We start from the raw sequence: 576716 nt of genomic DNA on the forward strand, positions 1-576716 counted from the left end.
GCGGTGCAACCCCATCACGCTGGCAGCAAAGAAGCAAGGTGGGTGTCAAGCTGATGTCCCCATCAAACCCACACGGGTATTTTTTATTAATTTGGACATTTGAAATTGCGCGTTCACTGCAGCAAGACTATACGCACCACAACATCCAGGATGCCGGGCGGCGGGCGGCGGGCTCCGCCCAACTCGGCAGGTGTTATCCATTAAGTGCGCATTTGAACAGCGCTTTCAGAGATCCAGTAACTATGCCACTGAAAAAGAGAGTTTTTACTCTTGAAACGCGTCTGGCAACAGATCCTGTTGATGAAGCCTCAGCAAGCCACCTACCAGCATGCTGCCATGCTTCTTCGTGAACATGTTTGCTCCCTGTGGCCGCACTCGAAAGGGTGCTCCTGCAGAGTTTTGGATTTTGAATCGGCCGGTCCCGGTCGAGAGGAGCGGTCCATCACTCGTGAGCCTCGCCAAGCACCTACATAGGAGTTTGGGATCGAGGAGGGAGCGGGACAAGCACTGCAGCAGGGCGATGCAACCCCATCACGCTGGCTGGATTTTGAATCGGCCGGTCCCGGTCGAGAGGAGCGGTCCATCACTCGTGAGCCTCGCCAAGCACCTACATAGGAGTTTGGGATCGAGGAGGGAGCGGGACAAGCACTGCAGCAGGGCGATGCAACCCCATCACGCTGGCAGCAAAGAAGCAAGGTGGGTGTCAAGCTGATGTCCCCATCAAACCCACATGGGTATTTTTTATCAATTTGGACATTTGAAATGGCGCGCTCACTGCAACAAGACTATACGCACCACAACATCCAGGATGCCGGGCGGCGGGCTCCGCCCAACTCGGCAGGTGTTATCCATTAAGTGCGCATTTGAACAGCGCTTTCAGAGATCCAGTAACTATGCCACTGAAGAAGAGAGTTTTTACTCTTGAAATGCGTCTGGCAACAGATCCTGTTGATGAAGCCTCAGCAAGCCACCTACCAGCATTCTGCCATGCTTCTTCGTGAACATGTTTGCTCCCTGTGGCCGCCCTCGAAAGGGTGCTCCTGCAGAGTTTTGGATTTTGAATCGGCCGGTCCCGGTCGAGAGGAGCGGTCCATCACTCGTGAGCCTCGCCAAGCACCTACATAGGAGTTTGGGATCGAGGAGGGAGCGGGACAAGCACTGCAGCAGGGCGGTGCAACCCCATCACGCTGGCAGCAAAGAAGCAAGGTGGGTGTCAAGCTGATGTCCCCATCAAACCCACACGGGTATTTTTTATTAATTTGGACATTTGAAATGGCGCGCTCACTGCAGCAAGACTTATACGCACCACAACATCCAGGATGCCGGGCGGCGGGCTCCGCCCAACTCGGCAGGTGTTACCCATTAAGAGCGCATTTGAACAGCGCTTTCAGAGATCCAGTAACTATGCCACTGAAGAAGAGAGTTTTTACTCTTGAAACGCGTCTGGCAACAGATCCTGTTGATGAAGCCTCAGCAAGCCACCTACCAGCATGCTGCCAAGCTTCTTCGTGAACATGTTTGCTCCCTGTGGCCACTCTCGAAAGGGTGCTCCTGCAGAGTTTTGGATATTGAATCGGCCGGTCCCGGTCGAGAGGAGCGGTCCATCCCTCGTGAGCCTCGCCAAGCACCTACATAGGAGTTTGGGATCAAGGAGGGAGCAGGACAAGCATTGCAGCAGGGCGGTGCAACCCCATCACGCTGGCAGCAAAGAAGCAAGGTGGGTGTCAAGCTGATGTCTCCATCAAACCCACACGGGTATTTTTTATTAATTTGGACATTTGAAATGGCGCGCTCACTGCAGCAAGACTATACGCACCACAACATCCAGGATGCCGGGCGGCGGGCTCCGCCCAACTCGGCAGGAGTTATCCATTAAGTGCGTATTTGAACAGCGCTTTCAGAGATCCAGTAACTATGCCACTGAAGAAGAGAGTTTTTACTCTTGAAATGCATCTGGCAACAGATCCTGTTGATGAAGCCTCAGCAAGCCACCTACCAGCATGCTGCCATGCTTCTTCGTGAACATGTTTGCTCCCTGTGGCCGCCCTTGAAAGGGTGCTCCTGCAGAGTTTTGGATTTTGAATCGGCCGGTCCCGGTCGAGAGGAGCGGTCCATCACTCGTGAGCCCCGCCAAGCACCTACATAGGAGTTTGGGATCGAGGAGGGAGCGAGACAAGCACTGCAGCAGGGCGGTGCAACCCCATCACGCTGGCAGCAAAGAAGCAGGGTGGGTGTCAAGCTGATGTCCCCATCAAACCCACACGGGTATTTTTTATTAATTTGGACATTTGAAATGGCGCGCTCACTGCAGCAAGACTATACGCACCACAACATCCAGGATGCCGGGCGGCGGGCTCCGCCCAACTCGGCAGGTGTTATCCATTAGGTGCGCATTTGAACAGCGCTTTCAGAGATCCAGTAACTATGCCACTGAAGAAGAGAGTTTTTACTCTTGAAACGCGTCTGGCAACAGATCCTGTTGATGAAGCCTCAGCAAGCCACCTACCAGCATGCTGCCATGCTTCTTCGTGAACATGTTTGCTCCCTGTGGCCGCCCTCGAAAGGGTGCTCCTGCAGAGTTTTGGATTTTGAATCGGCCGGTCCCGGTCGAGAGGAGCGGTCCATCACTCGTGAGCCTCGCCAAGCACCGACATAGGAGTTTGGGATCGAGGAGGGAGCGGGACAAGCACTGCAGCAGGGCGGTGCAACCCCATCACGCTGGCAGCAAAGAAGCAAGGTGGGTGTCAAGCTGATGTCCCCATCAAACCCACACGGGTATATTTAATTAATTTGGACATTTGAAATGGCGCGCTCACTGCAGCAAGACTATACGCACCACAACATCCAGGATGCCGGGCGGCGGGCTCCGCCCAACTCGGCAGGTGTTATCCATTAGGTGCGCATTTGAACAGCGCTTTCAGAGATCCAGTAACTATGCCACTGAAGAAGAGAGTTTTTACTCTTGAAACGCGTCTGGCAACAGATCCTGTTGATGAAGCCTCAGCAAGCCACCTACCAGCATGCTGCCATGCTTCTTCGTGAACATGTTTGCTCCCTGTGGCCGCCCTCGAAAGGGTGCTCCTGCAGAGTTTTGGATTTTGAATCGGCCGGTCCCGGTCGAGAGGAGCGGTCCATCACTCGTGAGCCTCGCCAAGCACCGACATAGGAGTTTGGGATCGAGGAGGGAGCGGGACAAGCACTGCAGCAGGGCGGTGCAACCCCATCACGCTGGCAGCAAAGAAGCAAGGTGGGTGTCAAGCTGATGTCCCCATCAAACCCACACGGGTATATTTAATTAATTTGGACATTTGAAATGGCGCGCTCACTGCAGCAAGACTATACGCACCACAACATCCAGGATGCCGGGCGGCGGGCTCCGCCCAACTCGGCAGGTGTTATCCATTAAGTGCGCATTTGAACAGCGCTTTCAGAGATCCAGTAACTATGCCACTGAAGAAGAGAGTTTTTACTCTTGAAACGCGTCTGGCAACAGATCCTGTTGATGAAGCCTCAGCAAGCCACCTACCAGCATGCTGCCATGCTTCTTCGTGAACATGTTTGCTCCCTGTGGCCGCCCTCGAAAGGGTGCTCCTGCAGAGTTTTGGATTTTGAATCGGCCGGTCCCGGTCGAGAGGAGCGGTCCATCACTCGTGAGCCTCGCCAAGCACCGACATAGGAGTTTGGGATCGAGGAGGGAGCGGGACAAGCACTGCAGCAGGGCGGTGCAACCCCATCACGCTGGCAGCAAAGAAGCAAGGTGGGTGTCAAGCTGATGTCCCCATCAAACCCACACAGGTATTTTTTATTAATTTGGACATTTGAAATGGCGCGCTCACTGCAGCAAGACTATTCGCACCACAACATCCAGGATGCCGGGCGGCGGGCTCCGCCCAACTCGGCAGGTGTTATCCATTAAGTGCGCATTTGAACAGCGCTTTCAGAGATCCAGTAACTATGCCACTGAAGAAGAGAGTTTTTACTCTTGAAACGCGTCTGGCAACAGATCCTGTTGATGAAGCCTCAGCAAGCCACCTACCAGCATGCTGCCATGCTTCTTCGTGAACATGTTTGCTCCCTGTGGCCGCCCTCGAAAGGGTGCTCCTGCAGAGTTTTGGATTTTGAATCGGCCGGTCCCGGTCGAGAGGAGCGGTCCATCACTCGTGAGCCTCGCCAAGCACCGACATAGGAGTTTGGGATCGAGGAGGGAGCGGGACAAGCACTGCAGCAGGGTGGTGCAACCCCATCACGCTGGCAGCAAAGAAGCAAGGTGGGTGTCAAGCTGATGTCCCCATCAATCCCACACGGGTATTTTTTATTAATTTGGACATTTGAAATGGCGCGCTCACTGCAGCAAGACTATACGCACCACAACATCCAGGATGCCGGGCGGCGGGCTCCGCCAAACTCGGCAGGTGTTATCCATTAAGTGCGCATTTGAACAGCGCTTTCAGAGATCCAGTAACTATGCCACTGAAGAAGAGAGTTTTTACTCTTGAAACGCGTCTGGCAACAGATCCTGTTGATGAAGCCTCAGCAAGCCACCTACCAGCATGCTGCCATGCTTCTTCGTAAACATGTTTGCTCCCTGTGGCCGCCCTCGAAAGGGTGCTCCTGCAGAGTTTTGGATATATATATATATATATATATATATATATATCTATATATATCTATATATATAGATATATATATATATATATATATATATCTATATATATATATATAGATATATATATATATATATATATATATATATATATATATATATATATATATATATATATATATATATATAGATAGATATATATATATAGATATATATATATATAGATATATATATATATATATATATATATATATCTATATATATATATATATATATATATATATATATATATATATATATATATATATATCTATATATATATATATATATATATATATATATATATATATATATATATATATATATATATATATATATATATATATATATATATATATATATATATATATATATATATATATATATATGTATATATATTCACTGAAAAAAACCATAGGTTTCACACCAGTTATAGTTTGGTGGAAATTTTACTCGCATAAAACCATTGAAATTCCCACGTTATAGTTAGTTGGACTCACTATAACTTGCGCGTGCAATGCACTGCTGATGAGGTCACATATGACATCACTCATGACATGGTCAGTGACATCACTCATGACATTACTGATGACATCTCAAATTCAGCCGTTCGGGCTAAAAGTGAGGTTGACCACCCTATGGAAATTAACATGGGGAAAACACGTTTTGGGACCCCCCTTTTATCTCGGCCCATGCTTGACGCTTCAGGGAAGGACCGGGCGCCGCGAGGCAAATTTGAGGAAATTTTCAGGCCTATTCCTCAACCGGCGCCAAAGTTATTCACAATAGAATGTTGAGATTTTGCATTGAAAATAATCCTAACTATAACTAACTACTGGCGACCGCCAGTAGGTATATATGTATATATACATATATATATATATATATATATATATATATATATATATATATATATATATATATATATATATATATATATATATATATACCAAGGTGTATTGAACAATGAGTGGGTGTATAAGTATCTGAATGGATGATTTAGTAGGTACGTGACTGACTGTATATGTGAGTGATTAAACATGTCTTACTGTACTGAATGCATGGGTTAGTGACTAAACCGGGTGAATGTCTGTAGCAGTCTCTCAGTTGGTGTGTATGCGGCTGCATGGGTTGGTGAGTAGCTAGATGAGTGTCTACATGGGTTATTGATTGGTTGTCTGAGTATCTCTATGGGTGCCTTAGTGTTTGTGTGGGTGGGTGGGGGCTGTGTGATTCTGTGCATAGATGGGTGAGTGGGTGATTCACTGGGTGTATGGGTTCAAAAGTGTATCTGTGAAGGGCTGTATGGGTGGGTCAGTGTGTGTATGGGTGTGTTGATGAGTGAATGGCTGTCTCAGTGGTACATGTGTGAGTAACTACATATGTGAAAGGCAGTATATGTGAGTGTTGGAGTATATAAATGACTATATATGAGTGAGTGAATGATTGTAAGAGTGGCTGTATGGATGAGTGTTTGTTGTATCAGTGATTGTATAAGAGAGTAAGTGTGTGTTAGTATCTGTATGAATAAGTGAGGCGGTGTTTGTATAACTGTATAGGTGAGTAAATGGGTGTGTGATTGATTGTTTGCTTGACTGACTAGGTGTGTGAGTAACTCAATAGATGAGTTGCAGTGTGTGAGTGTCAGTATAGGTGCATGAGTGCAAATTGATAGTGCTGTATTGACGAGTGACTGCATGTATGAGCGACTGTATGGGTGAATGAGTGGATCTGTGTTTAGACCTAGAAATCAGCGGGTGGGTATGTAGTAACTGGTATTGGTGTGTCCATGGTTTCGAAAATGGTAGTCTGTATTTTAAAGTGGGAGTATCAAAGGTTATATTGGGGTGTGAGGAGGTGCATCAGATTAACATGTCGATGATGTCATCGGTGATGTCAGCTGTGATATCATTTGAGATGACATCAGTGATGTCACTGACCATGTCATGAATGATGTAATATATGACATCAGCAGTGCATTGAGGGGGCGTGAGTTATAGTAAGCTAAACTAACTATAACATCCGAATTTCTCTGGTTTTGTATGAGTGAGATGTCCAACTAACTATAACGTCCCTCTAACCTGTGTTTTTTTAGTGCAAAAAATAATATATATATATATATATAAATATATCAAATGCTCAAAACACCAGCCGGTTGCACTCGTGAGCGGGTGCACGCCAAAACGGGGGTGTACCCGTTGTATTTATCACAGCTACAGAAGATCCACGAATCCTTAGTTCGTAAAGAAAGCAGCACACACAGGGGGTAGTTCCACATGGATTTAATGAAGGAACTTTACAGCATACGTATGCTGTAAAGTTCCTTCATTAAATCCATGTGGAACTACCCCCTGTGTGTGCTGCTTTCTTTACGAACTAAGGATTCGTGGATCTTCTGTAGCTGTGATATATAAATATATATATATATAAATATATATATATATATTTTTTTTTATTTATTTATTTATTTATTTATCTATTTTTTTCCGCGGGGAAGTATATTGCCATCTTGAATACTGTACTTTGTGCAATAATTATTGGGCAATTTAGTCTCAATCGCAATTGGGATTATAACAATGGGCGCAAGTATTTTGCGCTTTTTTTTTGTTACAAATACCCCTTTAATATCAATTACTGTTTCTTGGTTTTATAATAATATCTGTGTAATTGTGTTTGAAAATTAACCCCGTAACGAATATAATGTTTATATAATTTTCTTGAGTGAAATACGAACTACAGAAACCACTGTGAATCTGTCTTTCAGTTCTATGATTTTACATTCATGCACTTTAAATGTTTGTATGTGTACTGTGAACTTTAATCGTGACCAAGCCTGCTGGGTCAGGCGAAACGCGTTGATAGCGACTAAAGAATAAAAAGAAGTTTTTCACCACGTTGTTGTCGTCTCCTCTTCAAATCTACTGTCGAGGTTTTGAGCTCGGAATGTGATTCCTGCCTTTGCTCATGAGGCCGGAAGACGACGCACCCTCTGATTTGGTGACAGCAGAAGTTCATGAGCATTTGGAGAAGTTTGTTTGCTGCCGTCCCCCTCACGCGGATCGAGTCGGAGAAGTCAGAAAAGAACTCCGCAGTGCACCGAATTCACTCGCCGTGCAGATTCCGCGCCAGAACCTGGGTGAGTGCTAATAATCACCGGATAATTGTTTGGCGGTTAAGGAGGCGTTTGTGACTATTCGAGGCACGAGTATCAGCGGCACTGAGGAAGAGGGAAAGCTTTTTGTGGGAGGGTCTGAGATTGAGTCGGCCCCACACTAGCGGTTGGTGTAAAACGCAGGGATTAGAAGCAATTGAAATGTCGCTTGAAGAAATGAACGAACGCGAGCAGGAAGCATTGCAGATATTTGAAGAAGCAACCATTGGTGTAGCGGCAAAACAACAGCCTTCAAGAGCTCGTAATGAGAAAATGCCTGATGTAATGGTACGATTGAAGCGCCTTGAGAAGTTATCCCGGGGTGAATTATCAAAATGGTGGGAATCAAGATCCCTGCAGCGTTACCTCGAAGTAGGGAGAATTCCAAGGGGGCTAAGAATTCTTGTGGCTCCAACCTACGAAGAACCCGACCCCCTAATGCTACAGGAGTGGGCGGATAATAACCAAGACTCATCTTGCCGCATGCTGCGAATTTTAATTAAGTATGCGGAGAAATATCGTGCAAAAATGATGGAGGAAATTAATCAAATCAACGGCATGTTGGCTAAAGAGGATAATCAAGAACCAATTGTTCTCTACAAAAAGGAGATGGGAGAACGGCTGAAAAAGTTGGGAACTTCAATCAAGGAACGAAAAGCACAAAAGTTCGTAAGGGACAAGAAAGACTATGATCGTGGGCAGATCTATACATTTGCCAAAAAAATTGAAAATGTAAGGAGAATGAAAATGAGTGGCGCAGCTCAAAAACAACAGATAGCCCAATCCGGCGTACGTAGCGTACCAAGCTCAGATGTGGTGACCTCAGTGGAGGAAGGGCCTAGTGGGGAAATGGAAGAACGAATCCCTACAGTTATTGACGAATTTGTTTTTTTCAAGAGGACCGACGTTTCAATCTCCGCCCAAGAACAAGGGTAAATTACGCCAAGCCGCCAAGAGGAAAAGGCAAAGGCACAAAAGGCGCCAAGGTGCAAAACAAAGAGCAGTGATTAATGCACAAACATCTCCTGACAGTGTCCCGGATTTGACCCAACAACAAACATCGGTGATCAACTTGACCGACATGGAACTATCTATTGAGGAGGAACAGATCCTCAATTTAGGACTATCGTTTTGCCCGATTGCCGAGTTCAATTACGTCCAAACTCGGATAGACATTTTCAAATTCGCAAGACTCTTGAAACTAAAAAAACATTTCTCTTTGAACCAGGGTTCAGTGAGCGAGACTTTAAACCACGGAAACAGTGAGGCTTCACTGGGAGAATTAAATGTACAGGACATGGATCTCATGCTCGATATTCAGCCTTCCGGTAGAATATACAAAGATAATGAGAATGGAGGGAGCTTTGAAAGACAAATAACTGGTGAACCATCAGAGCTAATGAGTCAAGCAGATGAGGTAGCAAGATCTGAAGGATTGGTCATTAATGCTAGTGACCCAACTAATTTTCGCCCCAGATCTCGATATATTCCTTATACTGCACGCAATAACATTGACATTTTCAACGATTTGGTTGTGAATGACCTGAAAAACTTGGAGAAATGTACTAGTGTGTGCAATAAAAAATTTAGCAAGCAAGAAAAAGTTCCGACGGCCCTTATTAATAAAATCAAGCAGGAGGACAAATGTATAGTACGTGATGCTGATAAGGGCGGGAATGTAGTCCTTTGGGATAGACAACAATATTTATCTGAAGCTTATAAACAGTTAAACAATAGAGCTTGCTATGTAAGGGTTAAACCTGAGATTATGTTTAACAGTCACGCACAGTACAACTCGGAATTGGACAACTGGTATGGACAATCATTGATCACTCATGATGAGTATAAGTATCTAAAAATAACTAACCCAGTTACTCCAGTTTTTTATTTGCTCCCGAAGGTGCATAAGGACTCTTGTAATCCCCCTGGTAGGCCGATTATTTCAGCCATAGGTAGTGGGTAAGAAAACACCTCAAAGTTTATTGACTCTTTCTTGAATCCATTAGCTGCTCAACTCCCGTCGTATATTTTGGATACAGGGGATTTTCTTAAATCCATCTATGATATTCCCTGGGAAGATGATTTGATTTTGGTAACTATTGATGTCACCACCTTGTACACGAGCATTAAGCACAATGATGGACTTAATGCTATAAGACATTTCCTTGGGACAAGACCAATCAAATTATGGGCTCACACCCAAATGCTTTTATCAATGGTCTCAACCTGCTTAAAGAATAACTTCTTCATCTTTAATTATGAATTATTTCACCAAACCTGTGGCACTGCGATGGGCACCTGCTTCACCCCCGGCTATGCTAATTTGCATATGGGCTGGTGGGAGGAGCAGGTGATCCGGAAGCAGTGCCAAAATGAATGGGAAAACAACATCCTTCATTGGAGTCGCTTAATTTATGACTTGTTTGTTGTCTGGAGAGGCCCTCTACTTGATTTAAATATGATTTTGGCCAAAATACAGAAAAACTGTTTAAATTTGAAATTCACCAGTACTGTAAGCACAGAATCTGTCAATTTTTTAGATCTCACAGTCTACATTAAGGACAACAAATTGCAGACTAAAATATATAGGAAGGAGACCTCTGGAAATACTGTGCTTCATGCCAGTAGTTTCCACCCTACTAGTTTGGTAAACAGCATCCCCTATGGGGAAGGTCTAAGGTTTGTGAGAAATTGCAGTGACCCTAAGGACAGAGAGTGTGCATTAACTGACCTCCAATTACGTTTTAAACAGAGGGGGTACAGTGATAACTGTCTTAGTACATCTTTCTGTAAAGTCAAACATAAAACCAGAGAAGAGGTCCTCTTCAAAGATACTAAGAAGATGAAGAAACAAGCGGAAAATGAGTGTAGGTTGATCACTAATTATAACAAATTGCATGGATCGGTGAGGAAAATCCTGACACGACATTGGCATATTATCAAAAATGATCCGATTCTCGGTCCTTCACTCACAAGTAGACCCCTTATAACCTTTCGTAAGGCAAAATCATTTAAGCAAATGTTAGTGAAAACCACCTTGACTAAAGCAAAGAAAAAGACAAAAAGCAAAAAGAGTAATTGGTTGTCCAGAAAGGATGGGTTCTTAAAGTGTAATAAATGTAAAGCGTGTGAACATGGGAAGAATGTTAGTACATACCAACCAGGCCTTTCTAATAGAACTAAAAAGATCAAAGGACAATATGACTGCAAGACAGACTTTGCGATTTATGTTTTATGTTGTGAATGCAACCTACAGTATGTGGGGAGCACGATCAAGCCCGTTCATCAACGGGTGTTACAACATCTGAGGGCGATCAAGAATGCAGATAGATCTTATCCGGTCGCCCGACATTTCGAAAAGTTCCATGGAAAGAATCCAAGCAGTCTGTCCTACTTTGTCATTGATTCCGTACCCTTGAATGAAAGAGGGGGGATAGGGTTAAAAAGCTGCGCAAACTAGAATCGTGGTACATAGTGGAACTGAATACAAAAAGCCCATACGGATTAAATATTGAAGAGGATCTGTACACACACCTATGAACCTTGATTAAACTGTAATAGTGATGAATTTTTTGGTATATTTAGCTTCCTGGTTAGCGTAATCCATTTCTTTTAGTTTAGAGTTTATAATTTTTGTGTTATTATTTGTTTTCAATTTTGTTTAGGCACTTGAATGATTGAACTGATCAGATTTGCCCATTGGGCTAAATTTATAAACCTATTGGTTTTTGGTTTCTGAAGGTAATCCGCTAAAAACTTTGGGGGTTTCTTGATGCAAGTGCAATTTATCGAATACAAACCATTGATTACAGTTTGTTTGAAGGAGGTCATTTTAAGCCCACTGGGGCCGTACTTTGTGCAATAATTATTGGGCAATTTAGTCTCAATCACAATTGGGATTATAACAATGGGCGCGAGTATTTTGCGCTTTTTTTTGTTACAAATACCCCTTTAATATCAATTACTGTTTCTTGGTTTTATAATAATATCTGTGTAATTGTGTTTGAAAATTAACCCCGTAACGAATATAACGTTTATATAATTTTCTTGACGGAAATACGAACTACAGAAACCACTGTGAATCTGTCTTTCAGTTCTATGATTTTACCTGTCACGTGATGCATCACGTGACATTCATGCACTTTAAATGTTTGTATGTGTACTGTGAACTTTAATCGTGACCAAGCCTGCTGGGTCAGGCGAAACACGTTGATAGCGACTAAAGAATAAAAAGAAGTTTTTCACCATGTTGTTGTTGTCTCCTCTTCAAATCTACTGTCGAGGTTTAGAGCTCGGAATATATGTATATATATATATATTTATTTATTTTTTCCGCGGAAAAGTATATTGCCATCTTAAATACCAACACTCTCAACCTTAAGTTTACTAGCACTATTAGTACCAGAAGTATCAATTACTTAGATCTGGAAATATTTGTGCACAATAACATCTTGCAAACCCGCTTGTACAGAAAACCCACGGCGGGTAACGCAGTTCTGCATGCCAGCTCATACCACCCAAAGAGTCTAGTAAAGAATGTGCCATATGGCGAGTTTCTCCGTCTAAAGAGAAATTGCTCTTTAGAACGAGATTACATGCAGGCAACGATTGAGGCACAAGACAGGTTTGAGAGAAGGGGGTACAATAAAAACATCTTGAAACAGGCCAGTGTCAAAGCCTCTGGTATTAACAGGAGGGATCTCCTAACACCTAAACCAAAAACAGAGGCACCTGATGAGGTAAGAAGGATAACTGAATTCAACACCAAGACAGGAGAAATTGTAAACATTTTCAAAAAACACTGGCATATACTTACCGCTGACAAGATCCTTAAAAAGAACCTGCCGCAGAGACCACTAATCACATACAAAAGATGTCCTTCTTTGGCAGATCATCTGGTCCACAGTCATTTTAAAACAATGACCCAACCCATCAAATTATTCAAGTCAATGGGCTTTTTTCCTTGTCTTAAATGTAAGGCATGCAGATTCAGCAGTAAAATGTCAGAGTACCCAAATCGCACAGGTGACAAGAAACCCAACATAAAAATAAAACAGTTGCTTAATTGCAACTCAGAATACACCATCTACTGTCTCACTTGCCCCTGCAAGCTGTGATACATTGGCAGCACTATAAAACCTGCAAAACTAAGAATCCTAGAACATATGCGGGTAATTACAAATAGGGACAAAGCATACCCTATTGCCCGCCATTTTGCCGAACACCATTAAAGCAACTGGGAGAAACGTAGTTTTTATTGTATTGATCAGGCGCCTAAACTAGAGCGGGGTGGAGACAGAGACAAGTCCATACGCATTCTTGAGTCAAAGCATATCATCAGTCTGAAAACCATGACTCCGTGGGGACTAAACAATAATGAAGAACTTTGGGTTCACCTATGAATTATGTACAGAAACTGACACATGGTAGAATAGGACGAATATGATTTAAAAACCATCTCTAAGCAATAAGTCCAACTTTCCATTAATCTGCATGTCATTACTAGAAATGTTTGTACTGCAAGTGAAATTGCCCATTCAGGGCTCAATAACCAACACCACACAAAATAGGAAATTATTTTTTTCCTAACAATTCTGCACTTTATAGGTCAAATGTCCACAAGAGACACTGTAAATACAACCTTTATATGAATCTTTTGAAAAAACAGAATTGTTTGCATTAATTAACTTTACTGTGTTTGAGAATTGTGAAATAATGGAATTACGTTACATGTTTTTAATGAGCACTATGCACTTTATTTTGAGTCACCATTTGCTAGCCTTGTATTTGCATGCAATTTGCACATTACAAGATGGCTTCCATCTTTTAGTATGCCAGTAGCCCTTTCTTTATTTTCATGAAAATGTTTAACTGGCTAATGGCTTAAAATGGCGACATGTAATCTGCACTAACGTAACACTGACAAAGCCTGCAAAGGCGAAACGCGTCTGTTGGGGTGAGGGGGGTTTGGTGTTAATAAATCTTTAATTTGGATACCAGCGTGCCAGCCATTCTTTCCGAACTTGTAATTGGAAGTAGGAACGTGCATTAGTATCGAAGCGTCTCACCAACGCTGGCGTCTTGGCACCCGGAGAGAAGCGGAGCTACGGCGGTGAACGAAACCGTGCTAGAAACTAATATGACCGTATGCCCCGAGTCGGATTAAGCAAAAAGAACGTGGAAACATCGGAACAAAGCGTTGGGACTCAGACGTCAACCAACACATGGAAGCGCGAACTGGCGGGTCTGCCAGACGGTGACTGGAAACGCGTCGGCGGCGGCTGACGGGAATCAAGAACTGGCGGCGAACTCGGTGAGTGAACGCTGATTCTGAATTCATCTTGTACATGCTTAGCCTCATCTCCGAAGGTACCGAAAGCAGACACCAAAACCCCAGTAAACCATAGTGACTACGTCACCACCCCATCTTTGTAACGAACACAGTAAATTGCAGCACAAAACAGATATGTTGAATATTGACGGTATCTCGGGAGAAAAAGAGTCTGCTGCCAACTTCATGTTTAGAAGTTCAACAACAAGACAAGCGCAACCAAGCAAACCTACAACCCAAAACGCCCCGCCAGTAATTTGAAAACGTTATTCTCCAAATTAGAAAAAGTACAAGAACGGGAGATATGCAAATGGTGGCAGGCTACCTCACTGGAAAAGTATATCGAGTGTGGCAGGATACCGAGAGGCCTACGCATTTATACTGTGCCCTCATATGAAAACCCGGATCCTGCGTTACTCAAGGATTGGGCAGAATATACTGCAGAGTCAGCGAAAGGAATGGTGCGCTTACTCATTAAATATGCATGGAGTGACAGAGAAAAGTGTCTGAAAGAAATAGGAGACATAGAAGAACAAATAGCCAAAGAAAAAGACTCCAAAGAAATCGAAGAACTCAGAGGTACCATGAATAAAAGAATTAAAGACTACGAATTAAGCATCCGGAAGAGAAAACAATCGAAATTTCTCAGAGATGAGCAGGACTATCTCTCAGGAAGAATCTTAACGTTCGCCAGAAAATTTGATGCCACCAGAAAACGGTTGGCCCAAACTAATGCAAATCCAATAAACGAGGACACTGAGGAGTCTGAAGTTTCGGAAGGGGAACAAACCGAAGGTATCAAAGACAAAGCACCGGCAACTGAAAGTCCTTTTTTCGACGAGTTCGAGGTGATCAAGGAAACCCGTCTCCGCCCCCAACAAAGGAATCACCCACCGGCACCCCAACAAAATCAAAGAGGAGGATGCGGAGGGGCAAAAGGGGCAAGAGGTGGTGCTCAGCAAGCAACGGCATCTCCGAGGGTCACAAGAAGCGGACTGAATCGCAGAAGATAATAGACAAAGAAGATAACAATGTCATAAACCTTTCTAAGAGCAAATTGACAAATGATGAAATTTCGATTCTCAAGAAAGGTTTAAGCTTCTGCCCAGCCAGCAACTTCGATCCAGTAAATGTACGGATTGATTTGTTCAAGTACATCAGGAAACTCAAGTTCAAAAAGATCTTTCTACAATCTCCAAAAACTGAAATTACAGAATCAAGAACGGAAGTTCCAACTATAAATCAAAATGATGTACCTACATGTGAAGAACTGGCGGATACACTTCTAAGACCCACACAAGAACTAGTGGAAAACACGATAACTGCAGAGTCGGCAGAACAGACTAATATCAAGCAAATAAGAGACCCTAGTATGATGAAGAACAAATCCAAAAAGTTGCCTATTACGAACTATGATGCTATTGATCTTTTTAATGAAGCGGTACTTGAAGATCTGGATAAAATTTCAACTGGAGTAAAAAGAAAAATGAATCAAAAAACATCAAACATATGGAAAAGAGAGTGGGAGGCAATCAGATCAGTCAAAGAGGATACAACTATCGAAATCAAACCTTCAGATAAAGGAGGAAACGTTGTTATCTTTGATCGAGATCATTACCTTTCAGCGGCACATAGACAATTGAGGGACAAGGAATGTTACACTCCTATACAAAGAGCTGAATATAACAAAAGCATTATAACATTCCACAATATGCTAGATAACTGGCAGAAAGAAGGTATGCTAACTATGGGCGAGTATCTTTTTCTGAAATGTGAAGCACCAATTGTACCAACTTTTTACCATCTTCCGAAGGTACACAAACATGCAAAAAGACCTCCAGGACGCCCAATTGTGTCCTCTATTGGAAGCCTCCTTGAAAACACCTCCAGATTCATTGACTCATATCTAGCACCCTTCGTAAAAGATCTACCATCCTATCTAAAAGACACCCAGGAGTTCCTAAGCATCATGGACAATATAACATGGGACTCTGAAATGTTACTAATAACATTGGATGTAGTGAATCTGTATACATGCATCAACCACGAGGAGGGTCTTACCGCTATTAAGTGGTTTTTAGGTCAGAAACCCGAACATTTTCGTAGCCACAGTACCATGATTTTGTCTATGATTAGATTCTGCTTATATAATAACAACTTTTTATTTGATGGGACTATGTACAACCAGAAGAGGGGTACTTCCATGGGCTCGTGCTTCTCCCCCAGCTACGCGAACTTGTTTTTGGGCTGGTGGGAGAAGCATGAGGCATGGAAAGATGCCAATAATGAATGGACCGAAAAGATCCTTATGTGGACCAGATACATAGACGACCTGTTCCTAATCTGGAACGGTGATCGTCTATCCGCGGAAAAGTATATTGCCATCTTAAATACCAACACTCTCAACCTTAAGTTTACTAGCACTATTAGTACCAGAAGTTTCAATTACTTAGATCTGGAAATATTTGTGCACAATAACATCTTGCAAACCCGCTTATACAGAAAACCCACGGCGGGTAACGCAGTTCTGCATGCCAGCTCATACCACCCAAAGAGTCTAGTAAAGAATGTGCCATATGGCGAGTTTCTCCGTCTAAAGAGAAATTGCTCTTTAGAACGAGATTACATGCAGGCGACGATTGAGGCACAAGACAGGTTTGAGAGAAGGGGGTACAATAAAACATCTTGAAACAGGCCAGTGTCAAAGCCTCTGGTATTAACAGGAGGGATCTCCTAACACCTAAACCAAAAACAGAGGCACCTGATGAGGTAAGAATGATAACTGAATTCAACACCAAGTCAGGAGAAATTGTAAACATTTTAAAAAAACACTGGCATATACTTACCGCTGACAAGATCCTTAAAAAGAACCTGCCGCAAAGACCACTAATCACATACAAAAGATGTCCTTCTTTGGCAGATCATCTGGTCCACAGTCATTTTAAAACAATGACTGAATCCATCAAATTATCCAAGTCAACGGGCTTTTTTCCTTGTCTTAAATGTAAGACATGCAGATTCAGCAGTAAAATGTCAGAGTACCCAAATCGCACAGGTGACAAGAAACCCAACATAAAAATAAAACAGTTGCTTAATTGCAACTCAGAATACACCATCTACTGTCTCACTTGCCCCTGCAAGCTGCGATACATTGGCAGCACTATAAAACCTGCAAAACTAAGAATCCTAGAACATATGCGGGCAATTACAAATAGGGACAAAGCATACCCTGTTGCCCGCCATTTTGCCGAACACCATCAAAGCAACTGGGAGAAACTTAGTTTTTATTGTATTGATCAGGCGCCTAAACTAGAGCGGGGTGGAGACAGAGACAAGTCCCTATGCATTCTTGAGTCAAAGCATATCATCAGTCTGAAAACCATAACTCCGTGGGGACTAAACAATAATGAAGAACTTTGGGTTCACCTATGAATAGGGCTCCCAGTTTTATGGTATTTATTTTTTTGCCATTTCCGTCTGTATTTATCCATATTTATTTTTGGGGAATTTTTTCTGTATTTATCCACATTTATTTTTGACGCAAGCAAAAGACGCTGCTACAGCTAGTATTTTTCCGCATTTATTTAAATTGACAATGCACACCAGCGCCCGGTTGTTATTGGTCAACACAATACATTCATCTGAAAACTTTCCCATTGTAGTACAAGCACATGTGCATTTCAAGAGACTTTGCCGACATTGAGGCTCTTTCTGGTTTGTTAATGAAATGAAGACCACCCCATAATAAGTTAATCAGAAACACGTCTAACTACTCGGTCAAACAATGAGTGTGTGATACCTCAGGACGGTGTATTTTCTGCGTTTGGGCAGCACACTTGAAAGCGTGTATGGAATTCCGGTGCATACATGTTATTTTTCAATTAAAACAGTCAGCATGAAGAATTTCATATTCAGGACTGGTTCTGTAACACAGGCACATTCTTCTGTCACCTCACTTTAAACTGAACCGCATCAAACGCACACCCACAGCAACACAGCTTGAACTACAAATGGAGTCCCTTTCACCCACTCATCTGTGCAGAGCGCAGTAGCTTTTACTCCTCTAACGTAAAAGTTTGATTGCGCTACATTTATTGTTCACGCCTCGATTCTGGGAGGACAGCTGTGTGCCGCTGCATTGCTAATTTGCATGTGTGTGTGTTGCAACAGGGACCCTCAAGTCTGCTGGTGAGCATGACTCCGCAAAATGTGGGCAGTGGCGAGCTTACCCGATGGCAAAGGCAAAACACGCATCTGTCTGGCAAACATGCACAAGATCAAACATTCTGGAGAACAATGCTTGCGCAGTCCATCGTTATTCCCAGCTGCTTGTGAGTTTTCAGAAATATTTTTAGTCTGACATACCTACAAACACAGACTTAAATTAAGAAAAAGAACTGTGGTCTCACCTAACGTATCCCTCACTTATTTGTAGACTGTAATCCCAACACAAGTGCATCCTCCCAATGTGTCTGCAATGATGAAATATAAGAGAAAATGATGTCTGTAAACGTGTGCTGCGATAAGTGTGAAGTCAGTGTTTGTTCCCAATTTCAAATCCAAAACGTATATCTTCAAAGAATATTGGGCAAGCAATGTTATTGATGTAGCGTGTGCCGTGCATTACCCAAACACAAGCAAAACTTGAGGGAAACAAACAATAATGAAGAACTTTGGGTTCACCTATGAATTATGTACAGAAACTGACACATGGTAGAATAGGACGAATATGATTTAAAAACCATCTCTAAGCAATAAGTCCAACTTTCCATTGATCTGCATGTCATTACTAGAAATGTTTGTACTGCAAGTGAAATTGCCCATTCAGGGCTCAATAACCAACACCATGCAAAATAGGAAATTATTTTTTCCTAACAATTCTGCACTTTATAGGTCAAATGTCCACAAGTGATGTCACTGACCATGTCATTAATGATGTAATATGTGACATCATCAGCAGTGGATTGCGGGTGCGCGATATATAGTTAGCGCAACTAACTATATATGCGAATTTCAATGGTTTTATGCGAGTAAAATAAGGTTTTGTAAATGCTAATCCCTAACTATATATGGTCTATAACCTATGGTTTTTTCAGTGAATTTTCAAGGTTTTGTAAATGCTAATTCCTAACTATATATGGTCTATAACCTATGGTTTTTTCAGTGAAATTCAATGGTTTTTTAATAGCAAATATCTATAGCTGTAACATATGTTCTTATTCTAATTCACAAATATATTTTATATATATTTGTATTATATTTTTTAAATTCAATGTATATTATAGTTTAAATTATTTTTTCTTGTTTCGCTGCCGATACGCGAAACGGTAAACGTTCCGTTAGTGCAAATACCGCGTTAGAAAGGCACATCGCGATGCGTCCCGTAAACGCAACATATCGGGTTACTACGTAATGCCCCTTAAGACGTTCTGGAACGCGAACCAAGGCGCGAAACGTAAAGGCCCGGAATCGATCCGAGGCGCAGCGCGGAACGCGGAACGTAAGCATAACAGGTCATGTGACTATTTCATAAAACTTTTCATTGGTTCATTTTACTTTTAGTTTCCTAATGATGGAACGCTTGATCATATGACGTAAAATAAACACTTTTCATTGCTTTAGAACATTTTCTTTTCTCAAATGATGAAAGTCCCACCTTTTTTCCTCACTCCGACTTTCATTTTTATGAGAGAAAGACCTGTTTTTGTTTGCTAAGACATGGCATTTGTATTAGCTGCAGCTGGTGGATCTCCACCACCTCCACCACCACCAAAGAAGAGAGGATCGACTAGCCAGGTCATCTTCAATCAGGAAGAAGAAGAAGAGGAAGACGAGGAACAGGAGCAAGGGACAAGTGGCTTTCTGAAAGAAATGCCAAGAACGTCCCATATCAAAGTGAATTTTATCTGGCAATTTTTTTCTCATCCTTCTCATGAAAAGAAAGTTAATGCCAGATACGTTACCTGCCTCATCTGCAAAAAAGAACTCTCGAGAGGGACCGAAAAAAAATATAGCTATGGTAATCATACCATGCATCGGCACATGGAGAGTTGGCACCCTCTTAATTATTCTAAAGCACAACTTCGAGATCTGATGGATAACCCCCGACCGGCTAAAATATCCACCAATGACTTAGCAATAAGTGAGTCAGAGGCAAGAGAAACGGTCCCAAATCTCCAAAAGAACTTTGGGCAGATGAGATTTACATGTCTAGCATGTGGAAAATTAATTTCATGCGGAGTGATGAGTATTACTATAATAAATACATCTTTTGAAAATCATCAATGTCCAAAACGTCCAAGAAAGTAATTTTTTTTTGTTGTTGCTCCTGTTGAGCCCTTTGAAGTGAATCATTTTTGTTTCCCCTTCCTCAAAAAAAACCACAAAAAAAATATAAAACATCAAAAAGAATAAAAAAAAGTTTTTTTCAGAACTACCTTCCCTTTTAAAAAAAATTGCTAGAATGTTTAGCACTCTAGCATCCTCTATTTCTTTTGATTCGCTTCCCGGTTAGCGTTCGGGTACGCGAACCGGGAGCGAACTAAAAAAAATATTTTTTTAAAAAAGACGAATAAATAAACAGAGAGTAATGTGAAAAGAAAGACAAATAGAGGGAGTAACACACAGTTACGGTTGAAAGAGGGAATGATAGAAGAAGTGAAAAGAGTAGTATAAGTAAGTAAAAGAAAAAGAAATGAAGGAAGTAGCAAAGACAGGAAACTAAGGGTTAAAATAAAGAAGCAGTGGAACTAATAAAAGTTAAATCTGATAGACATGTAACGTAAAGAGTACTAAACACTTACCTTTTAATTGTCATTACCGTACTAAATTATCTTTTTTATACTTTTAATCTGTGTAAGAAAGAACAAAAAAATTTAAATTAATAGAAGGTGGTAAAAAAAGTGTGAGCATGAGACAAAATGAATGTTAAATGTTAAATGTTAAATGTGGTATACTTGTAAAGCGCACAGCTGCCCCAGCAAAGAGGCGTCCCAGCGCTGTATACCGCTGGGGAACCCATCCTGGCTTTCCCTGTGAGATGATCCCTCCTGGGCATCCCCAAGGTGAAGCCAGGCATCCCCGGCGCTGATGGGGCCGTTAGTAGAGATTAAGCAAGCTATTGCCCAGAGTTGCTGAGTGGAACCCATGGTTGGAGTAGGCACCGAGGCGAGAATTATCGAGACCGCTGACCATGGCCCAAGACCCTGCCACGTCAGGAATCGAACCCTGGTCCCGGACTGACCTCTGCTTCCGGGTCTGCCACCTCTAACCAGTGAGCCACACCAATCCATATACATATTATAAATCACAATTCAAAGTACAAAATTAATTAAACATATTTAATGGTTTATTTTTGCTGTTATCAGCAAATATCAAATTTCACTGAAAACAGTGAGTTGAAGGTATTCATCATATAACAGCAGGGAAAAAAAAAACACAATCAAAATGATTGTGTTTAAAAAACCCAAATAATATAAATAGGCGAAATAGGAACTTCTCCAAAGTAACTTACTTTCTATGACGTCAAAGGATATCCTATGAACAGCTTATACTCTGTTGTGCTGTTACTATTTTCTGCCCGCCACTTTCTGAAAGATAAACTCAATTATTTTAAGAAAACTGAGACATACAAAGCAATTTGAAACAGCACACTAAATTACAGCAACACCTAGAATCATTATAGTCCAATTACCTACCCTAAATTCTGACTTCAATAAACAAGTCAAAAGGCAACATTGCTTCATAGTCAATTAGTAATGTTTGCTGAAAGACTAGCCATTTTATAAATTTTAAATAAGCTGTGTAATATCCAGATGTTGTCAAAGGACCAGTATATTATATAATAGCTGCAGTTGCAAATGTTCTTCCTGAAATCGATGACTATGTAGCCAAAACATTTTTAATTAGACTGGACAACTTATTTTCTTCCAGTTTATGTAGTTGAAATTGTAAAATGACATTTCATCCATAAGTTTCCATAAATAATGTGGACAGCATTGCAGACTTACATTTCCTCTACTCCTTATTTTGATTTGCTACTTGACTTTGCTTATAAAAACAAACAGTTTTCGCTCTGTACTACAATTATCCACAAGGCCATATAGAGTAGGAGCCATTAGAACATCTTGAAATTCCTCTGAACAAATCTCAAGCTTTTTTTCCTAAAATCTTGGTTGTAAGAACACCAGGTAAGAATTTTGAAGGTGGAAAGGCAATCTTTTTTGGAAAGTTAAAACAGAATCATTGCAGAATGACCATCCGTTTCCAGATTTTAAATAAGCTGTATAATGTCCTGAATTAGTTGAAGGACCATTATGATATATAATTGCAGTAGTTTTAAAAGTCCTTCCTGATATTGACAACTGCGAAGCCACAAAATTATTAATTAAAGTTGTCAATTTAGTTCCATCAGGCCTACATCGTTGGAACATTAAAATAACATACTGGCCATAACTTCTTAAAATTAACGTAGACAGCATTCCAGACTTACATTGGCTGCACTCCATATTTTGATTGGCTGCCTTTACTAGCTTAATGAAGGATACTGATTTACTGTCAGGCAAAGTTAAATATATAAATCTTTCTGAGTCTACACTATTAGTACTTGATAGCCTACAGTTCTCGCAGTCATGCTGCCATTGATAAGAAAGGCCAAATAGATAATCTACATCTACACCTTCATCTTGCAATACATCAAGCATATACATTAAAAACTCCTGACAATCCTGCTGAATATTTTCAGAGAATTCTGTCTGACCTGAACATTCGTCTAACAGAAAACGAATTTCAGACACACTTTCTACTCTCGTTTTATCAGCACTACATTTCTCTAACACAGAATTCAACAAACAGCATAAACTTTGTTCCGAATTGATCACAATCTGTTCTTTGAAAGTCTCTAGTGAAAAGAGAACATTAACAACTACATTAGCAAAGCAGTTGACACCAGAACTATTTTCAAATTTAAAACCAACAACATTTTCAACAGAATTCATTTTATTCCTGCTTCCACTTTTGGGTTCATCGACTTTTGGTCTTTTTGCATCAACCTCCCTACTATTACTGATATTTCTTCGTTTCCGGCCTACCACACGTTTCTCAAACAAAGGATATTGAGGCAAATGTGGCGCATACTCTCTTCTTAACCTATTGTATTCCTTAACACAATCTAGATCCGCACAAATGTTTGTGACATCACAGTCAATCAAGCACAATCCCGATAAAGTTCTGACTCGTGACAATGCTACATAAGCCATACCCTCTTTGAATACAGAACTGCCAATATTCACTAAAGCAGAATCTACACTTAAACCTTGCGATTTATGGATTGTCACCGCATATGCCAAGCAAACAGGAAACTGCTTACGGCGAACATATAAGTCTTTAACAAGCAAAAACCTAGCAGAGCAACGACCAATTAGCTGTACTTCCTCAATGCCATCAAATTTAATTTTTAAAAATTAAATTCCATCTCTACTTCTGTATTTCTCAAAATCAACAACATTACCCATTGATCCATTTACCAGACCTCTTTCAACATGTAAATTCCTTCTCAAAATGATTCGGCAATTTAAGCATACATTCAAAGTCTTTTCAAAACCCGCAATTTTAGATATAGTCTTCTCTAATGAATCCAATTTAGATTTCAAATTCTCAGACAAAATAATTCCGAGCTACCTTAACTTAGTGTACTCTTTTGAAATTTCGAATGTACCTTTTTTCACTTATTTTCATCTATATTCGCTTCCCGGTACGCTAACTAGTTCGCGTACCGGCAGCTAACCATGCGATAAAAACAATTTTTTTTAACGACATATATGAGCCTCCTGAGCCACCCTCAGAAAACTTAGGGAGACAGGATACGTCTAAACTACCCCAATCTACCCATTCTGAACATTATTTACCTTCCATCTTGTATCTCAATTCTACCGAAACACAAAATGGAGGACTCCCGAAACGCTACAAGTTCGCGTACCGGGAAACACACTGACAAGCACTCGCTCAAAAAAGGTGGGAAAGTAATTCACAGAAAAACAACTGGAGACACTTTCACCAATTAAACAGTAGCTCATACTACATACCAATCCCTACCATTTTCACAAATATTGTTGAAATACCATTTAGCCATTTAGCATGTAGAACTCTCTAAAATCCCTGAGGTAAACATATCGGAAGTGTTGGAAATGACAACCAATTAAAACATTACTTTCAATTTCTACTATTATATCATGACATTTCATTGGTTATGTACCTGAATATATATAGACAAAGAGAGAGAAACACACCCATTTTGACTACTACTTCGTGAAGTGCATAACAACAAAAAATCAACTGATAACTTCAATTAAAATTTAAAAGGTAAGATATTATTTATAAAACTGAAGTATGTTCTGTACTGAAAGCTAATTAGAAAAAAAATTCTGACAGTTATATTCTATCACTCTGTAATACTTATAGAAAAAAATAGACTTCTCTGTTTTAGTTATGGCAGGGCCAGTCCTAGGATTTGCGAGGCCCTGGGCTAAAAAGGAACGTGCGCGAGGCCCCCTCCAATTTACATAAGTGGCCCCTTGCAAGGAGAACATTCACAGACACTGAGGGGGCCCCATTGTCCAGCATTTTGACGCCCCCACAGTTTTAACTTTTACTCCACACGCATTTCTCACACCTTCATAGGTGTCAGAATTGATTGTGGTCTAAAAGTTAAAACTGTGGGTGCGCAAAAATGCTGGACAATGGGGCCCCCTCAGTGTCTGTGAATGTTCTCCTTGCAATTGAGGGAGCGTCTCCTTCTCCCTCCCCTATACCTCCTGACACCATCCATGGGAGGCCCAAGGAGGGGGCCCCCTCCAATGGACCTTAATTGCAGGTGACACCTTTCTTTATGATAGATCTCCAGGAAAACAAAAGGACACATCACCAGTGCGTAGCCCCATGCTGGTGGGCTGAGTGCGAGACCATGAGCGGCAGCCCACGCTGCCCATGCCTAGCGCCAGCCCTGAATTAAGGATAGAGTTAGACTTCTATAGTATAATTCAGAATTGACTAAGAGTTTATTTGATAATTTTTTTCATATTTCTACTTCCAATTTGATACCATACACTGCCCAAAGAAAAAAACACTTTTTAATTAACCAAACTGCCTATCTGTACTGAAACCCAACAGTGCCCTATCTGTACTGATATATTTTTTAAAAATTCATTTTTCAGAATTCAAAATGGAAAGACAAGAAAACAACTTGAAAACTGAAACAGAAAAACAAATGGAGACAGAAGTTGACATGGATTTCTACGACGATATAATAAACAATGAACTTGTGCAATGTGTAGATGCAGTAGATTTTCTACTGAAAAATGAAGAAAAAAATGATCACGATTTTTTAGATTTTCTTATAAATTTTGAAAAACAATCTGAAAAATAAATTTTTATTTCTTAATTCAAAAATTGTTTGACACATTATTTATTTTTATATGTATATTGAAAACTAGTAGCAAATGTATTATAACGTGAAGTCAGACTTAAAATATACTGTGCAACTTTTTTGTGTTACATACTAGCTTTGTTCATAGTTACTTTCTTTCTCCCACTATATAATCCCCAATGTGTATTTAACATCTCTTTATCATCTCCTGCCACCATGTTGTTTCGGCTTTCCAGACAGAATATGGTATGAATTCCATATACCACAATAACTTCTTTAACAACAGGCAAGATATCTACAAAGGAGACGGCGTTTATTAAATTATAGACTCTGCATTGGTACCTACATGTAGCTACGTAAATAAAAAAAAAAATAAAAAAAAAAAAACGAACAATCAATAAACATACAATAAGTTAAAAGTCAATCATTCTTGTTTCCTTATAGTACGCTCCCCAAACCGCTTTCCGGTACGCGAACCGGGCGCACCCCACGAAAAAAACATTTTTTTTTTTTTTTGGGTCCCGCGGGGCACTTTAACATCCCCCTCATCAATCCTAAGGGGTCAGAATGGGTCTACCTTGCCCCCTTTCCTTCATTTCCCCCTTTGTTTTGGCCTCCTCTTGTCTCTCGATCCTACCGAGAGACAAAATGGCGGCCGCTACGGACTGTTTAGAATGTTGACAGACACCGGAGAGCCAATCAGCTTCGCTTCGCAAAGCTCCGTTACGCGAAAAGTACGCGAACTGGTGCGCTATCCAGGACGCTGTCACAGATATATACATTTTTTTAAACGTTAATTTCTCAAAATCCACTGTAGCACATATATTGAGACCCAGCAAAGGCACATCGGGCTAACAGTCCCTACAATTTTGCCAAGTTTCGTGCAAATCCATTCAGCCGTTCGAGCTAAAAGTGAGGCCAAACGCCCTATGGAAATTAACATGGGAAAAACGCGTTTTGGGACCCCCCTTTTTTCTTGGCCCCCCCTTGACGAAACCCCCCCAAATTTTCAGGGGCTGCTAAGAAACAAAATGTGCCATTTTCCTGAAAATTTCAGCCGATTCCGTCCACAAACGCCAAAGTTATTAGACATAGAATTTTCAAAGTCCCATAGGAAAAAAATCCTAACTATATATACCTACTGGCTATCGCCAGTAGGTAATATATATATATATATATATATATATAAGAATTTTCAAAAGTCCCATAGGAAAAAAATCCTAACTATATATACCTACTGGCTATCGCCAGTAGGTAATATATATATATATATATATATATATATATATATATATATATATATATATATATATATATATTCCACTCCTTCCTGCATCTCCAAGCATGGCACGCAGGACACAAGGACCACCACACAGCTTGTCCAGTACACAAGGTCAATTTATTATCCCTTTCTGTTTCTCTCTGGCATGACGCGTTTCGGGTAGGCACTACCCTTGATCACATAACGGTTCGGTGGTACAGACGACCTTTAAATACTCATTTTTTTCTCTTTACTATGCACACCACGTGATTAATAGAGAGTGGACATACTAGTAAAGAACAGGGTGAGCGGCTACTTCGTTAGTTCTAAAACACATTCTGTTGTATTTCTTTCTAAATTTATCATCAGAGCTTTCACATACTATCACAGCATAAATGCGTTTGCGGTAAACGTGGAAAGACATTGTGCAAATTCACATGAATAAATTAACATGGCATATATCATTGCATTGTAAATAAGTAAAATACATTTAAAACTATTTACTATATACATGTTAAAAAACCATATAGAAAAATATATATATCCATATAAAAATCTGTACCACTATTTGTTAAATAAATGTACATATATCATATGGCTGGGATACCCGCCACCCCCTCTCAACACAATCCCCAAGGATGGGAAACCGGAAACAGTTCTGAACTTTTGGAAGACGGGAGGGAGTGACCCTCCCGGCCGTATTTATTAAAATATGAAACAAAATTAAAACATTAAAATAACAGTTTCATATTATGTACAATTTCATTACCACATTGCGATGTTTGGCTAACCTTAACATATTCTCTAATACAAAGGTTCTCCTAGCCGAACTAACATCCTACAAAACATCTAACTTGAAATTTTGAAATTGTACATCCTAACGTTTAAGGGCCAACGGCAAGGTCGTAACCGGTGTCAAGATCCCTAACCAGAAATATCCCCCTCACTTGTGAGGGGCGACCGCACAGAGGTGTACCTCGAGTGCAACTACCAATTTCCCTTGACTTGACGGGGGCCCCAATAAACTCGACGCCACTTAAAGGTCGTCCGAGGACTCGTGTGAGGAATCTAGAAGGTAGCGTAGACCCCCCCCCCCAAACCCCACACAACTTACCACATCTGCCGTCGCAGATGTCCTGGCCCCGGGAAATTCTCCAGGAGGGGGCTGTAGCCCCTCCTACCCAGGAAGGGGCCTTGACCGCCTTTCCTTTCCTTTTGGCGGCCCTTCCTTAGAAGGGACCGCCTTCCCCGTTGAGGGGCCAATGGCCACCTCCCTCGAGCGCTCCCATCCGTAATGGGTGACGCCCACTCATAGGGATCTTCCAATTAGTGCTCACCGATCATGACCTTACCGCCCGACCAAAATAAATACGACAGTTCTAAACTAAATGACTAAATTACTTAAAAGACAGTTAAAGGCAACAACTTTATTAAAAGCACGCTACTGATCAACACTAGAGCAGGATTACTTTATTTGCAAAACATACCACAAATTGACCATTTCTTTATTGCATATTCAAAGTTATCACGATAATAATCCGGACCTGCAAACAAAAGAGTTACCACATCAAACTTTATTCAAAACCACTTGCTGTCCTCAGGGGCTGGTGGGTGGGTCAAAATTGGCTCTTCGTTCCGTCTCGAGCTCACGTGCAGCGAGGTGGTGCAGCTTAAGAGCACAGGAACAAGAGGATGCTTCCTTGGCTTGTTGCTCCTTTTATCCATCTTCAGGGCGGGCGTAAACCCGCCCCGGCCTGCCCCGAGGGCGTGGCCCGGCCGCGTCAGTGTCTAGGCCAGCCCACTCTAGGGCGGGAAAAGGCGCGCCCCGGCTACGCCGCTTCGGGCATACCAGCCGAGACTCGCCTCCCGCCCAAGATGGCTTCCCGGGGGGATCGTGGTACTCCGCCATAAGTTCGGGGGGACCGAATGGTCGCCCCTTTCCACAATTAATTGTAATTTCTTACATCATAAATGCTAAGAATACATGTGCAAAAATATGACATTCATTATATATATATATATTCCTTCACTGTCAGACCCTCATTCGGCTTGAAAAGAGGAAAGGCACACACGAAGAATCCAAGGCATAGATGCTTTAATAGTGCAACCCCCCTCCTCTGACAGACGCGTTTCGCCTCACGGCTTTGTCAAGGTCAGTTTGTAAGTGCAAACACATCGCCATGTTAAAACCACCATACGTCATGAATGTTCATGAACATAAAAGACGGACTTCTGCACTACTTAGTTTACAAATACATAGCAGCCATCTTGTACTGTGTTTTTTAGAAGTGTGCAAAACAAAGTTTAAAGTGCTTGTGCAGAAAATAAAATAATGTACATACACAAAATTTGTGTAGTATTTCGCTACAGACATGACTGCACTAGGAAAAGAATATATACACATGATTCAATCATAATTTCCATATCATAATTTCCTAGTGCAGTTTCATAATTGTGCCCTGAATGGGCTATTGCTAAGTCCAGCTCACAATTACTATTCCCCTAACAGGAAATACGTTCAGAAAGTTAAGAGGGAGGAAGTGGGATAGAGATAAGAAGGAGAGAGAGAAGAGAAAAATAAGAAGAGTGTATTCTTAGAATATTTCATCAGTACTATGTTATAGGTACTTAGTCAGAAAACAGTTCTTACTCCAAGTGAGTCCACAATTCTTCGTCATTATTAAGTCCCAGTGGACTCATGCTTTGTAAATCAATAATGTAGCGGGACTCCAGGGCCTTCAATTTTCTGATTCTGTCTCCACCCCTCTCATGTTTTTCTACTCTATCTATGCAATAGAATTGCAATAGATCCCTGTTGCTTTGGTGGTGTGATTCAAAATGACGAGCAACAGGTAAGCAGCATCTTTATTGGTAATTGCGCACGTATGTTCTAATACACGCTTTTTAGTTGGAGTAATCGTGCTGCCTGTGTATATTTTTTTAAAGGGGCAGGTCAGACAGTATATTGTCAAATCAGAATTGCAATTAAGAAACTGTTTGATGACACGGACAGGCCTGGGGTCCCCCGGTCTGCTTTCAAAGGTGCTCTTTTTATTGCTGTGTTTACACACTTTGCAATTCTTACAAGGGAAGAAGCTATTTATTCCAAATTTGTTTTTTACTTTTGGAGACTGGTTAAAATGGCTGTGGATTAACTGATCTCCAATGGAGAGGCATCTCTTGTAGGTGATTGGAGGGCAATCTGGAAGATGATGTTTTAGCACCCTATCTGTCAGAAGGATGTGCCAGTTCTTTTTAAAGATTTGTACAATGTTAGCTGATCTCTCCTTGTATTTAGTAATCATGCATGCAGGTGTCTTGCTGGGGTCTATTATTTTTGGCAACCAGAAGATTTTTTCTCTCGATTTTCTGGACCTTGATTTCCGCCAGTTTTAAATATCCCCTAGTGTACCCTTTTTCTCTGAAGCATTGTAGTGCTTCATCTTTAGCTGTGCTAAAACTAGCATCAGTGGTACAATTGCGCTTAAGGCGCAAGAGTTCCCCATAGGGTATGCTTTTATTTAAGCTCTTAGGGTGGTGGCTTCCTGCGTGGAGAACAGCGTTCCCTGCCGTCGACTTCCTAAATAGACGTTTTAGTAGTGTGCTATTTTCAATATAGACCTTTAGGTCAAGATAATTCACTGCGATGTCACTAATCACTCCTGTGACTATCAGGTTCAAATTATTATTGTTTAGGGCAGCAACATACTCCTCAGCCGAGGAACGTGTACCGCGCCGGACAATAAAAAGGTCATTGATATATCGTGACCATAGTATGATCTTATCCAACCATAGGTCATTCTCCTCCCCCCAGGCTACGTGCTTCTACCACCAGCCGACGAATTAATTCGCGTAGCTGGGGGCAAAGCACGTACCCATCGCTGTGCCCCATTTTTGTTGGTACAGCTGACCTGCAAAGGTGAAAATATTGTTATGTAAGCAATAAGAAATCATATCTAATAGCATAGCATTATGTTTCATGAAGTTGGGGTGCCTTTTGCCCAGGAACCATTCGACTGCTTTCAGACCATCTGAGTGAAGGATGCAGGTGTACAGGCTGGTAATGTCTAAAGTTATCAATAGCATGTCCTCTTCCCAGATGACTCCTTCAATTAACCTTAAGAAGTCTTGGGTGTCCTATATAGAGGATGCCAAATCCATTACTATTGGAGCCAGGAAAGAGTCTATGTAAATAGCGGTGTTTTCTAACAGGCTATTTATTGAGGCCACAATTGGTCTTCCAGGGGGGTTGGTGTAATGTTTATGGATTTTTGGGAGGTGGTACAACGTAGGAAGGTTGGTGTATCACAATGGAGAAACAGATATTCCTCCTGGCTTAGCATGCTGTCGTCTCTCCAAGTCCTCAATAGTTGATGGTATCGTTCTATACATGTTACATATTCCTTCCGATGGATAGGAGTGTAGCATTCCTCATCTTCCAACTGTCGCATGGCCTCCCTGTAGTAGTGTTGTTTGTTAAATATGACCATAAAAAAATATATATATCTATATATAGATATATATATAACCTACTGGCGGTTGCCAGTAGGTAGTTATAGTTAGGACCAATTTTCCATAGCAAAAGTATTTTTTGTTTTGTCAATATCTTTGGCATCGGTTGATTAACCTTTGCGAAATTTTCCACAATTCTGGCCTGCTCTGGTCAGCTCCTGTCTTGAAAGTTTTGGGGTGATTCGTGAAGTGGGGGCAGAGAAAAAAGGGGTCCCTAAACGCATTTTCAACACGTTAATTTCCGTAGCAAGAATTGGAACAGGCTATAGCCCGAACTGCTGAACGAAATTATACCAAATTTGGCAAAATGGTAGTCCTTGGTTCAGAAAGGGACCTGTTTTTTTTTTTAAATGGTGTCAATCGTTCACTAGTTCCTGAGAAATTAAAAAAAGCTAAATATTGATATCAAAACACTGCGGAGGGCACTGGGTGAGCGAATCCTGCTGATAACATTTTTAAAAAACAAAGCGTGGCCTTCCCTGCTTTGTTATTTTTAATCCCACAGGTTGGCCAGGTCCCGGGGCAATGCCAAATTGTATAGTCGGGGCCCGCGGGGGCCCCTGCTATACACCACAGAGTTGCGTTGCAGAGAGGTGTAAAAAGGGGTGTGGCCTCAGACCACCTCTCTGCAACCCAGCTCTGTGGCACTTACTGGAGGTACCTGTTAGGCTAGTTAACCCCCAGGGACCCTCAGGATTCAAAGGGAGTTAATCCCTCAACTCAAAATGTGCCACGTGGCTTGTTTGCACACGTGTCACATCAGGCCCTGCCCCTCCCTTCACCACTGTGCAAACAGGCCCTCTTGTGCATAGTAAGTTGGGGGATTAAGTCCCCTTGAATACTGAGGGTCCCTGGGGTCCAACTAGCCCACCAGGTACCTCAAGTAAACCCCACAGAGCTGCGTTGCGGAGAGGTGTAAAATAGGGCGTGGCTTCGGACCACCTCTCTGCAACTCTAACAAAGGAAAAAAAAATTCTATATAGAGAAGAAGCTGAAGTATCAGGGGATAACAAAGGGAAAAGATTTGAACATTTGGTAGGAATATTAGGATTAGGAGGTAAAGAAAGAAGATATTGTAAGAGAGGAGGAAGAAGTGAGTCATATTGACATCTACAGGAAGAGGGTAGAGAAAATTTAAGTTGAAGGTCTGAGAAGGATAAAGGAATATTATTGAAGACCAATTGTGAAATTCAGAATAAACCTTTGAGTTTCCAGGTTTTCAAATAAATAGTACGACCTTTGATGCGCAATAAATGATTATGCCAAATGGGTTGTTGTTCTAACGAAGTAGAAGAGGGATAAGAGGTCGGAAGAAGAGGTATCAGAATCTTACGGGTATGTGAAATTACAAGGGGATGAAAAGAAGAAAGATTATGAGTAAAAGCAAGAGCTTCATCAAAATGAAAAGGAGCTAAGAAGTGTTTTTCAATAGTTAACCAAAGAGGAGGATGAACACATTGATCTGAAGAGAGCCATTGAGACGATTGTCATAGGAAAAAAGCAAAATGATACAATTTGAAATCAGTAGATTTGAGACCGCCAGAGATTTTATCCACTTTGAGGACATTAAGAGCTATGCGAGGGGATTTATTCTTCTAAAGGAATTTGTGTAATATAGAATCAATTTTTTTTAAAGTAAAAGCTAGCGATGTGTATTGGAGTCATAGATAGAAGATAGAGTATCAGCGGTGAAAGCATCATTTTGAAAGATTCCATGTGGCCCCACCAAAAAGAGGATGCCATCGGTCAATAGATAAGGAAAGAGTTTTTGAAAGAGAATCAAAGTTTTCTTTTAAGGTTTCTGGAATAGTGGGAGAAAACCATAAACCGAAGTATTTAATTTTAAAAGTCTTCCAATAGAAGCCAGTAGAGATAAAATTTTGCTTCAAACAGAGAACATTTAAGGGGAGGACGTCACATTTATTTGAATTAGGGTGGTATCCAGACAACTGGTAGAAAGTATTGACTAGAGAAAGAAAACCTGGACGAGAGGTAGAGGGGTTTGAACAGTATAAAAGGATGTCATCAGCATAAACCAACATTTTTCACATGGGCAGTATTCATGTTAAAACCAGTAATTCTATCATCCAATCTTATTTTTGTTAAAAAACGTTCCAAAGCAATTATAAATAATAGAGGAGATAAAGGGCAACCATGATGAACTCCCCTAAAAAAAGGAAAATATTCAGATACTTTCCCATTAACAAAAATAGCGGCCTTAGGGCCAGAGTATAATAGCGAAATAAGGGATATTAATTTAGCGGGGAACCCAATCCATGTAAGTGCTTAAACATAAAATCCCATCCAAACCTGTCAAATGCTTTCTCTGCATCTAAAGCAATCGCAGCAATATGATAATCTAAAGAGGAAGCTTTACTTAAAATATTAAATAAAACTCTGGAGTTATCTGAGGATAAGCGACTTTTAACAAAACCAGATTGCTCTGGGCCGATATTATTTGGTAAGATCAGATCAATACGTAAAGCAAGAATCTTAGTAAAAATCTTATAACCCAAGTTAACCAAAGAGATTGGACGATAATTTCTACAAAAGGAGTGATCTTTATTCTCCTTGGGAATTAAACAAATTACGGCTTCTTGAAAAGATCCAGAGGAGGAACCTTCCTCTGTGAAGAATATATAAAGTGATTAGAGATGGGGAAGTAATAAAGACGCGAAATGGGTACAGAATTCAATGGTAAAACCGTCCGTGCCAGGTGCTTTCCCCTTTTTCAGAACTGATACAGCATGTTTAATTTCAGATAAAGAGATATCCGATTCTAGTGAGGCAAAATCCGTGTCATGAGCAAGAGGAGAATGTATGGATTGAAAAAAACAGAGGAGTTTATTAGAAGAAGGTTGTTGTTCTGGTGTGTATAAAGTCTTAAAGAAACAAATTCATTTCGAACATCTGTATCTTTAAAAAGCGAATCACCAGCATTGGTATGTATGGATTCAATTTTAGTCCGTTCTCAAATGAATTTTTAAATAATTTACAAGTAACTTACCCATCTTTTTCTGGCCACCATAATATTGGGCACTGATTTTTAAGAGATAGGAAGAGGCAGCTTCTGTGGATGACTTATTAAAGGAGATTTTGGCTTCAATAAGGTTTTTTAGGGATGCTTCGGAGTTGAAGCTATAATAACAATATTCAAGGTCCTTAATTTTGGGCAGTAATTGAGCGATCTTTGCTGCAAATAAATTCTTTTTCTGTGACACAAAATTTATAATAAAACCTCTAGCTGCTCTTTTAAAGGAATCCCAAACGATTACTGGAGATGAATCGGGAGTGGTGAATTGGACTGTGAAATTGGGATCAGATAATAAAGCGTTGTTAAAACGCCATCTACTAGAACGAGGGGAGAAAGGTAAAAGATCAAAATCTACAAAAACTGGGGCATGGTCTGATATTAGAATGGAGCCAATTTCGGCATGTGAAACAAGTTGGGACAAAGGTTTAGCTAGGAAAAGATAATAAATTCAGGATTGTGAGTTGTGAGGGGGAGAGTAAAATGTATATTCCTGTAAATCTGGGTTACAGAGTCTCCAAATGTCAATTAAAGTTTCTACGGCGAATGGTGGATGTAAACTGTGAGTGCATCTTGGAATTGGAGAATTTCGCAGAAGATTTCCTATCTAAAATAGTGTCGAAAATTTTATTACAGTCACCTCCAAAAACAACATAATCCACATTAAGCAGGACTTATGGAGGAAAGGGTAATGGAGAATATACTCGTAGTTGGAGACTTCAACCTCCATATTTTAGGAAAGAAACCAGTCGACGATATGACAAAGATAATGGACCTCACGTGGGAAATCCCAAACCAATCCATTCCCTTACCAAACAAATATACAAAATGCTCAAATCAGCTATTGATAGATCTCAAGCAGCTAAACTTGAGAGTACTTAACGGTCGATTTGCAGAGGGTACACCTCCAGCTCCAACATATCTGTCTTCAAGCACTTCCTCTCACCTCGACTTCATTCTCGCGACCCTACCTCTGTTTGAAATAATCAGCTCGTTCAAGGTAGGAGACAGTGGCCAAAGTGATCATATGCCGCTAGAAGTGAAACTATGCATGTCCTGCAGGAACCAAGTAGCGGAAAGAATATGCATCTGCACAGAGTACACCTCAAACTACAGGCGAATAAGGTGTAAGATTGACGATGATGAGGAATTATCAACCAGTGTAAAAACCATCATGCACCAGATATCTAGTTCAGACAAAAGCCCACTAGATGCCTGGGGTGAATTCATAATGGAACTCGGGGCTAAACATGCCATAGAGCTAAAAACCGAAAAAGGGAACACACCACGGAACATAGTCGGAAAAGTAATACCACTAGAGATAAAAACCTTAAAATGGGAAATAAATCAGACTCTGAGACAGCTCCACAAAGATCCAAACAACGAAGCTCCGCAAAATGTGCTGAGCACCGTAAAAGCACAGCTAAAGAAGAAAACCTGGGAAAGGAAAAGGCAGCTGAACGACAACCTCTGGGTAAAATCTTACACAATTCAAATCAGAGGAACAGCTCTAGATTCTGGAAACTTATTCACACCCTCCAAGGCCCAGGTCACAAAGGAATCAACTCTAACATCTCCGAATTAGACTGGGCAAACTACTTATCAGCTCACTTCAACACTGAAAACCTAGCGGGGTGCTCGCCCAGAGGTAGAGCCCGGGAATCTGGTCTGCATCAGAGCCCCGACAAAACTGGCATAATCAATAATGAACTGACCAATGTCCACATAAGGAAACTACCCCTACACTACATTGCAACACTGGAGGAGGAAGCAACAACAAGACTCGTACCAATCATAAATAGAGAGGAAAACATACACTCAGAAATAGCGGCTGAGAATACAAATCTTAAAAGGCAAACTCGAGAGTGCCCCGGGCCCTAATGGGATCCCGTCAATAATAATAATATTATAATAATATTAATAATAATAATAATAATAATAATTAACAATAATAAATAACAAGACGCTGACCTTTGGAGTAACATCATGGCACCAGTCTTCCAGGAAATAAGAGAAACAGTAACATGTCCAATAACATTGAAAAGCTCCATAATAAGCCCAATTTATAAAAAGGGTGAAAGGAACAACCCAAGCAGCTATCGACTTATAGCGTTAGTCGATACACTTCACAAATCAAAAGCAAGTTATGTGTCGCGAACAAGGCCTCAGTAAAGGCCACGCCCTGCAGTTAGAAACCTCTCACAGTTGCTGAATTATCCTCAATGCTCCACAGCCTCTCCCACTCAGGACAGGACCAAAGGCCAGTCCCTTCATGGAGAGCATGTAGGATCTGGGCAAAAGGAGCTCTGAGCTAAACACCACTGCGTACTCACAGCAGGATTTGGCCAACAGCTCATCTTGGAGCCCAGAGCCTTTTAGTTAGGTCAAAGATTGAGCCCCATGGATTCTTGCTAAGGGAGTGGTGTCCTTCTGTGGCATGATGTCCATCATTGATGATGCTAATATTGCTGTGATATACAATATTGTCTGTGATGTAGTCATCAGTGAAGTTTAATAGGAGGTCCTGAATAATTCATTCAGTGGAATTATGGTCACAAGTCATACCATAACTTGTGGATGTCAGTAGCTTTTGTGTTTTTATCCATTTAACCCGTTTACCGTGGCACAAATTTTGCTGTAGTGCGAGTGGAATAAAGGGTGGGCGTGGTTCAGACGGCCCCCGGCTGTACTTCGCACGCGCCCACCGTGACGTCAGATGGCTTTGTTTTCATCTAATACCCAATGTAATTTTCTGATCTGAGGGAATCAATCAGTCAACCAAGATTTTAAAAGCACAGCTAATCACCCGATAGGGTAACCACGTGCTTGCAGAACAACCAGGTCTGGAAGGCCAGTGAGATGACGGTCCAGAGTAAGCATGGGCGGAATTTGCGAATTCCTGTGAATTTGTAATCACGATTCGCAAAAATACGCCAAATTCCGCGAGCTTGCGAAATTTTTTTTTTGCAAGTCTGCGAGATTTTTTTACCAGTTCGGGAACGAGAACTTGCGCATGCTGTCGGAACGGTTGCAAACATGTTGTTTCCACTTAATCAGCCTCCTTGCTATGCCTTTTTCCTGTTTCGGGTCGCAATGACGTGTTCGTCTTCGCAATTTCCTGTTTCGGGTCGCAATGACTTGTTTGCATTCGCAATTTCCTGTTTCGGGTCGCAATGACGTGTTCGCGATCGCGATGTCGCTCAGCCAGCTACCAAAATCTCGCAGCGCATGAGAACAGGGAGGAAAACTCATCAGCAAACGCAGAATCATGGTAAGTCAATGCCGCGTGTGCAAGATTGTATTTTTGAAGCGCGAACAAGAAAAAAAAATCCGCCAACTCGCGAATTGCGGACTTTTGGGCAATTTTGTTGCCAAAAATTCGCAAATTCCGCAAGCGGAACAAATTTTCTGCCCATACTTAGTCCAGAGGTACGTGGGGAAAAAAACATAACTTCCTACAAACAAAGTACCCGGCACACCTTGCAAGACTAAATCACCACAAAACCAAATGGCTTTGACAATGTTTGATTTACATGTTTCCACTGAACCCATAGATTGGTCAGGGAACTGAGAATGCATCTAAGTGTTTTCCTGCAGTGCATGTCTGTGTGGTTTACATCTATATGACATTTCATTATTGGAAAGGACCATTATTTCTCCTGTTAAATACTGTACTGCTTCAAATGCTGGAGACAGTCAATGGGCCGTATCATGTAAAGTGAGCACTGCATGTGTCAATTTAAAACATGTTTTCGGCCACAATTTCAGGCCGATTGGAGTCTTAAATAGTAGATGGACTAGAGCAGCGGTAATTTACCACCTTAGACAGTAGTAAATGGTAGCTCATTAAAGGAACTTTAAAGATGTGTTTTGATTTGGCTAGAAAGAAAGCAGCGTTTGTTGACAGGTCTAAGTAGACAACAGAACATAACACACTAATATATACAAAGAAACTTAATAACACAATTAAAACATAAGAGGTCACAACAAAACAGAACATAACAAAGAACTACAGTAAAAACACAAGTACATAACATTGCAATAATGCAGGTCAAAAGGAGTACCACAAAAACAATAGCACAGCACATCACCACCACAATAAAATGCTGCACCCCAAATATTACAAACATTCACGTCCCACATTACCACCCCAGAAATTGGTTTTCATTATATAGTGATAAAATAATTTTGCACCAGGCATTGCCTTAATTTGCCACCAAGGGCATGTAACAGCGCCAGTCAAAATACCTTATGCTGCATCCCTTGTATGTTTTAAATGTAAAGGTTCTGAACATGACACGTTTAATGTGTAAAGCTCGTAATGCCCATATTGAGATTTAGGATTTTTAAGTAGACAGAACATATGGAAGAATATGGACTAAAATACGATAAATAATTAAATGTATGCCATTAGCAAATCCTCTTGTAACTTTGAGAAAACATTGACAAGGGAAAGAATTGAGCTGAAGAAATACATTTCAATCAGGAAATATTTATGAGAAGATTATGTTTTCATTTTTGTCCAATTACAAATATGTTTTCTTAAAGGAGTTTATTTTTGAAGTTTTCAAATATTGGGACACAAAGAAATCTACATGACAGATGCCTAATCCGGCAGATGTTTTTCCGTTTTTTTGTATTCAATTAGCATTTCATTTTCCACTATAAATTTAGAGTTTGCTATTTCTGTCCTAATAATATGACATCGATTTTTTTTCACAGAGCATTGTGTAATTAGTTTCATCTCAGCTAACAGAGAATGCCTCAAAAAATACGTAGCCCAGTTGGCCTTTGTGAGAAATACCTTGCAATATGGACGGTCCTAAAGCTGTCCTAGAGGAAGCATCGTGGTGCATTGATTCTCTATGATGACCATTTCTTGGACCTCAATTTTTTTTAAAGTACCAGGGATGGGCTTGGCACACTGCATTCACACTTGTAATGGGGTTTGGCAAACTCCATTAAGTGTGCTGTTTTTTCTTCGGTCGCTTATAAGAGAATTATTCAAAATTATAAACGGGCGTATGGAAACATCAAACATTGACTGAACGTTAATGCATACTTCAAAATGTGTAATATTAGTCAGCATGTCAGCGACCACGAGGTCATGCTATCATGGATGGGGATATTTTGCGAAGTCACAAACAAGCCTCGAGTCTCAATGCGTTTATTTATTGATGCCAGCTGAGCAATACCACCAGATGGTCTGCTGATACATTAACTAGAAAGGCATTGCACCCAGAATCCAAATTTCCCAAAACTACAAAAAATAGGATCAGTGCTATATATATATATATATATATATATATATATATATATATATATATATATATATATATATATATATCCAACTTAAGTTGCCTTTCGAAAGAGGTGCCACACAACAAGATGTTAAATAGTCCATGACTCTTTAATGGGGGGTTACAACGAGGAACAGCGGCCAAACCTCCGCAAAATATCTGTCCAACCAGCCGACGCGTTTCGTGGTTCCTACCACTTCTTCAAAGGCAAAAGGACTGTGGGGGCAGTGTCACAGCAGTTTTTTAAAGCACCACATTCTGATAACGCGACTCCGCCTCCTTGGCGTAGCTGCACCTGTAGCACTCTGGTCTTGGTAGTGCCCCGTATTACTCTTGTGAGGCGCCGTGTTTACTTCCCCAAATTGTTCAAAAATAAAACCCCAGTGGGCGGCGAGGCAAGGCTCCAGTCCCCGATGTTACATTTATCCTCCATCAAAAGGTTCCTGTCCCATGAGCTGCAACGCTGTTTAGCGCCGTTGCAGGAGTGCTGTACCAGCACCGGGGCTCGCTCAGCGGTTAAGGCGAGCCGCTAACAATCCAACTTAAGTTGCCTTTCGAAAGAGGAGCCACACAACAGGATGTTAAATAGTCCATAATTCTTTAATGGGGGGTTACAACGAGGAACAGCGGCCAAGCCTCCCCAAGATATCTGTCCAACCAGCCGATGCGTTTTGTGGTTCCTACCACCTCTCCAAAGGCAAAAGGACTGTGGGGCAGTGTCACGGCAGTTTTTTAAAGCACCACATTCTGATAACGCGACTCCGCCTCCTGGGCGTGGCTGCACCTGCAGCCCTCTGGTCTTTGTAGTGCCTCGTATTACTCTTGTGAGGCGCCGTGATATAATATATATATATAGGTTTGGGATTTGGGGTACAGGGGTATTTTAAGGGTTCAGGGATAATTTTAGGGTTTTGGGGTACAAGGGTATTTTAGGGTTCAGGGGTAGGTTTGGGTTTTGGGGTACAGTGGTATTTTTAGGGTTCAGGGCTAGGTTTGGGTTTTGGGGTACAGGGGTATTTATGGGGTTCAGGGCTAGGTTTGGGTTTTGGGGTACAGGGGTATTTTTAGGGTTTAGGGACAGGTTTGGGTTTTGGGGTACCTGGTATATTTATAGGGTCAAGATGGGTTAGTGTTTAAGGGTGTTTGGGTATTTTAAGGAGTAAGGGTGGGTTATGATGATGGGGTGCTGGGGTATTTAAAGGGAGCAGGGTGAGATTAGCACACAATATGAGACATGGCATGATGGGCGGAACGTAACACACGCCCCAGCGTTTGTCACGCCCCCAGCACACGCCCACAGCATAGCGCAGACATGCCCACAAGGGACTACTTTGCGGGCACAGTTCTTTTACCTTTTAAATGTATATGGTGGGCGTCTACATAGCCTTTGTCCTTCTGCTGCAACTGCCCTTTCCAACGCTGTATTGGGTGTTGTGATTGGTGCTGTGGTTCCTGAGATTACCCGCCTCAAAGGTTTGGGCTCTCTCTTTATTATATTAGTATAGGTATAGATATATATAGATAGAAATATTTATATATCGCAGCACTCCGTCATTCACCAGCATCCACGCTTTACATGGAGACGGACCACTTAAATTGTCCCACAAGAAAAGTTTTATTTGCCTGCTCGATGTCAATGTACCTGTGTATTACAAATGTGGTGATTGGTGTGCACAATATTCCTGTGATCAAGCCATTTCGTGTGGCGAAACACGTTGTGGATTAAACAACCTAGACAATTTTTGGAGTTGCTGTTTTCTACTTTCCAAACAGCACGCTGATTTGTGTGTATTTTGGAACATTTAATTGCTGGTTTTCTCCGCCGGCGTGCTCTCCACTCTTCACGAGTCGGGCGCGGTGCGTCCATTGGGGCGTAGGGGCGTAGCCCCACTAAGCCCCATGCACCTACCGCGTCGTCACTAAAAGCCTAATACAAATATTTTAAAAAATCACGCTATCTGCCGGCCGGGAAACTGGGAGACACCCGACTTTCGCGGAGTGCGCAGGGGGTGGGTGGGGGCTGGGGTATATGGGCCTGCTGCTGCTGCGCAAGTGTATTTTTGGGCACAAGCATGCCCGCGCATGCGCAGATCGTTTTCCTTTGAATTCCCCCTTAGAGAGAGGACCAGGGGGCGGGCCGCAGCCCCCGGGGTTACACAGGGCGACTGGGCGAGGAGTCATGGTGCCCTCCCAGCCAATCATAGCCCGTGTACATAACCCTCTGGCTGGGGGGGGGGGCAGAGCTCTCTCTCCCTCCCTCGTACTGCGGCCTCTGTTTGTATGGGGTTTGATTGAAGACTTGACCTCTGACCTGACCGGACCCAGGAATACGACAAGTCCCGAAGGAACCGCTCGGCCAGGGAGACCCGGCGTTCACACTCAACTCAGGTATGATCAGAATTCACATTCATTATTTATGTGGAGGTGATGGGGTTCGGCGGGGCAACATGTGCATAGCAGGATGTATTGAGTGTGTGTGTGTGTGTGTGTGTGTGTGTGTGTGTGTGTGTGTGTGTGTGTGTGTGTGTGTGTGTGTGTGTGTGTGTGTGTGTGTGTGTGTGTGTGTGTGTGTGTGTGTGTGTGTGTGTGTGTGTGTGTGTGTGTGTGTGTGTGTGTGTGTGTGTGTGTGTGTGTGTGTGTGTGTGGGGGGAGGGGGAGGGGGTTCGCTTCTGCCTCCCAAGCAGCATCAGACGCCGCCCTCTTTAGTGACTATCAGCGCATTACAAAATGAGCTCGCATGGGAGAAAGCGGGGATTCCCATTTTGGTGTGTAGTTCAGTTGTAGAAATGTATACATGACTTTGGGCTCAATATGTATGTTCCGATTTTGGTGTGAAGTTGTAAAAATGTATACATGACTTTGGTGCGAATATGTACCATCAAAACTGCAGGGCCACACCAAAGGGGAGAGGATGTGGTCTGCCGGTTAGCGCGGCCGACTTTGGTGCTGGGAAACCACGTTCGAGCCTCTTATCGAGCCATAAAAATGAATACATGACTTACTTTTGTGTTAAATAATAGATATTTTAAAAAACAAATAAAAATGATGTTCCGACTAAGGTGTGAAATTGGTGTCGAATAAATACATATTTTAAAAACAATTAATATTAATCATGTATCATTGGTGCTGGAGTACAAGGTTCGAGACTGGTATTGAACACTGACAAGCTGTGTGCAAGTTATATGGTCATAAAAATACATGAATGATGGATGGATACAGGATGGATGATGGGTGGGTGGATGGGTGGATGCATGAATGGATGCAGGATGAATGATGGGTAGATGGGTGGATGCATGAATGAATGATGGATACAGGATGGATGCAGGATGGATGGCTGGATGGATGGGTGGATGCATGAATGAATGATGGATGCAGGAAGGATGGGTGGGTGGGTGGATGCATGAATTAATGATGGATGCAGGATGGATGGATGGATGGATGAATGGATGAATGGATGCAGGATGGATGATGGATGGGTGGATGGATGGGTGGATGGATGGATGCATGAATGCATGATGGGTGCAGGATGGATGCAGGATGGATGAGTGGATGGATGGATGGGTGCATGAATGAATGATGGATGCAGGATGGATGGGTGGATGGATGAATGGGTGGATGGATGGGTGGGTGGATGGATGGGTGGATGAATGAATGAATGATGGATGCAGGATGGATGGATGGGTGGATGCATGAATGAATGATGGATGCAGGATGAATGCAGGATGGATGGATGGATGGATGGGTGGATGCATGAATGAATGATGGATGCAGGATGGATGCAGAATTGGTGAATGGATGGGTGGATGCATGAATGAATGATAGATGCAGGATGGATGCAAGATGGATGGGTGGGTGGATGCATGAATAAATGATGGATGCAGGATGGATGCAGAATGGATGGGTGGATGGACGGGTTGATGAATGAATGAATGATGTATGGATGCAGGATTGGTGGGTGGATGGATGGGTGGATGCATGAATGATGTATGGATGGATGCAAGGTGGTTCGGGCTCGCTCGCTGCGGTGCAATATTCAAATTAGTTTACGCCTCACCACTTTCAAATGTCACCAGCCGCCCCTGGTCCTGAGTGGTCCAGAAGGAGTTTTTGAGAGTAAAGATATATATCTATACTAGCAGCCCGTTCCGACGTTGTCCGGGTATGAATTGCTGCCGGCCAGTAGCATATTGTTTTGTAGGATTTTGTTTTGATAGTATTTCTTATCTGTGACAGGCCTTTGAAACGCTCTGATTCACAGTGCACTGCTGATGCACTTAAGAGTTCGCGTTCAGTAGTGTGTGAACTCGAGTTTCCCTACTTTATTTTTCCTTGCAATATTATATAGCGCAAACTCGACAACATGGCATGAGCACAATTTACATTACAGAAGAACACATTCATTTGTGGTAGGCACGGGGAGACAAAGCGATTTGCTTGGAATCACAGGATGTTGAGCTGATGCCGAGATTCGAACGTAGCTCCCCAGCACTAAAGTTCGCAATTCTAGAACTTGTGGAGGGAGATGTGTCTATAAGTGTATGTCGGTGCTGGCCATCAATGAGAGAGACCTGTGCATTTTTCAAACGGGTGGTGAAAAAATATGAGTATGTTGCAGGAGATGAGGGCCGCCGTGCCACCAATGTACTTACCGGGGGAGGGTAAACACCCATTATTCCGCAATTTTTCTTTTCGCATACCATCACTCAGCATACTTTCATAACGAAAGTACAATGAATCCGCACTTCCATTATAACGCATGGCATTACATTTTATATGCTATTACCACAAATACATTTCCAACGAAATTCGTTGTAAATGCATGAATGGTAAAAGCATGTTTTTAAAAAAATTTTTGGATAAGGTAAAAGTTTATATAGGGGTATATGTTTTGAGGTACTGAGGTATATGTTTTGGGGTGTTTGGGTATTTTAAAGGTTCAGATATAGTTTTGGGTTATGGGGTACTGGGGTAGTTTTAGGGTTTAGGGATAAGTATGGGTTTTGGGGTACAGGGGTATTTTTAGGGTTCAGGGCTAGGTTTGGGTTTTGGGGTATAGGGGCATTTTTAGGGTTCAGGGGTAGGTTTGGGTTTTGGGGTACAGGGTTATTTTGAGGGTTCAGGGCTAGTTTTGGGTTTTGGGGTACAGGGGTATTTTTAGGGTTCAGGGCTAGGTTTGGGTTTTGGCGTACAGGGGTATTTTAGGGTACAGGGGTAGGTTTGGGTTTTGGGGTACAGGGGTATTTTTAGGGTTCAGGGCTAGGTTTGGGTTTTGGGGTACAGGGGTATTTTTAGGGTTCAGGGGTAGGTTTGGGTTTTGGGGTATAGGGGTATTTTAAGGGTTCAGGGCTAGGTTTGGGTTTTGGGGTACAATGGTATTTTTAGGGTTCAGGGCTAGGTTTGAGTTTTGGGGTACAGGGGTATTTTAAGGGTTCAGGGCTAGGTTTGGGTTTTGGGGTACAGGGGTATTTTTAGGGTTCAGGGCTAGGTTTGGGTTTTGGGGTACAGGGGTATTTTAGGGTTCAGGGGTAGGTTTGGGTTTTGGGGTACAGGGTTATTTTTAGGGTTCAGGGCTAGGTTTGGGTTTTGGGGCACAGGGGTATTTTTAGGGTTCAGGGGTAGGTTTGGGTTTTGGGGTACAGGGGTATTTTAAAGGTTCAGGGCTAGGTTTGGGTTTTGGGGTACAGGGGTATTTTAGGGATCAGGGCTAGGTTTGGCTTTTGGGGTACAGTGGTATTTTTAGGGTTCACAGCTAGGTTTGGGTTTTGGAGTACAGGGGTATTTTTAGGGTTCAGGGGTAGGTTTGGGTTTTGGGGTACAGGGGTATTTTAGGGTTCAGGGGTAGGTTTGGGTTTTGGGGTACAGGGTTATTTTAAAGGTTCAGGGCTAGGTTTGGGTTTTGGGGTACAGGGGTATTTTTAGGGTTCAGGGCTAGGTTTGGGTTTTGGGGCACAGGGGTATTTTTAGAGTTCAGGGGTAGGTTTGGGTTTTGGGGTACGAGGGTATTTTAAAGGTTCAGGGCTAGGTTTGGCTTTTGGGGTACAGGGGTATTTTAGGGTTCAGGGCTAGGTTTGGCTTTTGGGGTACAGTGGTATTTTTAGGGTTCACAGCTAGGTTTGGGTTTTTGAGTACAGGGGTATTTTTAGGGTTCAGGGTTAGGTTTGGGTTTGAGATACAGGGGTATTTTTAGGGTTCAGGGGTAGGTTTGGGTTTGAGATACAGGGGTATTTATAGGGTTCAGGGCTAGGTTTTGATTTTGGAGTACAGGGGTATTTTTAGGGTTTAGGGATAGGTTTGGGTTTTGGGGTACAGGGTATATTTATAGGGTTAAGATGGGTTAGTGTTTAAGGGTGTTGGGGTATTTTAAGGAGTAAGGGTGGGTTATGATTATGGGGGGCAGGGGTATTTAAAGGGAGCAGGGTGGGATTAGCACACGATATGAGACATGGCATGAAGGGCAGAACGTACCACACGCCCCCATCGTTTGTCACACCCCCAGCACACGCCCACAGAACAACGCAGACACGCCAACAAGGGACTACTTTGCTGGCACGGTTCTTTTACCTTTTAAATGTATATGGTGGGCGTCTGCATAGCCTATCTCCTTCTGCTGCAACTGCCCTTTCCAACGCTGTATTGGGTGTTGTGATTGGTGCTGTGGTTCCTGAGATTACCCGCCTCAAAGGTTTGGGCTCTCTCTTTATTATATTAGTACTAGCAGCCCGTCTCCACGTTGTCTGGGTATGAATTGCTGCCGGCCAGTAGTATATTGTTTTGTAGGATTTCGTTTTGATAGTTTTCTTATCTGTGACAGGCCTGTGAAACGCTCCGATTCACAGTGCACTGCTGATGCACTTAAGTGTGCGCGTTCAGTAGTGTGTGAACTCGAGTTTCCCTACTTTATTTTTCCTTGCAATAATATATAGCGCAAACTCGACAACATGGCATGAGCACAATTTACATTACAGAAGAACACATTCATTTGTGGTAGGCACGGGGAGACAAAGCGATTTGCCTGGAGTCACAGGATGTTGAGCTGATGTCGAGATTCGAACGTAGCTCCACAGCTCCAAAGTTCGCAATTCAAGAACTTGTGGCGGGAGGTGTGTCTAAAAGTGTATGTCGGTACTGACCACCAATGGAAGAGACCTGTGCATTTTTCAAATGGGTGGTGAAAAAATATGAGTATGTTGCTGGAGATGTGGGTCGCCGTGCCCCCAATGTACTTACCGGGGGAGGGTAAACACCCATTATTCCGCAACTTTCTTTCCGCATACCATCACTCCGCATACTTTCATTACGAAAGTACCATGACTCCGCAATGCCATTATAACGCATGGCATTACATTTTATATGCTTTTACCACTCAAACATTTACAACGAAATTCGTTGTAAATGCATGAATGGTAAAAGCATGTTTTTTTTAATGTTTTGATAAGGTAAGTATCGGTATAGGGGTATATGTTTTGGGGTACTGAGGTATATTTTTTGGGGTGTTTGGGTATTTTAAGGGTTCAGATATAGTTTTTGGTTATGGGGAACAGGGGTAGTTTTAGGGTTTAGGGATAGGTATGGGTTTTGGGGTACAGGGGTATTTTTAGGGTTCAGGATTAGATTTGGGTTTTGGGGTATAGGGGTATTTTTAGGGTTCAGGGTAGGTGTGGGTTTTGGGGTACATGGGTATTTTAAGGGTTCAGGGCTAGGTTTGGGTTTTGGGGTATAGGGGTATTTTTAGGGTTCAGGGCTAGGTTTGGGTTTTGGGGTACAGGGTTATTTTTAGGGTTCAGGGCTTGGTTTGGGGATTGGGGTGCAGGGGTATTTTTAGGGTTCAGGGGTAGGTTTGGGGTTTGGGGTACAGGGGTATTTTAAGGGTTCAGGACTAGGTTTGGGTTTGGGGTATAGTGGTATTTTTAGGGTTCAGGGCTAGGTTTGGGGTACAGGGGTATTTTTAGGGTTCAGGGGTAGGTTTGAGTTTTGAGGTACAGGGGTATTTATAGGGTTCAGGGCTAAGTTTGGGTTTTGGGGTACAGGGGTATTTTTAGAGTTTAGGGATAGGTTTGGGTTTTGGGGTACAGGGTATATTTATAGGGTTAAGATGGGTTAGTGTTTAAGGGTGTTGGGGTATTTTAAGGAGTAAGGGTGGGTTATGATAATGGGGTGCAGGGGTATTTAAAGGGAGCAGGGTGGGATTAGCACACAATATAAAACATGGCATGAAGGGCTGAATGTAACACACGCCCCCAGCGTTTGTCACGCCCCCAGCACATGCCCACAGCACAATGCAGACACGCCCACAAGGGACTACTTTGCTGGCACTGTTCTTTTACCTTTTAAATATATATGGTGGGCGTCTGCATAGCCTATGTCCTTCTGCTGCAACTGCCCTTTCCAACGCTGTATTGGGTGTTGTGATTGGTGCTGTGGTTCCTGAGATTACCCGCCTCAAAGGTTTGGGCTCTCTCTTTATTATACTAGTATAGATATACATATATATATGACCTACTGGCGGTCGCCAGTAGGTAGTTATAGTTAGGATTTTTTTCAATGTTAAATCTCAAAATTCTATTTGGAATAACTTTGGCGCCGGTTGACGAATCTGCCTGAAAAAATCCTCAAAATGGCCGCTTCGAGCTCCGGTCCTTCTCTGAAAGTTTGAGGGGTATTCGTCAAGCGGGGGCCGAGATAAAAGAGGGGTCCCAAAACACGTTTTCCCCATGTTAATTTCCATAGGGCGGTCGACCTCACTTTTAGTCCGAACGGCTGAATGGATTTCCACCAAACTTGGCAAAATTGTAGGGACTGGTAGCCCGATGTGCCTTTGCTATGTCTCAAGATATGTGCTCCAGTGGATTATGAGTAATTTAGGTTCAAAAATATATATATATCTATAAGCGCGCCCCAGTACGCGCACAGGGGAGCGCACCGGGCGCGCCACGCGACTTGCGCACGGAAAGCTGATTGGCTAACGGGTGTCTGTAAGCATTCGAAACAGTCCGGAGCGGCTGCCATCTTGTGTTTTTCGGTAGGATCGAGACACAAGAGGTGACATAAAAAAAAGGGAGAAATTACTATAAGGGGGCAGGGTAGACCCCCTGCTGACCCCCTAGGTTTGATGTGGGGGCTAAAATAGGGTCCCGCGGGGCATTTAAAAAATATTTTTTTTTCGAGTTGTGCGGGGGGAGCACCCGGTACGCGCACCGGGAAGCGCACCGGGGTGCGAAGCATGGGGAAAATCCAGGGCCTTATTTATGAAGGCCTTGCGACAGTTTTGCGCCGCCTGTGCGCCACTTTTTGTGATGCACCAGCGGTGTAAAAAATGCGCCTTGTTGCGCTATATTTAAAAAGTGACGCATCTAGGTAGATGGGTCACTTTTTAAAACCCTGCGCCACATTATACCTGCGTCAGGTATAATGTATGCAGAGGGGGCGTTCCCCCGCAAAAAGCTTCGTAATAGTGACGCAGTGAAATCTATGAGATTTCACTGCGTCACTTTTAGGATGCTGTTGCGTCAAAATCTTCCGCCTGCCTCACAGCAGGCGTAAGACTGACGCAAGACCTTTCACAGGGGGCTTTCCCCATGTGAAAGGACGCATTACTGGAGTTGCGTCACTTTTGTGACACACTCCAGCAATGCGTCACTTTTGTGTTTACAGATACGTCAGAAATACTGACGTATTTGTAACTCCTGGTGACATGATTCGTCATACATTAAATATGACACATCTGGAAAGTCGTAAGGAGTGCGCACAGAAAAGTGACTCATCGCTGTTTTCACGCAGCGATGCGTCACTTTTCAGAAATGAGGCCCCCAGTTTATTCACTGTGTCACCTCTACGACCCTTTCTAGCGTCAATACGTCCCTTTTGCATACATTACACCTGAGGTAGGAATAATGTGGCGCAGGGGCTTACAAAGTGACATAACTACCTAGATGTGTCACTTTGTAAATATGACTGAATAAGGTGCATTTTTTACAGCACTGTTGCGTCACAAAAAGTGACGCATCGGTGGCGTTAAAGTGACGCATGGCCTCATAAATGAGTCCTTCAGTCTTCTACTCATGCGTCATATTAATTTTATGACTTATTATGTTGGAAGTTCTTACAGATACGTCAGTATTTTAGAAGTATCTGTTAGCGCAAAAGTGATGCATTGCTGGAGTGTGTCTCAAAAATGAAGCAACCCCAGCAATGTATCCTTTCACATGGGGCGAAGCCCCATGTGAAAGGGCCTGCACACCTGCCGTGAAACAGGCGTAAGATTTGGACGCAATAGCGTCATAAAAGTGACGCAGTGATATGTCATAGATTTCACTGCGCCACCTCTACGACCCTTTCTTGTGTCAATACGTCCCTTTTGCATACATTACACCTGATGTAGGAATAATGTGGCACCGGGGCTTACAAAGTGACGCATCTACCTAGATGCACCACTTTGTAAATATGACGCTCTGGTGGTGTTAGGGTGACGCATGGCTTCATAAATGAGGCCTTCAGCCTTCAACTCCAGCAATGCATCTTTTCTTACCCTTCCACACCCCTGTTCCTTTTCAACATTTTCTTTGAATATCAACATTTGCTATATTCACTCTTCTTCTCCTTACTTTCCTTCCCAACATTCACCTTCTTTCAGTCCCCCTACTTCACTTCCTTTCTCCTCTCATACCTTTCTGTTCTTTCTTACTCATTTTCCTTTCCATTATCAATGCACTCCATTTCACTTGCTCTTTTTCATTTTTTAAAGAATATAGCTCTTTTCTGAGAATTGGAGGTAGTTCTGAAAAGAACTTTTTGTTTTCTTCTTTTTTTAAAACAGGAACAAAAACAGGGAATCGAAACTGCTCAACAGGAGCAAAAAAACCAAAAAAAAATTAGGGGTGGAAAGGGCAGTGATGGTTTTCCAATGCTCGAACCATGAGCTTGACACTTTGCTCCCCAAAGGTAAGGAGTTGATTGCAGTATCTGCATCTCAGGACACCATGGTTAAAAGCAGGTTGAATATTTGGCACGAGCTCCTGCGATTGCCCCCTCCCAGAAGTAGTTGCTCCTCCGGTGGATGTAGAGGCCCCATCACCGGGAACCTCTTGTGCCAGAGCCCTGACACTTTCCCGGGCAAAATTCTGTGGTGCCCCCTCTCCACATGCCGGATCATCGTAAAGTTCCCAAATGAGTATTTTTTTGGGGGGTCACCCCGGGACAGGACTTGTTTGCAGATCCTGCACTCCACTTTTGGAGCATTCACCTTTTTTTGGTTAGGTGGTATTTTAAAAAATTTCCAAATAAAATGTTCCTTCACCTTTGGGGTAGGAGGCTCTTCATTGATGAAATCAGGTTCTTCATCACTGCTGGATTCTCTGGCAGCCATGGTAAACCAAGAAAGATCCAGGAGCAAAAACAGGTCTTTCAGTCACAAAAGTGAAAGAAGAAGTGAAGGAAATGGGTGGGGATTTCATTCTTTGTAAAAAAAAAACTGTTAGCAACCAATGAAAAGTGTTATTTTAAGGTCACATGACTTGACGCGCTGACGCTGCGCGAACTGGAGCACTTCCGGGGCGCATACGCGGCGCGAACGTCGGCACTTCCGGGGGCGCAAACGTGGCGCGAATGTAGGCGCTTCCGGGGCGCATACACGGCGCGAACGTAGGCGCTTCCGGGGCGCATACGCGGCGCGAACGTAGGCGCTTCCGGGGGCACATATGCGGCGCGAACGTAGGCGCTTCCTGGGGCGCTTACGTTGGGTGCCGAAGTGACGTCTTCATAGTTTTACGGAAATGCAGAATCATTTTCATTTCCTTATTTAAAAAAACTGCTTTTATTTGTATGGTAATGTTTTGCGTTATTATTAACTTTTCATTCATATTTTTTTCACAAACGAAAGTAGCGCTCTGGGTGCGCTTTCCGGAGAGCTTACCGGAGCGCGCACCCAGAGCGCCCCGGGAAAAAATGATTTAAAAAAAACTATTAATACTTACACAAAACAGCAAATTGTAAAAAAAAACATCGGTTAGAAACTCGATATAGAAAGGAATTAGCATTTAAAAAACCTATGAAATTCACTGAAAAAACCATAGGTTTCACACCAGTTATAGTTAGGAATTAGCAGTTAAAAAACCTTTGAAATTCACTGAAAAAACCATAGGTTTCAAACCAGTTAGGTTTCACACCAGTATAGTTAGGAATTAGCAGTTAAAAACCTTTGAAATTCACTGAAAAAACCATACGTTTCACCCCAGTTATAGTTAGGAATTAGCATTTAAAAAACCTGTTAAATTCACTGAAAAAAACCATAGGTTTCACACCAGTTATAGTTACCTGGAAATTTTACTGGCATAAAACCATTGAAATTCCCACGTTATAGTTAGTTGGACTCACTATAACTTGCGTGTGTAATGCACTGCTGATGACATCACATATTACATCACTTATGACATGGTCAGTGGCATCACTCATGACATCACTGATGACACCATCCAGTGAATGTGTGTCTTTCTGAAAAATAAACATGTTTTATATATGTATATGTAAAGGTCGATGGAAGAATAAATGTTTAAATAAGTGTCTTAATGGATGTTTTTAAAAAAAAAATTGATTGGTTAACTAGCTTATTAAGTGTATCATAGTGAATACATATATTAGCGAGTATTTTTAAAATATTTAAATGTTTGTATCAGTGTTTCACTTTGTGTATAAGTGGCTGCATGGGTTGGTGAGTAGCTACGTGTGTGTATATGGGTTATTAGATTTTTTTTCAGTATCAGTATGAGTGTCTCTATGATTTGGTGGGGGTGTTACTTAGCACATAGATGCATCAATGACTGACTCACTGTTTGTATGTGTTTTGAAGACAGCATATGTGCCGGACTGTATGGGTGAATGAGTGTGTATATGTATGTGTTAGTAAGTGAATGACTGTCTTACTAGTGTCTTTATCAGTAACTACATATGTTTTAATCTAGTATATGTGAGTATTGATGTATATAAGTGAGTATATGTGAGAGTGAGAGATTGAAAGAGTTCTTGTTTTAATAAGTATGTGTTTCTATAAGTGATTGTTTAAGAGAGTAAGTATGTGTAAGTTTCCTTAGAAGTAAGGTGGTAGTGTGTGTATAGCTGTATATGCAAATAAATGGATGTTCAATAGTTTATTTGAATGTGTGAGTATGTGTGTGAGCAACTTTTGGAAGACTGTCGTTGTGTTAACGGATGTATAGGTGTATCACTACATATGATGAGTGAGTATATGTATGAGTGACTATATAGAACTGTTGGTGAATGAGTGGATGTGTATATAAATGGTGGAATTACTGAATTGGTTATTGTAACTGGTATAGGTATCTCCACTTTTTTGAAAATGTTACTTTCTATTTTGAATATGTGTTTCAAGGGTTACTTTACAGTGAAAGGAGGTCTGTCACTCTGTCACAAGGATGGTGTCATCAGTGATGTCATGAGTGATGTCACTGACCATGTCATGAGTGATGTCATATGTGATGTCATCAGCAGTGCATTACACACGCAAGTTATAGTGAGTCCAACTAACTATAACGTGGGAATTTCAATGGTTTTATGCCAGTAAATTTTCAAGGTAACTATAACTGGTGTGAAACCTACGTTTTTTTCAGTGAATATATATATATATATCCACACAAGTACAAAAATGATGGCACTCCACTCGGGGGACTTTTCAACAGCGTTTATTTCTTAGCTGCGATGACCTACGTGTTTCGAACATTTCGTTCTTGTTTACGGTAACATTTCAAACAGTGAGTCCCTTTTCACTTTTGCATTAAATACACATTTTACACGCAATGCATTATGGGCATTGTAGTTAAATTAACATCATTTAACTAAAATACAGTTTACAACCAATTACTAAATTGTGTTTCTTTGTGTATAGGTTGTATTGACGTTAGTGCGTCATAATGTTATTTGTGTCATAATTTATCGGACTAAGGGCCTTTATAATGCCCTGCATATGGTGTTTATGTTGCCATATAGTGTATCAGTGAGAGTCATTTTTCCAGCTTGGTGTGGTATAGCGGTGAGGATTTCGCCCTATGTGCTCATTTGTGTCTACAGTGTTGTGCAGTGAATGAGTTCACTCTTGATAAGACAACTACTGTGAATTAGCAAATTGGGTGTTGTTCCATGTTTCTTGGGCTGAGTGCCCTGTCCACCGCTACTAAATACCACTAGTGGCTGGAATTATGTTGCTGTGTGAGATTCAATTCAAGATTATTGACAGGGCAATTTTGCACATCGAATTATACAAGCATCAGTCCAATCTATTACAGGTGTACATGAAGTTCCGCATCTGTATTGAGTCCCATTGGTTGTATAGTTTTAAATTTCATAATTAATTTTGACTCAAGTCTTCTTAATTGCAATTTCCTATCCCCTCCATGCTCATTGGGAGGTATTGCAGCCAGACCTGAGTATGACATGTTTGCGAAATTATATATATATATATATATATATATATATATATATATATATATATATATATATATATATATATATATATATATATGTATATATATATTACCTACTGGCGGTCACCAGTAGGTATATATAGTTAGGATTTTTTTCCTATGGGATTTCTGAAAATTCTATGTCGAATAACTTTGGCATTTGTGGACGGAATAGGCTGAAATTTTCAGGAAAATGGCACATTTTGTTTCTGTGCAGCCCCTGAAAATTTGTAGGGTTTCATCAAGGGGGGACCGAGAAAAAAGGGGGGTCCCAAAACGCGTTTTTCCCATTCATTTTTCCATAGGGCGGTTGGAATCCCTTTTAGCTCGAACGGCTGAATGGATTTACACGAAACTTGGCAATATTGTAGATTTGGTTTGCCCGACGTGCCTTTGCTATGTCTCAATATACGTGCTCCAGTGGATTTTGGGAAATTAACATTTGAAAAAACAGATATATCTGTGACAGCGTCCCGGTTAGCGCCCCGGTTCGCGTACCTGGCGCGTAACGGAACTTTGCGAGGAGAAGTGGATTGGCTCCCCGGTGACTGTCAACATTCTAAACAGTCTGGAGCGGCCGCCATCTTGTCTCTCGGTAGGATCGAGACACAAGAGGTGGAAAAAACAAAGTGGGAAATGAGCATAAGGGGGCAGAGTACATCCTCCCTGACCCCCTAGGTTTGATGAGGGGGCTTTAAAAGGGCCCCGCGGGGCAAAAAATAAATACATTTATTATCGTTTTTTTTGCGGGGGGTACGCCCGGTACGCGCCCCGGGAAGCGGTCCGGGGAGCGTAATATACGGAAAAAAGAATGAAAGAATGTTCAAATATTGTATGTTTATTGATTGTTCTTTTTGTTGTATTTTTTTTTATTTTTTTTATTTAAGTACCAACATGTAGGTACCAATGCAGAGTCTAAAAATAAATATACACCGTTTTCTTTGGAGATATCTTGCATGTTGTTTCAGAAGTTATTGTGGTATATGGAATTCATAGCATAGTCTGTGAGGAAAGCAGAAAGAACATGGAGGCAGGAGATGATAAAGAGATGTTAAATACACATTGGAGATGATATAGTGGGAGAAAGGAAGTAACTATGAGCAAACTTACTATGTAACACAAAAAAAGTTGCACAGTATATTTTAAGTCTGTTTATATTTTATCTTTTTGGGTACTATTTCATAATTTTCATATTAAAAAGAATAATGTCTCAAACAATTTTAACTTTTACAATTTAAATTTATTGTTCTGATTTTTCATAATCTAAGAGAATTTGTAGCATTAAATCATCAGGAATGTCCTCCTTTTCATTCCAAGAATCACATTCACATTCTTCAGCACATTTAATTAATTCTTTGTCTAATGTGTCATCCAAAAAGTCAATTTCTTCATTTTCTTCCTTTGGATTGTTTTGAATCTTAATTTGAAAGGAAATATTATTTTCTTTCTGTTGTGCTTCCATTTTCTTGCTGTAAATTGCATTAAAAAATATATATCAGTGGAGATAGGGCACTGTTGGGTTTAAGTTCACACAGGTGCTTGTGAGTTTTTAACAGTGAAGTAATCTTTGGGCAGTGCATGGTTTCAGGCAGTAGGTAAAACTATTAAAAAGTGCCTGTGATGAAGCCTAAGTAAATTCTTAATTATACCACAGAAGCCTAACTCAATCAATAATTTAAATAATTAAGTCTTTCTCAATGACTAACTCTTATAGAGGGACAGTATGTAACTATCTGAACGTTTTCCTTATTTAATTTAAAGTGAATAACATAGTTCTCCTTTCAAAATTTTAAAATTATATCTTACCTTTGAAAAAGAAGTGAAAGTTCACAGTCAAAATGCTCTTGAAATGTACTTCAGGAAGTAGTAGTCAAAATAGCTGTGTTTTTCTCTCTTTCTTTATATATATTCAGGTACATAACCAATCAAATGTCATGAAATAATAGTAGAAAATGAAAGTAACATTTTAATTGGTTGTCAATTCTAACACTTAATATGTGTTTCTGTCAGGTAATTTACCTCAGGATATTTAGTCAGTCCTACAGCATAATTTTCTCAATGGAATTCCATCAAATTTGGGTAAATGGTAGGGACTGCTATGTAGTAGGGCCTATTCTATATTTGATGAAAGTGTCTCCAGTGGTTTTTCTGTAAATTACTTTCCCACCTTTTTTTAGCGAGCGCTCACCGGTGCGCGCACCGGTACGCGAACCGGCAGCGTTACGGGAGTCCACCATTTTGGGCTTGATTCCGATCCGGTAAAAAAATCCACCGTACGATTCGTATTCGTAGCCCTTTCCGTAGAATCTTACCCGTCCGTCCGAGTCGCGTAGTACGATCCGCATTCCGTGAATCCGTCCGAATCGTCGCGATCCGTACGTATTGCAAGGCTGAGACTGTGAACCGTACGACCCGTACACACGCCGTACGACCTGACGAGTACGATCCGGACCCGGGAATCAGGACGCGATTCGTACGGTCCACGTCAGGTAAGGGCGATTCATACGGAAAAGCGCACGATTACATACACCCCGTACAGCGCGTACCCCCCCATGATTGCAGGGGTACGACACGTACCCCTGCGATCATGGGATGTACGAGCCGTACCCCCATTGTACGATCGGTGTACGATCGGTGTACGAGCCGTACCCCCATTGTACGATCGGTGTACGAGCCGTACCCCATGTACGATCAGTGTACGAGCCGTACCCCCAATGTACGATCGGTGTACGAGCCGTACCCCCATCGTACATGGGGTACGGCTCGTACACCGATCATACAATGGGGGTACGGCTCGTACACCGATCGTACACCGAACGTATAATGGGGGTACGGCTCGTTCACTGATCGTACATGGGGTACGGCTCGTACACCGATCGTACAATGGGGGTACGGCTCGTACACCGATCGTACAATGGGGGTACGGCTCGTACACCGATCGTACATGGGGTACGGCTCGTACACCCCATGATCGCAGGGGTACGGTGCGTACCCCTGCGATCATGGGGGGTATGCACCGTACCCGGGGGGGCCGTTCCGTACCTGTTTCGGCACGAACTCTGCTTTTACGGCTGTTTTCAGCTCCCGTAGAAAAAGGCTCGTACGGTGCGTACCCGACACGTATCGTACTTGCTGGGTCGTAAAAACCAGCCGCGAACCGTACAGATGTTACGTACAGCAGGTTCCGAGGGAGAATCGTACGGAGATTAGAGTCGTATGGTATCTTGTACGACTCGTACGGAGTACGGCTCCTGGTACGAATCGTACTTCGTCGTACGTACGGGGGACGTTGCAGGGTACGATTCGTACAGGAGAAACGCTCCGAACGGCTATTCGGAGCGGTTTTTCCCGAATCGGAATCGACCCCTTTGTGTATCGGTAGAATTGAGACACAAGATGGAGGGGAAACAATGTTCGGAATGGGTAGAAGGGGGCACGGTAGACACTTTGTGACCCTCTAGGTTTTCTGAGGGGGGCTTAGGACGCTCATATAGGCTCATATTTCGCTGGGGAGCACCCGGTACGCGCACCGGTGAGCGAACCGGGGAGCGTACTTTGATGAAAAATAGTGAAAAAAGTTAGAAAAAGATTAACGTTTAGAATGATCAGAGGTAGGGTAGCTCTGAAAAGAGCTATTGGGTTCTGTGGCTGATTTAGGTACCTACAAGTAGGTTCCAATGCACAGTTTTGAATTCAGGAGGAATATTCTATTCCCCTCATCTGAGAAGTGCACACCATCTCCTCTGTAGATGTCTTGCATGTTGTAATGCAAGTTATTGTTGTATATTGAACCCATTCTAAAGTCTCTCATGTAAGCAGAAAAAGATTTATTCACATGTTTCCGTGCTTTCTCAAATTGTGGACAAAATTGGTTGGACCAGTTCCATTTCCGTCTTTTGCATATATTGGAATATACCAAGGCAGTTTGGGGGAAAAGTGTCATCAATTGATGAAAGGTGTCCTTTAAAAGCATTTCCAGACCAACCCCAGTCATGGTGCCCAAATCATTTCCACCACAGTGCACTATTAAGAGGTCAGGGTTTGGCAGATGCATAAAACAATTATAATTAAAACATATAAAATATATTTTTCATTTAAAAGAAGAATACATTTTACAGCTTTTGATATTTGCTATTAAAAAACCATTGAAATTCACTGAAAAAAACATAGGTTATAGACCATATATAGTTAGGAATTAGCATTTACAAAACCTTGAAAATTCACTGAAAAAACTATAGGTTATAGACCATATATAGTAAGGGATTAACATTTCCAAAACTTATTTTACTCACACAAAACCATTGAAATTCGCATATATAGTTAGTTGCACTAACTATATATCGCGCACCCGCAATCCACTGCTGATGATGTCACATATTACATCATTCATGACATGGTCAGTGACATCACTGATGACATCACTGTTGACAACTAAAATGACATCACTGACAACATCACTGATGACATCATTCATGTGATAATACGATGAACCTCTTCATACTCTGATATAACCTTACATACACTCGGTGTAAACAGACACTCACAGACTGTCACTCATCCATGGAGTTACTCACACACCTAGTCAGTCATGCAAAGAATCAATCACACCTCCATTTCCTCAACTATACAGTTATACACACCTTACTTATTCAAACATATACTAACACATATTTACTCTCTTATACAATCCCTGATACAAGTTCACAATGATCCATACAGCCACTCACACATTTACTGGCTCTTATGCACAGTTATTAATATATGTCAACTCTCACATGTACTGTGTTTTACATATGTACTTACTTTGACATGTAGCACTGAGATATCCATTCACTCACCAATACACTCATGCACACAGTCAACCACCCATACAGCTGTTTCCACATGCAGTTTTGAACCCATACATCTAGTGAATCAACTGTTCACACATCTATGCACAGAGTCACACACCTCCCAGCCACCCCCCACACACACTCACTCTCCCATTCAAATACTTGGGCAACCAATCAATAACCCGTATAATTACTCATATAGCTACTGATTAACACATGCAGCAGTTTACAGAACAACAGATATAATGATGCACAAATTAAGACAGTTTAGTCACTAACCCATGCACTCAGTGAGACACATTTAATCACTCTCTCATACAGTCAGTCATGCACCTACTAAATCCTTCATCCAGACACTTATTCATCCACTCATTCTTCAATATGTAAGACATATTTTAACTTTACAGAAACATACAGTCACTGGATGATGTCATCAGTGATGTCATCAGTGATGTCACTGACCATGTCATGAATGATGTAATATGTGTCATCATCAGCAGTGGATTGCGGGTGCGCGATATATAGTTAGTGCAACTAACTATATATGCGAATTTCAATGGTTTTGTGTGAGTAAAATAAGGTTTGGTAAATGCTAATCCCTAACTATATATGGTCTATAACCTATGGTTTTTACAGTGAATTTTCAAGGTTTTGTAAATGCTAATTCCTAACTATATATGGTCTATAACCTATGGTTTTTTCAGTGAATATATATATATATATATATATATATATATATATATATATATATATATATATTTTTTTTTGTTGTTTAAATGCCTAAAAGAGCCAGGCAGGGGCTCATTTACAGCAGGCCTGCGCCTCCGGAACTCAGATGATGCAGGCCTCTCAATCATATTTACGAAGCCACAAACCCCCACCCTGCAGCTGCAGGTAGGCTTGCAGCACTGCCCCACACCAAAAATGAGCAAATACGGGCCACATACGGGCCACAGTTGCCTGAAGTGGATCTTAGATTAAGCCATAAAAAGTCACACAGAGGCAAACAGGATCATTCTGATGCCAGCGGTAATCCACGAGTCTGTGTCTGAGTCAGAATTCTAACTTGTGTGAAAGTACAGATTTTTTTCCTCATGCAAATTTTACCATATAATATTCGTGAGATGCTTGCCTGCACCAAAAACTGCAATTCTGACCATATCAATTATGCAAACACTAGATATCACCTACACATGGCTGTAGATCTGGTTGAAGATCTAATGTCTACAATACAATAATACATTTAAGGGTTTTGGGTCAGTCCCTTCCTCATCCTTTAATGGCTATGTCATCAACATCAGTATCCCTCTCCACCCTGTAACTTTCTTCCTTTTTATGTGATTTGTTTCTCCTTTTTTTATAACGAATTGTGTAAGGAACCAGAACATGGACACTGCTACTGTGCCACTCACTTATCATTGCAGCAAATGAATCCACTCCTCACCTTGCTGTCTGATAGACCTGGCTTTTCCAATGGGTTTATCCCCAGACTTTTTGCTTTTTGGCCTCCTGTTTTTGACCCAATTTTGGTTGGGTTTACGACTCTGTGCACTTTACCACTGCTGATCAGTGCTAAAGTGCACATCCTCTCTGAGCAAAGTGTGAATATGGATTGGTGTTTCCATGAACTGTGTGTGCCCAGGGCCTGTAAGTCAAATGCCGCTAGTGGGCCTGCAGCACTGAGTGTGCCACCCAGAGATGCAGCCTGGCAATAGGTTTGTACACCTGCCACTGCAGTGTCTGTGAGCAGTTTGGTACTGCCATGGCGACCTAGCAAGTGCAACCAATTGCCAGGCCCTAACATTCCATTTTCTGTCATATGAGTCACCCCTAAGGTAGCCCCAAGGTACCCCTGTGGGCAGGGTGCAGTGTCTGTGAAAGGTATGGGGACAATATAGGAAGGTAAAGCTTAGCATGCCTGAACTCAGAATATAAAGATGCATCTTTTAGTAAGGATGATTTTTACATTCTGTGTTTGAAAATACCACTTTTAGAAAGTGGGTATTTTCTTGCTTAACCACCCTCTGTGCCTCGGCTGGTTTGTGAATTGGCTGCCTAGCTTTGGAGTGAAAGGGGCTGGGGGTGTGCATTCACTCTAGACAGCCACTGGGGAGGTTTAGGTGGTCCTGCCTTTCCTGGATGAGTCAGGGCGGGGCTGAATAGACCTGGGCTGCATTTAGAATAGGGAGAGGAGATTTCCTTTCAGCTGTGTGGGCCTGGTCTTCCTTACACAATGCTGCTTCTACTTCTGCCGGGAAGCTGCATCAGAGAGGACAGAACTGGTTTTGACTGATACCAGAGAACAAAGAGAAATGGAATATAAATATCGGAGCCCAGACAGCAGAACTTTAGATTACTTCTGGAATTCAAGTGGAATCTCTGCCAAGGAGAAGAGCTGGGAAAACTAAAGGAGAAGTACTGCCTCTTTACTGTGTGCTGTCCGGGGTAGGCCTGAAGTGGATGTTTCTGTCAAGCAGAGGATAAGGACTTTGTTGTGTGCTGTGTCTCCTGCTTGAGGAAGATCTCCAAGGGCTTGAAGTAGAGCTTGCCTCTCCTATTTTTAAGTTCCAGGGATACATATATTTCACCACCAACTGCCCTGAACCTCCTGGCTGGGAGCTCTGACCTGCCAAGAGGTGGCTGTGTTGGCTGAGTTGGGCCTCTGGAGGTTGTTCCTGTAGCTAAGAGCTGATGGAGCAATGCAACTTCAAGGGCTTGACGCATCTGCACCTGTTTCCGACACAACATCGAAGAAATGAACGTAGCACCTTCCCACGGCTGGAGAAATCGCCGCGCACCGAATCACATGCACCAATCTCTGAAGTCCAAGATCACTGCACTGATTCTGACACAGGCCCTGCTGTCCGGCTGCAAGAACCAATGCAGTGCGGTAGCTGCCGCCGCATTAAGAACCCACACATCCCCCATCCTCACGCATCATCCCAGGGTGCCACGTCTACAAGAACACCAGGGCAGCAGTAAGAAACTGACGCACCACCTCCCCACACAGCAAAAGACTGATGCAGCACCTCCCCTTCAGTAAGGAACCAATGCATCACTTCCCCTGTGTGGCAGTGAGGAACCAATGCATCACCTCCTCTGGAGTAAGGAACCTGCGCATCACCTTCCCTGTGCCGTTTTTGTTTGTGACTGTGATGCATCCAAGGTACTTTGCGTTGAAAGTGTTGCAACTGTATTTTGACAGAAGTGTTTCTACCTTTCAAAAAATTATTTTTGTTTATTGTATTGTGGATTTTTGTTGTTTTGGTCTTGTTTGGTTTAGATAAAGATTACTTATTTGTCTAAACTGGTGCGGTGTCCATTTGCAGTGTTTTCACTGTATTACTGTATTAATGCGCACATGGTTAACACACTGCCTCTGAGATAAGCCTGTCTGCTTGTGCCAAGCTACCAAGAAGGTGAGCAGGGGTTATTTTAGAAGTGTATCCCCCTTACCCTGACTAGGAAGAAGGGTCCCTACTTGGACAAAGGTGCAAACCATTGCCAACAAGAGACCCCCATTTCTAACACTGTTCATTCTTAATTTTCATGATTTTATTTGCAAATTCATTCTGTGAGAGCCAGGCATTTGCACACTTCTTTTGGGCAGCTCACTTCTTTTTCCTTGTACAGATTTGCAACAATACCTATTTATTTTAATGTACTTTCAGCCATCCTGGAATGGTGAATCATAATTTAAAACATTGTTGCCGTTGCATCAAAACAAATATGCAAGCATTCACAAGCATCAGCAGCCATCTTTGAATGTGTGTCTTAATTATTTTTTTTAAAATCCAGGCAATTCAACCATGCATGAGCGTGCATTGTAATATAAAATGAGGCCTCTAAGAATGTTTTCCTCATAAAAGAAAAGCCATTCCAAGTTAGCGGCCCAAGTGTGCACGTGTGCAAGCGTTCCTCCTGACACTCCAATGGTCATTTGAATTTGTTTTCATTTTGCCAGCCAATAGTTCACAGTCACTTTTTATAGTGGTGACCTATTGCCTTTGCCAATATTTGTTTTAACTTAACTAAAAATATATTTTTTTCAGATTTTATTTTTTGCTGTCGTAATTTAAGGATTTTTGTCATTGTAAAAAAAATTTCGGGTTCAATTTCTCTGTAAATGTATTTTCCTGTTCAGAATTCTCTATAATTGTATTTCTTGTTGATGTGTTTCGAGTCTGTCCTATCATTACTTTGTAATGCTGAATGACGCTCAGATTCCACCCGAGCCCTGCCCAATACCATCGCCCGATAAGTCGTACTAGAACAGTGTGCATTTCCAATTAGTTCTACCATTCATTGCCCTGCAGGAATTAAAGTTTGTAGGATTTATATCTACTTAAGACCATGCTGCTTGTTTTCTTGCATGATTAGAGCTGGGCAAAACCCTTAGAGGTAGATTCATCAAAGACCCGTTTTGCGAATCTGTAATAGCGATTCTTAAGGAATCGCTATTACAGACTCGCAAAACGGGATTCATGTAGGAATCGCAAAATTAAATGCGATTCCTACACATTCCTTATTTGCGATTAGCAAATTGCTAATCGCAAATAAGATAGCGATTTAAAGGGTGCCAGGGGTGTCCAAAGGACACCCTGTAGCACCCCTTAAATGCAAATTCAAACAGGTGTTGCGCACACACATGTCCAAAGGACATGTGTGTGTGTAACATGCAAAAGAAAAAAATGCACTAAAGTGCTTTTTACTCGTTTTTCGCAATTTACCACGAAGTCAGATTTCGTGGTAAATTGCGACCAAATATTGCGAATTCGCAATTTCAAATAGGGTGATGAATTGCATTTAAGGAATCTCTATTAGATATTCCTTAAATCCAATTCCTCGCAAATATGCGATTTCGCAAATAGCGATTTTTACTTTTGGGATGATGAATCCCAAATGCAAAAATCGCACTCGCAAAGGGCCAGATTCTCAGAATCTGGCCCTTTGCGAGCGCAATTTCGTTTCATGAATCGGGCTGTTAATTGCATAAACTGATTTTGTAATCGCAATAATCATGTAATCACTTAGAAATCATGCAGGCATGTTCTTGGAGTTTTCTGCCAATACCATGTGTTTGTTTGCTTGCATTTAAAAGTATGTACCTTTTAGTGGAGAATGTGAGCCTCATGATTAAAGCTCATGTCCCAAAATGCATTGGGACAAAGAGTAAATATCTGACATCCACTATTCCATGAACTTGTGAACAACTAATACATAAAGATTTAGGGCCTGATGTAGGTAAAATAGATTTACCGATTTTTAATTACCGAATTTTACCGATTCGGTAATTAAAAATCGGTAAATGTAAGGGGTGGATATGTAGGTATTCCAGATGTGCTGGAATACTGATTTGGAAGAATTCGGTATTTACCGATGAAATGAAATGAATGAAACTTATATAGCGCACGACTTACCCTGGGGCATCTCAGCGCTTGCTTAGGGAACCCGTCCTGGTATTCCCCTGTGAGATAACCCTGGCAGGGTATCCACAAGGTGAAAGCCAGGCATCCCACCGCGAGGGGCCGTTGTGGAGATTAAGCAAGCTATTGCCCAGAGTCGCAGAGTGTGAACCCGTGAGTCGAGAAGGCACCGGAGCGAGAATTAACGTGTCCGTGGAATTTTGAGCCCAACACCCGCCGAGGCGGGGAATTGAACCCTGGTCCCGGGCCGAACTCAAGCTCCAGGTCTGCCGCCTCTAACCCCTGAGCCACACTTCTCCACTAAATACCAAATCGGTAATGCCCATTCATTCCTGTGGACTTTGAAGCCCATAGGAATGAATGGGCATTACCGAATCGGTATTTACCGAATCGGTGAATACCGATTTTCACAAGGGTGCAGGGGGTGTCACTTTGACACCCTCTGGCACCCCCAAAACAGGCTTGGGTGCCATGTGGCAGGCATACATGCCATAAGGGCAGGTCTGCCTGTCACATGGCATAGGTGTACATGCACACATGTGCATGCACACCGGAATCGGTATTTTACCATCAAATTGGATTTGATGGTAAAATACCGATTCGGTAAGGCCTCTGGGACTCTGAAGAGTCCCACCTACATCTGGGTGCCTCAGAATCGGTAAAATTACCGATTTTTTATTTTACCGAATCGGTAAAATTACCGAATTGGTAATTTTACCGATTCGGTAAAATAATGCCCCCTACATACCTGTCACCCATTTACCGATCGGTAATGGCCAAAATCGGCCGTTACCGCTCGGTAAATGGCCTCAAACGGCCACCTACATCTGGCCCTTAGACTATAACATTATATCTGGGACCCTTCCTCATCGAAAAACTGAATACAAAGGAGCTGAAATGTAAGCTCGTGCAGAAAATCTGATTCTGCTCATAGGATTGGTAGAATATGATCGCTGTGTTTCACTCTTATTACGTGGAAATCAGACTAAATTCCGCCAATCCCTGAATGGAGGAATTTCGCTCCCTTTCAAGCAATGTGATGACAATGGGAACAACGTGAGGCTCCAGCAATTGAGTTGGAATGCACGAGTGAGATTTGGTGTCCCCTAGCATGATTTAAGGTCACTAGGAAGCCTTCCACCACCATTTTCTAATGAGGGCGGTCGTGAGCAGTGTCATTAAGAGGGCTGCTACTCAAGTAGATTTCCTACTCGAGAAGCAGCAAAATCAACTTGAAATTGGATTTTTGAGTAACTATTCTACTGGAATGGATAGTTAAGGTCGTTTTTTTGTGCGCAAATTACATTTCTTTGTATTTTACTTTTTTTTAAACAGGAAGGAGGTGACACAGATGCTCCAACTTCTTTTTTCTGTCCAGAAGGATCCCCCAAGTGCTTTGTCCATCCCTTCGTCACTTTTCGTTTGGAATTTGTGGGGAAAGGATCACTCTATTCTTTGTCTGCAATCCATGCTGCATATACCATCTGATTTTTTTTTTGAGGAAAAAAAGAAGTTAAAGAACTTTTGAATAAGTTTGATCTTTGATGGAGGTCGTGCATCAGCATTTTGTTACCTTTTTTTTCTTCAATTGTAAAATATGATTGTAGGTGGCCTGAAGTTGCAGTGCGGACCTATTTTGCAATAACCTCTTTTGTTTTTTGTAAGGAAAAAAGTTTGCACAGGTTTGGGACAGCTTGGGCCTGGTTTTAAACTTTTAAAGCACTTTTTTCCATTTTCTTCTGTGTTGTTATGGAATTTCTCACTACTATTTTGCCTATTTTACTGTTGTGCATAGTCTGCCCACAGACCATGGCCAGCCAGCTATTACTAGGCATTGGGTATATATTAGATAACTGTTTATGTGGTATAGGTTTTTCAAAATATTGATTGATTTAGGGATTGCCTTGTAATAAATGCAGAATGGTTTTTTTTGCATTTTACATTTTTCTGCTACGAACATACTTTGGTGGGGTAATATTTGATGCCTTTGATATGTTTGGTTGGTGAATTTCATTTTTGACATTGCTGAATTAATGATAGTGTTTCTTTCCTTGCAATGCCTCCTTTCTTTGCTGGTCAAGTGGTCATTATTTTGTGTGACCTGAATGAATGTGTGTGTTTGCTTGCCATTGGCCACCATTTTGTCTTTGTTCTCCAAGCCATGTGGCAGGGAGGCCATTTTATTTCGATTAGTCAGAGTGCTGTTTGACATAAGTCTGTATGTGTTATTTATTTTCCATGCCTTTTCCCTTGGTGCTCATCAGTACAGTGGCCATTTGTAGTTAGTGTGCTTTGCTTTTGCCATAGGTCTGCATGTGTACTTTGTTGACCATGCCTTTGGTGGACATGCGACTGATAGCCATTTTATCGTCAGTGTGCTTTGCTTTTGCCATAGGCCTGCATGGGTACTTTATTGTCCATGCTTTCACACTTGGTGGGCATGTGCCTGGGCGGTCATTTTGTATGGTCCCTTTCTTCCAGGTTTCAAAGCCATTTTGTTTGGACATTTATAGCGGAGGCCTATGCTTTTTTTGTTTTTTGTTATCTTTTTGTTTTTTCCCTGAGGTGAGTAATGTGCTTGAAGATGATTGTAGTATGTATGTGCAGTGTTTTGTTATGCATTTTTATACCATTTTTCCCAGCACCTCTTTACCTCCCTGCACCTCCTGTCTGCCATAGGCCGCAGGTGCACACAAGCAATAATGATTTAAGAATTATTCCCTTTTCCGCCTAGGCCCCCTGCCTGCCATCGTGCACACCACACATTTTTTTAAGGATTATTCCAATTTCCCTCTGCACCCCCACTCTGCCACAGGCATCTCATAAAGTAAGGTTTTCAATCTGTATGTTATTGAAATATTATGTCATTTTTTGTAATAGATGCACTATTGTTCATTAGTTGTAACGTGACATCACTAAATGACATTGTGTGCAACAGATTAAAACAGCCACAGTCTGTGCAGGTTAGAGCAGTGGGGCCGGTTGGGAGGGATTTTGACAGACAACAATGAGGGGAAATTATGTATTTATTTATTTTTCCCTCGAGGACATCTGTCGAATCCCCCAACCCGGCCCACCGCCCTTACTTGCACGGGCCGCTCCTGGATTAAAACTGCAAATGACACATTTCATTGAATTTTATTCTTGTTTGATTCTAGGTGCACAATAAACATCATTACACACAGCACAGCCAGGCAAAAGGCAGGCAGTGACACACATCACCTGAGTCCTCCTCTGCCTCCACTTGTGCAGGTACATGGCCACTACCAGAGCTAAGAACGAACTTGAAGATGGCACCAAAGAAGGATGTCAGGCCAAGAAAGTGGCCAGTGAGGAGGAGAAGAAAAAGGATATTTCCACCACTGGTGTGGCACCCTCCATCTTTTTCAGGAAATGTGGTGTATCTGCTGCATCCCTCCTCTTAGTGGAAAATGCTGGGAGCTGCACTCCCACATCATTACCATCACCACCCGAACCTAAGGCTGTACCCAAACCCATGTATTTCTGGGAAGCAGTCACTGCAGTTATAGCGACGAGCAGTGAGACGGAACTGGATTTGTTTCAGATGCAAACTAGTACCCAATTGTCACAGGTAAGTGGACAACAGGATCCACAGGCACCAACAGTGAAGTAGGAGCAGAACAGGAAGTTGAGCTTGCTCTTCAATCATTGGCTTCACAATCTCCAGCATGACAAAGAAAGGGTTCTCCATTGTCTTTTCCAAGGCCCGCTGCTGGTGATCTGGACATGGAATGGACCCCTCCCCAGTCCAAGACCCGTCCGAGAGACAAGGGAAAAGGAAAGTTCCTGAAAGCCTTATAATTCTGAAAAGTGACAGTGATGAGGATGAGCCAGTGATTGCCAGTATGGAGCCTAGCACAGAGGACATGAGTTCAACCCTCCTATTCAACCTGCTCAGAAGGATGCAGTTCCACCGCCGCCGGCTTCCATATTTGTAAGAACCTAGCCAAGAACTGCATCAACCACTACCACTGTCGAAGTACACCCTACAGATAGGCAAACAACACTGCCACCCACCTCCAATTATTCAGGCATTGGCAGTAACACACAGAAAAAAAGTTATTCTCCCCAGTTTGGGACTTCTTTATGATTAGCAAGCAGGAGGTTAACATTGCAATATGTTCCATTTGTCACACAAGTGTTTGTCAAGGCAAGCGAGGTTTGCCATATGGTACTTGAGGACAAGCGTCCTGTTTGACCTGGCATAGCTTAGGTGTGATTACCCCCTGACTTTTTGCCTCTACCTCTTGTAAAGTTAGATGCTGTAGGTACTTGCCACTGCTAATCAGTGTTCCCTGTATAAATTGTAGTGGTGATTGGTTGTCTCTGGTTGGTAAGTGTGCCTTACTAGCTAGATCCCTAAGTGATGTGCACTGTGCATGCCAGGGTTAGTACTAAAGAAATGCACAGAGAGGGAACATAGGTCTTCAGTGTAGGGCCTGCGCACATTATGCTAAATTAGCATGTTGGCCTGACAGGTGCTACCACTTGTCAGGCCTGACTTTCCTTTTTGCATACACATAGGGCACCCTTGTGAGACATCCTGGGTAACCCCTAGGCAGGGTGCAGTGTAGGTAAAAGGCAGGACCGGTGCCAGTGTGGGTGCTAGGCTCTGACCGTGGAAAATACTCCATTTCATTTTCCCTGGTGAAAGGCCATCCTGTCCATAGGACAGAATGAGGGAGGCTGGGTGTGGTATTGTTAGACTAGTTTCCCAATAATTTGAAATGGAACAGTGAAGTTTGGTATGTCTGGTATGTTTGAGCTCACAGCATCATAACGCATCTTTTTGGGTAGATTTATTTTGTCGCTGAGTGTCCAGAAACCGCTGATTGAGAAAATGGCCGAGTTTGTGCTGTAGACCTTGTTGTGTGTCTCAGCAGAATGTGATCCAGGCGATCTGGGAAAGGTGAGAAAGGCTGAGGGATGTCGTGCCCCAGGGGAGGAATTGAGAGGGCGCTAGGCTGCCCTGCACCTGGAGCGGGAGAAGGAGAGGCTTTGCGAGATTAAGAGGCCTGGGTCAGAGCCATAAAACAATAGGCCCATCTCCCTCTGAGTGATTAAAGATCCAAAACCCCAGTATCAAAGAGAGGACGGTGACACTGGGAGGGAGATACACAAGTTTGATTTAGGGAGGGGTTGGGGACTCCTGAGCACAAGGAAACGTCATAGACAATGATGGGTATTACCCCAAGACTTTGGTTATGTTGACAATGTCATTGAGAACGGTCTCAATATCAATCGGAGAGGTGCTGGGTCGCTTTGAAGACACTGCAGACTGGTCGAGACTCTGGTGGCTTGGACCTGTCTGCGATCGGGGAGAAAACCTCTGCCTCAGGAAGAGTTACTGGGACGCCGAATTTACCTTTGCCCTGCTGCTGTTCCTAGAGGAAGGACCACGCCACAACTCGCGGAACCCGCTTCGCGGGTCCCGCATCGCCGTCGTTGAAACCGGAGGTGCAGGCACTTGCTGGGCGAGTGAGCGTGAGACAGGGTTGCGAGCGCTGGAACCGGGACTCGCTCTCCCAGGAGTCCCGGCAATCCTGAGGCCGAGTCACCTGGCCCGCTCTCCCTGACCGCCCCGCCCAGCCTAACCAGACCAACGCCTATAAGAAGCGGTGAACCGCGCTGCGCGGGAGCGCGCGGGAGCACGCGGGAGCGCCCAGGGCTAAGCCCGGGCAAAGGGGGGGCCCTCTGTGGCCCTCAGAGGCCCGAGGAGACTGGACTGGGCCACAAATCTTGGCTGGGCATATATAGCTCCCAACCTTCATTCCATCTAGAATACACGGGTTATGTCCTGCCGTGAAGCTAGAAGCATGGCCGCCGCAGGAGCAAAAAAGCTTACAGGGACCTTGGATGACTTCATCACCCGTACACACGCACTAATTGACGAAGGGATTATACTTATGGACAGGAGAGTCTCTCAAGACCTGGCCATGGCCAAGCGTTCCTCCCTTGGTCTCATTGCTCAGGCTCAGACACCAAAAACTGATCCCCGGGCAGATGTACAGGTCTTAGTACATCATCCCGGAGGTAACGGGGATTTGGATGCCTCAAATATTGTTCAGGACCTGGAGGCCTCACCCAACCTCAACATCTTGACTGAGAGTGGAACGCAATCTAGTGAGTCAAACATCGGTAACTCTACAGCATCATAAATGAAAGGGCCCGGCTAGAAGGGGCAATCCCCAAGCAAAAATGTAAAACCAACAAATCATTTATTGTGAAAGGAAAGAAGGCCATTACTTTGCCCAATCTCCCTAACACTGAAAAACCTCTAGTCGCTCCGCCTACTTCCGCAGTGGGCTCACTTCTCAACAACCCCGGTTTACTTCTGAGTCTCCCAGACGATACCATAATTGACCAAAGTCTGGAAGAAATTTTGCAACTTAGTGGAACCACAGGTAATCCATTAATAACACCACCACAGGATGAGTCCGGCTCAAGTATAAATAACACAGTAATCTTTAACATGCTAAAAGTATTAGAACCCATAGAGGTAAGATTACGCTGCTTGGAAATGGTCTTAAAAAATATACATAAGGACATAAGTGCCCCCAGCTTCAATCTAAATAATAAACCCACACAGGTCACTAATCCAACTAAACCCGCAAAGACCCCGGTGGTTGCCAATAAAGTGTTGGAGACTAATAAAATGATGGCTAAGAAACCCAGTAACACCCCAAATCAGGCTGGCTCTAAATCTAAACCCCCTGTAGTAGAGCAAACTAAGAAAACAGATACAACATTGATTCCTCCAAAAAAAAATATAACCCCCCAGCCCACATCCAGCGATGGTTTATCTCAGGCCCCCAAACTTGATACACACGATAAAGCTAAGGACATGGCGCGTAGAAACATTCACCTCCCCCCGGATGCCGCGCCCTACGTGGTCATCCTGACTGGAGTCACCGAAATTCGTTCACCAGAAGAAGAATCATATCAGGCTCTCAAAAATAAAGTATGCCACTGGCTAGCTAACAATTATCCCCTTCCGCCAAACATACCTACCAATATCTTAATGATAGAGAGGGCCCCTTGGGTAGGAGGCAACAGAAAAAATCTGCCAGGGGACTGTGTGGTGGTTACTTTCGAGAATCCGGAGGTTGTAGATTTTATCTGCAATAGCGGGGCCCCAAGATATCAGGCAAGTACGGTGACCGCCAGACCTCTCTCGTATTTCTATCTCCCCCACAATCAAGCGGATAATCGCTGGAGCTGGCTTAAAGGTTCACACGACCGCATACCCAGACAGAGGCCTAACTTCCCCTGGGATACACAACCCCCTGCCAGGGAGGAGGGCTGGGATGGGGGATGGAACTTGGTGAGGAGTAGAGGAGGTAGACCACGTCAAGGTGGCCCCTTTTACGGTCCCCATCTCACCCAACCCTATTACTACCAGCAGCCGCTAAATGGCCCATCCAACCCCCTGCACTTCCCTATAGCAAATCGCTTTGATTGTTTGTCAACTACAGATTGGGTGGACTGACATACTCAGGGCTCCCCAGGGGAACGGAGCACCTGGACTAGTCCAACCTCTTCTCGCAAGGATGCCGCCACGGTGGACTTGACCATAGTTAATTTATCCCCCACACCCGGAAACAGCTTGAGGGGGAGTGAGAATCGGGGCGTGGTTACGTCCATTGCCCCTAACACAGACCTAGTACTATGTAAAGTCCTCACCTGGAATGTGGCGGGATTAAATGCAAAGGCTTTAGACCCAAGATGGCAAGGATTCATTAAGCAACATCATATTCTAGGATTCCAAGAAACATGGGATACTACATCTAGTTTCTCTTTGGATGGTTTCTGTAGCTTTTCTATACCAGCAGTACCAGGTGTAAGAGGGAGAGCAAAGGGTGGCTTACTCACATTGTGTTCTCTGGATCTAGCAGGGGTTTTTAAAAAATTAGATACTGCACCTACCAACATGCTTGCGGTGGAGTGGGCCCTCCCTGACTCAAAGACTTTTTTGCTGATTCATTTTTATAATTCAAAGGAGTCCGCCACCGTGAACGAACATTTGATTTCTTTGTTAAATTTTCTGTCAGTCTATAGGCTTGATTGCACTACCATCCCAGAGCTGGTTATTCTGGGGGATTTTAATATTCACCCCTGTGAGGGTGGTTGTTTTAATGATAGATATGGGGGCATACTATCTGATGCGATTCCTCACTTCGAGCACACAACCGAGGGCGAGTATCTAGAGTTCCTTCTAGCTAATCTAAACCTCTATGAACTTGACCAAAGTATTAATGATCCTAGAGCCCCAACCTTCGTTGGGAGAGATGCCAACACCGTTATAGACTACATTTTTGTTTCAAATGGGGCCCTGGCAAAGGCACGCGAGTACAGGGTGGTCACTGTTATTTCAAGTGATCATTATCCTGTCCTCCTGACCTTGGACCTAGACTGCTTCCGGACAGGCATTCTGTCAGGCGTGGCAGCTCCAAAGGATCTGAAGTCCAAAGATCAGGGAAGGCGCCTAAAATGGGAGATGATTGTCCCAGACGAATTCTTTCATTCACTTGCCCAAGAGACTGAGGCCAATATGGCAGTGTGTTTGGATCCAACCGCCCAGGGCCCCGAGGTTTTGGCTGCATATGAGGAGATTTGTTTAAGGATCAGCAAGAACTTGGAACGAAGGACAGTCGGGCAAGGGAACACGAAGACCCATAAATGGTTTAATAATGAATGCTCGAGGAAACATAGCGCCCTGATGAAAGCCATTAAACAAAAACCCAGAGATAGGTTAATAGTGGCCAAGTTAAGGAAGGAATATAAAACCGTAGTCCTTAATCGTAAAACCCAAATCAAGGAGGAAGCTTGGGATAGCCTTTTATCTGTGGATGTGCTGAGAGACAGTAAAAAGTTTTGGGCCATTGTAAATCAGCCCTTTTTCTCTGACAATGGGACATCGGATTTAGACTGTGTCATAGAGGACAACAGATGGCTAGCCCATTTTGGAAAAATCTATGAATCTACAGTCCCTGCCTTACCTGCCAATACCCATGACCCATCCAACTTGGTTATGGAGTTTAACACCATGGAGGTTGAAAGGGCGATAAGAGATACTAGTAAACACAAGGCCCCGGGACCCGATGGGGTTCCTGCAGATCTCTATATCCAGTACCCACAATTTTGGTCAAAGATTTTAACCAACGTTTTTAACGCGATTCCCACAGCTGGCTTCCCATCTTCTTGGTCCACCTCCATAATTGTGCCTATATTTAAGAAAGGGAATAGGGGGGACCCGGCCTACTATAGACCTATCTCCCTGCTGGACTCTGCCGTCAAGATCTTAGGCAGAGTCATCTTGCATAGACTGGGGGATTGGCTGGAGGAGAGTGGGATCCTTTCAGATTTACAGTATGGCTTCAGGGCTCATAGAGGGACAATGGATCAATGCTTGAACCTTCATCTAATCATTAGCAAATACACTGTGGTGAAGGGGGGGCTTCTTTATTTGGGGTTTATGGATTTATCTTCCGCTTTTGATTTGGTCAATCGTTCAAAACTATGGTCTATTTTACGAAATTTGGGTTTGGACACCACCTTGGTTAGTTTTCTGCATGACCTTCATCTAAATTTGTTTGCGTCCGTTAGGGCAACGAGGGATGGAAGGTGTACAGCAAAGTTCAGATCAGGGAGAGGGGTCAGACAAGGCTGCATCCTGGCCCCTCTCCTCTTTACACTGTACATCAATGCCTTGGGGAAATCCTTGAACTCAGCCACCTTGGACATGCCGCGTATGGGGGGGTTACCTATTCCGGTCCTCCTATACGCGGATGACGCTGTTCTTATAGCTTGGACCGGCACAGGCCTGCAAAGACTTTTGGACCATTTTGGCCTCTTCGTGGAAGCCCTCGACCTAAAGATTAACACCGCTAAATCCCACGTCATGGTCGTAGGCTCACGAAAAAAACATATGAAGATTAGATCCTTCAGCTGTAACAACTCACCAATTTCGAGGGTTCCTTTCTTTTGTTACCTGGGCGTCACTTTTGACGAGAGAGGAACTTGGAAGGCACAAATGAAACTTAAGGAAAATGGAGTCATTAGATCCACCACAGCACTTCTGAGTTTTTCCAAAAGATTGGGCTCGAGACCTATGGAAGCCATGACCAGGATCTACAGAGCCAAATGTGTGGCAATCGCATCCTATGGGGCAGACATTTGGGGTTACGTCTCAACCCCAGGCATACAAATTGCTGAAAACAATTTTATACAGGCCCTGTTGTCACTCCCGAAATCTTCTCCCACACATTCAATCCACAATGAAATAGGCATGGGATATGTCTCTGATCTTCTAAAAATGTCCCCAGTACTATGCTGGATTAAAACCTGGACAAACGAGGAAATCAGCTTGAATCACTGCATCCCTAAAGATTGTATGTCTCTGGACAAAGCTCACAATATACCGTGGCTGGCGTATGTTAGAGCGGCATGCGCGAGGCTAGGGCGTCCGGAAATGTACTCTCTACCGCAAAATCTTAAAAAAGAGGATGTAAAGTGGGTGAAGCAGCACTTTCGAACTTTATTGGAATGTGAAAGAGAATCGGTTGAACTTTGTAAACCTACGGTGAGATTCCTTTTCCAACTTTCCACATCTACAGCTATGGAACCCTACTTAAAATATGTCACAAAGCCTTACCATCGCTTCCTGCTCACAAGGTTTAGATTCAACTTGATCCACCTTGTCCTTGGCTCGCACACAGAATGGGGTACCCCAGAAAATTTTCCCCCTTGTACATGTGACTGTTTTTCCACACAGGACACTCTGCACCTGGGCATGTTCTGGGAGCACTACCTGGTGCCGCGGAAAAAAATTCTTGTTCCCATCTTGAAACATTTGAATTTAGTCCAGGTACGGCCAGCATTATTATATCTCCAGATGTTGAACTCGGTGCAGGTCACATATGGTGTAGCCTGTTTTTTGGTATCAGCCGCCAGACAAAACAAACTAAGAGCTGCCGCATTAACTAATCACCAAATCTGACTTTTGCTTAAACCCTGGTGAGAATGTATTTTAACATGTTGATACAGGTGTTCCCCACATCTATCGATCCCTTTTAAAGAAAGAACGCGTTTATTGTGTTTTATGAAGGAGTAGCAATCAATTCTTTACACTTGTTTAATAGTATTTTTTAACCTGATTCTATGTATCATGTACTGCTTTTATGGTTTTAATTAACCGAATAAAGTTTTTTGACTGACTGACTGACTGAATAGGCTGCAGGAGACACTTGACCCTTGCTTTGTGATCTGGGGCTTGTGGGCAGGTTGTAGCTCTTGACTGAAGAGAGACTGAAGGGGCGCTGCAGTGGGTCATGCCCCCCTTCTTCCTGAGCAGGACTTTGCTGTGTGCTGCATCCTGTACCCCAAGGGCCCAGGGTGAGATGGCTCCCTGTTCGAAAACACAGGAACATAAAAGTTTCTAGCAAGTCTCAAGTGGTGCGGTGGTGGGACTGTGTCATGGCAGCCTGAGACCTCCGAAGGGGCGCCTAAGGTGATTGTGGGCACTCGAAGCGAATCAAGACTCTGACGCGTAGGGTGCTTGTCTTGGTGCGGCTACAGGTGTTGGAGCACCTGTGGATTGTGAGTATCATGGAAGAGAGCCGAGATTCGGGACGAGCAGGGGGTGTGTGTCACAGTGCAGTCCAGGCACTAGTGAAGAGTGCTGGGACATCGTGGGCAATAAGAAGGAGTTAGTCTTTGGCAAGCAGGTCAGCGTGTGGTGGTGCAACCAGGGTGTTAGTGGAGATCGCCTGGTACCTCGTGTGCACCAAGAGGAAAGGTGAGACTCAGACATGCAGTGCGCCTGTCGTAGTGCGACCGGGGCGTTAGTGGAGAGTGCCTGGATCATCGTGTCCACCAAGTAACATGGTGGGTCTCCAGCACGCATGGTGTGTGTGGGAGTGCATTTGCGGCACTAGAGGAGAGTGCCTGAAGATCGTGTGCGTGTCAAAGTGCCAGCCGAGGTGTAGTGAGGTACGCCTGGTCATCGGAGGCCGGAGGAGGAGTGAGTCTCAGAGGCGCCTAGGGTGCGTGTCAAAGGTGACACCGGAGGTGCTGGTGAGGAGTACCGGGGAGCAGGGAGCTTCGTGGAAGGACATTGTGCGAAACATTGGCGGCACGGACCGGCAGCCCAGCAGGAGCTGAACTACCGGCCCGAGTGCACCTTGCCCGTAGTGACCAGGTTCTGGAATGAGGCCAATCCGCTGCTGCAGGAGAGGAGACTGTGGTCGGGTCCCCCCAGGTAAAGTGGAGCATCTCCTGGGGCAGAATGTGGGCCCAGAGGGACACTCTCTTGGCCTCTCGTTGCTGGCAGCTGTCTGGGCCTATTGCTTCAGGCCAAATCTTGGTCCGTGCTGGTCCCGGACAGGGTAGTACAGGGGCCAGGGCCCGGGAGTGGAACTTGGGTGTGATTGTTGATCCATGTTGGGGGCAACCGGTCTCATAACTTCTAAAACCAGTTATAAAACACTTTGCATGTTTGCTGCTAACAAACTATCAAACTATTGGACAACATCTGACACTAGCGGTGCTTAACGAACTCAGGGGTTAGTGTGCTACGCACTAAGTTAGGTTTCTCTATCAGGATACAGGATCCTAATGTAGCGCACTGCATTGGTTGTTTACTGCACTGTACTGAATTGCATTGTGATGCATTACTTTATTCCTTCCTTGCACAGGGCATGCTGGTGGCGATATGCATTGCATTATCTTCCTATCGCACTGTACATAATTGCAGCGTGACGCATTGCTGTATTTCTTCTTTGAACAGTGCATGCTGGTAGCGAACCGAGTTGCATTATCTTGTGTTGACTCAGTAAATGATCATGGCACTACGCATTGACTGTTTCACTGTGGCACTGTACAGGAGCCCATCGTTAAGTAGTGCAGTATTTCCTATATTTTGCAACCTGTGTGATTCTAATGATACGACGCACCTAACCTGTTCAGAACGGTTAACAGTCAGTGTAACTGTTCGTTAGAACCGGTGGTTGGGGATTAGAACCGCCCAACCCACCAGAAACAATATTACCCATTGTATATGTGTGGAAGTTGTACTGTGTGGTCAATTTGTATATCTTTCTATATAAAGTATACTTGTTTTATACAAACTTGTGTGGAGTCCATTGGGGTTGCTGTGGGCGGGTTGCACATACTGAACACTCGTGCCTTGGAGATAAGCCTGGCTGCTCGGGTCAAGCTACTAAGGGGGTGAGCAGGGCTGTCTCAGACGGTGTCCTTTTTTGGCCTAACGTGGGAGTGGGGGGTCCAGGTCGTGCACTTGACAACAACGGTGTGCGCGGGAACTCCGGCTTCTAACACGTCCCATCTGAAAAAACACCACACAGTCCATTGGAAGAAGCCCTTTAAAACGATAGCTGATGGCAGTGGGGGTAATGAGAGAGGGGAAACAGCCGAGTGCACAGTAGTAGAAGAAGAAGGTAGTCATGAGGAATAAAAGGGTGACAGCATTACACAAAGCAGGACTGTCCCCTGTAGCCTACCAGAATTACGTGCATTAGCAACCTCCAAATGGCAAGAAACACAGATGCAGACCCTCCGTCACAAACAGTGATCCTCCCAAGACAAACATTGAGTCTAGAACCTGCTGGTCTCTTCTGTCAATGGCAGCACAAAAGAAAAATTTCCAAGCTACTATTGCGGGCATGTTTTTGCATGAGGGTCCTTATGAACGCAACCACTCAATGGCACGCTTACACAATGGGAAGCTGGCCAAAATGCACTGGATCTTTTGTAGAAGTAGTGGGATTTATAGGATTTCTAGTGAGCATCTAGCCAAAATGGAAGGTTTCCAACTGTACCTATTTTGCCAGAGTTGCTGTTTCAGTGCACCATCATGCTGTGCTGCAATTGTTTAGCCACTGAATGCAGCAGAGTGCTGTTCAGACTACCCACCTGATGATAGATATGTGGGCCAGTTGTAAAACAACTGATTACATGGGCATCATTGCACACTGGATCACTTTTGATGGGGTTAGGCAATAGTTAAATTTAGGTCTCAGTGCTCGACAACATTTTAAGGGCATTCTGCAGCATGCAACAGAAGCTATTTTCACCATTGAGGAATCTCATACACCTGCAAACATCTTTGAAAACTTTAACATGAAGGTATTTCAATGGCTTCCACCCAGAAATGTCAGAATTGTACTTGTTGCCATGGACAATGGCAGTGATATAGTGAAGTCCATAGAAAATCCTGGATATTTAAAGGGCCTGTGTTTGACGCTTTGCATCGACCTGATTGTGCTGAACTTTCTCAAAAAAGAAGACTTAGTCAGCAACATACTGGCCACCTGCTGAAGATTCAGCACTCATTTCAGTCATTCTTTCAAATCTTGGAAACACTTGAGGATCATTCAGCATGCTAATATAGTACCAGTTAATGCCCTCACATTGTAACTCAATCTACTACATGTTGCAATGTCTGTTGGAGCAGTACATTCCAATCACCGGTTGTGTCCTTCCAAGAGAAGGGGATGCAACTGAGAAAAGCATGACCATGGAGATGGACAAACGGGGGCTAGTAAAATGTCCGACACAAATGCTACTTATTTTTGAGGTTTTTACACAGCAAGTCAGCACAGTGGCCTAATGAAACTGTAAAGTACATGGAGGGGGCCCCCACGATCCAGCCCCAGTCTGGAGCTCCAAGGCCAGGGGCACAGTTCCGCGTCGGGGCCCCGCATCCCGGGGGCTATTATTACACCAGGAGGTGACCAAGGAGGACAGTATGATGAGCTATGCAATACAATTGCTGTATCTGCTTTAGAACCAATTGAAAACAGTGTTGCAAACGTTCTCCGGTGTGAACTAAGAAGCATATTAGTTGGTTCAGAGCTTAAGAATTTGCGTGGATGTTAATACGATGCTGCAAAGAGAGATTGTGTTCTCCAAAGAGTACATATATGCCACAATACATAATCCACTGTACTAAAAATAATGCCCACTTTCATAACTTTTGCAGGAGGAGCTGTTTTACGATACAAGACTTGGGGCCAGATGTACAACATTCTTATTTTGTATTTCCTGAATAGTGATTCCATAGGTTAATCACTATTTAGGAAATGTAAAATGATATGTACAAAATTTGCAATTTCCTAATAGCGACTCCTAAGAAGTAGGAAATGAGATTGCATTACCACTTATGGCCCAAATAGGAAATGGTTTGCATTTCCTAAATTGTGATTTCCTAACAGCAAATCGCAATATAGGAAATCAAATTCCAAGAATGCTTTTGTGCTTAAAGCCTCCTTGGAGGCACCCCAATAGTTGTGGGGCACATGTAAGTGCACATTTGTCCTAGGGGCTTATGTGTGTTTCATGTCACAATTAAAAAATGCATTTTAAATGCATATTTTAATTTTGAATGTTTATCAATCGCCTTTGAGTCGATGACAATAGCATTTCCTAAATTCTCAGGGGCAGATTTATGAGGAACTGACGCATCTACATAGATGCGTCAGTTTCCATGTGTCAGTACAAAATGTTCTTGCGCCACTATGGATGCGCTTTATTTACAACTAGCAGCCCATCCCAACGTTGTCCGGGTATGAATTGCTGACAGCCAGTAGTATATTGTTTTGTAGGATTTCATTTTGATAGCATTTCTTATCTGTGACAGGCCTGTGAAATGCTCCGATTCACAGTGCACTGCTGATGCACTTTAGAGTGCGCGTTCATTAGTGTGCGAACTCGAGTTTCCCTACTTTTTTTTCCCTTGCAATATTATATAGTGCGAACTCGACAACATGGCATGAGCACAATTTAAATTACAGAAGAACACATTCATTTGTGGTAGGCACGGGGAGACAAAGCAATTTGCCTGGAATCACAGGATGTTGAGCTGATGCCGAGATTCGAACGGAGCTCCCCAGCTCTAAAGTTCGCAATTCTAGAAATTGTGGCGGGAGGTGTGTCTAAAAGCGTATGTTGGTGCTGGCCATCAATGAGAGAGACCTGTGCATTTTTCAAACGGGTAGTGAAAAAATATGAGTATGTTGCTGGAGATGTGGGCCGCCGTGCCACCAATGTACTTACCGGGGGAGGGTAAAGACCCATTATTCCACAACTTTCTTTTCGCATACCATCACTCCGCATTCTTTCATTACGAAAGTACCATGAATCCGCAATGCCATTATAACGCATGGCATTACATTTTACATGCTTTTACCACGCATACATTTACAACGAAATTCGTTGTAAATGCATGAATGGTAAAAGCATGTTTTTTTAAAAATGTTTGGATAAGGTAAGAGTGGGTATAGGGGTATATGTTTTGGGGTACTGAGGTATATGTTTTGGGGTGTTTGGGTATTTTATGGGTTCAGATATAGTTTTGGGTTATGGGGTACAGGGGTAGTTTTAGGGTTTAGGGATAGGTATGGGTTTTGGGGTACAGGGGTATTTTTAGGGTTCAGGGCTAAGTTGGGGTTTTGGGGTATAGGGGTATTTTTAGGGTTCAGGGGTAGGTTTGGGTTTGGGGGTACAGGGGTATTTTAAGGGTTCAGGGCTAGATTTGAGTTTTGGGGTACAGGGGAATTTTTAGGGTTCAGGGCTAAGTTTGGATTTTGGGGTACAGGGGTATTTTAGGGTTCAGGGGTAGGTTTGGGTTTTGGGGTACAGGGATATTTTTAGGGTTCAGGGCTAGGTTTGGGTTTTGGGGTACAGGGGTATTTTTGGGGTTCAGGGATAGGTTTGGATTTCGGGGTACAGAGGTATTTTAGGGTTCAGATGTAGGTTTGGGTTTTGGGGTACAGTGGTATTTTTAGGGTTCAGGGCTAGGTTTGGGTTTTGGGGTAGAGGGGTATTTTGAGGGTTTAGAGATAGGTTTGGGTTTTGCGGTACAGGGTATATTTATAATGTTAAGATGGGTTAGTGTCTAAGGGTGTTGGGGTATTTTAAGGAGTAAGGGTGGGTTATGATTATGGGGTGCAGGGGTATTTAAACGGAGCAGGGTGGGATTAGCACATGATATGAGACATGGCATGAAGGGCGGAACGTACCACAGGCCCCCAGCGTTTGTCACGCCCCCAGCACATGCCCACAGCACAACGAAGACACGCCCACAAGGGACTACTTTGCTGGCACGGTTCTTTGACCTTTCAAATGTATATGGTGGGCGTCTGCTTAGCCTATGTCCTTCTGCTGCAACTGCCCTTTCCAACGCTGTATTGGGTGTTGTGATTGGTGCTGTGGTTCCTGAGATTACCCGCCTCAAAGGTTTGGGCTCCCTCTTTATTATATTAGTATAAATACAGTGCTCCAAGGCTCAAGGATTAACAGATGCGTCAGAAATACTGATGCATCTGTTGGCACAAAAGTGATGAATTGCTGGAGTTGCTCATGAAGTGACACAACTCAAGCAATGTTCCACTACAGATAGGTGAGTTCCATACAAAAAGCCCTGCATCATTCTGTGCAGGTGTAGGGATTTTGAAGCAGTGAAGGCAAAGAGTGACGCAGTGAAATTTTACCCCATCTGTCCAACATGGTGTTTGGAATGGGTACGCCTAGCCTGCATACATTATACCTGGCGCAGGTATAATGTGATGCAGAGCTTTACAACGTATCGCATCTCCTGGGATGCATCACATTGTAAATTCACTGCATTGTTTGCGCCGCCATTGCGTTAAAAAAAGTGACACAGTGGTGGTGCAAGGAGGCGCAAGTGGCTTGTAAATCGGCCCCCTCCAAATTTGCATTTAATGCTTTATATATGTGCTTTAGGAATCGCAAATAGGTAATCCCAATTTATGATACCCTAAATCGCTGTCGTAATTTGTGATTCCCACCTGATAGGAATCACTATTAGCGATTTCTACTGTGTACATATTAAAAGGCCATTTAGCATTTCTTTATGGACCGGAATAGCGATTCAGCATCTTAAGTAATGGTAAATGGCTTCGTACATCTGGCACTTTGGTTTGTTGACCAAATGTGAGACCTGGAAGAAGAACCGCTGGAAGTTAGAGGCCTGGGTAAAGGTTATGGGGTGCATCTTTTCAACCTCCAGAGAGGGCAGTGCTGTTGTCTCAGTTATCACCATCATTACCAGCAACACAACCTACAGATGAATCTGCCCCAATCTCTGCAATGGCTTGGTTTCAAGTGGCAAGGCTATAGTCAAGTGCAGAGACTATACTGGATGAAGCCATTGGAATCTCAGGTTGAGGCCATGAAGGTAGTCCTGTCAATGCAGAGAGTTGTCCGCAAGACCAGTGGACAACTATACATTTGGTGAGATGAGTCTCGCAGGATAGCAGAGGAATTGTCCGATGGACTTCACTTCCTCCTCAAACTCCAAATCAGGTTCTTGGTGTTTTAGGTGTAATGGCAGGAACAGATGAACTTTGCAGAACTAAGGTAGACACCATTAGCACCTCAATGGTTATGCTGATAAACACTGTTTCCATAATTTTTTATAAAAATAATTTGACAGGGAAGGGCTCCATTTCGACTTGCCCAGAGCGGTATCTCAAAGGGATACTGGTCCAGGCAACTATATATTTTACTTTGTGTCCAGGCCTGAAATGATCAGGTCTGCAAACTCCGGAACCCATAATTCCTGGGCTGCAGACATCGAGCCTGGGTTTCTCAGTCGAAATGATGGTGCTGCGAGCAGATAATGCCCCCTGGCTCCATCAACCTGCATACTTCAGTATGGGTGCTCTCCTGACATACCCGCCTCTCATCCACCCTTCCACGGCTGAGAGATTAGCCCTGCTTTGGTCCCTGACGTATGACACAACTTGATTCACCTACTTGTACTCACAGTTGCACAGCCTGGTAAGACGGACTGCTTGTCTCTATATCATCTCACTGAGAAAAATCCTACACTCGTAGAAGTCACTATAGATGCAAACCACAGAGTTGTTTAGAGCAAAAATGGCCTCAGTGACAAAAATGAAAACAACCCCACCATATGCACATTAAAATTCCAAAAGAAGATTGTTCTCAATATGCTAGACATTATTATTATTTATATATCTATGTCAATGCACTCTGTAAAGCATTGAAAATGGCATACTCAATCAAATCAGACACAATAATTATTAGGACTAAGTGAATTTGTGTACACACAAAAAAACTTTACCTACAAGGAATCACACTTTACGAATATCACACCGTCTCCTGTGTAGAAATCCGTGGCAACTGGTGCCTGCAAACCTAACACCCAGTCTGGATGAGTTATGAAAACAGATGATTTATGAAAAGAAAGACCCAGTAAGATTTCAATAAACTCCAGTCATCCATAAAACTCACTTTTGAACACTCCACTACTTAAATCAATTTCTTCGACCCAACTGTGTCTATAAAACATCATGGGCAAATGGAAGGTGTTCTTTAAAGGATACACATATATCATAGCCATGTCTGAGCAATAACTGATTCCATCACAGCCATTCAAAAAACCTGTAAACACCTCTCCTCCCTAAAGTAATGATTCATCAGACAAGGTCACAAAAATAGATAGAGAGATAAAACATAGAAATGAAATGCCCTGGGAAGAACAGACATAAAATACTGCCAGATCATGTTTCACCGTGTATTGCATACAAACCTGTACTCGTGCCACTGAAAAATATAATTGAGCATCAATAAAACCTGCTGACAGAGGATGGACTGCTTCCTATTTCCACAAACTACAACTTTCAGCCACCTAAGCCTACATCAGTCTAATAAATAGGACGACCAAGCGAATGTAAATCCAAAGCTGATAATTTTTGAAAAACACCTAGAAGTATTCTAAAGAACGTAGTAACGCAGAGAGAATCATAATGGTTATCTATACTGATATAATTAAAGAGAGAGCCCAAACCTTTGAGGCGGGTAATCTCAGGAACCACAGCACCAATCACTACACCCAATACAGCGTTGGAAAGGGCAGTTGCAGCAGAAGGACATAGGCTATGCAGACGCCCCCCATAAAAGGTAAAAGAACCGTGCCAGCAAAGTAGTCCCTTGTGGGCGTGTCTGCATTGTGCTGTGGGCGTGTGCTGGGGGCGTGACAAACGCTGGGGGTGTGTGGTACGTTCCGCCCTTCATGCCATGTCTCATATCGTGTGCAAATCCCACCCTGCTCCCTTTAAATACTCCTGCACCCCATGATCATAACATACCCATACTCCTTAAAATACCCCAACACCCTTAAACACTAACCCATCTTAACCGTATATATATATATACCCTGTACCCCAAAACCCAAACCTATCCCTAAACCGTAGAAATACCCCTTTACCCCAAAACCCAAAGCTAGCCCTGAACTCTATAAATACCCCTGTACCTCAAAACCCAAACCTAGCCCTGAACCCTAAAAATACTGCTGTACCCCAAAACCCAAACCTAGCCCTGAACTCTATAAATACCCCTGTACCTCAAAACCCAAACCTAGCCCTGAACCCTAAAAATACTGCTGTACCCCAAAACCCAAACCTAGCCCTGAACCCTTAAAATACCCCTGTACCCCAAAACACAAACCCACCCCTGACCCTAAAATACACCTGTACCCCAAAACTCAAACCTAGCCCTGAGCCCTAAAAATAACCCTGCACCCCAAAACCCAAATCTACCCCTGAGCCCGAAAATACCCCTGTACCCCAAAACCCAAACCTAGCCCTGAACCCTAAAAATACCCCTGTACCCCAAAACCCAAACCTAGCCCTGAACCCTTAAAATACCCCTGTACCCCCAAACCTACCCCTGAACCCTAAAAATACCCCTATAGCCCAAAACCTAAACCTAGCCTTGAACCCTAAAACTACCCCTGTACCCCATTACTCAAAACTATATCTGAACCCTTAAAATACCCAAACACCCCAAAACATATACCTCAGGACCCCAAAATATATACGCCTATCCAAACATAAAAAAAAACATGCTTTTACCATTCATGCATTTACAACGAATTTCGGTGTAAATGTATGCGTGGTAAAAGCATATAAAATGTAATGCCATGCGTTATAATGGCATTCCAGAGTCATGCCATGCTTTCGTAATGAAAGTATTCGGAGTGATGGTATGTGGAAAGAAAGTTGCGGAATAATTGGTGTTTACCCTCCCCCGGTAAGTACATTGGTGGCACGGTGGCCCACATCTCCAGCAACATACTCATATTTTTTCACCACCCGTTTGAAAAATGCACAGGTCTCTCTCATTGATGGCCAGCACTGACATACACTTTTAGACACACCTCCCGCCACAAGTTCTAGAATTGCGAACTTTAGAGCTGGGGAGCTATGTTCGAATCTCGGCATCAGCTCAACATCCTGTGATTCCAGGCAAATCGCTTTGTCTCCCCGTGCCTACCACAAATGAATCTGTTCTTCTGTAATGTAAATTGTGCTCATGCGATGTTGTCGCGTTCGTGCTATATAATATTGCAAGTAAAAATAAAGTAGGGAAACTCGAGTTCACACACTACTGTACGCGCACTTTTAAGTACATCAGCAGTGCACTGTGAATCGGAGCGTTTCACAGGCCTGTCACAGATAAGGAATGCAATCAAAACGAAATCCTACAAAACAATATACTACTGGCCGGCAGCAATTCATACCCGGACAACGTCGGGACAGGCTGCTAGTATGGTATAAAGGAATAGAGTTCGCAGCTTAATGCCATACTGCCTTACTGGCCTTTACATTTGTTCTTACTGAGCCACTAAGTTCGATACTTCAGTCATACTCTCAAGGCCTGATTCACAATGATAACACTATATAAAACAGTACACTTTTTTTAAACAATAATTTATATGTATTTATATTTATAAATATTTTAAATAATATATTTAATTTTAAGATTATTTCCTATGGGTTCCTACCTCTGTTATTTTCTAGCAGAGGGTTTTGCAGGACAAGTGGTTGGCCATTTGTAGTACTCGACTTACTACAAAATTATAAGTTACTACAGAAGTGCAGTTTGTGAATACCGAGAAGTACTAAACCTACTCAAAAGTGCAGTTTGTGCATCAGGTCCAATGTAGTGGTCTCTGCAATGACCTGTGCCTACCTAATTGGTCTTGCTGGGGCGCTAACGTCTTACCAAGCGGCCCTAATGACCTTATTAGCATATGTGTTAGGGCCCCAGCAAGTCCAATTCAGACTTCCAAGCTCACTAAATGTAATCTGTCAGTATTTTAAAGATATATTTATTTGTATGAGTTTACAAAAGTGTCAAACATGTCTCCTCATGACTATTTGATATCCATTCTAATGAGTGGATAATGGGAGTTTCTAGAACATTTGATGCCCACTAGTGAATTTAGATGTTTATAATCAGTACTTTAACTGCAATAACTGGACCGACAACAAATACGACCCTAAACTTTTACCTACTCAAATCATAATTTCCATAATTTGATACACCAGCTCAGTCCAGTGTCAGCACATGAGCACAGAAGGCTAAAAAGCATCTTGTTTTGACGTTGTTTACAATACATGGTAAGACTGAACAAATACTTATACAATGTGAATAGTGCAGCTAAGTACAAATAGACCAGTCACAAAAATATGGTGCGAACAATACACCAACTTTTTGCTGCTAATCTTTCATACAAACTATTTAGTAATAACTTGCTGTGAAAAATCTCTGGTTGCGGGGGTGTCACAGCTTTACCTTCCTACTGAATATATTGTTGGCACGTCAATATTTTCAACCCTACGTGATTGGCTTCCAACACACTGCTAGTAATGTAATGTAATGTAAATTGATACTTGTATAGCGCACTACTCACCTGCAAGGGTCTCATGGCGCTTGTACGAATAGCGCTGTGGAACCCATCCTGGCTTTCCCTGTGAGGCGTCCACTCCTGGGCACCCCCAAGGTGGAAGCCAGGCATCCTTAGCGCTGTGGGGCCGTTGTGGAGATTAAGCAAGCTATTGCCCAGAGTTGCAGAGTGGGACTCCATGATTGGAATAGGCACCGAGGCAAGAATTATCAGGTCCGTGGAATTTTTGAGCCCAAGACCCGCCGAGGCGGGGAATTGAACCCTGGTCCCGGGCCAGACCTCTGCATCAGGGTCTGCCGCTCTAATCATTGAGCAAGCAACGAATAGAAGGTCACCATCCCCGTCTTCATACTCCCAAATGGACAACTTTTTTTGATGCAGCCCTTGTTCATGAAAAGGGATTGGTACAGTTTAAAAACAAATCTTGTATGGGATCACATTGCAGAGAGCAGGCAGAAAACCCCTGGACCACTGTCTCCTCCACCCAAAACCGTTCGACATGATTGCCAAAGGGGAGTCTGCCCAATGAGCAGTGGCGGCGCCTCCGCTAAGGCTCGCCTCACTGGAGAAAAGGAGTACTCTCAGGTAGACCAAACAGTTCATGCACACTTTGCATGTTCCTACCAGGCTGCATTACACACCCTGGTCAGGAACATGTACATGCACATGTTCCAGTCCGATCGACGATCAACGGTGCTCAGACCAATCACAACGCTGCACCGCAGCATTGTGATTGGCTCTGGGGAGCCAGTGTGTTAGGTGCTTCCAGCTGCTGTCCGGGAGTCTACTCTGCAGGAAGATGACGGAGGATGCAGGAGAGGCAGCAGCCGGCCGTCTGGCCGTTCCAGGTAAGTGGGCTTTTTATTTTTAATTTTTCATTCCGACCTTCAGGCCCCCCCCGCCCCACCACCTGTTTCCTTTAGTAGCTGCTACTGCCAATGACAACAGTTTCTGCTTTGCAAATCTGTTACCACCTCCTCCTTTCTTAAAACTGAGAATGTTGTAATGCAATAGGATGGATTAAACAACTATTTTCAGGTGAAGCCAGCATAGTCTAATTTTACAAGCATTCACAATTGCAATTGGTTTTTCCTTGCCCGTCCCTCTCCATACAACCTGTGTTCCTGCCAAGACATTTTGTTCTATGTTTAAAGAGAGGCTTGGCTAAGCTTGCACACTAAAATATAGAAAATATATCACTTGCATTGGCTTTTCTCTTGCGCTAGCCTGCTAAAACGTTAATGTATTTTAAAATTATTTATATCCATGCCTAGGTACCATCATACCATGATTGCCGACAATATGGCAGGAATTACCACCCAATTATCGAAGGTCGGCTTTAAGTTAGTGTGGCCACCATCATTCATTTGTGTCCACCATATATCATGATTTAGACCCCTAAAGATGGGGGCAGTATTAAAGCATTTTTGGACGCCATGATGTTCACAGAATGTTAACAATGACCATATCGAGATAGGGATGTTCACATTATGACCACCATACTTCTAGAACCATCACTGTGACTTTGATAGGCAAAAGATTACAGCCATTACTATCATTGTGCGAGGGTGAGAATTATGCCATAGTTGGGCATCATTCTGCAATGGATGTTCATATTATGCAAGAATTGCCATCACACTGCTAGAACCACCATTAAGATATGACTGGGCACCACTATGTCATGGGCACACATTCTGCGACAAGAATGACCACCATTCTGTCAGGATTATTATTATGCCAGAGACAGCCATTATCATACCATTCTATGGGTGCCGACAATATGACAGGTGTTAACATCATTATGCAGTAGCCAGCATTTTCCTGGGTTTGAGGAATATACCATGAGGAAAGGAATGGGTAATAGGCATTATCTGATGGATGCTCAGAAGTTGCCAAGAATTCTTGCCATTTTTCCAGGGCCAGTATATTAACAGGGAGTCGAATGGATAGCAGCCCATGGATACCCATTAGTTGCCAAGAAATACCACAATTATGAGACAGCCATAATTTTAATATAGCTGGGCCACTGCATCCCATTGATGCCCACAAGGTGTCAAGAAATATCACCATTATATCAGGGCCAGCATTTTACCAGGGGTTGGCAGGGGTACACACACATATATGCCGCACATACAGACACAAACACACACATACATTCATGTGCATACATAAATACACAGGCCCACTGCATCACAATTTTTTTCTTACCTTCTGTTACCCTCATGATGACCCACCCACTAGTGCTCCAGATAGCCTGTGCACTCAGTCAATAAAATGGCAGGCTGCGGCTACAGCTTTCAAGGGGGGGGGGGGGGTATATTTATAGATGAGAGAACCCCAAAGAGGCCTGCAGCAGAGGGTGCACGATAACCATTAGTTCACATTATATGTGATAATGAGATTGCTTTTGGTGGTGGAGAGAAGAATGGAAGAGACTGAGATAGCCTGGGGGAGTATTTCAATATGATGGGAGGGAGCAAGCGGGAGATACTTAAAAGAGGACAACGTTATGTGGTGTGCTTTGGTGCTGAGGGGTCATAGGAAGTGACTGGTGATCAGGGCCAGACTGGCCGAAGCGAGCACCAGGCACTTTCCCGGGAGGCTAAAAGGGTGTGGGCCAGTTTTGCTGCAGTGGAGGGCCAGCTTTTTAGTTACTAGGGGCTGGTTTTGCAGCGGTAGTGCAGTATCGCCTCCCACTACCAAAAGCATTTGCACTCCACTTCATCCCCTGGGTCTGGTCCTATCAAAATTGCCAGGGCTGCTTTGGCTTCCCAGCCCGGTGTTGTGTCCTGACCAAAGAAAGACAGACACACTTCTTTATGTTTCAAGGAGCTTTATTCTCTGCATCCTTCTCTGTCCCTGTCCCTACTCTATCTGCCCCTTTCCTGCCTACACTCCTCCTCTTCCCCTGGTCCCCAGCTAACTCCGCCCACCCAACTACTAGACTGCTGACTACGTTACATCTCCCCCTTTCTTAACAAATAAACAAAATAATAGACTGGCTCAAATTTCTTCAATGAGTCTTTTTGGTCGTTGAATGTCTCGGCGGGGTCGCAGAGACATGATTCCAGTATAAGTCCCAGAGTCCACTGGAGGATCTCTTGTCTGACTCCCACTCTCTTGGTCAGATCGATCATGCCCTTCACTGACCGACGCTCCAGTCATCTTTGTGAGAGCTTCTCTCATGTCCGGAGGACACTTCTTAAAATGTGATATATTCCTGGTAATTCGTCGATGATCGGACTCCGCCGTTATCATGGTGCCCTTCTGCTGGGTGACCAGTAAAGGTTCAGCTCAGAAACGGCAATCAGTCTTTCTTTGTTGGTCTTGTTTGACAATTACACAGTCTCCTTCATGTAGAGATGGTGATCTCGCTCTCTTCCTTGCGTCTGCGTATGATTTCATTTTGTCTTTGCTGCGACTGTCTGCCGCCATCACCTCTTGATGACTACGGAGAGGCGACACCGCTCGCAGGGCTCCTTCCGTCGGTATGCGGGTCCTTATGGGTCGCTCTAGCATCAGCGTGGCAGGACATTTTCCAGTGGTGGCATGAGGGGTTGTTCTGTACGCCCTGAGGACCTCGTTCAGGGCCACTTGCAAGTCCTTTTTCTCAGTGGTGGCTTGTTGAAAAGTCTTTTTAAGTGTGGCCATAAATCGTTCAATGGTGCCATTTGGCTGCGGCCATAGAGGTGTGATTCTCCTATGTTTGAAGTTCAAATGCTTTGTAAAGGCACTGAACTTGTGTCCATTGAAAGTAGGTCCGTTTTATGTTTTCTGCTCTTTGGGAACACCCCATGCCGCAAACACTTCATCCAACACATTGAGGGTGCTGGAAGCACTTGTTGATGACACAAATTGAGCAATGGGGAACCGGGAGTATTCGTCAATTATGGCCAAGACATATTTGCCTGATTGCAGAGGTCCATAAAAATCCATGACGAGTTCTTGCCACACCCCACTAGGTAGCGTGGTCATTTGCAATGGAGCAGGAGGATCTCCACGGTTGACCAGATGACACTGGGGGCAGTCCTTCAGGGTTAGCTCTACCATCTGATTGAGGAGGGGAAACTGCACCCGTTCCCGGAGAGCTGGTTTTGTTGACACCACTCCTCTGTGGCCTTCATGAGCAAGGTTGACAACACCCTGTCGTAGTTGCCTGGGGATAACAATCCGCTGACCTCGCAGTACCAACCCATCTGTGGTAGCAGAAAGTTCATCACAGACATGTCGGAAAGCTTGCATTTCTTGCTTGACAGTCGGATCACCAGCTTCTTCTTCACTTTCATGTCTCCACCGGTTTGTCTGGAGCCGACGTAGCACCTTCTGTAAAATGACGTCTTGTGCAGTGGCTTCCTGAATGGCTTCCATGGGAATGGCGGGTGGCTGTGCTTGATCTACCACAAAGTGGATATACTCCTCTGCCATGGAGGGCTTGGACTCAGACGATGCTTGCGGGTGTCGCAACATGTAGTCCGCTGGATTCTCTGATTTCCCGGGCTTATGTATGATTGTGAACGTATATTCTTGTAATCTCAGACCCCATCGCTCAATCCTCGGTGGCATCTTGGATCTTGGGTTACCATAGATTGTGACCAGCGCCTGATGATCAGTGATCATGGTAAAGTGCTTGCCATAAATAAAGACATGAAAATGTTCACACGCCCATACCACCGCAAGACTTTCCTTCTCGGGTTGAGAATATGCTTTTTCACGATCTGAAAGGCTGCGACTGCCATAGGCAACAATGCGTCTCTGATCAGAGTCATTTTCGTACTGCGCCAGAATCGCACCCAAGCCCACGGGGCTGGCATCCACTGTTATCTCTGTTTTCCTGTGAGGACTAAAGTATGAGAGATTATCAGCAGACTCCACCGCCTGCTTGATTTCTCTGAAAGCCTGCTCACACTGGGGGGACCAAGTAAAAGGTTCACCTTGTTTTGTGAGAGCCCGAAGCGGATGGCTAATAGTTGCATAGTCTTTTATGTAGCGAGCACAATAGCTGGCCATGCCCAGGAATTACCTCAATTCGCTAACATCTTGAGGGCTCTTGGTCTCATTCAGAGCAGTTATCTTTTCCGGGTCAGGTTTCATCCCGGCACCAGAGAATATGTGACCGAAAAATTTCAGAGTGGATTGGTGGAACTCACACTTTTCTTTGTTGAGTGTCAAATTGGCTTCTAGCAGGGCATGGCACACCCGATCTAGAGCCTTGTCATGCTCTTGAATGTTAGATCCATACACAAGGATGTCGTCACTGTAATTTAAAGTGTTGGGGATATGATGAATGATTTGTCGAATTGCCTCCTGAAAGATTTTTGCAGCCGAGGAAACACCAAAGCTCAGTCATTTGTACCTGAATAGTCCAAGGTGGGTTGCGAATGTTGAGATGTAGCGAGATTTGGCATGCAACTCCAGCTGGTGATATCCCTTGTTTAAGTCAAGCTTTGAGAACACCCTCGCTCCATTTAGTGCAGAGATCATGTAGCTGAGATGTGGCCCAGGGTGACGCTCCCTCTCAATGGCTGTGTTGGGGAGCCGCATGTCGACACACAACCTCATTTTGCCAGGAGTACCTTTCTTCGGTACGATGACTACCGGCGACACCCATGGAGTTGGACCGTCGGTCCTTTCAATGATGTCTGCTGATAAAACTTCTTGAAGTTTATCCTCTAAAGCTTGCTGGAGGTGAAATGGTAAACGTCGGGGGTGTTGTGCCACTGGTCTGATCTGTTCATTTATGTGAAGACGGATTTGGCAACCTTTCATTTTCCCTAATCCGTGGAATAATTTGGGAAATTTATTGATAATGTCTGGATCATCACTGACCCTATAAAGAATCTTGACAAGTTGGAGGCGCTCTGCAGTTGGTATACTGAGAAGATAGTCGGCCTCCGGGCCTTCAATAACATGGATGAACGCTGGTATGGATACGGTTTTATGCCTGAGTGTTGTTGGAAACTTCCCCAAGCAGGGAAGTGGCTTCTTGGACATCCAGGTGAATACCCGGACGTGTGCAGGAGTCAATGGTGGCTGAGGCTTCATCCTCTCATATTCAGTGACCGGAATGTAATTTAGTGAAGCTCCGCTGTCTAGTACAAAATTGGTTTCATGGTTCCCCACACTGATGTCTAGACGTGGATATTTCTTGAGCTGGTCAGGATCTGCAATCATGTTCGCATATTCCACTGTGTATTCAGAATCTCCGGATGTTGATCTAGAGTCTCGGGATGATGATCTCCAATCCCACTGAGACCTTTGTGACTCCTGACTGGAATGTGACGAGCCCGAGGACAACTTCGGTCTGTCCTGGACTGCTCTCATGTGATGTTTTATGGCGTCAGAGCGAGATGGCCTCGTTGTTCCACTCCGTCTCTCCTTTTGATATTCCCCACACATCGCTTCAAAGTGATTTGTCCGCCCACATCTTCGGCATCGCTGACCCATGGCAGGGCATGCATCGACGTGTGGATAGTCGTATCCGCATCTATAGCACCTTTTTGTTCTCTCTGGCTTCCTTTCCCTTCGACCAGGGTCACGCCTCCTATGCTCAGTGTGTCGTTGGCGGGACGACGGCCGGGCCTCCATTGTTTCTCCCTTGAGTTTCGATGACTGCTGCTGCTGGCCTGTACTCGACACACCTGTTCTCGGCTTACATTCCGTCCAGTTTCAATGCTGTTAGCATGTTCTTCCACCTGGTCATAGACGCGAGTCATTTCTTCAATATCATCTAATTCATTATGTTTTTTCAGAGTGGAATCCATCGATGATCTGTGATTTTATGGCAGCATCTGTTGAAAAAGTGTCAAACTCATAGTGCCTCGATAATCGCCGCAGTCTGGTAATGAATGTGCTCATTGCTTCTTCTTTTCCTTGACGTGCCTGATGAAACGCATGTCATACATAATCGACATTCCTTTTGTGGAGGAATTTCTTGTTCAGGGCTTCACGCATCTTGTCATAGGTTCCTACATCTGCAGGAGGAAGATCTTTGATTATCTTACTAATTTCTCGGCCCGCCAGATTTCGGAAGGCAATCAATTTTTCCTCATCTGCTGTCACCTTCGATCCCTTAATGTAGTCCTCAAAATCCTCAAACCACTCCTGCCATCTGGGGCCCAAGCTCCCTCCAGTGGTCAGAGTTAGAGGTTCTGGAGGCCGCAGATGTGACACCCCCATGATAATTGGTTTGACCTCGTTTTGTTGTGGGGAGGTGTTTGTAGTCACCATTGTGGTAGAACGTCCTTTCCTCTCTTTTCTTTCCTTTTGACTTGGGTTGACTTATTGTTTCTTCTTTGCAGGTACTCGTGCTGGTTTGTTATTTCTTACTTGCTTTGGCTTATGCTTGTTTATTATTTCTCGCTTGCACTAACTTGTGCTCGCTTGTTTTCAACAGTTCATGTGCACCAATGCTTGTTTGTCAATGGAGCGCCTGACTTCAAAATGGCCGCTCCCGAATTGCACAGGGGGAGTCCCTTTAGATGGCCTGACTCCAAGATGGCCGCTCACTTGAAACTCCCATACACCACGAGGTTTGGTGCTGCATTCGACTTCCAGATTCACAGGGCTCACATGGCACTCACCGGCTGCTTTCCTGGCAGGCAGCAGGTCTCCTTCGGTCTCTCTTGTGCTTCTTGTCCTCTTACACCCTCAGGTAGGCTCGGGGTCAGCTCCCGATTTCTTTCAGTTGTCTGCATGCCGTTCCTCACACATCGGGGGTGAGCTCCGACTTTCGGCAATCTCAACACGGGCTTTCTAGACTTCCCCACGGCTCTCCACACCTCTCCAGACAGTTTCAACCTTTAGGACTCTTCAAGAAGTCTGGGGTGGGCTCCCAGTTTCTTCATTAGCCTCGCACGGCTCCCAGGCTCACTTCCGCTTTTGGGCGCGAAACGGCGCCGGTTTTAAAATTTGGTTTAGCGCTCGACCGCGCTCCTCTCACACGGCTCCACGTGATCCCTGAATCGCGGAGCTGGGACACAGGCTGCTGGCCTCCTATTTTAGGCAGCAGTTTCCTCAGGGCATATGTGTTACGACCGCGACTGCTCTCCAGACGATGCCCCAGGGACAGGACGCTGTTTCCAGGGTTCAGGGAGAGCAGGCTGCTCATCCCACCTTCGTCACCAGTTGTCGTGTCCTGACCCAAGAAAGACAGGACATGTTTCAAGGAGCTTTATTCTCTGCATCCTTCTCTGTCTCTGTCCCTACTCTATCTGCCCCTTTCCTGCCTACACTCCTCCTCTTCCCCTGGTCCCCGGCTTACTCCACCCACCTGCTGACTACGTTACACCCGGCAGTGTGGGTGATTCTAGGTAGAAAAGGGGAGCTTTTGAAATTCCTGCTCAATTGGAGACCATCCCACTTTGCCAGCAGATCCTCTAGGGGCATAGGGAAGCTTTTTAGACTTTTCCCCTTTCCAGAAATACAAGCAAGGAGAACTCTTTTCTTACCTTTTGCAATACAAGTTGAAGATTTCCTACAAATTCATACCAACAAGGCACTTTTTTTTCAATTGAAACCTGCCACTGGCCATTTCGCAAAACTACTACTTAAAGCTTTGCCTCAAGTTTTTTCTGTCCAGTGCCACTGAGGTGGCACTTCAAAAGTGATGTAAAAGTAAGTTTCTCCATAATTTAGACTTTGTCAAGTTGGAGTGAGCCATCAGTATAGACAACAGATCGAAGTTACAGTTCTGATGAATTAGTAGTCGGTCAAGGTTAGTCAGGTAATAGTGCAGCAGCTCTACTAGCACCATGGTCCACAGGTGTGAGTGGCTCAATGCATCCTTATCTTAAATCTAACTTGGGGTTAGATCTGTTGCATTTCTTGTGCATGACTCTTTGCATAGAGGACATTTCACACGTTCTTGCTGTTAGTAATTGAAAGTTGTGGGAGCCAAAATTATTTGGATGAAGTCATTTTGGTTCAGTGGATAGGCCAGATCTCATGAATATAAAAATATGGACTATGAATGTCGTGTTGGAGGCAAAGAATACAGTGTGCGTTAAATTAGCAAACAAGTCTGCTGGGGCTTCTGAATTTCAGATACACCCCAGGATGTTTTCAGGGCAAATGTTTCCGCCACAAAGCTTAAAGCACCTCTTTCTGTGTCAGATCTGCAGCAGGCTTATTCAATGTATCAACAGGCATATTTATTATATCTAGTCTTTTCCAGGGAACACTTTCAAGCTTTATTCTTTGGGGGAAAATAAAATGTGACACCACAGCACTTTACCATTTTTGAAAAGTACATATACAGCACACAGGGTCAACCCACAACAAGATTAATTTGTCCTAATCAAATATGAACCACTTCCTAGAAGTGTTTGGTTTGAATGAATGAATGAAGTAGGTGTTGTCATGAGTTTGCAAGCAAGGGTGGCCTTCAAAGGGTTAAAAATGGCATGAATAGTGAATCAGGATCAGATCAGATAAAAATTTATTTCGGTGGTGAGACAGCCATAAAAGCATGATAGAAACATAAAATACATTGTTAAAAACACATCTCATGATCACCTTAATAAAACAAATCATATAACAACAAATAGAATAATCATTAAAACCACAATCAGAGTCCCCCTCAAACAAATAAATTAAAAGAAAATCCTCCCATGGGGCACAGTGCCCCTCAGTCATCGTATAAACAGCTCAAGCTGGCAGGATCAAACTATTAAAGAAACATATATTTTCTCCTGGTAATAGCACCCTTTAAGAAGGAACAAATAGAGATACAAAGAGTGGGAGAATGTAACCCGTGCAAACAGAGCAGGGCCTCAGCACATCTTCTGGTACCACAAGCTCGAATTCAAGGTATTAAAAACCTTTTGGAAAGTCCAAGATAGACTTTGCGAAAAAAGGCAGAATGAAGCAAACTCTGGGGCGAAGACTTGTCACAGGGACAAATTAACACCTTATTGGGGTCAAACTGGCCCACAGGAAAACTCAAATGACGCCTTATGATTCCAAGTCTAAATCTAGTTAAAAGAACTCTGTCGCAGGCGGCATCCACCTAGGACAGTCGTGGCTCCACATTGGGGGTAGCCTACAGAGGCCCATACTCCCTTACTGACGTTTTTGCTAATTCCTCAACCTCTCTAAGCCGCATTTTCCTGGCAAGAAATGCTTTTTTTACCCCGGTAGTGTCAGCCTGAATATTAACAGAGAGGGAAGAAAAGAGCTCTGGTCTCCCGAAGATAGGCAACTCCTGCATAACTTAATGTAACCAGGGTATGGCCCAGCCGCGGCTCGTGCAAGTAAGAGCAGTCCGGATGGCAGGGGGGATTTCGATAGACGATGACAAGGAAAAATTCAATAAATCATTCATTTACTGCCATCATTGTCTGTCAAAATCCCCCCCACACCCCCTCCACACGGCCCCACCGCCCCACTGCTTCTACCTGCACGGGCCATGGCTGGTATGGACAGGCCTCTGTTGCAGGCTAGGCAGTCAGAGCTCACCTTCCCATTAAAACCTGCATGCAGATTTGCCCAATAACACCAAGGGACCTATGTAACATGGTCCTCAACATACTCAACCCCCAACTCCTGGTGGACAATGTATGTGACACAAGCGGGGGGTACACCTAACATACGTCGTAAGAGCCTATTTTTGTCTGTCTAACGGGCTGTGGTGTTAGAATATCCCCAGATACCAGCCCCATGGGCATGAATCGATAAACATGTGCTCCTAAAGTCTTCCAGAAGAGGAGCCACAGGTTTTTTTTTACCAATGTATGGGGCTAAGTTGTAAATGTAGCCTGCCGCACTGGAAAACCTTTGGGGGGGGTTATATCTGCAGGGGCCCTAGCTGCCCATAGCATCAAAAACCACACCCAAATAGGAAAAGTCCTGTGTAGGAGCAACAGTATGGCCCAGCAGAAACACACTCTTCATCTTCACAGATTTGGAGCCACAAAACATAGTGAAAGTTTTGTAGTGATTTGACGATAACCGCAAAGATTCCATGAAGTTAACAAATGCCTGGAAAAGTGTATTGAGGCTCCTATGTGTTCTCCCAAGCAAAACGATGTAATCCTCATAGAGAAACGCTGGTGCTTTTTTCTTACCCACTTATGGTGCATCAGCACTACAGGTTGATAACACACCCTCGAGGCCATTGATGTACAATAGAACACCCTTCTCGAGCAGAAAGCTGCTCTTGCATTCCCCAGTTGGGCCAAATCATACAGACGCTGAAAAATCAAAATGCAGTGCCTGGAAGAATGGTACAAGCCCTAACTAGTGATAGAATCACAAAGGAGAGACGGGTTGGTGCATTCAGACGTGCTATTGAACACACAATTGTCTTTTGTCCAATAGCTGAATTCAGAAAATACATTTGCAAACATGTTGCAAAAAAAGTGTTATGTACAGTTTTTGCACTACCCAAGGGATGCAGGCTTCATTTTAACAGTTTGTAGTGCCCGTTCATTGTATTAATTTCTTGCTTTCGAGGCTGCGCTTGTTGTAGAAAATTCAGGTATACATTTAAAAGACTGAAGGCAGACTGTGATCGGAATGGGTGCAATTCCTTCCTGGTCTGTGTTCAACCCAATGTACTCAACTCTCGATTTCAAGTCCCCTTCATTCTTGTGGATTTGCTTTTATTTTATTTAAGATGGGGCACCACTCCGTATTGCACCTTGCATAAGCTTCCCTGTGCATTTTGACATTTTCATTTACTTTGTTCCCCTGTGACACAATCAGCAAAAAATCCCTCATTTACTGTTGCCTACATACACTCCTCTGTCAGGTTGAACTTATCATCTAATTGGGTATTCTATGTAATCAATCTGCCTCCACTACCAATGCCAAGGAAAGTTGAGCTTTGCTGAGTGCTCTACAAACTGTCCTTGTCTTGATGATGCCCTGCTAGTAACTCTTGAGGTCAAAACATAGCAGACTATATATGCAGTCTCTATTGACCTCTAGTTGTAAAATACCGCCAACAATCAAGAGTCATGTGTCCTTTTGTGTATACACATTTATCACTTGTCTTCTTTTTCTTCATCGTGTAATCATTGTTTGAGCACTTTCATACCAAATACATTGTTATCTGTGGTAATAAATGACTATCAAGTACTCTATTTTTTTGTTGTTTTCATTTTCTTTTTTACATGTGTTCTGGCATAAAGTGCCTATTTGACTGTGCTCAACCTTGGATGGATTATGCGCCCTCTTAATATGAAATACTATTGTTAAAATGTCTACTGTGATCTGCTGTTTTTTTATACTATCGTTGCCCCAGGTTGCTACTTAGCTCATTGGGTGTACCTTGGTTACTGCTCTTAAATTATAGGAAAATGTATCCAGGTATATACAAATATTTTATTATTTTAAGGGATTGATTCTAGTACAAGATGTGGAAAGGAGTTGGCCTTACGGCTAGGGCGGTCGACCTTGAATCTGGGGAACAGGGTTCAAGTCTCGGCAATGACGCTGAACATCCTGTGATTCTGGGTAAATCACTTAATATCCCTGTGCCTAAAAAAAATTAATGTGTCCTCATGTAATGCAACTGGTGCTATGTAAGCAATCAAATGAGGTAGCCATCTTTGGCATAGCTTTCCTACACTATATGTAGTTACTGTATTAGGAGAATATCTCCAGATAAATCCAAGTCTTCTAGTAGAGATAAAACAAAATTTAGAACCTGTTAGAAATGGGATTTCTGGTTGGCTGAGGCTTGCGCCAAAGCCAGGCACACTCCAACGATAACCCCTGCTAACCCCCTTGGCAACATGACATGAGCAGTAAGGCTGATCCCGGAGGCCATGTGTAAAGCATTTGCGCACGCACCAACCAGCAACAACATCCCAGGCCCCCCACAAAAGGAACTCCACACAAGGTTATATCAAAAATATCCTTTATATTTTCACAACACATAAGCATAATAAACACATGATGTACATGGTGCCAACTGGCACGTGCAATATTTACAATGGATTATGTACACCTGACAGGGCCACATGGACCACTGTCAGCATCAGCACTTTGTAAAGAAATAGTAACATAGATAACTTGGTAAAAGTGGAAATAACTTGGTAAAAGTGGAGAAGTGTAGCTCAATGGTTAGAGCGGCAGACCCTGATGCAGAGATCTGGCCCGGGACCAGGGTTCAATTCCCCGCCTCAGAGGGTCTTGGGCTCAAAAATTCCACGGACCTGATAATTCTCGCCTTGGTGCCTATTCCAATCATGGAGTCCCACTCTGCAACTCTGGGCAATAGCTTTCTTAATCTCCACAACGGCCCCCACAGCGCTAAGGATGCCTGGCCTCCACCCTGGGGTTGCCTAGGAGTGGGCGCCTCAAAGGGAAAGCCAGGATGGGTTCCACAGCGGTATTCGTACAAACTCCTTGAGACCCTTGCTGGTGAGTAGTGCGCTATACAAGTATCAATTTTAAAAGTAAAATAGGCCAGAAAACGTACAACCAGTAAACACTGGTAATCACTGTACTTTGCAACAGTCTGTGACATGAAATCCATTATGTACAGTATAACACAAGTCTAACTACATTAGACTCTAACCACCTAAGTAAAAATTACACTAGGGGTGTAAATCACACAGGGAAGTATAATCTCCATAACACCAACCTAAACAGGTAAAACAACTTCCCATGCATAAACCATATCTAGAGGTATCGAAGCAGGGTGCGCAAAACATTCTATACACCATACATTTCCTAGCACCCCAAAAACTTTAGCACATAAATCACTGTAGCACATAAAATCACATTAGGGCCTGCACCCCATAAGTGTAACAATCCCAACTGGCCATCTCAAATAAGGAGGGCTCCAACGCCCTATGTTCAGAGAGTCAGGGCTACTGCCTAGGCAGCGAAAGTGAAGGTGGCGCCACTGCACCAAAACCTAAACGTTGCAGCTGCCCACTACTTGCTGGGCATCTGAGAACAATGAACTGTGGCCTAAACGCTGCAGCTGTCACTAAGTGATGCGCAGCTGTGTAAAACCAAGGTAGGGGTGAAGGTGTGCATCCCTTTTTTAGAATAAAAAGCACAGGTCCCCTGAAAGAAATACCTAAACGGTGCAGCAGCCCACTACTTGCTGGGCAGCTGGGATCTGTAAACTGTGGCATGGGCTCTCACTGACCCTCAGGAACAACTGCACCACAGGGTGTGGAGACCTATAGGCTCTAGAACAAAAAATGTGCACCTTGGAACCCTCTAGGCTCTGAAAATAATCAGGCCCCCAAAATACTATGGAGCGTTGGGAAAGACAGGGGCCTATCTGGGGCTTCTGAATTAACTCTACCCCTGTGGGAGCCCTTTAGGCTCTGGAATCAGCAATGTCCATTGGAGCACTCTGGTTCCTAAAATAAGCATGACCCCAAACACTGGAGTGCACTGCACACAGGCCCCCTGGACCTCGGGAGGCTGGTGCCAACCACAGTGGTGTGGGCTCCGGGGGGGGGGGGGGGGGCGACAACGTGCCCCGACAACACCCCCCCTAAAAATTGAAGCATGGGCCCCTCGGGGCACGAGTAAACACTTGGGCAAGACGTTGGAGCAGCCCTCTGCAACTCGGGGCTTCTCTAGCGAGAGGTACCGGGAATGTCTCCCCTCATCCTCACTCACCTGTTGGAGCGGGAGACTCGTCGCTGGGATGCGGTGGGGCGACCTTGCTGGTGTCGGGCATCTGCGGAGCTCTCTCCTCACTAGGAGAGCCCTGCACACCCACAGTGACACTCGCGGCGCTGGGCTTCCTTTCGCTCCTGGGATCCCTGCACTGCTGGTGGTGGCCACAGCCACCTTAGTTCTTTACCCGGGCCCCCTCCTGGGAACCCCGGGACTCGGAACTCGAGGAGGCGTGGTGGGCTCCCGACCTCCTCTCTCGAAACGTCACTTCCGGCCGCACTCGGGACTTCCGTCCAGCGGCCCTGCGGCATTTCCTTTGTGGTGGCCATTTGAGGGGTAGGCTCCCTCAGCCAGGAAAAATAAAAGTAGAAGCGGGGTGGGCACCCGTAAAGAGGCGCAAATAAGTGGGGTGGGCACAGGCGTTAAAATATCACAATAAGTGGGGTGGGCACCGGCAAAGGCACACAAGGAGGGGGGGAACCCAAGGCAGGGGGATTCCCTCGGCAAGGGCTGCAGCGCGGCACTGCTCAGCCCCCAGGCTCTCCCTTTCCTAGGGAAGTTAAATAAAAAGCGTGCCCAGGCCCAAAATAAGGCGCAAGAAGGCTGCTGAAGGTCCTGGGAAGGGCAAAAGCAGCTAGAAAGGTCCCAAAAATCCTGGAGATCAAAGGATGGAGCAATACAGCTCCCAGCAATAAGAAGTCCTCAAGGCATTCAGGGCATCCATGGGCTGGGCAGGGCCCAGGGAGGCAAGCCTTCCCCTGAGCCCCAGCAGCAGCACGCTTCTGGTAGATTCAAGTCAGGAACAAGAACATTTTCATGGGATCACAGCCCCTCTTTTATACACATAATTACTTTGTCTCCAAAGGTGCAGGCAAAGGGTGAACCAGATGCAACTGGTTCCTGAGCACTTTCTTTTGCTCAGCCCCTCTCCCTATTCACAGGACAGGCCAGGGACATCAGACACACCACAGGGGGTGGAGCCAGCATTGTGGAGGGAAGGTCCAGCCCTATTCAGTTCCCAGGTGCACTCCTCCCTGCCATCAACATGCAGATCTCTCATTCACCACCGGCCAGACCCATCCTAACTCCTGGAGCCAGGCACACCAGCCAGCTCCAGCCAATCAAAAGCCAGACAGTCAATTAACTTTTACTGCACAGACATGGCAACTTCCAAAAGTGGCACTTCTACACTAGACACAATAGATCTGTGCACATCATCGCGCAGCATTTAACCTTACGAGTTTGCACATATCAAACTCGCCCCTGCGCTCTCCACACATCAGGAACTACCATGGACACACATATTCCCCATGCACTCCTATGGGAGGGCGGGCCAATCTCACCACACGCACTCGGAGAGTGCACTCACTTTACTCTGGGCCATAGGGTTGAAGTGCGTAGAGACCAGAAATCACTACCATAATGTCAGATTAAAAGGCAAAAAGTTCAGGGGTGAACCTGCCAAAAGGGCCAAGTCCAACAGAGCCATAACTGCAAAGTGTTTGAGATTAAATTATCTGCTTGCATTGTTCAACACTTCGTTCATCATCCCCTTTGGGTTTGCTTTGATTAAATTATCTACTACAAACGTTGATGTTGGATATATTTGCTCCTTTCTATTTAGCTTGTTCTAGGAATAGTGACTGGGAAAATGGTCTACAATTTGTTAGGTGCATACAAACTAGTCAGTGGGACACCCGTTTGAGACAAATAGTTTATTAAAAATATAAGTCAAATTCATGATAATCAGATGTGCTCCTTGTGTTTTTTAATGTAAGGCGGTGGGAAGTGGTTCTTGGTTGCTCTTAAAGATCAATTCAAACTGAAAATCAGAAATCATCTAGAATTTGTTTAGAGTTGCCTTTGGTCTTAAGGAATCCTGTTGCCCTTACGTTTCTCCATGCGACTCTGTAATCATATCTACCCTAATTATTTTACTAATTATCACAAAAACAACACCGCTTCAGCCATCAACTACTTCATGTCTGGCTTAGCTTGCTTGCATTTGGGATGATAGGGCTTGGAGATGGCATACGATTCCAATGACTTGTACAATATTTTGTGTGTATTTCACACTATGAGTTGTGCAACTTCTCCACGCTACACTACATTATGTGGTATGTTCTCCATAATAAGTACAAAACCAAAGAGGGAATTCAATCCTTTTTACTTTGTTCTGATGTTGAGGAACCATTTTTGATGCAATTTTTTCAGTTTTTGTTTTTTTTTAACAGATGAGGTGGTTATTAAAATATCCTGGAACCATTATACCTAATCTATGAGCAATAAGACATAAAAAGTCAGAGAGAGATTCCATACGCTCAGTGGTGTGTAATTCAAAACCTACCAATTCAGAGGTAAATTAGACTTCAATACAGAGGCAGTTTAAGTTACCCAAATGCTTGGTGGCAAGAATAAACACTGTAAAATATTGCAATATCCCACTACATTTGTCTGTTCTACCAGAATTAAAGTTCAGTTTTTTAAAGCACATGAATACCTAAATGCCCACCCTGCATACATTATACCTGACCTATTGTTTCTTATGGAACTCTTTGTTTTCTAATAATTCCTGATTCATACCTCCAATTGGTTTCATGTTTGTGTCATTTTAATAATTTAATTTGTATCATTTAACTGAAGTAGTTTGGAGGCGAAAACTAATGTATTTCCTATCTGTAATTTTGCAATGTTGTTATTGCAAATGTACAACTCGCATTGTCTTCTGACCATGGATGGTATTCTTCATCGCTTCTAGTTTGCTGGATAGGAATCCTATGGCTATGCTTTGTGGAAAATGGAACCACATCATGATAGCAACCTCTTAGCAGTCAGTGTTTATATATTAGGAATCAGAAAAAACTGCTGACTTTGTATATAGACAGTCCTAAAATAAGGCCACTTTACCTAGATGAACATTGATTTCAGGCTGTTCTGTGCAACTCTCTCTGTCCACAAACACTCTATAACCTTCCAATATGCTATATTTAATAATTCAGCTCTCTGCTATTTATAATGGATGTATTCATATGCACTGTTTCTCGCTTTCCCAATTACAACCACCATGAGATGCTACATAAAACTCAATTAGTCAGTCAATCTTTTAAAGCAAGCCACACTTGGCGCAACGCCGTATGGAATACATATTATACACCTAGAAAAATGAGACTGCAAAAAGATGAGATTGCACATCTCTTATTAAAGCATACTCTTTTGCATAACACTTTTCATCGATTTCCATAATGCATTTGACACAAACTCTCAAATTGGCGATACCTCTTGATTTAGACATCGAGAGTGGGAACAAGTTGATAGCATAAAAAAGAACATATATAGTAACCAGTTGACTTCATGTCATTGGGACACTGTGTTGCCATTCCTGAGTTCTAGGTCCTGCATTCTGGTTAGGAAAAACAATCGGATTAATATGTATGAAAACTGTATATAAAGAAAAGCACAGTAATTAAAACAGTGTTTCCAGGTTACATGGAGCCACCTTCTAGCACAGGGAAATATAGCACAGAACAGTTACAGTTATTGTAATGTCATGTTTAACTTACCTAAAAGTCCCTAGTATAAATGGCATAAAGTATATCCCAGGCCTGTAAATTAAATGTCATAGTGAACTGAAGCACACATTGTGCTACCACTAGAGTGACAGTACAAAACATTCCTGCAGTCTGTAACCTGTCTTTGCAGTTTTAACCCTGTCATTTTGATCTTTCGACATATATCCCCTTTTTGACAAGCCAAAACTCTCCTTTTAAATGTTAACAAGTCAGCCCAAAGTTTACCCTAAATGCCCATAGGAGTTGGTGAATGGTATTTAAAGTTAGGACATGTAAACGTTTAATCTAAAACTTCTCCTCTCAGTGAAAATGCCAAAAAGACTTTTTTCATTGTAGCAGGGTTAACTGTGCTATGGGAGAGCATTGGGAGATAATGTTCAAATTAAATCATTTTGTCTCTGCCTAGGAAATGGATACTGTTAGACCTGGCATTTCTTGGCGTGAAAACCCCTGACTTTTTGCCTCTATCTCCTCTATTTTTGATGCTGGATGGATTGCGTTTGACTGGCTTAGATGCTTTGGACACTTTGCCACTGCTGATCAGTGTCAAGGTGCAAGTGCTCCCTGTATAAAGTGTTCTGGTAATTGGTTGTCCATAATTGGTATGGTTTCCTTACTAGTAAACTCACTAGTAAAGTGCACTATGTGTGCCAGGCAGGTAATAGAAATGCTGGTAGTGGGCCTGCAGCACTAATTGTGCCACCCAGACAAGTAGCCTTAAAAGTGAGAACTCAGGCCTGCCACTGCAGTGCCTGCACGCAGTTTGTTAAACTGCTATGTTGTCCTGACAAGCACACCCATTTGCCAGGCCTTACCCTTCCATTTTTATGCACATCAGACACCCCTATGGTAGGTCTGAGGTACCCCCCTGGGCAGGGTGCAGTGTGTGTGAAAGGTAGGACATGTACTAAGTTGTGTACCATGTCCTGACAGTGAAATAATCTCCATTTCGTTTTTCACTGTTGAAAGGTCATCATGCCCAAAGGATAAAATGAGGAGGCTGTGTAAAATGTTTCCAGTCTATCTTTCCAAAAGGCTTATGATGGAGAGGTAAAGTTTAGTATTCCTGAACTCGCAATTTAATAACACATCTTTTTGTGCAGGTGGTTTTTGCATTGTGTGTTTAGAAACCGCTCTTTTGGAAGTGATTGGGTTTTTGTGCTCATACATTTCTGTAAGTCTCTGCCTGGTTTTAGATTGACTGTTTGGATCTGAAAGTGATAGGATCTGGGGAATGTCTTGACCCAGGGGAGGTGGTGAAACGGCAACAGGCTGACCTGCATCTATGATGTAGGGGGAGGAGTAGCCCCTAGAGGTGAAGAGGCATGGGCTTCCACCATAAATCAATGGCTTCATCTCCTGCTGAATGATTCAGGATCCAGGCCCCCACTATCAAAGGAAGCACTGGCAGGGAGACACCCAGAACTGGTTTGGACAGGGGTCAGTGCCCCCCTGAACACAAAGACTTCAAAGACATTTAGGGGTATAACTATGAGAGCTGAAACCCTGGAACATTGGATTGCTCAAAAATTAAAAGGATTGAAATACTTTGTGGTGAAGAGGAACCGCTGCCAAGGAAGAACCAGCTGAGGAGACTGAATGAAAGGACTGACCCATGCTGTGTGTTTTGGGGATGGCCTGCAGTTTGCTGATTTAACCAAGGAGAGGCTAAAGGGACTTTGCTGTGTGCTGTGCCCCCCTGCTTGAAAGGACTTTGCTGTGTGCTGTGTCCTGAAGTAACTGAACCCCAAGGGCTCGAGTAGAGCTGGCTCCCTGTTGTGGACACTCAGGAACACAAAGGTGTCCAGGAGAGTCTCAGCGACACTGTGTGCATGAGTTTTTTGCAGCCTGAGACCTTCGTGAGGATTGCCCTGTTGTCATGAACACCCGGAGTCCAAGTGAGTCTCAGCAACGCTGTATGCGTGTGCTTTGTGCAGCCTGAGACCTTTGTGAGGATGTCCCTGTTATCGTGCACCCGGAGTCCAAGTGAGTCTCAGTGACGCTGTGTGCATGCGCTTTGAGCAGCCTGAGACCTTTGTGGGAATTGCCCTGTTATCATGCACTTAGAATCCAAGTGAGTCTCAGCAATGCGGTGTGCGTGAGCTTCTTGCAGCCTGAGACCCTCGTGAGGATTGCCATGTGATTGTGTGAGCCTGGAGCCCAAGTGAGTCTCAGCGACGCTGTGTGTGTGTGTGTGTGTGCTTTTTGCAGCCTTAGACCTTCATGATGATTGCCCTGTTGTCGTGAACACCTGGAGTCCAAGTGAGTCTCAGTGATCCTGTGCGCGTGTGCTTTGTGCAGTCTGAGACCTTTGTGAGGATGTCCCTATTATTGTGCACCAGGAGTCCAAGTGAGTCTCAGTGATGCTGTGTGCGTGTGCTTTGTGCAGTATGAGTCCTTTGTGAGGATTGCCCTGTGATCGTGCAACAGGAGTCCAAGTGAGTCTCAGCCACATTATGTGTGTGTGCTCCTTGCAGCCTGGGACCCTCAAGAGGGTTGCCATGTGATTGTGTGCACCCGGAACTCAAGCGACACTGTGTGCCTGTGCTTCTTGCAGCCTGAGACCTTCGTGAGGATTGCCCTGTGACCGTGCACACCTGAATCTCAAGTGAGTCTCAGCGGCGCTGTGTGCATGTGCCCTGTTGCAGCCTGAGATCTTCGTTATCGCCAACATCCCGGAATCCACAAAGTTGCATCCGAGGCCCAAGTCGTGAGAAGAGAAGAAGAGAGCGAGGTCACACACCCCAGGTAACGTGTGTCACCGCATGGGGCAGTGTGATTGGCTCCGAGAGGGATGCTCTCGGTCTCTCCCATTCTTGCAGCGTGAGCCTCTGCTTGAGCTCGTATCGCGGCCCGTATTTGCTGAGGAGCTGCAGTACCGAGGCCGGAGTACGGAGTTGTACTTTAGTTTACACCATACCCGTGTTGGGGGCATCTGTTGACAGAAGCTGACCATGAGTCAGAACGAGTGGCGGAGAGACTATCTAAAGCACCGGAATCGGTGCTGGAGTGTACTAGGCATTGCTTTATTTCTGCATTATGAACTACTTGATTAGTGTATTAACCATTGCATTATTTCTGCCTTACAAACTAACTGATTAGTGTATTACTCATTGCATTATTTCTGCATTAGAAACTACTTGAGTGTTGTATTACGCATTGCATTATTTCTGCATAACGTACTGCCTGATTATTGCATTACCCATTGCACTATTTTTGCATAATGAACTACCTAATTGTTGCATTACGCATTGCATTACTTTGCGTAATGAACTGCCTGATTGTTGCATTATGCATTGTATTATTTTGACATAACGAACTGCTTGATTGTTGCATAATGAACTGCATTATGTTTACATTGCGAAGTGACTGATTCTTGCATTACGAACTGCTTGGCATTGCATTAGGACTGCAGTGGATCATCTAGACTTGCTCATTATTATCGCCAGAACCTACAAGGGCTGGCTGGCCTAATAACCAGCCAGGAGGAATATTACAAATCGCATATTTTGGATTTATATTGTGTGGTCTCATCGTATACCTTTTAATATAAAATATACTTGTTTTTATTAAACTCTTGTGAAGGCCATTTGTGGTGTCATCATTGGGTTACTGAGAGCATGGTTGCATATACTTTACATATTTGCCTTGAATATAAGCCTAGCTGCTTGTGCCAAGCTACTGAGGGGGTGAGTAGGGGCTATTTAAGGAGGTGTCCTTCCATTCCCTGACATGGAAGCAAGGGTCCCTATTTGGCCTAAAGTACCTACCTCAGCCAACTAGCGACCCCCAGCTCTAACGGATACAAAGTTAATTCTTAGACTTTCATAATTGTTATTACAAGCCCAATTCATTGGTAAAATCAGATTTGTAATCAATATGTTTAAAAAAGTACTTTTATAAAGTTGCCTATTGCCAGCATTAAAGCCTCTAGAAGCCCAATTGCATGTGCTTCCAACTGTCACCCAGAACCTGAATAGTCCTGGATGAGGTGTGAACTTACTCTCAGAGCTGAGACAAAGGCCTTGAGTTTGGGAAGGTGTTCTGTCTCATGACAGGATTACCTTCTTGGGCACTGCCCAGAAAATTAATTAAGCTCAAAGAGGCCTACCCTGTCATAGGCAAATGTAGCTGAGTCTGCTCCATCCTCTGTCCCCGTAGTCAGCCAGACACCAAATCCAACTCCCCCAGAGCTGGTTTTAAGTGACCATAGAGGAGGAGTTGTTCTTATTTCCCTGGCCATACTTCTGGGCTGGGCACTGGAGCTCGGCACAGGGCAAGAAAGGTTCTGCCATATTGGATTTAGATAGAGAGGGGCACTGTGGGAGTGTTTGTAGTAGGGCACACGGGAACAGCTTCAAAAGTGGGTAGGGTTACCTCTGACACATTTTTTTCTATTGGTTAACAGTTGGAAGGAGTCACCCCCTCTCACAATCTAGTGTCATGAATAAACATGACACCCTATGAACCACTCTTCAGAACACTACTGGACCTGTCAAGACTTAAGAAGGACTGTAGGTGCTTTTTAGACCTGTGAGGAGACCTGAGAGGATTGAATTGCTCCCACCTGTACCCAGAACAAAAACAGTGGACTCCAAGGCCAGTTAGCTGATGTCCTGTAAGGCTACAATGACACAACAAGCTGCTAGTGCCCTTTTTCTAAGCAGCCCAGCTGACCAGTTCCAACTGGACATGCCCGGGACTCCGTGAGTATTGACCCCAAGTGTTGTTCCTGAAGTCCTGAGACTTTGGACTGTGTCAAAATGTACTCTTCTCATCCTAAAACACCTAGAACATAGAAACTTTTTAACTCCAAAGACCTCAGGAAGGGATGTAAAAACCTGCCAAGTGAATATGACTATGGTGGGCTGCTGCTGGGACAAATATTCAGGCTACTCTAGCTCAAAGCTTTTCCATAGCAGAAAATCTGTTTAAATGGGATGTTGCAGAGAGAATATCTGGCTTTGTGGAGTCCTGTTTGGCTACAGTTTGCTGCCTTGCGTCTCTGGACAAATCCAAACAAGAGACTACGTTTGAAGGTAGACATTTTCACATGGGGAAGGGGCCAAAAGTAACCAGCCAGCGAGGGAACCTCCTTTGGCTGCAAATTTTTAATTTCTCCCACTCAGAACTTTCCCCCCAAAAGTTAATGGCTTCCAAGGGATCTTGTCTGGTGGCAATCCCACTTTGTGGAACCCATATTGGCCACAGACTGCTGCCTTGGCCTGCTGAGGATTATTGACTTCCATTTTAGAGACTAAGTCAAAAGGTAAAGCTTCTGACCGGGACACGCCAGGATTCTCAATATGACCCAGGGTCCATCTCGGATGGCCTTATATTGCATCTAGGGCCTGGTCAATCTCAATACGGTGACTGTGGTTGGCACTTAACTCTTTTTGGAGCTATTTTATTTCAACCTTGAAAAATTGTTTTTGGTCATTTTTATGTCATAATGTTCAGTGAATTCGATTCTATCTTTTTAAATTGAAGTGTGGCTTGTATTGCTTGTGTTTTTACCTTCTTTGCTGTTTTGGTACTTCTAAATACATGACACATATTCTTTAGTTAAATCTCTCTGTTCTGTGCCACAGCTACTAGGGATCGTGTTCAGGTTTAACACCTTGGCTGCGGCTGGAATTCCACACCGGTGCTGGACATTCCGATAGCGGGCGTGATCATGACGGCTCCCAGCCGTCATCAGCACATGCCCACCGTGACTCATGACGACTGGGAGCTGTCATCAGCAGCGAAAGGGTTACATTACTGAAACATTTACTGGACCTAACAAGAATAGTGACCTTATTACTTTTGGTGGACGACCATCCACCCAAACTAATACTCGACTTTCTCACAGTATCTTTAAAATCACTTAGAAAATGTAAAGCACTGGATTATGGTTAGGGTTATGGCTTAGTTTTAAAGTCATGAATTATGTAAGTTTATGATTACAATTGTAGTATAAGGTGAGGGCCGAGTTAGGTTTAGGCTTAAATCCAGGGTTTGAGCTAGGGGCAGGTTTATGCTTGAGTGTTGGATGAGAACTATGGTTAAAGCCTAGTTTAGTGTTAGAAATATAAGGCTTGCATTGTTTTTCTCATAAACGTTTTCACTGCCAAACAAACTGCCGTACAAGGTTTAATTCAGTCACTACTCGACTTCAACAATATACTTTACCTTGGCGCCACCGAATCTACCCTGAGAAGGCTCCAGATAGTCCAGAACTGCGCAGCACGCATTCTACTAGACCTCCCCCGCAGACAGTCAGTGAGAGCAGGCTTGATTACCCTCCACTGGCTACCGGTGCGACAGAGGGTCCTGTTCAAAGCTATGTGTACAGCACACCAGGCCTTCTGGAACACTGGCCCCAAAATAACTCGAGACTTAATTACTCATTATGCGCCCAACAGATGCCTCCGCTCCCGTCAAACCATTCTTGCAAAGACCCCCCAAATAAAAAGATCCAGATCCGGAGGCAGGACGTTTTCATACAACGGCGCCAAGGCCTGGAACGCCCTCCCACTGCACCTTAGAGCTAACCCCAACCTCTCAACCTTCCGCAAACAACTGAAGACCTTTCTATTTCAGCCAATCTAGTTAATTTCACTCTTTATTTCTCCTTTTGAGCCGGGTGTGGGGATTCGGTTCTCTTAGCGCTTGGACGCCTCCGGGCAGCAATTCGCGCTCTACAAATGTACATCCTATCCTATCCTATCCTACTGGTGGCCGCCATACACTAAGAGTGGTGAGGCGGGTGGAGGTATTGCTTCTAACAGCATACAACTCTATTCTCTCACCAACCTGCATATCAGTCTGCACACCATTATGCACACAGCATTGCACACCACACAGACATGAACACACAATTGCATAAAAGACATATCATAAGCAAATGCCTACTAAATTCTTCCCAAATAAGATGCGGTCAGTGCACTTCAAGATTCTCAAATATGAGCAAAGTTTCTGTCAAAGCTTAACGTCACTCAAACCAATCCCTGATGCCAGATGTCCTACCCAAGACTGATTGAATTTAATGTTGCAGTGAATTATTTTCATGGCTGCACTTAGCCATGAGTGGGTGTGGCAAAACACAGCAAGTGCTGCTCAGTAACAATACATCCAACTCCCTCCTGCATTGGACTTCCAATAGAAGCGAATGGTATGTGTGTCGTAGAAATTTGGGCTCACTTAGGTAGATGGTATGTGGATTTTGTGAATGGCCTCTTTTCAGCTCAGATTTTAAATTTTTTCAACACACACTTAGCAAAGTTGGTGAAGAATATTTAAGCAGTATGCAGATTTGTGTAGCTTTTAATGTTTTATCTATGTGCTACTCTGCGGTGAACCTCATCAAAAGTAAATAAATGCCAAAATCCGGTGGCATACAGAAACAAGTACATATTAAACTACACTAATTCATCACAAAATCTATCTGGCCACTCTTCAATATAACCTATTTCTTAATTATATGTTAGTCAGTATGTTAGTCAAAACTATAATTTCTGGCCACTGATTAATAGGATTCATTATCGAATAAAATCAAGCAAAACCAAATGCACTGTCCAGGACCACAGACCATCTTGACTCCAGCTTGCTAGTGATTAGGGCTTAGGTAAACATTTTCTTAGTGCTGTCTGATAGCCACTTGAAAATCCTCTTCAGCATTCTCAGGCTGTTGAAAGAGTATGAGACAACTGTGTTTACTTGAGTGGTCACGTCCAGTTTGTTGTCTATACTTATTCTGAGGTTTCTTGCTGAGATCTGTAGTCCGCAAGATGAAATCCAATGTCTTTCCCGAATACCACTCTTTTGATCTAGCCCGTGTTCAGTTTGAGGCAGTTAGACTTCATCCAGGTGGCCACTTCGGTCATGCATGCAGTGAACTTGTTTCTGGTTTTGGGTATTTTGTCAGAGAGGGGCAAAATCAATTTCATGTTGTCTGCATATGTGAGGATGTTTATATTGTGAGTCTGGTCAACATCTGCCAGTGGAGTCATGTATATGTTGAACAGCAACTGACTGTATGAGGAGCCCTGCGGTTTTGGTTCACCTGGTGAGGAAGGTACAGACCCACTCCAGGATGAGTCCCTGAATGCCCACGATGTTGAGTCATTGGGTCAGAATGGAGCGGGAGATGTGTTGAAGTCTACTGATAGGCCTAGGAGGATGATGGCTGCGGTTCCCCCTGCTTAGGATCATACTGATGACATATGGTGCTGCTATGAGGGCAGTGTTCTTGCTGTGGTTGTGTCTAAAACCTGAATATGTGGCACTGAGAAATTCGTGATTGGCTGTGTGGTAGGAGCGGCATTTGTTGATTGATTTTTACAGGCATTTGGCTGGGTGAGAGAAGAAGGATATCAGTTGGAAGTTGGCGAATTTAGTCAAGACGGGTTATTTAGGAGGGTGTTGATGACTGCATGTTTCCATGGTTCTGGGAGGTGGCTGCGCCACTAATGGAGATGTTAAGGATGGGGGTGAGGGCCTCACATACTGGGACACTCCTTTGACAAAGGTGTGATGGGAAAACACATGGAGATGATGGACGGAGCGCTGAAACTTTTCGCACACTTACCCCCAGTCACAGATCTGTGTTTAATCCATCATCATTCTTTAGCTCACTTCGCCACCTAAGTTCGGACCCAGCTATAGGCAATTCAGTCTTGACCCTGTGCCTCATGGGAACAGTCCAGCCCAAACTGCCAAACCAGGTCTTCCCTGAACCGGGAACAAGCATCCTGGTACCAGTTTCTAGGTAACACCCTTCATCAGTCAGGCTAGCTTGAATCCAGTGGCAAAGTGAGGAAGGGGCCCACGTCTGGGCATACCCTGCCAACTTAGGGAAACAAAAAGCAAACACAAGGAGATGATGGACGGAGCGCTGAAACTTTTCACACACTCACCCCCAGTCACAGAACTGGGTGGAATCCATCATCATTCTTTAACTCACTTCGCTACCTAAGTTCAGACCCAGCTATATACAAATCAGTCTTGACCCTGTGCCTCATGGGAATAGTCCAGCCCGAACTGCCAAGCCAGGTCTTATCTGAACCGGAAACAAGCATCCTGGTACCGGTTTCTAGGTAACACCCTTCATCAGCCTGGCTAGTTTGAATCCAGTGGCAAGGTGAACAATGAACCCACATCTGGGCATACCCTGCCAACTTAGGGCGAACAAAGTAAACACAAGGAGATGATGGACGGAGCACTGAAACTTTTCAGACACTCACCCCCAGTCACAGATCTGGGTTGAATCCATGATCATTCTTTAGCTCACTTCGCCACCTAACTTCAGACCCAGCTATATGCAATTCAGTCTTGACCCCGTACCTCATGGGAATAGTCCAGCCCGAACTGCTAAGCCAGGTCTTCCCTGAACCTGAAACAAGCATCCTTGAACCGGTTTCTGGGTAACACCCTTCATGAGCCAGGCTAGCTTGAATCCAGTGGCAAAGTGAGCAAGATGCAGTGGCTGAGATGTTTTTAAGGCATGGACATAGTGGGCTCTGGCCAGGGCCCCCTCCTTTAAGGGGCCTCCCTTCCTTTTGTTTCGCTTTGTTCGCCCTTCGCTCCGTCCATCATCCCCTTTTGTTTTGCTTTGGCCTCCCTGATATAGCCAACTCTGTTCTGGAGAGAGTATTGCACTGATGATCCTGAATAATTCTTAAACAGATGGTTTTAAAAAGCATTTTCCTTTCATTTATTTTTACTGTGGTGATGTGTGAGAGTTTATTACAGACATTTTGTAGACAAATGTGTTTATGTGTCATGCAACATCCATAAAAAAAGTTTATTTTAGAACAAACCGCACTGCACATATGAGAAATTGGTGGTTGTCACAGAGATCATTCGCAGTAATATTAATGAACTGCTGCTGAGTTACAATATTGAAAACACATATTATTATCCTTGAATATTAAATGTAAACACATTTGGAATTTGGACCAGTGTGCCTGTGCACTGTCAGTGACCTAGCCAAAGAGGACATGAAAGGGCTGAAACAGGATCATGAATTCAAAACTGTTCCAAACAGGCCCCCCCAAAATACGTAAGTCCCAGGGCCCCCAAAATACTTAAGATGTCCCTGTGAAGGGGTCTGTTGGGGCTCAGATTTCCTCTGTGTTTATGTTGTCCCATGTGGTTATTGTGCTTTCTTTGCATGTCACGAGGAGAAATTTGGTGAGATTCAGGGGGTCTGGTGTTGGGGCAATGTTGCTACATATGATATGATTTGCAGTGTTGTTTAGTCATTCTGAGAACTTCTGTATACCGGCTGGTTTGTGTTTTTGTTTTTGCAGTGCATGTTTCTCTGCGGGGTTCAAGATGCAGACACAGATATTAACTCGTGCTCTAAGGCAACAACAACCCAAGCACCCTACCTTGCACAGTATTCTCATAAAACAATTCACTGCAAATGTTGCAGTGATATTATCAATGGTGTCCTAGAAGAAGTCATGAGTGATGTAATATGTGGGGTAATTAGTAGTGCAAGGTGAGGGCGCAAGTTATAGTTACCTAAGGGCAGGAGTTATAGATACTTTAGATAACTATAACTAGTGAATGTCAGTAGATTTAAGAGCTTAAATGTTGTTACTGAGCATTTCACCTAACTATAATGTTACTTTAACCTTTGTTTTTTTAACCTAAAGTAACATCTAATTACCAAACATAATCCAAGCCCCAACATTGACGGCATTTGACAGTGCATGGAGGGGGATCGGACTGTGGCAAACTTCACAATGCACAGGAATTTCGGTTGTGCATGGTGAGGGTTTGGCTACAGGGCTTGTGTGAGTGTGTGACCCCCACCCCCAGCCTCATTAGGCCCTGGGGACCCCATTCCCGAAGGCCATATTTATTTTAAAGGGGAGGAGGTAATGTAGCCCCATCCTTGAGCATTATTAGGCCCTGAGGATTACATCTTTTAGGGCCACTAGTTAAAATAAAGGGAAGGGGTCATGTGACCCCCCCCCCTCCTGAGTTGTTATCGGCCCGAGGGACCCCATCTCCTGAGGCTCGCATTACTTAAAGGTGGTTTACTTGGCTTCCCACCCAGGTCTCCCACCAAACACTCATTGAGGGGCCACTGGGGGAGCCTATTCAGCTCCCCACATGCAGCGGCAGCTGGCATTGCTTCCTACCACAGGGAACAAACAACTTACACTGTTCCCTTCAGACGGGAGCAATAGTTTGATCTATTTCCTTACCTGTATCAGTGCAGGAAGGGAAATAGATCAAATGTCTGCTCTCAGCCAGCAGAGCATTTTCAAAATTCCTGCCAGCTGGAAAAAGACCTTGGGCCAACTGGAACACCGCCAGAACGTCACTTTTTTGGTGTTATGGCGGTGCAATGTGCCTCTGGCGCATTTTATAGCCTTATAAATATGTGCATTTTCACGCAGAAATCCTCATGAAAAGGATGTTCCAACAGGTGTTGCTGGGGGCATTCCCAGCAACATCCATGGCTTTTTGACACTGCCACAGATTAAGGAGATAGTGTAAGTCTGAGGCAGCACCAAAAACGTACGCCTCCCCAGGGGAGGAGTAAGGGAGGCATAAAGAGGAGAAATATCTTTTTTCTCTTCGTTTTTCTCTTTCTATGTGTGCTGCATTCTGCAGCACACATAGAAAGAGCAAAAAGCCTCGTGTGATTGTTTTTGTGCACCAGCGCAGGGGAAAAGGACAGGAATCCACAACATCTAATAAATACGTCGCATTCCTGCCCTTTCCTTTTGCTGTAGAGCAGGGCAGCAGCAAGACAAAACCCCATAAATGAGGCCCTTTGTGTTTGCTCCAGTGTGTTGGGAGTTTTAAAAATGCTCCTGCTAGGTGGGAGCAAGCACAGGTTTGTGCAGTGAAACTTCTTAGTCCCGGGGGTAGGCTCACAATGACACAGCTAGTGCACTGGCCCCGGGGATGAGGTTACTGGGGTACTTAATGGTTAAGGGAGGGGGCAGTGCATCCCTCCTCCCTTTTGATTAGTTGAGCAGTCCAGGGGATGGCAGGCCTTTACAGGCTCAGCGAGGGGGCCACACAGCCCCCTCCCTCCAAAAAATGTAGTGGGCCCGGGGGCATTGGGTCCTTGAGGCCGAATACAGCTTGGGGATAAAAAACGCTGTAGACCATGGGATATTGGCTGCCTAGAACCGATAGATGCTTGGGGGGTTGCACAACTCCCTCTACTCCAAACATATTTCAGACCCCTGGGATGGGGTACCCTGGACTGAAGACAGCTTGGGGATGAGCCCCCCCCCCCCCCTAAAGAATACATCAGTCCCAGCGGTATGGGGTCCCCAGCTTAAAAGAAGCCTAGGGAGGGGAGCCACATTTGCCCCCTCCCCAAAAACATAAATAGTGTCATCCCCCAGGGGCCTGGCCCACCCCAGGAGGTTTGAGAAAGGAGCACAGGTGACCACGCTTCTTTTTTTATTTTTTATGTTGTATCTGATACATAGATCCTCTACAAATGTCCGACAAAATAAAAAATAAAAAAAAAGTTTGTAGCCCCACGCCTGGGGGTAAGATATTCTGTACCCAGCCCAGTTACGTCTTTTTTTTGCGAGTTGAGGGGGTGACAGTCTATCAGATTTTGCTTTTCGATGTGTCTGCTCCACGGATCCTATAACAATTATTTGAACCTTCATTTTACAAAACTACTGAATGAATGTGCACCAAGACACAAAAAGCACTGTTTCTGGACCAAGTTCTAGCTTTCGGTCCAATTTGGTGTAAATCCATTTACCAGGTCTAAAGTTTATATGAAAAGAAAATGAGGAAAACGCCTTTTGGGACCCCTACTTTTTCTTGGCCACTACTTGACGGAAAACCCTAAAATTTTCCATGTACAAACTAGCAACATTTCCTATGGGAAAACTATCCTAGCTAAGTATAAATAACCAGTGGTGTCTGCCACTGGGAAATATATATGTATAATTTTATTTCTTCATATATGTCAGGATATATAAGACTGAAGACAAATGGAAAGAAAAAGAGGTTTGGGAGTACAATGGAAGGGACATGTATGCAGATGAAAATTGAAGCAAAACTGATTAGCTTATTTGGAAATTGATCCCAAGAGAGTTTTTTTTATCTTTGTATAGCTTGAGAAAGGGGATGGCCCGAAATACGTGTTGGCTGTATTTTGCTAAAAACAGGATTATTAAATTGGAGTTCAATGGTGCTGAAATACTTTGAATAAAGGATTGTGGGAAACTAATATTTTTTTTAAAAGGCGCTTGTGTGATAATATAAGTTCTTAAAACCCGTGGAACTGTTTGTACTCCAATGAGCACCGTAGGGGTGAGTTCAAGGGTACAAGTATCGGGCATTATTTCCTGCTTTACCCTTAGTAAGCGACAAAAGCTCCCTCCATTTTGTGTGGTGTGGAGTGCCACTAAAGAATACAGAGGCATTCAGGGTTTTGCGAATGAAGGATAGCAGTGGGGTAGCAGTGGGTCGGTGGAGGACCAGGGTTTCTGGTGCTGGGAGCAGTCCAGGTAAGGATTGGCACAGACGGGCTTGCCTTTGGCATTCCGGGGTCACGTCTACTGTGCATACACACTGTGACCACCACTAAGTAAGTCCTGAGAGGTGGAGGAGTGCAAGAGGAAGTGGGAGGGACTGAAAAAAAGCTCAGTTGGCAGCCAAGTGAGAAGCACCGCAAGGGGCACGGATCAGGCAAGGAGTGGGTGGAGGAGGAAGTGGAAGCAGAGAGTGTGGAAAAGGGGCATAGAAAGGGGCGCACATAGGCAGAGAAAGTGGGCACAAACAACAAAAGCAGGGAGCAGTGCACTGACAGGATAATCAGATTAAAAAAGAGTTGGTGCAAAAGGTCCTAAAAAAGTGAGAGGAAAGGCACAAAAAGGTCCCAAAGAGAGAGAGTGGAAGGAAAAGTGGCACAAAAAGTATTAACCAAAGAGAGAGTGAAAAATGCCATAGAAGGTCAGAAAATAGTGAAATTGAAAGCACAAACAATTCCAAAAGTTTGAGAGTCAGAGGGAAAGCAGTACAAAAAAGGTCAGAAAGAGAGAGAGAGGAAGGGGCATAAAAGGGGTTAAATGTAGAGACAGTAAAGGATGGCACAAAGGGTCAATAAGGAGTGAGAAGAGAAGTACAAAAAGATCACAGTGGGTCAGGGAAAGGTGTAAGGGTGGGAGTGAGAGCGAGAAAGCAAGAGTGAGTGGGTGTGAAACAAGGCAGGGGCCTCAAGGCACTGGAACTGGGTGGGCAAGGACCTTGACCAGATGGAGGACTGGTTGCAGGTACGTCCAGGGGCAGCTCGGCCTATGCGTAATACTGCAATTTTTGTCTCGCATTCTGTTTTGACCATTTTGTTGTGCTGTGATACTTAGTTTTAATGTTGTTACATTGGTTTGTGCACATAGGATCAAAAGAATCTTCTTGCACGCTGGATTCCCACAGGCGTGTGCCTAACTCTGGTACCACTCTCATCCTGCAGACCACTTACCCTGCATAAGCAAAATACACAATCTTGTTATATTCTGCTGTCAACAAATGCTGTTATACCTCCAGCTAAAAGCAGCACACATTTAGAAAGCTCCAGTGCTGTTTCTGTGTGTGCTGCATAATGTGTGTGCTGCTCTGCATCGGAAGGGTGAGTGCGATGGTGCTCTTGGTGTCAGCATGGTAAAGAGGGTTTGTCGCACTGTATTAGATGTGACACTCACACACGTACAGGGGTTGAGCAACTTGATGGCCTGTAATTATTTGTTTGCCTGTTGTTTCAGCCTTTAAACCGTGATCTGTTATACGTTAGTGGTGTGTGTTGGTGCTTGCAGCATTCTGCAATATTTAATTAAGACAATTTGTTTTCTTTTACCGTGGTGGCACAGGATTATTTATGATGGAGCCTCCTGTGGTGCTTGTTTTAGTTAATATGTTAGCAAGCACAGTGTGTTGGTGGGATGATACGAGTTTCCTTCAATTTTTTGCGTGTAGAGGACATCAGACGTTCACGTTTGATGTCGGTAAAGATGACGCACATATTTTCTGAGAGTCTTGGTTCAGACAGTAAGCTTGGTTGAAGTCCAGCGCAGCCTCTGTTCGAGCGGTCAGGGCTGGCGCGAGGATCTTTGGATGCTCATGTGACGTCATTAATACGCCCCGGGCTGTACTACCAACCAGAGTTCTTCAGAGGGCTGAGGGCACAGGGCATAGACAGGAAAGGGTTGCCAACACTTTTTGTCGTGATAGAATGATAGGTTTCATCGGATAAAGATGTCGGCAATAGTAGTTTATCAATACTACTGCTATTTTTTGCTCATTTTAATAATGAGCTTTAGTGGCATTACAGCTGTTTGTAAAAAGGACATTTAGTCCCCATTTTAGGTCTCGCCCTGGCGAAAGCGCGCAAAAGCGCGTTCTCGCCGCGAGAACTATAGTTGTCGGCTCACCCGACAACGAGGAAGCAGGCGAGATGTACCAACGGAGAGAGCGGGGCTTCATTTTTCCCGAGCGGGTGCCGGGTGAGGTGAGGCGACTTCCCACAGAAAGCTGGGAGAGGATAATCTACTAATTTTTCCACCAGACAACATTGGGAACCCAAGTTCATGGTAGGACTACTTTGACTTGATATTTGCTTGCTTCACTATTAACAAGTTGTTTTTCACTGACATTTGCAGTCTGTATTAGATCACGGTCCTGAAGAAAGCTGGATACAGTTTATCCGTTAAGCTGAAACATGTCGACCACTTTGCACTACGCTTTCACATAGTCATATTTTCATACTATGTGGCGTCATTTTAGCCTTAACACTGTAACAGTGCCTATTAAACATATTTTCTGTCACAGTAGTTAATTTTAATTTTACACCTTTTCACATTGCTCACCATCACCACCATATCGAAATACATTGTGGCTAGAGGGTCACCTTTTAATCCATCTCTACACCATCACCTGATGGGTTGGGTAAGACTTGGATTTACTATCCGTATCCCACGTGACGATACTCCGCCATAATGGTGGTCTGATGGGATTTTTTCAGCCCCATTTAATTTCTGGGTGTTCCATGACTCCGTTTAGCTCAAAGATTCAGTACAGCACACATTTTGACCTTGTATCTCCTGTATGTTTCTTGTTATTAATTGGGCTATGAGATATTTAGGTCGTTAAAGCAACCCACAGACCCCCCTCTACCTCTTCTTTTTCTAGAGACAGGAGATGGCCACACGCAGCATTTTGCTATGGGATTAGGTCGCGCGCGTGAGCTTCTGCCGTAGACAGCATGGCAGAAAGAATCGGATCATGATGCACGCCTCGTGAACAGTTCACGTGACTGACTTTGGAATGCTTTAGGTTTCGGTTTTAGTCAGCATGCGTGGGAAGGGCAGCGGGGAGCAGGGGGAGTCTGCAGAGGGACAAGAGATGGCCACGTGCAGCATTGAGAAGCATGGCAGAGGCATATTCCGACCTGTGCCTTGGGATTGGGTCACGCGTGTGAGTTTCTACCTTAGACAGCTTACGACGCGTGCCTTGTAGGTTTCTGTTTCGTTTGTACTCCACGACGAGCAGCAACGGAGGCGGCGGAAACGCTGGAGGAAGGGGTAATGCTTGTTTAAAATTGTAGCTTTCTACCCGCGCGTTGTTTTCCGCGTTTGCTGCTTATTTTATTTCAAGGAGTTTTCACGAGCGCTTTTTAAGTTGTAGCTTTCTACCCGCACGTTGTTTTTGGCCTCAGTGTCCTTACCCTGCCCACTGCTTCTCACTCTACGTAGGGATCCCTCAACCCGTAGTGGATTTCTTGCACGGTGCCCCTCAATCGCCGCGTATCTCTTGCACTGCACAGCGCTTCAAAACAAGTTACATCTTCACCTCCTGCACACTACCTCTGCGCTACCAGTACCTCTTGCACAGTGCCACCCTGATGACCGTCACCTAGCTCTGCCCTTACCTCATGCATAGTGCCGCGCAGATATCGGTAAACACGTGGCACCCTTTACCTCTAACAGTACCCTTGCCATGGCAGAAACAACGTGCACCCCCCTCTGGTATAATAAATAAGGTGCTCCCCTAACTCTCACACAGCGCCCCCTCTGGTGCAGTTAAGCAAGACGTACCATTAAACAAGCTGACCCCGCCTACCTCGCGCATTGTGGTGCTATTAAACCAGGCCCTTCCGTACGTTTGGCAGGAAACCAGCTGGCTCCTGCGCCCCGCCATAGTTGTGTGTCCCGGGCATGGGCCCAGCTTCCACGTGCTAAAGCCGCACTGCTTTTAGGCGTCACCTTATGAACACCCGCCATTAAATATTTTCCCGCATTAAAGACATACCCGATGACAAAAAGGCATCACTATTTACACATAAACAAAGCCTCCGTGCAGTAACACAACCAGTACTTGGCCTGAGGCGTGAAAAAATTGACAGAAACAGTTATTTTTCTTCACATCTGCCTCCCGCGTGCTCTTTCATGCAATTCTATGTTGCAACCACAAACATCGGCAATGCTCAATGGATGTGGTAGAGGATACTGCTAAAGGGAATTTTGTGGCTATGCAAGAATTGGAATTTGGTGCTAGGGCAACAGGAAGCTGCATACAATTTTTTATAGGTGAATGGGTGATAAGGGAAATAAATTACATTACAAGCGCGTTGAAATATAATTTATACTAATAGGGATGACAAACAAAAATTCAAATTTTGCAAACATTGTCATGATGCTCTGGTGGGTGTGCATTCAAGCAAAGTGCCTGTGTTTGTAAATAGAATTAGTGGGCTGTTCGCCAGGAAAGGGGCCAGTTCTGCGCTATAATCAAAGTGCCTGGGCTGTTCGCCAGAAGGGGGGCCAGTTCTGCGCTGTCCTGGTGGTGGACGTGATGGTACAGTTTGGACACAGGAGACGTTAATTTTAAAGTTGTTTGGTACCGCATATTTTCCTTCCGAAATATTTTAGGTTTCAGTTTGACAGATGGCTACCTATTTGTCTGTGGAAACTTTGGTTTTTAATGCATGTAAACATTATGAGAAACGGGTTTGAATACACCCTTTCATAGCCGCTTTTGAACAATGACATCTAAAAAATGGTTGTCTTTTGGGTAGCAATACCTTTCTAAAACAATCATCAGCAACTAGCATGATAGTACGGGCTTCCATTAAATGTTACGCGTAAACCAATGGTATATTATCTCCCCGTGCTTAAACACATATAAATGTGTCCTCATGTTATGCACTTAGGATATGTTATGGGCTCTCAACATCATGTCTTATTTCAACCATGCTGGATTTACAACGCTCTGAGTTCCTTACCTTCAGGTCAACCAGCCCTGAAAAGAGCAGACGCATTACTACACTAATTGCAAGCACTCTCATTTGAAAGTACGACGTCAATGTTACTCATGTAATAAAAATGGGACTGGGCTTAGCAGGGGGGGAATATTTAATAAGACAAAGAAAGAGCTGTAATTTATACTCCATACCTTCCTTAAGTAACCATGAAGGCTCTATTGATTCGTTGTAGATACAGCATATGCCCTCGGTGGAAATTGTAACAGTAACTAGGATTACGTTTTTTTATGGAGCTATAAGGGGGGGTGCCCTGGCCTGTAAGCCAAATGCTGCTAGTGGGCTTGCACCTCCGGCAGGGGGTCCTGAAAAAAAAATTTGTTTTCAGACCCATCACTGAAGGGTCAGCTCACGAAGTTAGTGAATTGCCAATAAATTGGCTCAAATCTTCTTTTCATATAGGTTACCTCTGTGGGCAGGCTCCAGGTTTCAACAGGGTGTCGTTACTTACCGAGGGAGGTATGCTTAGCAGATTACAGCAATTTTTTTACATGGGGTGGAGGCAGGCCTACTTGGCAATGGCCTCTGGGAGGGTCACTCAGGAACACTCTCAACACGGATGACGTCAAACAGTACACCCCAGGCCCTGTAGTCATACCTTCAAAGGGATCCCTGCGCACAGTTGCCGTGGTACATAGGAATTTGGGGCCTGTGTCTAAAGCCCTAGGCACCATGTGCTGGGACACGTAAGCTATTGGGGGGTGTTGTATCACAAAGATACGCTCATACATGTATGTGTTGACGGACTTTGGGAATATCAATAGCATCAGCCTGGCAAGAAATGTGCTTGGCGGCAGCATACCTTTTAGTAACCATGCATGCGCTTTTTCAATGCACTTCACACTTTGTACTGTCCTTAAGTGCTATGGCATTCACTGTAGACCCCAGGTTTATTCCTTAATGAAGGTCATACTACCAAAAAAGAAAGGGAGGGAAGAGGAAAAAGAGTCCATTCGTTTCCCCTTTGTAAGTTACTAATAATCAGAAGAGAATGGACACTGGTATCTGCAAAAACCATTAGTTTTTATCGAAAACCCTCATAGACTTCCTGGAAAAGATCGTAGCGGTATATCTTTTTTCCGCCCCATCAGGAGTCTTGGCATAGTCATTGGGTCTACGATTAACGTGCAAGATGCCTGCCTCACCCGAGGCTACTTCTGGTGTATGCAGAAGTGTCCAGAAATCAAAAAGGAGGGAGTTAAAAAATAATGACTAGGTCAAAAATGAAAAACTTTAATGTATGAAAGAGACTAGTCACTATTATTAAGAACCATTGTGATATGTAAGTAGTTTAGTTAGTGGACTACTATATCATTCCAAAAGTGTCGACATGTTTCAGCTCTCAGGGCCCACAGGGGTCAGGGGAGCTTTCGTCAGGACAATGACAAGGACAAACAAAAAAGTATATATCTGTCTAACACACACACCTTTTGTGTGAGTTACAGCAGTAGTGAACTGGAATTTCCAAGCTGTAAAGAAAACCAACAAATTCTTGTGTCAGTTGGTACGGTAGTAGGGGTTTGGCAAGCAAAAGCAAACAAATAAGCATTATTTCATGCTAAAAAAGATTAACCACATTTGTAGAGTTAATCAACAGGGAAGAGGGACTGGGAGAAGCAACGCGGTCTGGTAAGGGAGTGCTCATGAAAAGTCCACAATGTATTAAGGACGAGAATCAGGTAATAGCCTGATTATAATCTGTATTTTTATGAAAACACAATGTTAATAACTCAGAAACTAAGAGTAGTACAAACTGTCAGTACAAGAGCCACAAAGAAACATCCATCAACATGTTCCGATGGAAATCGGGGGGAGGACAGTTAATAAAATGTGGGTGTTATTTCAAGCACAAAGTGACATTGCTGTTCTGTCTGGTGTTGCCATACGAACTCATGAGTTTTTAGACTGTGTTCATAAGTTAACGGATCAGTAAACCAGCTCAATCACGGAACTTGCATGCATTGACTACAACCTTGTATATACGGTCTCTTTCATGGTGCAAACAAATATCTCCGGCATCTAAACCCTAATACTGCATTAGGTGGATTTTAAAGTTTGCAAGTATATTGCGTTTACACTTTTAAACCTTCATAATAATATTAGAAGTGCTCTTTGACTGTGCTTAAAAATAACCGGCATGAAGCTTCTACGTAACCCCCATACAAGACCCAGTAAGTTACCTTATTGTTTCCACATTCGGACTTCAACGGGGAGTCAGGGTCGCTGCTGGATTATTACTAAATGAAAGACAGAGGCGCCTCTGATTAGTCACAGGGGCTATCTTACCTGATGTCTTTGTGAAGACGAAGAAACGCCATTCTTACCCATGCGGCGCGTCTCTCGCGGCTTGTGCTGACTCTGCCCCCGGCTATGGGCGGGTCTTTGGTCTCTGGTCTTTTGTCATGACCATAGACACTAAAAAGGGACTCCTGTTTACCGTGTGGGATGGTGGACCGACTCTGGGATTATACACACAAGGGGGAATTAAGGAAAACACAATAACATTCCTATCCACACCCCAAGGACTGATAGTCATTGTTATATATAGTGAGTACATACATCATATTCGCAAAGAAGAGCTGGCAGGCTTTATAATAATTCTCCACGAAATGTTGGTAGTTGTTATACCACGGCAGTAAGGTGCGAATAAATCACCAGTTTTGAACAGTAGTTTGTAGTACTCTTAAGGTGTATTGCGAGTAGATATTAAGAAAGGCCTCCTTATCTCTATCTTGGAAGCAACAACAGACAAGCAAATTGTTACATGTTCTCATACTATATGGTATAAGCTTAAAAAACACTTCCTTTGCGACCAATTAGTGCAATGACAGAGCAGCAGTCACTATCTGATATTCCTAGATAACACTCCGAGTTCTTCAACAAGATAAAAACTTAGCAAACCTGGAAATCCCCGCTTGCTATGTTTTGATTAGTAATAGAACTTTAATGAGCAACTGATAACTGTCACTTCCTAGTGACATCTTTAATTGACGTCTTATGTCCAGCAAACTTGCGTCAAACCCGGCACCTGTCAGGTATAAATATTACCAACGTTGCCTTAAGCAATGAGAGATACGAGCTGCGAGTTTGTTGCCTGTTGCTGATGCCAGCTGCCTGCATGACCCTGTGTTGGTAAAAACTAGCACTCTGTCGCTGCAGCCTGCTATCCTGTGGTGGTGAAGCTGCTGATTACCATTATCGCCGCTACAGCGCGAACTATGGTGCAGTACGCTTAAGGAGCTGAGCAGCCGTCCTCTGCGAAGACATCCAGCCGATTCCAGCTGCCCGCGGACGCTGTCACCCCTCCTTCCTCGACGCGCTGAGAGAAGCCGCTGCCTTTCTCGTGCAGAGAAATCCAGTCCCGGCGCTTCCGGTTTACCCTCGCGGGTGACTGGGATATCGAGAGAGACCCCTGAAGGAGATACCAATCCTCCATCATTCTATTCAGAGGTATGGTGTTGACTAAACCCTTAGACGAGAATTCTTGAAACAAACCTTGGCAAAACCAACTTAACTTAAGCTACTTACTTACTCCCCCTTTCACGTGTTAGGCTTAGGTCAGGCACACTGGGGTAGGCTTAGTTAGAAGCACCAGTTGAGTATGTTAGCCTAATGTATATATGACTGTATATATGTTTTATTACTTTTAAACCATTGTATGGCTAAGAAACCATATCAATGCTTTTACAGTTCTATTTCGCAATCCTTATCTTACTGTACGTACTTTTTATAATAACAGTTATTGCAATTGTGGCAATACATTTCTCTTGTACGAGAAGAAAGACTGTTCAATAAATGTTAACCCTTTATTGATAAACGCCCGTCTCTCTATTCTCTACATACTGTGAAAGTAAATTGCACTAGACTGACTGAGTGAAATACATGTCTATTGTTTCACACGACCCTAGAGATCGACTCTTGATCTGAGGAGCAAAGTTGTCATGTTGCACGGTTGTTGGAAAACTGAATCCCTTCTTGTCTGTGCCAAGGAAGCTGATCACTTCCTATGCAGAGAAGAAAGTTTCCAGTGACCTCTGAGCTAGTTGGTAACACAACCCAATTAAGTTTAGCATAGTCAGTGGAGGCCTGTAATATAAGCAGTTCCACGTCGATACTACTGTTTATGTTATTCCAATGCGCAGGGCCTAGTGGGAAACTAGGAACTACACTACATGGCGCCCAAACGTTTGGTGAGGCGATAAACTAACGCAAGACTTATAGAGTAACTCAGTCGTGCATATTTCACACCCCTTTCTCCCGTAAATACTCCAATAGACATCTGGAGTGGGTGAAAGGTTAAAATCCGCCCGACCTTAGTAGGAAGAGATTCCTATGTAAAGCTCTGGTTTATTCAACGTTGAAGGATACAGTGTTCCAAAATATTGTGCACCTAATCTTTGTCTCCTTGGAGACCTACTCTGCAAAAACTGCATTTATACAATGTCAGTATAAAACAACGGCACCACTGGGGCCGCAGCAGATGCGACTCAGCAAGGTCCCGAATACACAGACCCGGGTGCTATTATCATCCCGGTCCAGTTAAGAAGATCTATAACTTTAAAACTTATAGAAAACGGACTGACACCTCAAGGTGGTACAGTGATTTTCGTGATAGAGGCTCACGAGTATCGGCAGACAGAGGTATTCTATTCATGGATAAACTTTCCAGCGGTAAACGCTATAACACAGGAGTTTCACTATTACAAAATAGAGGAACCTCCGGGAGAGTACGCTCCTTTCGAGGAGATTGAAATCCCACTTAAATTTCAAGAGCACCTGCTCTTGTTTAATGGCGCCCTAAAACACAATGATCACATAACTAGGCTCGGTCCACTAGGTAGACCAGGAGCTACGTGGCCGGTTCTAGCCAGCTACACACCACATCCTGACATTGCAAAAATGTCTAAGGAAGAGCTGTTAGCACAGCTAAAAACATTAATAAAAATACATAGGCAATTAGTCCAATATGTAATGCGGACTGCAACAGTCCAGCCAGCTGTTAATTCACACCAGCTGACCCCTCACCAGGGGAACACAAATAAAATTACACCACAGAACATACAGTCATGTCTTGGTAAAACACCCATAAAACGGGAACAAATTCCTTTCTGATTAGCCCAGAAAATCACTCAAATAGAGGCAGTATTTCCTGATACTACCCCTATTGAGAAACACAGAATCTTGACCATCTGCCTTCCTATGGGAATCGCACCACACGTGGAGGACTGTGACACTTGGGGTACAGTCTTTGCTTCCATTTACACAAAAACACACGGTGTTCCGTCTATGGCGGTAATACCAGAAGTGCTAAAACAGATTCAAAATGAATTCGGTCCAGAGCCCGCTTTAAATCTAGGTATGAAATTACTGAAAGATTTCAAGCAGGTCACGGCTATATTATTAGCCAACATAAAGGGAGAAGCAGCATCTGTGGCGATCCGCCAGAAGTTGAAGGAAACAGATATAAAAGATCCTGTTGAGCTTGCAAAAATCATAGAAAAATGCTATGAAGAATTAGGTACCTGTGACCTTATGCCCCTATTCGGCTATAAATCCATTTATTCCCTATATTGGCATAACCGTTCAAGTGCGATTTTCTGAAAAGTCATCTCTGGCCTCACACGAACAGAGCCACATTCCAGCATGACTCTCTGCTACTTCCTTTGCGACCAATTAGTGCAATGACAGAGCAGCAGTCACTATCTGATATTCCTAGATAACACTCCGAGTTCTTCAACAAGATAAAAACTTAGCAAACCTGGAAATCCCCGCTTGCTATGTTTTGATTAGTAATAGAACTCTAATGAGCAACTGATAACTGTCACTTCCTAGTGACATCTTTAATTGACGTCTTATGTCCAGCAAACTTGCGTCAAACCCGGCACCTGTCAGGTATAAATATTACCAACGTTGCCTCAAGCAATGAGAGATACGAGCTGCGAGTTCGTTGCCTGTTGCTGATGCCAGCTGCCTGCATGACCCTGTGTTGGTAAAATCTAGCACTCTGTCGCTGCAGCCTGCTATCCTGTGGTGGTGAAGCTGCTGATTGCCATTATCGCCGCTACAGCGCGAACTATGGTGCAGTACGCTTAAGGAGCTGAGCAGCCGTCCTCTGCGAAGACATCCAGCCGATTCCAGCTGCCCGCGGACGCTGTCACCCCTCCTTCCTCGACGCGCTGAGAGAAGCCGCTGCCTTTCTCGTGCAGAGAAATCCAGTCCCGGCGCTTCCGGTTTACCCTCGCGGGTGACTGGGATATCGAGAGAGACCCCTGAAGGAGATACCAATCCTCCATCATTCTATTCAGAGGTATGGTGTTGACTAAACCCTTAGACGAGAATTCTTGAAACAAACCTTGGCAAAACCAACTTAACTTAAGCTACTTACTTACTCCCCCTTTCACGTGTTAGGCTTAGGTCAGGCACACTGGGGTAGGCTTAGTTAGAAGCACCAGTTGAGTATGTTAGCCTAATGTATATATGACTGTATATATGTTTTATTACTTTTAAACCATTGTATGGCTAAGAAACCATATCAATGCTTTTACAGTTCTATTTCGCAATCCTTATCTTACTGTACGTACTTTTTATAATAACAGTTATTGCAATTGTGGCAATACATTTCTCTTGTACGAGAAGAAAGACTGTTCAATAAATGTTAACCCTTTATTGATAAACGCCCGTCTCTCTATTCTCTACATACTGTGAAAGTAAACTGCACTAGACTGACTGAGTGAAATACATGTCTATTGTTTCACACGACCCTAGAGATCGACTCTTGATCTGAGGAGCAAAGTTGTCATGTTGCACGGTTGTTGGAAAACTGAATCCCTTCTTGTCTGTGCCAAGGAAGCTGATCACTTCCTATGCAGAGAAGAAAGTTTCCAGTGACCTCTGAGCTAGTTGGTAACACAACCCAATTAAGTTTAGCATAGTCAGTGGAGGCCTGGAATATAAGCAGTTCCACATCGATACTACTGTTTATGTTATTCCAATGCGCAGGGCCTAGTGGGAAACTAGGAACTACACTACACTAATTGTTACCCATTTGGGGTGCCAGTTGTGGGAAATGGGCAGTGCACTGCAGTAAAGGTGTATACCGTCACAGCTTGACCAGGAACACAAATATTACGGGTGAGGCGTCACAACAACACCCTTGTTGTGAAACGGTTACTGCTATGACGGCGCCTGTTCTTGCGGTCGGCTTCATAATTGACACTGCGTGGTGTTAGGAGGCTCTGTAGTATGAAAGGTAGGCTTGCACAAAGTTTAGCCTTAGAATAGTATAGTTGCACCAACAACGATTAGCATTGACAGGGGAGGCGTGCATATCCGGTGCACCATGATGCTAATGACAGAGGCCAGGTAGTGGCTCCAAGAGGGTGTGTCAAGTTCCTATGAGTAGGCCAGCCCCAGCATTATGACCCTGCAACTTGAGCGGGATTGGGTGGTCAGAAACACTGAAGTAGGTTGGTTTTGACACGTCTAGGGCCAAGATACGCCCTGTCACAGCGACTCCAGGGATTCCAAAGATGGTGTCTGTCCATCCAGAGTAGGGAATGAAACCTTCGGAAAGATCTTTAGGCCCAGTTAGTGTTGTATAGTGGGGCGACATGTTGGTGCACCAGGGTACACACAGACATTCCAGAGCCTCCAATGGTAGGAAGTGAGTCTGTGAGGCCATTGGGCCATTGGAAACAAATACCTAGTAACAAACTGCTGAGGCTAGCTAGGGTTTGACACTTACAGACTATAGCGCAAGGGTCGATCTCGGGGAAGCCGTGCTTCTTAAGAAGACCGTGTCCATTTGTTTACACCGGTATGAAGCCGTCGCAGGGGATCTTCTGGCCTAGTTAGGGGCATATAGGGACATGGCATGACCTTCCAGTGAGTTGGTAGGGCCTGATAGTTGGGCTGGAAAATATAATGGCTTGGCTAGGGGAAATTTTAAGGCAGGGCATGACCTTTCAGTGTAGGAGGGTAGGGGGGGCCAGATAGTCGGTCAACTATGCTGGCCTGGTCATGATTGGTGAGCAGTTAATTTAAGTTCCTTAGGAGGCGGCGCCATTCTAGAATGGGGTCGCCCAAAGGGAGGGACAAGTGGTCTCTCCTAGAACTCATGGGCAGTTACAGCCTTTTGGCTACATGGGTGTGGGGAAGGGGAGAGTCACGCTTTCTCTAGGCTGGTTGGCCACCCCGCACATGCACAATGACGCCAGTAAATGGCGCAGAGATGCAAGGGCCAAAGTACCCTCACGGTAAGCGGGCCCTCTGCGCATGCGCACTTCTACGGCAGAACGTGGTTAATAGGGCATACGGGGATAACCGGGGAGGGGGTGTACCCCCATGGTAAAAGGGCCCTCTGTGCATGCGCACTCCGACAGGAGGGCGTGGTTAATAAGGCGTACGGGGGTAACCAGGGAGGGGGTGCACCCCCACGGTAAACGGGCCCTCTGCGCATGCGCACTCCAACAGGAGGGCGTGGTATAAGTGATAAGGATCTCACACCAGCTACTGACCTTGCCATAGGCCCAAATAGGATACGCAGAAAACAAATATTGTATAATGTGTCTGTTACGTTAGATTCAGATAGGAAATACCTTGTATTAGAAATATGTTAAGGTTAGCTATATAACATCTGTATAAATCAATTGTAATACAATGTCATGGAATGTTTTCTGCGTGATTGTGTAAATATTGTTTATTTCAATTTTTGATTTATTTGTATGTTTTTAATGAATACGTCCGCAGGGTTACGACCCCCCGCCTCCAAAGAAATCCCTCTCATGTCCTGGTTAATAATGTGAGTTAACGGAAGGTTGGGGGTCCTCCGCCAGTCCCTGGCCATCACTAAAAGTGACATTCTAGTAGCGCTATTCCCTTGTACATATGTCTTGACTTAGGGGCCTCAGCGGTCACTTCATCTGAAACAACCCCAGACCTAGAGAGTCTCAAAGAACCATGCAAAAAAAGAGGGCACACTATGCAATTCCTTGCACCATACCTCATCGCCACGATGAATCATAACTTTAGCAGTTACCATGGAGTGTTTAAAGGCGCGGATCACAGCAACAGCTCGCAAATTGTGCACAATGGCCACCAAAGAGAAACATTCCTCTGATGACTGCAAAATATGTCCACCCAGCAAATACAAAGTAATTACAGTCGGATGGCCACAAATGAGGCAAAGGAACTCGGAATTAAGATCATCCGATAACCAATGTGAAAGATGAAAGGCAGAATTAATAAGGAACACACTCCCCTTTCCAGTTCTAATGAGTGGAAGCTTCTGGAAGCCTGAGCGCGTGCACGCGTCTTCCCGCCCAGCTTTGAAGAAAGTCGGGCTCATTCGGGCTGTAGACCAGCCGTTTCTCTTTCACCGGGCGCACGCGTCAGGAGTCCGATGAGCATCATGAGACTATCCGACCGCGCAGATCCATCTGTAAACATTTCAGTCCATCAAGCAGCCGATTAAGGGATTTGTAAAACACCGGATGAACAAACAATAGCAGCGCCTGGAGCCGCTGGGCACGTCTCACAGGAGGGAGGGCTGCAGCGAGGTGACAGGCAGCTGAGGGGGGCAATGCAGGCAGGTGTGACTGCCTGTCAGCGCCCGACCGGCACCGGGGCTGTGCCTGTCACCCTACTGCGGTCCAGCACCTACAAGGGGGCAAGGGAGGGTGGGGGGGGGGGGGGGCCTAAGGGGGGCCCTGCTCCGCGGAAACGAGGGAAAATATAAATAACAGCGCAATTATATGAGAACACTACGGAGAGTGAGTATATTAAGGATAAAATCCATGACATTTGGAACTTAAATTCAATTTTTAGCCTCTTGATTTGGATGTTATTCTTACTGTACTGCCCCTCCCATTTAATAATATTTATTTCAAAATCTGAAAGGCGTGTCACAGACAGGGGCATAAAGCGCAAGGTGGAGGAGGGGGCAGCCTTTAATGGGGTCCGCAACCCTTCAGGGGTACACTGTTCCTCCCAAGGCTAAAGCATGTTTTATAGACATGGGAACCACGGGGGCCCTTCATGTCATACTGCAGGGGGCTCCGTCTTATTCGTTACGCCGCTGGTCACAAGAAAGCTGTGCATGACTCGAGTAACCTATAAATGACAGCATTTAGATCGCACGTTCATTCTCAACCTCTTAATACACTGGGTCCATTTACAAAGTTTTGTGCTTTTAGAGGAGTTGTGGCTTTTTCCTGCCTTAGGTAAGAACTACTTGTGAACTTCCAGAAATGATACACAAAGCTTTCTCCTGTGAATACATGTTTCCATATTTAAGACTTGCGTGTGAGTTACTTAGATGGATGACATTTATCAAGGCAAAATCCTGAATGATTACGTGTTTGCTAGACAAGAGCTTTCATAATAATGTGTGTCTTTCTCGAGCCATTTCTGTTTCATTTGCTTGTAAGAGGAGTAAGACGCAAGTACTAAATGTAAAGAATTTCAAAATTGCGCTAGTTTAGTCCACCTTTTTGTTGAATAAAGTGAGTTACACATGCCCTTACTTGGATTTCTCATGTGCGTTTGGTGCATTTTAAGAAGATCACTTTAAACCACTGCTTCACACGCTAGGTTTGAGCCCCCTATTCAACAAGCAGATTAAGCTACTCTACGCTCTACCCACAGCGCGCCTTAAAGTCAATGGCATTATAGCTGAACCCATAACCATCACCAGAGGAACGAGGCAGGGTTGCCCTCTGTCACCTTTATTGTTCGCTATCGCAAACAACTCAATGTCAGCCAGAATCAGGCAGCACCACACAAATCGGGGAATCGGATCTACCACAAGGTGGCTTACCGTGTCACTGTATGCAGATGACAACACTTTATACAGGACCAATCCAAGTGACAACTTCGCACCATGGTGCAATATGGGGGCATGTCCGGGCTGTCGATTAACTGGGGCAAATCGGTCATCATTCTGTTTACATCCAGGACCCAAGCCTTTGACACTGAATACCCTATAGCCTGGGCATGCGGTCCGACGCGTTATCTGGGTACTTGGACAAGCAGTAACATGCAGGAAATCTGATCGGACAACTACGGAAGGGTGATAGATTGGATAGAGGACAGAGTGAAAAGATGGAAGGCACTCCCCCTTTCCTTGGTAGGCCGCATTGCCGTTACGAAAATGATCATCCTGCCTAAGCTGTTGTATTTATTCGTCAATATTCCTATCCCGATTACTGCGCAATTCTTCAAGCGCGTCAGATCCCTCATGATTGAGCTGGTTTGGGCGGGGAGACAACCCAGAGTATCCTGGAAGATATTGATGCTGCCGTTGGCACTAGAAAGCCTGGGAGCCCCAGAGTTTGCCATCTACGCCTATAGTGCCCAGGCACAATACTTACAATTTTCGGTACATCCCACACCATTCCAACCTTATGTGGCAATTGAAATCGACAAGGTAGCACCTTTTCCCTTAACCCCTTCCATGCTGGGCCGTTTCCGCCGCTGTGCGGTAAACAAAAGAACAGGGCGGGGCCGTGACGAACCCCAGCCGTCATCAGCACACGAGCGCCGCAGAGCGTGACGGCTGGGGTTCGTCACCAGCATGGAAGGGTTTAAACACAGCCATCTACTAGACATTCAAACTCCCGCACAATTAAGTGGACATCGCGGAAACCCTACAGTGGGCATGGGGAGGTCTGTGCAAGTGGGCAAACACTGACACACTTTATTCCCCCTCCATACCACTGCCAAATAACCCACTGTTCCCTCCCCTAATGGATGGCAAAGCGCAGGCGCGTGCGCCAACAAACTGTATCCCGACTGGCTGGGACCTATACCCAGGAGACAGTTTTCACACGATCCAGCAAATGTGTGGCCCTACACCCCCTTCAGCGCTAGATATGCTATTGTACTATCAGCTGCGGTCCATTCACTAGTTGGCTAGGTTCTGCAGCTGCAGACGACCCATGACATATTAAACACTGGGGACTGGACCTCAACCTGTATGGTGCAAAGCATTGGGACTAAAACGTAATGATGGCTATAATCAGGCACAGCTCGTGCCCGACGTTATACCAGGGCGGTGACGTCAGGCCAGGGAGGGTCATGGTGGGGGGGGGGGGGGTTGTAAAATGCGGGATATGGACCATTAGAGGTAAGTACCGGGGAAAAAAAACGAATTTCGTTGCCCACGCTGCATCGCCAAATGTGATGCAGTGTGGGCAACGAAATTCGTTTTTTCGGTACTTACCTCTAATGGTCCATATCCCACATTTTACAACCCCCATCCTGACCCTCCCCTGCCTGACGTCACCGACCCAGTATAACGCCCGGCACGGGCCGTGCCTGCAAATAGCATCTGTGTGGAAGTCCGGAGCGATGGGTCGCCCGTCAGTCATGATTCTAAGGTCAGGTGCATCGAAACATGAATAGTTGGGAAATCATCTGTCCATCTCTCCATGTATGCTGTGCCAGCTGCAAATGTGCAAACTACAGAATCAACAAATGAATGCAGCCTTGGCAGCCTGCTCAGTGGGACGGTATAGATCTTGCACAGGCTATTCTACACCTGCACACAATTTCATGATATGGCAACTGATTACAATTACAGAATAAATGGTAGAATGCTCCCCAAATTAGAAAAAGTCTAATGCTTAATAACGCTGGGCGGGCAGGTATACCCGTGCTCCTCTGGTACACACGAATGTTTGTAGAAAACTGAAGCCTCATCAGGTCCCTAAGTACCAAGATGCACTGCCAGTGGAAATGAATAAATATAAACAACAAGTTCCAATGATTTCTTCCATTTTAATTCATTTAACTCCATGAGTATTCATGTTCAATCCAATTAATTTCATCCTTCCGGATATCAACAAGCAAAGTTTACAGAGGTGCCTATCCAAGCTTTTCTCGAAAACACATGGAGGTGCACCATTCGTCATGACTCAACATGGATAAAACCGACCCAATGCATTTCAGGCAACATGCCCTTCCCCAGGTTAACTGAAAGAAAAAGAATAATTAAAAATCAACGATGATGACCTCATATTTAAAGCAAGATACTACACCAATTTTTAAAATTGAGTTTGTGACCTAAAGCTATACTAAATTAGTAAATTATGTAAAAGCAACCCCCCCAACAAATGTATTCAGTGAATGAGAAAACACATGCATGCAAAAACAAGCTCAAAAATAGCCTTCATATATTATGCAAAACAGTGATGACAAACATAAAGTTTTATCATGTGATTAAAAATGTTCCCGTGTTTAAAGCTAAAAGTAAACTGTGTGCTCCATGACAAAACAAGAGAGTGCTCGGCTCGTACGTGTGAATACCACTATATGCAGCTAAAACCAAAAACTCAACCTTTAAACAAATGTCCTAGGTGCACCAGTGACAGAAAGACGAAACGAAATATTTATCTAGTGATAAATTGTGCCACAACTAACCAGTCCATTAGTGAATGTGCTGCTTAAAGAACACAGGTGCATCAAGTGTTTCTAAATTATACCATGTGATTGAACCATACCATGTGACCCAACCACCCCAGTGGCATGAAAATCAACAACATTTGTGCACATGTTGTTGATTTTCATACCACTGGGGTGGTGGTAACCACTCTGTTGTTATAGTTAGGGTCACCATAGATAGGGATTTTAAAAATAAAATTCTCCCTTAATAACTTTGCACCCTTTGACATGTGTCTGCAAACCTTTTCAGAGATGTTGCACCTGTTTCATTGTCAGAGTACTGAAAGTTTTACAGTGTTTGGTCAAGGGGGTGCAAAGAAAAAAGGAGAGTCCAAAAAACGGGCTTGAAATCAAATGCATTTTACATGGACTTTTTAGTATTTCGCATAGCACACAAACAACAAGTTTTTTTGTGCTGAGATTTGGCAGCATTTACATTTAGGATGCGCAGATAACTCTTTTGGGTACTGCAGGTACATACAGTAAGTGTTTTGTAAGTTATAAGGGTTTTCAACTTACTGATATCTGTGGCAGCAGTATTTTTGTAAAAAGTTTGGGGAATTTAGCAGTAGTACCGCAGTTCATAGCGTTGACAAGTCATTAGGTGATTGATTAACCCCTTCCATGCTGATGACGAACCCCAGCCGTCATGCACTACGGTGCTCGTGTGCTGATGACGGCTGGGGTTCGACACGGCCCGCCCCTGTTCGTGTTGTTTACAGCACACCAGGGGAATTGCGGCCGCATGGAAGGGGTTAAGGACCCGGATCATTCCTTCTCGGCTTTTAGCCCCATTGACCTTTTGGCCTCCCGCAAAATCCTTGGGGCGTTGAAATCTGGCTCCCCGAACGATCCTTGCGTGGCTCGGTTGATGGCTGATCTAGCCGACACGGTCAATCCGGAAGTTAATAATCTGATTAACCAGTTGCTTCACAAGGCGCATGTTCCACTCGCTTGGAAGCAGGCCCTCTTACTCCCCTTACTTAAGAAGCCCACCCTCGACCCCTCGCTTCCCGGCAACTATAGACCCTTTTCTCTCCTGCCTAGTTTGGCCAAGGTTTGCGAAAAGGCGGTCACTTCGCAGTTAACCAACTATGTGGTGAAGTCGGGCGCGCTACATCCTGCGCAATCGGGGTTCCAGGCCGCCCATAGCACAGAGTCGGCACTGCTGGAGGTGGCTAAGGCTATTAGGGACTGTTTGGATGCCGGCGGGAAAGCAGCTTTGGTGATGCTGGATCTCTCGGCGGCATTCGATACGGTTCCCCACTCTCTCCTCCTCGAGCGACTTGCCGACATGGGCATTGCGGGCACAGCGTAGAGCTGGTTGCAATCCTTTTTGGAGGATAGGTCACAGCAAGTCTGGCTGCCCCCCTTTGCCTCGTCACCCTCCCCTCTCTCCACTGGTGTCCGGCAGGGCTCTTCCCTTAGCCCCCTTTTGTTTAACATCTTTGTGACTCCCCTGGTTTACCTGTCGGAGTTATTGGGGCTAAGGTGATGGCCTATGCTGACGACATGCAGTTATTGTTGACCTGGAGAAGGGGCGAGGACTCTGTCAACACGGCTCAGCGCTGTCTTTCTGCGGTGTTTCGCTGGCTGGCCAATTCACAACTTAAGTGCAACGAAGAGAAATCGGAGGTGCTCCTGTTTGGAGCGTTTCCTGCGGGTTTTAGAGCCAGACTGTGGCCTCCGGACTTTCCGCCCCTTCAATCAGATAAGGGCCCTGCAAAAATTTGGGGTTTGATTCGAGGAAAATTTGACTTTTGCGGCGCATGTAAAAAAACTGACAGGGACTTGTTTTGGCATACTTAAAACCCTGCGAAAATTCCTCCCCCTTCTGCCTGCGGAGGCCAAAGAAACAGTAGTCCGGGCATTGATCCTTTCTCGGTTGGATTATTCCAACGTGCTTTTAGTTGGATGTCCAGGCTATCTGATAGTCCAAAACGCGGTTGGGTCTCTCTTCCAGGCAGAGTGTGCGGGTCCATCTCCGCCACCTTTCAGTTGAGGCCCATTTGAAATTCAAAATGCTGGCTATTGTCCAACGGGCCTTGTAGGGATTGGGCCCACTCTATCTGCAGAAGCGGTTTGCTTTCTATATCCTTTTTAGGATTCTGCGGTCTTCGGGCCAACTCCTCATCCAGAACCCGCGCTTTTTGCGCTAGAGGTTAGGTGGCTGCTCCTTCACCCGTAAAGCAGGCCTTGCCTGGAATGAGCTTCCTCTTGCTCTCAGGAGGGTTTCTGATCCGGCTGTCTTAAAAAAAAACTTAAAAACACTATTGTTCTGAGCCCATTCTTTTAGAGGCTCTTCCTGCTTAGTTAGTTGGTGGAGGTCTCAGGGTAGCAGCGCCGGGACACTCTGAGTAGCTGTGCACTTTAGAAATGCAGTATAACATAACATAACATAACATAACATTAATGACAGAAGGGAATTAGGGTATGAAACCAAATGCAGACATGTGAACTACTTGCGAAATTGAAGCAAACATATCTTGACACGTTGATTACGACACCTTCTGGTACGATGCCGCCCGACCTCAGGGTTTTGGGCACTAAGGCTGTGTAAGGAACCGAATAACGACAGATTTGAGCGAAGGTCAAGGTTGTAATACATGTATAACTGCAATGTATGAATCATAACCCTGCAATAAAAACTATGTTACAAAAAAAATAAAAAAATAACATAACATTAATGACTGCCTTTACAAAAGTCAAAGGCAGCCATGTTGTTTTTTTTTTTTTTTGTGTCAAGTTTTCCTGTGTTCTGCATTACACCTTCCAATCTAGGTAAGTATTATGTTTGGTATTTTTCCCATATCTATTGCCACTTTAGTGGTAATAGGTGTGGAAAATATTCGTATGTTTCTATATATTTAAAAAAAAAAGAACAAAGTATTACAATTTTAGCGCAGTACAAAATAAATTGTTACAAAATAGTAAATACACTGTAAGACAATATATTTTACAAATGTAGTGTGCTAATGAGTATTTTCTATTTGTAACATTTAAATATGCACAAAAAAATCAACGTAGTAGTGTTATCATCACCACAAATTACTGCACTACTTAAGAAAAAACTTAGTTCACCCTAGACTGCTACAAAAATTTATAGATATTTATATATACAATTTCTAATCTATTACCACTTAAATAAAGTGGTATTATGTTGTCAATGACAATAAAACCTAATACTAAAATGACCCCTTAAGGATCTTTGAGAACCTGAAAAATGATATTAAGGGATACTTTTGTAAACCGCTTAGTAATTCCCAACTGAATAGATTTACAGCCCCATGGTTCAACAATACCTTCAAAATGGCCAGGGCAACCCTGATCACAGCAGTTAAGGGAAGCTCTTCCTGTATCATAAGAGAGTGTAGGAAAAGCTATCAAAAATTTCAAAAGGAGGCCAAGAAAGATTGGTAGATTAAAAATTGGAGGGTCTTGGTAGAGACCTCCCACCAAAAGAACAGTAAAGCTTTTTGGCACCTTTTAGCTAGAGGTGCATCCAGGGAGGTGGCTCAATCTGACTCCCACCTACAGCCCCAGGTATGGGAAGACTATTATGGGCAGCTGTTTGCAAACTCTGAGGGAATAGTAGGCTCCTCTTTACGCCCAATGACCTCAGATGATCCTGAAATGGATTTTTATGAGATTAATGTTGGTGAAACTATTATGGTTCTAAAAACCTTAAAGAAGGGGAAGGCCCCTGGCTTTGACAGACTCCCAGGCGACCTTTTTAGATGAGAGCCGGTTGTATGGGGCCCTGTTCTGACTGAAGTCTTCAATGCTATCCTTAAAGGAGGCACGTTGCCACCCACATGGTTGGGCGCAGAAATTATTCCCATCCATAAGAAGGGGACAAAGGGTTATCTGAGAACTATAGGCCGATTAGCATAATAGATGTCCCCCAAAAAATGTTCGGTAAAGTAATCCTAAACCGAATCCAAGACTGGATGGATGACACAAACATTCTGTCGGACCTCCAAGCAGGATTTAGGAAATCCACGAGCACAACATACCAGGTCCTCAGGTTCATGATGGTGATCTGGAAAGAGGTCACCATCAACAGGGGCCACTTATATGTTGTGTTCGTGGACCTGAAGACCGCTTTTGATTCTATAAATCGGGAACAATTGTGGGCCACCCTGAGGGACATGGGGATGCAGCTTTATTTGGTTAACATCTTGATCCATATGCACTATGAAACCTATGCAAAGGTGAGATGGAGCGGTGAGGCCGCCCTTTCTGAGAAAATATCTATACAGAAAGGAGTACGTCAGGGATGTGTTTTGACACCCACTCTTTTCACCCTCTTCATAAATAGTATTATAGAGGAGCTTTTTAATTGTGGTGGGGAACCCCCAAAACTGGCAGGTCAACAGATCCCTTGTTTATTATTTGCTGACGACACGCTACTTATTGCAAAAACTCCTAGTGGCATCCAAAATGTATTAAATAGATTTGAAAAGGCATGCCAGAGAGGAGGATTAATGATAAACTGTGGTAAAACAAAATACATGGTTTTCAATCCATATAAGAAAAGCACAGGGTCTTTGTTTCTGGACTCCCAGGCTCTGGAGAAGGTTAAAGCTTTTGATTATCTGGGAATCAGGATAAGTGATTTTTTTTTTTAACATCGTTTTTATTGCATCACCAATAGAATTGTACAGACAGTTGAAACAAAATGCAATTCAGCATAGAGCAAGAAGTGACATTGTGCACCGCACCCCGTACTGGGCGGCCCGCCCTCTCATTAAGGACAATTCGGCCTCCATCCATTAATAGTCCTTGCTGTGTCTTACAGTGTCTGACGCCAGTACTGCAAAAGAAAAGATGGGTTGCTTCTGTAATTTTCGCCCCTCCCCCACCCCAAAATTTTTTCGATCCCCAACAGCCCTCCAATTCCAACAACCTCCCCCCCGTGGTCTGGTCATGCTGTGCCAATTCACTGTCGGAAAGAACGTCTGGTGTGGCTTAGGAAGTTCCTACATTCACTAAGGTGTGTCCCCCGGTAAGGTGACGGGGTTAGCAGTACCCAGCTCCTCCACTTCCTCTTGCTCCTCGTCGGCGGCCTCTCGGAGCGCCTGTACCATCAATTCCCATGCAGTCGCCCTCTCCATAGCCTTCTCATCATTCGTTCTCCATGCCATCTGATACCTCAAGGTGCTTTCACATGCCGCCCACCGCAAGCATTCACTATACCATCTTTTATATGTGGGCCCCGTCCTCGATTTCCAATTTCTCGTTATCTCCCGCTTAGCCAGAATTAGCCCTAAGTCTATGAATTTGCTGGTGTTCTTATTTCTAGGCGTGTGCGGAAACCAATGGAGGACCCCCACTGCTTTCGTGTACTGAATGTCTCTATCCGTTGCATTGTTGAGGGCCTTCCCAATCTCCTGCCAATAATCCCCCAAGGTAGGGCAATCCCATAACATGTGACCCAAGTCTGCACCAACTGTGTTGCACCTGGGGCAGGCAGCTTGTTCCACCCCAAAGTATTGTCGTATTTTCCCCGGCGTGAGGTATGCCCTATGAATGATGTAAAAATGGATTAACTGAAACCTGGCATTCCTCGAGCTTTTCCACGCTCGTCGCAGCAGCTGGCCCCAGGTCGTATCAGGGATCTCCAGTTGGAGGTCCAACTCCCACTTAGCCTTCAGAGCCGCTAGAGGCTGCAGAGCTTCCCGCAACATTCTGGAGTATAAGCAAGTGACGGCCTTAAAGGTCCCGGCTGCCATCATCGTGTATTGACACGCCATAGAGATGCCCGGTTCCTGCAAGCCTTCCCCCCAATGAGCCTGCATGGCGCCCGTGACCGCCGCGTGCAACAAGTAGTCGCCCCGCGGTAGGTCAAACCGCTCCTGCAGCTCCTGGAAGGGCAGCAGCACCCCATCCTCGTATAAGTCGCCCAGCATTTGGATCCCCGCCTCTTCCCATCCCAGCAAGCGCGACCAGTCCCCTCCGTGAGGGAGGGCCGTAACCATCCCCAACGGGATTTCCGGAGCATACATAAGGCGGACCCCCGCTCGTTTGCGTGCTCGATTCCAGCAGAGTCGGAATGTCTGTTCCTCCACCGTCAGGTCCCTAACTAAGAGCTTCTGGTGCAATGTGATATACGCCAGCACATGTTGCGGGGTACCTTCTTCCCTTGCTTCCTCAGGGCCTCTATACACTCTCGCGACCTCCTGAGTGAAGACCTGCAACTGCGCCGCCAGATAATACCCTTCAAAATCCGGCACCGCTAAGCCTTCCTCATCCTTGGGGCGCATTAGGGCGTCCAGCGCTACCGCCTCCTCCCTGTGCCCCATAAGAATGCTATGACCAGAGACCTCAGGCGCCTGAAAACAGAGCTTGGGATCCACACCGGGAGCGTCCTGAAATAATACAACAGCCTGGGCAGAGCCACCATCTTAAGCAGGGAGATCCGACCAGCCAGGGATAGCGGCAGTGTGGACCAGAAATCCATTCTCCCTCTCAGAGCGTTGATACAACGGGTGATGTTGCCCTCCAGCATATCCGCCGGGGTGTGGTAGATATAGACTCCCAGATAATGCAAACAGCGCGGTTCCCACCGGAGTTCCTGCGCCGTGAGTGGGCACGGTTCTCCCAATCTCATGGGGAACAGGCATGATTTAGGCCAGTTGACCCTCAGGCCCGACAGTCGCCCAAACTGCTCCAGCAACCGTCTCGCCCCTAAAAGCTCTGAGCCCGCGTTTGCTAAGAACATCAGCAGATCATCCGCGTATAATGAGATAAGGTGCGGCCTGTCCCTATATAACAATCCGGCGTAGTGGCGGCTCGACCTGGCCTCCACAGCAAAGGGTTCCATCGCCAGGGCAAACAAGAGAGGGGAGAGGGAGCACCCCTGTCTAGTGCCACGCCGGATGGGGTACTGCCTCGAGATCAAAGTGCCAACTCGGACTCTAACTACCGCGTTGGTGTACAGGACCCTGGTCCAGTTTATGTAGCCATCTCCCAGCCCGAAGCGCCGCATCACCTCATATAAGTATCCCCATTCAAGACTATCGAAGGCCTTCTCGATGTCAATAGAGAGAACAAATGGAGAGATGGCGTCCGGCCAGTCGGCCCCCATCAATCTCGTGAGCCTACGGATATTGTGAGTGGTGTTACGTGTCGGGATAAAGCCGCACTGTTCGCAAGGATTTTACTTAGGATCTTATAGTCCGTCGTTAGCATGGACAACGGACAATAGGAGGATAAAGTCGCTCCCTCCCTGCCCGGTTTTAACAGCGGGATCATGAGGGCTTCACACATGGAGCCCGGGAGCCGACCTCTCGACTGTGCCTCGTTGTAGACTGCTTGCAGCTGGGGGGCAAGGTACTCCAGATATTTACTATAGAACTCGATCGGGAGGCCGTTGAGACCCGGGGTCTTATTTCTGGCCATCTGTTTTACTGCACACCCTATCTCCCCGATCGTAATGGGCCGACCCAACTCCTCTGCTTCCGAGTCTTCCACCCTCGGCAGTTGTAACCCGTCCAAGAAGTCGCCCAGCTCGTCCATCCCTCCTGTCTCTCCACTCTCATAAAGACCTTCATAATACGCCCGGAACTTATTCAGTATCCCGGTTTGGGTATGGCAAGGCTCCTCCCCTGCCTCTTGGATCATCATGATCGGCATACCCCGCCTGACTGGGTTGGCAAGCCATGCCAGCATTGACCCCGCCTTATCGCCTTCCGCATGTGCCTTCGTCATGTACGCTTTATGATCAAAGCTGCGCAACCGTTCCAGTTCCACTGCCAGCTCCTCCCTGGCACCACTAAGCCCCTCCTGTAACTCAGGCAACCCCTCTCCAATTCCCTCAACCGCGTTTCCGCCTTATCTAGATCATCCATCAAAGTCTTGCGAGCCCCGGCCGTGTGCCCAATACAGTGCCCTCGTACCACCACCTTAAACGCATCCCACTCCACCGCCCTTGTAGAGGCGGAGCCACAGTTCTCCTCAAAATAACGCTCCATACAGTCTCCAAGGGCCTCCCTAAATAACAAGTCATCCAGGGTGTCGGGTTGCAGGCGCCATGTTGGCACGCAGTTAACGTCCACCATCCAGTTCAGGGACAGCAACAAAGGATTGTGGTCCGACATCGTCCGAGCCAAATATTCTGCCCCCCCCCACTGCGGAAAGCACATGTGAAGAACACAAAAACGCGTCCAGCCTAACATGTAGATCATGCAACTGCGAGTGAAAGGAGTAATCCCTAGTGGTGGGGTGCAATGCCCTCCATGCATCTGTAAGAGCCCAACTCTCTTGCCACTCCAGTCTGCGCTTGGCCACCCTATGTGCTGGGGACGCGCGCAGAGGGGGATGGGACCTATCCAAAGCTACATCCGCCACTGAGTTAAAATCCCCCCTAGGAGCACCGGCCCCGCCAAGTAGCCCGCCAGTTTACCCGAGAGTGTGGACAAAAATGCGGGTAAATCCACGTTGGGAGCATACACACTACAGAGGGACACTACCCTGCCTCTCAACCTCCCCTCCACCGCCACATATCTACCCTCAGGGTCCACCAGTGTTCTAGTGACTTGGAAGGGGACCCCCGCACGTATCCAAATCAGCGTCCCTCTTGCAAAAGCTGAGAACGTCGTGTTAAACAGCTGCCCCCTCCACCGCCTCTGCAGGGCTATCCCTTCTTGCCTGTTAAGATGCGTTTCTTGCAGGAACGCTATGTGCACCCCCCTACGCTTGAGGTATGCCTGAACTTTGTGCCTACGTGTCATGGATTGCATACCCCGCACATTCCAGGACACACATTTCAAAGCCCCAGTACTAGCCATTCCCCTTCGCCCATCCAGACCGAACAATAGAAATCATTGACCATGCACGCTCCTCGACCACGGGCTTTCCCCCCCACCCTCTCCAAACAGAAAAACATACCACCCCTCCAACAACAACAACCAGAGCAACCCCAACTGCTCTCGATTCCCACCCCCCCCAGGACAGGCCCCCCCGCAATTGGAAGTACCCCCATCCAAACTAGCACACCCATCTACCCCTCAAAGAAAGGCAATGAAATTCGCAGTCTCCACTGCGATGACCATAAGGGCCAGTAGGGCGCGGATGGATGCGAAAGGTTCGTAAAAGCAAATCAGTCCCGCACACTCCGCCCCACAATCCCCACATCATAGCGCCCCGAAACCTCAATGAACAGTGTCCCGCTTCCACGGGCACAACGCCCCAGCGCCTAACCAGCAAGTCTGCTCCTCCTGTCCAGTGTATCACGCCTCAAGGATCTCCTCCGAAGTCTGTGGCGTCACTATAGGGCCTTTGGCTCCACCAAATTCCGAGAGTCCCGTCTCCGACCCCGTGCCTGGGTCCTCCGATTCCGTACCCTTCCAGTACTGGCTCCTGGTGTTGTTGGATAAATTCACCACTGCCTGCAGGGCCGCCTGCCTCTCCGTCTCCGTCTGCGACACCGAAGGCCTGCCGGTCCTCCGACGGTTCTTCCGGATCCGTTGAGATTTCCTGATCGGTTGTGCCACTTTAGCCGCCTCCTCCCTGGCCTTGGCGCCATCTGTCCCCGCTTTATAGGTGTCCCACCAGGCCCAGGCGTCCGCCGAGGATGTAAAGAAGAGTGTCTGTTCATCCACCACCACTCTCAACTTCGCTGGGAAGAGCAGGGAATACTTAATGCCCTCATCACGGAGCTCCCGCTTAAGGGACAGGAAATTGGCCCTGAGCTTCTGAGTCTCAAACGTATAATCTGGGAACATAGTGACCCTGTTGTTGTCCACCTGAAAAGGTCCTGCTTCCCTCGCTCTCTGCAACAACCAGTCTCTGTCCCTGTAGTGGAGCAACTTGAACACCACCGGGCGAGGTGGGAGGCCCGGGGCCGGCGGGCGCGCTGGCACCCTATGTGCCCGCTCAAGGGAGAAAAAGGGGGACAATCCCTCCGGCGCCACCTCAGTCCGTATCCAGTTGTCGAGATAGCCCACCATATCATCTCCTTCGATTTTTTCCGTCAGGCCTACGAGGCGCACGTTGTTGCGTCTATTTCGGTTTTCCGCGTCCTCAGCCCTCCGTTCCAGCACCTTCAACCGGTCCAACACATCCGCCATCTGTGCCTTCACCGCTGCGTGGCTCGGGGCCAATTCTTGAACCGTGATTTCCACGGACTTCACCCTGTCCTTAAGCTTATCATGATCAGCTTTTAGGAGGCCCAAGCCCGTCGCCACTTGAGCTATGTCCTGCTGCAAGGCGTCCTTTGTGGTGGCGATGGCCTCCAAGATCCGGTCTTGCATACGTTGAAGAACCGACTGGTCCCGATCCGCTCCTTCTGTAGCCTCGGTATCGGTCGCACCATCCCCCTTCCCTTTCGGCTTCCCCATCTGGGCTGGAAAGAGTGATGGCCTCCAAAGCCGCCTCTGTACCGCTCCCCACTCTACAGGGTGTCGCCCTCCGGGAAGTCCCCGTACAGCAGTAGTAGGAAGGCCCACTGCGTTCCACACCTCGAACACCACTCCAAACTCTGCTGCCAAAGCTGCCTCTTGGGGTTAGAGTCTCCAATGGGCCGCTGAGCCGTCCGGCGCCAGTCGTGCTCAGAGAGCCGGGGCCATCGTCACTTGGTTGTCGCCATGTTGTCGCCTCCACTACCAAAGGCTCGGCTCCCATCCACTCCTGGTGGTGCGTGAAAGGTCCGCTCTGGGCCCCCGAAAGAGGCTAGGAATGTCCGCCTACCCCCTCAGCGGGAAAGAATAGCAGCCCATTAAGGGATCCGGATTCGTGTCTCCGTCGTCCCCGTGCTTCAGGCCACAGCCGCCATCTTAGCTCAATGACTTCACGCCTGATACAGACTTTCAGATTCAAATCCCGGGCTGGGAACGGCCTTGGGTCGACCGCTGCAGGCGTCGGACCCTCCGTGACGCCTTCCAATACCGGATTATATCAGTTTCGTTGGGGTCCGATCAGATATTCAGGATAATTTTCAGGATCGGGCGCGGAGCTCCGGGCTCACGCTGCCTACCTCCTCGGCATCCAAGCCACGCCCGGAATCAGGATAAGTGATGATGTATCCTGGTCAAATCAGATTAGAAAGAGTACTTTGACTCTTCAACATGTTGATAGAGCGCTATTGTGCAAGGTTAGAACTCCCCCCTATAGACCATTATCCCCTGTATTAGAATTTAAAAAGGCAGAGGGCTTAGGAGCGGCCCTCTATGGGTCACATTTATGGGGCTTGGACAATGTAAAAGAGTTGACAGGGCTGTAAATAAGTTTGCTAGGGCAATTGTTAACCTCCAGGGTGCACGCCTTTTATACCTCTCAGATCTGATTTAGGGTTAAGATGTATAGGACATTACGCTATCTTAAGGGCTCTTACCTATTGGTTAAGAATTTGGGTGAGCTGCACTAAGGTACCACTAAGATGTGCTATGGGCGAACTTCTTGATTTACGCAAAAAAATGGAGCGCATTAAATGACTCAAACAACTGAGGGACTGGTTTACTAAGATTAGTATGAGTTACTTATGGGATGATCCAGGGTCTATCCAGAAGTCGACTATTCCGATTTTTAAAAAAAAGTTCTGGGCTTTTATGGACCATGAATTTTTGATAAAAAATACCAACGGCTCACTTACAATAAATTTTCTTAATTTTAAATGCAAGCTTGCCTTTGAACAGTTTTTAGATGACATTTAGCAGCTTCAGGCCAGATCTTTATATTTGCAGTTCAGATATGGGATTTTACCATTACACACTAGAAGAAGTTCTTGGGCCAACACACTCGTTTCACCTATATGCCCTGTGTGTCTGGATAAATCAGAGACTATAGAACACTTTCTCTTTTTCTGTCCTGCATATAATGATCATCGGAAAAATGGATCATCCCTGTGTGCTGCATTTTATATTGTATTCACCCTTCTGATGCCATTAGGATATTTACATCTGATAATACCAGGTGGCTTGTATTTGCACTAACTAGGTATCTCTTGTATGCGTGGCGAAAATGTTTGAAGCTATTATCAATATAACCCTAGAACATGCAAAATAGTATTGATTGAAATTAACTGTTACTACTGCTTTTTTTAAATTTACCCTGATCTGAAAGTATGTGATATATTTTTTAATTGTAATTGCTGCTATTTGGAATATGATGTTTTCACCCAATTTTATTCAACTGTTTTTATATTGTATTATGATGTTTTTTATTTCTGTAAATGATCAATTTCTTTTTTGATCGAATACATTTACTTACTTACCTAATACTTACCTATATGTTAGACCCTAAGGCAGAACACAGCAAAACGGAGACCAAGGAACACAGCAAAAGTGTGATGAAATCTATATGGCTGCCTTTAATCTTTTGTAAACACAGCCATTAGCCAATCACATAATCACTTGGTATACCATGGACCAATATATACCTATGTTTTAAAAAACCTTTAACTTTACCACTAATTACACTATTTATTTATGCTACCAACAAAGGAACATTTATACATTATAAAGTATATTCCGGCCCCATAACCTTTACATCCTTTCACACACTTTCACAGTATGCCTGCTCTAAAAGAGACACTCCGCTCTACGTCACTCCACTAAATAACACTTCACTTTTCGCTACTCAACTCTAAGCTATTACACTCTACGTTACTCCACTCCACTTTATGTCACTCCAGTATATGCCACTACACAGTAGGCTAAGGCTAACCCACTGTACGCGACTCACTGTACTCCATGCCATCCCACTGTGCGCCACCCAACTCAACACAACACTACTATACGCAAATATACTGTTCACCACTGGATTCTATGACACAACAGTGTAAGCCACTTACTTCTATGCTCCTCCACTGCATGCCTCACAACTGCATGGTATTCAACTGCACGTAACTCTACACTACTGTACAGTATGCCATTCCACTCAGCGACACTTCATGGTACACCACTCCACTCTACGGTAAACATGAGCGAATTTTGCGGATCTCGCGTTCGCGAATTTTGCGGATTCGCAATCCGCAAAATCCGCGAATTCCCGCAAATTTGCGGATTTTTTTTTTTTTTGTGTTCGCCCGTGTTTCTGCCAGTTCGCGAGGGTTTTTACAATTTCGCAATTTGCGAACTTACCTGTCGGGTCGCAAGTTTTGCGAACTTGTTGTTTCTACGTGTCCAGCCTGTTTGGGACACTCTTCTTCATCACTGCCACTCTCTGTCACCACTGCCACTCTCTGACTACTCATGCCACCCTCTGGCCCACCCATGCCACCCTCTGTTTCATCACCACACCCTCTGGTTGTCCAGTGTACATTATTTTCGGCAAAGCAAAGCACACCTTCCCTGCCTCAAGTGACCTGAATTAATTTGGGGCTGATTAATGTGTCACCGAATATTTTTTTAGCTGGCACCTGCTTCCTTAGTGCGCCCTGATTAGTGATCTTTTGCACTTGCTAAGTGCTTTCATTGTTGCAAAATTAGTTACAACACCTGCCCTGCCCCAACTGACAATAATGAATTAGGGGCTGATTAATGGATTTTAACTTCCAGCCTGGCTCCTGCTTGTCTCCCTTAGCTGTAATTCAGGACCTTTGTGGCATATGTGTAACTATTCTGAGGTTCAGAGCAGGGTCACATAATAGTTTCAACTGGCAACTGAACTCTGGAGGGGCCCCTCAGGAAGCACTACAGGAAATGGCTACTAATGATGAGCCTGAACTTTTGAACCTGGTAAGTAGTTACTTTCAGTTTTGCTAAGATCGTATTTCTGCAATTTTGCACTTATTCGCGGGGCGCGAACTCACGCGAACAGTGCGAGCAGTGCGAGCAAAATCCGCTGCTCGCGGATTTGCGGATTTTGCGGGAGATTCGCGAATCTCGCGGATTGCGGATTTCCCGAAAATCCGCAAAATCCGCGAGCGGAACGGATTTTCCGCCCATGCTTACTCTACGGCCCTCTATTCTATTCAACTGCAGTATACGCCACTACGCTCTACCACAATCCAATGTATGCTATTACACTTTACAACACTACATCCTACACCACTCCACTAAATGCCACTCCACTTTAAGTCACTCCACTTTATGCTTCTACTGTTAAACCTATTCCACTGAAGGACACTGTACTCTCCACTACATACCAGTCCACTCTATGTCACTAGACTTAACGCCATTAAAAGGAACAGTAGTCCACTCAACACGACTCCACTGCCAGCTACTCCTCTGTATGCTACTCTATTCTATGCTACTCCACTGTACGCCACTGCACTCTATGCTGTTACAGTCTACCACACTCCACTGTACGCTATTCCGATGGACGCCCCTCAACTGTACACCACTCGACTGCACACTATTACACTGTATGCTATTAGACATTATGCCTCAACAGTCTTCCTTCACTTTGCCCTAGGCAAGTCCACTCTACAGCACTCAACTGTCCGCTACTCCTCCTTATGGCAGTCCAAGGTACACCACTCTATGCTATTCCAATTTATGTCACTCCACTCTAATACACTCCACTGTACACCACTGTAATGTAAGCTATTCAACATATGATGTTCCAATATATATCGCAACACTGTACAACGCTCCAGTCTGTAGCACTCGCCTGTACCTGTATGCCACTACACTCTATGCCAATCCCCTGTAGACTACTCCACTGTACATAACTCCACTGTACGCCACTCCTAGCTATAGCCCTCCATTGTACTCAACACGAGTATACGCCACTCCACTCCACTACCAACCACAGTATGTTTTTACACTTTACAACAGTACACTCAACCCCATTACACTAAACGTCACTCCACTGTACGTGACTAGACTCTTCGCTTCAATAGTTAACCCTATTTCACTGTATGAAACTGTACTTCACGCTACTCCACTATTTGCCGCTCCACTGTACGTCTCAAGACTTAACGCCACTACACTCAATGTTATTCCACTCACTAATACTCCACTATATGCTACTCCACTCCATTGTACTCAACTATACACCACTGCACTTATTACACTCTACCCCACTCCAGTGTATGCTATTCTGCTGTGCGCGAACCTAGTGTATGCCACCCCAATATACACCACTCCACTCTAAGCTATTTTACTTTAAGGCATTACATTGTACCACACTGTGCTCTATTCAAGGTCCACTGTACACCACTCAACTGTACACGACTGCACTGTATTCCACTCTACTCTACCTCACTCCTGTCTACACTATTCCACTTTATGCCACTCTACTTTACCACAATGTAATGTATCCCAGAGCACTGTATGCCATTTCAATGTACGATATTCCAATATATGACTCTACACAGTACAACACTCCAGTGTTTGCCACACCACTGTACACCACTACACTGTATGGCAATGCACTCTACAATATTCAGAGGATGTAACTCTGTTGTATCACACACCACTGTAAGCTATCCCACTCTATACCACTACACTGTACTCCACTCCACTCTATGCCACTCTACTATACGCTCTTCGTTTGTATGCCACTCCACTGTACGCCACTCTACTCTCTTTGGCTTTACTCTACACCAGTTCACTATATGCCAATCCACCAGTGGCAAATTAAGGTTAATCAGGTCTGGAGAGAGTGCACATATCAACTTTCCAGTCTCACACTCCTTTCCTCCTCGTATCATATATTGAAAGTTCAACTAAATGAATGCACTTTTTTGCATTAGTGATATAGTATCTAGTAATATAGTATATTGGCTGCTTTTCAGCTGAACCAATTAGTATCCGGTTCTATGCATATAGCTGGGCATTTATTAGACCCTATATTTTCTAATATTCAGCTTTCTAAGATGGAGACGCCGATACCTATGGGTTGGACTGACCATGCTTTGGTTGTAATGTCGGTCCCGCTCACTGAGCCTCATAATTCAGATATCCTAAAGCAGGTCTTTAAACGCCCATGGCGTAAGTTGAAGCTAGAGGAGTTTCATGATTTCCTCGCTGTCAACCCTTTGGGACCGTTACATGATTCTAAGTCTGATTATGGCTCGTTTTGTGACTGGATAAAACATTGTCTTGACTCCTTGATCCCTGCTAAATGGTTTAAGGGGCGATCTTCCACTATTAGCCCTTGGTACAATGACTCCATGACCATGTTAAGAAAAGCATGTAAAAAAGCCGAACGGGAGTAAAGAAGGGATTATGACTCCGAGAAAAAGCTATGCTATCTCGCTAAAATCAAGCAGTACTATAAAGCCATATGTAAAGCTCCTGCTGCACACTATGCTAGTGAAATCAAGTTGAGTCCTAACCCAGCAAAATGTATTTTTAAGATTCTTAAAGACCTTAGGTCTAGGAAAGCTACGGTGTCTGCTATATCGTCGGCGCAGCAGTGTGACGATTTAGCTACCTTTTTTGTGGAAAAGGTTTGCGCCATCTATCAATCTTTTCCTTAAGTCTCTACTCATTCCATCCCTTTGCCCCCGGGCACTGGGTCGCGGCCGACCTTAGCAGTCATCCCTTGTATGCCTCAGGAGGAATTCACTCGGTTGAGTGGTAAAATTAAAACGGGCTCTCCTGCTGACCCTTTGAGGCCAACGCAGTTCAGAGAGTCACTCTCTATCTTTCGGGCTACACGCTGTCAAATAGTTAATTCCTCCTTTTCGACTGCTATTGTTCCTGCACTGTGGAAACAGGCTTGGGTGTCCCCATTCCTAAAAAACCTACATTGGATTCTTCCAAACCGGAAAACTTTAGACCCATTTCTCTTCTCACTTGGGTGGATAAGGTTGCAAGGGCACATGTCAACAACGTGCTTACTCAGTTTCTGAAATCCAATAACATCTTGGATATATCTCAGAATGGGTTTTGACCGGGTCACAGTACAGAGACTACTCTCCTGGACACTACATGAGGTCCATTCTTGATGCTGGTCAAAGTGCGGCACTGATCCTGTTAAATCTCAGTGCCGCCTTTGACACGGTCTCGCATGACATCTTGCTACAGCGGCTTGAGGAAGCTGGAGTGATCGTGTTGGCTCTGGAATGGTTTAGATCTTTTCTGACCGAAAGATCGTTCAGAGTGTCCGGTCCTCCGTTTCTCTGTCAGGTCCATTCCATTGACCAGGGGGTACCCCAGGGCTCGGCCTTGAGCCCGTCGTTGTTCAATCTTTACGTCCAGCCTTTGGCAGCTGTTGCCAGGCAATGCGACCTTGTTATAGTCTCATATGCCGACGATACGCAGCTGGTTATCACCTTGGCTGAAGGGTCTTCCCCGAATGCCTCTATGTTTAGAGATGGAATGGCGGCTGTAGCCGAATGGATGGCTGCTAATTGCCTGCAACTTAATGCCAACAAAACTGATGTTTTGTAGGTCGGGAAGAACGCTAGCCTGTGGAGTGAGCAGTGGTGGCCAACTGTTTTGGGCGATGTCCCCACGCCAAACACTATGGTCAAAAATCTTGGGGTGTAGATGGACTCCTCTCTTAGCTTTCAGGATCACACCAGGAAAGTGGCTGGCACATGTTTCGGCCTGTTGCGGGGTCTTAAGCCCATTTTTAAGTTTTTTGATACTGTCACACGTCAGCTGGTTTTACAGGCGACCATTCTATCTCACCTGGACTATGCCAGTTCTCTTTTATTTATTTTTTATTTTATTTATTTATTTATTAAAACACTTATAAAGCGCGAACGGGCAAATAAGGCTGAAATACTTTGGATGCAACGTGTCCAAAATGCCACAGCCAGAGTCCTGGTAGGTCTCCCGCGATTCTGTTCTGCTGATGGCACCATCCGGAGGCTGCATTGGCTTCCTATGCAGAAGCGCATTCAATTTAATCCACTGTGCCTATCTTTTAAGATAGTGAAACTTGCTAGCCCCAACTTGCTGAGTAACTTGCTTGTTCCTTATGTTCCCTCCTGCCAGCTGTGTTTGGCGGGGCAGCAGCTGGTTGTTGTCCCGCGCGTTAAGCGCAGCCATGCGGGAGGCGGGTCCTTCCGTTACCTTGCAGTTAGGTTGTGGAATTCTTTGCCTGAACAGATCCGTGGCACAGATTGTCTACTCGCCTTTAGGAAAGCTGTTAAAACCTTTCTCTTTCCTTTAATCTAGTTTGCGGTGTTATGGCGGTTGAAACGGTTTTAGGTTGTTGTGTGTGTTAAACTTCGTAACTAGAGGCACCGGGACGCCCCTTTGCTGGGGTAGCTGTGCGCTATATAAGACGCAATAACATAACATAATATATCTATGATATTCTGACCCTATTAAGATGTGCATTTTGGAGAAACAACCCTTTGGCAGAACAAATGGAACCAGAAGAGCTACTCAATAGTTTGTAAAAGGAGATTGGTGCACGATAGGAACAGATTTGTTCACATTTTCGGTTCAAGATCTAGTACTAAAGGAAGGGTCATGACCAGAATGCTGCTCGATATTCAGATTTTTAGGAAATAGCTTCAGAACACATATGCAACAATAGGATAGGGCTCCCAGATAATAGCATGAAAGAAACTATTCTCCACTAGTGGTGATATACACCCACTCTGTCTCATTTATTCTCTCATGTGTCACTCATGTCCCTCTAGTACCCATCACCAGCACCTCCACTTCCACAGACTACCAGTTCACGGGTTGACCATCCTTCAACCAGCAACGCGTCTCTGTATTCTGCTCCTGTCTTTTCCTTTTCCTCTACAGAGTACATAGTGCAAGCTCCAACTTCCACCGGCAAGACACGCTTCCACGTAAATCATACCTTTGAATCATGGAGTAAGCTCTCACCCCTTTCTGCCATGAGGGAGACCACCTACTGCTCATGCTTCTCTCTGAAACTCGATCGTCAAAACTCTGAAATCCTCTCTGTCATGATCCTCTCTGTCGGCTGCTCACTGGTTAAAAAACACGTAGGAACACATCACTTGCACACTCAATGACTTTCACTGGCTCCGCCTTCCTAGGACACATCAAAGCCAAATGAGTCTCCATCATCTACCAAGTTATCCGTAGACGTAAGCAGGATATTTCCACTACAGAACCCTCCTCCATGGCCACTGCATTAGCTCTGAAAATTGACCATTGGTGAATATATTTAATGGCCTGCAAACTGGTCACTGCTACCATCAGGCGCAAGAATGGTACTCTATAAGTAGTGCTGGTGCTCTATAAGTATAATAGTTTTAATCAGTTAAAAACTGTGCGACTCATTTATGAGTTTTTGTCATAGGGCAGTGCTGCAGGTCTTCCTGCTGTGCTGTCCTACGGCAAAAGAAAAGGGCAGGATTGCATCGTATCTATCAGATACAGCCCATGCCGGTCCTTCCTCCAGTTTTGGCTGTCATGCGCCAAAGCAGGCATTTGGACCGTGGCAAACCTTCCTGCACAAAAACAATCACAAGAGGCTTTTTCCTCTTTCTTTGTGTGCTACAGAATGCAGCACAAATAACAAAAGGAAAATCGAGGAGAAATGAAGATATTTGTCCTTTTTGTGCCTCCCTTATACGATATCTCGTAATTCTGGGGCAGTGTCAAAAAGCCATGGATGTTGCTGGGATCGCCCCGCGCAACATCCACTGCACGCCCCTTTAATGCAGAAAGCTGCGATAAAGCGCACAATATTTACAAGGCAGCAATAGGCCAAAAAAGTGGCTTAGTGCTTCCTGGTAAATATGGAGCAGGATCCTGTGCCACTGGAGCGCCACAAACAAGTGATGCACAGGCAGCGCAAGGGGCTTATAACTAAGCCCCTGCCAATACAATACAATCTAATAACAAAAGGGGTCAAGTATTTCTTTAAAATTGGATTATAATACATACCTCTTCAGTTGTGATTCTAGGTAGGTGAATTGCTCATGAAGGGTAGCAGTATTCTGCTACAATTCATGCAAAGCGGCACACATTTTATAGAGGGGGACTTACCGGTGATTGAATAGAATCATTACAATCAGTTTCACCATGGTGATAGTAATCTGTATATCTACACATGAACTGACACATATTGCAGAGCCAGGCACAGTGACAAAGTGCTGACCTTGCTCAAAAGATAGGGAAGTTGGAGCATTGCCCTTCGTACATTAGAAGTCAAGGGTTTTAATGAGTTGATTAAATATGTGCATTATTTATTAGTGCTTCATTATAGATATTCCGAATGCACATTATGTGGGAACATTGTGTCTCCTTGAGATTTAGGTGCTCTACAATGGAATTATCTGAAACAGGAGGGTTTGTGATGCAATCTATTTTAGGCTGCTATGTCTCACACATGATCGCTTAATGGACGGTGGTTTGTTGTAAACAAATTGGGGTGCCTGCGTTTAATCTGACTGCAGCATTTTTTTCATTACACCTTTTGGAATATCGGAAATTCAAACATTTCGACTACTGATTCAGATCAAATTCATATGTAATTCATACTGGAGGTGAGTGAGCATAGCAGCAGTCCATCTCTCCTGTAATGAGATCTTAGAATGGCATGTGTGTGGCTTTAATAATGTTTAAAGCCAATTACTCTATACCGTCATAATAAGAGGCAATTTATGTTTATTACTACACTTGTTCCCAATAACATATGTTATTGGGCCACGATTATTTTCACTGGAACGGCAGGGTTAGGGTTTAGATGCCTCTTTTTGAAAGCCTATTACCATGAACAATAAAAGAAAGTATGGCTAAATGTACCTTGTAAATGCTAGTGCATTTGCATATATTTAACTATGATTTCTTTCAATTGTGTGCTCGGGCGATAAGTCCACTAGAGTGGTTCTAGTAAGTTGCATGATTCTGCCTATTTCTGGAAGTTTAAACATCATTAGTTGTGCTTGTAACCAGCCAGTCACTGTGCAATGTGGCATCAATTGACTCGTCCAATCACTTTCCTGCCTTCATATCCATTTTTCACAGGCCCACTGAGCATACTCGCCCTTCAGCTCCTGTCTCTTTCTTCTGACAGAGCAGCTACATCTTATGGTCAAAAACCTTTGCTTGATGTTTAGCTTCTTTGCTTCACTAACCAGAAAGGTCTTGAATCTTGGAGGGCCCTGGATCCTCAGTTGCCTCTAACCAACCATGTACTACCAGGTGTGTTTTTATGTGAAGCACTTCTAATGAGAACATACATCATAGTCAACAGAAGATCTCTGGGGAACAGAAATCAAAAGCCTAGCCACTAACTATAGTACCATTCACAACATTCATTGGAGTTGGACTGGTGGGTATAGTAAATAGAAAAAGAGAATTGCTCTTTTTCTTGGTGTCCCCTCACTCACCAGGGTTGCCCCATAGTGACATGCTTCATTATAGGGGCCATCCCAGTCCGCTACGGACTGGGGCGTGCTGCGACTAACGAATTACGTAGGAGCACTTATTATTTGACTATGTGTGGTGCGAGTGTGGTGATGGAGTGGTATAAGTGAATGGTTAAAAATACCTGCCTAGTAAGCTTTTAATACATTTTATTCTTGCTTCCAGGTGGTAACATTAAAAGAAGGGGTGGAAATATTAGGATACCCGAAAGCAATGTATTTAGGTGTACCTATCAACTCCTGTCAACATGTTTCGTGCGTACCCCAAGCACTTCTTCAGGACTACACAGGGACCAGCCCTGTGTTCGCCACTCCTTAAAAACGCTACAATGAGCTAATAAGTGAAATGCTGCCATCGAAATTTAGCACCTAGTCGCGCCTCTTCGGAACGAAGAGGCGCGACTAGGTGCTAAATGAGGGAGGTATCCTGTTAGCCAATTGCTGGGATACTGAACCCCTTCGAGTCCATGGGGCGCAGTTAGGTCCCACTACATGAACCACGTGATTCAATGGAATACGTAGGTACTTCATGCATGCACTAATTTCGATTGCAGCATTTCACCTATTAGCTCATTGTAGCACTTTTAAGGAGTGGCGAACACAGGGCTGTTGACTAAAGTATTTGGAGGGTGAGCCTATGCCCTTCCTTCCCTCTACCTCCTTCTTCTTTTGTGCTAACATAGATCATAGGCCTTATTTTGATGAGGTCAATTGGTCCTTTGTGACTGCAAAATGTCAATTTTTAATGTACAAAACCAAATTTTGATTCAATAACATGTTAGAAACCACTGTCACCAGGAACAACATCCACGAAGGAATAAAATCTGGCGCCCCCTGGATTAAGGACAGCTGTCTGAAGCTCAGCTCGGACATGACAGAATTCCTCATCCTTGTGGCTTTCCCCTCTTCCCCTCCACTTTGAATGACTCCTGATGGTCCTCTGCTCTAAAACGTCCACCTACCCCCACGAACCACGCACAAAACCTCAGAATCCTCTCTCAAAACGGACAGCCTGATAAACACGTTTCCTCTGCCTGTTTCAACACACTCTGCCTGCTTTGAAAGAACTTCAGATGGATCCTCCTGAATCCAGGAAGACAGTCACTCATGCCCTCATTAACCCCTTCGATGCTCATGACAGAACGGTTCCGTCATGAGCATCGGTCGCGCTGTGCTCATGACGGAACCGTTCCGTCATGACCACACCCGCGATCGGAATGTTCAGCACCGGGGGAGAATCGGCGCCGCACGCAAGTTGTTAACTACGACAATGCACTCTACGCCGGAGTCACTCAGGAATTCCTCTGAGGACTCCAGAATGTCCAGAACAAGCAAGACTAATCCTCAACATCCCCCGTTGCTGCCACATCACTCAACATCCCTGGGCTCTCCACTGGCTCCCAGTCGACTGAAGAATAATCTTCAAACTTCTCACCCACGCATACAAGGCCCATCCCAATGCAAGACTCGCACACACGAATCAGTGCCTCACATTCGTATATCCAACATACACCTCTGCTCCGCCCAGCTTTCCCTGGCTACCGTCCCACGAATTTGCAAGACCAGAACCGTAGGAATGTTCTTCTCCTACCTCGCCTCTATAACATGCCCATCCAACTCGGGAAATCATCCTCGCTGACGCAATTCAGGAAGGACCTCAAGACCTGGTTCTTCAGATGAACTCAGCACTTAGCCTGAGGCAGCTTTGTACAACTCTAATGGGTGAGTAGCAGCGATTTATAAACCCTGATCAATTAATTGATTGACAGACCACATTTAGTCTTGTAACAGATGCATTTTCTTTTGTAGATGTGAACATCATTAAGCAACTCTTGTTTAGCATCTATTGTGGGACCACCCATTGCACACAAGAAAACTGTATAATAGGGGGAACATCCTTTACCACACAGATTTTACTCCGCGGTACCCTTTCAATGCGTCTTTTACAACGCAAGTCGTAACCACGACTTGCACTGGAGGGCGCTACAGGACAAGGAATAATTTAATTTACTATCCAACACATTCCCTACTGAACGTAGGCTGGTGTTGGAATAGTAAATTTAAAAATTCCCAAGTCCGCACCCCTACAACGCAAGTCTTGGTAACGACTTGCGTTGTAAAAAACGCGTTGTAACGGTACGCGTGGTAAAAACATGCGTCGTACCGTCGTACATCCGTATAATAGGTATCAATTCTTCGTGGGCTGTGAGCTGTGCATGCTAATGAAAGTCACTTGATTGGTTCATGTGAGATAGAAACTGTGAATTCATTGTGATGGTTTCTGTCACTCTTACTAATTTATTTATTGCATACAGTGGATTTGCATAACTCAATAGAGTTCTTTTAATAGTGCCTGTCCAAATTTACAAAATAACTGATACATGAAGCAGCAACAAATTACAGCTGTGTACATAGTGAAGACAGTACAATTAGCACATGTATAAATAAGTAATGCAGAGGTATAACCGTCTATACTCACATCCTTTAAAAGGACGCAATCTTAAATGAGCAATCAGAGTAGCACTGAAGAAAAATGGGAAGGTTGAGAAGATATTGTTTAGGATCCCTGGGGATCGTGGAGTGCATGGCCAGTGGAACAGAATTCCACACTTTCGGAGCACAGCCTGATAAAGAGGTGGACATCAGGTGAGCTGCAGCATGAACGGAGGCTTTCATAGGAGTAATATGTGTTTTGGGATACTAGATAGGAAGCCATTCACATGATCTACTCTAATGATAACCAGGGTTTTACTACCTCTATGAGGCCATGGTACAGATAGAAGGGGTTAATACAGCAGATAAGTTTAGTTTAATGATTCCATTTTGAGCCATGTTGATATATTTATGAAGATTGGATGGTTGTCAAGAATATATCTGAGATATCTGGCAAAGGGGAAGAACATTTGGAGGCAGTCAGACTACAATGGAATCATCTACTATTAAACTGTCCTTTTTTAGCAATATTGAGATCCTGAATTTCCACCTTGAAGGATATCATTATTATTGAAACACGCAACAACATTTTCTATGCATCCTTATTCGAGTAGCACTTGCATTTATCGAGAAATAATTAAGAAGGAATATTCGAATTTACACCATTATGGTTCAGTTCTTTTGGTTGAGCAGAGCATGGAAGTGACTCAGCTCAATTACATACATTTGTGAGTTGAATTTTCTTTTCCTTAGCTGCTCTATGGAGCCTGTCATTAACCGGCTTCTACCTGCTCCATGCGCTTACATGAATAATTAAATAAAGTATACTTCTACATATTAACTAGGGACAGATAAGATATACCAGAAAGATCTTTAAGTCCATCTTCATTCCAATGTCCTAAATCCTGAAAAAGTGGAAAGGTAATTTCCTTCTGTCATTCAAAGAAGAAGAGAAGTGAGATCCAAGTCCTTAAGTTTAAGTGCCATTGTGAAAGGCGGAAAAAAAATAGTTAATTAGGGTTACATTTATTAAAACTCAATGTGCAATATCTTTTCTTATATTTTATCAGCTTTGAGGACAGGTAGTTTCTAACAGAATCGTGTTTAATTCAGGATTGGGGGTCTTCTGGTGTTTATTTTAATCTGACAAGATCTTTACTGATCATAACCAAACAGAACATTTTACACATTTTCTTAGCTGTCATTGGAAATGGTAATTAAGCTGTTTGCAGCCTCTTAATCTTGGGCACCTACTAATCATTCCCTGCCTACAGTCCTGCATCTGGTCCCAATGACAATCCTTATACAGCTTTGTACACTCTTAAATACCATCCTACAACCTGTAAAAGGCCTCAATCATATCTTTAATAAAGAAATCCTCATTAAAACCTGTGGAAGTTAGTAGTTATCTATCAATCTCACTACTTCAGTTTGCTGTCAAAATAGCTGAGAAAGTTATGAATACAGAATTGTCATCTTTCTTTGCTACTACCCAATTGCTCGATTCACCTCAGCATGGTTTTAGAGGTAGTTGCAGCATGAAATCGGCATTGTTGTAGCTACCGAGAAGATCATAAAGATATAAAGATGCTGGGACATGGGTTGAAGGTATGAAGGTCTTATCTATTCAATAGTCAGCAGGACTAGAAAATACCACCTCCTCACACGGAGATCAACTGCCAACTGCCAACTCTCTTCCACCGTTCCTCCCCGAGCACCCGCGCTTCAACATTTCATCGTTCTTCTGGCTAGCGTATCTACGGGCACCAGAAGGATGCAACTCAACATATCTTCCTCCTTTAAAATAAATAAAGAACAGGTATAAAAAAAAAGTAAATAATACTCAGAAAGTTGATACTTAACTATGCCTCCTGTCTGAAGGACAGAATCATAATATAAACATCAATAGGTGTAATAGAATGTATACAACTACATTAACAGGCGATGAATGGTTATTCTGATATATATTTTTGTACTACAGTTCCCCTGATGAAAAGCAATGGCCTGAAATACATTGGGTAGATTTCCATTACGTTGAATTATGAAGATATATGAACTGCCACATGCTGCTGTGAGGAAAGCCTGTATGGGAATACTATTGAGCGGTCTACATGAACTTGATACTTGGAAGAAAAAATTTGAACAAAGACTGGATTAAATGTGATTAAATTGGATGAAGTTGATTGAGTACATTTTCAACATATTGCAAATTTATTCTATAGTAGTGCATCCTGAGTCTGGTTCACATGAGGTGGTTTCAGCTTCTTTGGATTCTTTTTTATGTACATGGACAGAGGTCAATATCGGGTTTGCACACCTAATTATTTGCCTTTGAGCACTTGAAACACAAACAATTATTGAAGTGAGGTGTGCATTGTGTCACCTAGTGATGTTTATGGGCAGTTTGGCCCACGCCTTGCTGGGAACTTCCACAGCCTATAAAGGACTGGGAACTGTTACCCGTGACTTGTCGCTTATGGTGCAACACATGCAATCTCTCACAAAGTATTCCACAAGCTTATCTAGAGCAGGCCACCAGAAATTCACCCTAATTCTCTTCTTCAGAGACTTTTTCCTTGTTCGTGATCAGCAACATCAAGTTGCCGCTCGCGAGCGTGGAAAATAAACCTCTTGGCGAGATTCTCAATGCGGGCAGGTCAGGTTTCTCATTCCAAGTGGTCTTGTATGCTCGCGATGAGAAACTACCAGTCCACGTTGAGAAATCTGTCGCTCGAGTGGAAATGTACTAGAGCGGTGGAAAATGACCGCTTGCACTGTGCAAGATGCGGTTTGCACTGATTGCATGGTGCAGACAAGTATCGAGCACTGTGCAATCAGTGCGTACAGCATTTTACACTACGCAGTTCACATAGCTATGCGTAGCTCGCGTAGTGCAAATTGCACTTCGCATAGCTCCGCGTAGCGCTACTAAGCTAACTACGCCCAGGGTTAATCACCATTGTCTTCGCTTCCCGACAGTCTGGACAGTCAGCTAACAGGTTCTTTTTGCCACATACAAACTCAACACTAAAGTTGTGCTCTAAAAGTCTATAAAGAATGGTGATGGATTAAACCCAGATCTTTTGACTGGGTGTGAGTGTTTGATTGGTTCAGATGCTCCGTCCATTACCACCCCCTTTTGTACTGCTTTTGGCCGCCATAAGTGTGGCAGGGTATGCTCAGACGTGAGTCCCTTGCTCACTTTGCCACTGGATTCAAGCAAGCCGGGCTGAAGACGGCTGGAATACCAGAAACCGGTCCTCGGAAGCTTGTTTCCGGTCCAGGGAAGGCATGGCTTGGCAGTACGGGCTGCACTGTTCCCATGAAGCACAGGGTCAGACTGATTTGCATATAGCCATGTCTGAACTGGGGTGGCAGAGTGGGCTAAAGAACGGTGATGGATTAAACCCAGATCTTTTGACTGGATGTGAGTGTTTGATTGGTTCAGATGCTCCGTCCATTACCACCCCCTTTTGTACCGCTTTTGGCCGCCGTAAGTGTGGCAGGGTATGCTCAGACGTGAGTCCCTTGCTCACTTTGCCACTGGATTCAAGCAAAGCCGGGCTGAAGACGTCTGGAATGCCAGAAACCGGTCCTCGGAAGCTTGTTTCCGGTCCAGGGAAGGCATGGCTTGGCAGTTCGGGCTGGACTGTTCCCATGAGGCACAGGGTCAGACTGATTTGCATATAGCCATGTCTGAACTGGGGTGGCAGAGTGGGCTAAATAACGGTGATGGATTAAACCCAGATCTTTTGACTGGGTGTGAGTGTTTGATTGGTTCAGATGCTCCGTCCATTACCACCCCCTTTTGTACCGCTTTTGGCCGCCATAAGTGTGGCAGGGTATGCTCAGACGTGAGTCCCTTGCTCACTTTGCCACTGGATTCAAGCAAGCCGGGCTGAAGACGGCTGGAATGCCAGAAACCGGTCCTCAGAAGCTTGTTTCCTGTCCAGGGAAGGCATGGCTCGGCAGTTCGGGCTGGACTGTTCCCATGAGGCACAGGGTCAGACTGATTTGCATATAGCCATGTCTGAACTGGGGTGACAGAGTGGGCTAAAGAACGGTGATGGATTAAGCCCAGATCTTTTGACTGGGTGTGAGTGTTTGATTGGTTCAGATGCTCCGTCCATTACCACCCCCTTTTGTACCGCTTTTGGCCGCCATAAGTGTGGCAGGGTATGCTAAGACGTGAGTCCCTTGCTCAATTTGCCACTGGATACAAGCAAGCCGGGCTGAAGACGGCTGGAATGCCAGAAACCGGTCCTTGGAAGCTTGTTTCCGGTCCAGAGAAGGTATGGCTTGGCAGTTCAGGCTGGACTGTTCCCATGAGAAACAGGGTCAGACTGATTTGCATATAGCCATGTCTGAACTGGGGTGGCAGAGTCGGCTAAAGAACGGTGATGGATTAAACCCAGATCCTTTGACTGGGTGTGAGTGTTTGATTGGTTCAGATGCTCTGTCCATTACCACCCCCTTTTGAACCGCTTTTGGCCGCCATAAGTGTGGCAGGGTATGCTCAGACGTGAGACCCTTGCTCACTTTGCCACTGGATTCAAGCAAGCCGGGCTGAAGACGGCTGGAATGCCAGAAACTGGTCCTCGGAAGCTTGTTTCTGGTCCAGGGAAGGCATGGCTTGGCAGTTCGGGCTGGACTGTTCCCATGAGGCACAGGGTCAGACTGATTTACATATAGCCATGTCTGAACTGGGGTGGCAGAGTGGGCTAAAGAACGGTGATGGATTAAACCCAGATCTTTTGACTTGGAGTGAGTGTTTGATTGGTTCAGATGCTCCGTCTATTACCGCCTCTTTTTGTACCGCTTTTGGCCGCCATAAGTGTGGCAGGGTATGCTCAGACGTGAGTCCCTTGCTCACTTTGCCACTGGATTCAAGCAAGCCGGGCTGAAGACGGCTGGAATGCTAGAAACCGGTCCTCTGTAGCTTGTTTCCTGTCCAGGAAAGGCATGGCTTGGCAGTTAGGGCTGGACTGTTCCCATGAGGCACAGGGTCAGACTGATTTGCATATAGCCATGTCTGAACTGGGGTAACAGAGTGGGCTAAAGAACGGTGATGGATTAAACCCAGATCTTTTGATTGGGTGTGAGTGTTTGATTGGTTCAGATGCTCCGTCCATTACCACCCCCTTTTGTACCGCTTTTGGCCACCATATGTGTGGCAGGGTATGCTCAGATGTGAGTCCCTTGCTCACTTTGCCACTGGATACAAGCAAGCCGGGCTGAAGACGCCTGGAATGCCAGAAACCGTTCCTCGGAAGCTTGTTTCTGGTCCAGGGAAGGCATGGCTTGGCAGTTCGGGCTGGACTGTTCCCATGAGGCACAGGGTCAGACTGATTTGCATATAGCCATGTCTGAACTGGGGTGGCAGAGTGGGCTAAAGAACGGTGATGGATTAAACCCAGATCTTTTGACTGGGTGTGAGTGTTTGATTGGTTCAGATGCTCCATCCATTACCACCCCCTTTTGTACCGCTTTTGGCCGCCATAAGTGTGGCAGGGTATGATCAGACGTGAGTCCCTTGCTCACTTTGCCACTGGATTCAAGCAAGCCGGGCTGAAGACAGCTGGAATGCCAGATACCGGTCCTCGGAAGCTTGTTTCCGGTCCAGGGAAGGCATGGCTTGGCAGTTCGGGCTGGACTGTTCCTATGAGGAACAGGGTCAGACTGATTTGCATATAGCCATGTCTGAACTGGGGTGGCAGAGTGGGCTAAAGAACGGTGATGGATTAAACCCAGATATTTTGACTGGGTGTGAGTGTTTGATTGGTTCAGAGGCTCCGTCCATTACCACCCCCTTTTGTACCGCTTTTGGCCACCATAAGTGTGGCAGGGTATGCTCAGACGTGAGTTCCTTGCTCACTTTGCCACTGGATTCAAGCAAGCCGGGCTGAAGACGGCAGGAATGCCAGAAACCGGTCCTCGGAAGCTTGTTTCTGGTCCAGAAAGGCATGGCTTGGCAGTTCGGGCTGGATTTTTCCCATGAGGCACAGGGTCAGACTGATTTGCATATAGCCATGTCTGAACTGGGGTGACAGAGTGGGCTAAAGAACGGTGATGGATTAAACCCATATCTTTTGACTGGGTGTGAGTGTTTGATTGGTTCAGATCCTCCGTCCATTACCACCCCCTTTTGTACCGCTAAAAGTCTATATTGTCATTTAGGAATCCTGGTTGTGGAATTTTCTTCACCCCTTAGTGGTGAAGAGTTGGACCAAGGGTTTGTGATCTACCAGTAAAATGAACCTCGAATCCATAGATAAGGTTTGAAATGGAGAATTCCCCACTAGCAGACCAGGTCATCCTGCTCAATAATGGAATACATCGCTTCAGCTCCTCTCAAACTTCTAGAGGCAAATGCTAATATTTCCTCCTTGCCCCTTCTCTGTTGCATGAGCACCTCTCCCAATCCTTTTTGATTGGCATCAGTCATGATTATTGTCTGATCCTTGGTGTCAGAGGGCTTGAGGGGTATGGCCTGGGGAATCTCTCTTTGATCAGATCACATTCTACAGCACATTTGGTATCCCATTTAAACCTGGTGTTCTTTTTGAGGAGACCACAAATGTAGAAGGTTTTTGTGGCACATTTGGGGACAAACCTAGCAATGGGTAGGATCCTTTCTGTCTGATAGATCTCAGCAGGTTTGGCTTCCTCCATTCTCTTCTTTGGCCAAACCACTCACGACAGGGGTACCCCAGGGATCCACGCTGAGCCCCCTGCTTTTTAACGTCTACCTTACTCCGCTCATTGTGTTGGCAGAACAACTTGGGGCCAAAATTATGGCATATGCGGATGATACGCAATTATTATTTACTTGGCCCGGTGCTGCCCTTGGCACGGAGGTCATTCGCTCTTGCTTGTCTTCAGTTTTCAGCTGGTTAGCGGCGGCGCAACTGAAGTGTAACGAAGATAAAACTGAAATCCTGCTATATGGGCAATTCCCCCAAAATTTTAGAGAACTCCTGTGGCCTGTCGATTTTCCCCAACCTTGCTCAGTGAACATCCCTGCAAAGAACCTAGGTGTATGGTTTGGGGAGGATCTGAGGTTCGAAGCACATATAAAGAAACTTACGGGCATGTGCTTTGGGTCTCTTAAGGCTATGAGGAAGTTCTTTCCGTATCTTCCTTCCGCAGCTAGAGAGTCTGTCGCGAGAGCTCTTATACTCTCACGGCTCGACTATGCCAATTCTCTCTTCAGTGGGACTACAGCTTTTTTGGTTTCCCGTTTGCAGGTCATTCAAAACGCTACAGCGAGACTACTTTGTAATGTGCCTAGCAGGGAAAGTGCTAGAATACATCTGAAACAACTACACTGGCTACCAGTCTCTCAACAAATCACTTTTAAAATATTGACATTGGCATTTAAGGCAGTTAATGAGCTGGGGCCTTCGTATCTGAAGAAAAGATTTAGACGTTATGTCCCCAATCGCGCTCTTCGATCGGCTGATCTGAGTCTGCTGGAGGTTCCGCGCTTTCAGCGGGTCCGACTTGGTGGTCGGTCTATCGGCGTTCTTGCCGCTTCCGCCTGGAATACTTTACCACTTTCTTTGAGATCCATCCAGAATTTTTTCCCTTTCAAGAAGGCCCTGAAAACCCACCTTTTTAGGTCTGCTTATTAGTTTAACTCTCAATCTCTTTTATTTGACCACATGCCTGTTTTTTTCCTACCGCGCCAGGACACTCTGGTAGTAACGGAGCGCGTTATAAAACAGCTAAAATAAATAAAATAAATAAATAAAATTCAATCAGTTCCATAAAGGATCTTAAATTATCCTTATCACCACGAGTACAAAAATTCAAGCTGGCCTTGGGTTTCACGCCCTACAAGGGCAATTTGTACCTCAAGTATTCCACTGAGGGCACATTCAATCTGCATTTGCAAGGCTGAGAGTCACTCCTTTACACTTTACAATGGATAACACCTGATCAGCACCATTCCCAAGCACATCATCTTGAAAGATTATCACCAAAGACATCCCTTTGAGCAAGCTTTCCGCAATCATATTGAAAACTGCAGAGGCAGAAGCAAGTCCAAAGGGCATGCGTTTCAATTGGAACAACCCTTCCAGGATAATGAATGCCATGAAATGTCTAGAACCAAGGTGCAAATCAATGCCAACATCATATCCAACAAGCTAAACCATTTCCGACCCTTTTAGTTTAGAAGTCGTATCCGTAAGGTTGGGTAATGGGGATTGGTCTACCTTTATGTGCTCATTGCAAAAGCACAAATGAACGCAAATGTGTAAAGTACTGTTCGCTTTTTTGGCTAGTACCACAGGAACCACTCAGTCTGAGGATTCAATTGGTTCTATTACATCATTGGCACATTATTTGTCAAATTCCTGCTTCAACTCAACCTGCAAGGCCACAGGCACCCTACGGGCCTTATGCACTACTGCATGAACCCCTACAACAAACCTTATTTTATGCTTAAAGCCTTTGAACAAGCCCAGTTGGTTCCCGTAAACTTCAGGGTACATGGATTCTCATGAATTCTCTTTCACTGGGAATAATTCCTCTTCAGGATAACCTGATGGGAATTCCTGGGATCCAGTATGATACCTAAATGTCCCTGGTCATGCCAACTCAACAGGCATGCATTGTCCCTTGCCACAATCTTTTGATTTGCTGCCTTTTTCACCATAGCCTACAGGGCGTATCGAAGAACTTCTTAACGCAATACCATGAGCTTGGATTAGTTCCTTCCTAACATTCACGCTCAAAAGGGTGAATGGGGATCCTGAATTTGCCAAAACCTAAATCCACTCCACTGATGTTTACCAAACACATAGGTCTTCTGGATCCTTGTGCAATTGCACCACATATGTCTTCCAAATGCCACCGATCAGAAATGGTGAAGATTTGATCCTCCTCGCTGGATGATGATTTTCCCTTAGTGAATTGTTCTACATTGTGCACTTTTCTGGAAGAGTCCTTGCCAAAAGGCTCCTTGCCAGATGATCTGCAAACCCTTGTGAAGTGCCCCTTTTTAAAGCATTTGTCACATGTCTTATCTGTTGCTGGACACGCCCTGGCATTACAAACTTAAGATAAACTACCACATCTATAGCCCTCCAACGGCTTGTAAGTTGACCTTTTGTCACTTTTTCCATCCTTGTCAACCTTTTCTCAATCCAACCTCTCTTTGATCTACTTGTACTTGCTACTGACCACCACTACACGTTGCGACTGTGCTTTAGAGATAGACAATGACATTTGTTCCAAAAAAGGACGTTGTGCTTTCAATTCTAAAGCTCTCTGTAATGTCAAGCCGGGTTTGGATAGCAGGGCTTACTGTACATTTCTATTACTGGTTTTCTCAACCAATCAGTCCCTTATCATCTCCTCCTTGATGGAGCGAGTTTCAGAAATCATTTTTATTCTGACTTGCAAAGTTGATTCTCTGTAACATAAACTAATTTATTAATGAAATGTTGCATGATTTGTTTTATTAATTCAACCTAGAGTAAAATTGCATACACACAAACACGCGGGTCTAATATCATGTGCTCTTGTTGCATTTGCGAGTTTGTCATGTAACACACGGTTAATATTGTCTTGTTTGTCCTATTGTCCTTGTCACTATTAATGCGGCTGATCATTTTATGGCATGTGCTTTCATTATATGTGCTTATGTGTTTTTCTTATGTTGTGACTGTTTATCTATGTTTTGTTTGTCAATCTTTTTACTCTTTCAGATACATAAAGATTCCGGCTGGACATTAAGAAGAATGGTTGATATTAAATGTGCTGCTTTATCTGTTTGCTTCTGCTAGGTGGCATTTATTAATGGGTAAAATATTAGCAATGGAAGGGTGGGTAACAGAAGGGTTTATTTTACTTGAATTAATCACCTTTTTGTGTTTGTTTAAATACTAGCTCGAGTAAAAAAGTTTGGGGCCTAGTTCTAATGAAAAGTTGGTTGGCCTGACAAAAGGAGCAGAATGCGACAAGTGACATGTTGTCATTGGAAGACTTCCACGGAAACGTGCAGAAGCTCAAACAATGGACGTTCAGTGCATCTAGCTCCGAAAGCAAAAGCATCAAGGCCAAGGAAGCGTGTTGAGGCAGCTTGGCTAAAATACAGGAGGAAATAAAATCTGAACTTTTAGTTAAATGTAGCAACTTCGGGAAGCCAATGTTGCTTCGTGTCAACGGACAATGACATAATGATGTCACAGAGACTGATGCTTTGGCCTCTCGGTGGTCTGATGGGTGACAACCAATTAGGTTGCTGCTTTCTTTAAAAAATATTGTTTTTAGTTAGATTAGTGAGTAAGAAAGGTATAAAAATCTGACTCTTGAGGGGAGCGGGGCTGACTGTTTCCTGAGGGCGAAGTGCTGTCCGTTTTCCTTTGGACGCGTAAGATATGATTGCTTAATAAAAATGTTTATTCCTTTTAAGGTCAGAAAGCTAACATAGGGTTTAGGTTTTGTTTTTAATTTAATTCATTATTCTGAGCAATGCTAAGTGCCAGACCGTTTGAGCCAATTATCTAATGATTAAATAAAAATGATTGAAATAATAAATGCTAATAAAGATTTGAAACTTTGAAACTTTTAAAAATAAAAGACTTAAAACGTCAAGCTGGTCTTGATTATTTAGTCGTTCCCATTAGCTTAGTTCCATTGGCTCAGTGGTCTAATTAAATGTTTTCCTGATAAACTATGAATATAAATGTTATACTGCAGTTGTAAATATGTACAAATGGGGTTTGATAGTGTGATTAATTAGGCCACATGATTCAGTTTCATGGTTTTCTGTCTCGGTTGCATTGGCCTTGGTATTGATTAGTTTGGTAGGTATTAGGTAGTGAATGGTGACGCATGTGAGACAGAATTTCTATAGTGACGATGGATCAATTCTTTTGGTAGCAGATTCCGGTTGCTATGGTAACATACATGTTACATGTAAATTACATAGGATACATGTCTAAAAATTGTTGTTAGGTTTGTTCACATGTTGTATGTAGTCGAAAGGATTTTTTCCAGCAGTGTGAAAAATTCCTGGTTATTTGCCGGCAAAGAGTAGTGTGACTAGAAGAGTTACACAGTGCATTTGTTCTGTTTCAAATTGTGGAATAGAATATATCACGTGTTGTGGACGTACAACACAAGTTTAGGGACCTTAGATGTGACTGGTTGAATGTAATAGTGAGGATTGTCTATGAAATCGTAGCATTAAGCATAGGGACCTGGTGAGCCTGTTTTAACACTTTTTGTGAAAAGAGTAATAGGATTTATCCAAGCTTGAGAGAAGGGTGAGATAGCGTCGTCTATTCTTATTAACGTTTGACGTTTTCTGTGGTTGGTTCAAGTCCTGCCAAGATCTCGTGTGTGTATGATTAGAGTTTCCGTATGAATGCGCGGATGATCGTATAGAAATAGCGTAGTCTATTTTATGCGGAGAAAGTTCTGAATGTTTGTAAAACTATCGCTTTGTTAGCGAAACAGACAAGTGGTTTGTTTATTTGTAGTTACTAATTAAAATTCATTGGAATTGTTGTTTAAAATGGCGCCGTGAAAAAGTTTTGTGAAGGAGGGGTGAGTTTACGGAGTAACACGCAGAGAAGCGGCAGCGTACGTCATTTCGGTTCGCGCTGTGATTGGCTAACATACGTCACAGAAAGTGCACTGATTGGCTCACGTGACAGTGACGAGCTGGTACCAGATTGGTCAGTTCTGAATACTGTATTTATATTGGTGGAGCAAGGTGGTGACGTAGCTTAACCTGATTGGATTGTTGGTGTCTTTCGCGCACGGATTGGCTAGAATAGCGGAACACCAAGAAAACATTTCGAAGCTTTCGGAATAAACGATTTTGATTTAAAACATGAGTTATTGGAACGATAGTGAGATAAAGAAGCCTTCATGGTTTCAGAAAGTGAAAAATTATTTTAAACCTGACAAGAAAATTGAAACGCGTGGTGGTAAATTACTTCATAAGTACAAAACACCCGCAGCCTATATGGAAGGCGAATATGGCTATCATACTGTAATTTGGTTTGACAATTGGACGCATTACACTAGAAATGATGGTGTATTGGCCTGGCCGGAAGATGGGTCATTTAATATGAAAGTTTTGAGAAACTTGAGAGGAAAATTGATGGATCTTGTGCCGAAGCCTAGACCTACACAATTTGAGGCATTGGTTGAATGGGAGGTTGAGATGATGGAACTTGAGCATGAAAGCAAATGCTTGGCACCCAGAAATTCAAAGTATATTCTAAATAGAGAAACACATGAAGATAAAGTGAGACGCTGGAGAAAAGCAGACATGTATGGTGGTCTGTATCCAGTGAGAATAATGATTACTGAAGATCTAGAACAAAAGAAAGCTGAAAAAAGACTTGATGAGGAATTAGATGATGCAGTGTTAGAAGACATTTATGCTACTAAACGCAAACCGCCACCTTATCAAGTAAGTTCTCAAACTACTCCGAGAGTTTCTACAGGAACTTCTCCAAGTGCACCTCCTAGAGAAGCTGAGGAAGGTTCTCCCAGATTTTTAAAATTACCTGAAAGAGTAGGGTCAATAAATAATTGTAGTACACCTAGAGAAAATAGATTTCCTCAACAAGAAAATAATTTTGTGAGAAATCAGGAAAGAATACCTGTTGACATGCCAGAAATTTCCAGTTACAATAAAGCGAAGGAAGATTTAATTCAACAATTGACAAAAAGCATGGAAGCAGTGACAGTGCCAGTAACTATTGGTCCTGTTGTACCAGTTTTTGATCAAGGAGAAAATAGACATTCTGCTTTGACAGTTCCATTAAATGCAGAAATTCAAAAAGTGGCTGAGAGATTTTATTCGGAACTTTCAGAGATACATAGAGAAAAATCTATGATGCCAAATTTAACTTTAAATGAAAGTCTGTCAGGGTCACAAACACCATCTGTGGCAGAATCAGATCCAGGTCTGTCAGAGAGGAGTCTAAATAGAATAGATTTAACTCAAAATGCATTGTCTCCAGAAGCTTTTGATTATAAAAAGCTTGATGTTGCAAAATTAAAAGCTGATTTAGAAGAATTAATTATTGGCACAATTGGTACTGACAATTTGAAATTGTATCAGGATGATGAACTTCTTTTTATTTGCAAGAGCATTCAGTGGAAAACGAACAACAGGTATGAACAACTGTAAGAAATGGCTGCTGAATTAGAAATTGATTTGAGTAAACAAAAACATTTGCAGAAACACTACAGAGTGGATTTTTCTGAAAGGGATATTGACAATCTCTAAGCTGCTGGAAGGATGGCCCATATAAAAGAATTAATAAGTTTTCTCAGAAAATTAGGTGAATTAGGTAAATGGAGAATAAAATGGTCAAAGAATAAAGAACAGGATAAAAGGTTGAGAAATGATGTGGTTTCAGAATTTCCAATGAGGGAAATAGCAGGAGGAGGGTATGTACATGTTCCTTGGTCCAGACAGGATATTCTTTTGTTTACCAATGATTTCCCTCGTTTGAGAGAGAAGCCAGTTGAGTGGTATCGACAGGTAGACAGATTTATAAAGGTGTCAAAAGTTCTGTGGATTGATCTGGATGGATTCTTTGACATTGTCGTCCCATCAGATCTTTGGACAGAATGCAAAATTTCTGTGGATTGGCCAAAGGAAGAACCTGCCCGAGACACAATTACAGGTGCCCCATCAAAAGATGTCATGGACATTTATAATAAGGTAATCTATTGGCTGAAAGGGAAAATTCCCCCGAAAGAAGTGCACTGGGTTAAAATTGACAGAACAAACCAGGAACCAAAAGAATCAGTTCATTCATTTTATGAAAGGTTACTGTTAGTCTTCAAACAGTACAGTGGCTACGAAAAATTAAGTGAAAAGGACATGAGCCACTTTATTTACAGATTTGTTTATGGCCTGAGACCTGAAATTGGTGAGATGATTAAAAATGGGATTGTGTGCTGGCAATCACTTTCAGTTGATGACATCCTGAGAAAGGCAAACTATTGCAGTGACGAGATAGATGCAAAGCAGAAAAATCTCAAGGAAAAGGCAATGTGGGTACAAGTGAAGGTAGCAGAGCAGCAACAACAGCAGTTAGCTTCTATGCAGCAGCAGAATCAAGGAAAATTTAAGAACAATTTCAAAAATAATAACAAGCCTAAATTTAATGTAAATGTTGAAGAGCTGAAACAAAAGCTCCCATGTTTTAATTGCGGCGAGATTGGACACTGGAAATGCAAGTGTAAAAACCCACCCAGAAATTTTAAAAATAATTCATTGAATCCACAGGTGCAGTGTGAGTTAAATCAGCAGCAACAGCAACAGCTACAGCAACAGTTAAATGAGTTAAGTCAGCAGCGACAGCTACAGCGACAGGTAGCAAATCAGCAGAGCCAGATTCAGCAGAACCAGATACAGCAGAGCCAAATTCAGCAGAGTCAGGTACCACAAGCACCTTTCCCTAATAGTGTTAATGCTCAGAGATTTACACCTGAAACAGGTTTCTGTGGAGGTAATCAGGTAAATAATGTGTCAAAAGTTAACATGTCAAATGCTTCTCAATTTTGGCTAAAAGATAAAGAAGAGAGTGATTCATCAGAAGACTACTCATGACGGTGCCTGAGAGAGGAAGAAGAATGTGTGCTTGGACCCACTCTTGAGGTAGATCAGTCTGGTCCATTTGTAAATGGTAAAGTGAATGATGTAGATATCACTTTCCTTGTGGACACAGGTGCTACCCGTTCTACTGTTAGATCAGCAGAAATAGAAAATCTTCCTCTCTCTGGTGAGTCCATCCAAGTTGTAGGTGTAGCTAATCAGCAAATTAAAACAAGCCTGACAGAACCAGTTAAAGTGGAAATTGGAAATTACAAAGATAAACACAGATTTCTAGTTTGTGACAGCAGTCCTGTGAATCTGTTGGGTCGTGATATATTATGCATAATGAATTGCAAGATATATTGCTCACCAGATGGCATTGACATGCAAACATCAGCAGAAGATGGGCTTTATAAATTGACAATGTTAATGGTTGATGAAGAAAAGACATTACTGTTTCCTGTTTTTGATAAAAAAGATTTGCCAGAAGAGCTCAAAAAGCCAGTTAATCCAGAAATTTGGGACCTAACTAGAAATGACATGGGTCTTATGCAAAATGTAGATCCAGTAAAAATTACTGTTAAACAGGGAATAGATTTTCCAAATGTTCCTCAATACAAAATGAAAGCTGAGACAATTGAAGGTGTCATTTCAGTGATTGAAAAATTCATAAGCCAAGGTGTGTTAAAAGAAATTGAGAGTAGCCCATGTAATTCACCGATTATGCGTATTAAAAAGCCAAACGGAAGATATAGAATTGTTCAGGACCTGAGAAAAATTAACCAAATTGTTGTTCCATGTTGCCCAATTGTTCCAAATCCTGCGGTAATTCTTTATCAGATTCCGCATGATGCAGAATGGTACACGGTCATTGATCTGTGTAATGCCTTCTTTACAGTTCCATTGCATCCAGAAAGCCAGCAAATTTTTGCTTTCAGGTTCCAGAATCGCATATTAGCATGGTGTCGTATCCCACAAGGGTATACTTAGAGTCCATCTATCTTTAATCAGTTATTAAAGAAGTCTCTGGAAGATCTGATATTGCCTGGTAATTCTACACTGGTTCAGTACATTGATGACTTGCTCGTGGCAGCAAAAACACGAGAAAATTGTGTTACTGATACCATTACTCTTTTAAATCGATTGGCAGATGAGGGACATAAAGTGTCACCTGCAAAATTGCAGTTTTGTAAACAAGAAGTAAAGTATCTTGGTCACAGAATTGCAAAAGGAACAAGAAAAGTGACAATTGAAAGAATTAAAATGAATCGAGCAATTCAGCCACCGACAACACAAAGACAGGTCAGAATGTTTTTGGGAATGGTTGGTTACTGTCGACAATGGATTAGTGGATTTTCGGTTATTGCAAAACCACTCCAAAGACTAACAAAAGCTGACGTAAAAGATCCAATTAGATTGTCAAAAATTGAACTGGAAGCTTTTGAACAATTAAAAAGAAGCTTATGTGAAGCTCCAGCTCTGGATATGCCAGATTATGAGAAAGAATTTGAACTGTACTGAAGTGAAAGGGAAGGATGTGCATTGTCTGTGTTGATTCAGAGACATGGAAAGTTGAGAAAGCCAATTGCATATTTCTCAGCTGTTTTTGACCCTGTTGCAAAAGCTTTGCCAGGTTGCTTAAAAGCAGTGGCTGCAACAAGTGTAAGTCTGTAACAAAGTGAGTGTATCATTATGGGATTTCCTGTAAAGGTATATGTACCTCATTCAGTTGAAATTCTTCTTACCAGAAGTAAAACTCAACATTTGACAAGTAGCAGACTGACAAAATATGAAAAAACAATTCTGGGATCAGATAATGTCTCGATTGCAAGATGTGTGAATCTGAATTCTTCCACACTATTGCCAGATGGAGGTGTTACTGAAGTAAATAATGAAAATGATATTGATCATGAATGCTTGGATGTTGTAGATTACTGTACAAAACCACGACAGGACATAAAAGATGTTCCTTTGCCTGAATCAGATTTAGTCTACTTTGTGGATGGGTCTTGCTTGAGAACTGATGAAGGGATTCTGAGAGCAGCATATTCTGTGTGTACAGTTTCAGATGTTGTTGAAGGTTCACCCCTTGATGGAATTCGTTCTGCTCAAATTGCAGAGCTAATTGGTCTAATTTGAGCTTGTGAAAAAGCAGCTGGCAAAAAGGTAACCATAGTGACTGATAGTCAATATGGATATGGCGTAGTTCATGACTATGGACAGCTATGGTCTCAAAGAGGTTATTTAATCTCTGGAGGTACGCCAATCAGAAATGCAAAATTGATCAAGAGATTGGTCGATGGCATTCAGTTACCAGAGCAAATTGCTGTGGTTAAATGTGCAGCTCACAATAAAGGTGATGATTACATCACTAAAGGAAATGCATACGCAGACGAGATTGCAAGATACTGTGCAAAGAACAATTATTCAATCAATCGGGAAAAAGACAAAAGTCACATGTTGAATTCTCTCATGCTAATTTCTGTAGTTGAAACATGGCAGGAGGTAAAAGATTTGCAAGATGAGGCAGAAGATGAAGAAAAAAATTCATGGTTAAAAGCAGAATGCAGACAGCGAGAAGAGGATGGAGTTTGGGTTTACAAAGATGGAAGGCCTGTAATGCCAAACTGCATGAATGCTGACATGGCACGGATGTACCATGGTCCAGGGCATTTAGGGAGAGATTCAATGATTAGACTATTTAGAGAAACATGGTTCAATCCAAAATTTAGGATCATTGCAGAGTCACTTTGTCAAAGATGTTTGACCTGTCAACAGATGAATCCAAATAGAAAAACTGTTGTAAGCATGGGAACCATAGGACGGGAGGGTGGGCCATTCACAAGATTGCAGATGGATTTTATTGAGATGCCGTTGCACAATAGGCTAAAATATGTGCTGGTGTTTGTTTGTCTGTTTTTCGAGGTGGTTGGAAGCTTTCCCAACTCGTCACAATGACTCAGTCACTGTGGCAAAATTTCTTTTGAGGGAGATCATACCTAGGTACGGTTTTCCAGTAACCATTGAAAGTGATTGCGGAACTCATTTTGAAAACAGATTGATGAAATTGATTTGTGAAGCTTTAAACATTGAGCAAAAGCTGCATTGTGCATACAGACCAGAAGCATCAGGGGTTGTTGAACAAATAAATGGAACTATTAAAAACAGAATTTCAAAAATGTGTCTAGCCACAGGAGTGAAGTGGACAGATGCTCTTCCACTTGTTCTGATGTCATTAAGAAGCACTCCAGAGAAAAAGACAGGCCTTAGTCCCCATGATATTTTAATGGGTAGAGTAATGAGGCATGCATTTATTCCAGTTGGAAAAATATTGAGTATTAATGATAGTGCAATCATTGAATACTGTCAGAATCTTTCTGATGTAGTTAATTCTGTATTTCATCAGGTGGGAACAGATGTAATCTCAAAAGAGAAAGTGCAAGTGCATGATTTGTTGCCTGGAGACTGGGTGAGGACTAAAGTTCATCGGAGAAGAAACTGTTTAGTACCAAGGTGGCAGAAGGCAAGACAAGTCATTTTGGTCACAACAAATGCTGTCAAGTGTAAAGGGCTGAAAAGGTGGGTGCATGCGAGCCACACAATTTGTGTACCACCTCCTGAAAATTCTGATGAAGACAGTGAAGAAACAACTGATTCAGATTCAGAAGGAGATCCAGAAGATCCCGAGTCTGATGATCAGCAAGAAAATCAGCATCAAGAAAATCTAGATGAGAATCAGAACTTGAATGAAGAAGATCTGAATATCGAAACTGGAAATCGAGGTGTTGATGAAGACCTGCTAGAAAAAGAATCTCAAAAAGAAAAGGGAGATTCAGAAGCAGAAGATTCTGAGCAAGACGAAAATCTAGTCCAGGAGAGTATTGAAAAGCAAAGAAGTAACTCTGTGAGCAGGAGCAAAAAGCCTGAAACTGGGAAGCTGAAGGTGATTCCTGAAGAAGAGCAAGAATTACCAAGTACCAGCTGTAAGGATATTGTTCCTAATGGAGTGAAGCTGCTGAGTAAAGAAGTTCCTAGGTACAGATTTGAAGTCTCAGTTACAGACACTTATGAGAGTGATGAAAATCTGAAATAAGAGAATTCAGAAAAAGAGCTTGGAAAGCTGAATGTAATGAAAGTGTGCCAAAGAAGAAAATCCTGAGAAAAGGATATATTTGGCCTGAAGATAATTTGAAATTCAAACTGGCGAAGAAATCAAAAGAGCAGATAAACGAAGTATCTAGTCAGGGAGGTGACTCTGATAAGAAAAACGAAAATAAAAAGATCAAAGTCATCGCTCGAAAGACAAAAAGAGTAATAAAGCCAAACCAGAAGTATAAGTCTCCAGAGTGGACCTATATAATAATCCCGCCAATTGTTGAGGTGGACAGCAGTAGTCAAGAAGATTTGAAGAAGCTAGTGACAAAGATTGATGTTGTTTAAATTCTAGATAAGGGTTTTATTTCCTGGCACAAGGCTGAAGAAAATGTGTTAGGTGACTTTAGGTCGAAGAAATTGTGTTTAGTTGAAAAGCACATATTCATGTGACGCAAGGTCGAAGAAAAGCTGTTTAGGGTTTCTTTAAAAAAAAATTAAAAAGGGGGATATAGTTTCGTTTTACACTAATATTTTTGTAAACTCACATATTTTAAAATTTTTGTAATATTTTAGTAAACTCACATATTTTTAAATTTTTGTTTTTCAATTTTGATCGTTTTTCAAAATGCCTAGTTCAGATACTTCAAGGTGTTCCATCTTAAGGAGATGTTGCAAAATGACTTCAATTTGTGTGGTTTTATTAATTTTAGTTTGGTTAATATCAGCTGTAGTTTACCCTTTTGGTATTGACAAGCAAAAACTCAAGACTAACATAACAAGTAAGATAGAGACTAAACATGAGAAACATGCTGCTAAGTCTAGCAGAGTTATTGAGCATGATCCAGAGATCCATCAAGATAGATCTGTTGGAGATTTCTCAAGCAATTCATTTTCAAGGATTCTGTCTGAATATGTTAAAGTAATGAATGCTAAAGACTGTTATGTCTGTGTGAACCTGCCTGCTTCTGTTTCAGAGGGGGTGACTTATAATATGTTACCTCTCACTTATGGCATTACTTGCAGTGTAATTGCTAGCCTGTTTTATCAAACTGGTCACCTGGAGCACTATTACTCAGACTTTGATGAGGTTTTTGCAAATCTCAAAGTTGTAAATAGTTTAAACAAAGTAAGACCTGCGAAACAGATGAGGGAATTCTTTTTAGTTACTAATGAACTTAACTATGAGTATGCTTATAGAAATAATTTAACATGCAAAATGAGAGCAGAAGAAAAGACTTTCCTGAACATGGTTGAGGAGAGAAGGGCTGTTTACAAAAGAAATGAGATGCTTAAACATGCTAAGTCCAAGTACTGGCAAATGGAGGATGCTAAACTAAATGGTGTTAACACAAATGCAGCTATACATATAGATGAACCAGTTAGTGGTAAATTTTGCATTAGAAGAGATAACACTCTTTATGATAACTTTTTTGTGGGTGCTAGTCAATGTGAGGATACCTATCGTATCATAGTGGGATGGGGTTTTAAAGGTGGTAAGGATCCAATCTTTCCTGGAATCTATTTTATTTGTGGTAATAAAGCATATTTTAGCCTCCCAGACCATTGGTATGGGTAATGCTATCTTGGTTTAGTTTTTCCAAAAAATGTTCATGTTGACAGAAATGAAAAGGGTACTTTTGAATTTGGTGAACATCTGAATAGGTACAAAAGAGAAAGTTTTACAGAAGTCCTGGGAGACATCTTTGGTGCTGTCATTCCTATGGTAGGAATTACCATGAATTCAATCAAAATCAGAAAGGTTTCTACAATCGTAGATAGATTGTCAACAGATACTGCAAGTGGTTTCCAACTGGTTAATACAGAACTTGTTGCTACCAGAAGCATGGTTATGCAGAATCGTCTTGCATTAGACATTCTGCTTGCAAAAGAGGGAGGAGTCTGTGGGGTCTTACATGTCCAGCATTGCTGTACTTATATTCCTGACAAGAGTCGGAATATTGAGTCACTTATTAAGAACATTACTGAGTTTCATGCAGAAATAGAACCCCTGGAAGAAGAAACTTTCACAGAACGAATAGGCAAAAGAATGGAGGCAATAAAAGAATGGTTTTCGGAAGTTGGTAGTTCAATCATTGGCAAAGTGCTCTATCCAGTAATTGGTATCGTTATAGTGATGATGCTGCTAAAAATTAGTTGCATGATTCACAAGAGGAAGAAGCATCAGAAAGAAAAGAGGAGGATTTACAAACTCAGAAAGGAACAGGAGAAGGAATATGAGTTAGAAGAGATGCGGAGGGCTCAGTTTGAAAGTGTTGATCAGACAGCAGAAACAGCTTTAGGGAGACTAATACTGAGAGAATCCAAAGTGTGATGTCTCTAAATTGGGTTCAAAGTTTCCTGAAATTTTTGGGTGTTGTTTGGTGATTATTAAATCACCAGATGAGGGAGTTGATGGAGCGAGTTTCAGAAATCATTTTTTTTCTGACTCGTAAAACTGATTCTCTGTAAAATAAACTAATTTATTAATGAAATGTTGCATGATTTGTATTATTAATTCAACCTAGAGTAAAATTGCATACACACAAACACGCGGGTCTAATATTATGTGCTCTTGTTGCATTTGCGAGTTTGTCATGTAACACACGGTTAATATTGTCTTGTTTGTCCTATTGTCCTTGTCACTATTAATGCGGCTGATCATTTTATGGCATGTGCTTTCATTATATGTGCTTATGTGTTTGTCTTATGTTGTGACTGTTTATCTATGTTTTGTTTGTCAATCTTTTTACTCTTTCAGATACATAAAGATTCCGGCAGGACATTAAGAAGAATGGTAGATATTAAATGTGCTGCTTTATCTGTTTGCTTCTGCTAGGTGACATTTATTAATGGGTAAAATATTAGCAATGGAAGGGTGGGTAACAGAAGGGTTTATTTTACTTGAATTAATCACCTTTTTGCGTTTGTTTAAATACTAGCTCGAGTAAAAAAGTTTGGGGCCTAGTTCTAATGAAAAGTTGGTTGGCCTGACAAAAAGAGCAGAATGCGACAAGTGACGTGTTGTCATTGGAAGACTTCCACAGAAACGTGCAGAAGCTCAAACAATGGACGTTCAGTGCATCTAGCTCCGAAAGCAAAAGCGTCAAGGCCAAGGAAGCGTGTTGAGGCAGCTTGGCTAAAATCCTGGAGGAAATAAAATCTGAACTTTTAGTTAAATGTAGCAAATTCGGGAAGCCAATGTTGCTTCGTGTCAATGGACAATGACATAATGATGTCACAGAGACTGATGCGTTGGCCTCTCGGTGGTCTGATGGGTGACAACCAATTAGGTTGCTGCTTTCTTTAAAAAATATCGTTTTTAGTTAGATTAGTGAGTAAGAAAGGTATAAAAATCTGGCCTCTTGAGGGGAGCGGGGCTGACTATTTCCTGAGGGCGAAGTGCTGTCCGTTTTTCTTTGGACGCGTAAGCTATGATTGCTTAATAAAAATGTTTATTCCTTTTCAGGTCAGAAAGCTAACATAGGGTTTAGGTTTTATTTTTACTTTAATTCATTATTCTGAGCAATGCTAAGTGCCAGACCTTTTGAGCCAATTATCTAATGATTAAAACTGATTTAATAAAAATGATTGAAATTAATAAATGCTAATAAAGATTTGAAACTTTGAAACTTTTAAAAATAAAAGACTTAAAACGTCAAGCTGGTCTTGATTATTTAGTCGTTACCATTAGCTTAGTTCCATTGGCTCAGTGGTCTAATTAAATGTTTTCCTGATAAACTATGAATATAAATGGTATACTGCAGTTGTAAATATGTACAAATGGGGTTTGATAGTGTGATTAATTAGGCCACATGATTCAGTTTCATGATTTTCTGTCTCGGCCTTGGTATTGATTAGTTTGGTGAGTATTAGGTAGTGAATGGTGACGCATGTGAGACAGAATTTCTATAGTGACGCTGGATCAATTCCTCCTCAAATGACTTGTACTCATATGAGACTGTCAGAATGTGCAAAGCACCTACTAAGCTGGACACATATTTTACCGGTAACTGTATAATTTTGTAAAATTTTGTCTTTCTAAAGTTACATTTTTACATGTCTAGAATCATGAATCAAGGGAATTGATGGCTGTGACATACTCATCATCAACTCCATACCCCCTTCACCTCTAACTGTAAGGACCAACACCTGAGGAATGGGTTTAAACATATTGCAGCCTTCAGAACTTAAGCAATGCCTGAACATGACAAACTTTTTCCTATGTGTAAAGGATTCCCCTTTGAGGGCATCCGAGTATGCTTTAAAACCTTCTTTCCATCTCTCCCAATCAGACTCAGGAGAAGCAGGATTACGAAGGATTGCCACCGGTGGCACAAATGGCTGTCGCATGGCACAGTAAACAGACTAAGGCACTAAGCAGGAAGTATTATTTGAGTGCCAGTGGTGGTTACCTGCTGAAATGAGGTGTGTGTGTGTCACCATGGATGACACTAATAAATAGTATGCACAATACACAAATACATGTGTGATAAAATTTGAGGCCACAGAGTGAACACATTTTGATTATACAGGCAATGAATAGATGTTCTTGTCACCAAAATTGAACACACACATGGCAGGGAGCAAATGCATTCTGTACAAGAAATGTAGAATTGTGCTGGTCTGGTGTGTCTCACCATAATTTGACACACTTGAAAATGTAGATGTGGTGTGCAAAACACTAAAGAATGCACATGCCAGATTGGCCAGGTGAGGAAGTCGAGCAAAGCACAACCTGGTCCAAAAAGGTGGGCAGTCATACATGGCAGAAGTCGTGCGGATGAGGAAGTTAGGCAAGATATAAAATGGCAGCAGGGTGTGCGCAGTTGTCATGCTGATGTGCGGCGAGACCGGCAGTCTCCTGCAGGGCTTGCACTGAGGAGCTCACTCTGGACGACTAGCCCTAAGGGAGGCGCTGAACAAAATGAAATTACAAAGTACCTCAGAGGTGTGCTATGGGAACCAGGAAGCACTTACCATGATGATACGGCTACTTGAAGGCTGCTGCGATACGGTTCGTATCCGTCCAAATAAGAATCTTCGCACAGACTCTAGACAATGCATGGGGTGTCCTGCTGATTGACAACTCATCACCAGTATAAAGATGCTGTCACATGGGTTGAAGGTATAAAGGTCTAATTTATTCAATAGTCAGCAGGACTAAAAAATGTGACGTCCTCACATGGAGATCAACTACCAAATCTCTTCCACCGTTCATCCCCGAATGCTCCAATCTCGAACATTTCATGCATTCTTCTGGCGCTCTTAGATATCGGGCACCAGAAGGATGCAACCCAACAAGAGATAATTGACAATGGTGGCAAAGCTGCTCTCATTCTTCTAGCTTTTGACATCTTCAACCATAAAGTGCTTCTGGCCCACTTGTAGAGTATGGGAATCGGTGATTCAGCCCTTATTATGTTAGGGTCAGTTTTAGCGGGTCAAGAGCAAGCTGTCACTTTGAGAAATTGTCTCTAAGCGTTTTTTTCTTCCGTCTGGGATCCCTCAAGGCTCAGCATTAAGCCCCACACTGTTTAATGTCTAGGTTACCCCCTGGCAAAGCTAATATGCTCTTTTGGGTTCTCTATAGTGTCCTATGATGATGACTCCCGGAAAGTAGTTCCAATTCCACTGATCTGCTTCAGAAGCAGGTCAATGGAAATGGAAAGCGACACGCTTTTATAATTGTATGCAGGATGTGGGAAAATAAATGAACAAAAATTGTCTTAAACTCAACTTAGGGAAGACAGGGGTGCTTCTATTTGGTCATGACACTTCATTATGGCCCCCCAAGTGGTGACTGCAGGATCTAGGAAACTTGTTCTGTCTGGTCAGTAAAGTTAAAAACCTTCGAGTCTTTTATGACGCCATGCTTACCTTTGCAGACCCTATAAGTCATGTCACTTCGACATGTTTCTATCTATTAAAAACTCGGAGGACAATTTTACCCTTCATCCCTTTGGAACTCCAAAAAACGATAACGCTTGCTCTTTTACTATCTAAAGTTGATTACTGTAATGCTTTATATATGGGCTTACAACAACAACTGTTGAATAAACTTCAGATCTTACAAAATGCAGCTGACCGGCTGCTATTAAACATTCCCAAATTTCAGTCCGCCTCTCAGTCAATTGTTGACTTACACTGGCTGACGGTGAAAAACATGAGTCACTTTCAAGAGGCTCTGTATGCTCTACCTTTTCCGAGAACATAAGGTTTAACAAGCTCTTGAGTGTGGTAGGAGCTTTTTACTGTCTACTGGAAAAGCATGGAACAGGCTACCCATGCATTTAAAAAGTCGGGGGCTTATTAATGAGCTGCTTGCGACACTTTTGCGTCGCCGTTGCATCACTTTTCAGCAAATTTATGTTAGTCTATGGGGTGAAGTAGAATGGTGATGGGCCACAGTCAGATACCAATTAGGTTTGTTTCAAAGTTTTAATAAAAGACATATGAGGTTTGTTTAAAAGTTTTTCTAAAGGACTCATAAGAGTTTCCAGCAGTCTGAAAGGCTAAAGTTTTTAGCTGAACAGGACTACTCGAATTGGATACCTTTTTTCGCATTGCTCAAATTTCATGGTCAAAAGCTCTTAACAGCACAAAGATTTACGCTGTAGTCATTGAGGTTGTGTCTCTTTCTTGTAAGCTCTGAAACATCTCCTGTCATCGAGTCATGAAAAGGTTTGAAGGCTCCAAAAATCATCAAACATTCAGAAAAGTCTTGATGGACAACAGCCCAAGTGATCCTCACATCTCCCAGTCAGGTACATAGCAAAATGTCCCCTTGTAAAAGGCTCTCAAATCTCTTTTCCTGGAGCTCCAGTGTCCTATGTTCACAGGACATTTTGTCCCCTTCGTGCATGAGGAAGGAAACTTACTTTGCCTAGCTGAAGAAATGGTCAGTTACCCCTTGTCTATAAGTCATGCCCAGTACACTGGACATACTGCAATACCCATTTCCAGAAGAGAAAAACCAACAGAGCTTGCAGTCTTCCTGTCTTGACTTGATTACTTTTGTCCATGTGTGACAAACAGCTAACCTCCTTAGCCATTGGGATACCTTTCTAGTCCCATAGATTCAATATATAGCAGTTGGAGATAAAATACTCCACACTGTATGTACCAGAAAGATAGGAATAATTTCAGCAACATTCTTTTACTGTGTGCTTTGATCTTCCAAGGAGTTACGTCATAGCAGTTATTGATAGGCAAACTCAGACCGTGGTTAGCCAAAGTGTTCCATTGCCATTTCATCTGTGCTGCTGTAATTTTAACAATACATTATTTTACTATTTTATATAGTACTAGCAGCCCATCCCGACGTTGTCCGGGTATGAATTGCTGCCGACCAGTAGTATATTGTTTTGTAGGATTTCGTTTTGATAGCATTTGTTATCTGTGACAGGCCTGTGAAACTCTCCGATTCACAGTGCACTGCTGATGCACTTAAGAATGTGCGTTCAGTAGTGTGTGAACTCAAGTTTCCCAATTTTTTTTTTCCTTGCAATATTATATAGCGCAAACTCGACAACATGGCGTGAGTACAATTTACATTACAGAAGAACACATTCATTTGTGGTAGGCACAGGGAGACAAAGCAATTTGCATGGAATCACAGGATGTTGAGCTGATGCAGAGATTCGAACGTAGCTCCCCAGCTCTAAAGTTCGCAATTCTAGAACTTGTGGCGAGAGGTGTGTCTAAAAGTGTATGTCGGTGCTGGCCATCAATGAGAGAGACCTGTGCATTTTTCAAATGGGTGGTGAAAAAATATGAGTATGTTGCTGGGGATGTGGGCCGCCGTGCCACCAATGTACTTACCGGGGAGGGTAAACACCCATTATTCCTCAACTTTCTTTCCGCATACCATCACTTTCATTACAAAAGTACCATGACTCCGCAATGCCATAATAACGCATGGCATTACATTTTATATGCTTTTACCACGCATACATTTACAACGAAATTCATTGTAAAAGCATGAATGGTAAAAGCATGTTTTTTTCATGTTTGGATAAGGTAACTATGGAAAGGGGCGACCACTCGGTCCCCCCGAACGTATGGTGGAGTACCCCGATCCCCCCGGGAAGCCATCTTGGGCGGGAGGCGAGTCTCGGCTGGTATGCCCAAAGCGGCGTAGCCGGGGCGCGCTTTTTCCCGCCCAAGAGTGGGTTGTCCTAGACACTGAAGCCGCCAGCCACGCCCCCGGAGGCGGGCGGAGGCGGGTTTACGCCCGCCCGAAGAAGGATAAAAGGAGCGACAAGCCATGGAAGCATCCTCTTGTTCCTGTGCTCTGAAGCTGCACCTCCCCGCTGCACGTGAGCTCGAGACGGAACGAAGAGCCAATTTTGAGCGTTTTAATTCTTGTCTTTGTTCTTCCAGGAAATCAGCGTTGGAGAATGCCGGGCAAGAAGGCCGGAAAGAGGGTCGGAACCGATCAGATGCTCCGCATGCTCGTAAAAGACATGGCCGAGATGAAGAAACAGATGGCGGCAATGAACGGTGTAGGGGGCCCTAAGCGAGTCGTCGGACCAGCATTGCCGGGAGTAGTCCCTAACGGGAGAAGTAGAAGGGCCAAGAAGGGAGCAACTGGGGAAGAGGCCCCGGTTCCCGAGGCGCCGCCGGCGCACCCTGATACACCGACTGAGGCGCCGATCCCGGTCCCGAAGGAGGGGCAACCAATCCCCGTTGTAGTCACCCCTGTGAACAGGGAGGATATGCCTCCCGAGTTGGCTGCACAGCTGGCAGCGTGGTTGGGGAAAGGGAGTGAGGGGGCTACGGCAGATGACGCCAGGGCAGTAATGAGGCAGTTGCAGCAATCAAGAGAGGCTGCAAAGGCTCCATCTCCTTTTGTTCCCCCGCAGGCTCCAGTGGGTCAACCCGCAGCGGGCGTGAGTTCGGCGGCGACTACTGTTACAGCTTCTGGTGCAGGTAAGCAGCTACTGCCGATTGCGGGGGAGGGGTCAGTACCCTCGAGAAGGGAGAAAGTGGCTCAGCATATTCCGATGGAAATCAAGGAGAGGATATGGGCTGAGAAATATGTAAACATGTTTTCTTTACTAACTGATCATTACGAGATTGAGCACGTGAAAGCTCAAAAAGAGTTATGCACCCGAGTGTTTGGCGCGCCAAGATGGCCGCTTTTAGAGTCGATGAGACGATAGGTAATTGGGGCAGAGCATTTGGCATATTCACTTCAATTATGGGGGAACGGAGGCCTGAACTGTTGGCCGAGTTACCCGTGTACCAGACACGTATTATGGAGTTTTCTCAGACATATGAGGGCAATCAGTGGTTTTGTTATGATAATATTTTTCGTAAGGCCAAGGAGTACGACACATCTCTGACGTGGGATTGGTACGACTCCATTTCCTGGCAAAAAATGGAGAAATCAGGCATGACAAAGGCGCCATTGTTGGGGGGAAACGGGGGCGAGTTTTCCCGCCATGCATCTGGGGCGCCCTTTCGGGCGGGTTCAAGTAACGAGCATCACTCAAGGTCGAATGGCAATACAGGTAAAAAAGGGGTCTGCTGGAATTTTAACAGGGGAAAGTGTACAAGGCCCCAGGGGTCATGCAAGTTTAGGCACGACTGCGGGGGGTGTGGACAGTCCTCGCATCCCGAGACCATGTGCAGAGCCAAAACGGGTGATAACGGAAGTAGGGGAAGCGCCAAACAGGTCTGAAACAGTCCGAGGGGCGCCTTTACCTACCCCGGTTGATACCATGGCAATGATTCCTTGGCTCAATGAATACCCGGATCATGTCTCCGCTGGGGTGTTGCGAGACGGTTTTTCGTATGGTTTCCGCATCCCAGTGGGGAATTTTCAGGGTAAAGCACATTGTAGGAACCAACTGTCGGTCCTGCAGAATACGGCGGTGGTACAAGCGAAGATTGGGAAGGAGGTGACCCGGGGTCGGGTTGCCGGACCATTCGACATGCCACCAGTTGCTAATTTTGTTTGTTCACCCTTGGAAGTGGTCCCCAAGAAGGACCCGGGTGAGTTTAGATTGATACATAACTTGTCAGCCCCGAGAGGTCTTTCGGGGAACGATGCGATAGACCCGGAGGTGTGTTCGGTGCGGTACGCATCTTTCGATGATGCCGTCGCCATGTTGAATCGCCTGGGGCCCGGAGCGCTGATGGCCAAATCAGACATCGAGTCAGCGTTCCGGTTGCTCCCAGTACACCCAGACGATCAGCGTCTCCTTGGTTTTATGTTTCAGGGGCGTTATTACATGGATAAATGTATGCCAATGGGATGCTCCATATCTTGTGCTTATTTTGAGAAATTCAGTTGTTTTTTGCAATGGGCATTCACAAGAATGACGGGGTTTCAGCATGTTATGCATTATCTTGACGATTTTCTGTTCCTGGGGGCAGCCGGGGACACAGAATGTGCACAGGCTTTAAAAGAATTTTGTGGTCTGATGAGTCAGTTTGGTGTGCCATTGGCGCCAGGTAAGACTGTGGGGCCATCAACTTCGCTCGAGTTTCTTGGAATAGAGCTCGATTCCGAAGAGGGTTGCTTCCGGTTGCCCAAAGAAAAGGTGAGGAAATTCAGGGCCTCGCTTGAAACATGTATGAGGGAGACTAAGGTGAATTTGCATCAATTGCAGCAGACTGTGGGTCAGTTGAATTTTGCCCTTAGAGTAATGCCAATGGCCCGCCCTTTTTCCCGCTCGATTGCACAAGCCATGGTCGGTCTTAAAGAGGGGCACCACTGCACGAGGCTCTCGGCAGAGATTCGCCAGGACATGCGCATTTGGTTGGCATTCCTGGCGGATTTCAATGGTCGGGTTGTCTGGAACAAGCCGGCGGTGTCCTCCGAGGAGTTGGGGCTGTGGACAGATTCGGCGGGGAGTATAGGCTTTGGCGCCATATTTGGTAATCACTGGTCGGCTCAAACGTGGCCGTCATGGTGGCACGAGTGTGGGCTTACAAGTAACATTGCTTTTCTTGAACTGTTCCCTATTCTGGTGGCCTTGAAAACATGGCCTGAGGGGTTTCGGGATCACTCTGTGGTGTTCTGGTCTGATAACATGACCGTGGTTGAGTGTATCAATAGTCAGGCAGCACGATGCAAATGGATTCTGAGATTGCTCAAGGAAATTGTTTTACTATGTATGCAATTGAACGTGCTCTTTAGGGCGAGACATGTGCCAGGGGTGCTGAACGAGGCTGCTGATGCGCTTTCTCGTTTCCGTATGCAGGCCTTCTGGGGTTTTCTGCCCACAGCGGACCCGGTGGCGGCACCATTTCCCGAAGCTCTCTGGTCTCTCGGTGCCCCGAACTACAAAACCTCGTGGGAGAGAGTTTAGCACCCAGGACAAGGAAGGCATATGAAGGGGCGTTCCGTTCCTATTGGTCCTTTTTGGGTTCTGCTAGGGGGGAGCTTTGGGGCCAGGAAGAGTTTGTCGTGAAGTTTTTGCTGTCATTACATCAGGCTGGCAAATCGGTAGCCGCGGCCCAGAGGCATCGGGCCGCCATTTCCTTCATGGCACGGGCTCATGGTATCCAGGACCCTACAGCGTCTTTCGTAGTACAGAAAGCGCTGTGTGGGTGGCAACGCCTTGAGGGTCGCAGAGTAGATGAAAGGCACCCGATAGGTCTGGAAAGGTTGGCCCTGTTACTGTCCGTACTCCCTGCGACATGTTCATCCCAGTCAGAAACAGTGTTATTCCGGGCCGCTTTTGCATTAGCATTCCATGGGGCTATGCGGGTAAGCGAACTAGTGGCAAAGAACAAGCAGGATACGGGGGGGGACTGTGTCGAGAGCACATTCAAGTTAAGGGGGAGACGATGATTGTCTCGTTTGCCAGGTCCAAGACCGATCAGGGTGCGATCGGGGACAGTGTAGTAGTCCATCGGATTCCCGGATCTCCCATGTGCCCCGTCGTATGCGTTGAGGAATATTTGGCGCAGAGGGCGGCATCGTGGGGGGGGACCTTGTTGAGACACGCTGATGCCACCCCACTGACGAGGTTTCAGTTCCAGCGGGTGCTTGCAATGGCAATTTCGGCCGTGGGCTTGAACCCGGGCGAGTTTGGGACCCATTCCTTCCGGATAGGGGCTGCTACAGAGGCTACAGCCAGGGGTCTGAGTGTGGAAAAGGTGAAACAGTTGGGGCGTTGGTCCTCGAATTGTTACAAAAGGTATATGCGGTTGCACATGTTGTGAAGCTGATATCATGTACTCACGCTTCTTGTTTTTGTTTGGTTTTCAGTTTCGCAAGCTTACGAGGCGGGGCGGACTGTGCAGTCGACCCGACACCTGGGAACCAGCGGTCAAAGATCACCGGCTGAGGAAAAAGTGGTGTGGGTCGTGGGCCACTCATACGTGAGGCGTGCCGCGGACGTATTCAAGGCAGGTGACATGATTCACATGGCTGGGGAATACGGGTACAGGGTGACCTTCTACGGAAGGGGCGGGCTCTGTATTGACCAGTTTCAACCTTTTTTCGGGGGTTTGTTAGGGCGGACAAGGTCACCGCCATCTATAATCATAGTGCATCTTGGGGGCAATGATTTGGTGACCACTGGTAGACGACTACTTCTCGAGGCGATACTATCCACAGTAAGTTGGTTGGCGAGAAGGGTTCCAGGGTGCACGATTGCATGGTCCCATATGATTCCACGAAAGGTGTGGCAGGGGGCTAATTCAGTGTCTGCTATAAATCATTCTGTGAAAAAGGTGAATAACAAGCTTGGTAGACTGTTCCGTACAAGTACATTGCATTCGATTCCTCATGGGTGTATCAGGGGGGACCTTATGTATCTAGAGGATGGGGTCCATTTGTCCCGGGTGGGGAATTCTTTACTCATAGGAGACCTCGTAGCTTGGTTAAAGGGTTTACAGCATGACCTTTAGGTAGGAGTTTTGTGGGGGGTCCGGATAGCCGGTCAACTATCCGGCCTGTGGCGGTAAGGTCATGATCGGTGAGCAGTAATTGGAAGATCCCTAGGGGGGGGCGTCACCCATTACGGATGGGAGCGCCCGGGGGGAGGTGGCCATTGGCCCCTCAACGGGGAGGCGGTCCCTTCTAAGGATGTGACGCCGAAAGGAAAGGGAAGGCGGTCAAGGCCCCTCCCTGGATAGGAGGGGCTATGGGCCCCTCCTGGGAATTTCCCGGGGCCAGGACATCTGCGACGGCAGATGTGGTAAGTTGTGTGGGGTGGGGAGGGGGGTCTACACTACCTTCTAGACACCTCACACGAGTAATGTTTTACTTTTGTTTCATATTTTAATAAATACGGCCGGGAGGGTAACTCCCTCCCGCCTTCCAAAAGTTCAGAAATGTTTCCGTATTCCCATTCTTGGGGATTGTGTTGAGAGGGGGTGGCGGGTATCTCAGCCATATGGAAAGGGGCGACCACTCGGTCCCCCCGAACGTATGGTGGAGTACCCCGATCCCCCCGGGAAGCCATCTTGGGCGGGAGGCGAGTCTCGGCTGGTATGCCCAAAGCGGCGTAGCCGGGGCGCGCTTTTTCCCGCCCAAGAGTGGGTTGTCCTAGACACTGAAGCCGCCAGCCACGCCCCCAGAGGCGGGCGGAGGCGGGTTTACGCCCGCCCGAAGAAGGATAAAAGGAGCGACAAGCCATGGAAGCATCCTCTTGTTCCTGTGCTCTGAAGCTGCACCTCCCCGCTGCACGTGAGCTCGAGACGGAACGAAGAGCCAATTTTGACCCACCCACCAGCCCCTGAAGACAGCAAGTTGTTTTTGAAATAAAGTTATTTGACGTGGTAATTCACTTTTTCTTACAGGTTGTTCTGAATAAAGTTGTGATTCAGTATGCAATAAAGTGGATAATTCTTTACAGTATGTTTTATCGAATAAAGTATTTGCACCAGAGTTGGTCAGTGATGTTTAGCAGTTCATACTTTGAAGATCTTTTTGTCTTTTCCTCTTTAGTAATTAGTCTCTCTAGTTTAGTTTGTCGTATTTATTATTTGGTCGGCGGTAAGGTCATGATCTGTGAGCAGTAATTGGAAGATCCCTAGGGGGGGTGTCACCCATTACGGATGGGAGCGCCCGGGGGGAGGTGGCCATTGGCCCCTCAACGGGGAGGCGGTCCCTTCTAAGGATGGGACGCCGAAAGGAAAGGGAAGGCGGTCAAGGCCCCTCCCTGGATAGGAGGGGCTACGGGCCCCTCCTGGGAATTTCCCGGGGCCAGGACATCTGCGACGGCAGATGTGGTAAGTTGTGTGGGGTGGGGAGGGGGGTCTACGCTACCGTCTAGACACCTCACACGAGTCCTCGGACGACCAATAAGATGGCGTCGAGTTAATTGGGGCCCCCGTCAAGAAAAGGGAAATTGGTATGTGCACATGAGGTGCAGTCCTCTGTGCGGCCGCCCCTCACAAGTGAGGGGGGAGTTCTGGTTTAGGGATCTGACACCGGTTACGACCTTGCCGTTGGCCCTTAACGTTAGGATGTACAATTTCAATTTGAAAATGCATTTGTAGGATGTTAGTATCGGCTAGGAGAACCTTGGTATTAGAAATGTGTTAAGGTCAGCCAAAACATCGTAATGTGGAAATGAAATTGTACATGATATGAAACTGTTATTTTAATGTTTTACTTTTGTTTCATATTTTAATAAATACGGCCGGGAGGGTAACTCCCTCCCGCCTTCCAAAAGTTCAGAAATGTTTCCGTATTCCCATTCTTGGGGATTGTGTTGAGAGGGGGAGGCGGGTATCTCAGCCATATGGGTATAGGGGTATATGTTGTGGGGTACTGAGGTATATGTTTTGGGGTGTTTGGTTACTTTAAGGGTTCAGATATAGTTTTGGGTTATGGGGTACAGGGGTAGTTTTAGGGTTTAGGGATAGGTATGGGTTTTGGGGTACAGGGGTATTTTTAGGGTTCAGGGCTATGTTTGGGTTTTTGGGTATAGGGGTATTTTTAGGGTTCAAGGGTAGGTTTGGGTTTTGGGGTACAGGGGTATTTTAAGGGTTTAGGGCTAGGTTTGGGTTTTGGGGTACAGGGGTATTTTTAGGGTTCAGGGCTAGGTTTGCATTTTGGGAACAGGGGTATTTTAGGGTGCAGGGGTAGGTTTGGGGTTTGGGGTACAGGGTTATTTTTAGGGTTTAGGGCTAGGTTTGGGTTTTGAGGTCCAGGGGTATTTTTAGGGTTCAGGGTTAGGTTTGGGTTCAGGGGTACAGGGGTAGTTTAAGGGTTCAGGGCTAGGTTTGGTTTTGGGGTACAGGGGTATTTTAGGGTTCAGGGGTAGGTTTGGGTTTGGGGTACAGGGGTGTTTTTAGGGTTTAGGGATCGGTGTGGGTTTTGGGGTACAGGGGTATTTTTAGGGGCCAGGGGTAGGTTTGGGTTTTGAGGTACAGGGGTATTTATAGGGTTCAGGGCTAGGTTTGGGTTTGGGGGTACAGGGGTATTTTTAGGGTTTGGGGATAGGTTTGGGTTTTGGGGTACAGGGTATATTCATAGGGTCAAGATGGGTTAGTGTTTAAGGGTGTTGGGGTATTTTAATGAGTAAGGGTGGGTTATGATTATGGGGTGCAGGGTGGGATTAGTTTTTAGGGTGTAAAGGGTAATAAAATAAAATAATAAATGCAAATAATATAAATAATGCAATTTAAAAAAATTAATGTTTTAATTAAATAAAAAATGTGTATGTATATATATATATATATATATATATATATATATATATATATATATATATATATATATATATACATCTATATATATATATATATATATATTCACTGAAAAAACCATAGGTTTCACACCAGTTATAGTTAGGAATTAGCATTTAAAAAACCTATTAAATTCACTGAAAAAACCATAGGTTTCACACCAGTTATAGTTAGCAGGAAGTTTTACTTGCATAAAACCATTGAAATTCCCACGTTATAGTTAGTTGGACTCACTATAACTTGCGCGTGCAATGCACTGCTGATGACGTCACATATTACATCACTCATGACATGGTCAGTGACATCACTCATGACATCACTGATAACACCATCCAGTAAATGTGTGTCTTTTTGAAAAATACATTTGTTTTATATATGTATATGTAAACGTTGATGGAAGAATAAATGTTTAAATAAGTGTCTAAATGGATTTTTTTTAATAAAAATTAATTAGTTAGCTGGCTTATTAAGTGTTTCTTAGTGAATACATATATTAGTGAGTAATGTTTAAATATTTATATATATGTATTAGTGTTTCACTTTGTGTCTAAGTGGCTGCATTGGTTGGTGAGTAGGTACATGTGTAAGTATATGGGTTATTAGATGTTTTTTTAGTATCAGTATGAGTGTTTGTATGGTTTCGTGGGGGTATTACTTATCACATAGATGCATGATTGACTAACTCTCTCTTTGTATGTGTTTTGAAGACAGCATATGTGCAGGACTGTATGGGTGGATGAGTGTGTATATGTGTGTGTTAGTGAGTGAATGACTGTCTCACTAGTGTCTTTATCAGTAACTACATATGTTTTAATCTAGTATATGTGAGTATTGATGTATATAAGTGAGTATATGTGAGAGTGAGATATTGAAAGAGTTCCTGTTTAAATAATTATGTGTTTCTATAAGTGATTGTTTAAGAGAGTAAGTATGTGTAAGTTTCCTTAGAAGTAAGGTGGTAGTGTGTGTATAGCTGTATATGCAAATAAATGGATGTTCAATAATTTACTTGCATGTGTGAGTATGTGTGAGAGTAACTTTTGGATGACTGTCGGTGTGTAACAGGATGTATAGGTGAATCACTACACATGATGAGTGAGTATATGTATGAGTGACTATATAGAACTGTTGGTGAATGAGTGGATGTGTATATAGATGGTGGAATTATTGAATTGGTTGTCTTAACTGATATGAGTATCTCCATTTTAATTTTTTTTTTTTTTTATATTTTTCAATATATGTTTCATGGGTTACATTACAGTGAAAGGAGGTCTTTCCCTCTGTCACAAGGATGGTGTCATCAGTGATGTCATGAGTGATGTCACTGACCATGTCATGAGTGATGTAATATGTGACGTCATCAGCAGTGCATTGCACGCGCAAGTTATAGTGAGTCCAACTAACTATAACGTGGGAATTTCAATGGTTTTATGCGAGTAAAACTTCCTGCTAACTATAACTGGTGTGAAACCTAAGGTTTTTTCAGTGAATTTAAGAGGTTTTTTAAATGCTAATTCCTAACTATAACTGGTGTGAAACCTATGGTTTTTTCAGTGAATTTCATAGGTTTTTTAAATGCTAATTCCTAACTATATATAGGGCCTGAAACCTATAAAATGTAATATTTTTTATAATGAATCCAATATTGCATATTTATATAATATATATATTTTTTCTTTTTTTTGCCCTGGTGTGCTCCCGGAGCGCGCCCCGGTGTGCGCACTGGAAAGCGAATTTTTTCAGAGCGCCCCGGGTAGCGCACCGGTGAGCGTCCAGTTAGCGCTATTGCCGCGAACCAAAACATCATGCCGTATCGCGTAGCCGCGTCTGTATGATACGCATGGCGTAAGCGCACCCGGAAATACTCGAGCGAATACGATCGCGCAACTTAATCATCTGACGTGCTTACTCGACGCGCCCCGTGGCGCGCCCCCGGGCACGCCCGCGGGCACGTCGCGTAAGCGAGTCGGGTCATGTGACGAACAGTTTTGGTTTCTAAATGATGAAAGCCCGGTTCATGTGACCTGAAAATAACACTTTTCATTGGTTCAGGACAGTTTTTTTTCCAAATGATGAAAGACCCCACCTTTTTTCCTTATTCTGACTTTGTCCTTTGACTGAGGAAGACCTGTTTGAACATCTTTGAGAAAAATGTTGTACTTTAAAATGGCTACAGTAGCAACAGCAGCTGGAGCATCTGCACCACCACCACCACCACCACCAAGAGGACCACCACAACATTACATTGGTGGTCAAGAAGAGGAGGAGGAGGAGGAGGAGGAGGAGGAGGAAGGGAGAAGGTGGCTGCCAGAAGACAATACCCCATACAAGCCAAGGCAGCACATTGTATGGGAGTTTTTTTCAATCCCAGAGGGCAAGAAAAAAGTCAATGCGCCCAAGGTGACTTGCCTAATCTGTGGCATGGAACTTTCAAGGGGGAACCCTAACAAAAACTATTCTTTCGATAATAATACCATGATTAGGCACATGCAGCGCAAGCATCCGAACAACTATTCTGCCGCAGAGGTGAGAGAACTGGCCAGTAACCCCTCCCCAATCTACAACCACCACCTCCAAAAGAAAGCAACCCACTCCATCGGGACCAGAGACAAGGGAGACGATCCCTTGCATACAACCACGGATTGGGGAATTCCGAATTACATGTATTTTTTGTGGTAAGACCATCTCCTATGGTGAACAGAGTATAAAGCTCATCCTCCTTGCTGGTGACAACCACAATTGCCCCAAAAAAACCTAATTTTTTCCTGATCTTTTTTTTGCTCCAGTTGAGCTATTTTCAATTCCCTGTTTTTTGTTTCTCCCCATAAAAATAACAAAAAAAATATAAAATAGTTCATGAAAGCCAAAAAAAGTACAAAATGTTCAAAAAACATTAAAAAAATATAAAACAACAAAAAGAAGAAAAAAACAGTTCTTTTTAGAACTACCTCCAAATTATAAAAAAAGGCTACACTTTTTAAAAACTCTATCATTCTTTTTTTCCATGGAACGCTTCCCGGTACGCTCCGCAGTGCGCGTACCGAGCGCTCCCCCCGCGCAAATAAAAAAAATAATGTTTTTGCCCCGCGGGCCCTTTTATAGCCCCCACATCAAACCTAGGGGGTCAGGAGGGATCTACTCTGCCCCCTTATGGTCATTTACCCCTTTGTTTTTGCCACCTCTTGTGTCTCGATCCTACCGAGACACAAGATGGCGGCCGCTCCGGACTGTTTGGAATGTTTACAGACACCCGAGAGCCAATCAGGTTTCCACGCGCCAACTCGCGTAGCGCGCTGGTTAGCTCCCTGGTGCGCGTACCGGGGCGCGGCCATAGATATATATATTTTTTTGAACCTAAATTACTCAAAATTCACTGGAGCACATATCTTGAGACATAGCAAAGGCACATCGGGCTACCAGTCCCTACAATTTTGCCAAGTTTGGTGGAAATCCATTCAGCCGTTCGGGCTAAAAGTGAGGTCGACCGCCCTATGGAAATTAACATGGGGAAAACATGTTTTGGGACCCCCCTTTTATCTCGGCCCCCGCTTGACAAATCCCCCCCCAAACTTTCAGGGAGGGACCGGGGCTCCGCGAGGCAAATTTGAGGACATTTTCGGCAGATTCCTCAACCGGCGCCAAAGTTATTCACAATAGAATGTTGAGATTTTGCATTGAAAATAATCCTAACTATAACTACCTACTGGCGACCGTCAGTAGGTAATACACATATATACAAACATATATTTGATGCTTTAATAATGTACTTTTACAATGTATATGACTTTACCACACATGCATTTGCGTTATAATAACATGCGTGATAAACTCATATGCGTTGTAAAAGTTTTAGAAATGATGTCTTTGCGGAGTAATAGTCCCGCGTTATAAAAATTGCAGAGTGATGGTATGCGGGATGTTGGTTTGCGGAATATCATCACATATTCCCGGAGGAGGGATAGTCCCTTTCTTGCTATTTCCGGGGAGGCGGGCCTTGTGTCCGGATGTGCGTGGCGAGATTACATTTCCTGCACAATGGCCCCTGATTGCTCTCCTTCCGGCCCTTGGGAATAGCGCCATGCCTGACCTCCATACAGTAAAGCAGGTGCACGTCACTGGGAGCGCGGGGCAAGCACACCCGGAGCTGGAATGTACAGAACCTGGGGAAAAAAAACAATGAAATATTGGGCACAATGCTCGCTTTTTTTTCCGTAATCCCGCGCCCCGCACACGCCCACGCCCCCAGCACACGCCCACAGCACACAATATGAGACATGGCATGAATGGCAGAACGTAACACATGCTCCCAGCGTTTGTCACGCCCCCAGCACACGCCCACAGCACAACACAGACACGCCCACAAGGAACTACTTTGCTGGCACGGTTCTTTTACCTTTTAAATGTATATGGTGGGCGTCTGCATATCCTATGTCCTTCTGCTGTAACTGCCCTTTCCAACGCTGTATTGGGTGTTTTGATTGGTGCTGTGGTTCCTGAGATTACCCGCCTCAAAGGTTTGGGCTCTCTTTTTATTATATTAGTACTAGCAGCCCGCCCCAGCATTGCCTGGGGCAGAAGGGGGCTGGGGGCAGCATTTCAGGCTTGCGTGCACTCCCGCCCCGGCCCCCGCCTGCCACGACATTGTCTGTGTCCTGTACAATGTTGTGGCGGGCGGGGGCCAGGGCGGAAGTGCACGCAAGCCTGAAATGCTGCCCCCAGACCCTGAGCCTTACCGCAGTTGTTCCGGGCCAACCTCCCGCACCGGCTCCTCCCGTCCCGTGTCCCAGAGCCTTACCTGAGCCGCCGCTCTTCCCCGAGCTCCTCACTTCACCGCCGCTCCTCCTCGTCACCACGTACGTTGCGGCCAGCGCTACGTCGTGGCCGTCAGCGTCGTGGCCGGCGCTACTTTCAGGGCACTACCTTTTTTTTAAGTTATATTTTTAAATTTACGTTTTTTTAAATTTTCTATAGCCTATGTCCATCTGCACACCCTGAGGTTTACAACAATGTATTGGGTGTATGGATTGTCGCTGTGGTTCCCGAGTTTACCTTGCCAAAAGGTTTGTGTTCTCTCTTTATAACAGTAGTATAGATAGATTACATTCTTTCACAAAGCCTATTGGAAAATCAAACTAAAGTTCTCATAGCTTCTCTTCTTAATAGTTACCAAATGGTGATCTGGTTTCTGTTTCACAGTTGTGTTTTATGCAACATCTATCCCAGAGTACTTTGTGCTTCATTAAACAAAAACAGCAACATCATACTTCTGTCATCTCAGTTTCGGCTGCCTCATAGCACTTCTTAGATGGCGACAGAGGTAACCGATGAGGGAGCAAAATAGCAAAGATGCAAGGACGAAAGGCTCCATGCGTACTGTAGCAAAAGCTAAGGAGCTGTAACAATTGCTATTGCCAGACACCTGCTTCACTGAGTTTAAGGGTGTTATAGTATTCTGCCTAGATTGACCTGGAAATGCCCTTTAACCAGCCCTTTTGTGGCTGCTGTGGTTTTGTGAATTACACTGCTCTGAAAGTGTGTGTCCTGCATGTTTGTAGTCTCCACTGGCCTGTTCTCCATCCTCTCCACATATTATGTCTTTTTTGTACCTCCAGAGACCTAACTGTACTCCTACCGACCACCCATCTCCAAAAAAAAGACCCCCCTCCTATTGGCTTTGGGTTTATTTGAAACTTGTTTGTGAAAGGCAGAAATTAATTGCGGTACACAAAAAGAAATGATGACTCCCAGAGATTACATGATACATTCCACCATTCCCAGGCCACTAAGTACTACAACTGTTCCCTATGCCATCATGGGCATAGAATCCCCTCTACCTTACATTCAGGAGAACTTTACACTAAAGTAGGGGCAGGTGCTGAGAGCATGGGAGACATCGCCTTCTTAACATATAATATATGGAGAAGAGGGTGGATCCTCCGTCTAGTAGCTTATTTACTGTAGTCTGTTCTATTGATCTCATAATGGGAAAGGGGCCTAGATACATAGAAGAAAATGTGAGATGAGGCACTGAATGGACAGGTAATGTGTGGAAAGCCTAACTTCACATTCTATATTGAAAACTGGACTTGTACTATGATGTCTCTGTGCAAAGGTCATATATCGGGTATTTGAAAGGTGATCGTGTAGAAGGCACAAAAGGAAAGGTAAAAACAAGAGCCAAATGTGGGGGTGAAACACTAGAAAAAATGGAAGGGGGTTTCGTAATGAGGTGTGGAACGTATTGTTATCAGAAAAGCATGCTATGGGAATCCACATGACCTGCTGATCTGAATGATGTATTAGGAAACACTGCACATATAGTTCTAGCATTTGATTAAGTTTTTCTTTCTCTATATCTGCCTGGGGATGACAAATAATGAATGACTCCTAAATGTTTCAATAAAGCTTTTCAATATCTAGCTATAAACTAATCATCTGTCGTGATAATAATGGATGGTAAACCATGAAGGTGGATTATATCTTTGAGAACGATTACCTCTAGAACAGCGGTTTAGGGATCCTTTCTAGAGGATCAAAGTGTGCAGTTTCATCGGGCGTATTTACATGCCCCTATCACCACCAAAGCCTCACTTTTTTGATAGTCCAGTGGCGTAGCTCCATTTTCAATGTGTACAAAGTGGCGCTAAGCCACCTAGCGTAGCTTAATGCTACATTGTAAATATGCCCATTTCCGCTGCATTCCTCTGTAACAAAGGGGTGTGCAATGTGTGTTGCTGTGGGCATTCCAACGCAACACCCTTTGCTTTTTGACTCTGCACTGATTTTAAGCATGGGCGAATTTTGCGAATCTCGCGTTCGTGAATTTTGCGGATTTGCGAACTCGCAATCCGCAAAATCCGCGAATTCTCGCGAATTTGCGGATTTTTTTTTGTGTTCGCGCGGGTTTCTGCCAGTTCGCGAGGGTTTTGTACAATTTCGCAAACGCGAACTTACCTGTCGGGTCGCAAGTTTTGCGAACTTGTTGTTTCTACGTGTCCAGCCTGTTTGGGACACTCTTCTTCATCACTGCCACTCTCTGTCACCACTGCCACTCTCTGAATCCTCATGCCACCCTCTGGCCCACCCATGCCACCCTCTGTTTCATCACAGCACCCTCTGGTTGTCCAGTGTACATTATTGTGGCAAAGCAAAGCACACCTTCCCTGCCTCAAGTGACCTGAATTAATTTGGGGCTGATTAATGTGTCACAGAATATTTTTTTAGCTGGCACCTGCTTCCTTAGTGCTTCCTGATTAGTGATCTTTTGCACTTGCTAAGTGCTTTCATTGTTGCAAAATTAGTTACAACACCTGCCCTGCCCCAACTGACAATAATGAATTAGGGGCTGATTAATGTGTCACTGGATTTGAACTTCCAGCCTGGCTCCTGCTTGTCTGCCTTAGCTGTAATTCAGGACCTTTGTGTAACTATTCTGAGGGTCAGAGCAAGGTCACATAATAGTTGCAAGTAGGCAACTGAACTCTGGAGGGGCCCCTCAGGAAGCACTACAGGAAATGGCTACTAATGATGAGCTTGAACTTTTGAACCTGGTAAGTCGTTTCAGTTTTGCTAAGATCGTATTTCTGCAATTTAGCGCTTATTCGCGGGGCGCGAAGTTGAACTGGGAAGCCGCGAACTCACACGAACAGTGCGAGCAAGCCATAAAATCCGCTGCTTGCGGATTTGCGGATTTTGCGGAAAATTCGCGAATCTCGCGGATTGCGAATTTACTGAAAATCCGCAAAATCCGCGAGCGTAACGGATTTTCCGCCCATGCTTAACTGATTTACAAGGAGGTGTAAATCTGTGACAGCTCCAAAAATAATGCCATGCAAGAGCATGCGTTAGATTGGCACATAGGGAGAAATGCTTTTATTTCCCCTCGTTTTTTGCTTTTTCTAAGTGTTCTGTATTTTGCAGCACCCATAAAAAGACAAAATAGACTTTAATGATTGTTTACGTGCAGGAAGGTGTCTCTCCTGCTAATAAACAATCATTAAATAATGACGATCTCGTCGATCTGCTACTTCTATGTTTGCTGCAGAATGTAGAACACATAGAAGTAACAAATAGCCATCATGGATTGTTTATGTGCAGGAAGCGACACCTTCACGCACATAAACGATAATTCCCTGCAACTCAGGCACTCTTGCACTATAGTGCAAGGGTGCCTGTGTTGGCACTAGGCAGCTAACTTTAGCTCCAGTGCTAGAGAAAATACAGCGGTGCAAATACAGTGGTGCACCGTAATGCTGTAAATGCAGCACATCCGTGCGCTTTGGAAATGGTGGAGCATCGTACTGCAAAATTTGGCGCAGCTCCACGCTCCAACATTTTCTAGTGACTATACCCCTTAGTGAGGGTATCTATGACTACTAACGGCACTGACTTATCATACGATTCCAGGATAGGTAGGTGATCTGATAGTGAAATCTAGAAAAAAGGGACCATCTTGCATGCATGAGATTCATGCATTCCTTTGATTTCAAATATCTGAGATTCTTGTGATCAGTCCAAATGGTGATACAAATTACAATACTATCCCCCTTCCAAATTGTGCCTCTAATGTCCTAAAGTCTAGTTCATGGTAAGCAACTCTCAATCACAGATGACGAAGTTGGTTTATGAAGATGTTAATATTCTGGGAAAGTATGTCATATGATGCACTTCTCTAGTTTTAGGATCTCTTTGAAAAAGAAAGACTCACACTTCCTTGGAGTAGCGTCTGTTTTATAAGTGAAAATAGGTTAATAGTTTGTATGTTTCAAATTGGGAGCTATCGTGAAAGTGAAGTTTTGTCATTGAAAAACAGTTTTTTTGTTCTAAAACCTAGCTGAATGGGATTCTTTTGAGAAGCCATTTTAATATGAGATATGTAATGTCAGAAAAGCCTTCCACAAAGTGATGGTAATAAGTGAGAAACCCAAAAACGCATTCAATCTTTAATGGACCTTAGCAATGACCACGTTTGCCCAACTTTCATCTTTCTCTAATCCATATGGAGACTTTTTTCAGATATTGTCAACCCCAGTAAGACCACTTGTGACACTTCAAAGATTATTCGTTTCAATTTTGCAAATAGAATGTATTTCAATACCTGCCTCACATTCGAACTGCATTCATCTAAAGTCTTAGAAAAGCAAGCATACCATTAATACTGATTACATGTGTGTGTCCATGTGTCTCTGAAGAACCCTGTAGTAAATATTAGAACGTGGCTAAACATTTAAATAGGCCAAACGACATCATTAAGTACTCAAAATGTCTGTATCTTTTGTTGAATGCAGATTAATTCCATTCATCAACCTTATATAGTCTTACTAGTTTATAGGGCATTCTCAGACAAAAATATCTTTAGAAATTATATTTGATCCAGTTGTTAGAACTGGGGGTCTCTAGTTGGCAGAGGTAGGTACCACTGTCCAAATAGGGACCCTTGCTTCTAGTCAGGACAAGGAGATAACCCTCTCAGATAACCCCTGCTCGCCCTCAAGGTAGCTTGGCCTGAGCAGTCTAGGCTAACCAGAGGCAATGCGTTAAGTATTTGTACCAACACTCACAGTAACACAGTGAAAACACCACAAACTGATTCCACAACAGTTTAGGAAAAATAAAGATATTTATTCTAAACTACACAAGACCAAAACGGTAAAAATCCAACATACACAGTTCAAGGATATGGTTTCAAAAGAGTTCTTCAGGTTGCAATCAAAGTTCTTTAAGTTGCGTTAAAATAATCCACAGATGCGTGAAAAGTTCACAGTTGCGTCACGTTTACTCACAGTACCTTTTAGATGCAACAAAGTTCCACAAGCAGGAAGCTGGTGCGGTGGAAACAAGCGATGCGTTACTCCTGAGACCCTGGGGAGGCGATGCGACAGCCCCGCTGCAGCAGCGGGCGTGTGGCGACGAATCCGATCTGTATGGGGAGGAAGGCAGCTTGCGTAGATTCCGGTGCGTAGGTTCCGTGGGAAGTCTGTTCTCGCAAAGGCACGATGCGATGATCTCGTAGGGGCTGCGACGATTTCCGGGGCGACGATGCGCGGTCCAGCGGTGACCCTCTCTCTCGCAGCTCCTCGATGCGATGGCTCTGCGACGATGTTCGCAGCGACGTGATGCGGTCCGCAAGCAAGCGGTGCGGCGATCTCACCCAGCGACGACAGGCTCTGCGACGACACTCGCAGCGATGTTCGATTCTCCCGCACCGGTCTGGTGCGTTCCGCAAACGAAGGGTGCAACGGCTCCGGCAGCGATGTCAGACGCTGCGCCGATCTCGACCTTCGTAGCGGCGGGAAACTTCTCGCACTGTCGGGGATGCGCTCCGCAAGCGAGCGATGCGACACTTTTCAGCTTCACAAGTTCTCAGCTTAGTCTCAAGCTTCCCAGCTCAGGTTCAACTTCCAGAGGCCCCACAATTGGATCAAGCACTCTAGGAAGGACAGAACTCTCTCAGCAGAGTTCAGGGAGACTGGGGGTGAAGTCCTTTTGTTCCTGGGACTTCGGAAACAGGGAGCCAGCTCTTCTCAGGCCCTTGGAGATTCCTTACAAGACAGGGGACACAGCTCACAGCAAAGTCCTTCCCCTCTCCTTGGCAGCAAAGCAACAGCAGGTCAGTCCAGCAGAGCAACAGCAGGACAGTCTTCCTTCTTCAGAGTCAGCTTTCTCCTTGGCAGAGGTTCCTTCTTGATTTCCAGGATGATCTAATCTTCTGTTGTCAGGGGTCCTGTACTTATACCCCTAAAGTCTTTGTTCTCTCAGTGCATGTGGGCCCTGAGCCCGGTCTGAACCAGTTCTGGGAGGATCCTGAGCACTTTGTTTTGCTGGCTGCAGCTTTCCTTTCAGAGCGAGGGGCAGAGTCCTCAGCCGCCCAGCAGGAGGTGGAGCCAGCATTGTGGCAGGCAGGCACAGCCCTATTCAGCCCAGGTGCTAACCCCTCCCACCACTCAGGTAGCAATTGCTCCACTCAGCCTAGTGCTGACTCATCCAGCCTCTGGGGGAATTCCCCAGCCCCTGTCACTCACAAACCAGACAGTCAATACACAAACAGGCCCAGGCACACAGAAGGGTCAGACAAGAGAACAGCAACTTTCTAAAAGTGCTGTTCTCAAACACAGGATTTAAAAACCACCTTCCCTAAAAGATGTATTATTAAATTCTGAGTTCAGGGATACTAGATACTTATGTCCTATCTTGTTCCTATGGGAAGAAATGCTGTTAACCACTGTAGCCAGCATCCCCCATGTTAACCTATGGAGCAAGATAGCCTTACAATAGTGAAAAACGAAAATGGCTGTGATTCACTACCAGAGCATGGTACCTGCACTAGTACATGCTCTACCTTTCACATACACTGCACCCTGCCCAGGGGGGTACCTTGGGCCTTCCATAGGGGTGACTGGTGTGCACGAAAAGGGAAGGGTTAGGCCTGGTCAGCGGGGACGCGGACCAGGAGGACATGGCAGTTCTAAACCGCCCGTAGGCGCTGCAGTGGCAGGCCCGAGACACCATTTTGGAGCTACTCCTGTGGGTGGCACAATCAGTGCTGCAGGCCCACTAGTAGCATTTGTCATCACCAGCCCTGGCACACCCAGTGCACTTTACTAGGGACTTTATGGTGATACAAATGTGCCAAACATGTATATCCAATCAGAATAACAATTTACATAGAGAGCATATGCACTTTAGCACTGATCAGCAGTGGTAAAGTGCGCAGAGTCCTATTGCCAACAACCACGGGTCAGGAAAAATAAGGGAGGAAGAAGCAAAAAGTTTGGGGATGACCCTGCAAAAAGGGCCAGTTCCAACACAACCCCCTTCCAGCCTAAAGCCAGGGTAGACCAAACGATACCTCGATGGGATTCCCTGCTTAAGGCGATAGAACACGGAACCTGGCCCAAAAAGCAGGGCAGTCCTGTTCTACGCCGTCCTAAACCCAGTTGTATCACTCTATCCATACTCTCGGGGTCCACCATGCCAATCCATGTGGAACCTTTCACCTCACCTGTGGACACCACCTGTGCAGCACCTAACCTTAATTTCCTCACAGGTGTGTCCCAACAGACCAACAGCAAGCCACAGTGACCACCAACAGTGATCAGGGATGAGACCCAGGCCTCATGCCTCTCATGGCTCTCAAACCCCTGTGGCATTCGAGGGTGGGGGGCAGTAGCCCCAGGTGCTTGACACCCTTTGTCCACTCTCCCTCTTGTCAGTTCAGGGCTGATATTCTGGCACTGACCCTCCAGTCCCGGACCTTTATCCGGCGGCTGGACAGGAGGCTGAGGTGGGCTTCCCCACACCTGGTCCTCCTCTTCCTTGGGGCTCTGTACCCTCCCACCTGGAGCGGTACCCCCTTCTAGAATAGTCAGGGCACCTGTGGCAGGTACCCTGCACCATTCATCCAACAGTTCAGGGGTGCTATCCTGCAACTGGTATTCCAGGTCAGGGGGGACACCCCGGACCTGGCCCTCAAACCTAGGCTCTAATGCCTCCAGGTCAGACAATACCTGAACCTGGCTTCCCCACCCAGGGACCAGCCCCTGCAGTGGAACACTCGCCTGGCACGACAGGACTTCTGGGGACTCACATAGTACCCCCTTGAGGGTGACACACAACTCAGGTGTCCTGTGACAGTCTGCCTGGCGCAGATCTCCCGGCCCCTGTCCACCTGACAGTGCGGGAAGATCCCCCAGGACAGAAGTGGTGTCACCATGGTCACTCCTGGGAGACTCAGCCCTTCCGACTGGTCCCTGACCCACTGGTTCACCCACTGGGGACTCCTTCCCCCTCTCACCCCTCAGTCTGGACTTCTGTACCCTCCCAAAGGGAGCGGCACTGCCAAACACCAGAACTGATGAAGGCCTGGTTACAGGCACTCTCCGTTCAACAGACACTGGGAGATCCTCCTCAAATGGCCTACAAGTACAGTCTAGGTCCCCAACCTGGTGTTCCCTTAAGGAACCCTCCAGGCCCTGAGACTGGGTTTCGGGCACTGTGAGACACACCGTCCCACACTCATTCCTTCTCCACTGAGACCGGACATGAGCCCCTACACCCCTCCTACTACACTGGGACCTAACCGGGCTACACTGAACCTCTTCCACCTCACAGGTCTGGAAGATATCTAAGCCACTCCTTTTGGGATCACTCCCCAATGCCTCCTCAGACTCTCTGGAATTCACCAAGAGGTCTGCCTCCAACGCAAGCTCTCTGGGGTCAGAGAACTCACACTCCACCGGGTGTTGGCATAGCTCTGGAAAACAGGGACTTAAAATATGCTCTCCATCAAATGAATCACACAGCCCCCCACAGTTGTCAACCAAGCTACCCTTTGCCTCACCCTCCAGTGCCTCACACAAGTACCCCACACCACTCTCCTGAGACTGGCAAGACAGTATCTGACTGCCTCTGTCACACAACCCACACTCTTCTGGCTGGTCTTCACACACACACACCAAGGTTTCTACCATGGGGGAACCCCTCTCCCTGTACCTCTCATCTAGAGTCAGTAGAGTGTCCCTCCCACCACTAGGGATATGGTCCCCTGTGCCAGTCCCCCAATATACTTCAGGGACACTGCACTCCACTGGAACTATATCATAAACCTGAATCCCCTGGTGTATGTTGACCCCCTCCCTCAAGTCAGGCGCCACATCTCTGGGTGTTTGTACCTTTTTCTCAGCACTGGAAACTATAATCTTGCTGCCACCATCTGAGCTGGACTCCACCTCCAACTCAGCAAAGCTCACTTCTTGAGCTACCCATGTTTCTTCTTCAGCTGAGACCCTCATAGCCTCACGCCTCTTGAGCTCCATCTCAAGTTTCCTCATTCTTAATTCATGGGCCAAGGTCAATTTCAATTCCTCCAGGGCACGGGCATGTTTGCTCTCCTCCGCTGCCCTTTCTTTTTCCATTTCCAATTGCCTCAGTTTCATTTTCATGACTTCCAAGTCATACTCTCTTATTCTTTGATTTTCCTGTAACTCTTCTGGGGTGAGGCCCCTACCGGAGTGGTTGCTGCCAGCTCCTGAGCCTACTCTGCCCACTGGCAGATCTGTGCTTTGAAAAGCATTTTCTACATCCACATCATCTTCCTCTTGTGCCTCCCAATGGGCTCTCAAGATTCTCTGTAGCTCCTCTTTTCTGTAGGCGCTTTTTATGGGGCACTCAAACTGCTGGCAGAAGTACTTTAGTTGCTCAACTTTGTATGAACCCAAATCTTCAATGCAAAATTCTAATTCTGCTTCTTCTGCCCTCTCACTGGGTGCCTTCCCATTCTGAGACATGATGCTTTCCGAAGAGTTACTCAACAACAGGATTCAAGAACTCAAAAACCAGTAGTATGCGGTGGCGTAATGGTCTGCACTCACTAGTGATGCACACCAATTACTGTGGGTCAAGTACAAATACAAGTTCAAATCCCACCGCCTGACCACCAATGTTAGAACTGGGGGTCTCTAGTTGGCAGAGGTAGGTACCACTGTCCAAATAGGGACCCTTGCTTCTAGTCAGGACAAGGAGATAACCCTCTCAGATAACCCCTGCTCGCCCTCAAGGTAGCTTGGCCTGAGCAGTCTAGGCTAACCAGAGGCAATGCGTTAAGTATTTGTACCAACACTCACAGTAACACAGTGAAAACACCACAAACTGATTCCACAACAGTTTAGGAAAAATAAAGATATTTATTCTAAACTACACAAGACCAAAACGGTAAAAATCCAACATACACAGTTCAAGGATATGGTTTCAAAAGAGTTCTTCAGGTTGCAATCAAAGTTCTTTAAGTTGCGTTAAAATAATCCACAGATGCGTGAAAAGTTCACAGTTGCGTCACGTTTACTCACAGTACCTTTTAGATGCAACAAAGTTCCACAAGCAGGAAGCTGGTGCGGTGGAAACAAGCGATGCGTTACTCCTGAGACCCTGGGGAGGCGATGCGACAGCCCCGCTGCAGCAGCGGGCGTGTGGCGACGAATCCGATCTGTATGGGGAGGAAGGCAGCTTGCGTAGATTCCGGTGCGTAGGTTCCGTGGGAAGTCTGTTCTCGCAAAGGCACGATGCGATGATCTCGTAGGGGCTGCGACGATCTCCGGGGCGACGATGCGCGGTCCAGCGGTGACCCTCTCTCTCGCAGCTCCTCGATGCGATGGCTCTGCGACGATGTTCGCAGCGACGTGATGCGGTCCGCAAGCAAGCGGTGCGGCGATCTCACCCAGCGACGACAGGCTCTGCGACGACACTCGCAGCGATGTTCGATTCTCCCGCACCGGTCTGGTGCGTTCCGCAAACGAAGGGTGCGACGGCTCCGGCAGCGATGTCAGACGCTGCGCCGATCTCGACCTTCGTAGCGGCGGGAAACTTCTCGCACTGTCGGGGATGCGCTCCGCAAGCGAGCGATGCGACACTTTTCAGCTTCACAAGTTCTCAGCTTAGTCTCAAGCTTCCCAGCTCAGGTTCAACTTCCAGAGGCCCCACAATTGGATCAAGCACTCTAGGAAGGACAGAACTCTCTCAGCAGAGTTCAGGGAGACTGGGGGTGAAGTCCTTTTGTTCCTGGGACTTCGGAAACAGGGAGCCAGCTCTTCTCAGGCCCTTGGAGATTCCTTACAAGACAGGGGACACAGCTCACAGCAAAGTCCTTCCCCTCTCCTTGGCAGCAAAGCAACAGCAGGTCAGTCCAGCAGAGCAACAGCAGGACAGTCTTCCTTCTTCAGAGTCAGCTTTCTCCTTGGCAGAGGTTCCTTCTTGATTTCCAGGATGATCTAATCTTCTGTTGTCAGGGGTCCTGTACTTATACCCCTAAAGTCTTTGTTCTCTCAGTGCATGTGGGCCCTGAGCCCGGTCTGAACCAGTTCTGGGAGGATCCTGAGCACTTTGTTTTGCTGGCTGCAGCTTTCCTTTCAGAGCGAGGGGCAGAGTCCTCAGCCGCCCAGCAGGAGGTGGAGCCAGCATTGTGGCAGGCAGGCACAGCCCTATTCAGCCCAGGTGCTAACCCCTCCCACCACTCAGGTAGCAATTGCTCCACTCAGCCTAGTGCTGACTCATCCAGCCTCTGGGGGAATTCCCCAGCCCCTGTCACTCACAAACCAGACAGTCAATACACAAACAGGCCCAGGCACACAGAAGGGTCAGACAAGAGAACAGCAACTTTCTAAAAGTGCTGTTCTCAAACACAGGATTTAAAAACCACCTTCCCTAAAAGATGTATTATTAAATTCTGAGTTCAGGGATACTAGATACTTATGTCCTATCTTGTTCCTATGGGAAGAAATGCTGTTAACCACTGTAGCCAGCATCCCCCATGTTAACCTATGGAGCAAGATAGCCTTACAATAGTGAAAAACGAAAATGGCTGTGATTCACTACCAGAGCATGGTACCTGCACTAGTACATGCTCTACCTTTCACATACACTGCACCCTGCCCAGGGGGGTACCTTGGGCCTTCCATAGGGGTGACTGGTGTGCACGAAAAGGGAAGGGTTAGGCCTGGTCAGCGGGGACGCGGACCAGGAGGACATGGCAGTTCTAAACCGCCCGTAGGCGCTGCAGTGGCAGGCCCGAGACACCATTTTGGAGCTACTCCTGTGGGTGGCACAATCAGTGCTGCAGGCCCACTAGTAGCATTTGTCATCACCAGCCCTGGCACACCCAGTGCACTTTACTAGGGACTTCATGGTGATACAAATGTGCCAAACATGTATATCCAATCAGAATAACAATTTACATAGAGAGCATATGCACTTTAGCACTGATCAGCAGTGGTAAAGTGCGCAGAGTCCTATTGCCAACAACCACGGGTCAGGAAAAATAAGGGAGGAAGAAGCAAAAAGTTTGGGGATGACCCTGCAAAAAGGGCCAGTTCCAACACCAGTAATATGAAGATAAGTGGTGAGAGATGTTTGCGGCGAATAGTGATGGCATTGAGATGTCTATAATTGATTCAGATATGGAATTCTCGAGGAGGCTATATGACCCAGACCGTTGGTGGCGAGTCGTGACTCCCGAAGGTAGACAACATGAAGGACTCCATTCTATGGAGTCAAATCTAGGAATTGGGGCCTCCCCTGACATGGAGGGCTGTGGAACAACGTGGACAACGAGAACAACAGATAGGAGGCTTCAAAGTGGAGTCAACAGCCCAGCTATTTCAGGGGCCCGGAAGGTGTAACTAGGAAAGTGCCTGGATAACTTAAGATGAGAGAGACTGCAGCGGCCCCTCACCTTGAGGCCCAACCTAAATAAGTGATCTCAGGGCCCCTCTGGTGACTAACAGGGGAGGCACAGAGCACCTTGTGGGGTGCCATTCTTGTCTCCATAAACTTCTCACTCATACACCAACCGCTGGTGAACCTGAGAGGGCATACAGCAGAGCGCTCCTATGGAGGCTGAATGCAGTCAACACCCTGGGGGTGCCATTGGAGACTGAACTACCTACAGGAGGGCTGCGGACATGTATACCTCCAGCAGCAATGGCGGAGAGCAGAGCGAAAAACCCCTGTCCCTCTTCCATCCGAGACCTACTCTCGAAGTCCAATGCCTCGACCTCGGGCTTCAGGTCGAGGCAACCCGGACTCCAAGTCCCAGACAACAAGAGAGGACACCCAGAGGCTGCTGTTGGTATTTAGCAAGGACAGTGCATCTCTCCGCCATAACTTGATTAGGGCCCTGAATGAACTGGGCCACTCCCTATGCCAAACGGACTCCGGCCTAGAACAACAACAGTGGCTAACCAGACTCAAGGCAAAATGGATCCCACTGGCCACCTCGAAAAGCTTGAACAGATCATGCCTCATTTCAGGATAAACTCGATGACCTGGAAAACCACCCCAGATGGAACATTAGGGACCTAACATCTACAATCCCTCCTGTAGATGTCGAGGCCCTTGTCCAGACCCTTTTTGCTCACATTCTTCACGTGACGGAAGACAGCCTGATCCTCCTGGACTGCACCCAAAGGGTCCAATCTGCATAGCAGTAGCAAAATAATTCCTCTTAGGACGTCCTTACTATGGTTCACTACTTTCACATGACAGAAAAAATCTTACAGGCGACTCGCCAGAGTGACCCCATAATATTTAGGGGAGATACTATACTACTCTTCCAAGACGTCCCGGCCCAAACACCTGCGAAAAAGAAAAGAATCCTTTTCATTGGCGATTCCTCTTTCGGCTCCTCTTAAGGTACAAAGACAAACAATATGCAGTAGGCAATCTCACGGCTGTGTAAGGGCCAACCTAATACACCAAGGATCACTAGAGAACTTTTCAGTTGGTGCCATCCCTGAGTGAACTTTTGTTGACATTGGGAGAAACCTTGGCATGGCGTTACCAGAACTAGATTCCTAACAACCTATAGAACTTGGAGTCATAGAAGCCAAGTATGTCCTACCTCTGGAAGAGCTAGTAGGAGGACTTCCTAACATCTGATTAATTGTCTCTAAAAGGGTTGACTACTCTCACCGAGTGACTTCAAATTAACACTAAATCTTTGTTATTGCTTGCGCCAAGAACTCCAGTGGAGTGATTTCAGAATCAATAGGGGTGGTCTGACAGTCTGTTAACACCCAGATGTTAGCGAATGCAGGACACCATGGTAAATCACTACTTCCGCCCAGGAGGGTCAATGCATGTTCTGAGTAAAACTTCAGAACATTGAAGATAGCCAGAGTATAAGGGTGACAGGGGAGAAAGAGAAAACACTTGCTTCAGCAGGTAAGTGTGTTTAAAGACCTGGACCCTCAAGTAGAGAGCTATTCTCCACAGTTAATACTTTACTGAGCTGCCCCCAGAGTGAGAGTTTTCAACCTGATAAGGCATTTACTGATAAAATGGCGACCTACTTCCAGAATAAGGTGCTAGCTATTTATAATGATCTGTCTACATCAGCAGATAGGATACTGCCAGAGCAAAGCAGGGGTGACGGTGTATGTAAAGCACAATTAATCGTTTTCCCCGTTAGATGTTAACATGCTGGCCGATTCACTGCTGAACACCAAATCAGGCTCTCCAATGGATCCCTGTCCACCTTTTGTGCTTCATTTGGCACCGGCAGAATGAAGCGCTCTACTTCTGCCGGTTTTGAATCAGGTCCTGAGCTCAGGAGTTTTTCCACTAACCTGGAAAAAGGCCTGTATTCGGCCTCTGTTAAAGAAGCCCAAGCTAGACCCCTCAGACGAGAAGAGCTACCGTCCCATTTCCTGCCTGCCGCTGCCAGCCAAGCTAGTGGAAAAAGCCATGAACGTGGAATTATCCGCACATCTAGAGACATGGCACATTCTTGATAGCACTCAACATGGCTTCAGGGCAAATCATTCCACGGAAACTGCCCTGCTGACGGCAGCGGAAGAAATCCAGATGGGAATGGATGAGGGAGGTAGGGTCATGTTGATTTTACTGGATCTCACGGCGGCCTTTGACACCGTAAACCATGAGGTACTTATCCAACGGCTGCAGGATATCGGTGTCAAGGTCCTAGCGTTAGATCTCCTCTCATCCTTCCTGTCGGACAGGGAGCAAGTTGTCTCCTGGAACGGCCATCAGTTGGACAACTTTACCCTGCCGGGAGGAGTTGCTCAGGGTTCTGCGTTATCACCTACCCTGTTTAATATTTATGTCTCCCCTCTGGCCAAGATAATAAAGAACCTGGGCTTTAAGCTGGTGTCATACGCTGATGACACCCAGCTGATAGTTTCCATGTCCCATTCTGTAGACTTCAAACCCGCTGATTTCGCCTGCTGTATGTCGGCTGTCATGCAGTGGATGAATTTGAACTTTTTAAAATTGAATACAGAGAAGATATAAGTCCTAGAAATTGGACAGAGTGATGGTATGCAGAAAGAAAGTTGCGGAATAATGGGTGTAAGTACATTGGTGGCACGGCGGCTCACATCTCCAGCAACATACTCATATTTTTTCACCACCCACTTGAAAAATGCACAGGTCTCTCTCATTGATGGCCAGCACCGACATATGCTTTTAGACACACCTCCCGCCACAAGTTCTAGAATTGCGAACTTTAGAGCTGGGAAGCTATGTTCGAATCTCGGCATCAGCTCAACATCCTGTGATTCCAGGCAAATCGCTTTGTCTCCCCGTGCCTAACACAAATGAATGTGTTCTTCTGTAATGTAAATTGTGCTCATGCCATGTTGTCGAGTTCGGGCTATATAATATTGCAGGGAAAAATAAAGTAGGGAAACTCGCGTTCACACACTACTGAACGCACATTCTTAAGTGCATCAGCAGTGCACTGTGAATCGGAGCGTTTCACAGGCCTGTCACAGATAAGAAATGCTATCAAAACGAAATCCTACAAAACAATATACTACTGGCCGGCAACAATTCATACCCGGACAACGTCGGGACAGGCTGCTAGTAGGAAATAAAATAGAGAAACCTAATGTAACCAATGCTTGGTTTAGTGCTAAGTGGTAAAGGAAAAATCAAGTGAGGAATGTGAGAAGTTGCCCTGACATATGCTGTCCACTATTCTAGTGGGTACCTTGCACCAGTCCAAATGACCCTTATTGATAGTAGGTTTAAGACAACTTTTATAGAAAGCTAACCTAGTGGTAGCTGTGGAGAGCAGCCTTCAGGCTAAGTCTTAGAGGAATGTAAAGCAGCTTGTTTTACCAGAATATAATCTCGAGAATGACCAAATGAAAGGAGAACCACCCCAGGTATATATATAAAATACATGTAATCTAAACACATCCCTCTAGTATCTTTATGAGGCTAGAGGCAAAAGTACTTTCAGTAAACTTAATTAGCACACAATAAATTAGCGCAACATACGTTGAGCCATAGGGGCGTACCAAACCATATATTTGGATAGTAGTATAAGAGCCATGACCGACATAGAGATCAGACCTAGAGCCTGTAGAATTGCTGGGGCCATCAGGAACCACCCATGGTAGTGACACAGGGGACCCACAGGGGACGCGTGCAGTGTCTAAACACAGCCGCGAATCACCATTATCTTCTCTGGGGAAAGTCGCCGTTGGAAATTTACAGATTAAGGACACTTAGAAGAGGACTTGGAGCACACCCCTTTAGAACTCGGCAGTTCCAGAGTCAATACCCACGGGAGCACTGGAGTACTCGAGTTACCTCACCCAGGGAAGCCGGGTGCATAGGTTTCTTTTTGTGTCGGGTATCGTCGTCGATTTCTATGGCGAGCTGCTATAAAATGCTACTGGTGACCAAGTGCAAAGTGTCCGGTGGATCCAAGGGTGGATCGGAGATGGGAAGAACCTGAAAGCAGAGGGGGCAGAGTCTGGGTCACTTGCAAGTGACCAGAAAGGCGATGAGCGGATGCCCAACGATGTTGGTTGATTTCATGTGAAGAAGGTGAAGCTTAACTCTTTAGTCACGAGGACCAGGAGGTTTCAACGACAACCAGATGCTGGAATCGAGCTGTCCCATGAAGGATGTCGAGTGCTGCAGTGTCGGTTTCCAGATTGGACCCAACAAGCCTTGGAAACAGCAACCCACGCAGAAAGCAGAGATTGTCTTTCTTGCAGACCAGCAAGGTCTGATGGACTCACCTTTTGGTGGGTAGTCAGGGCACATCTGGAGCAACCAGGGAAGCCCAAGAGAGTGAAGAGTTACCTTCGTGGGGACCCACGAGTCGAAGGACCAGGGATCGCGAAGGGGCCTCAAGCTAAAATGCTAGAAGCGGGCTCACGGAACACTCGTGGAGTGTAGGCACACAATCTTTTGGTGCAGATGGTGCTCAGGGCTTGGACTGCAAGTAGCCCAATGCACAACTTTAGGAAAGCTCAGGAAGTTGATGCACTAGCAAATGTGCACACAGTCCAGGAGTTCCGGTCCCACGTGACTCGTGAGAGCTGCGGGTCTCAGCTTTTCTGGGATCTCGTGTCGGCCTATGAGAAGTCTGGAAGTCTGTGTCCTGAGTCACAAATACTTTTGAGTCCGGCGGGAGTTTTGAAAATGCAAACCGGCAAGATGCTGCTTTCATGCCTGTTTGAACAGGAAAGTCACTCCTTGACCCCAAGGGAGATTCTTCCGTCTTCTAGGCATGTAGAATGTCGAAGTTCCAGGATATATGTCGCATAGTTCATCCAGGTGTAATCTGATGTCCTAAGGACTGGGATACCATACTTATACTAGTAAAAGGGGTTGGACATACTCTGGGGACCCACCTATGGTAGGGTCAGAGGAGAGGGGTGGTTACACCCTTTTTCCTTTGTCCAGTTTCACGCCAGAGCAGGGGCTGAGTACCCCTGCAACTGGTTTGAACTGAGGTATGCACTGGGACACCAAGTGTGCCCCAGCATTGTCTGAAAAGCACTCTCAGAGTCCCCCCACCATGCCCCAATACACTAAAGCCTGTCTGGGAGGTGGTAATACCTCCCTGGGACAGGAAACCTATTGTCCAGGCCTCCCCTGCTGTAGTTTTGTCCAGAAGCAGGAAGTCAGACCCGTGTCTGTGGCTGCAGCATCCATTTTTGGATGCTAGGGTACTTTTAGACTATTACCGGTTAGGTCAGTGGGTACATGTCTCTCCCTCTAGAAGGGTGGAATTCTACCCCCGCTGGCATGGGGGTAGGATTCCAAAGTAATTGACACCAAACACAACATGTTTCCATGCAGCTGTTCTAAAGTTAGCATTTACTGTGAGGTTATAATGCACTTAAGAGTGGTTCTGGCTGCATCACAGAACAGCTTCAGAGAATAGGCTCCGAAAGCTGCATAGGGTCCGAGCTCATGCATGGGTTCCCTCTCACACAAAACCAAGCACTCTGCCTTCAGGATTGATAAGGCCTGCCATAGGAGTGACTTATAGGTTTATATGTGTCAGTGATTAAAGGTAGATATAGGTAACCTATATATTAGTAAGGGATGCATGCACCAGCTTACCCAGGCTGCAGTAGCAGACCTGTGGTGCCATTTTGGAAGCTTCCCAGGGGTGGCATAATACATGCTTCAGCTCCTGGTAGGCCTCTGGGGTACCTATGCCATTAGTACCTAATGTACCATATACTAGGGACTCACAAGGGACACCCAGTAACCAATCTGGAGTGTACCTAATGTACGTGCAATCAATTTAGAGAGGAAGCAGCTAGGCCGGGGTCCGGGTTAGCAGGGCCCCAGTCAGGCTAAGGTTGAGAAACAGTGGAACACCAGCAAAAAGTGGTAGTAACCTTAGTAAGCAGATCCTACTCTCCTACAATGAACTTTACTCCATAGTATGGGGAGAGAATGTAATGGCTGGATTCTCCTCTGGAATCAACTCTTTTCCTCCAGAAATTAGAGGCCCTTAAATAACTGTTTTATCTGTTCCCAGTGCCAACAGTGCACATTCCATATTCCCTGAAAATGTCTCTTAGAACTCTGCATTTTACCCTGTTAACACTCAGGCTGGCCAATTCCTGGTTGGTATATTTAACTTACCTATACAACACTGGTATATGGTGCAAAATGTACCCGGGCATGTAAGTTAAATGCCACTAGTGGTCTGCAGCACTCATTGTGCCATCCACTACAGGGACCAGGTGAACATGGCTTCAAGTCTACCATTGTCTCCAGACTGAGAGTAAAAACTACAATTCACTTGCTACTTTGACTTGAATCTTGGTGTTACATGTGGAAGGAAACTAGGGATACCCTAGTACACTCTCCAACCACAAACTCAGCCTTCAGATGCCACTTTGTTTGTGGCCACAGATTTTTGCCATTTTGAAAATTCCAAAAGTGAGTAGGTTTGCCCCAGGAAACTTTTACCTCATTGGTTAGGGCAGGGCAAGGTGTCATTCCGCCCACCCACCAGCTCCTGCCAGGTGAGTCTCTATGAGGTCCTATAAAAGTGTACAATTGAGGCAGAGTGGGAATTAATGGACTGAAGTGGAAAGATAAAATATTTGACCAGGATGAACCTGGTTGGTGGATCTGACCCATGTTCTGTCACGGTCAGTGTTACATTGTGCTTAGGTCCCTATATAATGTGACCATTAAATGTCATTTGCTCTTTGTGCTTCTTGGCGCTATCCCTATCTCCGTATCTCTTTATTGGATTTTTGTCATTTTGGTATATTTTAATTTAATAGATTTTTCTCTATTTTTCTGATTCAGTTTGGAATTGTTATTGTTTTGCATTTTGACTGTATTGCTGTTTTCGTACTGCATACATTACAGCCTGGTGGAGAACATGCAAAGTGTGCATGACTTTGGCCAGCCCAAGATGGCCGACCAAACCGTCATGCGTACTTAAATGCATGAACCACTCTTCCTCCCTATGACACCAGCCCTTTTCCACTTCTTTGAGAGTAGTGGGGGGACACTCCTCTGCCTTAGCAGAGGAGCCATCCCTGTTAAGGTTCTTACTGTTATTGACTGGTTTAGGCTCACTTGGAGAGGTTTGAAAGCAGTTAAAGCTGCAAGGCAGTGCAGGGAGATATCATGGTGTAAGGACCGGTACGGGGAAAGGGGTAATGATGCCAATAAAAGTTTGATACAAGATGGTGATTCTGGTGAAATGAAAACCCTCCAGCTATAACAAAAACACGATTGCCAATTTTTCTACAGAGCATCACATGGCCCAGAGAGCGGTCAACTAATGAAGTTGGCTGCACGGTCAGGAGTAACTTAGCGGCGGAGCAGTAACATCAATGTGCTGCACCAGCGCTGCATGCAGCCTTGGAATAATCAGAAGATTCGAAACAGTCAGAAATTTGGACCATTGGTGACCCAGAACACATTTGATGATCTATCCTAAAGTAGCAACTCTGACAGGTGGAGTCCTTCATAAAAAACGGCCCATGCACGTGAAATATGAGCTCTGTATGAGAGAAGTTTGGCGTGACATGAATCTATCTCTACTGACTTTTTCCAACATGGCGATGATAAAAAGGTGAAATCAACAGAGAGGGGATAATATCATGCAAGCAATGAAGGGGTTAACTAACTTTCCAGCACGACTTTCTCAGCAAAGGTCTAACTGCTCATAATTACAAGATTATATCATTTTAATAATAAAAGAACAAAAAACAAAGCCATCCAATAAATGTCACCGATGATTTTTGCAACCAGATGTATTTGTAATTTCAATAAGGCTGCATTTGCATTTTCGTCATGAATTATAACTAAGCGCACATAATTACTTCCGTAAAACATTATTACTGCAGAAATCTATCGGAGCAATGTAAAAATGAAGCATGTTTTATTCGAGTGAGAGCATGCATGGATCAACCAGGTAAAACTAAATAAATATGATAAAATCGCGCCATGTTTTGTCGCCAGAAAACAGACTGATCTTTTAAGGTGAAATCCAACCTCGGGGACAGTCATGTCAATTTGATTGTATGTGGCTTTCCAAGGAGATTCTTCTTGGTAAAATACTTTTCCTTGTAAACCTTTCCCCATTCATGAGAATCTAGAACTGGGATTCACGTGGGCGTAAGGGTTAGGAGTGCGGTGGATTTAAGTGAATTTTATATTTTTGAAAAGCGCTAGAATAAACCGATGCCAATGAAAAACAGAGATATTGCGGCAATTTATTCCCATGATTTGAGAGTTCACTTTAGGCAAAAAAGTTTCTATTTCTTGTAGTTAATTTTTTTATTAACAATAATTCCATGTTTGCTTCCAAAGTGAAACCTCAGTTTAAAAGTGTGTTGAGTGATACAAAATATAGGTTCACAAAACAATTACTGCCCTAGATATGTAATGGCAATTATGCAGTTATTAATCAGAAAATACCCAACATATTTCATCACTGCAATACATTTCTTTGTGGCTTCTTCAGGGCATAGATAATTTTTGTACGCATTTAAATGGGCATATATTTTCAAAAATGTCTACTAGAAGGCAGGTAATTGGATAGAACCAATACGCTCTGATGGAAAACGTTAGATAATAATCATATTCATATCAATATTATTATTAATAATAATAATATTAATCATAAACCAAAGCCAACCTCCACGAAGGAATGAAGGCCATCACCGAATGGATGAAGACCAGCCGTCTGTAGCTGAACTCGGACAAGACGGAGGTCCTCATCCTCGGCTCCAACCCTTCAGCCTGGTGGCCGACGGCACTGGGGGCAGCCCCAACACCCACCGACCACGCACGCAACCTGGGAATCATCCTCAACTCAACGCTCTCAATGACCGGGCAAGTCAACACCGTCTCCTCCTCCTGCTTCAACACCCTACGCATGCTCCGCAAGATCTACAGATGGATCGTGACAGGTACAAGAAAGACAGTCACCTAGGCCTTGTCAGAAGCAGACTCGACTACGGAAACGCCCTTTACACGGGAGCCCCGACCAAGCTCATCAAACGACTACAACTCATCCAAAACGCCTTGGCACGACTGATCCTCGACGTACCACGCCACGGCCACATCACCTCCCACCTGAGAAACCTGCACTGGCTCCCTGTCAACAAGAGGATATCCTTCAAGCTCCTCACCCATGCACCCAAGGCACTCCACAAGACCGGCCCAGCCTAATTCAACTGACGGCTCTCCTTCTACATCCCCAACAGCCAGCTACGCTCCGCCGACCTCTCACTCGCCACCGTCCCGTGCTTCCAAAGAACAACCACCGGTGGGAGATCCTTCTCCCACCTCGTCGCCAAGACATGGAACACACTCCCACTGAGCTTAAGACAGACCCAGACCTTCAGGAGGATACTCAAGACCTGGCTGTTCGATCAGTAGCCCTCCCACCAGCCCCCCCACCTCCCAGCGCTTTGAGACCCTCACGGGTATGTAGTGTGTTTTACAATTGACTTATTGATTGATTGATTAATGAATACTTTGGGTTGCAAGGATCTTCTGAAATCTTTGTAAATCACAATGATGAACATGATAGACCATTTTGCTTCTGATAATAAATTGTTAACATTTCATTAAACAATGCAAGCATGATGTTGTTTGTTGATGAATTCATATCAGAAAGAAATAGGTTGAAAATGGTCTGGGCTGCTGCGATTCCTGATCAGAAAATGCCTGGTTCCATTGGAGCAGGCCCAAGGCTGATTTACATATGCTGATGAAGCTGTCCAGTGTCTCTGCTTCTTTCTCTCTTGTCCCATTCTAATTTTCCTGAGTCTCCTGCTGACCAGCGTAAGTATCCTTTGCCTGATCATAAGAAGGTTCAGGGAAGTGTCGCTCCATTTTGATCCGGGTCACCAGGTTAGGGCAACTCTGACACTTGTAGGACCCTAGAACTATGATCTGGAACAAAGCTAGAATAATAACCAGTAACCGTGAATAGCTCATGTCATTCATTCCTGGATAAAGTGTTATGGGTGGAGAAGACTTTTCAACAGTGAAAATGATAGCCTTGTCTTGGACGAAGTGGCTATATGTGAGTCAATTCAAGGCTCTTTGCAAGACTCTGGAGCAATAAAAGGTTAATGCTGGAGAAAGGTGCAGCTGCGGAGAGGCGACTCGGATATGGCTTCCACCACCTATAATATGCTTCAAGATCCAGCTGATATTGATCTGGACAATCGATCAAAGTGAGTGGTATCATTGGATCTCTCCATAGAAGAAAACGTTAGGTTAAAATGTACTTTTGTGCATCGAAATTTAAAACCAGACTGCTACATGAAACATCACTTCATGTTTTGTCTAGCCTTATTTATTCTCCAAACAAGTTGCAAGTTGAAATACTGATGATACAAATGACTGTCTATGGTGCAGAACGCCACTTGCAACCTGTGGTCATATCCTTGCTCCCTGAGAGAACAATCCTCACTGAGAAAGACCGAGGTAAGTGCTGAGCTGATTTTTTTTTGTGTGAATAGCACCACTTCTTGTTTGCTAAAGATAGTTTTAAGATTATATAATTTTTGATAGACATTTATTCTATGCCATTCCACGTGCATAGTGGGGGCCATAGTGATATGCTTAAAAAATCTTTTAAACTGGCCTCTGATAGTAACATTCTGGAACCACACTCACCATCATCAGGCAATCAGGTCTTCTGGATCATCACAAGTGCTATTAATGTCACCAGGACTCCCAAAGTTCTGGTATTTCAACTGAATTAATGCTTATCAGCACATAAATAGGTCCAGCAATGGTGTGATCTAATACTTTCAAGATGACCCTTCCAAATCATTTTCAATAATGATCAGGTTTGAATTGCCTTCGCTTAAAGCGCTGTCTTCCCCCACGCAATGCGGGACGCGCGCGGGCAGCTCCAGGAGAAGCTCGGTACAAGGGCGGGGCCCCCTGCGACCGTCAGAGGCCAGAAGAGGCCGGCTGGGCCACCCTACTGACTTCTCCAATCTCGAACTATAAGCTCTTTTAATCTGCACTGATGCATTTGATTGCAGGGGGTTTGACAGTGGGTTATTAGTATCTGATTGAAAACTTTATTATGAACAAAAGGAAAGTGGGGGGCAGGGTGGTGGGTACCCTTGACGCTTTTCTTATAAGAGTGGAATCGGTACTAATTCATGAGATTGAGGCTACGGAACGTAGACTCTCCCTTGATCCCACTCTCTTAAGTAGGGTATCATTGCCATGTGCTCAGTTACCAGTTATTCACCTAAAACCAGATGTAGCTGCTTCCAATGATCACCCCTCGCCAAGGTCACCAAGCTTGCTCCCCATTAGCCCAGAACAGCCCTCCTTACAGTCCCAGAGTAGCGTGAGTAGCCCGGCTATGCTAATGACAAGAGGGATGAAGGCTTTGGGTGGCATTAACAAAGAACCTCCAAACAAAAAAAGGAAGGGGCGAGGTGCCAAGATACAAAAGTCTCCTTTAGCTCCCTGTGGCCCGAGTGGGGTATTTGTTTTTGGTAACACTAAATCTAGCACTAATCCGACTATGGTTCTCGCTACCCCTCCATTGAATAGTAGTGACATCAGTACTATAATAAAGGAGCACCTATCAGTCCTCCTTGAGCCATTCCTTAAAAGATTATACTCGGTTGATCTGAGACTATCAAAGATTGAAGTGGCACTGGCACGCCGGACCCAAGCGACCCCGGTTCAGCCTAGTAAGCAGGCTCCAATAAGCGCTATTCCAGTTAGTGTGGGGGAAATCCACAGGAATCAGGGTGGGGGTGAAGGACTCGGTTATTTAGAACCCAGCGGTGCCAGGGCACAACACCTGAAACCTTCGTGGGTAACCTGCTCCGGCGTACAGATGACAGAGACACGGGACACTTCCTTCGGCGTCAAAGATTCAAGGTTTATTTACTGCAGGGAACACAGAAGTCACGACAAGTACAACACGTGCAACTTGGGGAGACTGCTTCAAATTGGTTCTGTGGATCGCTCCTTTTATACAGAATTTACCCATTGGACAACATGATACACAAAGGTTTACAACCCGGTTCCCACAATTATCCCCCAGAGGGGTCGCTTTGGTCACTTTGATACACACAAGGTCCGGAACATAAGTGCGGAAACATTTGGCGGTTCCCAACTGTAAAAAACCCATCTTCCCAACATTAGTGCATTCCAATCGGCAGTAAAACAGATCGAAATAGGAACAAAGACAGGTGCAGAGGAAGATGGAGACAGTGGGGAGATCGGAAAGGGTGTAAAAGGGGAGGTATCAGGAAACACGAGATACAGGCATCAAAGGGACGTGCCTAATGAGATGCACGGCTGAGACAATAAACCGGCACGGCAAGATGAGCCTCGAGCGGGGCCATCTGCCTTACAGTATCATCCCCCTCATCATAAAGACACTTACAAAGGACATGTGTCTCCCGCAAATATCTTGGGAGTCCCAGGGTCGCGAAGCGGACAACATCCGTTCGCTGGCTACTTGAGGGCAAGAGACAAAATGGATGCCGTAGCTAAGATGGAACCCGTGGGTACAGATGAAAAACCCACATAACAAACGAACGGTTTAAGTTAGCACAGCGAAACTGCGCACACTTACTAAACTCGTCATTTGCGGTTCATAGATACCAGACTCGACCATATTCGTGCGAGTCGAAAACACCACTTATAATTGTCACGGAACCTCAGACGCTCCTTTTGCCCTCATGTAGGCAAGCACTAGTCGGAATCATATTCGATATTCATCAGACCATCGAGATGTTGCTGTAGCATAGCTCTGTCCAACCGAGTCCCCTTGGTAACAGGTGGCTGTCTTATACACGTTGTAGCACAGAGGCCACATAAGGCAGGACCGCACTGCACACAAAGGCAACACGTGAACAGGAACGCCACAACGACTCCGATGATCATCAGAATCTTCCAACCCCAAGTCGACATCAGGCCCCAAAACCATCCAAGCAGCGTCCAATCCCCTACATCCACGTGTATGGATTCGGAGATCTTATGCAACTTCGAGATGGCTTGATAGACAGTCGGAGCGTTATCAGGAATGAAAATACAGCAGCTCGAATGGATCACCTTACATACCCCACCTCGATCTGCTAAGATCACGTCTAAAACCATACGGTTTTGTAACGTCATAAGTCTATCCGCCTGAAGTTCAGTGGTGATATTACCAAGGGCACTGGCAGTAATATTAACTGTCGATTCTACCACTCGAGTCAACTGTCTCAGGTTCCTACTATTAACCATAGGTCCCCAAAACGGGAGGAAACCCTTGAAAAAGTCTCCTGCCTCTTGACCGGCAGTATCCTCTTCGCTAATTACGCCTCTCACAACTCTAGTCTTGTGATAATCTGCATCTACAGTAAACGTCGGAGGCAACAAGTTTGCGATAAAACATGAGCCCATGAAGTCAGAGGGCAACCATGCATACGCACGATCATGACAGATAAAGTATGTACCCTTGGCAGCCAAAAACACAGGGGACGAGACCATCGGCAGAATGTAATTTTCAGTGCAAGCACTCTCTCCAAGTCGGGCTTTCGATCTTCGGCCACGACCTATTAGACAAAAATTACCAATGTGGGGTACGACCCATATCGGAGGCGAGCTTTTAAGCTGTTTTTCACTAGTGAACACACTATACTCGCCTCTACTCAGGACCCTATAGGCTTGTACCTCTTCTTCAGGAATAAGCGAGGGATCATAGATATCGCTATCTAAGTCTTCAATTGCTATAGACAAAGGTTTCTGGTACGAGGTAGGACCAGAGTAGGGGGAACGTGGTTCTCGAATGGGGTGGAAACCTAGTGCGCTTCGAAACATTGTTTGAAATGCTCGAGCAGACCCTTGGGAACTATACGGTAACACCAGATATGGAATTCCCTTATCCGTAGTATGTGGCATCAACCCACACACCCAACAATTAGTAGTGTTAACCACTAACTGATGCTGGTGAAGGAGCTGAATAAAGGAATTATTGCGGAATTCTGCACGTCTAGCTCGTGTTCAGGTAAGATATGAAAAGAATGAGGAGAAGCACTGGAGGTGAGTTTAAGGTCAGGGGTAGGAGTAGGTATGGCAGAAGGTAAGAAGTAAGACATCGTGTAATACACCCCACCCGCCAATAATGCAGAAACAGTCAAAAACAATACGAATATTTGGAACATAAAACATTTGGTACGACTAAGTTGCTGCAGCTTGAATCTTTGCGCTTGAGCTCCTTCCAAGTCCATCAGCTTCGAAAATGCCATCCCCTACGACCGTCCGCAACGTTTCTTGACGCACTTCGTTCTGTGTAACAGTAGTCAATCCCTAGGAGTTCCCAGGAACCGACGGTCTTTAACCTAGTGTCAAGACCTACTAACCAGAAGGAAGTACGCGCGCGGCCCTACGGCCTTTATTTCACAAATATATATATGCGAAAACAATGTTTCTCAGCTGTGGAAGCAAAAAGTGTAAGGAACGAAACTCAATGAATATATACAAAAATAATCACAATGATACAAATGTTCAAATTGATCGTGGAAAACGGGATAATGCAATTGTCAAGGGACAGAACAGGATCTTTTATTAGTCTCTGGTGCTAGATCGCAAAAAGTATCGGGTTTTCCCAGGACGTGTCTGTTCGTCAAACAAAGGATCCGTCGAAGGGACAGCGTCCTGTTGATCAGCTGAATGTTCTGGTCTTGAGTCTTTTGATGACAAATGTTCAACAGTGTCTTTTTGCTGCACTGAGGATTCTCCGACAGGTTGTGCGTCACTGAAAGGTACAATCGCCGGCAATCCTTCGGTTTCAGTTGATGCAATGCCTCTCCTCACCCACGAGTCTGCCGGCAACGGAATAGGGACCTTTTTGGTGTGGGTGGCGTGCACCCAATTCTTCCGTCCCTCAAGACGAACTGCAGTTCTCGTGGCAAGGAGGACCTGGTAGGGTCCAGTGAACCTGGGATCCAAATTGTTCTTGCGCGAAAAGTTTCGCGTTACCACCCAATCTCCGGGCTGGAGCTGGTGGCCTGGACCCTCCGTCTGCGTCGGCAGTGCTTCGTGAACCTGTTGGTGAATTAACCTCAGTTTAGCAGTCAAGTCATGAAGATAATCAATCAACATTGGATACTCAAGATCACAGAACGCACCTGGCCTAGGAACCCCCCAAACATTCGCAGGACGACCGAACACTATTTCGTAGGGGCTAAGCCCTACTCGGGAGTGTACAGTCGCCCTAGTTGACAGTAATGCTAAGGGTAAAGCGTCAGGCCACGAGAGACCAGTCGTAGCCTGAATCTTTGCTAGCTTTAGTTTAAGGGTGCCGTTATACCCTTCAACCAAACCAGCTGACTGGGGATGGTTGGCGCTATGGAATTTCTGATTAATTCCAAGGCCCTTACACACACTCTTCATCACACTCCCCACAAACTCACTTCCGTTATCTGACCACACAACTCTAGGCATTCCGTACCGAGGAAAGTATTCCTTCAGTAGGATTTTCGCAGTAGACAAAGCAGTATTGTCTTTGAGAGGATAGGCCTCGATCCATCGGGAGAATGCGCAAACCAAAACTAAAACGTATTTCAGGTTATTGCATCGCTCCATATGGATGAAGTCCAATTGAATCACCTCAAAGGGACATGAAGGGGGAGCAAAACTGCCAGGAGGAGTTGGGGTTCCCTTACCAGGATTGTACAACATACACACCATACAGTTCTTAACCAAGCGTTCAGCACATTTCGTAATACCATCATTCTTCCACACAGGGCACAGCAACTTACAAATACCTTTCGCGCTAATATGTGCTAACCCATGCGCCATTGTCACAACGGCCAGCACATACGCATCGGGCAACATCCACCTTTTCTGATCCGATAAATCAATCCAACAACCACTTGCATCCAACTTTCCCGTACTTTCTTTCCACTTCGTCTTTTCAGTCTCGGTGGCCTCATTCTGAATTGCTTTCACACTCTCGATAGTGTCCTCACACATACTCGATTCTGTAGGCCACCTAACCGAACTCGTCACATACATTCGAGTACTAAGGTTCCGGGCAGTCTCCTTAGCAGTCTCATCCGCAAACGCATTACCACAACCAACATCATCCGTCACCTTACGATGCGCACTACATTTGACAATCGCCACTTGCTTAGGCAATGTAAGTGCATCCAAAATATCATTCACAAGCTGGCCATGCTGAATCTTCGTACCATGCGATGTTAGAAAACCTCTCTCTCTCCACAACCGTCCAAAACTATGTGCAATGCCAAAGGCATATTGGCTGTCGGTAAACACATTCACACGTTTCCCTTTCGCTAACACACACGCTCTAGTGAGAGCGATCAGCTCTGCGGCTTGGGCAGAATTCTGATTTAATCTCGCAGTCTCAACAACAGTATTCAATGTTACAACAGCATAAGCAGTAGTCACATCGCCATTCGGCAACTTGAAACATGAACCATCCACATACAGTGTTCCATCTGGGTCTTCCAATGGGGTGTTTTTAAGGTCCACTCGACCTTTTGTTTCCTCCTCTGTCCTCAAATAACAATCGTGTTCTGTTATTTCATCTGACTCTGAGCTAATTGGTAACAAAGTTGCCGGGTTCAGAACATTACAACGTTTTATTTGAATGTGACTTGCCAACAGCGTCAACTCGTACCCAGACAACCTCGCACTCGTCAAGTGCTGAGTTTTCGTACGATTCAAAAGAGTGTCGACTGCATGCGGAACCATCACCGTAAGCATATTATCCATGACCAATCCTGCTGATTGTCGGATGGAGACCGCAGCTGCCGCCGTTGCTCGTAAACAACTCGGCAATGCTCTAGCTACCGGGTCCAAGGTCGAGGAAAAATATGCACATGGACGTTGCTTACCACCAAAAGGTTGCGTTAAGACACTCAACGCACAACCTTCCCTCTCGTGAACATATAATGTAAACGGCTTGCTATAGTTAGGAGTACCTAACACAGGAGCCGAACACAATGAATCACGTAATTCAGAAAAACTTTTCTGACATTCTTCCGTCCATGGTAAAGGAGTTGAAACATCCTTGCACGTGAGAGCCACTAATGGTTTCGCTAGCAATGAAAAATTAGGAATCCATTGCCTGCAGTACGACGTAATACCTAAAAAGGCACGCACATCTCTTTGGGTTGTTGGCACAGCCATTCGCGCAATCGCTGCAATTCTCTCTGGGGTCAACCGCCTTCCCTCCTTTGACATTAAGTGACCTAGATAGGTTACTTCTTGACAACAATATTGGAGTTTAGAAGGTGACACCTTGTGATTTAACTCGCAGAGGTGTTGCAGCAACGACACCGTAGCAATTTTGCAAATGTCCTGAGTATCAGCAGCCACCAATAGGTCATCGACGTATTGGATTAAGGCCGCACCAGCCGGCAACCTAAACGCATCCAGTTGACCCTTCAAGACTTGACGGTAAATCGATGGACTTTCACAGTAGCCCTGAGGAGCGCGTTTAAACCGGAAGCTGCGTCCACCAAGAGAAAAACCGAAGAGGTCTCTACTCTCCTCTGCAATGGGAATGCTGAAGAACGCATTCTTCAAACACAGGACTAACAAGTGAAGGAGTAGAAACAGAAGCAACAGCAGGAGTTAACAGAGCAGGAGCAGTAGCGGGAGCAGGAGTATGTGGAAGCGGAGGAGCAGTAGGGATAGCAACAGGCAAAGGATCAGGAACAGTCGGAAGAACGGGTGCAGGTTGAGGAACAGGCAAAGGGAGAATAGGTGGAAGGATAGGCTCAGGAGGAACCGCCGGGGCTGCGGCACCCTGTACGTACGGAGGTGGCGACTTCATAAGATAGGACATTAAAGGATCCTCAACTGCTTCTTCCTTCTTTTCCGACTCCGTAGGCAAAGTAGGATAGCATTTATCTATAGTCATACGCTGTAATCTATCAAACACTTCCTTTTCCTTAACCTCCTTATCATGCTGAAATTGCTCCGCTTTCTTTACAATGGCAGCAACACTATCTCTCTGATTTCGTTTAGTCTGTCTGATTTCTTTCTGTCGGGCTTCTTTACGCCACAACCGAAAGGCATCAAACATGGCCGGCCTTGACTTTTTCTCGAACAATTTCGCCTCTAGGTTATCTAAAATCGGGGTCTCAAAGCTACCATGAGGTGGCCAACTAAGGACACCATCCTTCCTTGTATAGCGAATCCAGTAATCGTTAAAGGTAATCGGGCCTAGCCCATGTTTACTGTACAGTTCATAAGTCGGAGTTCCAACCGGAGGTATCGGACACGAGTCCTCCAGTCGGGAATCCGCACCACAAGGTCTGAAACAACTATACAAAGTACTACGACCAGGCATCTTGCACACTAGCCGAGTTTCACAAACTTCAAGGGTTACGGGATTTACCAAGTCCCAGCAAGGAGCAAAAACCCTCGGTTTTTGGCGGCTGCAGTCGTCAAATAACACAACAAAGTACGCTAGCAAAGTGTCACCGACAAAAACACTCACACAGCGTCAACAACAAAAACACTCGCTAAAGTGTCAACAACTAAGGACTCTGGGAGCGACCCACAAATACTTAACTCAAAGATCGATGGCGTCACCAGGAAGGCCCGTCAATCGTCTCGCTATACCAAGGTCTACGCCAGGCGCCAAAACAGGTCTACAGTCAGGGCAGCAGTCCGTCGCAGCCGTCAGGAGGCGGGAATCTTCGCGGGAAAAGTCTTCGGGCCACTTATTTCGACAACAGGATCGATGAAGCGGAGTGCACCTTCCCTCGGAGATTTCACACGAAGTTCCTCACGATCGTCGGGCTTGGACCGGTACCACTGATGCAGCCCCACGTGGGCGCCAACTGAAGGACTCGGTTATTTAGAACCCAGCGGTGCCAGGGCACAACACCTGAAACCTTCGTGGGTAACCTGCTCCGGCGTACGGATGACAGAGACACGGGACACTTCCTTCGGCGTCAAAGATTCAAGGTTTATTTACTGCAGGGAACACAGAAGTCACGACAAGTACAACACGTGCAACTTGGGGAGACTGCTTCAAATTGGTTCTGTGGATCGCTCCTTTTATACAGAATTTACCCATTGGACAACATGATACACAAAGGTTTACAACCCGGTTCCCACAATTATCCCCCAGAGGGGTCGCTTTGGTCACTTTGATACACACAAGGTCCGGAACATAAGTGCGGAAACATTTGGCGGTTCCCAACTGTAAAAAAAACATCTTCCCAAAATTAGTGCATTCCAATCGGCAGTAAAACAGATCGAAATAGGAACAAAGACAGGTGCAGAGGAAGATGGAGACAGTGGGGAGATCGGAAAGGGTGTAAAAGGGGAGGTATCGGGAAACACGAGATACAGGCATCAAAGGGACGTGCCTAATGAGATGCACGGCTGAGACAATAAACCGGCACGGCAAGATGAGCCTCGAGCGGGGCCATCTGCCTTACAGTATCATCCCCCTCATCATAAAGACACTTACAAAGGACATGTGTCTTCCGCAAATATCTTGGGAGTCCCAGGGTCGCGAAGCGGACAACGTCCGTTCGCTGGCTACTTGAGGGCAAGAGACAAAATGGATGCCGTAGCTAAGATGGAACCCGTGGGTACAGATGAAAAACCCACATAACAAACGAACGGTTTAAGTTAGCACAGCGAAACTGCGCACACTTACTAAACTCGTCATTTGCGGTTCATAGATACCAGACTCGACCATATTCGTGCGAGTCGAAAACACCACTTATACTTGTCACGGAACCTCAGGGGGAAGGCGAATGCTCAGAGGGAGGGGTTTACACTGCTGGGAGTACTAGTACTAGGAGCATTCCAGCTGTTGTTCGAAGTATTAATAAGATTTTGCCCAAACGTAGGGCCCTTGAGATAGAGGGTACACGGAGGCTGGATGAAAATGGAATGATGGTCGGTTAGAGAAGCATCCCTACCTACATTTGTCACCCGAAGCAACCCCCTATACAGTCATTCTAGCGAATGTCCCCCCCCCCCTTGCTCAGGGTTCTTATGAGCACTGGTCATCCCTCAAAAATAAGGCCCTTCATTATTTGAATAAAAAGACTAGCATCGGGGATGTCCTACTACAGGAGTTTAAACTGGTGAGACGTATTGAATGGGTTGGACACTCCACCAAAACCATGCCTGGAGACTGTGTGGTCCTGAGCTTCAGGTCACCCTGGTTGGTCCGTCATATCTTTGAGACGGTTGGTCACGACCCACTCGATAGGGCTACCATTGGCATACTCCCCCTTGGTTATTTCTACAAACAGCATTTGCAGCCTAGACTGAGGGATACTCAAGTCTTACAAGGGGATTGCCTCAGGCCCTATTTTACTATCCAGATCAATAATCGTTTTGAGGCCTTCTCCTTACTCGAAGAATTTGATTGACTGGGGATGGATGCACAGGGGGTTTAGCTAGAGGAGGCATTAAGGAGGGTGTAGGGGTCCCTACGACGTTCGGCCCACCACCCCTAGCAGTAGTTAAAACCCAAACCCCCCCCCATACTTCTGTGGCATTGGTGCCAGATAACAACTCTTTGGAAACAGTAGCTGTTATCGGGTGTTATGACTCTGCACTTCAGAAGAATCCCTTGTCTATTGCTTCATGGAATATAGCGGGTTTGGAATCAAAGGTTGTATCAGCCGATTGGATATCCTTTATTGAAGGCGTAGATATCTGGGCATTTCAAGAAACGTGTTCCAGGTTGGTTTCTTAAATTTCTATTAACCTGCAATAAGGGGCCCTAGGGGAAGATCACAGGGAGGGTTAACCTGCTGGGTAAGGCAAACCAAGGGGATAACCGTCGATGAGGTTAATCTAGATAGCCCTGATATCCTGGCCATTAGAGTTAGATCTACAAGAGGTCTAGATCTACTCTTGTTTAATGTTTATGCTAGGGGCCAACCGGGCGATGGGAGTTCTCAGGTCATTGCAGCCCTTGAGTCGTTTTTAATTGAAGGTGCACTTAATGCAAATGTAATTATTGCAGGAGATTTTAATACCTGCTTTGAGCCCCTGGACACCGAAGATGGCAGGCTTGGTGATGAGGTGGATGCGATCTGGGTTGTGCCACAGTTGGACCTCCAGCCCATTAAAAAATGGACCGAGGCAGCCCTCCAGGTTAAAGGATTGTGCCTGGAACGGGGTCTCAGGGCAGTTAACGGTAGGACAACGTCTGATGTCATGGGTGTGGTGACTTTTGATAATGGACGTTCTAAAAGCCGCATAGACTACATTCTAGTGAATGTGGAGATTTGGCCCTTAGATTTAGATATGGAAGTTAAATGTCGCCCCGAAAGCGATCATAACCCCCTGGTACTTACTTTGAATGACAGGAGTTTCTGTGGCACGCCCTCTACGGATGGGGACACCTGCCCGACCAAGTAATTCTGGCAAACGATTTGAGAAGGGTCCGATGGGATAAGGAAAGCAACGCCCCTGATCTGCACATTACTTCAGACGTGCCTCTGCTATTAGCACTAAAGAGGTTGAGGCAGTCTTGAAGATCATCCCAAGTGGTAAGGCACCTGGGTCTGATTACATTCCAGCTGATCTTTTTAAGCAGGACCCCGACCTTTGGATTCCATTTATTACGAACTTAAGTAATTCATTAGCAGGGGGAGCCCCAATACCTGCATCTTGGTTCGGTGCGGAAATCATCCCGATTTATAAGAAGGGTGATCGTTCCGTACCGGCCAATTATAGGCCAATAAGCTCTTCGATGCTTTGCAAAAACTGTAGCACGAGTCCTACTGGGTAGGATCCAGTGTTGGATGTCTGAAGCGAATATCCTTTCCCCATTACAGGCAGGGTTTCTGGCTCATATGGGGACTTTGGATCAAGCCTTTAGATTTGTTCTGCTCTATTGGAAGGAGTTTTTGTTGGGCAGGGGTATGATCTTTGCTGCTTTCGTGGACCTAAAATCCGCTTTTGATTTAGTTCCAAGATCTAAACTGTGGGATGTATTACTTGGATTGGGGATGCCCAAGGAATTGGTTGCCTTTGTGGTAAGACTCCACAGTTCCAATTACGCCCAGGTCCGCTGGGGGAAACCGAGGGAGGTCACTGAGAAATTCCCAGTGGGGAAGGGCGTCCGTCAAAGGTGCGTGCTGGCTCCCACCATATTTTCACTATTTATAAATGGGGTGGTGCAGTACTTCGATAATTACCCTATGGACGCACCTACGCTAGCTGGCCAAAGGGTGCCCCTGCTCATGTTCGCAGGTGATACTTTCATTCTATCTAAGATGAGACAGGGGCTACAGCTAGCTCTGTCTCGTTTTGAAGAGTTCTGCTGAGATCATGAACTTGTGGTCAATGTAGAGAAGACCAAATTGATGGTACTTAATGGGGCCAGGCCTGTCACATCAAGAGTTTTCATGAGTGGAAAACTCTTGGAGCAGACCAATGTTTTTACTTACCTGGGGGTTACCTTTGGTGAAAAATTGAACTGGTCTCCACAATTGAAGCTACTTGCCTTGAAACACTCTCAGTTAGCGGGAGCATTGATAAAGGAACACAGGCAATCACAGACTAAGCCTATAGCCCCTGTTGTTAAAATGTACTCCGCGAAAATCATTCAAGCAATTTTATATGGTGCTGAAATTTTGGGATCTAGTAACAACCAATATAGCATTAGCCCAGAACAAATTTTTAAGATCAATTGTGGGCCTCCCCAAATCTACCCCGCGCATCCCCCTCCTGCTAGATCTTGGCTGTCATGCAATAGAGGATATTGCACGGTTTAGGATGTTGGCTTTCTGGAGAAGGCTCTGGACTACTCCAGAATTCCATTTGTTTGCAAGGGGCCTGATTGAAGTAAGGGGATGGATCATTCAAACAAGATTACATGGTTAACTAGTATTAAAATTATGCTCACTGATATGGGGATGAGGGATCTGTGGGATAATCCAGAGTCTGCTGAATTCCCACCAAAAGTAATATACAGAGCAGCCTATTGGAAAGTAGTTAAAATTAGGAGGTATTCTGCTTTCATTAGCTCATCCCTGTCTAGAGATTTTTGTGAGTTTAAAGATGAACCTTGTATGGAAAGCTATTGGGATCTAATAACGAAACCCAGAGATCGCAAGCTTTACCACCAGTTTCGTGTTGAGACTCTTCCGTTAAGGAAGTTTACATGTAAATGGTCTTCAGGTGTTGGAGATAAATGTCCATTCTGTCTGGATAGCATAGAAGATATTGATCATCTGCTATACGTATGCCCTGCTTACCAACAACCTCGTAGTATGTGGCTCAAACCCTTATGCGGAACCTTGGGAACTAGCTCTGCGCAGAATGCTAAAAGGCTACTGAAAACTGGTTGCAATGACCTTACAGTCATAGCGGTGGCTAAGTTCCAGAGCTGGTCCTGAACCCTTCAGGGTAAAAACGGGGGTCCTAATAGCTCGTTATAGATATTACTCAGCATAGTATGGTATAAAATGGAAATTTACTGGTTTTTAGGTCTCGCCCTGGAATTCGCATCCGAAGGATGCGTCCAGGGCGGAGACTTATAGTCGGCTGACACGGGGGAATGAGGGACACAAAACTGTGACGAGCGTGGATTGAGCTGCGTGCACGCGCGTCAACATTCACGCATGCGCACATCACAGCCACACGCATACACAGCACTCACGCATGCGCACATACACACGCATACACAGGCACACCCCCGTCACCTACACGCATACACAGAGACCCCTCCACACACACCAGCCCCTCTCCTCTCGGCTCCACACACACGCACACGCATTTACACTTACACAGACACGCAGGCACCCAGACAGGCAACCCCCCCCCCTCACACACACGCATACACACAGACTCCAGGACACATACACATACACACACACATGCACGCTCACACACATACACAGTCCGCCGCCGCGCGCGCGCACACAGATGCCCCCCGCCCCCCCCAACAAGGCGACGCCCCACTCACCGGCATCCTCAGTGCAGCGGCTCCCACCGGCAGCAAGACTCTTCTTCCCTTCTTCGGCACCGGGGCGCAGGGTAGGCTCCTGCCTGCTCCGGTGCGCCAAACAATCGCGGCTCTTCCGTGGGAGGCGGGGTAGGCTCCCGCCCTCCTACTTCCGGTTGTCCCGCCCGGCCTGCCTGACTTCCTGGTAGAAGACACGGAATGTTCATGGCAAACAGACAGACAAAAAGTGTCTTAAGAATCTTTCGTGCGCCGGTAAAGTCATCGCGGTGCTGACCAGCAGAGGGAATGCACAAGGTAAGCGGCTCGCAAGGAGGTGGTGGGGGTGTGAGGCGAGGGACGTGATCTCGCTTAATTTAGTTTCGAGTAGAGCCCCCTGCCTCCCTCAACCGTGCCCCCTCCCCCGCTTGAAGGGGCCTGTACTATGCCCCTGGTGCCCATTTGGTTTGTATTGTAAGTTCGCAACTCATTATATAACACACGTTAGAGTTGCTCCCTGAGCCTATTCTTCAGGACATTGACACAGTTTAATTCCCTCACAGGTGGCCCGTGTGTGTGTTAATGTGTGTATATGACGTTGCACCTGTAGTTGTGAATGTACGCACGTCTGACTGGCGCGGAGGTGTGCATGCATACGTGTGCATCTATCTCTGGATGCGGGCAAGAGCAGAAATGTCCTCTCTCTATGTGTGCTTCAGTGGCCAGCCACTACTGCCTCTCCAAAGGACTTGCGGATTGCCTTGTGTTGCGATCAAACTCACTTCCGGATTTCAGTAACGCTAGGTGTTACCTGCGCATTATCAGGCAAGGCCTTTCAAGGGATGAGCTCCGGAGCTCATCTTTCTAACAACACGATCCGGCTGGAGCAGCGGGGACGGCTGAGGTGCTGAGAGGACTCGGTGCATCAGAACACTGATGCTGCAATGCAGGTTTTCTCTGAGCACTTACAGTCACTGTCACAACCGGCTTTCGTTTTCACTGTTAACAGCACATATTTCTTTTACAAGTGGGATTAAAGGAGGTAGGCAGAGGACCGTGTTCAACAAAAAGAGGGGACACGTATTGCATGCAATCCTCCAGAATTGGCACCGCTTTTACAATATACGCGCTGCTGTGATTTGAGGCCCTGTTGAACAGCTCCAACATTCACCAGACATCATTTCCTTCATGTAGAGACATGAAGAATGGCGGAGAGGGAGTTTTGAATATGAGGGACTATGTTAATGTAAAAAGGGCATAAAGTACACCCTGCCGTAATTCTGGTGCAGAGTGACTGCAAATCCTCCAGTGAGCCCACACTGAAGGCCAAGATTTGTCTGTGAGATACGGGAGACTCAGGGGCCCTCTTCAAATTCTGCCTGTGGGCCCCCTCCATTTTGCATTGCGTCATAGAGTGTAATGTGCTGTAGGGCACAAGGCGGCTGTCTGCTGCACATGGTACCTTTGTATATTTTCTTGTCTAGAACCAGATATTCCTTAATACTTCCCGGAAAATCTGTTCTTCTCGGAGGAGCTAGTGTGTCACCGAACAGGATGTGACACAGGGGTATCGGAGCTAGGGGAGTCAGAAACGCTAACATCATGGAAGGGCCTTTAATGGTGCAGGTTTGATGATGGAATACCTTTCTGCTCTTACATTATTTAAGGAAATGTGCTCCCTGTGCTTTCCAGTGAGGAGTGTTGAGTGTCCGGTGTAGTACAGAAAAATGGACATGCATCCTCGGATCAGATTGTGGCAGCTAGACATGCAGCAGAAGTTCGTTGTCACTCGCTTCCATTTCTGCACATTCAAGCACCTTGGACCGGAAAACGTACGCTTGTCCCTAATGTAACAAGCGCGAGGCCAGGTGCTGCAGCAACATTACAGTACTCCATTGCCGTGGGCCCAGAGCCATGAACTAGGTTTAAACCTTCTCTAATCTCAGTTCCTTCGTTAATCAGATGCACCGACCAGAGCCGTAGCCTCCATTAGCGCAGCAGGAGCATTGGTGCCGGGGTTCAGAGGCTCTATGTAGACACCCAAACACACACACACGGAGTGACAGTGAGTGCGAAGTGACAGTGAGTGCGGAGTGACAGTGAGTGCAGAGTGACAGTGAGTGCAGAGTGACAGTGAGTGCAGAGTGACAGTGAGTGCAGAGTGCGTGCAGAGTGACAGTGAGTGCAGAGTGACAGTGAGTGCAGAGTGACAGTGAGTGCAGAGTGACAGTGAGTGCAAAGTGACAGTGAGTGCAGAGTGACAGTGAGTGCAGAGTGCGTGCAGAGTGACAGTGAGTGCAGAGTGAGTGCAGAGTGACAGTGAGTGCAGAGTGACAGTGAGTGCAGAGTGACAGTGAGTGCAGAGTGACAGTGAGTGCAGAGTGACAGTGAGTGCAGAGTGACAGTGAGTGCAGAGTGACAGTGAGTGCAGAGTGACAGTGAGTGCAGAGTGACAGTGAGTGCAGAGTGCGTGCAGAGTGACAGTGAGTGCAGAGTGACAGTGAGTGCAGAGTGACAGTGAGTGCAGAGTGACAGTGAGTGCAGAGTGCGTGCAGAGTGACAGTGAGTGCAGAGTGACAGTGAGTGCAGAGTGACAGTGAGTGCAGAGTGACAGTGAGTGCAGAGTGCGTGCAGAGTGACAGTGAGTGCAGAGTGACAGTGAGTGCAGAGTGACAGTGAGTGCAGAGTGACAGTGAGTGCAGAGTGAGTGCAGAGTGACAGTGAGTGCAGAGTGACAGTGAGTGCAGAGTGCGTGCAGAAACAGTGAGTGCAGAGTGCGTGCAGAGTGACAGTGAGTGCAGAGTGACAGTGAGTGCAGAGTGACAGTGAGTGCAGAGTGACAGTGAGTGCAGAGTGACAGTGAGTGCAGAGTGCGTGCAGAGTGACAGTGAGTGCAGAGTGACAGTGAGTGCAGAGTGACAGTGAGTGCAGAGTGACAGTGAGTGCAGAGTGCGTGCAGAGTGACAGTGAGTGCAGAGTGACAGTGAGTGCAGAGTGACAGTGAGTGCAGAGTGACAGTGAGTGCAGAGTGCGTGCAGAGTGACAGTGAGTGCAGAGTGACAGTGAGTGCAGAGTGACAGTGAGTGCAGAGTGACAGTGAGTGCAGAGTGAGTGCAGAGTGACAGTGAGTGCAGAGTGACAGTGAGTGCAGAGTGCGTGCAGAGTGACAGTGAGTGCAGAGTGACAGTGAGTGCAGAGTGACAGTGAGTGCAGAGTGACAGTGAGTGCAGAGTGACAGTGAGTGCAGAGTGACAGTGAGTGCAGAGTGAGTGCAGAGTGACAGTGAGTGCAGAGTGAGTGCAGAGTGACAGTGAGTGCAGAGTGACAGTGAGTGCAGAGTGACAGTGAGTGCAGAGTGACAGTGAGTGCAGAGTGACAGTGAGTGCAGAGTGCGTGCAGAGTGACAGTGCGTGCAGAGTGACAGTGAGTGCAGAGTGACAGTGAGTGCAGAGTGACAGTGAGTGCAGAGTGAGTGCAGAGTGACAGTGAGTGCAGAGTGAGTGCAGAGTGACAGTGAGTGCAGAGTGAGTGCAGAGTGACAGTGAGTGCAGAGTGAGTGCAGAGTGACAGTGAGTGCAGAGTGACAGTGAGTGCAGAGTGACAGTGAGTGCAGAGTGACAGTGAGTGCAGAGTGACAGTGAGTGCAGAGTGCGTGCAGAGTGACAGTGAGTGCAGAGTGACAGTGAGTGCAGAGTGACAGTGAGTGCAGAGTGACAGTGAGTGCAGAGTGCGTGCAGAGTGACAGTGCGTGCAGAGTGACAGTGCGTGCAGAGTGACAGTGCGTGCAGAGTGACAGTGCGTGCAGAGTGACAGTGAGTGCAGAGTGACAGTGAGTACAGTCACTCAGCACCACCACATTATCAGTCAGAACCACCACAGCATCACTCAGAACCACCACAGCACCACTCAGCACCACCACAGCATCACTCAGCATCACTCAGCACCACCACAGCACCACCATAGCACCACTCAGCACCACCACTGCATCACTCAGCATCACCACAGCCCCATTCAGCACCACCACAGCATCACTCAGCACCACCACAGCACAAATATGTTCTCTCAATGTTTCAAGCTTTATTACAAATGTCACAAAAAGATGTTAATATTTCACTTCTGTTCTTGGATTTTGTTACAATAAAATACACTGAACATAATCTTCACAAAAGTTATTTACAAAAGTTTAAGCTATTGCCATTATAAATTACAATCACTTTTATTAAGTATTAAAAAAAATTAAAAGCCATTGTTATTTGTAATATCAATACATCTAAGTCACGTAAATACAAATGTTGCATTACAAATGCTATAGGTGTCACATTTGCGAAAGTTATAACTACTGGCATTGTAAATGACAAAGCTATTAATTTAGCTATTTTCAAAACCAACACATAAATGAACGTTTGGTGAATTTCCATTAAAATATTTGACTTTTTTACTAAGATATTATTATACTGTTTTATGCAAACAAAATTTAGATACTGCATAAATAACTTTAATAAAACATATTTTATATGAAGCTTTTTATGTAAAAAAAATATATAGCATAAAGCAAAAAACAATTGCCATTTACAATGCTAATAGCTCAAACTTAAATAATGCGAGACCTATTGCATTGCAAATGCTTGTTACTTTTTGCTGATTGTATATAGATGAAAAGTCTTGTGCGCGTGATATATTTAATCCTGTCTTATGAATCGTTCTTAAAATTGTAAATATATGCATTTATGCTTTTATAATGAATGGTAAACTTGTAACGACAGATTTTATGGTGTAGCTATGGTTGTGCCCAGCTGTATCTTGTTTTTATTATATCCTCTGTCTTTTAAGATGAATAATTGCAATAAAGACTTTTTTTAATTGAATTGAATTGAATTGCAATTCCTACATAATTTATGCCACTGACTACTATTTGTTGTGTGTCTATCTGTGTTGTTAGAAGCACAGCAATGTTGCAGGATGGGAGACAATGTTGGGTGCAGAATGTAAACTTTGCTTAATCTAGCTACTTTGGGAATGATTTCTTTTGTGATATGGGCTATTTAAATGGATTTAAGAGAGTTTCGAATATCGTTTTACAACACTTTCCTCTGGTCAGAGCTCTTTGGTCAAGTTGGGTACAATGCTCATTTGATTATCACACAATGGTTTCTATTGTGATTATTCATGTGCTTGACCCTACTGTCTCAATATCCAATCTCAGCAGATACACACTTACAAGATTCTCCAGACAGCCTTTTTCTTAACCAGCCATCGATCTCAACTAATTTCTGTCTCCACAGAGGAGCAAAGCTCCGACTGGTGGAGAATGTAAAAAGCACGCTTGATGACAGGTCTTTCTGGACGTGGCTACATTATTCCACCTCACAGGAGGACGAGAAGGCGTTGACTTTCCTGGTCATCGTGAGGGAGGAGTCCAGGCTGCAGATTCACAGCCAGGTCGTTTCAAGGCAACGTTCATTATGCACAATGTAATACATCCGAATTCCAGGTATTTTTCATGTTCTGCCCACCAAGTCTTTCTTTTTTTGCCCAAAGCATTACCCCCTCATAGGTCCTCCTCGTCCCAGTCATCACAATATGAGGCGGTTCAACCTCCAGACAGGCATTCTAACACGCTAGTATTTCTTTTCTTTCCATTGAATAAAGGCCCCTCCCATCCGCCTCCATGCCTGTTAGTAAAAAGACCGGACAAAACAAAAGAAGGGGGGAGTGTAAATGATTGGGACAATGAGAACCTTAATCGGGGTAATAAAGATTACTGGTAAGTAATGGGACAATAACCTTAACCTCCAGTGATCACGAGCTTCCAACGCTGCTGCTGGAAGATGGGGTTATACTCCCACTGCCTCTGTGCAGGTTCCTACCTTCTTACATTCAGAACCATCTTAAAATACGGTATTGACAAAACAACTTGTTTTAGTTTATTCTTGTTACAGCCAGATTTGACTTTAAATTTTACATGTTCTAATTGACCCTATAATTTCCACAATATCTGTAGTAATTATATGTTGTTTTACTGGCAGCACAAGGAAGGTGTATGAGTGTGCCTGCAAAAAAAATTACACCAGCTTATTTGTCCCATAACCCTTTTCTAAAATCAATCTCAAATGTAACATCTCCTGTGCGCTCCCAAAAAAAGTGTGTTCGAAACTTGAAGAGTAATTCCGTGAGAAGAACAGACTCATAGAATTGACCGATGGCTCCAGCAGCTTGACGTAGCTACCTACATATCACTGTTACTACAGGATGACAAAATTCGGTTTTAGGAACCAGAAGTGAAGCTGTTTCAAAACGTTCCCAAAGTTCATCATCTTTATGATGTTTGCAATGGTTTAAAAAAAAACTACTAATAGCAGTTTCTTGCGACAGACAAACTTCCAATAAAACCTGCTTTTACTAGTGGACTTTTTCGGCAATTGATTTTGTGGGCTTAGTTATTGGAGGCGTCCTTTTTAATAACTGTTAGTTTTGAAGTTTTAAAATTTTTCTTTGCTCTGACCCGCGCCAGGTCTTGCATTCTTTTAATATACATCAACAAGCTCACACTGGCACGAGCTGCCTTGCACCTGCTGTCACGTGCAACACTCATGTGTTCCTGTTTGGCAGTGACAATCTGCATTGGAGGCCTTAATGTGTGTCCAGGGCATGTGATTGTCACTTAGCAAGAGAGCACCAGGCCAGAAAATCAGACCACAAAATATAGGTGAGTTTTTATGCGTTATTTTTAGAAAAGGAGAGTATGTTTTCCAGGTTTATATGCGTAGTGTTTTGAGGTTGAATCCTGTAATCATTGATTCAAATTTTCACTCAAAAAATAGGGTCGATCCAATTTTAGAAAAAATATAGGGGCATATTATCAAGGGGGTTTATCTCCGCTTTTTTGGCTTTAAAAGCCAAGAAAGCGGAGATAAAATTATCTCCCTATTACCTAGCTGTCGCTACCACCAGTTAGCGACAGCTAGTAGGAGATAGCGACCATCCTGGGACCCACTTTGCATGTCAGTGATATTTATCACTAATGACCTGCAAAGTGGGCGTGCCAAGATGTTAGCGACTGAAAACAGTCGTTAACATCGCTATCTCGTATTACCAACGTTTGGAGATATTCGCGCTAAGCGCGAATATCTCCAAAAGCTAACACCTGCCCTGAGCAGTTCTTAGCCATGTTATCCAATGGGAGGTGGATAACATGGCTAAGAGCATTAGCTCGGTAATGCATGAATATCGCTGACTTTTCAGTGATATTCATGCATTGCGGCGATTTTTATCGCATTTGCGATAAACCTTGGTAATACCAAGGTTTATTTGCGGTAAAAATCGCCGCACCTCAGCGGTAAATTTTTGTCTCTAACCAAGTAATAGCGATAATTATCGCTATTGCTTGGTAATATGCTGCCTAGAATTTTATTGATGCAAGATTGAACATAGACAGCCGACATGTGTTTAGCCCTCTGTGGCGAGTTGCGCCAGGGCTTTCTCAAGGCTAACTTCAGTTTCTTAGAGACATTCCGTCAAATTCTCTAGTGTACATCATAATGGATATATCACACAATAAATTCCTTGAATATTTCAATCTGGTGGTGCAGGGTCCAGCCGTTGCTCGTCTCTCCGTGGAGAATGGGGGAAGCTTTATGCTTGAGCATGCTTATGGATTGATTGTGTTCAGTGTGCAGAATGATATCTGCTCTATGTTACTTTAGCTAAGATAAACAGCCTCATTAAAAAAGAAATGGACAGTGCAGCGCCACAAGTCATTTTGGTGTTGCTCTACGCCAATTTGAAAGGGCAGGAATACAGGGGCATATTATCAACAAATAGCGATATTTATTGCTAAGTAGGCTTAGCGGCAATTTTTTTATCGCCGCGCATCACCGAATTTTATCGCTGAGATAATGTGTTATTAGCAACGTTTATCTCAAAAGCCATCAAATTCCCAGCGATAGCGGCAAAATCCGTGAATATCGCTGAGAATACAGAGATATTCACATATTATCGCTAACAGGGTCTTAGCCATTATATCCACCTCCCATTGGATATAATGGCTAAGAACTGGTCTGAGCAGGCGTTAGTTTTTGGAGATATTCGCGCTTAGCGCGAATATTTCCATCGCTACGCCTGTGTTGGTAATAGGCGATAGCCATGTTAGCGACTGCTTTTAGTCACTAACAGGTTGGGTACGCCCACTTTGCATGTCATTAGCGATAAATATCGCTGACATGCAAAGCGGGCCCCAAAAACCTCACTATCACCTACAAGCTGTCGCTAACTGCTGTTAGCGACAGCTTGCTAATAGGGCAATAGAATTATCGCCGCTTAGCTGCTAAAGCAGCAATAATTTCCTATCACCCCCCCTTTATAATATGCCCCACCGTGCATTCACAAGATATGGTGCATTCCTGTCCTTTCAGCCAGCGCCGGCGCCCTATTTGCAGCTGAGAGCTAACACACGCACCCTAGTGCATCTCTACGTTGCTGACATAATTGAGAAGAGACACCATAGAGGCTTTTTCCTCGTTCTATGTGTGCTACAGAAAGAGGTAAAAATGAGAAATGAAAACATTTAATTTCTCCTTGTCTACCTGATTTTGTAAATCTAAGGCAGCGTCACAATTCATCGGTGTTACGAGGGAACACCCACTGCAATGCCCATGGAACGCCTCCCTGATTCAGTGTAATTCAGTGCCGCGACTTACGCTGCGTTGCCATACACCATATCTATGAGGCCATGAAAAGCCACGCAAAGTGGCTTTGCGTGGCCTCGTAAATATGGGTCTGCACACTGCGCCTCTTATGCACTACAAAAGTGATGTTCCGGCGGCGCAAATGTGTGGCAAGGGTCTTGAAAATTAGCCCCAATATTCCTTTTAGCTGAATGTTTGCTGTGCCTGTGGCCATGAGGCAAAATGTAGGCTGCAGCGTCTGTGCTAATGGGGTGCAAAAGTAACAAGAACTAATATTTCTCTTCCCTCAAAGATTATTCAAATGAAAGAATTGTTTTCGCTTGATGTCACAAACACTGTTGGGCCTCATTTATAATATTTATAATTTTCCCCTTGCTAGAGAGGGGCAGTTAAAGCATTTGTTTGGAGGCAAAATGTCTGTCTGGTCACTTAGATGACGACCCTCTGATTAAAAGGCACATGGAACACATATATTGCTAAGCAACACGATGAATATTAATATGGTATCACAAGGCAAGAGAGGGTTTAGACTAACTAGTTAAGAATGTGTGATGAATGTTTGAAGTATATGTTTTATTCATCCGAATATTAGTCATCATTTGTGCTCATTATTATGACAGTAATTCTTATTAATGTAAATTGCATAGAATTAGCACATAAATATGCGAATAATTATTTACAAACAGGCTTGGTTTATGTATTGATTTTGAGGGTTGACTGTGGGTCCCTTTATATATATATACAGTAAAATCCATCGATTCTCTGACATCTTTCTGGTTCTAAGAGTGGCAGGTTATTCCCTGTCCACCAGACTCCAAATATGGCCTTTAGTCTTCAATCTACATTTCGTTCCTCATGTGACAAAGATTTTACGTGCTATTTTTGATCAATTTTACTTTTTTTACCCATCATTCAACATATTGTCACTACTATTATGCATCTACAGATACTATCGATACAATACAAAACCCGGTGTGATGTTATTCATGCTTCATTAAAAGATAGAAGGATTAAAATGCAACATATATATGTGGCACAGCGTTTCAAAGATATTTTCCAATGGCAGAAAATGGAATAGACAAGTGTCCACGAAGAACATACAGTTAAATGACATAATTTAAGAGTGATCAGCCATGGATGCATATTAAGAAAACTGAAAATCATCTACTTTTCCAACTGTGGCTTATGAAATGAAATGAAAAGAGGTTTTATTAAGCGCAGCAGCTGCCCTAAGGCGTCCAGGCGCTAGGAACTAGATTGAGTCTTCCGGTGAGTCGGTCCGAGGGTGGGCTTAGTTAGTTAAAAAGAAAAGTTTTGAGCTGTCTTCGGAAGGTCAGCAAGTTGGGGTTAGATCTTAGGTGTAGGGGGAGTGAGATCCATAGCCTGGGCGCATTGTAAGAAAAAGAGCGGCCTCCTGCACTGGATCTCCGGATCCGAGGGACTGTTGCCAGAAAGGCATGGGAAGAGCAAAGCTCTTTCTTTGGATAGTAAGGGGTGATTAGAGGGTGGCTAATTGTTGGGCCAACTTTCCAGTAAGCTTGATGGGTGATACATATGGATTTAAACTTAATTCTTTCTCTGACGAGGAGCCAACGTAGAGCTTTCAGTCCCGGCTCTATCGGGGTTCTGCGTGGGATTCCAAGGAGTGTGCGTGCTGCACAGTTCTGGATCAGCTGCAGTTTTTGCAGGCAGTATTCAGGCGCCCCTAAATACAGGGTATTACTGAAGTCAATACAGGACTGGATTAGGCCCTGAATAACTACCTGCTTGGTATCAAAGGGTAGAAGCGGGAGGATTTTTTTCATCATTCTGATGAGACCAAAACAAGTGGCTGACAATTTAGTTGCTTGTGAATCAAAGGTCAGGGATTTGTCCAGCCACACCCCGAGGCTTTTTATGTTTTCTTTCGGTGTGGCGGGTGCACCTAAACTAGTAGGCCATGACAGCTCCAAGGTGGAAGGAGCTGACGGGCCAAGAAGCTTGAGCTCAGTTTTATTCCCCTTGAGCTTCAGGCATAACTTTGTCATCCAACTCTTCACCTGCTCCAGGCAGGTAATCAGGTTGGTTTGAGGTTGGTGGGCGTTCTTATGCTTAAGAGAGACCACCAGCTGGTGTTGTCAGCATATGTGATGATCTTAATACCATGCGGACGAACAATCCCAGCCAGTGGTCTCATGTACGCATCAAATAGCGTAGGGCTCAAGGAGGAGCCTTGAGGCACCCCGCAGCCCAAGGACTTGGTTGCTGATACAGAGGTTCCTTTAAAGACCTGGAAGGTCCGATCACCTAGAAAGGACTTAAACCAGGATAAGGCTTCTCCTGATATTCCCTTATCAACAAGTATTAACATCAGTTGATGGCTCTTTGACTGTATTCAACTAATCTGTACTGACAATATACTTGCATTTAAGCAAAAGGATGGCCTCAAAGTGTTGACATGGACAATGTAATATTACAGCAAACCATGGGCAGTGGTGGCATTAAAATTAGTTGTTTGCTTATGGGAGCTCAGTTTCTCAGCACTGGGTGGATGAATTAAATGATGAGAGTGATTGCAAAGAATATAGCCCTGCCCGGTCATTCAGAATCATTGACACGAGAATCTGTATTACTGAGGCATCAAAATGAACCAGCTGTAAAGAAATCTGACTTTTATGTTAGAAATATCCGGTTTTCTTTTATTTTGGGGTGTCTGGGTTATGACCTCAGCTTTCATCGTCTATTGAACCTGTTTAAACCAATGTATGTTCTACTTCCATTGGCACAGCCTTCACCCATTGCAAATCAATATGGCATTCCTATATAAGCCCAGAACCAAAACCTGTGTAATATTCATGACAAGTTTTTAAATTGCACCCAGCATGTTGTCGACAGGATTCCCTCGAAAATAAATTCCAGTTCTTTAGTACGAATGGGGCGCCTGCATATTTTGTATACATGTAATGTTGGCAAATATTATGGTTAGTCACCATTGGTTGTAAATATTTACTTTTCTGTAAGAATGGCATTTTTGTGAAGTGAATGCTGCCTGCAGAGGACAATCCAATGCCCCACCTCTTCATCCTCTGCTTCATGGAATGTCTAGGCAGGATACACAGAGACTCTCCACAGAGCAAGCCTATGGAAGCAGCTCATCTGAAGGTGGCAATGGCCACTACAGTATATTCTCGGAAAAACAATCTTCCCACACTCCTCTTTGTTGCTGGAGACTCTGAACTTCCCTGATTGGCTGAACATTTTAACTTGCAATGATTAATTGACTGAGTCTGGCGGTGGGCTGCTGCAGAGCTGCCCAACTCTAGAAAAATAAGTGGGATCTGCCTTTCAACTCAATGAAAACCGGGGCGTGGCTTAACCGCCGGCCAAGATGGCAGCTTAATACCGGAGCTCCGGACCAAGCCTCCTCTGAGCACCTCATTCCCACAGCAGCTGGAGGTTTTTCGTCGTAACAGCAGCTGATACGCGGTCCGGAACATGAGGTGAGCTCCGCGCCCTCATTGTTTCCCGGTTCTGCGTTTCTTTCATGCTGTTCGGCGACACTGGCTTCCGCGTCACATTCCGCCATTTCAATTGCCGGCCGCGTTTCCCTTACGGCAGCCGGCTGAAGGATTACCGCGGCACTTATGCGGAGCCTGCATCTTCTTGTGACGGACATTTTCAGTAAGGTGAGCCTTCCTAGGGGTTCATGAGTCACCTTTGGCCATTTCTCTTCCCCCTCGCTGTCGCAACCCACTAAGTGCTGCTGGGGCCGCCATTTTGTGGAGTTTTTCTCTTCAGTCAGCTCAGCGCATTGACTGTCACCCAACATCCTTACTCAACCGCTATAACAGCTTCTATTTTCTGGACTATTTCTTACGCTCGCAATGTCTTCTGCCCGTGGCGATTAAATACCCTCCACCTGTGGATATCTCCACCTTACCTGTTGTGGATTCCTCAGCGTGGTTCCCTCATGGGGCCGCGAGACTTCTATGGCATGTGCGGAGACTACAATTCTCGCAGAGAACAAATGCTTAGCCTGTCATAATATGTTGATTTTTCACACTTTGCGTCCTTTCCCTCAGGAGGCTCTTACATCTTTAAACACAGTTTTGTGCAGCTGCTGCTTTTGCTTCCTTTTGTGACTCTTCTCCTGTGCCTTGTTTTATATTTCCACAACTACCTAATTGGAGTTTTTGCTGCTTTTTCCCCTCCTCGCTGGCCTTGCATTTTGGTCTACTGCTGATGGATTTCCTGTTCCCTCATCACTAGCACTTCGCTTTCTTTCATATGACATCTTGCTCTTTCATGGAGGAACCCTGTGGTTTGCTACTGGCCGCTGCTGCGAAGTTGCCTGTTGGCTTAGAGTCAGACTCTCCTCCTCAGGACTTGGTTGATGACATGACCTCAAAATCGGAGTCTCCACGTGGAGCTATCCCGAAGGCGCGTAACAAAGGCAAGCTGTCGTCTACCCTAGCTTCCTCGAAGCGCTTGAAGAAAGACCCACCATCACCAGGGAGTGACTCCTCATCTTCTTCTATGGATCTCATCTTGGAGGAACTTCGTGCATTCAAGCCCTTTATGGAAGCCACCACAAAGAACATGCAGGCTATGCAAGATAAATGGTCATCCCTGGACGCCCGAGTTCACTCCCTGGAATTTTCTGCAGACTCCTTACAAACCTCTTGTTCTCATATCCCGTCAATGGAGCCGGAGATACTCCTACTCAAGCGCCAGACGGAGGATTTGGAAAATAGAAATCGCAGGAACAATCTACGTCTTTACGGGCTTCCAGAACTTACGGAGGGATCAAACCCAACCGTCTTCTTCCAATCCTTCCTTGCCAAGATCTTAGATGCTCCAGTTTTAACTTCCATCAACATCCAAAGGGCTCATCGCCTTGGACCGAAGGTCACCAGCAAACCTAGAGGTGTCATTATGCTCTTCCTACAATACACTGACCTCCTGCAGGCCCTTTCAGCTGCCAAGCTCAAAAAGCAAATTATGTGGGAGGGCCATCGCCTTTATTTGTCGCAGGATGTCTCCAAGGCCACTGCAGATCGAAAAAAGAAGTTTTTGGACATGAGACCTCAGCTCCGGGCCCTGAATGCAAGATACGGTCTACTACATCCTTGTCTCTTCAAGGTTACATATAAAGACAGAACAACCACATATGAAGACCCTGCAGCCTTGCAAGCGTTCCTCCGAAGGCAGGGCCTGGATGTTATGGATGAGTCCGGACCTGGCTGACAGGCTCTGTTACTTCTCCTTGGGTTCCGTTGTGCCATGATTTTGTTGTCTCTCCATTGTTGCTGATGTTGTGTATCCCCTATTGTCTATTCTCCTGATGGTTGTTTTAATCTCATATGTCCCTTACACAGTTTATCTACAGTGTTATTGTTTTTTCTTGTTCCCCTATGACACGTCTATTCACTTATTTGTACATTTCTCTTGTTTTTTTTTTTCTACAGATGCATCCTCACTCCCTCCCTCCTACCCTAATGTGCCATATTGTCTTTATATGCTGCGTTTTGGTTCCATGGTAGTTGAGGTTTGGTGTTTGCTCTGGGTGTTGTTGTCGCTGTCTCCTGGCACCACCACCTCATCCTCGTTCTTGAGCTTTTTCGTTCCGTAAGTATGTCTTTCAGTCGTTCGTTTCGAACGTGTACTGTCTTCTTGTTTGTTTCTATTTCTGTCCTTTTCTTCTTGAGCTCTTTCACCCTTTCTACGCCCTTCTCTTTTCTTCTTCTTTTCCTTTCTTTTTTCTGCACCATGCTTTCTTTTCTTTCGGAATTAGCAATGTTCTTCTCCCTCTTTCTCCGACTTCTGGACTCAATGAACTTGTTTCTTTCTTCTTCTAATCCGCTTCTCTTTTCTCCTTTTTACCAGTTTCTTCTCTTCTCGATTTTTACATTTAATGAGCATGTTATCGTTATTCACTTTTATATACTGTTTCATTCCGAGTTACAACATGGAATATTATGGGGTTAGCCAATCCCATTAAAAGGCAAAGGGTACTGTCACACCTTGCTAGACTTCATACTGACATTGCCCTCCTCCAAGAATTTCACCTTTTGGAGGAAGAAGCTCTTAAGCTTAAACGTTGTTGGGTGGGTCATGTTTTTTGTTCCCCTACTGTTGATAAGAAAAATGGGGTGGTAATTCTACTACATAAAAAGTTACATATTACTTCAGTTTCTCATGATTGTGATGTTAATGGCCGTTGGGTCCTTGTTAACCTGTTGATTGACAATATTCCCCTCATCCTTTTCAATGTTTATGCTCCTACTTGAATCGACAAATCATTCTGGCCCTCTATTTCCGACAAGCTTGCTTACCTTTCTGGGGATTATATTGTATTCGGTGGAGACTGTAATCAAATGATGGACCCTTTCCTTGATCGTCATTCTAAAACTAAGTTTTTACCCTCCAAGATGCTTTCCCAATTTGTTAAAACCTCCCAAAATAATGCTTTAGTGGACATCTATCGATTATGCAATCCAGACCTTAGGGAATATAGTTTTTTCTCTCCCTCTCACCAATCCCAATCTTGCATTGATCATATTTTCCTCAGCAAATCCCTCTCCCAACATGCCATTCGTTCCGAAATAGATTCCATTCTCCTTTCTGACCATGCCCCTGTTTTTGTAGATTTGGACCTCCTTCCTTTTTCCCCTCCCTCGGGCAGATGGAGGTTCAATAATGCATTGCTCCAGGATCTCACTTTTTGCTCTGATTTCTCTACCTTTGCCGACAAATTTTTCCTTATTAATCACACTCCTGATTCCTCCTTTGTCATGGTTTGGGACTCTTTTAAAGCAGCCTCTAGAGGTTTTATTATCAACTTTGTGGCTAGGCGGAAAAAACTTAGAGAAGCTAAATCAAATCAAATCTTATCTGAAATTAAACGTCTAGAACATGAATATTACTCCTCAAATTCGGACTCTTTGCTTAAAAAACTAATTGAAGCAAAGATCTCGTTCAACAAATTTACAACTGAGGCAGCCTCTAACCAGTTACTAAAATGTAACTCGAGATACTACGGTGGTAAAAATAAAATGGGTAAACTCCTTGCCAATTATTTAAAGATCCGCCGAGAGCGTACGAAGATTGCATCTATACGCACCTCTTCAGGTTCTTCTTGCTTTAAAGATAGGGAAATTCTCTCAGAGTTTGTCAAATTTTATGATACCCTATACACCCCTGAACAGATTCCCACACCCTTAGATCTCACTTCCTAGTTCCAATCCCTCCCTTCTCCTCCAATCTCTCTTGTCAACTTAAACTCTTTAGATCTTGATATATCCCTTTCCGAGATTTCTCTTGCGGTTTCTAAGTTACGTCACGGAAAGCTCCTGGTCCTGACTGTTTTACCGTCGAGTTTTACAGACATTTTGCTTCTTTCCTTCTCCCTAAACTTCTTCTTTTTCAATCCTTCATTGCAGCAAACTCTTCGAGCGGTTCCTTTCAACAAGCTTTAATTTGCTTAATCCCCAAGGAGGATAAAGATCACTCTCACTGCAAGAACTACCGCCCGATCTCTCTGGTCAATACTGATTATAAAGTTTTAGCTAAGATTCTCGCTCTTCGAATGGATCCCCTTTTACCAGATCTCCTTGGCCCTGAACAATCTGGGTTTGTGAAAGGTTGTCTCTCTTCAGACAACTCTCATGTATTTCTTAATATTATCAGCAGAGCTTCTCAGTTGGATCTCCCTTTCGCAGCTATCTCTTTTGATGCGGAAATGGCCTTTGACAGGATCGGTTGGGACTTTATACTTCAAGCCCTTCGTTGGTTTGGCATCTCTTCCAAATTTATTTCTCTCATCTCCTTACTCTACTCTAATCCCCAAGCTTCCATTTTTGTTAATGGAATGACTTCAGACTATTTTTCTTTTCACAGGGGAGTGCGTCAAGGCTGTCCACTTTCCCCTCTTCTTTTTGTTCTGGCTTTAGAGCCTTTTCTCACTAAAATTCGTCAAGATGATAAAATATCTGGGTATCACTTTGGTTCCAAACAGGTTAAACTTTCGGTATATGCGGATGATATCCTCTTTTATTGCTCCGTTCCTCTCGCCTCTTTACCTTCCTTTTTACAACAAGTCTCCTCTTTTACTGCAGTCTCTGGTTACCGCTTGAATGTTGATAAATGCGAAGTCCTTCCATTGAACTCTCTCTGTCAGAAACATCACTTCGCTCAATCTGGCTTCTCTTGGCAACCATCCAAAATTAAGTATTTAGGTGTTTTATTCGCGCCTACTCTTTCTGACACTCAAAAGTTTAATTTTGCTTATCTTACTAAAAAACTGGAGACAAATATTACACGTTGGCATCCACTCTTTTTGTCCTGGTGGGGCCGACTTAACTCTATCAAAATTATGCTCTCCCCCCTCCTTCTCTACACTCTTTCCATGCTTCCAATACCTATTCCTGCTTCATATTTCAGGAAGATCGACTCTCTACTTTTAAAATTCCTTTGGCGTGACTAGCGCCCCAGGATTGCCCTCATTACTCTAGGGAAAGATAAAGCTCATTCTGGTGTACGCTTTCCTGACTTTAGGCAATATCATCGTGCTTTTTCTATAAAGCACACAATTCGATGGCTTTCGAATGACCCTCCCGTCTATCCACCCATATGGTTGACTATGGAATCTTCCTTTCTCTCTCCCTTCACTTTCCGTGAAGTTCTATCCTTTACACTCTGCCCTGCTCGCCTTCGCACCCCTATCATCTCACATTGTCGTGCGCTTCTTCTTCCCTTTTTATCTTCATCCTTCCCTTCTCTTCAATCTTCTCATGATCAACCTATCTAGTTTAACTCTCGACTTCAAATCCGTAATCGTACTATTTACTGGAAAGTCTGGCATTCCTGTGGATTATGCTGGGTTTCTCAATTGCTCACTCTCGGCGTCCCTATGTCTTTCTCGGAATTACAGTCCTCCTTTCATCTACCCTCCAGTGCCCGTTCTCAATATAACTCGCTTTTACCTGTCCTCGGATCTTATCTCCAGTGTTTGCCATTCTCCAGTGATATACCTGCCGCCCGTAAATCCACTTCCTCCTTGCTAAAGTCTTGCCCCTCCGCCTCTTCTCTTTATAATTCTCTCCGGTGCATAGCTGATCGAGCAAAATCTAAACTTAAAGTTGCATGGGAGTCTGATCTTTCTCAAAAGTGGTCCGTTCTTCTTTGGGATAAGATTTAGACCAAACTTCATAAGACCTCTAGAGCTGCTAACACTACCCAAACTTTATATTTTATCTATAATATACTCTTGTTTACCCCTCTCTCCCTCTCACGCTTCTCTCCAGACACACCCTCTACCTGTTGGTCTTGCCCCTTTCCCTCAGCTGACCTCAAACACATGCTTTTTGATTGTCCACATATTTCCATGTTCTGGAATTCCGTATGGGCTCAAATTCAAAAGATTTTCCATTTGCAGATCCCCTTCTCCCCAGTTCTTGTTTTTCTGGGTTCCATTTCTCCTGACCTTCCTCAGCCCGCTAACCATTACCATCTCTTTGATCTCTAAATAGCCGTTGCTTTCCACACGATTACATCTCACTGGAAACAAGCCTCAAACGTGTCTTATCGTTCCTGGTGGAATGCAGTTTGTTACCATCACCGGTTAGACACCAATTTAGTTTCTCCAGTTTCACTGGCTGTTAAACAAGATCTTTTATGGCTTCCTTTGGTAACATATCTTTCCTCCACTGCCCCTGCATGCTCCTCCTTGGCTCCTGACGTTGTTGAAGTCCGTAAACCACCATGAATTTAATTTGCCTTTTGCTTACTTGTTTTTTTTTCCATTATTATCTCATATTGCATTTGTATCTTCTTTACCTTATTTGCTCATGTTATTTCATGCTCATTTTATCTGCCTTTTAAGAATTTTTATTATAATAACTCCTGTGATTTTCCTCCCTTTTTATGAGAATATTGAGATTTTATTGTAATATCCAATGTGCTTGTCCTTAAATTGTAATTATTACCATATCCTATTTCCTGTTTCTTCTCCTTTTCCCCTCCCCCTTTTCTCTCTTATTTTCAATAAAATCAAACTTAAAAAAACTCAATGAAAAACCATTTTGAACTAAGCCTGTGTGGACCCTGCTGCTGTCCATGATTACTGAATCAGGGGATGAGTGGGATGCATTTCCACTATCAGGTCCCATTTGATTTTCTGTCTACTTCCTTTCAGATCCTCAGGGTTCACCATGTACCTTCTCTGTTCCTCCAGGGGTTGAATGACACAGATGATCACAGAGCATCCCTGACAGCGCTCTCGCTACTCTTTCTCCTCTAATAACTGAGGGATGATTCTGCTTATAACCTTTTATAATTAGGTCAATAACCATGCCAGTGCATTTTGAAGCTATCTGCGAGGCAGGCCCACATACAAACTTTCTACTGATGATGTGATTTGGTTTATAGTTGTTCAATGATGGTGTAGAAATGTGCAAGCTTGAAGCTGACTTCCTACATTTATCTAGAAGGCTTCTTCAATTACAGTGGATTCAGAAACAGACCACATTACTTAGAGCTTCAATCATGGCACTCTACGTTGATGCTCAAAGGGTGAAGTAATTTGTGCTCATTAGGATTTCATTCTTTGATGGGTTTTGCAATCCCACTGAAATTAATTTTAAGAGAGACCATCAGCACTTTTTACAGGACTTGTGCCAGAGGAATCATATGGTCTGAGTTTCAAGAGACGCTCCTCCGTTTAAATGATGGCCGTCTGCGCTGCCATATTCCTAGCGACAAAGACTTTCCGCTGAGACATTTCTCGCATCTGTAACACCTGGAATGAATTAAATGAGATACGTACTTTTTAAAAAGCTATAATAAGCCTAAACAACAATTCTCAATTTTCCATGTGAACTAATTGCGTCATTTTGGTTTTCTTCTAAAAGATCCCAGATTTCACGAGTAGGGATCCTGACATAAAGGGAAATTACATGTTTGGCCCAAGATCACACCATTAAGCCAAGGTTAGAACTAGAGTTTCCTGGTTCCAAAATAGACACATTCACTTAGTGTGATCCCCTTTCTAATACTGCTCGTACTTACCATCTAGAGTTATGACATTGAGGTAATGTACTATGGAATACGGTTATTTCAGAATGATGCACTGCAGCTGGGTCGGACTGGGACAAAAGAAATAGGCCTATGTACCAAAATAAAAGTAGCCCTCATTAACTCAGCAAATATCCAGAAATATCCAAAAAAGTGGTACTATCAGGGAATTCAACAGTGAAACCGACCCACGTGGTCATATAGCCGGCCCACAACTACTAAAAAAACAGCTGCTCACTCACAGATCTGTGAGACTAGCCCATTGGGTCCTGCCTGTTTGCCCTAAAGACCAGTCTGACCCTGCACTGTAGACATGTGCAGCAATGGCCATGAACCTATTTTCAGTCCAACACGAAGATGGATAGACCATGCGTCCAAACTGTGTTCATACTTTTGTTGTTTTGGTGTTTACTATAATACACACATCACCATTGGCAAATTTAGGGCATGTTAAGGGCATGGAAACCAAGGGGAGAAGAGAATAAATGAAAATAGTGCTAGCTAACATGTATAGAGTGGGTGGAAAGTGGGGTTGTGTGACATTCGCGTAATCTGCTTTTGTATATTTACACAAAATGTTGGCAAAATATACAAAATTACGAATAATTACGTTAAATGCAAAAATGGCATTTGGCACTGTACTTTAGCACAAAACGAGTACTCACATTCATTTTGGATGTGAGGATGCATTTCGTACTAAAAAATAGAGCAAAAAACAAAAGCACTGTAAACAACAACCATTCACGTTCTGTCATTTGCATTGTTCCCATGAATTTGCGGAAAAATTTCCCCACAAACATTCACCATAAATTGTTACTATAAATTGGATGAAATTACGTGATGTGTCATAATACCATAATTTCAGGAGTTTTGTATAATAAATCTAAAAAAAATACCAACTGTAAGCTAAATGTACCGTGGTAACACAAAGTTCAACCCAGCCTAGTAAAAAGAAGAGAGAACGGGGATGTCAGTAAATAGGGAAAGATAATAAGGGAAAAGAGGAGGCGATGGGGCACAGTGAGTTAAATGAGGTTATGTAATTGTGATGCTTGAACCATTAGGAATGCAAAGGGACTATAAGCGAAGTTAGAGGATAAATCAAGCCAGATAGAGAGAGAAATCAAAGATTGATGCGGATGTCTCATTGGAGCCACTCCCTTGCAATTTCTATCATGGATTTCCCTTTTCATGTTCCTTTTCTTCTAATCTGTGGAAGAAAATCCTTCCATAGTCCCCTTTCCCCAGGACCACACCTTTACTGCTAGGTCACTGATGTTCTCTGCACATTTTTACTTTTGCCCCATCCCAATTTATCTCCTCCACATACCATTGCACGGTCGCCGAGTGCTCTACAGTAACCCAAAGTGACATATGCTCTATACCAAACACCAATGTAGTGTAGTTCCTAGTTTCCCACTAGGCCCTGCGCATTGGAATAACATAAACAGTAGTATCGACGTGGAACTGCGGATATTCCAGGCCTCCACTGACTATGCTAAACTTAATTGGGTTGTGTTACCAACTAGCTCAGAGGTCACTGGAAACTTTCTTCTCTGCATAGGAAGTGATCAGCTTCCTTGGCACAGACAAGAAGGGATTCAGCTTTCCAACAATCGTGCAACATGACAACTTTGCTCCTCGGATCAAGAGTCAATCTCTAGGGTCGTGTGAAACAATAGAGATGTATTTCACTCAGTCAGTCTAGTGCAGTTTACTTTCACGAGATGTAGAGAATAGAGAGACGGGCGTTTGTCAATAAAGGGTTAACATTTATTGAACAGTCTTTCTTCTCGTACAAGAGAAATGTATTGCCACAATTGCAATAATTGTTATTATAAAAAGTACGTACAGTAAGATAAGTATTGCGAAATAGAACTGTAAAAGCATTGATATGGTTTCTTAGCCATACAATGGTTTAAAAGTAATAAAACATATATACAGTCATATATACATTAGGCTAACATACTCAACTGGTGCTTCTAACTAAGCCTACCCCAGTGTGCCTGACCTAAGCCTAACACGTGGAAGGGGAGTAAGTAAGTAGCTTTAAGTTAAGTTGGTTTTGCCAAGGTTTGCTTTCAAGAATTCTCGTCTAAGTGTTTAGTCAACACCATACCTCTGAATAGAATGATGGAGGATTGGTATCTCCTTCAGGGGTCTCTCTCGATATCCCAGTCACCTGCGAGGGTAAACCGGAAACGCCGTGGCTGGATTTCTCTGCAGGAGAAAGGCAGCGGCTTCTCTTCAGCGCGTCGAGGAAGGAGGGGGGACAGCGTCCGCGGGCAGCTGGAATCTGCTGGATGTCTTCGCAGAGGGACGGCTGTTCAACTCCTTAAGCGTACTGCACCATAGTTCGCGCTCTAGCAGCGATAATGGTATCAGCAGCTTCACCACCACAGGGACAGCAGGCTGCAGCGACAGAGTGCTAGATTTACCAACACGGGGTCTTGCAGGCAGCTGGCATCAGCAACAGTAGCTCGCATTGCTTAAGGCAACGTTGGTAATATTTATACCTGACAGGTGCCGGGTTTGACGCAAGTTTGTTGGACATAAGACGTCAATTAAAGATGTCACTCGGAAGTGATAGTTATCAGTTGCTCATTAGAGTTCCATTACTAATCAAAACACAGCAAGCGGGGATTTCCAGGTTTGCTGAGTTTTTATCTTGTTGAAGAACTCGGAGTGTTATCTAGGAATATCAGATAGTGACTACTGCTCTGTCATTGCACTAATTGGTCGCAAAGGAAGTGGCAGAGGGAACTATGCTGGAATGTGGCTCTGTTCGTGTGAGGCCAGAGATGACTTTTCAGAAAATCGCACTTGAACGGTTATGCCATTATAGGGAATGAATGGTTTTATAGCCGAATAGGGGCATAAGGTCACAGTATCGATCAGGAACCTAGATAAACACGCAACACCCACTCCACGGGTTAATGTCCATCAAAATTACTAAAACTAAAGCAATTAGATGCATGTGTAACATTGCCCACCCCAAAATACATAAATGCATTCGAAATAGGCGTACTTGTAATACATGAATTTTAAGTACTGTACGTTTTTTAAAGCATAGTAATCATTCTAAAAATTATTGCATATGAAATCAATGAACGATTATGCAAAAGGAATTACACATGAAGTATCTCTGACAGAAGAAAAGCGAGATAAATCATCACATATAAATGCATTGTAATAACATGTGTGCTAGAGGCTGGTGTAATGTTGTTATGTCTCTAGATGTGTTTAGAAATAGAAGTGTGAAGCTTCTGTTCTCTAAGAATAGTTTTTACGTTAAGCAGAAAATTGTTCGTGCCAAAAAAGGTCAATATTAGAAAAAATTGTCCAATTCAAAGAATTATTGCTTGAACGGGGGAAAAATAGATTTCCAAAGTTCTTGGCAGTTTTTGTTGATCAAAACTGAAGGCCGAATTCAGAGTTCATGGGAACGCTGTGTGTCGGAAAGCTTCTAAAAGTTATTGTTTCTGTACGGGTGAGAACATCGTATCAGACAGGCTCTCAAAGAATTGGTCTACAAATTCAGGTGATAGTTCAACCAAATTAGATAGCGCTGTAACTTGGCAGGTGTGAGAATGATTGCTGTCATCATAGTCGGGACCAGCAATGCTCACAGAACGTTGTACCTGGATGATGTTGCTTTTGTTTCTCGCTCCACTGTTACCACTTGGCTGTAGTACAGGAGTCTCCACGAATGCCGTCATCAGGATTGGTAGCCGCTGGGGACAACACAATGCGTGAGCCGTTATTGGACTGAGCAAAGTATCGACGTCCATTGGTACTGCTGATGGAAGTGAAAGACAGATGTCCAACACGCATTCATCGCCGCAAAGCATACACCGTAGCACAGGTAAAATGCAATTTTGCCATATCGGTCTGAATGAAAGGAACCAGGTCATGTTTAGATCTCTCAGCCTGGCCAATCCAAGGACGTTAGTTATCCTGTCCCGGTAGCGCATTGCTAGGATTGTCTCTTCCATTCCCATGGGAGCTATGTCTGAGCCGAGGCTTGCCATAACGAAGCAGGAGGGTCAAAAATAGAATCCCTGCGACGAGTCCCAAAAATAATGGTATGCCGCCAAAAATGGAGTGCACAAAATTAGGAAAGATTCCCAAAATTGCCTGGAAGGGTGTTAGCAGTCCCGAAAAGACTGTCTTAAATATGCCTGGGATGCTTGTTGCACTAGACATGTTAAGGAGTTGGCTGAACATTACTACGAAATGCACGGGGCAATTTCTTGATAAAAAGTCATGAACTTCAGTAGCTGTCCTTGCAACTAGAAGATCATACGTCTCTTTAGATGACGTTATAGGCACTGTTGTCTGTAAAAGTACAGATTTCATTTTGCTTAATGTATCAATTCGTATAGAATAGAGATTCAGACGAGGCCAGATGGGAGTCACTATGTCTGGAGGCCCACTCGGAAACAATGCTTGCATACAGCATTTGACCATGGATGTTACTTCTACTAGATAACTTTTCCCTGGCACGAGGCCACAACATCTGTGATCCGTTCTAAGAATGTAACTCCCGTTTGCGAGTTGCATAAAGAAGGGCTCTATCTGAGTTGCAGGTGTGACTAGCTGGTGGCATGAAAGGTTGTTTGAATTTCCATCACATGCTCCGTGTAAATTAATACCCTGACACAAAAGTATACCGCTTAGTGAATGTTTACAATTCTCACCACTAAGAAATACATTTTTGTCGCTGTCACTATAGCAAGAATGAGTGTATGGTAATTTCCATTCGGATTTTACATATCCTTTACCCAATTGTTCATACTGGCCAGCAGGTATGTACTCAAGGCACTTTTTAAATCGGAAAGTTGTTATCGGAATTGTGATAATTCCGTGTATTATCCATTCAATGACAGGACTCTCTGACATTGTCAATGGTAATCTCTCGAGTTTTTCGATGCTCAGGATTGTATAGTCTGCTCCTTTCTGTGCCAAACTGATCTGTTTATCAGTAAGGTTAAAACTGGAAAATAATGACGTCGTGTTGATTAAACGCCAAGGCACATAGCCTGAACGAAAATTTTGCAGCGTCCAGCCTAATTCTATAATAGAGCGTAATTGAGACTGGCCATGTTGTAACATTAGCAAATCTCTGTCTATCACATCAAAGGCAGAAGATACCATATTGTCCAACGAATATATTCTGGAAGACAGAGTCATTAACCCATTGTCTACCACAGAAAGTGATTTCTCCAAATTAATACGATCAATTTCTCGTATTTTTTCAGCAGTTTCAATTTGCTTTACTTTCCAAGCCTCGTTGTAAGCAGCATAGATACTGGTCGCTATGAAACGCTTTTGACGCTGTTTGCGTGGTCCATGAATGAAATCGCGCAAATCAGCACCCTCTTTTAATAAAGACAAGTGTTGCTTAATTTCAGCCAGTGTGGATGTTGTTAGCCATTCAAGGCAGAGTTTCCCTACACTGTATGTTGTTATTATCCCTGGATGTTGTCTCTGGGAGTATCTTGGGTCTAATCTGGTCATTTTTAACCCCTGTGTTTTATTCAGGAATCTATCTTGACAGCTATTTGTGTCTGTAGGCCAGATTAACCACTTTTTCCAATCAGGATGTGTTCTGTTGAAATGTAAAATTTGTGACACGTCTAACTCAATATCTGTGGTTGTATTTTCAGGTATTGGCTTTGGTATAGACGGTGTTTTAAGGTCTTTGATCTTAGCTAGGCCAAGACAAGATGTTTGGTGTATTGTGTCATTTAAAAATAACATTTGTTCTGGTATCATGCGGGTTCTAAATAGTGCTTCAATGCCCTGTACCTGCCAATCTTTTGTACCCCAAATTGTTTTCGTTTCAATATTATTTTTCCAATAATCAAAACCAAATGTCATCATTTTGTCATAAAATGCTTCTGAATATATCAATTTAGAATTTGTCAGCATTGTTTTCATTCCTGTTTTATCTAACAGTTTGTAATAAAACGTTTCTGCATCACTGGTATTAAACCCTGAGAAGTATTTGAATTTCTCAAAAAATGCTTTAGAACTGCTTTTAGGTGGTGTAGAACAATGTTCCCAATGATTATACATAAAAACATTTCTAGGCTGTGCAGATTTATGCAAGTAATGATCCCCATAGTGGGTGTAACAGAATAACTGCTCATAACTAGATGAACCTTGTAAATAATCATGATCTGTGAATCTAGCTGACATTATTAAATCAGACATCATGTCATTAATACTGTTAAAGTCCCAATCATCAGAGAATGTACTAGGTGTCACAAAGTCACTTAAGGAAACTTTTAGTTGATGAGGATACTTCAGGATTTCGACCGGACCATATATCTCATAGTCTGTTTTCTCCCATACTACCCCACCAGGTATCGGAATTGCTGTGACATTTACTGTTGACAGTTCTCTTTTCTACACGTGGGATGATATGTGTGGTTTCAGGACTAGGTTGATGTTCTGACTTGCTGTGTCCATTGTAATATATTTTCCTTCAATGAATTTTCCCAAACATAGTACCATGATGAGCCAAAGCAGGAGGAAAAATACACCTAGACCGAACCAGAACTCTAGCCAAGGGGAAATAAGGTAGATTTCCTTTAGTTGATGAAAGAGTTCTGTTGCTTTTTCTTTAAAAGTCTTTTTTGTTTCTGGCATCACTTCGGGGTCATTAAACTCTTCAGAGAAGTTGTCGAAGTTGATGAAATAACCAGAGGCAGTTCTGTCAATTGATGGGATTGTTCTTTCAATCTGTCTCTCGGTAGCACTTTCTGATGCCACATCATTGTAGACTGGTGTTGTTTCTTGACGAACTGTTTCAATCTGTGTCCCAAGAGGCACGAGTTCCATGGCATTATTGCATAGTCCTTCATTGTGCACTGCAGGCTGATCGAATGTGATTAGTCTTTCAGTTTGAACCTCTTGGATTGTTGCAAGTTTGGGTATTCTGTTGTTTCTTGGGAGTCCACTGGGCCTACTGTTGATTATAGGCCACATGCTTGTGGTTTTACCAGATCGATAGACACGACTCTGTTCTCCTTTTTACCAGCAAGGGGCGGTAGCACAACTGATCTTGTTCCGGTGACTGCTAAGACAGGTACTGCTTTTCTGTAAGAAGGCCCAAATTCCTTCTTAACCGCGATCTTTTCTCTGACTAGATCCCCAATCTTTGGAATCCAGACAGGCCTTGCTGGGGCTGTTGCGGGTGGTGCCTCGTCAGTGGTACTTGGCTGTTGCTTTAACTTTGTGTTGCTTAATGATTTTCTTGTTTCATTCAGTTCCTGTAAAACAGCCAAACGATCTTTGATGTCAAAGTCTGTTGTTTTTTCTTGTACCACTGACATCTGACTATCGAGGTCCTGAACTCGCATTCTAATTCCGAACAATAGTTCGTATGGGCTGAAACCTTTTAGAGAATTTCTTGGCATGTTGTTAAGACTAGTCTGGACACTTATTAAATGTTTGACCCACCCAGCGCTTGAACCTAATACCTTCGCTGTTATAGATTGCTTTATGTCACGGTTTTTTCTTTCTACCACACTGTTCCCTTCCGGGGTATGACGGACAAGAATACCGCAACCCAATTCCCATGCTGGCCATGGCCTCCTTATAGGCTCGAGAGCTGAAAGCAGGACCCTGGTCAGAATGGAACGTGGTAATTGCGTATGTGCCGATAAAGACTCGCAAATCTTTTATAACCGTTCTAGCGTCAGCCGAGCGCTGGGGGCCTCATTTTTTAAGTGCTTTTCGTCTTAACTGTTAATAGGACGCAGGACGGGGTGTAGGCAGCGTTACGCTCTTTCTGACTGGTAGCCGGTAGCAAGGTTCGCTACTGCGATCCCTATTGCAGTTTTCACAGTTGTTTGCATATATTTGGTGTTCTACACTCATTCCCGGCCACCAGAATACTGATTGTAATTCAGTCAGTGATTCCTTGATCTCTCTGTGCCTAAGACCCAAACCCATGTGTGCGTCTGCTATTAAAAATATTCTCCTGTTCATGTTTGGAATTACTCTGTCCCCCACTCCAGGGATTCGAGCAAAAGGAACGGAGTTTGCATCGATTATGTATGCATAATTGAGTGGATAGTTCATGGGTAGTGCTGCACAGTCGCCTTTTACGGTCGTTTTTACTGCCAGCATGGTTTCCCCGTCTATGTATTTATCTGTACGCTTTTTTGTGGCTACGGAAGCCGGTTTAGTTGCTTCCGCTTTGGCTGTATTAGCCAATGAATTCCCTGCAACGTGAACGCCATCTTGTTGAAGACTCTGTGCGTGAATCACGTGAGTCTTTTGTAGTTCTTTGTGTAAAAGAGCTACCTCGTTCCAGAGTAATTTATTATTTATTGTGGCACCTGTGTCATCTTTGTAGTCGTTTTCGATCCAACTCTGCAGTTTATTGTTGTAAGAGTTGACGCAAAAATGAGAATCGCACACTATAAGTGTCGGGAATTCACGTTCTGCATTTTCGAGCGCCATCTTTAAAGATCTGATTTCAGTTCTTTGAACCGAACAGTTTCTTACAGATTCGGTTTTTGTTACTTTCGGTGTAATTTTACCGCACAGCCAACGACATTTAGTAATCGCACATGCTGCATCGTAGGATTTTCTCTCTACGTTGAAATGCTGTACAGAGCTATCTGTATAGATTATACAGGCGTATTGTGGGAGAGGCAGAATTTCGATTGGCAGAGGATATTCTTCTTCATACTCTAAATCATTCAGTTCTTCAAATTGCGGGGCGAAATAGTATTTCACATCTTCCGCTCCTAGAGAATCTAAACCCTGTATCCATTTCGGATCCAGTGACACTGTAGGCAGGTTTACTGGGCTGAATAGTGCCTCGAAGGCGGATTCCGCTGTAAGGATATTAATCCGTTTGCCGTGTGCTAGTTCTCGTTCATTTGCTAATGCGATTTGTACTGCTTTCACAGTTCTTTCTGTGTGACTGAATGCTTTTTCTGCTTGTGTGTACAAGTGAGATTTAATTGAAATTGGTACCTTTTCTCCCTCATTAGAGGTTAGGTACGTGAATCCGCATCTTGCTGGGATGACTCGGATTACAAGATCACGTGTGTTGTCACGTGTATCTAATTTTGTTTTTGCTAACATGTCTGTTTGCAGTGATCTCAAAATTTATGTGTGTTTTTGAGTCCAATTGATTTGTTTAAAATCAGGTTTAATTAGTTCGTAGAGAGGTTTAACCCTCTCTGCGTAATTTAGTATGTAAGTTCTTCCGAAATTCAGAAAACCTAGAATGGATTGTAAATTCTTCAGCGTTTTTGGAGCTTGGAGTACAGCGCACTTCTCTAAGAAGTTGTCCGCTAGGCTTTTCCCTTCACTTGATAATTTGTACCCTAAAAACAGTACCGTCAGATGGGCAATTCGGGACTTTTTAAAGTTGAATTTGTAACCCTCTTCTGCGAACCCAAGTATAATGGTGTTCACTCTTTTCAAGTGAGTATCCAAGTCGTCGTCTGTGAGATAAATATCATCTACGTAAGATAATGCCTCATCATCATAGATTTGTAGTAACTCTGTTACCCTAGCTGAGAATAGTCCTGGGCTGTTCTTGAACCCCTGTGGGAGTCGACAGAATTTTTTCTGTGACCCAAATGCAGAGAAAGCGGTCAAATATCTGCTTTCTGGTGCAATGTTTTGACAATAGAAACCATTAGAAATGTCTAATGTCGTTTTATATTTTTTCCTAACTATGTTATTCATTAGGGCTGCACTATGCGAGTTTTGTACTGCAAAAGTTTTGCAACATGTATTAAGGTGTCTGTAGTCCAAAACTAGACGATATGAATTGTCTGGCTTGGAGACAGGAAACAAAGGATTGTTCATTTGAGAGGTGCATGTTTCAATCACCCCCTGGTACTCAAGTTGATCTAAGATCTCCCTGACTTGTTTCTTAGCTTCTTGCTTTATGGGATACTGCCGTTGGGCAGTTGGTTCACTTTTTAGTTGGATTTTGTGAGGCGGTGAATCCTCATCCCATCCTACATGATTTTTATATAATGCAGGTGCCTGGGCCACTGCCCATTTCCTTGCATATGTATATTTTTTGTGAATCGGAATGTGATTCGAGAAGGCAGGCATAATCACTTCTTCGCCACGAGGGCACTCCCTGACAAACTCTGGGGGCCAATCTTTTTCAGCTAACAGAATATCATAGCCTTTTGAGAGCTTATCCCAAAATAGACCCTTAATTTTCCTAGTCTTATCACCCTCTATACGCAATGTTATTTCGTATATTTTATGGGGCTCGCTAAGTCTGGCGTCGGAAGTTTCAACCTGAATGTATTCATTTGTGTCCACTGTCTCCAGATGACTCATCAAGATCTTGCGCGCTATACTGATTTCTGCAGCACTGTCCAACATTGTCAATGCCCACTCCCCGTTTCTCAACTGTGTCCTCAGTATTCTCGGCATGGTTGATTACTCTAATACTGGCTACCTTCTTTTTCTGAAATTGAGATTTCTTATTTTGAGCAGGTTCCTTGTCTTTGGACTTGGTGTGCTCTCCTGGGTCTGACCGTCCTCTTCTTTCCGAATTCTGTGGAAGAGATCGAGAGGGACGTGTATCAATACTTTGATATCTATCAGGTTTTTTTAGATTATCCCTATTTCTAAGGTTATATCTTTTCTCAGAGGGCTCTCTCTGAGGAGACTGGCGTTCTCGAGTCGGAGTTCTTTCCCTCCGTCGAGGAGACCTTCCTCTGGACTGGAAAACTTTTTCCTTGGGAGTGGATTGTTTATTTCCATCCCAGCTCTTTTTAGGAGTATTTAAATTATTTTTAATAAATAATTTTTCAGGATTTTCGAGCAGTTGGGGCTTTACCGGTTTCCCACCCAAGCTGTCTCTACCTAATTTTTCATAGCATTTTTCTATGATTTTGGCAAGCTCAACAGGATCTTTTATATCTGTTTCCTTCAACTTCTGGCGGATCACCACAGATGCTGCTTCTCCTCTTATATTGGCTAATAATATAGCCGAGACCTGCTTGAAGTCTTTCAGTAATTTCATACCTAGATTTAAAGCGGGCTCTGGACCGAATTCATTTTGAATCTGTTTTAGCACTTCTGGTATTACCGCCATAGACGGAACACCGTGTGTTTTTGTGTAAATGGAAGCAAAGACTGTACCCCAAGTGTCGCAGTCCTCCACGTGTGGTGCGATTCCCATAGGAAGGCAGATGGTCAAGATTCTGTGTTTCTCTATAGGGGTAGTATCAAGAAATACTGCCTCTATTTGAGTGATTTTCTGTGCTAACCAGAAAGGAATTTGTTCCCGTTTTACGGGTGTTTTACCAAGACATGACTGTATGTTCTGTGGTGTAATTTTATTAGTGTTCCCCTGATGAGGGGTCAGCTGTGGTACATTAACAGCTGGCTGGACTGTTGCAGTCCGCATTACATATTGGACTAATTGCCTATGTATTTTTATTAATGTGTTTAACTGTACTAACAGCTCTTCTCTAGACATTTTTACAATGTCAGGATGTGGTGTGTAGCTGGCTAGAACCGGCCACGTGGCTCCTGGTCTACCTAGTGGACCGAGCCTGGTAATGTGATCATTGTGTTTTAGGGCGCCATTAAACCAGAGCAGGTGCTCTTGAAATTTAAGTGGAATTTCAATCTCCTCGAAAGGAGCGTACTCTTCCGGAGGTTTCTCTATTTTGTAATAGTGAAACTCTTTTGTTCTAGCGTTTACCGCTGGAAAGTTTATCCATGAATAGAATACCTCTGTCTGCCGATATTCGTGAGCCTCTATCACGAAAATTACTGTACCACCTTGAGGTGTCAGTCCGTTTTCTATAAGTTTTAAAGTTATAGATCTTCTTAAGTGGACCGGGATGATAATAGCATCCCGGTCTGTGTATTCAGGACCTTGCTGAGTCGCATCTGCTGCGGCTCCAGAGGTTCCGTTTTCTGGCATTGTAAAAATGCAAGGTTTGCAGAGTAGGTCTCCAAGGAGACAAAGATTAGGTGCACAATATTTTGGAACACTGTATCCTTCAACGTTGAATAAACCAGAGCTTTACATAGGAATCTCTTCCTACTAAGTTCGGGCGGATTTTAACCTTTCACCCACTCCAGACGTCTATTGGAGTATTTTACGGGAGAAAGGGGTCGGTGTGAAATATGCACGACTGAGTTACTCTAAAAGTCTTGCGTTAGTTTATCGCCTTACCAAACGTTAGGGCGCCATGTAGTGTAGTTCCTAGTTTCCCACTAGGCCCTGCGCATTGGAATAACATAAACAGTAGTATCGACGTGGAACTGCGGATATTCCAGGCCTCCACTGACTATGCTAAACTTAATTGGGTTGTGTTACCAACTAGCTCAGAGGTCACTGGAAACTTTCTTCTCTGCATAGGAAGTGATCAGCTTCCTTGGCACAGACAAGAAGGGATTCAGCTTTCCAACAACCGTGCAACATGACAACTTTGCTCCTCAGATCAAGAGTCAATCTCTAGGGTCGTGTGAAACAATAGACATGTATTTCACTCAGTCAGTCTAGTACAGTTTACTTTCACGAGATGTAGAGAATAGAGAGACGGGCGTTTGTCAATAAAGGGTTAACATTTATTGAACAGTCTTTCTTCTCGTACAAGAGAAATGTATTGCCACAATTGCAATAATTGTTATTATAAAAAGTACGTACAGTAAGATAAGTATTGCGAAATAGAACTGTAAAAGCATTGATATGGTTTCTTAGCCATACAATGGTTTAAAAGTAATAAAACATATATACAGTCATATATACATTAGGCTAACATACTCAACTGGTGCTTCTAACTAAGCCTACCCCAGTGTGCCTGACCTAAGCCTAACACGTGGAAGGGGAGTAAGTAAGTAGCTTTAAGTTAAGTTGGTTTTGCCAAGGTTTGCTTTCAAGAATTCTCGTCTAAGGGTTTAGTCAACACCATACCTCTGAATAGAATGATGGAGGATTGGTATCTCCTTCAGGGGTCTCTCTCGATATCCCAATCACCTGCGAGGGTAAACCGGAAACGCCGTGGCTGGATTTCTCTGCAGGAGAAAGGCAGCGGCTTCTCTTCAGCGCGTCGAGGAAGGAGGGGGGACAGCGTCCGCGGGCAGCTGGAATCTGCTGGATGTCTTCGCAGAGGGACGGCTGTTCAGCTCCTTAAGCGTACTGCACCATAGTTCACGCTCTAGCAGCGATAATGGTATCAGCAGCTTCACCACCACAGGGACAGCAGGCTGCAGCGACAGAGTGCTAGATTTACCAACACGGGGTCTTGCAGGCAGCTGGCATCAGCAACAGTAGCTCGCATTGCTTAAGGCAACGTTGGTAATATTTATACCTGACAGGTGCCGGGTTTGACGCAAGTTTGTTGGACATAAGACGTCAATTAAAGATGTCACTCGGAAGTGATAGTTATCAGTTGCTCATTAGAGTTCCATTACTAATCAAAACACAGCAAGCGGGGATTTCCAGGTTTGCTGAGTTTTTATCTTGTTGAAGAACTCGGAGTGTTATCTAGGAATATCAGATAGTGACTTCTGCTCTGTCATTGCACTAATTGGTCGCAAAGGAAGTGGCAGAGGGAACTATGCTGGAATGTGGCTCTGTTCGTGTGAGGCCAGAGATGACTTTTCAGAAAATCGCACTTTAACGGTTATGCCAATATGGGGAATAAATGGTTTTATAGCCGAATAGCATAAGGTCACAGTATCGATCAGGAACCTAGATAAACACGCAACACCAACATTAACAAAAAATAATTATTTTGGAAGTGTGGGTCATAAGGACTTGATAAGGTCTGTTTTAACTTGAAAACTGGGTAAAACATTCACCTTTTATCCAAGCTTACACCATAATTTTTCAGTAGACTGCTCCCTTCCTTGCAGCTCCGCCTGGTTGCTGCTGCCCCTGAGCTCCCTGCTGCTGATCTTCTGACCCTTGGGTCAGTCTATCAATGCACTCCTCAATCAGCAGGCACCCACCTGCGCCTCATCCCTGGTGGTCTAGTGGTAGAACGCCCTCTGTCTCTCATTTTTCTCAGCTTTTTGATGCCTTTCTCTCCGCTTCTTCTGTCTTTTACTGCTCTTCTCCCGCATCCCTGGTGGTCTAGTGCTAGAGGGTTGCTGTGCTACTGCTGAGCTGCCCTCTGTCTCTCTTTTCTTCTGCTTTTTTTTTTTGCCTTTCTCTGTGCTATTTTCTGCCTTTTTACTGCTTTTCTCCCGCATCACTCGTGGTCTAGTGCTCTGCTGCTGGATTGCCCTCTATCTTTCTTTTTCTCAGCTCTTTTCTGCTCTCTATGCTTTTTCTGTTTTTTTTTTTTACAGATTTTCTCCCACTTCCATGGTAGTCTAGTGGTAGAGCCTCTCTTTTCTACTGCTGGATGATCTTCTGTCTCTGTTTTTCTCAGCTTTTTCTGCCTTTCTCTCCTCTTTTTCTCTGCTTTTTACTGCTTTTCTCCTACATTCCCAGTAGTGGCCTGGTGGAAGGGTGTCACTGTTCTGATGCTGGACTGCTCTCCTTTCTTTTTTCAGCTTTTTCAGGCTTTCTCTGCCTTTTTTCTCTGTCTCTTTAACCCTTTCTCCTGTTTTCCTCTTTTTTGTCTTTTGCCCTTTTGCCACGCTTTGCCCCTGCCGCTGCAATACCCTGTTGCCCCACCCCCTCCAGTCCCAACTCCCCGCTCTCCACGTTTTCCTCCTCTCAGCTGTCCAGCCCCCTGCACACTACTTATGGCACCTGCTGCACGGTGAAGGTGCAGTCCACAAACCTTTCAGTGGACTGATCTCTTCCTTGCGGAGCTCCTCCTGGTAACTGTTCCCCCAAGCTCCCTGCTGTTGATCTTCTCACCCTTGGGTCAGTGGTTTGAGGCCCTCCTCCACCCACAGGCACCCGTCTGCACCTCATCCCTGGTGGTCTACTGCTGGACTGCCCTCTGTCTCTCTATTTTCAGGTGGTTTTCTGCCTTTTTATTCTGTCCCTGTCACTCTTTTTGCATCTTCTTCCTCTTTTTGTCTTGTGCCCTTTTGCTGCACTTTGTCCCTGCTGCTGGGATCCCCCATGGCCCACCACCTCCAGTCCCACTTTCCCACTCCCCATGTTTCCCACCTTCCAGCTGTTCAGCCACACTATTTAACTCCGGTCGCTGTGCATGGCTGCACAGCTGGAATGCCAAAGGCAAGCATGTCTGCATACATCAACACCTGGACCGTGACAGTGCCACAGACCCTCGTCCTCGGACATTCCACCAATACAATGCCAGCACCCTCCTCGTCCTCAACTCTGCATGCCATGCTGCCTGCAACCTCGCATCGTCGAAGGACAGCCGAGGTCCCTTTTCCTGCCAAAACTACAGCAGCACCCTGTCCCACCACTGCACTCCAGCTCCTCCCACCGACCAACAGCTGACCTGACCGGCTCAGCTGCATCCTCCTCAATGTGCGCTCCCTCCACAAACACACCACAGAAATCTGGGACATCCTTGACTCTGTCTCGCCTGACATCGCCTTCCCTATGGAAACTTGGACAAGCGGCAGCTCTGGCCCAGACATTGCCACCGCCATCACCAATGGCTACAAGATCACCAACAAAGACTGCACCAACCGACAAGAAGGAGGCATTGCCATTGTCCAGTTAAACATCCCCTGCCTGACCACCCACTGTGACAACCCAATGACAACAAGGGACACCTCCACTTCCAGATCCAGACCAACCTAAACATCATCCTCCACGGCACCCTCATGTACAGACCTTCACTGAAGCCATGGTCATCTTCATCGCCCCCAGGCTCTCTCATCCACCAAATACATCCGACTCGACAACCTTTCACCTGGACAACCCCAATAATCAGAACACTCCATACCTTTCAAGATAACCATCTTCAACATAGTACTCAAGCATCTAATCACTTCTTCAACCCATGCAGCAGCACACATGCTTGACCTTGTCCTCTGTGCCACCAATTAATTCCTCTAGACCAAACCAACACTGTGTGCACTTCGCTTTCACCAGAGCCACCCCTAGCCGCTGCTGGAACAAGGTCACAGAAGAACAGCTAGCTGCCTCCCTCAGCACTACTACACCACCGACAGCCTCCGACACCAATAACGCTGCACGCAACCTCCACCTATGGATCTCCAACTGCTCCGACTCCCTGGCACACTTCAACACGGCACACAGCAAGCAACACTGTAAGAAAGCCAGCTGGTTTACTACTACCCTCCACAAGTCCAAATGAACCTGCAGATGACTAGAGAAGAAACGGAGGAACAGCAAACCCCAGAAACTCACACAACCTTCAAAGCTGCAATCACGCACACCGCCTCCTTCTCAAGATCACAATGACAACAGCCCTCCAGGATAGAATAAAATCAATGCACACAACAGTAAACAAAAGAAATTTGCCATGCACAACAGCGAGGCCACAGATTTCCCACCCTCTCAAGACCTCTGTGACAAACTCTGCACCTTCCTCTTCCACAACATCAGACAATCTACGACATCTTCCATACCCAAGAGCCTCCCACGAAGCCTGACACCACAGCACCCAACCACACTGCAACCCAACAGACCCTGGTCAACCGGACCCCATTCACCACAGACAACACTCTCAAGACCATGAAGAGCATCCACTCTATAGCCCCCTCGGAACCATAACCATTCCACATCTTCCATAGAGTAGCCACTCCCATCGACCATGAAACTCTGATGCTCCACTGAGACCACCACCTTCCCAGACAACTAGCCTCTGCTAAATAAACCATGCACAGATCTCAAAAACTTCATACCTATCTCCCTGCTCCCATTCCCAGCCAAGGTCATCAAGAAGGCCATCAATACCCAGCTCTCTGAGTTCATTTGAAACAAACCACGCCCTGGACATCTCTCATTCTGGTTTCAGAAGTAACCACAGCACCGAGACTGCACTTCTCACCCCCCACCAATGACATCTGCTCCCTCCTCGATGGGGGCAAAACCGCAGGCCTCATCCTTCTGGACCTTTTGGCCGCCTTTGACACGTCTCCCACTGTACCTAAATCACGAGACTCCAAAACGATGGCATCCACAAAAATGCCCTGGACCGGATCCACTCCTTACTGACCGGTTGTGCTCAATGAGTCAGACTACCTCTGTTCCTATCTGAACCCATGGAGATCAGCTGGGAGTACCCCAGGGCTCCTCCTTGAGCCTCCCTGAACCTCACCCTCGTCAACGTCTACATGGCCCCTCTTGCGGCCATCATCAAGAACTACAGACTCAACATCATCTCTTATACCAACTACCAACAGACTACACCCAGCTGATCCTCTGCCTCACCAACGACCCCACCACCGCCAGAACCTGCTTCCAGGAAGGAATGAAAGACTTTGTGGATTGGATGAAACTCAGCTGTCTGAAACTGAACTCAAACAAGATGGAAGTCCTCATCCTGGGACCATCCCCCTCTACCTGGGATGACTCCTGGTGGCCCCCAGCCCTGGGCACCGCCCCCAAGCCAACGGACCACGCACGCAACCTGGGCTTCATCCTGGACTCCTCCCTCACGATGACCAAGCAAGTCAACGCCCGTCTCGTCATCCTGCTTCAACACCCTGCACATGCTCCTAAAGATCTACCGGTGGATCCCCACCGAAACCAGGAAGACGGTCACCCAGGCCCTCGTCAACAGCCGTCTGGACTACGGGAACACCCTCTATGCTGGAACCACAGCCAAACTCCAGAAAAGACTCCAGCGCATACAGAACACCTCGGCACGTCCTGGACATCCCCCATCACAGCCACATCTATGCCCATCTGAGAGACCTGCACTGGCTCCCCGTCAGCAAGAGGATCACGTTCAGACTCCTCACCCACGCACACAAGGCTCTCCACGACATGGGCCCCAAATACCTCAACAACCGCCTCACATTCTACACACCCACCCGCCAGCTCCGACCGGCCAGCCTCGCCCTCGCTTTCATCCCACGAATTCGCAAAACCACCGCCGGAGGAAAATCCTTCTCTTACCTGGCGGCCAAGACATGGAACTCCCTCCCCACCCACCTACGGCTAACCCAGGACCACCTCTCCTTTAGGAAACAACTCAAGACCTGGCTGTTCGAGCAGTAGAGACTACCCCCCCTCCGAGCACCTTGAGACCCTAGTGGGTGAGTAGCGCGCTCTACAAATTTGTTTAATTGATTGATTGATTGATTGATTGATACCAACGACACTCAACTGATCCTCTCCCTCACCAATGAACCCACAACTGCCAGAAACAACTTCCACAGTGGGATGAAGGACTTTGCCACCTGGACGAAAAACTGTTGCCTCAAACTCAACTTGGACAAGACTGTAGTCCTCATCCTAGGACCCACTCCCTCAGCATGGGACGACGTGGCCCTCTGCATTGGAAACCCCACCCACCCCCATGGACCATGCGCGAAACCTCGCTATCATACTGGTCTCCTCTCCAACAAAGAACCACCAGATCAGCGCCATCTCCTCATCTTGCTTCCCCATGCTTCGTCTGCTTCGAAAGACATTCAGATGGGTCCCCAAGAAATCCACAAAATACTGTAGCCAAACTTGTCCTCGACATCCCCCAACACAGCCTTGTCAATGAACACCTCCAAGAACTCCAAAGGCTCCCAGTCAACAAAACAAATTCCTTTCAGGCTCCCCACACATACCTACAAAGCCTTCTATGATGCAGAACCTGCATACCTGCACCACCTCCTCTCGTTCCACATACCCACCAGACACCTCAGCTCCACCCCTCTAGCCCTGGCCACTATCCCTCAGATCCACAAGACTAGAACCGGAGGAAGAGTCTTCTCCTACCTTTGCACCAAGACCTGGAATACCCTGCCTCTCCACCTCAGAAAATCCCCATTGCTGACCCAATTCAGGAAAGGATCTCAAGAATTGGTCCTTCGACTGAACCCCAGCGCTCAGACGGTCAAGCAGCTCCCCACAACCCCACCCCCAAACTCTCTCATACCCTCATGGGTGAGTAGCCATGCTTTACAAACCTTGATTGATTGAACCATTGTGTCTCTTCTACACTCCATCTTTAATAACCTCTCTTAAAGAAGGCACAGTTCTGTACTTGAGCAAAGGATAAGTAGTGGAGTGGTGTGGCTCACTGGTTAGAGGCGGCAGACCCGGAAGCAGAGAACGGCCCGGGACCAGGGTTCAATTCCCGATGCGGCAGGGTCGTGGACCAGGGTCAACGGACTCGATAATTCTCGCCTCAGTGCCTACTCTAACCAGGGATAACTCTGGGCATTAAGCTTGCCTCATCTCTACAACGGCCCCCCACAGACGCCGGGGATGCCTGGTTTCACCTTGGAGATACCCAGAAGGGACCATCTCACAGGGAAAGCCAGGACGGGTTCCCCAGCGGTCTTCAGCGCCAGGACACCCCGAGATGGGGTAACAGTGCGCTTTACAAGTATCATCATTACATTACAATAACAAAGAAGTGGACTTAACTCTGCCAGCCCTTCAAAATACCGGCACATTTCACTTCAACCTTTAGTAATGTACATTTTGGAACACCATGTTACAGTCCAAGTGAACACTTTTTTGAAATCTAACAATAGTCTGTATAATATCTAGGGGAGATTGAATTCTGGTTGCCACACTCGGGGAACATCCTTTACAACGCAAAATTTACCACGCAGTGCCTTTACGACGCAACTATCACAACGCAAACCATTACAACGCAAACCATTACAACGCATTGCGCTGGGGGCGCTCTAGGATAGGCAATAGATTTATTTACTATCCAACACCTTCCCTAGTGTCCACAGGGACTGGAGTTGGAATAGTAAATTAAACTATTCACTATCCAGCACCCCAAAGCGCTATGCGTTGTAAAGGTTTTCGTTGTAATGCATGCGTGGTAAAAGCATGCGTTGTAATGTCATACATCCCCACACTCATACATCCCCACACTCAGACTATGGTGATCATTGTTGTTGTTGGTCCTTATTTGGTTGCTGACAAAAACATCATCAATGCTTTGACTCTGCTAGGTCTATCAGAAGTATTTGACACTGTCGACCATGGCCTCTTGCTCGCATACTAAAGGAGGTTAGCCGAGAAGGTCTATTAAAAGCTGAGTCTCTGTTTTTTAACATGCCATATCCACAGATTTTCATTGAGCCATTTTCCATTCAGGAACGCAAACCTTTATTGAGGTGTTCTATAAGGGTCTGCAATCTCCCTGTACCTATTCAATGTCTCCTTTGCTCCATTACTAGCCTTCATGTGGTATGTCACAATTTCCTTCCTGCGCTCTCGTGCCAGCAATTAAGCAGCATTGCATGGTAGACATTCTGGCGTTGGACACGATGTACAGTATTCCATCCTGTTGGACAATATTTGGAACTTGTCTTTCCTTTTTGACCCATGTCAGGCATTGTGATAGTCAGGACTTGTTTCATTCTAAAATCTTCAGTGTCAGAAACCTTTGACTCTGTGGCATGTTCCAATAATGATTTTCAGTATACCCAGACAAAATTTCAATTGCTCTGGAGTAATTCATGTCATTTTGGGAATTTCGCTTTACACGTTACATAAAATACCAAAATGATGCCACTCTACCACATTGCATAATTATGCACAATTCACAGCAAAATGATAGTTTGAGAACAACGCGAACAACCAGAAAACGTGTTGCTGTTGTTCACATCAGTTGTGTTTTACATGCTATAATCTGTCGCTAGCAGCACATTTCACGCTAAAAAGTACTTCTCAATGACGGATTTGCATTTTGCTTAATTACGTATAAATTGCAGTAATTTTCAGAAATTTCACGCGGTAACAAGAAATCTAGGGGCATATTACCAAGCAATAGCGATAATTATCGCTATTGCTTGGATAGAGACAAACATTTACCGCTGAGCTGCGGCAATTTTTATCGCAAATAAACCTTGGTATTACCAAGGTTTATCGCAAATCCGATAAAAATCAGATGCAATGCATGAATATAGCTGAAAAGTCAGCGATATTCATGCATTACTGAGCTAATGCTCTTAGCCATGTTATCCACCTCCCATTGGATAACATAGCTAAGAACTTCTCAGGGCAGGTGTTAGCTTTTGGAGATATTCGCGGTTAGCGCGAATATCTTCAAAAGTTGGTAATAGGAGATAGCGATGTTAGCGACTGTTTCCAGTCGCTAACATCTTGGCACGCCCACTTCGCATGTCATTAGTGATAAATATCACTGACATGCAAAGTGGGGCCCAAGATGGTCGCTATCTCCTACTAGCTGTCGCTAACTAGTGTTAGCGACAGCTAGGTAATAGAGAGATCATTTTATCTCTGCTTTCTTGGATTTTAAAGACAAAAAAGCGGATATAAACCCCCTTGATAATATGCCCCCTAATTTCCCTAATTTCGCCCACCCCTCATTTCAAATTTTGTGGAATATGTTCAAGACGAGATTTGCATGATAGATGCATACTGGGTTTTGTTGCAACTTGCAAATGCTGCAATTCGGAGCTCACCGTTCCAGCTTGTAGGCTAACAAGGGTTGGCGTCAAGCACACTATAGTTTGATCTCACCAAAGACGTGATCATTAGTGAACTCTTTTAAAGTCTCGGTTTGCTTCAGTCCAGAGTTGGTCATTGATGCAGCGCTCTTGTTTTGGATGGCCCTCCTTTTCCCAAAGATTCCTGATTCTTGTGCTGTAGAAAAAAAAACTTGCTTCCTAATACTATTTAGCAGTTTCTCCTTGCTTTATGAGCCTTCACCATCTTGCAGTTTATCACTTGTTCTGAACTTTCACTTTATAATAGTGTATACATGTTTCCAGAGTTAGCACTGTTTGCATTGTTTTCCTCTTTCTTCAGCTGATGCAATTTGAATGCTTGAACTTGCACTTCTTCTGTAGTTACTCTTTAAACACACTTCCCCTTCTTTTGTCTTCTTCCTGAGTTTCTAGTGTGCTAACCTTACTTTCTCTGCTGCCTTAGTTCCCAGTTTCCTAGTGCAATATGTTAGATTCCATACTGCCAAGTGCTATGTATTGTTCATTACTTTTTAATCACTATTCCATTCCTGCTATATGTAGCTGACAACCTAGGCGATGCATCTCTTGTTCTGCGAGTACTGTATTACATTACATCTTATAACAAAGAAATTATCACCTCCATAGACTCTGCTCTTGCATGTGTATACTACATGTGTAGTCAGTATCTAGGGACATACAGAAGTTTGTAGAGCTCCCAAGTGCTTTCCTCCAAAAACCCCTTACTTTTAATGTTGTTATCTGTATATCTCCTTTGCTTTAGATGTTAGTTACTTTGAATGCTGAATTGTTATTTGAGTATGTTTCAGTTTATGTACTTAGACTTCCTTTGCTACTTTTTGCTGACTTTCACATCTGGATCTCTGCTATCTTCTGACTCCCTGAACTAGATTACAAAACATTTTATTTTACAGAGTTTTATATAGTGCAAACACGACCCAAATCGGGTATCAGAGCGCTTTACATAGCACCAGTTTTTGAGTGGTGCTGGTTTAAGTGCTTGGTGGTAAGTTAAGGTAGTGCTTCTGGCAAGCATCTTTAATACTATATTTTGTAAGTAGATTTCAAGAGGTGGTAATAAAGGTTGCAAAAATCATAGTGCATGTTCTGCGGCATTTTTTTGTGGTGGTGATGTGCTATGTTGTTGCTCATGCCTTTGCACAGCATTATTGAAGTTGTTGTTTTTGTGTTGTACGGTGGTTGTGTGGAAGTCGCGTTTTTAGTATTTTGTTGTTTTATCGCTTTTTTAAAGTGTGATGTATATTACTATTTTTGCATTTAATTGTGTTTTGTTCTGTTGGATATTTTAGCAATGTCAACAAATGCTGGTACATTTTTAGGCAAATACAACACTTGCCTTTAACCATTTATCACTATCTAAGATGGTAAAAGAGTGCAGTTTCAGCTCTTCACATTTTTAAATTGCAAAAAACACAGTTGATGGACAGAATGCAGAACAATGTCTTACATTCACCCCAGTACAAAGATCTGGGCCTAAATCCATCGTTTTTTTGCACTCCACACCACCCTAGGTCAGACACTGGCTATATGCAACTCAGCCTTGACCTTGTGCCTCATGGGAACTTTCCAGCCCGAACAACCAAGCCATGTCTTTCCTAGACCGGAATCAAGCATCCAAGGACCGGTTTCTGGCTATCAGCCTTCTTCAGCCTGGATAGCTTGACTCCAGTGATGTGGAGAGCCTGAGACTCACGTCTGAGCATACCCAGCCCACTCGGGGTGAAAATTGCAAAAAACACAGTTTATGGACAGAATGCAGAACAATGTCTTACATTCACCCCAGTACAAAGATCTGGGCCTAAATCCATAGTTTCTTTGCACTCCACACCACCCTAGATCAGACACTGGCTATATGCAAATCAGCCTTGACCCTGTGCCTCATGGCAACAGTCCAGCCCGAACTACCAAGCCATGTCTTTCCCAGACCGGAATCAAGCATCCAAGGACCGGTTTCTGGCTATCAGCCTTCTTCAGCCTGGATAGCTTGACTCCAGTGATGTGGAGAGCCTGGGACTCACGTCTGAGCATACCCAGCCCACTCGGGGTGAAAATTGCAAAAAACACAGTTGATGGACAGAATGCAGAACAATGTCTTACATTCACCCCAGTACAAAGATATGGGCCTAAATCCATCGTTTTTTGCACTCCACACCACCCTAGGTCAGACACTGGCTATATGCAAATCAGCCTTGACCCTGTGCCTCATGGGAACAGTCCAGCCCGAACTACCAAGCCATGTCTTTCCTAGACCGGAATCAAGCATCCAAGGACCGGTTTCTGGCTATCAGCCTTCTTCAGCCTGGATAGCTTGACTCCAGTGATGTGGAGAGCCTAGGACTCACGTCTGAGCATACCCAGCCCACTCGGGGTGAAAATTGCAAAAAACACAGTTGATGGACAGAATGCAGAACAATGTCTTACATTCACCCCAGTACAAAGATCTGGACCTAAATCCATCGTTTTTTTGCACTCCACACCACCCTAGGTCAGACACTGGCTGTATGTAAATCAGCCTTGACCCTGTGCCTCATGGGAACAGTCCAGCCTGAACTACCAAGCCATGTCTTTCCTAGACCGGAATAAAGCATCCATGGACCGGTTTCTGGCTATCAGCCTTCTTCATCCTGGATAGCTTGACTCCAGTGATGTGGAGAGCCTGGGACTCACGTCTGTGCATACACAGCCCACTCGGGGTGAAAATTGCAAAAAACACAGTTGATGGACAGAATGCAGAACAATGTCTTACATTCACCCCAGTACAAAGATCTGGACCTAAATCCATTGTTTGTTTGCACTCCACACCACCCTAGGTCAGACACTGGCTATATGCAAATCAGCCTTGACCCTGTGCCTCATGGGAACAGTCCAGCCCGAACTACCAAGCCATGTCTTTCCTAGACCGGAATCAAGCATCCAAGGACCGGTTTCTGGCTATCAGCCTTCTTCATCCTGGATAGCTTGACTCCAGTGATGTGGAGAGCCTGGGACTCACGTCTGAGCATACCCAGCCCACTCGGGGTGAAAATTGCAAAAAACATTTTTAAGACACAAGCCAGCCATAAACAGCCTAGAGTAAAAGAGAAGTTTCTTAAATTGAGACTTCGGGGGCTCACATTTTTTATACAGTTCCACATGAGGTCTTGGCAAGCTTTTTTGCAAGTATTTGTGTCCTTTTTTATAGGATTTGCATGCCCGGTGCTTGCATTGTGCTTGTGAATCTCTTGTTTTTAACAGTTTCCATTCCCTAATTACTGTGTTCATTCACTTTTGACTATCCGTGCCTGGATGGATTTACAATATTCCTACTAAAGCTGTTCACACTGTTTAAGCTGCATTCACTGTCAAGATAAGACCTCTTCCCACGGAAAAGAGAGACAGCCTCTAAAGGTATGCTAGAATGCTTGCTTTTTTATTACTTAGTTATGTAAAGCAGATGCCTAATCCATAGAATGCTTGTGGCATTTTCGACTCATGCCTCAGTACCTTTCTTTGCACTTTGTAGGCATTATCGGATTGATATTTTAAACTTAGGGCCATATGTAGGAACACATTTTCCCATAGACACAGAATGGGTAAAACCCTTTGCTACATTTGGCCTTTAATCTACTTGGTCATTATAATCAAACTCTATGGGCCCGATGTAGGAGTCCATTTACCAACCGGTAACGGACTATTTCGGCCGTTACCGACCGGTAAATGGTCCTTCCTGATGTAGGGCCCCATTTTACCGATTCGGTAAATTTCCCGAATCGGTAAAACACTGATTCTGTATTTATACCGATTCGGTAACTTCCTAATGTAGGTGGGACTCTTCTGAGTCCCACAGGCCTCACAGAATCGGTATTTTACCACCCAATCCAATTGGGTGGTAAAATACCGAATCCAGGTGTGCATGCACATGTGTGCATGCACACCTGTGCCATTTGACAGACTATAAGGGCCCTTAGGGCATGTCTGTGTGCCACATGGCACACATGCCTGAATTCGGGGTGCTAGAGGGTGTCAAAGTGACACCCCCTGCACCCTTGCAAAAATCGGTATTTACCGAATCGGTAAATACCGATTCGGTAATGACCGTTGATTCCAATGGGCTTCAATGCCCATAGGAATCAATGGGCTTTACCAATTCGGTATTTACAGAATCGGTAAATACCGAATCTTAACGATTCGGTATTTACCGAATCTGAAATACCTACATTCCCCCCCTCCATTTGACCACTTCTTAAATACCAAATCTGTATGATTCGGTATTTAAGAAGTGGTAAAATGAACTTACCTACATCGGGCCCTAAATGTTGTAATAAACATTGCACGTTAAAAATAAAGTTAATATACAAAATCTATGCTATATTATACTACTAAACAGGCAGCCACAAGTGCAGCTACCTTGCAGTCAACAGGATTATTATTTGAATGGTTCAGCAGGTCCCCAAAGTTGTCAGAACTTCTCTAAACACATAGTATTGCTATATTTGACTAATAAACAGGCAATCACAATTGCAGTTACCTTGCAGGCTCTAGAGGCAAGATTTGAATGGTGCAGCAGCTGCAATGACACTGGGCACAAACGTTGTCTAAACACATAATGTTGCAGCTAAAAGTGACTTGATTTGAATGGTACAGCAGGTGCATTTGTACCGGGCCAAAAGCTCTAGGAACCCCACTAAACCCAGATTATAGCAAAAGTTTAAAACTAAACAGGCAATCACAAGTGCAGGTACCTTGAAGACAACAGGGTCATGAATTCAATGGTGCTACAGGTGCAGTGTCACCAGGTCCAAAAGCTCTAGGCAGCCCAATAAAAACCTACACTTGCTATATTTTACTACTAAACAGGCAGTTATGAGTGCAGTTATCTTGCAAGCCCTAGGGTCATGATTTCAATAATGCAGCAGGTTGCCCTTGTTCTGGAACCCCTGGCGTCGTGGGTGAGCTGAGATGGTATTTTCAGAGGCCTCAAATGGGAGGAGGAAACTTAGGACAGTATATCGCTATACTCTGATGATATCCTGATTTACCTGGCCTCCCCCTACACCTCGATACATAGGTTATTAAATATCTTTACAAATTTCGGCAAATACTCGGGCTACGCCATTAATTGGGAAAAATCAGTACTGTTTGTTCTTCACGGCCCTACGCCTAGGCTACCCAGAGGATGTAATGTTGAATTGACTAGTGAAGGTTTTTGATATTTAGGGATATTTATCACTTCGGATCCAAAAATGTTTTATGACAAGAACCTCATAGCCCCCCCTACATAAACTAAGGGAAGACGCTGAGCATTGGAGGTCACAGCCACTATTGTTGCTGGGTCGGGCGCCCTGCTTAAAAATGCTAGCACTGCCACGATTCCTTTACCTGCTACAGAACTGTCCATACTGTGTCCCTGACTCATATTTTTACAGTGTTGAGGCGGAGGTTCGGGCTCTATTGTGGGATGGTAGAAAACCACGGATTGCCCCAGGGAAACTGACGAAGGGGTGGGACGATGGAGGCATTGCACTCCCAGACTTGCATCCTTCTTATTGGGCGTCCCACCTGGTAGCGGTAAATCATTGGCTATACATCCTTCCAACGGACCTGGCGTACAGGTTGGAGTGGTATCAGACCGGTCAAGAGGGGTATCTGGGAGCCTTATGTACTAGATTCCGCAAAGGGAGATAATTGGGACCGATGGCCCACACGACCTCTATCTAGCATAAGGCTACTAAACGCCTGGGTTGGACTGGAAAGCTGACAAAGGCAACACCTATGGTCTTCTCAACAATTAGGGCAGCTCTGCTATCACACGGGTTTTGATAGGTGGGACACCATAGAAAATTCTACTGTTGGCGATCTCCTACAGAAGGGAAAGATTCTTACCTTTAAAGACTTGCAAGTTAAGTAAGAATTGGCGCAGGGGGAGATGTTTCGCTACCTACAAATCCACCATGCGCTTAATTCGGCCCTTACAGATCTGACAACCATACCAGATGGGGAAACAGCCATTACAACGCAACTAAAACAATGCACTACCATTACAACGAAACTGTTACAACACAGGATCCATTACAACGCAAGCCATTACAACGCTTGCCATTACAACGCAGCTGCTATTACAACTCATGCCATTACAACGTAAGTATGGGTAAGTATTTATTTGAATTTTAACCCAAAAACATCCAACTCTTACCCTACTATTACGCCCCACTGGAGTTAGAATAGTAATTTTAACCCCTACACTATCCAACACTTACACTACTATTACATTCCCTTTAATTAAAAAAAAATACTTAACCATACTTACGTTGTAATGGCATGCGTTGTAATAGCAGCTTCGTTGTAATGGCATGCGTTGTAATAGCAGCTGCGCTGTAATGGATCCTGCGTTGTAAACGTTTTGTTGTAATGGTATGCCTTGTGAATGTATGCGTTGTAACGTCATACATCCTACCAGATGCATCCCCCCTGGAGGATCGACTCTTATCAGAACCTCTCCATACCAAGGCCATCTCCCTTACATACCGTAAATTTTGTAATAACTTACCAGACCCCTCTCATACTCTCAGGGACAAATAGCAAACAGACTTGGGGAAGATTGAGGACGAGGACTGGCAAACCGCCCTGATGTCCCCAAGAGATGGGGCCATAAACCATAGCTTTGGCTGATCCACTTAAAAGTATTACATAAGAACTATCTCACTCGTGTGACCTTAGCCAAGGTAGGAACCAGGCAAGATGCACTTTACCTGCGTGGATGTAATCAAACAGCCACATTTTACCATATATTATGGGACTGTCTCCTGATTCGACACTTAAGAAATTGTGCCACAGGGAAATGGAGGATGGGCTGGGGAAAAAAAAACTCCTTTTAACACCTTCAATGGGGATTCTGAATATTTGGGAAGCAACTGATCTAACGGACACAGAGGAACAATTCACTACCCTGGGATACACCTTAGTGAAAAGAGCCATTGATATGAAATGGGGGGCAGTTGATCGCCCACTGACTGGGTGAGTGGCAGGTAGCAGAAATGGACAGAAGAATGGTGGCCGAAAAGAAGGTTTACAAATCCAGAACCTGTCCTAAAAAGTGGAATAGAAAATGGGGTGCCAGGAATGCATATTGTGGTGAACTGTGTATCTCACCAACAGTGGAACTTGGAACTGTCACAAAGGGGGCCATGGAACAGTAATGTTTAATTGCGACATTGTGCACATCATTGTTCATCTTCAAGTCCGTACAAGAATGTGTAATACTGTGATTATGCTAGTGATGACTTTAATAATTAATAATAAAAATATTATTAAAAAAAATAATAATGCAGCAGGTTAGTGGCACCGGGACCAAAAGCTCCAGGCACTCCACTAAACTTGGATTATTGCTTTATTTTGCAACTAAACAGGCAGTCACAAGTGCAGTTATCTTTCAGGCACTAGGGTCATGATTTGAATTGTGCAGCAGGTGCAGTGGCATGGGCCAAAATGTTGTCAAAACTCCTCAAGACACCTAATATTGCTACATTTGACTATTAAACAGGCAGCCACAATTTGCAGTTAACTTGCAGTTGAAAGGACATTGATTTAAATGGTGCAGCCGGAGCAAGTAAGAACTGGCACTAGAGCCAAACGTTGACATAACTCCACTAAACATCAAATATTGCTATATTTTAATACTAAACAGGCAGCCACAAGTGCAGTTACCTTACAGGCAATTGGGTCATGATTTCAATGGTTCAGGAGGTGCAGTGGCTCCAGGTCTAAAAGTTGTCATAACTTCTCTAAACACCAAATATTGCTATATTTTACCACTAAACAGGCAGCCTTAAATGCAGTTATCTTGCAGGCTCTATGGGCATGATGTGAATGGTGCAGCAGGTGCTTGACACCAGGCACAAAAGTTGTCAGAACCCCTCTAAACACATAATGTTGTTATTACATCACCTAATTTTATTATGTCTTTCTTACATTTCATTTTTCAAAATGTTCCTATTACTTACCCGCACTATACCATTGGTAACTGCCCAATACATTGCCTTTTTGTACCTAAACAGCCATAGCACTTTATAAGACTTTCTGCAACTTAGATTGTACAACTACTCAGTAACCTACAACCTACAACAAAAACAGCTTATTATTAATCACATAGGCGAAGCCTAATGCATTTACCAGTGCTTCTTCTACCTTGCCACCAGACCTTGGTTTACAATTCTACACCTATTTAGCTGAGGCGATGATATCCAATTGTCTTGGACCTTGCTTAGATTATGGGTAAGTAAACCACGTCTAAAGGTCAATGGAGAGATGGCAATAGTTCTGGTGGCAGGTTGGAATGCAGGTGTTTTGGACCCCGATTTGTAGCTGGATGGGTTTGGACCAATTCCCTTTTCCTCTAAGGTGGGCAAAAACCTAGGTGAAATTATTGATTCTATCTTTCAGATGGACACCCAGGTAGCAGCACGCATTTCTTCAAGCTTTTCTCACTACTACCCATTACTTCAGTCGAGGGAGTAATGCTCTTCAGTATCTGGCCTGATTGGGTCTCCACTTGATTAATGTAAACTCAGCAATATGGAATCTATGATCCATCAACTTCAATCTTGGGAAATAACCAGGCAGTCATGATGGTCCTTCAAATGTGGTTGACCTTCACACTTCCTAGGTTTTTTAGTTTAAAAGAAATCACATTCTACTTTTTTAAGCACACTATTTCATACATATAATACTTGAAAGCAAGTGTTGAAAATGACATTTGTTTAAACTTTTGAATAGTGCTTTGAGAAATAGATGTTACCATTGTTCCATTAACTGGAAACACATGTATAACATGTGCAGCAGCTGCGCAAGCCGTTCTAACACAACACAAACGGACTGGCCAATGAGAAAAGTGTGTTTGTGTGTGTGTGTGTGTATGTGTGTGTGCGCGCGTGCGTGTGTGTGTGTCTGTGTGTGTGTACACACAAAGTGAGAATGTGCATGTGATCTGCTAGGGAGTGAATAAATGTGACAAAGTGTGTGTAATACAGTCTGTTCCTGAGAATACGTGAGCATATGTGTTTGTGTGTGTGTGTTTATTTGGCATACTAGAGATCATTCTTGACTTATAAACAAGCACACTGATGGCATGTGGGCGGAGGGGTTCCCCATGGTACAATGCAGGCTCTGCCATGCTGGAGGTAATTCTTAGCATATGAGGGAACCTTGGTAAAGTGCTGCTGCTGATTATTAGTCGTAGTTCATGGCATAAGAGAGCGTATCTATGCTATGGGGACACACATGGCAAAATGCTGGCTCTTGATTACCAGAGGTTATTTTTGTCCTTTGGAGGAACCAGTGGCATTTGGAAGATATCCATACAAACATGCTGGCACTGATATATTTTGTGTATTTCTTATCATAAATTTGGCGTCCTTGGGATAAGTGGGTAGTCCGTGACAAAATGCTCCCCATGGCATATTGATGGTACTTTTGGCCCTGGAGTACTGGAAGTAATTGCAGACATATGAATCGAACCTATTGCAAGCTTTGTGAAAAATAGAGCCAGCTCCTGGGTAGGGTCAGGCTTCCTTGACACACCTAGAGTACTGGAATATTTTAGGCATGCCTTTCAGAGACTCTGCCTTTTAGTAAACTTGTGTGAAAATTGTGATTTTAAAATGCATTCTTTGACCAAATATATATTTTTTAATTATCTCACACGGAGAATCCTCAAAATACTCGTAAAAGGAGTCTAACTCACTCACTGCAGTTCTTTAATTTGATTTAGGGCAAGCATTACAACTCACCCCTTTCAAAGATCACCAGGCACCACTGGTGAACAGAAGGGTCAGAGAACAGAGACGGAGGTGTATGAGTAGAGGGGTCATTCTGCATAAAAGTGTTGAAAGAACAGAGATTTGGCAATTAAATTAACAGCATTGTGCACTCGAAAAATGACTACAATTCCTTGCATTTCTCAAGTAGGTAGGCTAACTGCACTCCTGCTGACCTACCCGCAGTTCTCCCCAACTCAGTGCTTAATTTGAGCCAATGATTTCCAGTTCTTGGCACTGGCACTTAATTGTCAACACTGGCGCTTGTGACAGTCTGCTACAAGGTGGAACTGTGTGGCTAATTTAGAAATGCCCACAACAACAGTTAAATATTAACCACATCAGCGTGGCGCAGATTCCTGCGCTGTGCTGAACGTTCCAATGAGCCAACGGGATCATGACGGAACGGTTCCGTCATTAGCACAGGCCAACGAACGCTCATGACGGACCCGTTCCGTCATGAGCATCGAAGGGGTTAATTCAATATACATTAAAATGACTATGAGCTCCCGCCAAAGCCATTCTTATAGCTTTGAAGCCTGAAATATTCTGAATTGTCACACTTGTAGGAGTGTGATGGTTAGTAGTTGTGTTGTTACGATCATTGCCAGCATTGCAGGGGTAATGTGTGGTGCACGCAGCAGCGGCATCCTGACGAGGATCCTGGCACTTATATTTTTTACAAATTAAGTAAACCTAATTCAAAACTGGGCCCTGCCACCTGAGCAAAAAATACAAAGATCTTAAGTATTCGAGGCAGTTTATCATCAGCTATAAGGTTAGACGAAGACTCATGGATGAAACAGCAAGCCAGCAAGTTTCCTCTTTTTAAGGGAAAACTGAGTCCCTTAGAGCCTATTTTACTGGATTACTCTCTGCAGGCTTTGAAAGTCATTACATCGAGCTCTCCTACAGATACTTGTCCCCCTAATTAACTTGTGTCAGGGGTTGACATCATTAATCCTGTGGCTAACTTGATTGTTAATGCATCAATAAAGACTGCCACAGTTCCCAGTGTGTGGAAACAAGCAAAGATTCTTCCACTTGTGAAAAGACCTGCAGTGGATCATTCCAGCTAATTATAGGCTGATCTACTTGATGCCTGCCCTATCCAAAATTCTAGAAAAACAGGTGAACAAACAGCTCTCTGTTTAGAAGATTTAGCTTAAGTTGATGGCCACTACCTCTGCAAAGTCAGACCAAGTGCTAAAATGACTGCAAATGACTGACCTCACGACCTGGGTCCGTATAGGCTGACACATCTCGCTCCCTCTCTGGGTGACCCACAGGACACGTCATGGGGGTGACCATTATCCCCTCTCCTATTCGCCCTCGCAATGGAGCCGCTAGCAATTAGGCTCAGGGATGGAGGCGAACTTTGGGGCATTCCACTAGAGGACCGTACCCACAGCGTATATTTAGACGCAGATGACCTCCTAATCTATATTATGGACGTCACCATGGAGCTCACTCCGCTCTGGGCCACACTGGATGACTTCATGAAGGCGGCTGGACTGAAAGTGAATTGGGGAAAATCTACTATCTACCCCCTTCACCCGGATGCACCCCTACGGGAAATAAATGCAGGGGAGGCAAGAATGGTGTGGAACTGGGACGCTCCAAGATACCTGGAAATTAGACTATACCACACCCTAAGAGATCTCCTTGAGGGCAATCACTACCGAGTCCTGAGAAGCATTAATACCCAGAATAACTTCTGGTGCACGTTGCACTTAGCCCCCATAGGGATGGTGGCCCTATCAAAGATGGTAGTGGTACCCCATCTCCTCTACTACTCAATAAATGTCCCAGTGATCCCTCCACAAGCCTTCTTCCGAGAGTTAAATTCCTTCCTCATATCGCTGATATGGAAGAGAGGCTTGAGCGACACTGCAACTCCCACAGGCCCGAGGGGTTCTAAGTGCCCCTTCCTTTGAACCCTACTTTCTCGCAGCGCAGCCGCAATGGCTCACACGCTGGATGGCTGGACTGCCGGGCAACACTGGGAGGAAACAGATACACAATCAGGGCCTCTGGCAATCCAGTGATTCATCGATTCCTCCTCCCTGAGGTTCTGTGACAATTGTAAGTGGTGTTTTCGACTCGCCCGAATATGGTCGAGTCTGGTATCTATGAACCGCAAATGACGAGTTTAGTGGGTGTACGCGGTTTCGCTGCGCTAGCCTAAATCGTTCGTTTGTTTCGTGGGTTTCTTCACCTGAACCGACGGGTTCCATTTTAGATATGGCATCCATTTTGTTTATTGCCCTCAAGTGGCCAGCGAACGGACACTGTCCGCTTCGTGACCCTGGGATTCCCAAACTCTTGCGGAAGACACGTGTTCCTTTGAGGGTGTGATGAGGGGGATGACACTGTAAGGCAGATGGCTCCGCTCGAGGCTCATCTTGCCGTGCTGGTCTATTGTCTCAGTTGTGCATTCATTAGGCACGTCTCCTTTGATCCCTGCAATCGTGTTTCCTGATACCACCCCTTTTACACTCTCTTCGATCTGTTCGCCATCCTCGTCTTCCTCTGCACCTGTTTCTGCCTCTTCCTTGATTTGTATACAGCCGAACGGAATGTACTAATGGTGGGAAGATGTACTTTTACAGTTGGGAACTGCCAAATGCTACTGTAATTATGTTCCGGGCCCTGAATACATGAAAGCGACCCCCTATGACATTTACTGTGGGAACCAGGTTGTAACCTTTTGTCTGTTATGGTATCCTATGACGAAAAACTGTATAAAAGGAGCGATCTACAGATACAATTTGAATCAGACTCCGTGAACTTACATGCTATGTACTTCTCGTGACTTCTGTGTTCCCTGCAGTAAATAAACCTCGAATCTTTGACGCCGAAGGAAGTGTCCCGTGTCTCTGTCATTTGTATGCCAGAACAGGTAACCCACGAAGGTTTCAGGTGTTATCCCTGGCACCGCTGGGTCTTAGAAAAACCCAGTCCTTCAGTTGGCACCCAAAGTGGGGCTGCATCAGTGGTACCGGTCCAAAGCCCGACGATCGTGAGGAACTTCGTGTGAAATCTCCGAGGGAAGGTGCACCCCGCTTCATCGATCCTGTTGTCGAAACAAGTGGCCCGATGACTTTTCCCGCGAAGATCCCCGCCTCCTGACGGCTGCGACGGACTGCTGCCCTGACTGTAGACCTATTTTGGCGCCTGGCGTAGACCTTGGTACAGCGAGACGATTGACGGGCCTTCCTGGTGACGCCATTGTTCTTTGAGTTAAGTATTTGTGGGTCGCTCCCAAAATCCTTAGTTGTTGTGGGTGCTTAGTCGTTGCATGGTTCCATTGCATTTGTGGTCCTTTGTATTCTGTTCATAGTTGTTCTATTTGACGTCTGCAGTCGCCAAAAACCGAGGGTTTTTGCACTTTTGCAGGGACATTGTAATCCAATAACCCTTGACGTTTGTGAAACTTGGTTAGTGTGCACGATGCCTGGCCGTAGTACTTTGTTCAGTTGCTATAGAGGTTGTGGTGTGGATTCCCGGTTGGAGGACTCGTGTCCGATACCTCCCGTCGGAGCTCCAACTTACGAATTATATAGTCGACATGGTTTTGGTCCTATCACTTTCAATGATTGCTGGGTTCGCTACACCAAAGATGACGGTGTCCTTAGTTGGCCACCTCATACTAGTAGTTTTGAGGCCCCGATTTTAGATAATCTTGAAGCTAAATTGTTCCAAAGAAAAGCAAGGCCGGCCATGTTTGATTCCATTCGGTTATGGCGTAAAGAAGCCAAGCAGAAAGAAATCAAGCAGATTAAACGTAATAAGAGAGAAGGTATTGTTACAACGATGAGAAATGCAGAGGAGTTTCAGCGAGACAAAGAAGAGAAGGAAAAGGAAATTTTTGATAGATTGCAGTGTATGACAGTGGATAAATGTTACCCCGCTTTACCGACGGGTACGGATAAGAAGGGAGAGGAAGCAGTAGAGGATCCTTTGTTGTCCTATCTACTGAAGTCGCCACCTCCGTATGCACAGGGCACCACAGCTCCTGTGGTTCCTCCTGCTCCTCAACCTGCTGTTCCGGTGGCTGTTAACCAGCCTGTCGTTGGCCCTGCCATTGCAAATCCTCTTGTTCCTATTCCTCTACCTGCTCCTGTTCCTACTGCTCCTCCGTCTATACCTTCTCAAGCTGTTGTCCCCGCTACTTCTGCTCTTGTTGCTGCTCCTGCTGCTCCTGTCTTTAGCCCTCATGTCGTTGCTCCTGTACTGTACTCCTCTTCTCCGTCTGTTCGCAGACGCATTCCTAATACTGTTGCTAATCTTTATTCTCCTTTTGGACCGATTCTTAGTTCTGATGAATCTGAAGCTCCCCAAAGACGAAGTCAGCTTCCTGGTGGTAGGGAACGTGACACGCTATATAAAATGGCGAAAAATTGGATTAGGTATCCCCTTAAGAATCCTCCACGTATAATTGTTGACACTTTCTCTCAATTCAATGAGCCGACACAAAGGTTTGTGTTTGAAGAAATGTGCAAACTCTTACGCGATGAGATATCAGTTGATGCTGCAGATGATGTACTGGCTGCTCTGACTGAACTTCAGCTTCAGTTTTCGAGTGGTGTACTAGTGGGTAGCAATGTTCAACGTGCAGTCGAGCACCTACTATCTTTTCGTCCTACTATCATGCCTCGTGCATTATATAAAGATGAGCATGAGGAATGGATGTCAACGCCTGGTCAGTATCCCATGCGTGAAATTCCACCAGTGTATATGCCAGGTGACCCTGGTGCTAATCCTCCAATCCTGCCATTCTTTCAGAGAGTTTGGATACACCTTCCATGGAAACGATCGGAAGTTTTGCAGGTGAAGCAATCTTTGCCTGACCCTCGCAAAAATCCTGCAGGGTACTATAAAGAATTGTCTCAGCTAGTGGATGCGACGGTAATGAATCTTGCCGACATTGATATGTTGTTCGGCAATGTTGTACCGCAACCGGTATGGGCGAAAATCCGTCACAAAGATCATGCAGCTGAATTAGGTAGTGATTGGGCTGCGCTTACAACCGCGGACGGTTTGCAGGTCGGTGGGGCTAAGCCTGACCAGTTAATTACGGCTTTGCCTCAAAGAATAATTACCCTTATGAAAACGCTTATGCCAGCTATGAAAGTTAACTGGGACAAATTGTCTGCTTGTAAGCAAAAGACGGACGAGAGTGTCTCCGATTTCTTTACAAGATTTGAGGAGGCATTCATCGATCATAGTGGTCAAGATATGGGTACTGAGGGAGGCCAGAGATTGTTTGTGGACAAATTTGTGTCGAATTTGTTGCCTGACCTTAGCAATAAATTGAAAAATTCAGAGAGTGCGTGGGCTGTTTCTACTTCTGCTCAGATATTGGCTACGGCTCAATATTATGAAAATAGAGAGAAAGAGGAAAAAGATTGTGCAGACAAAAAGACGAAAGAGCTCAAAACGAAAGTTTTGTTGCAGCAGGCATATCCTCCGCGCTCGAATCAAAACGATTCTCAGCAACGGAATAGATCGCAGTCACAGCCTGCTAGGTCACAATCGCGAAATGACTCTTCTTTGCAGAGATCTATGCTTGGGTACAATCAGTGTGCCTACTGTAGAGGCGAGGGTCATTTGAAATTTGATTGTCCGGTTTTGCGTGATCGAAATAGTGGAAATTCATCTATAGGAGGCCGTAGTGGTCCTCAACAGGCTTCACGAGGTAGAGGTCGTGGTGTTACGCAGAATCAAAATGATCGTTCTAATAATTCCTCTGATTCTAATAATTGTTTTGATCAGCGTGGGTCATCATCAGGTAGATCCGCACAGTACAATGTGGATGATTATTACGTCGATCAGGGTACTGACGACGGTAATTACTAGGATAGCCATAGACAAGGAGAGGGCGTAGTATCAGTTCCGGTTGATCAGAGAGGGCCTTACGTCGCAGTTGCCACCTCGGGCGTAGTTGAGCCTTTTCTGTTGGACACTGGTGCAGCGAAAAGTTCCATCATGCATTCGAAACTCCCTGGCGCACCTTTGTCTGGCTTAACAAATGTTTCCGTTGTATTCTCCGGCGCCCCTGTTAGCAATCCGGTTTCTCGCCCTTTGCCCCTTACAATTGGGCCTCGTGAGCTGCAAGCTCCTTTGATTTTGACTACTGGTTGTGGTGAGAATCTTTTGGGCCTGGATTTGCTGAAACGTCTGTATGCGACTTTGTATTGTTCTCCTGCGGGAGTAAAGCTTACATTGGGTGAGAGAGTAATCTCCCCTATGTACTTGTCCATCGATAGGCTCCCACCGGAATTTAGTTCTCTTCCTGCATCTTTGTGGGCAACAGGTCCCAATGACGTGGGCCTGCTTGACATCTCCCCTTATGTTGTTCATCTGAAATCAAATGTGCGATTACCACGTATTCCCCAGTATCGTATCTCCCTTGATGGTGAGCGAGCGTTGTTAGCGATCATCTATGATTTGATCGAGAAAGATGTTATCGAGGAGACTCGGGGAAACGTGTGTAATAGCCCTGTACTGCCCATCTTGAAACGCACTGATCCATCTAAGCCTCCTGTTTATCGTTTTGTCATTGATTTACGGGAGGTGAATAAAATTGTGATTCCTCAGTTCCCTGTGGTGCCTGACATTACGGCTTTACTGACTCTGATTCCAGCATCTGCGTCCTGGTTCTCAGTGATTGATCTGAAGAATGCTTTCTTTAGCATTCTGATTGCTGAGGAGAGCAGGGACCTGTTCGGTTTCTCTTTAGGTGGCCGCAGCTTTAGGTTTAAACGCGCTCCCCAGGGCTACTGTGGGAGTCCATCGATATACAGCCAAGCCCTGAAGAGCCAACTGGACGCGTTTGTGTTGCCGGCTGGTGCGGCCTTGATCCAATATGTCGATGACTTATTGGTGGCTGCGGACACACTAGAGATTTGCAAAATTGCTACGGTGTTGTTGTTGCAGCATCTCTGTAACTTACATCACAAGGTGGCACCTTCTAAACTGCAATATTGTTGCCAAGAAGTAACCTATTTAGGTCACTTATTGTCAAAGGAGGGAAGAAGGTTGACCCCAGAGAGAATTGCAGCGATCGCTCGAATGACTGTGCCAACAACTCAGAGAGATGTGCGTGCCTTTTTAGGTATCACGTCATACTGCAGGCAATGGATTCCAAATTTTTCATTGTTAGCGAAACCATTGGTAGCTCTTACGTGCAAGGATGTTCCAACTCCTTTGCCATGGACGGAAGAATGTCAAAAAAGTTTTTCTGAACTGCGTGATGCGTTGTGTTCGGCCCCTGTGTTAGGTACTCCTAACTACAGTAAGCCGTTTACACTATACGTTCACGAGAGGGAAGGTTGTGCATTGAGTGTTTTGACGCAACAATTTGGCGGTAAGCAGCGTCCATGTGCATATTTTTCCTCGACCTTGGACCCAGTAGCTAGAGCATTGCCGAGTTGTTTGAGAGCAACAGCGGCGGCTGCGGTGTCCATCCAACAATCTGCAGGATTGGTCATGGATAATATGCTTACGGTGATGGTTCCGCATGCAGTTGACACTCTCTTGAATCGTACGAAAACCCAACACTTGACGAGTGCAAGGTCGTCTGGTTATGAGTTGACGCTTCTGGCAAGTCAAATTCAAATAAAGCGCTGCAATATCCTAAACCCGGCGACTTTGTTGCCAACTAATATGGAATCAGATGAGGTATCGCCACACGATTGTTACTTACGAACTGAGGAGGAAACAAAGGGTCGTGTTGACCTAAAAAACACTCCATTGGAAGAACCCGATGGTACTTTGTATGTGGATGGTTCGTGTTTTAAGTTGCCGAATGGTGATGTGACGACTGCTTATGCTGTGGTGACGTTGAGTACGGTTGTGGAAACTGCAAGATTGAACCAGAACTCTGCACAGGCGGCAGAGCTGATTGCCCTAACCAGAGCATGTGTGTTGTCGAAAGGGAAACGGGTGAATGTGTTTACTGATAGTCAGTATGCGTTTGGTGTTGTGCATAGTTTTGGACGATTGTGGAGAGAGAGAGGTTTTATGACATCGCATGGTACGAAGATTCAGCATGGACAGCTTGTGAATGATCTTTTAGATGCACTTACATTGCCCAAGCAGGTGGCGATTATTAAATGTAGTGCACATCGTAAGGTAACGGATGATGTTGGTCGGGGCAATGCGTTCGCTGATGAGATTGCTACCGAGACTGCACGAAACCTTTCAACTAGAATGTATGTGACGAGTTCGGTAAGGTGGCCTGCAGAAACTGGTATGTGTGAGGATACTATTGAAAGTGTGAAAGCGATTCAGAATGAGGCCACCGAGACTGAAAAGACCAAGTGGAAAGAGAGTACGGGAAAGCTGGATGCGAATGGCTGTTGGATTGATTTGTCGGAGAATAAAAGGTGGATGTTGCCGGATGCATATGTGCTAGCTGTTGTGACTATGGCACACGGTTTGGCACATATTAGTGCGAAAGGTATTTGTAAGTTTTTGTCCCCTGTATGGAAGAATGATGGTATTGCCAAGTGTGCTGAGAGATTGGTCAAGAATTGTATGATATGTATGATGTACAATCCTGGCAAGGGAACTTTCTGTAAAAACAACTGTTAAAAGGTAAAAGTGATTGCCATCTTGGTTTGATAATTAAGCCTTATTTGTAGAAACTAAAAATATGGAAACCTTTGGGTTTTCGGAAGACGATTTTAATTCACTATTAGGCCATGTGGTAGATAAAAACAACACCACCAGCAACACCCTAAGTGATAACAGTGAATGGCAGAACCTGCTTAATCTCAGAAAAAGAGCCAAACGCATTGAATCCCATGCATACTACATGCGTCAATACTTAGTAGCAGGAGTCATTCCAACCGGTCTTCATGTTAGGAATGCTCCAGCATTATTCATCGAGATACGTAAATTTTTAGAAAGATGGTCTTTGATATCCAATCGTTGTTCCAGAGATTGGATGCTACTTATTATAGAGACAGCTAGAGACATCCTTATTACACTTAATGAAGAAATTGGAAAATTAGAGGAGAAACTGAAAGCGTCAGATGCAGTTGAAGAAGCCAAAGACAAATTGGAAAAAATACAAACTGAAATGAAAGACTTTGATATATACTTAACAAATAAGAAAACAGAGAAACTGAAGAATGACGTATGGTGGTTCTCTAAAGAGAAAATCTATCCCTTTTTAAATCCAGGCTACTACCAAAGTAACCCTAATGAGTTTCCATCAAACTACCCACCTAGAAGAAATTACACGAATTTTTCAGATACTGGTTCATCAGGATCTGATAGTGAGAACTTTGGCAACCCCGGCCCCAGTGGGGGGGGAGGGGGATATAATCCTGGACCTTTCCAAGGAAGACAAGGACAACGTAACTTCCATAACAGGGGTTTTTTATCGAGGGGCCCCTACAGGGGCAGACAAGTACACTGGCAACAACACAGAGGAAATGCACAGACCTCGACCCCACAACCTCAACAACAACGGTATGTAAAAACCAGGAACCAGCAATATTGGTGGTAGAGAACACTCAAAAAGATGGGCCAATGACGAGTACTTTGCCTATTTATAACCTCTCATCTAGCCAACTAAAAGACGAGGAGTCGTCAGTTTTGAGTAAAGGTCTTTCGTTTGTTCCGTTTACTGCGTTGAACAAATTTAAACTACATGTTGACCTTCATGCCTTCTTTCGAAAGGTAAGGTTAAAAAACTTTTTTCAGGAGAGAGAACTAAGTGATGTAGAAGAAAATCTTTCTAATTGCAAACCCCCTTCCATTTTTTCGCCCACATTGGACATGGTTGGCCCAGAAGTTCAGATTTTTGAAAGACAGGTCCTGGCAGATGTAAACAGATTGTTAACTAGACCAGAGAAGTATAAATATAATCTAACAAAACAAGAAAATTTGGCATTAAAGGAACTTGGGAACAACACCAATTTGGTAATAAAACCCTGTGATAAGGGGGGTGGTATCTTAGTATTTGATAAAGTGGACTACAATAACAGAATGAGAGAAATGCTATCGAACACAGACCACTATAGACCAGCAACTGCCAGAGAACTAAACAGACTAAGTGGGTCAATCCATGAAATGACACAAGTAGCTTTTACCAACGGATACATCTGTGAGAAGGAATTGCAATTCCTGAACAAAACCTGCCCCATCACACCTACTATGTATGGTCTCCCAAAGACTCACAAAAATGAAATCAACCCACCCCTACGTCCTATTATATCAACTATTGGTTCTAACACCGAACCATTATCAAAATACGTAGACACCTTCTTGTGCCCCTTAACTCAGAAATATGAGTCTTTTGTGAAAGATACAGGAGATATGATAAACAAAATCGAGGGCCTAGCATTTGATCCCAACTTGGACATTCTCGTAACGCTTGACATTGAGGCGTTGTATACCAACATACCTCAATGTCAAGCGTTACAGGCAGTTTCCGATTTGCTGCAGAGATACCCCCAGAATAGACCAGATGTATTCATCATACAATGCTTAGAAATTGTACTCATGAACAACTATTTTGAATTTGAGGGAACCCTCTTCAAGCAAGTAAAGGGTACAAGTATGGGTGCTTCTTGTGCCCCTTCGGTGGCAAACACCTACATGGGTGAGTGGGAGATAAAAAATATCTTCAATTCAAATGCACCTTTTTTCGAGAACGTCTCCATTTGGAGACGTTTCATCGATGACATTTTTTTTGTATGGCATGGTGAACTCACACAATTACAAGAGTTCATTCTCTGGCTTAATGCCAGTGATACAAACCTTAAATTCACCTCCAACCATAGCCATGAAAAAGTTGAATATTTGGACATCACGATTGAAGGGAAGGATGGCACACTAAAGGTAAGCCTATTTCGCAAGCCAACGGCAAAGAACACCATTTTGCAATTTGAAAGTTTTCACCCGCATTGCCAGAAGGACTCTATTCCTTTCGGGGAGTTTCTTCGCATTCGGCGAAACTGCACCTCCCTCACAGACTATGATCACCATAGCAGACATCTAAGTGAAAGACTAACGGAAAGAGGGTATCCTCATCGTTTAGTTCGCCAAGCTTTCAAGAGGGCGAGATTTTTTGATCGAGACGCCCTCTTAAAAAACAAGAGAAACAAGAGCCAAGACAAAATTGTATGTGTTGTAAATCATTCCACACTCAACTACAAAACTAAAAACATAATTAACAAAAATTGGAGGATACTGGAAGTTGAAGGTGAAACAAACCTAGAAAAACCGTTGGTGACATACCGACGTAACCAAAATCTGAGAGATCGTTTGGTCCATACCAGAAGCAAAATGGTCACAATAGAGAAACAAACGACATTAACAAATGGAGACACTATCCGAGGTAATCACAAATGTGGTAATTGTCATGCGTGTGATGCTGCAATCATAGGCAATAGTCTATCTCACAATGACAAAATGATTACTCTAAGATCCTTCACAAACTGTCGCAGCAAAAACATCGTCTATTATATTGTATGCCCTTGTGGATTGCCATACATAGGCGAGACTGGACGCGAATTTAGGCTAAGATTTAGCGAACACAAATCTTCAGTGCGAACCAATAAATTGACATCACCTCTGACCCAACACTGTACGGATCATAATCATCATGAGTCAGAGTTGAAGGGGTGTATATTGGAAAAAATCCAATACAGGAAAGGAGAATCACCAGAGATAACTAGGAAAAAACGGGAATGTTTTTGGATTTTTTACTTTGACAGTGTCAAAAGAGGCCTAAATGAGAATATCTCGTGGTATGTGACACAATAAATTTTGTAAATAAAACATATACATAAATCTCAATCCAATTGAGAAGACAAAGTTGTATCATATACTGTGCAATAGGGCAACTATAGTACCACTCAGCAATGGCCGCCGTGTCTTTTCATTCATATGAACATACACATAGATATCAAAATCTCAATCCCATTGAGAAGACTAAGTTCTATCACATACTGTGCAATAGGGCAACTATAGTACCACTCAGCAATGGCCGCCGTGTCCTTTTATTCATGTGACCGTATTTGAGGCACACCTAATGATTAATATACACCCGATAGCAGAGTGGAGTTATTACCTCCTTTTACATCTTCGAGTATTGGCATTAAATCTGTTAAGAAATCGAACATACAGATGCCACAATTTAAGTCCACCACGTAAATAGTGACATAAGACTTTGTTTATATCACGCAAAAAGATAATCATATCCCCACTTAGAAATGGCCGCCGCGGTACTCTAATCACGTGACCGCATTCGTGGCGCTCCCGTTCAGGTACGAAACCCGACTACCGGGAACTTTGAACATCATTGGGTATTGGTTCCGACCATGTGATCAGTTACATGGCGCGCAAATGACGTATATAAGAAACAGATAGCACACCCATATGTTAGGCTTCCGTAGCAGTACGAGTGAGAACGTTTGGACCGGACAAAAGAGGAATTTAAGTAAGTACAGCACAGCGTAGACGGCAACTTATAGCACAGCATAGACGGCAACTTATTACACATGATAGCATTTGATAAAAACCGAGCGAGTGTTAGAAAATAGTCTTGACGAGGATGCTTTTTTCTATCCACCTCTAGAGCAGCTAAACTAATGTTTCTCTGAACCATGCAAGGAGGAGCTCTGCCTCATATCGCCTGTACGTTCTGCAGCTAGAGATCGGTTTTCAGGAGAGACGCGTCAGACCTATAGATAAGGTAAAATCCGACATACCCACTATACTCTCAAGACCTCTATAATGGGAAAAAAACGAGTAAGATTAAATCTATGTTTTTCTCAACACCTCTGCAGACATACATCGGTCTCAAAAATAACAACTCAGCGGTTATTCGCGTTCATAATTACGAAGAGAGTGACTTTATGCTCCAAGTCCCAGTTATTGTGACATTAAGGTCAGTAACATAGAGACTGCATGAGTAAATAATCAATACATTTCCAACTACTCCAAGCACGAGAAAGTAAGGGGTTGTTCCTTTGTTTATTTTTGTGGTCTCTGCAGTCCAACACCGGATCCATAAAAAACAAGCCTTTGCACCAACAATTAGAAGGAAGAAAAAAGATAATATCTGATAAAATAGGTAAGCTATTGCCCAATAATTACCTGATAAACTTCTCCTTTATAAAGATAACATCACAGAACAGTGACAGTTTCTGTTCCTAATCTTATACAGGAAGTACTACTAAAATAAATCCTGAAGTCAATACTTGCAGCTTGACAGGAATCCTTTCCCAGAACAACAGATACATAGTATGAGATCTGTCATGTTGCAAAAAGTATCTCACATGCGAACAAGTCTTAAAACAGTTTAAACATGCAGATAGATATACAATTATACCTATCTATTGACATCACCTTAGGTCTTGAGTGAAAAATACTGTCATTTGAAAAATTGTGGATATGATAGTGAATCCTTTTCTAACAAGTTTTCTCTAACAACAGTACTAGAGTTTTCAGGTAAACTTAACCCTAGGAAAACTCACTAGGTTGGAGTTCTGTGTCGACTATGAGAGTCACGTAGATGCCATCCTGCTGCTCAGTTCAGGTCCAACCACAAGAGAGTCAGAGTAATTACAATGTGTAAATGAATTATGTCTTCTTGGTTGTACATAGGGCAACGTAACTGAGAATAATGAAAAAAGTATTAGAACAAATAAAGCAATGTATGTCATTTATCGTTACAGATATTCAACTATGCAGGGGCCATAAAATTATTGTTTGTGTTTGAGTATTCTGCAAGACAGGTCCTGAGGAAGGCGGTCCACACTGCCGAAACGCGTCGACCTTGCGTATTAATTTGCATTTCCACCTGCGATCCCTCAGACGCAGAATCAAGAATGAATGCAGTATGTATGATAAGTAAGGGATGTATGTACTTGTGAGAGTGTTGATTGTTTTGTATATTGTTTTCCCTGCAGTAAATAGTTTTTTTACTGATGATATTAGAAAATGATGTGTTTTATACTATGTGCTTTTTGATAAAATATATTAACTGATGTGATAAAACGATAAATGGAAAAATAATCTTTGTACTAAGAAATATAACTAAAAAGAAAAAAATAATAAAATGATAAAGTTATAAAAAAAACCTTTCTTGTTGTTTGCCCTTATGTATGAAAATAATAGAATTAAAGTATTGGATACATACCGTCAAAGTTTTAGAGGTCAAGGGGGAACATATTCTCTGTCAAGGGAACTCCTACACCCCCTGGCCATTTTGCTCCTCCTTCATGTCCCTTTGAAGTGATTCAGTTGGACTTCATCCATATGGAGCGATGCAATAACCTAAAATATGTTTTGGTTGTGGTTTGCGCATTCTCCCGATGGATCGAAGCCTACCCTCTCAAAGACAATACTGCCAGCGAAGGTCCTGCTGAAGGAATACTTTCCTCAGTATGGAATGCCACAGATTGTATGGTCTGATAACGGAAGTGAGTTTGTGGGGAGTGTGATGAAGAGTGTGTGTAAGGGCCTTGGAATTACACAAAAATTCCATAGTGCCAACCATCCCCAGTCAGCAGGTTTGGTTGAGGGGTACAATGGTACTCTCAAACTAAAACTCGCAAAGATTCAGGCTACGACTGGTCTCTCGTGGCCTGACGCTTTGCCCTTGGCTCTTCTGTCAACTAGGGCGACTGTACACTCTCGAGTAGGGCTCAGCCCATATGAGATTGTGTTCGGCCGCCCTGCAAATATTTGGGGGGTTCCTAGACCCAGTGTGTTCGCTGATCTTGAGTATCCAATGCTGATTGATTACCTGCATGATCTGACTGCTAAACTGAGGTTAATTCATCAACAGGTCTTTGAAGCACTGCCTGCACAGACGGAGGGTCCAGGCCACCAGCTCCAGCCCGGAGACTGGGTGGTTACGAGGAATTTTGGCCGAAAACGAAATCTTGAGCCGAGGTTCATCGGACCCTATCAAGTGCTCCTTGCCACGAGAACTGCTGTTCGTTTGGAGGGCCGCAAACACTGGGTGCATGCCACCCACACCAAGAAGGTACCTATACCTTTGCCAGCGGACTCGTGGGTGAGGAAGGGCATCGCCTCATCTGAAACTGAGGTTTTGCCGAACTTTGTACCATTCAGTGATGCTCAGCCTGTGGGAGAGACTTCAGTGCAGCCGGACGATATTGTTGAACCTTTGTCATTGGAGAACCCAAGATCTGAACTATTGTCTGACCGACAGGATTCTGTTTCGTCATCTGACCAACTGTTTGAAGATAAGACTCGTCCTGGGAGAAGCAGATATTTTCTCCGTTCCAACACTAGAGACTAATAAAAAAATATTTTTGCTTTCTCCCCTGACATTCACGTTACCCCATTATCACTCTGAACATTTTTTGAATAACTGTAATTTTTGTAATAATTCTGAGTTCTTTTCCGCATATGTGTGTTTTGTTTCCACAGCTAGGAGATTTTGTATACATATATATATTGTTTAATTAAAAAAGAACCTTACATCCGGGTGGACCGTAGGGCCGTGCGGGTACTTCCTTCTGTTTAGTAGGTCCTGACACTAGGTTGGAGACCGTCGATTCCTAGGAACTCCTGGGGATTGACTATTGCTATACAGAACCAAGTGCGTCAAGAAAGTTGCGGACGGTTTTAGAGGATGGCTTTCTCGAAGCTGTCGGAATTGGAAAAGACTCAATCTCAAAGATTCGAACTCCATAGGATTGCACGTACTAAATGCTTCATGTTTCAGGTGTTCCTTCTGTTCCTAACTATTTCTTCGTTATTGGTGGGTGGAGTGTATTATATGATACAGTCATTATTGCCTTCTGCTTCACCTACCCCTTCTTCTGAACCTACACCTACTTCCACTGTTTCTCCTCATTCCTTCCACATCTTACCCCAACACGAGCAGGTTAGACGTGCGGAATTTATGAATAATTCCTTCATTCAGCTCCTTCATCAGCATCAGTTGGTGATGAACACTACCAATTGTTGGGTGTGTGGGTTAATGCCGCATACCACTGATAGGGGAATTCCATACTTGGTCCTTCCTTACAGTTCCCAGGTTTCAGCTCGAGCATTCCAAACAATGTTTCGTAGCGCACTAGATTCTTACCCCCATCGAGAGCCACGCACTGCAGATCATGGTCCTGGCCCGTACCACAAGCCTTTGGCAAGGGCGATTGCCGATTTAGATAGGGATATCTTTGACGCATCGCTTATCCCAGAGGAGGAGGTGCGAGCATACCGAGATCTGAGTGAGGCTGAGTATAGCATGTCAGTGGGTGATCGGCAGCTTAAAAGCTCGTCTCCGATCTGGATCGTACCCCATCTCGGTAATTTCTGTCTGAAAGGCATAGGCCGAAGCCCGCGAGCTCAGCTTGGGAGGAGTGCCTGTACTGACACTTATGTTATGCCAATGCTCTCTTCCCCGATTTTTCTGACTGCCAAGGGTACTTACTTTGTTTGTTACGACCGCGCATATACATGGCTGCCTCGTGACTTCTCAAGCCCATGTTATATTGCGAATTTGTTGCCGCCGACCTTTACTGTTGGGTCGGATTATCACAAGACCAGAGTTGTGAGAGGCGTAATTAGCGAAGAGGACACTGCCGGTCAAGAGGCAGGAGACTTCTTTAAGGGTTTCTTGCCGTTTTGGGGACCTATGATCAATAGTAGGAACCTGAGACAGTTGACTCGAGTGGTGGAATCGACCGCTAATATCACTGCGAGCGTCCTTGGCAATATCACAGCAGAGCTTCAGGCGGACAGGCTTATGACGTTACAAAATCGTATGGTTTTAGATGCTGTCCTTGCAGATAGAGGTGGAGTATGTAAGGTGATCCATTCGAGTTGCTGCATTTTCATTCCTGACAACGCTCCAACTGTCTATCAAGCCATCTCGAAGTTGCATAAGATCTCCGAGTCCATACACGTGGACGTAGGGGATTGGACGCTACTAGGGTGGTTTTGGGGCCTGATGTCGACGTGGGGGTGGAAAATTCTGATGATCATTGGGGTTGTTGTAGCAATTCTGTTCACGTGTTGTCTTTGTGTGCAGTGTGGTCCTGCCTTATGTGGCCTCTGTGCTACGCCGTGTATAAGGCGGCCACCTGTTACCAAGGAAGCACTGATGGATAGAATAATGTTGCAGCAACATCTAGATGGTCTGATGAATATCGATATCGATTCTGATTCCGACTAGTGCTTGCTTACATGAGGGAAAAAGGAGCGTCTGAGGTTCTGTGACAATTGTAAGTGGTGTTTTCGACTCGCCCGAATATGGTCGAGTCTTGTATCTATGAACCGCAAATGACGAGTTTAGTGGGTGTACGCGGTTTTGCTGCGCTAGCCTAAATCGTTCGTTTGTTTTGTGGGTTTCTTCACCTGAACCCACGGGTTCCATTTTAGATATGGCATCCATTTTGTTTCTTGCCCTCAAGTGGCCAGCGAACGGACACTGTCCGCTTCGTGACCCTGGGATTCCCAAACTCTTGCGGAAGACACGTGTTCCTTTGAGGGTGTGATGAGGGGGATGACACTCTAAGGCAGATGGCTCCGCTCGAGGCTCATCTTGCCGTGCTGGTCTAATGTCTCAGTTGTGCATTCATTAGGCACGTCTCCTTTGATCCCTGCAATCGTGTTTCCTGATACCACCCCTTTTACACTCTCTTCGATCTGTTCGCCATCCTCGTCTTCCTCTGCACCTGTTTCTGCCTCTTCCTTGATTTGTTTACAGCCGAACGGAATGTACTAATGGTAGGAAGATGTACTTTTACAGTTGGTAACTGCCAAATGCTACTGTAATTATGTTCCGGGCCCTGAATACATGAAAGCGACCCCCTATGACATTTACTGTGGGAACCGGGTTGTAACCTTTTGTCTGTTATGTTATCCTATGACGAAAAACTGTATAAAAGGAGCGATCTACAGATACAATTTGAATCAGACTCCGTGAACTTACATGCTATGTACTTCTCGTGACTTCTGTGTTCCCTGCAGTAAATAAACCTCGAATCTTTGACGCCGAAGGAAGTGTCCTGTGTCTCTGTCATTTGTACGCCAGAACAGGTAACCCACGAAGGTTTCAGGTGTTATCCCTGGCATCGCTGGGTCTTAGAAAAACCCAGTCCTTCATCCCGGGTATCAAACCGAATCCAACCCATCTCATTCAGGTGAAGGTAGGCAGATCCTGCATGCTAAGACTCCATCGTCTCTCTTGCTCTACACCGCTATACTCTCCACTACTGCCAATGGTGGGCCTCTCCAAGGTGCAGCATCATTATACATCCAGGGACATGCAAAACTGGACACAATACACGCTCAAGGACGTGGAATCGCTGTTCATGGAAGTACAGCTGACCTTCGAAGGCCTGACCGAAGGAAACAGGCTCCCTGCTGGTCAGTTCCACCTTCACATACAGCTAATATCTGACTGCAGGAAAACATGGGACTTTACGAATGGTGAACCAAAAACGCACCCTACTGCACGTGATACTGAACATGGGCGCAGGATGCAACCTTATCACCTGGATCTTTAAATCCATCATAGACCTCACGAACCACTAACACAGCTCTGATCAAAATGGGAGAAGGAATTCGGTCGGGCACTGCATGATAATGAATGGCTCTCAGCCCTAGAGCATTATAAGAAAGTTTTGCGCAACCAGCATTTAAAAAATGTTCAGTTCAACATACTAGATCGAGCGTATCTTACACCGGCACGGCTCAAACGATTTTATGCCGCAACACAGTTTGAATGTATACCCTGCCACCTACCCAATGCCACTTTTGTGCATATACTATGGACTTTTCCCACATTGCAGACCTACTGGTCAGAAGTACACACCATGATACAGACAATCACAGGCCTGGAGGGCCTCGACACATGGGAGGCTAGCGCCCTGGGGATGTTCAAACGCAAGAAAACGAAACAGATAGAGACCTGATTTGCGGTACTGGCCCTGCTTGTCGTGAAACGGAGCATCAATGCGGCCCCCGGGGGAAGTGAGGTCGACAGACCAGTCTTCCCCTGGGGTGTTCGCATGAGACAGGGACAGGCAGGCGGGAGTTAGGTTAGGGGGTAGGTTTAAGGGGTGGGGGTTAGGGGAGGTTACTTAAGGGGACAGGAGAGGAAGTCCTTCCTCTTCCTGTCCCCTGTGCCACAGGGAATAGGTAGTTTTTGTATAGGTTAGCGGGGCAAGCTAGGGATAGTTAGCGTGTTAGGAGTTGGTTACAGGACACCGCTGGTGCCTCAGTGAGCGGTCCTGGTGGGCAGAAGGTCGCAATTCCACTTTTGCCCGCGAAATACATTAAAAGCTTGCAGGCAGAGACATGGCAGCGCCCGACGCGGAGGCTGTCCTTGCAGCGTTGCTGGTGCTTGGCCGGGCGGGGAGGGCTGACCTCCTCCAGCCCGGAGTCCTGGACCAGGCGTGGGTCGGGATGACCCGAACACCTCGGTCTGCATCTGCAGGGGTGGCAGCAGTGGTGGCGGCGTGCAAAGACGAGCCGCCACCTGCTCGAGCAGGTATGTCGGGCAGGGGCGGGGCAAGAAACAGCAGCAGGCCCCTAAGCGCGGGGGCGGCGTCATAGCCTCCCCGCGCGGCTCATGGAGGTGTCTGTGGGGGGGACCTGGACATTGTGGAGGGGGGGCAACTCACACGTCCCATGGGCCACCGGTGATGCATTTAGGCAGCCCGGTACACGGGGATCCAGAGGCAGATGGGCTGGGCCTGGGGGGGAGCTGATGATGGGTTGGAGGAGAGCAGTGAGGCCAGTGAGGGGGGAGGGTGAGGGTGGGTCTGAGGTGGAGGCCGGGGAGGATTTCACCCTGTTACTGTCAGAAGGGAGTCTGGAGATGAGGAGGGGGCCCTCCAGCTTAGCAGCCAGTCGACCTCTCCTGTGGGAAGAAAGGCATAGTGAGGGCACAGGAATCCAAAGGGAAGGGCCCATTGAAGTTACTGCACCAACAGCAGCCAGGGGGAGCCCCCAAAAGGGGGCCTCTCAGCCCCCCGCGGGGGGAGGGGTCACTGGGGGAGTCAACTGGTCTAAGCCTATGGTATGTGAGGTGGGAATTCATGACAGAAGAGGAGAGGATGCGCGACCAACGTCGCATCATTGAGGAGTCGGAGCAGACGTGGCAGCGCTTATGTGCTGCCAGGGAGGCGAAAGCGGGTGGGGTGCCCGGGGGCATAGGGGCCCTGGCACCTGCGCATGTGGCTGGAGCTGGCAGGGGACGAGGTAGGGGGACTCCTGGGGTCTGGGGTGAGTAGGTATGGGTAGAGGGGGCAGGGACTGCTTTGGTGGTGCAGAGACCTGGTGGCACTGGGGCCTCCCCGGGCGCAGACGGCTCGGGGGGGGGGGCGGGAGCGGGCCAGCAGTGAGCACTGGCAGAGGCAGGGGTGGGCAGCGCAAAACGGCCTCCAAACACCGGGACGAAGCAGCAGGGGGGTCCGCGGCGGCCTGCCCTCCACCGAGGGTGAGGGCAGCAGAAATGTTGGAATGCGAGTTTGTGCCTGGAGTGAATGGGAAAGGTGCAAAGAGAGTGGTGAGTGAGGAGCGGAGAGCTGTGGCAGTTGAGGTGGATGAGGAGCGGTTGGATTATGAGGATGAGGATGAGGATTTGGACGAGGGTGAGTTACGTGACGATGAGAGTTGGGTGAGGTGCAGAACGGTAACAGGCAAGTTTGGTGTTTTCCAGGATGCACAGGACGGAGCTAGTCGGGCGGCCAAAGGGAGTCAGAAGCCAGCGGACACTGGGTGGATGGAGCGGGTAGCTCCAGCGACTTTATCAGGTGAGGGCGCCTGGTGGGACACATGGGATGAGGGTCCTAGAGGGGGGTGCAAGAAGGCCTGCCGGTCGGTGGGTGTGGGGGATGGATCTGTGCGGGTTGTGGGGCCTGCGGGTGGGGCTGGGCCCCTGCCAAACGAAGGTAAGAAGCAGGTCACGACGGCCAGCGTGAGATGGACAAGACAGAGGATCGGGGGGAAGGAGGACAGTGTGGACAAATTGCGGAAGAAATTGCCTTACATGGGTATGGCCATGCCACTTGGGTTGCATTTGTCGGAGAAGACAAGGGCCAGGATTTGGAAGCATGAGTATGTGGACGTGTTCAAGCTTGTTACATAGGGAGATTCAGGCGAAGGAGGGTTCGAATGAGGAGGAATGGGAGTTGACCAGGCCGCCGTGGGTGCCTGTTACTATGGAGAATTGGACTTCAGCGTTCTTGATCTATGCGAGTATCTATTGCGAGAAGCATGCGGACTGGGCGATAGCACTGTTTAAATATATGGATGTGATCAGGGAGGCGCAGATGCCTTTTTCTAGGGATTTGCTTGGTTGAGTTATGACGAGGAGTTTAGGGCGAGGATTAGTGTTAATCCAGACAAGCCTTGGGGGGACATTGATCAGGAGCTTTGGGTGCAATGGATGTCCTCTACACAGGCGGCGGCATCTACACATACTGCTAGTGGTCTCCCGGTAGCATATCGGCCGTTTCAGCAGCGTCCCGCCCAGTCTGGGGCGGGTGGTCAGGGAATTTCAGGCGGGCAGGGAGTAAGGGAACATGGACTGGAGCAGCTGGACAACAGTACAAGCCTGGGAACACTGGGGCATGCTGGAACTTTAACAAAGGATTCTGCAAGTGACATCCCTGTAAGTTTAAACATGAGTGTTCCAAGTGTGGGGGACGCCACCCGGTCACGCAATGCCTTACACTTGCCACACCCTCAGAACAGTGGAAAATTACAAAAGGCAGGGGACAAACTGGGCCAAAGGCCCCTAATCAGGATAGGGTGGAGGCCATGGGTCCAGGGCTCTCTCGGTACCCTGATAGAGAGGCTGCGCTGAAGCTGCACTGGGGTTTTGTGGAAGGATTTTGGATTGGCTATCAGGGTCCTCGGAGAGGCGTTGGGCTGAGAACTTGTGCTCGGCTCAGGAATTGCCAGGGGTGGTGGCGTGCAAATTGCAGAAGGAAGTGTTGGAAGGCAGGATTGCTGGCCCATTTGACGCGTGGCCTATGTCGGATCTTATCATCTCACCGTTGGGGGTGGTTCTCAAGAAGGAGCAAGGGGAGTTCAGACTGCTTCACCATTTGTCTTGGACGGAAGGGAGTTCGGTGAATGATTTCATCGCAGAGGAAGATTCCAGTGTGTTGTATGTGTCGGTGGATGATACCATTGGTTTGGTAAGGGCCTGTGGGCAGGGGGCAGAGTTGGCTAAATGTGATATCATGTCGGCCTTTCGCCTCCTCCCCATTCACCCGGTGGATTTTGCTTTGTTGGGCATGCAGTTTGAGGGGGCCATCTTTGTGGACATGGTGCTGCCAATGGGTTGTGCGATTTCATGTGCGTTGTTTGAAACCTTCAGTTCCTTTTTGCAGTGGGCCTTCGTGGAAAGGAGTGGGCACCGGCTGGTGTCACACTACCTGGATGATTTCCTGTTTGTCGGGAAGGGTCTGACGGGAGAGTGCGGCGTGGCTCTGGGACATTTCCAGTTGTTGGCACAGGAGTTTAGGGTTTGACCTTTTTGGGATTTGAGTTGGATTTGGTGGCATGGCAGGTGCGGTTGCCGGTGCAGAAGGTGGCGGAGATGCAGGTGGTTCTGGAGCAGGTGCTCGGTCCCCGCAAGATTGATTTGAGGTCCGTTCAGCACCTTCTGGGATTGTTGAACTTTGCTTGTAGGGTCGTGAGGGCAGGAAGGACGTTTTGCAGGCTCCTCAGCATGGCCATGGCGATAATCCCTCACCACTGGGTCAGGGTCACGATTGGAGTCTGGTCGGATTCGCGGGATTGGCTGGTGTTCTTGGAAGAATTCAACGGTGTGTCCCTGGATTTTGCGCAGGACAAGATGGTTTGGCAAGTACAGCTTTATTCCGATGCGGCGGGTGCAGCAGGTTTTAGAGTTTTCTGGGACGGGCGTTAATGTGCGGAACAGTGGCCGGCTAATTGGCTGCAGCAGGGCAGGGCAATTGCTTTTCTCGAGTTTTTCCCCTTGTTGGTGGGGTTGTAGCTGTGGGGTCCTGAGTTTCAGAACTGGTCGGTTTTGTTCCACGTTGACAACATGACCGTGGTGGACCTTGTAAACAATGAAAAAGCAAAGGACCTGCGAGTGTTGCGCTTGCTGCGAAGTTTCATGCTGCTTTGACTGCGATTAAATGTGCTGTTCCGCGCGCAACATGTGCCTGGGGCGAGTAATGAAATTGCGGATGCGTTATCTCATTCGCAGTGGCAGCGTTTCAGGAGGCTGGTGGTTTGGTGGAAAAATCTATTGCTGAATCCACGAGACGCTCGTACCGGTTGGCATGGTCTGAGTTTGGAGCCTTTTTGGGTTGGAGCAGGGATGCGTGGAAAATGCCCAAGAGTGCCTGTGAACAGGGGTGGTGCATTTTGTGCTGGATTGCATGGACAGGGGACTGTCAGAGACTACGATAGCTGGCAAGCTGGCTGGCATTTCTTTTTACAGCATGGTTTACTTGGGTTTCGATCCGGACAGGGCGGATCTGTTGAGTCGGATGTTGAAAGGTTGGGGACGTGTGAGGGCGGAGGGGGGAGGGGGCAGTTGCCTCTTGAGGCGATCACGTTTGAATTGTTGGGGAGAGTGCTGGGGGAGTTACCACATTGCTGTTATGATGGTGGTGAGGTGGCGTTGTTCTGTTTGTGCATGGTTTGGATGTTTTTTGGAGCGTTTCCGGTGTCGTAATTGTTGGGAGTGCGTGGGGCTCTGGGACGATTGTTTGAGGATGTGCGGGTGGATGGGGCCCGGCTCTGTATATGGTTGAGGTGTTCAAAGACGGACCAAGCTGGTCGGGGCAAATGGGTGTGGCTTAAGGAGAGTGGATGTGCGGACGTGTGCCCGGTGCGTGAGTGGATGGGGTTTGGTGGCCGGGTGCAGAGGTTGGTGGGGGAGATTTTCATGCATGCTTCACAGAGGCGTTTGACGTCTTTTCAGTTGTTGGCGGTGTTGCGGATGGCCTTGAGGAGGGTTGGCAGGGATCCAGCGTGCTTTGGCACGCACTCGTTTCGGATTGGGGCAGCTACGGCGGCAGCAGGTTTAGGTTGGTCGTGGGAGAAGATCAGAAGGATTGAGCGTTGGAGGTCTCGCCGCTGTGAACGCTATGTGCGCAAAGGGGGGGGGGCAGCGTGGGGGTGTAGGCAGGGCTGCTGCAGTTGTTTGGTGAATTTTTGTTTTGCTGTGGTGTTAATCTCTTTTTCTTCGTAGGTTGCGTTCGGGGGCCGGGGGCCAAGACGGTTACCTTGATTGTTGGACACTCTTTTGTACATTGGGCCTCAAAGTATGCAGACAGACAGGCCTACGGTCATAGCCTGGGCCTGCGGAGCAGTCATTATGAGGTCCATTGGTGGGGTAAGAGTGGGATGCGATGGGGCGAGTTGTTGCCGTGGCTGACGAAGAAGGTATCCCAGCTGGGTTGCCCGGACATGATTGTTATTCACCTGGGGGAAAATGACTTAGTAAAGCAGTCAGGAGTGTCCTTGTTACATCTGATGCAGCGGGACTAGGAGGCAATGAGGAGCAATCTGGCTGGCGCCTGTATTGTTTGGACTGAGTTTATACCACGAAGGATCTGGAGGGGGGTACTTAAGTCTGCAACCATCGAAAGGGCAAGGCGGAAATTAAATAGGGCTATGAGACTTTTTTGTGCTGACCACGGTATCAAAGTGCTTGCTCATGTAGGGCTCCGGCTGGAGGAGCCCCTTCTCTTTCGGGACGACGGAGTGCACCTTTCGTACCTTGAAAATGCTTATTATCTAATGGAAATGCGGGACACTATCAGTCTGTTGTGGAATGAGTCTATCTGGTGTAGGCGAGATTGAGTATGAAAGGTGCACGATTGGTGGGGCAGGTAACTGCCCTCCGCGGGTTCCTTGGGTGGCAGAACTTGGGAGGGGTGGGGAGTCCATGACGGGCAGAATCACCCTTCCGGGGAGGGGGTTACAGGTGCAGGATGGGGGTTGTGGTAGACGGGAGTGCGATGGCTGGAGATGCTGGAGGAGTATGAAAGTGAAAGGGGAAGTTAATGGTATACGTGAAGAGGTTGTGGTGTGAATTGGACGTGAGTATTGGAGTATGGGAATGGATGATGTTTGGAAGGCATGATGTTGGGGGGATTGCTAACTGTTATGGAGGTTATGTTGAATTTGGTTGTCATACCTTTCCTAATAAATGGCCTTTTACGCTAAGCTAATGGCGTGGAGTGGTTATTGAGTGAATTACATTGGCTCTCACATATAGGTCCTCCGATAGAAGCATGAGTGGGGCAGTCATGAAATGGGTAGCCGTAGAAGACGCAATCAGACTAGAGGAGGCACGCGGAACGCAGTGTCACCCTATATCCATGGAGTGGACCATGCTCCTTCACGATTTCAAACAGGCACACATGACCCCCACGGAATCCCCGGCAGCCGCCCGAGTGGGAACTTCCCTGTATTTGATTATCAATTTGAAAGTGTTTTCCCTCCCCTCTCATGTCACACAAAAAGACCGTTGATTAAGCGATAATGCTTGAGTGGGCCCAGGCTCCATCACTCCTTGGCCATAGGTATCTGTAGAGACACAACTAAAACAGGAAGTGGTTTTTTTTACTTAACCCCTTCCACGCTGATGACGAGCTGGGCTCGTCATGGCGTAGCCTCCTCGCACGCTGATGACGAGCCCAGCTCGTCACGTAAAGTGCGGTTTTAAAAAACTCAGCACAGGAGCCGAATTCCGCTAGCGCGCATGCGGTTAAAGGGGTTTTGTCTGTGAGGCACTGTGGCCTCAGTAATAATGAATGGTGAAAAAGTTGGGAGGAAGTAATACGAACAAACACAAATAAGCCTTGTGATAGAGACTGGCCCTTCAATTTAAACCGTAGACATGGGTGGAAAGTCAGGAACGAACACACCAAGGTGCAAATAACATTTGTTGGACTGTCGGATATTTGCACAGATTTGGAAATATGTGCGCAAATGGTTTTTACACGCATTTTGCACATGAATATCACTAGTATTCATTTTAGTGGTAGCTGCACATTCTAGCACAAAAGTGAGTGCAATTTGCGCCCAGCTCCAAATGCTAACGCCAATTACTGCTACAAAGGGGTTAAAAAATGTAAACTTGGTTTTCAGCCAGTGTGCCTGCAGACATCAGAAGTGAACCCTGCTTTCAAAATCTTAGTGTCATGTGTGGACAGTTAGTGCCGAATACCCTCATTCTTAGGCCAAAACATTTCAAAGTTTGACACTGGGAAACAGATGATTTGCTGCCGGATGGGTTAACATGCCCCCCCTGTTCTGTGCAGAGAATGCAGGTAACCGCGGTGACGAGGGGCAGCTCTTAATGGCCCAGCAGCCAGGCTGGAGGTGCGGTGTACTAAGGCAATTATGTTTGAAACTTCATGTTTTTCTTTATAATTGTGCAGCCAAGGAAGCAAACGAAAAGGAAGGAATGTCCAAAATGAGTAATGAGTTCACACATAAAAGTGACAGCCTGTCAGTCTGTCCCTTGCCTGCACAGTATATGCATGTCTCTGATGATGGAGTGCCATTTTGCATCAGTGGGCTGAGGAGTCACGTGACTACATTCTTTGTTCCGGCTGTCTGCAGCTTTCTTCTGAAACATTTTAACTTGAGCCCGGAAAGGTCAAATATGTGGTGTTTATTTGATGGGTGACAGTGTGGATGGGACAACCAGGGCAAAAGTCCTGAAAAATACAGGGGAGATAATTAAAATGCACCAATAAGTCGTAGGGAGTGGCGTCATAGAATGTGACGTCAAAACAGTTCTGTAAGCCAAACTTGCATCGGATTGCTCTATTTTGCAGCCCATGAGAGTCAGTCTTTTTATGTGTTCCTATAGACAGCATTCTGTACATCTCTTCATCTACGGTTTGTTTTCTTATCCAGTCATTTATTTGACACCTTTGGTTTTTATACCCTGCAAAACTGTTTTAAGAAAACGCCTTAAGCTAAGCACTCACTCCTGGCATATGGGCTTAAGGTGGAAGCCACGTGTGCACTATCCTTTTACCAGTCCTTAAAATCATACCGGATCGGCTGCAGTGGAGATAGCGACCACTGCCCCCAAGAAATTATCATCAAGACCGTAAAACCTAACTTTGAGCGATCAAAAGTGCCAAAAGAGTCAACCCAAACCATCAACTTTAAAAAAATTAAATATTCATCAGCAACAGATGGAACGCTAGCGGAAAGGGCAAAACAGCACTTTTTGAGAGCCGCTCCGGGAATAGTGAAATCTCGAAATGGGAACACTTTACAAGTACCAGGTCTATGTATGCTACAAGACCCAAGACTCAGTCACAATTGGTGGATGTAAGTTTCTGTAAATTCTCTCGAGAAGACAAAGGGAAAATCAAAGACATAAAGACTTCAATCTACCGTACAATGAGAGAGCTCCAACGGAAACCCATAGACATCGCAAAGCAAGACCATCTACGCAAACTAAAATCAACACTAAAAAAACTGAAATGGGAAGCAAACAATTTATGGGCGAGACTTCACTCCGATATCAAACGGAACGATGGAGCAAGGTTCTGGAAATCAATAAATGCTTTCATAAGACGTGCGCACCACGGGGTCTCATCAAACATCTCAGAGGACATCTGGGCAAGCTTCCTCAGCACCCATTTTAGTCAGGCTGAAGGAAATAACCAGCACTACGAGCCTGCCATTTATAAAAATCCAACAACAACTAACGACACAAGGCCCACAGAATGCTACACTTCAAATGATATTGAGAACTTGCCGAACTTACAAAGCACCATCCAGCGTCAAATTAAAAAAGGAAGAAAGGAAGGAGCGCCAGGGCCAAATGGTATCCCTCCTATTCTTTACAAACAAGATGTGCCAGCCTGGGCAGCAGCCCTGGAACCCCTCTTTTTGGAAATAAGACAATTTAACATCATACCAAGGTCCTGGAGGGGCTCTATCATCTCCCCAATTTATAAGCAGGAGATAAGGCTTCCCCACACAACTATCGACTGGTGGCTTTAATTGATAACAAAGCAAAATACTTTGCCGGTACCCTACTTGAAGAGCTGACAGCTTAGGCCACAGAGAGATCCTTAATCCCAGCCAACCAGACAGGATTCGCTAAGTTAGTAGGTACGATGATGAACATCTTGAGCATGGGCATGCTCATAGACAAAGCAGAATCCAACAAAATGCCCATCCATTTCTGCTTCATCGACTACAAGGCCGCTTTCGATAACATAAATCGAAAGCTTTTGTGGTCTAAATTGAACACCTGGGGGATCTCGAGACCCCTGTTGGACCTGCTCATCAACCTGCACACAGAGACCTGGGTACAAATAAAAATAGGGGACGGATCTGCCTTGTCAAGGCCCATACAGACCAAAAAGGGCCTAAAGCAAGGCTGTGTCCTGGCCCCCACGCTTTTCAATCTGTTCCTAGGTGACCTTGTCCCAATACTAAATGGTTGTAACTCCCATGCCCATAAACTAGGATGGCTCCAGTTACCCTGCCTACTATACGCAGACAACATCGTTCTAATAAGCCAAACTAAGGTAGGACTTCAATATCTTTTGGATGCAACACAAAGGTATTCAAGTAAGAACGATCTCACAATAAACCTGGGGAAAACCCAAACAATGACCATTAGCAAGAAAAAAAGGAAACCAACATCATGGCATTGGAATACAACAAGAATTGAAGACACCTCAACATACAAATACCTAGGAGTGAAGATCGACAACGGTGGGCAGGTCTCGGTCCAGAGAGCAAGCATACGAGGGAGAGGACTTTCGCTAGCAATTTCGTTGAAGTCGCTAAATCATAAACTTTCCGGCCCTTCTCTCCTACCCTTGACGCAAGTAATTTGTGCTAAACTTCTCCCAACAATTACCTACGGGAGTGAGGCACTCAGAGGAAGGGATGCCAAGACCCTTGACAATACCATAATAGCTGCATACAGAATCATTTTCAGCCTACCCAAGCAAACTTTACCTGCTCAAATCAGGCTCGAATTCGGCATTGACCAACAAGTCCTGGCAAGGCAGGGGCCTATATGATAGCCTGGGATAAAGTGAGGAAATCAAAACAAGGCCCCCTGAATGAATACCTGTGGAAGGAACAGCATCCTTCCTCAGCAGCAGCTAAGTACCTCACGGGCAGCCTGACGAATACAGGTCTAGAACAGCTATGGAATACTCCAACAATCATACAATATTCAAACAATTAGTTAAAAAATCAATCAAATTACAATCATGGTTGCAAGACAAGGAAGCCCTCTCGAAAAGGACACATGGCTGGATGACCCCGAATTCGTACACAACTAAAGCACAACAGTGCTATCTGGCCGAGGGATACTCAAAATGTGTCAAGATGTGTTTTCTAAGGCACAGGCTGGGCCTGCTACCATGTACTCAAAATCTTCCACGCTGGCTCAAAATCAAAGCTGACCCCCTTTGTCGGCAGTGTGGCTTGGCACAAGAGGACATGCTGCACTTGATATGCTCTTGTGAAAAACTACGGGACAAACGGAAAAGCTGGCTAAAACACCACTTTAATCGGCAAGGGATCCGTACAAGAAGGACGGCGGTCCTTGCCTGTTTTCATCCTAATGACCCTGGCTTGAATTGCAGTTTTGTAAAATTTCTGAAGGCAGTTGAAAAGAAGATGCCAAAAAACTTAACCCACAACTGTCCCAGTCCAATTGATTTGACATCACTCTGCTGACTGTTTCACCGACTTCATGAGTTCATGAGGACATTGAACAATTCCTTATAAATACAAAGTCCAAATATATGCACATTTGTTAAAAGGAAATGTGAACATTTTAATTTCTGATTCTTTTAAAACTGCAGTTTTATTTTTTCTGCTCTTAATCCATTTTTATATTGCAATGGTTTTAAGTAACTATGCCAAATAAAGATTACTTACTTACTTACTTACTTACACGTGTGCAAGTCTGTCATGGCCACCTCAGATGTTCATCCTCCCGAGGTCGATCATCAGGGCTACATTGCTTAGTAGTAATTGCAAATCAAAAAGTTCTAGGAGAAAAACTGCTGTTCAAAATCTGTACAAAAAAGCTTGTTATTATCCTGAGCGATTCTTTTATTTGAATTTAAACTGCTTTTATTTATCGCTGCAACTTTTTGTTAACAAGAGTCAAACCACAAAAGCACACACCTGCCAGAAAGGCAAGATATTCACATTTCTCTGGGTTTCGAATTCAAGTGGGCGGAGCAATGTTCCTTGTAGATAAATGAGGCCTCCAAACAGTCCCTATGCTAAGGCACAATGAACCCATTCAGAGGGAGTTATAAAGCGCTGTGTGAGGTCACAACAAAAGACTATGCACTAGCATCCCAGGATGGCTCTAGAAACAGCTGTAGAGGTGATCAATAAAAGAACACTGTTCCATCCTCTCATCAACCAGCGGTGGCATCCCCTCTCCCAGGACTACCCCCTCACATGCTGCCCAGGTGGAATGGTGTGAGTACCGGATTTTAAACCTGACACAGACTATCTGGGCTTCACTGAGAGGACCCAATAAGCAAAGCTTGCCAAGTATTGCGTAGAGAAGAATTCAAGGGCCTGCGAAAAACACCAATAGCAATGGAATGGAATGTGATGCTGGAAGCCATACAATCAGTAGATGAAGTTTAAGCCCCTAAGCAGGATATACGACTGACTACGCAGAGGGAGACCTAAGTCTGGTTAACAACGCATAAGCAGGGAGATGTAATTTGAGCACACATGGATTCGACGTGAGCATCTACCGGATGGGTATACAACCGTTACAACAAATCTTTTATCACGCACTACCATTACAACGCAGTCATTACAACGCAAACCATTACAATGCATTGCGCTGGGGGGCGCTCTAGGATAGGGAATAGGTTTAATTTACTATCCAACACCTTCCCTAGTGTCCACGGGGACTGGAGTTGGAATAGTAAATTAAACTATTCACTATCCAGCACCCCAAAGCGCTATGCGTTGTAATGGTATGCGTTGTAAAAACCGTGTTGTAATGGTATGCGTGGTAAAAGTATCCGTTGTAACGTCGTACATCCACCGGATGATGCACAATGCACAAGACTCAGACATATGCGTGAGACTGGGGAGGGACAGGAGGTGGGAGTTGGGGACTGTTTATTGTACTAATGTGACAATGTACTACCATCAATTGGGATTGCTAACCCAAAAGAAAAAAAATTGACTTGTTGCAAATATTGTATAGACTGATTATGGACAATTATACTGCAGCAGGAATATGTTGCGAATGTACGTATTTGACATACAGTGAGCACTTTTAATGTCACAAGTATGTAACGTAATGGTATGTGATATATAAAACTTCAAAAACCACAAAAATGTGTTTAAAAAAAAAAAGCTTGCCAAGTAAAATCTTGCACCAATAGTGGCTTATTTATGAGAGCCCTGCATCATTTTTGCAGCATGTAAATTGGTACATGCATGACGCAGAACTCTCATGAGGCATGGCTTTGAGTGGCCTCATAAATCATGATTAAGGCATCTTGCGCAAATTTTGCATGCAACGGAGGCACCCGTTGACCATGGTGCAATGGTCCCTAACTTGGCGCTAGGCTACCAAAACGGCGCCAAAATAGGCAAAAAGGACAGGAATGCAGCAGGCGTGACTGGTGCAGGTAAGAGCAGTAGGGCGGTGCAGGGTGGGAGATGACAGAAAACAAACTAGGGAAAAAAAATAAAACCACCCACCTTGTGCTCACTGCATTGCTGAGTCGGAGATGCAGCTAGCAAAAGGTAAGTGGTTTTATAATTTTTTTAATTTTATTTTACCTATTCCGGCGTATGTCAACTTCCCTCCCTGCCCCGCCCCACTGTCCTTACCTGCAGTGGCCACAAATTGAATGCGCTGTATTGCTTAAATTCGGTGCATTCCTGTCCTTTAACTTTGGCATAGGGCAGTGCAGCCAGGCGCCTTACTGACAACGGTGATGAATGACTAAATGTTCTAAGAGTGGAGGTGATTAGATTAAAAAAAAACTGCATTTTTTCAGTGTAAAGCCTATATTAAGTTAAATGAGTGAGGATCTTTCAGTCAGGAATTAATAATCAAATAAGACTAGTAAAGAAAAAATAGCAATATATATGAAAGAAAAAAAATGTTACAACATATGGTCATTATCAAAATATTCATAGTATATATCTCAATAATGATTAAAGAAATAGAGTAAAACAGACGGTATACTACAAGCTTATTTTTTAAACACATTTGTAATCATGATGCATTTCTTGAATCTGCTCACACAGGATAGTTATGACCAGTGTTGTAGCAAGGGGTGTTGGGGGCGGCACGGGTTTCGTGGGAGGCAGGCTCCCCCTCTCTTACCTTCCTCCGCCCTACCCGCTCCTACATTTGCCCGCCGCGCGCGGCAAAAGAAGGGGCTGCCACAGGCGGCATAAGCCCTAGCTACGCCACTGGTTACAAACCTCTATTGCTTTACTTTCTGTTGGCTTAGACATCACAGAAATTGCCAGTCAGGTAGCACATGTAGAATTACATACAGGGATATAATATTTCTGAGCTACAGCTATGAATTCATGGGTGCAATATTTACAAAACCAGGTCCGAAGCATGGTGGACACTTACCTGTGTCCCGAGTTCTGAGGTAGTCGCAGGACGTCAGTCATTGTTCAGACACACAGGAGGCGTAAGACGTCCACAAGAGAAGCAGAGATTTGCAAAACCAGGTGCGTGTTTATATGGGACCTGAAACAAAATGGATTCCAAGATATAGCAAGACTAACCAGTACCTGCAAATGCCTGCCTGTTATACCCCCGACGGACAAAGTAACGCAAGCATGAAAGACTATATTGTGCTGTGCATCATGACCCAGACATGCAGACACTGATTTGCCTGATCCTCGTCAAATTATAAAAGCAGTGTGTTGAGTAGACCCCTGACCCCATACAGCAGGTGTGGCAAGTGGTGCAGACAATATACATGACAGGGACACTTGTCCTCTGATCCAAAGTCATCATAGTATGTTATATCACATGACCTCTAATCCTAGTATCAGGTCATTACATATGCATGTATGTGTATGTAAATTCAAGTATGCACCATTTTATTAAAATATAGTTTATATTAGTCATAAACCCAGGTAAAATCACAAGGTCTGCAAAGGAGTTTTGGGTGCTGTAAACAGCAACTACTATGTATGTAGGTGCACAAAAAAGTGCAAAACTAGCTTCAGAGAGATGGAGAGTTGTACAAAAATGAAACCAACATAAAATCTTAACAAGCTGGGTCACACTGAATACTCTTCAAATGGTGGTTGGGTGGGGTAGGAGGTTCATATTTGTAGATGAGCTGCTCCATGAACAGATATAACTGTAAGAGAAGGAGCAATCTAGCGTGCCACATCTGCGTCAGGATGGAGTCCAAATTTCCAGTGTGTTGCTGGAAAAAAACTTTAATCTTGTCTTCTAGGGAAACAATTTCTAAACTATCTTCTCTCAAGCTAAATCCTTTCCTTTAAGGAAGCAGCCCTTATGTCTTTGATTCTGCTAATCAGGAAAAGCTTCTGTATGACTTTGAGAAAATACCCCTTTTTGCATGGTCACCTCAATTTTTGCTGAATTTTATTGGTTGTTTTTAGCCTCTGCACAGTAGAGCACTGTTGTCCAGTGCCCTGTGTATGTGCTCTTACCCCTAAAACATGTAAAAAGTAGCTAATCCCTCATTGATTTACTCAGCTTTCTTTTAAGATCATTGGATATGGTGTGCCTACCACACCGATGGTAAGGAATGTGACAAGTCACCTGTGACTGCAGCACTTATTGCACAATCCACCAAGGTGACAGGGAAAACATGGCTGGAGGCCTACACCTGACTGCAGCAGTTTAAACCTGCAGATGACCTGTCAAAATAAAGCTTTTGACAACCCCCCCCCTTTGAATATTATTAGGTTACCCCTTTGTAGGTCTATAGGCCACAAGGCAGAGCACTGAGTATTTAAAAATGGGACATGCAGAAATGTAATGTTTAATGCAGTGACTCAGGAACTTTTAGATAAACCCTATCATTTGAGCAAAAGGAGCGGCAGAATATGTCCAGAATATGTCCAGCAATGTTCTAACTAAAGTCCTATGCCATGAATGCTCAATCTTCAACTGATTTTTCGAGGGCAAACATCTGGATTAAGGTTTAAATAAATAATAGTATGTCATGTTTTGTATACTAAGGTGTAACACTAGACATATGTAGTTTACATCTGAGTGTGTATTGTATTTGTAATTTATGTACCAATTTTAATCTAGATTTATGGATGTTCCCAGGGCATGTCAGACAAGTGGTCATGGAAGCTTTGTGTAAAAGCAGACAACATAACCAGATGTCACAAATTCACGAACAGGCATTTTCCACACTATTCAGCATCTACAGTTTACTCCTGCAGCCGCTGCCCATCCTTACGGGCAGAGGGTCCATCCACCTTTTTTTCTGACAAGAAGGGGGCCTGTCAGGCTGACCTTTGCTCGGCCCGACAGATACTCTTTTTGTTCAGATCAGGAAACCAGGAGCTGTACTTGCACTTGCACAGGACAGGCTCCTGAATGCCTGAGCTGAACTTTGCAGGATGAGGGTTTCACAACCCTGTGTGTGTGACCTCCACGACCTGGCAAAATTGCCTCAAGGGCCTTCCCTTCATGATAAACAGGAGCGTAACAGACGGTATCGGACCTGGGAGCTTCAGTTTTAAGTAAGGGTGGGAGGGCAGCTACGCTCCGTGCACGGAGTGTGCGTAGTGCCGGCTTCTACGCATTTTGCGTAGCAGGCGTAGAATTCGGCACTACGCACGCTCCGCAGACGGAGCGTAGCTGGCCGCCACCCGCCTCCTTCCCGCCCTCCCTAAATACTTTAAATTAAATCTGTAAAAGAATTAAAAGGCACTTACCTTGCCCGCCGCTGCCCGCCGCGTCCCCGGGGCTCGCTCTCTTCGTCGCTTCCGTCTTGGGTAATAATGCGCATGCACGGGCGGCCGCGCATTTCTCACGAGAAATGCGCATGCGCGGCCGTCCGCGCATGCGCATTATTACCCAAGACGGCGGCGATGAGGAGAGGGTGCCCCGGAGACGCGGCGGGCAGCGGCGGGCAGCGGCGGGCAAGGTAAGTGCCTTTTAAGTCTTTTACAGATGCAATTTAAAGTATTTAGGGAGGGCGGGAGGGAGGCCTGCGGTGCGTAGTGGGGCTACACGGAGTGCGGAGGTGGGCGTAGTTTCTCGCCTACTTCACGTAGCTCCGCGAAGCCCCACTACGCCCACTACGCCCAGGGTTAGTTTTAAGCCCTCAAATGGCCAGGGCAATTGTCTTTCACTGATAGCTCGTCACAGAGTGGGGAGGGATTAGAATTGCAAGTCTCACTGACCCGTCCCACTCTGTGACGAGTGAGAGGTCTGCCAATGAGTAGAGGCGGAAGTCCCAACCCTCCTAGAACCTTCAAGTCTTCCCTCTGCACAGGGACATTTAAGGATTTTCGTGGCCCGGGACAAAAGTGATTTGGGAGCCCTATTTCAGAACAGCTTTGAATTTATGATCTAATTACAGCTCATTCATGCCCTCTTTGGCCAGGTCCCCAACACATTGACAGACACAATGATCCATATTCTAAAGTGTTTCAACCTAATATTGTGTGTGTTTTCGATATTGTAATACAGCAGTAGCACACTAATATTATTGCAAATAATCTCTGTGACTACCCCTCCTGTTTCGAGTATGTGAGATCCTGTTTTGATTTAATTGAAACTTTTTGATGGATGTTGCAGGCTGTTGTAAAACATTAATACATTTATGTGTAAAATGGCTGTAGAAGATTCCCACACATTACCCGTATTAAAAATAAATTAAAGGAAAACAGTACTTTAATCCAGTGGTGGCTCCTCCGCTAAGGTGGAGGATCGTCGCCGCACTGCTTTCAGCAGTGTAAGAAAGGAAACATAAAATAATAATAACTAGTTGTTATTATCATTTGATTTGTTCCTGCTGCGGCATCCTTGGGGATGGGGTGGCTCTGCTTTCAGAGCAGGGGGAGGAGTGGTGGACACTCTGTAAGTCTGCAATTAACTGTTTGGCCAGCCCTCTCGGACCAGCCAAACAGTCATGCACACTTTAAATGTTCTTCACCCAGGCTGCATTACAGCTTGGCTGAAGAAGATGCCCAAGGTCCCATTCCCTGGCTAAGCACCTAACCATGGTGCTCAGACTGATCATAATGCTGCATTGCAGAGCTGTGATTGATCAGGGAAGCGGGGGGATGACGCAGAGAGATGATGGAGGGGAGAGTGGGGAGGAGGTACGTTTTCTCTTATTTTCTTTACCCTCCCTTCCTCCGCCGTGCCTCCCCCGATCCATGCCAGGCACCACTGTTAAAATCATCCATTCTAAGCATCATCCAAGGTCATCAGGGCAGGACTTGGAATGAGCTGTACCAGGGCTGCACTGAAAAGCTGGGGCCATGCCTTAAAACATTTCTACCTTCCCAAAAGCTGCATCAGGCAAGTGTTATGTCTTTAAATATTTGGTGTGCTCGTGCATGCATGTGTGTCTGTATGAATATTTGTGAGTGAGTGTTGTCAATGGGTGTATGTGCATGCACGTGCACATGTATGGGTGTGCGTGAGTGTGTGTGTAAGTGTGTGTGGCCCACCCGCCTCCTCCTTGCTCAAATTATCAGTGGCAGCTCCTCCTTTCAGTAATTAGTATTTTATGTCTGTGCTGCTTTGCAGGCGGGCGGGCGGGCGGGTGTTCGGGACTGCACTGCTCTCGGAGCAGGGCAGGGGGAGGAGTGTTTTGCCCACTCCTGAGTGCGCAATGACTGTTTGGCCGGCCCTTTCAGGCCTCCCAAACCAGTCATGCGCACTTTCTCCTTCTCCAGTCAAGCAGCATTACAGCCTGTTCTGAGAACATACCCACCACTCCAGCCCTGACTGAGCACTGTGATGGAGCAAGGATTCGCATATGAAGCGACTTGCTCATACTCATGAACCTCGCAACCAACCTGTTTGTTTTACTAATTTCGCACATCTTACATTTACATGGGGTATCCAAGCGAAGCTTGCTTATGTATTTTTCTAATCCTAAAATGCTTGCAAACTAAAATGGCTGCTGCTACGCAGGAATTTCTACTGCGCATGCGTCTGTCATACCCACGTGACGTGACGTACTCGCAGTTGTGGAGGGAAGTTGTTGCATCTGAGCACTAGTGTTAGAATGGCTGTTCTATGTTCTCACATGCAAGAGGCTTGCATTGCTGCTTTTGCTAAGCTGTTCGTTCTGCCTAATTCTTCTGCTATAGTTTATTATAAAGTAATGGGTATAGTGTAGAAATTCATGGTATACAGTGTAATCATTTATTTCTGTGTTTTAAATTGTTTCCTTTTACTTTTCATGTATCGCAATCTTTGGGCCTGGGAGGTGCTTATTACTCCATCTTGGAAGTCTTTTCTGCGCATGACAGTCTGCAGCAAGAAGATGAACCCTGTGTCATTGAACACGTGCCAGATGACAGCCACAGCCAAGATGCGCCTGGGAAGCTGAACCCTAACCTGTTAGAAGAAGCTGAACTGTACTAAAATTATTACAATGTATTTAATGTTAAATTCACCATTGTTGAGTGGAAGGAAAATGTCATGAGAACATGAATTTGATGGGCGGGAACAAAATTTGAATAGGAGATGACACAATTCAGAATATTAGGTGCTGTGATGTCCCGTCGTCCTCATTTTGTCCAATCAAAATTGGGGATCCTTACACTTTCAACACTGGGGAGTGAGGGGTGGTACACTGACCTGAAAAACAGTATAATTAGCGTAGGTTTAGCTAGAGAAATTGTCCGACTTGTCTGAATAACTGACCTTGTCACTGACCCAACGCACTCAATAGGTGACTAAGATCAGAGGGCTGCAGAGCTCTCTGACGGGAGGTTCGAGAACCCAATCAGGGTTTTTTTTGGGAAGTGCTGGCGAAGCACTTTGCTGGTGAACGCTGTAACCCAATCGGGGTTTTGGCAGATTCCTTGCAGAAGGGGAGTATAATTCTTTTACAAATTAAGCACTGAATTGGGCCCTAGTTCGAGATTGTAAATCCTCTTTCTTTTGGGCTGTATAAATCCTTTTGCGACAAATCCAAAGGCCAGTAGCATTGTGCTCAGTCCCAAAATACTAATTTCCCATTAATCTATACTAATTCCTGTTTTATTTCGCGTGATTCACTAGCGAAAAAGAAAGAATGGATAGATTGGGGAAAAGCTGCTCTGCATGAAGTACAGGAAGAAGGGGTTAATTGTCCAGAGTCCAAGAAGCAGACTGCACGAGAGTGCACAGGACAGTGTAACTCTAAATGCAGCCTGCAGATGAAACAACCTGAAGGGTTGCAGATGAGAGCGGATGAAATGTCACCTCTGAGAAGCATCCCACACAGGAGGGGACATTGAGCCGCAGGAAGGTCACACACACGGGGGTGGCAGCACGAGAGGCTTGATTAAAGAACAGTCAATGAGGCTTGACAGGCTGTGGGGCATTAGGAAAGCAAGCCTGAGGACCGGGGGAGAGATTGGTTTCTGCCACTGGATTCTGACATGAAAAAAGATAAACATTTAGTAGGCCAGCCTGACAGAGCTCCCTTCTGATTATGCAGGTCCCAGCACAACACAGTATCTTTTTCCATGCAACATAAGGTGCAGTGGACCAGAACAGATCATCAAACGTGAATAAAAAATGCATGAGCAGCATTAAAAGGGTCAACCCAGTGTGGTGATTTATTCTAAGCTCTTTGCTCCCTCAGGAGTAAATACTGAACAAAGCAATCAAAGAGAACAAGGCACATTCAGACAGAGCATCAAGCGAGCGGCCTCTTATGCTTGGTTAGGCCATGCTGCCTTCTCCACGACCTTAACTTGACCTTCAGAAGCATAGCCACACTTTCATTTGCAATTACCTTCCACACTCGGTTTTAGCTCCCTTAATTTAAGAATCTATGCAGATTATTATGATGCATATTTCACAACACTCAGTGTGGTGCACAAGTAAGTCCTTTTAAGAGTCGACATCCCACATTCTGGTACACAGACACATGACTAACGGACTCGTTGAGTTATAAAGTGCACTTTCGATAGAGGATAATGTGACATTAGGGTCGAGGAAGGTGACGCTCCAGTAAATAGGCATGAATAATTGTGCGCCATGCCTCCGCCAGCCATGATGCACCGCATTTAGAATGCGGCACACCATGGGTAAAAAACGGCACAGATGCGTCATGCATCAAGTTGCGTCGCATGCGCGACGCAGCTCCAGCAATGCTCTGGGAGGACCTTTCTACTAATGCTGCGTCAAGCTTTACGCCTGCTTCAATCAGGCGCAGGGTTTTGACGTAGCATTGGCCTAAAAGTGACTGAGTGAAATCTTGTAGATTTCACTCAGCCACTTTTAGGAGGCGTTCCTGCGCGGGAACGCCCCCCCCCCCCCCGCTCCAGAACGCCTCCTTAAGGCGCAGGGCTTTACAACGTGACGCATCTCTCAGATGCGTCACATTGTAAATAGCCCGCACCATGGCGCATCTTTTGCACCGCCGCTGGGTCACAAAAGTGACGCAACGGCAGCGCAAAAGAGGCGCAAGGGGTTTGTAAATCTGCCCCAAAGTGTTCAGGACCAGGTAAAGCTGTTCTCCTCCGCAACAAATCTCTGCGTTGCCTTACTCTCCGCAAGGGAGGCGTTCCATGGGCGCTGCGGTGGGTGTTCCAACGCAACCCTCATGGGTGTTGACTCAGTGCCAGATTTACAAGGACTTGTAAACCTGGGAATGCGTCAAAATCTTTCGCCTCCAAGGTGAGGCTTTAAAAGGAGAAATATCTTTATTTCTCCTCATTTCTTTCCTCTTTCTAGGTGTGATGCATCCTGCAGCCCACATAAAAAGAGGGAAAACCCTCTCAAGATTGTATTTGTGCAGGAAGGGGCACCTTCCTGCACAAAAACAACACTGCATGCAATGGAGGTACCATTGCCCAAAAGTGCAAGGATGCCTTCTTTGGCGCTCGGCTGCCAAATGACACCAGCTCAAGGGAAAAGGACAGGGACGCCTGGGATTGGATAAATATCGAGCACTTCTGCCCTTTCCCAGTGAACTATGGCAGCGCAGCAAGGTGACGTGAGCCGCGCCCTCGCTGTGAAGTGGTACCTCTTCTGCATTTTTCCATAATGTGTTATGTTCCTGGATGATCGTTGAGTCAGCACATACAGCCTCTGCTCCTTAAGGTGTACCAGAAGAACTATGGTTTACTTTATTCACTGACCACCTGCACGCCCCTTATTATTTTTTACCATAGAAACGTCTGTAATTTGTTCTTTTAGGAGTGCAAAATGTACAACGTCATTCATTTTGTGAAGTCTCTTGCTTCCGTGATGGGTCTGACTGGTACTTTCACATGTTGTGTTATCTCCTGTGCAAAGATAAACATTTGGGCCTAATTTAAACTTGGGCAATGGAGTATGTACTTTTGCCATGGTGGGGTACTTTATTCCTTCCATGGCAATGAAACTCTGCCTACCTGCCAAATTCGGAAATGTCTGCAGCCCAGGGGATGTCTCTTGCATTTCCAGATATCTGTATCATGGCAGTTCCTCTGAATGCATTGAAAGTTGATGGATGGCTCCGTCAACATGATGAAGCCGTACAGCAAACTTTCAATGCATTTTTTTTTATTTTCCAAAACAAAATCCCAAGGCGGGATTTTGTTTTTGAAAATAAGAAAAACAATGACGCCCCTCACCCACCTTTACCCTGAAAGTTTTCTCCCATGACTTGGAGGTTTCACTGCCCCTCTCACCACCAGTTTTTACCTGGCAGTGACGGACAGTGATAAACAACTTTCCATTTCTTTTCCCACACTAAACAGAGAAGGTGGACAATTGTCATTACCTCCCACAGCTCTTACTCTGTCAGGCCGTTGGAGGTGTGTGTCAGTGATGGAGGCAGACTAGTCTCCAACATCGACGCAGCCAAGGTCTGTCCAAGGTCTAAATGAGGCCGGTGGACCTTCGGGTTGGTGGAGGAGAGGGCACTCTGTTGCCAACAAACCCTAAAGCAGTCCATGTAGCAGTTTGGCAACTTTCATGTCCTTGTGGTCCTTGGGTGTACAGCCACATTCAGTCCACTGCGCCTGGAACTGATGTCACTAGTTCTGTCCCGACTGACAGCCATAGCGTCTGCTGTATCCCTGAACCTTGCATGCGAAGGACGTAGTGAAGACCTTGTGCTGTGTGTGACGGTTCTAGGAGGCTACATCCTGGTTGTCAGGTTCTCGATTATCCGGTTTATGTTTATGGTTTCCAGCTTCTGGAATTATTGTTTGTGATAAATATCAGCACAATCTGAAGGTGTCAATGGCACATGTATGTTTGGATGAAATTCTAGCATGCTTTAATGTTATAGTGAACACTGCAGGTGTCCTGCATAGCTTTGGTATGTTGAGTTGCTGACGTGATGGCCCTGGCTGGGTGCTAGAACTGTCCTGAGTGGTTGCATGTCACAGCCGTGCATGCTTAAACCATGAATGCCTTAACCATGCAGTCTTTACAATGACTGCATCTGTACCACGCACACCTTTACAAGGAATTTAGTTGTAAAGGTATGTTTGGTAAAGGTATATGTGTGGTAAAGATCCCACCCCAGCCCCCCTGCTCTGAGCTCTTAAATGCGGTCCTCCTGCCAGTGGCAGCTGGCACGGATTGGGGGTGGGGGTGAGGGCAGAAGGGGGGAATGCGTGGAGAAGCAGGTGTAAAACAAAAAAAGGAGAAAGAAAAAACATACCTTCTTGCCACTTTCTCGCTGTGTCTCTCCTCTGTAGTTCTTCACTCCAACTGGAACAGGAAGCAAACCCAGGCACCCCACAGCCAATCTCAACGCTGCAATCCAGCATTGTGATTGGTCTGAGCGCCGTGGTTTGGGGATCGGACAGGCAGTGGGAGCCTGGGCATATTCTCCACCGAGTCTGCAATACAGCCTGGGTAGAGAACATGCAAAGTATACATGAATGTTTGGCTGGCCAGTGATGGGTATCCACACCTCTCTCACTGCCTGTGGCTTTTACTTATACATTCTTAAGTGGAAAAACCTATGCTTTGCCCCTTCACCACACACTTTTATACAATGTATACCCTTAAGGAGCCATGAGAAAGAGACCAGATTTTAAATTCAAAGACCTCTGACTTCCAGTCCACCATACTCTCTAGGCTGGATTACTGCAATGTGATGTTCTTTGGATCTAATAAGACAGTGTCAAAAGGTTTCAATTAGCCCAGAATGCTGCATTGCAGCTCCTTTTTGCCCTTCCAAAGTTCTGCTCAATCACTTGTTTTATCCACTGGCGGCATTGGCTCCCAGTGGATCAGCGAATCCTCTTTAAGGTCCTTTGTATCTCTCACAAAATTCTCTCCTGTCACGGTCCCCATATTCTTGCTAATTTGCTGCACTCCTATGCCCCTTCTGGTGCCTTGCTCCATTTAGCCCATGTTCCTCAGGTGAGAAGAGCAAAAGCTGGAAGGCGCTCCTTCTCTGCAAAGGCTCCCACTCTCTGGAACACTCTCTCTATCTATTAGGTGCATCCAGAATCACTGGGCCTTCAGTAGGGCCATAAAGACCTGCCTATTTTCTGTCTTGTTGTAAATGAATCTAGGACACTAGTGTAATTTTCCCGATTCATGCCCTTATATAGGTATAAATTACCCTATCCTTATATAGGCATAGAAATCATTACCATATTAAGACTGAGCCTATGCAGTCCAAATACGGCATGGCTACTTCCACTAAGTTCCGAGAATCAACAACGATTTCTTAGAGAAACCCGCCTTCAGCAGCTCGGGACATCTCCTTGCCTGAATACTAATTTATCTAGGAAATCATGGAGTTTTCAAAGAACTGAGTCTTCAATGACGTTATTAAGTCCAATCATACGTCAAACTTGGCACCTTCAGAGTATAAATATGACTACATTTGCCCAGAAAAACACACGGTGGTTTGGAGCAGATCAACTATCTACTTGCCCGACGCCTGCAGCAGCAAGTGCCGAAGGAAGACGACCCTCCAGCTGACGCACTGAGAGACGCTGTCTTTTCTCTTGCTGAGAAATCCAGCTGCAGTGTTTCCAGGGTACCCTTGCGGGTAGCTGGGAAATCGAGTCCTCAGAGAGAGATAGAAGACCTCCTTCATTCTAAAACCAAGGTACAGAGCTGATTAGACCCTTAGAGAATTCTAGGATTAGATTCTTGGCAAAAGAATACTAAACTTAAGCTACACCTCACTTACTTCTTCCCTCGTGCTAGACCTAGTTTAGGTACACCGGGGTAGGCGTATTTTAGAAGCGCCAGTTGAGTACTTTTAGTCATTATTTATCACTGTATGTATTTAATGCATTTTAGGTATTCTATGGCTTAGAAACCATATCATGCAACTACAATAATATTTTGTAATACTCTTTTTACTGTACGTTCTTTACTTCATGCTAAGTATTGCGATTGTAGCAGTTCATTTCTTATGCTTGAGAAAGAAGACTGTTCAATAAAAACCCTTTTTATTGAAAACGTCTGTCTCTCTATTTCTCTGCACCTCTGGTGAAACGAAGCATGCACGAATGACCCCCTAGGATTCGCTAAATGAAACTCTATGGGCCCGATTCACAGAACTAACTTAAGACAAAATCCTAAACTTACTACCATTTTGGTATTCACAGAAGGCACTTACTCATTTTAGTATTCACAGAAGGCACTTAGGGCCAGATGCATCAAGCGAAATGCGCTCGCAAAAGGGCCAGATTCTCAGAATCTGGCCCTTTGCGAGTGCAATTATTGCATTTGGGATGCATCATCCCAAATGCAAAAATCGCAAATAGAGAATTCGCTAAATTGCGATTGTCTGCATTTAAGGAATCTCAAATTGAGATTCCTTAAATGCAATGCATGAAAGTATCAAAAATAGCGAATTCGCTAATAGGGCACGCAAATTACCACGAAGTATAACTTCATGGTAATTTGCAAAAACTTTGAAAAATGCACTTTTGTGCATTTTTCAAAGTTTCATGTTGCGCACACACATGCCCTAAGGGCTTTGGTATTAGAGGCCAAATCCCAAAACTGAGGACTCAGTGGAATGTTGGCTAAAACCTGCTTTGAGAGCCAGGAGGAGACCAGGACCAACCTGCTTGTCTATAGACCCAAGGTGTGATTGACTATGCGGCTTCGCCTGCTACATTCTTTTTTGCAGCAGCAAATCCTTTTCACAGGTCCTTTGCCAAGGGGTGTCCGACCTCGAATATCTGTCTTCAGCTACAGTCCTCTGCCTCATCCCATTGGAGATTTCTGACTCCCACTTTGACAACTATGTCCGAACGTGGAAATCTTCCCTGTGGCTTTGACCCAAGGCCATCCGATGACGGCGCTATCTCCACAGACATCTCCTTCATCCTTTGCCCGCTGAACTTTACCTTCTAAGACAACTTTTGTCAGAATTTCTTTTCAGTCCAAAGGTAAGCACTGACTGGGCCCAATCCACTTCTTGTATCCAAAAGATGCTCCATTGCGATCGGACAAATTCTTTTGACTTTGACCCAGTTTCGCGGGACTAGATGTCTGCGGTAGGTGCTGTGATCCGTTTTGCATTAGTTTTTACTAAAAACTTTAACAATCTATAACTCAAATTCTACTGATTACATTTCTGTTGTTTTGGTGTCAAATATTTATTAAAATGTTCTCTATTTTTTACAATTGTTTTGGGATTTGTCTTGTGTTATGTTGTCACTTCATTACTGTTTGTGTGCTTCTTAATTACTTTACACTTTGCCTCTAAGGTAAGCCTGACTGCTTTTTGCCCGAATCTACCCAGCATTAAGCACAGGTTAATTTAGTGACGTTCTGTGGTTCAGCCTACAAAGGATTGTGGCTGTTGCTTGACCAGGGCTCACCACAACAGTCAACCAATAACCCAGTTCCTCACTGACCATATTTACAAATATGGGACGCAGTTCCGTATTCTCCTAGCACTGGTGCACTTTAGACTGCCTAACATTAACACAGACACTGTTACATCATGTTGCAAGGATGCCTGCGTTGTGGTCAGAATAGTTTTTGTGCAGGAATGGATAACTTCCAGCACAAAACGTATTGTTTGAGGCTTTTTCCCCCATGTATGAATGCAGCCAATTTATGCACACATGCCAATGCGAAGTACTGAGGAGACATAACAATATTTCTCCTTGTTATGCCACCCTTGGGTATGCGCATCATGTTTGTGCAAACCCATGTTTGCAAGTCTTTGAAAATGCAGGTTTGCATCACTTTATATGGGGAGATGCACAGGAACTCCCATGCTTCACCCATGTTATACCTAACTGACGTAAGGTGACAAAAGATAACACACGGCAGCGTATAGCGCAGCCTTGTTTTCCTTTAGCTTTTGCAGAGCACCGCAAATGGGGCTTTGTGTGGCTTTGTAAATCTTAAAATAGATTTTATGGCAGGCTCTGCCAAAAGAAATGACGCCACCATGACACAAAATCTTAGAATATCTGGGCCTAGTTATGGTCTAATCTGAGACTCAACAGGCAGGGCTTAAATGGCTAGAGAAATATAGTAGTATTTGAAAATGAATGGAGAAGAAGACACTTACCTGGCAACCCCTGGCATGCATTTAAACAATAATTGATGTAACAATAGCGATATCAGCAAGGTAAGTGAGGCATAGGCATCTCATGGAGACTAAATTGACAGAAGAGCTAAACTTCGTTGAAAGAATTGAAATAGCACACTTCATCCTCTCTACACATACTCGGTTCACTATCTAGAAAAGGTAAGCGTTGGTGCTCAGGACAAGCAAGGCAGAGCTGACCTTACTGAAACTGAAAGTCATGTTAAACTAAACCGTGAACGAGGAGCATCTCATGATGGCTGGCAGACTTTGCACACAGAGAATGCGAGCATGTATCATGTGATTCAGGCACCCAGTAAGTGAATGGGGCGCTAAGGGAACATGAGAAGCAAGCCCTCCTTAAAGCCTTCTTCTACTCTCTCTACGGTAGCAGGCAGAGAGTCTTGTCGAAGATACGCAATCAGTTTGATCCTCTGGAGTGCTGATGCTTCCTAATGAGTTGGAGGACCTTCTTGAAGTGCTCATCAAGCAAGCTGAGAATATCTTCAGTCTAAAAAATATAAGTTCCACAAGTCACCAGTTTCAGGTAGGAAGATACTGGCAGGCTATAGAGTGCTTCTCCCACACCAGAGTGCAAAGTTGATGTGGCTATCTAAACCGTTCACAGAAGATCAGGGAGTGAAATAGTCGACGAAGGTAGCAAACATGACTCGAGTCCCCCAAACCAGGTAAAAACCATGAAGAATGCGCATTGTTTTGGCCAATCTCTCTTGTAAATACAGACATCAAATTCTTCACTATAAGTCTGGCCAGCCAACTCGACAATCTAATACACTTTCTAGTCTATTACGACTAGCTGGTGTTCATCAAGCACAGGCAGGGAAGAGATAGCATCAGGAGAGTAGCACTCCTTACGGATAAAGCTAAGAGGAAGGGCTATTTCAATGCTACTGATGGCCCTCAAGGCTGAGACGGTGTTTTAATAAATCAACAGGATTGGGACCCAGGATTATCTACTGGTCTTGCCCAGCAATGTGGTTCTGAACGTTAGTTAGTGCATTAACGGGAGTTGCTTGGACAGCTTTCTCTTGCCAACAAGAAGACCTGTTGTCTCAGTTGCTATTTACCCGGGCGGTAGAACTACTGTCTATAGGTATAAGTAACCCCCCACCTATAAGGGGAATTGATCTTGGTTGAGGAATGTGCAAATTATGTCTTTTTGATGATGATGTGTTCATGATAACAGAGCAAGAGTAATCAATACTTGCAATATTGAAACCTATTGGACTACTTGGAGAAGATCTCTGGATTTCTGATTAACAACCAAAAATTCGAGATTCTAGTTAGATAAATCCCAGAGGGCAGGGTCGATGCCCTTAATCAAAGCTGCCCCTTGACTTGGTACCAGTGAAGCTAAGGTATTGGGGCAAAATCTGAGAGGCAACTTGGAGGGCTGGCACTTAGTGAATTAGCCACAGTTACATAGGCACATCTCAGAGGACCTTATGCATTTGCATTACACCCATCATTTGTATCCTCTTTACCTCGTATCCATGTCTGAAAGTGAATGTCCTTTCCCATCTGTGAATCCAGTTCCAGATTTTACCAATATCTATACCACAGTTAAAGTTGGTTGATCTCCAAGTAGTTAATTTGTATGGCCAGGTGGTAGAGTAGGTGCACCTCTAAGTAACTGTATAACGGGCATCCAAGGAAGCATATACAAGATGGCTGCTGATGAATCAAGAAGTAGTGGGCAGGAAGTTGTGGCACCTTCTGCTGTTGAATTTAGGTCATAGAACAAACAACACCTAGCTTCCAACTCCGGTGAAAACAGACTTGGAAAGTGAGGAAGAATGGAGATAAGGAGAACAGATGAAGTGGGAAGAGGTAGGCTGTCAAGTATGGTAAGAACAGAGTAATGACTGTATAAAAAGGGTGAGAAAGGGTGAAAAAGACTGATAAGGACGAAGTGAGCGAGTGAAGCCAATAAGTAACCATTATAAAGGATAAACAAAGAATAAAAAAAGGAACAAATGGGCCACGAAACTGGAGATGGAGAAACAGGTTTGCTATGAGTGTGACAGTAGGATGTGTGGGAATGTAAATTGTACTACACGGACTCAAGATATTTGTTTCAACTTCTTTATTTAACGGAGCGCCGGGAGCTGTGACTGCTTTCTCTTGCGGTCGGCCCCAATAACAAGATGGCCGCCTTCTGCTTCCTGATCCGCACTTCCTGTTCCGGAGACGGAACACTAGACCGCCACTACATATCTCCCCCCTTTATGCAATAACAAAACATTAAACAATACTGTCCTTACTTCCAGTTCTTGTCAAAGTCCTTGAACTTCTCAGGTACCTTCACAGTTCTCCCAACTCTGGTTTTCACCACTCCAACACCTCCTTCTTCTTCCGGTTCCCTTCTGTCCAACCTTCTCCCTGCAACTTCCCTTTCTCTGTCCATCACGTCCTCACTACGCTCTTCCTTGCACCAGCTCCTCGTTCCTTCGCTCATGCCTTCTTCTCCGTTGCTTTCTTCCACTTGCTGCACTCCTTCTTCTACATTCTCGTTTCGCCTTCCACTACATTCTTCTTCACCTTCATCTCCTACATACTCTGCTCCTTCTTCTGTCTCATCTCCCCACTTCAGGATCTTGCTGCATTTGGCCATTCTGTCCTGTGACCACACTTTCCCATCACTGAGCAGGGCAGACCGGGCGTAGGGCTCCAGCACTTGCAGGGGTGGTGAAAATTTGCTTTCTCCCTTTTTCTTGAGGATAGCCAGCTTCACTCTTACCCAGTCGCCCTTCTCCAGTTCTACTCCTTGAACGTTACGTCTCTTGTTAAAGTATGTCGTGTATACTTCTTGTGCCTTCTCCAGATTTCTTCTGACCACGGCTGGTGACCATTTACTTTGCTCCACCAATTTCCTCCACGCCGTGTAGTCCTTAGTGAAGGCTTCTCTTCCTCTCAACACCTTAAATGGGCTGTAACCCGTGCTCCCACAGGGTGATCCGATAGGCCCAGATCATCTTCTCCAATTCCTTTTCCCAGTCCAGTCCATTATCAATGGCCGCTTGAATGGTGCCCATTATCACTCGATTAAAACGCTCCACCTGACCGTTTCCAGCGGGATGGTAGATGGGCGTATGTTTAACTTCTATTCCATTCCTGGCTGTGAAGGCAACCCACTTTGCAGAGGTGAATTGCGGCCCATTATCGTGCGTGATGATTTTTGGGATTCCTTCTCTGACAAACGTGCCGCGTAAGAAGTTCACCACTGCCTCCGTGTCCACGTTCTCCGTCACCTCTACCTCTGGCCACTTGGAATACTTGTCGATGAGATTTTCCCAGCGGTGGCATTAACATGCTCTGTGATTTGTCTGCCTTGGCACATGATTCGCACTGTCGTAAGTATCGTTCTATCTGAGCATCAATGGCTGGCCACCAGCACGCTTGCCTGGCCAGGGCCTTGGTCTTTGTGATGCCCTGGTGCCCCTCATGCAATAAAGTCATCAAATGATCCAGTGTGCCTTGCGGTGGGATCACCTTATCACCTCTCAGTTGGAATGTCGGGTTCTCCGCCAGCGACAGTTCATCTCTTACTTCCCAGTACCTCCTAAGTTCTTCCTTGAGGTGTGTCTTTTCTGGCCACCCGAGGACCACATATCCTTTGATGGCCTCCAAGTCGACGTCTTCTTTGTAGGCTTCTTCCCATTCTTCGGCACTGATTACTTTCTCTGTATCCTGGATGGTGGCTACGACGTATCCTTCCCATCTTTGTTTCTCTTGGTAATCCGCCTCTTCCATGGCCGCTGCCCTGCTGAGGAAGTCTGCCACTTTGTTCTGCGGCCCTGGAATGTGTTCCACATCATACACAAAGTTCAACAGCCTAGAGTGTCAGTTTCGCGATTCTAGGGGTTGCATGAGCATGGCCACTGGAAGTCAGCACTCTGACTAAGGGCTTGTGGTCCGTTCTCACAAGGAATTTCACTCCCCACAAGTACTGCCTAAATCTTTCCATCGCCCATACCTCTGCCAGCATCTCTTTTTCAATGACGCTGCTTTTCTTCGTTAGGCGCAAGTGACCTTGAGGCAAAGCTGACCGTCGACGTTTCACCATTCTCTGACTGCTGCATCAGTACCGCTCCTAGGCCACGGTCACTGGCATCCGTTGTGAGGATTGATTCCGCACTTGGGTCAAATCCCTTCAGGGGAATAATAGCACTCATCTCCTGTTTAAGGGCGTCAAATTCAATCTGTTCATCCTGGCTCCATAGGAACTTGTTCTTTTCCTTCAGTAGCTGGCGTAAGAGATGCGTTTTCTTGGCGAAGTGGGGAATGTAGTATTCGGCCATTCCCAGGAATGACCGAACATCCTCCTTCTTGCTCGGAGTGGGGGCTTCCAGAATGGCTTTCATGTTGGCCCTTTTTGGCTCAATCCCTTTTTCGCTCACCTCGTGACCTAGGTTCTTGACGGACTGCACTCCAAATTTGCACTTCGACCATTCCGCTGTTAGACCATTGTCCTGTAACGTGCGCAGAACTTTGTGTAGTTTCTCGTTGTGGTCCTGTTTGGTTCTTCCCATGACTAAGATGTCGTCTTGGAAGAACTGTACATCCTCTACGTTCTTCAGAATTCTGTGCATCATCTTCTGAAAGACTGCAGCTGCTGAGGCCAGGCCAAACGGCATTCTCACAAACTCGTAGCAGCCGAAGAGCGTGATGGAAGACGTGAGATGGCTACATGATGGATGCAGTTTCACTTGGTGGTAGGCTGACGATAAGTCCACTGTGGAGAACCACTTGATGTCTTTAGTCTTTGCCAGCATCTCATTTATGCGGGGCAGGGGGAATTTGTTGATCACAATGTTTTTGGTCAGTTCCCTGAGATCGACACACAGCCGTACCTTGCTATTGGGTTTCTGGGCTACCACCAGAGGTGAAAGCCATTCCGCACTCTCTATGGCTCTGATCACTCCTTCTTTTTCTAGCCTGTCCAATTCCACTTGCACTGCTTCTCTGCATCGGAACGGGATGTTCCTTACCTTGTGGACCACGGGTTTCGCTCCTTCCTTCAGTTTTATGAGGTGCTTGTACTTTGTTAGTTCTCCAATTTGTCCATTGAAGACTTTGGGGTATGCCCTGTGCCATGACTCCACCTCATCTTTCCCTTCCATGTCCATTAGTAGGATTATTTCAATGCCTCCTGGATTGAGTTGTATTCCCAACGCTCCCTGGTCTTTCCAGCTCAGTACTGAAGGGCCTTTCTCAGCGATGTACAGCTTGCAATTTGCGTGGCGGCCTCTGAACTCGAACAGGAGAGGGCAGTACCCCAACATGGGAATCTTTTGTCCTGTGTATGTGACCGGTCTTAAGTCCATTAGGTGTAAATTCTCTTCAATCTTGGAGACGAACTTCTCCTCCCATACTCGTCTCTGTATGATGGAGATGGGTGCTCTGCTGTCCGCAATCATCTCTATGGGGATCCCGCCAATGTGCATGTCCAGTGTGGTAAATAAAAAGCTAGTTATTTACGCCGTTCGGAATTTCTATAATTACCCAAGAAAATGGTAATGCATGAAATGAGGAGCAGAGTCCGTGGTCTTCGAGTTGAAAGAGTTTTATTCCAGAACTCGAGTTAAGGGAGAGCTCCTTCACCAAGCGGGTTCAGGAGTAGTCTACTTTGCTTGAAACATAACAACACTTATATACAGTACGAGTACAATCAAAAAGAAGGAGTTTCCCTTAGACTCGATTCAATCATTCATGATGTAATCATACAGAAAACATAGCATACTTGTTCTTGTTTAAAGAATAACCTGAATAGCATTTACACATAGACAAACATATTACATCGGGATGTTTGAGGTAACAAGTTACAGGGTTGCTAGTATTTGTGGACAGAGAATCGAGGCATTGTCACAGGGTCATTTCTGTCGGAAAGGTAAAGAGGACGAGGCATTGTGCGTTCTTTGCTTCGTACACAAGGGCGGTGAGGTCTCACAATGGTATGTGTGTGCAGCGGGGAAGAAGGAGAATGGGCTGTAGTAAACTATTCTTCTTCGTGGCAGTCTCGTGTGCTTGATTATGTTTTCCCTTGGTTGTTAACCCAACCCGTGGCTGTCCTCGCAAACTAGGAAATCATTGACGAGCGAGAGCTGCTCGTTCGGTGACAGAGTTAGGGAGGGGGGGGGGTTTCCGAGTCACCCATCCGACCGACTCTGTTCTGGTCTAAAGGAAAAACATCGAACGGGACGGAAACCTGTAGGTTACATGGTAGCTGGACATTATTTTTAGCATGTATCAGCTTTATGAGAAAGAGAGCAGGCAAGAGGGGGTACAACGGGATTTGTGCTTGACATAGGAGGATCGGCTTGCCTGGTCGATGTCAGAGTGGATAGGGTGCATGTTGGGACACCAGAGAAAAAGGGAGCTTTTTAGTCAAATTCCACACCAGTCTGGGTTTGTCCGACTCTGAACCTTCCATTTACAATACCTGGACATCAATGTAGAGGACCTCTTCCAGGTCTTCATCTTCCTCTTGGTGTTCTGCATTGTCTTGTTGCTCTTGGTCTACATATCTGGCTTCTGGCAGCACACCTTCTCGTAGTGTCCGAACACACTGCAGTATGAGCATTTCGCCCTGAACGCAGGACACGCTTTGTCGTTACCTAGATGTGAAGTACTACCACACCTGTAGCAGCTTGGTCGTCCCCCTTTGTTCGTCCTCTGGTCCGTTTGGTTGGTTTGGGCAGGTCATCGTCCATCTTGATTCTTCTGTTGGTCTCTCTGCCACGGTCGTTCGCCTCTCACCGGCGTCATTATCTTGCATACTGTTTGCGTTCCACCTGCTTCTTTCCTGGCAGCTTGCGCACATCGTTTGGATAATTCAGCCCTTTTCACCATCGCCCAGATTTCTTTAAGGGGGTGTCCCCATTCACCCACATTTTTTCTTGGACGTGGGTGCTAGACGTGTGCATGATGATTTGGTCTCTGATTAGGTCATCGTGTAGCGTGCCGAACTTACACGTGAGGGCTAACTTATGTAGGGCCACAACATACTCGTCTGTAGAAAAAGGTAGGGCTAGGACCTTTCTCAAGATTTGCCCGGCGCTAACCGCCCTTGTACCATTCAAGTTTACCAAGCAATGAGGCAGGCGCCCGAGACCAGAAGGCAGGAAACAGAAGTTTATTCCGACGGAGCAGAACACATCAGATCAGACAACAAGGTATCGTCTCGAGGTGCTCTAACAGCCACTCAGAGGCCTGGCCTCTTATACACTGGTTTATGGCATGTGACCTTCCTTTAATACAATCACAACTTTGTAAGGCATGGGAAAAGACATCCCCGTAATCCTCGTGTTAATCCCACCCCCATATACATTCACAATGGAGGTCCTCAACCTGCTGATAAGAGAGAGGGTCATCACGCAGCTGAGTGTTTCGTCGAGTCTTAGGATGTGTGCGCCTGATTATGTCACAGGGGGGTGGGGAGCCCTGGATCAATAGAGGGTCCTTTGAAGGAGAGCGACCTCGTGCAATAAGGGGCAGTAAATGATATCTCCCGGCTTAGGCAGTGGCCTCGGACCTGTGTGGACAGTCGGACACGGGGTGAGGGGTCATCAATGGAGTGGTATTCATGCCGCATGAACAATCCAGCGCAGAGGGGAGGTTTATCAACAGAGGGGCATTCATGGGAGGAGAGGAGGTGTTGGTCAGGCGCTGGCGTGACTCCCAAGGACAGGGTCATGCAGAAGGGTCATGCTCATAAAGAGGAGGGAGGGGGAGCCAGGGTGCGCGGAGGATGCTTGCTGGGTCACAGGGGCGCGCTGGCGATCGATCGTGGACAGGGAGACCATGATATCTAAAATGGCTGCCATGCACGTAGCGCATAGGTGACAAGCTGGCGCAGATGATGTTCAGATCGTAAACTAAAATTCCACAGTCCTCCCTTTTAACATATCTCGCCAACTTGTCAGTTCGGATTTATCCCCATAAGACCACGTATCTCTACTTCATAGAGGGGGCTCATGTGCTCATTTCGGAAGTCCAAAGTCTTTGGGCACATACAGTGAGAAACAAGGCCGAACAAGGGTGGCAGACATTGGATACCTAGGCAACACCCACATAATATCACAACAGGTACCAGCACGAAGGAAAACAACTTCCAACCCCACTGTTTCAGAGTGTCCCAAAACCAGCTCCCAAGCGACCATCCTTCCTGTTCTTGGTGAACCTCTGAGGACAGTCTGTGGAGGTGTTCAATGGCTTTGTAGACTGAAGGCGAGTTGTCAGGCACGTAGGTGCAGCAGCTGGATCCGATGATGCGGCATGCTCCTCCTCGGTCGGCCAGGACCACGTCTAAGACAAGACGATTTTGGAGGGTCACGAGGCGGACCGCCTGAAGCTCCGCAGTGTTGTTGGCGAGGATGCCAGCCGTGATGTTGATCGTTGTTTCTACTGCCTGGGTCAGGTGTCGGATAGCACGGCTGTTTGCCATTGGGCCCCACAGAGGAACAAGTCCCTTCGCTGCATCCAGGAACTGTGCTCCAGTGGAGTCGGCTTGCCCAAGGTCATCTGCACGCCTCTGCCGGTGGTGGTTGGCAGGGGCTACATATGTGGGTGGAAGAACGAAGGCAATATAACAGGTGCCCTTCCAGCCTTTCGGGAGCCAGGTGTAAGCCTTGGTGCCACACACAAAGTACATGTTTGGAGAAGCAACAAAAGAAGGGGGTTCAGCTGAGTCCAATGTTCTGGTGACTCGGCAGGCGCTGTAACCCACCAGCTGCGTTCCCTGGCCTTCTAGGCACACAAGGCCAGTGACATTGATCACGGACAGAGCCACAGTCAGGGTGGCAGTAGTTTGTTTCTGCAGATGAGAGAAGGTGGTTCTGGCTGGATTGTGGAGCACCTGTACTTCGACTCGTTCTTTGGCTGGAATGTCTTTGATGAAGGTGGTGCCTGCGAGCGCAGGACACAGGGCAGCTGGAGTCTTTCCTGTTTTGTTCAGCCAGAACCCAGAGTAGAAGAGTGACACTGTCCGGCTGGAGGTGGCGTTGTCCCTGTGGCTCTCTTGCATGAGGATCAACCAGGCGAGGCAAGAGCCATGAACTGAGAAGGGTGAAGGGATGAAGGGGATGGAGTGTCCAGTGGCATGCGGGAGCAACCCACAGATCCAACAGTTCGTAGCATTTGCAGCAAGGTTATGTTGGTGCAACAGTTGCACGAAGGAATTGTTCCAGAATTCCCTGCGCCTTTCTCGGAGCAGAGGCGACAGAGAGATTAGGTGATGCTCTTTCAGGGGTGTTGGCTGTGAAGTAGGTAGCAATGTCTCATGAGCCGGTGTGCTCTCTTCCAGAATCCAGAAGGAGGTCATGAGAAGGAGGCAGAAGAGGAAGACAATGAAGAGTGCAATTGTCTTCGATTTGTGCAGGTTGTCAGTCTTTGGATTTCTATACTGGGTATTTCCCGTTGCTTCCATCATCTTCTTATCTGGCGCTTCCATCATCTTCTTATTTGGCGCTTCCATCACCTTCAAGGGGCTCGGTAGTGGGCAGAACCACAGACTTCGTTTAGCTTCTCTCCCGGCAACCCTTGATTGTGTGTAGGTCACCGTTCTGAGATTTTAACTTAGTCCGTGGCCTACTTAGCCGAGACTCCCTCCTTTCGACGCAGGAAATACCCTTCTCTGGATGGCACAGTAGGATCAGAGAATTTTGCAAGTTCGAGTGCCCCAGTATCTGGATAACAGTCCAATATCGGTCGGTCTTTGTTCAAGAGCTCTTCTTGGGTGCTGACGTTTTCTGTCGTGGCCAGGTTTGCAGGGACCTTCCGACAATGATGCGCGTGCAGCCAGTGCTTCTTCCCCTCCACTCGGAGTGCCGTTCGGGTGGTGATCAGCACTTGCCAGGGGCCCGTCCACCGAGGTTCCAGACTCTTGGTTCGCTGGAAATTTCGTATCAGTACGAAATTTCCCGGTTGGATGTCGTGACCGGGGCCCCTGGAAGCATCGGGGATGGCCTGCTGCACCTGTTGATGAATGACAGACAACGTCTTAGTCAACTTGCACAAATAATCAGATAGTAGGACGTCTGGGACGTCATGAATGGAGGTCGGTTTGGGGGCAGTCCAGAGGTTCATTGGCCGCCCGAACACGACCTCGTAGGGGGTCAAATGGTGCTTGGTGGGAGTGGAGCGCATTGATAACAAAGCCAGTGGGAGGGCATCCGGCCAGTTAAGTCCAGTGGTGGCCACGATTTTTGACAATTTCAGCTTCAGTGTGGCGTTATGGCGTTCCACTAGACCGGCGGATTGGGGGTGGAAGACCGCATGAAATCGTTGCTTCACCCCCAACCCCTTCAGGATTAGTTGGATAACCTCAGCTATGAAGTGGGGGCCATTGTCGCTCCATAAAATTCGGCAAAGGCCATAGCGAGGGAAGAATTCCTTCAGTAGTACTTTGGCAGTAGTCATGGCAGTGTTGTCACGGGTTGGATAGGCCTCTACCCATTTGCTGAAGGCACATACGATGACTAGTACATACTTCAGGTTTTGGCATCTCTCTAGTTGGATATAATCCATCTGAAGGACCTCAAAGGGGTGATTGGGGGTCCCAAACCCTCCCCGGGGCACTACAGTCCCTTTCCCGGGGTTGTGTTGCAGACAGATAAGGCACTGCTGAACTAGGCGTCTGAGTCAGGGATTTTGTCGTTATGCCAGACTTTGGAAATGAGTTCGATCATGGGTGCAGATCCTATGTGTGCGGGGGAGTGGGCCATGGTCAGTATGGGAATCAGATATGAGTCGGGCAGCATCCATTTGCTTGCATCCTTCGTTCGCCAACAGCCTTCCTCGTCCTTCAAACCCACCCCTGCCCATTTAGTCAGCTCACGAGGGGTGCTGGCCGATTGTATGTCTCTGATCATTGTCCTTGTGTCACTCCATGTTTCTGCTTGTGACCTGGTCACGTACATGCGTGTCACCGTCCTATTCTCGGCTGTGGTTCGTGCAGTAATGTCGGCCAATGCATTCCCTTGTCCAACTAAGTCTGTCACCCTTTTGTGTGCCTGACATTTTATCACCGCTAATCGTTTGGGGAGGAGAACTGCTTCAATCAGGGCGGAGACTAAATCTCCATGGAGGATCGGGGTGCCGTGGGACGTCAGGAATCCCCTCTCCCTCCACAGGAGCCCAAAATGGTGGACCACTCCGAAGGCATACTGGCTGTCCGTATATACGTTCGTGGTGGTCCCTGCGGCTATGATGCATGCTCGAGTGAGGGCTATCAGCTCTGCTGCTTGGGCAGATCGTTGTGTGATGCAGGCTGTCTCAACTACTGTTCGGGCTGTCGTTACTGCATAGGCAGCTGAAGTGGTGCCATCTGGGAGTTTGATGCAAGAGCCGTCTACCCATAGCTCTCCATCGGGGTCAGGGAAAGCAGTGTCTCGGAGGTCAATCCTACTCCTAGTTTGTTCGTCCGTGAGGGTCACACAGTCGTGGATGGGAGGAATGTCAGGGTCATTTTCAGGCAGGGGTAACAATGTGGCAGGATTCAAAGTCGTGCATCTTTTTAGGGTGATGTGGGGTGCAAGTAGCGTCAGTTCATACCCTGTCAGTCGTGCGCTAGTCAGGTGTTGGGTCTTTGTCTGATTCAAGAGGGTGTCGACTGCATGGGGTACTAGCACTGTGAGGGAGTTGGAAAGTACAATTCCCTCGCTCTGATGGATAGAGACAGCAGCGGCGGCTACTGCTCGAAGGCAGGCAGGCAAAGCTCTGGCTACAGGATCAAGAGTGGCGGAGAAGTAGGCACAAGGGCGCTGCTTAGGACCAATTGATTGAGTTAGGACAGACAATGCGCATCCCTCCCTTTCGTGGGTGAAGAGGGAGAAGGGTTTGGAGTAATCCGGCGTTCCGAGGACGGGCGCTGAGCAGAGCGCATCCCGTAATTCCTTAAAGGAGGCTTGACACTCAGTGGTCCAAGGAAGCGGGGAGGGGACATCTTTGGTCAGTAGGGCAAGTAATGGTTTCACAATGAGGCTGTAATTAGGCAACCATTGTCTGCAAAAAGATGTTAGGCCAACCAAAGAGCGGACCTGCTTTTGTGTTTTCGGGATGGGGGTATCTAGGATGGTTTGGATTCGGTCGGGCGTAAGTTTTCTCCCTTCTTTGGACAGAAGATGGCCTAGGTAAGTCACCTGTGGCTGGCAGAACTGCAACTTCTTTTTGGAGACTTTATGGCCATTTTCTGCAAGAAAGTGTAGGAGTTGAACGGTGGCTGTCGTTGCAAGCGGGGTGGTGTCAGCCGCCAAAAGGATATCATCGACATATTGGATCAACACCACTCCCTCTGGTAGCTGGAAGGCATCCAGCTGTCTTTTGAGGGCCTGGCTGTAAATGCTGGGACTTTCAGTGTACCCCTGGGGAGCTCTACAGAATCGGTACGAACAGGATTTTAAAGTGAAGCCGAAGAGATAACGGCTGTCTCGATGGATGGGGATAGAGAAAAACGCGTTCTTAAGGTCGATAACAGTGAAGGTGGTGGCAGTGGACGGGATGAGGGTCAGAATGGTGGTGATATCGGAGACCACAGGATATTGGGGTACAACCACTTTGTTAATCTCTCGCAGGTCGATGATGAAGCGGTACGCTTTCTCATCTCCTTCACCTTGCTTCTTAACAATAGGTAGGATTGGGCTGTTGCAGACGTTGCTAACCACTTCTTCAACCACTTCTGCGTCTACCAGAGACTGAATGATCGCTACCAGTGCCTTCTCACCCTCTGGCGATATCCGATACTGCGGGAGTTTCGGGAGCATAGCGTCCTGTCGTACAGTTATGTGAATAGGGTCAATCATCATTCGCCCCACATCAGAGTCATTTTTGGCCCACAGGTACGAGGGTAGGGTGTCAAGCAGGGATAGGTCAGCGTCAGTTATAGAGCACATGTGTTGTGGGGGACGGGATCTGGGCATGTCTGGGTTGTCGTACAGGATGACTCGTATTCCATCTGGGGAACACCTAATGGTAGCTCGAAAATGCTTCAGTAAGTCAATGCCCATAATGGCGTCAGGGGAGTTGGAGGAGAGGAGAAATGTCGCGCCAGTAGTGTTGTTTTCTAGGTCAAAGGTAATAGGTACGGACAGGGGGTTAGTGGAGGGCGTCCCATCGAAACCTATCGACGTTATGTGTGAGCCAGACAAGGGTGCCCTTGGAATCAGTCGTTTTGATAACACACTACGTGTCGCCCCAGTGTCTACCAAGAATGGAGACTCTGTACCCAAGACCTTAGCGGTGACATAAGGACCTTGCTGGTCAACACAGAGCTCGACTGGATCCCTCCCTTGCCCCTGGCAGTCCTATGCAAAGTCGGGGGCATGTTCACCTTCGGATAGCTGATATTGGTTCTGTCGGGGACGGTCAAATGTGTTCAGTCTTCCTGATCTGTCATTATTGGCGTCGTTGGGGCTCCCTCGTCCCTGTATTCTATTCCTCGGACCACCCGCTACATCCCTGGACTCCCTATTTCTGTTCATTTCTATCAGAACTGGACACTGAAATTTCCAATGTCCGAGCCCTTTGCAGAAGGCGCATTGGTCATTGCTAACGTCTCTACGTCCAGTGTGGGGTGCTGGGGTGTGATCTTTAGGAGGTAGATCTCTGGGGGTGGTTGATTGGTAGTTCCCCCTTTGGTGTTCCCGTCCTAGCGCTATACCCTGTATCTGGGCTATCATTACCCTTTCCTTCAAATCTTTCTTCTTTTTCTCGGACGCCCTATCATTCTCATTCTTTTGGTGCTCGTAATACTGAGCCATCTGAAGGATGGCTGCGGGTTTGGAGGCTCCCCAACTACTCTCACTCGTCTGCAGTTTTTGGGAGACTTCTTGCGTTAGTCCCTTTACATAATTTTGCACAAACAGGTGTTGTCCGGTTGCGGTGGTCATGTCTTGGCCACTGTAGTCGGAGAACACTGTCTCGAATCGGGAGAAGTATTCTGACACATCCTCCTGGGGTTTCTGTCGACAAGCCGTGACTATCGACCAGTCTACTTTTCTTTCCGGGACCAGGGTTTTTAACTTCTGGACCAGTTTGTCTGGGAGTTCCAGTATGTCCTTCACTGGTTTACTCCCCGGCTCTCGCTGTCTATCTAGTTTACCGAGTTGGTCCCAGGTATGTCCAAACAGATCCGTGTGGTCGACTTTCCGGATTTGCTTCCACACATCAGCTGGCAGGCATAACCCAAAGAACAAGTCAATATCTGCTAAAGTCATTATTGTCGAACCCAAGGCTGTGCCTAATTCAGTATAAAATGCCGTCGGGTTCTTTCTTAAGTCGGGCAAGGTTTGCTTGAAGGTTAGGATGTCTTGTCGGTCCCATGGTTGGTAAACCCAATTGTACACAACCCTTCCCTTTGCATGTTCATTATTAATATCATCGCTCGTTCCCTGGCCCCGTGGCGGGATCCAGTAAGGAGCCGCTTCTCTGATAGGCATCATAGTATTGGCTACTTCTGCCGAGGTTGTTTCAGGGGCCGTAACCTTGGTTTCTGGTTTCTGTTCTGCGAGGTGGCGGAAGACCTCAAGCATGTGCATGAAGAGCTCCGTCGCCTCACGTTCAGTCCCATCTCCGACATCAATCTTCCTATACAGTGTTGTTAGTTTAGCGGGACCCTTACCCTGATATCTATCTTCATACGCGTTCAGGGTGTGGAAGCTGAACCGCAAAATGAAATGCCGTCTGTGGCTGTCGGCATGTGAATTATACACGCTCATTGTGTATTCTTCGCTCTCCCTTCGTTCTACCAATGTCTTTGCTATTTTGTCGATCCCATCCCGCTCATCTTTGCTTAACCTATTTAACCTGGCTGATGATTGTTTGCTAGCCTCGGGGTCGCCTAACGAAGTTGTTAATGCGGCTGGTGCGGAGGCCGTGAGGGCCGGTGCATTAGCACTAGGGTCACTTTCACTCACACTCGGGGCTTGCAGGTTTTGTTGGCTGGGAGCATATGGAGGGGGCATATAGATGATTGGGGGACCTAGCAATAACTCATCGTTTGCCCGTTGTTTGGAGGGTAGTTCAGGGTAGAGCGCAGAGGGGGTCCTAACAGGACATTGGCCTGTTGACCCTGATTCTTGGTTTTGTGTAGCTTCGTTTCTTTCTTTTATTTCCTCTTCTAGTTGCTTTGCGGCTAGGTGGGCTGCCTTTCGTAATTCTTTCCCTACTTTTGCTTCTTCTCTTTTCTTTCGTTGTTCCGCTTCTTTGCGCCACATGCCGATACTGTCGAGCATGGTGGGCGTGGTCTTATTTTTCTGGAGCGCTATTTCTAATGTTTTTATTTTATTTTCACTAAAGGAACCTATCAGTGGCCACTGACTTTCAGGGTTCTTTTTCGTGTATTTATGCCATAGTCTAGTGTAAGCTATAGCGACTAGTCCATACTTAGTGAACATGTCCTTATTAGGGGTGCCCTCCAGTGGAGCTGGATGGTTCATCTCTAATAAGCGGTCCGGGCTAAACAGGCTACCAACCAGTGGGGAGAAGATAGGCATGACGGTTTACACCGGGGACAAAAATCTGCACTACCTATCTTATCACAGCGGGCAAAGACTAGGCAGAATATTTCTATTCTCCGTTGTTTGGCGGCGGTGAATACCTCAAACGAACCAATACCGAACAATCGGCCAATCAAACAATTCAGTGGGGAGAATAAGTGGGCACGAAAAGTTATCGCTACCCACTCTTTCTCTACCTGCAAAGAGAGACCTTGTTCTTCCCCGTTTGCAGACAAAGAATCTCCAGACAATAATCCACGAACGACAGTTCGGGAAACAGTGGGGGAGGAAGATAGGCACGACGGATTACAATGGGGACAAAAGTCTGCGTTACCTATCCTTCACTGTTTGCAAAGAGAGAGCCTGTTTGTTTTTCCCCGTTTGCAGACAGCGAATCTCCAGAGGTTTCAACAAAGCGTAATACTAGTATTATCCAAACAAAAACAATTTTCCTCAATTCGTCGTGTTTACACGACCTTACCCGGACCGCATGGACGGTTTCCTGTCCTCTGGATCCAGCGCCCGATCGTCCTCTCTCCTTCGTGATGTTCGCGGCACTCCTGATGGTTCCCAGTCAGGACCGTAGATCACTCGAGAGAGGTCTGTTCAGAACTAGTGAAGGTCGGATGATCGGCTGTCAGACGAGGGTCTATCGGACATGAGCTCTTCCCGATCGTTGCAGTCGTTCACTCTGTCATCGGGACCTCTCCCACTGGATCCACGTGTCGCTGATGGGCCCCACGCTTTGGGACGCCAATTTGTAGAAAAAGGTAGGGCTAGGACCTTTCTCAAGATTTGCCCGGCGCTAACCGCCCTTGTACCATTCAAGTTTACCAAGCAATGAGGCAGGCGCCGGAGACCAGAAGGCAGGAAACAGAAGTTTATTCCGACGGAGCAGAACACATCAGATCAGACAACAAGGTATCGTCTCGAGGTGCTCTAACAGCCACTCAGAGGCCTGGCCTCTTATACACTGGTTTATGGCATGTGACCTTCCTTTAATACAATCACAACTTTGTAAGGCATGGGAAAAGACATCCCCGTAATCCTCGTGTTAATCCCACCCCCATATACATTCACAATGGAGGTCCTCAACCTGCTGATAAGAGAGAGGGTCATCACGCAGCTGAGTGTTTCGTCGAGTCTTAGGATGTGTGCGCCTGATTATGTCACAGGGGGGTGGGGAGCCCTGGATCAATAGAGGGTCCTTTGAAGGAGAGCGACCTCGTGCAATAAGGGGCAGTAAATGATATCTCCCGGCTTAGGCAGTGGCCTCGGACCTGTGTGGACAGTCAGACACGGGGTGAGGGGTCATCAATGGAGTGGTATTCATGCCGCATGAACAATCCAGCGCAGAGGGGAGGTTTATCAACAGAGGGGCATTCATGGGAGGAGAGGAGGTGTTGGTCAGGCGCTGGCGTGACTCCCAAGGACAGGGTCATGCAGAAGGGTCATGCTCATAAAGAGGAGGGAGGGGGAGCCAGGGTGCGCGGAGGATGCTTGCTGGGTCACAGGGGCGCGCTGGCGATCGATCGTGGACAGGGAGACCATGATATCTAAAATGGCTGCCATGCACGTAGCGCATAGGTGACAAGCTGGCGCAGATGATGTTCAGATCGTAAACTAAAATTCCACACGTCCACCGTCTCCCCGCTCTTCTGCTTCCTTTGAAAGAAGTTGTGTCTGTCTATCGTGACGCACACAACTGGCCTGTAATGTGCGTCAAGGTCCGCAATGGCGTGGCTGAAGACGTCCGTGTCCGTAGCGTCCCTCTTGCCTTTGACTATGGTATCATATACCCTTATCCCTTCCGGGCACAAGTTGTGTAACAGTATTTTTTTTCTTCTCTTGCTAGAGAACGGAGTATCACCTTCCTCTTCCAATGCATCGAGGTAGTTAAGGAAGTACCTTTTCCAGTCTTCCCATTGCATCTCAGGCTCTCCGCTCTTTGTCAGGAATGGCACCAATTGAGTGAGGGAGGAGGACTGGGCAGTCATCTTGTTTGTACCTCTCTGGTTCGCAAGAACAGGGATCGCCCGACCAGGTGGGCTCCCCGGCGTAGGCTGTTCGGCCGTGTCCCCTTCGCCGCGATCACCTTCGCTATCTTCCCCTTTTAACACCTCTGAGGGACCGGGTAGAGCCTGCAGGTTGACCCCCTTGGCTAGGTTTGTCGAGCCAGGCACCTCTTCGCCTGTTCGCCGCTCCGCCAGCTTGCCGGGCACATCTTCGTCTCAGCCAGGGGTGAGGCACACCACGTTTATGGCACTGTGTCTCCTGCTTGTGCTCTCTACGCTGCTCTGTACTTGACTGGCTCCCCCCAAGCCTCTCTCAACAGAAAGGTTATTAGCCGGCTTACTTCTAGGTCCTTTGTGCTCTTCTGGAGCGCTAGCGTGTTTTCGCGCTCTTTTTCTGGTGCCCCTCGGGTCCTCTGCCACGCTCCGGGTGCCGGCGGTAGTACATCTCGCTGGTGGCGCCTTAATGCGTCGCTTCGTGGTGCGCGGGATCTACTGCCCATGCCTCGTCGCCATTGTGGGAATGTAAATTGTACTACACGGACTCGAGATATTTGTTTCAACTTCTTTATTTACTGGAGCGCCGGGAGCCGTGACTGCTTTCTCTTGCGGTCGGCACCAATAACAAGATGGCCGCCTTCCGCTTCCTGCTCCCGCACTTCCTGTTCCGGAGACGGAACACTAGACCGCCACTACAGGATGCAATGGCATATGAATGAATTAAACATAACGAAGAAGGAGAGAGAAAGGAAGGACATAGATATTGATACAACAGAAAAGGGACAATTATGGAGCCGATCAGAAGGGGAATGAAACAGAAGAGGAGATGAGAAGTGAAATCCTGAAGAAGGTAAAGAGCTGAGGACAGGGTTGGGCAAACAGTGGATGTCCTCACTGGGGGGGGGTACTCTGGGGGGTCCCTGTTGGGTATCTTCAGAAGGTCATTTGGATGCCTGCATTTGTTGTGTTATGTATCTAAAGGAACTCTGTTTGTTGTGTGCAGGGGCATGGTGGAGATCTTGCAACAGCCCTATGTGTGATGACTTTATGAGTTCTGTGGGGTGTTGCAGCTCTGGAGTCACTCCATGGGGCACCACGAGGAGCTCTGTGGGCGTTGCCATGGGGCTCATTCGTTAACACCTCAGCATCATGGGTATACACAACAGAAATTACAGAAAATAGCGGTGTCTAAAAATACTTCATTTTACAAAACAAGAGTACAAAATGTGTTTTCTGACAAAGATGATGCAGACACATATAAGGGTTATGCCCAGGACCCAATATTGCCCTATAACACCCCTTATCAGGTGAGTGTGAGGTTTGAAATGTAGAAGCAAAGAATAAACATAGGTCTAAACTGAGAAGACTATATTTGCATTTAACAGTTTGTTTCCAATGGCTAAGATATGTTAACAAACAATGTCTGACTTCACAGCCAAGACTGAAACATGGACTCCACAGAACTGCTGCAAAGTGGCCTTCCTGAACAATGCTTTGTTTTTCATAACTTTAATACTGAGAAGAGTCTACAAATTCATCCTTTTTAGCTAGTCTGTCAATTTTCTAAAGGTTGACATGTAGTGCACTTACTGTTCTTGCCTGTTCCAAGGTATCAGACGCTGTGGCATCAGTGGGTATAGTTTTGCTGCTCATTAGCGGGCTGGTTCTAAGAAATCTGGATTTGAATCCCGCTTTCACTCACAGGAGCCTAAGTCCATCAATATACTTTGATCAGACTGAGCAGATATTATTATTGATCATTTAACTTCTAAAAGTATTTTGCTGCAATGGATGTTTATTGAGGAACATGCACGTGCAATGATGTTTTCTACCAAAGTTTTGCCCTATTTGTAGCGTGTTTCATTTGAACACTTTTTATATAAACTTTCTTCCACTTAGGCCAACTAAAATATTTTTAATTTTGTAGTTTCCAGAAACGTTTAGTGATTTTAAAGCACTTCGTTTACTCTGTTTAACTTACAAATGCATTTTTGTTGTGTTTACATTCCTGCCTTGTGTATTGCATCTTTCCCACCGATATGTATGAATATGTTTTTCCACTTACTATCCTTAGAGTTCAGGGTGCAGTGTGAGATGTTAGAAAATGTGTCTTTCAAACTTTTATTAGGGAAACACCCCATATACCCTACTTGGTAGTCAGGCTTGCCCATTCACTCCACACAATACGGAGCTGGTATAACAGTATTTTCCAGGGCTGCTGCTGCTTTCCAGTCCAGTGATGTTCGCTGGGGCCTCCAAGGGGCAATGTGCACCTGTAACTGTTTGCAGGGGCCCTGTTCATTCCCAGTCCAGTGATGTTTGCTGGGGCCTCTAAGGGGCAAGGTGCACCTGTAACTATTTGTAGTGGTGCTGTTGCTTCCCAGTCCAGTGATGTTTGCTGGGGCATCTAAGGGGCAAGGTGCACCTGTAACTGTTTGCAGGGGTGCTGTTCATTCCCAGTGCAGTGATGGGCGCTGGGGCCTCTAAGGGTCAAGGTGCACCTGTAACTGTTTGCAGGGTTGCTGTTCATTCCCAGTCCATTGATGGGTGCTGTGGTCTCTAAGGGACAAGGTGCACCTGTAACTATTTGTAGTGGTGCTGTTGCTTCCCAGTCCAGTGATGGACGCTGGGGCCTCTAAGGATCAAGGTGCACCTGAACGGTTTACAGGGGTGCTGTTCATTCCCAGTGCAGTGATGGGTGCTGAGGCCTCTAAGGGATAAAAGTTGCACCTGTAACTGTTTGTAGGGGCCCTGTTGCTTCCCAGACCAGTGATGGGTGCTGGGGCTTCCAGGGGTCAAGGGGCACCCTAACTGTTTGCAGGGATGTGTCTTGCAGCCCTGAAATCTGGAGTATAGAAAACACAAGACCCGTAAAAAATCTGTACTAAAAATTGCAAATGCAACGTACTGGAGACGCGCGAGCGCATGATCAAAGATGGCCACCTCCAGGTGAGCTCAGCCTGCTTTTCGCCCCTTTTACAACAAAAAAACGCTGATTTTCTGTCAGAATCCTGCTAATTTTAAGGTTGCTATGATTTAAAAGCCTTTACCAGTTCAGTTGCTGTGAGGTGTTTCCTGCGTATTTCGTCAGCAGAAATTGTGTTTTCCTCATTTTGGTTTCAGCACCCAGCTCTACATTGAGGTACAACCAGCTTGTCTGTCAGGGGGGGCGGAGTGAGTAAACAAGAAAGGGCCTGGCTTTGGCCTAACTACTTCCACAGTCCATTTTAGCTGCTGCACCAGTCATTATCAGGCTTTTTACTCAAGCAGCACTCTACTTTCTCCTTAACTTTACTTTCTGTTACAATGTTGATTCTTTCTACCAGAAAATGGAAAAAAAAATGTGCATTCTCTTCATAACACAAGGAGACAGCAATTTTCACCACTGTGAAATATTAATTGGTAGAGTCAACCGAGCCTTCATTATCATTAATTCTTAATGAAATTCAAGCACTTTCTTCTAGTACAGATTCAATTCCATCATAGATTAAAAATGTGTGCAAAGACATGGCTAGTTTGTCAATGAAAATCTCTGATAATTCAATTAAAATACAAAATAATAAAGTTAAAATTGACACGAAAATATCACCTATGTCTACACTCCTTTTAGATATGGAAAATGGTAATAGACAATATAACCTGCGCATTTTCAATTTACCAGAAGATGTTGAAGGTTCCAATTGCAGATTGCATTTAGAAAATCTGATTCCTGGCCTCCTAAACATCACATTTCCAGAAAAACCTGAAATTGATAAGGCACACAGGATTCTTTCTTATCACAACTCTCATTATACTAAGCCTCGACAAATGATTTTCAAAGTTCTCTGCCACCACCATTTGGTCTTGATCAGAAAAACAGCACGAGAAATTCCTTTATTGATGGTCTATGGAAATAAAATATTTATCCAACAAGACTTTGGCAAGGAGACAGTTTCAATTTGCAAGGAATTCACTGCTCTTCGTCCTCAACTAAGAAATCTTGGATTTAAATATGGTCTTTTTGATCCATCAACTATGCACATTTGGAAAGATAATTTCTCTAAATCCTTCCATCGTCCTGAAGAACTAAGACTGTTTCTGGATCAACATTCACAGCATTCAATGGATACTCACGATTCTGCTACTTTTATGTTATTGTTATGTATATTCTGACAAAATGATGGTTTATGTACTCATAGGGCTCCAACGGTTCTGGTCATCCTTGAAAAGCGTGTGTGCATTTCATTCCTGTTATTAAAGTTTCTTGTTTGTCGTTTTTCCATGTTTTGTTTGTTTTCTTTTTACCTATTCTCTCCCTTTCACTTATCTCTGGAGCTACTATTTTTAACACGCTTTCTCTACTTCATTCTACTCTTCTTGACCTTCTTCTTCCTTCTTTTTTTTATGGCTAAGTTTCATAATATTCAGATAGTCTCTTTAAATGTCAAGGAGTTACACCATCCAGTTAAACGTACAAAACAATTTAGATTATTAAGGTAGTTGCAAAGCAGATATTTGCTTTATACACGAAACTCATATTGATGAAAAAATCTTAGATTATATGAAAAAAAAGTGGGTTGGTAGTAGTGTCTCTTCTCCTGCAAATGGCAAAAAAATGGTGTTGCTATCCTTTTTGCAAAACGGCACATTGCAACATTTTGAGTACATTTTCTGTATTTTGTAAAATAAATGTCTATCTCTCAAGGATCTAATATTGATATGATCTCAACATTTTGGAATAATGAACTTTCAACCTCTTTCTATTGACATATGGACAAATATTTGGCTTAATAGTATTTCTGGTTGGTTACCTGTTTCACTCCATCAAACTAATTCATACATTTTATATAACTGTTTGTGGACTCCACTACGTTTATTTCACTCAAAACTCCTGCAGTCTTCAAGTTGTTGGCACTGTAATCTACTAACTGGTTTATTACAACAAATGCTTTATTATTGTCCTATAGTTTTTAGATTTTGGACTGATGTTTGGGATGTTATAAAAAAAGTACTTCATATTCATGATGATATTTCATTCAAACTGTTAATCCGTAAATCTGTTTTCTCTCACAAAAGTAAATACATTAGAAGGTAAACTTTTCAATTTTTTACTATTAGCAGCTTTTAAATCCATTACAGCATGTTGGAAAGATGCATCATTCTTATCTTTTCATGTTTGGTGGTCATGGATTATCTTTACTAGAAGAGGAGCTCAGTTATCTCTAAATTTTATTAATCATAATTCTATTTCTTATAATTCCTTTTGGAAACCTGCTGATTTATATTTATCTTTTTAAATATGCATTTATTCCAGGTATTAGATGTTATTACAACAATCTAGTCGGTATATTATAGTTGCTTCGTTATAATATCATTATTATATAGCTTCATTCTTTGCTCCTTTCCCTCCCTTTTCGTTTTTCTAGAAATATTATGATCATTGTTTTTATCTATTGTAATTTAATGGATGCTCTTTCATTATCTCTTAATTGTAATTGGGTACTTTTTCAGTACTATTTTCTGTATTGTCTCTTGTTTATTGTTTATTATGAAAACGTAATAAACTATTTTGAACACAAAAAAAATGCAACGTACTAATTGCAAAGAGGAATTTCAGCTAACTTCCCAAGTACAGGTTGGACACAGATTTGAAATAGGCCAAGAATGTCAGAGACTTATTGTCAAAATTTGATAGACCTACCTAAAGCTTGCTGTGTGCAATGTAGGTGCACATGTGAGTACCAATATTCAGACACCTACCAACACATCATATAGGAATCTCTTAACTACAGAAATGCCCATTGACATTGTGAACAACCAAGGTAATGAGCATTGATCAGGCAAGAACAGGGCCAGATCCGCAAACCTTTTGCGCTGTGTTTACACCCCAAAATTGAAGTAAACCTGTGTAGAGTGTTTTAGTTGAATTTTCTTTGAAAGCTGCCTGAAAAAGTAACACAAAGCAGCACAAAGCACTATTTTGCATCACTCTATGTCACAAGGGCATTCCATGGCTGGTAATTGGGCATCCCCATGTAACCACACAGAGGTTTTGGCAGAAAACCCTGTATACTAACAATAGTAGACAGAGCATTGCACCAAAAATGAATGACATTTTGAAGCAGGAGTTAAAAAGAAGAAATAACTTTTCCCATTTTCCATATGTGCTGCACTGTACCGAACAAACCTGTCATTGTAGTTGCAGTGCTGAGTTGTGTGTGCCTCAGTTGCTTAACCCTCTGCTGAATCCTAGCAAACTTACAAACTTACCGTTTTGTTTTCATAATTGGAAAATTCAATTGAGACTAATAGATCTGTCTGTGAAGTGTGTCTTTCTGACATTTACATCTTATTTTGTTGCATACATTAAATCCAATCTTATTTGTGGGAATATCTTTGTATGCAACTTCATCCAAAAGTGCATTTAACTTCATGTATTTACTCATATTTCTATCGAGTTTGACATAAATTTATATGCTACGTATCACTTTTATTATATTCAAAATTCCACAGCATTACTTACCCGGATGCCCCCGGGTGGCCATGCGCTATACAAAAGTCTTTCCATTCCATTCTACATTAAATATTCAATCTGACAAAAGACCCTTTAAATGTGTCCTATGAGTTTGTCGACTGCACTTCACAAATAGCAGTAGTCATAACCCCAAAATGATATTCCATTGATTGTTCCCACACAAGGCCTTCCATTGCAAGCAGCTCACCATGCTTTAAAATTGTATTTCCCCAGTGAGTTTTCCTCCCACTAAAAAGGGTTTTTCAATATACCGTTCTCCATTTTCAACTTTTTTCTATCTACCAACATGTTTCTTTGTTTTGTTTGTGGCATAAGCACAGGGGCTTATTTACAAGCCCCTTGCGCCACCGGTGCGTTACTTTTTTTGATGCACAGGCAGCGCAGTGTGCCCGACCCATATTACAAGGCCACACAATACCATCCTGCGTGCAGTAGCGGTCGGTGGTGGGAGTAGCTGCCGGGCGATGACGTGGGGAGGGGAGGGGAAGGGTGGGCTGTAGTAATCTATGGATTATGGAGTATTACAGGTAAGTAAACATATAAATAAATAAAACGAATTTCGTTGCGTGCACTGCATCACATTTGGGGATGCAGTGCGCGCAACAAAATTCATTTTATTTATTTATATGTTTACTTACCTGTAATCCTCAGTAATCCATAGATTACTACAACTCCACCCTGCCCCTCCCCATCCCAACGTCACTGCCTGGCAGCTACTTCCACCACCGACTTCTACTGCCTGAGTTTCTATTCATAGCCTTGTAAATATGGCCCCTTTTCACGCATTACTTTGCTTGAAGAGGGCATGCCAAGGGTGTTGCTTAGGGTGTTTCCACACAACAATCATGGATTTTGCCGCATTCCCAGATTTACAATGATTTGCAACCCTAGGAATGCGTTAGAATCCAAAGTAAGGAGGCGCAACAATAATTTCTCCTCATTTTTTCCTTACCTCTTTCGATGCATGCTGCATTCAGCTGCACCCTTGGAAAAAAGAATGCCATCAATGATTATTTTTGTGCAGCAACAATAATCATCTCCACAACGCCTGCACCTTTGCACCATGGTGCAAGTGTGCCTGCATTATATCATGGTAAACAATTGTGCACCAGCACAGGGAAAACCACAAAAATGCATTGTATTGGTGTAAATACAATGCATCCTTGTGCTTTCAAAATGACACCGTGCAGCGCAGCGAAATGACTTGCAGGGCTGCACTGCGTCATTTTGTTGCAAACGAGGCACATGAGTTTTAGCTTTTTTTTAAACGGTAACATTTTCAATACTGAAGGGCTTCATTTAAATATCCCTAGAACTAACCAACTAATTTGCTACAAAGTTATACAGACTCAACTAAACTGCATAACGTATTTCTTTGCACTGTATTTGGAAAATATTTTTTAAAATTTTTAGAGACGTGTTTTATATGATTTCCTTTTTTGCTAAAATTGCAGCAATTAATTTGCTTTTAGACAATTTTTCTACTTGTATTTTTTGTGAAAGAATCTTAAAGATTGGACTATGGACCCACTTACGGTCAAATTATTTAGATGAAAGTATTCTCTCTCTTGTGTGAAAGGTGAACCCTTGGTATGTTTCCATCTGGGAAATGTTTTCATGAAATGTCTATCTCTCTGATAGCTTCTACATTCCACACAAGACATAATGACCACAGTTCCTGCCAAAGAAGAAATCTTTCCTATCTTGTTCTCCATCAAAGAGAGAGAAATCATATTATTGAAAATGCAGCTACATGTCAAAAATGTTACCACTGACACTGAGAAATACAGCTGTTATCACAGCTGGGGTGAGCGGCAGGCACAGTGCTAGGAGAAAGGAGGTAAGGTGGTGTAGTGAAATGTAATTATGTGCGGTGTATATGGAGCACAAAGAAAATGCTTTGAAGTCAGCAGGACTCTTGAGTCATTAGTGTCTTTCGTCTTCTGCAAATGGAAGTACAACATCAAGAGCTGGTAATTGGAAGAGTTTCTCTGGAGTTGCAAAAGAAGCCCAGTGTTTGCCAGGCCTGTCACAAAGAACGTTATAAGTAAAGTAAATGAGATTCCAGTTTTTAAAGATACAGAGCGCCCCATTAAAAAATATATATGCTTGTGTACATATATATAGGTACATATAAATGTATAAATGTGTGTGTGTGTCGCACACACACATTATTCACTGAAAAAAACATGGGTTTCAGGGGTGTTATAGTTAGCTGAACATTTCACTCATACAAAACCATTGAAATTCCTCCGTTATACTTAGCTGAACTAACTGTAACTCTTGCGCCTGCTATCCACTGGTGATGATGTTTGATGTCACATATTACATCATTCATGACATGGTCAGTGACATCACTGATGACATTTCAAATGACATCACTGATGACATCATCCAGTGTGTGCGGTTTGGTTTGTTATTTAAATATTTATTATATATATAGCAATCTGCATTTAAGAATCAGTGAATTTATATCCCTATCTTGAGGGAGGATTTAGTAGCAGTGTGATTGACTGTTTACTTGACTAATTTATAGTGTCTCACTAAATATATTGGATAGTGACTAAACAGTGTGAATATCTGTATTACTTTGTCAGTTGTTGTGTAAACTGTGCACCAGTTGGTTACTAGCTACGTGAAAGTCTTTATTAGTTATTGATTAGTTAATTGACTATTTGTATGGGAGAGTGAATGTGTGTGTGGTTCGGTGGGGGATCTGTGACTGCCCAAAGATATGTGAATAGTTAATTCAGTAGGTGTATGATGTTAAGACTACGTGTTATAATAGATGTGTGGGTGAGTGAATATCTGTATGGGTGTTGTGATGAGCAAATATATTTCTCAATAGTACATGTCCAACAAAGTAGAAAAAATAAAAGACAGTTTATGTGACAGTTGTTGTATATAAATAAGTATACATTAGACTAATTGATTGCATGAGTGACTGTATGGAGAACTGTATACTTGTAATAGAGATTTCATAACACACTAAGTATGAGTTACTATCTATATGAATAAATGAAGTGCTATTTGTATAAGTGTGTAGCTGAGTAAATGTAAATATGATACATTGTTTGCAAAAGTGAGTAGGATGACTGCATAACTGAATAGGATGTGTGCTGGTGTGTAATGTCAATATAGGTGTATAAGTATATTTCATAGTGTTCTATTGATCATTGACAACATGTACGAGTGAATCTATAGGTAATTGATTAGATGTGTGTGTAGATCTAGGAATCACTGAGTGGGTTTTTAGATACTTGTATTTCTGTGTCGATGGATTCAAATATGGTACTCTGTATTTTACAGTGAGTGATGAAAGGTTATACTAGTGTATGATGAGGTGTATCTGATTATCACGTGGATGATGTCGTCAGTGATATCATCAGTGATGTCACTGACCATGTCATGAATGATGTAATATGTGACATCATCACCAGTGGATTGCGGGCTCGAGAGTTACAGTTAGTACAACTAACTATAACAGAGAAATTTCAATGGGTTTGTATGAGTGAAATGTCCAGCTAATTATAACACCCCTGAAACCTATGTTTTTTTCAGTGAATTTCTAAGGTTTTTTAAATGATAATTCCCAACTATAACCTTCCTGAAACCTATGTTTTTTTCAGTGAATTTCAAAGGTATTTTAAATGATAATTCCTGACCATAACCTGCCTGAAACCTATGGTTTTTCTGTGAATTTTAAAGGTTTTTAAATGATAATTCCTAATTATAATGTTCATTAAGCATATCTGTTTTTTTCTATCTTTTTTAATTATCATCCCGTTCTTAACATAGTAAAAATTGCAAATATTACCACTCTTCAATTTATTCCTTTCTCCAAGAAAATCCATCAAACCAGAACCACAAATAACGTTGATAATATACAAACTAGGCGTTCTCGTAGAAAAAAAACAAAAAAACACCACTTCCCATACTTTCAACAACAAACCAAATCTACAATGGTACCTAAAATAACAGGCATAGTTCCATTTACCACTAATAAATTAATATCAACATTTAACTAGTGCAAGGACGTCGACTATGTACTTTGTGAATTACACCCAACTCACACCCATACCAATCGTTTTTGTACCCTTTCTATCTTTCACCTTTCTGCTCTTTTCTGCATCTCTGCTCTTTTGTGCCTTATTTCTGCTTATTTTCCCTTTTTTCTTTATCCCTTCTTTCCTCCCTTTACCTTTCCCCGCCGCTGCTGCCCCCGCGGCCCCTCCCCCCCAGCGCGACCAGCCCAATCCAGCTCCCCTCCCCGCTCCCGCCTCCCAGCTGTCCAGCCCTCCCCGACCCCTACTTAATGGCGGCTGCGGGTGCGCCGCTGGTTCACCGAAGGCGCGTCAAAGGCAAGCCCGTCTGCGACCCGTCCGCGACCAGCACCAGGAACCCTGGACCTCCGCCCGGCCAACGCTACGACCCAGCAGCACTCCACGCACTCAACCCAGGCTGCAACAACAACTGCAAGCTAGCATCACCAGCCGACACCCATGGACCCTTCAGCTGTCACCACTGCCGGCACACCTGCAACACCGCCAAGAACACGGATCCAGCACAACCCGTCCACAAGAACACAACCAAACCGAAGACCCTGCAATGCATCCTCCTCAACGTCCGATCCCTCCACAAACACGCCACAGAAATCTGGGACCTCCTCGACAGCACCACCCCAGATGTAGCATTCTTCACCGAAACCTGGACCAACACCACCTCGGGACCGGATATCGCCATCGCCAACCCCCAAGGATACAAGATCTCCAGGAAGGACCGCCCCACCCACCCAGGAGGAGGAATCGCCATTGTCCACAAATCCAGCCTCCGCCTGAGCACACTCCCTGACGAGTCCACAAAACTGATGGAACACCTTCACTTTAAGATACTGGCCAGCCCCATCGCTGCCCTCCGAGGAACCCTCATCTACCGACCCTCTGGACCCCGCGGACCCTTCGCCAACTCCATCACAGACATTATCTTCCCGCAGGCCATCGCATTCACCAACTACACCCTGCTGGGAGACCTCAACTTCCGGATCTATGATGTTACAACGCGTTATTTTACAACGCATGCTGTAACATCGCAACTTTTACAACGCAGGTTCTATTACATCGGATGCCATTAAAACGCAGGACATTACATAGCAGATGGTATTACAACGCATACCATTACATCGTAAGTATAGGTAAGTATATCTATTTTTAAAAAATGTAATTAAGTTAATTTAATTAATTTAATTTAACTAATATAATGAAATAAATTTAAAAATTGTAATTAATGTAATTTATTTAATTTAGTCTAATTAAATTTAAAAATGGAATTAATGTAATTTAATTGTTTTATTATAATTTAATTAATTTAATTTAATTAATTTTATAATTGTAATTATTTTAATTTAATTTATTTAATTTAATTAATATAATTGAATAAAACTTACAATTGTAATTAATATAATTTAATAAATTCAATTAAATTCAATTAATTTAATTAATTTAATTTAATTAAAGTCGTACTTTAAAAATAATAAACCCTAAAAACACCCCTGTACCCCAAAACCCAAACCCAGCCCTAAAACCTAAAAATATCCCTGTACCCCAAAACCCAAACCCAGCCCTAAAACCTAAAAATACCACTGTACCCCAAAACCCAAACCCTGCCCTAAAACCTAAAAATACCCCTGTACCCCAAAACCCAAACCCAACCCTAAAACCTAAAAATACCCCTGTACCCCAAAACCCAAACCCAGCCCATAAACCTAAAAATACCCCTGTACCCCAAAACCCAAACCCAGCCCTAAAACCTAAAAATACCCCTGTACCCCAAAACCCAAACCCTGCCCTAAAACCTAAAAATACCCCTGTACCCCAAAACCCAAACCCAACCCTAAAACCTAAAAATACCCCTGTACCCCAAAACCCAAACCCAGCCCTAAAACCTAAAAATACCCCTGTACCCCAAAACCTAAACCCAGCCCTAAAACCTAAAAATACCCAAACACCCCAAAACATATGCCTCAGTAACCCAAAACATATACTCTTATACTCATACTTTTTTTAAAAATTACTTAAATGAATATATTTAATTTATAATATTAAAAACATAAATAAATATATTTATTTATAATTAATATTAATTAAAATAATTATATAATATTAAATCAAATTAAAGAAATTTATATACTTACCAATACTTACGATGTAATGGTATGCGTTGTAATAGCATCTGCTATGTAATGTCCTGCGTTGTAATGGCATCCAATGTAATGGAACCAGCGTTGTAAAAGCTGCGTTGTAACAGCATTCCGATGTAAAAGTTGCGATGTAACAGTAACATACCTAGTTTCCACCTCGACAATCAACTGGACCCCAACACCACATGCCTCCTGGACAACCTCCACAACATTCGACTCCGCCAGATAGTGACCGAGCCCATGCACTCAGCAGGACACACCCTCGACCCCCTCTTCACTACAGGAAACTCCATCACCTTCAGCCACACCACCGAACTCCCATGGACCGACCATCGTTGCGTCCACTTCACCTTCAGAACACCCACCATCCACAGACACCAGCACCTGCTTCCACAAAGAAACTGGATCAAAATCACTGATGACCAGCTCACCTCCTCACTCAACAACTCCACCCCAACCATCGCGGAAAACGACGACCCCAACACCGCAGCCCGAACCCTGCATAGATGGATCTCGGACAGCACCAACACCATAGCCCCCCTCAAGAAAAACAACAATACCCGTGCCAAGAAAGCCAGATGGTTTACCACCGAACTTCGAGAGTCCAGGCGCACATGCCGGTGCCTCGAAAAGACCTGGAGAAACACCAAATCCACAGAAGCCCACAACAACTTCAGAGCCGCCACCAACGCCCACCATCAACTCATCAGAGAAACGAGGAAAAAAGCGATTCAAGACAGAATCTCCACCCATGCACACGACAGCAAGGAACTCTTCAGCATCATCAAGGAGTTTGCCCAACCCACCAGCAAGTCTATCGACATCCCTCCCTCACAAGACCTCTGCGATAAACTCAGCATCTTTTTCCACCACAAAATCAAGAGCATCTACGACAACTTCGACAAAGACAACCAACACACTGAACCCTCACCAACCACCCCCAACACCCGGAAACCAGCGATTGATGACTGGACAGCCCTCACCACCGAAGACACACTGAAGACAATGAAGTCAATCCACTCAGAGGCCCCGACGGACCCCTGCCCCCACCACATCTTCAACAGAGCCGCCAACACCATCGCACCCATGCTCTGCCACACCATCAACCGCTCCCTGGCGACCGCCTCATTCCCCGACGACTGGAAACACGCCGAGGTTAACCCCCTCCTGAAGAAACCCTCAGCGGACCCCACCGACCTCAAAAACTACAGACCCATCTCCCTGCTCCCGTTCCCAGCGAAAGTCATCGAGAAAGCCATCAACAGCCAACTCATCACATTCATTGAAGAACACAACATCCTCGACTCCTCCCAATCCGGCTTCAGAAAAAAACACAGTACGGAAACTGCCCTCCTCGCCGCAACAGACGACATCCGCACCTTACTGGACAAAGGAGAAACAGTAGCCCTCATCCTCCTCGACCTATCAGCGGCGTTCGACACAGTCTCCCACCGCACCCTAATACGCAGACTCTACACTGCAGGAATCCAGGACAAGGCCCTTGACTGGATCTGCTCCTTCCTCTCCGGCAGGACGCAGCGGGTCAGACTCCCCCCTTTCCTCTTGGACCCCACACCTACCACCTGCGGAGTCCCCCAGGGCTCCTCCCTCACCACGACGCTCTTCAACGTCTACATGGCTCCACTTGCCCCCATCGTTAGAACCAACGGACTCAACATTGTGTCATACGCAGACGACACCCAGCTTATCCTCTCCCTATCCAACGAGCCTAACACCGCCAGACACAACTTTCGAGAAGGCATGGAAGCCGTCGCCAAATGGATGAAAAACAGCTGCCTACAACTAAACACCAACAAAACAGAAGTACTCATCATGGGCCCAAACCCCGACTCCTGGAGCGACACCTGGTGGCCCACCACCCTCGGAAACCCGCCAACCCCCACAGACCACGCACGCAACCTCGGAATCATCCTGGACTCCGAGCTCAAAATGGACCACCAGATCAACTCTGTCTCATCTTCCTGCTTCCACACCCTCCGCCTCCTTCGTAAGACCTTCAAATGGATCCCCCTCGAACACCGAAAGACAGTCACTCTTGCCCTGGTCACCAGCAGACTCGACTACGGCAACGCACTCTACGCCGGAATAAACAAAAACCTCATCCGCAAGCTACAGAACATCCAGAATGCCGCCGCAAGACTGCTCCTCAACCTGCCAAAACACTGCCACATCTCCCAGCACCTGCGCACACTCCACTGGCTCCCCGTCGAGGAGACAATCACCTTTAAGATGCTCACCCATGCACACAAGGCCCTCCACGGCACCGGACCAGCATACCTGAACAGCCGACTCAAATTCTACGCACCCCAAAGGACCCTACAATCAGCCCAGCTTTCCTACGCCCTGGTCCCTCGCACCAGAAAGACCAGATCGGGAGGCCGCTCCTTCTCCTTCCTCGCGGCCAAAGCATGGAATGCCCTTCCGCTCCACCTCAGACAGACAACATTGCTCCCCATCTTTGCAAGAAACCTCAAAACCTGGCTCTTTGACAGACCCCCTCCTTGATGGAATGGAACCTGCATCCCCCCTCCCCCCACCCCTAGCACCTTGAGACCCTTACGGGTAAGTTGTCGCTCTTTAACAAACTCCTGATTGATTGATTGATATCTAAAGACAGGGGGGTCACAACACCTAGCACCACCACCACTACAACCACCCCTCCTGACCCCTCCCCCTCTACTACCTCAGAGGCAGTGCAAAACAGGAACGGACCTTCCTAAAATAATATATCCCCGCAACAGCACACTAGCTCAATGTTCAGAGATGTGGCAATCTACTATGTATGAAGGAAGGAACTCGCACATCAACAATAATGTGCACAATGCTAACAATACCGGTGATATGCTATACACAACTCACTATACAAACCAAAAACTTTTCCGAGTGTAGATATACTATTGATACGTGTAGTGTACTGCACAGTGGACGCAACCATATTATCTCTGACTCTGGGGAATATCTCGGTCATGTAGCTGTGTTGTCTCCCCCCCCCTTGAAGCAGAAGCGGAGAGGGCTACACAACTCCAGCGTAAGAGTATAAATACATAGGCTTCGCCTTGGGCGTGGTTCACTTGTGTGATAACAAAAGACTCTGGCACAGTGAAGGTTCTTACCCTGCCACGTGGCTGCCACCATAACCATGAGCCTCCTCAATACAGGCCCATTGCGAACTCAGCGCCCCAGCACCACAGACTTATGTCTGTATCAACTACTGCCTTTGATCTACACTGCGGACAGCAGGGTTTACAACTTGAATTCAGCTTTGGATCTACACTACGGACAGCATTTAATTCAGCCTTGCTTTTTTTAAGGCAGAGACAATTGTACTATATGTCTTCCGATTTTGTAAAAGGATGTGACAAAAAGCATTCGTCTATAACTGTGCTGACTACTGCCTTCGATCTACACTGTGGACAGCAGGGTTCACAACTTGAATTCAGCTTTGGATCTACACTACAGACAGCATTGAATCAAGCCTTGCTTTATTTGAGGTAGAGACAATTGTACTCTCTGTCTTCCGATTTTGTAAAAGGATGTGACAAAAAGCATTCGTCTATAGCTGTGCTGACTACTGCCTTCGATCTACACTGGGGACAGCAGTGTTCACAACTTGAATTCAGCTTTGGATCTACACTACGGACAGCATTGAATCAAGCCTTGCTTTATTTAAGGTAGAGACAATAGTACTCTATGTCTTCCGATTTTGTAAAAGGATGTGACAAAAAGCATTTGTCTATAACTGTGCTGACTGCTGCCTTCTATCTACACTGCGGACAGCAGGGTTCACAAATTGAATTCAGCTTTGCATCTACACTACGGACAGCATTGATTTAAGCCTTTCTTTATTTAATGCAGAGACAATTGTACTATATGTCTTCAGATTTTGTTAAAGGATGTGACAAAAAGCATTCCTTGATGTCTGTCCTGACCACTGCCTTCGATCTACACTGAGGACAGCAGGGTTCACAACTTGAATTCAGCTTTGGATCTACACTACGGACAGCATGAAATTCAGCCTTGCTTTCTTTAAGGCAGAGACAATTGTCCTCTATGTCCTCAGATTTTGTCAAAGGATGCAACAAAAAATATTTCTCAATGTCTGTACTGACTACTGACTTCGATCTACATTGTGAAGGCTCACGATGCAGGTGAAATGGCGATTGCACATGACACATTCCAGTAGGTAAGAGACATTGTACCAGTGTGACTCGCCCGTACCACGAATCATCGCAGGGTGCGCACACGCTGAGTTCTTTAGGTACCACTAACTCACTGCACCACAAGTCTTCTCCCCATGGCCTTTTTAAGACAGAATTCACTAGGCAAACAACTTTGCTCCCAGTGCGGGTGGCCCACATAACGCATCATCGCTGGCTGCGTAGACACTGAGAGCCACACCTACTACTAACTCTATACAGCTCAAGTCAATGCCATATGGTTGTGGGCCCTTCCTGGTGACTGTCTCCGGTCTATACTGCGAACAGTAGGGCTCACAATTCAAGATTAGTACTGATGCAAATTGTGTAAGAGACTATAATCGGTTAGGAAAACCAAATGCTCCCAATCTGCAACATCACCACCAGACATACGTACCCATTTTGAGAAAGTTAGAATGCACTGCGTGAAGTGCAATTGTTTAATTTGTTATGGGGAGCAATCAGTAGACCTAGTTGGCAGAACAATTGATAACCATCAATGGTAGTTTTTTCCCATCAAAGTACATGCAATCCAGTATGCAACATTTAATGCTTTGAGTGCAGCCCGTTCAGACAACGCATCATCGCAGAGTGAGAACATACTTAACACCAGACACACCATAAATAATCGCCACGTGGCTTTATTAAGACAAACATTCAGTAGTCAAAAAACATTACCCCCAGTGCGGCCAGTCCGGACCACGCATCATTGCAGGTTACATGCACGCTCAGTCCCAAAGGTACTACTAACTCAGTGCACCATAATTCATCACCACGTGGCCGTATTCAGGCAGAATTCAACTGACCTTTCCTTCATTATTTGCAGAGTGAAGTACCAAACTAAGTAAAACATCTATCAAACCCTATACAATATCCCTTTACTATGCTTTCTTCAAAAACTTCTTTTATATCAGCTCTAGGTTTAGTTGAAAAACAAAATTCACCCTGCAAGTGCAAAGGTACTCTCAATGGCAGTCTACACAGCGAACAGCACAGGTCACACCTTGAACTATAATGTCCCTGAAACATACACATTTCGACAATGTATTCCATACATGTTTCATCTTTTATTTCAATGGTGATTACAGATAATGCAGTGCAGCCTAAGATCTTAGGAAGGAAGAGAATTAGCACCAGGTTCTGTGCATATTTCTAAGCATCGAACTAGACGTTGTAGAAACTGACTAAATACCACTGTGAATTGTCATGATATATGTTTTCATTTTATTATTATTGCATTGTTATTTTTGGAGTATTTTTTCAAGATTTTTTTCATTTTTTACAGTATCAAATTCACAATAAATAATTCTTCATACAATCATTATGCTGTACATAAATACATTCTCAGTGCAGAGAGATTACAAAAAGTGCATAATACAATTCATTAATCAATGTTCATATACAGAACCAAAATTCCATTCAACCCGTTTCGGGGTGTGCCTTCCTCAGGAATTCTGTATTTTTGTCACATAAGTGTTTACTGTAGATAATCAAAAGGAGTGCCTCTGGCGACGGATAATGCCGGAACAAGAAACAAAGCCGTCCACTAGTAATTATGTCTCCACTTTGGGGACTACAGGATAGGATAACTATATCACTATATCAGCAATTTACATGAGCACCGTATTTACAGTACATTTTCAGGCACTCGTAGATTACGTCATTTCACTAAAATAACAGGATGTGGACGCGCCTCGAACACTGATTTCCAGCACCAAGTTCGACAGTATACCCGAATTACCACATACGAACATATATATTGACTGCCCTCAATGTGCCAAAAACTGCACCCTAAAGCTTTCACAGCCCTGTATTACTACAGCTATAACACTCCACTGAATGTACATAAACATTCATATTCACAGAAATGCGTCATATTCACCATCTTTTATGTATGCAACTATGGATGAATATAAGGTCACTGATACCCCATACCGTCCATGTTGCCATGTTGCCATGTTGTGGGACTTTACAAACATAATGACACATGTGTGTTTAAGACCCGGGTGACGGCAGCACTCCAACACAGACACCCAAATCAGTTGATTTCTCATATATCTCAAGACGGAACCACGCCCATAGCCCCGGAGTCATCGTTCACAGCCTCAAGCAGCACTGGCATACGTCAGGCCAGCCCACTCCGCTTACGCTATTAGGAAAACACAATGCTACCTGGCCCAGATTTCCATTGTAATCAATCAATCAATCATTCACTCAATCAGAGTACTTGTAAAGTGCGCTACTTACCCCTGAGGGTCCCAAGGTGCTGAGGGAAGGGGGCATGCTGCTACTGCTCGAACAGCCAGGTCTTGAGGAGTCTTCTGAAGGCGAGTAGGTCTTGGGTCTGCTGTATGTGGGTAGGGAGGGTGTTCAACGTTTTGGCGGCGAGGTAGGTGAAGGATCTGCCGCCGAAGGTCGTTCGTTGAATTCAGGGGACAGCGGCGAGGGCGAGGCTGGAGGAGCAGAGCTGGCGGGTGGGGGTGTGGAAGCTGAGTCTGTTGTTCAGGTAGGCTGGTCCAGTGTTGTGGAGTGCTTTTTATGGGTGGCTGAGGTGCTTGAAGGTGATCCTCTTGTCGACGGGGACCCAGCGTAGGTCTCTCAGGTGGGGGGTGATCTGGCTGCGGTGGGGGACGTTGACGATCAGTTGGGCAGAGGCGTTTGGATGCTTTGTAGTCATCGTAGGTGTTTGGCTGGGATTCCTGCTTAGAGTGCGTTGCTGTAGTCCAGTCTACTGCTGACGAGGGCCTGTGTCACCGTTCTTCTTGTTTCGGTCAGGATCCACTTGTAGATCCTGCGGAGCATGCGTAGGGTGTTGTAGCAGGAGGAGGAGACGGCGTTGACTTGCTTAGACATGGAGAGGGAGGAGTTGAGGATGAATCCTAGATTGCGTGCATGGCCAGTGGGTGTTGGTGCTGTTCCCAGTGTGGTCGGCTACCAGGAGTCGTCCCAGGCTGAGGGGGTGGGTCCGAGGAAGAGGATCTCCCCCTTGTCCGAGTTCAGCTTCAGATGGCTGCTCCTCATCCAATCGGCGACGGCCTTCATTCCCTCGTGGAGGTTGGTTTTGGCGGTGTGTGGGTCCTTGGTGAGGGAGAGGATGAGCTGGGTGTCGTCAGAGTAGGAGATGATGTTGAGCTTGTGATGGTGGGCCAATTGTGTGAGGGGTGCCATGTAGATGTTGAACAGCGTTGGGCTGAGGGATGAGCCCTGGGGGATGCCACAGATGATGTCGGTGGCTTCGAATCGGAAGGGTGGGAGGCGGACGCTCTGGGTTCTGCCGGAGAGGAAGGACGTGGTCCAGTCAAGAGCCTCTCTTGGATTCCGGCTTCTAGGAGGCGTGTCTTTAGAGTGCGATGACAGACCGTGTCGAAGGCGGCTGACAGGTCAAGGGGGATGAGGGCTAATATTTCGCCCTTGTCTAGTTGGTGCCTGATGTCGTCTGTGGCAGCGGTGAGGGCTGTCTCGGTGCAGTGGTTTCATCTGAATCCGACTGGGACGGGTCCAAGATGTTGTAGTGATTTCTTACTTCCAGGTCTAGTTGTCGGCACACACACACTCCCTCATGGTTGGTATACACCCACACCACACCCATCCAGCACATGCATTACTACACACGTGAACCTACCAATAATAATTACGGTACACACATGCTCTACGCCATTTTAGAGTTGCTCCCATCGCAAGCGCTGTGATAGGCCATCTTAGTGGTTCGAACGCCTCATGTAGGCCTGAACTACCGAACAGGGGGGCCCAATACCACTTGCACGGCCTCTTTCGTCACTGAGTTAGTGGTACCGTAAGGACTGAGCCGGTGAGGAACCTGCAATGAAGATAGGTGAACGAGTATGTCCTTTGCCATAGTGATATCAAGACTCAGCGCCAAATATGAGGCTTCCTGGTGGCAGAGCGGGATTGCATGATGTAGAACGTACCCTGTCCGCGAAAAGGTGAGCAGTGAGGCCTGGGTGCGCAGCGGAGGGAGTAGATGGGGTGTAGCAGACTGGATACAAAAAGGTGATGCAGCAATTTAGGTGTACACAGTCCTATATACTGTATCTTATTGCATTTGTATTTTTTTTCAATAGCAGCAAAGTTTTTATAGTCGGTCAAATGTCCGTCGCTTGTGATGATTAAAACCAAGTGTATCACTGCACACTACTTGTTTTCACAACCGGATGGAAAACATTACTACTCTACTAATTCTTCATAAATCTAAGCCCATAACACAAGTTGGAACTGTACAAATAGTTGTATTTTAAATGCGGGAGGGAAGGTGTTTGAAAGGGTGATGTTATTCTACTCCACATTAAGATAGTGACAATTACCAATCATAACATCTTTCTTTTACTATCTTTTAGATATAGAGCTTCAGGGTGCACTATGTCCCGGCACGTGGTGAAAGACACACCGGTGACAGAAAGGTGCGCTGCGAATATTCTTTTCAGTCACTCTCTCACTTCCTCTCTCCTTTGATAAAGAAATGGCGCACAATCTTCTCTTCTGTTTTATCTAACAGGTTGTGTTTCACAAATTGGCATCCACCGCAACACCTCCAAAGCTCAACGTTTGAGGATTCTGCGATGATGCGTGGCCATCGTAAAAATGCCTGAGAAGGCTGCTTCGACACGTGGTGCACCCTCTTTTAATCAGGCCAATGGCACAAGGTGAGCAAAGAAGCTTGTTTCTGAAGCAACGAGAAATCACCTGTGGATGGAGAGAGTGGGTGGTGTGCAGCAGTTTGACTGCGTAGGAATGCACAATCACCTCCGGGCAGTGAGAATGGATAGGTTGGAACAGTCTGGGTGCGCACGAAAAGGCACTCACGTCCAGACTCTGGGAGTCAATGGGGTGCAACAGTCTGGGTACACAGTAATGAGAACTCACCGCTATGCAGTGGGAGTACATGGGTATAGTACTCTGGGAGAAAAAGAGTGCACAGATACTACCTTGCAGTGGAAGTTAATGTAATACAGTATACTGAGTGTCCAAAGGCATGAATCAGAAATATACTTGTGCAGTTGTATGTACTCTGCTACTTCTAACTCTATACTATCTTTCAGATCACTAAACTTGAGGGTGCACTATGAACCGGCACGTGCTTGGACACACAACTGAGGCAAAAAGGTGAGCTTCGAAGATTTTCTCCAGAATTAACACTGCCTCTCCTGCTCCATCTATTACTTTCTCTCTCTCACACTTTCAATGTTGTTTTTTTCTCTCTTTCTCTCTCTCACTCTCTGTCACATTGTTTCATTTTCTCTTTTCAAGTTATGGACGCTGCTGTCCACTCTGCAGATAAATAAATCAAGACTGAATTTAATACAGTCTGCAGTGTAGAAAAAAAGCAGACTTCAAGTTGTGAACTCTGTTCGACGCAGTGTTTACAAAAGGTAAGCAGAGCGGCCTAGATACACAATGCCTCCAATTAAATGCGTTGCAAATAAACAATATTATCCTGCATAATGATGTGATCTCTGACCTAATTCTGTCTCATCTCTGAATCAATTCAATAGAGTCTTTATTTCGGTTATATTTCAAACCATAAAAAGTACACATATAAAAAACATTGAACATTTCATATTTAAAATCACAATTACAAAAGGACATATTATACGTATTTCATTAATGAGTAAGTAGGCGAAATCAACAATAAAGTGCTATTAATTCTGGATTTACAACATGATATAAGATCTTTCATTAAATATGCACATCATCCTTCAGAGGTGTGGAATCACTGATCCAGGCACTTTCTCAGTTTGACAGTTAATTTTAAAAAGTCTAAGATATGAAGAACACTGTCACTGTGCAAAAGCTGTAAATACATAAGTGCTGGTCTTATTTGGTTAAAATTCAGTTTCTTTAAAAGAGCAACAAGGTAACGTCTGCGTGGGTATTCATAAAACCTACATAAAAATATAAAATGCAGCATATCCTGTGGAGACTTCCCGTCGCAGCCACAGGGAGCAGCAGTTTTAAAAACATTCGACTTAGGTCTAATTAAAAGATGATGAAAAATATTAAACCTGAACCTCGTCAGCAGAAATTTCTCATGAGAAGTGAAGGTGCATGTTAAATATAATTCCATGGTGTCACAGGTTTTTAACATAACATATTTCCTAATATTAGGTTTCTTGAGCTCCTCCCCTTCTCTTTGGGCCCTCCTGTCCATATGAAAAGCCCGCTTAATTGCTGCCACATCTCCCTTTACAATCCCACAAGGGTTTTCAAACAGATTCAAGCATCCAAGCCTCAAAAAACAAGATTTCAGATATTTTAACCAGGGCACGCACATTGAGTTGTCCTGAGACACAAGGTCTTTCACAATCCAGTGGGTAAGCGGAATATCTTGATTTAACCACAATTTTACCCAGCATGTCAGTGGTCTTAGCGCAAATATATCGGATAGGTACTGAGTTCCCAGTTCTTCGTGTACCGCTAAGTTCGATGTGCTGGCTGGAACACAGAGGAGACGTTTTAGAAAACTGTTTTCAGTAACCTGTAACTGTTCACCACTTACATAGCCCCATAACTCACTGCCATATACAGCAGTAGCTATCAATTTTGCATTATAGAGTTTCATCATTGCAGTATGTGGCTTCTTCCCTAGTTTGGTAGCAAAATTAAAAATAGAGGCATTTACCCTTGTCATTTCCCCTTTCTTTCTTGCCACATGAGGGCCCTAGGTGAGCTTTGTGTCAAATAAGACACCAAGATATGAAAATGTTTGAGTGATGGGGATCAGAGCATCATCAGGTTTAAAAATAAAATTCTTTTTTGGTTGTTGGCCAACATGCATTATATATGATTTAGAATTGTTGACCAATAGGTCTCTGTTGGTCATAAAGATATTAAAAGCATTCAAAAGTGCCTATTTGTTGATTACCTAACATTTGCACTAGTGTTACTGTGCAAGTCCACCAGAAAATCCACAATCCCTATGTCCACACCTTTCTCCTGCATGGTCTGCCACAGCCTTCCCCTGTTGACACAGTCGAAGGCCGATGACAGATCCATGAAGGCAAGGTGGACGGCTCCCTTTCGCACAACAGTATATTTGCTCAGTATAAGGAAAAGGTTGAGGCACTGGGTTATGGTGGAACGGCCACTACAGAAACCATATTGGGAGATGGACATAATGTTATTGTCAGACCTCCAACTTGATATGCGCTGCAGTAAGATCCTCCTCATAATCTTGACCATGGAATCTATTAGTGAAATCGGACGATACCAGAGGGGGCTGCCCTTGTCTCCTTTCTTAAACACAGGGACAATTGTTGATAAACCCCAGGACAGGGGACAGCCCACTATAGCAGCTGCATTAAATACAGCTACCAAGATGGGCGCCCAAAAACCTGGATCTGGTTTATAAAGATCCGGTGGGATTCCATCAGGTCCAGGGGCCTTCCTAGCTGTAAGTCCTTCTATGGCGTCCATTACCTCGCTAATATCAAATTTAATTGTACCTCCCCTAGCATAAGGTTAAACGGTTACAGGGTCCGCTGAATGATACAATTTTTTTAAATGAAGTTCCAACTCCTCCTTAGTTATGCAGCAGTCTAGTCCATCACCCGGGTCTTCTACCAGGAACGGTCTTTTAACTAAAGCCCAGAATTTAGTGCTACTATTTAAGGTGGAGGGGTCAAGTAGTTCATCCCAAGCCTCTTTTCTTAAAAACTCCTTACGGGATTCAATAACAGACTTGTATTCTTTCCGACACAGTTTTACACCCTCCTGGATTCTCAGGGTAACTGACAGAGCTAACCTGAGATTAGGTGCAGCTTTAGTACAATCGTGGTTAAACCACCTGGGACCCCCTTTCACCAAGTTCTTTGCGGAGGCGTCATGAGTTCTGACACCTTCTCCGACAAGTTTTGATAGGCAATAAGGACCTGCCTGGGATCTCCCCCCTCGTGTGTACAGTTCCTAATATCCTCAGTACATTTATCCACAATATTTTTGTAAAGAAGATCTGATTTCCCTTGTTAACCCAAGGTCCCTACAGACGAAATATTAGAGGGTTATGGTCACTGAATTCACTTTGCTCAATACAGAACGAATCCAGAAAAGTCTGCATCGTCAGTGAGACTAACATATAATAAATAAAAGTGCCCCTGCCATGCCCTTTGAAAGTAGGAATGTCAAAGCATTTTAACAAGTCCCTGAGTGTCATAGCCAGTGAGAGGTCAAAGTTATTCATTAGATCATTACAAAGTTCCCCATCCACTGTATGTTCCATGTGTATACCTCCCAGGCGCTCACAACACAAATCAGTCAAGCATTTTTTCAGTGGATCACCACAAGGATGCACATTAAAATCTCCCATGATCATAAGATTATGACCAAAATCTTTCATAGAAGTAGTAATAAAAGAGTTCAATAGCGATATTTGATTGAAGCCTGCACTATCATTAGTTGCATTATAAAAATTCACCAAACCAGCCTGACAGTTTTCTCCATTTAAAACTAAGCCCATCACTCCAGAATACTGTGATTCAATTCTGCGCATTTTCCAAGGGACTAAAATAGAAACAAAAATCACAAGTACCCCCTTTGGTCTACCCCTTACAGATGGAGTGGCAGGCACATAGAAGGCCTTGTACCCTTCCAGGAAAAGATCATACTCAACCAGCCAAGTTTCTTGTAGACAGATGACCTTGAATTGCTTGATGTAATTAACCCAGTTTTCATCAGCCATTTTGGCTGCCAAACCCGCAATATTCCATGAAACAACAAAACATCCAGATATTATGTCCAGTGAGTTCTCTACGGGTATTGGTTCACCTGAAGCCACAGTGCCCTGAGTCACAGGTACCTCCCGTCAATCACACATCTCAAGTCCAGACAAAGCATCATACCTGTTCTGTGTGTAGATGTTAGACCCATGGTGATAGCGTACAGCGCTAGTAATCCTGTTGTAGGTTTCATCCAAGTTTCCAGGCCCACATGGATTAGTAATGTTATATATAAATTGTGTATCCATGGCTGGGGTCTGAGGTTCAAACACCCGCCTAGTTATCCTTTGTTGGGGGGTGGGTTTGCACAAGTGTGCGTAGAAGTACCCCAGCGGGCGCACGCAAATGCTGTTCTCATTGTATACTAGTGAGGATGCTCTTAAGAGAACAGTTGCCACATGTTGTGGATGTTTAAAATTTACAACAATACAATCCCCACTTCCCAGCTTTTTGGACGTGCCTACCCAGTTCACCCTCCTTTTTGTTAAGCCATGCTACTGTCTTATTTTTCAATGATGCGTGAGATTCATCATATGGTGAGGCGGGATGAGTACCACATGGTGGAACGTTAGTCAATACCGCCACAAACGGTGCACACTCAGGTGGTAGATTCAAGTATCGATTGTTCCTGGGGGGCCTTGGAGCTGATCCACTTTGTGGGGCTAAATTGGGTTGTGTCAACAAAGCAGGTGCTACTGGGACGACTGATGTACTTAGTGCATCATTCACAGTAATAACTACTGCAACAGTATTGCCAGTGTTCTGATGGTCTTTAACACTCGTCACCTCCTGCCCTCTTCCCCCTGCCTTAACCCTACCACTGATGGGTGCATCCTGGTGTACAGACACCAGGCCGCCCAGCCTAGCCACTTCCGTGACCAGGCTCTCTATCTGAATGGTCAGTGGTTTAATCACCTCCTCTAGTTTCGCTACAAATTTCGCTTCTAGATTTTTAATAAGAGAAGCAAACTGTTCAGCATTTAAGTTAAGACCATTATCATTATTTCCAGTGAACACAAAGGGGTTTATGACAGGGCTATTTGTTTCTTGTTGCTAAGATTATGGCATACGCCGACGACACCCAACTTCGCTTCACATGGAATAAGGAGAACATCTGTACTTCAGGAGTCCGCCAATGCCTATCCTCTGTATTCGCTTGGCTAGCAAGAGCATGCCTCAAATGCAACGAGGACAAATCAGAAATCCCGCTCTACGGCCAATTTCCTACTGACTTTAAGGAGTCCATTTGGCCCAGTGAATCAACTTGCCCCACAGGAGAGGGTGGGATAGCAAAGAATCTGGGAATCTGGTTCGGAGCCGACCTGTGTTTTCGTGACCAGATCTCGAGACTGGCTGGGACTTGTTTTGAAACCCTGACCACTTTTCGTAGATTCTTTCCCCTTCTCCCACAAACGGCCAAAGAAACCGTAGCCAGAGCTCTGGTGCTCTCCCGTCTGGACTACTCGAACGCACTTTACATCGGGGCACCTGACTTCTTAATTATAAAACTTCAGGTAGTCCAGAATGCAATGGTGAGACTCATCTATAACATCCCGAGGAGACTCAGCGTTCGCAAACAATTGAAGGAGCTTCACTGGCTTCCAGTGGCCCAAAGAGTACGCTTTAAAACTCTGGTCCTCGTTTATAAAGCCCTGCATGGACCATGCCCACCCTACCTTGCTAAAAGATTTACCTTCTACCTACCGACCCGTCAGCTGCGATCTGCCTCCAGAAAGCAGGTGGTCGTCCCCAGATTTAAAAGAGTTCGCCTGGGGGGACGATCTCTGACGGTAAGGGGAGCTCAGATGTGGAACGCCCTTCCTGATGCTCTAAGACATGCTCCCAACCTGATCAATTTTTAAAAACTGCTAAAAGCTCACCTCTGTATAGACCATGAATAGCTGCTGCCCTAATCATTCTGATTCAGTTTCTTCCCCGCGCCAGGACAGTCTCGACTAACGGAGTGCGTTATAAATCAATATATAACATAACATAACATATAACATATCTTTCCCATCCAGATCCCTTCTTTTAGTGCTATGCTTCCCCCCCCCGTTTTTGATGTGGTATCCTGCAGGTTCGCATCGGCCTAATGACAGGCGGAGCTTCGCCTGTTTCCTCACTTGACAGGGCGTGTTGGACTAAATGTACCTCAACACTCACCGTAGGGGCGTCTGCGGATCTACTATGACGGTTCCGCACGTATTTGCCTCAGCCTCTGTGATCACCCTTTGCAGAGACAACTCTGGTAAATCCAGTATCGGAGTCCCCTTCCCTAGTGAAGCACGTCTTTCATTATTAATCTGATTTACTTTCTTCACCATATAGTTGTCAATGGTGCCGGGGCCTATTGCAGGTTTATCATTTTTAGTTTTAGACATCTTATATAAATAGAAAGCAATATGCAAGGTCGTATAAGATCCACTACACACTCATATGAAGTACACAAAGATAAAAATAAAGTCTCACGTGAATGATACACAATAAAGGTCCCGATTAAAAGGTGTAGGGTCCCTGGCCCAGTCCAGTCTCCTCAGGCCTCTGAGGGACACAGAGGGCCCACCCTTTTCCCGGGCTTAGCCCGGCGCGTCCCGCGGGACGAGGGACTGGCGCTGTTGAGGGCAACACTGGTGGTGGGAGGGGCCCGGCGGAGCCAAGCCTGGCCGGGAGACAGGCGGAGCAAGGCCCGGCCCCTTACTGCTGGTGCTGCGGCGTTGCGGCGTTGCGGCGGAGCTGAGCCCGGCTGTAAAGAATACAGGTACCGTTGAAAATCACCCCCACAGGACTCGGCCCTGGTGCTGCCTTTATGCGCCTCCTGGCGCTGTTGAGGGCGTCACTGGTGGTGGGAGGGGCCCGGCGGAGCCAAGCCCGGCCGGGAAATAGGCGGAGCAAGGCCCGGCCCTTTACTGCTGGTGCTGCGGCATTGCAGCGGAGCTGAGCCCGGCCATGAAGGATACAGGTACCATTGAAAATCACCCCAGACCTGCGGGACCATACTGTAGATCTGACGCAGTAGGCACTTCCCTACAGACACTTCTTCAACGAAAGACTATGAGAAGGGTGGGATGTATCAGGCACACTGTAGACGTGCAAATAACCAAATATTGCCACGTGTTATGTTAATTTGTGATCTTTACCTCATTCAGTCACATCGATCTAATTTTAAACACTTATTTTCATTTTTGTTTTGCAGGTTACCTACCCTCCTACCATTGGAGTCCATCTCACATATTGTTTATTATATTGTTATGTTAAAGTTATGTTTCTAGTTATTTATTATATTGTTATGTTAAAGTTATGTTTCTAGTTATTTATTTTTGTTGTAATAAAAGTTAATTTAAAAAAAAGTGTATATGTCTTTTTTTTTTGACAACATTTCACTATTATTTAGTATGATAATCATATGCTTCGAGAAGATTTAACAATTAAAGTAGAAATTATGTTTATATTAGTATAATACTGAAATTGAAATTACAATATTTATAAAGCGCACATACACCACGCGGTTTCTTGGCGCTAACTCTTTACCAGCTCTTTACCAGAGTCTGTAGCTGCAATTAACGGTTCCTATGGAACATTTTAAAAACTCCAGCACAGTTACTGTTTGGATTAGCAACATTGTGTGGTGAATTTGTGACCTGTGTGCTCACTTAAGTGTTCCATGAACTGTTACTATGGTAACAGGCAGTAAGAAGTTTGGGGTAGGGTTGAAAGGTACTGGCTGTACAGAAACCATTATATTTACCCAGGAGCCTCTACATGACAGAGGGGAAAGCAAACTGAGATGAACACTGTAAAGCAGATTTACAAGCCCCTTGCACCACTTTCGCGTCACTTTTTCCACGTTAAAAGTGACGCAATAGTGGCGCAAGGGATTTGTAAATCTACCCCTATGTACATTACGAGCAAAAGAAGTACACAACTCTTCGAATTCTTTATCGTTCACATTTAGACAGTGCTGCTTCACGATTCACAATGCACTTCACTGAATACTTTGTGCCTATTTAAATGGGAGATGGGATTGTCGACATTACAAAACTTAGGGGCATATTTACAAAGACGGTGTTAAAATTATCGGCGCTTTAACGGCAGCAAACTACAATTAAAACGGCGATAATGGACTTCAAAATCCTTTGTTGTCTTACCAGAAGATTTTTTCAACACTGCTGTTTGCTATGGCAGGGTGAGAGCCAAGGCTCTCGCCATGCCAGAGCAAACTTGGTTTGCATTTTGACAGAGAGAATACAAACACCTACTCTCTCTTTTAAAATGCAAAGCAGAAGTCTTTTCCCCACGTGGAGCTAAATATTAGCAGGTCCCCGTGTACAAAAGTAATTGCGGCTTCTGAAGGACGCATGGATATTGGGCCTCCACCCACAGTCCCCAACGTTGTATCCCATGGGATGGGAGCCTGAGGAAGAAAAAAAATTAATAGTAAGTGATATTTTTTATGGTAAAATTAGGAGTCTATAATGGACATATTTACAAAGACAGCTTAAAATATTCTGGTGTAAACCTGGGCTTCTATTGGAATTCTCATGAATTCTCAAAAGCCTATTATTAAGCCCATTATGGCCACTTTAACAGCACTTTCTGAACGCTAAAGCAACAATAATTTTAACGGTGTCCTTGTAAATATGCCCCCAATATCGCGAGAAAAACTGCAATAATTCATGTTCGCAAGTGAAAAGCTTGTTAATATAAGACTGTGGACTAAACATATCAATCCACCTCGCATATTAAAAAGGCTTAAATCTACTACAGAACAGATGGTAGGATCCGACATAAACCACAAGTAGCAAGAATTTTGCTATTGGTCCTCAAATCTAGGGCAGCCTTGTAAATACAACGCTGTTGTCATACCTCCCTCTTCCTTTTTATATTGTCATAGGAACACCTACCTTGACACTGAGAACGCCTACATTGCAACTCATTGGAGATACGTGGTGAGCTCTTAGCAAACCGGCTGCTAACATGCATTAATGCATCTTAGCGTCGCTTAGTAAATAGGGTATATCGTTTTCACTGCATTGTTGGCTTTTTAAAAAAAAATTGTGGCGAAATGACACTTGTTAATATGACCTAAAGTTTGATATGACACAGCAGTAAGCTCGACTCCCGCCTTGCCATAGGAAACAGCAGTGTTCCGGGGGGTAGATACCCCGAGACACAGCAGGAACCTCTCCTAGGGGGTGATGTTCCCCAAGGCTCTCGACTGCTCCATAATTCAGACCACGAGGCCCCCCTCACAAAATATAAAAAGCCCCAGAGGGTGGTAATACCCGGGGCTTAGACAGACCTTTGAGCGCCCTAAACCATTTATTTTTTAGCACCGAGGAATGGCAGTCCCCGGGCTACAGGGCCCCTCGGTACCCCCATCAAATGTAATATTTTAGACCCCGGGAATTGGCCCTCCCAGGTAGCTAATTTTTAAACAAGCACAGGAGCCCACGCTTCGTTTTTATTTTTATTACGGCAGATCCATGCACCCAGCACATATTTTCCTGTTTTATCAAAAAAGAAAATTGGGCGGCCCTAGGGGTGCTTGTGGGACCCCCTAAGCAGGTCTAGAGGGGCAAAATATTTCTCACCTGCCCCCTTTATACGTTTTGAACACTTGTTCCACTAATTTCTAGACCCTTGCTTCTACTGAGGCACAACATTTCTGCCAACACTTCCTGGTTTCGAATGTTGACAACCACTTGACAGCCAATTAGCATTCAGCGCGTGATTGGGTCAGTGCACTTATAGTGCACGCAAGATGCGCGGCTCCACTGAGGCCATAGATATATATATGTACTTTTATTTGTTATTTTCTCAGTAACTACTGAATGGATTTAAACCATATAAGCATAAGGCATGAGTCTGGCCCAAGTACTACCACTTTGCCAAATTTGGTGTAATTCCGTTCAGCCGTTCGGGCTGTAGTCGCGATGAACGGTTCCTATTGAAAATTGCATGGGGGAAAATATGTTTTGGGACCCCCTTTTTTCTCAGCCCCGATTCACGAATCACCCCAATACTTCTAGGATAGGAGCGGACCGGAACGCCCCACCAGTTTTGAGAATTTTGCGAAGATTCGTCAACCGGCGCCGAAGTTATTCCAAATAGAATGTTGCGGATTTCCTATGGAAAATAGGTCCTAACTATAACTACCGCCAGTATATATATATTAACCCTGGGCGGGCAACTTCCCTACTCCCACGAAGTGGGCGTAGTGTCGCCTACTCCGCCCTTTGCAAAGTAGGCGAAGCAGGCAACACTACGCCGACTCCTTGGGCGCAGCGAAGTTGCCCGCCACTCGCCTCCCTCCCGCCCTCCCAAACATACCTAATTTAATTAAATGGGCACAAAAAAATAAATAAAATACACTTACCTTGTCCGTGGCGTCCCGGGGCTCCCTCTTCTCGTTCACTGCGCCGTCTGCTAACCAATGCGCATGCGCGGGAAGCCGTGAATGCGCATGTCTCGTGAGAAATGCGCAAGCGCAGCCGCCCGCACATGCGCATTGGTTAGTAGACGGCGGCGTGAACGAGCAGAGGGAGCCCCGGGACACCGCGGACAAGGTAAGTGTATTTTTTTTTGTGCCCATTTAATTAAATTAGGTATGTTCGGGAGGGGGGCATGCGGTTCGTAGTGGGGCTACGCGGAGTGCGCAGGAGGGCGTAGTTTCTCGCCCACTTTGCGTAGCTTCGCGTAGCCCCACTACGCACACTACGCCCAGGGTTAATATATATATATATATATATTCACTGAAAAAACCATAGGTTTCACACCAGTTATAGTTAGGAATTAGTATTTAAAAAACCTATTAAATTCACTGAAAAAACCATAGGTTTCACAGCAGTTATAGTTAGCTGGAAATTTTACTGACATAAAACCATTGAAATTCCCACGTTATAGTTAGTTGGACTCCCTATAACTTGCACGCCTGCAATGCACTGCTGATGACGTCACATATTACATCACTCATGACATGGTTAGTGACATCACTCATGACATCACTGATGACACCATCCAGTGAATGTGTGTCTTTCTGAAAAATAAATATGTTTTATATATGTATATGTAAAGGTCGATGGAAGAATAAATGTTTAAATAAGATTCTAAATGGATGTTTTTTTTTTTTAAATTGATTGGTTAACTGGCTTACTAAGTGTATCTTAGTGAATACATATATTAGCGAGTAATGTTTAAATATTTAAATATATGTATCAGTGTTTCACTTTGTGTATAAGTGGCTGCATGGGTTGGTGAGTACCTACATGTGTGTGTCGATGGGTTATTAGATGTTTTTTTTAGTATCAGTATGAGTGTCTGTATGGTTTGGTGGGAGTATTACTTAGCACATAGATGCATCAATGACTGACTCACTGTTTGTATGTGTTTTGAAGACAGCATACGTGTAGGATTGTAAGGGTGGATGAGTGTGTATATGTGTGTGTTAGTGAGTGAATGCCTGCCTCACTAGTGTCTTTATGAGTAACTACATATGTTTTAATCGAGTATATGTGAGTATTGATGTTTATACGTGAGTATATGTGAGAGTGAGAGATTGTAAGAGTTCCTGTTTAAATAAGTATGTGTTTCTATAAGTGTTTGTTTAAGAGAGTAAGTATGTGTAAGTTTCCTTAGAAGTAAGGTGGTAGTGTGTGTATAGTTGTATATGCAAATACATGGATGTTCAATAGTTTATTTACATGTATGAGTATGTGTGTGAGTAACTTTTGGATGACTGTCGGTGTGTAACAGGATGTATAGGTGTATCACTACATATGATGAGTGAATATATGTATGAGTGACTATATAGAACTGTTGCTGAATGTGATGATGTGTATATAGATGGTGGAATTACTGAATTGGTTGTTGTAACTGGTGTGGGTATCTCAATTTTTTTGAAAATGTTAGTTTCTATTTTTGAATATGTGTTTCAAGGGTTACATTACACTGAAAGGAGGTCTGTCAGTCTGTCACAAGGATGGTGTCATCAGTGATGTCATGAGTGATGTCACTGACCATGTCATGAGTGAAGTAATATGTGACGTCATCAGCAGTGCATTGCAGGCGCGCAAGTTATAGTGAGTCCAACTAACTATAACGTGGGAATTTCAATGGTTTTATGTGAGTAAAATTTCCAGCTAACTATAACTGCTGTGAAACCTATGGTTTTTTCAGTGAATTTCATAGGTTTTTTTAAATGCTAATTCCTAACTATAACTGGTGTGAAACCTATGGTTTTTTCAGTGAATATATATATATATATTAACCCTGTGCGTAGTGGGGTTTTTTAATAGCAAATTTCTATAGCTATGAAATGTAATATTTTTTATAATGAATCCTATATTGTATACTTATGTAATACTATTTTTTTTATGTATATTGTTCATGTTATTTTTATTTTTTTTGCCCTGGAGCGCTCACGGTGTGCGTCCCGGTGAGCGCACCAGTAAGCGCAGTCTTGCGGCGCACCCCAGGGCGCGTACTGGTGAGCGTCCCATTAGCGCTATTGCCGCGAACGAAAACATCATCGTGACATATCGCGTAGCTGCGTCCGCGTGATACGCACGGCGTAAACGCACACGGAAGCACTTGAGCGCATACGATCGCGCAACGTAAGCATCCGACGCGATTAGGCGACGCGCCCCAGGGCACGTAACGTTAGCGCGTCCGGTCATGTGACCTAAAAATAACACTTTTAATTGGTTCAGGACAGTTTTGGTTTCCAAATGATGAAAGCCCTGGTCATGTGACCTGAAAATAACACTTTTCATTGGTTCAGGACAGTTTTTTTTCCTAATGATGAAAGTCCCCACCTTTTTTCCTCATTCTCACTTTGTACTTTGAGTGAAGAAGACCTGTTGAAAGACATCTCTGTACCTTTTTGGACTGAAAAATGGCTTCAGTAGCAGCAGCAGCAGGAGCTTCTCAGCCACCACCACCACCACCACCACCACCACCACCAAGAGAACCACCACAACACCACAGTGGTGGAGATGAAGAAGAGGAGGAGGAGGAGGAGGAGGAGGAGGAGGAGGAGGAGGAGGGGAGGAGGACGTTCCTGCCAGAAGATAATACCCCATATAGGCCAAAGCAGCACATTATCTGGGAGTTTTTTTCCATCCAAAAGGACCTCAAAAAAGTGAATGTGCCAAGGGTTACTTGCCTAATCTGTGGCACTGAACTTTCAAGGGGGAACCCTAACAAGAAGTACTCTTTTGGCAATAACACCATGATTCGCCACATCCAACGCTGGCATCCTAACAACTATGCTGCGGCAGAGGTCCGAGAACTGGCCAGAAACCCTCCCCAATCTTCACCCAGCACCTCCAAAAGAAAGCAACCCACTCCATCGGGTCCAGAGACAAGGGAGATGGTCCCAAACATACAACCCCAGTTTGGGCAATACAAGATCACTTGTATATTTTGTGGTAAAACAATTACCTATGGTGAGCAAAGCTCATCAACCATGCTGGTGACAACCACAATTGCCCCCAAAAATCTTAATTTTTTTTTTGCTCCAGTTGAGCTATTTAAAATTCCCTGTTTTTTGTTTCCCCCTATAAAAATAACAAAAAAATATAAAATTGTTCATAAAAGCCAAAAAAAGTACAAAATGTTCAAAAAAAATTTCAAAAAATATAAAACAATAAAAAGAAGAAAAAAACAGTTATTTTTAGAACTATCTCCAATTTATAAAATAAGCTACGTTTTTTTAGAACTCTGTCATTCTTTTTTCCCCATGGTACGCTCCCCGGTGCGCGCACCGGGCGCTCCCCCGCGCAAATCAAAAAAAAAATGTTGTTTTGCCCCGCGGGGCCCTTTTATGGCCCCCACATCAAACCTAGGTGGCCAGGGGGGGTCTACCCTGCCCCTTTTTGGTCATTTACCCCTTTTGTTTTTGCCACCTCTTGTGTCTCGATCCTATCGTAAATAGCGATTCCTTAAGGCTGAGGTGCTCTTTTTTATGTGCTACCTACATTGCATTTAAGGAATCAGTATTACCGATTTCTGCATTTAAGGAATGGGTATTACTGATTCGTTAAATGCAAGGCCATAAGGAATCTGTATTAAGGAATCAGTATTTACTGATTCCTTAATACCGAATCCTCCCTATATCTCAAATGCCTAAATACCGGTCTCTAATGGTGAAATTTAACGAATTTCACTGTTACCGACCGGTATTGGGCCACCCACATATGGCCCTTAATCTTCCTGTGCCTATCATAAATGAATGTGTCCTTAACCACTGCTCCTGAAAAACAGTAGTGTTGATGAGTAAGTGCCGAAGCTCAGCACTGGAATCCACTAGCTCAGATTAAGCACTGGAGTTCAAAATGCTGAATATTGTACTTTGATCGATTATGTATAAGAAATTCAGTGGCATCAAAGAACTGTGGTATTTTTGATACGGAGATTAATGTTTAGCTAAACAGGGGGTGCACTGGTATTTAACAATCGATGTTTAAAATCTAAAACACCTATAGTCTAATACATGCGAGAGGAAGGATGTCTTTTAGTCAAGTGGTAATTTATTATTTACAATTGGTAAAAAGGTACATATTTCCATGTGTGTTTTGTTAACATTGACAATCTTCTTTGTCGCTTAATACCTCCTAGGTTTCAAAAACTTAAAAGAATATTGAGAAAGACACACAGGCATCTGTCAGCCTCTAATTGTAACACTTTGCAGTATGTTTGTTTATTTTATTTAAAGTGGAATACCTACTTGCGAATAGAGACCATGGAATAAATGTACAAGAACTGCCGGTAACTAGCCTTAGCATTAGTTAGCTGCAGTTTTCTTAATGAGGACTATCACCAAAAACTATCACCCTGTTAGCGATGTATTTACAATACGTCGCTCCATGGCAATAGCAACAGGTAGCTGCAGTATAAACTGGTGCTAATACTAGCTTCAAGGTGATAAACGTTTTGACATTAGCGAGAGAAAAGTGACGAAAAGCTCATTAGCGGCAAAAAAAACTCACGTTAGTTAGCTCAACGTGAATATTTTTGCCTCTAGAGGTGAAAATAGCCAATAAGTCCACCTCCAATGAAAAAAAGGAAATAAAACCAATGGAATGCAGAATGGAGCAGTCAGGGCCAAGTGCAGCACAGATCAACAACTACCCCTCCAACCCCCTCAACATGATGACCAACCAGAGTCCCAGGGGAAGAGGAAATGCACATTCAGGGCTACAGGTATGAAACAAGGCGCATCGCTGGGAAAAACCAGTGATGCATCAGTTTTCATAGTACCCTCATTGCAACACCATGGCAGCCAAAACCTTGAAAGTGGAGACAGTCCCCAGGGCCCGGAAGCCTCTCTGGGCCTGCGTCTGTGACACGCAGTGGGAGGCAAAAGTGCTGTGGAGTTGCAGGGCCCTGGGGGTAGACATTGAGGCATTGGCGATCGCCTTTACCTGGTGGTGAAGTCTGGCAGTTTGCATGGAGGGGTGAATTAGCCTCCACAATAATGAGAATGCATCAATATACAAAAGATCCCAATGGCTAACCGGTACTCATCCCTTTTTTACTGTAACCTCTGTACACGTCACACCAATACCAATACTAGTATCTTTCAATATTGGTCCCTTCCAAGATGGCCACCACGGTCACGGCCGAAATCACGTGACGCGCAGGGAGGGATCCCCTCCAGCACTGGCCACGCCCCCAAAAACTGTTAATAGACCACCACGCCAGGTTACAGCACTATCCGGACCCGGTAGTTATGGGTAGGCACAACGGGCGCCGACAGAGGCAGAGAGAAGTAAGTGATTCTCCCCGGGGCTACACCCAAACCCAGCGAACATCACGAGGGCGTGCTATGCGAATGCCGCTTTCATTAAACTGGCGAGGTGCTTCCTTTGACCTTTTTCTCCGTTAGTCCGGGTCACATAGCCTTTAACCTCCTAACGCGATACCGACACTGCGAGGGGGCTCTATTTACTTTTGACCGTATGCAGGCCGCCTTACAAAATCTCAATTTAATTCTTATTTTAAGAACAGGCGGGGAGCGATCACAGTCCCTTCTCCCCCTAGATAAACAGCAAGCGGTAGCTGCCAGGGATAATTAACACACGTTTCTACGACCGGCACTGCCCATATTCAGTACTTCACAGTAAACGAACCACGCATTGGGTTCTTTGCACCATGAGAACACTGGGAAACCCCCCCTTTTTATAGCTACTATTTCTGGGATCCAGAATATCAACGCCATCATCACATATTGGTCTCTGGGCCCACGAGATAGATTATTCCCCTCATATGGTCATGACATCCTTTTCAACTAAGCACCAGATACATCCTTCCTGCTCATTATCGCATCAGCAGGCACCCTTTGTTAAATATACGAGCAAACCAATCAACTTGCACTTTTGCTTGTTTTCCCTCATAGCCTTAAACCCCTATGGTTCCCCCCTTGATGTCAAACCGACCGGGTACTGTTGACACCTTTACACCTTGACCATTAGGTGAGTAACATGCTACCCTAGCTACAGGATATAGACCGGGTGCTCTGAAGAAACTGCTGCAACTGTTTATATGTTCATGTTTATGTATGCTGTGTTTTTAAATGTGTGATATAAGATAAAACATACTGTTCACCAGTCACCACTAGTACATCACCATTAGTATGTCACCTTATCCACATCAACACTGCGTGTTCACGGTCACAAAAGGGCACTTGTTGTCACTGTATTTTGGTAACGATTTCTTTTGTCTTCCCTAGGCAAGAGCAGTACCATACAGGTAGTACAACTGTAAATATAAACTGATACTTTACTAGGTCATGTTTGTTAGAGATAGTAGTAACTAATTAGGTCCTGAAGAATCGCAGCCAGTGTGCGAAGGCGAGAAACATGTTGACCTCACGATATGCAATGTAGCCCTGGATCGTGACGTGGAATCCTAATTTCCTTTGATCACAGGCTACCTACTGTTTTTACTTGTGGCAGGGGACCACCAGAATAAATTGATCTCCGGTACCTTGTGCTACATTTTATACTCACTTACCTACACTATCCCTTCCCTTCTGGCCCCTCACCCTCACTTCACCCATAGGCAATTGGATAAAAGGTCTCCGCAAAAGAGCCCCTCTTTGAGGTGAGCCCGTTGGGCATTGCAACGCCTGCCCAACGAGGAGCATTGCCTATGATGAAGCATGACACTCGCAAGGGTGTGTGAGGCCATTACATCCAACACATTGGATACCCAGGGTATCCCTCCACTGAGCACTACCCCTGCCCTTCCCGTGACCTCTTCTTTCCCTTCTTCTTTTTTCTCCTAGGAACAGCCTAGTCGCCTTTGTCAGTTACTGTCCTTTGGGGCTCTGACTGTGGCTGGACCTCCCATTCTCAATTTTCCGTGAATGGCAATCTGAGCCCTTGGATCCTAACTTGATCCATTACCTCCCCTCCGTTTGACATATAGTTTGCATGGAGGCACATTGCTGACCTGTGTGGGAAGATCACCTGGCGCACCTTGGAGCTGTGAACGGTAGAGGCACTGCTGCACACCAACGTAGGGAGGTTTGCATTGCATGCCAGGTGCCACCACTACACCAGCGTGCATGGAGGAAATTAACAATGCTGGGCTGCGCCTCTCTGAATCCCAGGCTAGAGGATGTTGCACTGGCCGGACGCAGTGGAGGGTGAGGCCCATAATCTGCGTCAAACTTGTGTGGCGGGAGTGCTGCAACTTCGTGACTGAGGGGGCCCTGTTGGATGACTTGCATCAGGAGGTTCCCTAGTGAAATTGGCGGTGACTGCTGTACCCAGGCTTGTGAAATACCACCTGGCTGAGGCTCCTGCTGGTGGAGTAACTCATTTGAAGACAATGCAGTGCATTGAGCCTAGTGTCAATGTGCAGGTGAGGAGAAAGTTGGGCGCATAGCGGAGGAGGCTTGAGGGCCAGTTGGCCCCAAGCCTAGTACCTGTGGATGATGCCACCATGCCCTGAGCAATCCCTGCACTCTGGCTGACCTACTTCACCGAGGGCACTGCACAAGACTTATGGGGGACTCCAATAACTGTCTCAAGTCGCTGAGTTTGGCCATTGGTGGCAGTGGGTGCCAGGGGCACTGGAGCCGGTGTTGGCCTAGGCCCTTGGGTATGTAGCTTGAGCCGTCATTACTCACTGGAGAACCCAGAATCTGGTTACCACTGTTAGATCAGAAGAGGCAACCGGGTGGTGCTGCTTTTCCTTGCCCCCTGTTAGTTTGCTTTTGCATGTACGGGGGACTAACTCTCAGTGAAATCCTTTTCCCACAGCGATGTGCCGTCTGGTTGCTGCTGCTGCTGTCCGCATCTACTGCTCCTGGTTCCTCTGACCCGTAGTTCAGGTGTTTGAGTCCCTCCTCCACCCGCAGACTCCTGTCTGCGCCTCATCCTTGGTGGTCCAATGGTAGAGTGTCACTTCTCTGTAGCTTGACTGCCTTCCTGTCTCTCATTTCTACTGTTCCTGTTCATCTTTCTGCTCTTCTACGTTGCTTTTCTACCTTTGTCTTTTTTATCTTTGCTTTGTTTGTCTTTGTTTTTCCTGTGCTTTTTTTGAAGTTCCTTTTTCCTTATCTTCTTCCTCATTGCCACTGTGATCCCCTGCGTCCCCACACCCTTGAGTGTCCTATTCAGCGTTTCTCGCTCCCTGCTATCCAGCCCTTCTGCAGCACTACTTAATGGCAGATGCTGTGCGGCCATGCGGTGCAGGCGTGCCACTGGGTCACCGAAGGCAAGTCCTTCAGTGTGTGTCTGCCCCTATACCGTGCACAGCACCAGGGACCCTGCCCCTAGGATACTCCACAGCTACAATCCCCAACACCCTCCTCACCCTCAACCCTGGACGCCATACTGCCTGCTATCTAGAATCACCAATTTTATTTTATTTTATTTATTTATTTAAGCTTGTATCGCGCACAGCTACCCACAGTGGGTTTCCCGGCGCAAGGGAAAGACTAAAGAAGAAGGAGGCAGCTTCACCTGATTGAGCTACAGCAGACTATTAGGCACGTTGAGTGAAAAGCAGTGTCTTTAAGGCCTTACGGAAGCGGAACAAATTGGTCTCTAATTTTAGAGCCAATGGGAGTGAGTTCCAATATTTGGGTCCCAGGGTGGAAAAGGAGCGACCTCCCATCTTTGTCAGCTTCCATCTTGGCATGGTAAAATTTCCCATGTCTGATGACCTTAGTGGCCGTAAGGGTTTATAGGGTGTTATCAGCTTTTGGAGGTAGGCTGGGGCACTGCCTTGCTTAACCTTAAACATATAGCAAAGTGCCTTGAATTTGATACGGTCAGGGATGCTCAACCAGTGAAGGTCATGTAAGGCGGCCTTAGCTGAGGAGCGTCTGGGAACATTCTTAAGAAGGCGTGCAGCTGCATTTTGCACTACCTGTAGCACCTGTAAGGTGGCTTTATCTGCGCCCAAATAAAGGATATTGCCATAGTCCAGGCGAGATGTTACAAGCGCCTGGACTACAGTTCTGCGGGATGAAAGAGAAAGCATCCACAGGATCTTCAATGAATACCCTTGCACCCTGCGCCTGCCAAAACTGCAAACACACCTCCTGCCACATCAGCACAACAGCGCCTCTTGACGCCCAGCTGACCAACAGCACACCGACCAGCTCAACTGCATCCTCCTCAACGTGTGGTCCCTCCACAAATACGCCGGAGAAATGTGATGCCACCTCTTCAGACATTGCCTTCTTCACTGAAACCTGGAATAACCTCTGCTCCGGACCGGACATCACCATCGCTGACCGCAAAAAAATCACCTGTAAGGACCACCCTGACAATCTAGGAGGAGGCATTGACATTGTATACAAAAGCACACTCCGACTGACCACGCACTGTAATGACCATGGAACATCTCCACTTCCAGATCCGGACCAAACCCAACACCACCCGTGACACCCTCATCTACAGGCCCCCTGGGCCATGAACCCCCATTCACCAATGCCATTGTAGACCTCATCGCACCCGAGGCTGTTCCATCCACCGACTGCATCCTACTCTGAGACCTCAGGTTCAACCTGGACAACCCACCAAGCAGAACACCACCCCCCTCTTGGGGAACTTCGCCAATATTGGACTCAAGCAGCTAGTCACTGCACCACCCCAATAGCTTGAAACACGTTCAAGCTTGTCTTCTCCATCAGCGAGAACTTTAACTACAGCGACACCACGAACTCTCCGGGACAGCCCATCATTGTATACCTCACTCATTCACCATGCTAACCGTACATCACCACCATTTTCACCCACGTTGCAGCTGTATCAAGGCCATAGAAGTACTTCTCGTCAACTCCCTCATCACCACCACTCCGCCAACGCTTACAGACGCCAACACTGCTGCGCGCAACCTCCCCCAATGGATCTCCAACAGCACCGACACCCTGGTAACCCTCAAGAAAAGACCAGTCAAATAACACTCTAGGAAAGCCAACTGGTTCACTCCTGTCCTCCACTAGTCCAGATGCACCTTCAGACATCTCGAGTAGAGATGGAGCCACAACATCAACCAACTCCGCAAAACAGTCACCCTGGCACCATGGCGCAAGGGTGTCTACGTTGCTGCATTGAGCCATTGTGCGCCATCATAGGGAAAGAGACAGGAGGGCTTAATCCTGAGCCCCTTCCCGCAGTTTAACACCCCTGGTGTATCATTTTCTTGACATACTTGCAGCGTGAATCTTGCACCCCGTTGCAGCGTATTCACAAAGTGACACATCTGGGCATATGCGCGACCGTGTGAGGCCCCGTGCCACATTATACATGCGTTATGTATGATGTATTCAGGGTGGGTGTTCCCACACAACAAAGCCTTGTAGGATTGGTGAAGTGAAGTCTCTCAGATTTCACTGCGACAATTCTAGGACGCCACTGTGTCAAAACCTTACGCCTGTTTCATGGCAGGTGTAAGGTTGACGCAGTGCCAAAGGGATAGGCTGGCCGTATGCATTGCTGGAGATGCATCATGCTTGCAACGCAACTGTAGCAATGTGTGACTTTGCTACAGTTGTGTAGCAAAGCCACGCAGGATTCCAGATGTATCTGTCATTGATTGCGACTTGGAGTGCCATACATTGAATACGGCGCATCTATGGTGTCGCAAGGAGGGCACAGTGAAAATTGTCGCAGAACTATTTTGTCACAGCAATGCAACAATTTTACGAATGGGGCAGATGAATGCACCCTATCTGATTAATAGGGCGCATCCCTGTCCATTTTTTTGGGCACAGGGCAGCTCAGCGTTGTTCCTTGTAGCGATGTCCAGCACCCAAGCATCTAATATGTGGACCCAAGTGTTTGCACCAATTTTAAGGTCAGCTATTTTCTGGTCATAAAAAACTGCCTCTAACTGGACTTAGCGGCAGTTTTAGGGGGTTATTGCAATATGGGAATTTCATTGTACATATAGTGAAATGGGGTTAGCAGCAGTTTTTGCACGGGAATGCCCACCTTGCATCTAATTTTCGTTAAGTCCCTCTAACAGAAGTGTCAATCTTAAAAATCACGTTTCACTGGAAAAGTGCAGCTAACTGCAGTAAATAAGGTGATAAAAAAAGCTGCTGTAATCTCAAAAAATTGACGCTATGGCAGTGTTAATTTCTTGTACATATGCCCCCATGTGTCACTCCAGCCTTTGAAATATTTTACTTTTTTGACCTGGCGATGCCAGCAAAACCTCTTGGGACTTATTTCCAAGCCTCTAACTAGGTTGGTACGTCATGTTTTCCAATAATAAAAGTGACGTGCCGGCGGTGCAAGAGGCCTGTGAATATGCCCTCTTGTGTTCAAATAGTACAAAGATCACTTTGGGTTAGCCACCTTCAGCCAAAGGTCTGAGAAATTGTCACTCAGATATTGGACCTGCACATAGGAATATTTTTGTCTCGCCAACATGGTATTGGCTGTTTGTATGTATCCTTCCGCCTCCATTGGGATGTATGAAGGCCATTTTATGTGTGAAGATTGCATTGAGTACATCAGACTGTTTTTCACATCCAATTCTTTGTGTCATACATTGGTTTTACAAATAACGCAATCTATTTTTTTTTTGTAAATATTTTTTTATTGCAGATACGAGTTGCAGTTGTAAATTGGTCAACGATAAGGCAATCGGTGATGGTAACACCGATGGTGAGGTAGTACTGTTACACGGCCATTCAGCCCACAACCCGGGGGTCGGGCGGCAATTTGTATCTAAATGATGAGCTTGGATCTTGCGGCCATCCAAATACGACCAGTTATAAAATAGAATTTCACATCTGCTTTTCTAAAATAAAGAACCCCCCCCTTCAACTTAACAAAACTCACCCAGAGGTCCAGTGTCCAAGCAACAGGTTCAAAGTCCCAAGAGTTTATTAGGAAGCTTGTAGCGCTCCCTCTTCCCTCTATCCCCCTGCCCCCCACGCCATCGGTGCTTATGTAGATTATCAGAGAGCATTTGGCAGGAGACTTTTCGCATTCTGGAAGGAATGCAGTGAATCTGTTGCATTACGGTGATGCAGGCTGCTCATTGGCATCACTATCAGTGTCGCTAGGTGTACTGTGATCGCGTAAGGCCTGCACTAATGCTTCCCATGCTTGCGCTGATTCCAACACCCTCTCATTCTGCTGCCGCCTCGCTAGTTGATATCTCAGGGTGCTCTCTCCCTCAGCCCACTTAGGAAACTCGTTGCGCCATTTAGTGCCCGTTGGACCAGCTCGTGCCTTCCAGTGTTGTGTTATTTCCCGTTTCGCCAGGAGCAGTCCCATGTCAATAAATGTACTGGTAACTTTGTTTTTGGGGGTATGTGGGAACCAATGTAAGATCCCTACTGCAATGTCGAATTGTAGTGTCCGCTCTGTGACCTTATTAAGGGTGTCCCCAATCAACGTTCAGTAGGAGGACAAAGCGGGGCAGGACCACAACATGTGGGTTAGGTCAGCTCCAATCATCCGGCACCTAGGGCAGGCCGCAGTGTCAGAGGCGAAGTACTTTTGTATCTTCTCCGGGGTCAGGTATGCTCGGTGACGGTGTAAGATATAAAAGTGGACCAATTGGAACCGAGCGTTGCGCGTGCTCTTCCAAGCCCGCGCATCAGCTGGGCCCACGTGGTCTCCGGGATGTCCCTCCCTATGTCTGCCTCCCACTTGGCCTTGAGTGTCTCCAATGGAGGTAACCACTCGTTAACCATCCTGGAGTATAGGCACGTTACAGCTTTAACCGTTCCCGCTGCCATCATAACATACTGACATGCCATAGACGTCTGTGGTTCTTCAAGACCATTCCGCCAGTGCACCTGGAGTGCCCTTGTGACTGCCGCGTGTAGCAGGAAATCGCCCAGAGGGACGTCAAAGCGGTCTAAAATTGCCTGGAAGGGCAGTAGCACTCCATCCTCGTAGAGGTCGCCGATAACCTGTATGCCTGCGTCCTCCCAAACTTGTAATTGCGACCAGTCTCCACCATGTGGCAATGCTGTGAGCATTCCCAATGGGATTTCGGGGGTATAGGGGTGTGTCATTCCCGACTTGCGTTGCACGCGGTTCCAGCACAATCTGAGTATGTGGTATTGTATAGCTGTCCCCTCCACCTGCGCTGTAAGGCTAGTCCCTCCGCTTTCGTAAGGTGCGTTTCCTGCAAAAGGGCAATCTGTACTCCTCTACGCACTAGGTAAGCGTGTATCTTGTGGCGCCTGGACATGGAATGCAGCCCGCGCACGTTCCAGGTAATGCATTTCAAAGTGGATAGTTCAGCCACTGTCCCATTGCGTCTCTCCAAGTCTCTCCCAGTCGTGCTCGAGTAAGAGCAAACACAGTGATTGCCCTGCACCGATGGCGTACCCCCCACAACAACAGCAATTCAACCCCAAACCATGTGCCCCCCACCCTCCCCAGAACAGGTCCCAAAGATTGCCATCTAGTTCCCATCCAAACTGTACCCAGAAAACCAAAAACTATCCTGACGGTAGCCACCGCAGGCATGCCTTAAGGGCAGTATGGGGGTCGAGCAATGAAAGGGGGTCTCCCCACGTCCAAGCCATCTAAGTGCGATCGAGCCATAAGTAACGAGGGCAAATACAGGACTTGTCCACAGCCCACCCCTCATCCAATTGCCCAATAGTCCCCGCGAGGGTTCACCCCCTCCCCAACTATTCCCCCCTCCGCTGGAACCGGCTCACCCGGAATCACCCTTGGCCATCAAGCAGTCCCTCTGCCGTCTCTGGGGTTATCACAGGGAGGTTCACACTATCAGTCTCTGAGTCCTCCGTGTCCATGCGGCCCTCACCACCGCCAGGTTGTGAATCCTCAATTATGGGTCAACCTTGAGAGCCTGACATACTGGATACCATCTCCAACACTCCTCGCCGTTCCGCTGTAGTCTCCACAGTCGAGGGACGGCCAAGTCTGCCCCGGCGATTCCAGATCCTCTTAGACCTCCGCCGTAGTCCGACCTCCGAGGTAGTCGAAAAAGAAGACCCAGGGCCATCTTTGCCAGCTCTATACAGTTCCAACCAGCTACACGCTTCGTCCAGGGTATCAAAGAATTTAGTTGTGCCATCTGGTATGATGCGGAGCCTCGCTGGAAACAGTAATGAATACTGGATGCTCTCACTTCTCAGTTCACGTTTGATTGCTAAGAAGGAGGCTCGCTTACGCTGGGTCTCATAGGTGTAGTCCGGAAAAATGTTCACTCTACTGTTTGCCACCTGATATGGTCCATTCATTCTGGCGTTATTGAGCAGCAGATCTCTGTCTCGGATGTGTAGCAACCGCGCCACCACCGGACGCGTAGGTCGGCTTTGCTGCGGTGGCTTGGACTGGACCCTGTGCGCCTGTTCCAGGGTGTAAAAAGAGGAGAGCCCCTCGGTTGCCACCACCGTCCTGAGCCAATCCTCTAAGTAGACCACCATGTCCCCACCTTCGATTTTTTCCGGTAGGCCAACTACAAGGATGTTGTTCCTTCTATTGCGTCCTTCCACGTCCTCTGTCCTCCTCTCTAGAGCATCTATCCGAGTCAGAGCGTCCTTCATGGTGGCGGCTAATGTTTTTTGCGCCGGCTCTAGGGTTCCAACCGAGCTCTCCACCTCTTTGACTCTGTCCGAGAGCTTACCGTGGTCCGCTCTGAGCAAGCCCAGGCTCGTCGCAACCTGGGCAATATCTTGTTGGAGTGCCGATCTCGTATCGGTTATCGCCGCCAGAATCTTGTCCAGTCGGTGCTGGAGGTGTGGGTCCCGCGACGTCTCCGGGCCCAGCTGGTCTTCTTTGTCCGGCGTCTCCGCGTCCGAGGCGGCCTGTGCACCACCCTTAGTGCCCTTCGGCTTCACCATGGTGGCCGCGATCTCCAGCGGTGGATCTGGCGATCGCCCAGTCAGGGGGCGTCAACCGGAGTGCCGCCAGCCCCCGCCTCAGCCCCTGTATCGGCGCGACCTGTCGGCCCGTCCCCGATATGGCGGCAGGGTGGGTCACGACCGCTCACAGTCCAGGAGCATAGAAACCAGGCGTTCCCCCAATCGGGTCACTCCGCTCGCAGTGAATGTGGGGGTTCAATGATAGCTGTTGGTGGGTCATTGCAGCTGCGACGAGGTTGTGTGGATTAGGCAACAATGGCGCCCGCATTAGATACCACGTGGCGCGGGCTCCTTCAAATCGTCTTTTTGTCAGGCCGCGGTAGTAAGGGGCCAAGCGGAAGCCTGCAGCACACCTCCTCAAAGCAAAAGTGCGGAGAGGGGGGAGAAGGGTCACTATCAGTTCGTAGTGTGCCGTCGGGGCCTTCGATCGTCTCGAGCCACCTCCACCTTCGTCACAGACTGTAGGCCTTTCCTCTCACCGTCATCGGTCCTCGTAGGCTCGATGGCTAGGCCGGTCTCTTTCCAGCCACTCTCCCGGCCTCCAGCTCTCTGCGCCAGGCCTGGGTCCCTTCCAGCGAGGACCAAGTGGGCACACGTGCCAACGTTTTTGAGGTCCGAGGCGGCTAGGGCCGGCGTCGTCCCGAGTATGACGGGGTTTGGGTCAGCTCCCTCCGCAGCTCCGCAGCCTGCTAAGGGTCCAGCCGAGCGGCGGTCTCGATGGGCACCGTTTGGAAAGTTCACAAGTGCTGTCGGTCACTCAGGCAGCCGGCATCTGCGTCGTTCCTCCATAAGGGGAAAGAGAAAGAAGGCTGCGCCGGAGTCACCGGCCTCCTAGGTCCGCAGACTGCCTCAGGATCATTAAAACGGAGACGGCGCCATTTTGAGCTCAGTCTGTGGGCACTCGTTCGGTCCTCGTTCACCTCAACCGTGCCTCGCTGCGGTTCTCCAAAGTCGCCCCCCGGCTCAGCACCCACTTCACTCAACAATCTGAGGGCTGGGGAGCCCTTGTCGTCCGGGAATCAGGATTAATGGCGGCTCGATCGCGGAGCCGAGCGCTCAGGCGACCTCCACCATCGGCGCCCTAGCCATGCCCCCACAAATAACGCAATCTATTTTGCTTTTGTTTGGATTATAATGGTTTAGTTGGGGCTTGTGTGCAAAACCTGGCTATAAAATGGCTACCGCATTGGGTTGTGTTGAATGGCGCAACAAAACCTGGGCACCTGTGCTGGCATCCAGCTATCTCGATTCACAAGATTTATATAAATTTCCTCACTCTTGTTTCCCTTTCCTTTCTCCTATTTCTTTTCTTTTTCTTCTCAACTCCTTGTAGCCCCTTCTCCCTCTGTATTCCTCCCCTCTAGTTGTGAGCGGGTGAGATGAAGATCTTTCACTTGCTCCGAGATGGAGTGACAAGTCAGATCTCCTGCACCAGATCTCAGGCAGACAACACTTCTTAAAACAGAGAAATGCGCATGCGCGGCCGCCCACGCATGCGCATTAGTACCCAAGACGGCAGCGATGAAGAGAGGGAGCCCCGTAGACGCGGCGGGCAGCGGCGGGCAAGGTAAGTGCCTTTTAATTCTTTCTAACATTTAAATTAAAGTATTTAGGGAGGGCGGGAGGGAGGGAGGCCTGCGGTGCGTAGTGGGGCTATGCTGAGTGCGGAGGTGGGCGTAGTTTCTCGCCCACTTCACGTAGCTCCGCGAAGCCCCACTACGCCCACTACGCCCAGGGCTAGTAATATATCAGCAGCACTCATCTTCCCTTTCCAACGGGGACTGTGCTATGTTCTCACTGCTACACCTTACTGCCAAGCACCAGACCGAACACTTGTTTCCAGTGAATTCGGATACACATGTGGGTACAATACAACACTATGGGAAACAAGACAAATCTAAGACAATAACAGCAAAAAAAATCTACAGGCTCTGACATGGGCTCCATAATGTCAGCTGCCAATGTATTGTGAAGTTAAGTGTATGTGGCAGTGGGAACAGTAAATCGATATTTCGCTGGGTAAGCTTACCTTAACCGCATTGCTGCTGCGGTGATTTTTGCGCTGTGCGGCATTTTTGAAATTACCGCGATACATGACGAGCTCAGCTCATCATCCGCACACGTCACCCGTGGCTGATGATGAGCTGAGCTTGTCATCAACATCGAAGGGGTTAAAGGCGATGTTGGTACTGGATATTGTGGAGTCAATATATATACAAGTTTGTATTCTTGCCCCCTAGTATTGTGACACTTTGTGGTTGAGTGGGCTGCGAGGAGCAAGGACAGCGTTGTGGATGGTTATCACAGTAGTACAAAAAAGCAGGCTGCATGGGCATACATCACTGTAGTTTGCAGAACCTGAACTTCCACATCGAGAACAACAACGATGCCAACTCTGCCACCCTGATCGACAACCTCGCCAACCTCGGCCTCAGACAACTCGTCACAGCACCCACCCGCCACTGGCCACACGCTTGACCCCATCTTCTCCACAGGCTCCCATGTCGCCTTCGACCACACCACCAAACTCCACTGGACCAACCACTGCTGCATCAATTTCACCTTCAAGAAACCAACCACGCACCACTGCACTCAACAGCTGCCTCGCCGCTGCTGGAGCAAAGTCACCAAAGACCAGCTGACCACCTCCCTCACCAAGAACCCACCCACCGACCCCACCAACCCAGACACCGCAGCCCGCAACCTCAGACAGTGGATCGACGACTGCGCCAACACCCTCGCCCCACTCAAGAAAGCCTCCGACAGCCATGCCAACAAGAGAGCCACCTGGTTCACCAAAAAGCTCCAGGCCTCCAAACATGCATGCCGGGAACTGGAGAAGACATGGCTCCACAAACGCACACCGGACAACCAAGCAGCCCACAAGGACACCACCCACAGACACCACCACCTCACCGGATTAGACAAAAGATCCTCCTTCAGAGACCGCTTGGATTACAATGCACACGACAGCAAAGAGCTCTTCAGCATCGTAAAGGAACTCTCCAACCCCAGCGCCAACACCAACAACATCCCGCCCTCACAAGAACTGTGCAACTCACTAGCCATCTTCTTCCACCGCAAGATCGCTGACATCCATGGCAGCTTCAACACCACAACCGCCCGACTGCTCCAGACACCACCACCCCTGTGAACACCACCAGCACCAACCACCTGACCTCCTGGTCCAACGTCAATGACGACGAGACATGCAAGGTCATGAACTCCATCCACTCTGGATCTCCGTCTGACCCATGCCCACACCGCGTATTCAACAAAGCAGACGCTGCCATCGTACCCCAACTACGGAAGGTCATCAACATCTCCTTCGAAACAGCGACATTACCGGAAAGCTGGAAACACGCCGAAATCAACACCCTCCTCAAGAAGCCCAAAGCAGACCCCAAGGACCTCAAGAACTTCCGGCCCAACTCCCAGCTCCCGTTCCTGGCAAAGGTCATCGAAAAAATCATCAACATGCAACTGGCCCGCCACCTGGAAGACAACAACATCCTGGACCCATCCAAGTCCGGATTCAGACTAAACCTCTGCACCGAGACTGCCCTCATCCCCACCACAGACGACATCAGGCGCCAACTAGACAACGGCGAAATATCAGCCCTCATCCTCCTGGAACTGTCAGCCGCCTTCGACACAGTCTGCCATCGCACGCTAAAGACACGCCTCCTAGAAGCCGGAATCCAAGAAAGGCTCTTGACTGGACCACGTCCTTCCTGTTTGGAAGAACCCAGAGTGCCCGCCTCCGACCCTTCTGATCCAAAGCCACTGACATCATCTGCAGCATCCCCCAGGGCTCATCCCTCAGCCTGACGATGTTCAACGCCTACATGGCCCCCCTCACACAAGTGGCCCGCCATTACGACCTCAACATCATCTCCGATGCCGACAACACCAGGCTCATCCTATCCGTCACCAAGGACCCACACACCGCCAAAACCAACCTCCATGAGGGAATGAAGGCCGTCGCCGAGTGGATGAGCCATCTGAAGCTGAACTCGGTCAAGATGGAGGTCCTCATCCTCGGACCCACCCCCTCAGCCTGGGACAACTCCTGGTGGCCGACCACACTGGGAACAGCACCAACACCTAGCGACCATGCACGCAACCTAGGATTTATCCTTGACTCCTCCCTCTCAATCTCAAAGCAAGTCAACGCCATCTCCTCCTCCTGCTTCAACACCCTCCGCATGCTCTGCAGGATCTACAAGTGGATCTCCACTGAAACAAGAAGAACGGTGATGCAGACCCGCGTCAGCATCAGACTGGACTACGGCAATGCACTCTACACAGGAATCCCAGCCAAACACCTATGACGACTACAACGTATCCAAAACGCCTCCACCCGACTGATCGTCAATGTCCCCCGCCGCAGCCACATCACCCCCAACTGAGAGACCTACACTGGCTCCCCGTCGACAAAAGGATTACCTTCAAGCTCCTCACCCACGCACACAAAGCACTCCACAACGCCGGACCAGTCTACCTGAATAGCAGACTCAGCTTCCACACCTCCACCCTCCAGCTCCGCTCCGCCAGCCTCACCCTCGCAACTGTCCCCCGCATCTAACGAACGACCTTTGGTGGCAGATCCTTCTCCTACCTCACCGGCAAGACCTGGAACACCCTCCCTACCCACATACGGCAGACCCAAGACCTTCTCACCTTCAGAAGGCTCCTGAAGACCTGGTTTTTCGAGCAGTAGCAGCATCCCCTGCCCCTCCCTTCAGCGCCTTGGGACCCTTACGGGTAAGTAGCGCACTTTACAAGTATGCTGATTGGTTGATTGATTGATTGATTGAATTGGGTGTCGGAGATAGTCATTGCTGTAGCTTCATGTTGGCCATCATTGTGGGCTGTCGATGCTGTAGCGTGATGTGAAGATCTTATTGACGTTCGTCGCTAGATGTGCCTGCAGATTATGGAGTTGGGTTCTCAGGAGTTTCCCTTTGGTGGGCATTGTGGCCAGCAGAGTCCTGCTGTGAATTAGTCCATTAGTGGTCACAAAGAACCCAAAACTTCAGGATTTCACCTTTTATGCCAGAAAGAGCTCCATGGATGCCATCCAAGGGCCCACGACCTGGGCAGGCACCTCTTGGGGATCAGGTACTCACTCTAGCACAGGTTAAAAGGTCCCAGGCAGGTCCAGTTGCAGGCCCAGTGCAGCAGGTCATCTGGGTTGTTGCACGGAGGACTTTGGCGTCAGTGGTATCCCTGTACCTCAGGCACAAGGTCAGGCAACTCAGGTTAGCCACTCAGGCTAACCAGGTATAAAGGGAGCAGGGCCAGCCTTCCTTCTCATAGAACAGGGCAGTCTTCTGGTAACAGGGCAGTCCTCAGGTGGCAGGGCGGTCCATCTTCTGTAATGTCCACAGATTCTGGATTGTACTAAAGTGTGGCTCTTGAGGTCCAATATTTTATACCTGGTGCCAGCCTTTGGAGTAGGGGCATTGCCTATGCTGCCCCACATATGGGTCTGGAACATTCTTCCCTTCCCCTATCAAGGTTCCGAAAAGTCTGCGGTGACAAAAGACAGTGCAGGCCTGGTGTCATTCCTTTGTGTGTGTGTGTGTGTGAGCCAGAGCATTTGAAGTCCAAGTGGGACTGGGTGTTGCTCACCCAATCATCCTGCTAGGATGGCTCATCTTGTCCACACCTAATTCCCCTTAGTTTCACTGTCTAAAAGCATTACACAATCCCCAACAGTAGAGCCTTTCACAGCCATGTGACTTAGGACAATGGCAGAAGGCATTGTTTAGGACACCTTTCAAAAAGTGGCATTTTCAGAATTATGACTTAAAATCCAACATTACCCTTAAAGAAGGTGTAGGATTTGGGCGTTAAAGGGGTTCAAATAAGGCAAAAGAAACTAGTTGTTTGGGTGACAAGGCAATTCAAGCCTTAGGATCTGTTTATTTCCTAACAGTATCTGAAGACAGGGTAAGCAAACAAAAATAAATAGTCTTCATACAAGTTCAAAGAAAAAGGAGGGGATCTCCAATGTCTCTTGTTCATGGAAGGGACCCTGGCTTTTGGTTCCTCTTCTTCCTCTGGGTTCTCTTGGCTTGAGGTTGGGCTCTGTTGTTTCAAGAAGTAGAGGAAAGGCACCAGCAAACAAAACAAATAAAAAGAAAAAGAAAGAACAGACTTTGGTTTTGGCACTTACTTCCTCTTGTCAGTGCTACCGTCACCAGTCTAAATGATGCCACCACCGTGAGGAAAAAAAAAGAACGTGAGGGCACGATCAAGGCTCGGTGCTCCCTTCCCTCCCTCCTTTTTCTGATTAGTCGTTCTCCCTCTATATACTGCTCCCCGCCCAGTCAGCCTCCTCAAAACGTGTACCCCGTACGCTTGCCTCGGCTGCGGTCCTCCAGGACCGCAGTAGGGGGTATTGGGCATCCTCTCCTTCCTTAGGGCGTCCTGATACTTCAGCGTTTATCTGCTCGGGACGCAAGGCTCCACCAAGGTCTTCTCCGGTCACGCCAGTGTCCTCCTCTCTCCTGCATCTCGGATCTCCTTGTTCCGCGCTCCCATTCTGTTCTTCTTGCTCCACAGTCAGTCCTCGATCTCCTTCGTCTCCCGTTATTTTGTCCTTCTTCTCCTCGAGTCCCAGTCCCTCCCTGCTTTCAAGTATGGCATCTGACGTCATAGGAGGATGCCATTCCTCCACTAGACGGCTAACCGCCTTGTCGCAGGTCGAAGCGCCGGGCTCCATGTTGGAGTTCCCGGCTAGCGGGGACTCCATACTACAGAGTAGTTTAAGTTACAATTCAGTTGAGTATAAACCGCATATCTCTATGTGCTTTGAAGAAAAAGTTATCACTTAATAAATGTAGGAACCCACTTAGTCAGTGGGAGAGATAGGCCTTGCAACAGTTTTTTTGTAGCATTTTTATTTAGGCATCCTGAGATTAAGTGCTTTGTCCAGAATCACCGGATGTTGAGCCGACATCAAGAATAAAACCGTGTTCCCCCGTTTTAAATGTCTTTGACTGCCAGGACATGTAAACTTAAGCACACATGTCCTACTTTTCAAACAAAATTCACTCTGTCCTATGAGCCTTTAGGGCTACCTTATGGGTACCATATAAATATTAAAAAGGAAGGTTTAGGCCAGGCAAGTGGTTTATTTTGATAGGGCAATAAGCAGCAGTAGCTGACGTATTGGTATAGTTCATTTTAATGTAACATGTCACTGTTCAGATAATAGTAGCCTGTGCTAGTAGGGAAGTAGTCCTTATTTCCTTGATGTCTCAAGCTGTAGATAAATGCTAAAAGACCAATTGATGGACAAAAAGCAGAACAATGTCATACATTCACCCCTGTACAGAGATCTGGGCCTAAATCCATTGTTTATTTGCTCACAATGCCATTCTAATTTGGACCCAGCCATATGCAAATCAGTCTTGTCCCTGCACCCAATAGTAATAGTCAAGCCTGACCTGCCAGGCTAGGTCGTCCCTGGACTGGAGACAAGCATCCTAGGACCGGTTTCAGGCTTTCAGCCCTCATCAGCCAGCTTGACTCCAGTGGCATGGAAAGCACAGGAACCACATCTGTGTATACCCGTCCCACTCAGGGTAACAAATGCAAAAAGAACAATTGATAGAACGAATGCAGAACAATGTCATACATTCACCCCAGTACAGAGATCTGGACCTAAATCTATAGTTTTTTTGCTCACCATGCCATTCCAGTTTGGACCCAGCCATATGCAAATCAGTCTTGACCTTGCGCCCAATTGGAACAGTCAAGCCCGAACTAAGGTTCTTCGGTTTCTGACTTTGTCCCGTATTTAGCCGCCATTTTGTGTCTCGTCGCCATTTTGTGTTGGCCTCACTCAGGCAGCATGGCGAACGGAGTGTTTTTGCCTTTATCAGCTGCTCCGTGTCTCTTCGATTAAAGAGTAACCCCCTGACCTTGTTTACGAAACCGATGTCAAGGTCTGGCCGAGTTCACTAATCCATGTCTGGGTTGATTGATCCCTATCTCGACTGACTATTTGGCTTCTCCTATTCTTTCCTTACATTATCTTATCCGACTGGCCTTCGCTATTCTCTCCTTGTATTCTCTTGTTACACAACTATCCTTTGAGGCACACAAATACGTCCTGCCACCTGCAAATTGAATTGTCGGTACTAGCACTGATTAATTTGTTGGGAGGGGTAACACACATTGTTTGAGAGAGGGGCGTATTTGGGACACCTGATAGCTTGTTTTTCAACTTTTCCTATTGGCTAGCTCTGTATGTACAGGGAGTAAATGTTGTAAGAATGTGTGCTATAATAGATTGTGCGCCACGGACTAAAGTGGCAGTCTCCTCAGAATATACTCTGTACGTACTACTGGGACAACTGTGCTTGGCTGCAGCTAATAAACATGGTTTTCTACGCACAACAGAGTGTCTTGTGTCTCTGTTCGACAAGCCAGGTGAACTCGGGGATTTAAGGCGTGCCCTGCTCCACCAGGCCCATAAGGCCCGGTTCTCCAACTGGCGCCCAATGTGGGGTGGCTTCAGTGGTAGCGGTTAAGCCCGAGGGTCGTGAGAAGCCTCGCAAGAAAATTCCGGAGGATTCGCGAACCACGTCAAGCGACCCCTGTATGTCGAAGTGGACCGAAGGTCTTTTGCAGTGCGGCTACTCCTTTCCGATGGCTGCTGACGACTGCTGCCCTGACTGCCGCCCTGCCTTGGTCCCTTTGGTGATGATTGGTATCGCGATACGTTAGACGGACCTCTGTTGGCGTGAGAGACCATTTAGTTAAGTATTCGTGGGTAGCGCTCACTTCTTTGTTTTGTTTTTGAATTTTGTTATTCGACCATTGCAATAGCCGAAGCCAAGGTGTGAGTACGTTTGTGCTGTGTTATTTGCTTTAACCCATTGAAGCTGGTAAACGGACCAGTGAATTTAAGATGCCTGGTTTTAGCAAATTTAGGAAGTTTTGTTGTTTCGGTTGTAATAGGGATTCCTGGCTCGAGGACTATTGTCCGATTCCTCCAGTTGGAACTCCCACTTATGAGCTCGATTTTAAACATGGTGTTGGTCCCATTGCCTTTAATGAGGCATGGATCCGATACACGAAGAAAGATGGTGTTTTGCAGTGGTCACAAAATGGTAGCTTTGAGCCTGATATATTAGACAATTTGGAAGCAATTTTTTTCAAAAGAAAAGCTCGGGCGGCAATGTTTGACTCTTTCCGCTATTGGCGTAAAGAAGCCAAGCAGAGAGAAATTAAGCAGGCAAAAAGAGATAGAAAAGCGAAGGATATGACGATCATACAGGCTGCCCAGCAGTTTAAAGACAATGAGATTGATCGAGCGATGGAAGTCTCAGACAGACAACATCGTATGGCAATAGATAGATGCTACCCTGTGTTTCCTACTTCTCCACAGAATAAGGATCGTGACGAAGATCCCTTAATGTACCATTTGTTGAGATTGCCTCCGCCTTATGTACCAGGAGCTAATGCACCCTTATTGTTGCCACCTGTCCAGCAACCTGTTGTTCAGCCAGTTGGTCCGGCTCTTCCGCAATTGCCTCTTCCTGCATTGCCACCCCGTCTCCTTTGCCACTAACTTCTGTACCTCAGTCTCCTTCATCTTCGGTTCCTCTTGTCGCGACTAGTCCTTCTCTTCCTTTGCTTAATACCGTGTTTCCAGTTTTACTGTCTGATTCTTCCTCAACTCGCAAATGGTTGGTTGATACGGTTTCTGGTCTTTTCTCCCTCCTCTTTGGGTCTTTTAATTGGACTCCTGCTTTTTCTCGAAGGCAATCCCGTAGTCAAATCCCAGATTCTGACGAACGAGTTGCGTTGGACTCTCTTGCTCACGAATGGATCATGAGTGGTCCACAGTATAGTGTACCTGATATTCTGTGTACCTTTTTCCAGTGGAATGCGCCCATGCAGAGATATGTTTTTAATGTCATGTGTGATATTCTTGTGAAAGGATGGGAAAATATGGAGTTGGATTTAACCCCTCAGGGTCTGTTGAACGTGCAGGATAAGTTTGATAAAGGACTTATTGTGGGTTCCGAAGTTGAGGACGCTGTAAGGACACTTGTCACTTTCAGGTCTTTATTTTCTTCTCAGACTATTCTTGATCCTGATCCTGCAGTTAGACAGAAAATGAAACATTATCCTATGAGGGAAGTTCCTCCAGTATGGAGGGACGCGGTTACAAAGGCAGGCACTGTTCCGCCTATCCCTGCTCATTTCCAGCGTATATGGGCACATGTCCCCTGTAAACAATCTGAAGTTCTGGCGCTCAAACAGTCTTTACCAGACCCTTGTAAAAATCCTGCTGGATATTATAAAGAACTGTCCCAGACTGTTGATGCGTGTATTATTAATTTGGCCGATATTTATATGCTGATGGGAAATGTAGTTCCACAAGCGTTTTGGGCTCAGATTCGTAGGGAGGACCACAACCAAGCTTTAGGTGGTAATTGGGCTGCTATAACTGCAGCAGATGCAGCACAAGTAGGTGGTGCTAAGCCAGATGATTTGATTGCATAATTGCCTGGTAGAATCATCACTCTGATGAAGATGATGATGCCTGCCTTACGTGTTAACTGGGATAAGTTAGCTGCATGTAAGCAGAAGAAAGATGAGAGTGTTTCCGATTTCTTTACTCGTTTTGAGGAGACGTTTATTGACCATAGTGGTCAAGATATGAGTACTGAAGGTGGACAGTGATTGTTTGTGGATGAATTTGTATTTAATTTGCTTCCAGAATTATCGCATAAGCTGAAAGATTCAGAGAGTTTGTGGGCTGTTTCTTCGTCTGCACAGATATTAGCTACTGCTCAGTATTATGAGAATAGGGATAAAGAGGAGAAAGATAAGATTGAGAAGAAGACTAAGGAATTAAAAACAAAGGTTCTTTTGCAACAGACATCCCCCTCGTTCTGCCCAGCGCCAGTTTCAACAGCCTCCCCAGCTTCAGAGGTTGTTACAAAAACCTGAACCTTTTGTTCCGCGCCGTTGCTAGGTCCTAATCAATGTGCCTATTGTAAAGAGGAAGGTCATTTTAATAATAGCTGTCCGGTTTTATTGCAGCGTAATGGTGGATTCCAAGGGCCGCGAGGCCGTGGTGGTTTTCAATCAGCACCCTAGAGGTAGAGGTGAGGTGCGTTGCCTCAAAGGCAGCGTTCCTTTCCCCCTCAGGATTCTATGAATTATTTTGATCAGCAGAATACTCAGTCTGCGCAATATTATAATGAGGAATATTGTGTTGAGGGTGAGGTTCAGGAATTTCATTCTAGTTAGGATAGCCATGGACAAAGTAAGGGAGTCGTATCAGTTCCAGTGGATCAGAATGGGCCTTATGTTGAAGTCGTTGCATTGGGTGTTGCAGAGCCATTTCTTTTGGATACTGGTGCAATGAGAAGTTCTATCATTCAATCCAAACTCCCTGGGTCACCTTTGTCTGGCTTAACTAATGTTCCTGTAGGATTTTCTGGCGCCCCAGTTACTAACCCGGTTTCTTGTCCTTTGCCTCTTTCGATTGGTCCTTACAATTTGGAAGCTCCGCTTATTTTAACAACTGGTTGCGGAGAGAACTTGTTGAGTTTGGACTTGTTGAAACATCTTCATGCAATGTTGTGTTGTTCCCCCTCTGGTGTGCATCTTACTTTAGGTGAGAAATTGTTTTCTCCTATGTATTTATCTAAGGACCAATTCCCACCTGAATTACAGTCTCTTCCTGCTACACTTTGGGCTACAGGTCCGAATGATGTTGGTGTGCTCCAGATTCCGCCTTACATGGTTACTATTAAGCCTAATGTTAAATTACCAAGCATTCCTCAGTATAAGATTTCCAATGATGGTGAACGAGCTTTGTTGGCTATTATCTATGATCTGGTTCAGAAGGGTGTGGTTGAAGAGACGAGAGGTCATGTTTGTAACAGTCCTGTTCTACCTGTCCTTAAACGCACTGATCCTTCTCAGCCTCCTGTATATTGCTTTGTGATCGATCTTCGGGAGGTCAACAAGATTGTCGTTCCCCAGTTTCCTGTTGTCCCAGATATCACTGCCTTGCTTACTATAATACCCGCTTCGGCGGCATGGTTCTCGGTTACTGATCTAAAAAATGCTTTCTTCAGTATTCCTATTGCTGAGGAAAGTAGGGATATTTTTGGCTTCGCTCTTGGAGGCTGAAGTTTCCGATTCAAACGTGTGCCTCCAGGCTATTGTGAGAGTCCCTCCAAAATCTCAGCTCGATGCTTTCACTTTGCCCCCAGGTGCCACTCTTATTCAGTATGTGGACGATTTGTTAGTTGCTGCTGATTCAGAGGATGTTTGTAAGGATGTGCCTGTTTCACTGTTGCTTCATTTGTCTGACCTGCATCACAAGGTGTCACCCTTTAAATTGCAATATTGCCGCCAAGAGGTTACCTATTTAGGTCATCTCTTGTTGAGGGAGGGAAGATGATTGACCCCAGAACGAATTCAAACAATCGCACAAATGTCTGTACCATCCACACAAAGGGAGGTGCGTGCCTTCCTGGGCATTACCTCTTATCATTTCGCTCATCCACCCCGCCATCCACCCTTTCATTCATCAATCCATTATCCATCTATTCTCCCTTTCACCCTATCCATCTGTACACTCATCCATCCACTCCGCCACCCATCCATCCATTCACTCAGCCATCCAGCCGTTTACCCTTTCACCAATACAATCCATCCTCCATTTCTCTCTCCATCAACCCTGTCACTTACCCATGCTTCCATCCATCCACCCACCATCCATCTACTCATCCACTCATAAATCCATCCATTGACCCTATCACTCATCCATCCTTTCGCTCATCCATCCTTTCACTCATCTATCCATCCTTTTGTTCATCTACCCTCCCTTTCACTCACCCATCCATCCTTAAATCCACCCTTTCACTCATCTGTCCATCCATTCACCCGTTCACATATCAATCATCTATCATTTCACTCATCCATCCACCCATTCACTCGCCCATCATCCACCATTTGACTCATCCATCCATCCTTTGACTCATCCATCCACCCTTTTACTCATCCATCCATACATCCATCTATTTACCTTTTCTCTCATCCATCCTTCAACTCACCTATCCATCCATCAATCCATCCTTTCTCTCAGATACATCCATTCACCCTTTCATTCATTCAATCATTCACCCATTCACTAATCCATCCTGCCATCCACCCATCCCTTCATTTACTCACTCACCCACCTTTTCATATTAATTATGAGCTGAGCCTTTGTCTGCAGAATTGCAGACAGAAGAAGCCCATGTAGTTCCTAAAGCAAGGGGTGGGGGTGGGTTCACTGCACCCCTTCACATAGGCAATCTGAAACAGTGAAAGTCATGAGTCAAGCATAATGCACAGTGCCAGGCCATGAGGTGACTGTGACATGGTGTTGTTTCCAGGGCTTTAAGTGGGATGAAAATACTGAGGTCTCTCCAAAAGGGGGTGTTTGATGTAATTCAGGGAGTGGCTTAAAACACCCACGCTTAGAAATCTGTGCTCAGTATAGTGTACCGCCCAACTAGTATTTTGCGTCTTCTGTCATTGTATCCAGATATATAACATAACAAGTACTGTTACACCTACAACAAGCCAGAACTATTGGCTTTGTCAATGGCTGTTAGCAGCATAAAATAAAAAAGCAGCCATCATGGCTTCGTTAAATATAATATTGAAAACACATCAGTTCTAAAATGATGAGAGACTGTGAAAGAACTCTAGCCCCTTCTTTTTCATTTTTTTCACAACATTCTTTCGTTGAACTGAATTATGTAGCAGCATTGGCATATTTGCACATTACTTCCATCTGACAGAATGCCCTGCCCTACCTAGACCATAGCAGGATGGAGAAACCCCATGCTTTCATATTCTCAGCATGCTCAGAAGAATCTCCCCCTTCCTGCCTTCATCTACCTGTAAAACCTTGAATAAGGCGGTAATCCAAAATCGCCCGGATTACTGTAATGCGCTACTGATTTCAGCTAATAAAAGTGCCATAAACAGACTACAAGTGGTCCAGAACACAGCGGCCCGACTGGTGACCAATTCCCCTCCAAGAACCGCTTCCCTCCCTTTGCTTCAAAAACTACACTGGCTACCAATATGGAAAAGGATCAAATTTAAGATCTATTGTATGGCATACAAAGCTGTTAACAGACTTGGCCCCAGCTACCTAAATGATACATTTGTTAACTATGTTCCCTCCAGACCACTCTGCTCTGGAGCCAAAGCTCTGCTCCAAGTCCTGCGCTTCAAAAACACCTGCCACGGTGGTAGGGCCTTCTACCATCTGGCCTCACACTACTGGGATGAACTCCCCCTGAACCTGCGTCAATGCACGGACTACCTAGCATTTAGAAAACTGCTGAAAACATAATTGTTCTAATCATCCTTCATCTGCTCCTTAGGTGGTCCTAGCGCAGAAATACCCTTATGGGGTGATTTGGGTGCTTTATAAGCTATTAATATAAAAGAAATAAATAACAGCCCAGACAAGCCAATTGTCATTCTGTATGTGGCAATCAGCCGGCATACAGAATGACAATGGGTGGTGTGGGGCTGCTCTTGTGCTCAGATGAAGAGTGAAAGGCGGCCCCATCAGGGAGTTAGGCTTCTTGCAAGGAACAGTGCTGTTCCCTGCAATGCCCAAAATTACGGACAAAAGGTGTCCGTAAAAGAGATCATCACGGACAACGGACGTGAGATTCAAAATACGAACGGTCCGTGATATTTACTGCAGAGAGGGTTCAGCCAAACCATTAATTTCAATAGCAAAAGTGATTCACAATTGTACATAAACTCAGTCAGACAAAGACTCGGTTTATCGCCTGACTTTCCATGTCAAGAACAACAGAAGCTATATGTAGCCATACATGAGCAAATATTATTCTCATCTGTCCTCTTCTCTTCTTCTCACTTTTCCTCGCCTCCCCTTGTCAATCACACCTTAACTCAGCCCCTTTCGAGTATTCATCTCTTGACCTAATGTTATTGTCTATTTGGGTGTACCTTTCTCCTTCCACTCCAGTGCTTGTATGGAAGTGCATGTTGGGTGATTATACAACTATAGCTCTCTATGGAGCATATTTACAAGCCCCTATCGCCACCCCAACACCACTTTCAGTGACGTTGTGATGGCGATAGGGGCCTCGCCTTATTCACAAGGCAGTGTTAAGCCACTTAACATAGCCTAACCCTGTCTTGTGAATAAGGGCTCCTTTCTCGCTGTATTCAGTGTGAAAGGGAAGGGTAATGGGTGGTACTATCGCAACTTTCATTGATTTTGACACTGCTCCCTATTCACAAGGGCAGAGTAAATAGGAGGCAGCGCCAAAATTAGGACCCAGAATATCCTGATCTTAAAGAGGCGAAACAAGGAGAAATCCTTTATTTCTCCCTGTTTGTGTTTTTTTCATATTTGCTGCCTTGTGCAGCACACGTGGAAAAAGCACATTGCAATGGTTTGTGTATGTAGGAGGAATAGTGGGGGAAGCTCCACCCACTTTCTAGGCTTATTTGTTATTGGCTTTCATCATATTTTCAGCATTGTGATTGATGTTTGGCTTGGTAATCCCGCCTCCTGACGGGCATGTTGTCAATTTTTTCCCTTTCTCTGCTATCAGCCCCTTTACTTCCTAGACAGTTTTGCTCTCCTGCCTCTCCCTGTTCCCTCCCATACTCCGTGACTTCTTCGACCACCAACACCTTCTCACCCCCTCCTTCGTGCCTTCTTTTACATCTGCACTTTTGTTAAAAATGCAATAGGACTCCTTTAAATATGCGTCCTATTGCATTTTCAGTGCTTGTTTGCTTTTTGATTTGTGCATGCATTCGCACTATTTGTCTGGCAGGCGTGCGATGCCTTACATCATACCATGCACGACAAAATGACACACCATACATTTACTGCTTGCCGTAGACGGGGAGCATTATTAGCATTGGAAAAGGAGGCACTTTTTGTTATTTTTGGAGCGGTCTCCTCGTGCTGCCAAGTTCACACGTCAACAGTCTGTTAACCCTTGTATCCGCTCTCATCACGCCTGAGCCCTCTTGTCAGCCGCTTCGCAGGTGTGTTTCTTCTTGTACTCAGGGCCGGACTGCTTGTACTCTTTCCTCAGGTGTCCGTTCTTATCGCAGGTGTCTCGTCCTTAATATGTTTTTTGGTGCAGGGAGGTGGTTTTGTGAAAACTGGGAGTTAATTTGCTGGAGAAAGGATAAAGCGATGGGAAGTGGCGAGGGCGAAGAATGGAGATTTTAGGTAGGGGCGTGAGGGGAGTGGTGGCCTTGAGAGGGTCGCTTTGAGTGAGTGGGGGCGACGGAGGGAGGTGATTCGGTTATTTGATGAAAGTGGGCGTGGGGGGGCAGCGGAGGAGAATCAGGTATTATATTCAAGCCTGGGGGGCTTAAGGGGGAGCAGTTATCAGGTTGTAATAAAATGGCCATTTCTCACTTCTCGCCCCGTTGACCGTGTACTGCCATTTGGAAAGGCTTTCCACGACCCCCTCCATTAATTTCCATTGGTAGCTCCCTCAGACCCTGGGGTTAACAATGACCAAGCATCCAGGGCCTACTGCGAGGCGATGGCGTGAGCGCTGGTTACGGATATACTTTACACTACATATTTAAACATACGTTGTCACAGTCATGGTAAAAGTACAGCCTTAGAATTCTCCTACAAAAGAATGAGTGGATTGTGAATTATATAAGGAAAAAAATATGGAGTAGTTAACCCCTTCACTGCGGCGGCTATTCCGCCGCAGTGCTAAGGGGGCGGGGCGGAAGAGCGGCGGGCGCATGCTGGTGACGGAACCGCTCCATCACCAGCGTCGGTTGCGCTGTGCTTATGACGGAGCGGTTCCGTCATGGCCCCGCCCGCTCAATTGAACGCTCAGCGCAGGCGCGGAATTAGCGCAGCGCATGAGCGGCGGGCGGGCCATGACGGAACCGCTCCGTCATCAGCACAGCGCCACCGCAGCTGATGACGGAGCGGTTCTGTCATCAGCACTTAAGGGTTAAAGTGCAAAACAGTTGATCCAGCGGCCCTACAGAAAATCTGTCTCAACAACAATACCCAACACCATGATACTCACCATTAATCATAAACTCTTCACAAGGCCCATAAATACCTGAGACAAATATTGGCCAACTGAATCATGTGACCTAATTAATCGGAACTATTCACAAACTATTAACATATTATATACACCTGCAGTTTATTATCATCATTTTCATGAAAATATAATGAAACATTTAATTAAGTCACTTAGGCAATGGATCAACCTATGGTAACTAGACTAAGAATAAACAAGACCAGCTTGTTATTTCAAAATCTATTTTATTATTTTATTTTCAAATTAAGAGCATTTTTAGTAAAGAAAATCTTTTTATTAGCAATTTGAAAGCATCTTTAATCTAAGCAAAGGCACATTAGACTGATATTTCAAAACGAGTCAGCATGAGAAATATTGAAGCTGAAACGGTCTCATTCCCTAAATTCTATTTCCCTGACTAAACTTATTAGAACCTAAAAGGAAAAGTCATTAGTTCAGCTTTCCTTACGTGAGTCAAAAGTCCGACAGCATCTCAAGCCCTTCAGGATTCAGGAACGAGCCAGCAAACCCTCCTCCCAAGGGGCCAAGTTTTATACCTTTTCTCTATCTAAAACTTACTAAAAGAATACTTTTTCTTCGACATTCAGCGTCTTGATTGGCTGACAGCCGTCAGTCCATATGATCTCATTACTATTTCAATCCAAAGTTGTGCCTTTCTAAAACGTCTTTGTCCTTTGTCCACAAGCGACATTAACTTCCGAGGATTTTGCAACATCTTATTAAATAACAGTTCGCTGCTTCCTCAGCTAGGCTGTTCTGCCGATTCCTGTCCTTGGAGTTATTCAACTCAGACCACATCTTGCCCAGTTCCATTTATTTGTTTACTGATGAACGCAGATATGACAAACTTTTCCATTCTTTAGCAGTGCTCGGCTCATCGCAACAGGATTCCAAACACCCATTAAAAGTCAGGCCTCAGGCCTCTTTTTGGAAAACTAGTATGCAAAGAAACACAATACATTAATTAATTTGAGTAATGAAAGTCATTCTGTTACCCACCCCCTTTACTAATGTTAACCCATTAGTTTATGTTATCTAGCTTTAAGCACATAAAAGCAGCATTTATAAAAACCTTCTTCTTATAGGCCTCCAGGATTCTCCACGAGCCTTTGCCGCATAAAAGACATGACATAGACAAAAGCACATTTTAAATAAGCACATGCCATTATTTTAACAGCCGCAATTAATGTTGACAAAACAAATAGACAAAGTTAGTTCATTATTTTTCAACGTACTCGCAAATGCAACAAAGAGCACAACATGTTAAACCCTTATGTCGTGAATGCATTTTAAACTAGATTGATTAGTACAAATTTGTGCAAAAACTCATTAATATAACTAATTCATTATAGAAGTTTAATTTCGCGAGTCAAAAAGCATTTCATTTCTAAAACTCGCTTCATCAACTCCCTCATCTGGTGATTTTAAAATCACCAAACAATACCCAAAATTTTACCCACATTTAAATTTTTTGAAGACAACATGTTTTGAACACTCTTTGTGTTAGTATTTCCTAAACTCATGTCTCAGCAGTTTGTCTGCAACTCTCATATTGTGCACTACAAAACTCTTCCATTTCTATCTCCTTCTCCTGTTCCTTTCTGAGTTTGTAAATCCTTCTCTTTTCCCTCACATGCTTCTTTCTCTTGTGTATCATGCAACTAATTTTTAACAAAATTGTCACTATAACTATGATTATTACAGGATAAAGTATTTTGCCAATGATTGAACTGCCAATTTCTCGATCCAGTTTCCAATTGCTGCAAATCTTTTGCTCAAACGTTCTGTAAAATTGTCATTCTCCAGGGGTTCTATTTCTGAGTGAAATTCAGTAATGTTTTTGATAAGCATCTCTATATTCTGGCTCTTATCTGGGATATAAGTACAGAAATGCTGGACATGTAAGATCCCACAAACTCCTCCTTCTTTTGCTAGCAGAATGTCTAATGCAAGACGGTTCTGCATAACCATGCTTCTTGTGGCAACAAGTTCTGTGTTAACTAATTGGAAACCACTAGCGGTGTCTGTGGACAATCTGTCTACAATTGTGGAAACTTTTCTGATTTTGATTGCATTCAGGGTTATTCCCACCATAGGAATTATTGCACCAAATATGTCACCCATGATTTCTGTAAAACTTTCCCTCCTGTACCTGTTCAGGTGTTTGCCAATTTCGAAAGATTTTTGGAAAAACCAAACCAAGATAGCACGTCCCATACCAATGGTCTGAAAGGCTAAAGTAAGCTTTGTTCCCACAAACAAAATAAATTCCAGGGAAAATTGGGTCTTTGCCACCTTTAAATCCCCATCCCCCTATGTATTGTCTCTCCTAATACAGAATTTTCCACTAAAAGGATCATCTATGTGAATAGCAGCATATCTATTCCACCATTGAGCTTCTCATCCTTGAGTTGCCAAAACTTGGATTTAGTTTGTTTCAGCATTTCATTTCTCTTATAAATCGCCCTTCTTTCCTCAACCAATTTCAGAAATGATTTTTCTTCATCTCTCATTTTGCATGTTAAATTGTTTTTGTAAGCGTATTCATAGGTAAGTTCATTAGTTACTAAAAAGAATTCCCTCATCTGTTTAGCAGGTTTTACTTTGTTCAAGCTATTTACAACTTTCAGGTTCGCAAAACTGTTGTCATAATCTGAGTAATAGTACTCCAGACGACCTGTTTGATAGAACAAACTAGCTATAACACTGCATGTAATGCCATAAGTAAGGGGATTAGGGGAAGCATGTTATGCTTAACCCCCTCTGAAACAGAAGCAGGAAGCTTCACACAAACATAACAATCCTTCACATCCATTACTTTTACATATTCTGACAAGAGTCTTGAGAAAGAATTAGTAGAAAAATCACCAACAGATCTATCTTGGTGGATCTCTGGTTTCTGCTCAATAACTCTATTAGTTTTGCCTGCTACATCATGAACAGCTTGTTTAGTCTCAGTTTTACTACTCATGTTAGCTTTGAAATTTTCTTTATCAATCCCAAAAGGAAAGATGACTGCCAAAATTAACCAAACCAAAATTATTAGGATCACACAAATAGAAGACATTTTACAGCATCTTCTAAAAATAGCACACCTTGAATTGTCAGTATAAGGCATCTTTTTTTTTCAAGAGTTTTTAACTTAAAACAAAAACAAAAATTTTAAAGTAGTACTTATATACACCGCCCCTTTTAAATTTTTTTAGTAACCCTCGAACAGCTTTTCTTCGACCTTGCGTCTTATAACAATGTGTTTTTCCAGCTAACACAATGTCTAGATTCACAATCTCTGGATCTTTTTCATTTAATGCCTAATCCACATCTGTTAATCCAGATGTCGATCTTCAGAATCTGGATTCTCTTCAGGTTCTTCTTCAGAGTCTGAATCAGTTGTCGTGTCACTCTGAATCAGTTGTCGTGTCACTTTCCTCATCAGGATTATCAGGAGGTGGTACACGAATGGTGTGACTTGCATGCACCCACCTTTTCAAACCTTTGCATTTAACTGCATTTGTTTTGACTAATATCACCTGTCTTGCTTTTTGCCACCTGGGTAATAAACAGTTTCTTCTCCGGTGTACTTTTGTTCTCACCCAGTCTCCTGGTAACAGATCATGAGCTTGCTCCTTTTCTTTTGAAATTACATCAGTTCCCACCTGATGGAATACAGAAGTTACCACATCAGACAAGTTTTTGCAATATTCCATTATTGCACTTTCGTTAATGCTAAGAACTTTTCCAACTGGTACAAATGCTTGTCTCATTACTCTCCCCATAAGAATGTCATGAGGACTTAAATCTGTCTTTTTATCAGGTGTACTTCTCAAAGATATTAAGGCAAGTGGAAGTGCATCTGTCCACTTCATTCCTGTAGCCAGGCACATTTTTGCTATTCTATTTTTTATTGTCCCATTAATTTGTTCAACAACACCTGATTCTTCTGGTCTGTATGCACAGTGTAGCTTTGGTTTTATATTCAGGGCTTCACAAATCAATTGTAGCAATCTGTTTTCAAAATGTGTGCCACGATCACTTTCAACTGTAACTGGAAATCCATACCTCGGTATGATTTCTCTCAAAAGCAATTTCCCCACAGTAACTGAGTTATTGTGACAAGTTGGGAATGCTTCCACCCATCTTGAAAACAGACAGACAATCACTTGGACATATCTCAATCTATTGTGAGGTAGCATGTCAATGAAATCCATTTGCAAACTAGTAAAAGGACCACCCTCCCGTCCTAAGGTTCCCATGTTCACAACTGTTTTTCTGTTTGGATTGATTTGTTGGCTTATCAAACATCTTTGGCAAAGTAACTCTGCAATAATCCTAAATTTTGGATTATACCATGTTTGCCTAAACAACCTGATCATGGAGTCTCTTCCTAAATGTCCTGGACCATGGTACATCCGTGCCATGTCAGCAATCATGCAATTTGGCATTACCGATCTGTCATCTTTGTAAACCAAAACCTCATCTTCTTCCTGCTGTCTGCAACCTGCTTTTAGCCATGTGTCTTTTTCCTCATCATCTGCCTCATGTTGTAGATCTTTTACTCCTTGCCATGTCTCAACTACAGATATTAGCATGAGAGAGTTTAAAACATGTTCATTGTCTTTTCCCGATTAATTAAAAAATTGTTTTTTACACAGTATTGTGCAATCTCATCTGCAAAGGAATTACCTTTAGTAATATAGTCCTCGCTCCTTTTATGTGCTGCACATTTTACAATAGCAATTTTCTCTGGTAACTGAATGCCATCAATCAATCTTTTGATCAATTTTGCATTCCTGATCGGTGTTCACGCAGAAGTCAAATAACCTCTTTGAGACCAAAGCTGGCCATAGTCAAGGACTACACCATATCCATACTGACTATCAGTCACTATGGTAACCTTTCTTCCTTTTGCTTTTTCACATGCACGAATTAAAGCAATTAATTCTGCCACTTGAGCTGAACGTATTCCTTCAAGAGATGAACCCTCAACTACTCCTGCAACTGTGCAAACTGAATATGCTGCTCTCAGAATGCCCTCATCCGTTCTTAGGCAGGGGCCATCAACAAAATAAAAAAAGTCTGATTCTGGCAAGGGTACATGTTTTATGTCTTTCCTAGGTTTAGTGCAGTAATCTAAAACATCCAAGCACTCATGATCAACATCAGTCTCATTTTTGATTTCAGTAATAGCACCATCAGGCAACAATGTGGAAGGGTTTAGATTCCCACATCTTGCAATCGAAACGTTATCTGATCCCAGAATAACTTTTTCATATTTGGTCAACCTGTTAAGTGTTGTGTTTTTTTCTGGTAAGAAGAGTTTCAACTGAATGAGGTGCATACACTTTTACAGGAAATCCCATTATGATTCCTTCACTCTGCTCAAGGCTTACGCAGCCACTGCTTTTAAGCAACCTGACAATGCTTTTGCAACAGGATCAAGAACAGCTGAGAAATAAATAATTGGCTTTCTCAGTTTTCCATGTCTCTAAATTAGAACTGATAATGCACAACCTTCTCTTTCACTGCAGTACAGCTCAAATTCTTTATCATAATCTGGCATTCAAAATGCTGGAGCTTCACACAAACTCTTTTTTAGCTGCTCAAAAGCCTCTAACTCAGTTTTTGTTAGGGTAATCGGATCTTTTATGTCTGCTTTTGTCGGTCTTTGCAGTGGTTTCACAATTACTGAAAATCCACTTATCCATTGACGACAACAACCTACCATTCCTAGAAACATTCTGACTTGTGTCTGTGTTGTTGGAGGTTGTATTGCTCGAATCATTTTAATTCTCTCAACTGTCACTTGTCTGATTCCCTTTGCAATTCTGTGACCAAGATATTTTACTTCTTGTTTGCAAAACTGTAATTTTGCATGTGACACTTTATGTCCCTCATCTGCCAAACGATTCGAAAGCGTAATGGTGTCTGTTACACAATTTTCTCTTGTTTTTGCGGCCACTAGAAGATCATCAATGTACTGGACCAATGTTGATTTTCCAGGCAAATCTAGATCTTCCAAAAATTTCTTTAACAACTGATTAGAAATAAATGGACTCTCAGTATACCCTTGAGGGATACGACACTATGCTAAGATACGATCTTGAATCTGAACGCAAAAATTTGTTGGCTCTCTGGATGCAGTGGAACTGTAAAGAAAGCATTACACAGGTCTATGACCGTGTACCATTCTTGCATCATGCGGAATCTGATATAGAATTACCGCTGGGTTTGGTACAACTGGGCAACATGGAACAACTATTTGATTAACCTTTCTCAGGTCCTGAACTATTCTGTAAGTTCCGTTTGGCTTTTTGATTCCCATAATCAGTGAATTACATGGGCTGCTCTCAATTTCATTTGAAACACCTTGTTTTATAAATTTTTCAATCACAGGAATGACACCCTCAATAGTTTCAGCCTTCATTTTACACTTAGGAATGTTTGGGAAATCTATTCCTTGCTTTACAGTCATTTTTACTGGGTCCACATGTTTCATTAAACCCATTTCATCTCCAGTTAAATCTCAAATTTTTGCATTAACTGTCTCTTTCAATTCTTCAGGCAAATTATTTTTATGAAAAACAGGAAACAGTTTATTTTCTTCTTCAACCATTAACATTGTTAGCTTGTACAGACCATCTTCTTCCAAAGTTTGGAGCTCAATACCATCCGGTGAGCAATATATTTTACAATTCATCTTGCACAAAATGTCCCTCCCTAACAGGTTTACAGGACTACTGTTACAGACTACAAATCTGTGTTTATCTTTGTAATTTCCAATCTCAATTTTAACTGGTTCTGTTAAATCTGTTTTAATCTGTTGATTTGCTACACCAACTACTTGGATGGACTCACCAGAGAGAGGAAGGTTTTCTATTTCCACTGATCTAACAGTAGAATGGGTAGCACCAGTGTCCACTAGAAAAGTGATATCTACATCATTCACTTTACCATTTACGAATGGACCAGCCTGATCTACCTCAAGAGTGGCTCCAAGCACACACTCTTCTTCCTCTCTCAGGCACCATCATGAGTAATCCTCTGAATCACTCCCTTCATATTCTTTTAACCAAAATTGTTGAGAAACATTTGACACATTCACTCTTGGCGATCTATTTACCTGTTCACCTCCGAAGAATCCTGTTTCAGGACTGAATCTCTGTACATTCACACAGTTTGGAAGTGGCGGTTGTGGAATTTAGCTCTGCTGATTCACTAACTGTCACTGTAGCTGTTACTGCTGACTTATTTCATTTAACTGTCGCTGTAGCTGTTGCTGCTGATTTATTTCACTCTGCATCTGTGGATTTAATGATGAATTTTTTACATTTCTGGGCGGATTCTAACATTCACGCTTCCAGTGTCCAATTTCGCCGCAATTAAAACATGGGGGCTTCTGCTTGAGCTCTTCAATATTTACATTACATTTTGGTTTGTTAAAATTTCCTTTAAATTTGCCTGGATTCTGCTGAACATTTTTATTTTCTAAGGTCGCTATTTGCTGTTCAGCTACCTTCACCTGTGCACACATTGCTTTTTCCTTAAGCTTCTTTTGTTTGGCATCTATCTTATCACTGCAGTATTTTGCTTTTCTCAGAATGTCATCAACTGTAAGTGATTGCCAGCCGACAATTCCATTTCTAATCATCTCACCTATTTCAGGTCTCAAGCCATTATGGCTGAGATACCCGCCACCCCCTCTCAACACAATCCCCAAGGATGGGAAACCGGAAACGGTTCTGAACTTTTGGAAGACGGGAGGGAGTGACCCTCCCGGCCGTATTTATTAAAAATATGAAACAAAATAAAACATTAAAATAACAGTTTCATATTATGTACAATTTCATTTCCACATTGCGATGTTTGGCTAACCTTAACATATTCTCTAATACAAAGGTTCACCTAGCCGAACTAACATCCTACAAGACATTTAACTTGAAATTGTACATCCTAACGTTTAAGGGCCAACAGCAAGGTCGTAACCGGTGTCAGATCCCTAAACCAGAAATATCCCCCTCACTTGTGAGGGGCGACCGCACAGATGTGTACCTCAAGTGCATCTACCAATTTCCCTTGACTTGACGGGGGCCCCAATAGACTCGACGCCATTTAAAGGTCGTCCGAGGACTCGTGTGAGGTGTCTAGAAGGTAGCGTAAACCCCCTCCCAAACCCCACACAACTTACCACATCTGCCGTTGCAGATGTCCTGGCCCCGGGAAATTCCCCAGGAGGGGGCTGTAGCCCCTCCTACCCAGGAAGGGGCCTTGACCGCCTTTCCTTTCCTTTCGGCGGCCCATCCTTAGAAGGGACCGCCTCCCCGTTGAGGGGCCAATGGCCACCTCCCCCGAGCGCTCCCATCCGTAATGGGTGATGCCCACCCATAGGGATCTTCCAATTACTGCTCACCGATCATGACCTTACCGCCCGACCAAAATAAATACGACAGTTCTAACTAATATTTCTAAATGATTACATTACTACATGACAGTACCAATTACCACTTATTAAAAGGCATGATTACTGATCAACACTAGTGTAGAATTACTTTATTTGCAAAACAAACAAAATTGACCATTCTTTATTGCATATTCAAAATTATCACGATAATCATCACAACCTGCAAGAAATAGAGTTACCACATCAAAACTTTATTCAAAAACCACTTGCTGTCCTCAGGGGCTGGTGGGTGGGTCAAAATTGGCTCTTCGTCCCGTCTCGAGCTCACGTGCAGGGAGGAGGTGCAGCTTCAGAGCACAGGAACAAGAGGATGCTTCCTTGGCTTGTTGCTCCTTTTATCCGTCTTCAGGGCGGGCGTAAACCCGCCCCTGCCTGCCCCAAGGGCGTGGCCGGCCGCGTCAGTGTCTAGGCCAGCCCACTCCAGGGCGGGAAAAGGCGCGCCCCGGCTACGCCGCTTCGGGCATACCAGCCGAGACTCGCCTCCCGCCCAAGATGGCTTCCCGGGGGGATCGTGGTACTCCACCATACGTTCGGGGGGACCGAATGGTCGCCCCTTTCCATATGGCTGAGATACCCGCCACCCCCTCTCAACACAATCCCCAAGGATGGGAAACCGGAAACGGTTCTGAACTTTTGGAAGACGGGAGGGAGTGACCCTCCCGGCCGTATTTATAAAAAATATGAAACAAAATAAAACATTAAAATAACAGTTTCATATTATGTACAATTTCATTTCCACATTGCGATGTTTGGCTAACCTTAACATATTCTCTAATACAAAGGTTCACCTAGCCGAACTAACATCCTACAAGACATTTAACTTGAAATTGTACATCCTAACGTTTAAGGGCCAACGGCAAGGTCGTAACCGGTGTCGGATCCCTAAACCAGAAATATCCCCCTCACTTGTGAGGGGCGACCGCACAGAGGTGTACCTCAAGTGCATCTACCAATTTCCCTTGACTTGACGGGGGCCCCAATAGACTTGACGCCATTTAAAGGTCGTCCGAGGACTCGTGTGAGGTGTCTAGAAGGTAGCGTAAACCCCCTCCCAAACCCCACACAACTTACCACATCTGCCGTCGCAGATGTCCTGGCCCCGGGAAATTCCCCAGGAGGGGGCTGTAGCCCCTCCTACCCAGGAAGGGGCCTTGACCGCCTTTCCTTTCCTTTCGGCGGCCCATCCTTAGAAGGGACTGCCTCCCCGTTGAGGGGCCAATGGCCACCTCCCCCGAGCGCTCCCATCCGTAATGGGTGACGCCCACCCATAGGGATCTTCCAATTACTGCTCACCGATCATGACCTTACCGCCACAGGCCGGATAGTTGACCGGCTATCCGGACCCCCCCACAACACTCCTGCCTAAAGGTCATGTCATAAAGTCTTTAGCCAAGCTATCAGGTCTCCTATGAGTAACTCGTTCCCCACCCGGGACAAATGAACACCATCACCCAAATACATACTGTCCCCTTTAATACAACCATGCGAAACAGAATGCAGTGTACTGGAACGGAACAATCTACTCACTTTATTATTAATTTTCCTTACTGAATGATTCAGAGCAGAAACCGAAATAGCCCCCCGCCACACTTTCCGTGGGATCATATGGGACCATGCAATTGTGCACCCTGGAACTCTTCTCGTTAACCAACTTACAGTGGAAAGCATCGCCTCAAGAAGAAGTCGTCTACCAGTGGTCACCAAATCGTTGCCCCCAAGATGTACTATAACTACAGACGGCGGTGACCTTGTCCGCCCTAACAAACCCTCGAAAAATGATTGAAACTGGTCAATACAGAGCCCGCCCTTTCCGTAGAAGGACACCCTGTACCCGTATTCCCCAGCCACGTGAATCATGTCACCTGCTTTGAATACGTCCGCGGCACGCCTCACGTATGAGTGGCCCACGACCCACACCTCCTTTTTCACAGCCGGTGATGTCTGACCGCTGGCCCCCCGGTGTCGGGTCGACTGCACAGTCCGCCCCGCCTCGCAGGCTTGCGCAACTGAAAACCAAACAAAACAAGAAGCGTGAGTACATCATTACAGCTTCACAACATATGCAACCGCACATACCTCTTATAACAGTTCGAGGACCAACGCCCCACACGTTTTACTTGTTCTACATTCAGACCCCTGGCTGTAGCCTCTGTAGCAGCCCCTATCCGAAAGGAATGGGTCCCAAACTCGCCGGGGTTCAAGCCCGCGGCCGAAATCGACATCGCAAGCACCCGCTGGAACTGAAACCTCGTCAGTGGGGTGGCGTCAGCGTGTCTCAACAAGGTCCCCCCCCATGATGCCACCCTTTGCGCTAAATATTCCTCTACGCACACTACAGGGCACATGGAAGACCCGGGAATCCTTTGTATGAATATGCAATCCCCAACCGCACCCTGATCGGTCTTGGACTTGACAAACGAGACAGTCATTGTCTCCCCCCTGACCTGAACGTGCTCTCGGCACAGTCCCCCCATGGCATCCTGCTTGTTCTTCGCCACTAGTTCGCTCACCCGCATAGCCCCATGGAATGCTAGCGCAAAAGCGGCTCGGAATAACACTGTTTCATACTGGGATGAACACGTTGCAGGAAGTACAGATAATAACAGGGCCAACCTATCCAGACCTATCGGGCGCCTTTCATCTACTCTGCGACCCTCAAGGCGTTGCCACCCACGTAGCGCTTTTTGCACAACGAAAGACGCAGTCGGGTCCTGGATCCCATGAGCCCTTGCCATAAAGGAAATGGCGGCCCGGTGCCTCTGGGCCGTAGCCACTGATTTGCCTGCCTGATGTAAAGACAGCAAAAATTTTACTACCAACTCCTCCTGGCCCCAAAGCTCCCCCCTAGCAACCCCCAAAAAGGCCCAATAGGAACGGAACGCCCCTTCATATGCCTTCCTCGTCCTGGGTGCTAAACTCTCTCCCACGAGGTTTTGTAGTTCGGGGCACCGAGAGACCAGAGAGCTTCGGGAAAGGGTGCCGCCACCGGGTCCGCTGTGGGCAGAAAACCCCAGAAGGCCTGCATATGAAAACGAGAAAGCGCATCAGCCGCTTTGTTCATTACCCCCGGCACATGTCTTGCCTTAAATAGGACATTCAATTGCATACACAATAACACGATTTCTTTGAGCAATCTCAGAATCCATTTGCATCGTGCTGCCTGGCTATTGATACACTCAACCACGGTCATGTTATCAGACCAGAACACCACAGAGTGATCTCTGAATCCCTCGGGCCAAGTTTGCAGGGCCACCAGAATGGGGAAAAGTTCAAGAAAAGCAATGTTACTTGTCAATCCACACTCATGCCACCACGACGGCCATCTTTGAGCCGACCATTGTGTGCCGAATATGGCACCAAAACCAATGCTCCCAGCCGAATCTGTCCACAGCCCCAGCTCCTCAGAGGACACCGCCGGTTTGTTCCAAACAATTCGACCATTGAAATCCGCCAGAAATGCCAACCAAATGCGCATGTCCTGGCGAACCTCTGCCGATAGCCTCGTGCGATGATGACCCTCCTTTAGGCCGACCATGGCTTGAGCGATCGAGCGGGAAAAGGGGCGGGCCATCGGCATTACTCTCAGGGCAAAATTCAACTGGCCCACCAATTGTTGTAATTGATGCAGTTTAACCTTAGACTCACCAATACACATTTCAAGGGACGCCCTGAATTTTAACACTTTTTCTCTTGGCAATCGAAAACAGCCTTCCTCCGAGTCGAGCTCGATCCCCAGAAACTCGAGGCAGGTCGAGGGACCCACAGTCTTACCTGGTGCCAATGGCACACCAAAATGCTTCATTAAGACACAAAATTCGTTCAAAGCCTGTCCACATTCTGTATCCCCGGCTGCCCCCAGAAACAAAAAATCATCGAGATAATGCATAACATGTTGAAAACCCGTCCTCTTTGTGAAGACCCATTGCAGAAAACAACTGAACTTTTCGAAATAAGCACAAGATATAGAGCATCCCATTGGCATACATCTATCCATGTAATAGTGACCCTGAAACATGAAACCAAGCAGACGCTGATCGTCTGGATGTACCGGGAGCAACCGGAACGCTGACTCAATATCTGATTTTGCCATCAGCGCACCGGGCCCTAGGCGATTCAACATGGCAACGGCCTCATCGAAAGATGCGTACCGCACCGAACACACTTCCGGGTCTATCGCATCATTCACGGAAAGACCACGTGGGGCTGACAAATTATGTATCAGCCGAAACTCACCCGGGTCCTTCTTGGGGACCACCCCTAAAGGGGAACAAACAAAGTTAGCCATCTGTGGCACATCAAATGGACCGGCGACTCGACCTCGAGTAACCTCCTTCCCAATCTTTTCCTGTACCACGGTCGTATGTTGCAAGACCGACAGTTGGTTCTTACATTTTGCTACACACTGAAAATCCCCCACTGGGATGCGGAAACCATATGAAAAACCGTTCCGCAACACCCCAGCGGAAGCATGATCCGGGTATTCGTTGAGCCAAGGAATCATTGCCATGGTATCAATCGGAGTAGGTAAAGACGCCCCTCGGACTATTTCAGACCTGTTTGGCGCTTCCCCTACCACCGTTATCACCCGTTTTGGCTCTGCACATGGACTCAGGATGGGATGGCTGCCCACACCCTCCACATTCGTGTCTAAACTTGCATGACCCCTGGGGCCTCGTACATTTACCCCTGTTGAAATTCCAACAAATCCCCCTTTTACCTGCATTGCCATTCGACTTTGAGTGATAGTCGTTACCTGCACCCGACCGAAAGGGTGTCCCAGCGTATTGGCGGGAGGATTCACCCCCGCTACTTCCTACCAATGGTACTTTTAACATTCCTGTACTCTCCATTTTTGACCATGAAACGGAGTCGTAACAATCCCAAGTCAAGTTTTTGTCGTGCTCTTTCGCCTTTCTAAAAATATTATCGTAGCAGAACCACTGATTGCCCCCATATGATACGTAATACTCCATGATCCGTGACTGATAAATAGGCAATTCGGTCAGCAACTCGGGCCTACGTTCGCCCATGATGGAGGTAAAGATTCCCCATGCCCTGCCCCAAGTACCAATGTTTTCGTCGACCTTAAAGGCGGCCATTTTTGCGCGCCAAACACTCGGATGCATGAGCTCCTTTTGGCTCTTAACATGCTCCATCTCATAATGGTCGGTAAGCAAAGAAAAAATGTTTACATACTCATCCGCCCACATCTTTTCCCTAATTGCCAGAGGAACATGCTGACCCACCTTCTCCCTTCGTGAAGGTGCAGACCCCTCCCTCGCAATCGGCAATGGCCGCTTACCTGAACCAGAAGCTGCATCTGCCGCCGGACCTGGGCCTGTTGCTTTTTCTGCCGCCGGAGCCAGCGGGGTAACTGACGATGGTGCCTTCACCGCCTCCCTAGTTTCACCCAGTTGTCTCATTAACACCCGGGCGTCGTCAGCCGTGGCGCCCTCGCTATCTTTCCCCAACCACGCTGCCAATTGTGCTGCCAACTCGGGAGGCATATCCTCCCCGGATACGGGAGTGACCACCACGGGAATCGGATTCCCCTCCTTCGGCACTGGAGTTGGCTCTTCAAGTGGGATATCGGGAACCGGGGTTTCCCCCCCAGCTGCCCCCCTTCTTGACCTCTTGCCTCTCCCTCCGGGGGCTGCTCCCGACAAAGGTCGTTTCGGTCCCCCTTCCCCGTCCTTAGCTGCCATCTGCTTCTTCAGATCGGTTACTTCTTTCATGAGCATGCGGAGCATCTGATCGGTACTGACTCGCTTTCCGACTTTCTTGGGCATTCTCAAACAGAGTATCTGTAAGACAAAAAGAAAGATTACCACGCTCAAAATTGGCTCTTCGTCCCGTCTCGAGCTCACGTGCAGCGAGGAGGTGCAGCTTCAGAGCACAGGAACAAGAGGATGCTTCCTTGGCTTGTTGCTCCTTTTATCCGTCTTCAGGGCGGGCGTAAACCCGCCCCTGCCTGCCCCAAGGGCGTGGCCGGCCGCGTCAGTGTCTAGGCCAGCCCACTCCAGGGCGGGAAAAGGCGCGTCCCGGCTACGCCGCTTCGGGCATACCAGCCGAGACTCGCCTCCCGCCCAAGATGGCTTCCCGGGGGGATCGTGGTACTCCACCATACGTTCGGGGGGACCGAATGGTCGCCCCTTTCCAAAACAAACCTGTATATGAAATAGCTCATGCCTTTCTCACTTAATTTTTCGTAACCACTGCATTGTTTAAATACCAGCAGTAATCTTTCATAAAATGAATGTACTGACTCTTTTGGTTCTTGATTTGTTCTGTCAATTTTAACCCAATCTACTTCTTTTGGGGCAATTTAGTTTTTCAGCCACACAATTACCTTGTCATAAAAATCCATGACATCTGCTGAAGGAGCACCTGTTATTTTATCTCGAGATGGTTCTTCTTTGGGCCAACCTACAGAAATTTGACATTCTGTCCAAAGATATGATGGGACAACAATGTCAAAGAATCCATCAAGATCAATCCACAGAACTTTTGAAATTTTAATGAATCTGTCTACCTGACAATACCATTCCACTGGCTTTTCTCTCAGGTGAGGAAAATCATTTGTAAACAGTAAAATGTCCTGCCTTGTCCATGGGACATGAACGTACCCTCCACCAGCTATTTCCCTCATAGGAAACTCATTTGCAACTTCCCCTCTTTCTCTTTTTTCTTCTTCTCTTTTCTTTGTCCATTTCACTCTCCATTTACTTAATTCACCTAATCTTTTTAGTAACACAATTAATTCTTTTACATGAGTTATCCTACCTGTGGTGTTCAAATTTTCAATGTTTTTCTCAGAAAAATCCACTCTGTAATGCTTTTGCAATTGTTTTTGTCTACTCAAATCTATGTCTAATTCAGCAGCCACTTCTCCAAATTGATCATACTTGTTTTTCATTTTCCATTGAATACTCTTGCAAATAAACAACAGTTCCTCATCCTGATATTGTTTTAAACTGTCAGTTCCAATTGTGCCAATAATTAATTCTTCCAAATATGCTTTCAATTTTGCGACATCAAGTTGTTTAAATTCAGTAACTTGTGGGGGTTAATGGAGTCGGTGTTAAACCTGTTTTATTCATGCTCTTTTCTGGAGATCCAGAATCTGATCCGGCAACAGATGGTGTCTGATCATTTGACAAACTTCGATTAAAAGTTAAGTCTGGCATTGTTTTTTATCAATGTATTTCTGAATAAAAATTTTCAGCCACTTTCTGAATTTCCGCATTTAATGGAACAGTCAGAGCTGAGTGTCTATTTTCTCCTTGATCAAAAACCGGTACAACAGGACCAATTGTTACTGGTACTGTTACTGCTTCCATCCCTTTAGTTAATTGCTGTATTAATTCCTACTTTGCTCTTAAATATTCTGAAACTTCTGGTATATTCCCAAGTCTCTCTGTTCTCATTACATTTCTCAGGAATTCATTTCTCTGTTCTAGGATCTCAGGATAATTCCTATTTCCTCCTGGTGTAACAGAATTACTTCTTGTCCCTACTCTTTTAGGTAATCTTAAAAATCTAGGTGAAATTTCATCAAATTCTCTAGGAGGTGCACTAGGAGAGGTTCCTGAAGAAACTCTTGCGGTAGACTGTGAACATTCCGGCTGATAAGGTGGCGGTTTACGTTTTGTAATGTACATTTCTTCTAAAACCGCATCTTCTAATTCTTCATCAAGATTATTTTTCTTTCGGGTATTCTTTTGACCTTGTGTTTCAGTAATCATCTCTCTTACTGGGTACAAACCATCATACATATCTGCTTTTCTCCAACGACGTACTCTAGCTTGATGAGTTTCCCTATTAATGTCTAATGTAAATGTAAATGTAAATGTGTAAATGTGTCTAATGTTGGGCCTCTTGTTATTCCTCTCATTTTCTCGTTCAAGTTCCATCATTTCAACCTCCCATTCAACTAAAGCCTCAAATTGAGTAGGTCTAGGCTTTGGCACAAGAGCCATCATTTTTTCTCTCAGGTTTTTCAAAACTTTAGTATTAAATGGCCCATCTTCCGGCCATGCTAATACACCATCATCTTTGGTATATTGCCTCCAAATTTCAAACCAAAGAACAGTATGATAACCATATTCACCTTCCATGTAAGCTGCGGGTGTTTTGTACATATGAAGTAATTTTCCACCACGCGTTTCAATTTTCTTATCGGGGCTGAATATATTTTTCTATTTCTGGAACCATGAAGGCTTCTTTTCCTCCTTTCCGTACCAATAACTCATGCTTTAAAACTATTCTGCTTAATTTGGAAAAGATCGTAAATATTTCTTTGTTTGTTCCGTTACTCTAGCCAATCCGTGCGCGAAACTCACCAACAAACCAATCAGGTTAAGCCACGTCACTACCTTGCTCAACCAATAGAAGTACTGTATTCTGAAAGGACCAATTAGCTATCAGCTCGTTTTGGTCACATGGGCTAATCAGCGCACTTGCTGTGACGTATGTTAACCAATCGCAGCTCGAACCCTGTGACGTATGCTGCCGCTGCAGCTGCACTGTCTCCGCTCCGCAAACTCACCCCTCCTTTACAAAATATTTTCACAGCTCCATTTTAACAATTCTTTCAATGAAATTCAACTAGTAACTACAGAAAAACAAAACATTTGTCTGTTTCGCTAAATAAAGCATTAGTTTTTCTGAATCATTCGAGTTTTCTCTCTCGTGAAATAGACAACGCTATTCTCACAAATCATTTATACACATTACACTATTCTGCCGGCAACCAGGAATTTTCACACTGCTGGAAAAAACCTTTTGACTACATATAACGACTGGACAAACTTAACATGTTTTAGACATGTATCCTATGTATCTACATGTAGCATGTTAGTTACCATAGTAACCATAACTCTGCTACCAGAGAATTGATCCAGCGGCCCTACAGAAAATCTGTCTCAACAACACTACCCAACACCATGATACTCACCATTAATCATAAACTCTTCACATGGCACATAAATAACTAAGACACATATTGGCCACCTGAATCATGTGACCTAATTAATTATATACACCTGCAGTTTATTATCATCATTTTCATGAAAATATAATGAAACATTTAATTAAGTCACTTAGGCAATGGATCAACTGATGGTAACTAGACTAAGAATAAACACGACCAGCTTGTCATTTCAACATCTATTTTATTAATTTTATTTTCAAATAAAGAGCATTTTTAGTAAAGAAAATCTTTTTATTAGCAATTTGAAAGCATCTTTAATCAAAGCAAAGGCACAAAAGACTGATATTTCAAAACAAGTCAGCATGAGAAATGTTGAAGCTGAAAAGGTCTCATTCCCTAAATTCTATTTCCCTGACTAAACTTATTAGAACCTAAAAGGAAAAGTCATTAGTTCAGCTTTCCTTACGTGAGTCAAATGTCCGACAGCATCTCACGCCCTTCAGGATTCAGGAACGAGCCAGCAAACCCTCCTCCAAAGGGGCCAAGATTTATACCCTTTCTCTATCTAAAACTTACTAAAGAATACTTTTTCTTCGACATTCAGCGTCTTGATTGGCTGTCAGCGGTCAGTCCATATGATCTCATAACTTTTTCAATGCAAAGTTGTGCCTTTCTAAAACGTCTTTGTCCTTTGTCCACAAGCTACATTAACTTTAGAGGATTTTGCAACATCTTATTAAATAACAGTTCGCTGCTTCCTCAGCTTGGCTGTCCTGCCGCTTCCTGTCCTTGGAGTTATTCAACTCAGAGCACTTCTTGCACAGTTCCATTTATTTGTTTACTGATGAACGCAAATATGACAAACTTTTCCGTTCTTTAGCTGTGCTCGGCTCATCGCGACAGGATTCCAAACACCCATTAAAAGCTAGGCCTCAGGCCTCTTTTTGGAAAACTAGTATGCAAAGAAACACAAAACATTAATTAATTTGAGTAATAAAAGTCATTCTGTTACCCACCCCCTTTACTAATGTTAACCCATTAGTTTATGTTATCTAGCTTTAAGCACATAAAAGCAGCATTTATAAAAACCTTCTTCTTATAGGCCTCCAGGATTCTCCATGAGCCTTTGCCACATAAAAGACGTGACATAGACAAAAGCACATTTTAAATAAGCACATGCCATTATTTAAATAGCCGCAATTAATGTTGACAAAACAAATAGACAAAGTTAGTTCATTATTTTTCAACGTACTTGCAAATGCAACAAAGAGCACAAAATGTTAAACCCTTACGTCATGAATGCATTTTAAACTAGATTGATTAGTACAAATTTGTGCAAAAAGTCATTAATATAATTAATTCATTATATAAATTTAACTTCGCGAGTCAAAACGCATTAAATTTCTAAAACTCGCTTCATCACAGTGAAGACTAAACGAATCATGTTATATCAAACAAAATGTCGGACGTCCATACTTGGCTCTGTGCAGAGGCGCAACTACCGAACTTCAGCAACTGCTATTATTGCAACAGGTGCAGCGGCCCCGGAGCCCAGGGGTATGATTGGTCCTCTGAGCCACCACCATGCCGGTCTTTCACTCCACATGCGGAGGCTGTAGGACTGATTTCTCTTTCTTGAATTGGGGCCCATTGCACCCTAATACGTTACTAGTACAGTCCAGTGGTACATTATTATTATTTATTGATAGATGAACAGTTATTAAAAAACATTACTAACATTAAAATATTCGTTCCGCCGGTCACTGGGAACCGCTAACGTGTTTGAGAATCACTCTGAAAATCACTTTAAGAGGCAGTCAAAGAATAAAATGTGTCTAAAAGCACAAGACAGGCGCATCAGAAGTAGAGATTCATGGCACCTCAATTGGTTCAGATGTTTCTGTGATGTTTTGGTCTACAAGTCTAGTAAAAGTAAAATAAACCTACTTTTAAAGTTGCCTGTTTTGTGAAAGGGCTTTGGATTTTTTTTGTTTGTTTATTTTGTAACTGTTCGCTGGTGCTGGGGGGGGGGGGGGCACAGAGCTTGCAGTTCCCGATTGGGACTACCAAATGGATAAATAAACCAATAGGGCGTAAGTGGCCAGTACTGTAAAGGTTTGTTTTTAGGGCTCTGGGTTACTGGAATAAATGTGATAAATTTTTCATTATACAGTATCATAGGCACCTAGAATTTAGTGGCAGGGGTCAAATTATGCTTTCAGTTAACTAAATTATGTGGTTGAAAAAAAGGCAGATCTAGCGTAATGCAGCTCATCTTGTGACAGCATTCTTGCATTATGTGATATTTTAGCTACATGCTAACACTATATGGGCAAAGGTTCCAAATTATTAGTAACAGTTCAACACTCACACGAAGAAATAAGCAATTGAAATGTGATCAGTCGAGCTTCGCAGCTAGGGCCTTCCTCTGCGAGGCAACTCGTGCCCCCACAGTTTCGGTAACTTTTGATCTGTTTGAGCTAGAACAATTATTGCTTGTGGTAAATCTGTAAAATATGCAGCAGATGATGGATTATGTGGCAAAATGAGGTAAATCTATAATTATGTTGAAAGTGCTGCATCCACGGCTGTAGAATCACATAATTCCGTTGCTCTGCAGGCATATTTGAACTGGCTAATCGTAGGAAGATTTTCTGGCTCTGTGGGGATTATTGGGAATTTTGTGTATTTGGCTAGGAGTATGGAGGTAACTTCAAATGGCCACAGGCCAAGGTATTTAGGTGACCTTTGGAAAAATGTGGCCTCCAGGGTTAAGGGAAACTGCAGTTTCTCTAGGGCAGAGGCCTTCAAACTTTTAGATGCCGAGACCCCCCCTGTCAACATTTTGAGGTGTAAGGACCCCCTCCTGACAACAATTTCTAAACCTGTAGGCAGGGCTACTGGAATTATGAGGCAGTTGAGGACCAAATTACGCAACAGGCTTGACTAAATTGTGTGGGAAGAAAGTGTAAATTATGTTACGTGATGCAGCGTATTTTGGGATAGTATTGTTTCATTATTTAGAAATTATTTTTTTACACACAGTAACACTGAGGAAAGATTATACCCCATCAGTACTTGTTTATAACCAAAATACAGAAATTAACATCAGAAAGATTTCTAGTCAACCTTTGTGAATGGGCCCTCCACTCTGCAGGAATACATGCTGCCACATTAGAAGCTCACCTGGCCCTGGCCGGGAGAATCAGGGGTCCCTTAAAAACCTGGCGGTTTTCTGCAGAGTTAAGCAGTTTACCCATGCAGTTTTTCTCTCACTCCCTCCCTTCCATCCCTCTCCCAACCCTAGATCCCTCTCTCACTTTGCAGGCCATTTTCTTTCCCCCCTTTTTACAACTTCTGAACTCTCCCCATTCAACCTCTCAATTCACCTTTAATCACCTCTTGCCATTCTGTCTTTTATCTGCCCTCCTCTCTAACAGTCTCTCGCATTCATCTCATGGCCTCTGTGGCCCCGTCACCACCCGTTCCCCTCAGCACTTCTCAATCACCTCGTCTCCCCATTCAACTTATTGTCTATTTGTATCTTACACCTCTATGGTCCCCCCATTCATCTTTCACATCTTTCACATCTCCCCTTTGTTCTAACAGAAGCCCTCAGCTTTGGTTCACACTCACTTCTAGCGTGTCCACACTACTCTTCTGCAATTTACATTCCTCCTCATCCCTGATCTCTTCAATCAAATTCTCTCAATCTCTTGCTGACCTCTCTCATCCTCTCATCTCTCCTCACCAAGCATACGGGTCGGACCTGTATGCTCCTCTCAGCCTGTGCCACTCTGCTTATTGCTCCCCAATTCAAGAAGGCATGAGTTGTCTATCTCGCTGTTTTGGTGCAGGCCGCGCAGTTATGGGACTTGCACCCTCCTTTGTTTCACTCCACCAAAAATCGATTATCCTTTAGGTAGATATAAAAACCTTTCTTTATGCTGCAAAGGTGGCGTACGAATTTGGGTGCGGATGCAAGTTCAGAATGGGATGAATGAATGTATGATTACTGCTGGGATTGTTTGAGTGAGTTGTATATTCAGCAGTGAGGGGGACAGGTGAGTGAAGTGTCACATGAGTGCAGGATGAGTAGTGTGCTTGTGTGACTGCAGGGTGAGGTATAGGGTGAACAGCACAAGTGCATTGTGAGTGCAGAGTAATCATTGGGAGTGCAGGGTGAGCAGGTGAATGGTGTGAGTGCATGGTGATCAGAGTGAATTGTGATCGCTATGAGTGCAGGGTGAGCGTGAACGTGAAGGGCGTGAAGGAGGAGTGAGTTGTCTGAATGCAGGGTGCATTCCCAGACACTTGAAGTAACCCAGCATGTTATTGACGGCGGCGTAGGGGTTAAATCCTTCCATGCTCATGACGGAGCCGCAGCGAAGGGGTTAAGATCTAAGTTAAACTATTGCTATTATGGCAGGGTGTAGGAAATAAATAATGTGCTGATCCTGCAACAAACTTCCAGTCTTATGGATACGGTTGCCAGTAGATTATTTTGATGGCCCAGTTGGTACAAAAATAAGCAGTCACCTAAAGCTGTATTTTAAGCACTTATATGTGCATACTTCAAACAGCAAATATAAATAGAAAGCACTTTTAATTGTGTTCTAGGACTGCCATGACTGATAATTAAAAAGAACAAACACAGAAAAGTAACATAATGAATGAATACATACTTTTTTATTTATAAATCTGTTTAGTGTCAAGAGGAGGTCTCTGCAGGCTCTTTAAACAACACACACAGGCATTTTACTTTTGGCAACCCTACTTTATATTCCTTTTCATGAAATGCATTCTCACACTACCTCAGTAAATGTAAAATACAAATGTAAGGAATGGGCAGAATGGAACCCAGGGGTACTGGAATCAGGAAAAAAACACTAAGCCTCTGTAACCAGTTTACAAAGGCATGTAAATATGTAAATGGTCTTTAAAGACCTGTGTAAAACTCTTATGGGTGTGTGTGAGATAAGACTCCAGACACTGCCCAGCTGAGGCCCCAGAAGCTCGATTTACACTGCAGCATCCCAGGCTGAGACACAGGGGAAGAGGGGGGCTGAAGCCCTTGGGCCTGAGCAGAAGTGTGACTGGGAGCGTGACCCCTTTTGCATCGCTCCACGGCCCCCCTGGGGGTCATGCTCCACAGTTTGAAGACCCCTGCTCTAGGGTGACAAATACATTCAGAAACCTGATTTGGTACTTGACTACCTGGTGCTGTCCCCTGACTCTAAGTTGGTTTGTTCCAATTTGGGTTGGGTTGAGTGTTTTTGAGTGCCATCAAACACAGCCCCAGCACATAAGACTAGGGCCACAGACACGAGGTCAATGCCAAGAAGCCAGAATTGTGAACTTTTGTTATGATGGTGAAGGACCCAGAGATGAACTAGGTTTTTTCTTGCTACAGGGAAGTTAGTTCACCAGGTAGACTCATGTTTGCATGTGCTCACAGGAACAATCGCGGCACAAGTCAGATTTGGAAGCAGGTGTACGGATTGCCCCTAACTGTTTTTAGAAAGAAGACTCAGTCGCCCTTAGCCCTTCACCCAATGCTGAGAGGTGTCACTTTGTACCCGAGCATTGCTGCCTTTGCAAACACTTTAATGCATGTACCCCGGCCTCAAGGTCTTTGTAAACCTCCATCCCGACTGTAGCTTCAAGTTCATTTGTGACAATGGCAAAGGAGAGATCATCTTCGAATGTATTTTCTGAAAACTTGACAAAATTTACAGTTTGGGCTTTGGAGTTGGATAAAGGACGCCAGCAGTATACAATCCCGGATCAACAGCAAGTTCAATGTTTAAAAGATATCCCTAGCACATATAGTTAACTCACTTAAAGTAGTTTAAGCATGTACTCTCCAAAGTCCACTGTTCTGTTTAAACATATTGGCGCTTTCAGCCATTTCTAAGCTTAGTTACCAATGGATATGTCTAAAAGCATACGCTGTTAGTGTATACACAATAAAAACAAAACATTTTGTTTTCACTTTTGTTCATGATACGTTGTCATTTTTGTGAATAGGCTCTGGATCTTTTAAGAGACAATTATTATACCTACTTGTATCACTTCATGTAATGTCACTTTCTGAGACGTTATTGCGATTTCCATATGATTATCAGCTATTCACTACAGTCCTGCACACTGTCCTTGTCACCCTAGTCCACTGGATCTGCTCCTCAGCCTCCGTGAGGTTTAACGGGACCAGGGGCGGCTCTAGGCTCATGGCGGCCCTGGGCAGGGAGCGTAGGTAGGGGGCCCCGTAAGAGGGGATCAGGGCGGGGCAGAGCTGTGAGGCCAGTGAAGAGGGGGGGGTGGGTCAGGGAGTTTAAAAGTGTAATAGAGCCGGAGGCCCCCAAATCCCTGCCAGGGACCACCACGCAAAAATGTATCCATCCTCAGAGGATTATTATATTAAGGATATATATGGACGTGGTGGCCCCAGGGGTTTGGTGGCCCTGTGCACAGCTTGCACATGCCTAAGGCCGCATCTGACGGGACCAGGGCAGGCATTGGTTCTCCTAATCCCCCCTCCTGCTGAGATGCTTCAGTTCTGCAGACATGCTCCTCAGTTGCATGTCGGGTTGGGGTTAAGGGCTTTGCTACTACCATTGGTTCAGCTGCTGCAGTGTCAACAGGGTTAGGACCCCTGAAGGGGCCAGTTGACTCCGATAAATGTTGTATTTTACTACCCCAACAGCAGTGAAAGGAACAATATCACTTGCTTGCAACAGGGCCTATGATGCCCTTGCTATGCTACTGGTTGGGGCCCAGGCACAGCCCTTCCACTCAGCTCGAGGGTGTGGTGAGGGAGTGCAGAAGCTCCAGCACCAGGGAAGCGCCAGACAATTCTGTTCTTGTGTAACTCTTCATCATATATACATAGTGCTATTTTTATATTGCATGAACTTGGCCCGATAGCATTAAAGCACTTTACATGAGCGCCAGACATTACACCAAAGTCAGATTACTTTTTTTAGGCATGGGGAGATTACGTGATTGGCTGAGGTGACACAAGGAGTCGAACCTGCTGTCCCAGTTCCAAAGCTGGCAGCTCTGGCCAGTAGGCCACATCTCCTCTCCTCTTCCTACTGCTCCAAGAAGACCAGCATTTTTATATCTGCGAACAGAATCAATTTTGGCTGGAAACTCACAATGTTTACAGCCGTGAATGCTCATGCTGTAACTGCTTTGCTAGTAAAACCCCTGCATTCTCACTACACTCACCTATACTCTCTAACGGGACAGTGGATAGGTGGGTCAGCCAACCATATATACTGTGTAAGAGTATTTCTGTAACAACACAGCCAGTGTGGGCTGCCGCGCTGTAACGACGAAGCGTGTAGACTACATGTACAAAAAATGTTTAATAAAAATATGTTGAAATAGAGTAAAGTCATTACTAATCTGCTAACTTATTCATCTGATACTAAACACAGTATATTAATATATTTATAATAGCAACTACTTCACAACTCATTAATATGCAGAGACCAATTGGCATTGCCAATGCTTGTTTTATAATACCATTCTGACACTTTCATGTATGCTGCATAAGGCAGCACACATGAAAGTGAACGAATTGTATTTAGGATTGTTTATGTGCAGGAAGGGACACCTTCCTACACATAAACGAACTTGCCCTGCCAACAGACAGCCGTGCACTCTGGATCAAGTGTGCCTGCGTTGGCGCTAAGTTGTTAAACTTAGCGCCATCGCAGGGGGAAATGCAAGGCTGAACCATATCCTTGTGAATATGGTGCAGCTTTGTGTTTCCGAAGTGGCGGAGATTGGCGCAAAGCCAAGAAGGCTAACGCCTGTCTCCGCCACTTCCTTGTGAATATCCCCCTATGTCCCTTCCTGTTGGCTTCGTCTCCAGTGTCTACCTCTAATGTGTCAGTTCCGCATGCATTAGCATTAACACATTGAGCCCAAGCCCACTGGCTTTGGCAATGCGTGTGAAATGTTTGTCTCTGCTTTCTTATTGATAAAGCACTGGTAGTTTTATTATTTTGTGTTTTTGGCTGGACCTCACCTCGTAATATTTTAAACTAGAGCGCTTTATTTTGTGTTTATGTGGAACTTTAGAAACATTTTAAATAGAATGCAAAATGAAACATCTTAGAGAGTATGTTTATGCATTCGCTTTCTTTGTTTGAAAAAAGCTAAAATACCTAAAGTTTAGGCGCCCACATAAAATGCTTCAAAATAAGATACAGTGCAACCTCTAAAGCATGAAGAATTTGACAACAAGAAAATAAAAAACGCCTAGATGTCCCTCAGGCCAAAGGCATCAGGTACACGTTGTGCTTTGCCCATGAGACGTGATCGACAGGCACGACACGAGTAATGAACAGGATGACACAAACATCACAGAATGTATTTGGACTGCTCTGTGTTTGTTTCAAGAGCAGTGACAGCTTCAGTACAAAGTTGGAAAACAAATTGACTGAGCTCTTATTTACAGCACTGAACATTTAGCGGTTCTGGAGCAGCACCGAAGCATCACTATGGCATGTACCAGCACGATTCATCATTGTCAAATGTCAGCTCTGTCTTGCTCAAAAGTCTGTTTGCACTTTATTAGAACAAACTCCAAACAATGAATAATCTTGCAAAGTCGTTCGAGGGCTCGGGTGTAAAGGCTCACAATTCTTACTGAGATATTTAGTGCACGAGGCACCAAGGTTTCTTGCGAGCCAAGGTGAAGGTTAAATGTGCAAAAAGCAATTTTATGCATCTTGATTAGGGAAGGATACAAAATTGCTCGATGGTTTAACAGCAAGTTCGGGACTTGGTCAAACTCATTCATGGAACGAAATTGGGCTTTAAAAAACACACAAGTCTACTCTCTAGGGAAATCAGAGAAAGAGGTTCTATTCTTGTGGTTCTCCCAGGAAAACCTGGTCCAGGGAGAACCATACGAGCCGCACAGATTCCCCGCGGTCCGGGCCTCATTTATGAGGCCCTACAGGCACTTTTGCGCAAGCGGAACATCATTTTTATGATGTTCCCGCGGCGCAATGTGCCACTGACATATTTATAAGGCCACACATTGATTACAGTTAGTAGATTTATGTTTTTTCCAGGTTCTGATTTCTGACTGAGGGCCTTAGTGATAATAAGAGGTCAGACTCATAAAATCTATGCATTTATGTATTAAGTAGTTTATTGTGTTTTTCTATAGAGCTGCAAAGAACTTCACACCAGCCTTCGGGACTTCAGACAACTTTGGACAAGGGAAGGGACATAAGAACTTTCAGACACTTCTGTGGAGGGGAAACTCTAGACGTTTCTTCCACTTCAAAGCCAGCATCAAGTTTAAAATTAGGATCCTCAGACCCACTCTTTAGTTCAATTCTAGACCTTCGGAAGGACTTGTGGAGGACTACCCTGCTCCCTGTAGCCAGATGTGTACTTCAGAGGATGGCCCTGCAGCAACAAGGGGACTGCTGTGCTGCCTAAAGCCTGCCCTGTACCCCAGAGGACTGCCCTGCTGCTTTAGACCTGTTTCTCTGTTTTAACCCAAGACTTTCAGAGTTATTTTATGGGCTATTTCGCTAGCCTCCTGACCAGTGCCTCAGGGACAGAAAAGGCTCGAACCATCTTAAACCCACCCCTGGACCCAGACTAAGTGAATCCTTATCCTCCACGTGGTGCCTCTCCAGTCCTGGACCCTTGGAAGTGGTGCCAAAGATGCACAGATAGTCCTAATCCAAACCTTGGTACTCAAAAAATTCTCAGCCAAGAAGTGCCCTGTGGAGAGAGCGGAGAGGAGACTAGGACCTACCTGCTCGCTGATCTACCCAAGGTGCATTGCCAATTAGCCTAACTTCATGGTAGCTCCAGTTACATTCTTCATAGCAGTAAATCCTGTTCAGATGTCCAAAGGGTAGCTGGCCTAGTGGAGCCCTCTTTAGCTACAGCCTACAGCTTCGTTCGACTGGTGAGTTTTGACATCAATAAAAGAGACTACGTCCAAACATAGAAATCTTAACTGCGACTTTGTCCAGCAGCTCCTCAAAGACGATGCCTACTCCTTGGACACCACTGGTGGCCTTGCACCGTGGAACATTACCTTCTCAGGTATATTGTCATAAAATGTCTTCTAAGTCCACAGGGGATTAAAGACAGGACCCAATCCACTTTGTGTATCTGAACCATACTCAATAATGGTCTGCCATAACTTGGAACTTTCCCCAGGTCTTGCATTTAAAAAATTCATAACTCTGGTTCAACTGATTGACTTTTTGTTTTGGTGTCAAATAATGTATTACAGTGTACTTTGTTTTCGAACTTGATGTGGGATTTTTCTTGTGTTGTGTTTTCACTTTATTACTTAAGTGCTGCATAAATGTTTTATACATTACCTCTAAGTTACGCCTGACTGCGTTTGTGCCAAGCTACCAGAGGGTTAGGCACAAGTTAGTTTATGCCTTTTTGTGGTTCACCTTGACAAAAATTGTGGCTGTTGCATGAGTATGGTTTCCACCCCCTCAACCAACCACCTATATTTTCCCAACTGCTTTTTATATTAAGTTGAACTTGATATTGAAGTAATTGCTTCTGTTGGTTGATTGTTCAGTGCTTTGCTCTAGCACCCCATACTATCTCCCTGAGAAACCTCCACTCCACTTCAGTAGCCATACGCCATCTACACTGGCTAAGAGTGGAGAGCAGAATCAAATTTAAGGCTCTCTGCATCGCCTATAAGGCCATTCATCAGACTGGACCAAAGTTCTTAAAGGAAGCTCTTCAGGTGTACATACCTGGAAAGAATCTAAGATCAGCAGCAAGCTATCTATTGCATGTTCCCCGAACAAGAACGGCCACATGGGGAGACAGACGTTTCCTGGTAGCGACCCCCATACTGTGGAATACACTCCCCTTGCCTATTAAAACAGCACCAACACTCATTGCCTTTCGTAAGGCCCTGAAGACTTGGTTATTCAATCAATAAGTTTGTGCCCTGAATTTTGTGTATCCTAGAGCATCTCACTGCGCCTAGACACCCTAGGGTATTAGTTGCGCATTAAAAATCCCATAAATAAATAAATAAATAAATAAATCATTGGTATGTAGCCCCTGAATGCCCTTTGGCTCCCCACAGGCTCTGAGTGTTATGTTATGTTATGTTATCTTAATTTATTTCTTCTATAGCGCTCGGCTACTCCAGGGAGCATATCCGGCGCTTTGGCGAAGAATATCATCAGATAAAACAACAACATAACAACTAAAATGCAGACAGAAGAAGGGAAAAAGAAACTATTTGGTAAAAAGCCACGTTTTAAGGTCTTTCCTAAAAGCAAGAAGACTGGGAGCCTGTCTCAGGGAGAGTGGTAGTTCATTCCAAGCCTTCGGGGCTAGGTAACGGAACGACCGACCTCCCATTCTTGCACGCCTAATGGCAGGGACTGTCATCTTGGACAAGCAGGATGACCTCAAGGTCCTGCTGGGTACATACCGGGAAAGACGATTCCCTATGTACTTGGGGCCTGTGCCATGAAGAGCTTTGAAAGCAAATATCAGGCTTTTGAAAAGAATTCTCTTTGCGATCGGTAACCAGTGTAAGGTGTTCAGTAAAACAGTGGCACCTGCTCTTCTCGGGAGTCCATAGATGGCTCGGGCTGCAGAGTTCGGCACTACTTGCAAACGGGTCGGGGCGTGGTTTGGACGCCGATCGGGATGGCGGCGTGAGCTTGCAGCTCCGCGCAGGGTCCCGCAATTTCTCCTGAAAACCGTGCCTGGGGCGACCCCTGGTCGGCGCAACTTGTGTGCGAAGTGTTGGGGAACCACTGGTGAACGGAGGACCCCTCGGAGACCGAGTCAGACGACGTTCGAGGTGTTGCCTGGAGTGTGAAGAAAATGGCGGCGGCGAGGGTCGATGGTCTCTGAACCGAAACTGAGCGGATTTGGCATCGGCTAACGGGGTGGCCCGCCTGTGCGAGATCGGAGTTGCAGGATCTGCTGGCACGGACCTGGGGAGTGGGGGAGATTGGTGGTCACCGTTGGATTGGATCACTGGGGACCGCGCTCATCTCTACTTTTCCTCCCCTCCCCCCTCCACCCCGGATCTGGCGACAGTGGGGAGAGCGGAGCGAGAACTTTTGATCCCTGGCGCGACGGGCATTGCAGAGGCTCCCTATCACGTTCGCTGCTGAGGCGCACGTCCCCTGGATAGAGATTATCGGGACCTGGTGAGGTCCAGCCTGCCCGTGTAGCTGCGACAGAGACACCTAAGATGGCGGCTGAGAATGGAGCGGCCATCATGGGGCAGAGCTGGGAGGATTCGGCAGCGCTATCCCAGGTTGGCGAGGCCTCCCCGCCGATGATGGATCAGGAGCAGAGACTGAATCGGCGCCTGGATGCTATTCTGGAAGCCATCACCTCGACCAAGGAGGCATTGCAGCAGGACATTGCACAGGTCGCCACGGGGCTGGGGCTCCTGAGAGCGGATCATGCTAAATTGGGGGACAAGGTTAAGGACCATGAACAGCTGTTGTTGGACCTGAAACCGGCGGTGGTGACCGCGGAACATTAGATAACGGATATTTTGGCCCGGCAGGACTCGTTGGAGCGGAGAGCGGAGGATGCTGAAAGCTGTAATAGGCGGAACAACGTGCGGGTCGTCGGCCTGCCGGAAAGAATTGAGGGGGAGGATGCAGCGGCCTACATGGAGGACTGGTTCCGGACAGTGGTGGCACCGGAGGGTCTTACTCCCTTCTTTACGTTGGAGCGGGCGCACAGGGTGCCTGCTCGCCCGCCAGCGCTTGGCCGCCCCCCCAGACCGATGGTGGTGAAGCTCCTTCATTACAAAGATCGGGACCTCCACCTCCAGAAAGCTCGGGCCTCGGGCCCGTATGAGGTGGAGAACAGCCGGGTCACGATCTTCCCGGACTATACTCAGGCGGTCCAGAAGAATAGGGCATCCTTCTTGGCGGTGAAAAAGGAGCTGCGGGAGGAAGGCATCCAATATTCCTTGCTCTTCCCGGCCAAGCTGCGGATAATCCTGGATGGGACCACTCATTTTTTCCAAACTCCGGATGAAGTGTGGCTGTGGCTGGAATCATACCGAGCTGGTACGGACATGAATAGCAAGAGTCAACGTGCGAAGCATAACCCGCCCAAGGTCCGGAAATCTCAGAGGATTCGCTCCCGCACCAAGCTTCAACGAGAGAAACGAGAGGCCCAAATGGCTGCGGACAAGAGAGGGGCGCTGGCAGTGACGGCGGCCCTTACGAGGTCACAGCGGGAGAGTGATTTGGCGGCAACGGATTCTGGAGAAGACGGTGGCAGGACTGGAGAGGACTTTTCGGAGGCGGAGAGCTTAAAGGGGCCGGTGGTCACCCCCCAAACGTCAGATGAGATTTTTCATGGCTGATTCTTCTATGGGACTTGGGACACTGCGTCTGGTAGGGTGGCATCCTGTTGGCGCTGGGTGGGTCACCTGGTAGGATGCAGCATCAGTTAGCGGGATGGAAGGCGCGGGGTGCGGGCTCCGCCTGCCCGGGGTCGGCGGTAACTCACCCCCTTAGGGCCCTTAAGGCCTTCTGTGGTGGCGACCACAGGCCAGTCGGATGTGTGTGTTGTTTGAGGTTTGGATTGGGGCTCACACTGGGTTTGTAGGCTCTGTCCTGGGGAGTGGGGTTTGGGGCGTTTTTCTTTTGGTTTGTTTGGGGGGGGGGCAACCGCTGTGATGTGGGCATGGAATGGCTATACCTGAACTGGATTGCTCAATGCTGGTATGGGGACGTTACCTAACTTGAAATGCCTAACGTGGAATGTCCGAGGACTGCGAACTATGGTCAAACGTCGCAAAGTGCATGCTTATTTGGTGCGGCGGGGGGTTCAGGTTGCCATGTTGCAGGAGACTCATCTCACGAAACAGGAATGCATTGCACTACAGAAGAGGTGGCGGGGTCAGGTCTTTGGCACTACTTACTCCGCGTTTGCTAGAGGGGTACTGATATGGGTGCGGGCGGGGATACCGTTCCAGGCGCTGAATCAATTGGTGGATCCTGAGGGCAGATATGTGGCAGTGGAGGGGAGGTTGTATGGCCGGGATGTGGTATTCAGCTGCATTTACGCTCCCAATGTTGATCAGGCCCGCTTCTTTGATGGTCTGTCTGGCTCCTTGGCCTCTTTCTTAGCGGGGCCTCTAATACTGGGGGGGGGGGGACTTTAATTCGATCACAGATGTGGCCTTAGAAAGATCCACCCACCACTCGTTGATTCCCCTGTACGTAAGTTAGCCGCACACAGGAAGGATTGGCAGGAAAGATGGGGATTGCTCGCTGTGTGGCGGGGATAGCACCGGGATAGTAGGGACTATTCCTTTTTTTCAGCCTTCCACGCCCTGCATGTGAGGATTGATTCGGTACTGTGCAGCGGGTCCTTAGCCCCATTGGTCTCCCATACGGAGTATCTGACCAGGACCATATCGGATCATAATCCTTTGCTGATGCATATCCAATGGCAGAGAGCGCGCTCCGCGATTCCAACATGGCGGCTCCGGCCCGACACCCTGGAGGACTCGGTGTTCAGTGACGCAGTCCAGCGGGGCATAGATCAGTATTTTGGCGAGAATGAGGGGACAGCTTCTCTTAGGTCCACTGAATGGGACGCTATGAAAGTGGTGGTGAGAGGAGTAGGCTTGGGGAGGTTCTCGAATGCTCGAACGTCGGTGTTGAGTGCGCTTGCCAGTGCGGAAGAGAAATTGAGGGACTTGGAGCGGCGTAGGCCGAACCGGCCGGATCTACAGACCCGGCTTCTGGAAGCTAAAGAGGTGGTGGCCACCGAAACAGAACGGTTACGGAGCTATGACTATAGACAGTATGCCATAAGAGCTCATGATGAGAGGGATAAGGTGGGCACGTTACTGGCTAGACTCGCTAATCCTGAACTCAGAGGCTGCCCGGTCTTGAGCATCAAAAATTATCTGGGGGAGACGGTCTACTCCCAAACGGCGGTACTGGAGTGCTTCAGGGCCTACTATGCTGAGTTGTATGAGAGTCAATTAGGAGTGGGGGCATGCAAAATAGCGGAATATATGGAGTCAGTGCAGCTTCCGGTGCTTGATGACGACGATGGGAAGGTCTTGGGAGGTCCTGTCACGCTGACCGAGATTCGGGCGGCCATTAAACACATGGCAAGGAAAAAGACACCAGGGGTGGATGGTCTGCCCATAGAATTTTACCAGAAGTATGCTGATAGCTTGGCGCCCAGGCTACTGGTGGTATATGAGGAGGCTCACAGGTTAGGGAATCTGCCCGGATCGCTGAGGGAGGCATTGATAGTGCCGTTGCTAAAGCCCGGCAGGGAAGCGACTGATGTGAGGTCTTATAGGCCCCTGTCCATGCTGACGGTGGACTATAAGATACTAAGCCGGATCTTGGCCACCAGGTTGGCCCCACACATGACCAGCCTGGTACACAGGGACCAAGCGGGGTTTATCCCCACGAGGAATACGGCATTGAATATTCGCCGTCTGATAGGGATACTGGACGGCACGGTGGAAACGGACGGTACCCAGGCGGTGCTGTCTGTGGACATTGAGAAGGCTTTTGATAGCTTAGAATGGGTTTATTTGGATGAAGTCCTAGTGAGGTTCGGCATAGGTGAAGGGTTCCGCAAATGGACAAAGGTGTTATATTCCTCGGCGACGGCGCGAGTACGACTGGGCAATCTGGTGTCAGCGGCTTATCCTGTTGGTAGGGGGACGAGACAGGGGTGCTCCCTTTCCCCCCTTCTGTTTGCACTGGCGATGGAACCACTAGCGGTACGAGCCAGGTCGGAAGACATGTACGCAGGGATTGCGAGAGGTGGCCAGTTGCACTACATATCATTGTACGCGGACGATTTACTACTGTATATGGAGGATACGGAACGGGCTCTGGAAGGAGCGGTGGAGATGCTGTCTAAGTTTGGCCGGTTATCGGGCCTCAGGGTCAATTGGACGAAGATGTGTGTCTTCCCGCTTAGAGCGACCACGCCCTGCCCCGCCCGTGATATAGGGGTGGTTTGGGAGCCATCTTGCTTTACTTATCTGGGAGTCCGCATTTACCACAAGGTAGCGGACTTATTAGAGGGCAATATTGGGCGGTGCGTACGGGCCCTGAGGGGTTGCATGTCTGTCTGGGCGTCCCTCCCCCTATCGGTGTTGGGTAGGGTGGCTCTGCTGAAGATGGTGGCGCTTCCGCGGCTCTTGTACTATTTTCGCACGTTGCCCATTTGGATTCCCCAGAGGGTCTTCAGGGATCTGCGGACGATGGTCATTGACTTCCTTTGGGGGCACGGCCGCCGTAGAGTGGCACTTGATACGTTACTCCGTCCTAAGCTTGAAGGGGGGATGGCCGTCCCGGACTTTGAGTTGTATTATTTAGCAGCGCAGCTTCAGGTTCTCACACAGCATGTGGCTAGGGTGTATAGAGGACCGGAACATGACCGAGAGCAGGGGATACAGCGCCATGTCTTGGCCTATATCATTATGCAGCAGAAACTGGACTTGCGAGGTCTTACTATGGAGGAGCGGACGCTCAGGTTGTGCTGGCAGAGGAGTCTGAGGAGGGCGAAGGCGGCCCGGCCGTATGCCCCGGAGATACCGATAGGCATGCTGACTGCGCTGCCGCATGGGGGCGACTGGTCTCCATTGTCGCAGTGGGAGGAGCTGGGACTGCAAGTGGTGGGGGACTTGTACGTTGATGGTACGTTGGTACCCTTCTGCAAGCTACAAGAACAGTTTGGGCTGCCGGAGGGGAGCTTCCTCTTGCATGCGGCTGTGGTGGCGGCCATGCAAAAGCATTGGAGAGAGGGGCTCATTGAACCGAGCACGACGATGGCTTGCCAGTATGTAGTGATGGCCGCCGGCACCTTTAAAGCGGTGACCTGCCTCCATAATAGGATGTTGCATGAGGGGTTGGAACCGCTCCTAGGCCTGAAAGCGAAATGGGAGGTGAGCATAGGCAGGCCCATTCCGGACACAGTGTGGGGTCATATCCTCAAGCGTACGTGGAAGGGCACGAGGAATGTGCGCTTTCAGCAGGTGCACTTTTATGTTTTGCATAGGGCCTATTTGACGCCGGAGAAAATCAAACAATACTTTCAGGTACAGGAGGCGCAGTGTCCGAGGTGCATGGCGTTGGAGGCGGATTTGGATCATCTGTTATGGGGCTGCCCGAAACTGGGGGACTACTGGGAGGAGGTTGGGGGACTCCTCAATGCAGTGACCGACAGGGAAGTGGAGTTTGATATGGCAGCGTGCTTGTTGCTCTGGTTCCCACATACAAAAAACACTAAGGTGACAAGCAAATGTATTGACCTGGGGCTGATATTAGCGCAAAGGGAGATCACCTGGCACTGGAAGTCCAGGGAGGGGCCGTCGGTGAGGAGGTGGACGAACGAATTGCTGAGGTGGTCTGCATGCGAGAGTGTGCTCCGTATGAGACAAGCAGTCAAGCTTGACAACGAAAAGAGCCTGGAATCAGCACGGGCGTGGGAATTGATAGTGCAAGCTCTGCGTGACTCCCTGGTGGATGATGAGGATTGAATGGTTGAGGCATGAGGACACTGCGAGGCTTACGAGTATGGAGGTTAATTTATAGATCTGTAGCGGGACCCATACCGGAGTTAAGGGCACGGCACACATCATTAGCGGTTGCTGGGGGGAGGGCGTGGGTGTTGTTCTAGGGCTGTTGAGAGGAGGGTTAGACACCGGGATCCAGGTTGGGAACGGAGGTACTACTGGGCCGTGACCGCCCCTAAGGTCGTGGAGCAGGGACAGATAGCGGCACAGGGGTGGAGGCACATGGCTCTGTCGCGACAGGACCCCGCAGGGTCTGGGGGGCGGGATTGCAGTATCGCCATGAGACCGGGCTGCTAGCTTGTGATGGACGGTGTTGGGGTTGGGTTCAGGGTTGGTGGGGTAAAATGCAGATACATGAAAGGTTTTCGACCATTGTCCCTCAGGGATGCGCAATGTGATGTCTTACTGGCAATCTAGAACATTATGCCGCCCGGCCCCCAGGATACGGGCTGAATGGCTGTGTATACACTATTACTCGAACTATGCGGGGGGACACCATGAGTGAGCTGGTTGATTTATTGTATGCAATGGTTTCTAATTCTGCAATAAAAATAAATTAAAAAAAAAAAATACTTGCAAACGGGTCAAAAGATATTTCGGTAGACCCAAGAAAAGAACGTTTGCGTAGTCCAGTCGAGATCCAATGTAATGTAAAGTAATGTAAAATTTTATTTATATCGCGCAGCAATCGCTCCAATGGAGCATCTAGGCGCTACCTCCGGCAAATTACCAGATGACAAAGTGACTCAGAGTTGGACCAAATACAAAGGCAAGCATCAAACTAGAGTTCTGGCCATGCTATCTTGCAGTTTAAATATCCAAGTTTTTAGTTCTTTAAGGAACTCTGTTTCTTTATCTAGAGTTCTCAGGGCAGGAGGCAGAGTATTCCAAGCCTTTGCACCCAATACTGCCAGGGACTTTCCTCCACGGGTTTTTAAGCGAAACCTAGGAACCACCAGAGTATTGGAATTTGATGATCGTAGGCTTCTGGTTGGGCAGTATCTCTTGAATTTTTTCTGTAGATATAGTGGTCCTGTTTTGTGCATTGCTCGAAATGTTATAATCAAAACCTTGAAGAGGATCCTTTTTACAATAGGAAGCCAATGAAGAGTTTTTAATGCCCCTGAGGCTGACGATCTTTTTGGCCATTTTAGCACCAATCTGGCAGCAGCGCTTTGCACTAGCTGAAGCCTGTAAGTTACTTCTTTATTTGTGCCAGCATACAAACTGTTGCAATAATCTAAGCGCGACGTTACCAACGCTACTGCAACAGTTTTCCTCGCCTCCAAAGGGAGTATATCAAAGAATTTCCTCAGGCTTTTGATTAAGCCAAAGCACATTCCTGCCACTTTTATTGCCTGCTGCTTGAAGGCAAGATTGTAAGCAAACGTGACCCCCAGGTACCTAGCAACTATGGTTGTATGAGGCGGTATTTCTGCCCTTTCTGGCCACCATTGCCTGGGAATAAAGTCATTATTTGGGCCTAGCGGAATGATCTCTGTTTTTCCTGTATTACATTTTAGGTGATTCTTCTGCATCCAATCGAAGGTGGCAGTTAAACATTCCTTGAATGTTTCTTCCCATGACTGGTTGTCCCTATCCGTAACCAGTATTAACTGCGTATCATCGGCATATGCTACTACCTCTATGCCAAAGGATGATATTAGTTTAATCAGAGGCGCAGTATAGACATTGAATAATGTCGGGCTAAGGCTGGACCCCTGGGGTACTCCCATCTTCTGATGTTTTTCCGTGGAGGTAAATTCCCCCAGGGTTACCACCTGTCTCTTGTCCCTTAGGTAGTTTTCCAACCACTCTAGAACCGTCCCCGACCACTCTAGCCGATCTAATAGGATGGCATGGGAATCCGTGTCGAAGGCCGCCGACAGGTCTAATAAAATCAGGACGGCCTTCTTTCCTTGGTCTAGGGCAGTACGAATGGTATCTGTCGTGTACAGTAGAGCCGATTCTGTTGAATGCTGGGCTCTAAACCCCGCCTGATTGGGATGCCATATCTCGTTGACTTCTAAGAACATGGTCAGCTGTTTGTTAACCAGTGATTCAGCGATCTTACATAGTGCTGGGAGAAGTGAGATAGGTCGCAGATTGGAAAGAGTCGCAGGGTCAGGAAGGGGTTTTTTCTGTAAGGGTTTCACTGCCGCAAGTTTCCATTCCAGTGGCACATTGGCCGTGGAAAGTGAATGATTTACAATTTCGTTAATCATAGGGTTTACTTCATCTACCATGAGATGCAGGAGTCTTATGGGACAGGGGTCAAATGGGGACCCAGATTTTGTGGTTAAAATTGACTGCCTTGTTTCTTCCAGGCAAATTGGGTGGAAGGTTGCTAACTGGTTCATAATTTCATCAGCACTTCCACCTTCTCTACTGGGTTCCAGAGAGGGAATTTAAAAATCTTTGGTTAGACCCTTTACTTTGTCCTCAAATTAATCAGCTATATTTTTGCAGAGGTCTTTTGAGGGTGGAATTTCCTGTGTTAAAAATGTGGGTTTATTAAAATCATTTACAATGTTAAAAATACATTTTTGTTTGTTTTTTGCGGCGACTATGTATAGGCATTTATATAGCGCACTACTTACCCATAGGGTCCCAAGGCGCTTCGACCGCTGCGAAACCCTTCCTGGCTTCCCTGAGAGATGGTCCCTTAATGGGTATCTCCAGGGTGAGACCAGGCATCCCCGGCGGTCTGGTGGGGCCGTTAGTGAAGATGAGGCAAGCTAATGCCCAGAGTTGCCGAGTGTGAACGCTGATCAGAGTGGGCACCGAGGCGAGAGAATTATCGAGTCCGCTGACCCTGGTCCAGAAACCTGCCGCGCCGGGAATCGAACCCTGGTCCCGGGCCGTCCTCTGCTCTCGGGTCTGCCGCCTCTAACCAGTGAGCCACACTACTTCACTATGACAGATTCGTAAAATGTCCTTTTTGTAGATTTAATTTGCGCATGGTAGGTGCTTATAGCCCTTTTATATTTACCCTGCTCTTCCGTGCTATAGTTTTTTCTCCATCTGCGTTCTGTTCTACGGAGCTCCCCCTGTGCTATTTTTAATTCTTGATTGTACCATGGAGCTGATTTTTTCTTAGTATTCTGTTTTCGAGTCCTGTTAGGCCGCCCTGTCATATTTTTTAATTCAACCATCCATTCTCTGAAAGTGCTGGGGTCTGAGAACCCTGAGCCTGACCCGGTAGGCTTACAATCCCTAGCCATCTCAATCAGATTTGGATTTGCCATTAAGGCCCTCCATTCTTGTAGGTCAGCCTGGTCGTACTTAACCTTATTATTACATTCCTTAGGGCTCTGAATAGGAAACATGAATGGTACTAGAGCATGGTCTGTCCATGTTTGAGGTATTGGGTAGTTTGTCTTAAGCGATTGCAGATTGGTGGCTATGCAGTCAAGGGCATGACCTGCGTCATGGGTAGCTTGAACTGCCCCAATCTCTAGTCCGAGGACTTCCATTAATTCTTTAAAAGAGACAGCTGCGGTATCGGTGGTAGACTCCAAGTGTATATTCACATCTCCCAATAATGTAAAATTGGAGTATCTGAGCACCAGAGGACTCAGTGCCTCTCCTATATTTTCCAGGAAGTCTTTACATGTACCTGGTGGGCGGTAAATGAGGGCCCCCGCAAATGTCATGGTCTCGCTGATTTTAATGCAAAAACCCATCCCCTCCGCCTCCTTTAATTCAGGGAGTTCAATCGCCGAACATATATATGCCTCCTTGTGAATTATAGCTATTCCTCCTCCTCGTTTATCTCCTCCTCTGTCTCTCCTTTGCATGCTAAAACCCAATCAAAGCCTGGACAATTATCTTCCTATGCTGGAATGACACTAAAGGAAGAAATTTCCTCAGCATCCGCAGAATGCCAAAGCATTTACCTGAGAGGCACGAAATATGAGACCCAAAGGACAGTTCACTGTCCACAATCACTCCCAAGTTCTAAGCCTTGAAAGACACATTATCAGGGGGAAACGTATCTTGTGGCCACCAAGATTTCCAATTAGGTTCGGGAGCGCATCCAAAAAAGAGCAGTTCCGATTTATCGGAATTGCACTTTAAGCCATGACACCTAAACCACTCAAAGACCGCACAAAGGCAATCCCTAATCTGTGTGCCGTCATACGACCCGCCCCTATCACATGTGAATAGGAGCTGGGTGTCATTGGCGTAGGATACGATCTGGGTGCCAAAGGACTCCGCGACTGCTGCCAGAGGGGCCATAAAGATGTTAAAAAGCATGGGGCTAAGAATGGAGCCCTGAGGGACCCCCACCTCTAGCGGAGCCATATCAGCGGAGAAAGGGTGCGCCCAGATCGTTTTCCGGCGGTCGGCCAGAAAGGATTTGAACCAGTTCCACACCGTTCCTCGAAGCCCGCATTCCCAGAGTCTTGCAAGGAGGCCATCGTGAGGAACGGTGTCGAAGGCCGCCGACAAATCAAGCATAACCAACATGGCCCTTCCCCCATAGTCGAGTACTTCCCTGATGGCATCAGTGATCTCGAGTAGGGCCGTCTCCGTGCTAAAATTAGCACGGAAACCGGATTGCGTTGCGTGCAACAGGTCGTTTCCTTCGATGAAACTGGAAATCGTCCTATGCACGTATCTCTCGGTCACTTTCGCCAGAGCAGGGAGAAGGGAGATAGGCCTGTAGTTGGCATGAATGAGGGGGTCTAAGGTAGGTTTCTTGAGCAGTGGTATGATCATGGCACGCTTCCAAGCCTGTGGTACCACACCTGTGGACAGGGAGGAGTTCAAAAGGGGGTTCAACAAGGCATTTAAGGCAGGTGCTACTTTCCCCAGATGTTTGGCCGGGCACGGATCAAGTGGAGAACCAGATTTCAAACCTGACAGAAGATCAAGAGAAGTATTAAGACACAAATGGGGAAATTCCGAAAGAAAAGGGCCTTGACACTCCAGGAGGATGAGGAGGATGAGGGACTCAAAACCAGCTGTGGGCAGGAGTAAGAAAGAGAGGCTTGAATGGTTGTAATTTTACTAACAAAGAAGGTGGCTAGCTGTTTTATCCATAGTTCAGAGTGAGTATGAGAGGGAGTACAGATAGCAGGAGAAGTAAAATCCTGAACCACTTTAAAAATTTCTTTACAAACATTGTCAGCCTCATCAATTCGGCGCTCAAAATAGGCCTTTTTTTCTACCCAGATGGACTGATGGTAGGCTTTAGTTATCGCTCGAAATTTCAGTTTTTCAGTCGGATCATAAGCCCACCTCCAGACTCTCTCGGCTCTTTTACAGTCCTGCCGTTGCGTCCTCAACTGGGGAGTGAACCATGGGGCCGACGCTCTTCGCTCACCTAATTTAGGCTTCTTTTCGGGGATTAAGGTCTCAAATCTGGCTATAAGCCATTTATGGAAGAGAGCAAGATTCTCTTCTAAATTGCCCAGAAGAGGACATGGAAAAGTAGTGAGAGCCTCAGATAGCATATCCACCGAGAGCCGATGGAAAGGGCGCGAAGTCCGCGTGGCCTCTATGGATTCTCTCACCCGAGTGAGGGCGGTGGCAGGTACAGAAAAGGAAATTAGGAAATGATCAGACCATAGTACTGGCTGTATGGAGGATATATTGATAGATTTCGTTGAAAAAACCTGATCCAAGGTATGGCCTTTATTGTGTGTCGGTCCTTGCAGGAACGGAGACAACCCTAACGGGGCTGTGATGTCAATAAGTTTCATAGCATCAGGGTTAAGTTTATTGTCCATATGAACATTAAGATCCCCAAGAAGGATACAGTGATCCGACCTGAGACAGGGAACTGAAAGAGCTACTTGTAGTTCATCAAAGAAAGGCCCCACAGGTCCCGGTGTTCTATACAGGAGAATCCCGGTGCAGGCCTGGTGGGGAGAAAGATGAAGGGTGAAACCGAAGGCTTCACATGCCTGAATATTCTCTGCCGGAAAGGTTGAGCAGGGAATGTTTTTATTTACAATAAGTGCTTCTCCTCTCCTCTGCCCAATACTCTATCCCTCCTGAAGATGTTATATTCCGGAGGGATGGCGTTGGCCAGGTCAGGTGCGGAGCAATCACCTAACCAGGTCTCTGTGAGAAATAGACACAATATATTGGAATTCTGTAGTAAATTCCAGATATCGAGAGAGTGACAATTCAGAGACCTGGTATTGAGAAGGAGAAACTGAAAAGGATCAGAAATATTGCCCTGCGCGGTTCCAGTAAAGACCGGGAGACGCCACCCGCAAATTGAGCAGCCTTTCCTTAAAGCCCAGCCGCCAGGGAAGATATGGTGGCAACGACCTCGATGGAGGCGTAAAGCAAGTAGATCTGCCGAAGTATAGATAATCATACTTATGGAGCAGCACAGAAGTGCAACTGAAGGAAGACAAGCCAGCCGTCCTGCCCCGTCCGCCACCGAGACGCTGACGAGCGCAGATGGGCAGGACTCTGGCACGACTCAGGCGCAGGGAAGGCGCTTACCCTGCGTGTCACCGCTGCACGTTGAGGAAAGTGGAGCTTTAAGTAGGCCGGCTCTGCCTGTCTGACCATGGGGTCTTATAAAGGCATATTATCCCACAAACCTTCAATATACTGTAGACAGAAATCCTTACCTAAACATCCGATCGGTTACTAGAGGTTTCTTAGATTCAGTGTACATGGAGACACTTGGCAATATCAAGTGCTGATGTTCAGTTTGAAGTCCATCTTGAGATTTGGTTTTGGTTTAGATGGTTCGTTGGTTCGTTGGCGTATATAAAACGTTTTTGCCGTGGTTTGCGAGGCCCCATTAAGAAATCTCGCAAATCATTGCTTTCTTTAAGTAAAGATAAGTGTTGTTTGATTTCCGGAAGTGTGGATGTTTTTAGCCACTCAAGGCATAGCTTTCCTACACTATTCGTTGTTACTATCCCTGGATGTTGTCTCTGGGAGTATCTTGGATCTGGCCTGTTCAGTTTTAACCCCTGTGTTTTGTTCCGTAATCTATCATGACAGTTATTGGTGTCTGTGGGCCAGATTAACCATTTTCTCCAATCAGGATTAGTTCTGTTTTGTGTTAAAATAAATGGTACGTCTACCTCCTTTTCTGTTGTGTCATTACTTTCAGAAGTGGGTTTAGGTAAAGACGGTTTATTCAAATCTTTTATCTTAGCCAGGCCAAGACAAGAAATCTGTTGAACAGTATCGTTTAAAAACATAATTTTTTCTGGTGTAATGCAGGCTCTGAACAAGGCCTCTAAACCTTGTACCTGCCATTCTTTCGTGCCCCAGACAGTTTTTGTCTCAATGTTGTCTTTCCAAAAGTCAAAACCTAATGTAGACAACTTAGCATAAAAGTTTGCAGAATACATTTGTTTAGTGTTGGTCAACATTGTTTTCATTCCTGTCTTATGTACATTTTTTAAATAAAATATTCCTGGATTTGTAACATTAAACCCTCATGAAATGTTTTTGAGCTGCCTTTTGGTGGCGTGGGACAATGTTCCCATTGATTATATGTAAAGACATTCCTAGGACTTGCAGATTTGTGCAAATAGTGGTGACCATAGTCTGATGACCCTTCTAAATAGTCATGTTCAGTAAATTTTGCAGACATTTCTAAATCTGACATTATATTATTATTATAAGTCTCAAAGTCCCAATCATCAGCGAATGTGCTGGGTGATACAAAGTCACTTAAAGAAACCTTGAACTGGTATGGAATGTTCAGCAGCTCCAGCGGGCCATAGATGTCATAGTCAGTTCTATCCAATGCTATACCACCAGGTATCGGAACAGCTGTGATGTTCACTGACGACAGGTCTCATTCTCACGATGAAATGATTTTTGGAGGTTTTAGGACCAAGTTGATTTTCTGACTTGCTGTGTCCATTGTACTGTATTTTACCTCTATCATTTGTCCCAAGCTTAAAACGAATATCAGCCAGAGTAGGAGAAAAAGTGCACCCAAACCAATTCAAAATTCAATCCATGGTCAAACCAGATATATTTTTTCTAGTTGATGAAACCGTTCTGTTGTTTTTTCTTCGAGAGTTTTCTTTGCTGGCCTTTCTTCAGGTTCACTGGGATCCTCATAGAATGTATCAAAGTTGATAAAATAGCCAGAGGCAGTTCTGTCGACTGTTAAAATTGCATCAGGATTGTTATTAATCTTTGGGGTTGCTTCTTCCTTTGTCATTTTGGTATAGTCAGAGGCTACATCATTGTAGACAGGTGTTTCTTGACGAACTGTTATTTGGGTCTCAAGAGGGATGAGTTCCATGGCTTTGTTGCATAGTCCTTCTTTTCTTTCTGCAGGTTTATCAAACGTGATAAGTCTTTCAGTGTGAACCTCTTGGATAGTAGCAAGATTTGGTCTTCTGCTACATCTTGGGAGTCCACTGGGCCTACTACTTATTATTAGCCACATGTTGTGGTTTGACCAGGTCGATGGACACGACGCGGTTCTCCTTTTTACCAGCAAGGGGCGGTAGTACTTCTGATCTTGTTCCTTGGATTGCTAAGACAGGTACTGCTTTTCTGTAAGAAGGCCCAAATTCCTTCTTCACCGCTATCTTTTCCCTAACTAGATCCCCAATCTTTGGAATCCAGACAGGTCTTTCTGGGACAGGTGGTTTTTCTTCAGTGGCTGTTGGCATATTTGTTGTGTTACTCAGACTTCTTCTTGTTTCATTTAAGTCCTGTAAAACAGCCAAACGATCTTTGACATCACAGGGTTTTTGTTCCACCACTGAAGTATGACAATCGAGGTCTTCGACTATCATTCTAGTACCAAACAGTAACTCATAAGGAGTGATTCCCCCCAGAGAATTTCTTGGAAGATTGTTAAGACTACGTTGGGCACTTACTAAGTGTTTGACCCACCCGAACCTAATACCTTAGCTGTTATGGATTGGTTTATGTCACAGTTTTTTCTTTCCACTACCGTATTACCCTCAAGATGGAAGGGAGTGGAATACCACAATGCAACGCCCAAGCTAACCATAGCCTCCTTGCAAGCTCGAGAGCTAAAAGCAGGACCATGGTCAGAATGTAGCGTGCTGATTGCGTATGTGCCGATAAAGACTCGCAAATCCTTTATAACAGTTCTGGTGTCAGCCGAGTGCTGGGGCCATAACTAAATAAATCTTGTCCTAGTAGTTGTGGGACCGCATCTGTCTGAAGGGAGGTCTGCGTGTTGATAGCTTAATGCTGTCAAACAGTGGTGTCTGAACTGGGCTGGCTAAACTGGAGTCAGGTATCTGGTGATTGTCGAAGCTATGATAGCTGTAACAGGTATCACAGTTTATTCCAAATTCGTAAACTTGGATGCTCATTGCTGGCCACCAGTACATCTCTTCTAACTCTATAAGAGATTTCAAGATCCCTTGATGTGTCAGACCCTCTCCCATGTGTGCTTCTTGAACCAAGTAAGCTCTCCGCTTCCTATTTGGAATTACTCTGTCCCCCACTCCAGGAATTCGAGCAGAAGGAACGGAGTTAGCATCAATTATGTATGTATACGTGAGTGGATAGTTTAGAGGTAACGCTGCATGATTGCCTTCCATTGAGGCTTTTACTGCTAGTAATGTTTCACCATCCATAACTTTTTTCTCGCAAGCGATTGTAGCTACGGAAGCTGTTTGCAGAGTTGTCTTTGTGGCTTCATCAGCCAATAAATTCCCTGCAACGTGAACGCCATCACACTGATGACTCAGTGTATGAATCACGTGAGTCTTTTGTAGTTCTTTCTGTAAAAGAACTACTTGTTCCCAAACCATTTTATGCTTGATTGTGCCGCCCTTTGAATTTTTCATTCCGTTTTTAACCCAGTTCTGCAAATTTTCGTTGTAAGATTCAACGCAGAAATACGAATCGCACACTATTAGTGTGGGGAATTCACAATCGTTATTTTCAAGCGCCATCTTGAAAGCCTGTAGTTCAGCTTGCTGAGCTGTATAGTCTCCGAGGGATTGAGTTTTTGTGACCATAGGTCTGAATTTGCCTTTGCGCCAGTGACCTTTAACAATCGCACACGCAGCACGATAGGCTTGTTTACCCCCAATTGCGGGCTGTGCTTATCCGACTGTATATATTATACATCCGTATTGTTCTAGAGGCAAAATTTCGGTCGGTAGAGAACATTCATGTTTGTATTGGAGAAATTCTTGTGTTTTTAAGCTGGGGTCAAAAACGTATTCAACGTCTGTTGCAGCAAGAGAGTTCACCCATTGTTTCCATCTTGGATGTAAAGCTTTAGCGTTTGGGATGCTTGCTTTCGTCACTGCCTCTAAGGCAGGTACAGGAGTAACGATCATTATGCGTTTACCCTGCGCAAGAGCTCTCTCTTTTGGTACTGCAGTTTGAACCGCTGTCAGAATTTTCTCAGTAGAAGTGAACTTCATTTCAGCTTGTGTGTACAAGTGTGATGTATATGCTATTGGTACTGTTTCTCCCTCCTAAAAGGTCTGGTACGTTAATCCGCATCTCCCTGGGATGATCCGGATCACAAGATTGCGCACGTTTTCACGTGTCTGTAACTGTTTTTTAGCTAAAATGTCTGTTTGGACTGAACCCAGAATTTCTGTGTGACCTTGTGTCCAATTAGTTGGTTTAATATCAGGTTTGATTAGTTTGTAGAGAGGTTTAACCCTTTCTGCGTCATTTAGAACGTAAGTTCTTCAAAATTCAGGAAACCTAGAAAGGACTGTAAGTTTTTCAACGTTCTTGGAGTTTGGAGCAGCGCACATTTCTCTAGAAAGTTTGCTGCCAGGCTTTAGCCTTCACTCGATAACTCGTATCCTAGAAATAGGACATTGAGGTGGGCAATTCGTGATTTCTTAAAATTGAATTAATACCCTTCAGAGGCGAACCTAAGTATTATGGTGTTCACTCTTTCCAAGTGCCTGTCCAAGTCGTCATCTGTAAGGTAGATGTCATCGACATAAGATAATGCCTCATCATTGTACATTTGTAGTAACTCTGTTACCCTGGCTGAAAATAACCCTGGACTATTATTGAATCCTTGGGGGAGACGGCAAAATTGTTGCTGCGTCCCCATTATTGAGAAAACGGTCAGGTGCCTGCTTTCAGGTGCAATGTTTTGACAGAAAAACCCATTTGAAATGTCTAATGATTCGTTTATATTTTTTGCGCACAATGTTATTCATCAGTGCTGCACTATGTGCATTTTGCACTGCAAAAGTTTCGCAACAAGAGTTTAAGTGTCTGTAATCCAATACTAGACTATATGAATTGTCTGGTTTGGAGACAGGAAACAAAGGATTGTTCATTGACGATGTGCATGTTTCAATCACCCCTTGGTATTCAAGTTGATTTAAAATCTCCCTGACTTGTTTTTTAGCTTCTTGCTTAACTGGATACTGCCTTTGTGCAGTCGGCTAATTTTTTTAAATGGATTTTATGGTTAGGAGAATCCTCATCCCATCCCACATGATTTTTATATAACGCCGGAGCCTGTGCTACTGCCCATTTTCTGGCATAAGTGTATTTTTTATGAATTGGAATATGATTTGAGAAGGCCGGCATAATTATCTCTTTGCCATGTGGGCACTCCCTGACAAATTCAGGTGGCCAGTCTTGTTCAGCTAGAAGTATGTCATAGCCTTTAGAGAGCTTTTCCCAAAAGAGTGCTCTTATTTTTCTAGTTATGTCCCCCTCCATCCGGAGTGTTACTTCATATAACTTGTGGGGTACACTAACTCTGGTGTCGGCAGTTTCAACCTGAATGCGTTCATTCAAGTCCACTGTCTCCAGATGATCCTTCAGGATCCTGCGAACTATGGTGACTTCTGCTGCGCTGTCTAGCATTGTTTGAGCCCACTCCCCGTTCTTGAGTTGTGTCCTTAAGATCCTCGGCATGTCTGATCTTTATGCTTGCTACCTTCTTTTTAGGAAATTGAGCTTTTTTATTTTAGTGAAAGGGTTCTTTGTCTTTGGACTTGACACGTTCCTCCTTGTGTTCTGACCGTCCTCTTCTTTCCGATTTCTTTGAGGAAGTTTGATAAGATCGAGAGGGACGTGTATCATTATCTTGATATCTGTCAGGTTTTTTCAAATTATCCCTATTCCTAAGGTTATACCTTTTTTCAGAGGGCTCGCATTGGGGAGATCTTCCTCTGGACTGAGAATGTTTTTCTCTTAAAAGAGTCTGTTTAGTGTTTTCCCACTTCTTTTTAGGAGTAGTGAGATTATTTTTAATAAACACCTTTTCAGGATTTTCTGTTAATTCAGGTTTTACTGGTTTCCCACCCAAACTATCTCTTCCTAATTCTTCATAAGATTTTTCAATAATTCTAGAAAGCTCATATGGTTGATCTGTTATATCTGTTTCTTTTAACTTTTGGCGGATTGCCACGGATGCTGTTTCACCTTTAATGTTAGCTAATAATATAGCTGAGACCTGTTTGAAATCTTTCATTAATTTCATACCTAAATTTAATGCTGGTTCTGGACCGTATTCATTTTGAATCTGCCTCAGAACGTTTGGTATCACCTCCATAGACGGTACACCATGTGTTTTTGTGTAGATTGAAGCAAAGACTGTACCCCAAGTGTCACAGTCCTCCACATGTGGTGCTATCCCCATTGGTGAACAGATTGCCAAAATTCTTTGTTTCTCATGAGGTGAACTATCAGGGAATACTGCCTCTATTTGAGTAATTTTTTGAGCTAACCAGAACGGAATTTGTTCGCTTTTTGCGGGCAATTTACCAATGACTGATTGTATAGTCTGTGTTGTTATTTTGTTTGTGTTCCCCTAGTGAGGGGTGTGCTGTGGAATCCTTATGGTCCCAACCAAAAAATTCCTTAACAGAAAAATCTGTACAATAATGAATTCCTTTAGTGAGCTTCCTAAGTTAACCACTCAATTGAATTAATCGAAATTACCACTCTGGTAATCTATACATCACATAGTTTTTATACAAAACCTGACACAAACCAAGGATTTATTTTGAAAGAACACATGAGTTTTAATGATTTACTCCATTTCAATTCACTATTTTTATATACATTTTTACAATTTATATACAATTGCAACTTAACGGTAAAAAGAAGAGCAACGCAGCTTCTAAAGTAGTGCAAGAAAAAAGAAAGAAAAGAACGTGATTGTGGTGACGAAAGGGTGCAAGCCTCAGAAGATAGTGACACGTGAAAAAAGGGGGTTTATTTACAAATACAGCGATACTTGGTATTCAGCTGTTCTCACAGAAAGAGCCACAATTAATTACTATTGTATTTTATACATTTATACAGTCAAGCAATGACATGTATAATGATTTTCAAAAGTGGTCCTATCTGAAATGAAAAGAAAGGCGTCGACGTTTCGACCCGTCTTTTGGTACATGGGCAAGTTGGAGCCTCGACCTGCGGGTCTTCCTCAGGACGAAGATTGCACACACGTTTTTACCGTAGGCTATTCAACGAATGGTCCACTCAAGGTTAATGGGCTGCCAACGTCCTCCAGTGTTGGGATAGACGGGTAGTCCAATGGATCAAAATGGGACACCATAAACTAGATGGTACATCGACTGTATGGATATTCAGGCGTTTTAAGGTCAAAGACACTCAATACAGGTGTTTTTCAAAATGGACCACCCTAGACTGGATGGTGTGGCATCCGTATGGGTGTTCAGGATTTAGGGTGACCGCCACTCGCGCAATAGCGCCCAAACACTTCTAAAGCGCCGTTTGTCACGAATGTCACCCAAGCAGAGTCGGTTCGTTGTTCGCCAATTTCCTCCGCAGTGTAGCGATAGGAATCGCGCTTTCACTATGCCGCGTTGTCTGCCTTCTAACGCCGGGCCGCCATGTTGAGATCAGGCGAGCTGATCTCAACATGGCTATTGCGCGAGTGGCGGTCACCCAAAATCCTGAACACCCATACGGATGCCACACCATCCAGTCTAGGGTGGTCCATTTTGAAAAACACCTGTATTGAGTGTCTTTGACCTTAAAACGCCTGAATATCCATACAGTCGATGTACCATCTAGTTTATGGTGTCCCATTTTGATCCATTGGACTACCCGTCTATCCCAACACTGGAGGACGTTGGCAGCCCATTAACCTTGAGTGGACCATTCGTTGAATAGCCTACGGTAAAAACGTGTGTGCAATCTTCGTCCTGAGGAAGACCCGCAGGTCGAGGCTCCAACTTGCCCATGTACCAAAAGACGGGTCGAAACGTCGACGCCTTTCTTTTCATTTCAGATAGGACCACTTTTGAAAATCATTATACATGTCATTGCTTGACTGTATAAATGTATAAAATACAATAGTAATTAATTGTGGCTCTTTCTGTGAGAACAGCTGAATACCGAGTATCGCTGTATTTGTAAATAAACCCCCTTTTTTCACGTGTCACTATCTTCTGAGGCTTGCACCCTTTCGTCACCACAATCACGTTCTTTTCTTTCTTTTTTCTTGCACTACTTTAGAAGCTGCGTTGCTCTTCTTTTTACCGTTAAGTTGCAATTGTATATAAATTGTAAAAATGTATATAAAAATAGTGAATTGAAATGGAGTAAATCATTAAAACTCCTGTGTTCTTTCAAAATAAATCCTTGGTTTGTGTCAGGTTTTGTATAAAAACTATGTGATGTATAGATTACCAGAGTGGTAATTTCGATTAATTCAATTGAGTGGTTAACTTAGGAAGCTCACTAAAGGAATTCATTATTGTACAGATTTTTCTGTTAAGGAATTTTTTGGTTGGGACCATTGTTTTCAATATAACGTCATTTACCCAGGTCCCTGAACCTTATTGGGTTACCCCATTTTCATAATGGTGGAATCCTTATAGCAGGTTGGACTGTTAGAATCCTAATGACATGTTGAACCAATTGTCTATGTATTTTAATTAACTGTTTCAGCTAAGCTAACAGTTCTAGACCTGTCATTCTGTTAATATCAGGATGTAGTGTATAGCTGGCTAGCACCGGCCATGTAGCTCCTGGTCTACCTAGTGGACCGAGCCTGGTAATGTGATTCTGATGTTGTAGGGCGCAATTAAACCAGAGCTGATGCTCTTGGTAAGTTAGTGGAATTTAGAGTGCTGTGGCTCACTGGTTAGAGGCGGCAGACCCGGAAGCAGAGTTCGACCCGGGACCAGGGCTCGATTCCCGACGCGGCATGGTCTTGGGCCATGGTCAGCAGACTTGATAATTCTTGCCTCGGTGCCTTCTCCAACCATGGGTGCCACTCAGCAACTCTGGGCAATAGCTTGCTTAATCTCTACTAAGCATGGGCGAATTTTGCGAATCTGGCGTTCGCGAATTTGCGTATTTGCAAACTCACAATCCGCAAAATCCACGAATTCTCGCGAATTTGCAGATTTATTTGGTGTGTTTGCAAGGGTTTCTGCCAGTTCGCAAGGGTTTTGTACCACTTCGCAATTGCGAACTTACTTGTCGGCTCGCAACGGTCGCAACTATGTTGTTTCTATGCCTGGTTCATCATCACAGGTTCCCAGCACCCTCTGTTTCACCAATGCCACCCTCTGTTTCACCCATGCCACCCTCTGGTAGATCAATGCCACTCTCTGGTTCATCATCACTGTAGATTATGGGGGGAGGAAAGCAAGCAAGCACACCTGCCCTGCTTCAACTGACATGAATTAATTTGGGGTTGATTTATTAATGTGTCACTGTTTTAAAATTCCAGTCTGGCACCTGCTTCCTTATCTGTAATTTGCTTTTTGTTGCAGTGCAATTTGTTTTCCAGGACCTTTGTGGCCTACTTGTAGCTATTCTATGAGCCTGCTGTGAGGGTCAGAGCAGGGTCATACAATTGTTGCAACTAGCAACTGAACTCTGGAGGGGCCCCAGTCAGGAAGCACTACAGGTAATGGTTACTAATGATGAGTTTGAACTTTTGCACCTGCTAAGTGCTTTCAGTTTTGCAAAACTCATTTTTCTGCAATTTCGCGGGATTCGCGGGGCGCGAACGTGCACGAGATCGAATTCGGAAGCCGCGAATTCGTGCGAATATGAGATTTGTGTTTTTTGCGGCGTGTTAGTTCGCAAGGTTTTGTGCGTTTTGTAGCGCAACACGCGAAGTTACCCTCGCGGTCGTTCACAGGCGCGGCCATCTTGTTTGCATGACGTATTTCCGTTTCCGGGCGCGATGTGTAATCTCGCAAAGTGTGCGGCTCGCTAATACAATTTCGCAAGTGTTCGCGAGGAAAATCTCGCGCGAACTTACCCACGCGGTGGTGAACGGGCACGGGCATCTTGTTTCTCATTCATTGCTATGGTTCTGGGCATGCTTTTTCTATCCTCTCTGAATCTCTGCCATCCTTTGCTTGTTTGAAGTTTTTTTAATCTATTTTACTTATTATCTATCCTTCTATTTTTCTAGCTCTATATTTTTGTGTTTTCTGCTACTTTTGGTTAATTTTAAACTACTTTTCTAAACTCTTTTCTTTTCTTCTTCCCTATTCTATTTTCTTTATTATTTAGCTTCCTTTCTGCCCAGACCATGGTAAAGGGAGCCGGGAAGCATCCCGAGAAGGGGAAGGGTCCCGCACCCCGTGCCCGGCTCCCGTGCGGGCGTTTGAGGGGGGAGCAGGTCGCACCCCGGGAGATCTTCAGCCCGGAGGAGGTGGCCGCACTAGTTTATTATGTTCAGCGCCGCCTCCCCAGGACCATCATGGCAGGCGGCAGGATCGCAAGCGGCTACGGGCTCCGGGAGCACCGGAAGCGGTGGGAGGTGTGCCGGGCCATGTACCAACACTCTCGGGTTCGGCGCACCTACAACCAGGCCACCCACCGTTGGACGGATCTCCTGGACCGGGAACGCGATCTGCTTGACCTGCTCGGCCTTGAAATCCCCGGGCTTGGTGAGTAGTAGTAGCTATTTCTTTACTACTCTGTTTTCTCCTGCTCTGTGTGTTATTATATTGCATTTTTTTTTAACCAAGAGCATTAATGCTGCTGATTACATTATAGGTAAATTATATTTCAAAATGTTCTGTGCATTTCAGGTGCACTGCTCTCCTTCTCAGTAGCGTTACTACTATGCTTATTTGTTTTCGATTTTGTGTTCATTTCATTGGCCTGTAAAATTATGTAGGAGTGTAGTTTTAAGAACTGCGTAATGCTAGACACTAAGGGTCAGATTTTTAATTACCGGCGCATCCCTGCAAAGTAGCAGGGATGCGCCAGTAATTGTGCGCCACGCCACCACCACCCATGGTGCGCCGTATTTACAATGCGGCGCACCATGGGCCCAAAACGTCACCAAAGCGTTACGTATCTGTGCCGTAAAGGCGGCGCATTGCTGGAGTAGCGTCACAACGATGGCGCAGCTCCAGCAATGCTCTGGGGTGCCCTATCCCCCCAATGCTGCGTCAAGCCGTACGTCTGCTTCAAGCAGGCACAGGGTTTGAGTCACGCATCATTGTCCTCAAAGTGACTGATTGAAATCTTGTAGATTTCCCTCAGCCACTTTGGCGCAGGGCTTTACAACGTGATTCATCTCCCATATGCGTCACGTTGTTAATATACGTCGCAACATGGCGCCTCTTTTGTTCTGCCGCTGCGTCACAAAAGTCACGCAACAATGGAGCAAAAGAGCTGTAAGGGGCTTCTAAATCAGCCCCTACAGACTCAAGTCCAGTCCTTCCTTTGTACACATGGCGATAAGAAGAAATAGTGGTGGTGGATTGATAGTTTGAGTATTTTAATGACTGGTTAATGTAGTAGGAAACTTTTTAGTGTTGTCGCTGATCTGCAATCCCGATGGACTTTGTCTGTCACTTCGCGTGCAAATCAAGCAATACTAATAACGTAGTAGACCACATGAGATCGGTCAATATATCCCGTGGAATAGTTGTCTATTTGCTATTTCGCCAAAATATTTTGTTATTGTTCATTTGAAATGTTTGATTTGGTTGACAAATATCATCCATGTTTTCTGGTCTTTCTTTCTTTCATGTTGTACATCAGCTCCCCCCAGGGGCAAGAGGACACAGGAGGAGGAGGCTGCTGTTCAACAGGATGCAGGCCAGGATCGGACAGGCGAGGGCTCCTTTGCTGGCCCCGGTAAGTTTTAATTTTAATATAGAGTACCTATTTTTTCCTAGCGTTCCTCATTCGATTTTTTCTAAATCGTCTTTGATCTTCTTGTAGACTGGATCTAAATTCTTATCCTGCCTCAACTATGACTCCCTGTGGTATTACTAGATTATTCTTATTAGTCTGTCTGTGTAGCTAAGTAAGATTGCACATTTGGCAAATCCATTGGACTCCCATTCTAGTCAGCAATAGCTCTATGCAGTGAGTGCAGTCCTCTGGGATTGTCCATAATGTCTTTTCAAGTCTTCTAAATGTTTATGCTTTGACAATTGCCAACAATAAAAAGGTGAATGACCATCAAGAAAGAATAGGATACTACTTTACTTTTGGTTTGGATAGGAGGACAATCCATTCTACTAGTGTTGCAGGGACAAATCTGCACAAACAGAACTATGGACACTAAATAATGCCTTGCTTAGCTTATCAATTATAATAGGCGCTGTTGACTTTCCACATACCTCAGTGATAACAGACTTTGTAGTTGAACCCCCAATCTCCTTACTGACTAGATAGTGTGGCAGAATCATTTAGCTCCCAAAGTCACCGATGATTGATCCCCAATGATGATTATCCAACGCAGGACAAGAGTACGGAGTCAGAGTCAAGAAGTGTCAGAGGCACGGACTCATGCTTGCAAAAATTGCAAAACCTTTAGCTCAGCCACTCTAGTCTGGAGGACCAAAAACCACAGAGTCTATTCAGGTTTAAAAGCTTTATTAAAAGTAAACACATTTATTAAAATCAAGTTTGTCATAAAACTAAAGGTTTAACTGAAAATGGAAAAGTGCTTAGTGCTGACGATTAATTGAACACATTTCTTGTGGTCGAGCCGAGCTCTCACCTGGTTAGAACTTGATCTTGCTCGTGTTCTTAGAAGTCAAGCTTTTGTCTGTTAGGAGAAAAAGTAGTGCGCGTTAAAAATAAAAAGCAAGCATTCATCAGTTGTGCCAAAAAGTGCAGCAAGACAACAGCCTTCCCTGGAAAAAGGGAGATTTTTACTTTAGAGTAGACAGTCACAAATTATTACATTGTTTTCTGTTTTTTTCACATTTCTTTATTCCTAGACCAAATATTATATAGTAGTTAGTGGTGTATTCTAACATTCTTAAATGTACTTTGTAGGTGGAACATCAGGTGGCGGGGCCAGCGCGGAGGTGGTGGTGCTGGATGAGGGGAACACTTCGGGGAAGGATGCGGTGCAAGTGCCGGACGACACCAATGTGCCTGTGAGGGTTCACACGGTGGTGGCGGGCAGAGGTAAGCTATATATTCCTTACTTATTGAGATTGAAGACTGCAGAGTGTGCTATCTGCACGGGTGTATTATAAATCAACCAGGTAGTAGCCTCCTCTAAATGTACTTCGACTTAGCTGTGAAGTTTTTGGCGAGAAGAATCCCAATCAGATCTGAGATGAACTTGATGGATGGGATGAACGAAAAGCGAAAGAAGGGTGTAAGTAAGTGTGGGAGGGCGAAAAATGTAATGATGACTGGCAAAGAAGAATGATATGTGTTTGCTTGGTCCCCGAGGTGGCTAGGAAGGAAAGAATATGGTAGGGTGCATGGCTGGGTGAATGATGAAGCAAGGATGGGTGGAAGGAGAACAGCCGGGGTGGGTGAAACAGAAACTGTATGTGTGCATATACTTTGAATGGATGGATGCCTGGATCATGGTACTAACTGACTCTTAGATAGCATATGTGTATCTAGAGAGAGTAGACGGTCACTGGATGAACTAAGTGTTACTTTGAAGAGCATATAACACCGCACCCGCACGTCCGTTCCAGTGTAGGAAAGGCAAGGAAAAGAAGTTGTAATTTTGTCCAAATACTACCATGAATAGTAGCAGTAGTTTGTATTGCAACTGCAAGCACAGCATATATCCGGTTATTACGGTGGACACTCCCTATATCTCTTAATAGGTTTAGTTTAGTAGTAGTATGTCATTCATGTGTGGGTGTATCACTGTTGACTCAATAAAAAGCAAAGCACCTAAAGTCATCCTATATGTAATCAAATACATCCCATGTGAAGTAATAGATAATGAGATTTAGCTTCCTCATTTTCCTTTTCTAGTACTCATTTGCACTGTAGGGTGAAAGTTAAATTAATTAAGCAGTAGCCCTTTTAACAGAGTATTCTCAGTGCCACACGTAATAGAAAAGTAAGAGCTTCACAATCTGCATGTACTGGACCGGTACAGTAACGCAAGTCTGTCTCACTCATCATGGTGTGTGTCTGTTTTTCTCGGGTGCAAGTTCACTGCGCTGGCATTATGCCGGCTTGCATAAGATAACGTACCAATTTTCCTAAACAAGAGAGAAGAAGAAGAATAAGACTGGTGTACTGTCATAGTCGACTGTAATGGAAGTCCATAGTGCTCGTAGAATTTGTTCCTTAAACTCCCACTAATGTTAGAGCAAGGATGAGGAAGTGGGAGGTTAGATAGATACTGGCCTCAATAGTTATGTACTGTGCTTTCAAGTTGCTAGTTGTACTGTGACACAACTTTCTGCTCAATCATTTTGTGTTAATCTTAAGGAGCATTGGTTACAGACTATGTCTTTCTTTCTTCATATAGTTGCTCCTTCCAAATCAACAAAACCAACAAGGAAGGAGCGGGCTCGAATGGCCCGGCAACTGAGGCTGGATGCCACTGTCGCTGAATATCGGCGGCTGGTGGCCCTGGAGGAGGAGGACACGCAGTCTACTGGTACAACATCCACTGGGACAGGTGCATCCTCCTCCGTGCCCCCACGGGCTGCCAGCCAGCGCAGTGCTCCAGCGGTATGGAGCCGGGCTACCAAAGCCAACCGCCACCGCCGAGCAGCAAAGACAGCAGCTGCCCCCGACAGGAGTTGCAAGGCACGCCAGCACCGCTTATGCCTCATAGTGTCCTACCTGGAGCAGGAGGTCCTAACGTATAAGACCTTGGTGGAGGGCCTCCGCTCCGACCATGCCACCCTCCACAAGGAGCATGATGCCCTGGCCGCTAAAGTGAACAGCATCCTGCCGTGGTGTCCCTTGCCCCTTTTTTAGAGACTTTTGGGGGGTGGGAATTGGGAGTTGGGTTGTTTTTGGGACTTTTGAAGGACAATCGTTGGGGTTAGGGAGGGTCTTGCGGGAGATTATTTTGTTAGGGCAACACAAATATACTTTTTGAAACTTTATCTTAGCATACCTGTTTTTTACTGCTTTCGAGTCTGGTTGGTGGGGGTTTAACAGTAAGTTTGTTTTCCTGAAACTTAAGTCTGTGTCATTTTCTTCCTTTAAGTGTAAATGGCTAAATGTTTTCAACACTATGTGCCTCTCACAGAGTAAGTGAATTCAAGAGTCCTAGGACTTTAGTAGTACTACTGTCAATCTCTCATCTCTCCTAATACTCCATTATACTACCTCCCACCAAACGCTTATCTTACCTGTAATTTGTGTTTGAAAGTAAGGCTAGGCCCAGGGCTGGCTCCAAGGGAAATGGCGATTAAGGTTGGCAATCCTGGGCGGATGAAATGTCCTCATTGCTGTGGTACTAGTGGTGTGACACAGTGGCAGTTGCATGCCTATGGAAAAAAAGAAAATGAAACCTGGTTTGTCCTTACTATAGCATTACAACAGTACGATAGAGAATATAGCAGGTGACAGTACACTAGAACAGTGCCACAATGTAGCCTAACAAATGGTAAAGTATTGAAAGTATAACTAGTACTTGCGTTGAATTTCTTTGACATTGGCGACTACTACAAGAAATAGTACTGAAGCTGAGTAAGTCTAGAATATATCCTCGGATTCCTTCACCAGCCTGTTGCTATGACCTTATCCTCCCCAGCAAGTGTGTGGAATTATTGAGGTAATTTAGTCACACATCAATCAAAACCACACAGCCCAGGGGAAGAGGGTTAGGGTTTGGAAAATGGATGGGAATGGGGGTTTCTTTTTGGGTAGGTTTTGTTGAGGGAAGAAAAAAAAAGCACAGCATGGACAAACAATAATTGAAGATAAAGAAATCTTTGGGTACAAAGCTAACCATAAATCTTTTAAGTGACATAAAGGAAGTGCATGCTCTACTGCATGCATTGTTACTGAAAAGTAAGTAGTACTTTCGACAACCGTGAATGACAGAATGCGACAGTACAGGGCTGCAGCGTTTTCACTTGCCTATCTCTGCACTCGGAGAAACACTTCTTACATTAAATTAGGTTTAAAAAATAGCCGAAGTAGAACCTATAGAATGGCTGTAGGGATCAATTTAGAAGCAGAGAGAGATCCAAGAAATGCAGTCACACCCATAGAAGAAAACAATGGATACTGTATCTGTATGTAGTTGTAGTTGTCCTGTTGAATTTGGTAAGTAAGTTGCAAGCATCAAACAATTCCTCTTATTAGCGGCACTGCTCCATTCCAGCTGACGCTTCGTCCATCAATGTTGGTGACCAGAAGACACCCTGTCCACTGCCTGCCTGGCGGATGCTGAATTGCGGCTCGCTAATGTGAAGCCTGACTCCATCCTTTTTTTCCCATTGCACAGACTAAAACCCGGCCTGTAATTATTGACGGAAAAACAGGAAATGATATTAGAACACCACTGATAAATAAATATAAGGTATGTACGCTGTGTAGTGCAAAAAGTCACACTTTGAGTTTCCTAATAGACAGTACAATATTTTTGAAAGTGCGTACTCTGTCTGAGTCTACTTTTGATGGATAAATAAGTATGGGCAAATTAATTTAGCGGATCTTTCCCCTCAAGCTCGGTGTACTGTAAACTGTGTTTTAGAACAAAATTAGACCTTCCCAGCAGTGCTCCCACCCAGACCCTTACTAAAGCCAGTCGCAAAAATGTAGAAGAACCCCAATCAGATCTAAAAAAACGAGGCCTAGTAGAAAACTGGTGACAAGACGTACTTTGAAAGTAAAAGTAAGCCCAAATACCCCCTTACCCACCGTGGATTGTATTCAAACCACTTGCAAGCAAGCAAAAGTATCCATACCCAGCATCGCTCCAAGACTCGCAAACCCCCCCCACAAACAGCCCCCCACCCAAACACATGCAATACAAATACTGCTAACCCTAACGAGCCCTAAGTTAAGAATAGTGGCAAACGCTTTCTTTAACTATGCCAAATCCCCTCTTTCCCACCATGGATTTTCTTCAAATCACTTGCAACCAAAATTACACATTCCCACGAGTGCTCTAAGACCCCAGAACTCAGTTGCAAAAATCTAGAACACCCCGAAACACATGCAATCCTGCTGCTAGGGCTAACCCTAACGAACCCTAAGTTACAAAAAGTGCCAAAAGGCTTTTCCTTATGGATTTTGTCCAAACCACTTCTATCCGGTATTAGACCTACCCAGCAATGCCCCAAGACCCGCCAACCCACCCGCAAAAAAGCACAACACCCCCAAACAGCCAAAAAGGAAAATCTCATATTTACAATATTTATCGGCCTTCGGTCCAAACGCGCTGTGCAGCTAGGTCATAACTCCCGTTTTCCACCACGGATTTCCTGAAAAGCAAATGCAATCAAAATTAGACTGTCCCAGCAGTAATCCCAGACCCCTTAACTCACCCACAAACACCCGGAACCCCCGAAAAGAGCACCTCAAAGGCAAGCAAGTCAGCAAAAACGCAAAAAATGTTTCACCTCCAATTTGGTCCAAACCACTTTTATCCGGTATTAGAGCTACCCAGCAATGGCCCCAGAGCCATCAACCCAGGCAAAAACTAGTAGAAGACCCCCAAACAGCCAAAAAGCAAAAGTACAAAAATGGGGACAGTCATTTTTATGGCAATTTCCAAAATCACTCCGCGCGTGCTCTGCAGCTAGGCCCTAACTCCCCTCTGCCATCATGGATTTGCTTCAAACCTCTTGAAATCAAAAGTATCCATAGCCAGCAGTGCTTCCAGACCCCGAAACCCACCCACAAACACAGGAATCCCCCCAAACAGGCCCCCGAAAACGCTACATTGATCGAAATGTCAGAAATAGCAAAAAAAATGTCATCATGGATTTTGTCCAAACCACTCCTATCCGGTATTAGACCTTCCCAGCAATGCCCCAAGACCCGCCAACCCACCCGCAAAAAAGCACAACACCCCCAAACAGCCAAAAAGGAAAATCTCATACTCACAATATTTATCGGCCTTCGGTCCAAACGCGCTGTGCAGCTAGGTCATAACTCCCGTTTTCCACCATGGATTTCCTGAAAAGCAAATGCAATAAAAATTAGACTGTCCCAGCAGTACTCCCAGACCCCAAAACTCACCCACAAACACCCGGAACCCCCCCAAAGAGTACCTCAAAGGCAAGCAAGTCAGCAAAAACGCAAAAAATGTTTCGCCTCCGATTTGGTCCAAACCACTTTTATCCGGTATTAGAGGTTCCCAGCAATGGCCCCAGAGCCGTCAACCCAGGCGAAAAATAGAAGAAGAACCCCAAAGAGCCAAAAAGCAAAAGTACAAAAATGGGGACTTAGTCATTTTCATGGCAATTTCCAAAATCACTCTGCGCACGCTCTGCAGCTAGGCCCCAACTCCCCTCTGCCACCATGGATTTGCTTCAAACCTCTTGCAATCAAAAGTATCCATAGCCAGCAGTGCTCCCAGACCCCGAAACCCACCCACAAACACCAGGAAGCCCCCCAAACAGGCCCCCGAAAACGCTACATTGACCGAAATGTCAGAAATAGCAAAAAAAATGTCAACATGGATTTTGTCCAAACCACTTCTATCCGGTATTAGACCTTCCCAGCAATGCCCCAAGACCCGCCAACCCACCTGCAAAAAAGCACAACACCCCCCAAACAGCCAAAAAGGAAAATCTCATACTTACAATATTTATCGGCCTTCGGTCCAAACGCGCTGTGCAGCTAGGCCATAACTCCCATTTTCCACCACGGATTTCCTGGATAGCAAATGCAATCAAAATTAGACTGTCCCAGCAGTGCTCCCAGACCCCAAAACTCACCCACAAACACCCGGAACCTCCCCAAAGAGCACCTCAAATGCAAGCAAGTCAGCAAAAACGCCCAAAAATCTTCACCTCCGATTTGGTCCACACCACTTTTATCCGGTATTAGAGCTTCCCAGCAATGGCCCCAGAGCCGTCAACTCACCTGCAAAGAAGTAGAACACCCCCACAAGTGCAGAGTCTTTCTTCATTGGGCGTAATCCAGCCCTCTGCTTTGAGGGAAATAGGAGTCTGGAGGAGGAGGATAGAGGAGCATGTCTTGTGAACTTGTGAACCTGAGGAATGCAGACTGCGGCACCTTCAAATCAATAAGCAAACAAGTAAAGACAGTTCTGCTGATGGGCTTGTTTTTGTGATTAGGTGATTAAAGTTTTAATTATATTAACTGTGCAAAACAAAGAAAGACAGACACACAGGAATAAAAGTGAATAAGGACGAAAAAGAAATGTATTGATTCATTGTCTCATTTTCAGGGCTCAGTGTCAGGGAATAAGAATAATGGTTCGTCCTCATACTCTGCGAATTCAGGCAGGATGAGGTCAGTGTCACCTAACAGAGAAGAAATTCCCTCATCTATGTTGCTGTCCTCCTCGTCTTCATCTGGCGTGTTTTCTCGTACTTTGTAATCTAGTGGTATGAGGTGCTGATTCATCTTGATCATTGTTAACCTCTCCACATTTTTGGGCGAGAGGCGGCTCCGTTTGGAAGTTTCAATGCCACCAGCAGCACTGAAAACACGTTCAGAAGACACGCTTGCGAGTGGGCAAGACAAGTAGTTTATAGCCAGGTTGGAGATCTGTGCCCACAATGCTTTTCTCCCATGCCAATACGCCAATGGGTCAGCATTAACATAGACCTCTGTTGAGTCATTCATATAGTCCTGCACCATCAACTCAAGGTTCTCCAAGGTTCCTCCACTTGGCTTACTTTTTGCTGGGACCATTAAAGAACCAAACCCAAGGAAAGTTAGCCAATCCTCTTCTTCACGCAATGTTACTGTTGTGTCTGGTGCAGATGATCCGGTTGCCGGTGTTTTTAACGGCTGAGAGGTTACTTGTGCCACAGCCACAGGTGCAGAAGTGGATTCTTTTGACTGGGGATGGCCTGCTGATGCTGATGTACTGCCTTTTCCTTCAATTTCCTGCCGTTCTCTTTCAAACCTCATGGCTGACAAGGTAGCCAACGTTTGTACTTTGTAACATCTTCATCATCAAAAGGAAAGAATGCTCGGCCTGCCAGCGCCTTTTTGTAGCGTGGATCCAGAATAGTAGCACAAATGTAATGCTGTTCTGAGTGAATCATTTTAAGACGTTCATCGCCAAGTAGGCGCTCTACTAATTTCACTGCCAAAACAAAAGCGTCTTTCTTTTCTTCCTCTTTTTGAAACATAGAAGACACCGCCTTCAGTTGGTGCTCCAGCATGCGCAACAATGGGATAGCTTTTCCAAAATTACAGTCCTCCCTGCTGACTGCACGCGTGAAGACCTCAAAAGGACGAAGCATGTCTGTCAGGCTTTTAACTAGCTTCCATTGCACCGCATCTAGCCTCAGGTCCTTCTGAGCTGTACTCAGTGTTAAGAAATAGTGATCGAGTACCGTATACTGCTCATACAGACGCTCAAGCATGTAGAAGGTTGAGTTCCAACGTGTTGCCACCTCCTGGATGAGTGCTTTTACTGGCATTCGATGTTCATGTAGCAGGCACCTCAGATGCTTCCGGGCCTTAAAAGAATGGCTGAAATGGTTGCACATTCTTCGGCAGGTGGCCACTAACTCACATGCTGGACTGTCTTCACTCAAGAATTTTTTATCAACCAGGTTTATACGGTGCGCCAAACACGACACGAATAGTGACCCAGATCCATGGCCTTAACTACATTGACGCCATTATCCATGGAAACATAACAAATCTGGCGTTTTTTTGGGGACAGCCAGTGAAAGACCTTTGTGTTAAACTCATTCAAAATGTTTTGTGCTGTATGACGTTTCTCCAAGCCAAACATGTCTAGTGTTGCATGTTTCGGAGCAGCTTTAAAAACTTGGTCCGGGTCAACACCTGTGTTTAGCTTTGCTTTAACCCCTGAAAAAGAGACCCAGTGTGCAGTGATGCACATGTAATCAGCACCTGCGCCACTGGTCCACATGTCTGTTGTCAGATGTATAGTGTGAACAGCACTCTTCTGCAAAGCTGCCCCAATCACCTCCAGCACATCTTCATGTAGTGCTGGAACCGCAACTCTGGCAAAATAGAACCGGCTAGGAACCTTCCATTTAGGGCAGAGCGCTGCCACTAATTCTAGAAAACCAACCCCTTCTACAAAAGAAAAAGGGAGAAGGTCCAGAGCTAGCATTTTAGCCAGCTCAGTGTTATACAGACGTGTCAATGGGTGGTTGCGTTCATATGGCGCGTCTGAAAACAACATGGTTCTAATGTTGCCCTGGACCAAGCATTTACGGGATGATGATGATGATGACTTCTTCGACCCAGTTACGCTCGCTGATGAACTTTTTCGCATTGGTGTCTCACTCTCTCCCACACTCTTAGTGTGGCTCACATGGGATGTGCTGCTGACAGGGGTACTGGGTGTAAGTGAAGTGTTTGACACGTCTTCTTCCTCCTCGTCATCATCAGATGAAGCATCAACGTTTTCTTGACTTGCAATTCGGGCTTCCTTGATCTCTTTAGGTGCGCAAACCATTGGACAGCGTGTTGTCTCCTAAGATGACCTCTCTGGCCTCCGGTACCATAGTTGGTACCAAACTTACCACGACTAACTGCAAGCTTACAAATGCTACAAATGGCGAAGTTTTCCTTTTTTGGGCAAACACTAAAGAAGTCCTAAACTGCGAACTTGAAATGTCTGTGGGGGCCGGAGGAGGCGGCGGTCATGCTTCTAATGCCAGATGCAGTGGAGGATGTGGATTGCCGAACTTTACTACGTTGTGCACTTTCACCACCACTAATTGAGGTCGAGGTGGATGGAGGTCCCTTCTGGCGAAGAAGAAATATGGAAGCGGTAGGTGTTGGTGTACTAGTTAACTCCAATGACTGTGGTATTTCCATTGCCTCCTGGTCGACAACATCATCACGCTCAGCAGCTTCTCGGGCTAGGGTCAAAATGTCTGTTTGCTGCATGCCCGCTGGGGCTGCAGTGACCTTTATGATGACTGGGTCGTCGTCGTGAGAGTCTTCATCAGAAGCAGTATCCGCCACTTCTTGTTGAGCCTCATCACACTCCATAACATTGAGACTTTGGACGAGCTTCCTTTTACGCTTAACTACCTTTGTCAGATCATGGTGTGCCTCACTCTCAGACGGCAGTGGTGCTGGTCCCAATTTTGATCCGTATCATCAGAAGGAGGTGTGCTTGAAGAAGATGTAGACACCACCCTTGATCTCTTCCTTGCTAGGGGTGTGGAAGACAATGAATGATCATCAGGAGGAGTGGCTTCCTCAAATGATACCTCGCCTTGATTGTCGATTTCCTGATGTGCCCCTACTTCGGGAGGAACAACTATTGTGGGCACTTGTGACCCTCCATGCACCTCTGCTTACGCATCTCCTTGCGCTGCCTCTCCTTCCACTTGTACTTGGGCTTGTACTTACACATGTGGTTGTTGTTGCGGCTGTGGTTGTTCAACACTGGTCGATGGTGATTGAACAACTAGACTAAGTGCCTCTGCAGCACTCAAGGGCTTGGACTTAAGTTGGCGTGGTGCTGGCACTGAGCCCAATGGAGCGGGGGTGATGCTCCCAACTTGGTCCCCAGCAGATCCCGCTGCTGCTGCATGCGTACTTTTTTTTTTACTCCCAAAAAATGTGGAAGGCGGCACACCAGTCTGCTTGGTAACTTGCTTCTTTTGCTCCTTACTGGCAACTTTCTTGCTAGAGGAGCTACGGGGAACTTTTTTTGGGGCCATCTTCTTCAGAGGTCAGAACAGCAGGCCGCAGTTGCACGAGTTGCAGAGTTGGCTGTGGCCAAACGTGACGTCGCGTGACGTTATGCTGCACACACACACACCGCTGCAGGACTTCTTCCTGGCACTGGTGGTTCTCTTGAGTCAGTTCAGTTATACATCCCAAAAAATCGAAAAACACAGGCCTGCCTGTACCAGCACTCAAAATGGCCCCACCCACATGGCCTGTCCCCATGAACACCCCAAAAAATCGAAAAACACAGAAAAATCAGCGCAATCCCATGCCATCCATGCCCTCCATGATGTTTAAATTCAAGACACCCCACAGAAAGACTAGGCCCATGCACCACTCACTACCCCTGGTCAAAAGGCCACAACAACAGCCCAAAAAATCGAAAAACACAGAAAATTCAGCACAATCCCATGCCATCCAGGCCCTCCATGATGTTTAAATTCAAGACACCCCACAGAAAGACTAGGCCCATGCACCACTCACTACCCCTGGTCAAAAGGCCACAACAACAGCCCAAAAAAACAAAAATCACAGAAAAATCAGCACAATCCCAAGCCCTCCATGATGTTTAAATTCAAGACACCCCACAGAAAGACTAGGCCCATGCACCACTCACTACCCCTGGGCATAATGGTTGGAAGCTAGGCAAAATGGTTGCAGACCTAAGAACACTGCCTGCATTCAAAATGGCCCCCTGCCTCCCAGCACATGGCCAGGGCCTGCCTGTAGCAGCACTCAAAATGGCCCCCACCCACATGGCCTGTCCCCATGAACACCCCAAAAAATCGAAAAACACAGAAAAATCAGCACAATCCCATGCCATCCATGCCCTCCATGATGTTTAAATTCAAGACACCCCACAGAAAGACTAGGCCCATGCACCACTCACTACCCCTGGTCAAAAGGCCACAACAACAGCCCAAAAAATCGAAAAACACAGAAAAATCAGCACAATCCCATGCCATCCAGGCCCTCCATGATGTTTAAATTCAAGACACCCCACAGAAAGACTAGGCCCATGCACCACTCACTACCCCTGGTCAAAGGGCCACAACAACAGCCCAAAAAAACGAAAATCACAGAAAAATCAGCACAATCCCAAGCCCTCCCTGATGTTTAAATTCAAGACACCCCACAGAAAGACTAGGCCCATGCACCACTCATTACCCCTGGGCATAATGGTTGAAAGCTAGGCAAAATGGTTGCAGACCTAAGAACACTGCCTGCATTCAAAATGGCCCCCTGCCTCCCAGCACATGGCCAGGGCCTGCCTGTAGCAGCACTCAAAATGGCCCCCACCCACATGGCCTGTCCCCATGAACACCCCAAAAAATCGAAAAACACAGAAAAATCAGCACAATCACATGCTATCCATGATGTTTAAATTCAAGACACCCCACAGAAAGACTAGGGCCATGTACCACTCACTACCCCTGGCCATAATGGTTGAAACCTAGGCAAAATGGTTGCAGACCTAAGAACACTGACTGCATTCAAAATGGCCCCCTGCCTCCCAGCACATGGCCTGCCTGTACCAGCACTCAAAATTGCCCCCACCCACATGGCCTGTCCCCATGAACACCCCAAAAAATTGAAAAACACAGAAAACTCAGCACAATCCCATGCCATCCAGGCCCTCCATGATGTTTAAATTCAAGACACCCCACAGAAAGACTAGGCCCATGCATCACTCACTACCCCTGGTCAAAATGCCACAACAACAGCCCAAAAAAACGAAAATCACAGAAAAATCAGCACAATCCCAAGCCCTCCATGATGTTTAAATTCAAGACACCCCACAGAAAGACTAGGCCCAGGAACCACTCACTACCCCTGAGCATAATGGTTGAAAGCTATGCAAAATGGTTGCAGACCTAAGAACACTGCCTGCATTCAAAATGGCCCCCTGCCTCCCAGCACATGGCCAGGGCCTGCCTGTAGCAGCACTCAAAATGGCCCCCACCCACTACCTACCCGTAGGGTCTCGAGGCGCTTTGGGGGGGGGGGTGCCGCTACTGCTCGAACAGCCAGGTCTTGAGCTTCTTCCTGAAGGAGAGGTGGTCTTGGGTCAGGCGCAGGTCGGCCAGGAGGCCCCACCCACATGGCCTGTCCCCATGAACACCCCAAAAAATCGAAAAACACAGAAAAATTAGCACAATCCCATGCCATCCATGCCCTCCATGATGTTTAAATTCAAGACACCCCACAGAAAGACTAGGCCCATGCACCACTCACTACCCCTGGTCAAAAGGCCACAACAACAGCCCAAAAAATCGAAAAACACAGAAAAATCAGCACAATCCCATGCCATCCAGGCCCTCCATGATGTTTTTATTAAAGACACTCCACAGAAAGACTCAGTCCACCCACCACTGAGTACCCCTGGGCAAAAGGCCCCAACAACAGCCCAAAAATCGAAAATTCCAAAATTGTAGTTGCAGCAACTGTAATGCCCCAAACAAACTTACTGGTGAAATTTCTAATCCAAAAGTGATCCAAAGAAAGTCAAAAAGGCCTCAAATCCAAATATCCAGCAGCATCCACAAAAAGTAATCCTTCCAGGTGAAGAATCCGAATGAAGTTGACCAGCACATGAATAAAGCACTGCGAGGAGCCTGCTGGACAGGAAAAGGAAGTTGGAGACTGTGGGGCACTTCCTTCCTCCCACCCCCCTCCCCCCAAAAATGGACTCCTTGCGAAAAAAAAGTGCAGGCAAATGTCAACCTGAGTAGTTATTGTGATAAAAATCATAATTTTCAGAAGGTTTATGCTGCTTGCTGGTGGATTTCTTGTGCAGAATTTCAAATTTTGTAATTTCGCAAGTGCGAGATTGTTGCTGCTCGCCGCATCTACGTGTTCGCAATTGCAAACTCTCGCGATGCGTGCTGTGCAAGGTGGCAAGCCGCGATTACGTAATCGCGGCCACCAAACTCCCGCGGGATCCCGCAGCAAGATCCAAAATGGCGCAGCACTCACAAAATATCGAGAAAAACAACTCGGCAAACGCTGAATGACGGTAAGTAAACGCCGCACGCCGCAAAATTGTATCACCAAGAAAAAAAAATCTGCTGTGTGCGAATTTGCGGATTTTCTGGGAAATTCGCAAATCTCGCGGATTGCGAATTTACCGAAAATCCGCAAAATCCGCGAGCGGAACGGATTTTCCTCCCATGCTTAATCTCTACTAACGGCCCCATCAGCGCCGGGGATGCTTGTCTTCACCTTGGAGATGCCCAGGAGGGACCATCTCACAGGGAAAGCCAGGATGGGTTCCCCAGCGTTATACAGTGCTGGACGCCCCTTTGCTGGGGCAGCTGTACGCTTTACAAGTATACGACATTCAGCATTTAACATTTCATTTCAACGTCCTCGAAAGGAATGTATTCCGCTGGAGGTTCCTCTGCTTTGTAGTAGTGGAACTCCTGTGTTACCGGATTTTCTTGTGGAAAAGTAATCCATGAAAAGAATACCTCTGTCTGCCGATATTCATGTGCCTCTATTACAAATATAACTTCACCACCTCTCGATGATACCCCATTTTCTATAAGTTTTATAGTTATGGTTTTCCTTATATTTGCCGGGATGATTACTGCATCATCGTCATTTTTATTAAACCCTGTAGCGTCTAAACCCGGTTGGTTCGCATTTACTGCAGATCCTCGAGTTGCGTTGTTGTCGCCATTGAGCAACATTGTTTAACCCCTTCCATGCTGATGACGAACCCCAGCCGTCATGCACTACGGTGCTCGTGTACTGATGACGGCTGGGGTTCGTCACGGCCCGCCCCTGTTCGTGTTGTTTACAGCACACCAGGGGAATCGCGGCCGCATGGAAGGGGTTAATGAAAGTTTGCAGAACAAGTTTCAAGGAAACAAAGATTAGGTGCACAATATTTTGGAACACTGTATCCTTCAACGTTGAATTAACCAAAAACTAATACATAGGATTTTTCGTCCTACTCAGTTTTGGTGGATATTATCCTTTTACCCACTCCAGACGTCTATTGGAGTAGTTTACGGGAAAAAAGGGGTCTGTGTGAAAAGCATGGCTGAGTTACTCTAGTATCTAGAGTTAAATTATCGCCTTACCAAACGTTGGGCGCCATGTAGTGTAGTTCTTATATTCCCAATAGGCTATGCGCATTGGAATAATATGTACTGTAGTTTAGACATAGGATTGAGGTCTACTAGGTCTCTACCGAATATATTAAACTTAATAGTGAGTGCCAGATAGCTCAGAGGTCACTAGAAACTTTCTTGAATTCACAAGAAGGGATTCGTTTCTGACAACTGCATAAACATGACAACTTTGTTTCCCAAGAATAAGAAATCGCGGAAACAATAGATAACTATTTTACTCAGTCAATCGTGCATGCTTCGTTTCAACAGAGATGCAGAGAAATAGAGAGATGGGCGTTTTTCAATAAAAGTATTTATTGAACAGTCTTCTTTCTCAAGCATTGGAAATGAACTGCTGCAATCGTAATACTGGTTATAAAGTACAAGGCATATAATACGAACAGTATTATAAAGTAGTACTGTAAAAGCATGATATGGTTTCTAAGCCATAAAGTGCATAAAATGTATAAAATACATACAGTAGAAAGCGTACCTCACAGAGAATATGGCTTCCCTGCAACAGGATGTGATCGCTTTGGGCTCAGGGGTGCTGGAGGTGGAGGAATAGACGCAGCCCCTCGACGAGCGCTCCCACAGCCTACACGACTTCCAGCTGGCACTTCAGTCCCAACTGCAACAAATACTCCTGAAGGCAGAAGATTAGAAGAACAGGTCTCGGAGGGAAAATATTTGTATCCGTGACCTGGAAAAAGGCGCTGAGGGGCCCGCCATTGAGGCAGTCATAGTCGGGCTCTTCTTGGAGCTGCTGGAGCCTTTTCAACTAAAGATCACGATTGACCGTGTCCATCAGGTGGGTCTCTCACAGGCAGGCGATCGCAAACGGACAAGAGACGTTTTGGTGAAAATGCACTCCTTCCAAACTAAGGAACCCATCCTGGGTGCGGCGGGGAAGAAGGATGAGGCCTCCTTTTAGGGACATAAATGCTCCCTATTTCAGGACCTGGCGCCCGCCACATCGGCGCATCGACAATACCTACGGCCTGCTACCACCAAGCTTCGGGAGGACAACATCAGATATCATTGGACTTATCTCTTTGGCCCCGTCTTTAAATACAATAACAAGTCCCATCATGTGACTGAGTTGAACGAGGGGCTGCGTATTCTCAGCCTCCCAGTACCGGCAGAAGAAGGTGCTTTGGGTCCCTCCACCAGCGAGAGGTGTTCCAGGAGGGAGACCCATTCATGGCAAGCAGTCACAAAGAACAAATCGACGCCCAAGTTATTCTCTTGTTGTGCACAGAAGGGAATGGCTATTTTGGCGTGCTTGGGTTCCCATATAGCACTGAAGTGTGGAGCCCTTGAAGGCTTGCAAAATGGGTCGACAATAATGCTGAAGGCGTACACCAGATCTCCGAACTACGCTGCTGAGATGTAACCGTAATAAAAGTATTCTACAAGTACTCTCTATGTTATAACAGCATGGCAGCCGTGGGTGTGGGCCTTGTCCGTACTGCCATCATGTTGTTGTTTCGCTTCTTCACGGCGTTTCCTGCTGAGAGCCTGTTGGCGTCTTGGCAAATTTTTTCACAGGGTTGTTGGAGACTTGGTTTGGGGGGGGAGGAGGGTTCCTGGTGGTGGTGCTAGGGGAGTACGGATTTTATGGTTGCAGGAAGGCAAGTTCTGTAGTGCAGATGCCCTAGCTCCTCTGCAGCAGTCGCACCTTGTGAGGGTTGGTTCGTGGGGGTGACCAATGGGCGAGAAGGAAACACTCCTATCCTTGGATGGTTCAATAGCATCTTCGAATGTTAAAGGTCTTAATTGGCCTAAAAAATGGCAACAAATCTGGAAGTATATCAATAACCATCAATTTGAGGTGGTGGCCCTCCAGGAAACTCATTTGGAAAAGTCTGAGGATAAACGGCTCCATCAGAAAGCTTACCCTTTAATCTACAAATCGTCAGCTGGCACCAAACACAATGAGGTAGCATTGCATTTCCGGTCTTCAGCTAAATTCCAGCCGGAAGCAGTTAAGGCCGACCGGGAGGGGAGAGTCCTTATGGTGCAGGTGAGGCTATGGGGCACCATCTTTACTTTTATCTCTCTGTATGCACCCAACTCAGGGCAAGCAAAATTCCTTTCCAATACACCTGACTTAATAGATAGTTTAGCTGAGGCTTCAGTGATTCTTTTGGGCGACTTCAATCTCACATGGCATGACACTGTGGACAGCTCCCATGCACACAGAACGGCCCTCGGCTGCTTCCCAAAGGAACTCAAGCAAAATTTCCACACCCTAGGTCTCCTTGATGTGTGGCGAATATTGAATCCTGAAACCAGAGATTATACATACTTCTCTCATGTCCACCACACCTACTCTACGATTGATTACATTTTCATCAGCCTAACACTTCAGGGACCTCTTCGGGCTGCCCAGATCCTGCCAATTTCAATCTCGGACCATGGTCTCATTTCTATTAGCTTAGCATGGGGGGGCCTAAACTTGACATTTCCCGATGTTATTTCCCGACTTCTATCACCCGGGACAAGTCTCTTCGGAATGACTTGAGGTCCGCTATTATTGAGTTCTTTGCACTTAACGCCCCGGCAGACGCCTCCCCGAAAAATAACTGGGACGCCTTTAAGGCGATTTTGCGGGGAAATGCATCCAACTTAATGCTTTCCTTAACAAACAAAGGGCGAAAGAGCACCAGCAATAGGAGGCTGAACTGGAGGCTGTCTAAAAATCGCACAAGGAACAGCCTTCTCGTGCACTGCAGCAACAACGCACGGCGTTGAGGGGTAAACTTCGGGCCATCTACTACAATAGGGCCGTATGCACACTGCTCAAACTGCAACAGACATTGTACGCACAAGGGGACATGTAAGGACCCATTTAGCACAACAATTGCGAGAAAAACGAGAACACAAGTACATGGGTGTGTATTTGATGCAGACGGTCACATTACTCATGATGACACCAGCAAAGCTACCATCTTTGGTGCCTTCTATGGAGATCTCTATCAAGGAACTCCCCGCGACCACACCCTGCAACAGCAATATCTTGACTCATTAGAGCTCCCCCGCCTATCACCAGCGATGGCTGAATCATTAGACGCTCCCATCACATCAGAGGAGGTAAGAAAGGCCATTAATAAACTTAAACTGCACAAGTCACCGATGCCGGACAGCCTCACAGCACACTTTAATAAATGTTTTGCCTCCAAGTTGATTCCACATTTAACGTCTGTTTAATGCCATTGCACTGGATGCCATGGTTTCGACCTCAATGGCCTTTATCACTGTCAACCCAAAACCGGGGAAGGACCCTCATATCTGTGTGTCTTATAGGCCCATAGCCCATCTCAACGTAGATGCAAAGCTTTACTCTGTGATTCTGCCTTCCAGGCTTGAGGATTTGATGCCCACTCTAATCCACCCTGATCAATCTGGCTTTTTAAAAGGATGGCAAACGCATGATAATATGCAACGCACTATTCACCTTATAGTGAAAGTCTCTCAATTTAAAATTCCTGCAATTGATGAGGCTTGATGCCGAAAAGGCCTTTGACAGGGTGGAATGGTCCTTTCTTTTTCTTATTATGCAGAGATTCGGCTGTGAAGAAGGGTCCCTCAATATGGGTATACCATCTTCCACAATCATAAGAGCTAGATAATGGCCACCAATCTCTTCTCTAAGACCTTAGTAAAGGCACGCATCAGGGTTGCCCCCTAAAACCCCTTCTATTTGCCATCCGCATCGAACCCCTTGCCACACAATTTTGAGCCAATGAGACGATCCGAGGTATACGCTCCGGAGGCACAGATGATAAAGCCTCCTTCTTTGTGGACGATGTCCTGCTAACACTTCTGTAGCCATTCACTTCCCGCGTGTATGAGAATCTATGGAACTTCGAGCGGGTCTCCGGTTTCAAAGTGAATCTTTCCAAATCTTCCATATTAAATCTCACGCTCTCGGAGTCTAATGCAGCGCACTTGTGAGGGTACACATCACTTCAATGGGCCAAACACTCTTTGTTATATCTTGGGGTACATCTCACCCCTAAACTTGGGGATCTCTATAAGGCAAACTTCCCCCCACTGGAATCGCAGCTTAAGCAAGATTTTAAAAGATGGAATTCGCTTTATAGCTCCTGGCTGGGGCGAGTAAATGCCGTCATATGGTGGTCCTGCCGAAGCTTTTTTATCTCTTCCAGGCGATCCCAATAGCACTGGATCATAAACTTCTTGCCACACTTGCGCTTACTGCTAATCAAGCTTATGTGGCAGGGATTGAGGGCACGCTTTCCCTTCCATGTTTTGCGACATCCCAGGAAAGACGGGGGTGTTGCTTTCCCTGACTTCCAACTATACTATTAGGCGGTTTAACTGAGGGTAGTAAGAGTGGACGGTTAGAGAATCTGAAAAACAATGACTCCATATGGACAGGGGGATTGTGGGGTGGACCATTTGGGATGTCCTATGGAAACCAAAATCTGACAGGCCGGTAAATGCATACCTTAGCACACCCACCTGCACTACTCTTATGGTATGTAAACAGGTTACAAAGTGGGAGGGTCAGAGCACTTTCCCCTCTCATTACACTCCAATCCACTTTAATCCGGTCTTTCTATCGGCAATGAATGAGGGGCCATGTTGATAGCTGCCAGGAAGGTGGCTGTCTGAAACTATCGGATCTTTTCCATAACTTTGACGTCTTTACATTTTAAACTTGCAAAAGAGAATTCCAGGTTTCTCACAGGGAACATTATCATTAACTTCAACTTAAGCATTGGGCCACCCTCCAAAACATGGGAGACGCCGGTACCAGAGAGCTCACAGTCATGGAGTGGCTGGTACACAAGGCTGGAACTACGAAGCGAGCAATCTCTTCAAAGTAGAACATGCTGTTAAAACACCTTACACGCACCCCAAGCAAGATACATGTCTTTTTGGGAGCGAGTGCTAGGCCGTGGGATCACAGATGTTGAAAGAAAACACCTCTGGGGCGACATCAATAAACATAATCACTCTGTGGCTCTGAGGAAAGAGCATTATAAGACTCTCCTTGACTGGAATCTTTACCCCACCAAACTCAAACGGACCTTCCCTGACACCTCAGATCTCTGCTGGCGGGGCTGCAGGTTGCAGGGGGATTGTAGCCACATCTGGTGGGATTGCCCCGGTATCCAGCCATTTTGGGAAGAAATCCTTTCTTATATTAAAGACTCCCTGGGGTACCCCATCTCAACTTCTATAGAGGCGGTATTGGTATTAGGGATCCCAACCTGGAGCATTAAACAAAAGCTGTTAAGGCTAACCTGTAGGCATGTCTGGGGCGGCAAAACTCACAATAGCATTTGCCTGGAAGAAGAAAGCCACGCCGAAGATCTCATTATGGCATGTCCGGTTGTGGAGAATTCTCTCCATGGAGCGCCTTGCGGACATCTTCCGGGATGATTTGAAGACCTTTGAAACTAAATGGGGCCCTTAGTGTCTTACTGGTCTAGGGGTACAACCTCGGCGGTTTGCCCTCCCTCATTAATGTCTATGGATCTATTCCAATTCTAACCTCCCTGTCACAAACTGGCTACAGCACCAGCCACTCCTCTCACGGCTCAGGCCCGCTCAGGTAGCCACACTTGTGACTTGCTTTACTCCTGTAGGGCTCGAGGATAGGGCCTCACTCGAGGATAACCAGGGTTTGGGTGGGGGAGGGTAGGGGTGTTTTTTTTAATTCTTATTAGTTTACCTGTTGTTTATGAGGTTCGTAGCTAGGGCTGTAAGCCCAACACAAAATGGCTCTCAGATTTGATGATAATAGGGGGATTGTACCAGACCTAGTGCTATGTGCAACTGGACTTCCATTAGCTGATGGGTTTGACTCTTGGATCTGTGCACCCTACTGTACTTTGAATGTTGTTTTGTGTATGACAAAAAAAGGAGAGAAATGGCATGACCGCATTCCAAAATATTCATCACCGCCTCATTTTCTAAAAGAACCAGGATCACCCCTTATGGATTGGGATGATTGGAAAGAATCATTTACTACATACAGTAAAGCATTTGGAGCTGATGTATATTTCCAAAAGGAAGTTGGCTATATTAAAAAAAATTGCTTAGATGTTGAGGGCAGAAAATTACTAAAGACTCTACCCAAACCTGCAAATGGAGAAACTGATGGTTCAGGTAATGAAGCTGATGTTTATGAGGATGCCTTATCAGCTTTAGAAGAGAATTTTGGCAAAAAGCACAGCATTGTAGTAGAGAGACATATGTTTTTCTCAAGTGCACTAGAACCAGGAGAGTCAATTGTGCACTATGTTGCTATATTAGGAAGATTAGCAATGACATGTAAATTCAAGGATCTTAGAGATGAGATCATTAGAGACCAGATGATTAATAAGTTGTCAAATCTCAAAATCCAAGAAAAATTGCTCGACTTAAAGGATCCAATGTTGGAAAAAACTATAGAGGTTCCAAACGGATGGAAAATACATCTAGCTATGTAAAATACCTTGGAAGTGCAACAAAAATCAAATCAAGTGTTGAAAAAGTGTGTGAAATTGATACAGTCCACAAGGATTTTAAGGGAAAGCGTACAGGAAATGTAATTGATAAACAACAAGCATTTAACAAGAAATGGTGTTTTATTGGAGTGGTAGTGAAAGACACACCTTTTCAGATGCAAGTAATTGTCCAGGAACTGCATGTAAATGTCATAAATTTAACAAAATGGGGCATATTGCTAGGATGTGCAAAATGAAGGAATATGGAAGTGGATTATGGATGGTAATGTTCATGCAGAGAAATCAGATAATTCTGTTTTTCACCCTCCTGAGGCGGAAGCCGGGAGGTTCTCGCATCACTTCTCTTAATCCCTTTAAAATCGCTACTAGTGCAGCGCTTGACCCAAAAAGCGTTTTAATAATTTTTAGTGTGTACCGATATTGCGCTTGAATAATAAGCGTTACTCGTGCCGGATTAGTGTAGCTCTACCTTACTGCTCCCTGGGCCCACTCTCAGCTGAGTATCGACGCTGAGGGTGTGGTACCGGGAACCTGAAGCCTCCACAGCGGCCATCTTGGGGGTAACGAAGCGCTCTGTTGCGCTCTAGTTTCGGATAAAAAGGACGGTCCTCCCCCGCGTTGCGGACACGTTTGCGGACACGCCTGACTCACGCCGGAGTCATGCCAGAGTCCTGCCCGTCTGCGCCCGTCTGCGCCAGGACGTGCCCGGGTCCCTCTCTCCATGTCCTATGTTCGCCTGGCTTAACCACATATCCCCGCTCCCACCTTCTGCAGCAGAATCAGGCTACTACCCTCCCCTCCTTGTGTAATCATTCAGTAGACCCCTCCCTTAATCAATATCATTGCCGACGCTGCTCTTATCTCCTGTCTAAATCACCGGTGATCAGGCAGAAACAATCCAAAAAGCTTAATATGGCCCTTTTGAACTGTCGCTCTCTGCCCAAACATACCTCTGAGATCTTGTTTTTACTGCAAGATGCAGCATTGGATATACTGTTTCTCACTAAAACTTGGCTAGGGCCCAGTTCCGGCCCTGATATTGTCCAGGCTTTGCCCCCGGGGTTCTTAATTCAACACCTGGATCAAATAGGGAATATAGGTGGCGGGATTGCTATCCTCTATAAGGACCATTTAGTCTGCCGCCTTCTAGGCAGCCCGCTACTGGACTGTGAAAACGTCCACTTCTCGATTACCCTTTCATCCTCAGACTCCTTCACGAGGCTCTTAATTTATCGCCCTCCTAGATCTCCTGCACAATTCCACAGGACATTACTTGAAACAGCCGTAAATCTTGCTAGCTCAGTCTCCAACTTCATCATATTGGGAGATCTGAATCTCCATTTTGATGATCCTCACGACATGACAGCGGCGGATCTAGTTCAAGACGTAGAGACTTGCGATATGGTTAAAAAAATCCATAAGCCCACCCATATAAAGCGACATTTGCTTGACCCCATTTTTTTCTAATTTAACCGATCTCACCACTTCACATCCAATTCCTATTCCATGGTCAGATCATTTCATCATACCTTTTTCATGGAATACTCCTCTCCCAGCCCCAGTCAAAATTTTCAGCACTAAAAAAACTAGACACTGGTCCAAGCTTAAGACTAGCGAATGGGCAGAAGCATTAAGGACCACTCTACCATCCGCTAACCCAGACATTAACAAAACTAACCTAGAGTTTAACCAGTGGATTGAGAACTCACTGGACGCTACCCTACCAAGAAAACCTACAATCCAAAAAAGGGGATCCATCAGCCACCCTTGGTTTAGTACAGAGCTTCAAAAACTTAAACAGAGTTGTAAAAAAGAGGAGAGAATATGGAGGAAAGACTTCGACGCAGAGACAAAACTTAAATATAGAGCATCCATCAAAGCCTATAAAGCTGCGCTGAAGGCAACTAAATTCTCCTTTTATACCGAGAAAATTACTGCATCCTCTAACTCAACCAAAGAGATTTTTAAAATTATGAAAAGTCTGTTGAAAACCTCTGATCCCCCCTTGGTCCAACAAGCATCTGAACTTCGCTGCGAAGAATTGGCTCTTTTCTTCCACACAAAAATTCAAAACATTCTTCTAGCCCTCCCACCTGTCTCTATCCCAGATTTCCCTCGCCTCCCATTCACCCCCTTCCAAGATCCATCCCTGAACTCTCTTCTTTCGCCCCACTCACCAAAGAACTGCTATCTTCCCTCCTTAACTCAATAAAAAGTGGATCTCCTCTTGACCCTGTCCCTATTAACACTCTTAAGTTAGTCATGCCTATCATGGAGTCCCTTGTTATCAACTTGATTAATCTCTCGATTGAAACAGGTACAGTCCTTTTAGACTAGAAGATAGCCATGGTCAAACCACTGTTAAAGAAATCCAACCTTGACCCCGGAAACCTATCTAATTATCGTCCCATCTCTCTCCTCCCGGCCATTAGTAAATTGGCGGAAAAATGTATTAACCAGCAACTGTCATCATTCCTGGAGACCTCCAACGCACTCCATCCCTCCCAAACTGGCTTCCGCCCTGGTCAAGGGACGGAGACGGCTCTACTTAAGGTGGTGGAAGAGTCTAGGAGGATACTGGACACGGGTGGTAATGTGGCCATTATCCTCCTAGACCTCAGCGCCGCCTTTGATACGGTTAGTCACCGGATCCTTCTAGCTCGCCTTAATGAAATTGCATTCTCGGGAAAGGCTCTTTCCTGGCTCGAATCTTTTCTCTGTGATAGATTTTTTAAAGTATTTGAAGGGGACTGTCACTCTTCACCATTCCCCTTGCAGTGTGGGGTCCCACAGGGCTCCTCCCTCAGCCCCACACTTTTTAATGTGTACATGTCCCCCCTTGCTAAGATAGTGGGCCCTTATGGAATTGAATTAATCAGCTATGCTGATGATACTCAGCTTGTGGTTTCTCTTAATCAGGCTGATTTATCTCATCTGAGTCTGAGCAACTGTCTTGAAGAGGTTTCTAAGTGGATGGGCCTGTCCCAGTTAAAACTGAACAATCAAAAAACCGAATTGATGTTACTGGGCAGGAAGGCCTCATTCAACTCCCCTGCGCTATGGCCACTGTCTATGGGTGCCAGTCCGATCCCAAAAGAAGTGATCAAAAGCCTTAGTTTTTGGCTTGATGATAATCTTACATTCAAAGCACAAGCCAGAAAAACCGTGGCTACCTGTTTTGGCTTGCTTAAATCGATGCGTAAAATTCTCCCTCAACTCCCTGAGAGAGCCAAAAGAATTCTGGTTCAAGCCACGATTTTGTCGAGGCTGGATTATGGTAACGCGCTCTACTTGGGAGCCCCGATTTCCGTAATCCAAAAACTCCAGGTGGTGCAGAATTCTGCCGCCAGATTGCTGACAAACACTAACCACCGCTCCTCAGCCAAACCAGCGCTGAGACTGCTCCACTGGTTACCCATAAAAGAACGGGTACACTTCAAAGCCCTCTGCATCGCCCATAAAAATCTTCAGGGCAATGGTCCCCCCATCCTGGCCAATCTGATCAAAACTCAGAAAGCCTCTAGAAACCTTCGTTCCAATGACCAGAATCTAGCACATATCAGTAGAATCAATAAGGCCCGCTCGGGTGGCCACCTCTTCTCCCATAACTCTTCAAGGCTGTGGAACTCTCTACCCCCCTCTCTTCGACAGGAGCCCAATCATCTCACCTTCCGCAAGAAATTAAAAACTTGCCTTTTTCCTATCAACTAACCTTCACCTTCTGATTTATCTTTTGTAGCTGCAAGCGCTGGGATGCCTCCAGGTACCCATGCGCTATAAAAGAGCTATTTTCATTTCATTTCATTCATTTCAGAAGAAGAAGAGATTGAAGTGTTTACATTTTTGAGGATGGTAAAAGTGTTGGAACATGCACCATGTCTGTTGCATAAGCAGAGAACTACATTCCACCAAAATGTGAAGTCACTGTGAATGGTATTATGACACAGTTGTGGGCGGATTCCTGTTCTCCTTTTACGATCATTGACAGATTTACATGGAAAAAACTGAACAGTCCAGTTTTGGTCCCCAAATATGTGGAACCGGAAGGCTATTGTGGGGACAAGCTTCCTGAGATGGGATACATTAAAGCAGATCTTTACTTTCATGGTAGACATGCAAGAAACAAAGTGTATGTAGTTGAGAAAGGGAACTTGTTATTAGATTGGATAGAGCAACGTGCGTTGAGTATGATATTAAATCCAAATCATCCACAACAAGTCCTATTGACTTAAAACAAAGATGATTGGGTTACCCAATTTCCAGCATTGTGTTGCGGGAAATTGAGTTGTCTTAAAAAATGTGAGCTTTTATGATTACGCCATGCAGTAGACTCTTGTCTATTCATGGTTTTTGGGTATCAACCTCATGAGATGTTCCAATGTAATGTTCCAATGTAATTGCTATTTCTGTATATATTCTAGGTTTCATGATTATGTCATGCAGTAGACTCTTGTCTATTCATGGTTTTTGTGTATAAACCTCATAAGATGTTCTGATGTTATTGCTACTTCTGTATATACTTTGTTTTGCTATTTCTGTATATATTTAGTTCCCGCCTTTTGTGTTATTTTTTCTCCACTGTTTGTGAAGGAAGGGGTGGTGTGTTGGGATTTGGAATGTTGGTGAGGGTGGGAGCTTGTGGGTGTTCCTGCATGGATCTTAGAATGTGGGACTATCAACAGTTGCTGCTGGTAGTTGAAGGACATCAGGCACAATAAAAGTATTGGCAAGCCTACTCGCCTATCTCCTTTTCATTGGCAATGATATATCCGGTGCCTTCAGCTATCTCTTCTGTGTAGTTTTCAAGGCTGCGCATCCACATTGTTTCTTCCTGGATTGCTTCAGAGCTGTTCCCTGTGCCAGAGTTTTGTGTGACCTTGGGGATCCTTCTGCTTCGTTGTTGCTGAACCTCTATCCAGATTTGGGGGCATAGCGCACTGTACTTGGCCCCCCGTCAAGCGCAGGCTTGGACGTGTGAGCAGCCGCCATAAGAAGCATTTGACCATCCTCGAAGCAAGTTGAGGTGGCGTGTCCAGGCACTAATCATTGCATAGACACAGAGGATCACTGTTGTCACAAGCCGAGTGACGAGTTCAGCTTCGTGTTGTCCGTTCTCAGCGCAGCCAGCGTGAATTGCTGCGTACACGTCAGACGCACAGATAGCCTTTTTGGATTGGGTCTTTGGTTTCTATCCTTCGGAGGCTGTGTTCTGTGCTCAGAAAAACGTTGCTCACTCGGTAATTTGCACAGCATAATTACTCCATATGTGGATTGGGTTTAACTGTCATCAAAGTTGTGCACTAGCTGATTGTTAGAAATGGGGGTCTTTAGTTGGCAGAGCTAGTTTCCTTTTTCCAAATAGGTACCCTTGCCTCTAGTCAAGTTAAGGGGGATACACTACTAAAATAACACCTGCTCACCCCCTTGGCAGCTTGGCAAGAGCAGACAGGCTTATCTCAGAGGTAGTGTGTGAAGCATTTGTGAACACATACAGTAATATAGTGAAAACACTACAAATGGACAGCACACAAGTTTAGAAAAATATGTAACATTTATCTAAACTAAAAGAAGACCAGTCAACAAAAATCTACAATACAGTATTAAAAATAAGGCTCTCAAAATGATAGAAATTGTTCTGTTCAATGCAAGTTGTAAATGTGACACTTTTCTCAAAAGTACCATAGATGTGTCACGCAAAGCAAACAAAATGGCCGCAGGGAAGGTGATGCGTCTGTTCCCTACACTCAGGGGAGGTGATGTGTCTGTTCTTTACTGCAGCGCAGAGGAGGTGATGTGTCGATTCCGTACTGCTTGGGGAGTTGAAGCGTCTGTTTCTTACTGTGGTCCCGAACGATGCAACAGTTTTGGCGTCTCGATGCAATGCTTCGATCTGATACAATGCATGGTTTCGTGCAGCCGCGCGGCAGGCTTGCGTCGGAATTGGTGTGGTGATCATTACACCCGCGTTGTGCAGCGATTTCTCGAGCCGCTGCAGGTGCTGCGACAGATTCTTCAGCGATGCGTCGGAAGACAAGCGAGGATGTGACACCCTTCTTCGGTGTTGCATCAATTTCCCAGCTCCCAGTGACAAACAGTCTCCAGTGTCCCTAAACAGCAGCAGGCACCTCTTTGCAGGTAGGAATTCCCAGCAAGGAAATTCAGGGGAGCTGGGGGTGAAGTCTTTGTGTCTCTGAGACTTCAGAACAGGAGGCAATCTCAGTTTCAAGCCCTTGGAGGTCTTTCTCAAGATGACGAAGCGACCAACAACGTCCTTTCTTCGGCAGCAAGCATCCACTGCAGGCCAAACCCCAGACAGCAAACAGCACAGGGGCAGTATTCCTCCTCTGCTTATCCGGCTCTTCTCCTTGGCAAAGGTTTCTCTTGATTCCCAGAAGTGATCTAAAAGTCTGGGCTCTGGCACCTCTTTTTATACACCAAAATGCTTTGTTCTCTGAAGGCAGAGAATGTCTGTTCCCAGCCACACCCAGTTCTGTGTGGCACATTGCAAGTGCACAACAACCTCCTTTGTCAGTGTGAGCCCATGTTTCGGACACACCATAGGGGGGTGGAGCCGTCATTGTGGAAGGTAGGCACAGCTGTATTCAGGTGAAGGTGATACTCCCCTAACAACTACATATGCAGACCAGGCCTAATCAGCCCAGCACTGACTCATCAGAATTTTGGAGCCACTGCCCTTCTCCCGCACCTGTCATCCAAAAGCCAGACATGCAATACTCAAACCTAGCATAGGCAAACTAGATGATTAGGCAAGAAAATACCTACCTTCTAAAAGTGTTATTTTCAAACACAGCATGTAAAATAACCCTCACTAAAAGATGCATTTTAACATTCTGAGTTCAGGCATACTAAACTTTATTTTCCTATCTTGTTCCTAGGGTCAGTTATGTTTATAAGATGTTATAAACAAACTCCCCATTCTGCCCTATGAGAATAGAAAGCCTTGCAATAGTGAAAAACGAAATTGGCAGTATTTCACTTTCAGGAAATGCCACAAACATCAGGGCATATCCTCCCTTTCACATACAGTGCACCTGCCCACAGGGATACCTTGGGCCTACCTTATGGGTGACTAATATGTAGAAAAGGGAGGGTTTAGGGACAGGCAAGTGTGTGCACTTGACAAGTCGACATGGCCATACCAGACTGCACACAGGATCTGCAATGGCAGGCCTGAGTCACATTTTACAAGCTACTTCAGTGGGTGGCACAATCAGTGCTGCAAGCCCACCAGCATAATTTGATTTACAGGGACTGGGCACACATTGTGTGCTGTATCAGGGTCTGACAAGTAAATCAAATAGCCAATCATGGGAACACTAATCCATAACACAATTTACAAAACAGAGAGAGTACACTTTAGCACTGATCAGCATTGGTAAAGTGCCCAGAGTCATAAAACCACCAATAACAGTTCAGAAAAAAATACAGGTGGAAGGCAAAAGGTTGTGGTATGACCCTGCAAAAAGGGCCAAATCCAACAGTGATGTGCACACCATACCGGTAACTTTTCTCTAATTATTTTTACCTGTACATTAACAGCCCGCTATAATCGGGGTGTGTAATAGTGCATCCGGTGATGCACTCCCCTTCCTTCTACCAACAGATTAAGAGGGAACATTTTCTACAGTCATACTTTTATAATGCGCACACATTACTTTTTATGTTATTTCATGACTTTTGTAGGGCTGTTATAGCAAGTTTCTCTTTCTGCAATTTTGTTAAGCTTGTTTTAGGAGAGTAATTTTTCGCAGGTATTGATTATTGGTCAGCAACTCACCCATGTACGGCCAACTCTGCTAGTCTGGAGACTGGCGAGAGTCACAGCCTCTGCCTGTCCTCATCGCAGCACGTAGCCGCCAACAACACTACTCTGTGCCAGGAGGTGCTACTTAATTGGCCGTGGGTTCTACTTAATTGGCTGCTGCGCGGGACCCGCTTTCACACCGTGTCAACTCCCTGCTGGTCCGGAGACCGGGGAGAGTCACCGCCTCTGCCTGCCCTCCTTGGGGCATGTAGCTGCCAACGTCACTAGTCTGGGCCAAGAGGCGCTCCTTAACACCTTAGCTGCGTGTAAACATTTCTCCCCAGTGCTGCGCTGTCCATTAGAACTAGTGCTGAATGGACGTTCAATGGTCGTGCGCAGCACTTGGGAGGTAGAGCTGCTGACGACCATTGGCCGTCAGCAGCACTTAAGGGGTTAATTGCCCGTGGGCTACCGCAGCAAGAGACGCACGCAGGTGTGCCCAGGCCACGTCCGGGTGAAGCCTGGGCCAAGGGCTTGCCCATAAGAGCCTGAAGGAGGCTGAACGGTGGTTGTTCATGTGGTCTTTTCATCTGGCAACATCATTCTAGCAACAGTGTACTTTGGTGTTTTGTCGTAGCCCATTGATGAACCTTAGCCAAGTAAGTCTCTGGTGGCCTTTGATTGTACTTGGTGGTTGCCGTTTTACTTTGTGACGTTGACTTGGCTCCTAAATGGCCAAACTGAAGCAAATGGGTGATAGGAAGTGTACACCGAGGTCTCTCCAAAATTCCACTTTGGTCTGCTTTTTGACACGTGCTGCTAGAGCCCTGGATAAAGAAATTCTAGGGGTTGAATGTTGATTGTCCAAGGAGGGTGGTTCGGTAGTTGCCCCGAACTCAGATCAAATCCTGAATAGAATGCCAGGGGACACAGAAAAGGAAATACTGGCTAGCACAATGTCAGTAGACGATCTTGTAACCCCTGCAGACCACTCATCTCTACCCATTTCAACCTGACCTATGATAAGTGAACTGCCAGCCAAGAAAAAGGGGAAAATAAAAAATCAGGAACCTCTGTCAGGAACAAGTACTAAAGCAAAAAACAAAATCAAGGGACTGCGACATTGACACTCAAAATATAACTATGTCAGAACCCAACCCTATGTCGTCAGTCTCTAAAGCCCTAACAGAGCAAGATATAGGGACATTAGTCATGCACCTTGATAACCTACATGTAAAAACAAACTGGAAAAAAGTGTGGGTGTTGTAGAAAATAATGTAGATAACCTGCTGGGTGGGGCTGGATAAGCAGAGTCTTGAAGTTCTGATTACCCTTATTGGGGGTTGGTGGGGTTTGAATCCGTTAGACAGCCTAATGTGGTAGCCATTGTAAAATTACTCAACCTCCTTTGGCAAATATTCAAGGGAAAATGCAAGTGTCTTCTGGGGAAGGTACATCCCAAGGCATGTCTGTGTGAGGCAAACAGACCATCGAATCGTGGGAGAAAAATTGGGAAGGTGTCCTAAAGTATGTCTAGCGACATATAGTGTCAATGATCCTGTATGTATTGGTCAGCCAAATGTGGTAATGCATTAAGCACCAATCCTGGCTCCACCTCCACCTGAGACAAAATTGGATCTTTCACCAGAATGTTGCCCTTAGGTTGCGATATTTAACGAATATCTTCCCACTACAGAGTAATACAGTGGAAACTACGAGTCAATTGAAAAATAAGGTCTGCCATTGGCTATCCTTTAACTCTGACTTCACTAATACTAACTATGGTGAAGAGTGAGCTGGATTGGTCTTCTGTGTAAGTCCATCTGTGGAAATTGTGTAATAATACATTGTAGGTCACCTGCCCCTAATGGAAAACTGATTAGAGGTTGAGAGGAAAATCTGGGAGCGAACATATCAAAAGGATTGGTATTATGCCCTTGGGTTTCTTTTACAGGCATCTTAAACCCCATGGTAAGTCCAGCAGCGTATATATGAATGCATCTTTCTTTCCTCAGTTATAAAGGGAACATTTCTCCATTGAAACTAGAAATAGATACCATGCGCTCTCTGGGTTGGAAAACCCTGATTGGCTAAAGCCAAGCTGTTGAAATCTGTTGCCATACAATGAAGCGGTTATCGCTGTGATCTCAAGAAGGGACATAACTATAAGCAACCCGAGTATTAGAGAGAACAGGAAATTAGTTACATAATGGCCAGTGTGTAGCTCATTGTGAACGTATAGGAGAAAACCGTATAGAAGGACCACAGACGCATGTAAGAGCTTATCTCTTATATTATCTCTTATATTAAAGATTGGAAAGGGCATGGAGGAAGGATTACAACTCAGAGAAAAAACAGAAATATAAAGAAGCCTTAAAAACATACCAAACAGAAATCAAAAAAGCTCAGGCACAATTCTATGAGTAGAAAGTTAACCTGGCATCCATTGCACCTAGGGAAATCGCTAGAATTGCTAACAAACTATCTATATGTCCCCAGCCAGAAAGGCCCTCATAATCAGCCACTCAGAGATGTTGGGAATTGCAGAGTTTTTTAACACCAAAATCCTTATCATCTACAACTCCTTCCCCCCACCGCAGCAAACGGAAGACCCAAGCACCAAATTGGACAATGACACAAAGGCAGCAAACCATGTGAGCCACTTCCCAGTACTTAACACGTCCACCCACATCACGCTCTTCACAAAAGTTAAATCTGGTTACCCTTGTGACCCAGCTCTGGCACATCTGCTGCATAAGGTAAAGGAATCCATTCTCCCCACACTATTGGAAGTCCTCAACCTGTCCCTGACCACCGCAACAGTACCATCAAGCTGGAAACATGCCATGGTCAAAGCACTTTTGATAAAGCCCAACTTAAACCCATAAATATGGAGTAACTACCGTCCAGTATCCCTGCTCCTCCTGGTCAGCAAGATTCTGGAAAAACTTGTAAACACCTCTCTCTAACTACCTTGAAACCCATAACATTCTGGACACCTCCCAGACAGGTTTTTTCCCAAACACGGCACAGAGGCAGCCATGATAACAGTAACTGAGGAATCAAGGAAAATCGACCTGGGGGGCTCAGTGGCACTCATCCTATTGGATCTGAGTGCCGCATTAGACACAGTACATCATGGCACTGTACTAGACAGACTCAAGGAGGTGGGAGTGACAGGAAATGCTTTTACCTGGATCAAATCCTTCTTAACCACCTTGACGCTCATGACGAGCTCAGCTCATCATGAGTTAAGCCTGTCGTACGCTCATGACGAGCTGAGCTCGTCATGAACCGCAGGTTTTTTAAAAACTCAGCGCACAGCGGGAAAATGCGTAGCGTGCATGGGGTTAACAGACAGATCATTTCAAGTGTTTGAAGGCAATAATACCTCAAGGAAGATCCCACTCACCTGTGGGTTGCCTCAGGGGTCCTCACTGAGCCCGACCCTATTCAATGTGTATGTGAGACCCCTTGCCGATCTAGTTACCCCATTTGGAGCCCAGATAGTAACATACGCCAACAACACCCAACTGGTGGTAGCCCTCAACCACCCAGATGGCAGCACAATTGACCTGGAAGAATGTCTGACTAAAGTGGCTATCTGAATGGATTAGGCTTACCTGAAGCTTAACGGGGACAAGACCGAACTTATGATCCTCTGTAACACAGCCAGGGGCCCCTCGGACTTAAGATAGCCAGCATGCTTCGGACCAATCCCCGAACCCAAGGAAAAGATAAAGAGCCTTGGAATCTGGCTGGATAAGTCACTAAAACTGGACCACCAAGCGGTACAAGTGGCAGCTACATGCTTTGGCATACTAAGGCAACTTAGGAAAATTCTACCACTTCTCCCAGACACTGCATGTAGAACAATGGTACAAGCCCTATACTTCCCCCGATTAGACTACTGCAATGCGCTCTGTCTGGGCACCCCTAACGCCGTAATGAGAAAACATCAAGTTGCACAGAACTACGCAGCTAGACTACTATACAACATCCCCAGAAAACAATCAGCCAAGCCAGTACTGAGTTCTTTGCAATGGCTCCCCATATCCAACGTGTTAGCTTCAAATCACTCTGCATTGCACACAAGACCCTCTGGGACACAGGCCCAAAAATTCTTTCCACCCAGGTCTCTTTTCATCGCCCTCGGCGCAATTTGAGATCTGCCAATCTGTTCCTAGCCAAGGTACCAATGATTAGGGCCTCTGGCGGCGCTGACTGAGTCCCAGGGCGCCGGATTGTTTCATACGCCGATGATACCCAGCTCCTCTTCTCCTGTGATAAGAACTCGGAGTTCAACTGTGAAAGTATCAGGGGTTGTCTTGGGGCTGTCTTCGAGTGGTTTCAACTTAATAACCTCAAGTGCAATTCTCATAAATCAGAGGTGCTTTTCTTCTGCTGCCCTCCCGATTCGGGCTGGAAGTCCTGGTGGCCAGATGCCATGTTTCCACCTTTGGCCGCCACCTCTGTGGCCAAAAACCTTGGGGTGAAAGTAGACAGTAGTCTCACGTTAAAACCTCAGATCCTTGGCCTCGTTGGTCAGTGCTTTGGTCTCCTTAAAATGCTCAGAAAGTTCCTGCCATTACTATCCTTTGCCTATAGAAGAACTACTGTCCAAGCACTGATAGGCTCACGCCTGGATTATGTCAATGTGTTATATCTTAGCCTTCTGGAATTCCTGATATCGCGTATGCAAACTGTGCAGAATTCTGTCGGTCTTCGTCGGAGATCCAGTGCGAGAGACCTCTTAAAGGCCCTACATTGGCTTCCAGTTCTGAAGCGTATCATTTACAAGGTGCTCACTCTAGCATTCAAAGCTCTTCATGGCACAGGTGCCAAATATATTAGGAAAAGACTGAACTTTTATTTGCCTTCTCGGTCGCTCAGGTCATCTTCATTGGCCTTGGTTTCCGTCCCGGCAATAAAACGAGTGCGCATCGGAGGTCGTTCCTTCAGAAGTTTGGCGCCACACCTGTGGAATGCTTTGCCTCTGTCCTTGCGAAAGAACGTCAATCTCTTAGCTTTTAGGAAAGACCTTAAGACTTGGCTTTTTGTACAGTAGGTTTGCCATCTCCTCCCACTCCGTTCCTCCTTGGAGTCTAAAGCGCCAGGACACTCTTCGGAGTAGCAGAGCGCTATACAAGTCATATATTAACATAACATAACATACCAAGAACAGGGGGACGTATGTTTTCGTACAATGCAGCCACTCTGTGGAACACACTTCCCCAGCAACTTAGATCCACACCACAGCACCTCGCTTTCAGGAAACAACTAAAAACATGGCTCTTCCAGAAGCGGCAGTAGAACAGGATTGTGTAATGCCTTTGCAATCGGAGCTGGGATGCCTAAGGGTAGCCATGCGCTATATCAAGAATCAATTTAATAATAATAATAATCTTATGGAACAATGCGGGATTAAAATCAAAATTAAATGTCATATTTGTCTTCTGCATGAGACCTGGACAACCGTGTAGTATCACAGCGTGGGGTATACCACTTTTAGCATTGAAGCTAGACATTCGATAGCTGGCACACCTGCAGGAGGATTGCTAATTTGGGTTAAGACAACATTAAGTTGTAAAATAAAATGGCTAAATATAGAATCACAGGAAGTCCTAGGCTTTGATATTATCTCATCAAAAGGAAACAGACACTTGAGGTTAATTAATCTTTATAACCGGTTCAGTAGTCCCCATAAGTACTCGGACCCTTTATTAAAACGGATCAAATTTCTTGAAAGTTCATGTAAAAAATATTATCTTATTGTAGACGATGATTTTAATACGACCCATGAATCTATTGACCATATTCAAGATCTGGTACAGGAGAAAGAGCAGCCAGAGGTAATAATAAGCTTCAAATACAGGCACTGAAAATAATGACAAAGGATGGTCAGCAAGTATTATCTAAATCAAATTTCAAAGCTTTATTCAACAGCTTGTCATAAAAGGGGTTGTACATCCTGACACTACACTATAAATACTACTAAGTTAAATTCATTATTTTAAAAACTCATTAAAACATAATGCTGTCACATTCCAGATTAAAAACAATGTATACAGAATAATTAAAATAATTCAATAAGACATGAATTTATAAAGTTGATCTGGCATCAAGCGGTGTAATAAAATTCATTGGGCAGCATCTGGGAGCTGCCAAGTGCGGGTGCGTATAGTCCAGGCCCACCCTAAGAATTTTGCAACAGCGATCGCCACACAGGGTGTACAATCTGATTCCAGTACTCTTAACGCCTCTATGTACCTACGTGTTCCTAGATTTAAACACACAGATTTTATCCACTTACGACGGGGGCTTACGTAAAGGGGACATACAAACAGCAGATGAGGAATGTTCTCAATCAAGTCTTTACAGTAGTGGCATTTGTCATCCTGAGTTGCTGACCATTTATAAGTAATTATCTTTTACACTTACCTAAGCCTGTAATGGGCGGACATCCTCAGATTTATAGAGCCTAAAACTATGTTTAAAAGGGGCAGCATCAAGAGTAGAATTGATTTTATCATGGTGGATCTCGATTTATGATCTAATATTCATGATACGACTGTCCTGGATAGAGAGGACAGTGATCACAACGCATTGTTTTTGGAGTTATCTGGTATTATCCTCCCGCAACTCTAAAAAAGCCTAGTAACAGCTCCAATTATCACATCTAATAATAAAAGGAGAATAAAATGGAAACAGATAATTTCTGTGGAGGCGCTTCTACCGATAATTTACAAAGAGGTGGCTGAGGCCCTAGTTGTATTGGGAAATCAGGATTCAAACAAAGATACCACTTTGTCTACTTTTCTGCACCTATCCTCTAACATAAAGGCTATTGTTAGTAGACATTGCAACACAAAAATATCCATGATAAAGCTGCTCCATGGTATAATGAAGACTACAGGCGAAATAAAATAGCTCTATCCAGGGCAGTCCAAAAAAAGGAATAAGGGTCGATATAATCAATTTAAGAAGAGCCTATTAGAGAATACAGGGTGAGGCCAAAAGAAAAGAGCCTGGGAGGAAGAAAACTGGTGCATTTTAGTAGAGGCATCAAGAACGAAGGACTCTCAGACATTTTGGCATTCACTATCTAAAGGGCTTAAACAGCCAGTTAGTGAAATGGATTTTTGCTTACAACCCCAAGTGTTGGAAGAGCATTTTAAGAGCTTGTTCTCAGGGGAAGTGCCCATGTTGGAGGATGATACAGCTGTGACTGGCTGGGATCCCCTTACAGAGCACTGTGTGAAAGAAGTACACTTTCATCAGAGGAGACAGTTAATACGATTTCTTCACTGCAGTCTGGGAAGGCTCCTGGGCTAGATAGGCTACTAGGCGACTTATTTGAATTTTGAATTTGAAGGGATTTATATAGCGCTCATACACCTAGCGGTTTCTTGGCGCTTAAATGGCAACTGCTACACGGGGAGTAGGAGAGTTAGGGAAGGTGACCATTCAAGATGGGAAAGCTTGGGTAAAGAGGAAGGTCTTGAGGTTTCTGCGAAAGAGGGGGTACTGGGTGCAGGTTCTGAGAGAAAATGGGAGAGAATTCCAGAAAGCTGGACCAGCGGTTGCAAACTTGGAACCACCCCACTTCTTCCGTTTGAAACGGGGGACCACAAGAAGGTGGTGAGAAGAGGATCGGAGATCTCGTGAGGGAGTGTAGTTTTGGATGGCCGAGTTGATGAAAGAGGGGGCGGAGACGGTCCGGGCTTTAAAGATGGTGCAGCCGAGCTTGAATAAGGCGCGCTGCCGGACAGGGAGCCAGTGCAAGAAGAAGAGGAGGGGAGTTACATGATGTGATTTTGATAGGTTAAAAACCAGCCGAGCGGCCTGGTTTTGAACCAGTTGAAGACGCCTCATAAGATAGTCGGGCATACCATGGTAGAGGACGTTGCCATAGTCTAGGCGGGATGTTACCATGGCCAGGAGTATTAATTTGAGCACGTCGGGGGCGAAGAATCGTGAGACTCTGCGAATTGTCCTGAGGGAGAGGAAGGCTGAGGATACAACTGCAGAGACTTGAGAGTGTAGGGAGAGTTGATTATTGATTTTGAACCCAAGGGTTTTGTCGGAAGAGACAGGAATGGGTGGGGGACCTAAAGAAGGGGGCCAAAAGGAAGAGGACCAAGGACTGGAGCAACCACCTGTCAACACCAACTCCGTTTTATCGGGATTGAGTTTCAGGTGGTTGAAATTCATCCAGTCCTGAATGAAGGTCATGATGGACTGAACATTAGACATGGACTCGGGGGAAGAGGAGAGGGAAAAAATGAGCTGGAGATCATCTGCGTAGTTGTACACAGAGACCTCCAGTTGCTGTAAAGCAAAGATGAGGGGGGCGATGTAAAGGTTAAATAAAAGGGGGGACAAAGAGGAACCCTGGGGGACCCCGCACTGGATGGGTTGAAATTCAGCAGAAAACTCTCCCAAGCGAACCGCCTGAGTCCGGCCGCTCAAAAAGGAGGATAACCATAACAGGGCTGTTCCTCCGATTCCCGCCGCCTCGACACGTGAAAGTAAGATGGTATGGTCCACTGTGTCGAATGCGGCGGAAAGATCTAAGAGGATCAGGGCCTGATGTTGATTGGTATCCATTCCCTGTCGTAGGTTATCCAGAACCGATGTTATCACGGACTCAGTTGAGTGGGCTGGGCGGAAACCGGCCTGTCTCGGGGCCAAAACACCATGTCTCTCTACAAACTCACTCAAGGTTTTTACCACGTGTCGTTCCAATACCTTTGCCAGGAAAGGCAAAAGGGAGATGGGGCGGTAGTTGACTGAATCCGAGGGATCCGCTCCAGGTTTTTTTAGGATCGGAACGATCACTGCCGATTTGAGTGCAGGGGTAACAATGCCCTAAGCCAGCGAGCTGTTAAAGAGCGCTAAAGGTGGTGAAGGGCAGTGGGTGTAGATCTGCTTTAAGATGTAGGCAGGGCAGGGGTCCATCGGGGAACCGGATTTGACCAACGGAAGGATGGAGAGAAATGAATCAGTCGAGAGGGGGGGGAATGAGTCCAGGTGTGCAGTGGCCGGAGGACGGCGGGGGTCAGTGAATGCCAGGGATGGGGGAGGAATTTTAGTTTTGATTTTGCTGATTTTGTCAAGGAAGAAATGATTGAGGGATACAGCTCAAAACCTAGTTTATGAGGCCCTTTACTCCATTTAGTATTTTCTGGAAATGCGCTGAAATACTTCCTATATTTAACAAGCATTAGCATAGCCAATAGGTCTCACCTTTGGGACCTTATAAGTGCTTAGCCATGCAACAGTTGATGTTGTTGCACAAAGGATATTGTGCTGCATAACTAAATACTTATAAGGTCCCAATAGCGAGACCTATTGGCTATGCCAATGCTTGTTGAAAGTAGGTTATCCGTTTGGGCCAAATGAATGCTCAAACATAGGTATTAGGCACACAATGTTATATTTTAAAATAAACCATTCGATGGGGTTGGGACAATGTCACTACCGCTTGCAAAAATTTAGAAGCTGAGCTGAAATGTTCTACTTCATGCCACCAAAAAGACTAGTGGTATAAGAACGCATTTTGTATCTTATTATTAATACTGATTACTTTAGTCATTGAGCATGTGAAATAGGTTAACCAACAGAAAGGCAAGCATGCATGCAGAGGTTTTCGATTTAGAGAGAGAGTAGACCAAAAGAACTTGCGGAAAAGTTGAATTTCATGTTGGTTATTTGGAGACTTGTTTAAAAGACCGTAAGTAACTTTCCTTCTCCTTAGATATGGTTATACAAGCAAAGTTGACATAATTTGTATCTGTACTCTCGATCTCCGTGAACCTGAGGACATTATTTTCAGCTTTTAAGCTAATAATGATCTCAGATTACATCAATCAACCAAACCTCCTGCAAGCTGCCTGGAACTACAAGCATTAAGGTAACAGTAGACCACAATAGTACTTCGCTTATCTGGATAGGTGAGCATGCATTTTACCAGTGTGTTAGCTAAGTCCTTTCTTTAGAGCCTTTACCAGCAATTGCTGTTATGTGTGCTTCTTCAGTATATTCAGTGATATTCACCTGCCAAGTGGGTCAGTGGGTGCATCTCCCAATCATTGCCTCACCAGCCGAGTGTAAATGAAATTCTGTACAAAGATGCTTGACCTAGCACTAGGTAGAATGCAAGCACTATGACATGGTGCGCCCTCTGCATGGTGCGCCCTCTGAAAGTGACGTTTAACCAGCTGTTTCACTAGTCTTGAAGATGAAATATGTATTAGACCCCAAACGGCATGTTAAAAAAAGGAATGAAGCCCTACATGTGTGATTTAAAGACAGCTGTGAGACCCAGAATGAACAACTATCCGCGCTGCAGCAAACAGACAAAAAAGATTCCAAGACCATAACGTACAACACAGCTTATCGTAAATACATGACCGTAGCGGCGCGAAGGTCAATACCAAATGTTACCCAGAGCACAGGACTTCAAACTTTGCCCGACCTTAAAAAACGCTTTCATACTTTTCCTCTGGACAGAAAGAAAGGGAACTTTCTGTCGAAACCTTTAAAAATCAGAACAATGGCTTTCTAATAGACATTAAATATAAAAAAGTGTGCGCTAGCTCAGGGGAGACCTCTGAATTCAGAAAGGTGACTGATCAAAGGACACAAGGGCTGGCTTCAAACATTAATACATTCATGGATGTTGTGTATCAGCCTTCCTCTGGCAACTTTTTAGAGGTGAGTAAAAGCATTGATTTGCACAGTTGTACTGAAGAACCCCCTTCCCTTCAGAATTCGTCAAGCTCTACTTGAGAGGAGTCTGACTGCCAGCTGCTGGAGAAAGCAAAACACGACACAGGGCCACTGGGTAATGAGGGAGCCACTCAATCAGCACACTGGAGAGTCTTTCAGAAGGAAGAAGTCAGAGTGTATCTGCCTGCAGTTGGCTCTCATGCTGCATACCCGGGCCTGTTGGAAATGAAACTGACCAAAACAGACGGGGAGAAGGGAGGGGGGAGAGCGAGCAGAGGAGCATGATTCACAGCAATCTAAATGAAAACAAACAAAAAATGAAGCTGACGAGAAGAGAGGGGGAGAAGGGAGGGGTAGTGCAAGCAAAGGAGCATGAATAAAGCTGACGAGAAGAGCGGGGGAGAAGGGTGGAGGTAGTGCAAGCAGAGGAGCATAAATAAAGCTGAAGAGAAGAGAGGGGGAGAAGGGTGGGGGTAGTGCAAGCAGAGTAGCCTGAATAAAGCAGACGAGAAGGGAGGGGGAGAAGGGTGGGGTAGTGCAAACAGAGGGGCATGAATGAAGCTGACCAGGAGGGAGGGGGAAAGGGAGGTGGTAGTTCAAGCAGAGGAGCCATTACAGAAAGCCAGATGGCAGCTGTGCATGTGCACGCCATCGTGAACGCAAGCTGGAGGCCAGCAAAAGTCTGTGGTTAGCACTTTCAAAAGCCACTCACTAAATTTCTCGCAGAGCATCACATGCGCTGGCTCAGCAAGACCTAAAAAGGGCGACAAGGGAGACCCGGGAAACTATAGGCCTAGCAGCGTATGACGGACCCCCTCAGTCATTTACCCCAAATGCCTTCAAGATGCACTCAGTATCCAGCATGCGATGTTACCTCGCAAAACTTTAGCAAGTAAGTCATTGCAACGACTTGCTTTAGGGGGGGTGTATGTATATATAGGTATATGTAGTTGAAGATTTTTGTAAAAGAAAAGATGTTTTGCCAGCTGAGAATGATCCTCTTCTCCTATCATGCAGTAACACTGGTAAGCACCTTCTTATGCACTACTGTCATTGATGAGGTTACATTACTAGAGTAATGTAGTCTGAATAAGTAGATGATAACAGGAAGTAGAAGAGTTCAGTTCTTCGGTTATCTGGGGGATTGTTTCTCTGTATTTCTATCCATACCTCTCTTCATGTTCTTCCTGGTAACCCCTTAATTTAATTTAATATTAACTTTACAAGTCAATTATTTTTCCCATGCGCTCCCACTCCAGCCATCAGCCCCCCTTTCCTCCTATCTGCCCAGCTCGGTTTTTCCTCCATCCGCTACCTCTGTGTGCCCATGTATCTGTGCCCTCAATCTTTCCCTCGAGGAATAAACATCAATTATATTTTATGGAATTCACATTTTAGAAAAGGCCTAATTTGGACATAAACCAGCTTTCCAGATGAGGCCTTTCCAATAAACATTGGCAATATAGTACACACACTTCAAACCCTCACTTAAATTATATTACATTATATATCAAATGACTAGAAATCCCAAATTGCTTTCGGTCTAAATATATATTTCAGCTAGATTCAAATATAAATTATTTGCATATGCTGGCATTTTACATGAAATTGCAAAAATTGCAAAAAGTCAATGTCGTTAAGAAAATATTGCCTTGCACCACTCCATCTTTCGATGCATTTAGCTGACAATATAAAACCAAGCAATTTGTTCCTGCAGTGCCCTGTAATCCTGGAACATAGCTCAGTGGGTTAACAACGCTACAGCTGTAATCATAAGAAGGGCTCTCAGCAGGAGCCATGGCTTCTGTTCGTGAAGTGAATGAACTGGAGGGAAAATTAAATCTGTGAAAGAGAGATCTATAAAATTGAATTGAGAAAGCACAGTGGAATTCAACTGTTACTGTGTTTTTTTTTTTAAAATGTAGGTCGTAAAAGCAGATTTCTTATGATCATGAGTTTAACTTCTGGACTGGGGCCGCCTGGGGTGGGGAGTTGATGAGTCGGATCTGTTATCCCTCTATTCATATTGCAGCATCAAGTTTGCACAGCATCTGCAATGCACCTTGGGCAATTCTACAAGAGTTGGCCAAAAGAAAATGATGTCTCATGAATATTCATGATGTCGGGTTCATTCTGCGAGCCTTGTGACCAGCTGAGAATGCAGAAATAGGAGCCAGCAAGGATAACTGGACTTCAGTCTTTCCACAGGCAAATACTTCCCCTGCCACCAGCCTCGCAACTCAAACAGACAGGGTTTGCAATGCCAAAAAAAAACATGGCATTGTGGGCGAGATGTGTGAAGATTAGGAATAGCAATTACCAAAAACCAATTTTTGTAGACCGTTATTTGGTGATTGCTGTTACCAATGTACAAAAGTTAAGTGTGGCCCATTGGCAAATTTGTTGTGCATTGCAAATTGACCTATCTCATGGATATTAATGAGGTAGAAGTCGCTGCCATCACAGGGATGGTGGCCTTCATGTCTGGCTTTTTAATCACGCTATTATTATTTCTAATTTAATGCAGCCCATTTTCCTGAAAGGACTATAGGATGCATTTAAAAATAAAAATTGAAGTTCTATTCACATTTTTTAAGAGCAGGCAGAGGCCCATGGAACCACCACTACCTGCTCTTAAAAATAATTTTGTAAACATTCACAAAGGGGAAGTGGTCCTCTTCCCATTTGCAAATGGGTTGCCATCAACTTTGAGTTGGTGGCAAAATGCTAATTTTTTGCAACCTCATTTCTGTCGCAAAATATTCATACAGCCTATTCTGAATTAGTGTTTGAAAGGGACTCCCTGAACACGCCCCTTCCAAATACCGAATCAGTTTGTATTCGCAATTCCAAATTGCAATTTGGTAAAATGCTACCGAATCGCAGTTTGCGTTTAATACATACCAAAATGCCCGTAGATCTAGCCCTAGGTGCCCCGCTGCCCTTGATCCCCCAGCTGACAGATAGCTCCCACTGGGCAATGGATACTGAATAACAAAGGAAGTTAGTTAACTTCATACATTTTAACACAATAAAAGGCCCAGCAAATCAGTGATACATTGCCAAGTAAAGCGGAATGTCGCTTTTTCAAGCCCTTTTCACCAAAGGAATCTCAATTCTCCTACTGTGAGTCACAAAGACTATTTCAACTCGGTCTGTCATAAAAAATACATGACAATTGGTTTTCTATCCTCACAAACCATGGCACTTTGCACAGGCAGGGGCGTAATGCAGGCCCCTACAGCCCCTGGGCTCCAGAAGGGAGGGAGCAACCCTTGATGGGTACCCAACTTACCCCAAGCCAAGTCCAATGAATATCTGTGAGATATGGGAGACCCTGGGGCCCCTCATCATATTCTGCAGGGGCATCATGTTGCATTGCACCTCCTTAGGACAGAACATTTATTTGGAATGAAAAGCATTTAAGACATTAGGCTTGGATTGGCAATAAACATATGCATCTGAAATGGATCACAGTTCTTCTCAGGGTCCCCAGGGCCAAAGGAAAAACCTGACAACCCGATTCACGAAGGGCCTCCGCACTGGAGGCAGGGGCCCGCAAAATCACCACAGTTGGAAGTGCTGCAAATCGAACTGAGGCGGTCGGGGAAAGCTGTTCAACGGTTTGAAAACGCTGCTCCCGCCGCAGCATGACCACACTGCTAATTACAATTTGATTGCAGAGCTGGCGGACAAGCACTGCATCCGACCGCCGCGCAAGCACATAAGCCAAATGAATGGCGGACGCAACCAACTTCACAACAATGCCCAAAGTGTGCCTGTACTCCCTGCCGCCCTCAATCACAACACACACCCCAACTTGCTGTTTGTAAGGAAAGACATGCACAGCATGTAAGAGACATCTGGAGGTCACCAAACATGTTGACAGACCCACATACCACAGGAGAAACCCAACCCCTTCCGGGACCAACATCCTTTGCACACCTATTAGAAAAATCGGTAGATAGGCTATCTTGATCTACACACCAACATAAGTAGTAAGGCAGTGAATGTCACAATATGTCAATCACATTCGATTGCGTATTGGGTGCTCACATGGTGCAAATAGACACCCACCTTGAGTATTACACTTTTAGGTCTACAATAGTAGTCCAAATCCAATCTACTTTCACAGGCACCAAAGCACACTAGAAAAAAGTCACTATAGAGTTCCTTAATCAATTCAACTTTGTTAGAACAAAAGGATTCCTATTCAGTCCAATTCCATATGTGCTGTTTATACAAATAGTCCACAGACAATAATCCATATTATCCAGCTGGCACCCCCCGGCCAGCTGGATGATAGTCACACCTCCGCAGCAGAGGCCACAGCAAACCACAGCAAATCCTCAGACACCTCTGAGCATGCAGCAGGTTCCCCCAGGCAAACGGCAGAGGGGGTGTCCTAAAAAGACCCCTGGACATCACGTGGCACAGCACTGTGCCTTACCAGTTCCCGGAGCAACCGCTGATGTCACCACTGTAGAACCGAACATTGACTTTGTTGTAAATCAGAACCCACATTGCCTCAAGGATGGGAGTGTTCTGTTGTACTTTTGAACTCTACCATTGTGTGTTCTGCACTAACGATCCTTGTACCATCACTTTCACCTCTCACCTGTCATGCATTGGCCAAGGAACACAACTCACAACAGTACGCCTTTGTGTCAAGAGCATTTACATCACAATAAGTAGTTTCAAGGGAAAGCGAACAGTCCAGAGATCCTGATTCTGAATATGAATTCCTGAGGTATTGGAGGAACTTTGCTCGAGGCTCAGGACCTTTCCAGCCTCAAAATAACAAGTGAGGGTAAAGGTGTGAGCATGTGTTCCTCCCTTCCAAGCAATCTGTTTTAGCAAGAAGGGTAGTTCCTTATTATTACACAGCACAGTAGTCCAAGTTGGTTTGAGTGAAAGTGATTATTTATTTTTATTCATCGCTTTGTTGAGCTATTTCACTCCTTTTTGTTTTTTATAATGGCAAGTATTTAAAACATGTGCTGTGTAATAAAAAGGAATTACCCTACTTGCTAAAACAGATTGCTTGGAAGGGAGGAACACATCCTCTCACCTTCACCCTAACATCACAGTAAGTAGCATGTCAACTCACATTGCAATGTATCCGAATATGTAAAAGCAAAAATCCAATGAGAGCGTGGAGGAAGCTGGAAAGACATAAGGAAATAACAGAGCGTTGACATATCATGGAATAACCGTAAAATCACACCACTAGGCAACACGGTAGAATATGCCGTCCAGAGAACACGGGCCAAAACCATCAACATGGACAGTTGGGGGACTGGAGCACACAACTACATCTCCCAACACTCTTCACCCCTTTGCATTCTGGTCACTGCAGTTCAGCTGAAATCCTTACTTGTGTCACCGTTGTCGTGTGTCACCAAGGTGGGTGCAGGTCAGTGCTGTAATTCTCTAGACATGTGTGTAGCGTTATCATCCTACATCAGTAGAGGTAAGCTACATTGTGATCGGTATCTGCTGAGGAACCTGGCACAATTCACTCGAGTCTCTGTACCTCTCCCTGCCCAACTCAGGAGAAACACCTCAGTCATATGACAAGTTAGCATCATGACTGAACTCCATTTACCAGAATGCTAAGGGATGGACTGTGCAGGGGGGTGAAGCAGTGTGCTCCCACCCCCCTAATAAACTTAACATGGAAGTGACGGAAGTTGTCACAGATCACATAGCTCAGAACAATGAAATCCTTAGCAGTGTGCCCACAAGAGCCAGAAACACAACACATCCTTGCAAGTGGATGAGGGTGACATTGTCCCATTCACTCACTTAAGTACTGTTGCACAGGGCTTTTCATGTGACTTGTGTGATTTATGCATGTTTACCCACATGAACACCAGTCCCTGACAACATGCCCACGCTAACTCTATTTCCCAAACGTACTTAGCTTCTCCTGCATGAGCACAACTGCTGTGTGCACAGGCCAGGCATCACGTATATAGGAACAGTTTACAACGTGTTCTTTTTGTGGCAATGTTCTGCTAACTCCCCCATATCTGAATGTGGATAGTCATTTGCGGCCTCACAGTCCCACAGCGAATGCATACTTCAATCAGTGTGCTTGCACAATGGGCCTCTGTTTAGACAAGTAGTTACACCGACATCAGCCCGGAGACCTTCGAAATACAGGTGTCTTGACCATTGCGTGCGATTCAGGCACTGCTGAACACGGCAGTCCCACTTTTTCTCGGTGAACTGATGCACAAATTAATCATAGCGTCTGATATTGAAGGCCCTTGCACAATTTTTTTCAGACTTGTGGGCTCCTGCCTTGTCCCTTCCTTTCATGCTTTTCCGTGAGTACAAACGGGTGTCATTCCTCAAAATTCCATACTGCATTTAGTGGTTTCAGATCATTACTTTGACTGTAAAGCTGAGCGCTGGTTTTGAGATTGCTCTCAAGCCATGTCTGACCATCCTGTGGGCCAGGCTGAACCCGGTCAGTTGCAACTGTACCGTGACAGCATGCAGCTTCTCTTTGGATGTGTCCCATTTGCTGTGCTGCACATCAGTTATAGGCTAATGTTCTGCTGTCCCTATTTTACCTGCATGCAACCTGTCTTTTCCCGCAGAAGATATCTGTTTAATTGGGCCATGGATGTCATACCTTGCTGACCTGGATCATGAGCTGTGGGTGAGTCCTTTGTTGGTCCTCGAGCAGGACTGCTTCGGTGAGACACGTTTATGGGATGCCTTTCAATGTGTTGGACAGGCTGACAGCTGCTCCTGGGCGTTTGCGCAATGGCTCCTGTGCCATGCCTACATCGAACATCTCCTAGGTTGTGGTGGGATGCTCCTTTCAACTTCGTGGTGCAAGGAGCACATCTGTTCCTTCATACTGCTAGATTGGATGGTGGTCCTTTTCGCTGAAGATGATTTGGATTGTCTTTTGAAACTGATTGCCTTCGAAGCTGCCTGTGCTTTCTTGGATTTGTAACTACTTGACAGCAACAGAAACTGTTGGTGACTCATTCAATTTTCATTAACCTTTCCTCATGCCTCCTGACAAGAATTGTCATCCACCTCTCTGACTTTAGCCCTGTCTGCATTGGCATTGACTATGCTGAGTTCTGCGGTCTGTTTCGCTTGGTACCACAGACCTGAGCAAGTGGAGGCTGTCATCTGACCGTCGTGGACATTGTCGTCTGTTATGAGTCCGGCTTCCATTATGCAGCTGTAGCGCACTAATATTACATAGTGTTGTTGTTTTGCAGGTCCCAAGGGCTCGAGTCAGGGATACACACAAGTACACAGAGTCCCCCCCCCCTCTTTTCATGGGGTGGGCGCCATCCCCCTGCCAAGAAGTTGGTCCCCACAGAAATATGATGTACTTGTCCCGGTGTACTTTCCAGACACCAGGACATATTCAGCAGCACCTGCACGTTGACTGCTTTCCATTCCCAGCAGCAACGTGCAAGCAGCGAGGGAAACTTTTTTCACCTCCAGCTGGGCCAAAGTAAAGGGGCCATTGGGCCTCCTTTTGTTTGTATATGCTGCCTGGGGGCCGCCTTGAACCTAACATTTACATTTAGGTGCCACAGAGGGAAACATAGGCATATAGCTTGCCTTCTCTTCACAGATACTTAAGAGAGTCATGCTTTTGCCTTTGTTCCGTCCCTGTATGTCAATGCAGACAATGTAAGACTGTAAGATAGGTTAGTGTGTCCCAGTATTTTACTACTTTCATAGCACTATGTCGTGGCGTTGTGAGGTCATTTGCATTTTGTATTACTTGGTCAGTCCCCCTATTTCTTTTTATAGGGCTGGTGCCCTGCAAGCACCTTGGTATACGTCTGTCACATGAGAAGTGTCCGCAGAGCTTGTTCTCTGCACGGTCCAGGAGTACTGTCTAAACATTCTGTCCGTCGGCAGAGAACATTGTCCCTTGGCATTCTGATCTGGCCTGGCCCTAGCACTCTGACTTCACAAAGTCTCACAGCTGCAAGAGGACAAGGATCTCCTTTAGATGTCATGGGAAGGTGGGCTAGATGCACCACACTTGGAGAGTGATCCATCCAGTGATGAGAACAGCACAGCAAATGTGATGTGAATTTCACCATATATAGGCTGAGCAATGATGTCTGCTGACAAAGGCCATAGACCAGGGATATCCCATACAACTCCTTCCTGCAAAGGGTGGGGTGATATGCTCGTGCGTCTACGTCCAGAGGGATTATTGATGCAACATCTTGCTTCATGTTAAATGAGTATGTCACTGTGATTACTAGTTATGTACTCATGCATTATCAACTTGTTGTGGCACGTATGTTGCATGCTTTGATAGTGTAGTAAAACCTTCACATTTGAAACCGTATTTTGTCTTCAACGTATCTACTTGTGTACAGGCGCTTGAATGCCTCTGAGTGAGTCGGAGAGCTAGTGGGGCAGTATAGCAATTGTGTCCTGTGCGTGGAGGTGCTTCGGGGAGCTCAGTCCCTGCATGCCCGAATTCTCTAATCCTGCGCATAGTCCAGTATGTGCACAAAAGTTTGTGACACAACAGCAAGGCACACAGTCATGGACACTCATTGATAACTTACACTCAACGCAAGTAGTTGGCAATGAACTGTTGACGCTGATCAAGGCGTTCTTCCTCATCACTGTCATTGTCACTGGGCATGTGTGGGTTGTGAGCGGGGGGGTTGGTGCTGTTCCGCCAGATATAACAGTCATTATGCTGGCCGAACAAATGGGAGCAGAAATCATAGCGTACGCTGATGATACGCAGCTCTTATTTACCTGGAAGGACGCAGCAACTAATACAGAGGTTGTCCGCTCGTGCCTTTCCGCTGTGTTTAACTGGTTAGCAGCTGCACAGCTGAAGTGCAATGAAGACAAGACAGAAATTTTGCTGTACGGCCAATTTCCATCTAATTTCAGAGACCTCTTGTGGCCGTTGGATTTTCCCCAGCCAGGCTCAGTTACTATCGCTGCCAAGAATTTGGGAGTCTGGTTTGGAGAGGATCTAAGATTCGAGGCACACATAAAAAAACTTACTGCTGTGTGCTTCGGCTCTCTAAAAGCCATGAGAAAGTTCTTCCCGTATCTGCCATCATCAGCTAGAGAGTCGGTAGCTAGAGCTTTAATTTTTTCTAGGCTCGACTATGCCAACTCTCTTTTTAGCGGCACTCCAGCTTTCTTAGTTGACTGACTGCAGATTATCCAAAATGCGACAGCACGGCTGCTGCATAACATCCCAAGCAGAGAAAGCGTGCGAGCACACCTAAAGGAACTTCACTGGCTGCCGATCGCTCAAAGGATAACTTTTAAGATCCTCACTTTAGCATTTAAAGCAGTCCATGACATGGGACCATCCTATCTAAGAAAAAGATTCAGCCGCTATGTACCCACACGGCCGCTACGTTCAGCTGGCTGCAATCTCTTGACTGTGCCCCGCTTCCAGCGAGTACGACTAGGAGGCTACTCGCTTGCTGTTGTTGCAGCTAGGACCTGGAACGCCCTTCCCCTCTCCCTGAGATCGACTGAAAACTTTGTTTCATTTAAGAAAGCACTAAAAACTCATCTTTTCAGAACAGCTTACTAGTGATATTTTGTTCTTTAGCTGGCCACTTGCTTTTTTCTCTTTTTTGCGCCAGGATACTCTGGTAGTAATGGAGCGCGTTATAAAATATAAAATAATAATAATAATAATAATAATAATAACAGTCAATGGCCGAGCCGGATACTTTACACACACATGTGAGATGATCTGCTCTGACTGTCATACCACTTGCATGTTGATGGAGTGGTAGTCTTTGCGGTTCCTACAGATGGGTTCACTTGCCTGTGGTGGAACAAGGCCAATGTGGGCACCATCAATGGCTCCCATCAACATTGTGGATGCCTCCCAAGTAGGCCCTGCTCCAGCAATGTTTATTTGGGTAAGCCGAGAATGTATTCAGGTGGGCCACTGTAGGATCGATTTGTCACTTATATCTAGGGCTCCCGGTTTTATGGTATTTATTTTTACTACATTTCCGTCTGTATTTATCCATATTTATTTTTTTGTCTTTTCATCTGTATTTATCTACATGTATTTTTATCGCAAGCAAAACAAGATGCTACAGCTCGTATTTTTCCACATTTTTTTGACTAGTCATGCACACTTGCACTCAGTTGTTATAGGTTGTTGTAACTGTTTTTGAAATTGGAACCCATGCTATGTACACTTCACTTATTAGGAGCAAATTTCTTCCCTGTCCACTAAGAAAAGATTAGTGAATTTGTGGCATTGATTAGGTCACACTTGTGCAGCTGTCCGTCAAAAGTCAAAGCATTACTCCCTCCTTTACTTGCATTTTATCAGTCATCACACAAAGTGTCTGCTCGAAGGATAAAATGTTGAGCACAGACGGTGCAACAGTCAGACTCCAGCTATGATTACAAAGTAAAAATATGTAATTCTACTGACCCAAACACCTCTCACTCAGCCTCACTGTTCCGCAGGGGTGAATACTCACTGAGAGGTGGACCCAGGCTTTATTCTGACAGCTGTTGGAAGCATCTCTGCCTCCGTGCCCTGCCCCCTTCGATCTCCTTCCTCCTTCCTCCTCCCATACAACCAAAAACACAAAAGGTTGCTGGGGATGCTGCTTCTGTCCTGGGGGTGTTCTCACACCTATAAATGGATGTTGGCTGCTTGCATTGTTCCAACAATTTACCTTCTACCTGCTTCCGCTTCATTGCATATTTCCTTTTTCTTTGGGCTTGATATAGTGGTTACAGTACAAAACTCATGCTGGCACAACAGTAAAGCTTTGCTGGTTAGTGTAGTGTCTCACCATAAAGAACTCAGGCAGACACAGTGAGTGTAATAATGGACCTTCTTTATTGCAGCGTCCTTCCCCTTCAAATCCCAATGGCTAACTGACAGCTGCCCCTTGGGCTCCCAGCTCCTCCCTTTCCGCCCGCCCTCGTCCCTCACGCGGGCTGGTCCTAGTGCCTGACCAATTTGGTCACTGGGCACTTTCACTGCTGCATCAACATCATTACATCTCCCCCCTCTGTGAATAAATGAAAAAAAAAGAAAAACAAAATGGACACCACGTCAAACAGCAAATTGTTCTTTCTTTAGAATTCTTCAATGAAGCGATACGGTTTCGTGATCACACGCCTGGGGCGTGACTGGAGGTTGGCACTGTCACTCTCGTTCTCATCGGCAGTCTCTATCAGTAACTGACTGTCAGTTGGCAGTGTCTCTGGGTCTCTTGGCTCCAGTTTCGTTTCAGTCAGTAGCTCTTTGACCTTTGGTCCGCACTTCTTGAAGTACGTCATGTTCCTGGTAAGTCTCTTCCCGTCGGTTTCTGCAGTGATCATAGTTCCTTTTTGTTGTATTACTCTGAGTGGAACCTCATGATATTGGCAATCGGTCTTTAGCACACAGTCTCCTTCTTGGATTTGAGAGGTTGTGGCATGGCGCCGTTCATCAGCGTAGTCTTTCATTCTTTCCTTCTTCATCTTGTCTCCTCGTGCTCAGAGTCGGAGTCCAGTTTGTGCGCTGCCATGCTCATCATTGGTATCCTGGTGCGCACTGGGCGTCCTAGCATGAGAATGGCAGGACATTTGCCTGTGGTGGAATGAGGCATATTTTGATATGCCCGTAACACCTCGTCGAGTGCTGTCTGAAGGCTCTTTCCGGTGAGTTCTGCTTGCTGGATGATCTTTTTGATCGTGGCCATGAAGCGTTCGATCATTCCATTGGCTTGTGGCCATAGTGGTGTGATCTTGCGGTGTGTGAAGTTGAGGTGCTGGGCAAAATCAGCAAAGTCATGGCTGTTGAATGGGGGTCCATTGTCTGACTTCACCATTAGGGGAATGCCCCAAGCGGCAAAGACCTCATCTAGGATCGGTATGACACACGATGCTCTCGTGGATGTACACAGTTGTGCGATGGGGAATCTGGAATACTCATCCATGATGGCCAGGACGTATTGGCCCGATTTGATTGGCCCAAAGAAGTCAAAGGCAATGTGTTGCCAGACACCCTCCGGTAGTGGAGACATTTGAAGTGGTGCAGGGGGATCCGGACGACTCACTAGTTGGCATTGCGGACAGTCCTTCAAGGTCGTCTCCACCATCAGGTCTAGTGTTGGGAACCAGACTCTTTCACGGAGTGCTCTTTTGTGGCCACTATGCCCCGGTGTCCCTCATGCGCTAGGTTGATGACCCCTTGTCTGAGTTGTCGTTGGATCACTATTCTGGTGTCCCGTAGGATGAGGCCATTCGCTGCTATCAACAGTTCATCATTGATATGTTTAAATGCCGCCATTTCTTGGTTGTTTTGTCCATTGCTTGGTGTATGTCTCCAGCTGTTAGTTTGGATCAGCCGTTTCACCTCTTGCAGGGTGGTATCCGTTTGGGTCACTTCACAGATGGCTTCTAGTGAAACAGCTGGAGGTCTCGCTTGGTTCACCACAAAGTGAATGTATTCATCAGCGATTGTTCTGATTTGTCTGATCTGATGGGGTGTCGGGACATGTAGTCTGCAGGGTTTGCATCTTTTCCTGGCTTGTGAATTATGGTATGAGTGTACTCTTGGAGCCTTAGGCCCCATCGTTCTATTCTCGGTGGCATTTTTGCTCGCGGGTTTCCGAATATTGTGATCAGAGCTTGATGGTCGGTTATCAGTGTGAAGTGTTTTCCAAAAATGAAAATGTGGAAGTGTTCACACGCCCAGACGACAGCCAAGCTTTCTTTATCTGGCTGTGAGTATGCCCTTTCTGTGTCCGTCAGACTTCTGCTGGCATATGCTACTACGTGCCGTTGGCCTCCTTCTCTATGGCTCCTAGTCCTACAGGACTGGCATCTGCTGTTATTTCCGTCTTTCTTTTTGGATTGAAGTATGCTAGGTTCTTTGCTGATTCTACAGTTCTCTTGGTCTCTCGAAATGCCCCTTCACATTGAGTGGACCACTGAAAGGGCTGTCCTTGTTTTGTGAGCATCCGTAGCGGGTAGCTTAGCGTGGCGTAGTCAGGTATATATCTGGAGCAGTAGCTGGCCATTCCTAGGAACGATCGTACATCACCTACGTCTTCCAGGCTTGGTGTATCATTTTGTGCTGCTACCTTTTCTGGGTCTGGTTTCATGCCACTTCCAGAGAATAGGTGTCCGAAAAATTTTAGTGTTGGTTTGTGAAGTTCGCACTTATCTTTGTTGAGTGTCAGGTTTGCGTCCATCAGAGCTTGACAGACCTGATCCAGTGCTTTGTTATGTTCCTCAGTCATTGCTCCATAGACGAGGATGTCGTCGCTGTAGTTTAGGACCTGTGGGATGTGGTGTATTGTTCTCCTGATAGCCTCCTGGAATATCTCTGCTGCGGAAGACACTCCGAAACTTAGTCTTTTATATATGAATAGTCCAAGGTGTGTCGAGACTGTTGTGATATATCTCGACCCTTCGTGCAGTTCTAGCTGGTGGTATCCTTTGTTGAGGTCCAGCTTTGAGAAAATCTTGGCTCAATTGAGGGAAGTGATCATGTCACTGATGTGGGGGCCTGGATGTCTCTCTCTCTCTATTGCCGTGTTGGGCGCCCTCATGTCTACACACAGACGGACTCGGTCAGTTTCTACTTTCTTTGGGACCACCACGACTGGGGAGACCCATGGGGTTGGCCCATCTGTTCTCTCGATGATGTCGGCTTCGAGTAGGTGTTGTAGTTCCTTCTCCACGGCTTCTTGCAGGTGGAAGGGGATTTTTCGGTGGTATTGCACTACAGGAGTGATTTGTTCATCTATGTGCAATTTTATTTGGCAGTTCTTCATCTTTCCCAGGCCTTGAAAGAGTTTGGGGAACTTCTTGATGAGTGTTGGTTTGTCGGTGACTCTGAATAGGATGCTCACTAATTTCAGCCGCTCAGCAGTGGCTATGCTCAGGAGGCAGTCGACTTCAGGTCCCTCGATGACATGGACGTATGCTGGTATTGTTCGATCTTCATATGACAGTTCGGTCTCGAACTTCCCAAGGCATGTGAGTGGTTCCTTGGCCATCTACGTATATACTTGTACGTGGGCATCAACTAGCTTTGGTGGTGGTTGGTGGTGGTTTCATGCGTTGGTATTCCGTCACTGGTAGATAGTTTAGCGTTGCTCCAATGTCTAGCATGAATTTGGCATTGTGGGGGCCAACCCTGATGTCTAAACGTTGGTATTCTTTTAGCTGATCCAGGTCAGCTACACGGTAGAGGTATTACTTTCGAACTCAGGGGGGGCGATGGGGATCGAGATTCCCTTGATGACGATCGCCAAGATTGGTATGTCCTGCAGGAGCGGCAGCTAGATTGTGACAACCCGGAGGATGAGTCTCTTCTGTCCTGGACTGCTCTGACATGATGACGACTGTTTGAGGGTGGGCGTCGTCGGTGTCTGTCCCCGTGGTAACTCTTTGGTACTGCCCCACAAATGCTTTCAAAGTGGTTGTCTCTGCCATATTTTTGGCATTGTTGTCCTAGTGCAGGGCAGGCATCTGCATGTGGGAAGTCATATCCGCACCAGTAACATTTAAGTTGTCTGTCGGATCGTCCCTTCCTGTGACTCGTGTCTTTGTTTCCTTTGTGTGACCGGTGGTGATGTCTCTTTGATCTGGAGGAACGAGTTTGTGGTGAAGACCTTCTGTGCTCTTGTCGCGATTGCATTCTGAAAACTTGTTCCCGTCTCTCACTTTTCCCGGTCTCCATCTTCTTTGCATTTTCGTCTGCTTGTTCATCCACTCTTGTCATCTCCACGATCTCTTCCAACGTGTAGCTTCTCTTGAGTAATTTGCGTCTTAGCGGCTCGGAGAGACAACCTTCTATCACTCTTAGTCGCAGTGCGTCCTCAGTTGAGAATTTGTCAAAGTCACAGTGTTTCGCCAGTCGTTTCAGACATGTTACAAATGCCCCCATTTGTTCACCTCTTTCTTGGGCGGCCAGGTTGAAAGTGTATCGCTCAAAGTCGACGTTCCTTTTGTGTAGGAACTTGCTGTCCAGTGCTTCACGTACTTTAATGTAGGAGTCTTCTGGTAGGTCTTTTATGAGTCGTCCACCTTCTCTGCCGATCAGGTTCTTGAGAAAAAGCAGTTTTTCTTTGAGGTCTGACACCTTGGATGCTTCCATGAAGTCCTCAAAATCCTCTATCCATTCTTGCCATCGCGGGCCCATGCTCCTGCCAGATTCAATGACAAGTGGTTCGGGCGGCGCAGGAGAGATGCTCTCATCATGCTCTCGGGGGCCTGAGTCAGGCATTGTACGCTTGTGGTTCCTGGCAGCTTTGTAGTCCTAATTCACTTTCTGTTTGCTGTTTTTTCTTTTGTTGCACGCGCCAGTGCTTGTTTGTTATGTGTTGCACTCGCCAGTGCTTGTTTGCAGTCTTTGTTGCGCTCGCCAGTGCTTTATTATTGCTTTTATTGCACTCGCCAGTGCTTGTATGTTATTTTGTTGCACTCACCAGTGCTTGTTTGTTACTTGCCAATGCTTGTTTGTTGTTTGTCAGTGCTTGTTTGCTCTTTCAGGCTCTTTGCCTGACTTCAAAATGGCCGCCGATGATCCCTCGCAGGGGATTGGACAATATTGCCTGACTTCAAAATGGCCGCCGGGAATCTCATTTTCAGCGAGATTTCAGTCGGTTCTGCTCGTTCCTTCGGCCGGAGCCACTCATTCACTCGGTGCTTTTACTCTCCACTCACCGCTTGCCTTTTCAGCCGCGATCCACCGCCAGTTTCACTGCTGCTGGTGAGGTTTGTTTTCTTTGGCTTTTGCCGCCGGAGTGGGCTCTCGGTTGGTCCTTTTTGGGCGATTTGCTCGAGCCTCACACACGAGGCGAGCTTTGCTTCTTCTGTCGCCGGGTGGGCTCCGGTGGGCACCTTTCACAGCGTGTTTGAGCCTCCAGACGTGGGGGGCGAGCTCCGCTCTTTCTGCTGCCGCGTAGGCTCCGGTGGCACTTTTCACGGCACGCTTGAGCCTCCAGACGTGGGGGTGAGCTCCGCTCTTACCGCCGCCGGGTGGGCTCTGGTGGGCACTTTCTTTACGGCGCGCTCGAGCCTCCAGACGTGGGGGCGAGTTCCGCTCTTTCTGCCGCCGGGTGGGCTCTGGTAGGCACTTTTTACGGCGCGCTCGAGCCTTCAGACGTGGGGCGAGCTCCAGGCTCGATATTTACCGCCTGGTTGCCGCTGTAGCCGTCCACACGCTTGTGGTTCTAGTCCTTCGTCGCCAGTTGTAGTGTCTCACCATAAAGAACTCAGGCAGACGCAGTGAGTGTAATAATGGACCTTCTTTATTGCAGCGTCCTTCCTCTTCAAATCCCAACGGCTAACTGACTAGCTGCCCCTTGGGCTCCCAGCTCCTCCCTTTCCGCCCGCCCTCGTCCCTCATGCGGGCTGGTCCTAGTGCCTGACCAGTTTGGTCACTGGGCACTTTCACTGCTGCATCAACATCATTACAGTTAGCATTAACTTTTTTTTTAACAGGCGGGTGGTCTGTTTAAACAAGTGAGTGAGGCTCGATAAAAGGCCCCTTCAGAGGGTACCTGTTTGTTTGTTTGTGTTTGAAGCTTGAGTATTTGAAAAAGCGGCTGCTGCCAGTAGAAAAGTTTTTGTGTGAGTAACATGGTGAGGGACCTTTCAACCAGAATAATCTGGGTCACCTTCAAAATGAACAGGGAATCAGATGTGAACACTGGTATGCAAGAGATAAAATCCGAAAGTCACTGGACTGCAGCTGTCCTCCGTAGGCTAGAGTCACAGGCCTTTTAATGAGACACAGCCAACACTTTTCAACAGCTGGGTTTCTAGGATTTTAATAATCTGTAAAATCACTACATGGCACAGAGCAGATACTTTGTGCCTAAATGCTGATTAGCACATATATTTTTAAAGGGCCATGTGAGTTTCTTGAATGTTTTAAATAGCATTTTTAAATCTTACGCCCCAAAAATATTGAAACCTCTCCTTCTGCAGACACAGCGCTCCCGGCTGCACTTGTTCACACCTCTCCAGAGGAGCAGTTTAATGTCAGCGGTTTCATATTTCTTTCCCCAGCCCTTGTGCACTTCAAACACAGATTTTTCAGAGGAGCACAGAGGCAGGAGAAGCATTTGTTTTTCAAGTATTTTTCCATTTTTATATATAAATACAGACAAAAAAAACCAACGTTTTCTGTCTATATTTATATGTTAAAATCCGTTTAAACAGAAAACCAGGAGCCTTCCTTATTATATCTCTCACCAGGCCTGCTTCAGGGCTCTCCTTTATCTCTCCTTAGTTTTACAAGGGCCAGTGAAACGCATTCTTTCCTTCCAAAATCTCTTTTTAGATGTTATCACTCTCAAAAAGTGTGTTTTTTTCCATCACAGATCCTCCTGTGGGAGGAGGAGGTTTCCCTAGGTGGGAGTATCAGGCAAGTGACTTCTCAGGCTCTCACTCAGGCCCTCCTCCTCGGATTCCCTCACCACCATCCTCGTCCAGGGCCCCTCAACTCTCCATGGCCACTCTCTCATGTGCATTTAATTTGTTGAATAGCGCTACTGATATCAGTGTAGGGTGTGACAGTTCTTTACATCAAACACACATTGGACAGGGACAATCATGCAAGAATGTAAGTACATCAGTCTACAGGGAATGTCACATAAGCCGATGAGGATTACAAGGTGTGGGAATCACATGTCATCCACACTGGTGGGCAGGATTTTTATGGCCGTTTGGTCTGGAGAAGCACTAACTCAGGATTTAATGCACACCCCAGTGGTTAGGGGTTGTCTTTGCAGATAAAGGTACATATCTGCCCCAACAAACTCTTTATAGCATCATTGAAATGATGAACGACTGGGAAAGTTATGACTATGTTATAACCCAGAAATAAAGCTAGGTTCTAACTATTAATTCAGGTTCCCATGCAGCTGTTTCATGACAGTTCCTAGGTCCCTGTCCTATGATAGGATTGTAACTTCTGAACTGCAAATTACCCAAGTATGTCTGTGACAAAGGCAGTAACCCACGGAGCTATCCACATCAAATGCAGCTTATCTGCATATCAGAAATACCAACAGACAAAGGGTTGGCAGGATCATTAATCACCAGTTAGCTGGACATTTTTATTGTTAGCTTACATCCATGGCAGAGCCTTGATTGAGATACAAGATGTTTAAATTAAGTATCCAGGAAGTATGTGTCTTGCTGGGTCTTCCCTGATGATTTAATGAAGAACAAATAGCCAGACTTTCTCTCACGTGCTCGGATCCTACTCACTCCCGATCTGATGGGCAGCTGCAGTGGTCAGGTAAGGTGAATCCGGAGAAATAAACTTTTCTTCTCCCTGTGCAATTGAAAAGGAGGTATCCACACAGCAGTAGGGTTAAGGTTACCTGGTTCAGAAGAGAGGATTTGCCCCTTCGCCATGCCCATATTTTAGGTGCACAAGTAGGCGGGGACACAGCCCACCTTTCTGAAAGGAGATGCTTGATTGGGGGTGCCTGTGAGAGAGGGCTCTGGCTCACATCCGCAACTCCCAGAACAAGAAGATAATCAACGTTTGGAGGAACGTTTCACATGGATGTGGCTATTTATAACTGGCCTTGGTGCCGTCACTGCCAGAGCCACGGATCATGTTTGGGTGGGCCTGGCCCACCCGTTAGAACCTGGTGTGCTCCCAGATCATCTGCCAATGCATCCCTCCTGTGGAAGTGGACATGCCTTTCCTTGTCAAGCATCAATGCTGACAGGACGTCACGCATCACCATGCTGATCATGGGCTGTGACATCCCATGGGCGCTGGCCACAGTGTACTGGAAAAGACCTAGTACTGGAGTAATGCAGTGCAGCTATAACCTTCACTGTAGCAGACAATGCAGCCGGATGTATTCTTTTGGGCTTCACATTGGGCTCCAACTGGGCACATGGTTTCCATAGTGTGCGGCGATCCAAGCAGAATTTCTCGATGATTTCAATGTCCTCCATCGTCGCCAGTTCAGGGACAGGTCGGAGGAGGGGTTGTCTCTTCCTATGTATGTCAGGGTACATTAGCATGAGCTGAGTTATAGATGAGATGTGGTGAACAGCTTACTCAGAGAATCACACAACCACAAAATTGAGGGGATTCTTGATCACGTGAAATGCACATGTGACCTGCATTCAGACATTGTTTTTGTTCGCTCATTTGCCATACTGACACTACAACATCCAACAAAGTCGATGTGTATTGCATATGGTACACTGTTTCATCGAGGATGAGCTGATCTGTGGTTGTATGGCACAGCACTTGTGTTTCCCAGTATCAGTTTGCATGTAGCTGTCACAGCACGGCCGCAAACGTTAGTCCCCCTATTCACAACTACCTTACAGTATGAGGGCAGTGAGTGTCATATGGACAACGCAACATGGATGTATGGCACGGGGGACAGACACATGTGGACATCATGGGGTCAGTCTTGCCTGAGTGTGTGAGGATTTAGCATCACAGACATTGCAATGTTCACCTGAATGAGGCACAAATGCACATGGATTGTGTATACATGCCCACATGGCTTCCAATGTCCAATGATGTCGGTCAGAGCTATGTTTGTTTGTTCTACATGTGCACTCCTATGACGTGTGTGGGAGCATTTACAGGCAATTGCAGCTAGGCAGACTGCACGCCACACCAGTACATGTGATGAAAGTGCTGGGGGTTACAAATATGTCTGATTTGCAGACAATGGACACCTCTGATTGTCTGCCTACATCATTGGCTCTTTACAAGACGACCCCTGGCCAAGAGACGCCAGTCAGATGTCACAGGATATACAAGTGATGTTCACAGGTTGGAGGTTTCATTACACAACATTGGTACAGTGCGAGTGACCTTTGTCCTTTTTGACAACTTACCTCATTTCAGTCCATGCTGACCACGAGGCATGACTATGTATGTAATTTCACTCTCCTTTCCTTGGACATAACATGTGTGTATTAAAACTTGACTCACAGGTCACACTGTAGTGACCAGCTGGTCACTGTTCTACTTGTTCTGATGTACCAGCCACTCCCAGAGGGCTGGCTTGCCCCCCACCCAGACAGCCTCCTTCCCCAGGCCAAATGGGGCCGAATACACGTGCCCTGGGCCAGTTCTCCTATACATGTACGGTGTCTGTGTGGTTACTTGATATGCATGGGGGCCTCGTGCCTCAAAACATTACACATGAGGTGCACCAATCACTTTAGGCAAATGAGTTGTGATGTGTGATGTAATTCGCAGGGTGCCAATGTAAATGCAGTATGTGTTCACCTACGCAGTAGCTTGCATCCACAGCTATGAAACGCATTGGCCCCAAATGAATGATGCAGTCGCAGCTTCCATGCAGCTGCGGTGTGGCACACACTTTGTGAATGAGCGATCGGCCAAAGGGAGCCTTCGGCGGAGTACATATTTTGATATTACAGTGTGCGCGCTCTGCAATTGCGGGCTCGTCATTGGCCCTAATTGCCTTCAGGGGCACCAAGAGTTACTCTTGGGATTAGGTGGGTCTCGGACTTTGCATTTAGCCGGTTGCCACATTCATCGTGATGCCGCCACACTTGCTGGGAGTTGTAGCTGTTCCAGGGTTGCATGCGTGAAGATGTTTGGTACGTACCTCTGCTGTTGAACGCGGCAGCATCTTCTCTGCCAGAGGTGCAGCAGGTAGAGCAGCGTAAAGGCCTGTAGCTCAGGATCCAGTGGTTTAGATAGTATCAGCTCTTCCTCTCCGTTGTTGTGTTTCCACCATCCACAATGTGGTGGTTTTTACGCGGTGTTGGGAAGGGCTGTTTGAAACATAGTAATCTGGTTAGCCGTCAGAACATGTTTCCGCACGTTGGTCCTGCTCTATTGGCTCCGTCTGCCACCCTTGCATACACAAAAAATGTGCAGAGCCTGACAGACTGCAGCAGACGGTAAATGGCCTCTGTTGGACCAATGTAATTTGGTGGTCGCAATGACCGTCCCTGGAGCGGGAAAATGAACGTTTACCACCACCGCCACCAGCATGGATGGGCTTCCGGCCGGCATCATAATGAGCCCCCTAATTTCTAATCTATGCCAATATTTGTAATTTTTTCATGCAGCACAATGCAGCAAGCCACCTTGCTGCACTGTGTAAAAGGGCAGTAATGCACCATATTTAATATTATATGGTGCGTTCCTGTCCTTTGCTGATGCTGGTGCACTTTTTGGCTGCCTAGGCAGGATTATTTTTGTGTGCACCTCCCTGCACAAAAACAATCCTCAGTGGCATTTTCCCCTTTTACGTGTGCTACAAGAAGAAAAAACGATAATATTTCTCTTCATTAGACCTCCACTGAGGGGGTGTACCATTTTGAACCATTCCTAGGTCTACCACTACTGGGAAATCTGGGAATTCGACAAAATCCATGGATGGATGCATTGGAACACCCATGCTGCACCCATGGAATCCGTCCCTGGGGAAGAGTAATGCAAGGCAGCGATTAGTGCTGCCTTGCGTCACACCAGATTTATCAAGCCACTCTGATAATTTTAACTTAGACCTTGATAAATCTGGCCCCCAGTCTCCTACACTATCCCTTCATTCTTTGCATAATTGGTTGTAATTCATAATCTCTTGTTCCTTAATTCTGTATTACAATGTTTTCATATTATCAATTTCAGGTTACCATTAATTCTACATAATGATTTCCTATATAGTTATTTCACCAATATTTATTTAAACTCTTTTAATTTAAAATAGTTTTTTGTTGTTTTCCTTTTTGTTAACGTGAAAAATGCAATTAATATATAATTATTATTGATGTGCTAACCAAACAACTGCTTTATACTTTTATCCTTTGCTCCTCCCTCCCTCTCTCTCTATTCCTCTCTCCCACTCTTTCTCTTTTTATAGTAGGTCTGAATCTCCTCCCTCTTTTCTGTTTATATATTATCTAGCTATTTATTTACTTAAAACTTATTTTTATCGGGCTAACATCGAAAAATCCTTATTTGTTATATGTATGTATGTATTTATTATTATTGTTTTTCTTCTTATTATTATTGTTATATATCATAACAAAACCCTGCTAACATTTATATTGTAAACTTCCCAAAATTAATGGATCAGAAATTATGGTGAAAGCGTAGATTTTTTTTCACTCCCTTTACTCACAAACCTGCTCAAGCTTGGGGGACTTCTCTCTGCAAAGATTAGATTAAAAACTAGTGAACATTACTGAGAAGCTGCACTCTTTGTTTTCTGTACACCCATATCAGAGCCTGTTTGCACTCCAAGGTAGCAGTGATGACATTTCTCCTTTCATCACATCCATAATTGAACCCCTCATGGCTTCTTTCTGTCTTCAGCATGGATGTCCCCAAATTGCTATCTGGTCAGTACTACTCTGCATTGGAATTCTTCATCTGGCCCTCAATTGGGGTTCCCTCCCTGTCTCTTTCATTGTATTCAATCCTCCAAGCTCACTGTAGTATTCAGTCTTTATCATTCCCAAGTTAAAAGAGATCCTCCTACTATCCTTCTTCTCCTAGTAGCATTTCCTCGATTCTTTCCTCTCTCTTAGGTAGCCAGGAAGAGACACTTCCTTCTAGAAGTAACTGTTCCTTCAGGAAGTAACAGTTTCCTTGCCTTAGAATTCATACAATTCACCGAATGTACTGTCTCTAAGTAAGCTTTGCACCACCTCAATGCAAATTCACTTATTTTTCAATCCAGTTTTCTCTCGCGTCATCCCACTATCATTCCTCTACACTTAAACTCTCTTGTCTGCTCATTACAATCAGCTCTCTGTCTCCTAGTCATAGCAAAACTATACAGAATGTTCCACTCTGTGCCCCTGCTTACTTCCAATCAATATTTCTTAACATCACAGAGCAACGGAACTAGTGTTCTTCTCTGCCTGTGACTCTCAATCACTGAGTCTTCTAAAGTCTAACCATCGTTTCCCAGCAAAATATTTTCAGTTTACTTTTGATCATATGGCCTGATCCACACAACTCCACTAAGCAGCAAATAAGGTCTGATCTTAAGATGCAACGCACAGATCCTGATTCAGACATGATCTGCAGGCATTTACTTACACAGACAGAGCTTACCTCTGGTGAAAAATTAGCAAGTATTGTGAATTTCATGTGGTTCCCCAGGGGTTTGTTGATCCAGATTGAGCATGTCATGAATATCTTAAAAATGTAAATTTCATTTTTGGCATAATAAATTCTGCAGATGGAGTTTCACAGTGAAGTTGTGAACTTAATTTTAGTGCTAAAATAGAGCAGCATGTGCAAAAATATTTCTTGAAAGTTTGAGGGGACGTGTTTTACTCTATGTTGCACCTGGCCCTTTCTGCAGGGTCAACAGAGATATTTTACTTTCTTTGCTGAACCCATGTTTGTTGGCATTTAGAACTCATGCATTTTCCCCTTGCTATCCAGTAGTAAAGTGCTTGTGGTCTCTCCCTAAAACATGTTTGGCATATATCTGATTGGTGCTTTTAATTAACATATACGTCCCTAGGAAATGAGACTATATGCACCCAGGGCCTGTAAATTAAAAGTTGGCATTTAAAAAGTTAAACATGTGCCTTTATGGTTTACATGTCTTAGCAGTGGAAACTCAACAAGTAATTTTTCACTGTTGTAAGGCCTATCTTTCCCATGGGCTAACATTGGGTTACCTTATTACACTTAATATGTGCTAACTTCAGATTAGTAGCAGATAGAGATACATTGTTTACACTCAATTGAATTGTAATTTAAAGTCCTCTCTAATGATAAAGTTAGATTTGAGATTCTCATTTAGAAATACCACTTTTTGACAGTTGTCATTTCCCATCCTCGGCATTTCCATCTGCCTGGGGCAGTTAATGGTTATTATGCGGCCAAACAGTGAACAATATGGCTTGCATGTAGCTGGCAGGATAGCAGTGGAGTGGCAGCCCCCTGCCCTGATTCCATTTTACAGAGCCCTGCCTGCAGCACAAACAAAGGAACCTGATATCAAACATGCCCTGCCGCTTGTTACCCTGGACAGTTTGAAGCCAGGACCAGAGGAATGGAAAGCACTTACCAGAACCAGTTTTGGAGTAGGTCAGGGAATTCCCACAAACAAAGTCTGGTACCAGCTATAAAAATGAGACCATCAGAACCACTCTTCAGAACAGTACTGGGCCTATGGATGATTCAGAAGAATAACTTCCCTGCTGCCAGCGGACTGCTCTATTGGTCCTGCTTTCCTTCATCTCAGACTACCCAAAGAGTCATTGGCTGACCTCCTTGTGTGAGCTACTGAATCGATCAAGCTTTCAAAGGTCTCCCTTCAACTTCCCAAATGACCAGCTGCATCCAGACCTGCCTGAGCCGTGCTGCTAGCCTCTATTGGGCAGAGTCCTGATCCCCAAGAGGTATCCCCCTTCCCCTTGTCATGGATCTTTGGTTTCATCAATGATAACTCCTGCTGAAGGGAAAGATCAAAATCCTAAAGTATGAGCTCCTTATGGCTGCGAACAGGCTCTGCCTTCCACAGCGAACAACAACAGAGAGCTCCAGTGAGACCTACTCTTTGCACTGACAGCAACCCCCCAAAACGCGCTACAGCCCACAGTGACCACCAATGCGAAGCTCCAGAGACGACCAGCTCTTGGCTCTACAGCAGCGAACTTCCAGGGCACTCAACCTGCACTTTGCGCTGAGAACCTGCTCCTCATGGCCTCCTCCAAAGAAAACACAACTTTTCGTGCTGGACTTCAGAAGGTAACGCTCCAGCAAGACTAACCTGGTCCCTTTATTCGATTCAGCCTCTTCTCAGCCAGCCTAAGCATGTGACTCTCTGTTGGAGAGGGCGTGACTGAATTTTGTACCCACATCTTTGGAATAAAGCACTGTACTTCAGAACCTTAAAACCAGTGAAATTCCCTGTATCCATTAAATACTCCAAGAATTCTATATTGAACAAAATGATGCACTGGCAGTGACTATGATATATTTATTACATATGTGTGACTGGTGCTTGGACTGCTGCTGCCTGGGTGGACTGGAATGTGGCATGAATAGTTACAGTGACTGAAATCCTTAAAGCATTCCACCCATCACTTTTTGTTGTTTTTCTCAGTGTGACGATTTAAGTACAAGAATGCCCAGAATCAAGCCTCACATATCTGATGAGGTCTAAATGCAGCAAATCTGATCTGGGGTTGATTTTGTCCCCATATGGAGGAGACCTGGCCTATTAGTTTGGGATGAAGTGTTCCTATGGCAGAATGCCTGTAGCTGATTCGCATAGGGCTGGAATCTGTCTACAGTCAAATTATGGGCAAAAAAAAGATGGGCTGGATGGTTGAGTGGGTAAATAAAAGTGCCTGGGCTTAATTCAATCATACCACCTACACCAATTTCTGTTTAATCAAAGCACTGCCTGTAAAGTACTGCCACAGTGAAATTCGGCAGTTCCAGGAGGGCTTATCCTACAGATCAGTGTGAAGCCACGTTTGTGCCTTCTTGTGGTCCTGTTATATGTATTGATGGGCCATTTTTTCCTGTTGATTTCCTTGATATTACCAGAAACATTGCCTGCCGGAGGCTGAATTGCATTGAGTCTCCCATTATGTGTAAAACGCCCAGACAGCATGTCTTTGCAAGTGTATTCCTGTTTTCTGTGACAGTCTGACCCTGCAGGCAGCTACAGTGCTTGTGTTGTGCGAACAAAGTTTGTACTGCTGCTGCTTATTTTGTAGACATTCTATCTGAGAAGGATAATTACACTTTGTAAGAAGTAGGGTTGACTCAATAATAAGATGTAAAAGTAGGTTTATTCTTAGTATAGGAATCCCATACACAAAATAGGTGTGAACAGCAGCAAATGAAGGCTTCAACTGCCTAACCTCCCACTCATAAGATAACATTCTGAGCATGTACATTCTTGGGCACCTAGTAACAGCAGGATGCCACACATCTACAATATAAAATCTATTTACCATAGTTACATAGATATTGAGGAGAATGAGAAACTCTTGAAGACTTACAAGTCGCAGGTGAATGATTTTGATGAGAATGAGAAACTCTTGAAGACTTGCTTGTCGCAGATGAATGATTATGATGAGATGATCTCAAAGTAGATGATGAACCATTCTGATGAGGTAAATCATTCTGTTGTGATCATTCTGTCGTGGAGTTGAAGAAGAGTTATTAAAACGATGAACAAAATCTCTCTTAACCACCACCACCCTATTCAAGTTCCAAATACGATGGTCGGTGTTTTAATGGCATTTTTGAAAATCTTTATAACCTGAATGGGCTTCAAAAATCCTGAAGAAGACTTTTTATTAGAAGGATTCTTTATAATAACCCAATCACCAACTTTAACCAAAGTTGTTCTTACACATTTTCTAATATCATGATGTTCTTTCCTGGACTCAAATTTCTTTGATTCAGCTAAAGACCAATCACTGTTTTTATTCTCTTCAAATAAACTAGGTTGCATGCCAGTGACCCAAGAAGGTGTTACCAGGGTATTGGGACATCTACCTCTAAAGAGTTCAAAAGGTGTTCACTTAGTTACAGAATGGGGTGACAATCTGTAAACCTTCACCTTTTTAAAAATTTCTGTGCGCCAATCAAGACCCACAGATTTTGCCATAACAATGGTTTCTTTAAGGACACGGTTGAACCTCTCAACCATGCCATTGGTTTCTGGGTGGTATAAAGCAGATGTTTTGTGTATAATACCATGTCTAGAAAGAAATGCTCCATTTCCTTAGATACCAATTGGACACCATTGTCTGTAAGTATGGTACTGGGTATTCCTTCTCTCGCAATTTTTTTTCTCGAAAAATAGGATAACATGTTTGGTTTCAATTCCTCAAGTAATGGCTATCTCTTTCAACCTTGAAAAAAAATCAATAAGTACAAACACAAACCACTCTGTGCCCAAAGAGAAAACAGGACCAAGAATGTCTAATTCTACTTCTTTCCAAGGTGAATTTGGATGCTCCCTTATGAACATGGGCTGGACCTTAGGCTTTACAACCTTCTCGCTTAAAGCACACTCAACACAATCTCTGATCTTACGTTTAATTTGTAAATCCATCCCTGACCACCAATAAGATAACCTCAACCTTTCTTTGCTTTTAGAGACTCCCAAGTGTCCCATATGAGCGAGAGAAATAAGCTCTTCCCTAATACAAGTGGGGGGAACAAGTCTCATTCCCCTAAGAAGAAAACCATCCTGTTCAGAAAGTTGATCCTCAACATGCCAAAATGTATCTACATTTCCACCATCCTTAGGTTTAGATGCCCAAGCATTACTGATGTTTTCTAAAACCTTTCTTTAAGTCCACGTCTTCAAGTAAGGCCTTTTTCCACAATACACTCATCAATAGCACAAACCATCTCTTCATCTTCATCATATTCATCTTCATGAACCCCATCATCCTTCGGGACCAGGCGGGACAAAGCATCAGCCACCTTATTTTCTACACCGGGCAGGTATTTAACATCAAAGTTATAATCTTGTAGTGCCACAACCCATTTTGTTTTTCTGCCCGACACCGCATCAATACCTTTGCTCTTCAAAATTTCGCCCAACGGTTTGTGATCGGTTCTCATCTCAAATTGGCCTCCCCATAACAAAGTCTTTCATTTTTTTCCAGGCCAATAAACCGTAAATGCTTCTCTCTCGACCACAGAGTAGCGTAACTCAGCTCCTCTCAAACTTGTAGTCAAAAATAAAATAACATCATTCTGATCACCTTCTCTTTGTAAAAGAACAGCTCCTAAGCCTTTCAGACTTGCATCAGTTACCAAAACAGACTTCTACTCAGGATCAAAACTGCTCAATTTAGGAGCAGAGTTCAATTTCTCTTTGATTACAATACATTCTCTTTCGCACTCCTCGCCCCAAACAAATTCAATACCTTTCCTTAGGAGAGTTCTCATATGAACAGACAAAGAGGCAAAACCATTAACAAATTTACTGTAGTGCTCTGCCATGCCCAGAAAAATCATCAATTCTTCTTTATTACTGGGCAACAATCAAACTCTCCTTCGGCATAAAACCTCCTGCAGAAATAGTGTGGCCCAAATAATCAATAGAACTCTAAAAATGTAAACTTTTCAATTTTTCAGTGAGTCTAAATTCATTGAGTCTGAGTAAAACATCTAAAACCCTTTCATCATGTTCTTTATTGTCTTTCCAAAAGATGAGAATATCGTCTTGGTAGACTCTAACACCTATAAGACACTTTAATACATTTTATAATGCCCTTTGAAAAACTGAAGCAGCTGAAACCAGACCAAAGGGAAGCCTAACTAAACGATATGTTCCAAAAGGAGTTATGAAAGCTGTTAAATCCTTTGATTCCTCATCCAACCTAATCTGGTGACATGCAGACCTCAAGTCAATTGTACTAAAGACTTTGGCCCCTTTTAACAACATTAACATGTCTGAAAACTTAGGAAGGGGGTAACGGTCTACCAATACATTCTTATTTAGTTCCCTGAGGTCCTTACACAGACGAAGCGAGCCATCTGCCTTCTTTGCAGCCACAACCGGAGCAAGCCAGTGTGTTGGTTCCACTTCCTCAAAAATGTTGTCTCTCTTCAGACATTCTAGTTCATTTTTAACTTGCTCTCTGACAGCCACTGGTATGTTGTGGACTTTACAACATGTGGGTTTTGCTTTGCTCGCTCAAACGTATATGGTGGATGTAATCTTTAAGACAACCTAATTTCTCAGAAAAAACATTAGGAAATTTACTCTTAAGCATGTCAGATAATTCATTGTCTGAAGCATGATGAATGGTGGAAACAGACATAAAGCTAAAATTATCTTTCAAAAGTATTGGCGGTGATGAATTTGGATCAAGCATGACACCAAGATCTCTTTGGTTAAACCAACTTAAAATACTATCACCTTTTTGTGATATATAAATCTTTGCGCTAGTTAACCTGTTTTATACTCTATTAAACCTTGGAAATAAGCAAAAAGTCTGATGGGCTCACCGCCATATGTAAATGGCCTAATGTCAGTTTTGTATACTTTAATTTTATTCTTTCAATTTTCTAGATAGAATTCCTTAGAGACTATAGTGCTTTTGGCCTGAGAGTCAAAAAGAACTCTTGTAGCTAGCTATACCTTCTACAAAAATTTCATCCATGGGACAAGTCTTACGTTCCTTATTATCAATTGCTTGAACCATGATTTGACCACAATCAACCTCCTCTGAGTTTTCAAAAGTTTCCTCAGGATCATTAAAGATTTCACTAACTTTACCTTTTGGGAACTTCCCTTTGCAAACAGCAGAGAAATGCCCCTTCCTCTTGCACTTGCTGCAATAGCCTTCCAACCTGGGCATTGCCTGTCATTTGCAAAGTGACCCATCTTGCCACAATGAAAGCATTTCACATTTGAAAAATTTAATTTACTAGAAGTATTGAATTTGCTAGCATTATCACTATTCATCACAGACTTTTTAACTTCCTTATGACTTACATTTTCCGTAAGAGGTGTCTTGACCACATGTACAGTATTTTTGTCTTTGCATTCACCATTTTTTTTAATGACTTCCACACATTTCAATGAATGCTCAATTCTCTTAGCAATAGTAATGTCATCCTCTAAGGTCAGTTTGCCATTCTGCCATAACTCCTCTCTAACACGTTCTATACTGCAACCTAACATGAATTGTTCACCTATCCTCTCATCTGGACAAGCACCATATTTGCAAGAGGAAGCTAACTTTCTGAGAGAAGTCACATAATTCTCAATAGTTTCTTCCTCTAATTGTGTTCTACGACCGAAATGGTACCTTTCTAAAATGGTAGAAACTTAAGGCAGATAGAGTTTGTCTGAATTAGCTATACAGATTTCATATTCATTTAAATCACGATCTTCGAGGTTAGGTAGATGGTCAAAAACTTCCTGACCCTTCGATCCTAAACAGTGCAACAATAAGGCAGTTTTCCTCTCTGCACTCAATGAAGACCCACATACCCTAGTGTACCTTTCAATCACTTTACTCCATTTTTGCCATTTTATGGCTGGATCTCCAGGCGATGATAAAAAGAATGGTGGGGCAGACACGTTTTGCATGTTATAATAAATACTTACAAGCAAACCTAAATGTTATGGAGAAAACAGTTTTTACAACATGAAACCCAAAAGTTATCACTATGGTATAGGAAAAGCCCTTCACAAATTGCAATGTGATGTTGAGCAACAGCAAAAGACAGTGAGATCTCGTTGTAATTTAGAATTTCTAACAAACACTGGTGCAGATCAATGGAGGAATATAGAGAAACAGAACTTGAAAGTTGTATAAAATAAATTAAATTAATAAAATAAATGCTGAGGTTTAAATAAATTATAAATCTTATCAACAAACTCTGCTTTGTTACTACTGCGTCGCTGCAGAAGAAAAGTCATGAATAGTGTGCGTGTCACTGTTGTAGAATCAAAGTCATCAATAGTGTGCGTGTCACTGTTGTAACACGCAACTCAAAAAATAAGGTCAAATATGTGTATCATGCTGAATTCGGGTTGTGGCAATAAAGTACCTGTTGTTTCAAGACAAAAGTGAAGATCCGGGAAGTCCGTTGTTTAGATATTAGACAACTCATCCGGACACAGCAGGTACTCGAACATGTTGCTAGGATACCCAAAAATACTTTTCCAAAATGGCCGCTGCATACAGTGACGTGGCTACGTACACTGATGTCCCGCTCTGAGAACTAGCACGATAACAGTCACGCTGCTGATGACGGCTGCGCTGAAGCAGCGTGATGACAGCCACCCGGACGTAGAGCAATGACGACAACTCTTAACAATCCTCAGAATGAAGATAACAACAAACTCCAATCAAGAACTCCCGAAAGGTAGTATTCTCCGTATGAGTTCGGAATGGTGGAAGGTTTCAAAAAAATATTACAGAGCCTTTGCAAATGCAGAGCTAGTTCCAACAGAAACGTGTGTCGAAAAAGCAAACAAGACAGCTGTTACGGCGAGCCCACATCGACAACAACTCCCAACCCCTCTCAGTAACAGTCAAATGGGGCGAGTATGAGGCGAAACTCAATCCTCATAGCAGATTAAATCAAGTGAGACAGCTGTCAGGACGAACCCGCATCGCTATTAATACAAGTGCACAGCCAAAAGATAAGCAATGCAAAGCCTTCAAGATTAAACGCCTTAAATAGTTTTAAGTAGTATTGACGGAGTCTTCCTTTTTAGAGAATAATTTCGAAATTCCACAGTACCTTTTCCTGCGAAATACTTCTTCTGCTTCTCTCTTTCTTTGAGGAGGTGAATAAAAAAAATTGCGTCTTCTTTAAAAGGGTAATGTTGAGATCCTTAATCCCATCTCCTGTCGCCAAATGTAAGAAGTAGGGTTGACTCAATGATAAAATGTAAAAGTAGGTTTATTCTTAGTATAAGGATCCCATCCACAAAATAGGTGTGAACAGCAGCAAATACAGGCTTCAACTGCCTAACCTCCGAAGTCATAAGATAACATTCTGAGCAAGTACATTCTACACACCTAGCAACAGCAGGATGCCACACACTTGCACTCATCTCTGCTGTAATGTTCTGTGTTTATAAGTGCTATAGCTTCTATTTTAATTAGTCTGAGTATATGAGGTCAGCTTTGTTTTCTATTAGACAAGTTGAACTTGTTGTATGGATCTAGGAGAAGTTAGCACTGCTTCTGCACAAGTTGCACCAGTTCTGCATATGAAGAAGACTGCACGGATGCCCTGGGGCCATATGTAGGAAGCCAAATTGCAATCACAAATGCTGAAATTCGCAGATAATAATTTGGGCAGTGTGCTATGTAGCACACAAAAACGCACACGCAAAATAAGGAATCGCAAAATTTGTGATTCCTTATTTTGCGAATGCTTTTAAGGAATCCCAAATTGCAATTCCTTAAACGCAATGTAGGAAGCACCCAAGTTGTGCGATTTTGGCTTAAGGAATCGCAAGTTACCACCAACTTCAGGTTGGTGGTAATTTGCGATTTCTTTGAAAATGCACTTTTTTGCATTTTTCAAAGTGCCATTTGGCGCACATGCATGTATGTGCCTTTTATTTGCATTATACAAACTTGCATTGCTGCCTCTATCACAGTCTTGTCAAGTGCCAGCTGGATAATGGAGCAGGAGTGCAGAATGGGTCACAGTCGCACACACATACACTCACACAATTACGTGCACACTCACTCACGTCCCCATGCATTCACAAATGTACAAATATACAACCACCAGTCACAACACATGCACACAAAGACATACCCATTCACAGCACGTGCTCATAAATACACATACATTCATACAAACACACCGAAATGCACAGATACCATTCAAAAATGTTTTTAAAAAGTAACCACCCGAGGGGTAAGCAATTGAGGCACTTTGCTAGGCTGATGAGGTCACGCCCACGGGCTGTGAAATCCTCACCCAGCAAAGCACAGCTTATCAGCTGGCTGTTCAGATTAGGCAGCCAGGCACCTGCGGGTTTAGCATGTCTAGTGCCCAGCTGCCTGACCTGGACATAAGGAGTGTCTTTCAGAATGGCCTGGGCTCAGCCTGACAGGCACTTTTCATGTCTGCCAAATGATGGGGAGCACGTCCACTCTTGAGCACAGCCTGCTGCTGGTCTCATCCTGTTCTTTTCATTAGAGAAACATGCTGTGCTATTATCCAGGATGTTTCCCTGTTGCGTTAATGAATCTTGGAAAGAAGATTTTCACTCTTAAAAAATCCCAAAATAATGGGTATTATCAGTAATGGATTTTTGGTGGTGAGTGACAGCAGGATCCAGCCCAGCTGAAATCCTGCCAAATCAAAATGAATGAGAGAAAGTTCTCCTAGAATCAGATCAGTTCAGCGTAGACAAACACTCCATTTCTTATTTCAATGACAAAAAAATGTTTTGCAAGAGACTTGCTCTTCCCTCTCACCTTCTGTCTCATGATTATGATTGTGACCATGTTGTCACAGAATATGGCATTCCAAATGTAAACTTATATTTAAGATCCAATTTATTGTTCGCACATATTCTGAAACTTCCTTTTTGCTCTACCTAACCCATGATTTCCTCACCCATATTTTATTGAATGGCGTTTTTTAGGACATTACTTTATTACAAGTCATCTTTTTTCTTTATCACATGAGAAACAATGATCATCTTTCACTTTCCTAGTACCCTAATTGCAGGTGGAGCTTTTCACTTGCTTATATTAAACCTATTCTTAACTAGCGCTGCTCTCTAGTTATTTGGTGGTCCCTAGCATGTTTCTTTTCTGTTTTAGAACTAGTTTCTTCAGCCTTACCATTTGGCTATCTGCTGCCTCTTGGCTTGTCTACCTAGTGTTTTTATACATACTACATTTTTCATCGGCTATCATGTAATTTTATATAGTTTCTTTCCGGGTGTGCGAAAATATATTTTCCCAATTTAATGATCAAATTACAAAGCCATTCTATGCACAAAATGGCTTTGTAATTTCATCATTTAATGCATGAATATTTTGCATGGCTAATTCCATTAATTTAATAAGAAATAGGTGCAATTCACTAAATGGTATGCACTGTAATGTTGAATTTTAGCGATGGACTCCCAACTTTTATTTTTCATCCATCATCGTCTTCGCAGCACTGATTATAATCCTGAAGAGGAGACTGACAGCAGGGGTGGTCCGGCGACAGTGGAAGATGAAGAGCATTTTTTGTGTCAGGATGATCATAGTACAATTAGTGGGGCAAGGGCTGCGGGGGGAGGGGGGGGGGGTTGAGCCCAATGGGCCCTGGCAGCCCATGCTGCCTCCTCAGCCTGCACCCATTGTGCTGCAGGCAGGAGCCAGCTCCATTTGTTTGCTCCTGTCTTGGTGAGAGCAGCTCTTTTCTCAGCTCCTGTCCCGGCGAGATAAATGTTGAGCCAAGGAGCTGGTCATTTACTAAAGCATTATCAGGAACAGTCGTTACAGTGGTTCCTATCAATGTTTTTTGCAGTTTCGTGCAGGACTCTATCAACTTGATGGAGTCCTGCACCAAACTGTTTTCTTTTTTATTTTCAAAAAGAAAATCCCAAAAAGGGGTTTTCTTCTTGAAAATAAAAAATAAATTGCTCTATTCGCCATGGGAGTCCATCCCCATGTCGAGAAGAGCATTTAGCAGTTTTCATTGCCACTTACCACGGGCTTTTCTGGTGGTGACGGGCAGTAAGAATTGACTTCTACTTCTGCCCATTTAAATTAGGTGGGCGGAATTATAGGTCTGCCTCTGATGGCCCTACTTACTCTGCAGGGTCGTCTGAGGAGTTTAATCATTGCAGAGACTGAGTAGTCTCCTCTGTGATTAAACCAAAGGTCCACACACATCTAAATTTGATGGGTGGTCTATTATCTTGGTGGTATATGTACACCATTGCTGTTGCGTTGGAGTATACATATTGCCAACATGTAAATTAGGACGCATGTCACCACAATTTGAAGCAAAAGAAACAGTGGTGCCTGTGGTAGGATTAGATGCAAGAATAATACATGTTGGGTAGTGTATTATGATCTGGAGGACCAGGGTGAAAGCTAGATTCAACAGCTAGGGACAGGCAGGATGTGACAGTAGTCCACATGCTGTCGCCCGCCCTGAAATGCTTCTCAAGCAGGAGATGTTGGATTTGGTCTTGCTTGAATGAGTGGCGCGCAAAGTCCAGTATGATTCTTGGGCCTTATTTATGAAGGCCTTGCGCCGCCGGTGCGTCACTTTTAACATGGGAAAAAGTGACGCACCGGCGGCGCAAGGCCTTCATAAATAAGGCCCCTTGGGCCTTATTTATGAAGGTCTTGCGCCACCGGTGCGTCACTTTTTCCCATTTTAAAAGTGACGCACAGGCAGCGCAAGACCTTCATAAATAAGGCCCCTTGTGTTTAGCTCGCTTCAAGACGTAGGAGAGGGCAGCCTTCTTTGTAAGGCTAAAAACTGGGTTGATTTTATTGATAAACTATACAATGAGATTTTTAGGCATTTACTAAATGTACACATCTTTCATACAAGAGCCCGGTGCACTTAATTTGGACATGCAATATTCTTATGTTTCAAGCTACGAAAGATCCTATAATGGCACAGTGGTGGTGCACGCTATATGCCTCTTTTACTTGCCTATGCATATAGATCTTTATTTAGAAAATCAAGTCCATTAATGTGGCTGCTGCATAATAAAATAATGTAAAAAGTAAATACAATACATAAAAGAAATGTTGTCCTAAATCACGAGAGGTTAAGACATCTATGGGGCATAACGTGATATTGTAAATGAGGAACTGTCAAAAAGCAAGACATTTAGCAGCGAAAGTGTTTTAAGCCCCAAGAAAGAAACAAGCGGGCACATGCATCATTGTCAATTGCATTCGCAAACGGTGCGAATTGCAATTTTCGGCCGTTTGCGAATGCAATTGACAAAATTGGGATGCACCATGTTTTTGTGCAATTTTAGAAATCACAATCACGTTGCGATTTCTAAAATTGCGATTGCATTTAAGAAATCGCAATTTGAGATTTCATAAATGCAATGTATGAACATTTTAAATTTGCGAATTCGCAAATAGGGAGAGGTAAATTACCGTGAAGTTGACCTTCAGGGTAATTTGCGAAAACTTTCAAAAATGCACAAAAGTGCATTTTTGAAAGTTTTTTTACACACACACATGCCCTTGGGGCATGTGTGTGTGAAAAATGCACTTAAAGTTATATTTCAGGGGTGCAGGGGTGGGTTCCTTGGACCCCCCCTTCACCCTTGAAATTGCATTTTCAATTTGTGATTCGCAAATTGCTAACCGCAAATTGAAAATGACTTCCCATTCAATCCTATGGGCCTCTAGGCCCATAGGAATCAATGGGAAGGGATTCCTTAATTGCGATTCGCAAATTGTGAATCGCAATTAAGGAAATTTAAGAAATCGCAAAATAAATTGCGATTTCTTGGTGCATAGCTGTTTGCAATTTCTTAATTGCGATTCCTTAATTTTAGCAATTAAGAAATCGCAAACGGCAAAAGTGATGCATGTGGCCGTATGTCCTACTCGATTTTAACATTACAGATTCCAACATACTGTGGCAAAAGAGCAAGAAGACACAAGATAGAATGTTCTACTCGCGATGATTCTAGTGTAGGTGCTATTCGTTCGAAGCGTCTAGGACTACGCATAATGACATTACATCACTGTAAATACACTAAGATAAAGGAGAATTGGTCAATCTACTAACAATGATTCTAGTGCTGCTGTTGTTCATTTGAAGCTTCAATGCATGGAGGATTATTGTGAAATCTTATCAATTTATAATCCATGAAATGAAATGCACCGCTCTGTTTATATATGTATTAAATACAGTCCATGTGGGTGGTCTGCTTCAGAACTATAATCAGTTTTTGCAAAATTAGAAAAGCAGTCAAATAAGAACTGCATTAAGTCTTGCCCCCCTGGATCCTCTGAGAGATGAACTGAGGATGAATTGCCATTAGGTAATAATGAAAAAAGCAAGGGATTTATGTCATCGCATATGACATATATATCCACCTAATTATTGCTGTAATAACAGAGGAATTTTAATATTCTCTGTATTATGTCCACCAATTCCATTATATTTCTTTCAGTTTGCAGCGAGCTCAGGAAGATGGATGAAATGTAAAGTTGTATAAGTGTCTGTCAATCATCTACTGCATTTATAATTCCCCTTTGAAGTTTGCAGTAGACCTGGTGACCAATGAGCTGAAATTCAGTAGGAGGTCCGCGCCTGCCAGGGCAGTAATCCTCAGAGTAGGCACACAGTGTAGAAACAAGGCCAATAGAGATTTGATTTTATGTGCAATTTTTTTAAAGGACATTTGGCAGCCATGTGGCTTCTTCGGACCTTTCGGGCCGTAGACACAAAGAAAGTTAGAAATTCTCTCCCGTGGGCTTACTCTTATGTTTGGCAAACTTTCGCTTTTTCCCTGGCGTACAAACATTCACAAATATTTGCATGTTCATAAATTTAGCATAAATATATTGCATCACTGCTTTTGCACTGATTCATTGTTTTAGTTTCTCCAAGGGAAAGGTTCCCAATGGAAAACACATATTGCCCTACACCCAAACCATATCTAAGTATTTATTTATTTTGAGTCTTATTTAGTGTTAGGTCACCTGTTAGCTACTTTATTTAGAGAGGTGTTTCCTTGCCTTTCACATTGGGAAAGGGATTTTGTCTTGGTCTTGACAAGAGTAAATCTGAAGCTGTAAAATCAAGAGCAAAGAATTGCAAAAGATGGCTAAGACTTGAGGCCATATGTATGAAGCTAATTTTGTGTCGCAAACGCTGCGAATCGGTAAAAATAGCGTTTGCGACAGAAAAGTATCAATTTTCAATGTATCAATGAAAAATGCTCGCAAAAGAAGGAATCGCTATTTAGCGAGTTCCAAAAATTGCGAGAATACGAAATCTGCGAATCCCATTGCGATTCCCAAATTTGCGATGAAACCGCTTAGCGAAAATCACAAATCTAGAAATCGCAATTAAGGAATTCGCAATGATATGTATCAAACATTTGTAAATTGCGAATTCTGGAAAATCGCTTTTTAGGGAATCGCAATTACCATCAAGTGGGAGCAGGTGGTAACCAGGTGCAAAGTATATTAGGAATCCCAGAATGCAACACATTCTTTTCCACAGTGTCCTGGATCTACATGATAGCGAGGAGGCGTAGACTGAGAGCTGTGGCGCAGAGGAGGAGACGGAAGGAGAGGATATTCCGTGCGCGCACCACCATCTTCCAGCGCACTGAGGAGGACATCTACACCCACTACAGACTGGAGGAAGAGAGCATACTTGATTTAATAAAGGAACTCAGACCCTACCTAGAACACCCCACCCGCAGGACACAAGCCATACCCACACACATCCAGGTCCTTTGACACTACACCTGCTGGCCTCAGGTAGTTTTCAGGGGGTTATAGCCTCAGCAGGAGGGGTGTCACAAAGTGCCCTGTCGCGCTTCTTCCATGCGTTCCTTGATGCCATGACACATAGGATGCAACACCACATACACTTCCCCAGCACCCCACAGGAACTAGCACAGACCAAGCAGGAGTTTTAAAACATTGCCCAATTCCCCCACGTCATAGGATGCATCAATGGAACACATGTTGCAATATCCCCCCCTCAAACGTCGAGTACGTATTCAGGAACAGGAAATGCTACCACTCACTTAACATACAGGTGGTGTGTGATGCCAAAAACATCATTACAGACATAGTGACAAAGTATCAGGGAAGCACACATGACCCCTTAATCTTCCGTCACAGTGGGCTATATATCGTAGACTCTCAAGAGGTGATTTTGGCGAGGGATACCTACTAGGTAAATGCTCACATACATAGGCCACATTTCCACTGACTAGCATGTGCATTACAGTGATTAACCGTTAACATTTTCAACCACAGGTGACAGTTCTTATGCAGTCCGGGATTTCATCCTGACACCCTACCTCAATCCTGCTACTGCTTGGGAGCGGCGCTACAACTGGGCACACAGTTCAACAAGAGGCACCATCGAGAGAACATTTGGCATATTGAAGAGCAGATTCAGGTGCATTCATAAAAGTGGAGGAGCACTCCAATACAGCCCCGAAATGTGCTGCAAAATTGTTGTAGCTTGTGCCATGCTGCACAACATCGCTACCAGGAAAGAGACACCAATGGAGTTGAGTGATTCTGAATCCGCGGACGTGGAGGGACCTGGACCTGGAGGCATGGAAGCTGGCATAGCTGGTGCTGCAGCTGGGCGACAGAGGCGTGATGAGATCATGCACAACTACTTCTAGGTGAGTAATAATGACACAATGACAACTTCAATCTTAGCAAATGTGTTTTAATTGCTACACCAACAATGGCACACATTCTCATAGGCAACATCAAACACTCTCAATGTGATGCACATGTTCAAATCACAGTGCAACAATTTGACTGGAATGACTGCAAACTCTACAATGTAGTCTGCCATATTTTGCCCCTGTAAGTCATTGTCATTTGGCTGCACATCCTACTGGTGTGCAGCAGGCCTGTTGCTTCTGCCACTACGGCGCCTCTCAACAGTGGGTGGTGGGGTGGTGGAGCTCCGCACGGACTGGGAGTCCTCCTCACTTGGAGTCAGCACTCCTGGTCCTGTGGTACGTAGGGCACGCAGTTCATCCAGGGCAGAAGTGGTCTGCACGACAACTGTGGCGATGTCCTGAATGCCGTGAGAGAACTCACGCTGGGTTTCTATGGTACGTCTGGACAGTATATTGGTAGACGATCGGTTTATTGCCCGCGTGTAGCGGTCCATGCGGGCCAGCTCTTTGCACCTGGTAGCGCGTTCTACACGCAACTCAGCAGTTAGCTCTTGCACAGCACCCATAATTTCTTCACGCATACCCCTGAACCCTGCCCTCATCTCACGTTGTATTGCCTTCATGTGTTTTGCCTGTAGGCGGTGTACTTGGAGCATGTGCAATTCCAGCCCAACAAAAACCGATTCGTCCTGATGATCAATGAAGCTGTGCCCCGTGCGGGGTCTACGCCTGCCTGTGATCTGTGGACCCTGGCTGTGTTGTGGCCTTGACTCCTGCTGCTGGGAACCTGGGGCATCAGACTGCACAATGTTATTGTTGTCCTCATCATCGTCCTCCATGACTGGTAATGGCCTCACGATCCTCTTCCTTTGCCCCTTTGGTGTAATGACAGGACTGTCCTCCACATCTGTGTCCTGAACCTGGATAGCATCTCCAGAGGCTTCGGGTCCTGTGTCTCTTCCACTGCCTGTGGGCTTATTCGTTGCAGGTGCTGTGGATAGAACAGCACACATTATTTTATTTTGCTAAAGTATGATGTGAAAATAAATTATTTCACAGTTTTCCCTTACTTTACTTTTGTAATTCCCCTTTCCTGACCTGCACATGTGAAAATTGCATGAGATGGATGCTTCTTCAAACATTACTGTCTATTGTGACTACATCTCCCACAATGCATTGCTGTGACTGCCTGTGTACTTGCTCTAGCATGACAGGTGGTTCCCCTAATCCCTAGGTTGCTGCAGGGGGTGGGTGGGAGGGGTGGTTTAGGGTGGAAAGACATGCTTCTTACCTGGTCTTGCAGCTGGTTGGTCGGAGCTGTCTAGCACGGACACGCCCGCAACACTCATTGGAGCCAGTGTGCCCTCTATCAGTTCCTCAAGCGGTGTTGAATCAGGCACATTGGAGGTTCCCCCACCGGTGAGCTGAGACTGCTCCAGCCTTGCTGCCAGTTTTTCTTTGGAGCGCTGGCGCAGGTCGTACCAGCGCTTGCGCAACACTTCAACACTCCTGTGTGTTACTCCATGGGCATTGACTTTTGCCTTTATGCCTTCCCAGATGCGTCTTTTTCTTGCTTCAGGCACCTTGTGTGAGCTCCTCCCAAATAACAAGTCATGGTTTGGCACCATCTCAGTGATTAGTGTTTCAATTTCTGCTACTGGGAACTTCAGCTTTCTCTTCCTAGATGTTTCCCCTTCTTGCTGCTCCTGCTGGGTTGCAGGCAAATCCTTGTTCCCACTCTCAGCCATGGCTCCTCAGTAGCAATAAACACTCTCACACTCTCTCACAATCAATGCTGTTGCACCATGGGTAATCAGTCACTTTCTGGATGGTGATGTCATCAAACTGCATCAGGATTGCGATTGGATGATTCTCGAAATTCGCAATTTTGCGATTTTTTCCGGGGGGAACTTGCAATTTTGCGATTTTTTATGTTGGGAAATCGCAATTTTGTGAAATTTTACAATTAAGGAATCGCTATTGATTTTCTCGCAATTATTTAGCGATTTTGGGCGAATCGCTAAATATTTGCGAATGTATTGATACATTCTGATTTGTGATTCAGAATCTGCGATTCGGTAAAAATCACAGATTCCGAATCTCAAATCGACTTCTTCAAACATATGGCTCTAAGGCCCTAATTACGATGTCCGCCGAACAAGCGTCCGACCGACATTGTTGCAGTAATGAGACTGTCCAAAATGGAGTCGGAGGTCCAATCTGCTGTATCAGGATTTAACCGCCAGAACAGAGGTCGGAAATATGCCCTTTACTATTGCAGCATGTGCTGGTGGTTGGAAAAGGGCTGCAGCGCAAGTCACAATGCTAAAGGGCATGTAAACAAATATCCATTCACAATGTGCGATGATCGTGGAATGTGGTGTCTTTCTCAACATTCTAGCTAAAAATAAATATACACAGGTATAAGGATGTATGTCTTGTTGTCTCACAATAATGGTTTTGTGTCAACACAAATAGGAGTGGGTGTGAAAGAGGCTTCTCTTCCTAACTGCACTTCGCAATGAAATGTATCAATATTTTGCAAACGCAATTGCAGACACAAACCTTTGATCAGTTGGGATTGAAACTGATTTTCAAATGAGAAGCTGGAAACAACATCCCTTTTTTTAGTCATGTCATATAATATTATTGGGAGGGAGGAAGACAGTGTCCCTGGATGCTTCTCCCAATGTTAACCCCCAAAAGTAGTATCTGTGTTGTTTACGGATATAGAGCTACATTTGCAAAGCATTTTTTGCAAACACAAATGGCCCGATTCTGCGAAAACGAGTCATTTGTGACAGCAAAAATACCTTTTGTGATGTACAATGCGCAATTTGCAATTCAGCTTTTGGAAAGGGTGTGTTGAGTGCACCCCTTCAAAATACCAAATTGGAATAGTATGTACGAATGTTATGTGACTGAAATGCGGTTGCGAAACATTCACAATTTACTGCCTGCTGAAAGTAGGTGGTAACCCATTCACAAATAGGAAGGGGTCCTCAAGGGACCCCTTTCCCTTTAAGGATGGTCAAAACAACTTTTTTTTAGAGCAGGTAGTAGTTTCTTTTTATTTTTTGTAAAGGGGCTACGCTAAAAAATGTTTTAGTTAAAAGCAATCGCAGACATGGTGGTCTGCTGACCCCAGCTGTCCACCATCCCTGTGATGGCAGCGAATCCTAGTGTGTCACAAAATTCTTTAGGTATGCCTATTTGCAACCCACTATGAATCACCAATGAAACTCAGAAGAGTTTCATACTTTGGAAATAGCAAATTTCTAATTGTGGTTCACAAAAAATCACAATTAGGTAATCACTATTCCTATTTTAGTACATCTGGCCAATAGTCTGCTTTTAAAAGAGTTCATATTATTCTAGGCAGAATTTTTTTATTTTACCATAACTATGATAGAGGGCTTACAGCATTCTAAATTGTATGGGTGCATTATACTCATGGTTTAAACGCACTTGTATATATTTTTATCGCTTATAGTGTATTATGTTTATTAAATGCATTTATTCAACACTTAAAGTTAGAAATGTAATGGGTACATTTAATTAAAATTCACATATATTAGAGTCATTATTATTCTTGTATGCATAATGTGCAGGATGATATTTTATTCACATAAATATAACTCTGTGTGTTTAACCTCATCCGTGCGGTGCAGATTTACCGCCGGTGCTGGGCCCTAATGAAAATGGGTGTGGTCATGACGGAACGGTTCCGTCACGAGCATCGAAGGGGTTAAGTTGCCTGCACTGTAGTCTCAAAGCTACAAGTTGTTGACAGTTTCAAAATCCTCGGTTACTAAAGAAATAATTAAATGTATCTCTTGTTTGTGCCAGAACAGTATGTTTTAATCTCACTGCAGGCACAAGAATTCAACCTCGTTATTCTTAGAGTAAGGAGATAACAGGAATGTCTTTGAAGAGTATGAGAACCTGGAAGGGAGAATACCTTCTGTGCCTGGCCTATCTGAATCTCAAGGCCACTAGAAGACAAGAAGAACTTAATTAAAAGAGTCCATGGAAATCTACTGGGAAATATTGCAAGTGAAACAATTCAATATGTGATACATTAAGGAGGGGGCTGAATTTTGATATTTTTGTATGATGCGCAGGTACAGAAAAACCAGACTTCTAAATTTTCGGAGGAGAAGGAGCATCTTAAGAGAGATCTCCATAGCCTTAAGCTATTTTTGACCCATTTGACATGAGCACTTCTTAGGAAGTCTACAAGTGCTGACACTTTTGGGAAATAAGTTAGGGGACTCAGCTAGGAATCCTAATGAGAGTAGTGTAGGGAAAGATAACTCATGCTTTCCTTCCTAATGAATAAGGAATTAGATTCAGCCTCACTCTTGTGTTGTATTTTAATTCTGGAATTTGTTACAGTATGCCTTCTGTGCCGAATTGATTATATGCGTAGGTTCGGCTTTGTATTGATTTGTATATACCTATATTCGCTGATTCTTAGATGTGTTTACATTCAATTGTTTTTGGCCTTATATTAAAATTCATAAACTGGAATTCGGAGCCTGTGATCTTTTAAGCATGAATAAATAATAAGTATAATCGTGAAGTATTTATTCCCCTCAACGACTTTCAGCAGGCAAATAAAAGACCATCCGTGCTAAATTTTGAAGGGAAGGCAAGGACTAAATTTTGCCTAATCAAAAGGAAGCAAAGGATGCTATGCCTCTAAAGTGAGGGGAAAATGAAGGATTTAGAGTAAAAGCGGAGGTAAATATGGCCTTGGACTTGGAGTAGACAACGGTGAGAAACGAAGACTGACGGATGCTGACGGTGCGGCGGAAGCAGTGGTAGTAAGAGTATGAAACTGTGTGGAGTGTTAGATTGCAGGGATTAATTAATTGTGTGTTGTCTTGCGAAGTGAGAATGCAAGTCGATTGATTGTGGGTTAATCAGTTTACTGGTCTGAACACTTGCAGATCAGGAAGTTTTAGTGAGCGGACTCAAGAGAAGTCCAAGATCCCGGGATAGTTTTGTATATGTGATTATCCGATCAAAATTTTGGGTGTCATGAAGCGCTAACGGCGATCTACTTGTGATAGGGAACTTTGAGTGAATGAAGGAGTAACGCAGCGGTGGAAAACATCGGGTACCGGGTGTAGTCTACAGCGATTGGGTGACCAACGCAGGCCGGGGGTCACAGCGGATGTTCTTGTAAGAGTGTTCTATTGATCTTTTAGCGGACAGACAATTACTTGTTATGTAGTTAGTTGTAAGTTATTGTAGCTGTAGCAGGAAGCAGTTACTTGGTTAAGAACTTTTGGTTATACAATTACTTGTGTACGAATGTGTGAGCGATTCTACTAAATGAAATTATGAAGTAGAGTGAGCCGCTGCGAGGAGGGAGTTGTGATGTCAGTGCGAGCCGCGCTGGCATTGGTTGGTTGGTGTAACGCTGCGCTAGGATTCGTAGAAGTTCATCCGCAGTGTAATATTGAATTCTGGATTGCAATTAATCAATGTTCACAATGCGATGTTTTAAGGTATTGCGTGATATGTGTTGAGGCGACACAGTGGTGGTAACCCGAGAGGGAAAAGAAGCTCCACCCAAGGATACCTCAGCACATCATATGGCAACAAATGTAGTTCATACTATAGTGTGGCTGCAAAATTGGCATAAAATTACAGAGAAAGAGGGAGAATTGGCTTTCCCTCGTTATGGGTCATTTCAGATGAAGTTACTATACCAGCTGAAGCCTCCACCTAGACCAATGCAATTTGAGGCATTAGATGAATGGATGAGAGAAGCAATGGCAAAGAAAAGAGAAGCTTCACAAGGCATAATGAAAAAAGCACTGAAGGCATATCAGGATGCTACTTGGGATGCACAGTTGAATAGGTGGAGAGTAGACACTATAGAGGGAGAACACTTATATCCATTCATGTTTCTAAAAGGAGGGTCTGAAGGACAGAGTAAGACAGTGATACAGATGATAGCTTCCTAAAGAGATTACTAGCAGAACGTCCTCCACCTTATGACTCCAGATTGGAACCGGAGAGAACGCAGCAACCTGGGGAAGCTTTAGGAGTGGGTCAAACGGGTCCAGAGGAGCAGACAACAGGAGTAACAGGGAAAATGGCAGTGTGAATAAGAATTCCTGGGGGTTCTGGAGGACCAGGATATGCAGACCCTGAGCACAATGGAAGTGCATGTGCATGCAGTTCCCAGACTCTCTTACGGTACCAGTTACAATTGGAGAGCAAGTGACAGTCGACAGCAAACCACAGGAGGGGAAGAGACTATGTCAGGAGGAAGTCTTGCAATGAGTGGAACAGGTATGGCTCAGATGCCAGTGGAAGCTAGTACTCCATTGCCATTCACTGCTGACCCATCAAGGATGGATAGTGAGTCAGAACTAAGACAAACAGGAGCTGTTGGCAAATTCTAGGTCAGACATCAGAATGTGGGTTTCACCAGTGAGGAAGTTAATGCTACAGAGAGAAGAGTGGGATATGAGACAGGAAGGCCCTAGGGTAGTGTTTCAACCACAGGGTTTGTGTGAAGGTAACCCTTGGAGAAGTCGAAGTTGTGAGAGAGAATGTCGTTCAGTGTTGAGAATAGAGGAACGTGTAAGTACAAGAAGGGCACAAAGTTTTCGCAGGGAAAGAACCAGAAGTGAACAGGGTCAGGGAATGATACAAATGGTGATGAAGGCAACATTGTTAGATGTGGTAAGATTGAAGGTTGTGATAGATGAAGTGATCAAAGGGAATATGCCATTAGACAGGATTGAAACATAAGACCCAAATGAGTTGCCATCTGTAGCTAAGGATGTTATTAAAAAGGCAAAGTGAGCTCATGAAGCATGGGTACAGTTGGCAAAACGGTATGAGGTGGATTTGACCAAGACGAAATTGATGCAGGGAAGCTGCAGATTGAATTATATTGATCAAGATTTAGAAGAAAAGAGAACAACAGGATTAAAGGCACAAATTAGAGATTTGAATATAGCAATGAGTCCGTGGAGAGCATTAGATAAATGGGAAGAAAGATGGTCCAAAAAGAAAAGTGCCAAGTAAGTAATAGGAGATGCTCCACCTCCAGGTGGAGGGATGGGAGCAGCAGGAAATTTCCCTCTGAGAGAAGTACAGAATGGGGGATACGTACATGTGTCATGGAGCAGGGGTGATTTAGCAGCATTCACAAATGATTTTCCTCGGCTGAGGGAGAATCCTGCTGATTGGTATAAAAAAATTGATAGATTTGTTAAGATCTCGAAGGTGTTATGGATTATTTTGAATACCCTATTTGATATAGTGGTTCCAGATGTTTTATGGACTGCATGTAAAGTTTACTCGTATCAAGAGAGAGAGAGAGGACTAGAAAGCTAGTCCGAGTCCCTGTAGTTTATATGTGTTATCAAGAGAGACTAGCTTAAATATGACCAATATTGTTAGGACTCTAGTTAGACTTGTCATGGGCACCTCGTTGGTGAGTTCATGAAGCCCTCACCCGCCAACCTAGTTGGTGGCATGCTTCTTCATCGGGCCCACCCAGTGACATCTAATGTGTCCCGGGTGTGCTGCAATGCCTGATTACAGCGGAGCTGGTATATTACTGAGAGTGCAGTGTGAGGTGAAGTGTGAATTAAAACGGCTTGGCGAGGGTCCCAGAACCCAAGGGTAAATTAAATTTTAATAACTGGGCCCCCGTCAGCGGTTAAAATAAGGCTAGGGATGTTTAGGGAGGTGAGTTACTACCCCCTACATCCATCAGTTGGTCGTCATGTTTCAGCCAGTGCCTTAAATTAAATCTGGCATTCCTCAGGACCTTTTTAAAACATAGTGTAGTGCAGGTTAAAAAGGAGTGTAATCCAGGCTATGTGTTACACTCACTAAGGTGTTTATCTATGTGTGAGAGGGGATTCCCTTCTTATAGATGTGCATACGTTTTGCTGGCAGTGCTTGCAGGAGTGAAGCGGTAAAGGGTTGACCAGCTTTTCTGGTCAGAGCCTGCCTTGTACCTGTTGCACCGTCCTCGTACTCCGGCCGTTGATTGGCCTACTGCAGAACCAACTAAGGGTCCTTCAGCTGAGGTGATGAAGAAATATGAACAAGTAAGTAATTACTTGGTTATGTCTTTATTTATTTATTTATTTAGGAAGTTATATATAGTGTGAACATGATCCCAAACACTTTGGTGGATAGGATGGTAATTGTAGCAGTACAATCGTTATAGGGGGTACAAACCCGGACAAGTCACATATGCATATGAAACAGGAGGTTACAATCGAAAGGGACAGTGAAGGTATGAAAATAAAACTGGAACATAGTGAACTGGGAGGGGAGCAAGTGAACAATGAAGCAGAATAGCACCAAACGCAAACTTTGGGTGTATGTCCAAGCATTAGAGCAGAGGATCGGCTGAGCTTATTGGTTCTTATAGTTCCCAGTATAAAAACAACTTGCCAACAGAGAACTATGGGCCTTGCTCCAACTCATCTTTTCTAGCCTTAGCCTGTTCTCAAGCATACTGGATGGTTGAATCCTCCTGTTGAGCCAATCGAAATTAGCAGGCTCCCTGCAAAATTTAATGGGTTAACAAGCAGGCCTTGAAAAACCAAAAACATGTTAACAGACTTGGAGGTCTAGCGACTTAAATAATCCACTCGACCTAACTAATGCTCTTGACCCATAAATTGGTTTCAAATAACGTGATTGAGGGCAAATATTTTAATTCTCTGAGCCGCATTTATTCATCATATATGAGAGCATCTTCAAATATGTGCGTTCGGAATATCTAGTGTATAAACAAAAACTCGTTTGATTTATTAGACTAAACCTTTTCTCTATATATAATACAATTCTACCCCTGACTTGATTCCTAGTTCATTAACAGTATTGTCATCAGGGTGGGGGCCCGAATGTTTCTCAAATCATGTTTTGAAACTATCACTTTTACTAAATATATAGCTAAAGCATGAAGTGGTAGCACACATTCATTTGCAATCAGCAGATTGTCCATTGAAATTGCCACAAAATTACCCAATGACATGTGCTTTTACTGATAAAATATATACCGTAGTGTACAAACAATGTTTGGAAATCGAGTATTTGCACAAATTTGTCATTTGCATCATATCACTAGGTAAAGGGTTTTGATTTGTTTTGCGCCTATTTAAATCTTTGTTTGCATCACACTTCTGAATTACAAAAATTAAGGTGCTTTCGTAATTCCTGATCTATTTTTAAATATTTGTACTATTCCTTTACAAGCTAATTAAAAGTTGTATGACAGAAACAAAACTGACAATCTACAACCGTTTGTTTGCAGTCTAAAGTGACCCGCAGACTGTCGATTGGCTTAAAATTGATCGTACCACCCAAGATCCTAAAGAATCGGTTCATGTCTATTATGATAGACTTTTGGTGGCATTTAAACAACATAGTGGATTGGATACCATTGAGCTAAAAGATATAGGACAGTTTGTTACTAAATTTGTGCTAGGATTGAGGATATTATTTGTATGATTCAGCACCATTTGATATGTTGGCAGAATAAATCTGTTGACGAAGTTTTGCGACATGCAAAATATTGAAGTGAACAGGTAGTGGCAGGACAAAAGAAAACAAAGGTAAAATTGATGTTGGTACAGTTGAGAAATGCCGATAGGCCTGACTGGGTGCAAGGGGTTGGAGGAGCAATAGGTTGAGGTAGAGGAAGTGGTAGAGTAATGAACCAACAGACTGTGTCTCAACCTGGACAGCGGAGAGGAAGGGGTGCAGATGCCAGATTGGGAGCTGAGTGGGTGGCAAATCAAAAATGTGTCACCACCTGCCACCATTTGACACAAAATCGGGCATTGGAAGCACAAGTGTAGATTGAATCCAGCACATCAATTGCAATATGAGGGAGAGGGACAAATGTCAGAAAGTGTGAATACTGTCACAAGACCCAGATCCATGTATGGGAGAAGTTGTGAGTACCAAATGGTTGGATACCACAGCCTCCAAGAATACCCATGAATAATCAGACATATCGTCAGATGCCTTACTTCGAGATACAAGACAGATTAGATCAAATACAAGATCCTCAGGAGTATCTGAGGGGGTTGTAGGGAGAGTATACTTTGGGTGCTGCCCTGGGAGTGGATCAAAGTGGACCATTTATAGATGTAGAAGTGAATGGACATCCTGTTACCTTTCTGTTAGACAGTGGAGCTGCGAGCTCCAACGTGAGGACAGCAGTGGTCCCAGATTTATCCCTGTCAGGAAAATTGATCCAAGTGGTGGGAGTACCCAATTTGAAAATGACAAATCTGGTAACAAATGAATTATCGGTGATAATAGGACCCTTTCAGGATAAACACCAATTTGTGGTATGGGATTCCAGTCCAGTCTGTCTATTGGGACGAGATCTTTTGTGCAGGCTACATTGCACCATATCATGCACTCCGAGAGATGTGGAGTTGCAAACCTATGATGACGACGACGACTTTAAAATAGCCAATATGAGTTTGTGTGCAGAGATGTTTGTGGTTCTAACAATAGAAGACCTACCATATGACTTGAGAGATTCAGTTTTTCCGAAGGTGTGGGATTTCACGGGTGAGGTGAAAGGCTTGATCCGAAGGGCTGCACCTGTTAAGATACAGGTCAAACCAAATGCAGAATTCCAATGAATCCCGCAGTATAAATTGATTCCAGAATCTGTGGCTGGAATACAACCTGTAATTGAGTTCATGATTGCACAGGGCATTCTGAGGTAGATAAGAGGAAGTCTTTGTAAAAAGGGGACTACAGAAGCCATGGGGCAAGTCTAAAATAGTGCAGGATTTGCGCTGGGTCAATAAAATCGTGATCCCATGTTGTCCTGTGGTACCAAGTCCAGCTGTTATACTCTTTCAGATACCATGTGAGGCAAAATGGTTTACAGTCATCGATTTGAGTCAGGTGTTTTTCTCGGTACCATTGCCAGTATAGTTATGCTTTCAGGATGGGTGACCGTGTGTTAACATGGTGTAGAATCCCTCAAGGGTATACATAAAGTCCCTCTATCTTTAGCCAGTGTTTGAAAAATAATCTTGAAGTGCTGGGGATGCCCCAGAACTCAGAACTGGTCCAGTACATAGATGACCTGTCGCCTCAGAGACTGAGGATACTGGCAGGATCGATACAGTGGCTTTGCTCAACCATTTGGCAGAGAATGGATATACAGTGTCCCCAAATAAGCTTCAATATTGTCAAACAGAAGTGCAGTATCTAGGCCACCAAATTGAAAAGGGAAAACGAAGGGTGTCACCAGACAGCATAGAGACGATTCTGCAAATGGGAACTCCGAAAACACAGAAAGAAGTCTGCATGTTTTTGGGAATGTTCGGCTATTGTCGACAATTGATCCAAATTTTTCCTTGCAAGCAAAGCCACTTTTGAGGTTGACCTGAAAGGACATCAGTGATCCGGGACCATGGGATGATGAGAGCCTTCCATGAGCTAAGAGAGAGCCTATGTCACGCTCCAGCTCTGGGAATGCCAGATTACAACAAAGAGTTTTCGGTGTTCGGCTGTGAAAGAAAGATGTGCCTTAGCGGTCCTTATACAGACACATGGAGGTGCCCTTAGACCAGTGGCTTATTTTTCGGCTACATTAGATCCTGTAGCTTCTGCGTTGCCCGGATGTCTCAAATCTGTTGCTGCAACAGGTGTCAGCATTGAGAGATTGAAAGCATAGTAATGCGTCACCCACCTATTGTTTATGTGTCACATTCAGTAGAACTGTCAATGACAACAACAAAGACACAGCATTTAACGAATAACAGACCTACAAAGTATAAGCAGGTTATATTGGATTCTGAAAATGTTACCCTTAAACTCTGTACAACTTTGAACCCTGCTACATTGTTGCCTCTTCCACAAGAGGATGGAGAAGATTGTGAAGAGCATGACTGTCTGGATGTTACTGTACTATCTATCAAACCCAGACCTGACATTGTCGATGAACCATTACCCAAATCTGATTTTATCCTTTTTGTTTGATGGTTCATGCCTAAGAGACAATGAAGGGTGTTTAAGAGCAGCTTTAGCTGTATGTACTATCTTGGGGGTGGTTGAAGCTGCCTGTTTCAACAGAGTATATTCTGCGCAGGTGGCTGAAATTATCGCTCTGATACATGCCTGTACCATCGCAGATGGAGTTCAAGTGACTATCTGTACGGACAGCCAATGTGGGTTTGGAGTGGTTCACAATTTCAGACAGTTGTAGTCCAAAGGGGATTTTTAACGTCATCTGGATCCCCTATCCGTAATGGAGAATATGTGTGTCAGTTACTGGAAGCCTTACAGAGACCCACGGCAATAGCCTTAGTTAAATGTGTAGCCCATGGGTAAGGAGAAGATGTTGTCACCAGGGGTAATAACTATGCTAACAAAGTAGCTTGTTTTTGTGCAACACATGTTTGTGTTTTCAATGGAGAGTATGTAGGAGAAAACATAGAAGAGACCGAGCAGGCTGCGAAAAGAGAGAAGATGGTATTTGGGTATCAACAGATGAAAAGGCGTGTGTTACCTGTTTATTGAGCCCAATGACAAGGCAGATCCACAGATCAGTTCACCTTGGAAGAGATGCCATGGTTCGAGTGCTCAGGCAAACATGGTTTAATACCCGATTTCATGTGCATGCTGAAGCAGTCTGTTACAGGTTTGTTACGTGCCAACAAATGAATATGGGAAAAAGAACTGTGGTGGCGATGAGTCATATTGGAAGATCAGGAGGTCCTTTCAATAGGATACAGTTAGACTTTATTGAAATGCCAAGATGCAATAGACTGAGACATGTTTTGGTGGTGGTGTGTATCTTTTCACGTTGGGTTGAGGTGTATCCAACTAGATAATGTGAATTGTATTGAATTGAATTGAATATGCACTTGTGTAGTGCATGGCTACCCATGGGCATCCCAGCGCTTCCTGTGACACGATTCAATTGCCACTGATTTCGGAAAGAGGAAAGACTTCATCTGCTTCCTGAATCTAAAATGGTCAAATTCAAGACAAATGAAATCTGGGAGTTGGTTCCACAATTTAGCTGCATTATAGGAGAACAGCCGGCCTCCAGACCGGGCCTGTTTGATCCTAGGGACTACAAGCAGTCGCTTATCATTGGATCTTAATATCCACCTGGTGCAATAAGGTTGCACCATGGGCTGAATCTAAGGGGGGCCATTACCAGAGATGGACTTGTGGAAAATGCACATGGCTTTAAACCTGATTCTTTCTTGAACAGGGAGTCAGTGCAGCCAACCAAGCGCCAAGTTAACAGAGTTACGTTTAGGGATGTTCAGCTAAAGACGGGCCACACAATTCTGGGCAATCTGTAATCTCTTAATGGTTCCCTGTGGTGCATCCAAATAGACTGCATTCGAGTAGTCCAGCCGAGACAAGACGAGGGCCTGAACCAACATCCGCCTGGCATCAAATGGGAGCAAGGGAAGGACCTTACATATCCATCTAAGAAGACCATAACAGGTCCCTGCCACTTTACATGCTTGCGCAGAGAGGTTCAGATTCAAATCCAACCAAACACCCAAACTCTTAATTTGTTTCTTTGGGACAGGCAGAGAACCAAGACAGCTGGGCCACAGAAGATCCAAGTTGTTTGGGGATGCATGGCCCTGGATCATGATTTCTGCTTTGGCACCATATAACTTAAGAAAGGACAGATCCATCCATTCAGATACCTTAGTAAGGCAGGCAGCTAAACCCGGCACAGATTTATCTCACTGACTAAGAGACACACCAATTGGGTGTCATCAGCATAAGTCACAGTATGGATTCCGCAGGGGAGTACCACCCCCGCCAAAGGCCTCATGTAAATGTTAAACATGGTAGGGCTCAGTGACGACCCCTGGGGAACTCCATACTGCAAGGGTCTTTGCTTCGAAAGGGCTCCTTCATCAAAGACGGCAACAAATCTGTCTGTCAGAAAGGACTGTGGCCATTTTAAGGCAATACCTGTGACTCCTACCTCCCTCAGTCTTTGAATCAGGATTTGGTGGTTCACGGTATTGAAGGCTGCGCTGAGATCTAATAAAATAATAGCAGCGCAGCCTCCGTCGTCCAAGATCTTTCTAGATTCTTCGACCACAGCAAGAAGGGCAGTCTCTGTGCCCTGGTGACACCTGAGTCCGGTCTGAGTCGGGTGAAGATAGTCATTTTCCTCAAGATGAGCTGCCAATACCGAGTACACATATTTTTCCGTTAATTTGCTAATTCATGGAAGTAAAGAGATGGGGTGGTAGTTGGCCCAGTCCTCAGGATCCAAATTACTCTTTTTTAAAAGGGCCCTAACTCTAGCTTGTTTCCAAAGACAAGGCACCTTACCCGTCAAAAGAGAGGCATTTATTACATCTGACATAAGTGGGAAAATTCTCTCTGAAATCAAATTCAGAATGACGGGAGGGGCAGGGTCTGCAGGAGATCCTGATTTCAACCTCCTGCAATACAGGCAGGGAAAGCTGAGGAAACTCTTCCAGCATAGCCTGTTGTGATGGCAGTGAAATATTTTGTATCTAGGATCCCTTGGTGAAAACTAGAATAGATGGTATGAACTTTAATAGAGCTAACTCCTCACAACGCTTTAAGGCATTATCACCATCATTAGGGAAAGTAGGGGGAGTGAGAAGAGATTTCATAATTTTGAAAAATTCCTGAGGGGCATTAGATGCTGAAATAATTTTTCCATGATAATAGCTGGCTTGGGCAGCTTTTATTTCCTTTTTATAAACCTTGATTGCCTCTCTATATTTACCCTTACTTATTACTGTAAAATCCTTCCTCCATGTCCTTTCAAGTTGCTTACAGGATTTCTTGAGCTGTCTCAGAGTATGAGTATACCAAGCTTTCTTGTTCGGTCCTACCCGTTGACAAAACTCTTTCTTTGGGAGAGCTAAGTCAAGCGACGATTCCAGCCAGTTGTTAAAATTCTCATTCGCCTTTGTGGGGTCAGAATGAGGGGTGGGAGTGGACTCCATGAGAATAGTTGCCCATCTTACCGCTGGAAGTTTCGACCATATCGGGCCAAATATTTTAGTTCTAACAAACGGCTGTACAGACTCTTGAGGGGTCCAGTTAAAAGACAAAAGAAAGTGAAAGATAACAGAAAGTGATCAGACAAAGGAACCTTAATGGACTCAACCAAAGTGATATCTGTGAGATTTGCCAATAAGGGATCGAGCAAATGTCCCAAATTATGAGTGTGACAGTCTCACAGTGACAAAACTGCTCTTAAGATAACTCATGCCGCAGTTCGGATTTCCAACCTCGGTGGAGACAGATAGAGGAACACACTTCCATAATGAAATCATGAAATTATTGTGTACAGCTTTGAAAATTGATCAGAGACTGCATTGTCAATTAATCAATCAATACATTTATAGAGCGCGCTACTCACCCGTGAGGGTCTCAAGGCGCTGAAGGGAGGGGGTGCTGTTACTGCTCGAATAGCCAGGTCTTGAGGTGCTTCCTGAAGGTTAGGTGGTCCTGGGTCAGTCGTAGGTGTGCGGGGAGGGAGTTCCATGTCTTGGCCGCCAGGTAGGAGAACGATCTTCCTCCGGTTGTGGTTCTGCGGATCCGTGAGACGATGGCGAGGGCGAGGCTGGCGGAGCAGAGCTAGCGAGTGTAGAAGGAGAGGCGGTTGTTGAGGTATTCGGGGCCCATGTCGTGGAGCGCTTTGTGTGCGTGGGTGAGGAGCCTGAACGTGATCCTACTGCTGACGGGGAGCCAGTGCAGGTTTCTCAGGTGGGGTGTTATGTGGCTGCGGCGAGGGATGTCAAGGATGAGTCGTGCAAAGGCGTTCTGTATGTGCTGAAGTAGTTTCTGAAGTTTGGCTGTGGTTCCTGCGTACAGGGCGTTCCCGTAGTCCAGTCAGCTGGTGACAAGGGCCTAGGTGACTGTCTTTCTCGTTTCAGTGGGGATCCACCCGAAGATCTTTCGGAGCATGCGCAGGGTGTTGAAGCATGACAATGAGATGGCGTTGACTTGTTTGGTCATCGTGAGGGAGGAGTCCAGGATGAATCCCAGGTTGCAAGCGTGGTCCGTGGGTGTCGGTGCGGTGCCCAGCGCAGTGAGCCACCAGGAGTCGTCCCAGGTGGTTGGGGATTGTCCGAGGATGAGGACCTCTGTCTTGTCTGAGTTGAGTTTCAGACGGCTGAGCTTCATCCATTCCGCGACGTCTTTCCTTCCTTCCTGGAGGTTGGTTTTAGCGGTGGCTTGGTCGTTGGTGAGGGAGCGTATCAGCTGGGTGTCGTCGGCTTAGAAGATGAGGTTGATGTTGTGATTGCGAGCGATGGCGGCGAGGGGGCTCCTATAGATATTGAAGAGGGTTGGGCTGAGGGAGGAGCCATGGGATACACCGCAGATGATCTTGGTGGCCGTGGAGCGGAAGGGAAGGAGGCGGACTCTCTAGGTTCTGTCGGAGAGGAACGAGGTGATCCAGTCCAGGGCTTTTCCTTGGATCCCATTGTTGTGGAGGCGGGCTATTAGGGTCTGGTGGCAGACGGTATCGAAAGCGGCCGAGAGGTCTAGGAGGATGAGAGCGGTTGTATCCCCGTTGTTCATCAGGGTCCTGATGTTGTCGGTGGCTGCTATGAGGGCGGTCTTGGTGCTATTGTTGGCTCGGAATTCAGACTGGGATGGGTCAAGCGAGTTGTTTGCTTTGAGGAATAAAGTCAGTTGTTTGTTGACGGTCTTCTTGATGACTTTTAACTGGGAAGGGAAGGAGAGAGATGGGGCGAAAGCTCTTGAGGTCTTTAGGGTCGGCTGAGGGTTTCTTCAGTAGGGCGTTGATCTCTGTGTGCTCCCAGCTTTCTGGGAAGGTGGCTGACGCGAAGGAGTTGTTTATGATGTTCCGGAGGTGGGGTGCGATGATGGCCTCGGCTTGGTTGAAGGTGTGGTGAGGGAATGGGTCAGAGGGAGAGCCGGAGTGGGTGGTGTTTATGACGTGGGTGGTGTCTTCAGTGCTGACGGGGGTCCAGGCACTGAGGGTGATGGGTGTGATTGTTGGTTCAGTGGCTGGAGGCGGGGTTTGGGTGCTGAAGCTGTTGTGTATGTCTACGATCTTGCGGTAGAAGAACGTGGCGAGGGCCTTGTCATGGTAGCTATAGGACTTAGGTTTCTGGTCTTGTGGAACAGATAAACGGCACAGATAAACAGCATAATCAAGCTGACAGTGTCAATGGTGTGTTCATCCACTTCATTGAAATGGGCAGATGCATTGCCACTAGTGTTGATGAGTCTGCGCAGTACTCCTGATAGGAGGACAGGGCTCTCTCCCCATGAAATATTGATGGGAAGAGCTATGCCACTACCTATGGTGCCAGCTACAGCCTTGATAAACATCACAGAAGTTTTGGTTATGGATTATTGTAAGGGACTGGCTGATGTGGTTAATTCTGTGTCCCACCAGGTCGAGGCTGCGACTGCAACCTCGAGAGACCTGCTGCATGATCTTAACCCTGGTGGCTGGGTGCTTGCCCGAAAGCACATGAGGAAGAGCTGCCTTGATGCTCGCTGGCGAATACCATATCAAGTGCTTTTGGTCACAAGTACAGCGGTGAAGTGTGGAGGATTGCCAAACTGGATCCATGCTTCACATATTCGCAGAGTCCCAGAAGCTGTTGAGGACATGACTCCTCTAGTTCCCAGAAACGCATTCCAGAATGCAATAGAAACAGAAAGAACAGACCAGATCGTGAGAACTCGTGATGAGGCGGAACAATCAACCGAGCAACAAATAATAAACCAAACAGCTCTCGAAGTGAATGCAGACTCAAAAATAGACGACATGGTGGATGTGAATTTTGAAGCAGAGTGAACAGTTTGGTGCAAAAGGATCAGATTAAGAGCAAGAGAAAAGAGCGGAGAGTGGATGCTGCAGCAGCAAAGTGGCCAACAAAGAAAGAAAGGCTGAACTTAAGGCTTGCATCTGAGAAAAATCTCGCTCCGATTCAAGAAACATCTGAATCTGATCAAAGTGAAACTGAAGAAAGACCGGATGGTCTAAGACAATCATTAAGGGAGACAGTACCATCTCGAAAGTACACATCTCCTGAAGGGACATATATGGCTGCAGATGCAGAGACCGGAGAGATCCAGGAGGTTGGTGACCGGCACTGTGAGTCACTGAGATAGCACTTGGACGATTGACATTCAGTTAATAGTCCCTGGAGTTGATGCTTTCGGAATCTTGACTCTGACAGTTCCCGATCTACCAAGGCTGAGTGGGTTATGCTTTTTGATCCTCAACAAAGTTGCTTTCCCTACTTTTAGTCGACAGACAACCGCACAAGAAATGGTAGAGATTTGTGCTGAAATACTACAGCTTGGTCTTGCTATGTTGGGATCTAACATCATCAATGATGAAACTGAACTGTAAAAGAAATCTTATTAGTATTAGAAAGAAGATAACCTAGCCCCAAGAGGAAGATTTAAAATTAGGGACTTTCAATAGAAAGAAGAATTGAGGGTTAGGGCTGACTACGACTGTTCAATTGGTTTAGTATTGTTGAGCTGTGGTGATTGTTACATCTTTGGTTGGGTCTCACAATGCTAAAAAGAATGAAATGATACTTACCCCATCTACCGTAGATGTAGGAGAGGGTGCATCTGCCAAAGATAGAGACATGATTAGAGAAACTAGTCGGATGTTATACGACGTACATTTGTCAAAGGGAGATATCACGCTGAATGACTATGCTCGTCTGTTGTATGAGTATGTGGATACAATGGAAGCCAAAGATTGCTATGTGTCTATGCGACTGTCAGCATCAGTAGAAGAGGGCATCCAATATCACCACCTGCCAGTAACTTATGGCATCACATGCAGTGTGTTGCTGAGCATGTTTTATAGTATAGTAAGGCCCATTTTGAGTACTATTTCTCAAATTATGATGTAGTACTCTCAGAAGTTCCAGTCTTGAAGTATATGAATAAATATGATTACTATAAGGAGGTAGAGAGAATGTCTATGTATTTTGTGCCCACCATTACATTGGATACATCATATGCTCATAGACACAATTTGACTTGAATGTTGACGGACATTAAAAAGAAATTTGTAGATCAGATAGAATAACGACAGAGACAGACCTTATTTAGATCGGATCCGAAGCATAAGGTTATCCCGTGGACTCAAGAAGAATTAGATCATAAGGCGAAGGGAAGTTCTGGTGCAATAGCTTTAGACTTTCAGCAGAAAGAAAAATTATGCATTAGACACATCAACTTATTATGACAAAATATTTGTGGATGAGAGTGATTGTGAACACATTTTCTTAATCGAAGAGGCAATAAGAAAGGCGTTATTGGATAAATTAACCATAGTACCAAATGTGTGAGGAAAAAGCTCTTATGTGAAATTGCCCAAGAATAGGTATGGTACATGCTACTCAGCAGTGGTGTTTCCTAAAATATTCCCTGTAGATTATTTATGGTCCTTAGAGGGAAAAGGTGTACACAGAGGAAAACGTGGTGCAAGTGCTGGGGAAATTGTTAGAGATGTTTTTGGAGCTATGATACCAAGTGTGAGTGTGATCTTGAATGATGTGAAAATTAGAAAGCTGGCACCAATAGAGGATAAACTCTCTGTGAATATTGCCCAAATGTTATTACTCGTGATGGAGAGATGGTCTCGATAATGGCTATGGTTCTTCAAAAGCGGCTTGCTTTAGAAGTCATATTGGCAAAAGCCGGTGGAGTCTGTAAATTATTGAAAGGTCAACAGTGCTGCACGTATATTCCTGACAATAGTCAGGATATACGAAAATATATCAGTAACATCTCAGAGATACATCAAGATTTGTGTGATTTGGCTGCCGATGGCATTTGAGAACATATTGGTAAAGGATTTGGGAAAATTGGAAGTTGGTTTGGAAGCCTGGGAAAAGGGATAATGGCATACATCTTGAAACCAATCATAATAGCAATCATTTGTATCATTGTATTATTGGGAGTCATCAAACCTTACAAATGGCAAAAGGCACGCCATAATGAAAATTCCAGGAAGAAACAAGAGCAGCAGTTAGAACGACTGCAGGACATTCATTATCTGCAACTTAAGGGGTTAGAAAGATTCAGACAGGGACGGCAAGCTACAACTTTTATTTAGGTCGATCTCTTCTGTAAAAAAAAAATGTAATCTGTAAGAGGGTAAGATGTTGGTGTTATGACACTAGTCATAAGATGGGGAACTGATAGAGTGCTTACAGCACTCTAAATTGTATGGGTGCATTATACTCATGATTTAAACACACTCGTATATATTTTTATCGTTTATAGTGTATTATGTTTATTCAATGCATTTATTCAACACTTAAGTTTAGACATGTAATGTACACCTTTAATTAAAAGTCAAATGTATTAGAGACATCATTCTTGTATGCATAATATGCAGGATGACATTTTATTCACACAAATATAACTGTGTGTGTTTAAGTTACCAGCACTGTATGCCCAGAGCTACAAGTTGTTGACAGGTTCGAAATCCTCGGTTACTAAATAAATATTTAAATGTATCTCTTGTGTGTGCCAGAACAGTATGCTCTCATCTTACTGCAGGTACAAGAATTCAACCTTGTTATTCTTCTGTGCCTGGCCTATCTGAATCTCAAGGCCACTAGAAGATAAGAAGAACTTAATTAAAAGAGTCCAAGGAAATCTACTGGGGAATATTGCAAGTGAAACAATTTGTTATGTGATACATTAAGGAGGGGGCTGAATTTTGGTCTTTTTGTATGATGCGCAGGGACAGAAAAACCAGACTTCTACATTTTCAGAGGAGAAGGAGCATCTTAAGAGCTAGCTCAGTAACCTTAAGCTAGTTTTGACCCATTTGACTTGAGTACTTCTCAGGAAGTCTACACGTGCTGACACCTTTGGGACAGAAGTTAGGGTACTCAGCTAGGAATCCTAATGAGAGTAGTGTCGGGAAAGATAACTCATGCTTTCCTTCCTAATGTATAAGGAATTAGATTCAGCCTTATTCCTGTGTTGTGTTTTAATTCTGGAATTTGTTACAGTATGCCTTCTGTGCCGAATAAATTATATGCATAGGTTCGGCTCTGTATTGATTTTTATATACCTGTATTTGCTGATTCTTAGAAGTGTTAACATCCAATTATTTTTGACCTTATAATAAAAAAATATAATCCATTAACTGGAATTCGGAGTCTGTGGTCTTTTAAGCATGGCTAAATTGTAAGTAAAATTGTGAATTATTTATTCCCCTCAACCACTTTCAGCAGGCAAATAAAAGACCATCATGGCTAAAATTGGAAGGGAAGGCAAGGACTAAATTTAGTGTAATCAACTCAATAACACATCTGTTTGAAAGAGCAACTTTTAAACAGCAGTTCAGCACCAATTAATAGTGCAATCTTTATGGCATCCTTTGTAATTGTGACTAATGTGCAAAGGAGGCATTTAACGAGGCAGCCATAAAAGAGGCCTACATATTTTACTTACTTTCTTTCTCAAAATTCTAGTTAAAAATAATTAAACACTGTTATAAGAAAGCATGTCTTGTTGTCTTACAATAATGAGTTTTGTGGCAACACAAATCATAATTAGGAGGGGATGTGAAAGAGGTTTGCTTCCCTTCCTAACTGAACTTCGCAATGAAATGTATCAATGTTTTGCAAACGCAATTGCAGACACAAACCTATGATCAGTTGAGATTAAAACTGATTTGCAAACGAGAAGCTGGGACCAGCATCCCTTTTGTTAGTCATGTCATGTTATTGGGAGGGAAGTAGACAGTGTCCCTGGATGTCCCTGATGGCAGTACGTCATAGAGGATCACAAATGGCAATTCACCTCAATTATATTCTTTAGGTAGGTCAATTTACAACCCACTTTGAATCGCCAATGAAACTCAGAAGAGTTTCATACATTGGAAAAATCGATTTCCTAATTGTGGTTCGCAAAAAATCACGATTAGTTAATTACTATTTCTATTTTCGTTCATCTGGCCCATATTTTGCTTTAACAAACGTCCATGTTGTCCTAGACGGAACGTTTTTGTTTTACCACAACTAAATAATACATCTGATTGAAAGAGCAACGATTAAACAGCAGTTCAGCACCAATTAATAGTACAGAGGTCCAGTATGTGCATGCATCTTCAGCACAGAATACACCTTATTCAAAATTAAAGAGAAAGACAAGTACTGTAAGTCAAAACTAAAGTTTGACAGATTAAAAGCATGTTGAATGTCCCAGATAACAAAGTTAAACAAATGATAACTAGTACAAAAAATTTTTGAAGGAGAAGCGAAACCAGATAGTTGAAATAAAATTTTCGATGGGCTTTACATAACAAATATGTAATCTTTTTCAGGGAAAAATACAAGGCATTCCATACAGTATCACTTTTACTAGGGGCTCTTTCTAATATGTAGGCAACACTTAGAGACAGGTATAGCTGCTTCGCCAGCCTCTTATAATAGAAAAAATACAAAATTCATAAACATATCTTTAGAAGGCCTTTGTGCCAGCCCTCTCCATTCACTGGATTGCTAATATGTCATTCACATTCTGCTTCCGCCCTCTTCAGCAATCATTATGGAGCAATTTGTCAGCACACTTCAGCCATTGACTCTCAAGCTCTGAGAGTGATGACACAAATGTATTCCTGATCACATGTGCACTATTTCCCATTCAATTCTTTATCCTTTCATAATTTTTAGTCATTTTTCTGGGTTTTTACATTTTTTTAGATTAAAGTAATTTAAAGCCAATAGCACCTTTTTGTTTGCGCCATTAGGAAGCATTTGTTTCTCCGTCATGCATTAAAAGTAAAGAGCATCCATGCCTTTCTTTTAAAATTAAGTGACACAGGTAATTTGTTTTTACTTAGCAGTTGTTCTTGCACGCACACAGCCGTCACATTATTAGGCGGTGGTATTTTGTTCTCTTTATTTTTGTGGGATTAGCTTGACTTAAGAAGCATTGGTAAAGCCAATAGGGTTTGTCAGTGTTTTTTTACATGTTGTTCAACATGGCTTAAAATAAAAAAGGCCCATAAGCAAGTAACCTGGCCTTCTGTAATGTAACTGATGTACCTGTAAAAGTGCTCCAATGCCTTTGGGTTGAGTTGGTGCTAAAAAAGATCATGATAAAAAAGAAAAGAGCTCCGACAGCAGCTTAGAGGGTAAGTAACTCGAGGGAGGGTTGTGGGACCGTACTGGGTGCTGGAACATATGCGCAAGAATGTATACCATTGTATGATGGATGGTGAGTGTTGATTGAATGGCATGCCTCGGTACATTAGAAGTAATTCAGCCTTTTGTAATTTAACTGGTGCCCCTGTAAAAGTGCTTCAAGGTCGTGGAATCCCTAAGTCTGTACTGAGCATTCTGTTCTCTTTTTGGATGCAATACCTTCTGTCGTATATAGTATTTGAGGCTAACGTCAAACCATCTCCTATGAGTAAACATTCATGAGAGTTTGGAGATAACCAAGAGCAGAGGAATGCTGGGACCCTAACCCTAACCCCTCACACTGGGACTTCATAAGGAGAACTTACCCAGCATTCCACCTGATCTTTTTTTCTGTCTTCAACTGGAATGGGACGAGGTGCTGGTGCTGCTCCTGCTGAGTAGCAGTTTTCTTCGGGGCCCATTCTGGCTGCCTCTTTGTTCTGGATGGGGTGTGTGCTGTTCAGCCTCCCGACCTTCCTGGTTTGCTGGGAGGCTTGGTTTTCTGGCTGGCTCTTGGAGTTCACGTCGGCCGGCTCTTTGCGGCTGAGTGCCGGCCGATCAGCCGTTTCCGGTTAGGAGCGCATCTTCCCTAGGCCTGGCCGGATGGTTGTCGCTCCTCGCTAACTGGTCGTCTCCTCTAGTTCCTGCTGCCCTGGCATGGTTGTTGGAGGTTCGCCTTGGGCTGGCTGTGTACAGGGGGATGGGGACTTTGTTTGGAGTATGCTGGCCCTCCTCCCCAGCGAGTACTGCATAGTGGATTTCCACTTTGTTCTGTGATGCCCGGCTGAGGTCCGGCAGAGTCTGCACGCATTTCTGTTACTGAGTCACACCTTCGGGCCTTCTTCTCCTGGCCTTAGTGTTCTCTGCTTGGCTCTCCATAGGGTGCTTTGGGGGATGTCTAGTGCTCTACCCGTGCCCTAGAATCTGTCCTTTACTGCTGATCCTTGCACTCGTGCTCAGGCACTCGTGCTGGAGTGCCGGTGCTGTGCTTCGGTATCTATCGGCTTCTTCTACTTTGGTCCTGCCGCGCTGTGGGTGCCCTTGGTGGCCGTGGTTGTGGCGTGGGGTTTGTTCTGCCACATTTTGCACTGTTTTGCTATGTGTGTCACCGTGGCCTAGTGGTTGCGGTCGCAGACTATTCCTCCACAGGTGATTTCTCTTCTTTCTGCATGATTGTTGGAGGTGCCGGGGATTGCACCCGGGGCCTCCTACATGCGTAGCATGTGCTCTGCCTCTGAGCAGCATCACCACTTCTTTCCTGTGGCATGTGTTTTACCATCAGCTCTCCATTTTGTGTTTCTCTACCCGGTAGTTATGTGTAATGCATGGTTTTGGTGGTGTGGTGTCGTTTTTACATCTTGTTTGGCCTATGGCCATTCCACCCTGAGAGCCTGTTTGCCTATGTTTTGGGGTTGTTAACCCCTCCTTTGGGGGCAGCTGTGGCTTGCCACCGGCTTTGTTGGGCCTTGCTGTTGTGATGCCTGGGCCTACAGGGCGTTCTCGCACGCTGCACCTACTCTCGTCTGGGCTCTGTGGTTGCTGCCTGTTTGGGTGTTCCTGATATCCCTGGAGCTTGGTTACAGCGCTTTGTTCTCTTCTGCGCCTAGTTTTGCCTTTGGCCCTTCCTTCCTTGTGGCCTTTGCTCTGGTCTACTGTCGAGGTTGTGCTGGGTTGGGGCTGGTTCCTACTTAGGCCTGGGGCCATCCCGCCCTATTTGTGTCTGTTCCTGTCTCCAGGTTTTGTGGTTGTCCTCATCTGGTTCCCCCACCTGTGGTGGCACTTTTGTTTGGTGTTTTTTACGCTTTTGCCCTTTGTTGGCCGTCCTACCCTGCCTTAGGGGGTTTGGTTGGGTTGGGCCTGGTTGGTCCCTGGTTTGGGGTATGCCGGGGTCTGGCCCGCGCTGTGGGTTTTTGTTTTGTCTGATTTGTCTTGCCCAACGGCCACGTGTCCTGGTGTCCTGCTCTGTTGTTCCACTGTTTTGGGTATTGTTCCTTCCAGGTTGGGTGTCTGCTTGGGTTCCCAGGGCTGCCTGCAGGGTGTTGACCCTGATGCTTGGGGCTAGCTGTGTTGTTGGGTTTGTGCCAGTTAGGGGTATGTTCCTCCTGGCATTTTACTTTCTCCTCCCTCTTGCATGGTCTTGGCCTAGGGCGGGGCTGGTCCCCCTTCAGTGGGTCCCGCTCCTTGTGGGGGCGGGGTGGTTCAGCTGTTTGTGTCCTCAGACCGATGTTCTTTGCTTGTGCCGTTTCTCCCTGTATACCCCCCTTGGGCATGCTCCTGCTGTAGGTGGCGGTCGGCATACGTTCCCGCTACCCCTGTCGTCTCTTTCTCTCCTCACCTCTCTGGGGTGCAGTCGTGTGGGCTGTGTCTTGCAGCATTGGGTGCCTGTTCACCTTGCTGATGGGGTTCCGGGAGCCTGTGGCTGTAGTTTGGGTGGGCTTTTGTGACCCTGGCTTCTGGGTACCCTTCTGTTCCTCGACCGTTGTCGCTCTGCCGGCGGCTCTGTTTTCTGTAGTCTTGGCCGCCGGTTCTCCTCCATCTTGATGTGTCTTCCAGTTATCCTGCGTGGGGCTGTTCTTGTGCCTTGTCTTGTGGTCTCTGCTCCCTCATGGGGGGAGGGGGCTGTTGTCCGCCATGTCCTGCGGCCGCTTCACCCTGAATGCACCTGATCACGTCTCCTCTCAGTAGTGATGTGGGGTTGGGCTTGGGTTGCAGCGCTTGGCTCCTGATTTGGTTCTGGCTATTTTCTTTTGAGGCATTGCGGTTCTATTCTCTGCCCTTTCTTGTCCATGCCTGTGGGCAGTTGCCATGTTTGGGTTTTCGGTCCTGGAGGTCCGGCGGTACTGGGGACAGGGGTTCTCTGCAGGACTCCCTGCCCTTGGCTTTGCCTTTGCTCTGCATGGTCTTTCCCCGGTTGCGGGTTGGGCTCTTATTCCCTCCTGCCCTGCCGGAATGCTTGGCTAGAGCCCTGGCTTCCCAGTTTTGGGGGCCTTGCTTGTGGCTGGCCCTGGGGGTTCTGCCCTCCTTTGGGGTGTAATAGGTCATGTCTTGGGTGTGCTTGTGAGGTCCGCTTGGCTTCCGCCCTGGCTTTTGTTTCCCTGTGGCTTGTCTGGCTTGGGTCTGTGGCTGTTGCTCGGTCCCGCACCTTCTGGGCTTGTGTGGTTTCCGTGTTGGTGTCTGCCGGTCTTAGTCGACCTGTCTGTGGTTCCGTTGGCTGGCTGCTCGGTCCCTGTGGGGGAGTTTCTTGTGTCTCCTGTCGGCCCCCTCATTTCTGGTTGGGGTGTCCTTCTGGGGTGTTTTGTTTGGTGCAACATTTTCCCTGTTGTGCCTCTTTGTTGTTTAGGTTGCTCAGGTCTTGCCTCGCCCTCCCCTTCTGTTCCGTCCTTCCCTGTCCAGCCCCTGGTCGGGTTGGGTCCAGGGTTTGGTAGTTTCCACTCCTTGGCCTTTCCTTTAGTTCAGCTCTGCTGCTGGCCTTGTTCCTGGTGAAATGGTGGGGCTTCCCAGAGTTGAGGTTTCTGGCTCTTCCCCTGTACTTTCGGTTCGGTTGGGTCTGGGGTTCGGTTCCCTGTTCCTACTGGTTGGTCTTTCAGTGGCTGATTTCTTTGGGTGCTTTGCCTGCTCCCTTATGGCTCTGGGGTTGTCCGGGTTTCCCGGCCTTCTGGTGTGGGCCTTGGCTTTGCCTGTCTGTGGGCTCCCGCATTTGTTCCTTCTGCCATGCTGGGTGCTTGGCTGTTGTTCTGTGTCAGGTCTCCTGTTTGGTGCTGGATGTTCCTGCCCTAGTCCTGGTCCTCCTCTGGGTTTTTTCGGTGGTGATGTCCTCTGGGCCCTCTGGGGGGGGCAGTTTGGCCTTTGGGAAGAGGGTCGATGTTTGATCCGTGCTTCACCCCCTTTTCCGGTCTAATCTGTGTGGCCCTGCCCTTTGTTGGTTCTTGGGATTGTGCCTTGCCTTGTTGGAGGGCAGATATTCCCCATACTTTTTGGTTGGGGGAGTTGTCCTGTGGCTGGCCATTTCGCCCTTCGTACCTTTTGGTCGGGCAGTGGTGTCTTTCCTTTCTTCCCCTTGTCTTCCATTTGGGTTGCTTTGGTGTCTCTTAGGCTTTCGGGGCATCTCTTCCATTCTAGCTTTGGACTCCCTCTCTGTCTGTTCTGCTCCCTGTTCGGGGTGGTGCAGGGTTTGTACGCCTTTTTGTCCAGTGGCCGCCTGTGTGGTTTGTTTTTTGAGTTTTCAGGGTGCCAGTGGTGTTGGTTGGTTTGGCCCGGTTTCCCTTCTGGTGCTCTGCCCTTGGTGGTCTCTATGGGGGTGCCTCCTTTTTGGCCTTGGTTTTCTGGCCTTGTCACCTTTGTGGCTTTCTTGCTTCCGCTTGGCGGTTTGGGATTTGCCTTTCATGGGGCCTGGTGTTCTTCTTCTCATTTCTTTGTCGGGCTGTGTCCTTGGTGTCACTGTCGCCTTCGGCTTCCGATGTCCCGTTTGTTTTTCGGGCTTGGTTGTGTCCATGTTGGACTGTTCCTGGCTGGTTGGGGGTGTTTTGGCCTCTTGGCTCTTTTTTTTTGTGTTGCCTCCTCACTGTCCTTGCGTTTGATGGAGGCCTTTGGTGGTCTCTTTCTTCGGGTTCCCCACCATCCTTGGTTGTTTGGGGGGTACCTGGTGTGTTATCTTTCCCCTCTGGGCTGTGGTTGTGTTTTTTTCATTTTCGCATTGGTTGTTTCCTGCTTGTTTTGTGCTGGGGTTGTGTCCTGCATTTTGGTGGAGTTAATTCCGGGCTTTCTGCCCTGCCTGTTCCATGCGGTTCTCCTTTTTGCTTTCCTTGGTTACTACTCCTGGGGTGATTTCCTGGGTGTGTTTTGGAAGGCCGGTATTCGGCTTTCGTATTCTCCACTTTGTCATTAATGGGATGAGGACAGGAAGGACCTGGGGGTAATGCCCTAAAACTTACCGGTAATCTTCATTACTCCTGGTCCCGTTTTCCTCATCTCATTCATTACGCCCGCCCTCCCTCCCGGACGGCAGGCCTTCCTGTTGGGCTTGGTAGTTCAGGCAGAATGCTAGGTAAGTACTCCTTATGTACTCCCACTGGGAGGGGTTAGGGTTAGCATCCCAGCAAACCTCTGCTCTTTGTTTCTGTCAGGAGATGGTTCTCTCCACTTTGTCATTAATCGGACGTGGACAACGGGACCAGGAGTAATGAAGATTACCGGTAAGTAATAGGGCATTGTGTAAATACATTCCCATTATCTTACTTCTATATCCATTTACTTTGTGTGGGTACCCTGAAATCGTGGCATGGCTCTCGCCCTGATGGGCCTACATTGGACATATCCTGCTGTAGACTTTTGGCTAAGCTTTGCCTACAGATGTATCCCGGACCCCGAGGCAGTGTAGAAATAAAAAGTACCCCATTCCTGCATGACATGGAGAAGTGTCTTCTAAGCGGTGATGAACTAGATGAGGAAAACCGCACCATTCCCTTAGTATTTTTAAAGTGTTAAATTCAGTAATGAATGGAGATTTTCTCAATAATCTGTATGTTGTTTTTATTGTTGCAATTTCATACAGCGCAAACTCGACCCGAAGGTATTGGAGTGCATTTCATGAGCACCATCACCTTACACAAGGTCACCAATCATAGTTTAAAGGAATAGGAGAGATTAAATGACTTTCCCAGAATCAGAGGATGTTGAGCTGACACCGAGATTCAAAGATGGTTCCCCAGTTGTACAGTAAGCAGCTCTGGCTGTTAGGCCACATCCTCCTTGCAGAGTTATCTAGCTGAGGAGGGCAGGTGTGGGTGCTAGCTATAAGACTGGGGTCTCTTGTTTAGAGAGGTTTGTGCACAGGCCCTGTTGGTGCCTGCTGATAGAAAAGTCTGCAGCGTTTGCTAAGACACAAGGTTGTGTGAGAACTCATAATAGTGGTACTAAAAGGGCAGAAGCACACTCAGCCAAGAACAGCAGATGTCAGGTGAGTGAATGCTTCATGCAACTTCATGCAACAACCCTTTGGATTCCTGTAAGTGCTGAGTCAGTGGAGATTCTGATGTTGAAATGGGAGGGTGTAGGGGGTGGTATGAAAATGTAACGGAGAGTGGTAGGGGGTGGGGTGGTTTGAAAAGCCATTGGAAAGAGGGAGGGGGTTGAAAACACAATGGAGAGTGGAACGGAGTTGATCAAAACACAACAGAGGGCGAAAAGAGGAACTGCTGACACAAACACTCGTAAAAATGAATAAAATAAAGAGTAACTGCAGTAGCCTGTGACCTGTAGAATGACACAGGCAACAGGAAGCTGTCCTTGGTCCAAGCTCCATGGCATGGATGAAGAATCAGAAGCCCAGGAAGAAGCTGAGGCCAGGAAGAGAAGCTTACCGATAGGAAGCAAGAAAACGAGAGTGATGTGAGGACCAATCATTGGTAAGTATGGGTAATTAGTCGGGGGCTCTAAGCTCGTTTTTATGTATTTCTTTTTTTACACAAGATTTTCAAAGCACTGTGCAGGCCAAAGGCACTATCATAACAGCTTGCCAAGTCCAGCCTTTTTGCCTTTGCCAATGATTGTTTATCTCTGCATTTACCACCAGCAACTTTCTGAAGTTCATGGGGAAGCTGTTGTAATGTACCCTACTACAACTCGTGAAATGACTGTGGGGCATATTATCGAGACAGGCGATACAATTATTGCCGCTGTAGCAGCAGAAAACTGCTGCTAAAACGGCGATAATGGGCTTGATAATATGTTCAACGGAATTCCAATTGAATTCCATGTCCTTCACGTCCTAACATGGGCTTCAATTGGAACCAGCAGGGGTTCCTTGAAAGTTGCATGACATTTGACAATCTGTCCTTGAACACACAGTAAATGATTCTAAAAAGAAGAGCAAAGGCGTCTTTGTGGCTCCAGCGTAACTCCATTCTGCTTGTATAGCCTTCCCTTAGTATTTTTAAAGTGTTGAATTCAGTAATGAATGGAGATTTTCTCAATAATCTGTATATTGTTT

The 576716-nt window shown here is 45.0% G+C and overlaps 1 pseudogene; it reads left to right on the forward strand.

Annotated features, from left to right (window-relative positions):
* Positions 1 to 507109: 507109 nt before the first annotated feature.
* Positions 507110 to 507954, forward strand: LOC147726164 (inhibitory synaptic factor 2A pseudogene; annotated as a pseudogene).
* The last annotated feature ends 68762 nt before the right edge of the window (positions 507955 to 576716 follow it).

This window comes from Lissotriton vulgaris, chromosome 3_1 (genome assembly GCF_964263255.1).
Source record: "Lissotriton vulgaris chromosome 3_1, aLisVul1.2, whole genome shotgun sequence".
NCBI classification, from domain to species: Eukaryota; Metazoa; Chordata; class Amphibia; order Caudata; family Salamandridae; genus Lissotriton; species Lissotriton vulgaris.